The sequence below is a fragment of the Lagopus muta genome, chromosome 5, assembly GCF_023343835.1.
Source record: "Lagopus muta isolate bLagMut1 chromosome 5, bLagMut1 primary, whole genome shotgun sequence".
Classification (NCBI taxonomy): domain Eukaryota; kingdom Metazoa; phylum Chordata; class Aves; order Galliformes; family Phasianidae; genus Lagopus; species Lagopus muta.
This window is the reverse complement of record NC_064437.1, coordinates 42,345,994-42,922,709: the sequence shown is the minus strand read 5'-3', so window position 1 is coordinate 42,922,709 and position 576,716 is coordinate 42,345,994. Positions and strand designations below refer to the sequence as shown.

The 576,716-nt window shown below is 40.7% G+C and overlaps 3 protein-coding genes and 4 long non-coding RNA genes across 24 annotated transcripts in view; 5 read left to right on the top strand and 2 right to left on the bottom strand.

The window, feature by feature from the left end:
• LOC125693956 (uncharacterized) overlaps positions 1–4,564 on the top strand; it is a 12,617-nt gene extending 8,053 nt beyond the window's left edge. The window contains exons 2-3 of the long non-coding RNA XR_007377335.1: positions 2,533–2,643; positions 4,194–4,564. This is a non-coding gene — a long non-coding RNA (uncharacterized LOC125693956). The remainder of the gene's footprint in view (positions 1–2,532; positions 2,644–4,193) is intronic.
• Positions 4,565–98,254: 93,690 nt separating this feature from the next.
• LOC125694182 (uncharacterized) lies at positions 98,255–111,620 on the bottom strand. Of its 2 annotated transcripts, XR_007377448.1 has the most exons (4): positions 111,514–111,620; positions 103,871–104,026; positions 100,171–100,326; positions 98,255–98,373 (listed from the first exon to the last, which is right to left on the bottom strand). It is a non-coding gene; the product is annotated as an uncharacterized LOC125694182 (long non-coding RNA). The 2 variants fall into 2 exon arrangements; XR_007377449.1 differs by lacking the exons at positions 98,255–98,373; positions 100,171–100,326 and adding an exon at positions 102,046–102,284.
• Positions 111,621–111,752: 132 nt separating this feature from the next.
• ZMIZ1 (zinc finger MIZ-type containing 1) lies at positions 111,753–437,156 on the top strand. Of its 17 annotated transcripts, none has more exons than XM_048947001.1 (24): positions 123,913–124,024; positions 158,195–158,317; positions 218,392–218,474; positions 268,567–268,681; positions 284,118–284,228; positions 300,431–300,544; positions 312,442–312,547; positions 384,229–384,373; positions 399,976–400,090; positions 402,272–402,489; positions 403,899–404,097; positions 405,046–405,336; positions 407,556–407,738; positions 410,033–410,207; positions 411,461–411,647; positions 414,944–415,154; positions 416,354–416,459; positions 417,008–417,168; positions 417,482–417,549; positions 420,040–420,108; positions 420,642–420,889; positions 423,727–423,890; positions 428,758–429,006; positions 432,688–437,156. In XM_048947001.1, exons 5-24 carry the CDS (start codon positions 284,169–284,171, stop codon positions 432,793–432,795), a joined length of 3,177 nt encoding a protein of 1,058 aa, XP_048802958.1. In that variant the 5' UTR covers positions 123,913–124,024; positions 158,195–158,317; positions 218,392–218,474; positions 268,567–268,681; positions 284,118–284,168; the 3' UTR covers positions 432,796–437,156. The 17 variants fall into 17 exon arrangements, with proteins under 17 accessions (XP_048802953.1, XP_048802952.1, XP_048802958.1 ...); XM_048947002.1 differs by lacking the exon at positions 268,567–268,681 and adding an exon at positions 235,626–235,663; XM_048947000.1 differs by lacking the exon at positions 268,567–268,681 and adding an exon at positions 216,410–216,568 and having other exon boundaries at positions 123,914–124,024.
• A 7,624-nt stretch (positions 437,157–444,780) lies between these two features.
• Positions 444,781–452,695, top strand: PPIF (peptidylprolyl isomerase F). The gene is made up of 6 exons (XM_048946371.1): positions 444,781–445,013; positions 446,222–446,252; positions 447,191–447,279; positions 450,027–450,123; positions 450,560–450,635; positions 451,062–452,695. The coding sequence occupies exons 1-6, from the start codon at positions 444,828–444,830 to the stop codon at positions 451,195–451,197; spliced, it is 615 nt and encodes a 204-aa protein (XP_048802328.1). The 5' UTR covers positions 444,781–444,827; the 3' UTR covers positions 451,198–452,695.
• An 8,902-nt stretch (positions 452,696–461,597) lies between these two features.
• LOC125692922 (uncharacterized) lies at positions 461,598–468,437 on the top strand. Its single transcript, XR_007376934.1, has 3 exons — positions 461,598–461,698; positions 467,658–467,801; positions 468,190–468,437. It is a non-coding gene; the product is annotated as an uncharacterized LOC125692922 (long non-coding RNA).
• Positions 468,438–470,548: 2,111 nt separating this feature from the next.
• Positions 470,549–576,469, bottom strand: ZCCHC24 (zinc finger CCHC-type containing 24). Its single transcript, XM_048944090.1, has 4 exons — positions 575,942–576,469; positions 558,613–558,813; positions 485,861–486,025; positions 470,549–475,932 (listed from the first exon to the last, which is right to left on the bottom strand). Exons 1-4 carry the CDS (start codon positions 576,179–576,181, stop codon positions 475,819–475,821), a joined length of 720 nt encoding a protein of 239 aa, XP_048800047.1. The 5' UTR covers positions 576,182–576,469; the 3' UTR covers positions 470,549–475,818.
• Positions 494,452–519,053, top strand: LOC125692923 (uncharacterized). Its single transcript, XR_007376935.1, has 3 exons — positions 494,452–494,504; positions 516,244–516,301; positions 517,156–519,053. It is a non-coding gene; the product is annotated as an uncharacterized LOC125692923 (long non-coding RNA).
• Positions 576,470–576,716: the final 247 nt, after the last annotated feature.

Below are 576,716 nucleotides of genomic sequence, written 5' to 3'. Positions count from 1 at the left end.
TGATTGTGTCTGTTTCTGCATACTTCATGTTTTTGATGAATAATAACTGAGCAGAAGTGAGAAGTAGGATTTGCATGTAGTAGGAATTCTGAAAGGCAAATAAATTTCTAGAACACTGGAAAAGAAATCCATGCTGCTGTCAACTGCTGAACCAGTAACTGCATCTATAAGAGAGGAGAAAGAAAACGTAAACAAAAAAATTGTTGCTATTCCAGAAATGTTAGAAATGAGAATATAACTGTATTGAGCAAAACGATGAAAACTAACTGTGGCCTTCTGGACTTGTGCAGAAACTGTAACAGCCATAATGAGTACAAAATGAAATTTGAAGACAGGAAAGAATGATAAAATACATTGCAGTTACAGTACTACTGACATCTGCAATAATGGGAGAGTTGATCACAGAAAGGGTTCTTTAGAGAGCAGCGGTTGCACACAGCTGATATCTGTTGAACAATAGAAAGGAGTATTTTTTTTTTCCCCAAGATGTTATATCATGTGCCACATGGCATCTGTAGAGACTGCAGCATGTGCATTTTCTGAACAGGAAACTGAGCTGGTAATGAGGAGTGCCTTCCAAAGGGAAGGGGGCAGCAGACAGCTGATGAGAGGAGGGTCAACTTCCATGTATTCCTTTCCTCCCATAGGAAAATATGTACTGCACCTCTTCAGTAGATGTAGAAATCTGCAGTCATTCCACCCTGTACTGCTTTCTCTACCAGTACTAATGAGTTCCAGAAGGCATTTTGCTGTCTGAGGAGATATGCCTTTACCGCTGTTCCTGGGCGTGCATTTTTATACTCCCTTCATGAAACAATCAAATGCTTTTCTGGCCTGTATGTCTTCTCTTAAAAAATGTCTAGGACCAGCGAATTCACGTAAACAGTGATTTATTTACTACACATCCGTCTAGTCTTAGTTTTTTTCCTCTGTGCATTTAGAAATGTCTGTTTTTTGTGTTTCTCCCCACCAGTTAAATGGTGCTTCATCTCCTGCCTGTAAGCTGAGTGAGATTCTTTACTGGAATAAGCCACATCCTTAAACAGGATGAAACTAGATTCATAGCTGGCATAAATCAGCATTGTGCTCGCTGCTTCGGTGCAGCTACACTGATTTGCTGTTGCTGAGTTTCTGCCCTAATGTCTCTTCAGGACACAAACAGCACTGAGCACATCAGTTAGGCGTGGCCAGTTTTCACAAATACAAAAAGCTACTGTAGTTTATACACAAAATTGTCAGCATGGAAAAGAGAGATCTTACAATCACTTACTCTCTCCTGCCTCCTTATTTCTTCCCTCTTTTCTTTCATGGAGAGACAAAAATGCTCTGTTTTAGTACTTAGAATTTAGATTAATACAATACTTTGCCAAAAGCCATATTTATGTCCATGTTATTTGCAAGTGCTATTGCTAGATAGTGTGATAACAGAGGACAACAGCAGTAACCAGTCCTGACAATCACTCTTTCCATTTGAAATAATGACATCTGGTTAGAATGAGCTGCCATGCAACCAGAAAAGGGTGGAGAGCCTCAGCTTTCCTTGGATGGCAAGTGGAGGAAGCAGAGCTTCATTTACCCTCTGCTACGTTCTTGAAATATCAGATTCTGCCTATGGAGTCTGTGCTGTTTACAACTTGTGGAACATATAGGGTAATAAGGCATGGGAAAAGTCTCCCTGATACCTGCATTGACGTTTTAGACTCAAGCAATGAGCCCAGACAGAGCTGACCTTCAAATGGGGAGAGGAGGTCTCTCTACACACAATGGCTACATTTCCAGTGTGGTTCTGTTTGTTTTCTACTACAGAGTCCAGGTTCCCAAAATAATCTTGTGCTCTTCAGTCCATGCTTTCCTTCTCAGCCAGCCTTGTGCTACAGAACTCCTCTTCACTGCCCTCTCTGGGGTCATGCTCATGCTGATGCTCTCTCCCCATTCTTGCTGTCTTGTCTCCCTCAAACATTCATATGGATACCAGAAGGACAGTAAAAATGCCTTGTCTGAAGATGGTGTCTTACCCAAACCTTTCAAACAGGCATTGATATAGCATCTACTGTCTTGCATGAGGCTCTTCTCTATTTCTAACTCTTTCTGGTTTACTCTTTTTTTTTTTTTCTTTTTTTTCTTTTTTTTTTCTTTTTTTTCCCTACTGTCTTTCTTAGAAAGCGAGAGTGCCAAGTTCACTTGCTGGCTTTAACCAGCTTTGCAGGTGAAAGTCTTGTGAGATCAGTTGTCTCTGTTGGAAGCCTTGCTGTAGAATACCACTCCATGTTGGTCAATGCCACCTCTGGCCATTCCCCCACTAGGATGGTGGCATACTGTCAAGGATATTGGACTCTCATTAGGATGTGATGTGGCATTTTAACCATCCTGATTTCACTGATGAGCGCTTAACAAAGTGTGGCTGGCCTAATGATGACTGCCTTGCTCTGCTTGCCCCTGGGCTGACAACCACAGAAGCAACACTCAACTTAAATGGTGGTGAGAGGAAATCTGGCCAAAAGCTGACCAAGCCTTTGTTTATTCATTTGGCAGCTCAAGTCTTCTGCTCATTCCGTGCTCTGAGCAGCTTTATCATGCGGTTAGAGAAATGCAAGACCTGGCAGTGTCAGGATTACATGCCAAAGGAGTGGAGCAGAGTGTGAGGTACATAATTAGCCTGGTTTAATTGCATGCTGGCACCCTGCACTCCAGGCTGTGGCAGTGGTTGTGATGGGCCCTGCAGACTCAGACCAGACCTGTGGGAGCACCACAGGCCTGGTGTCTGAGGGCACTCAACCAGCTCTCCTGTCAGTCTCCAGATCTCATGGCTGCATTTTAATAATACTTAGTACTAATGAGGAATCTTTTATATCAATAGGAAAGTGTTTTTCTGTAACGTGGGGTTTTATGGAGCACCACCCAGCAGGGAATTCCTGTTTCCTCAGGTGTGGGAAGGCTGCAAGCTGGCCAGTCCCAGTGCATCACAGCACCCGTCGCAGCCTATGTGCTCAGCACTTAGAGATGCTGGCCTCTGACACACCACGTGTGGTGCCTTTGAAGTCCATTGCTTTGTAATTTCTGGCAAATAGAGGAAAGATGACTGTACAAAGCAAGTTGAGGAAGGAATAGATCTTTGCTTTCCACTAAGCTGTTTCTCCCTCATCATCTGCCAAGAGCAAACTTTAATTTATAATAGAAAAATAAATCTAGCTAGAGTTTACATACAGAGAATTGCTTTTAAAATGAATTTTGGCTGAAGGAAAACACTGCCTTGTTGTAGTCCCATTTTTCAAGCAAGAGAGATTAGAGCCTTAGAAGTAAAAGACAAAAGACAGGCCAACTGTAGAAAGAGCTTCTTTCACTTCTAAAGGCCCCATGTCCCCTCTCCCAGTAATAAGGATGAATACATAGCTAACCATAGCAGACTGTTTTACTAATGCTCTCAGTGTGGATTAGCAATGCAAGTGTTTGAATTAAGCATTTTATCATGTTTCACTGCTTTGTAGGCTCTTCTTTTGACTTGGGAAAGCTCAGGCAGGTGGATGAAGTTAAAACAAATCAAAGATTAATCTTTCCCTCTCCTTACACTGAGTCAGACCTAGAACTGGAACCATGCAGCAGCACTGTCACCAGGCAGCTCACAGTGAGTGCAGTGAGCACCCCTTCCCTTCAGGTGGACCCACTGGCAGAAGCATTTGGCATCTCCTGGTGGGAGCAGGGCTCCAGGAGTCAGTGCCTGCAGGCTGCCTGCTGTTGTGAATTTGGAATATTATTTGTGAGAGAGCACCAGAAAGACCTTTCCATTTGCACTCTGGCAGAATTTCGGCACCTGGTATCACTGCTCATTTTTGTATTTTCCCTCTTCCTTCCCACATGCAGAGTAAATTTGTTCAAGAAAGTGATTTATCCAAAACACCCCCATTTCTTCTGTTCACTTTCTGCCAGATTGCACCGTAAAGTAAACTAAGAAAATCAGCTGCACGCTTGTGCTAGTGTGAGGGAGAGAGTGCACACAGGAAGGAATGGACATCTAGCGGCAGCAAACATACACACTAGCCAACTATCAGAACACTACTGATTGAATAAAGCTTCATGTGAAAATGTAGCAAGGTGGAAAGTCTATATTGAATCTTTGTCAGTTCATCTTTAGGCTGTTGGCATGGCTAATGTGGTGTTTAGAAAATGATCTCTGTCATCTTCTCTCATGATTACAGCATCAAGCCTCCAGCTCTCCTGGTGCCCTGAGAAGAAAAGGTGCTCAGTTTGCCGACTGGTAATCACCAAGTTGGCATGACTGCCCCAAAAGGGGAACTTGCTGATGGCAGTTGCTTGCTGCTACTTGCTTAGCAGGTTCCAGCAAAGCAACTGTCCTTATCGGACCATGAGATGTGACTTGGTCTCCCGTGAACAGATGTGTTCCTCTGGAAATCATCTCGAATTTTGGCTAACAGGGAGGATGATCAAAATAACATGGGGTTATAATTCCATCTGTGGTATAGTTATAGAATAAATTTTCAGTCTGTAAAGGGAAGGGTCTATGCTGAGGGCTATCTAGTAAGCAATATGAAGCTAAAGATAATACACCATTTTTGGTCTTGTAGATAATGTGTTATTTATTGGTTTATTGTTCTGTTTAAGATTTAACTATATGTTGTGATTATATGTTTCTCTTGCAAAGTTTTTTTTAAAGCTGACTTTCTTGGCTTGTGTTTTTTATTGATATTAAAGAAGCTAATCATCCCTTACTGTTCAGTATAATATTTTCCTTACTTCAGCCAGATGAGCAGCCTTTATTGTTTTACATCTAATTACCTGCTAAGGAGCTGCATAGCTCTGAATAAAATGCTGAAGTGAATGATGGGCAGATATTTTTTTCCGTAAGGCAGAAGATGTAGAGAAAGCAAATACAGTCATTCAAGTCTCTTAATCAGCAGGAATTTCAGAGTGAAAACAAAACTAGGGATCATGATTATATCAATTTCACTGTGATAGTTAAAATAAATATATGCACCAAAATTAGACCCCAAATTGATTGAAGACAATGACTGTGCTGCTTTCAAAGTAGAACGTCTAATCTTTTCTGCCTACGTTATGGGAGATTATTTTACACTGACAGTTAATATGACTAACTCTTGCAGACAGGGATGTATCTGTTTTCTGTGGAAGGCTCTGCTCGTATTTTCGTTGCTGCACTGATGAATCACAGAATTACAGATTTGTAGGGGTTGGAAGCAACCTCTAGAGATCATCTAGTCCAATCCCCCTGCAAAGCAGGCCCCCTACAGCAGGCTGCACAGATATGCATCCAGACAGGCTTTGGATATCTCCAGAGGAGAATCCACAACCCCCCTCGGCAGCCTGTTCCACTGCTCCATCACCCTCACTGTGAAGAAGTTCATTCACATATTGGTGCAGAACTTCCTGTGCTCCAGTTTATGACTGTTTCCCCTTGTCCTGTCCTCACAGACAGCTGAAAAGAGGTTGGACATGTCTCCTTGACTCTCACACTTAAGATATTTGTAAACATTAATCAGATCCCTTCTGAGTCTTCTTGAGAAAAGTCTGAACAGACCCAGGTCACTCAGTCTTTCCTCATAGAGAAGATGCTCCAGGTCCTTTATCATTTTTGTGGCCCTCCACTGGACAGTCTCTGGGAGATCCCTGTTGTGAGGAGGATCGGGGGAACTACTTGTCAGCTTGACCTCAGTGCCAGGGAAGACTATGATGCAGATCATCTTGAGTGAGATCACATAACATGTGAGGGACAACCAGGCGATCAGGCCCAATCAGCATGGGTTCATGAAAGGCAGGTCCTGCTTGACTAGCTTCATCTCCTTCTGTGTTTGGTTGACCAGCCTGGTGGATGGGGAAAAGGCTGTAGATGTAGTCTATCTAGACTTCAGCAAGAGTGATCAGACACTGGAACAGGCTCACCAGGGACACGGACCTCCTGTCCCTGGAGGTGTTCAAGAAACACGTAATGATATTAAGGAACAAGGTTTAGTGGGCAACATTGGTGGTAGGTGTAAGGGTAAATTAGATGATGGAAGTCTTTTCCAACCTTAATGATTCTATGATTCTGTAACTACTAGATTCTACAGTTGCCTAGAACATACATCTAAATTTGGATAAAAGTACTTTAGCTACAACATTCCCAAATGAGAAAATGATATATTGGATCATCTGATGTAAGCAACCAAGCAGAATAACTCGTTATTGGCTCATTTTCTATTTAGAACTTCCTCTTCTGTCACATACCTTTCAGAGGAGCTCTCTCCAATAAATTGTTCCTCAACCATTCAAGTGAGAGAAAACAGATCAAAGAACTAAGACATTTTTGGCAGACTGGATAGAAGTTGCAAACTGAAGGGTTTTAGTAGCATAAAAGGAATATTTTTTTCTTTAACAAATCTTTTTTGTGGATAAGAAAAACTTTGGTCCTTTCTCAATGTATTTCTTTCAGATCTTAGCATTCGTGAATCCAGTGTACTAGATCTAGATAACTTGGTGCTTTCATTAGGCACTACTGATTCTAGCAAAGGTAAATTATCCCTACACCTGACCTGTAGTGCTCTGTCTGTTAACAGTGCTTTGCCTCTGCTATGCAAAGAATTTGTTAACTGAATTAAAGCATGTCATACTTACGTAGTTTTAGTATGCTCTCCAAGCAGCGTACTGATTTTAAGACTGCTAAACCCATTTCAGAACTCTTCTCGCTTAGGAAGTGTTAGCTGATAATTTTTAATTTTATGTAATGAAATGAAATTATCTACTAGGGCAGTGTTAATTGAACAGCTTGACTTGGCTATGAAGAGAAAAGTTAAGCAGTTTGATTTCTAGCATTGATAAACAAGTACAGCAGTGTGTCTAGGATACTGACAAACAAGTAACTTGAAACCAAGACTAACCCAGCTCGTGATAATAGTTCTTCCTGAAACCTATGAATGCCTAGAAGAGGTCCTCTTAGAGATCCATAGCTCTGTTTAGTTTAATAGTAGAAGGCCAGCGATAATGGGTTAAAAGTGGTTGGTATCTTAGCAAAACTAGACTTAATTATTTGACCTTATTTTAAACTTACTTGTGCTTTAGTATGTCCACTTTCCTACCTGTGGTATGAAGAAATTATTTCCTTTTCCCTTCGTTTTGCCCGAATGCCCTACTTAGACTAGAAAGTCTTTGGAACAACTGCTGTCTGGTCTAATGTGCATGTACAGAGCTGAACACAATGAAGTCCTGATCTCAGCAGGAGCCCCATCTGCTACTGCTGAGATAAATGATCTTTTCAGTACTGGTTGTTTTTTAATCTCTTTAAATTACCATAAATACATTTTTAAAGCCATATGCTTTCATTCTATATTCCACACCACTGAAGAAATCTGGGATTCTGTGGAAATATAATTATGTAACCATATAATTAAAGACTGCCTTATATCTTCTACATGCAAGGGGGCTGAGCTGAGGTCAAGAGCCAGATTCATCTGCCACTTTATAGGTTTCAAGTATGTAAACTTAGTTTAGAAGTGTTATTTTAAATATGGCTCTATATACTCATATACTCCTATACTCATTCAGTGGAAGAATATTGTCTTCAACTAAATTCTGTTCAATTAAACAGAAGTGAGTTTGCAGTAGAAGAAATTGGTTCCAAACTGACTTGTTAAATTATAGGACTGGATGTCTAGCATTGGATGCCAATCAAGGAAATTCAAAGGAAGCTTTTTATTTACGGAAGAGACAGATAATTTATCCCACAGTGAGATATGACAAGGGGTACACTTCCTGCCCCTCCTTGGACCACCACTACTTTTCTCACTGTGTCTGTCTCTCTTGCATCAGTGTTCAAGTGTTCCCAGCATAGTATGTGGCACTGCTGGTATTTTGGCAATGGCGTAAGCCTGACATTATGATGTTAGTGTTTTGTCTGAATATTTCAGATTTCTGGAGTATTGCAAATACGAAAAACCAAGTGGCACATTTCTAAACACATTAACTCATCTAAATGGAAAGAGAAATGTATAGACTGAGCAAAGAGCATGTCTCTAATCAGAGGCGTTTTGTCACTGTCAACATTGAGCACTTTGCCTTAAGCAACTGAAGTGTTGCAGACTTTCAGAGAAGACTAAGTTTCTTTAACGAGAGAAATTATTATTCAACCTGGATGTCAGAATTACCAGCATTTCCCAGGTCACAGCAGCTCGGCATAAGGGTCACTGTCTCTGGACAGGCCTTTTTCTTTCATGCTTTGAAGTGCAGGTGTAGCTCTTACCTGAGCATTTAAATTCAACATGAAACCCCCATATGGGGCTTTAGTGCCCAAGGGTGGATGCAGAAAGATTGCATGAACTACTTCCCTGCTGCATGCACTTGTAAAAACAAGAGACTCAGAGTATTTAAGGTGTTGTGTTTTTTTTTTCTTTTCCTGAACAGACAAACTCTCTTCACCTAGAGCTCCTCTACTTTCATGTGAATAAAGTCAGCTAAGAATTTGTTCCATCATGGTTGTGTTTCAGGAATTGTTTACCACTTGTAGTTCTTCTATTATTTAGAGTTGTTTTGTTTTTTGCTTTTTTTTTTTTTTTTTTTGGTCAGTATTTTTAACTTCAGGAGAAATTAGAGTTTTACATACAGAAAATCTTTCCTCCCTCAAAAAGTACACCAAAGAATCCTTGTAAGCACCAGGTGCAAGAAAAGCAAAGTAATTGTTTGTGATTGTGAGATTCTTGCTAGCACAATACTTTGCTCAGTCAGATATGTACACAGCATCCATTTCCGCCAATGGAAGTTACAGATACAAATTAAGGGGACAATAGGGCCATTCATGTTTAGCTTCCTTCACATGAAATCTAGTGAGCTTCTTCCTTGGTGGGGAACTGTTTTTTAAACAAAATCAAACATTTTGTATAAGATGTGACATCCAGAAATTTTCACAAGTTGTTAAAGTCCAATTAGGTTCTTGCAATTTGTTCTTTCTCAGTAGTGAGATAATTTGCTGTTATCAAAAGAAAATACAGTTTATGTATTTCATATGTAAATTAATTTACTTTGAAGGGAAGGGGAAAAAAAAAGATTTGGAAGCTGATGTTCCTGCTAACATCAATGTTTGCTTATGTTTTCATATTTCTTCATAGTAGCAGAGTCTTTGGCACTCCATTTTGGCCCTCTATTCAGTCTCATAATACCTCACAGCTTGCACTTTTAAATACCATCCCCATTTTACAGACAAAACACAGATAAATCTCTGCCTGTAATCTAATCTGAAGTGCACATTTGACTTCAAATTCCAGTAATGATGGCAAACCACCTTAAGACATCCAGTGTAAATTTTGCAAGATGCTTTGCTTTGTACTTGCAAAGGTGCTCCTGCTTTCCAGCACAGAGCAAGTTCTGCTGGCACATGCAAAGTGCTCCCTATGATCACACTGAGGCTTTACACAAAGTCACTGCCTCAGTTGGTGGCTGTTCAACCGCTGTCTGACAGATAATCACCTACACAACCAAGATGCCTGGTGCTGTGAAAAGTGGAGACTGAAGTATCCTTTAGCTCAGCAGGATGTCCTATGCTTTCAGCAATCAGATGGGCCAAATTGGACCATCTCCTCTATGGAAACTGGCTATTCTTTCAGGCTCACTGCTTCTCTTTGGAGCACAGAAATCCATGTTACTATATATAATATATATAAAATTATGCTCCAATTAAGAATAGATTTAAAGGGTTCATCACCCATCATGAAAATCTCATTTTTTTTCCAATCTGATGACTGTGAATAGTGTCTCAAGGTGTGTTTAAAATTAGCCTATTAAAGCACATATGACATTTAGCAAAGAAAGAACTGGATTTAGAGTGTCTTTTTATTCTGAATCAAGTTCCTCCCCAAATACTTCTTCCAAGTTATAAATATGGACTATTTTGTTGATGTGTGTTATCTCACAAAAGAGTAAATAACTTCCTTTGATATGATTAAAATGTCTCTCACACCATTTTATGAATGTAACTGTGAAAAAGGAATGCTTAATTCTTTTATGTGATCTTTGGTATTTCATCTAGAGAGGAATGTAAGCTGGAGTTATTGAGCAATAGCAGACAAACTATAGCAAAACACTGAAGCTTAAAGGAAACAAAATATGCACTCTTTTATATTGTTTTGGAAAAACAAGTCACCAAAGAATTTGTCAAAAGTAACACACAATCATGGCCTCATCTAATTAAAATTCAGTTCCATGCTTTCATATAGCTTTAATAATAGTCCTGCTCAGAATTCATGGGTATTCAGGGTGACCAAGGAAGGGATAAGAATTTGTATGTCCAATTTATCCTTCATAGAAATGTCCACAAGTAGTCTTATTGATAATATAATGACATTATTGAAGTAGTTTTTGTTTTGTTCTTTGTCCTGTTTGCTTTATCCAATGACCAACTTGCATTATTCTTCACTAGTAGCTGCTGCCATTCTATTTTACTTAGTTATTTAGTGTGATCTTCCTGTTTCAGCATGTTCTGGGACAAAGAGGAAAAAAATTATTCTGAATATGTGTGTGGGACAGTTACCTGGGCAAGTCTTCCAGATCTTAGGAGGTAAGGGGGGGAGCAGAGGACTGTAACACATAGTGGATATCTTATCTTGCCTGGGATAAGGAAGAAAGATAGAGCAGAAACCCTAACAGGTGACTTTCTGGAAACAGTCTTCTCTTTTTTCTTCCCTCCCCACTTCCCCCCTATTTTCTTGAAGGAAAGTATTCATTGCATGAAGTGGAGGTGGAAAACAGTCACAGAAAAGTGCCTGTGGCTATACTACATCAGGCTGTGATCTTGCTTGGCCCCATGTACCCCATCCAGTAAGGAGATCAATAGTTGGACTAGAGAGTTTACTTGCCCAGGGGCTGCAGGGCATGGTGCTGCTGGAGAAAGAAACATTGGTCTCTCTGCATGTGTTGAATCAATGTCAACATGTTTTACAGTGTTGTGATGCAGCTTTTTTTATTATGTGAATACCTGTGACCCCTATGTGCGCTTGGATGGTGTGTTGTCCTCTGAATACCATGAATGGTAAGACACTAGGGAAAGGGGAAGAAAAATTGTGCATTATTTTTAAGAACGTGTGTGAGCATCAGTGAGTACATTGTGAAATCCCAGTTACTGAGTCTCTCCTACAGCTTCTGTTGTGATTAATAATGACTGCTTTATGTTGCAAAACGCTAGAGGCAGTAGATCCACACTATCACTGATTTAATACAAGACTTCATTGAAATAAAGCAGCTAGTTTGAGATACAGTGTTGTTTCAAAAAGAGGATAAGGCATCTGAAAATGGTCAGAATACTAATTTTGATTCGTTCTATAAAAAAAAAGTAAATACCTACTGATTTAATTCAGTCTGATGCAAGTTCACTTTTAGGTTGTGAACTGAGTGAAAAAGTTCAAGTCTAAAGCAGTGATTTCATTTACCATTCCATGCACAGCTAAAGAAAACCCACCATCTCTATATGATGCCCCAGTATCAGTGACACGATGCATAAATGCATTAAGCCACCAGGTTTATCTCTTCCACACACTTCAGTTTATCCAAGATATTATCTGTGCAGATGTCCATACTAGGCTTCCCTCATAAGGTGGCCAGAGGAAATGTTGGAAAAGAGGAGAGGGATGTGGAGGAGAAAACAGAATTCCCTTCAGAGAGGTTGCAGCAGAGATATTCAAAACCAGACAGCAATGGGCAACTGGCTCTACTTTTCCCTGCTTCAAGTTGGGGTGGAGTACCTGGTCTCCTGAGATTCCAGCCCCTGGTGTTTGTTTTCTAGAAAATCTTCCAAAACCCTAAGTTTCTTTCATTTTATAAGTATGTAACTCAGCACAACATCAAGAACGTAACTCCAGCTCCCACCATTCGTGCAATTTCTTTTGAGCTTCATATTCTGGCAGTGGCAACCTTCTTTCCAATTGCTAGTGGCATCACCCTCTATGCCAATACAGATACAGGCAGCCCACTCATGCCACGCTCTGTCATGAACACTGTGAGGAATTCGCTGCTGGTGGCTCAGCCCCACTCTCATGGGGCAGCAGGGATGAGGAGGCTTGTTGCATCATTGATGGGATGATTTTGTCCTGCTCTGGCTTTTGCATACTGCTGCACCATATAAGCATGTGTGGCAAACTGTATTGCACAGCAGGAATGGTGGCTCAGAGGTGGGGTTGGACCCACAGCACAAAACAGCTTCATCTGCCATGTCCAAGCCACATTTCTCCAATTGCAGGCAGAAGCCTCGCTCTGCTTCAGTTTGCAAGAGCTCCTCCCAGCCTGGCACTCCCTGCTTTCCCCACAGCACTCAGCTTCTCTGCTGCCTCATTGCGGCTGTGTGAGGGCTCTCTCTGGGAGGAGGCTGCATGTGTGTATACACTCAGTTGCACAGTAGGATAAGTGTACTCTTAAAAAGGGAAAAACTTTGTCAGCAAATTATCTCATCTTATTTCAGCTATCATAATCCCCTTCAGGCCTCAACAAAACGCTCATACATGTTTGATCAAGTCACTATTAAAGAGAAATATTGTGCTATTCTTGCCAACTGGACCACCTACACCTTGGTATTGCTATAATTATTGTCGAATATTATTATTACAAGGGAGCACAGAGTGTGTAGGTCTTTCTTTAATATGACAGTGTCCAATTTAATGGAACATTACTGATTAACACAGCCAGCACAGAATATGCTAGCATACCTTTAACAAAACTTTATGTTCCAGTTGAATGGATTACAGAACACCTCTTGAATGCCTAGTGACTGGCATTGTGCCAGAGCCTTTAAAAATTGAAAATGCAGTTTGCTTTCTCCTTTTTTTTTTTTTTTTCTCCCCATAAAGAAATCTGTAAGCAGAAGCACTGACCGTAGCAAGCTTCTTGCATTAAGTTTTTCAGTAGGCAAAAGCACAATAAATCAAACCAGAATAATCCTGTGTATGTTTTTGTTTTCACGTAGGCTGCAGGGATTGAACTTAATGACTTGATTTTTATTACTAAAGAAATGTTTTTAAAACATCAAGACCTAGAGCATGTTGTAAGCTTAGTCCAGATTTCATCATCATCTTTTGCAATTTTTGCCCAACGCTCTGGCTCTATGCTCCCATGGAAATACAATTTATTTCTCTTGAAAAAGTCATTAAAATCCATAAGCACAAACAGAGAAACCTGCAAAACTGAAAATGAGCACTAAAATCGTGACAAGATCTGCTACCTAGATTATTTCCCCTAAAGCAGAAAAAATAAGACAAACAGTGCTTCTCTTGCTCTCTGAGTTATTATTAGTTCAGTATTATTTATCACGCAGCTTGGAAATTTTGAAAGGTTACAGCTTATTCTTCCTGTGTGGCTTTGAGGAGCCTTTTGACTCTGGTGAGGATTGTAGCATGACATTGTTTTGGAAAGGAAAATTCTAAACAGATTATTTTCTGTATTATCTAAATAATGGAGGTGATAAATGTATAGATTCTAGCTGGTATAAGCAGCTGCAACTCATTTAAATGATGAAAATTTGCACAGCAAAAAACCTACCCTTAAGGAGGGAAATCTGGAGGAAATTTCTCGTGTTGCTTTTTTGTAATATGAATGTAGTTTGTATTTAAGTTTTATAAAAAAGAATATTAAGACTGAACAGAAGTTTAATGTCATCTCCTTTTGTTCTTAAATGCCAAACCATTAACAGATATATTCCCTAAGCCCATCTGTAAGCTCCATCTTTCTGTGCATCCAGGTCAACTAAACACATGCTCAGATCATGAGTGATTGACAAAGACTGAATTAATGTCAGTTAAACTTCCTATGTGTTACAGTAAGCTTTACTAAATATTGATAACTATAAACATAAACTTATAAGCTACAATACTTTCCTGATCATGGATTTCCACAGCCTCCTAAAATGTTATATCTGTGACTTGGACTAAGTATATTTCTCTTCATGTACCCATATATATATCTATATATGCGTCTATTTTTTAGATTAACAGCATTCAATAGAATGACTAATTCATACATGTAAACAAGTATAGATTATTTCTGGTATTTTCATCTCTTCCTCCTTTTTTTTCCATTTTTTTAATCCAGATTTTAGACATTATTTCTGAATTCAAGCACCAGTTGTCAAGGGCAAGTCCTCAAACCTTTTCACAACTCAGTTTCTATTGAATTATCAGCTGGATCTGTGGGGCTCAGAATCCTATGACTGAACCTTAAGATAGAAGTCTGAAGGGAATGGTCTTTTGCCTTGCTATTTTCTGAATGTGCTGCTGGAGAACTTGGAAAGGTAATTAACGATTGCAGGTGTATTGCATGAGTCTAGTTTACTGTGAGCATGGTTCATGATAACTGCCTTCCTATCTTTTCATGCTGTAAATGAAATTCTCTTGTTCTTGCAAGTTCACAAATGAAAGATAAACGTATGTTTAAATGTAGTGGGAGCATCCATACAACGTAATCTCTAGCCTAAGTTTTTTCCTGAATTGTTTTCTTTCCTTCTGAAGTTTCCTCTTTACCTTCATTTTGTTTCACACCACCAGAATAAAAGCTTCTACATCAATATGTACTCTGGGATAAGAGGTACACTGTGAGAAACCACCTGAACCAACACTGGAAGTCATGAAAATAGCTGTGCTAAGGGCTTTTGTCAACTGTTTCATCAGCTGAGTTTTAGGTTTTTCTGTGGAATCGATTCAGTGGATGTAAATCCCCTGGATCATACTGAAAGGGTAGCTTCTCTTACCCTTGCCAAAACGTATTCCAAAGGTATTTTGCACAAAATGAAAGAATCCATATGGAGTTCTGCTGATATACCTTCCCTGGTTTCAAAATGTACCTTCTCTCTTCTTTAGAGAAACAAATTGTACAAATTTAGGACCTAGCATCTAGTTTGAGTGTTTCTAATGAGAAATAGAGAAGGAATAGTTCTACCCTAAGATTTTCAATTATGAATCTAAAACAACATTAAAAGGTAAAAACATCTCAGACAGCTATACTTGCTAGTTTATATTTGTGAACATAACAGCAAAACGAAGCAAAAAATCAGATATCAGTTATGTTAGCAGTGTCTCATTAAACCCAGCTAACTTTGACCATCTCAAAGCTGATAGGTACTCTGTAATTTTCTAAGATAGCTTGGGTGAGTGAGGGCTTGTCATCCCTGGTTGTACATCTTGACTTGTCTCCTGGCTGCTTGTATGAATGTACCTATTCCTATAAGTGTTTTTCCATAGTCAGGAAAACTCTCATACAGAGTATCTATGAACTGTCTTGCCCAAATGCGTGTATTCAGCAAAACACCTCTGTAAATAACACTGGTTCACAAATATCTATGAACTGCTCATGTATCAGGGTAATGGATGTCTTGCAAACACTTAAACTGGATAGAAATGCCATTGCTTAGATCACTGCCATTCATATGCAGATTTGGTAAGCTTTTTAGCACCATTTTCTGTGTGCTCAATAATAAATAGATAGATGCTGTCTACATTTACATATTTTTTGGTTGGTAAGATCATTAACACTTGGTCTTTATTGGTAAAAGCTGCTTAGAGACTTCATTTAGTAGTGCTCACTTCTGGAAATTGGAACAGCAGCATCAAATCTCTGTCTATGAATATGTGCGTTGCTATCATCTAGCAGAAAATGGATGGCCTGGTTCAGTGTACAGGAGTAGCTCAGCTGACAGCACTTTATATCTCAAGTGAAAGGAGCAAAGCTCAATTTCTTCAGCTTGCACATCTGCTGTAATGTAATACCATCTAATAATGGTATTTCAGTGGTGGATGTGAAACACTGAGGAGGTCTCCTATGCTCTATTTTTTTTTCTATTTTGCTTATACACATACAGGGTAATTTAAGAAGCAATAGGTGATCATATGGTTGATTTAGTTGCATGGGCATTTTTTGGTGTTCGCTTGTTTTGTTTTTCATAAATGCAACTAACTGTTCATGGTTTCCTAGTAGAGAGCAACTGCACTAGATACACGATATGAAAGGATGTCAAGCTTCACCAATATACAGTAATATCTTCTGCCTTACGGTGGATATTTGGGTCTGTAGGATATGAAAAGTCTTGTAACTAAAGCCTAATCATTGCATCAGAGAACACATAATCACTGTTACTCAGATGTAAGTGTTCAGAACATTAGTTCAGTTATATCCGTGTAGTGTAATTTCTTAATTCACCCCACTGCTTTGGTAATCATTAAAGACAATATAAGTAATGTCAGTAATTTCACAGGGCTATCAAAGTTGTGTCATTTGTAATTTTAACAATAGACAGGAAGGATTATAGGACCAAAAAACCAAAAATCTGCCAAGATGTTAGAATTTTAACTGGTACCATTATACGTAAAAACATTACATGAACAATATTTAATGTACACTTTTTAAATTTGTGCTTACAATTATCCCTGTTTGTATTAATTGAAATTATTTTTTCAGGCCTACTGTGGATAGATTCTAGTACAAATAAGTAGTAACCTTACTTCCAAACATACATATGAGAAAAATTATTTGCACTGAGAACCATCCATTGCTGGAACAACTGCCCTAAAGACATGGCAGAATCCCCATCTCTGGGGGTTTTCAATATACCATTGGGCAGGGCACTAAATCATCTAATCCATCCTCCTTTTTTCAACAAGAGGATGAACTTGATGATCTTCCAAGGTTCACTCTTCTATGACTGCATATCAACATTATTTACTTTCTTTAATCTTCCCAGGTTGCAATCTTGTGATATTCTCAGAGCTTTCTGGTTCTGTATGTCTTCACCTGCTTCTTAGCTTCTTCTTAGTGTTTTGAATTAGTTGTCTTAGAAAAACAAATTTAACACATTTAACGTACTTAATCACACTGGAATTGGTATTCTGAAAATGGTTCTATTGAAAGCAGGAAAAAAAAAATGCTTAGATGAGTAAAGGCTATGAGAATGAATGAAAAAAAAAGACAAATGTAGACTACTAACATTTGTGAAGTCAACTTTTCACATTCTTTATTGTGGTCTGGAGCAAAGGCTAGGTATCTATTGTATCTGAATAGCATGCTGAATGAATGCTTGATGGCATGATGAATGCTTACTGTAATAGAACTGTGATAGTAAACAGTCTTGTAAAATTGTTAGAAGATGACCTGCTGTTTGGCTTTACCAGATCTTTTCTGCATGGATCTTCTGAGTACCTTTTTAAATCTACAGAAATGTCTTCTTTAAATCTACATAGATTTCTAAAAACTACCTCAAATGGATTGACTAAATGAGAAGTCTTTGGTTTTTTATTATTAAGCTCTGTAAAAACAAAATATGAAAAATGCCATTCTCCTTGATTATGTGCAGCCAAATATGAAAATAAATGAGCTGGGATCCACGTGGACAATCCTATATGATTCAGTTAGTCCACTAAAATGTATGTGAATTTCTTAAAGTTGTGCTAATGGTTTAAAATTGAGATTTTCTATAAAAATTCAGCAGCATTGACTTTATGGAGAATCTGTTTTCAACCCACAAAAACAACCAAACCAAAAGTTGGCTACAGATTGCTTCTAAAATTGATGAAGGATTCACTGTAATACTGATTTTTTTCTATATTGTAGTCTAAAACAGTAGTTGCTTCATAAGCCAGTGATGAATGCCTGGACGCACAATAGAAATTAATAACATCTGCTACATATTGTGTACTCTGATGGAAAAGTGGAAGAGGAAGCTTTCAAAGTGATTTAAGGAGTAATGATTTAGCTCAGTTTTGGTTGAAATCTGGACAATTCTTTGCTGCCTATCTCACCTTTGTAAGTCATTCTTGACAAATTGCATGAAAGAAGTCTTGCCCATCTGCGTAAAAACCTGTGAAAGTAAAATTCACTTTGTGGCGAATCTGTTTTCAACCCATAAAAACTAGCAAACCAAAAGTTCCATGTGAGGACTGCATCTAATTCTCCATCTGTACTGTGTCATGCTGTGTCTGTAGATTAGAGCACATATGGTCTGTGAGATCATGTACCTTGTTCACCTACCTTGTTCAGATTGAGCAGCTGACAATGAACCCTTTGTTCTTCTGGTAGGCAGAACTGGAAGGTTTCCCCAAGCTGTGGGAATCTTTTGTACCAGGCGTGCTGCAGCACCAGGGCAGCTGAGGACAATCTGTGTTGAAGGAGAACCTCATCTGGGAGACTCTGAAATAAGAGTCATACCAATGGCACTAGCTCTCTTAAGATCTATTTGTTGCTATACTTAAAAACCTTTGTAATGTTTGAACTTGAGGACTATTTTAGGTGTGAGTAGTTTTGCAGTACTCTCATGAAGTATGATACGCTATTCTAAGAGTTTCTCATCAATATTTCAAGTAGAGGAATGTAAGGAGTTTCTCAAAGTAGGTGCTATTTACTATATCTAGTCGAACAGATTCCCTTTAGTGGGAAGAACAGCAATATAAAAATACTATCCTAATAATAATGCAGTTGACACACTGTAAATCTGAGGTAACTCCTGAAGCTTGTTATCAAGACAAGTTTCCTTCAGCACCATTACAATTACAAGACTAATTAGTAGTTCTCAGGCACTTCCGCAATCTTGTTTCTTGCACTGCCTATTTGACAATGTAGGAGATGCTTAATTCCTGATCAGAGGGAGCTAAGTGGGCCAGGCTTTGTCTCTCAGCAGTTCAGCAATGTTGTTGAAATTGTCTTTATCCAGCTTGCCTTTTACAGCTCCTCAATCACTTCTTAATACAAGTGGAAAGGAATCCTGTTATTGATTGAGCTCCTTACTTTTATCCAGCCTACCTTAAGCTTTAAATAGATCTCTCCTGTCATAGAAATAATAATACAGCTTGCTCATAGCGGAGAGCGGGGTCCTAGATGCTGTAAGTTCTTGCTGCTCACACAGTAAGTGAAAACTGTTTGGATAAGCAATGGTACAGGTGCCAGCTTCCACATGGGGGCAACCAGGGCTGCACAAATTGATGTGCCACCTTAATGCTGCTGGATTGATTGAACATTTCCCCGCTGTTATTTTTCTGCTGTTGTCTTTCCTCAAGAGAATGGTGTTCCTAGCATGACCCCTTTTTCTTTGCACGTCAAATGAAGGAAAATCACCCCTTGCTGTACTTGTGGGGACAGATATTGATCACAGTGATGCAGACTAAAAGTAACTCCTGGAAACTGGAGGGATGGCTGAACTCTGGCCTGTGAAATGGGGTCAGATGGCAGCCGCTGATTCCTGGCTTTAATCCTTATGGAATGGGAAAAGGCAGATCTAAGGCACCACTGCTGCAGAGTGCCGAGCCCCTTGGCAGAGGTGAAAATTTATTGTTATTTATTGTTGGTGTTTATAGAGCAAAACATTGATGTATATCACAGTCTAAATACATTTTCTTAATGGCCATATCTATGCCAAATGTATTGATATTTCTGCTAGACATTGTGATCATTAATACCAACATTTAATTTTCATAAAAGCTTTTATTTTTTTCTCTAGGAAATCACATAAAGCCTCATTTCACAAATTAGCCACTACTTACTGTGCAACAGATGCTTTATGCTCAGTTTGTGACTTTTTAGAAAGTGCTGGATGTGGACAGAGCTGAAGTTGGGACAAACCCTTTCAACTCCCCCACAAAAATCTTGTTTGGGCTTTTTAATATACTCAGCTGAAAATATGGATTAAATTTGAGCTGAGATAAGCATCAAAAACTTTGTGCATTTAGGAAAAAAAGGGGGTGGGGTGGGGTGGAAATAGGTGTGATGGGAGAAACTAAAGAAAATCTCATCCATTAATGTGATGATATACAGAATGGTGATGTACAAAATATTAGAAGCTATTTTTCTATAATAAAAAAAAAAAAAAAAAGAAAGGGAGATTTTCTTATCAGTCACTGGTGGTTATCTATTCATGAAAAACCAGAAAGTAGATCTCTTTCTTAGCACAATGGCAAGCCACAGCAGCTAAGTTGCGCCTGCACTGAATTAGACTGTAGTGCACTGTCTGGAAAATTAATGAAAATAATTTGTAAGCAGACTTATGGAGAAGATTTAAAGAGCTGAAACATTTTGCTGAAGTCTGTCTGGTTAGGCCTTTTTCTCCTATGAATGGTTCATATGTAAGGGAAGATTTTTCTGTGGGAAAAAATTATATGTATACAGAAACAGTGCTACTGCCAGCTGTCATTACTCCTTTACATGCAGGCAGGACACTTAAGATAAAACCATGTAATGTGAAGTAAAATAAATATTTATTATGACTTACATCTATCTTCTGCAGATCCTTGCTTTCATTGGAGGTTTAATACCCATGGGGAGCTTTGAAAAAATGCTTTTGTGGTGGAGTAGTGGGTTCTGTTACTTCAATGAAGATAAAATGCTACTTATTGTTAATGTGTGGGATTTGCTTTTTTCATTTTTTGTTTCAAATCTACCTCCTAATTTTAAATTATCTTTCTGATACGCAGTTTCTATTGTTTATCAATTGTGATGTGCCACTAATCAAAAAAGTTAGACAGTATTTTTCCTTTCTTCTCACTATGAGATAGTTGTTATATAATTGTATACGTATACCATATATAACATACAAATATTATATATTTATACATATATATAATATTATATATGTGTAATTTTAACAAAACAAAATAATGATTGGGGATGTGTGAAAATGAGAAATATAAATGATGATCAGCCAGAGTTCATGTTCATAAAAAATGAATACATGGTTTTGTGGCCAAGTGAGAGCATGCACAGAGCTAGCAGCAATTCCAGACAGTCATACAAATACAATGCTATTTGTGAATATAAATTCAGAAAGGGATAGAAGCCTGCAGAAAGTGAACAGCCATTCACAGTTCAAACAATTTTTCTCAAACATTGTTAGCACAACATTTAACCAGCTTTGCACTTAAAAAGTAATTCAGTGCTGATGCTTTGCCTCTCAGAGGATGGAAAATATTTTTGCTGTCGTTTGCCTGAGATAGTACTATTTTCTGGTGCTTTGAAGTAAATAATTTATTGTAGCTTGGGGCTTTCACTCTGAGACTTTTCATGTATGATACACTACTTACCTTAGCATTCCTGTTTATATATTTACATTGCTCTCATCTCAGTGCTACTCAGGCTTCTGTGTACCAACACATCTTCCACTCCCTGCAGAGGAAGAATAGAAGTCATTAATGCTTCCGTATCCCTGATGATTTTATTAAATGAAGTTTAATTACTTCCATTGCTTTTGTATAACATAATCTAGTGCTCATTTACTCTATTATTAACATCCAGAGGAATTGAAATAGGATGCATTTGCATCAGCACACATTGAGTATGATGTAAGGGCAGGCGTAATTAATTTCTCTCTTATAGCTACAGAGATTGTTAATTAAAAAAAAAAAGATAAGCTAATATGTGAGACTTGATTTTTATTTGCATTAAGGCTACTTTCTATCACTCTGTAGGTGTAAATAAACACTTTATTAGAAGTGATTATGTTTTTTTGCTTTTAAGCCCACTTAAAACAGAGTGATGTCAAATGGTAAAATGTAATAGTGTAAATTATTTGTGGAGCAAAAAAATGGAGTTGCATATTTGAAGTTAAATGTGTGAGCTACGTATCGAGTTCTTCTTGTAAACTGCAAAATTTTCATCACATTCAAGGAGAGAAGGGGCCGGTTCCTAGGTCCATGATTTGTAATAGCTAGGAGATGAGTTGTTTTCCACACATCTCCAGCCAAGCTCAGCTCTCCTAGTCCTGCCCCAAAGCTTCTGCCCCATGGCAGCTCCATCCCCTGCAGTGGGCAGCAGGTCTGCCAGCCCTTCCTGGAGTGCGCTCCCACCTGGAGCTGCTGCCTCAATGCCATACTCTGCAGAGCTGCCTGATTTAGGAAGTTTTAAGCTCTGTTTCTTGTGTTCCCAGTCTGACATAAATCCAAGTGGCCTATTTCTTTTTTTTACAGAAGGTGCTGGAAAAATATCGTTCTTGTGAAAAATGATTTTCTTTAAAAGCTTACTAAAATGGGAACCTCAAGACCAAGGAATACCCAAATCCTCAAGCTCTTTTAAAAATATATTGCTTATGTAAGAGGATTTGCTAACAGAAATTAGACTGAATCTCTTAAATGAACCACCCACTCCTGAAATCTATCGCCCCAGCAGCCTGCTCTGAGTCTTTGCAGAGGATTGTCTGCATTTGTTGGCTAAAGAAATTTTTCATAGAGAAATGTTGCCTTTCCTATATAATTCTTCACGACTTCTTTTCTTGACCACATGGCAGGGTGTTAAGATTTTACATTTTCTGTCCCCTGTCAAGAAGTGACCTGCTCTAACCAGCACTCAGAAATGAAACACGCCACTTGTCAGCATGAACACCATCGATGGCTAAGGAGCTCGCTGCTCGGAACCAACTGCAGCACCACTTGGTGCTCATTGCATGGTACAAGGGGAGCACAGTTATGGCTGCAGAAATTAATTTTATTGAGGAAAAGTCAGAAAAGGGAGACACGAAGGAGAGGGTACTCCATCAACTGTGTCAATTTGGATGTTGTTAACTGATCATGAAATGGGAAGGGGAAAAGCTGTGCAGAATGAGGATGAAGTTGCCAAGATAGAGGTGGTCCTGTGGTGGTAGAAATGAGGGAGAGGGATCTGGGTAACAGCTTGGAAGGAGGCACATGTCTGGGGAATGTTCTGCAGCAAAGGCAGTTGTAAGAATTCAGGACATTCTGTTACTGCGGAATTTATTCCTAAGGGGTTCAAATCACAACATTCTAGATATTGTACATCAGTCACAAAGATAAATTCTTCCTTAGCAAGGCTACTTTTCAAACCCAGAAAGAGAGGCAAGAGGGGAGCAAGAGGTTTCTTCCTTTCCACAATAAGGAATTCTGAGTAGGATGCATAGGAGGAGAAAAAGGATGCAGGAAAAAATGTACCCAACAACCGGAAAGCACTTACTGCAATTCTGGTGAGGGTCCAGTAACAAGATACATGACAACCATGCTGAGGGTACAGATTTGCTGCTTCTGAATTTGTGTACTGTGTTTAAATTCATAGTCTTATTTTTCAGTGCCAGTTAATGCTAGATTTACATTGGAATTCCTGATTTTTTATGTTTAGGTTTTGAAAGAAGAAAGAGTCATCACGCTTAATGTGTTTTTGCTTGCTGTGCTGGGAACGCAGAGTTCATTCTACTCTTCATTTTTTGAAAATTGTGATATAATCTTAGTGTATTTTATCTCGAAAGAAAGGCACACCAGGGGACCTCCAAAAATGTGATTAAATCAGACCTATTTTGTTAATGAAATTTAGTCCATAGGTCTCTTAAGCATCCTTCAAAACTGGCTTACAGCAGTGCCTGTATGGTAACTGCTGAGTCATGGCCTGAACCTTTGATTGATCACCTGAGGCAAGCAACGAGTCAGCCAGAGGAGCACAGGTGAAGGCAATTCACCTGTGCTGCTGGAAAGGGTGGAGCCAGGCTCCACCCCTCCTAGACCTATTTAAGAGCTGGCTACCAGAGGGGAAGGATCTCTTCTGGAGATTGTTTCTGCTTGTGTTTTGTGGGTGAGCCTAGGATAAGGGTAAGCCTTCCATTTATTCTCTTTTGTTATCATAGTCTACTTCGCCTAACTCTCTTGTTTATTTTGTGATTATAATATCCTAATATTCTTTGATTATACAAGTGCCATAAGTAGTACTGTACTGTAAGACTTGCAATGGGAGGGCTTCAGTTAAGAGCCATTTTCAAAGATACGTGTAACTGAGCAAAAGGGAAAGTTCCGTTTGAGAGAAGCAAGAGCCTTGTTGTTTCAGTCGAAGAAATACAGTTCAAATTCCGCAGTATTAGTTGCCCTCAGAAATAAATTGGGAGCTAAGAATAACAATCTAAGAAATCATCCTTGAGAAAAGCTAGTTGTAAATTACATCAGTGTTATTCCTTTTTTTCATGCCCCCGAATCTTGCTAAAAGCCTCTTTCAGGCAAATAAGGAGCCTTTATAGTGCTAAAATTGGATTAATGTTGAATTAATAAAGCATTAATAGAGCAATACCTTGAAGTTATTGGTGATAAGTTTTAATTTGAGGGAATTCAAAGACTGAAACAGAAATTAATTGTACTTTGCTTTTTCTTCAATAGTGTTGCTAGTCCCCATGTAACACACAGCATACAGAGGTAGAGTACTCGGCAAGGAGATCTATAGAAAGCTAATGGAGTACAGATGGTGTACAGCCTAAACCAAGTCAAAAAACTGAAGTTTAAGGAAAGATAATGGAAGTTAGTAATCTTTAGATCACCTTTTCTGTCTCTGACATGTTTATGTATCTTCATGCGTAAACGTTTGTAAAGATGTACACTGACAACTTACTCCACTCAAAGCTGATATCAAAAGTTGCAGGAAAAAATACCTTTATCATAAGGGAAAATTGTAGGCATCTGTGTTTTCATCAGCTGTATTTTTTTTTTTTTGTCATCAGAATTTACACTTACTGAAAACTAATCAGTGCCTATTGGAAAAATATATTAACAAGAATTTTAGTCTATGGGAACATAAAAATAATTTAAAGCAAGTATTAAACAGCTCAAAAAAAGTTATCTTTATAAATTATGCTGTTCAGATGTCTGCTGATTTTTAAAATGCCATATTTTTATCAGTGACAATACTTATAGCAAGTTTCATGCTTGAATTCCATGATACTGTGTAAATGGGGGACAGTGAAATATATTTTGCAACTTGTGCTATCTATACAGTTTTTCCTGAGAGATAGTCATGTTGTATGAACTATCTTATCTGCTTTTTTTTTTTTCTCTCATGGAAATTCATCAGTGGCTTTCAATTTTTTCAGAATACTTTTTGCCAGCAATACAGTAGTCTTTCTGTATAAATTTGGTAGGCCACAGAATTTTCAATTTTTCCACTTAAATAAGCGTTACAAACTTTTTTTTGTGTGTGTGTAATAAATCTAGTATTTCTAAAAAGTGGGGTGTCACAGCTCTAGTTTCAGTTATGAAATTATACTATCACACGTGTGGAGAAACAGAATAATGTAGCTAATAGCCATTTATGGGGGAGGTATAATTTTACTCAAGAAATTAATTTTTTTTTTTCCACGTGGAACATTTTCCAACAAGTCAAATAAGCTCTTAGAGGCACCAAAATGTAATGGATAAGTCTACAATCCTTAAACTCCCCAGGATTTCCAACTACTGACCGACTAGAATGGAGTTTCCAAGTACCTAATGTAAAACAGCTACATTGTCCCCTGAATATCCGTGGCCTGAAGTCTAGAATGGATCATATTTCTCATCTGGAATGGTGATTCTTGTGTGTTAACACAGCAAAACAGGCTCCCTCTCCAGGATCTGACTGCAGAAATACCAGGGAAGAAATACCATGTGTACTAGTTTGCACATACCACAGATTTGATTCCATATTCTTCTAGCTAAATATTATTCTCCTCAAATGTTGTTATAAAAATCAAACTTCTTTTAAAAAAAAAAAGACAATTTTTCTGGAAATACAGGAGCTTGAGCAACACTACATTGCATACTTGTTGTACAAGATTATTGCTGTTCATGCTGATACAGAAACTATTGGGTGATGCAGGAGGAGGGTAGATGCATTGTTTGCAGTGTGAGATTAATACCAGGTATTTCCACTGTGAAAACGCACATCAAAAAAATCTTACTGTTTTAGGAATAACAATGAGGTCATGATCTTTTTTGTTGTTCTGTTGTTTTTGTTTCCAAAGAAGGTTTGTTATCATTACTGGTGGCAGGGTTGGCAAATCTTGGTAACGGATGTGAAGTTTAAAGCCATATAATGTGACAAGAAGAAATTGCTGCTGTACTTTTCTTTTAGTCATTTCTAACACAAATTATCAGTACCTTTTTTCTATCTCGTGTGTCAGGAAGGGGAGTCATTAACTTAATACTTCAGTGTGCTATGTTAGGATCTATCCCTGTATTAGAACTATTCCTATTAGTGACAAGCAGTGGACCCAGAAATGTCAGAGGGGAAGAGGTATGAGTGTATCTATCTGGGCAGGAATAATGGATTTGAGCTGATAACGTACACATAGGAAGAGCTTACTCAGACTTTATCTAAAGGGAAAGGGTCCCCATGGTATGAACTTAAAGTCTTTTAGCTGAACATCTTTGCCTTCTTTCTTCCTGCTTTATAAAGCCTTCAAAAGTCAGGGACTGATTCACTCAGAAATACAATCAGAACAAAAGATCAACATACTGCCCTTGCAGAACTAGACACACCCTTGTAGGAGGTATAATGCAGACTCTGAAGCTTCTCTGTCATATCTTGGTAGTGTACAGTCTTTTCTTAAAGTCTAATAGTGTTTGTTCTTTTTCTGTAACCCAGAAGGATGGAGCAGGATCTGTTGCTTATCTCTGTTCATTGGCCTCCTGATTACTGTCTAGATGAGATTTCCAGAGCAGCAAGTTAGCACTGTGTTATTTTTCTAAAGGGTATTTTAACTGTTCTTCAGGCAGTTGGTTAAGTTGTTGGATTAATTATACGAGACCCTTGTAAAAGTAAGCTCTGCTTCTTTTGCTACTTTTTCTTCTTTTTCTTTGTGCATGTGTGTGAAAAATGAATGTTAGCAAGTATTTTTTCTTTGATTCCACATTGCTGAATGTATACAATGCAGATGTTAGCCTTAATGGCATCTCTTCCTAGCACAATCAATATCTCTCACTTTGAATTGGGCACGATTAGTATGTTCATAGACTTTCACACTTTAATTCTAGAAAGTATCTTGACCAGCTATTCTTCATTTCATTTAATTATGAACGGTCATAACCTTAATCATATTACCATTGTATTCTTCTTCTTGATAGTATTACATACTCTTGCATCATGTGCAAGTTTTCTTAGTTTGAAATAAAAGAAGCATATTTTGATAAATGCACCTGCTTCACACTGTCAGAAATAAATCAATCTCAATAGGATTGGAGAGGTGTGTTTTGTTTGGCTGGTGTGGCTTTTTTTTTTTTTTCATTTGTTCATTTTAGTCATTCACAAGTTGGCTAGAAAGTATCTAAAACTGCTTTCTGGGTTGGTGGCTGTAAGCCAAGTTTGTTTGCTGCCTGGTGTTAGATCTCTCCAGTTTCCTTCCTGTAGTGTCTTTTGTTTATATACACATGAATTTTAAAGTGAATTGGTAAATCAGAGTCTAATGAATCTGCATATGGCTGTCCAATGAGGATATAAATGTTTAAGCATGAGTTTGTTCATATCTCTTGATATGTAAATCTCTTGATTTCAGTGTATGCATGTAGGAGGTGTGCTTTTGACCTTGTTTGAAATTTCCCTCCTTCCAGAAGCTGTATTTCAGGCCTGTTATGCTAGATATTTCATAGTTACTGTGTTTCTGCCCAGATCCAGGTGGCTAGTTAAGCCCTTTAGTATCTCTTTGTAATCTTGACACTCTCCCCTAGTTGCTTGACCCAGAGTTGGTCCTGAACTCTGACTTTACTCTGGTAGTGACACACTGCCATACTGCTGAAGTAACTAAAACTATCAGTGGATCAACACTTTTCCTGATTTCTGTTCTTCTACCAAATGCTTGCTAGAGTTTAGGAGCTGCTCCAGAACACCCTTGACAGATTCTGCTTTAAGAGGGTATCACATCAGTTCCTCCCATTCTTTCTGCATTTTGCCTTTGAGCACCACATTTCACAAGTCCAGCTTAGTGACTTTATCAAAGCAATTTGCTCTTCCTGAGCGCTTGAGAGCATTCAGACAGCTGGCTCAGCCACAGCTTTGTCCACACTTGTCTTTCTCTGGCAATTCCAAGGAACACACTGACTGTCAGGACATTCACGTATATCCAGAAATACCTCTCTTACGCCCTTCCCTAATCCTCCAGTCTATATTACAGCAGTGCTAAAGTTGCTCAGCGTTGTTAGTATCTATCCTATGCTACCCGGACTTCCATCTGGCTTCCACTGGGAGACGGTCTGTGATCACGGAGCACGGAAAGGAAGGCACAGCAGATATGTAAGCTTGTGCAATTTCATACACATGTTGAAGTGTCTCCTTGGACATCTGTAGGACAATTGTCCTTTAAAAACTGTAGCCCCATCACACAGCTTTAACATTTGGTCAGCATCCAGGCTGTTTCCACCGATATATGGAGCCTCAAGTATGTGCTAGCCCTGTTTTCAGCAAAAGCTTTTTCAGGGACTGTGCTCAATTACAAGTGATTTTTGCAAGTGTTTCTCTGGTATCCTTATTAGAATGCGTGCATATCTGACAGTGGTGAACAATCCAAAGACTCAAAGGAGCAGAATCTGTGCCAGATGTGAAAAGAGAAGCAGACCAGCTACTGACTTTGAGAGAAATCTGACGTTTGTTTTCTTGTTTTTTGTTGGTTTCTGTTTGTTTCTTTGTTTTTATGGTACTATATTTTCCATGAAGTTGTTTTAGTCTCCGCATTTCTTTACTGTTGTACAAGCTGAGTATATGTTGCACTTGCACCCTAGGGCAAGATCATCTGAAATTTCTACTTTCTCTGCCAATTGACTAGGTGTGCAATAGATCATTACAGAAGTACTGAAAGCAGGGATTACTACCTACCTATCACCTTTATCATAGAACCAAGCCCAGCAGAGAAATACCATCAGTCAGCAGAGGCTCTGCCAGTTCTCCTGACTCCAGGTCATAGAGAACCTAAGTAAATTTTCATTTATCTTTGCTTGTAGCTTGCCTGGAATCTGTGTGCATATGAGATATGGGTTTGAGAGCAGATCTGATTTTACATTTGGATGCAAAAATGGGAGAGTTCTAAAGATACTAAAAATCACTTATTTAACATCTGCTACTGTGCTCCATCTCTATCAAAATCCTCTGTGTTGCAGTATAAGAACTTGTCTTTTCCCTTTTTTTTTCTGGGTTTTGAAGAGCAAAAGTAAAAACAAAAACAAACAAAAAAACCACTGCAACCCCCCTCCCCCCCACAGAAAAAAAAAACAGAAGAACTGATAAATGTCAAGGAGATTAAAAAAAAAAAAGGGGGGGGGGAGGGGGCTTTTAACTCAAAGACAGTAATTGTTAAGAACCCCCTCAAAGAAAGAGGGCTGTAACTCTTGATGAGGCAAAAAGCAGGTAGCAGCTTAGTAAAAGAATAACCTACTTATGCCCAAGAAAAAGGTATTCTGAGAGCAAACACTCCTGAGAGAATTCCTACGTGTTCCACTAAATAGCCTGAAATATATTTTATAACAGTGATTTATAAATAGACTGTGCCTTTAAGGCAGGCATTATCTCAGATATACCTTTCATTTTTTGTATTAAATAATTTATTTTATTAGTAACAAATATTCAAGATACAACTCCTGTGTTTTATAAAATAAATTTTAAAAAAAAAAGATTAGAATGTAATCAGAGCAGTCAAGATAAAAGCCTTTGACTTTCTATAATCCCTCTCTTCTATGATCTCAGAGAAGCAAAATGATTTTCTTTCTCTAGTTTCTCTAGTAGAAAGATTGCATTACTTGCATCTAGCATTTCCCACTACTTAAAGATTTCTACAAAGATAGTGGAAGTAGGAAGTTTGGAGGTCTTGAATTCAGTTTGAAAATACTACAAAGTCTATGTGGCTAATATGACAAATGGCTCTAGTCTGTATTTGCAGTAACAGGGAAATGGTAATGGTTTGTTGATTCCATGAGGAATAAACAGGATTACTCAGAAAAGCCTCTACTGTGTTTCAGTTTCAGCTTTGTTATTTACTTGAACTTTGTTTCAATATCTACAGGGAAGAATAAGGTTTTTGCTTGTCCGTCTTTTAAAATGCATGTGTATTTTTTTTTTTTTTGGAAGGAATACTTAAAATATTTGAAGTCCTGTATTTCACTTCCTTACCTGGTACAACTAATACTATGGGGAGAGTATTCTAGGACATGGTTTCTTTTGTTTGTAACGTTAATGTTGCCATTAGCTCACAGTTCATTGTGTCCAGCGTATGTTCCTTGTTTTCTCTAGCAAGAAAAATTCCCTCTGTGTTAGCTAAGCGTGGCCCCACATACCACAGTCCAATCTTGATTGATGATGAAGTGATGGCTTTCAAGGAATTCTTCTATTCAGATTTGCAAAATCATTCCCAGTAATTTTCTCGCTCTTACCTCACTTGCCTGTAACAGAATTGATATGCTCTTTGTTTGCCTTTCCTTTGTGAGTAGGTTTTCTGTGCTTGCCACTTAACAGTTGTCCAGGGTCTGTTCTGAAATTATCAAAGTTTATAGCACACATTTTCAAATTAACATTCTTAAATATGTCCACAAAATCTGTTGCTGCTCCCCAAATGCATCTTTTTTTCATTAAACTGCACATTACCACATGTAAGTAGTCATTTGCATTCAGAGAGAATAAACAAATAGATACTAAAAAAAAAAAAAAGAAAAAATTGCAAAGATGTTCCATGAAAAACTTGAGAATTTTTAAGGCAAATGGTTTTTTAATTTCATGGCATGTGTGTGACCAAGATCTTGGTGTACTTTCTGGACTGCTTTGAAGCAGAGGATGCTCAATGTTACATGTGCAGAAAGGACCCTCTAAATTAAAATTTCTCTATATGTTTGAAACCAGGTGTGGGTTTTTCCAGTGGTACTCTAGAGGGTGTATCTATTTTCAGATTTCAAAATATGTTCATTTGCAGGGAGTAAAACCACAGTAATTAGCACATTGAAAGATTTCTCAGGCAACACTTAAATGAACAGCTATAAAGGATCTTTTTAGTGTATGTTTCTATTCAAATGGCTTGTCAGATTCCACACCCTATCCTAAAATCTAATGATTACAGTTTTTCCAAAGATTTTGACTCTGCATGCTTCATGAAGTGAAGTATCAGATAACCAACCTACTGCCTTACTGTATTGGATGTTTTCACCAAAAAATACTTATTGGTTCGATCCCCATTGAAAACTCCTTTGTGGAAAGCAGAGTGGATTCCATTTTGAAAATCTGTACTCACTGTGATTTTTACAAGGGACTTGGATATTGTTATAAGATTTAACTCTTAGGCAATTTGATTAAGTAACACCTATAAATAGACTTTGCATATAACAAATGTATGACTTTCTCATTGTCTCTTTTTCAACTGTTTTTTTGCTTTCATGTTCTTTAACTTTTGGTGTATTTTTCATAACTGGAAATAATTTGTGAGATCACAATTTATAACATCTCATGGTACTTCTACAAAACTTTTTTTTAATATTAAATATAATTGGCAGTGTTGGGAAAGAAGCTGTTGGTTGATATTTTCTTCAGACATAGCATTTCCACCCATTGAGTATTCCAGACTCACTGCTGGCAGCATTGGTTTCCCCTTGACATAATGAGCACAGCATTTCCAAACTGAGACTATCAATCACTTCAATTTGTGTAATATTTTCAAACACTCCAAAAAATCCTGCCAGTAGAAACTTCCATTGTGCATCACCTTTGGATGCAAAAAAAAAAAAAAAAAAAAAAAAAAGTATATTCACTGATTAAGATGATCACCGAATAATTCTGCATTTCCTTCTGAAATCCCTTCCTTTCCTTTTGCCATATTGTGCCTGTATACTATCATCAAGTTTATTTGCAAAATCCCAAAGTTTGCAAGGAATCGCTCTAAAAGAAACATTTATGATTACACTGAATTTTGTGACTTTTATAAACATATGTTTTTTCTCTTCACACTTGTCTCCTTTTTCAGTAGTTCTGTCAGCTTTCTTATCTTTTAGACTCTGGCTCCCTTAGGACAGAAGAGTCAGATGAGCATAGTCTATCTTTGTCAGACAGATAAAGTCTACCCCTTTTTGAATGTCTGGGATGAGCCTCATATTTCAAAGTATGCCTAAAAGGGAGTGATGAAAAGTGCGTAATTGAATTTTTGACTTAAATTTTGAACCAGAAATAGGCCTAACTTCCACTGTCTGAAACTGCTTCTGGAGTGCTGAGGTTTACCATTTCATTTCAAAAGGTTAAGTTGTGGAGTTCAAGTCCCAGTCTGTAATTTGGTCGAGCGCCTGGAGAACTGGAGCAGGGTTTTGATCAGGCTCTTCTGCTCTGGTCACATGAGCTCAAACGTTGAAGCAGGACTCAATCAAAATCAATGGATCTTGATCTACCAGATCAATGGAATGTACCATGGCTTAGCACAGAAGTAATTTAAGCTGCCTTTTTCTTTTTGTCCCTTCCCTTGTTCTCTCTGTCTGGTTTTCAAAACTGGCATGAGCCTGCACAAAGGCAGTCTGAGTTTCTGGTTTGTTGCAAAGCTTTGGAACCAGGCAAATTTCTGAGGGCTTGTGGTCTCATTCCAAATATTTAATAAAGCTCTCTTCCATGTTTTACAGATAACAAAATCACAAATCTGGCTACTTATTGAAATTGTAAACTACTTCATTCGCCTATTGAATACAGTATATTCACCATTTGCAGGCAGCAAATGAATACCTTAACAGATGGGAATTTATATTGTTTCCATGGTTACAATAATAAATACAATTTTGATCTGTAGCTTGGAGTAGCTCTTGTTTTTCAAAAGGGTCTTTAAATTACTTGCATTTTCCAGTGGATTTTAAACTTTTTTTTTTAATGCTGATAACCTAGAAGCTCTATTTTATAACAACAGTTTATGGTAAATGCTACAGTTGTTGCAAGACAATTTGGTTTCATTTTTCTCTAAAGCACATAATTAGTGAGATGAATTAATGTTTTGTTCTGTGCTTGCCCTAACCATAGCTATCCAAAATACATCCCAATGTTAAAACTAGCAGTAGAAACCTGTGGTGGCAGACTTGAATTTTACTTTTTTGTTTCGTATTTATGGGAATTGCAGAAATGAAGTAATCCCAGAAACTGATTGAGTACAGAGAACAAAACTGATGAAAAATCAGCAGGTTCATTTTGGAAAGAAAAAAAGTTCATTTGCAGGCTCTTTGAAGTGATGGCTTTGTTTTCACCTGAAGAATTATTGTCTGAAGCAGTAAAATCATGTTTATTCACAAAACCACTGTTTCAGAATTGATAGGAAAAAGTAGCTGAATAAATTGTGCATCAACATTATCCATTATTTAAACTGTTCTAGACAGCATGCCTGAAATCTTTACAGCACATTTTGGTACCTATCTGGCCTAAACCTAAACTTCTTTTGAATGTATCTGTTTTGTGATCAAACTCTTTGCAGTGGCCATTTTCATGGAAATGATTTATTTCAAAATTTCTCTTAGTAAAGAGTTTAAAGATCTCTCTTTGCAAAGCAAGCAAAAACTTATGCTTCATAAATATGTCTTCCCCTTTGAATCAAATGGAGATGCTGTTGTGTGCTGCAACAGCCAATTTGGGCAGGAATTTTGTTTCCTTAGGTAAATAAATACTGTATCCATCTGAAATCAGAACAGACAGCTTTAGAAGGGAGAAATTCATGAGCAGCACTGAAATACGGCAGATCAGGAAGGTACTGACACTTTTGGGAATAGCTGTGTTTAATGGCTGGATATGGGTAGGCAGCACTCTGAGCAAGGCTTCCAAGTCCTGATAGTTTTCCATTTTATTAAAGTGAATCTCCGCTTTGTGTTTTAAATTCTGTTGTTTTGTTGTTTTTGTTTTTGTTTTTTTTTTTTTTAAATTTTCTCTTTGGTCCTCTGTGAAGAGCCTAGTTGGGCATCTTTTTATCAAAAACTTGACAAGGTTTGAGGGCCAGGATCTGGAGGGCTGCTCTAGATCACTATCCTACAGCCTGGTCTGATGCGTCAGTCATGGATGACTCAGTAATTACTCCACCGGGTTGCCTCCTCAGGCTCAGGATTCAAATCATGCAGGCTGCATGTATGGCAAAACAGGATTTAAAAACGCATTTAGGAAGAAGTGCTGTCTGGGCTGCATGCAGACCCACTGCAACTCACCAGAAAAACGGCTAGTCGGAGCAAAGAATCCCAGAGGGTGTCTGTGTGGATTGAAGCACTGACGGGGCTCTGGGCTCATATATCAGCTGAAGGGCTGCAGAGAGAAGCAGCGCGTCTCGAGGCTCCTCTTTGTTTTGTAAAGATTAGTAATTCCCCAGTGTTCTCTTCAGCGTAAAGATAACCATGCTTTAAAAATTACTCAGCTTCACTTGTTTTCCCAGACTGTCTTCCACATTGATTTTTGAATGATCTTTTCAAACAAGATATAAAATTCAGAGGGTGTGTACCTTAAGCAGCCAGCTGCTGGAAGGAAGGAAGCTCTCACTGCTGACTGAGGCAGAGGTGTGCTCCTGGAGCGTGTCCTAGCTCTAGCTGTGGAGCACTGGCATCCAGAACCAGCATGGTTCTCTCAGGATAGAAATGCTTACTCCCCAGAAGAGGCCTGTGCCAAATCCTGTCACCTGCTGTGTGTGAATGATGCCCGGAAACAGGATGGAAAACTCTGCTAGTGGACTGTGGGCCTGTGAATCAGCCATGAGTCACAGCCTCAAGCTGCAAAAACAAATCTTGCAGTAAAGGACTCAGCAGTGCAGTGTGAAAGCAGGTTAAAAGCTTGATTCTTTACATGTGTGAACTCAGTCTATCAACAGCATCAATACAAGAGCCAATAACTACTGCTGATTTCAAGCAGAGAGGAAGAATCAGAATTCCTGGATGCAATAGGCTCAAACATTGTTACAAAAGTTAACCTGCAATTACCATCTTAGCAACACTTTACTGAGCCCCAGTGACTTAGGGAGTCTGAGGCAAAGGTTCTTATTCATTCTTCTTAGAGTCTGTTGTTTCACATGGCATTAAGATTATTGAGAACTGGTGCTCTCCTGAATAATTAGCATCTTCCTTGAGAGGCCATAACCTTTGAAGTGACTTCAGCATTCAGCTGCCTCTGAGCCTTTTCTGATAGCATAGAAGTGGCCAAATGTGAGTGATTCTGCTTGTAGTAAACAGTTGTGAACTTCTTTTGTTTGGTGTAAGTAATTTTATTAGAAAATCACCTGTGTTGTGCTGATTAGCATGAAAATTTGTGGAAAGCATGTTAATATCTTGAACACATGAAGCAAATTCCAAAGGTACTGAGTGCCACTTAACGTCAAAAGTTGTTGTTAGTCCTTGACTACTAGGTAATGATTTCAAACATAATCTCAATTACCCTTACCTACAGTTTGTTATTATTTTCAGTATTGTTATTTTTATGCATTCTATTTAAACTCTGTGTCTTTTCCAAGCGATGGCTTACATTTCCAAAAATAAGAAATAAAAACACAGTTTTCTGTAAGGCTCAGGGTTTGTAGTAAGCTCTAAGCCCAGCTGTCACAAGGGCTCAACAGTCAATATTTTGTACTGCTAGTGTCAGCTTTGAGGGGTTAAAAAAAAGTCTTTTGTGACTGATCTTTATGCTGTCTGAAAATGGATGGAAAACCACTGGAAATGCATAGATTTGGGTTGACCATGTGATGGGCTTGTGTCATTCTTTCCACTGAGCATGGTCCAAGCATAAATTATTACCTCCTTATTTTCATTTTCTAATGTCTCCTTAGCTGACCAAAATACTTTAAAATACTAAATCTTGTTCACCTCAACCAAATAGATTGGTGAAGGGAGATGAACAGGACAGTGGACTTCAGTGCTGTGGAACATGAAGGATTCAGTATACTTGCTCAAAGATTTTTCCTGAACTGTTGCAGTCCTCTGGATTATAGTGTCAACATCTATAAAATATTGCAACTGCAATTCATGGGGGAGCAGGCGCTGATGAATCAGTCCCAAGCTGCAAATTAGAAGCCGGTTTTCTGTAGCAAGAATCAAATAGGGTTGGAACAGTACTTCATTCAGCTTTGACATTAATGTTTTTGTTTCTAATACCATCCAAATAACATCCTTATTTGTAAATTCTGGGTGAACTCTAATAACATAAAGACATTCTAATTTTTACCATTGAAAATTATTAATTGCTTTGACTTGAAAGAAAAACTAAACATTATTTTCTGGAGTTACTTATGTCTAAAATATGAATCCTTCTTCTACGGTTATTTTCACTTTGTTAGACTTCCTGGGACACATCTTTTTCCTTTGTTATGTAGAATCCAGATCAGGGATAGATAGGGATAGTTTCACAAGATATATCTGTTTTCCAATGTTTCAGTACCAAAAAAAAGAAAAATAGGGAAAAGAAGCAAAACTTGGAAACTCAGAAAGTTGTGCTTTAGTGATAGATTCTACTTTCCCTTCATTTTGGGGAATAATTGCTGTCAAGCTTATAGGCTACAAAGGCTACACCACTTTGTTATTTGTGTTGAATAAGGAGGAGTTTCAAGTTACAGTTTCAAACTAGATAGTTTGTAGTGCATCAAGACAATAACCAACAAACAATAACAGATGTCCACGCTGCTTTTTTGTAACGCTTCCTAGACTGTCTTGGATATTCTACATTTGCAAGTGAGAGAAACTTATTCCCTTGAAAGGGAGGATTCTTTTTGTTTTGAAGAAAAGCAGTCTTTGGAGTATAGTCTTGCATACCTTTCTGAAGGAACAGAGGCATGACCTATGGAGAGAGCCATGACTGCTGTTGCTTAATATAGATATTCCTTTTACCTAAATGTATTAATTAAATCCACTACCATTTATTCTGTTTCAGTGGTGAAGGAGATAATATAAGATTCATATTCTAAATGAATATGGTTCCTAAAATGGATTTATTTTTCAGTGTCAAAGGCAGCTTGAAGGTACATAACAGGAAATGTGGTAGGGTTATATCAGTTGGTCTTCACTGTCACCACTTTGAAGTTGATCCTTTGGCTAATTCATCAAGACAGCAAATTTGGGTAAGTTCTAACACAAATGCTTCTTCAAGATACCAAAATCTACCTAATATTATTTTAAAAGTATATAATTTTTCAGTGTATCGATGTCTTAGGTTTGATAACCAAAGGTGATGGCTGCTAAAGCAGAGCAATTCTAAGTTAATTATATGGGGTGGGGATGGAGGGTAAACAATGTGAGGTCCTTTGCATTGTAGGAGGTATGTCATTTTGTTCAGACCTGTGAAGTTTAGCTGTACAGCATTCCTGTATTTCAACATTCCTATCAACATTCCTGTAAAATATTCCTGTTGTGCCATTTTGGTTGCAGACCTGGAAATGGGTGGTTGTGACTGTCCCTGTTCTGAACAGAACCCAGAGCAGTCGTATCAGCATTAGGTAATGACACCCTCAAGCTGACAGGCTTCCAAAATCCTTTTTGTCTCACAACTGGTACAAATCCTTATAATTGATTTGGATTGTGGGGCTGGTAATATAGCACTGAGTAGCAATTAATGGTAACAGTTTAGTTTCATTTCATTCTGTCAAATACACTTGACATTCTTTTTATGTGTGAGATAGTCAAGTATAAAGCTGTGTGTCTCATTATATGTCTATTTGTCACCTCCCTTCATATCACTGCCACAAGCGATTCAGATAAAGCCTCCCTTACCCTTAATTCTTTTAGCTCACTGGTTTTGAGAGAGGAATTTGTAGAAGATGTGCCTATAGGTTACTGTATATCAGATCAGTAGCCACTACTGCCTCATTAGAAACCAACACATGGAGAAAATGTTCTTATTGCCTCCACTTAAAAACAAAAACCACAACCTCCTCCTCCCCCACCCCCACTCCATCCCCCCCTAAAAGAAGAAGCCTAAATAAAGACTGTTCATTTATTTAGTGAATATACATTCTGTTTGAAGAAATCAGACAGATGACATAGGATACTCTATATGGCTGCAGTTTTATGGCTGCTGGATAGACTCTGTGATCATTTGGACACTTTGAAAATACTGATTGTTTTCTTAATGTAACTGATTAATTACTACTTATTACTTAATTATTTAATTACTGAATCTCTAGCAGGTCTTTGCAACTTGTGGAAAAAAATGTTCATGGTCTATTCATATGTTGTCTTTGTTATTTTTGACAGTGCTGGGATTTTTTATGCATGCAGTAAAAATACTCTGTTTGCTATCTTATCTTATATGCATCAAGTTAAGGATATATCAGTGTCAGACAGGACGTGATGGCTTCAAAGAATACTTGAAAGAAAAACCCATGACATGACAAGTAATGTAAGTGTAACATAAGAGTGCCTCATTGGAAAAGGTGTCATGGAAAGCCTTAACAAGTGTATGAATCCCAGCCATCTAGTTTTCTGTCTCTGCATAACAAGGGCTTGCACAGAATCTGAAAGTAAATCCCATTTCTGTTGATTCATGGATGCAGGTCCAACAGAAAGCAGTGCGATTGCTTTAGCGAGGAATTTCTACAGCCTCAGAGGAGGCTGGGGATCTGCCAGAAGAAGGTTCTCCTCCTTTTTCAGTGCTCTAAGCCCCCCTTTGCACAAGGCTTCAAAAAGAAGGCCAGCAGAAGAGCATTCTTGGGCTCGGAAGCCTTTTCTCACAGTGCTTTTTCCTCTGATCTAACACTGTCTTGCTGGTGAGTCTGGAACTGAGAGGCTTGTTGAGCAAACTATTCAAAGAGAGGTGCTTGAACACTGGAGAAAGAAGCTGTGAATATTTTCTAAGAGATTTCCATCTCAACTTTTGGAAGTTCAACATGTTTCTATAGGTTTCACCATTTATTCAACTGTGAGGTTCAGTCAGAATTAATATTGAGCGTTAGGATGCCTTTCTCCCTTTCTTCTGTTTGTCCGTCCATCCTTTCACCAGTTAACAATTGGTAAAAACCCAACAGAAGAACCCAACATGAAAAAAGGAGAAATTAAAAATCTGCTACAGTTAGTGAAATTAAAAAACTAACTCATTTTGCTGCACTAGCAAGGCAATTTCAGTCTTGCACTAGTTAAAAATTCTGTTTCCTCAAGACATGGCATCTCTTTGAGCTTTTCATCCTAGCCTGGTTTGTTCCATCTTGCTTTGCGCTGTCTTAAAAATAAGTAAAATTCTTCTTACTGGCACCAAATTACTGAATCTTATACGTGGTATCACTAAAGAGAGGCCACAATTGCAAAGGTCACTGTATTTGCGACTTGTGTTTTTGCCAGAGTTGTTTGTGCAGTGTCTTGAAGAAGGCAGCGGGTGTCACAACTTCTTAAACTATACCATGCACCATGATTGTTTTTTTGCAAACGTATACAGGCCGAGAGGTGGAAATGAATAAATACATTATTACATAATTTTAAAGTCTGTCTAATCTCTTTCCTTTTGTAGGCAAGTTTAGCAATTTTGCAAAATCCCAGCTGAGCTTAATCATGTTAGAAAGAGTCTAATGAAAGCTTTATTTCCTGATATTAAATCATATTTCACTTAAAAAGTAAAATCCCCACAAAAATATTATTAAATAACATTGTGATTCAACTGTTTCAAATTTAGCATATTCTTTCTCTGTAGAATGCAGTAGTACCTGCTTGCAGAACAACTTCAATACAGAATAGATAACAAATGTTCCCAACATCAGTGAGTATACGTATAGATATATAGTTATAGATATTTCTATATGTAAATACAACTATAGATGAATAAATGCTGATGTTATAAGCTTATATGCATACCATAGAGCATGACTACTATAGCACATTCCTCTTAAAAGCAATGTTCTTTTTCTAGACGATCTTCTGTAACATTTATCATTTTTATTATTTTAATGATTCACACTTTTTTCTATGATGTGCAATTTCGTACATAGGACATTATGAATTCAACAGTTTTATTAATTTGAGAGGTTTCCACTGAGCAATAAGATGGTTCAGTATGACAAAGGAAGTATCATAAATAAAGTGATTTGTCACCTATCAGATCTTGATCCAGCAGTGATTTCATTATTGTGGTTATTTTCCTTCAATTATCCGCAATCTTGAAATGCTGCATAACATCCTCAAATCAATTGTCAGAGAAAAAACATAAACATAAATGCAACTAGGTTTCACAAATAGCCTTCAGGTTATTGGTTCTTCATAATTTTTATTCCTTAAGGCACAATCTTCCTTGAGATAAACAAAATATCTGTCCAAATGTTTTAAATGAGCTCAGTGTCTCAGTCAAACAACAGAAAACATGTCAAATATTTTCAGTACTTGAATACATAACAGTATTATTTTGGAGAGCTGCATGTAACCAACAGGATACAGTTTCTCTGTAAGACAGACTTCCTCATACCTTCCCATACAAATAAGATCATGAAAGAATTGTACAAAATGCAAAGTATTCTTATTGCTGCAAAGTATTTAGAAGAATATGAGGTTTTTCAGCATACACAACTGGGATTTTTCTAAGTAGTAAGTCTGCAGAAGTTATATAAAATTGAGATACTCAATTCTCACAGGTGTCTTCAAAAGCCCCCACATTGTCTGGCTTTACTCATGCTTACCCCTGAAGTAGTTGTATAAAAGCATAATCTCTTCTCACCCATTGTGAAAAGATAATTTAGGCAATCTTACATTGTGCTCATATGGACATGGAACACTCATGAAACACGTTACCACAACGTGGCCATAGGACTTTGACTCCTTAAACAATGAATTTTTGAATTTTGAAATCATATACTATGAGGTGCAGTGAATTCTCTGGGCTTCTGATTTCCTGGTAGTCTCAGGGGGAGTGTGAGAATGTACTGGGGATGCTGCAGAAGACCTTTTTAAAATAAAAGCAGCTGATAGTATCGCGTTAAATGAATTTTTCTCTCCACGCTGAATGTTGTGCTTTAAGTAATATTAATTAGTGGAACTCCTCTAGGACTTCCTGAGTTTCTTGTGAAAACAAATCCCAGAAATGCTCATCAGCATCTGTTACTTGTTTCATGTTGCAGTTGTGCCTGGAGGCTGGGTGCCAGCTCTGCTAGGCACCTGCCTGGCCATACAGAATGAGATTGTGGCTTCTTGTATAAATATTGGAGTAGACATTGTATGAACATGGCTTTCAGACAATTTAAAGAATGTTATAAATTTATACATTCATCCTCAGAAGGGCTTCACAGCACTATATTTTGAGTTCCTTTTATAGAAAGTCACTAATTACTGTGTTAAGTTCTATTTAATCTGTTAGAGATCTCATAGCGAGATACCAAATGTTGATTTGTTGGCTTTGGGTACCTGAACATGTATTGATTTACTTGGGAATGTGATACAATTGTTATTATCTTGTAAAATTAAAAGCTCTACTTTTTGTTAGTCTGAATTAGCCAAATCTCAGTTTCTAAATTCTATCTCTCTGTAGTCCTCTAATGTGTACTTCAGGTAATTCTATTATCTTCGTTCTGAATGGTTTCCACTGGTTTTCAGCATCCTTTCTGAAATGCAGGTGCTGGGCCAGTGTGTCCAACAGATTGCCATATGGAGCATGCTGGTTTTGCAATATAAAATGAGTAGATGGAATATATCCACTTCAGCCAGAATAGTAGAGGAGAACTCAACCTGCTGAGCATGGTAGACTTCTTCCTGTCTAGGAATTTCTTTCATCTAGGAAGTTGGAGGAGACCAGTGGAAACAGAGAACCACATTTCTCCTCCAGGGATGCAACTTCACAGCTTTTTGACTGCCCTCTTATATCTGTGAGTAAAGGAGTATCACAGGAGATAGTAAACAGAAATAATTATCACAAATTATGGTATCAGTTTAAGAAAATACAAGTTGTCAACCTTTAAAGCATTGAAAATGACTAAAAATAAATGAAATATCTCTCGCACTAAATATGAGAAAGAAAGTCTGAACAGTTCCTTGATTTTCTGCATTCTTTATGGTTAAGAAGCTGGATGAAATTATATACGAACACATCACTGTTCAGCATCACAGTACATTTTATCAGACCAGTGGAATATATGACATTTGAAGTCAGACAGGTGTATTCATGCCATTTTATTCTCTCTTCCTGGCCTTTGCTACAACATATTGTATGTGGTTACATCAAATTATTCATGTGCACTAATTTTAGGTTTCATTCATGTGTTTGAAAGATGAAGAGACAGATTCAGACATGAGAAAAATGATAAAATTTGAAATAAATTCAAGGTGAACAAGTGTTCCTGTCTTCTACTTTGACTATTTCATTACCACTCTGACCTCTAATCACTAATAAAGGTTTACACTACGTCTGGCATTAAAATGGGCTAATATGTGCAAAGCATATCTTTCAAATTAATTTTGTGGCAAGTAACAGCGTCTCTCTTACTCTGGAGGGAAGAGGCAGGGAGTAGAAATATGCCAACAATAGGATACTATGTCTGACAACTTTAAAACTAGTGAATAAAATCAGGAAAACATAAAAGTGACGACAGTTTTTCTAGCAATATCAAAACAAGTTTATAAACAATAAACATTCTTTAAAAGACTGATGATTATCTAATTAAATGTCTCATTTTTTTCTGTAAGAAAGACTTTTCTCTGGTTACGATGTATGGATGACATAAAAGATGAAAATATTTCTAGTATCTATGATTATAGATGATCAGGTCAGATTCAGCTAACAGTGTACTCAATTCTTTTTCTTTTTTTTTCCTGTGTGTTTTGTGTTAATTGTTTGTTATATGGCAAAACAAAGTATTTTCTAGTGAAAAAGAAAAAGGAGCTTTTATTTCTGTGATCTGGTATCACTGAGTTTACTACTTCCAAATAAGGTCAAGCATAAAAACCAATTCTATTATACTGGAACCTGCTTATCTTTGGTAAGAAAATAAGAATCAGGGAGATTTTCCTTGTCATTGAACAAGCTGTTAGTTGCACAAGCTGTAGTGAGCAAGATTTATGACATGATGGAAGCCTTATGGATGCCATGATTTTATCCTTGGTGTAGTGCTTCTAGTAGCACAGACCCTTCTATTGCCATCTTCCTCCTGTGGTTTGTTAAAACTACCTGCTAAATCCTCCTGCAAGGAGGAGTTGCCTGGAGCAGGCCAACTGGTTCACTCTTAGTTCTTTAATCAGTTTACTTTTTCCTCCGTCTGTTTTAAAGCCTGAGTTTTAAGAAATATAGGTGCCATACCTTACAAATATCCACAAACAAGTTCACATGTGATTTTGGTCATCCAGCCCTCTTAAACCCATAAGGAAGGACAATAATAAAAACAAAAACAAGGGAAAGCTCTTTCAGAAAACAGGATATCCTTGTCTAAATATGAATTGCATGCAGACAGAAGTTAAAAATAAATAAATAAATAAAAATGCATGAGGTAGCTTGATCAGCATCTCAGGCGGAACAGTATCTTATTGCTCTCCCTTACTGTAATCTCACTATCAGGAAATGTTGAGCAAGAGATCTGAAAATTAAGTCCATTTCAAATCTCAAGGTAAGATTTCATTGTGAAGGATAATAGTAGCATGGTTTAGTCTCAGCATTACAGGCCATAAGAAAAAAAAAACACAAACATAGAAAGAAAAAACATAATGTCAATTCATACTTTATTCGCTCACAACAGTGTCAAGACACAGTTTTGAGCTCAATTGTGTCTCTATGTAGTCAAATTAGCTTGGATAAATTAGACCAATTTTAAACCACAGCAGGATCAAAATCTCACCTTCAGTATTTATAACGGTAAGTTCTAAGCAAAATTGTTTCAAATTAGTGCACTCATAAATGAATTATTTTCATTTGTTTTAACAGTCATCAAAAATCATCTGTTTTCAGTTTTAAAAAGCATGATGATTGGCTTTTTTCTTTTATTATTTAAGGCATATATCATAGCTCATAGAAACAAGTAAAAACAAGGATGAAAATAACTAAGAAAAAAGTAACCTCCCCTTGTGTTTACATAATCAGCTGTGACTTTCTTAGATTTTCAAGATGTCCAATTTCTGCTTATTGAATGAAAATCTACTCCAAAGAAACTGAAGGAAACACTAAACAGCCCTTTGATATGAGCTGCAAGTATCAGGAGAGCTGTTTGCCTATAAACATGTCAGACTTCATTAGTACTTATCCAGATCTTAAGGAAATCCTGGCTCATGTAATGGGAAGTGTCCAAGGTAAATTATCAGCTATCTACAGTAAACTATGACCTGCAGGGAAAAAGCGTTTTTTCTGGAAGGAAAAAAAATGACACCATCTAGCCTATTAGGCTTGCATTGTTTTGATGTGCAGGATTTCTTTTTTCCTCTTTTTTACTTTTTTTCTATTTTCATTTCTTCCTTTTTTCTTTCTTCTTCTGCCTTCTTCCTACTTTTCCTTCTCTTTATTTATTTATTTAAATAGTGAGTGTACAACAGATATTAAAACTTTCTAACATAGATGCAAAATTATGCTCAACAGAGTAAAATACTTTTGTGATGAGAGTTAGCTCAATATTATACAGAAAAACTGTATATGCACGAGCATTTGAATCTACTTCTTTTAAAATTCTGGGAGTATTTTGCTTAAAGCACTTTGTTTTAAATATTGGAAGAAACAACATATTCTGCCTTCTTCATCCTTTTGAACAAGATGGAGAAGTAGGTGATTTTTTTTTTTTTTTTTTTTTTCCTTAATAGTATTTCGTTTGCTGAACCTATGGTTTTGGGATGACTCATCCCATTTGGTGAACTCGCACTGCCCTTGCCAAAATAATATGGCTTTTAAAAAATTCTGTGGCTGAGAGCCACAAAAATAGAGATAGAAGGGAGGACAGCCATGTTATTCTCTCTCATATGGTATGTTACATGATGCATTCCTCTTCGAAATTTAGAGAAATACACAGAAGATTTTATAATGTGTTTGTCTGTATCTTTTCTTGGTAGCTTTGTAGTGTGATTCCTTCATGTAGATAGCTGGTATTTTATGCAGTTCTCCTAAATATCAAAATTTTCTATCAGAAACCTAGGCTATCAGACTATCAGATATCTATCAGACTATCAGATTATAAAGAGAAAGTATGTCTTTCATTTCTCTTCTCCTTAGAGAAACATTTTGTAAATCTCTCCATACCCTCAGTAAGTTTGCAGATGACACCAAGTTCAGGTAAGTGTTCATTTGGCTGAGAGTAGGAAGGCCCTATAGAGGGATCTGGACAGTAGATCACTGGGCTGAGGCCAATGGGATGAAATTCAATAAGATCAAGTGTTGGGTCCTGCACTTTGGTCACAACAACCTCCTGCAGTACTATAGGCTTGGGACAGAATGACTGGAAAGTTGTGCAGAGGAAAAGGATCTGGGGATGTTAGTCAGTGCTTGGCTGAACATGAGCCAGCAGTGTTCCCAGGTGGACAAGAAGGCCAATGACATACTGAATTGTGTCAAAAATAGTGTAGCCAAAAGGACCGAGGAGATAAACTTTGAGTACTGTGTTCAGTTTTGGGCCCTTCACTACAAAAAAGGCATTGAGGCTCTGGAGTGCAATGAAACTGATGAAGGATCTGGACCACAGGTCTTATGAGGAGCAGCTGAAGGAACTGGGATTGTTTAGTCTGGAGAAGAGGCTCAGGAGACGCCTTACTGCTCTCTACAACTACCTAAAAGGAGGTTGTAGCAAGGTGGGTGGTGGCCTTCTCTCCCAAGTAACTAGTGACAGGATGAGAGGGAATGGCTTTAAGTTTCTCCAGAGGATGTTCAGGTTGGATATTAGGAAAAATCTCTTCTCAGAAAGAGTGGTGAGTCACTAGAATAGTCTGCTCAGGGAGTTGATGGAGTCACCATCCCTGGAGGTTTTCAAGAAAAGGGTAGATGTGGCACTTAAGGACATGGTGATGATGGGTTGCTGGGTGGGTTAGATGATTTCAGTGGTTTTTTGCAACCTTAATGATTCTATGATTCTATTCTGTGAATTTTCAGGTGTTCTTGGGGATGTGCAGGCCAGAGGTCAGCCAAAGTCATCATCGCTGTGTGACAAATGCACTCCTGAGCTGTAGGGCAAGTAGTATTTGTCTATAGTCCTTGTCATGATATCATGGTATATTTACCCTGGTAGATGATAGCTTTTGGTGTCCTCCACTGTAGATTGAGTAAGTGTCACTGCTGACTCTCCAGCAAGGCAAAGGAGATAGTGTCAACATCATTAATCATGGGGACTTATCTTGCAGCAGGAGCCCATCAACCTGTGACAAGTTTCTGTTCCATGGACATTAAACTCCTAAATGCTGATTGTAACAGAGTGAAGCAGAGGAGCTTCATAAACACTTTTTCCTTAAGCAGTTGAAATTTCCAGGCAGTTATTTTTGCCTCTACTATTTCTTTAGACCCCCAAAAAAAGTTTGAATAAAGTTCAATTTCAACTGTACCCTAATCCCTTTGGAAATGTTGATTTCCTCCTGCCTGTTTCTGCTGGAGTTTACTCATTAACATGCTCTCTGCTATTTATTTGTTCACTAACATGAACCTGGGATCAGTGTTTCGTAGTATAATTACTTCAAAAGCATACAGCTTTGTTCCTGGGTTGGTTTGATATAAAAAGTGGCTAATTCTCTTTCAAAGTTTCCGAAGTGGCCAATATTTTACAAGACAGAATTTTTAGCTGACAAAGCAGAAAAGGTGGAAACCACTTATAAAATATTTTGAACTGTTTCTGCACTTTGAACAAAATAATCAGAACTGGATCAATTGAGATCAGGCATGCTTAAGTTCTTTACTATGAGAGTGGTGAGGTACTGAAACAGGCTGCCCAGCGAGGTTGTGGATGCCCCATCCCTAGAGGTGTTCAAGTCCAGATTGAATGGGGCCTTGGACAGCCTGGTCTGGTATTGAATGGGGAGGTTGGTGTCCCTGCACGTGGCAGGGAGTTTGGAGATTAATGATCCTCAAGGTTCCTTCCAACCCTGGCCATTCTGTGATTCTGTGAAGCTTCCTGCCCAAGAATTAATCTTATGGACTTATTATTACTGATTGTAAAGAAGAAGCGTAATGAATAAAGTAATTTGGGAATAGCCTATGGGATTTTCTACTTTTCTACCACAAGAGATGGAAGAGATCACATTCGTATAACTTGTCAAGATTTTTCATGTCTTCAGTAAAGAACTCCAAGACCTATCGAGCAAGCCCAGCTCTCCCAAACATCTCTGTGTGGGCGAGAGCATAGTAGAAGAGCGTGGGACTTGGTGAACAAATCAAGCATGATATCTGACACTCTCCCATTTTGGAGATAAATAGCACAGGGCCCCTCTGGGAGTCGCACTTGCCAAAAGCTGCCCCAGCCTCTAATTGTTTCCTTGAAGTGTGAAAGGAAGTATAAAAAATAAAACTTCGGGTTTTGTGGCATCTCTGACTAGAACCAACTGTTAGAGATGCGTCCTCCGAGACACTGAATCATTGGTTTTTACCCTGAGGCACTAAAACCCCAAACACCCTGACACTGTTCAAATATAATACAAATAAAAAAGCATCTGTTCTGTCACAGAGCAGTCCTGCATGTGTAGATATTAAAACTAAAACACAGCCCTCAGATGCAAACAATTCAAGGAGCTTTGTTTGTATGTTCCCTTTGATAAAAATACCTTCTCTTGGAGGTCTGAACAGAAGGTTAGACCATTTCCAGAGCTTTCAAGGAAAATCCACTGTGACAGGAGTAATTTTGTCACTATATCTGGAAGCAGATATCAGTGTTGGCTTTTATTGATATTTGAACATATTAGCACAATAATAATATCATACAAGATGTAGACGAGAATTTAGTGTGTGGCACAAGGGATCTCTAACCCTATCTGGTGCTTTTGGGGTTAGAGAAGTAATAACATCACCATGTTTTAGTGAGAAGGCATGCAGTCTGTTATTGGTGACAGGCATCTAGGAGGCTGGGGACTGTGATCTGCCCACGAAGAGCTTTATCAGAATGGGAAAGTCTTTTAGGAACTTACCCTGCAACTGTGGGCCCCTGGTGAGAGGAGGGCAGGAGTTGGGACAGGGGCTGCTTCCAGCAGCTTGTCTAAGGGAAGGGCAGGGAATTTGGAAGAAAAGATTGTGTCAGGGTGTCAAGCCAGTAATCCCTTTGATTCTGTCTATCAATCAATTCCTGAAACAATGTATTTACATTTCTAAAAATGCTGAAATGACTGGGGTGCTTTTGGGCCAGGGAGGAAGGAAAGGCGAGCTGTATTCCTCTGCCTCTCTGTAATTCCAGCCTTCTTTCACAGCCATAAATCTTCCTCAGAAGGCTTTGAAAGTCTTTTTGAGCATTAAAAGCTTGGGTGGTCAGGGTCAGGTGAGTTCCTTCTTCCCTCCTTCCCCAGACAATGAACGCTTTTAAGAGGCCTACCCTTCTAGTTAGGTTTTCTTATCTGTCCTTTTTATATCTCTCTTCCCCACAGGAAACAAAGCGGTACATACAACAGACTGGGGACTGTATAATTCCTAATGCAGATTTAAAAGAGAAAAATCTTTCTTTTCTTGCATATTCCCAGAAGATAGGATCAGTGTCTAGTGAACCCAAGTAGACATAGATGCAATCATGACTGCATGTTTCAGTGTTGCCTTCTGAGCCACACCTGAGAATGTGTTGCATAGAGCACCAGCACCAATAAATAGGCTCCGAAAGAATAAAATGCTCTGATCTTAAAATACAGAAAATCTTTCCCAAGCCGTATTCAGGACCTGTTCCACTCACGTGAAGTTTGTGCTACTTATAATAGCCATGTAACAATTCTACTCTACTCACGCGTGTCCAGTTTTGAATACCTGCTTTGATCTGTGAATGAATAGCACATGCTGTTGCAGATAATAGGACACGTTATGCATTTTGGCAGACAGTGGCTTGAAAACAACGTTTTGTTCCAACAGTGATTTTAAAGCTACAGGACGATGCTCTGAGCAGAAGCAGTGCCTTCTTTTCCCGTTGGTTACATTAAAAATCTCTCATGTGCCTCTGTGAGAATGCTGCAGACAACTATGTTTCTCAAAGATTAAACTGCAGTCTGTAGCACATACATCACATTAATTCCTTTGACTTTTAAAGTTTTTATCTCCCTATTATTGTCTTATATTGACAAAATGTCTGTACCTTTGAAAATGAAGGTCTGATTATTAGGAACCTTCCAAGTCAGGTCTTGCCCATATTACAAAATGGGAACAAGGTTTAATCACAATTACCTGCCAAGCTGAATATGATTTGCTGAGATCTACAGTGACAGGTCAGTCATGATCATCATCATGTCACATCTCAATGCAACAAAATTTCATAATGAAAGCAAGTCCACGAATAGTGAGAGTTTGCAAAAAGGATGCACCTTTTTTTTTTCAATATGTGGAACTGTGTGTACTGGAAGACACAGAAACAGATAGTAAAAGCTGTGAATGTTCAAGCCATACTTTACTGCTAAATGTCCTGCTAGAGTCTCCATTATCAGAGAACAGTTTTTAGGAGATGCTGTTCCTTCAGTGGGATCTAGGAAGCTGGGGCATTTGTAACTGAAGTAGGTATTCTGAAAAGAAAACCTCATGAAACCACGTGGATTTCTGGTCCTCTCAGAAAAGTCATCACATTTTTGATGAGAGCTGGGACAGTGACAGAGTTACCTGTCTGCAAGATTAATTCGTAGTTCTACAGAGAACCTTACCTTGTAAATTTAAACCAAGTTGAGGATTGGATCCTGCATTCCTTTGGTTTCAGCAAGACTTTGGATCTAAATAATCATATATTTTTCAGGATTTTAGTATTTGATAATTTGACTTATTGAAGAATCTTGTAATTTATGGCATCATGCCAGCAAATCATCAAGTCAGAAACTTCAGCTTCCTACATATATATATATACTGAAGAGCTCTTTTTCAGCCTTTTTTCTCTTAGAGGAAGAAATCCAGAATATATATAATGTAAATATCAAATGTGAAAACAGTTTAACTAGATCTTGGTCTTTGCTTTCCTTCACCCTGTGAAGCCTCCTATTAAGAGCTCAGATTCTCCATATGTTGTTGTAGTCCAGACAAACATCTGTTTCTTATAGAACATTGTGTGTCAGCCTTATCATTTTGGAAGGCTAAATATGGATTTCTGGATCTATGTTGCTGTCATGTTTTAACACCTCCTGATCCCAGAGCTTTTCAGCTACAGTTTGTATTTGAATTCATTTGTATAATGAAATTATAAGAACAGGGTGAATATTTCCAAAGTTGGAGTCCCCCATGGTGCTCTGATTCTATGATTCTATGATGATTCTATGGTACAGACACCTGGAAGAAGGTAAATATGTTCATGTTCAGCACTTCCTGAAATTTTATTGCTTCCAGCAGAGCACAGAAGAACAGTAACACCTAGACTCTCATTTTGAAATGGAAGTAGGATGCTGAGTAAGACAAAAGTATGATATTTGAAAACAAGTGATCTAGAAAACCTTTCCACATATTGTCTGCTTCTATTTGCTCTACATTTAGGTATAACCTTGCTGCATAAAAAACATCCTGCCAGGCTCAATTCCTGCTGTTCCACTAGGTCTAATTACCTGTATTTATTAAAAGCTGTTAAAAACCACTAAAAAAAAAGCTACTAAAAAGCTATTAATAACTGCTCAAAATCTAGTCTGCCTTTAAATGAGACTGCTCATGGTAACTATTTCAAGTCCTGAATGGTATTTTCGTATTATTTACTCCCAAGATTGAAGTCAAGCACTTTCTTTGCTGTTTCAGCGACTCAAACGGGAATAACAAATCAAGGTCAATACTGTGATACCAACTACTAGTATAAACATTCTGACTTGCACAAAACTTAGTCTTAACCTGCTTGGTAGCCAGTGGTACATGAAAACATGTGGCCAAGATCCACCTCATTTTCAGCACAGTGATTATGGCCAAGAGCTGCTTCTGTCCCACACGTGCAGCTAAGATTCCCACTTGGACCTTCTGAACCACCTTTGTGTCTGCCTTGCTCCACCTTGCCCTGCAACTGCTGCAGTGCAGCTGCTCTCAGCTCAGGATGCTCATAGCAACCAATGCCTGCATCCCCACTGCAAACTCAGCCAGCAATTCCCAGCCTAGGATTCTCTGGGAAAATACCTATGTCATACTGTGTTGTCAGTACCTTTCTAATGACTCTAATGTTTGCAAGGGAAAATGATACTTCTGGTCTGAGTGTATGGAAACTACAAAACATTTAAAATGTACATTGGGAAAAAAAATCCTGGTGCTACGCTGATGGTGGGAAGAAATTGATAATAAGCTCATTCTTGGATTGGAGAGTTTTCTCCAATCCAAATGCCAGCAAGGCTATTTGGGAGAAAGAAAAAAATAATTAGATTTGCTTGTGGTTTTCCTTTTTTCTTTTCTTTTGATTATTTTTTATTGACCCCTTTGAACTTATGGAAGTTGAAGGCAAAGCCTGACTTTCTCTGTTATTCACAGCAAAACAATAGGAAACAATGTCACATGTATAGGATAAAGAATAACTGAAGCAGCTCTTAAATGCTCATGTCAAGCTATTAAGTGGACCCTGATAAAAACTATGCTGCACTGATGAAGATAAAACTCACCCATTTTCTAGTATCTCTTTCATATGGGTCAGAGTTCAGGTTCACCTCTCATAGGAAACATATTTACTCAGTTGTAAAATGGGTTAGGATTTGCATTGGGTATAGACAAGTATGGACTTAAACTCAGTAAGAAACTCCCAAAATGAATTTTCAGAACATGTTAAAACCAAATGCCTGGTTGCAGTGAGAATTTGGATGGCTTAGGTGCCCCTGGCCCTGATATTGTTGAAGACATGTTTAAACATGTCAGGAAATGCTTTTCAAAGAACTACAGAATCGTAGAGGGTGGAAGGGACCTCTGGAGATCATCAAGTCCAACTCCCTATTAAGGCAGGTTCCCTGCTGTAGGTCACACAGGAAAGCATCCGGGTGGGTTTTGAATATCTCCAGAGGAGACTCACAGCCTCTCTGGGCAGCCTGTTCCTGTGCTCTGGTACCCTCAATGTAAAGAAGTTTTTCCTCATATTTGCATGAAATGTCCTGTGTTCCAGTTTGCCTGTTGCTCCTTGTCCTGTTCCTTTTCCATCCACTTGTTTCTCTCTCCAATTTCAAGTGTGAATTGTCACCAGCATCTGTGAGTGTAAAAAAAATCCTTTCTATTTTCTACTGCTTGTAGCTTCTTTAGTCTGCACAGACAAGTTAATTCTCTCTGAAAAACCCTGCCCCAAACTGCACTGTCAGCTGAGGTGATTCTAGGAAGCGTTATCTGTCCTTGCTGTCCACCTCCCCCCTGCTGAAGATTATTTCCCTTTTCTGCAGTAGTGTGAAGAAATACCTCTATTTATACTAGAAATAAGAAACTGATTTCTTTAAGTCTCTTTTATGGCTATTTAATAGTAATCTACAGGCAAATTTACTAAGCTGTCTTTCCTAACAGCAATTTCTTCTAAACCATTCTGCTACAGCAGCTCCCAGAAGAACTGCAATCCCGAAAGATGTGTGCTTCATCCAAGGAGGTTGTTTTCTATTGTGTTTCCTCATGAACAGTACAAGTGCCTGCAGATCCATGTTCCAAGGTTCTTCAAGATTTTCCAGGAAGAACATGTTCTCTTCCATTATTTTTAAAACTGCTATCCAAACATGATAATCTATAAAAGCCTCTTAGTCCTAAAAATTCCTATATTGAATTCTAAAGAATAACATTTTTACAAGTATTTATTTCAAGTTTCATATTGGCTCTGAAGCCAAAAGTCATATGTGCTTAATATTATAGATTTTATAGTGTCTTGCACAACTATATTCTGAAATTTGAAGGGTTTGAGGCATATGTTTTTCAACTTGAAGTGGGTCTTCTGTCACCTGGTTTTAAGGTGAAGCATTCACACAATAGCATTAATATAATGATTTACTGGAGTTCATTAAATCCACATCATGATCTTATATATTTCCATTGCAGACTAGGTATCTAGTTTCCCATGCAACTCAGTTTCCAAGCATCTTGAAGTACTGACAAAGCTAATGTACTTGCGTACTCTAAATGCAGAAACTTTACAAACTTTAAATATTACTTCATTTTTATTTTTACGGTCTTTGCCTAGACTGAGAAATTAATTTTAAAAAGGAAGCTAGAAGAAATATAGTCTTGATAGTCAATAATAAAGTCTTTCATCAGTTTTTTGTTTGGTGTTAAGAAACTTACACTAAGTATTTGGTAGTCTGTAATTTTGGGTCTATTCCTCCAAGTTTTTCCATGGTAAAATGCTACTACCAAAGTAAATTAAGTAATCTGTGTGAAACAAGCTAGTAAGAAGAGTTTTATCCGGTTTCATTTGCCATGATTAAATTGAAGCTTAAATAGGATACAAGATGTGAGATGGATATGTGATACTAGGGATTTTTGAAATATACCTTTGGTATATTTATTTCCAATAAAACCTTTGACATGCTTTGCAAGTCCTTAATACAGAGTTTACAAGAGTGTCTATTTATGTCAGATCAACTTCTGCCCTCCTCCTCTTCTCTAGGCATACACATCTGGGAAAGTTTCAGTATCCCCTGAAATACTTGTTGCACTGAGTGATAGAACAGTGCAGCTGATGGACTGCTATTGAAATTGGCATTTGTGTTTTAGAACAAGTCAAAGATTTATCATTGGAATGAATATTTTTTTTTTTTAACTTTTCCACATGTTAATAAGAATAATAGGAAGACATACATTGCCATGCATAAAAACTGAAAGAAAAGGTAAATAGCAAAACATTGAATTTATACTTTTTTCTCTCAAAAAATTATATTACTTTTTTTGTATGGTTCTAAGATAAAGATGCTTTTGATTGAACGATTGTTTTCTCTTGTGACTCACAAAGAGAAATTATAGGGGCTGTTATGAGAAAGCTGTCTTTCTGCTACATTTACATTCGTATCAACCTTAGCATTAAAGTCTTTGGGACTCACTTCTCTTTTGCTACAATCCATATATAAACTGTATTTTACAAACACTTCAGGTCTGTTTTGTACTGCCAGAACTCTGAAAAGTGCCTGCAAGGCAAATGAAAATCAACCATTAGCTGATGGTCAAGGCCTCCAGTCTGAGTTAGGACTGTTAAGAAAATGCCTGAAACAAGTCACAGTCTTTGCAGTGTATTATTCAGAATTTTCATTACTATTAAATTGACAGGGAAGTAGGCTGGTTTGAGAATGTAAATTGCTCTGAAAGTAATGCCTCCCAATTATTTCCATGGAAAATATAACAGATACAAAGAGCACAATAACACTATTTATAGATGAAATTCTTAGCCACAAAACACTATTTTTCAACGCCGTCACCACCAGTAGCTATACATTTTCAGCAATGATGAATGAGAGCCTGTAAATCTGCAGCACTGCAGGTGACCCACTGTCACCATCACACTGGTGAAATGCACCACCCGCCAACTCACTGTGCTTACATCCACTGTTTGGTCTCCAGAAATGTTCAGCAAATGTTGATGAATGTTAATAGGTGCCACCTTTTCCTCATGGAGGAATTTGATTCCACACCACTGCTTCACACACACTTCCATGACAAATGCTATTCTGCCAGAGTGCCCCTGTGCTGCCATCCATCACACGGTAACAACATGTAGTGGACTGTTGGTGGAAAGGTTCAACCTCTACCGCCATACCACCAATATCTGCCTCTGGTATTGTGAGCCAACATAATAAGATGGGAGGCATTAATTTCAGAGCATGTCTTGTACATGAAAATGTCAACATTCACACCTCATTTTTTGTATTTGTATGTTACTTTCTAAATTTTTTGAAAGTCCCAACAGACTTTCTCATATTCTTTTTATTATCCCATTACACTTTCACTCATGGTTTGTGCAAATGACTGCTAAGCTGTTCAAGCCAGAAATGCTTTATTCCAGAAGGTTTTTACATTACCTGCAAATACTGCAATTGAAGACAGCATGCTTTGGGATTAAGAACCTATGGAATTCTAAGTTAAATAATGAGATGTTTTTAGGTCTACAATGTATCTATCGTCCATATGAAATCTATCCTTTGTTGTTGTTGGACAGTGTTTTTATCTTTAAAGTCTGCTAAGGAAGCAGAATTCTAGAGTCCTGTTCTCCCCATATGTCGCTTGCCTGTGTCCTTCTGTGACATTTACAAGTCATAATAAACAGAAATAGCTATTAGCATGTACTGTGCTTCCTTAGATGGGAGAATTACAGAAAGGAAAGGCAAGTAGTGGCATATTTGCTCTTGATTCTGTGCCAAACCCAAACAGCCTTTCTCTGGAGTTATCCAGTGTTTTGGGAAACACCTGAATTAAAAATCTCCATGTAGAAGAATCTCAGTGTAGAAGAGGTCTCTAGGATCTGAACAGTAGCCTTTAAACACTTGTGGTTTGTATTATTTTTTTTGTTGTGAGGATTAAAGGTTTAGAAAAATTGCTCAATGAGAGGAGAAACAGAAAGGTTGGATTCTTTGGATTCTTTTTAGATTTTTATTTTCTCTTTTAGTACCTTTTACCAAGACCTCAAAGGAATTGAAAAAAACAAACAAACAAAAAAAAATCGTTAAAATATAAAAACAAGCAGACCTTACTTAAACAAAACAAAACAAAACAACATCCCTGCACAAAAGAAAACACACCTTCATTTCACATCCAAGCCTCCTGAACAGTAGAAGTCATGGAACCTCAACCAAAAACTTGCCATGAGATATAATGGAAATTCTGTAATTCCTGCAAAGGCCTAACTATTGCAGACAACACTGAGCAATTCTGATCTCTTTACATCTGGGAACAAGTTCAGACCCCACCCTATTCTCCCACTGATTTCACCTCTCCCATTGGAGAGACAGAAGCCCCTTCATATTATAGGATCACAGTTTAGTGAGCAAGATAGCAAATAAGAGAAGGGACTGCATTTCTGTCATTTTCTGTTTCCACAAGCCTTCTCTTCAGGACTGCATCAGATGTGATGTAGCATAAAGCAGATAGGGCCCTTGTGTGAATAAAGGAATTGAATATTGCAAAGTGGTGCAATGGGAGCCATACAGAAATACTAAGATAAATACAGATTTGATAAATTACTGGCAAAGGCACTGGAGGGAACAGTACATGATGATACAGTCAGGCTTTTTCATCTCTAACTTTTCTGACCCTGAGAGTAGACATGGCTTTCCAGAGCTTAGCACCTGAGGCAAAATGGTTTAATCGTTTTATAAATAATTACCCCTTGAGACCTCTTAGATTCTAGGATAATAAAGTGTAGCTGTAAGTCTTCAGTTGGGATGATGATATATGGATGCCCATTTCAGAATACAGAGAAATACAGTAGGTCCACATTGCTTACTTCTGATTGTCAGTGCTAAAGTGTGTATATGTATTCAGCAAGGTATCTGTACAAACTGACTTCCTGGGCTGCACCTAGTGCCTGGCATGGCAAAGGTTGCCTCCTAAGGCTTCGAACATGATGGAAGGAGAGACAGGAGAGCAAGTCCTTTGTGTTTGCAGTGAAGACAGCTCCTTCAGAACTGAGGATTTGTCCCATGTGTCTCTGCTGAGCAGCATGTTATTTTAGAATCATAGAATATCCTGAGTTGGAAGGGGCAAGAATCGTTGACCACAATTCCAACTCTTTGCTCCACACAGTACAACCCAAAGATCAAACCATATTTCTGAGAGTGTTGTCCAAATCTTCTTGAACTCCAGCAGCCCTCTCCATGCCCACTGCCCTCTGGTGCAGAACCATTCCCTAACCCCTAGCTGCCCTTCCCCTGACACAGCTCCATGCTGTTCCCTCAGGCCTTGTTGCTGTCACCAGAGAACAGAGCTCACTGCCCCACTCCCTGAGAGGAGCATCAGGCTGCCATGAGGCCTCCCTTCAGCCTCTTTTAGCTCTACATATACCAACAACTAAAAGCTAATTTTAAATAACTAACGAAAGGACAGTTGTTGCTTTTGCTCCTGACATCCTTGTTTCCAAGGACTTCTACACAAAGAGATAATTTGGTGCAGAAAATGATAGTAAATAGAAAGCATTTTGACAAGTATGTGATTATTAGGGAATACTTCTATAAAGATGCATGAATGCATACACTCTGTAGTAAAGTGCCATCTTCTACACATTCTCACAATGGTTCACATTCATGTCTTGTTACTTAGAGGCTTCTTGAAGGTCTTCTTTGTATATTCTATGAGATGTTTTGTCTTGCCTCACTTTGCCTGACAGAAATATTACTTACACTAAAATCCTTAATGTAAGATGCCCTATAAAAAAGTTGTTTCATTTAATAACATTGGTTGTATTAGTTCCCCCTAAAGTAATCACTTTGATGAGAACACGCTCTGTATTCCTTTATTTGATCTGGGAGTAAAATTATCTTGTCTTTACTTCAGTATCCTCTTTTTATTTTATTCCAGGATAAATAAACATGAAGCTGTCACTGCAGAGCAAGTGCTGCCTCTCCCTGTTATGAACCTTTTGATTTTTGTGTTCAGAGAATTTTTCTGCACAGTGATCTTTTTAGTATGTGCTTGAAGCTCTATATTTTCTTGCTTTCTTGTTCCCTACATACACAAGTAATGACAAAGTTCCTGCTGTCCCAGCAGATTATACGTCCCATCAAATTTTCCTTCCTTCTCATAGAACTGATCAGATTATCTATCACTAAAAAATGATTTAATCTATCAGGCACCAATTTTAGCATAATTATTTTCATAGCAACCAAAGCTACCCTACCCATTGTGAGATTTGAGCCCCCATATATCACTAAAACATGCCGCATCCATCTGTTCTATAAAGTCTTACACATATGCTTGACTTATGCATTATCCACTTACACAGGCATCACAAGTTGCTAAACCCATGTAGTGGAGAATCTTAGGGCCTCAGCACTGTCTTCTATATTCTACTGGGGCCACAACTTCAGCTCTTTCATAAGTTTTTATAAGATGGAGGCTTCATTGCAAATCTTTATGGTATGAGCTTATAAATTGTGCAGTCAATTAATTTTCAAAAACAAATCTCCATACATGTGGACAGTGTTATACAAATGTTGGCATGTTGACATTGCTTTGAATCTCAGCTCATGCTGTAAACATATTATTTTGCATATTATATACACCCAATGTACTAAAAATCAAGAAATTATCTGTTAGGAAAATAGAAAGTCCTGCTTTGATTTATTACAAAAGAGGTTATCAAATTACAGTATGTTAATGTTGGATGGTTTTAAAACTTTGGGAACATCAGTAAGAAACACTGGACTGCGTGGTTTCTGAAAGTCCAAAGCAATAATCTATTTGAGGAACTGCCAGTAACTGAGGGATGCATTTAAATGGCATGTTATTATTTGAAGGTTTTCTTCTAGGAGACAGACAGAGTCTTTTTACAACATGTTATGTTGGTGACTAGATAGTTCTGGGGACTAATGAGATATAAAATCACAGTGAACTCAGCGACCATTTCAAATCCAAGTAAGTATTGTTCATTTGCTCTTTAATCTGATATCTAATCAAAGTAGTTGCTGTTCATTTAGTCTTTAATCTGGTAGCTCTCTGATAAAGGCATATGAGAAATGAGATGACTGTATCACTGCAATTTGCCAGACAGGTGAAAGAAATTATCTTTCAAACCGATGTATTTATTTGGTAGTACTTTTGAAGAAGCCAGCAAGTCAACAGGAACAGAAATCTTGTCGTCATTAGTCAAAGAACTGACATACTAGAAGGAAGAGAATAAATACACTGGGCTGTTTTATGGTTTTCTTGTCTAAAGAGCAATAGCACTTTCTTGCTCAGATAGCATCTGAGAGATTAGTTAAGCAGCAGAAAGGAGGTGACTTTAACAGAACAGCGAAAAACTCAGATGCTAGGCATCTTCAGGGAAGATGGAAGAAGAGTTTCACTGCTGGACCTCCAGCAAAGCTTCTTCTTCCCAGCAGCCATCCTCTGTGGAAGACTAAGGGCCGTGGAGCCTCATTACCCCCTCAGCTCTGGAGCTGTCATTCTGATATCACCCATCAGTGTTCCAGTCACTTGCTATTGTGAAGAATCTAAGAGAAGCTGCCACCATACCAAGCTGCCCATGGCTGCAGGGCAGGGAATCTCTTACAGTGCTACCGCAAGGTTAAAAATAAGCAGGTCCTGTGGTCAGGGTTCTCATTTATAGTCTAGATTTTAAAGAGAATATTTAATTTTATTTACCTCTATCTGGCTCCATCGTTGCTGAGAGAATCACCCTGAGGAAACAGTTGAGCACTCTTCTCATTCTGTGTGAGACTTTGGCAACTTTGAAGACTTTCAGCTTGAATCTTTCACTGCCAGAGCTGTGCCTCATCCTTTTCTTGCAAGGAAAAGAAAAGGTCAGTTGTCAGTAGGTTCCATCAGTGCCTTAAGACACCTTTGGGACCCTGAGCTGTGCACTTCAGGAGGAGCATTCTCTCTGGCCCCAGATTGGGTACAAGCCCTAGGCACTGTCCCCAGAGCCCTCCAAAGCCACCACCAGCCCCACAGAGCAGTTTTGCCCTGGCAGCATGTTTCCCAAGGACTGAAACCATGACAGGGCTTTGGCAGGTGCTGACAGCTCTCATGGACATGTTACCAAAATATCATCCAAGTTAGTTTTTTCCTATTTCCCCTTTCAGTTAGACAAACTTTGAGTGGATGAGTATAAACAAAGAGGGAGCAGTCTGTGTAATTTATGAGCAAACATTATAGACTATGAGCAGCCAGCCAGAATCACCAACTGAATTTTTCTTTACTTCAGGGTTTTTAGTGCCCTCTGGAAGGACATCAACAAGATTTAGACACAAGCATATCAATGCTGTAATGAATACTGGCTAAAATGGAGAAACTGGAACCGGAAATGCATTTGCAATACTACTTTGGGAATTGCTACCATAATTACACTCGTTTAGATAACAGTACCTTTGTAAGTGTTTTTTCCTTGTCATGGAACACAATAGGGATTATATCATTTTAATGACCTTGGTGACCAAATTGTACAACTTTTATCGTAGTAAAAAATCTAGCAGAACATTTGGCTCCATTGATGCCATAGAAAAACTTATACTGACTGTTTTGGAGTGAACATTTGGACAAAATCCATCCTAAATTTCCAGGTGTGACTGGTTCTATTCACAGGGAGCTTATACTTTTGCCTCATACTCTTAGCATATGACTATGAGCAAAGTGATATTTTTCATGCACAGATACTACAAACTCTAAATTTCATTTCATAAAAGATCTTATGGCATGAATATACTGCGTTGCTTTTTTTTTTTTCACGAAACACACACCCTTTAATAGCAGTTTCTGAAAGAATGATATATATATGCCTATTGCTCCTGTCACCAAATAAAATGAAATTCACAGACCTGCTCTTATATAACAGGATACACTGTTTATGGCTGAATAAGGCCTTGAAAATGAAAATCTTCTGCCCTTCTCATGACGTGTATAGATCCAAATTAAAAGAACAGGTTACACTGAGGCACTTACAAACCTTGAAAGCATGTATTGGCTGACTCATTCTTCCTACAGATAATAAACTCACTCATCGACTGTCTTCTAGAGCAAGTAAGGGAAGTGAATGGTGCCCTGCCTTAGCTTCCTTTGTGTTTTTCCAGTTTTCTGAAATCAGGCATATCTTCTGCAGATAGGACTGTAACAGCTTGATGGATACCTTAGGATCAGTTTGTACATTAGAAGGTAATACTTGATTCCTGGCCACTCCATGAACATACACTTAGTTTACTGTGTGATTTTAGAAGTAAATCAGGATAACTGGTTGAAAAATAAAAGAAGGTAAAAAAAAAAAAAAAAGAAAAAAGCTCACCTTCCTTCAGTCTTAGAAAATATATGTTGTGTTAGAAAAGGTGTTAACTGACACCATGTTTTACCTGACACGGTGATAAATATGACCAAGCACCAACCATTTCTCTAGTGTGCAAAGCAGCCTTTGCAAGAGCCTAGAGAGATTCCCAGTTGTCTCTGCAGGATTTGGCTTGAGCTCCTTTGCAGGAATTAGTTCATACCTGTGGAAGTAAATAGCCTCTTGGGGCTGATGCTGCCACTGAGGTTTTTATATGTATAATAATGTGCTGGCTGGTTCAGAGATGGGAAGTGACGACCACATGTGTGTAAAACCACACTGCTTGATCAGTCTGAGATTTCTGTAAGGACAGAAATGGTAACAGCCATAAATGCAGGGAGATGGCCACTGAACACCTCCTGTACTCTGATGGCCACTTGTGCTTCTGGGAGCAGCTGCTGTCCCGAGGCCAGGGAGAGGTAGCTGATGTCCTCGTGAGAGCATGGGGTTCTTCTGACACATTACAGGGTAATGAAATGCACTTCTTATGAATGAACCTCCCTTGCTGCTCTCACTTCTCAGTAGTCCCAGGGTTGTTCGCACAGTTTTGCCACTCAGCAAGTCCATTCCCTTGCCTGGCTCCTAGGCACCTTCTGACTAATAGAGCTCAGCAATGACTGAGGAGCTCTTCCTCCAGCTTACAAATGATTTAAATCAAATCATCTTTCCCTCTAAATTTTCACCAAGTTTATTTGTTCTTACTTTCAAATCTGGTAAAATATGTGAGGGAAGGACTGTTCTCTACCCATAGCCTTGAAGAAGAAGAGGACAAGCTGGTCGGTGGTCACATTTCATTGATGAAAGAATTGTCCTCCTTCCTTTGTCTGACTCCGGCGCTTGGAGTAAACTGAAATGAAAATAAGACCGAAAGAGCCTTTGATAATGACTCAGAGCTTTCTCTTCACGTGCACTTTTTATCAGTACATGCAGACATCTGAGCACAGAGTGCAGCCCTGTGGAATTGGCTGTTTTTCACATTTTTAAGGACTGTTTTCTCACTTATTTCCTGTTTTCTTGCTAGCGGTCCCAACCACATCCAGAACCCAGATAACAAGTGCATCAGTATCTGTGCCAGCTTTGTCTCAACTCCACTTTCTGTGCTTTAAACAAGCTTGGAGCCCCACTTATTCCCCTTCTGATACATAACTTTAGCAAAACTTGACATGAGGCCAACAATATCTAAGAAAGGAAAAAGAAAGTCTGGGCAAAATAGGAAACAGGTAATTCTGCTGCTGTTGCAAGTGCTGGAACTCAGATTTAGCATTTTCTAATAACTTTCTCCAGCTGACAGTTACTTGTTCAAAATGAAACACATATACTGCAGGGGAAAGAAGACTGGTGTGTTTCTCAGTTAAAAGAAATGTTGTTAGACATCTGTGTGCCACCTGGTAACCTTGAACAAAGCTTTCCCCCTCCTTGCTGTCGCCTGCCTTGCTGTACCTCTGCTGATTGCCACTCCGTCCTCTAGCAGTGGTTGTGTTTTAGTGGGTTTGCACATATAATGTGATGCCAGAACCTGTAGACTTCCCTTTGTTTCCATCGAGCCCAGACTCCCATTGGAGTTCATCTGAGCAAGAGGATGGAAAAGCACATGAGGATCTCCCAGCACAGCTTGGAGCATCAGAGCACACTGGGAGCCAGCAAGACCTGAAGTCCCTCCACAGAACATGGCTTCCATGTGAAACCACGGGCCTCCTGAACATGCATCCAGAGGAGCAGGAAAGCCATTGCTGGTGTTGGACAGGTGTGACATCCTCATGCTCTACGAGCAGAGAACATCAAAGGCTGCTGAATCTCAGACTGCCGGCTCCCTCTCCTGGCAGAGCACGGCAGCAGGGCCGGGGTGGAAGAAGTCCGGGCAGGGGAGCTCCGCCGGCAGCTCAGGGCAGGATTAGCAAGGCAGAGCTGTTCTAGTGAAGAACATCTGTGACATCGCTTTAGCTGCATAAAAAATATGTGCTTGAGCGCAGATAAAACTTCATAGCTGCGCATTATCTGCATGCAGTCCTTAAGGTTGGGGGTAGTGTGGTTTTAGCCTCTAATACTTTAATAACAGACTAACTGCACTGCGATTCCTCTCCAACACTGCAGCATGTTTACTGATGGCTTTCCGAGAACAGCTAGCCCACAGCTCACCTAGCCTGTGACTTGGTCCTTGAGAAACACTCATTGCTGTGGCAGGCAGTGTGCAGCACAGGGCTCTCAGCAGTCCCAGCCCCTCCACAAGCATATGCTGCATTGCCATGTGTGAAAATGCAGCCTGTGTGCATCCACGACATCCTTACCTGCTGAATAACCTGCCAACACCAGGCCCTTGGATGTGACATCAGCGGCAGCAGCAGACACAGTGTGACACCTGTCCCCTTGTCCAGGGCATGAAACGCCTCATGATAAGTTTGCCATTTTGGTCACAGTAGACTTTTTGTATATTAGTCAGAATTAAATGTTTCTTTATTGGGAGTAGAAAAGGAGATACTGAGAAGGAAAAAGGCAAAAAGTATGCCTCTGCATTTTGCAAAGGTCTCTAAACTTCCCTGAAAGATTTTACCTGCACACTCACCAATTTCATGTCAGGCAATGTAAGTGACTTATCTTTGCATTATAGTAATGCAAAATTGTCAAGGAAGCAGAGGCCACTCATTTTTTTACTGCTCAGTCCTGCACTCATTTGTGCATCTGAGCACACAGCTGTGGTTGTATACTGGCCTGTAAAGAGTTGGTTATTATTTGCTCAAATGATCTTCAGTTAAAGGTACTATAAGAAAGCGTAGGTCTATTTGTGACCTGAAAAATAGTGGTTTCCTTTTCCTCTTTTACCTGTGATCAGTATTCTGTCCCTTGCAGTAATTATGCTGTTGTGATAAAATCAAAGCTCAATATTAATGTACTATGTTCTGGAATATGTCTCAGAATCAACAGAATCAATTGCTAAGGATCGATTAGCACACACTCCCAGCTAACGCAGCATTACTAGTATTACCTGATTATATGTAGCCTTGTTTATCAGACAGTGGATGTATTTTCAGACATCTGAGTATATCCATTGCTTTTCCCACAGTGTTATCCTTTAAATCTTTTCCTACTTTTCTCAGTTTTCTTCAACAGCTTTCCAGTCCTGAGCAGCACTGGACCAAGCCTCGTGTTGGTTCTCCTGAGCAGCAGCAGCAGCCCCAGCAGCCTTCACTTCACTGAGCCTAAAAGTCTATGTTTCCTGAATCAACACACCCGGCACTTGGCTTTTTCTTCCTGCTGTTACCCAGATCACAGCCCTGATCACTCTGTGGACTACAAGCATGGCTTATGCTGCTGGTACGTGTTTTGTAGTCATGAGAACAGCAAGCAGACAATTCACTAAACTCTGTTATTGGTCACTAATGGATATGCTAAAGTTCTCTATAAGTCTGAGTCCCTAAATCAGAGCTGGCTGTCTTTCAGAAAGGGATGGTCATACTCAGCTAGAATGGATTGGGGTGATGCAGAAATAATAGGGCAAAATAATAGCATGGCTGCTTCTATGCAGGAGATCATTTTAAATGCTGGTCTCTTTTAATCTTTTTTTTTTTTTCCACAAGGGAGGTGGTAGGTATGCCCATCAGCATACATGGTAGACAGCAGCTGGGTGTTAACTCTTTATTTATGCAGGGCTGTGCAGCTCTGGCTAGAACTGTTGTTCTGCCTCCCAAGCACCTGTTCAGGAAAAGACCTTAAAACACACTGTTTTATGTTAAAAAAATATCAGTCTTTTGCTTCCAGCATCTGGTGTAGAAGGACAGCCCTGCTCTTCCTTCACTTACAGAGCAGTTCCTAGTACCTAGCAGCTTGCTAGGTAAGGACAGGCCAGCACACTTGTATTGGTGCCAAGAATATTGCTGCTGATTGAGATCACTGAACCATGTCAGAGCTCAGCTGCATCTATGTCAGAGAAGCATGTCTGAGACTAGTTACAGCTAACAAGCCTCTATTTGACAGGAAAAGAAGGGAAGAAAAAAAAACGGAGTGAGATTTATGACAATTTCAAGTACAGAATAAGCAATATGAATAGATAAGCCTTTATAATGGTAAGGTCCTCTTTACATACAAATGTTTTTCTGTGGCTAGAAAAAGAGAAATTCAGAAAATAATATAAAGAGCTACAACAAACTCTTTTTCAAGTAAAGTTTTTCTGCATTTCCCATGGGATTCTGTTGAATGGTTGAAGACAAAAAAAAAAGAAGAGCAGAAAATGATTGCAACACAGAGCAAACCTTGAGTGCCAAGAAAATGATCTGGATTTTTGTGTAAGATGTCTGGTTCTTATCTCAGCCCTGATTCATCACAGTTTACTCTCAGAATTATTCAGAATTCAAGGACCTTGTTCCTATGGGGTTATTGGGTTATGTTCAGCACAGAAACCCATGACACAAAGCACTGTTTAATTATTCAGTCCAGACTCATTTTGGTGGTTAATGGAAATAAAAATAGCAAGAGTAACAATTACATTGTTTTACATCACTTACATTTTCTAGGTGATATCATTTTTTTTTCTCTTAACCATGTAATCCAGAACTGTACATAGGAAAGAGAAACCACATAAAAGAGGGTTCAGGATGCTTGTGACATGGAGGACCAGCCTGCACATGACTGAAAAGGAGGAAAAGGAAAGCACTGCCATAAAAGTGACAGCAGAAGTGAAGAACTGTGGCAGATGCGTAATGCCACTGAAAGGAGAAAACATACGAAGCTGGAAGTCTTATCATATCTGGAGTCCTGCTATTCCAAAGCAGAATTTGAAGGGAAGAAGCTACAGTCCTTGTTGACTCACGTGACTTTTTTTATATGTGGGAAAGAAAAATGCTGAAGTGATATGATTACCATAATTACTGCCTCCATTCAAAAAGACGTGATGGTTTTCCACCCTGAATTCAGCTCAGTCAACCACTGTAGTACCAGCCAGGAACTAATGCCACAAGCTGCAGCCACAAATGCGTTGTCTCACACTGCAAATGCACCGTACAGGTTGTCAAGGCACATTACAGATGCAGGAGCACTGAAGTATCACACAGCACTCCTGTTACAAGGAATCTGTGTGTAGCTAACCAAGGATACAGTGTCAAACAAACACTGTCAAAAGTATGCTTCTACAATAGCTAGCAAAGCCAATTTGGAGTGATGGTTCTAAACATGGGTTTTCTATGAAGGCTCAAGCCTAACATATAATTATCTGAGCTCTGTTTGGAGGGCATGCTGTGGCACTAGGTTGGAAATAGGCAGGTCAAAGAAATAAACAAGATAATTTCAAGCCAAAATCATCACCAAATGCAGTCCTGCTGTGCAAAGAAGAAATCAAATCAGAGTAATGACTCCCAAACCTCCTCAGCTCTTGCCTAACTGCAGCTGCCCGGGGGATGGGCTCAGAACAGAGCTCTCCTAGCTGCAAGAGGCACTTAAGCTCTGGTTAAGCAGGTATCTGTAGTTTGATATAAAGTTTAAAGCCAAGCTGACTAAATGACTTGCTATATAGATGAAGTCTGGCAGTTTTTATTGCTGTTCTCTTGCTTTCTCACTCTGCTTTGTTGCAGTAACTGGTCTGCCTTGGTGGATGTGGTTGTAAGTGGTCATTCACAGCTGGCTCTAATTTAAAAATTCAAGGTGGTGGAGGGGCAGCTTTTAACCCAAACATTTTCTCAACTTCCTTATTTTGTAAAAAGTCTTTCATTTGTAAGGTATGTAAACTGAAACTGTTTGAATGACAAAGTTTGGGAACTTTGGAAAGTTTGTGTTCAAGTTCTGTTTCACCTCTGCTTTTCTGTTCTTTTTCTCCTTCTGTCTTCCTTTATTTTCAATTGTATCACTGAAAAGAGAGGCAATGAAAGGAAAACAAAATAATGGAGAAAATTGTACAATATTAACTTAATACTTTTCCTCTAAATGCATGAGGAAATTGTGATTATTTCTCATTATTATTATTATCATTATTATTTCTCATAAGAAAAAATATTAGCTGTATACCTTTCTTTTTCACCATCGTATTTCGTGCTGCTTTACTGATGAGATGAAAGTTAATATTTGGATAACCCAAGAATGAGAAGACAGTAGTGTGTGCTTAGTAGGATTAGCATACTAGAAGGAAAGATAGAGTGCAGTCTCTAGGCACAGAAGGGTTACTGTCTGTGCCCCAAGAAGTATGGAGTTGTCCCGCAAGTGGCGGTGGAGGAAAGGAAGTTTTGTGCTTGTGACACAGAAGGAAAAGTATTGCTGTGCAAATGATGGTGAAAGAGGAAAAGTAAGAGAAGAGCAGGGTAGTGTGACACAAGTTGGAAAGCATCCTTTGAAAGTCAAAACAAAAAAAAAAATAGAAAAGAGAGACTGCAGTTGCGCAAGTAGGACTGGAAAGCAAGGTTTACTATGGGGGAAAATAAAAAATAAAAAAAGGTTGTATGGCTAAGCAAAGTAGCACAATTTATTTCACAACCAAGCATGAAATTTACAGGCAAAACAGTCTCCATGTATATGTAGTGCTGTGTCTCTGTAGTTGAAAGGAACACACTATTTTCAGAGATACTTTGAGCAATAATTGAGTAATGATGTCTGAAAAGATATTTTGTCTTCTTGACCTCAGTTCCATGTGCAAGCACAGTAGGTGTACTCAGCTATCACCCCCTATTTTTCTTGGTTAGGATTTCCAGTCTCCCAGCAATAAGACAGATGGATTATAACTACTTATCTATAAAGAAGCAGTAAAAGCTTAGATGGAAGAGTTTTGTTGCTCTTACAACAGCAAGAAGAACTGTTTGGGGCATTTTCTTGTGTCCATGTATACATTCACATTTCCACACCAAATCTCACTTTGACGGTCCTTCTGTAAGATGTTAAGTAATGGCATGAGCTGTAGTGCACTTCATTGGTTTTGTATCATGAGAAAGTAGAAATAAGATCTTAAAATGTCAATTATTTGTATATTTATTATGGCAGTACATGGTTAAAGACTTCCAGTTATTTGGGAATTGGGTTGTTTTCACGCAGTGATCCTGACATCCAGTTACTCAAACATATCATGCTCAAACACAATGCAACACTTGGTACCAGGAACCACATTTCAGAGAAGGTGAAGCTGGGGTCAGATGCATTCCTGCTAATTGTACTGACTGCAGGAGGGTTATTCCCTGGTTGAATTTGTTCTCTGATGTTAAAAGGGATAGCTTCTAATTGCTTTTAAGGAGGACTCAGAAACAGGAATGGGAGCTGGACAGTAACTCCCTGCCCATGCACACACACACAGATAAGTGTGCTAATCTTTTGGGGGAGTGTGATATGTGAAGAGCAAGTGCAGGTCAAGCTACACAGGGTCTTGGAGGGTGATACACAACCATGGATGGAAAATGTTTCTGCATGCCCATTTGTTCTGTGACATTGATATTGACTGCGTAGAAGAAATCTAATATATTGACCTGATTTATTCAGATCAGTTCTTCAAATTAGTGAAGTTGCATGGACACCAGATCATTCCTGCAGTTTCTACAGAGTTCTGACCAGGCTCCTATTTGAAGCTCTTGCCTTTTGATGGTGTGCATCTCCTGACTTTCAGATACACTGCCCTGAGTGCACTGCCTCTGTGTGCCATGATGATGGAGGCAGGTACTTACCTTGAATTTTAGCAGGTCTGGTTCACTGCTCAGCAGAGTTGCTGGATGGCTTTCCATTAGCTTCAAAAGTAAAGGAGCAGGGGCAAAACAACCAACCCAAGTCATTGTTATCCTATTTGTAGGCAAAGGAAAAAGTAGAGTTATACCAGCTAAGTATCTGAATCCAAATGAGAAAGGCAAATTTGGAACACCTTTGTGACAGTTGAAAGTTACCTGGAAGGTTAAAGGTTACATAAATAAGACTGACTTTTGCAGAGATTTTTAAGAAATCATTTTAAAATATCCACAATGCAATTTGCAATTGTACCCCCATATTAGTGTGTGGTATGAGTTTACTGCACATTTCCCAGGCAGCAAGCAGTGACTGTGGAGCTAATTTTGCACTGATACCGGGAGAAACTCAGTCTTGATCTGAAACTTGTGAAGTTTAGGATGAGTCAATTGAAAATGATCTCTATAATCAAAATTAACGTAATTCTTGCAAATGAAAAATGTGATTAGCAACTGCATGCTAACAGCATCTTGGACAAGTCTTCTGAGACTGCTGGAAAGCAGCCGTGGCTGGAGAAAAGTGTTTCATGCTGGCCCAATAGAACCTGTGGTCAGGCAGCTTATCATTAAGTCTCCCCTCTACCAAAACACTGTTTCCAGGCAGAAACAGCTTTTCTGTTAGGTAAGTGCCTGACAAAGTGTGTTTGCTTGCTGAGGAGTTGAGTGTGACCTAATTAAAGGTGATTTAGCAGTGCAGAGTTGCCCCTTGATTTTGTTCTTCCCACAGGCTGGTATTTTGCAACCCAAGACTTCAGCTCAGATCCATTGTGCAGAAATAGATTTGAACATAAGGCAAGGCAGAGGGAAACAATTTTCTTGTTAACACACCTGGGCTGTCAGAGATTCTGTTTTCTCTGTTGAGGACAATGAAATTGCCAATCCCAAATGTTCTCTGCCCTTCTTTTAGAGATTAGTGAGTTCATCAACATGAGCAGAGCAAACACAGAGCTCTGAACCAAGATCTTGGCAAGTTCAAACCTTCCCAGTCCAAGATGAGAAAACAAGGAAACACTTATAGCAGTGACAGCATCTGAGCCTCTTAATAAATGAAAGGACCTACAAGCTAACGATAAAGGCTTTGGAGCCAATCGGCCAAGCTCATCCCTGCTGTAAACCTGTTATTCTTCCAATTCAAACAACAGAAAAGGGGCAAACAAGAAAAATCCTTGGTAGCAAATGTGATTAGATGAACAAACAGTAAGAGCTCTGCAGTAAGTGCAGTTCATCATGCAATTAGTTCCTTCCCAGCTTCACCATCCAGACATCCCTTCTCTGGCACAGTGCCAGCCAGACAGACAGTCAGGACTGAGCTGGGGGTATTAGGAAGCCATGGTAGATATTTTTCTTAAATTTGGGGGGCAGGAGGAAAGAGAAAAAGGGGATTTTGTTGCTGGCGTTTCAATATTTATTTTCTCTTCTATAATTTTAGAAAGTGTAGAAAGAACAGGGCTATAAGCAATATCATTTAAAAAGTGGGACCTACATTACTGTAGGTGTTCACAAAACAGAAGTGAGGTTTTACGTAATATATGTCTGTTCGGTTGGAGCATTGTTTTGTGCTTTTTTTTCCTTCTTTTTTAGGCAGTAGAAGTAGAGGAATGAAAATTAACCAGTGTTTCTCAGAAAATGGTGGTTTGATCAAAAACAAGGTAAAAAATTATTTAAATTCTTTGGAAAAACTTGAGTAAGCACATAACACACCTCATAGCTCTCCTAGAACAGCACGGAAGGAATCTTCTTGCAGCAACATTTTGGGATTAAGTGAGCTACTTTGCCTGAGGCATCATTTGAAGTACTTTTTTATTTAACGCAACTTTTGTTATTGTTTGCATAAGAAATCCTACTCTGCAACTATTTCTAGCGTAAAATACCTCTGAAGTTAGGGGGATTTACAATGAGGATGATTTTGCACTCTTCCCATTTTCTTAACTTTGCCTTGGAAAGCAGAATCACTCACAATTACTTATTTATCAATGATAACAATGTGGTGCCAGTTTGAAATAAATAAATAAATAAATAAATAATTAAAAGCTGAATGGCAAGTGTTCCTGCTCAAGTCTATACCTGCCCACACAAAGCAGTGCAACAGCCATGATTGTTTAAATAGGTTGAGATAAAATGATCCGGCCTGCAACTCAGCTGGATTAAAAATAAGAAGTGGCATTTGCATATTGATACCTAATTTCTCCACTTGAGTCAATGGGAGTGCTGTCAGTGGAAGTGCTGGCAACTCACGTTTCAGATACTGAAGTACTTCTGAAAATAGCAAGACTTGGTACCCTGCCTTTGGCTTCAGTGGGATGGCTCCTGACTCTTTGAAGATCAGACACTCGCTCTGCCTAGTGGCAATTTTTCATTCCTTTGTTTAAAACAAAGGTGGTTTGGTGTGTGCGTGTGTGTGTTTGTTTAATAAAAGAAAGTGTTTTGTTCTACAAATATGTGTGAAGATTTTCAGAGTCCCTTTTCAGCATTAAGATGTTCAAGTCATCTGTCCATAAGTCTAAAAAATATTTAAGGATATGTTTAACTTACTGGGAGAAATGGACCTACCCTTTCAACTAAACCAGTGTTCTATGTGACACTGATGATTTTCAAACTACAGCTGATCAAAAATATGGTTGTAACTAATTTTTAAAGACTTATGTGTACTCATGTTCTTACTTTTAATTCTCACAGTTTGATGCCTTCTGACCAGCTAAATTGTAACCAAATCCACAGGGAACTCTAGGGCTCTTCACAACACTTCTGACTCAGAATCCATCGAGTCTCGTGATTTACTCTGGACTTAGAACCATTAGTGTAATTAAAATATACTAAAATATACTAAAATATACTAAAAAATTAATTAGTGCCGGTTAGGATGTTGATTATTTTATCACTTAAAATATGATGGAGCTTTTTCTTCCATTTGCAATTATAAAAATCTACTGGTTTTCCATACATCCTTAATGAAGCAGATATGCAACTAATAACACAATTCCCATTTTCTATGAGAAATACAGTTTTATATTTTTACAAAGAATTCTGTATACTTGAAAAGTATTTTCTTTTGGAAAATTATTCCAGTGGAAGTTTTATTACCTGCTCTCAGCCTAACTCATAATTCATATAAATCAGACACTGCTCAGCAGATGTTCAGGAAGGAGCAAGGCAGTGAAAAGCCTAAATCCCATGTGGTTACACTTGAGAGTCTTGGTGCAAAACCAGGCAGGGTGGGACAGCAGCTAAGGTGGTACAGAGCTGGGGAAGTCATTGTTTTTTTTTCATTCAGTACTGTAGTAGTTTCTGTTTCAAATAGGAAAAAAAAAGCGGGGGGAGAGTCATTTCAGACCAAATAAAAACATCACAAATATCACTGTAAGGGAAACATTCCTGAGTGCTCCTTCCCCTGGCTGTGGTGAAGTCTAACTCTTGTTTAAATGAAAAGTGAAAGATTTGAAACTTTAGAACATGTTGGGCTGTACAGCTATGACTGCTCAAAAAGTTTGATTTGGGTTTGGCAAAATCTCTGTGGCTCTGAAATTGCCGTTTGCAGTGAATAAATGATTGAATGGGAGAAAATGTGAATCTGGGGAAGACTTTAACACTTGGGCTCCATTGCAGGTTTGTTCTGTCCCAGGGCAAGTCACCCTAGCCAGGTTATGACATGTATTTGCTTCTTCTGGAAAAGTAGTTATTTGGAGATATTGGCCACAGTGTCTCTGTATTAATTCTACAATTGCATCACTGGATAAAGATATGAAGGAGCAGATGAATTAATGTAGAAGCCCAACTCTACAGAGCAAGGCCCAGTACTTTCTCCACTGGAGCATCTGAAGGCAAGATCTGATGCTGTTTGCGTGTAAACAAACACCCATCTTTCCTTCCCAAAAATGTAGAATTTCCTGTGCAATGATGAAAATCAATATTTTCCTGTGTAGTATCCTATCTGCTTTCAATTTTCTGGAAGCAAGGAGGGATGCAGAGTGTTTGATCTGCTCTCCTCTGTAACCTTGCTTTGCACTGCTGCAGGCTGGTGCCAGAGAAGCCTCTCCCCCACAGGGATGTGGATGGATGGATGTGTGCCTCTCCTGTGGCAGCCAGCTCTGAGCGTTCTGCAGCTCATCACAGCACTGGTGCTGCAGACAGTCACCTGAGCTGCTTTTCTGCCATCAATCCCCCTCCTCTTTCTTTCCCTCTCCCTTCCCTGCGCTTGCCTCACTGGATACATCCCTTCTATGGCATGCTGTGACTGTGGCTTCTGGCACAGAGAGAGTGGTAGGTTGGTTTTATATCATGGTTTTTCAGTGAATGCAAGTCATTAAAATAAGAGAATAAAGCTAAACAAAAGGCTATGTCTGCCTCTGAAGCTGTTCCTCAGAGCAAGTGCATCTGCTTTTTCTCACCTCCGAAGGAAATCAATATGGCTTTAAATGATTATCCCCGATGCCTAGATCTCTTGCATCATGCTGCTGTTATCCCAGCTACACTACTGCCTGGTCATTCCTGCCTTTTCCATTTAGTCCCTTGGCTGCTTCACTTTGCCTTTTCCCAAACACACACACACACACAAAATGCTCACTGGAGCAGCTCAGCTTTGCTCAGGCGTTGTTTCCATCTGCAGACAAACACACATTTCCCCTCTCATAGCCGCACACCCACCCACCGCAGTGCCTCTGCTCACTGCCTGCCCATACTTCCATCTCTCATGCATACACAAGCACTGCCTGGCTGAGTGCTGCCTGAGCAGCATCTGCTTATCAGGAGCTTTTCTCCTGATGCTGCAGTTAGTGGAGAAGGCCTCATGTGCTTTGGGGACTGCCACATTTTTCTAGATCCTGCCTAATCTTAGCTTTGGATTTTTCAGAACACGAGGTGTTCCTGGTGGTATAAAAAGCCCTCAGAAGTGCTTATGCATCATCTCAGTACATCAATATATGAGCAATACGCACAGAGAATCCAGCCCTCCATCAGTGCAGGAGTGCCCTTAATGCCCTTATCCCTTCAGCGGTGCACAGAAACAAATTAGCTGCTTGTTCCATGTAGAACTTTCAGCTTACAAATCTGAAGCCTTTTGCCAGCATAATCACTCTGTTTCTTATTTATTTATTTTACCATGTATTTTTCCCTCACTAATTTTTGCATGTTGTTATGCCTTTTTATGCCTAGTCACCCACTTACAGCACCTAGGAGATCATTATTTGCTTCTGATTAGCACAGTGCTTTGGAGTGGCGTGCTGGAGGCAAAAAATTAGAATGTATCAAAATGCAAATATGCCCCCATTGACCTCTGGAGAATGTGTTCAATTATGAAGTACTTCCAAAGAAAACTAAAAAGGAAGAGGAGATAGGCCATGAGCTTGTATATGCCTACGATATTAAAAAATAATAGCAAATTGCTGGTTAGAAGCTTACACTATGAGTAATGCAAAAAGGTTTTTTTTCCTTTAAAGGGGATTGAAGGGCCAAGGCTATAATACTCCACCCCATTTTCTGTATCACTTTGCTTACTTTGCTAGAACTGCTGAAGTGAATGGGGTTGCTTGTGGTGCATATTTTTCAAACATCTGCCAAGATTCAAATATGTAGTCCAGTGTATGGCAGTCACCCAGAATGAGAGACACAGAAATTATTCACGATCCTTCTTCCCAGTGTGAAAGACTCCTTCTGTAACCTCAGCTTAATGAATCTGCATTCAAGAAGTAAATGTTTTTCACTAAGAAAAGTGAGAGGAGGCCAAATTTTCTTGGAGGAAATAACGGTAGCATTAAGACAAGGGATATCCCAGTGGTGAGGTATGCCTGAGAAGTGCATTGAGGAAAAAGATATAGTACTAAGCAAGTTATTTGAGCTACTACTTTTTTACCTTCACCAGTAAGAGTAAATACACTCCTACACTAGAGAAGACTGCAGTTAAATGTTGGGTAATGCTGGAAAAATAACATGTCCTCCACCCAAAAGATGGAATAGGCTGCCCACAGAGTCACCATCTCCAGAGGTTTTCAAGAAAAGGGTGGATACTGCACTGAGTAACATAGTCTAGGGTGGTCACAGGCATGGGTTGATGACTGGACTACATGATCTTAGACATCTTTACAACCATAATGATTGTATGATTCTATGAATCTCATGGTGTGGCCTCATCTTTATTCTCCACAATACCCCTCTTCAAATATTTGTTTCTTTGGAGGCACAAATTCTCTCTAATATTTTCAAAGATCCAAAAATGTTGGTGTCCTCTCCTAGCAAATGAAACACTTCAAAATATTTTATCCAAGCAAGAGTTTGCATGGATGTTTGATACTAGTTTAGTGTTCACATCAGCAATACTGCTGCAATGAGGGAAGTCTCAGAGGCATCCTTAGAGCAGCGCTCTCACTGTGTTACGCATCTGTGGTGCTCAGTGTCTGTGAATGGAAAGAAGCCACAAGGAGAAGCGCTACGGCCTGTGACTGCACCCAGATGCACATGTCTTCACTGTTTGAGCCTGATGAGTAGCTGATGTGTTAGACACAACAGAGTAATGAAAGGAAAAGGAATGCTAGTCAAGAAAATAGTGCGTAGCTGCAGCCATGATGATTACTAACGTATGAAAATCATGGAGAAGAAGCAGCATCCCCCATCTCATACCAGTTTGTTGTGCCATTGCATAGCTAGTTTCGCTGTCCCTGGTTGTTGCTTCATTGCACTCGGTCATAAATGAAAGCTATCTAATGCTAATGACCACGGTGCCCACCCTAATCGTGCATTTGAAATATTAATAAAAATAATTTATGTCATGTGACTGCTTTTTAACTAGCTGCTTTCAGGACTTTAGATCAGGATTATAAAAGACGTGCATTTATAAATTATTAGCCTTGAGCACATAAGCACTGCATACTATGGGGAGCACTTTTGTAGCACTTTAAATTAATTTATTGTTATTCATTCCAGCTGTCTGTGATGTAAACCTTTGGCTATAAATTTGTACCATCATCCAACACACCATTAAACTAAAGTGGTGCCCGTGCTGGAGCATATAATAAAACATATGAATAAGATTTCTGTGGGGACACTTTTTTTTTAAACTCTTCTCAGTTAATGGCACAAGAAAAGTGAGATAACACAGTCACCCTGTAACTATGCATTCATTAAAATACGTCTGCTGGGGGGAGACTTTCAAATTTGCACTTCTATTGAATTCTGACTCAATGATTTTCTTTACCATCTTGTTTCAATTCGTATCCTATCTCAAACAAAAGGTTTTGCCTGAATCCGTCATGAGGTCACCAGGTAGGACTGCAAGAAGATTTTGTTGAACCTGAACTTCTCCATGGTGGAAAAAGCTCCTGCCCACTGGATCACAGAAACACAAAAGCAGAGTGGTTTTATTGTCTTATCTCCTCAGCAGGCAGACATTTTTCTCCTACAGATCACCATCGTAGTAACAAAACCTTATCTGCATGACTAACACCATAATGTCTTAATCCACTTAATGGCATAGATACATTTCATATCAGACCATTGGGATACAATTTCCTAACTTTTAAAGCAAGTAGTGGTCTCACGGTGCTCTTTTCCAAACTTTTCTCTTTGCATATTGGTCTCATCTTGTCCACTTGTTTGTTAAGAGTTATTGTAGCTTTTGTGACAGATGACCCCTGCCAAATCTGCTAGGAGGAGGTCCTGCCCATCTCAGACTTCCACTGATTTCAGTAAGAGTTTGACAGAATTTCCTCCTGCACCTGATATCAAATCTAGCTGTATGAGAACAGACAATGGAATGTCACGTTCTCAGTGGAAAGAACACAGCACAGCTCTGCTGATTTGTACCAGCTGATCAGATACTGCATACATTTCAGACCCAGTTTTCACCCAGTGGCAAGGTTTTTGGAAAAATGACCAAGAACAGAAAACAATATTCATAAAGAATACATTTTTAAATTTAACTAATCTCATTAATATAGAGAATAATTTTTAATTCCTTCAAATGAAGGAATAAAGTTCTCTTTTCTGTTTATTTCTAAATCTTTGCTGAATTTCAAGGCTTAAGAATCAAAGTTTTAGAATCACTACAAAGTTATCAACAAGAAGGACATCTGAACTACTTGGGAACATTTGTACCCCTGTAATTGCCTCTGACATATCAAATAAATAAAAGTATTATTAATAATAATAATAGTAACAATAATTTGTCTATAGGAAGGATATATAGTACAGCGTTAATCATAGTTTAAGCTTCTCTGGCATAGGTGGTTAGGACAAGAGTTAGAAATTAGGTGCCCGATGTGCTAATGGATCTTGGTTACTAGATGAGAGCATTAGCTGTTCCTCTAGCTGTGAGTGTGAAGGAGCGGATGGCTGCAGCAGCCATCCATGTTTTGGGTTCCTCTCTCCTGCAGAGATTCTCTGTTTGTGAGGAATGAAGATGTACCCTCCCACTTCCAGCTGTGCAGTAATTCTTTACTGGTGATTTTTTACATTTTGTCAGCTGGTATTTTGCCAAGGTAAACTGTTTTTGTTTGTTTGTTTGCTTGCTTGAAGATATGTTTTAACTTAGTACAAAAGAAGATCATCTGGGGAGTAAGGTATGTAGAGTTTTCTTTTTTGTTAATTGAATTATCACTGTCATTTGATAAAACTTTTGAAGGAGAAATTTCTTTTGTGTAACACATAGCTTATAACTACAAAATAACTTAAATATCCCCAAAAGAAGGGATTGCATTGTGTTTGAGTTGCAACCACTAAAATGACAGGATTCACCTCTCAATCTTTTCTGTTTCCTGTGCCTTAGTTTCCCCACTGGCTATGTAGAAAGAAGATGCCTTCTTTCCTCTGTACTTTTAACTATAATATTTAAAGAGGTGGATGTATTCACTGTGTACTATCCAAGTTTCCTCAAATTTGCTTAAATCCTCTAAAGGTGCCTGATGGGGAAGAAGAGGTGCTTGTCTCCAGTTTCTGTGATCCTGCTGACACTGGAGATACCTGCTGTGCAGGCTTTTCTAACTCACCTTGCTTGGTATGACCAACCTCTCTGTTCCATGGCAGAGCCAAGAAGCTCCAGCCAGGCATGAGGACCTTCATGCATGAAAAGCAGTGAAGAGCCGTTTCTCTACAGCATGCAACTCTTGTATATGATATAAGATAACGGGTGGATACCAAGAACTGAAGGCAACAGAATGAAAGAGAGGACATAGTTCCACAACTTGGCAAAAGCAGTCTCCAAAGTAGCTGTATGGATGGCACACCCGTCTGTCCTCCACACAGCTGTCCTCAAACAGCTATGGAAAAATAGCTCAAGGAGGCCTAATAGCCTGTTTGTCCTCTAGCTCATGGACACAGTGCCTTGTGAGCCCTGGAGGGCATCTGCTCATATCCAAACTGTGAAAGAGGCTGCTGTGACTGCCACATTGCAGTTTCATAGACACACCAGTGCTTGCAGTACTGTCAAAATGCGCTTTAAAGCCCATTTCAGCAGCAAGCTCACTGGATTCTGTGCCAGGAAATGTTAATTACTGTGGTGCAGTGTTCTGTTTTCTGTGGTGCAATAACAATTAATTTACACCATTTGGAAAAACACTTTTTTTATTAAAAATCAATAGAAGCAAATCAACACAGTGTAAGGCATACAATACCAAAATGAAAAGCTCTTGTTTTTGTACTTGGGCATCCTTAATAAAATTGCACTGTAAATTCAGGCAGTTTGTCTATTGTAATCTAATGAGAAGCTGCCAAGCTTCTTTTAAGCATTCTGTAAATTACCATGCATTGGGGCAGCCATTTTTAGTCAAAGAATTGAATAATTAACCCCCAAGTTGTAAGTCAATATGATGATGGTGCAGGTGCCACTGCATTTGTCTCACTGCATCACCTATGCACCTGACAATCTATGGAACCCATTTTGAATCAAAATGGAGGTTAATTTTTATTTATAGTTATAATTAGAAAAACACTAGCTCTAATGAAAACTGCTCCACCACTGGAACATATCACCACAGAGTAAGTTCCACAGCAATTTTTGCATTTTAATAGGTCAGAGAGTAACACAAATGAATTGCTTCTTCCTGGGGGAACTTGTTTATTCTTCAGAATTTAATGATTTACTGGAACGTGGATCTCAAAGAAAAAAACAACCCACAGTTGTTTTTATACCATTGCCTCAACTGCACAAGGTGTTGCAGACCCTGAGAAGGCAGCTCACACCTGTAATCATACAGCTCCTTAAGCTTCCCTGCACAAGGTTCTGGGGCTTACCTGCTTGCTACTCAGCACCCTGCCACGAACAGGACAGGAGCTCAGGGACTTCTCCAGGATGATACAGCTCTACCAGGGAAGTGCTCCTTCGGCCCACAGTGGGGTACATCCAGCTGCTACAGTAAGGAATGCTTTGCCTTTAGGCACAAGCTACTGCTCCCCTCCCTATGACCCACCGCCATGGTCTGCACATTTATGAGTGCAGCCATTGCAACTACAGCTGGTCTTCTCTGACTCAACCAGAGCAAGAAGAAGTAGGACAATTTTAATCCTGTAGAAGCACTCATGGAAGCAGCCAGGGTCATATCACTCTGAAAGGGCATATCATCATTTCCTCTCTCCAGATAGGACTACCATGGGCTTGAGTCTGACTGTTTTAACAGTGAATTGATTTTTTGTGTGAAATGATCTAGCTGCAACAGTAGATTTTTCAAAGCCATTTGGTAACTCATGACAGTGGACTGGAAGGACAGATGTCACCGAATAAAAAGGTATGAAGTGAACTAAATTTAAAAGGAATGCAGAGGTTGTACAAAACATTTGCTTTGGTACAGTGATGCTGGGAAAATAGAAACAGTTACAAAAGAAGACTTTGAAATATAAAGTTTCTCAAAACAGGATATTTGATTTGGATGGTATCTAGAAATTGTGAAAGCTTGGCAAAGTGTCACTGAGGTACTGCAAAGTATTATCTGCATAATCTTTATATGCAATAGTATCCTTCTCTACACTTGGAGCTGTGATATAACCAGTTTGTTATTGGGATGACCAACACTAATGTTGCTCTTACATATATATATATATATATATATATATATATATATATAAAATAAAATAAAATAAAAAAAAAAAAAGCTTAACTTGCTCTTTGTGCATGTGTAGTGGAAATGCTAAGTCACGGCCTGAAACAGTGACTGAGCACCTGATAGAAAGGCAGAACCAACCCAGGGGAGCTCAGGTGCATGCAATGCAGCTGAATGACCAGGGGGGGTGGAGCCAGGATCCACGCCTTCCCAGATCTCATTTAAGGTTGGCAGTGGAGGTGAGGGCATCTCTTGCTGGAAATCCCTGTCTACCTGAGGTCTTCTCATTTACCGTAGCTGAAGGCTTTGCCACTCTGCTATTATCATCCCGTTATAGCATTACAGCATGGAGTGGTTTGTTTTCTCTTATATATGCTGCCTATGTGGCCTTTACTTCACTCTAAGTTTTGTCCTTTGTGTAGTAAAATACAACAGCTCCTTACTTTCTGATTCCTGATCCAACTAACTATGACAAGCCCTGCAAATGTGGGATGATTATTAATGTTAATAAGCCTTTCAGACTCTTGAAATAAGGATCCTAAGCATATTCATATTGTATATTCATGATGTTTGCATATATATTCACATAACTTTGGGCATGTTGGTGAGTCCCACTGAGATAACAAAAAGATGTGCTTTAGGGCATGGATGACCACCAGCTATGAAAAATACTGAGGAACTCTTTTCCTTCACAAGGGTGATTGATTACTTCTGGAATAACTTCTCTCAGAAACTATCACTTGATCTGTATTTGAAGTGTATAGAAGTGAACTGTATGTTTGTAGTATTCTCCTACTGCAGAATTTATGATTTTCAATAAGACTGTCACGATTTCAAATAGAAACAGATGTTCTGCTGGGCATCCTGTAACAGAAAATCAATAGTAGGTGAACCATAAGTAGCCCTTCCCTCCTGAGAGGACTCCACTGTGACAGCTGTACAGGAACAAGTTCACCATTAGACTAGGCTAGTAGTGATGACAATAAGACCTGAAAGTTTTTGTGATGGGCTTAACAAATTCCCACTGTTTTGCACACCTCAGGGTCTTTGCCTGATGGCTTCTAGTTATTCTCCAGAGGAATTATGTGCTGCTTTCTATCTGCAGCCCAAATAAGCTTTTTAGTTATTAGCATGTACTTGTCCTAAATATTTGCATGGGTACGTTGGGTAGAAATGTAAGGGCTGAGGCTCAGAAAATGCAAGGTAAGGTGTTACCTGTCCCAAAGAGATCAGTATTCATCTTATCCTCAAAAAAAAATGGCTAAGGAAAGAAATAGGAATGTAGCAATGTTTTTGATTTTTATTCCGAAGTCTGTATGGAAAGAGGAGTAAAAATTTTCTCCTTCAAATATTATAGGAACAACGCAATTAAGGGTTCTTTGGAATTGGAGATGCTTTACAGTCTTTAAATGTTTTGCTAGCCCTCACATTCAGGTAACATACAAAACATGCAAGAGGGATTTTCAGATGATGCTTTTTTTTTTTTTTTTAATTGATTTCAGAATACAGAGGGAAAGATCAGATACAAGCAAGCCCTATGGTTTTGATTGTGGTTAGCCCAATGGTTCTGTTTTGCTTTAAGTGGAAGCTGCAGAACAATGGCTTAAAAGGAGAAAAGGAAAACTGCCCCAGTGCTGAGGTCAGTCAGCCACTTCCTACATCCAGCTGTTTCGGTTTATTTTTTTAATTAAGTTTGGCTTAAATTAATGATGACAGTTTAAAGGGAACTTTTTCACCTATTTAGCTTATTTTATGTCTGAAATGGTCTTTTCTGTCCAACTGCATTCTGTTACAAGATTTGCAGTTAGGCTTCTAAAAGTTCCTGGTTTCCCCCCACTTTATTTTGTCATCTTTCTGCTCTGCTATTGCCCTCTGCCCTTTCATGCCCTTTTAAGGGAGGGCTAAAGCTATTGCTGCTGCAGTATGGAAACAAAGTGCCTCCTAATTGATCGTTAATACCACTGGAGTGTGGGGATGTTGGGAACTGCTAGATAAACCATTTACTCCAGCTTCTGGCTCAGCTCTTCAGCTAGTATAAATCAGCTGTCCTTCCTGGCTTCCTAACAACTCAGCAAGGGTTGTGCTGCTGAAGTGTTGTTGGTGCAATGGTTCTGGTCTGCTGCTCTATAACAGCAGCAGGTCTTACAGGGCTGGCAAAATGAGAATTTATAACAGAATGACTTAGGTTGGAAGGGACTTAAAGATCATTGAGCTCCAATCCCCCCTGTTTTGGACAGGGCTGCCAGTTTGTCTGATCCTTTTGAATACTATAGATATGCAGTTGTCTTTGCAGTCCTGATGCTCTTTCTAAGCCAGCATAGTGCCAGCTTTTTTTCAACAAACTTCATGCTTGCTGTAGAAAAGGAAAAAGTCACCTGCTCTGGGGGTTTTGGCTTCATTATCATAGAGATTACTTAAACTTGTCTAAGATATCCATTTAAGCTACCTCTCTACACTTGTCTGATTCTCTTTGCAGACCAGAGCAATTTTTTCTTAGATGGGGAGACCTTGCCTTAGTGGTTAAAATAAGAGCTCATGACTCATAACCAAAATAACAAATGAAGAGCCGCACCTTGTACCTTTCCACAGCTTGCTTGGAAAGCAGTAAGAATTTCACCATCACTCATAGCAGATATAAACATGATCACTATGGATGCAGCCCACTGTAAACAGTAAAACCTTACATGTTTCTTAAAGTGAAATGAATCCCACAGCCTTAGCAGTACTAAGCCTTGTGAAGCATAGAAAACTTCCTGGGGAATGATCTTTAACTGCAGTCTTAAGAGAAGGCTGCCAAAAATAAGCAGACTCTTGTTATGCTGGGCGTTAATAAGTTAGAATTAGGTTGTGTCTCATCGACTTCTCTCTTTCCAGTAAAAGTTAACTGCACTTAGTAAGAAGATAATGAGAAATCAGTCCTAGGCCTGCTGTGAATTCACGAGAAAAGTAGGGATGAGTTTGGAAAAACAATGGAGGATGCACTTCTTGGTGAGTTTATTTTTTTTTACTTTTTTTGAGCTACAGTTCCTAAACTGCAACTTGGTAATAGTTATAAATGTTTTATGTTGCTTGATTATAAGGACTTTGTACTTTTTTTTTTTTTTTTGCATTGACTATTCTTATTGAAATAAATATATATTTGATGTAAGATCAAATGTTTTCTGTAGATATTAAGTGAAACCTCTCTTAGAAATCTCTGGGTCAAATTCAGATAAGATAATATACAGCTGTGAAGGTATCTTCATAGGAAGCTGCCCTAAATTAGGGTGAACAGCTAACTGGTACAACTTGCAGTAATTTTGTGTTCTGTGTACAGGTCAGACTCTAAAAGCAAAAGCAATTGAAAAAGGTCCTTGTCTCTGCACTCCTTTAAAAGTACCTAAAGCATCCAGTTTAGTTTGGATCTCACTCTGTCCTTCCTGCTTCATTATCAAGATGTTTAAAATGGATTTTAAATGAAAATAGAAACACTTGAAGAACAATCACATTGCTTTCTTTCAAGCAAATCTGCAGGACCTATTTTACTGATGTTTGCACAAGTTCAGAATTAACTTTGGCTGACACTGAACTGCACTTTATGTTCCTCTGTGATGAAAGTCTTTTCTTCATTTGAAAAAATAAATAAATAAATAAAAATTATTTGGTTGTATTTCTGGTCTTTGTCCAAGGTGTTTACAACAAGACTCTAGCACCTTGTTGCTAATTTGGCCTTTGTGGGAGACACTACATACGTTTACGCTTTTCTTTTATTGGCAGTAGCCACTGTGTTCTAGGCTTTAATCATCAGCAGCTGAAGTAATGAGAACAGGGTTGCCAAAGCAAAAGCCCCCTTGAAGAGCCATTGAATTCACATCTGCATGTACACTGTTTTCCTAGTATTACCCTTCAGTTCAACAAGGTCTTGGATACCTTGGAAACTCATTCTTGTTTTTTGTTGTTTTTTTTTCCCACCTCTGACTTAAAACCATGTGTAAAATACTTATTTGGGAATGGTGATGTCAGCTGAGCAGTATCATTTGCCTGGCTTATTTCAAAGTCAAGTTTTATGGAATTTATCAAATGTTTTTGCAGACTTACAAACCTACACAAAACTCCTCCTGAAATAAACCATTGTGTTAGCCAAGTTCGATGGATACAGAAGCGTAACAAAATGAGTACTTTCTTTGGTACATAATATTCAGCCCTTCACACTGTAGATAGACATTAAGACACAGAGGAGAATTTGCAAACTGGGATTTCTGGGCTCTGGACCAGTTAAAAAGCTATGGTTCCCTGATGCCTCTCCCACCTCTCTGGCAGCAGTTGCTGTAGAAGTGGTGCAGAACAGGCAGTTCACTCTTGGGACATCACAGTTCACAGCACCGTGTGTTAACTTCAACAGGCATTGATTTCAATTTATGTTAACGTACCAGGCTGCAAGCTGCAGCAGGAGGGGTCTCTGGTTCGTGACTCCTGTCAGATTCAGAAAGCTGAGGTCATCACCTCAGCAGTAACCTCTTTAGCCACCAGAGCTGAATCCAATTCAGTCATGAATTGGTGCCCTTAAGTAATTCTCCTTTATAAAGGCCCAATGCAGTCATACTGATGTCAATAAGAAAGGAAGTCCCAAATGAGATTCTGATTGTTTCCTTAATATGAATTTTTAAAAGTAGTTGAAAAGCTAAAACCAAAATGACTCTGAGGAATGGATTGGGCATTAACATATCACTTTCATATTTCAAAAATTTGTGTTAACAATTTAATCCTCACAACTAATTCATAGGGAAATAATTACCACTCTGAAAGACTGACTTACCTAAGATTACATTTTTAGTGAGAAAATTTATGCCTAAAGAAAAAAAAATTATTAATATCTGGATGGACCTCTCCACTCAACATATACTTAATCTTTTGTATGTCAGAGCTGTGGAGAGGCATTCAACCTACAAAGGAGGATATAAAGTTTTGGTGAAAACTGAAGGCTATTGTAAGTAAGCTGTCATCTCAAAAAGGCTGATGTTATTGTACTTTCTGATACAAACATATAAAAACATGTTGGAAAGGAAAAGTGTTGCTCCAGAAAATGTCTTTCATTTTCGGTCTTTGGGCATCCTTACATCCTCCTGGCCTTTTTAGCAAACAAGTGATCGTAAAGCAAGTTAGCTGCTGCCTTATATCTCTGTGTCTGTCTGTCCATCTTGAGCTTCACCTCTGCTCATGGGGATACTTGCCCTGGTAATGATAAGGGAATAAAACCTCTGACAGCAAGATCCTGTGGGAGGAGGGAGTGGGCAACCCAATTGTCATGCAATGGATTCGCCTTCCCCAGAGACAGCACAGCCTCATGTGAAGAGGAACAAAATCCATTTGCAATCTGAGGTCACCAGTCTCCAGATAAGAGATGGCAATGGACAGTAAGGCTCAGGCAGGATGCAGAACAATGTTTTTAATGGGTTAGAGCCAGCTGTAGCAAACAAGATGAAGGATTTATCTAGCTGCAAAAGTGGTACACAGCAGGCACCTCAAAGGGAAGGAGGGGAAAAATGAAAGAGGTTGAGGAAAGCAAGCAGCCAGGGAGAAACCTCTGGAAGATTCGGGCACACAGTTGGCTGCACTCATGCTTTATGTCACTGCAGAACATTAAAAGAGCACTTAAAAAGGTAATTAGCACCTTTTCATTGGACCAGAAATCAGAGGTGTAATTTACCAGAAGTCAGTGAACAATGTAAGAGATCTAATTTAATCACATTGCATAGCTTATCCGGGATGAAAAATGAGGAGCCTGGCTTGACTGAGTGGGTACGCCTCCAGCAAAGCCATCTCTGTCCCCCCTGTGTTGGTGAAACACAGCACGGAGTGCTTCTGCCTTTTGAATCTTGCTGCATAGTTTTCATTTTTTCATAGCAGAGGGTCTATAATATGCAGAATTAAATGCCTGTCTAGAAGAGATGACAGTCAAAATTATGCATCATAATACAAGTAGTCTCTTCCTGTGCATCTGTGCAGGTGCTCCCAAATTCAAGAAGATGGGAGGAAACTGGGGCTTTCCCTATGCCCTGTGCAGATAAAGATGAACAGTGGCCTTCCAGTATTCAAACTTCAGTTTGGATTTCAGACTGTCCTGCCTTTCCTTTAGAGTTAGGAATGGGTAATTCAGCTTATTTCTATTCTTCTCATCAAATGAAGAGTTCAAAAGATCAATTTAAAAAAAAAAAAAAAAAAAAAAACTACTAAAATTTAAGTGCCGTATAAAGAAAGTAAGCTTTAACTCCATTATTTTTAAACCAAAGCATAAGTCAGGTTTCCTTTATTGTGATTTCTTAAATAAAAATGTGAGCCATGGGTGAGCACAATTGTAAAGTCAAGCTGTTACCTCATTAACAAACCTGCAGTACAGCAAATCATGTTCAACATTACACCGCCTAATGAGGATTAAGCGTTGTTCCCTGAACACTGTTGCTTTTCCAAGTTTTCTTCTAGCTCTTCCTATGTGTTTCTGTGTCAGCATGGAAAACTTAGAAGGCCTGGCCACAGTGGTCAGAATTGAACCTTCTGATTATACTGGCCAGCTCTTGATAAACACTGACTAATCCTTTCTATCGGCCCTTTTAAAGGTTTTCATAGTTGTGCTTGAGAGAGGAGGCAGCTGGCCCTCAGCTGCAGAGCAGGGCTCTGTGCCCATGCGCAGCCCCTCCATTGGCAGCTCCTGTGAGGCCAGCAGGATGTAACTTACACAGAGGTGATGTGGCCTGTACTCAGCATATCAAGAGGACAGCTTCTCTTGACTCCTACATCTGAGTAAATAGCCCAGACAAGTAATGATCAGTCCAAGCAAAGAAAATTTAAAAAGTGGTAGTCAAATTTAATCTGGAAAAAGTTCAAGTTTGCTTAAAAAAAAATTCAACAGGCAGTAAGGGACTCTTGGCTGCAAGACATTTACTCATCTCCTGATTTATTACCATGCTACTAATTATTATATCTAATTATATATAGATTTTCCTAAGGACATTGGCAACATAAAATGTACGTTGAAATCTTACTCTGCTATTGTTGAGTTGGCTCCTGGGACATGAGGCATTAAACATTTGTATCAATGCTGATTTCAGTGTTTTTAAGTTGCTTAGCCACATTGTTAATCTGTATTGTTTCAAACTTCTCCTTGTTCATTAAATCTATCTTCTATACTCTCCAGGTGTAAAGAATATCTTTCCCATTCTCACATTTTCCTTGCACCAGATGTTTATTTTCCCAGCTGGCCTTATTTCTTTTATAATCTTTTAAAATTATTTTTAAATCTAGACTGTGACTGTTGATCATTCCAAGTTTCACTGTAAAACTGTGTCATGTGTTGCTTTTTCCTTTGTACTGCAACCTGGCATCACTCTCTTGAACCCTTCTTTTCTTGGGCAGGATTTGTACTCCTTCTTAGTGGATGTGATCTATTGTCACCTATACTCTATTTCATCAATAAGTAATATCCTACAAGCCTCTTGAATGATTTGGACCTGGACGATGAGTCCACATTAAGTGAATTAGAATGTGAAGCCATGAGGAAAAGATACTTGGCTATAAAGAATGGGAGAGAGAGAACACTGTAATGGAATAATTACTTTTCACTTTATCTATGAGTGGGTAACAGGAGAAATTCTAATTCTAACACTGGCATGTTGCTTCAGCAGCCCTACTTTAAAAAAAAAAAAAAGGGAGGGGTGGGGGAGGGGGAATATTCCCTAAATCATTGCATGTATTAATTTCTAACCACTGATCTTATAAAGTAATCCCTTTAAAGCACCTCTGAAATGCTCCAAAAATCCCTGAGAGAGTTTCAACCAATTACACTACAAATGTCTTCAAATAACCATTGTACACTCATGTGGTAACTTGCAATGCAACTCCTGTTTCTTTGTCTCTTAATTATGCAATGATCCTGTACTGTGCTTGATGACTGTATTAAAATGTATAGCAAGCCAAACTGCCAGAATAGCCTTATCCAGTGAACAATGGAATAAGGATGAGCTGGGACGCCGAAGCTGTGACTGACATGACTGGATCTTCAGCGTAAGCCTTTTTAGGTGCTGAACAGATGGAATTTTTATCAAACATTACAACTACAATTACATATAGGAAGGCAACACAGATGAGAAAAGCAAATGACAGTACTATTGGTGTCCCCACTCTTGAGACATATGCAGAATAGAGGTAAAAGCTATTATTAGAAATGCTAGGTTTATTTTTGCTGCTTACATAAACAAGCTAGATCTTGCATGGCGCAGTTGTTTCTTCTAGTGAAAAGAATGAAAAGAGAGAGAGAAGTCTTGATTAACCTCAGATTGTTTAGTCTGTGCAGAAGTCTGAAGGAATTCCACTCTGTCCTCGGAAAGGCTGCTTTTATCTCCTTGTGAAAACATAGAACATTCCATTTTTAGAGGACTCTGGTGTTTTCTATTCTTTGAATTTCATACTGAAATGACCTAAAGTTCAAATATTCCATGATGGATTCTAATTGATTTCCAGTCAAGATCTCTTATGTCATCCTTCTGAAAAATCTACTTATTGGCATGCCATTTTCTCTGTTTTACCACTGTGTGTTTCTCCAGTTTTGCAGCACAAGGAGTAAAATGTATGTACATGCAAAAGGTGCCTGGGAGAAATGGGCAGTGGCCAAATGCAGCGCAATAAGGCTGTGATCAGGAAGCGTGAAGCCAGAGACACAGACATGAAAATGTTAACAGTTCAAATTCAACACAGAGAAAACAAAGTGATGAGAATTATAAATTTCTTCTTTTCTCTTTTTCCATTGCACAGCAGTCTGACCACAGGTCTGTTTGATATTTATGAAGTACAACACAGCTGCATACCTCAGAAAGGGAGAAAACAAAAGCCATGCTCACAGAAATTGTGAAAACTATCTGCTATGTGATATCTCAGGCTGATGTGTACTGCGAGCAGTGGTGGCTTTGGATCTCCTCCCCTAAGTCAGGCCTTTCCTTGTGTTCAACTGGAATGCTTTCACCATGTGCCTGGTCAGTGCATCAGACCCTTAGGTACAGGTAAAATATTCAGAGGAAAAGGACACCAGGGAGAAGGGCATTTTATTAAACCCTTCAGTTCTTCAGTCTGAGAAAAACAATAATAACAACAAAAACTTCAATATAATAAGAAATAGCTCAGGCTTTTGGAAAGATTTACTGGGGCAGTGTTGCCTTCTGCAAGTTCTGTGTGTTATCTGTTAAAATGGATTCCAGCCGTTCTCTGTATTTTTTTGTCTAAACTTTCCAAAACTCACCTGCCCAAGCGTGAAGTTATGACTTGAACTGAGGAAATATAAATATGCTGTTATATTTTCCTAAGCTGCCAGCAAAAGTTTGTAAACGTAGTTTCCAGATCACACCCTTGAACAGAGAGCACTGTGTCCTGCTCAGAAAAAAAAAGAAATACGTTGTCTTCTCTTTAACTGAAAATTTGGGAAGGGGCATGGCTGGACTTACAGAGAATGTTTTAATCCTTTTAACCATAGCTCCTTTAATTCTCAGTGTTATGGATTACCTCAGCTGCTACCTGATAGCTGTAAGTTCAGTAGCTATGAAAGCCTTTTAACAGGTCTATTGCATGATTTCTGGAATAGCAGCAAGCTAGCAGGAAGGAAGGTGCATGGGGTGGAACAAACCACTGCCCTGCAGTTGGATGGGCAGTAGGATGGAGAGGACTGCCAGAAATTATCATGAAGGATGAGGAGAATTAGCACTTGGAATTTGTCATAGACCATAGCAATCCATATTCATATTCATCCATATTTTTTGGTGACAATTCATTTTCACATGGTTCTCCCTTGCTACCAAGTAAAGCTTCTTGCATTAAGGTATTTCAGATGTGCTCAACATTAGCTCAACTGATTTTTTTATGGATTCGCTCTGTATCAGGACAAGGTGAAGCACTTTCCTGCAAGCTCACACACTCTATGCTCCACAGGTCCCTGTCAGAATAGTTTTTAAAACCAGAACCCTACAGAGCAGAGAGCCACTGCTGTCTGAAGAGGGGGGCATTTCACGCTCCATGAGCACTCCAGAAGTTTCAGCAAGGTTTATGCAGGCACTAGTTAATGATGCAGATATGCGGGAGATTCAGCATTGCTGGTTACAGAGGAATGCGTTCCAGAAGGCAAAATGATATCAGTGTGAACAGGGATTTCTCCTGCTGTTGAGTCTTGCAGAGAATGATAAGGTCAATACAGTCACCTTTCTTAGATGAAAACTTTTGATCCTAGAATGCACATAGATAAAGCAGAGGGGCATTACCTAGATGCTCCTATGTCTGTAACACATGGGAACCTTGCACGTGTTAGTCAGAAATAAACAAGAGGAAAGCATTTACAGTGAGAAAAGGGCCATCTCTGTTGAGGACCAGAAAATCATGTTCTTACTTGAGCGCTAGCAAGAATGAAATTGGAGCATGAAAGCAATGTTGGGAGGATTTTACTTTTGTCTGTACTGTTCCAAGGGCAACAGATCTCCAAGAAGGGGCAGCCTAAACTTTCCAAGATGTTCTTCCTCACTACTATTTCTGAACTATTTCTCAGCTAACCACAAAAATAAACAGTGCTTTGTGAAAGATATGTCACAAGATTATTTTTTTTTTTCTGATGAAATGGTTTTCAGTGAAATAAGGTAAAATGTGACAGAAATGCAGTAGTAAAAAGCATATTTGGAAATTAAGGCCTGAAAACCATAATTCCACTTTTTTTTTTTTTTTAAAGCAGTATTTGTTTTTTAATGATGAAAACAGAATCACCAACTGTTTTCCAAACTATATGTTTCCTAATAATAATGTAGAAGAATTTGTAGGACTCCTTAACACTGACATGAAAGCTATCAAAGAAGAAAAACTATCTCGAAACCACAAAGTTACTTTTCTTATCAGACACCACCACACAGAGCCCATTCAAGTTTTCTACTGTGAAGAATGAAGCTGACAGTTTCCACAGCTGTAGATATTCTGAGCAAGAAGTGAAGAGTTAGGCCTAAATCACAAAGGCAGCTGGAGATGAACCATGGTGTTTGGTAGCATTTAAAGAAGCAAATGGCTCTGGTGAATAACTCCCATGACTTGATTAGTTATTTGAAACATCTCCTGAGAACAGAATGTGCCATTCAGAAGTCAGTGATCCACTAATGCTTCTGCTATTGCCTTCCCGAATTTGGCTTAATTAGTTTGAAATATTGAAAATGAAGTATTCCAATATTAAATGTTTTCAGAAAATTAAACACTGTAACTGTAAGGGAGGAAGAAATAATTTTGAATATTGTCAGCATCCTGATTCACTCATCAGCAGGAAGGCAAAGAATGCAGACATTGGAGACCATGGCTATAAAGAAGAGAGCATCATCTAGAAGACGAAGGCAGTGTGGTTTATTTTTGATGTGCCATTGCTTCACATCATTTTGTAAAGATTGGAGCAGAGTTGGAAAATATGTGTGATAAAGTGTGTGGTAGTATATATCAGGATGTCTCAGAATATAGCATAATATACAGAGTATAAACCAGACAACACCATTTTGTTTGATTGTTTTAAAAGATGAAAGTAGCTTCAGTACCAGCTGGGTATTTGTGCAAGTAGTCAATCTTGCAGGCATTCAGAAGAGCTCTAGAGGATCTCAGCTTTAAAAAGCAACAGAAAATGAACTTACTCATTAATCAGTACAGAGTTTATGACTGTGCAGGTAACACAGCAATCTAAATGGCTATTTGCTTGCCTGCAAGTGCAGTCAACATAATTTTAACCCTGGTAAGGTGCTAGAAGAGCGCAGACCTATTTCTCTCTTCTGTGTTGGTTGCGCTTTCCTACTTTGCAAATAACAATGGCTCCGAAGGTTTTGTAGCAAAGGTGTTTGAAATGTATTCAGAGAGAAGCTGAAGTTGTAATTGAGTTTAGAAGAGAAAAAAATGCTGTCAAAACAGACAGTGAGTGTGAGGACCCAGAAGACCTGCAGGACATACTGGGACAGCCTCTGTGCGCAAGGGAGAGCCTCTGGAGAAAGGTAAAATACATGACCGTCGTGCTGCAGGAGCTGGGGCTGGCTCCTACCAGCTCTGCCACCGTCTCCAAGCAAGCATGAGCTGTTCTCTGTGTAGCCATTGCTCCATCCCCAGTGGTGGGAGGCAGATCACGGCCACGAACACAGAGCTGGCTGTTGCTGCTGCTTAACAGGCTCTCGGCTAACACAATGGAAGGGAAACAATCTATCTCCAAGCTATTTGATGCTATTGTTCTGTTTATGCGTATTGTTAATGTTTTAAAAAGGAAAAGTAGAACATGCTGATTTTTATCTATGCGTCTGTTGTGAAAGGCAGAAGCAGTCATAAGAGCTGTTAGGAACTGTGATAGGATGGATGAAAGGGTGTATCAGAAATTGAAACTCTAAAGCTTCTTTTTTGGTAAGTGAGATATACAACTTTCCATAAAAAGGCATTTTAGGGGTGTGGGAGAATTGGTAGACAAAGACTGAAATCTGATACCTTCCTCAAAGTACTCTACACATTTTTTTATTTATTTTTTCCCTCCAGCTTTAGAAAGGAAGGTTTAGAATTGATCAGAAAAGGATAATTCTGAAAATATACAGATACTTAGATTTATTTTCTATGCTTTTCTTTATCCTTCTTCTCCTGAAATCATGAAGAGTTTCAAAGGGCTTTGAAATACATCTGTATTTCTAACAACTATATTCAAAATATCAAACCAAAGTAATTACAAATTAATGTTTTAAGATGAAAGTTAGATAGACAGGGTTGATTGCATCCCCCATTCTGTCCCTCAGCTGTCCTGACCTGCTATGCCCTGCCTTGCTAAGGGGCTGTTCTCATTCTCCTCACATGTGCCCATGCCTTAGCAAATTCCACTTGGCCAGTGCCAACAAGGGTGAATGCACATACACTGCACCAGTTATTGCTAAGGCACAGGGAAAAGTTGGTTACAAAACCATTTTTGTTACCATGTGAGATTTGTCATGCCAGCATAAACCTTTGTGTGGAGAACTTTATCTATGCTTAGCATGATAATGGTAAAGCAGACATAAGTAAATTAACCGGTACAAGACAAATGTCAGCGAAGTTAGTTTAAGAAATTTAAGCCAATACAAAATGAAACATGTTCCCTTAGGAATTGCTTGCTGTAGGGTGTTTGTGTAGCAGATTTGCATCTTAATTTTAAAACCAAACCTATGTAAATGTTACTTCCTATTTGGTTTTCCCTTTGTTTTGCCACAGGCTTCAGCAAGCAGCAGAGCAGTCCCAGGGGCCAGATGTGGAGCTGCAGTTGCTAATCTCTCTCCCAGCTGTGAGCAGCAGCTGTGAGGTGGCCAGTAGCCAGGTGGTACCCATGCACATCCCTCTTGTAGGGAGTAGCACTGTGAGGAGTATGGTGCTGCGCTGACCTACAGAGCAACAGGGAGCTGCTGGCCCTGAGGCCTGTGTGGAGGTCTGGCAGGCTTAGAACCTCACCAGAGACCCCAATGCAGTGCCAAAGCAGTCTTGCTCAGATGCCTGCTGATCTCCTGGGCAGCAACAGGGAGAGCAGCTGAGATGTCCCTGTGCTTACAGCTGTCCCTGCAGAGACCGTGCTTTTGAGCAAAGAGTTGTTGGTGTCAGGAGAAGTTTGGACTGTGCATTGTTACCTCAGCTGACTCACCTCTTGATATCTTCTGCACATATGTTGATTTATCTGCCAGGAAACAGAGAAACCTGGTAACTCTCAGTGGGATCCATTATGATAATAACAAAAGATATAAATCAGATGAATTTTGTTTGACTTGTAAGGAAGGGGTTGTGGTTTTACCATAAAGGTTTATTCAAGCTGAAGCATTCTTAAAGATTACTATGCCATCCAAGGTTTTACTTTATTTATGAATATATACTAAGAGGGTAGAAATAAAGCTTTGCTCCAAGGCCTCTGTATGAGTGTTCGGCTGTAACAGAAGAAGTAAAACAGAGCAACTTTGGAAGGCCAAAGGAGATGGATATGAAAGGAATAACTCTGTATAAGCTCACACCTGTAAACACTGTCAGGTGCCTCTTTCTTTCCCCTTAAACCTCTCACATACGCCAAACAGAAAATTTGGGAAGTACAATGATTCAAATTCTTCCCTCTAGCCCTCTCACCTGCTTCAGGTCTTGCTTCATCCTCTACTTTTCATAACCCCACATCCTAACAGCCCCTGACTGTTGCTCCCTGTTGTACTGCCTGACCATGCACTCACTCATGGCAGGAGCTGCTCCCAGCCAGCTCCAGAAGCCAGGCTCAGCCTGGACACAGTGCACATGTGTCCACTGCCCAGCACCCCACACCACAGACTATCAGAGACAATCCACAGAGCAGCTATCTGACAGCACTTGATTCATGTTTTGTTTTTTTATTTTCTTTTGTACAAAGCAGCGTGTTCCAGCTCCCATGTTTACTCTCCATGTCTCTGCAAGAATAAAGTTCCTCTTCATTTCAGTCAGTGGTGTGAAATGCTGAATGGTCCATAAAATCCCACACCCCCTGTGAGATGGCCACCAGTATTATATGGCTCCTGAGAGGCCGATCTCTTGTAGTGTTAGTTAAAAAGAGAAAAATCGTCCCCTGTGTATAATGGTGTCATAAAGGATCCTCCTTTGATGCACTTGGTTTTTTGAGTTAAGAGTTTTCTGCTCAGAGCTGTGCTATTTAATATTTTCCTGTTTATTAATAGCAGCAGTGTCAGGCTAGGTGAAGTCCTGTTAGCTGCCTTTACTTGTCCAGAAGTAAGAGAGTGACAAAATTTGGTGCGCTACAGTACAGAATTCACCTCTCCAGCTATGCAAAGGTCTTGAACTACTTGAGACCTAGACCTGATGGGATTCACTGATCCTGTTCATTCATAAAACATGATGTGCTGAAATAGGTCTGATCTTATGGTCTCTTTGCCAGTGCCGTATCTCATTTCTTCTGGTTGTCTTCTGCCAGATAGATCAATGAAGCTGGCAGTGCTACCTTGGGTGGCAGATAGGGTCGCTTCCTTCAGAACTACCAATCCTATGCTTCCTTTCAGGTTGGATATTAGGAAAAATCTCTTCTCAGAAAGGTGAGGTATCAGAAGAGACTGCCTAGGGAAGTGTTAGAATGACTGTCCCTGGAGGTGTTCAAAAACCGTGTAGATGAGGGCACTGAGGGACATGGTTTAGGGAGAATTGTGGCAATGGGTTAGATTGGATGATCTGAGTAGTCTTTTTCAACCTTAATGATTCTATGATTCTCTGATCAGACATGCTTATAACAGCTGCTTCTTGCTCTGCCAAAAAAGCAGTGGGTGAGAGAGGGTCGGGAAGCCTCCAGAAGCCCCAGCCATGGGCAGGCTGCGCAGGCAGTGAGAACAGGAGCACTCTGTGCTAGCTGGAATTTCCTTTCTCTGAGCTGCAGCTGGCACTCTGGGCCTCCCAAGGACAAGCGCAATGAAGTCCTTTTTCCAGACTAAATAACCATGCTAATATAAGCAGCTCTCTCAGAGGCTTGAAGATTTAACAAGATTCTTTTGATTCAAGTCAAGCAGGTCTCTTCCCCCGAGATCTTCCAGAAGCACAGAAAGGCTTGTGGGACTTCCTGAGAGCAGTAACAGAATAGGCTGCTATTGCTATCCCTTCCGTGGCCTCTTCACAGACATCTTCCCCATTTTCTATGGGTTTAGATGAACCTTCCTGAAAGCTCTTCAGTTTGAATTAAAGCCTAACGTCTCCATATGTTGAAGGTACTGTCTTATGGACTTGAGCAAGCTCTGGATCAAGCTTCATGCATTTTAAATGCCCAGTTCTTTACCAAGGAGCTGGATTTAAAGTTCTTCCCAGTCTATGAAGATATCCTTGCAAAATATTGGCCAGAGCAAGAATATTTTTGAGGAACTGCAGTTCTATTAAAGGAAAGAATCTTACAATGAACAACATTTGTAGATGATCCATTTCAGTTTTGACATGAGTGACACCGCACCAGGATCTTCCTCTGCAACCATTACATTAATTATCGCCCCTCTAGTTGGTAAAACCTTTGAGATGCCTCTCATCTCTTCCAGAAACATCTACTGCAGCACTCAGATTGCAGCAGAGGGACATTTCTGACTGAGCCAATGCAAGATGTGCCCTTCCTTAAGGCAAGCTGCAAAGCAAAGGCAATGGCTGCTGTAGTTACTAATTCAGCAAGCTATCTGTTTCTAGCAAAGTATTTACAAAGTCCTCAAGTGCTGAGTTTTTTTCGCACCTCTATTGATATTGCTGTTATGTATCTGCTGCACTGCAGTAAAAGGTAAAGCAATTATCATATATTGTTTATCTTTCTGTTTGGGAGAACTGTGAAGCTCTATTGAATGGTAATCTAATTTGTTAAACATGTCTTCCACAAAACCTCAAAAAGCTCTTTTAGTACCTAGAATTTCTGGTAATTTTTTACATCAATAATGTTTAGCAGTTTTCCTTGCCTCCTTATGCGTTTACTTCTGCAGTGTTATGAAGAGGACAATCTGAACTAACTGCTATCTGATGCCATGCAATCACAACAAAAAATATGAATGTATACCATACAGAACCATTTTCATTCCCTACTCTCATTTGATGCTAAGTAGCATTTCTGTGTTTTGAGTGGTGTTAGTGCTGATACTTGGTTTTGGAAGATGAATGCTCAGCCATACACAGGATTCAATTAACATTCTTTTATGACTGCATCCATATTTTTCTTAACGAGCACACTCCTTGGTGAGAGGGAATATTTACCTCATGGCATTAAATCCACAGTTATCTACCACAGTCATTAATGATCATATAGCAAATGGTAACCCCAACAGTCTGGCTACATTCCAGTTCGAGTAATTATATTCTGCCTCTCTTAATTTCCTTTTGAGAGTAATTGGACATGATAGCAGTCTACACTTGCTATCCTAAACTGCTCTGCAGGCTGACCACATCTCAAAGCTTAAGGACATAATCACAGTTTCCAATAGAGGAAATGTTGGTAGATTATCTCTCTTCTTGCCCCATCTTTTTATCACATAAAAATCCATTAATTATCGTAATACTAAAAGAAGGCATCCAGCAAATTCAACTATGTATGTATGGTACACTATACCATCTGCATAGTACTAGCTGTCTAGAGACATAAGCCAGGAGTTTAAATGTTCTCAGAAACCGATGAACTTGTTGATTTTAGGAAGCTGATGATAGGAATTGCTGTGTGTTTTTTGAGCCTCTGCCTTTGTCTGCATTAACAAGCACTTAGGCATAGGAGGAGCAGATGAGTACAACAATACAATGAGCTGTGAGTGCTCTACATCCAGAGTGCAGAAAGTTTACTTTAGATTCTATTTAGTATGATGAGACTGGGCAACCTGAATGTATGTGATTTGAATGTTTCCTAAGGACTGCTTTTGTCCCTGCAAGGGGCGTTAGCACAACTAAAGCGCATCAGAAGCAGAGGTTCTGGTTTAGTTTCCTCCAAGAAGAAAATGATTCATCTGCACCAAAACTGCAAATCAAACCAGGGCAAGATAAATGTGAATAATGAGATTTGTTGTCTATCTGCTCTACTGCTCTGAACATTTGTGTGTTTGAGATCCACTGTAAACCGAAGTGGACTGTTATCTATGCAAGGACTGCTAAGGGACAACAGCGCTTAACAGAGGGCTTGTTCTGACCAATAGTGGGACCAGGAAATGGTAACAAAGCTCCTATCTGACTCCTGATTTATAAAAAGAGGTTTTTGGGCAGGAGATTCAAAGAGACAAACATGCTTCAGTAGCCCAGTGGGGGTGCAGTCTTCAGGAAAAAGATTCTCCAGCCCTAAGGAAACTGTTCCAGATGGCAAACACTGTGACAGAAAGAACACACAGAGTTTATTTGATATATGCGGGTTTATTTTAGAGTTGTTCCAGGGAGACCAAGCAAAGAAGCAGTGTTGCTGCCCATTTATACTGCAGAGCACTCAGATGTAAAAGCTCTTAGTGCAGCAGGAGTCACAGCAGCTGCAGCAGCCGGCGGGGTCTCCAGAGCCAGCTTGGAGGACACCTCAACACCACAAGGTTACATTAGAGTAATATGCAAAATCTTCAGCATCAGCAGAAAGCAATGGGAAACGTTTTCTTTCATTTCTGATTTAGTCAGACTCCAGATCCAGAACATTTTTTAAGGGATTTAAGCCTAAAATAATTGTAAAAATGCTTGATTGTAGCAAATGTTTACCAGAAAGGTAAGTACTGGAAGATGTAAAACAGAGGGGGGTTAACACTTCAATTTTTATGTGTGTGTGTATCTGTGAAGTTAATACTGTGAAAAGCATGGAATTAACTACAGGTTTTTGTTTTGCTTTGTTTTTAATGAAAAGTAAATGTGTCTATGCAGAGATTGTTCCAGTTTGGAACAGGAAATTCTCTGCATGCACCATATATCCCAGCAACTTATTGTGTGATAGGGAAGTCAGCCTCTCTGAAAATGAATATGTTAGAGCTAGCAGTAACCAAATCTGAATTGTCCTAAAATGAGCATTAATCTGGAAGGAAAAAGGTAAGTAGATGGAGCCTTTAGAACCGTGTTGTAAAAACATGTTAGGGAAGTACAGGCTCAAGGTCTTGTGAAATACATCGTTTAGCACTTGCTACTCTCGAGCCTAGCCACCTTCTTTCACTACACTGTTTATATTTACTCACCTTTTTGTGCCATTTGATCTTTGCTGGAGACTTGCAATTTTCAGTTCATTTCAGTAACTTCAAGTGCAAACAGTACATGATCCCACCAGAAGTGATCAGGAAAATGACAGGTAGCATGGAGTCCAAGGCCAGGGGTCACCCAAGGTATCCAAGAGGCCAGGGAAGATTAAAACTCCTTCAAACATTGTCTTCTCTGTATTCATATGGTGCCCCGCACTGAGGACTATGAGAGTGGGTGCAGTTTTTCTGTGTTCAGCACAACATGGAAATGATCAACTACTCTGTACTATCACACAGGAAACACCTCCCTTTTATGGGGACACTGGAGGGAACAACCGAAGTGTTCTCTGTGCAGGAGACATCCAATGACCCAGATTTCCTCAGAATGGAGAATCCACATCCCCAGCCAGGGAAATGCTTCTTAATGTTCCCCAGGAGAAATAAAACCACTGCTTGGAAAAAAAAAAGAAAAAAGAAGAAAGAAAAAAATAAAAAAGCCATAGCTGTAACGTAGTACCAAAGAAAGACAACAAAGGAATCAGTACTACCATGAAAATCCTGTGTCCTGTAGCAGAGGACTTACTAAATAAAACTTCCTTATGGCTATAGGTAGCAACTGTGTTTTGTGTTGTAGGAAATAAAGCAAAGAAAAAAAAGAACTTTTAAATGGAAGAAAAAATCCTGCCCAGAAAACTGGTGATGAGTTTAATTTAGAGGTTGTGAACAGGGCACTCTTTTGGAGTGTCTCAGAGAGTGTAATGCCAGCAGGACCAGCTGAGTTCCCTGACCCAAACAAACCTGCCCTGAGAGAGGGGCAAAGGCAAGGTGATATGAAGTAACCTGTTCCTTGCCTCAGGAAAGATGAATGAGGAGTAACTATATGATGAAATCATGCTATCTCTGCCTGTCTTTTGTCCCAAAGTCCATTGCCATTACTCCATCACTATTAGAAAACAGAAGTCTAGATGCCAGTAGCATAAGAAAATACATGCCTCACCTCACGCAGGGTTTCCAGAACCCTAGGAAGTGATTGCAGTGCTTATTAAGGACCCTTAAGCAGTCCTGGGGGATGTGCTTACCTAAGGACAGAGGCATAAACCAGCAGACATGCCGCCACCCTTATTGCCATTTAAGCTGTAGGTGTGAGGACTCAAGGTCAGCCCCCGCAGTACTCAGCTATAATTCCCAGTCAACGGGAATTGTCCCTATTAAACTGAGTGCAGCTGCTCTAATATTTGAAACTCTACTTAAAAATAAATATTGATATGTCTTAAAGGGATTAACTGAGATGACTGGATTTTTTGTTAAAAACTTTTCAAGATAAAAATGAACCTTTTACAAAGTGTTCATTGTGTTTTGAGATGTTATTTCCTGTGACAAAATGGAAAGGGGGGGAAAATTGCTATAATAATATATGAAAATTCTCATGTTCCTAAACACCTATCTTTAAATGACCAAAAATAAGTCTCATAAAATTACACTTCAAGTAGCTCTGTGTGTGAGTTATTAGTGGACAGTAGATGTCTCACCGGTGTCAAAGAGGTAAATAGATCAAATTTTCTAAATCTGTATAGTTTAATGCTAGTGACATGAATTTGCCAGTCCTGACTTTTAATTGCTCCACTACTTTTATTCATGCTAAGTGCAGATTATTTACTTTGCTTCTCTGCATCTGTCATCCCATCTTTAAAATGGAAGCAATCACTGTAGCAGCTACAGAAAAGTTTAGAGAGGGTCAATGAACCCACTCCTTGCTTTCCACACTACAGCTGCAGCTTTCCCTTTGTCCACTGCTATCAGCATGGCAGCAAGAGGCAGCCTCAGCAGGCAGTAGGACGGCTGGCATGGAGTGGGTTGGGTACTCTGGCAGCTTCCTAGCACTCAGGCCAAACTGGGTTGAAACTGGGACACAGCTGGCAGCACACACACATGGCACACTGCAGAATGGCCTGGCTGCCTGGAGAGGTGCTCAGGCTACTAGAGAATGAAAGCAGAGACAATCTTAGATGGGTATAGATGTTACAAAAGTCTTTGAAATCAAAAGAACGCCAAAAAAGCTCCCATTTTTTTCTCTGTATGAATCCTTGAATTCAATCTTAGGCTTAGTAAACTGCTTCTTTTAGCAAAGTAAATTCAAAAATGCCGCAGTGATGAACAGTGTAATAAAGAAAGCCATCATATTATTCTTGAATGAGGTTTAATAAAAATCAAATAAAAGCAATTATATGAATTTTCAAGAGGATCACCTTTTTCTTCCCTGAGGTATGAAGCAGAATGAATTCAGGAAATCGTTCAAATCAGAAACTTGAGCTGCACAACATAGCCAGTGTTTGCTGTACAAAGACAAACAGACATCTCTTCCCAGGGTAGCAGTCTGCTTGCTGGCGGAGTGGAAATTCCACCTGTGGGCAAAGGAGGGTAATTAAAGAGGCACAGCAATTTCTTTGTAGTAGTGCTGGCTCTTCGACTCCAGAGAAACCTTCATCTTTTCAAGTATTCATGCTCTTCTTTATTTATGCAAGAAGAAATTGGACACAGTGAAACACTTAGAGCTGCCACAGATCTCTGTAAGCAAGTATATGTGAATTGATACCCATTAACATGTACCACATGCTCCTTTGCTCTCAGAGGGCCAGGTTTACCATTTTTCTCTAACTTACGCAGTCATTTAGGTTAATAGAGAGCATTTGCAAAGCACCACCAAGTAGGACCAATCCTGAAATATTTGTCATTACACTTTCCAGTTGGATAGTTAAGTGAAATCCAAAATTTATTGTGAGATTGTGTTATTTTCAATGCCATTTTAAAAGGCAGAGAGCAGAAATGCATTATATCAATATTATTGTTTACTCTGATAAGAGGAAAACATTTTGTGCTGACTCTCATTTCAGTTGCTCTTGTTTTCAATATAATGTTAAAGTAAGTATTGAAATATTGGTGCAAAATGTTGATGACAAGCATGGTTATACACATTTTTTACAAGCTATCTACAGTGTGTCCACTTTCTCAGATTCAGAATGAAAACAAATTCTGAAGTAAAAATCTTACTGTTAGATTAAAATATATAGCTAGGTTAGATTAAAATATATAGCTAGGTTAGACACTGCTTGGAAGTCAGATGCAGAGGAACTCCATTGCCTTCAAAAGAGAAACTTCTGCTTCCTGCCATGTTCCAGGAGAGCAGAGGTATGTCCTCTGTATTATAAAGCACTGGTAGACAGTAACTAAATATTTGAAAGGAGCAGATTTTATTCTGCTTGACTTGTATTTATAACATGCTTTGATATCTGCAAAAGGAAGACAGCTGAAGTTGGATGGAAGAAGTGGCAGCCAGACACTGTAACCAGGTGCCATATTTTCACTGTGAATGTATCACAGCCTTGTACTCTTGGTCAAATCGTTTAGGGTATGAATCAGTCTTACAGGCTTTGGTCCTTACATATCTCATGTAATCCCATCTTCTTTGAGCCAGATTCTTGCTCTGCAATCTAACTTTCCGTGGCTGATCTTTGGTGGCCCATCAATTAGTAAAGCAGACACTGACTTAAAATGTAACAACAATTTTGACTCTAGTCAAAACAATGTAAATGGAAAAACATAGCAACTCCAAAGTAACACTCAATGAGGCAGAAAAATAGGGAGACAAAAACTCTGATCCTAATCTTGCAACAAATTGTATGCAAATATTGCCTTGGGGAAACTTTTGGGCTGTGATATTTTTCCTGTTAAATATTCTGTAGGATTTGGGCCTTAACTTTATGTCACAGAAAGAGAATAACAGTAGAGAGAGGTTTATATCTGTACCTACTGATGCCATGTAAGATTCATTGTTCAATGAAAAGAAAAGCAACAGGCTTCTTGTTATCTATCTTTCATAATACTTGGAATGTAAGTGCTGTTGTGCCAGACTGCCAGTTATTTGGCACACATTACCTCCAGAGAAATGGCTAAGAACTGAAAAATGCAGGTTCTTCAAATTAAAAGAGGAAAAATAATCTCACTACAGGTGTCTTAAATATTTTGTGAGGTACATGAACTCCACTCTGGCAAGTTGTGTCTTTCACATAAAGCAAAATGATTGATCATATATTTGAGAGTCATTACCAACTACCATTTCCTCCAGATCAATTCAAAACAAGTAAAGATACATGTTTAATATCAGGTAAAGGGAGCATTTTATTTTTTTTTCTCCCATTTGCTTTTTTTCAACTTTATCTTTGGAAAGGCTGGCTCTGGTTTTCTCTTCTCAAGTCTTCAGAGCTTCCAGTCACTGAGAAGTGACTCCAAACAATTATCAAAGAAAGCAACTTTGAGTAGAGGACAGGTGCATTAGCAGAGATTGCTTATAGTTTTCTTTCACCTGTGAAAATGACAAAACATACAGCAGCATGAGAATGTATACTTTCCCCCCCACTTAGAAAAGGTGCCTTTTGATTTCAGGACTTTGATAGACTACCCAGTACTTCCCTGATCTAACCTTCTAGTCCTATTAAGACAGGATAGGATGCAGTGTTTGAGGTGTCATTGCTAACCTCTGCGTTCCCCACAAGACTGTAGAGTCTGGACTGAAATAATTCTGAAAGTCTCCATTGAGTTTTATGCAGTATTTAAACAAACTCCCGTAACAGTAGCCCTATAATGTACATCATACATCCTTTCACCTGGGTTTGGGATTTTTCCAGGTTTTTAAAGTTGAAGTCTAGGTAGTACTTAGTGCTCTTAAAGGTAATTCTACATTTTGCTCTAGCTACCAGATAGGATCTAAATACTGCATGCCAGCTGCCAAAAGAAAAGAAATTCAGAAAGGAAATATGGAAAAATGGGGTTGGTATAAAGAATTTCATCAAATGTCAGGAAGCCATTAATTCAGGACAAACTTGCTATGTGTTCCTCTGTTTTGTTTAAAACAAAGCACTGACAAAAAAATGTAGACTTATGTACAATAACAGGAAATCAAACGGATGCTATTCCAGCATGTATATGGAAAATGCATATGTATAGAAATTAAATTAAAAAAACCCTTTGGTTAAAAAAAAAAAAAAAACCACAAGATTACTTTTCAGCTTTTAAATTTTGGAAGGTAAGATGGAGTGGAACAAGTGTGATTCTGTTTGAGATAATAGGATAATTTTTCCTCTTTAAATGAGCAGGCCTAGCAAGCAAACACTCACAATCTTCCCTCTGTGATCGTAATTGTGATGCCGCAAATAGGCAATAACTGCCTGGCTGTGGCTCACATGAGGGATGAAGCCGATGGACTTTGTCTGCTCTATAGAGAGAAAACTTCACAGTGAGTTTGTGGAGGTTAGCAAGGACAGTACGTTCATGTGGTTTTGCCTACATTTCAATGAAAATGACTCAACACAGTGATTTAAATTACACCTGTACTGTGGCTGGCTTGTTGGAACAAGGCACCTGCCAGTTCAGCTCCCAAATGAGAAACAGGTTCAGGTACAGGTTCTGGTCATGCATTTGCCATAGATTTTTGAGCAAATCCAGTTGCCTAGATTTCCAAGAATATCTTCCATTCCTAGATGTTCTGGTTGTAAATATTTAGCAAAGGACACCTTCATGTGTCCCAACATTTAGCACCAAGATGTCATTTGTGTCAGAAATGCTCGTGCAAGGATCTCAGGGTAATCAGTTCATTATACAAACACCACTTGTGATACATATCAATATATTTCTATTTATTTAGATCTTCTTATATTTAACAATATTTATTCATATTGTTCATGCAGACCAAAAGAATCACACAGAAGTAGGAAATAAGCCTGTTGCTAACTGCAGTGTTTTCATGCCCATGCTATCAACTTGGAAAAACAGTGGACATGGTCTTCAGAAAGGATAACGTTACAACTCTTCTTGTGAAGGAATCTAAATGTCAACTGCTTTTGCAAACCTGATGAACCAAAACACTTTTCATAAATTAGGCATTTTTCTTACCTATGCAAACATACTTGTGTGGCATGTGGAGAAGCACCAAGTCTGAGCGACCTTGCTGGATTGCAGGCTTACTCAGATTGTGTAGTCATGATGCTGGAAGCAAGTGTTTATGATACGAGTTGCCACTAGACATAAACATCTGAAAGCCCTTTGGTCCTGCAATAACAAAAATTAAAGCACTAACTTAGCCTCGCAATACTGCTGTACAACAAAAACAAGCTGAAATAAATTCCCTACAGACAGATAACCCAATTCACCTGCTTTCCAGTCCTGAACACAAACCCTCTATTTAAAGAATCTTAGACACCCTCTACTCTATTATCTGAGGAACAGATTTATTGTAAAACTAAAGGAAATTAATTCAACAGATCACTGTTTTAGCAACATTTATTTATTTAATATCAGAAAGAATACAGTTGTGTGAAATCCTCCTTCAAGATTGTGAATGAATTAACAAACATGTTTCTGCAAATCCAAAATTTTAAAATGATGATTTACCATCTTTAATCTCTATCAGGCATGAATACAGACATTCTTACATGATAGGTGTATGGGAACTGCTGAATCACAGCCTGAACCTCTGATTGCTCTGAGGCAAGCAAAGAGTCAGTCCTGGGTGCACAGGTGAAGGCAATTCACCTGTGCTGCTGGAAGGGGTGGAGCTTGTTCCACCTCTCCTAGACCCCATTTAAGAGCTGACTAAGAGTGGCTTTCTTTTTGGAGATTGCTCTTCTTGGAGTCTTTTCAGTAAGCCTAGGATAAGGGTAAGCTTTCCATCCATTCTTCTTTGCTGTGATAACCTGTTTAGCCTAACTTTCCTGTATATTTCTTAGTTATAACATCTGTATTTTTGTATACAATGGGAAATAAAAAAAATCCTGAAAATGTGTTCATTCTTAGAAATGAAGTAGAAAATAGCCACTATACAAGATAGTTTCTCTTGTTTAATTGGGTGCTAACAATTAAAATCTGCTTTTAAAATTTTTGCTAGATTTGTTTGATTTTTGTCATACAGTTTTTTGCTATGTTTTAATTTAGCTTTAACTTCTTTAAGGTGTCTTCAAAGAAATGACTGAAAGAAAACAACACCTGAACAATGTGGAACGTGCAGGGGCGCAATGAATGTAGTTGCTGTGTATGTGGAGTTTTTTGATCCATGTATATAGACTTAGATTTACATAAGTAACTGTGTGGCTATGAGTCCCCTAAATCCTCTTAAAGCTGTGTTGTAAATCCCAAAGAAGCTCCCCTTTGTGTCTTGTCTTAAGGTATTTGGCCTTGGAAGCTTAAAGCTCTTGTGTTGGCTCCTGGTTGGTATTGAGGAAGCTGTATGAGCAAGCAATGTTGCAGAGGTGCTTTGTGGGCCAACAAGAACACCTGCAATGAGGTGGCACAGGGAGGTGTATTTTTGCTTAAGTACAAGTCAGGTTGGTGTCTTTGGTGCTTTCCCAGTGGATGCAAGCCTCATGCATGCAGGTATCACCCATAAAAGCAGCATGTGGTTGAAGTGATTAAAACCTCACACTGTGTGCTCCGGAGCAGCCAGCTTTTTGTATGAAACATCTAGTGGGTGCTCCATGTTGCAGCCCTCTGTCACACTGCCCACTGAGCAGGTCCCATCAGCACAGTGATACTGTTCTGGGAGCTGTGTGATAGCCACTGTGGGGCTGAACACCAGCCATGCTGCTGGTCTGCTGGCCTCACAGTGAGATGCATGCTGCATGTTTGCAAAGCTCCCTTTCCTTCTGTGGCTGTGGTTGTTAAGGAGCACTGATCTCCCCAGGCCTCTCTGTACCACCAAGCAGAGGTCTGTTTATCCCTGCAGCACAGAGTGGAGGGAAGCCCTGACTCCTCTTGTGCAGGGTGGGTGGGGAGAGAAGGGGCAGAAAACACGGAGTGCTTGAGCATTAGCTCTGACCTACCATGGAAGCCAATTAAAAAAAAAAAAAAATTATTATTATTCTAACTGACAAGAGGCTGCAAGAAGTTGTGCCCAGGCATGACAGTTCTGTTTGATGATAAAATAGTATCCTCTTTCCAGTTACTCATGCAAAATTATGTGTTTTTATTTAAGAAGTGTGTACTCCTGAGCCTCTGCTTCCTTTCCTTCTGCACTAGGTTACATGACTGACACTTCTGCCATGACAAATCCATGAGTGTTTTAAAAATTTACCATGAAAACCCTGGAGCTTTAATTATTGTGCATTTACATAATTAGTGCAAATACATGCAATTACCATGTGTACCTACACAATTACCAGCTACAATGATGTACTAACAATCCTTATTAAACTTTAGTGGGGGAGGGCTGTGTTGATTGTATGCGTGAGGAACATCTGTAACCCCGTCCTCCTTTTCTCTCCCTTGCTGGAAGCAACCATGTGTTTAGGGACAGGGTTGGCATGCTGGGAGCAGCGACATGCTGGAAGTAGGTCAGTCAGCTGTCCAAATCAGACTTCCAGGAGGTGAAAATACAGGATGGATATTCCCAATAATGTTTCTAGGACATAGTTTCTGCTGTTAGTGCAATGCCATCAATACTTGATTACCCATGGGTTAATTATCCAAACTGCGAGGTAACTGTGCTACATCAGTATGTGTGTCTTTGCTCACATCTGCAGTTCACCTGAGTGAAATCCCCCAATTTCTATCACAGCTGTACTTTTCTTGTCTTGGAGCTACAAGAGTCTACATAAAGTGAGTCCTCTTGATGTGTCTTTGTGCCTTGTGGTGGCTGTGTCTACCTGAATATCTACTACAGTGTTTACAAATGACTTATTTTGATTAATCTTCTGCAAAGAAAAAATGTTCCGGCTCACAAATATTCTCTCTTGCAAAACGCATGCTCTCTGTTTTACAGAAATTGCTCAGTGTAAAAATTCATAGGATCATTAAGGTTGGGAGAAGATATCTAAGGTCATCAATTCCAACCGTCAACCCATCCACCACAATGCTCACTTAAACATGTCTGTAAATGCCATACATACATGCAGCTTAAACACCTCCAGGGACAGTGACTTTACCACTTCTCTGGGCAGCCTGTTCCAATACACTACTGCTCATTCAGAGAGGAAGTCTTTTCTAATATCTAACCTAAACAAAACCCAGAATTCTGGGCAAATTTGACTTAAGCCATCATGAAAGCATTAGATGTGCTGACTCAGTAGTTCTCTGGGCTCTTGTTCTATGGGAATTTTTTCTACTTCTGTTGGTTTGTGAACAATGGAATAGAGCAAGTGATGTAAATGACTGTACCTTCTCCTACTGTTTCCAGTTTTGCCCTTATTCTGGTCCTCAGCTGCAAGGAATTGCCTGTGGTATCTCTGAAAGGGCCTTGCAACAAAACTCCTTTGCTGCTCTTTCTCTTCTAGGTACTGCCTTATGCAGGAAGGAAAATGGTCTGCTGCCTGTTTGTTCCCTTCATCTCATGAAACCTGGCTCAGGCTTTTTGCATGTAAGCCTATGGAGTGTGTGGTTGTACAGAAGAGCCTGCTTTTTGGTTGTTTGTCTTTTGCTTTTTTTTTTTAACCTCTTCTCACAGTAGAAAGCCGTTGTGTCTATTAAAACAGTGGAAAAATTGACAGGCTAATTGTTGCTGCTAAATGCAATAAAGTAGTACTTTGGGCTCTCAGGCATGTTTTATGACCGATATGGCAATTACTGAATAAAATCCCATGCCCCAGAATGTTTATTTGTGTAAACAACTTATGGTTATTTATTCATATTTTATGAATATTTTTTTCAAAATTGTATTAACCATCCCTTGTGGTAGAAAATACAGTTGGTTGGGGGAAAAAAAAAAAGATATGCCACATGCTAAATGGAAGGATCCGTTGAGAATCTAGTCCTGAATGTGTTTAAGCCCTGTTTTATTCAGCATGATTAGCTGTGTTACAAGCCACCATTATGTTCTGGCAAGCTCTGTCTGATTGAAGCAGTCCTCACTTTCCTCACAATAACACTTGCTGGTCTCTTTCCATGCTGGCTGGCTGGATCATTTAAAACCTCTCACATAAGTTTAGACCAGGGTTCAACCAAGATGTTTTCCAGCTGGTGCTGGTGGCATCTGATATCTTTTCTTCATGATTGAGTCATGTAAGAGCTGAAGACAAGGGGAGAAGCAGAAGTAGATCTTGGACTTCAGCATGGATGCTCTACAAATGGCTGCATTTGTTGTTCTTTAAATCTCATGATCTTTTGCTATTAAAATTCAGTTCAAGCTTAAAAAAAAAAAGAAAAGAAAAGAAAAACTGTTTATTGTCAAAATCAGGCAGTAGGTAGTCAAATAGTAGAGTAAATACTGCTATCTGTCTGTGAAACAAGAATCCACATCATGGACAGCTCTGCTAACATAGTAAATGAAATTATTTCAGGGTAGTTATGTGCACGTCTGGTTTTACATAAGGTTACATGATTGCATTATTTGTGGTCATTCAAAATCCTTGGGTGCTCTCTTACAAGAGTATGGTGTTGCATGCAGCTGGAAGATGATCAAAGTGCTTTGCTAATTATATTCTGCCTGAGTACATTCCCTGAAGTTAAAGCTTGGGTAAAATTTTGTTTTCTTTTTCACTTTTTCTTCCTGAATCTGTATAATGCAGCTTTAAAAAAAAAAAAAAAAAAAATTAATAACAAAAGTGATCACAGTCCCTACTTAAAATCTTACCTTCAGGGTTTGGAAGATCATTTTCTTTATGGGCAAGGCATGGACCAGCTGAGTGACTTCAGCCCAAACCAAATTTTGGTTTGAAATTTCTCAAAGGTGAGATTTGCTTGGTTTTTGAATTTAGACTGAACTGGCTCTAACAGAGCACTGTCTTGATCTGCTTCAGAAGGGCAGATTATATGCACTGGGGTGAGGAGTGTTTATGTCCCTGTAAAAGTACACTTTCAGCACTATATAAATAGCACGTTTACAATGCTGCATTTCCTCAGCTCACATGTGAAGTTCCTTCTCAGTAACTTATAATCACGTGGTGTGCCTTCTCTTCCTATTCTTTTTTTTTTTTTTTAATTTTGTTTTGTTTTAAGCTGTGTCCTTGACTCTTGAAGGCACACATCCTGGATTTTAATGCTATCTCACCATATCACATTTTTAAAGGCTTTGTTCCCTTTGCCAAACTAGCCAAGTTGCCTTGCTTAACCTAGCAGGATATGTCAGGCTGTGTATGGTGCTGTAAGCCAGAGCCTGGTGCTACACAAAGGATAATGCATGCCCAGCGGAACCCTGGGCACCAAGCTGCCTGGTGGTGGTCCCAGAGCCACGGTATGTGCAAGGCATCTGGTCATGTCAGCTGCCCTTCAGCAGCGTGCCATGGTGAGTTTGGGGCTTCTAGGCATGTTAAATAACTTGTAAAAGTTTGGCATAAATAAGGGGTTGGCTCAGATGAGGTGCATTCTCTTAGAGACCAAGAAAAGTGCTGATGCTACAGCTCCCAATGCTGGAGCTCCTGTACGGAGTTGTGTACCAAGTTCTGGTCAAGAATGACCATGGTACTGAAGCAGTGTATGCTGAGAAACGCTGAAGAGGGATCAAGCTGAAGATGACCTGTAGGAGTTCTTAGGTTTCAAAAGGGAAGGAGAAAAAGAGAGCCCAAACCTCCAGCCACTTTCCTCTTAATGTCGTGATTGTTTTCAATCTGTTTTTCTCAGTAAAATTGTTTACTTTTTTCCCTAGGACTCCAGTTGCATAACCACACACTTCCTTAGTGTCTTTGCATGGCAATTTCATGTCTAATTAAAGAATTCACATAAGCCCTGCTTTTTTTTTCCTCTGTAAGAGATTAAAATGGCCATAGATTTTAGTACGCTATGCAAGTTTGCCCGCACGTGGTGAAATGTGTACACACTGACTGAAGCCCCACTTGCCCATTAGGTTGTCTCCCCTGATGTAATGTGGGTATGTTCTGTGGTACTGCTCCTGTGGCTCCGTGTAAATAAGTCAGGAGAGGACGCTATCCCTTCGGTTTGGGGCAGCACCAGCTGGACTGCTCTGTGAGATAGGCTGCGGCAAGGAGGGAGCAGCAGTCTGTTGGATGGATGGGTGTCAGGTGAGAGCTCAGAAGGGCCTCGTGTCCGTGCAGCCCCGGGCCTCGACACAATGCCACAGGTAGCTGGAAGGGAGAGCACTGCTGGTGTCAGACGGCGGTAGGGAATCAGCGCTGCCCGTACAGTCGCCTGTGTGTATTGTAGGAGGGTTGCGCCATCCCGCAGCCCACGCTGTGCTCCTCTGGGTTATCTTGAACTGGGCACGGCAGCAGCAGCCCTGCGCTGCAGCGAGCTGCGAGCGCTCATCCGGCACGACGCGTGCCCAGCCTGTGCGCTACCTCACCAGCTCCATCCCGGTGTGTGGTCGTAGTATGAGTTACGATAGCAGTAGAATTCATTTCAACTGCGGCTGAGGACGGGGGGAGGTTCTGCTTTAACACGCGATCCTATGGGGGCGGTGTCTCCGCCCGCCGCGGGTTGTGTGGCAGGGCCGAGGTTGGCAGACCCGCCTCGGGCACCGCGGGGAGCGGTGGTGGTGATCGCTTCTGTGCTGCTCCGGGCGGCCCCGCGGCGCTGCGCAACCGGACCGACAGCGGGACCGGGCGCGCTGCGCCCCGTACTGCGGCCACGCGCAGGGCTGCGGTTAATGGCCAACCTTATCGTTCAGGCCGATTTGGAGCAACCAAAGCCCGCCGTCCGCCCCCGTCTTTGTCTGAGCCAGAGGTTGTGACACCTCAGCTCGTTGCTGCCTTACGGGACGCTAATTGCAAATGAGCGTGGTGCCGAGGTGCGGTGCTGCCGACAGCCGTGCGGCTGCAGGGGCGCGAGAGCCCCGCGGTAGAGCTGCCTCCCGCTCCCCCGGGCTCGGTCCGCGCAGCGGCGGGCACGGTGGCGGCCGGGGACCGGAGGCTCCCGCGGCGCCTTTAAGGGCGCGGGGGGCGCGCGCGGGGCAGCGGGTGCGCGCGGCCGGCTGGCAGCGGCATTGTTCCCTGACGTCACTGGCAGGCCGCGCGGCGGCGGCGGCTCTCCAAGTTGCCTTTGTTATTCGGCGCTCCCCGGCTGACACCGCGGCCGCACGCAAAACGCGGAGCCGGAGCCGCGCGGAGCGGCAGGAGGGCGGGCGGGGGGCGCCCCGGGGACGGGAGCCGCGGGCTGCGGCAGGGCTCGGCCCGGGCGGGCGCCAGCGAGATAGGAATAGGGAGAGGGAGGGAAGAAATAGAATCTCCCTCCCCTCCGCCGGCAGCGAGGCGGTGCGGGGCCGCTGCTTCGCTTGCGTCTCCTAATTGCGGAACGTGGGAGCCCCGCTGGAGCGGGGTGGGCGTGCGGGGCGCACCAACGGCCGTCGGAAGCGCAGAACGTCCCTGCGAGCGGGAGTCAGTGGGGGGAGCAGCCGGGGGAGCGCAGATCAGCCGATCGGCGCCCGTCAGCCGAGGCCAGCGCCCCGCCGCCGACTCGCTGGGAATCGCGCTGGGTTTCCTCGGGAGCAGAAAAAAACCACCCACCCAGCCCCACACCCGCCCCATTGTCGGCGCCCCGGGCCGCCCGCCCCCCCCGCCGTCGGGGCCGCTCCCCCGGCCCGCCCCGCCGCCCCCGCCTGCTCTGGGCCGCCCCCTCCCCCAGGGGCGAGCACCCCCCGGGCCGCGGCTCGCTCCTACCTGGGTGGCGGCGGGGCCGGGGCCGAGGTGAACCCCTCGGGACGGCGGCCGCCCCCGACCGCCTGCCCGCGGGTCCCCCCGGCCCCGCAACGAGCCGCGGCACTCGGAGGCACCACGCGCTCCGGAGCGCTCTCGTTGCGGGGTGGTTTCCCCTTATTTAATAACAACAATTCAGCAGGGAGGATATTTGCCTGCTCTCAGTTTCCAGAGTGGAAGGGTTTTCTCTCTCTCTTTTTTTTTTTTTTTTCCTCCTCTTTGCGTGCGTGCGTGCCATTCAGGAAGGCTTAAACGCGACTCCCCGCCTTAAACCCGCTGTAAGACAATATTTGTGTTTTAACTCGGCTCTCAGCTTAACTCCGGGTGCTCGGCGGGTGGGGGCAGAGGGGAAGGGAGAGGGCGAGGGAAGAGCGTCCCCGCAGGAGGGAGGCAGCTCCCTTTCAGATAGGAATCTGGGACAGATTTTGCCAGCAGCCACAAAGCATGGCCCTTTGGTAATAGAATAGCCAATGTAATTTGACACTTCAACTTGCTGTGCTCTCTGCTAGTTGATTCACTTACTCACCCACTAACATTGAGCTCCTTTTCACTGTCTGTGGGCAAGGGAAAAAGGGGGGGGGGGGGGGAAGAGAAAGAAAAAAGGGAGCGGGGGAGAGAAGGGCGAAAGGGGGGAATAAAAAAAAAAAAAAAACACCTATTCAAAAATCCCCCCGGAGAGCTGTGCGGCACTTGGGGAGAGGAGCCGGCGTGCCGCTCCGCGCCGTGCAGCCGAGGTAAGTTTGGCGGCCGCCCGCGCTCCGTGCCCGGGCAGGGGTCGCGCCTCGGCGGAGCGCGAACAATGGGGCGGGCGGGGAGCGCCCCGCGGGTGCACCGGGCGGGCGGGGAGCCGGGCCTGGCGGCGGGGAGGCGGCCCCGCGCCGGGAATGTCCTTGCAGGGGCCCGGCACCGGGACGAGTTGCCGCGGCGTGGGGCCGCCGGTCGCCAAAACAAAAGGGGCCGGGGCTCGGGGCCGGGGCGGCGGCTGCCCCCGGGCGGGCGGGCAAGCGCCGTCGGGGCGGGCGGGCGGCGAGCCCCGGGGCCGCGGGCGTGCGCTTGGCCGGGGAGACGCGCGGGGGAGCTTGCGGCCGCTTTCCGTGCTGCGGGAAGCTCGCCTGGGTGGAAATTCCTTGTGTCTGGGTTTTGAAAGCCAGTTGGGACCGGGGCCTCTCTCGGCAGGCAGGAGGAAGGAGCGGCCCCCCGCCTCCTCCCGCTGCCGCCCTCCCTCCCCCCGGTGCATCTGTCCAGGAAGCCGCTGGGCGGAGGGGAGGGGGGCCGGGGGCAGGGGCCGGGGGGGTGGGAGGGGAGACCCGGCCGCCGCTCGCCGCCCGCCGCCCGGTCGCCTTTGTGCGAGGGGAACGGGGAAAGCGCTGCCCGGCGCTGCGGAGCGGAGCGGGCGGAGCGCGGGGCTCGAGCCACTCCAGGAATGTAAACACGCGCGGAGCCGGCCGGCCCCGGCGTTGCCCGAACCCCGCGCTGCTCCGCTGCTGTTCCGGGCCGGTGGCGGCTGCTTGGGGCCACAACCGGGATTTTCGACTGCAAACTTTGTTTCGCACGTGGGAAGTTGCATTTCGGTGCTGCTTTTCGGGCTGCTATGAGGGGCGCCGGAGCGGGTGTCGCTTTTCGGGTTTTGTTTCAGGCAACTGCAGACAACATTACCCAGTTCTTAAAGGTGCAATGTGCGCGCTGGGGGAAGCGGAGCCCCCAAAGCGCGGAGGAACAGCTTTGTGCGGGGCGCGGGGTCCCGCTGGGCAGCGCGGCGGCGGGGAGAGCGTTCCCCGTCGCGGCCGTGCGGAGAAATTTCCCGAGACCGCAGCGAACTTAAGGCACAGCCCCGCGTTCCCGGCTGCCCGTGCCCGTGTACATTTCTGTGCTTCGGTTAATAATCTGCAAACGGCTTAATGGCTCCGGAGTGCCCCAGTAGTGGGTTTTCTCCATTGACTCGCGCAGGCCCGAGCGGAGCGCTGCCCCGGCCCTTTCTCAATGCGCTGACATGAGAGAAGAGGATTTGACTTGGCAGCCTGAACAAATGCTCTATCAAAGGTTTCCTAAGAGACAGTGAGAGAGCGGGGGAGATGAATGACCCGAGGGAGTTGTAGGGTGCTACCTATGCAGGTTTCCTTTTAAATACGAAGTGGCCATTTAGGGCTCTGAATAAAACTGCGCGCATCAGAAAGGCGACAGGCTTATAAAATTTAAAAGGGCAGAAGCCCATTAATGCTGTGGCGGAGCTCTGGCTCCCAGCTCTGCTTGAGTGCTTCCAAGCGCCTCGAAGTGCCAAAGCTTTTAAGGAATCCTAAGCAGCGACTCCCCCGGGGCTGGGGGACCTCGACCTTGCATGCGGGCGGCCCCTCTCCCCGGTGGGGACTCGGACGTGTGGGGGACGTGGGCTGGGGACATTCAGAAGTGGGAGCGGGCGCGGTGCGGGGGCACGCGGGAGCCCCGCAGTGGGTCCGAGGCTCTGCAGACGGGATCTCGGAGCAGGGAAGTTTCATAGGTAGCAGAATGAAATGGTAGTGCCCCGGCAGCCTGTGGGAGAGCAGGGGTCTGCTCATCAATGGGGATGCTCTCTGGTTCAAACTTCCCCTTCCTTCTCTCGCTAGAGATAAATTTACTATGGCATCAATCTTGTCTTGGCGGGCCCCAATTCAGGTTTGTGAATGCCAGAAGACTCGCTCTGACCTTTCTCTGTTCAAGTTGAGGATGTTGAAACACCAGCCATCAAACAAAAGGCACATTGAAAGCAGGCTCTGCACCGAGCACGTGTGGCTGTGGGGTAGCGGGGTGCGTCTGGGGGCTGTGTGCCTGAGTTGGGCTGGGGGAGGAGAGAGAAAAGGCCGCTTATTGCTGGAATGAGAGGATGGAAAACATGACTTGAAGTGCTCCAAATATCTTGGAGTCAAGGACCTGTTTCTTTGTATCTTTATTTTAAAGAGTCTTAGGAAAAACGACTTGTTCTCTACTTTTTTTTTTCTTTCTTATTTTAATTGATGTATAATTAGCAAATAACTAATATATTTTTTTTCCTGTGGAGGTGAAGATGACCAAAATTTTGCAGAATTTATCAACTTATAAAGCAAAACAATCCCCAGAATCTTGGGAAAATTAAATGCCTTTGGGATTACACCTTAAAACAACGAAAATTCTCTGGGATTTAGTTGACAGAGTTGGGATTTTTATCTGCTTAGGAGAACACTACCTCAAAAAGTAGTGCAGATGTAAAGATGACTGTAAGTTGTAATTTAAACTTATTTGGGTCTGTCAGAGTTTAAAAAGAACACCCTCAGGAGCAGTCAGCACAGATATCTAACCTGGCAGCAGCATTCCTGTCAATGTAGGCAGATGCTGTTATTGTGTACATTGTTTACGGGCCACAATACCTTAAGTAAACATTGATCATGATTAGAAACAATAATTGAGGCTGTGGCAAAGGATCAATGAAAACTTTGTTTCAGAGGAGAAGCGAGTTGCTGTGCATATATACAGAGAGCGTTTTGTGCTGCCTGAGATGTGCAGTGTTAATGCAGTGCGAAATTCCGGTTTTAGACTATTTTAAGAAATCCACAGAGATGACAGATCAGTTTTTGCATCATCTAAGAGATGTGTCCCAATCAGCGTTGGTTACAGGAGCTGAAAGGAGAGCTGAATGTGTGCATCACATTTCCATTCATAACTTTTCTTGGGAGCTGCTTACGCTTCACCCCAAATCGCCCCCAAAGCTTTTATGGAGACCAAAAAACCAAATTAAAAACCAACTCCTCAAACATGGGGGTGACAGTTACATCACTGATACTGCAGACTCGTTTGTAGCAGCTTGGTGTTGGCTAGCAGCTGTGGAGGCTGGTTTCAGTCTTGAAAAGGAAATGTATCTCAGAGAGGAAACAAAGTTGGAATTCCGTTTGCCTTCCCTGGTGTTTCTGATAGGCCTCTGTCCACAGCCCAGCCCTGCAGAAAGGACAGGAGATAAGGTGGCCAGGGCTGTGCCCCACCTGGGCACCTGCTTCTCACAGGTGCGTAGGGCTGCAGCCAATGCCTGTGGGGGCAAGAGGGACCACTGTGCAATTGGCTGATTTCTTCACTCCTCGTTGGACCCATTTTTGTGAAACCCCATCCTGTGTTAGGCAGAGAGAAAAGACTATTGCTGAAGAGTTGAGGATGGGTTTGTGCTTATTCTCATCAACTGCCTGGTGTGGGACAAGGAGCACAAGCGTTCCTTATGTGTTTACATCTTTTTATGAGGAATCACAATATGCAGTGCCACGATGCTGTGTGTGGGCACTGATGTACCCGCTCTTCAGATATTTTCCTTTCCCTGAATTTAGGTATGTCAGCTTTCCTGCTGATGGTATTTTGAGGCTGTGTCAGTGGTATTAGGAATCATTTCTGCTTTAAAATGGTGTCTTTGGCTCGAAAACAAGGTTTGTGAATTGGAATGTTGCTTTGTCATATTGATTTTTCTTCTGCTTTTCTTTTTAAAAGCAAAAAACTTCTTAGGTAGTGATTTCATTTTATTTATTTCCATTGGGCTTCACAGGATCATTAGCGTTGTGCTTGGTTAATGTTTGAAGTTTTTCAAGGTAATTGAGGCCACGAGAGAAATGGCCAGCAAGGGCTTTTAATGGATCTCCACAGCTTGACTGCTGGAGGCAGTAGTGCATTATGAGAGTGGAGGATAGTTGTACACTTGTTACATGTTATTTTGGGTTCAGCTACTTCAAGATGTACCAGAGTTTATATGGCCTGTGAAGGTGTGGTGTGGGATCTCAGTACTGTGTTGCTATCCCTTATTAAGCAGGACAGATTGCTATGGGTATTTTGTATCTGGGAGAGAGGAAGAAAAGTTATTTTTAGGTAGGAAAAGTCACTTTCCATCATTTCTCCTTCGAGCATCAACCCAGGTTAACTTTCTTGGCAAGGAGTGAGACATTAATTCTGGAATGTTCCCTTTGAGAATGCTGGATAGGCCACCATTTGGTCTAGGCCATGATTTTCCTTCAGGTGCTTATGCTTTTTAAACCTGTATTAGAGGATAGGAAAAGCAATTTGTGCTTTTCTACTGAGTCCTGGAACATCCAAACATGATTCCTTCCAAGGGGGAGGGCTGCAGGTTGGCACTTGATGAGTTGGGATTTAGGATCTAATCAAGTATCTGCACTCAGAGACCCATGCATCCTTTCATTAGATAATTCAATACATTGAGCTGTTTTATATTTTGTGTAGCGCATTAATATTGAGGTAGTACCGTGTAAGCTATCATGTTAGCATTCCATTAAGATAAATGTGAGAAGTGTATCCCTTTGTTGACAATCAGCATTTGTTTTGACTCAGTGGAGCAGCTCTAATTCCCAAAAGAGGTGATTCCCAAAGTGGTGCAGGAGGCTTGTTGGCTCAGTATGGTTGGAGTGGAGGGAAATCATTGCTGCAAAGCCATAGGTAGGTATGATGCTATAAGTTGTGGAAGTTCATCAAAGTGATTTGGATTTTCTGTTCTTTTCCTTGTTTGTTTACATAAGGACTTTGTTTTTCCTCCTGATATACCACTTATTCATCTGTGGATGATGATGTGGATGGTGATGAGCTGATTTCTAAATCTGATGCTGTCCTGCTGAGGAGAACCCTTTCTGCAGCTCTGTGCCCTTACCTGGGCGGTGTTGGGCTGCCTGCTCTGTTGGTGCAGCCATTCTGCTCACATCTTCCCCAGATCTCCAGCTGCTGGGGAGCTGGCTGGAACTTGGTAAGCAATAGAAGAGCAACATTGCTGTGCGTCTGGCTTTGGAAATGGAAATAGCTCCAACCCATATGTAATCCTGGACTGCTGTTAGAGCTAGCATGGGAACGAAAGTCACGGGCTTCCTGTGCCTGACAGTGTCATGCAAAGCAAGCATGAGAGTTTCTTGCTGTCTTTATTTGTTTGTCTTCAAATCTCTCTGTTTCCAGTGCTCTAGACTGTTACTTGCAACCTCTCTGGAGCTGTGTGTTGATGGGCAGGATGACAATGACTGGAGAACACCAAATTCTTGGTCTGTCCAATGCATGAATATGGGTAGGGTCTGCCTCAGTTGTGTTGCAGCTCTTTGTACATGGGCAATGCCATTTTACATCTCTGCCAATTGGATGGAGACAAGCGTTTGAGGAGCAAGAGGAACAGAAATATGTTGACAAATTTCACATCAGTCCCTTGGAGATTTCCAGATAGTCTCCTAACTAATCAGAACAGTTTATTTATTGGGGCTGTGGTGACACAAATACGTGACAGAATAGCAGGGGCTTCACTTGGCCATTTAGTAGCAGAAACAGTTCCCTTGGTGAATATTTGACTGTTTCTTGGCTGTGTTCCTGATTCCCTCTAAGAACAGCGGAGCCTCTTAGACTGCACTGAAATACACACCTCCTGGATCTCCATCAGAAATTTTGAAGTTACTCTCTCTTGTTTCTGAAGCCCTGTTCCAAATAGAGATGAACTGATGGAGCACAGACTCGTTCTATGAACGTGAACATCGAGAGCTGGGCACGGTGGTGCAGCTGGGGGTCAGGAGGACTGAAACTGGGCTTCCCTGCCAAGTGCCTGGCTCACAGTAGTGCTGAAAGAGTGGGATTTCCCTGGTTTGAGCATGGTTTCCGCTTTATCGAAGGTTGAAAATCGCTCCAGGTTTATGGGGGTTCTTACAACTTCTCTTCTGTGTACTGATGCAGCTCAGATCCTTCCCCATGCCATTCTCTTGGGATGGTTTGGAGTGTTGTCCAACACCCACTTGATAACCATGTGTCTTACAGCTCAAAGGTTACCACCTGCCTTTGGTTATTTTAGAGGTGTGACAGAGTAAAAGCAAGGTGGAGGGGCTGAATGGCAGTGAGGAAGTGCTGGTGTCTTTGGCTGCAGGACCCCCACCCGGGCACATAGGCACATTGCCTGCCAGGGAGCTTGTCTGTCCCACTGCCTAACTGGAATGGTTTGACGACCAGCACTGTCATTTTTACACTTTAATGTTCTAACATCGATACAACAGAAGTTCCATTTTGTTTACCATGCTTTTTGCCTTCTCTCTGAGGTCACTTTCCTCCCTCATTCCCCATTAAAAAATAAGAGAGGAAAAAAAGAGCAGGATAAAAACTTTAAACAACATTTTAAAATACTTTGTCGACATTGCATTCTCAGAAGAGTGGTTTGTTTATATATTTCTGCATATAGGAAGAGAGTAGGGCTTGTTATCCTACAGGTTTTCAGGGGAGAGAAGAATGATGTGGTTGTCAGGCAGCCTGCCTGATCTCTTGGTGTCCTGCTTGTAAGTCTGTGTTTGTTCAGCGCTCTTGTGGCCCTTTTCCCGGCAGTGGGATCACAGAAGTTAACTTGTTTACAGCTGGTGTGCAGCTTATGTTGGCCTCCCTTGCAGCGCCCCGGCTCTCCCCCCAGCCTTTTCAATGAAGGCTTTTCTTCCCTCCTCTTCTCAGCACAGGTTGATACACTTTACATTTGATTAAGCTTGTTTGTTTTTTCTTTCTAAAAATGGGATTTTAATTTTCTTTTTAAAAAAGTGATTTAAAAAACACTCCAGGCCTGTGAACTGTCATGCTACAGGTGCTCCCGGGACCCTGGCATCTGTTGCTTTTTGGGTGCACTGGGGAGCTGGAAGGTCCCAGTGCCCTCTGGCTGCAGCCTGCATTCAGCAGCATCGTGGCTGCCAGCCACACTGAGTCCTGTCTGCAGGTGTGGGTGGCCCAGCTGAGGCTGTGTGAGCACAGTGCGTCTGCTGCACTTGCATGGTTGGCTCACTGCGAGTGTGTTGGGCTTCCTCGTGTCCAGAGTTTAATTCACGTCCAGAGGTTCATTTGCTCTTCCTCCTGAAAGACCTGCTCTGGTATGGGACACTGAAAGCCACTCTCAGTTGCTATTTAAAAAATTCATCGTAAGAACAACGTGTGCATCTTTTCCTGTCTCCTCTCAAGTATGAGATTTCTCCCCAAATTTACATCACTGTTTAAAAAAGTTGGAGATTGCAGTCCAGCTGGAGTGTGATAGCATTCGACATGGGAGCCTCCTGGCTTTCCAACTGAATGCATAGCTCTGGCTTTTGGCACTGTGAAACCCTGACATCTCGCACATTAAAATCATAACAGCATTATGTAAGGAGAAGTTATTTTAGGTCACTTGCAGTGCCTCCTAAATCTCAGCTCCAGCGACCTCGTGAGCTGGAACGCATGGGCTTGCGCAGCCCCAGCTGTGGGCAGTGTCCAGGCATAGTGCCACCTCCTGCCCTACCCTCTGTTCCCTGCTCAGCCCCAGGCTTGTGCTATGCTTCCAGGGGGCTGGGAGCAAAGGGGGTGGGGGGCTCCAAAGCCAGCAAAGAATGTTGGCACTGCAGTGTGTGGGTAACATGGGCATCTCTGCAGCGTTGGCCTTGCTGCTCTTTGCTGTGAGATGGGAAAATCTATGGCAACCACTGCTGGCAGCCAATGTCTGCCATCATTTTTATTTTGCCTTTATTCCTAGCAGGCTGTCTGTGAGTAGGGGAAGTGTCTGCCAGGGATCTGGAGCTGGGGTTTGAGGTATGGGGGAGCAGATGGGTACCTAAAACTCACGGCTGGATGTTTTATGTAAGCAAAATATCGGGGTCATTTTGTCTCTAAATAAATGCAAAAACATGAAATTTCTGATTCGTCTGTTGAAGTTCCATTTGTTAACACACTGTTACATTAAGCATCCATTTTGAAGAGTTTGGCGCCTTGCCTCTAGGATAGCAGGATGCAGTGCACCCTCTTAGCATTATTCCTTGCACTGTTTTTCACCACACATAGCTATGGTGATCCTCGCACACACTGAATGGTGCCAGATGAGCACGTGTAACAGATGCATGTTTGCCCTGTAATGGGCAATGCTAGCTGCATGCAGGTAAACACATTAGCGAGCTGGAATGAGTGAAGGGAGGGCAGCAAGGCTGCTGTCGGGAAGCTCCCAGGCTCTGCCATGGTGACTAAGGCGGCTTGATAGCTTCCTTATTGCCACCATCTGCCCGCTGCCGGCTGGGGCTTGCAGCATGGCGAGGTCCTGCTGCTTGCGGGCTGAGGACAGGGCACTGGTAGCCAGCCATGGACAGGGCTCTGAACATTCCCGGTCACGGCTGTGTGATAACTCTCTCATTAGAGTTGTTTAATCATGTGAAAATAAAATAAATATAATCCCAAGAGAGACAGTGTTTTCATTTCATTAAATTTTGTATTCTATGTGCACATATAAATTATTTACTCAATGTGTGAGTCTCTTGTGGAATACGTTGTGGAAAAAAGTCTTGTATTGGTATTCTTGAAATACTACTCTTTTGAAAATCCCACCCAATTTTCAAATGTTTGCTGGCGGTTTTATGGTGTCATATGATTTAAATCCTGATTTAAAACTTTGAGTTCAGTCATCCAAAAGGGAGCAGCATGTCGGCACGAAGTCTTCGTTCTCCTTTGTCTGAAACTGCAGCTACAGCCCTCAACACCTCTTTCTCAATAAAGAGAAATGTAAATCAAAAATACTTGTCACGTTGCCAGCATCTTGTCCTAGCAATATCCCAGCATACTAAATCATAAAAGGAAGAAACGTAGTTCGTATCTGCTGTCACATGAGAAATATATTTTTAAGTATATCTCTGCTCTGTTTGTGGTCTTTTGATGTTCATGAATTTACGCTTTGTTCTGCTGAAGACAACTTCACCTGATAAACTTCCCATTGAAGTAATGAGGGACTGGGAAGTCAAGTTCCATTCTCACCATTGCACCTGACTTAGGAATAACTTGTAGGAAATGAAATATGATGCACATATGCTAATCTCTTACAAAGGCTGTCTGACATCTTCATTTAGTAAGGATTAAACTCCTCCAAAGAAGCTCAGAGGATGCAGGAATTCTCTGGCAGTTGATCTTTTTGTGCTTTTAACGTAGAATATTTTTAGCCCAAGATACAAAAATACGTACTTCTGTATCCAAAGAGAATGTTGTTTCCATTTATTATAAAACCTTGGATGGGAAACAAGATGTTAGACCTATTATAATGCAACCCAGCAATTAACATATGTTGGCCTGCCTCTGCCAAGGCTGCCTTGTGAGTAATGCAGGTTGCACAAGCAGAGGAGTCGGGTTGTTTGTCAGTGACAAGCCATCCATACATGCATGAGTGATCAGATTGCACAGCCATCGGCCGAGGATAGGATGTGAATCTGTGTTTGAATCTAAAAGCAATTATAGTTTAAATTTCCAAACTGAATGCAGCTGAGAGGGCAATTTTGACTTTTTTTCCTTTTACCAATAAAAATAAATAAACAAATCAAATAAACAAATTGTGCAATATTAAGAAAATTGTGTAATAATCAATGGAAGCTTGCAAGTTTTTGAGTGTGTTGTTGTTGTTGTTGTTGTTGTTGTTTTTAATTCTCTAATGACTGAATGACCAGAGTGAGGAATGTCAGGGATAAGCTCAGAAGTGGGAGCCCCTTGTCTCCCCTTTCAGAGATTCCTGGGTGCTGCACATGGGTGCCAGTGACCAAGACCCTGCTTCTCCCTTTGGAGGGGCCTTCTGCAGCTGACGGGTGGTGTGGCTTGGTTCAGCTGGAAATGTTTTCTCCATGCTGAAGGCCAACGTAGGGGCAGCCATAGCTGGAAAACATACTTCTCATGTAAAGTGTTGAGTGTTTTCTATAGATTTATTATTTCCACCCAAATATGCACTTTTTGCAGTTACATATAGGAGGAAGGAAAGAAAAAGAGCAGAAGCTTAAGCTGAAAGTATGTATGTATATAAAGTTAAATTATAGGGGAGACCAGCTTTTGCTTGTTTTCCACTAACACAGAGTACATGACCAATTAAGACCTACTAAGTGTTACAGGAAGACAAAAGGTATACTGTAGATTTAAATTAACAAAAGGCATCCTCAGAAGATTTGGAAGGTCGAGTATGCTTGAACTCTAAAATGTGCTCCAATTAGTGCTCTATTTAGAAGCAGATTTTGTTTCTTAACCTGAGAGCAGACTGCTGCACGTCGGCTGAGAGCTCACTGTGTCCCTCGGCTGTGGTTGGTCACTGTGTGCTGCTCTCAGTGTGACCCAGTAATCTTGGCTGGGGGGATAGAAACATGGAGAGAGAATAGCAGTTGGCATCTGTATGCATCGTATGTAGGTGTTTACTTCTGGTTCTTGGATATCTTACCATGACAGAGTGCAGCGCATCATCACTTTTCTCTTTCAGAGGGTTACATGCTCAAATTGTAGCTTTGACACTGTCTGTTAAGCTATAAATAAAGCTTGACTATGACAATGATGGCCTTCATTGGCTACGTTTTGACTATAAATTCACAATTGTTGCTTTTGCCTTGAGTGTCATTTTCAAGCTATGCAGCCTGGATGGTGTTGAAGAAAAGAACTCAAGAGTTGAGAACTGTGGGCTTTAGTGCTCAGTGTGCTGATCAGTCTAACTTAAGATTGCTGGCCTTAAAATACTTGGACATCAGAAGCCAGGCCTATAGAATCATTTAGAATAGTAATAGACTTGCCTTTTGCTAGATCTGTCTCTGAAGGCTTGTGTGGGTATTGCATTTTCAGGTTTCATCCACAATCACAAGTGCTAGAAGCTCATTAAATAAACAGAAATGCTTCTACTATCAGCTGACTTCAGGAGCTGGGTCTTTAGTGCATACATGAAAACAGCAGCAGCCTCAGCTGCAGGGCTGCTGCCTCTTCTTTCAGTGCCGTGCTGCATGGGACTGGGAGCAGCCTTGTTATGCCTGCAGGCTGCTGCAATTGCCAGCCGTGCCCAGGGCACTGCACATCTTTTTCAACCAAGCATGCACTGAGAGCTTTTACAAATGAAATGGCTGGGTGAAATGCTTGCTCCTCCACTCCAATGTCATCAGTCCGGAACAGGCAGATCCAGCAGAATTTTTGGAGATGCTGAAAAAAGGGGAAAATAGCTGGCTGGGAAAAATACACAGTAAAGAAGGTGTAGCTGGCTTTACCTCCTTTGTGGCATTTTGACTGTAAAAAGTGGCATTACTGAATTTGTATCAATATATTATTTGTTCTGTTTTTAAATATCTGTCAGGAGGCTTTGATCCATGGGCACTGTTGTTACCTCTCTCATGACCAGCAGCTGTGTGTAGGACTGCTGGACATCTATCCTTTAGAGGCAGCTCTAAGTAAACAGTTTTGCCTGTGATAATTTTCGTTGGTCAAGTCTGTGCTAATTGATGCACTTTGTGCTGTTGTTCTTATGCTTAAATAGCACCTGTGAGCAGGTTTCATTAAAGCTGCATCTCTAGGTGCACACTAAATACCTTTGATACCTCACCTGTGATAGTGGTGGAGCTGCTAGTAAGAATGACAGCTGCAGCCAATAAATGAGGACAGTAATAGAAGGCTCAGTGCTGGGTAGAGCACCATAAATCATGAGGCAAAAGCAGTAAGAGCTCTGACAAATCGGTGAGCAGCTGCAAACAGCACTTTGCAGGTAAGAATTATTGTGCTCACTCTTGATAAGTGCTCAGAGCCCGCCTCTTCCTTGCTTGTGGGTGATGGCCCTGGTGTGCGGGCACTTGGGAGTCTGGCCTGGGGATGGTGAGCATTCAGCCTTGTGTCATTCTCACAGCATGCACTGAGCCTTCGTTTTCATCTCAGGTATGTTTAAGTGAGAGTTTTCTCCTTCTGGGAGGAATCCTCTAATGTTTTTTGCAGCTGACAAGTTGTTTTATTTTGTTTCCTTGGAGACTTTAAAGCAGCATTTTAGAAAGGTGGAGAGAAGGGGATGGATTTGGCTGACTTAAAACCAGCTTGCTTTGTTAGCCTTTGCCTGGAGGGATGTAAGGAGCCTGCATGGTATAAAACAATCTTACTCTTCTATCATTAGAGAAATGAAAAGTATTTTAATGAAATAATGATAGGAAACAGATGGTGATGGGCTGGCAACTGGGCTGTTTTTGTACACTAAAAAGTGTCAAAGGCATCTCAGTGTAATTATAGTTAATGCTGTCCCATGATGTAGTGTCTGGGGGTGGGTGGGGACTGAGGCTCCCCGGGGTCACTGCACCTGGAGCCATGCACTTCTGAAATGTGGCATTATATAAATGGGAGCCCCTGTGAGCAGTGCTGCTGGCAGAGCTGTGCCCCTTTATCTGCAAGGGCTTGGATGGAGCTTGCCACTGTTCTGTACCATGCTTACGGTGTAGTGAGTTCCGTAACAGCTGTCTTCCTCTGGTGCTCTAAGCTATGTATTTTAAGCATACAAATAAAACATTCTTAAGATGGTGTATTAAACAGCATCATTTACATATGGGGTAGTTACGGATCTACTTGAAGCTGCAGGTCCCCTTCTGAGTACATGAACATCCGTAACCCCATGTATGGGAACTGTTGAGTCATGGCCTGAACCACTGATTGATGACCTGGGGAAAGGACCAGGTCAGCCCTGGGAGCACAGGTGAAGGCAATTCAGCTGTGTGACCAAAAGGGGTGGAGCCTGGCTGCACCTCTCCTAGACCTCATTTAAGGGCTGACTGCAACTGGGGAAGGTTCTCTTTCTGAAGATCCTTCCTTGGTGGAGATTCCCCTGCGCACCTAGAATCTTCTGATATGGGTGAGCAATTTTCTTTCCTTCCTTTACAGCATTTTTCTATCATGCTGCTCCTTCTGTTGTCATACCTCTGTTGTAATGCCTTTCCCATTGCATTGATTTGTCCATTTGCTACACCCTCCGTGTTGCCCCAGGAACAATCGTTAGGCTGTGTGTGTGTGATCAGGCCCTTAGGATCAGTGTTTGTGTGATTCATAGTTAGTGGGACAGGTCACTGATGGAATAAAGGGCTTTGTGTGGTTGTTTTTTTTTTTTTTTTTTTTTAAGGGTGTGCTTTTAGTCTTTGTCTTCCTCTCATTAAGTTTTGTTTTTAGCTGGGTTAGCTGCCATCGATACAACTGACTGCAGGGCTATTCCCTGTGCTGGTACCAGGCTGTTCTGGGAAAACACAAGGCAGGAACTTCTTTCCAGCTTCTTTTGATTTAGTACTACAGTTGTCAGAGGGTGCCTTTTACCTGGCTGCTGGGTGGTTTAACCCAGCAAGTAGCTAAGCACCACACAGCCTTTCTCTTGCTCCTTACCTCCTAGTGAGATAACAGAGAGAACTGGGGGGAGAAAAAAATCCAAAAATCAAAGCAACTCAGTAACGACTAAAGCACCAATGCTTTATTGGCATTGTTTTTCTCCTACAGCCGGGGCATTGCATCATACCAGGCACTCCGAAGGAAAAAAAAATCAACTCCATCCAACCTGAAACCAGGTTGGGTGACATGGTGATGTCTAGCAGATAAGCCAGAGGACATGCACTTGTGTCAGCTCCGCAGCCAACAGCACAGGGCTTCAGCTGGGCTGTCCTACTGTGACTATGTCATTTGTCCTATCCTCTGCAAGTGGGTGACAAGTGTCATGTCTTAGAGGTGGCATGGGCTGTGCTGCTGGTACTGTGATGGTGGCACAAGGAAGGGAGAATGACAAGTGAGGTGGCTTGAGCACAGGGTAGCATTCTTCACTAAGTTTTTCTTGGTTGTTTCTCCTGGCCAGGAGTAAATCATGTTGTTAATGCTGTGGGATCTGTACCCTAACACCTGGTACAAATATCCTGTGAGAAAGGTGGGCGGTCGTTATTTCCATCCCTCCTGCTGCAGTGTGGCCTTGCTGGGACTGCCTTATCCTCCCAGCTCCCTGCTGTTGTCATTTGCGCCCTTACACTATGTTACCATCAGTGTTTGTGCAGGTGTGTGATGAATCACATGGGTGAGCCCAGTGAGAAAACAAAAACTGTCCTGTGTTCCTATATAGGTTCTCTCGGCCAGTGCAGCTCCCTGTATGGGCTGTGGTGTGAATGTGGCACTTACAGCCTGGATGTGTGGAATTTGGGAGTGGGGGCTCTCAAATCAAGAAGTCAGATGGATCCCTGCAATTAGGCAAGAATAATGAACTCAACTCGTAAATAGATTGAATTGAGTGATTAAAACCACAGTATTTTGATTTGCATAAATTCATTTTCCTGTTAGCGTTGGAGCATCTGTTGCTGGGGCAGGTAGTCTCACTGAATAGAAACATAATTTATGTGTAACATATCCTACATAGGGCATCTCTCCTAGCACAGCCCCAGGAACTAGTTCAGAGTCCCAAAACCAGGAAAAAATAAAGAGAGTATAGGTCTGTGGGACCATGCCTATGAGGGATGCAGACAGGTCAGGGAGCTTCATATACTTCTTGGTCAAAACGTTGGCCAAGTTGTGTGACCTGGGAGGCTGCAAACCTCCCCATATTTCACTGAAGCAAGGTAAAGCTCAAAACTCCCTGTCTTTGGTTAAGGGTGCCTGGGAAATACAGTGGAGCCGGGGCTGCCTGCTGTGGGGATGGGCAGAAATGACTGCATAAGGTGGCTCTGCATTCCACAGCTTGTGAAAGCCCTAATGTGAGTTACTCCTCTGTTTGTGTTGTTTGTTTTTTGTTGTCGTTGCTTTTATTAGTATAATAGAATAGCCTGGGTTGAAAAGGGGCTGTAATGATCACCTAGTTTCAACCCCTCTGCTATGTGCAGGGTTGCCAACCTCCAGACCAGGCTGCCCAGAGGGCTGTGTGTTAGGGGTGTGTGTCTTTTGTGTGACCTGCTGTTTCACTGAAATTGCTTACTTCTCTGTTGAAGCAGGTGATGGAACTTCCCCTGTACAGTTGGCAGGAGGTGGCATGAAATTTGATGCCTATCCTCCTTTAGGCTTAATGTGCCCAGAGGACACCCGCAGCCTAGCCAGCTGTGGCAGCCGCAGTACGGTGTCACAGTGCACACCGAAGCCCAAGCCTGCAGCCCTTGCAGGGGGACAGGGCTCCCTTTTGCAGAGTCAAAAGTTTGCACTGGCACTTGCCCTTCCTGGGGGGGCCTGGGGCAGGTGGGTAGGCGACTTCTTTCTGGGCTATGTTGGATGCAGCTGGCAGGAGCTCCTGCTGGGGTCGGAGCCTGTGGGAGGACCATGTGGGAGCCATGCCTTTCCCACGGCGTGCAGTGATCGGAGCTCCCAGGCACTGCCATCATACAGATAACCCTTGTCATTAAGCTGCATGGCTTGACTAAATACCAGTTCTGATTGTAAGTAATTCTTAAGTTCCTGAAGGAACGTGGCGTATTATATTTTGTGCTGCCTGCTTTTACTGTTGTTTTGTAACTCAGTGTGGGGTTTTAGCTTGCAGACCAGCTTGAAAGTGGCTCCATTGCTGTGGTAAATCACACTTTATTGCTCAGGTCATGGGTGCATGTGTGTTGTCTGGGGGATGCCTCATGGTCTTGGGGTAAGAATCAAGCAAGAATCTTAAAGTGGCCAATACTTGCATGCATTTAGCTGGGGACGCTTGCAGCCATCTCACTGAAGGGTTCTTCTGGCGTGCTGTTAATGCCCAAATTTAGGGGGTATGCATGTGCAGGGATGTGCAGTGTCCCTGTGTGGTGAGTGGATTCGGTGTCTGCTGCTGTTTGGGTGCAGCACAACATAAAAGGGTTGATGAGGAAAATCATGTTCAGATCAAAATGCTGCTGGTAGCTTTGTATGTGGATGTTCTGTACAGCTTTTATTATAGAATACCTTTTGGAAATGCCTCTTCCTTTTTTGATTTTTTTTTAAAATGAAGTCAAAATATTCCAAAATTAAAATTATGCCCTGAAAATCCAGTTATGTACATCTCCATGTCCTACCTTCATTTTCTTTCAGAATTATTTTTTGATTAAAAATATGAGTATTCTTGAATGCACATTTATTTTTCAAGTGACTGATAATGCCTGAAACAAGCCTCTATTCTATAAAGTGCATGACATTCCTGAAATTTTTTCATTTTCCACTAATATGAAACAAGGCATCCAAAAACCCCCAAATGATTTGAAATTTTTCAAGTCTATAGAGGGCTTGGTCTAGTGGGAGGTACAACCTGGGCTAGTGGGAAGTGTCCCTGCCTATAGCAGGGGGTTGGGACTAGATGATCTGAAAGGTCCCTTCTAACTTAAACTGTTCTGTGACTTCTAAAAACTAAGGAGATGGACTCATTTTGCAGAGGTCTTCCTTTTTATATTCATAATTGGTACTTCTCATTTTATTCTGATCAAATCACCTACTGAAATAATTCTTTGTGTCCATGTATTAAGGGCAACGTAGTATAAGCTTCTTTCATAAACATTCATGGTGATGTTTTGTGACTGTATTAATTTCAGTGAAATTGTGTTTAAAATCTTTCTTGTTTATATGTTGAACTCATAGCGTGTTATTGAAATCGGTCTGTATACAGATGTATGGTTTTCCTTTTACTGCTTTTTCTAGAGTGAGTTTGTATCTATTCATGGAACATGAAGAAAACCAGGCTGGAATTTGCAGGGATGCAGCTTTCTGATGTCTGTGGGATTTCTGCAGATTCCAGAAATTAATGGTGAGACTTCAGTGCATTACAAGTTAATAAAAACTTACAGCAGACATTATTTATATCGAAGCACAGAATAAATATTGAATTTTCTTTTTAAGAGAAAATTGCTTGGGGGATTCTGACAGTTAGTGAATCACCCTGCCAGGCTTTGTGGTTTTAAAGCCAGAACGCTTACGCTTGAGAGCATTATTTGTCCTATTTCTCTTTCAAAGGCTCTACACATGAGCAGAGAAGCTGGCAGATGAGCTAGCCTATAGGAGGAAATAGTTGAAGCAGCTGACCACCAGCACTATCAAATGCATAAACAAACCGGTAAAAGTAGCTTTCGTGTTATCATGAACTCGCTGTTTTTTAAATGTTTCTTATATCTGATGCAGAACAAGCTAGGAAGTATGATGCTAAAACTGACTGAGCTGTTCTTCTGACTGTAGAACACTGATGGGCAGGCAGCAGTTTGGCTGCTCTCTGTGCCATGCAGGTCACTGGGGCAGCACAGACCTGTGGCATTGCTTCCTGATAGTGATGTGTGGCCTCCTGCACTGCTCTGGGGATCTGGGAGGCACTGCTGTTGCTCAAACTCACAAAACTTTTTGTATCTTCCAAGCTCTTAATCATTGTGAATAAAATAATTGTCGTGAATAAAATTTAGATTAGACTATTAAAGATTTAAGTATTTTAAATCCTGAAACTCATTCTGTCTGTAGAGTTCAAGAGTTTATTCATGTGCAGCACCATGGAAATCACCGCTGAAGGCACGAGTTGCCTCATGGCTGGCTCCCACCTAAGCTTTTTGTAGGGGAAGATTAAAATGGATTTACTGCATCCACTGAGTAGCCTGCTCAAATTCATCTGTGTGAGGTTTCAAAATATGTACAGTTATTCAAGATTCAGTCTAGTTCCTTGACAATGTGTTTGCAGAATGCTAACCACTTAAAAGCAGCTTGGGGTTTTAGATTTCCACATTGCTGCTCCTCTGTTTGCAAGCCAGGCAATGAAGGATAAGGCTGGTGCATGAAGCTGACAGAGCAGCTCCTTTCCCTGACCCCAGCCACTTGAGAACCAGGTGATGCAGTGAGCACAAGAGAGGAAAATCAAAGTCACAATCCTGTAAATATTTATGTGCGTAGTTAAGGTTAGACATAAAAATGGTTATTTGAACTTGGTTGAACTTGCACAGAAAGCTAAGAATATGTGTAAATATTTGCAGTCTGGAACCTATTTCAGATTTGAGAAGTATTTAAAGTACTTCAGAATGTTGTTTTTTTTTTTTTTTTTTAAATACTGCAAAGCTTTCTGCTGCAACAAGATGCATTCAGACAATGCAGACTGTGCCATGTGGGTAGTGCCTCCCAGCTGTAGCAAGCTGGATAACTGTAGGCTTTGAACCTGTGCAGCTCTGTTGGTTTGCTCCTGTGATGCCCTCAGCAAGAACTTGGTGTTGGGTTGGAGAACAGGAGGCTTGGTACTGGCTCACTGATCTTGCAATGGCAGTTGTCTGATTCAACTAATTCTTCCCTGTCAGATTTCGCAAGCAACTTTGAAGGGATTGCTTAGGGTCTGACTACCTGCCTGTCCCAGTCATAAAATTGGGTTAACTATGCAATCTTTCTTCCAACATTGCCTGGACCTCCCCCAATTTGTGTTTTTTTTTTTTTTGTGTGTGTGCGCGCGCACAGAAGCTAGTTTTCAAAGTAGTATTGTAAGGCAAGTAAACTGAGAGCTTGCAAAATGTGCAGGTGTTTGGCTACCTGGAAATGTGAAGGATTGGGTTCATTGTGTATCTGTAAGGTCTCACAAGTGTGTGTGTCAATCTTAAGAGCTGTGATTTATCATTTTTTTTCTTTAATTGCTTATTAGCTCTTGTTACAAAGGAAGCAGCATTATCCTAGCAACCTGCTGTTGTCATTTGTGCTCTGTGTATGTTGTGTATATGCGTACAGACATACTTTTTAGTAGTGAGCAGCTGCAGGCATGTGCAAGCCAGCCCTGTGCTGATGTAGCTCCAGATCTCGCCCACCCGCCCACTTTCCTTCCTTCCTTCCGTGGAGAACTGGCAACCAGACAGCCTCAGCGCCTGTGTTGTGCAGGCAATGGCCTGTCGGGGGGATGGATAGGGGAGAGCATTTGGGTGCCAGATCAGTATCTCATTAGGCTTTTCTTAGCATATTTTACAAGTCTGCGGACAAACAGTAGTTAAGATTTGGATGGAGAAAAATTTATGTACTCCCTGCGGAAGAGGGAAATGGAGCTGTGTCTGGGTGCTGCTACTGCTCCCAGGCTCATCCCCAAGGATGCTGGGGCTGTGCACTGTGCCCTGAGGAGCTGGAGGGCAGGGGAGGTAGAATGTTCTGTCCAGGACAAGTTATGAAACCCCAGTTCAATTAATTCACTGCTTTCATCTCTGAGATGAGGTTTAAGAGCACAGAGTACAAAATACTGGATTGTGTGTGTGTGTGGTGCAAATGTGAAATTGGACTGAATTTATCCCTAACTGTCTTAATGAATGGCAATTTTGCGAAGTCATATGGCTGAGTCAGCTGACTTTAATGATGTTTTTAAGCAAGGGTTAGAGAAAGCATTCAGCTCATATTTCCTTGTTGCTGTTGCTGCATTTTTCCCCTATTAAGGTCTTAATGATTATGTTTTCCTTTCTTAATCACAAACAAGATGACTTCAGCAGTTGGCGACCCTTCTGCAGTCTCTGGTGTAGTTGTGGTGTGGAGGTCACTTCTAGCCCTGCAAAAAGGCAGCAAGCGGGGCAGTGTGAAGGGATTACCATCCAGCAGGAGCAGGGCACTGGTTTGGAGAGCCTGGTATTGTGGGATTGGGTACAAGCAGCTGGTCCCCTGCTTAGGCAGTCTTGCGGTACAACTGGAAGCTGAGCGACCTTGCTTTGTTGGGGGGAAGCTGGCCATAACACATGGGTGCAAGCAGGCAGGGGGCTGCTTTGGGTGCCCTTCAGAAAACAAGTGGTTAAGTGTGGGCCTGTATCTTCTACATGTGGAAGAACTGTAAATAAGTAGCACCAAGGCTGCCTGACCCACATCGCGCTTGCTGGCCAGAGAAATACTCAGCGTTCTTGGGCTGCCCATACTTGGCGCTGTGCTCTGCCTCTGTGCTCTGCAGCTGCTGGGCTGCAATTGCAGAGTTGATGAATAAAACTGACACGCACAGCTTGTAGGTGTAGGCTTATTTTATTATCTATTTCCCCCTTCACAAATTAAAAAATATGTATCTGGGATTGGCATGTGAAGAGGCACTGTGTGTGAATTCCAGCAGTAGTCTGTAAATGGGTGCCTTGGAAAAGATGCCTGATTCTGGAGCTTGTGAAGTATTGAAGTGACTTGGTCTGTTTTTCCTCTGCGTGAATGGTGAGGGGTATGTGGGTAGCTGGAAGACCTCCTGGTGAGTGTTGGTGGGTCCTGCTGCTTCCCGTGCTGTTGGCTGTGAGGCTGTGGCTGTGTGAGCAGTGTTCTCATTTACATTGGTCTGCTTTCAGCCTGATGCAGTAAATCTATTTCACTTGTCACTTTGTAAATCATTATATAGGATTAGGCCTTTTACCAGCTTTTAAGAATTCTGCCACTATTGTAAGAACTTCCCCCTGCCTGGCTGAGCCGAGTGGTGTTCCTCCTTGCTGAAGCAGCGCTGTGTGTGAGGAGGAGGAAACGCTCCCTGGAAGGCAACCGACATTTTCAAAAGTGCTGTTCCACAAAAGGCGCTTTGAACTGTGCTAACCCTTTAAAAGTTGAATAATATTTTGAATGTTACTGTTCTAATGTTTTCCTATTGTCATGGAAGACTTGGATCAAGTCCCAGGGCTGTGGTTAACTTTGCCTCCAGTCTTAGTCCTTATTTACTACTGCTGGGGAGATGAACTTAAAGCTATTCCAGCTTTTTTTTTTCCACTGCTGAAGTCAGTCTTAAAATGTTCTAAGACCTTTTTTAAAATAAAAAAAGCTGAAAGATGGCTGATGTTTTAGCTGGAAGGTTGCAGTGGGGTGCTCCCTCCCACGTACTGTCCAGGTTGCCTTGCACTGTGTGGTGGCCAGCTGGGCCTGGAACGTCCCTGGGGAGCTTGGAAATGTGTGTAACAAAGGTGAGCCAGGCAAGTGTTGTTTATCCAGTTTTTAATGCTTCTGATTCTTCAGAGTTGTAGTTGTAAACTCCTCCATATTTGATGTTCCATTTGTTAGGTAAACATCTGTGAACGTTGGGGGTGGTGGTGGGTGATGACCTGAAAGTTAGAAGGGGAGTGTTTAGCAGAGGATACAGCTCAGTTTGTGGTGTTTTGATAAACACAGGTGAAGCCATTTCCATCTCAGGGCCTACTGAAGGTGCAGCAGCAGGAGGAGCAACTTCGGTGGGACAGGGGTTTTTGGGAAATGCTGTTTAATAAATACATTGATACTGAGTGTAATAAATAGTTTGATACTTAGTACTTACAAGTTCTCAGGAAGCAGATTGAAATATAGTAACAAAATTCAGTGTCCTCTTACATGTTGGTCCGATCAGGTCCCTTGGTTGTGAAGTATGTTTTCACCCCTTGCCCTGTGAGTTTGTTTGGCAGAAGGTATGATTTATTTGGCATCAGATAATCTGCATGCGGTTGTCATGACGGTATTTGAACTTCTGCTATGAAGACGCAGGGTTTAAGGTTTCCATTGGTCAGTGAGGTCTCCAAGGGCTCATTTTCCATTTATATGTACTTCCTGTCCATCCCCAGGAGCCTAATTATTAATGTAATAGTATGTAGTAATAGCTTATCAGACCAGATTATGTTAGTGTAACTTGCTTTTACCATACATCATTGTATGTTAAAAGCATTTGTTGGTTTAAATTGAAAGCTTGGTGTGTTTCTCTACTGAATAACTGTTCCTTTTCAGCTTCCTAAAGGAAAGAAATCTTTTTCTGCTTAATAATGTGAAGTGTGTGCTGTGTACAGAGCAGAAGTGGTTTTGGAGTTGCATTTTTTTTTGGCCCAGGTGAAAATGTAATAAATGAAGCAAGAGGCAGAGGAAGGGGAAGAACCTAATCAGATGCTAAAGAGACTTCATGAATATTAAGTACTTTCCACTTAAGCAGCCTTTTTAATAATCTGAAACATTAATAGCAGTATGACTGCCTGCATCTACACCAGCTGTGTAAGGGAGATAAAAGTCCCAGTTTAACGTGATTTTTATCAGCTTGTTCATGCTGGTGTCTGACCTATGGAAGCTGTCAATTTGCATGCTGGAAAACTGCTTTTTAACAAACAGGACTGGCAGTATATACGAATAAGTAGCCTAAGTGTCACTTGATTCTTAATCTAGGGAATAAAAGAGTAACTGCTGGTAGTTAAACTACTTCAGGTTTTTGTTTCCTTCCCTCCCTCTCCAAAGTATTCAGCCTTAGTGCCTAGAGTTATCCTTAGTCAAGAATAAACCTGTAAATGCATGTTGAATATTTTCTGGTAACTAATTATAGGAACTGTTTGTTCCCAAGTTAATGAATTCCCTATAAGAGTTGCCTGCATTCAGCCTATTACATGTGTTGCAAAATAATGACTGCAATTTTTTTTTTGTGTATGCTGTAAATGTAAGCTGTGGCAGTACTGTAAAAGCTTTATTCATGATTGTTCTCTAAGCTGTCTGTGGATTTATTCTCTTTTCCACCAGGAAGATGCTTGGAAAGATCTGTTTCCTTGAATCAGTTCTGTTTTCCTGCCTGGTTTGCTTGCTCTTTTGGGTACCCCAAAAGGGAGTTCTAACAAGATGCCTTTAACTTCTGAAACCTAGTGTGAATATGGGTGAAAGCTTAATGTACTTAAGTGGATGTGTAGATAGTAGTTTAAAAAACAAAACAACAACAACAAAAAACAACAGAAAGAAAAACAACACAAAACTAACACCAGCGCAAACCAAAACTCCAGCTTTAGGTTTGTCTGTGCTGTTTCCTGCTTAGAATGGCTGGTCTGCTCTGCCCCTTCCTCTGACATTTCTTCTTCTGTTTGGGAGTGGCTGAACTGCTGAACTGGTCGGCTGCCTGCATGAAGTGAGCTTGAACCTGTTTCATTTGCTCTTCGTATTGCATGCTGTGATCTGTAAAGGATCAGCAGCAGCTGGGCTGTCCCACTGGCTCACGTTGGGTGAGCAGCTGGGATCATGGATCTAACTACAAGCTTGTGAATCAACACACAGTAAAAACTGGGATCTGTTTCAGCCGATACTGTAATGCAGGTAATTAATCTGTCCAGATACACTCACTCTTTGTTTAGGGAGTGTAGTCTGGGAGTAGAATGCAGGCTAAGGCAACCTGAAGTATGTTCCTCAAAAACTAATGTATTGCGCACCTCTAAAAGTAGCAACCTGCAAGAAAATAAATAAAAAGGAGCAGCATTTCCTGCAACTTGTTTGTGTAAAGTCTGGTCTGTGTTACGCATCTGGATGCAGCTTCTTGCTTTCTCAGAGCATTTGCTAGTCAGGAGCTCTGTCTACAATGCTTGTGATTTGAGAATGTACTGTAGAGCTAGCAGGGAGTTACTATAGAATCAGATATGATACTGTCTCCTGTAGCAGTTTTTTTTTTTTTTTTAAGCGTTCATATTAGTCTGTATGAAAATCTATCTCTCTTATTAACTCAAATTAATTTCTTACAGAATTCAAAATCATTAAGTTGCTGTTGTCAATTAAAAAAGGAGCGCAAATGGGGAAGTTATTATTCTTATTCTATGACAGTTCTTGCCTGTTCAGTCTGTGTTACTCTTGTTACTATCACAGACCATGCCTATTTAAAACAAGCAAGTAAAACACTGAATTACAAATACTTGATAATATTTGGTATGTGACTCTGGAGAGGCTGAAGTTAAATTTAAAGAAAAATAGAAAAAACTATTTCTCTTCTGCTTTCTGAAGGGATGTGGAGCTTTAAAAAGTCTCTTCTTAAAGCTGCTATAGCTTTTGTTTGTTCTCTTTCAGTTCATAGAAGCAACAGGAGCAATCCTATGTTTCATTGCTGTGCTCACTGGAGGGGAAAACAAACAAAAAAATAGTTACTTTGGGGACTCCTGGGAATGGCCACTGAATATTTCAGGGAGATGAATGGTATTTGAAACTTCAGTGTATGTCTAGGCAAATTTGGTTACGATACAGAGAAGCCACTACAGCTTGACTTTGCGTTATTGCATCCTTTTAGTAGATGTGATGGTTGTGTTCTCAGCTTCGTTTGCTTTTCGGTAAAGAAGGTCTAGGATGAAAAGATTAGAGTAAACTGAACTATTTGTTATACAAAACTGTGTTCTTGTTCTTTATGGTACCTGGGGAAACAATTACAGTCTACATGGTAATATAACCAAGTTACACACTCTCCCACACCCATGATTTTTATCTAGTGTCAACAGCAGGGATTTATAAGACTTTAGGAAAATGACTTTTCTGGGAGCTGGAGGCATCGTGGGTCTCTTTGTAGCTTTCTTGTCCAAATTAGTGAATATTAGTGGGACACTGTTTATCACACCATGATGTGTAAGCCCTCCTAGTTACAGACCAATAACTCATGGGTTACACAGTGGTATCTAAGTGATTTGGAGCTCTCCTGGAGGGAGAATGGAGCAGCATGAAGCTGTGGTAACCGTATTTTGCCTTAGCATTTTGTGCATCAGCTGTGTAGCATTTTTAGTTATTGCTAAATTTGTGGTAGGAAGCTGCCTGAAATGAAATGTGAGGAACTCTGTATAATAATAAAATCAATTGGACTGTTTCCCCAGTAATTCTAGAGACTGATGCATCATTAATGTTGGTAATACAGTGGCTGTCAGATCACAAACTTCTCAATAAATGTGCAGCTGGCAGGCTTTGATGGAAATTGGAGGCAAGCAGAGAATGAGATTTAGAGCTTTGATATATGGGATGTCAGCCATGCAATGAAGTTTTTATCAATTTCTGTCACTTCTGTCTCTTATGCTTGCTACATATGTGGTCTTCCTTGCACTTGTTGTTGGTGGCTGAAACGATGACTGTACCTTTCTAATGTTTAGTAATGGAGATAGTAGTTAAAAGAAGAGCCCAGGTCACATTTGAATACGTTGCTTTGTTATGTAGCAACACTGTGTCAGAAATGTAATGCCATAATCAGCTCCTACACTCTCAGTGATTTATTATTGGTAATAATATTTCTGATGGAAGTGGAAAGCAGAGCTAGTCATCAAGGAACTCGCACTAACAGAAGGGCACGGCAGTTGTTTCGTATCCTGATTTACTGCCTGTACTGGGGAGGCATCAGGAAAACCAGTTGAGTGGGTTTTCCAGTCCTTCTGAATTCTTTTTTTTTTTTTCATGTTTGTTTTTTAAACTGCTTAGTAAATCAGGATTTCTCTGTATCTTCAGATTAACCATTTGAAAGACTTCCCAGTCACAGAGCAGCTGCTTGGAAAAAATCAAACGAGTGTGTTGCAAATCCCTGTCAACGTTGGTTTAGTTCAGAATTACATAAACAGCTGGAAAGTGGCACAGATATCTGCAACATAAAGGAAAGACAAACAAGGTAGTTTGCTAAGAGTAAATACCGATAAGGAAGTTTGAATTTGAACACCCTCCACGGCTGTGTTGTGAGCAACATGAGCTCTCACCGTGGGCTGCACTGATTTACACCTCAAGTCAGTGTTTGGAGTTGTGCTCTTCACAATCTTATAATAAAATTAAATCTTCAGAAACACAAACAAAATCCCTGAGCATTGTAGGGATGAGTGACTTTGTGACTTTGCATCACATTAATGTTATCTTTGGGTAGCTCTGGGCCAGAGCTGGCCTACATTGTTTCAGAGTAGTGACTCCTTGCAAGCAGTGACGGCAAGCTTGTGAGTGCATTGGAGCTGTGCCCTCTCCCCTGAGCTGTTGTTTGTTGCTGATCTTTGCAAGCTTTAGCAAAAACGGTTTTTTGTTTGACTTTTGAGAAACTCTTGCAACTATCTGACAGGTAAAATGAATGTTTGGAAACTTCTCCAGACATTCTGAAGCTTCTGTTTAAAAAAAAAAAAAAGTATTTTTTTTTTTTAATACCATTTTTGAAAAATCTGAAGTAGCAGAGTCTCCTGCAAATCTCTCTTAAAATAAATCTAGGGGTAAGATAATTTGCAACAAATAAACAAAAATAATAGCATCCAGGCTCTCAGGATAAACTTGCAATTGCTTTCAAATCTTAGAGTAATAAAATGATTCTAAAAAATAAAGTATCTGCATTCTCATCTTGTTCCTATGTACTCTTCCAAAGCATAATGATTTCTCCTTCCCTTTACCTCCATGCTTTTTTTTCTAGGGAAGATCTAACTGGTACCTCTTACGCTTGAAATCCCATGGAAATTATTAGTAATATAATCCTGCATAAAATATCTTACGGGAGTTTAGTTAAATGAAATGCTGTTTAAAAAATAGACTGATTCTCTGGGGGCAGACTCAAAGGGGTTTTTTTTTCTTCAGTGTAACCCAGCTTTTTTTAAAGTAGTTTGCAGCTGACTGATGCCTTATCCGCACTCCTGGATTTGCTGTTGTTTTAGCTGCAATGGTTCTTTTGAGCTGCTGTCAACTGGCAGAAGTTTGAGCAAAAGTCTTTGGCCAATTTTACTCTTCTGTGATGGCTTCTGTCTGTAGAAAAGCAGTTTTTAGTTCTGAACACCTGCAGAAGCAAGGTATTAAGCCTGCTGGTTCACCGAGGCCCAGCAGAGCTTGGTGGTGTTCTTGTGTTGATACTAGTTGTGAATAGTTAAGACAGTTTGGGCATGCCAGCGGTTCTGGGAAGGTGAACAGATTTGGTTGTGAACACTGATAGGAGTTGCTGCATCTGTGAACTCTGGGTCAAATGCCTCATAAAAATCTCAGAAGTCATCTGTCTGAGGAATTTGCATTCCACATCAATGTAAAGCATCCCACAACAGCGTAGAATGATTGTGGTTTGTGGACAAAAAAATGAGCCCAGCAAACAACCAAGGAAATTTTTCCAGTTACTCTGTAAAAAGCAGTAATATTTGAACTGCTTTAGTTCAAGTACACAACAGTCAAAGCAAAAGACTTTGATTTTTATCCCTTCTGCAGTTTGAGATGAGTAATATGCAAAGGAAAGGACATTGGAAACAGTACTTCTCAAGATTTTAATTCCAGTTCTAACTAGTTTACTTGGTGTGTCTTTAGCAGTTCATGTGGTCCTAAGCTTATCTGCCTGCTTTTCTTCTGCTCCCACTTTACTTGATGCCCTGGAATCAGCAGCTGCATTTAGAAAGAAAACTGTAATTCAAGTCCGAACTTTACTTGTAGATACATGCACATGGTGATTTGCCAGTTGATTTTTGGGCACAGTTGCTGGTTTAAATGTAGGTACAAGCACATACACTGCTTCTGATATAATTTGTATATATGACATTCCTAAAATGACTTGATGTTAGAAGCTTTTTGGTATGGTTTTCTTTTTTCTTTCTTTCTTTCCAACCTATCAGGTTTGTCTCTGCATTTCATCCCATGCAGGCACTCTGCATATAACACTTTGTTTCTGTGAGTTTGGTTAAAGATGTGGAAGCACACAGTGGGTATTCCACTGTGAGTTCAATTGCTTAAATTCATTTCGTTCTGCATTAGTCCTTTAGAAGAGCTGCTGCAGACTTTCACTTAAGAGTTTCCTGGAAATAGTTGTTTGTTTGTTTTTTTTATTTTGATGTTTAAAGCTTAGCTTTCATTTCATGGGTTAAGTACTGAGTATAGGTAGACAATACTCATTTTAGTAATGAAAAGGCTTTGTATCTGGCTCATAGTCTCATAGGCAGGTGAAATGATGAGAAGTAGCTGGTGATGTCAAGTAGAATAGATGATAAAATTATTAAATTATGTAGCATTGTCTAATCTGCTCACACAGCTTTGCTTGTTACAAGTGACAAACTAATACGCCATCAAACTTGACAGCCCTCTTAGTTTATTGTAGAAACTTGACACAAACCGTCATTCATGTGCTCTAGAAGTGATGTGTTTCGGATAACAGGAAATACATTCCTCTGGCACCTTGTAAAACTGAACAGTTGGCTGAGTGTTATGTGAAAGAAAGCATAGTCCAGTTCATAATAACAAAGCCACATTACACTGAGTATGTACACTTGTCTTCTTGCTTTCCTGCCATAGGAGTTTGTGGAAACACTTTTTGGGAATTAAGGTTTGATTAGAAGGTATTCAGAAAGTCGTGAGTGCAGTCTTTTGCAGATGCACAGACATGAACCATGTCAAGTAGTGCTTCAGCATGCTTGTGATCGTTTCGAGGGAGATGAAATCTGTCAGCCACATCCGTGTCCTGTAACTCTTAAGTACAGTGCTGGGAGTTAATGTTTTTGCGGGGTTTGAGGCCGGCGAGGGCAGAGCTGTGATCAGGAGCCCTAAATTCAACTCCTGGCTGTAAAGGTTCTATCCAGATTTCAGTTTCTTGGTGTGTGATGTGAAGAAAGGGATGAATAGCATCCCGTTGAGGTAGGTCTGATGAGAGGTGATGCAGAACGTGTTTCTCTACTGCCTTGGCCCTTGCTCCTTCATCCTGGTTACTTCTATCCATATTAATATACATCTGGCTTCCTTCCTGAAAACTCTGTGTATTGTGCCAAGCCTTGTGGTGGTTTTGTAATGGGGCTGATGAACACGTGGCTGTTCAGCTGCTTTCCACTGGTAGCATCATGGAAATAAACTTGTCTCCAGAGGCCAAGTGGTTTGCTGTTTACTGACCCACTGCTATGCTGAGATAATACCAAGATGGGAATTTCCTTACCTCTTAACATGTATCTGAGTCAAATTGCTCAGACTAGAGTAAAACTGAAGCTGCTTTTAATGTAGTTTCTGATGGCAGAAGATGGGATTATATGATATAAATACATAATTTTGCATCTCAGTGGTTTTCTTGACATGATGGATCTGTATCTTGTAGCTGTCACTCTGGTAGAGAATGCAGTGAACCCTGGCTTGTTCCCATAGAATGTTTATTACACACACTTCTAATCTGCTTCTATAATTCTGTAAACTGCTATTCATTGTAAATCAAGTAGAAGAATAAAGCACATCTTCCTTCTGTTCTACATTATGCACTTCTCAAGTCAATATCCAAGAAAAAACTGGTAGTATGCAGTTTCATAGTCACAAGTGTTTCTCTTTCTGGGGTTCAAAGCCAACTTATGCACAGAATTTTAAAAAGACTAGAGGTTATCTTCCCAAATTATCTTTTGGAAAGATGACTTCTGTCCCTTGAATAAACTTACCTCTTTATTTTCATCTGTTTGCTCTCTGGTGCATTGTCACAAGATGATCTGATATTTAAAATTTCTTGTCTCTACACTGTTGTATTCGTGTTAAAATCTTGCCAAAAGTGCTGATCCAGATTAGCAAGAACATGACGCATCCACGAGGCATCAGACACGATAAAAAATTAGCTTTAACACAGAGGATCAGGGCTATTAAGATTCAAAACTAATTAGAGACCGAATTAGCCCTGAATTACAACCAATTTTCATATCTTCTTCAGATAGAAAGACAAAGTAGTAGTAAAAAGTGAAGAGAATAAGCTTTTAAAACTTCAGCCTATTTCAGGGAGGAGAACAGCTGGAGTAAGATGAGATTGCCTTTGTCTTGTTTCCCTCTTCAAAATATGTAATCTAATTGTTGTTCTTGGAGTTTAGCTTTAGCTCTCTCTGGGTGTTTCAGGAGTGAGAACCACTGCTAAATGATCGTTCTTGACAAGCTGATAAGTATCTAAGCTGCTTTATGGAGCTTATTGGCACCCCACATTTATGCTGTTGCCCTGCAGCCACTGAACACTTTTCTGCATGCTATATTTTAAGAAGAATAGTTATATACTGTATTTTAAGAAAATTTTCTAAGGAGTGCATTAAGAGTTTCAGTTACAGGCATTAAAGGATATGTTGGGTGAACTGTTAGAACTTGACTTTAATAGGGTTTATGATGGTATTAAACCAGGAAAATGTATCCAAGTTCTCTAAAAACTGTTTAGAACCTTTTAACTGGCAGGTTTGGTTTGCTTCCCTTGGAAAGAAGCAGCTCTCCGTTTGCAGCCTTCCTGTTGGATCAGATGTGTTTGTGTCTTGCTGTCTGTGATGCATTAGCTCAAAGATAAATCTTCTGTATTGGATTGTCTGGGGGGTGTGTGCTTTTCTTCAAAAAGGTGCATTAAATCACCAGGGGCCATTGGTGAATGTTGGTGGACAGGATGTAGAAGATAGTAAAGCATCTTGTTTACAGTGTAAGCTAAGTTTTTACAAACAGCGTATTTGAGTCTGTCTGTGTAACCATGGATTCAGCCATTTTGAGTCAATTTTTAAGGCCGTTTGAGCTCAAGTTCAGCCAAGCTCATATTAATTTTGTCCTCACTCAGGAAAGTGCTTACGTTGACCATGTGCTTAAATATCATCAGCTGCTGAATTAAACTCAAATCCCTCAGGTGTTCTGTTGGTTTGCATTTATCACAGACTGTACCTCGTTACAGGAGGTTGGCATAGTAATGTCTTTAGTGGCTTAAGAATTTTACAAGCAGAGCAGAATCTCGTGAGTACATCATGCAGTTACATTTTGATCTTAAGGAAAGCCAGGGAACATGGTCTGTAGCTCTGTTCTTCATGAAGTGATTTCACTACTGATAAAAACACCAATTCAATATTGGAAGTGTGAAGAGCACCGTAGAAGTCTCTCTCTTTTCTAAAGGTATCACTTGCTGTGGTCTTGTAAGTTAAATACCTTTGTAACCATTCTTCAGAAGATCCAAAGGTTTAAACTGTAGTTGAAATCTGAATCTGTTGCACTTCTTAAAAAAATCTATCTTGTAACGCTTTGTTTTCCTCTGATCTCTGCAAGTTCTGTGTGTTAGTAATAAATGATCACTTTTTTCGGTCTTAGTGCGTGAAAGGAGAAAGGAAACCAGAATATTAATTTCATTAGTATAGCCAAACATGAGATGAAGGAGCAGAAAAGTGCAGGCAGCTGCTGACTCTGGCAAGGGGTACTTGGTGAATGCTGTTTTAATGATGTTAAAGTTAGAAAATATGTTGATGAGTATCTTGAGCGAGATAAATTTATGTAACTTATTGTAACATTCAAGAGGGCTTGATTTATATCTAATAAATATTGATGGCTTGTAACTGAGTTTGTTGTACAGATAAATACTGTCTGACTATTACTGACAAGCTTGTTTTAACCTTCAGAGAAATTCTTAGGAGAGAAACATACAGTGAAAACTGTCTGCCAGAAAGTTACAAGAGTTGGAGTCTCTTGGTCTGCTTAACTGCGTTGCTCGTAATGAAAGAGGTTGACAGTAATTTATTTTTTTAAAATATATATCCTGTTAGCTATTGTTCCACCCAGCAAAGGATTTCAGTGAATTCTTAATACTGAAGCAGTCTCTTAACTTCTGGCTGTAGCAGTGTGTGCTTCTGGATTCCTTATTCTGAGTCATTGGGACTGCTTTGTAGTTCATCTATGTGAATTAACCAGTGGTTCCAGGGGTCACAACCTGTTGGACAAATACATGGTGTTCTTTAAGCACAGAAGCACATCCTGGTGGTGTGTTACAGCCCCAAAAGCTGTAACATAACATTCAGAGACTTTTTTGAGGCAGCTTAAAGTCTCTTGAAAGGTCTGTTAATATGCAGCAGTGCTTTTTTGGAGTGTAGGCTGGAGACAAATACCTGTGTTAAATGGAGCACTGGGAGTACCTGGGTGATACAGAAAGAGCTTTACCACAGTGCACCTTTGCTTGTTCAACAGGAAACAGTGCTCCCATTCTTCTTCCCTCTTCTTCCTGACTGAGTTACAGCTATTTGAATGAAACTTCCTGGGAAATCTGAAAAGCAGTGAGGGGTTCCTGAGTTTTGGCTTATATGTATCAAAACAGCATGTGCATGAGAGGGATGGTTGTGTTCTGTCTGGGGGAAGTATGGCACATAAGTAGGTTGGTTCTGATGGTTCATGGTGAGCCATTAGCTTGTGCTGTTGTGCCAATGCTGTAGGGATGTGTGCAGTGGGGAGGTGAGCAGTGTAGGCAGGATGGTAGTGCCCAGCCGTGCTCCTGAATGCTGTGGGAGCTGCTGCATGCCACGGTGACTGCATTTCTGCTTCTTTCCAGTACTTCTCTGAAGGGAAGGTACTGTCACTTGGTAGATCGTGGAATAACGTGAATTAAGGGCTCTATAAAATTATGACATGACCTGCTTTCATTAATGGTAATTCATCTGTAATCATGATGAGACTTTTCAAAACGTATTTTCTGATTTGTGCATTAAAACTTGAGATTAGCATCTCCACCATGTTAATTAAAAGTGTGTGATTTCTCTTAACGTCACGCATCCTTCTTGTTCTTTTCATGTGTGCATAGGCAGAAAAGAGAATCTCTAAAAACTATTGATCTGATGCAGCCAGCACTTTCAGTCTGGATTTTACTGAAGTCATTGCCAAAAAATGCGATCAGCTCCAGTACAGCAGGGGTTTTGCTCATGCTCTGATGTTTAAATTTAAGTGCCTGTATAGACAAGCGTCAACAGAGTTCCCTTGCAAGTAAAGCAGAGCTTGTTTGCATCATCAGGTGTTAAACCAGATTTTAAATGAAGTGGTTTTGTTTCCCTCAAAGTTGTTCATTTCATCATTTGAAAGCAAATGTTCAGATCAATTGTGGAAAAAATTCTAGCAATGTGAAGGGATGGTTTAGGCTCTGAGTACGTATTACTAGGTTTATGTTTTCAAAACTACAGATTCCAAAACTATTGTTTTAAGGTGACTGGTACTACTACCTGCTAGATGGCAAGCTTTGCTTGCGTTTTTGCATCTGTAGCTATGAATTTTTGCTTCCATATAGATGTTATGACTTGGCCTTAGCATTCCTATAGTACAAAGCTGATGGTTGTGACCTTGGTTTTTCTGTGGCCTCTGTGAGGACTTGAAGTTTAAAAAAGCTTAGAATAAACATTGAAATGCTGATTATTATTTTTTTTTAAAATCTCTTTAATTTTACCTTAAGTGTGACTGAAAAATGCACTGTTGTATTTCAAACATAAGACAGGAGGGACCGTGGAGTTCTAAATAAGAACAAAATTTCTGAAGTCTCTTCTGGTTTAACCAACCTAATGTTTTCAGTACCTGGTTAGGATTTTCTGGTTACTACAATTACATAGAATAACAAAGCTTAAGTCCTTTGGAGAAACCGAAGGCAATTTCCAGTGGTGTTTGTGGATAGACTAATTATTTTACTATATTTGGAGTAATGCCTCTTAGCTCTTTTTAAACTTGGGCATTACTGTAAACCAAACTTTTCTTGCAAAAGACTTAATTGGTTCTAATTTGTTGGCTAGGGGAAGGCACTTGGGAAGTGGACAGCAGAGCTCTCTTGGATGGAAGCTCCGTCTGTGTTACTTAGTTTGGCATTTGGAGCATTATCCTGAAGTGTTGCAGAGTTTTAGCTCCTGATTGACCAAGGAAATAGTCCACACTGTATCTGATTTTAAAATAATAAAAAAAATTTTTAAAGGGTTGGAAAAAGACCAATCTTAATGGCTTGGAAGCAATTTTAAAGGAGCAGATCCTTCTGAGAGATACCGCTGCTTCCTCTACTTCTGTAGCTGGAGTCATGAGAGGCAAAGGCAGCTCATGAGCCTCAGCTGGTGGATTGCTCTACTGCTGTTAGCTGTTGAGGTGCTAGAAACCAGCAGAAAGGAGAAAAAATACTATTAGCTGTCTCTTACTAGTTCAGTTTCTCTGCGAAGCTCAATTTCTATGCATCTGAATGAAACCTAAATTGCTGTAAATTCCTCAGTGAAATGATATTAGGGACTGACATAGGTGGTGCAGGAATGTGTGAAAATGTGTATGTGTTTTTATTAATTGTGACTGAAGCATCCAGAAGTCCCACATGCTGGAATGTGTGTATGTGCCACATCATTATATCCGTAACGCAGTGAATGAAGCATTATACTTGTTTGCTCTTCATCACTGCATCTTTGGTTTAGTCTTATGACCTTGGATTTTGTGATAGTCTTCAAGAAACAGCACAGCACAAAGCTAAAGCAAAAAGTAGCAGCCAGCTGATAGTGTGCACCTTGTGGTGGTAACAGAAGTGAGGATGCCAGCTGGTAGCAGTGGGTCTTGTCTGCACTTTAAAGACTGTACCAAGGAGGGTCATCAAGGGTGGAAGGAGATATGTTTTGATAAAGTAAGAGGCTGAGGACCTGGGAAAGTGTTTTATTTTTGAAAGTCAAAGGTAACTGTCAGTGGAACTTGTCCCAGTGCTGTGTTAGCTCATGTTAGTGCCTTCATTTCAGTGTGGAAGCAATACATCACCACACACCAGGATGTGATGCTATGTCAATTTTTAGAAGAATTTACAATTTAATTTCCTATTCATTTTAGTTGTAATAATGTAGATTTAAATTCTCTGAGCAAAACCATGCCCACACTTGTCAGAATGTTCTTGTGCCATTCAGGCCTGTCCCTACAAGTGCTTTTTTGTCAGTTTTGGTTTGAGTTCAGGTATTTGCACTGTAAGCTCAAACAGCAACTTCAGTGTGCGAAGCAATGCATACCTGCTTTAGGGGAAAAAAAAAAAAAAGCTGTTGTAACTGCAACTTGACGCAGTGCCAGTCATTACCTACTGCTTTTCGGCTGTAATCTGTGTGCAGCAGCCTGTTTCCTTTCTTCTATTGAGGTTAAACTGGTACTGTCGGGAATGTCACCTCTTGAGAGCAGAAGACATCCCCAGAGCTGTGTGGTAGAGCTGCTGGCAAGGAGAGGCTCACAGGCTGAGAGCAGGAGGCAGCTAGGCTAAGCGTGGGCATGGGGACTGAAATGGCTTCACATGGATTCTTCTTCCTACTCTGCTGATCTAGAAATGGTTTCATTTGATTGTTTGAGGGAGATACAGATAACAGAGAATGTGCTGTCATGTCATAGCTCAACAGGGGGAAGCACAGAAGAGGTGCATGGGGTCTAAAGCATGGACATGCTGCTGTTGGGAGCCACAGCTGCACGTGGGGGTGCAAGCACAGTCTTCCCAGCAATCCTGGGTGGTAGACAGAGCTGGAGAGTGGGTATCTGTCTTCTGATAAACGACTGGCAGGGCTTGAGCACAACTCATTAGAGAGCAGCAGAAGATTGCAGAACAGTCATTTCTGCCAGTTGAAATTGCTCTGGTCCCTAGAGACTTGGCAGTGTGATTCACCACAATGAAATATTCAGGTTTTAATCATCATTGCCTAGTGCAAAAACTCTTAACTTGGCCATTTCTGAAGTGTCCATCTTTTTTGTGCGTAAACGAATCTTAATATATATGGAAAGCGTGTGTAAACAGATACAATGTGGCTACATGTTAGACTGTCTGTATATATGCATCTTTCTATATATGTATACACACGTATATACTTGCATTCATTTGTCTGCGGACTTAATGTCTGTGGCAGAGGTGACCCATCTCCTGGGCCTGTGTTCTGTGTGCTGTCAGTATATGCTATCAGATGAACTGTGAGTCATTGTAGAATATTTGACTTGGAGCTTATATTTTTTTTAACACTAACTTAATTTCATATCTAAATTGCTCTTCTGCTTTATTTAAATTTTAAAATCATCTCTTTTCAGTGTGTCACACTCTGAAGATGAATTTCAGCAAAAGCTGGTGCTTTAAGTTTGTATTTGTACAGCTGTTCTTTATCTCTCAGGCCCAGTGCTATGGAGTAGTCCACACTCATAGAACACTCTTTTTTTCAGTGGTTTTCTTGGAATCCCAAGTGCTAGTGTTTTGGCTTTCTTAAAAATGAATTTGGCTATCTGGGAAGCCTGGGCTGGTTGTGCACTCCCTACACACTGACCCTGTGAGCCAGGCCCTGCTGCACACTCCAGTAATGCTGTGTGATTGCAGCCCTGGTGCTCTGCTGTGCCCTGACCCCAGTTTGGTCTTCTTCCTACAGCTCTGCCAAGAGTTGCTTAGTAATTGCTGTGGGTGTTGCAGTTACCATGTACCAGAAGGAAAACATATCTGCCCTTTGTGCTTTTAAAGACTGCTAAGAGAGGGATCATGACATTAGCATGCAATTCTAATGCTGGTTCTTAAGGGATGCCAAACACCCTCGGGCCCATTTGGTGGTCTGAAGGCTTGTGTGTTAATGACACCAGAGGAAATACCCGTGTGTGAGATGTGGGCTTGATCTGAGCAGAAACCTTACCTAAATCCCTCTTCTTTTCTTGTTTGTTTCCAGAGGGACCCTGGAAATATTTAGCTTAAGTTTTTTTACGAAGGCTTTGATATTCCACTTTCCCCCAAATACATTGTTACTGCAGCATAACTGTTTCTCTTAAGAATCCCTGAGCTCACCCTGAAAGATAAGAATGAAAGGAAAGAACTCCCGGTGCTATTAATGAAAAGATATGTGCGTGAGAGCAGCCTGAATTTTGCTCTCAAATGCATTACTGCATTTCCTAATCCCCATTGCCCTTGCCTGTGTTAAGGTCTGTTTTGCACAGCTCAAATGCGAAGTAACAAATAGGTGATATTAGACCTAAATTGTGTGCTCATGTGCATTTATTTTTCCCATCAGGATCCCATTTAAAAGATATTTTGGTGTTTGGGAAGAAGTATAGGGTCTATTTTATATTGCAGGTAAAAATAGGTTTTCCAAAGCAGCGATGTCCAAGGTGTCTGTGTTGGACCATAAAGCCTTGATCATGCTTGCTGCAGCTGGAAGGATTCAAATGCTTTCTGTTTTTTTCTTACAAGGTTTTAGCTTGTTGATTAGTATTGATTGCTGAAGGAATTGACTACTTGAGTAGATGCAGAATCAAATAATCCCCTCCTTTCTTGCCTTTCAAATCCATTGTCATGGAACAAGCTGCTGAGAAGCTTTGCATGCTTGCCTCAGTGTGATGGGAAATTCTCTCATAGCCCCATTGGTAAAAAATTGCACCTTTTCTTCATCTCCAAGCACTATTGACAAGCAATATTTGTGCATAAATTTGGGGGTAATAGTTTGTAGTTGCATCTAATAGAACAACAACAGGAGGCCAGAAGCAGCAGCTTGACATGTCTTATGATATTGACACGATGAGATCTGGCCTAAATCCTATGGGCATTTCTGATACATTTCTGACTTTTCCAATGTCTTTTCTTAAAGTCTACCACTGGTGACAAAACGAACTGTCCTTCTCTCACCTGCTTAAAAGCTTTGCAGTAGTAGTGTGTGGTGCATGAGAAGTGCATCAAGGTGCTTGCCAGGGAAGCCAGGAAGTAGCAGTCGATGCTATGGAAATTATGTGTGGATTTTGATAGCAAAATTCAGAAGAAATGAAACAGTTTCATTCTGTATTAATCAGAGTTCCCAGAGTACAAATTCCAGGTGATGCTTCAAGATGTTACTGCTGTCATATGGAATGAAGGATGTATCGAACAGGAGATTCAGGATCAGCTGCATGTCTTATTTCTGATTGCTTTCAAGTAAATCCGGGGAAGTTAAGCAGTCCCCATCGTGTGCTATGGACAGACTGTGCAGCAGGAAGAGTACTGTAGGCACCTCGGGTCTGACTGCACTGCTGGTGGATCCTTTTGGCCTTGGCCTTAAATTTCCTCTTTATACTACTGTGTCTTCTATTTTTGTAGAGGAGCCATAGTAATTATTGTGCAAATACTTGTTTATTTGATAGATATAAATGATCAGCTATTAAACACTTCTTATTCAACTTACTCTGTTTAAAAAAATAATTGAAGTATTCAAAATTCTTTAATTAGAGGACAAAAAGATTTACATGGCACATAAAACCTGTGGGGAAGTCTCTAAGTTAATGGGGGAGGAAAAAAACAGAGTGCTGTTAGTTATGAATTGTATCATGTTGTGGCAGGCATCCACGTAGCATGGCTGTATTCCTGTGCAGGAGGAGGTCCTCACAGGGGTTTCTTTGGAGGCAGTCATCTTGCTTTCTGCTTTGGTTTCTGACAGATTCTAGAGGCTGAGCTTCTCATAACTTGAAATTAGCTCTTGGATGAATTTTCAGAAGAAAAGTATTACGAGCTTCAGGACAAGCAGATGTGCTGGGGGTGGGAAAAATAGCAATAATAATACAAAGAGACATCCATATACATGCACGTAGGCTGTGGGTCACTGAGTCTTTGTCTCCTCTGGGAGACCAATGCTCCCGGCGCCAGCCATGGACCACTGACTTACAGAAGCCAATCTCAAAGGAAAAAAAAGCATCAGAACTGGGGAACAGAACAAGAGAATTCCTGTTCCCCTTTTTAAGATACAAATAAAATATTGATATTAGTTAAAATGTAGATTATTACTACAAAATAACATGTAGCATCAATATAGTAAATGGACAAATGCCTGCAGTGTGGAAAAGTGGCTGAGGCACTTAAAGCAGAACTGTTTGTCTTGTGCTGATTTTGCAAGCCTAGGGGTAATCCATCAGTTTTATGCAGCTCTCTATATTGCAGATACAATGCATGGAAATCATAGTGTCACTGCGCAAGTCTTTACTAGCAGTTGATATCATTGCCAAATGGTCTCTGTGTATTGATAATGAATTCTCTCTGTTCTGCATGTAGCTTTCCCTGAGGTAGTGTGAAACTGGAACACTGAAATGATTTATGGAATGGAAACCTGTTTGAGAGCTCATACCAGTGGTGGTTTGGCAGTTGTTTGTCTTTGTTATTTTAAGTGTTTTATCATGGTATCAGTTCCTAAAAAATAATAATAAAGGAGTGTGTGTGCATAGATACTGCTGCAGCACTCAAATATCCCCTACTGTCTCAGAAATTAATGGGTGTCAAAGAATTGAGCCTTGTGTGTGGATCTGTGATAATTCCATTAGGCCTGCAATGCTGTACTGAAAGATGAATTTCCTCTCTTGCAAACAGTAATGAGAATTTGCAAGCTGTTACTTCAGAGCTGTTTTCCCCTGGACCTATCTGTGATTGTCCAGAAATTTGCATTTGGAGATGTGGGCAAGTTTGTTCTGCAGCCCTTGCTTTTGTGCTTTCACGTGAGCCTTGCTCTCAGTGAGGAAGAGGAATGGTATGAATGATGGGCAATCCTGCAGAGCCCCACAGCCAGGGATGCAGCTTGGGTGTCTGGATAATAACTCCAGATAACGTACTGAAGAACTAATGTGTTTTACAGACTAGACAAAATGAAACAGCAGTTGTAACTTCTGTAAATGTGTTCTGAGGGGTTGAGATGTGGAATTTGGTGGTTTCAGAAAATTACTTCAGAAGGAAAAGACATAGCAAGAAGGCTGTGTTACAAGTAATCCATCCTTTTGCACAAAGGCAGAAATTTGCATCCATCATGGTATGCAGGGCAGCCCTTAGAGCTAGTCTCTGAACCTCCACAGACTGCAGAGCCCTTCCATTCCTTGTGTTGGCAGCTGCCAGTGCTGGGCACAGGGTGAATGGGGTGCTGCCATGGTGCTGACAGCTGTGGGCTGGGCCAGAGCCCCCACATGTTTCCTGGGGGCTGTCCCCTGTGGTTGTGGCCTTGCAAGGTGGGTGAACATCTGCTGGGTGGGCTAGGTCTGCTTCTGGAGCTGTTAGGTGCCACGTGGGTCATGTGAGCAGCTACTTCTACACGGCTGGGTGCAGATAAGGATTAATGTTATACTGGGATTGATCAAGAGTTACTTCATTTGTTGATGTATCAGGAAATCAATTCACTGATGTAATGTGTTATTATTTTAATACTGCTATTGCCTTCCTTGGGGCTCTGTATAATGAGACAGGGACATATTCCTAAAGGAAACCTTCTACATGTAGATCTGCACAAATGATGGCTGGAAGTAAATGTCATTATATTTTATAACAAAACTGAGTGTAAACAGGCAGACTCAATGTTTTCCAGTGACAGCAGCTTTCCTGGCTACTTTGGTATCAACATTTGGCATTATTTGGTTGCTCAGCTCACTCCATTCTTGAATCATTTTCAGGAAAAAAAAAACCAAAACACTCCATAGGACTTGGATTTGGGAGCAGACAAAGATTCTTTCTGTACTTCTTTTAATATTTTTTTTTCTACATGTACAGAGATATTCCAGGTTGGTGCCCTCCTGGTGAGCAGAGTGCTCTGGGGGCTCCCACAGGTACCTCTCAGGTGGGATTGGGGTGTCCCTGGGTACTGTGACTGCATCCTGCAGCACTACCACAGCTCATTGCAGTGGAGGCAAGTTCCTTTAAATCAGGTTAATTTGGGTTCCAGCAGCAGCTGGGGCTTTTCTGCAGCAGCTGCTTCAGAGTGGGTCAGGTAAGTCCTTGTGTGCTGCACTCAGATGTGGCGTTCCCTCTTTAGTGTGTTTGAAACTAGTGAACTTCAATGAAATTGTGGAGGATGAAAGCTGGGAGAGCACCTTTGTAAGACCAGCTCTCAGTCTATCCCTAAAACGGACAAGAACAGGACTGCGCTTTCCCACACATCCAGCAGCATGTCACAGCCCGTGAGGTGCCACCAACTGGCAGTGGGCTCTGCATTCCCACACTGACATGAGTCACTCTGAGCTGATAAAAGCATTAGGTCTAGTCATAACTCGCCCCAGTAAAGGTTCACAATAGCTTCAAGAGACTGTCTGAGTCTCAGTTGCTTTCTGAGCTCCTGCTGTCAGTTCGGTGACAGTCGGGCTGTTCTGCACATTATCTATTTTGCAGGATCGCTTGCTGGTAAGCAGCTTGGAGTGAAGGCTTCATCTCCATTAAGTTGCTGGAGATGTTGACGTTGACCTTGGTGCTCCTTCTACCCCTGCATTTTCCCAAATGAATATGTATTTCAGGTCACCATTGCATCTATTAGCACTATGGGTGCTGCCCTGGCCATGCTGGGCTGGTGCTGCAGGAGGAGATGGGCGCTCAAATGGGGGTGGGGGTGGGCCTTAGTCCCCTAGTGCTGCTGCCTGTTCGCTGCCAAAGACAGAAGCCTCCTTTCAGCCCTTCTGCTTCATGTTTTGGCCTCTCTCCCGTTGCCAAGAATATTTTTACTCTGCATCAGGAGAAAATGAATTCATGCCTTCAGGATTTGTACTCTTTGCTCTGTGCTATGTGATAGCAATGCAGTGAGATGTGCGAGTGGAAACTGCATTAATGATTGATAAAAGCTGAGAGCTGTTTAAGTTTTTTTTCCTGTTTAATGACTATCAATAATTTAATGCATTTACTGTATGTTTTTAAGAAATAACACCCATATTACAGGCTTGAGTTTAATAGGCTAAATGATTCAAGCTTCAAAAATATACCCATTTCCAGCATAAAATGTATCCTCTTTTTAATTGAGAATAAGACAGAAAAGTGGGAAATGGAGCTCATACAGCACATCATAAGAAATCATTGTGAAAGAGCAGGAAGCTGTGGGATTGGCACTGGCTGCCCGCCTGGCCTTCTCCCTGCGCTTTGGGTCCTGAGACCCCAAGAAACACAGCTAGTTGGGCTGGGTTCTCAGTGCCTTGTCACCTCGGTCGCTTTGCAGGTGAACAGCATGGCCTCCAGACAGAGGGTTGCAGGTTGCTGCTTTCTAGTTCTACCTTCAAGGGGAAAATAAATGTTTTTGTAAAAATTATTTCTCCTCTTCTCATTTCTTGGGAAGGGGGCACATTTCTGAAGTGATGAGCATCTTCTCTTGTGCTTGAGTGACCTGGGGTTGGTGTTTGCATATGACGCATCTGGAACAAAATCTTACTAGTGTTGGGTATGTACTTCTGGTTGGTGGTTAAGAAAAGGTTTTGTTAGCATTTTCATTATTGGCAGCCATTGCAGTTGAAGACAAATAAGTAAAAGTCATGTATGGGTTGATTTGTTTTATTAAGTGTGTTACTTAAGTGTATTTCTGTGAATAGTGCTTTCGTAGGTTTCTTAATTTTTCACAAGGACAAATTTTCATGAGGACCATTTTGGGAGTTTTTTCATGACAAAAAGCAGATGGGAGAAGATGGGGAAAATATCTATGTATATTTAAGCTGCAAAATGAATTATGTAAACACCTCTAAATAAAAATGCAGATGTTTAATTCATTTGGCATTTGAATGAAACTCGTACAAATTTAATAAGTATGGTTCTTGTTTAGGAGCTGTATTTCGTAAATAAAGCACAGTCTTTATACTTGGACATCTGTTGATGGGTGAATCCCATAGCTTCAATAATACCTGGGCAAATTAAAGGAAAGCTTGAGATCTGCATTTTGATTCATGCTTACCATGTTTTTATCCTTCGGCTACATTTCTTCAGAAATATTTTGATGACTTTTAAAAAAAATATTTGTAATAGATGTGAAAGTGAACGTGTTTCCTGTTAGCACATCCTGGGGAAGTGAGGTGAAGAAACTTGTTTCTCCACAAATACCCTTGTCCAGGTGGGTACTTCTGTGTGTACAGACACAGGTGCACACACAGGGTAGGGATATGTTTTTAATTCATCTTTAACTACATGAGAATTTCTTGATTTCTTGCTTGGTCTCTTGCTGTAGGAAGATGTGATGTTGTGTGCAAGTTTTATTTCATTCCGCTTCTGCCCCGATGATAGATATTAAAATAGAGATCAGAGAAGGAACTTGACATGAAGGACTGAGGCTCTTGGCTTCAAACCATGGGTTAGGGTCTAGCCTGAAGAGCTAGAGGCAAGGGGGGGGAGGGAGGGGGGTACGACTCAAAGGAAACTCAAAACAGCAGGTGCAGAAGATGGCCTCTGGAAGCACATGCCCACAGCCTGTCTGTGCCTGGCCTCCCAAGTCAGAGCCTTGTCCCCCAGTGCCATCAAGGGGCATCAGTGGCAAAGGGGCTGGAGGCCAGTGTGTGACATACAGCACTGTTCTAAGAGATGTTTTAACCAAGGTTGAGCAAGAATTTCATGATGGTGGTAAAGAGTATTTTTCTTTTATTCTTAACTTGCTTGTTTTCTACAAGGAGTAATGGAGATTACTTCTTCCTCAGTAGATATTCACGGAATAGTTATTTTATTAGATGAAGCCTTGAAGAAGAATTTGAGAAAATGAACAGAAGAAAATAACTTTTTTTATTGCGTTAGAAACTTGACCTATTTCTATTAGTGCACACTGAGTGAGCATGTATTTTACCTGAAGGAAAGTAGCCACTTGGAAAATAAAGACTGAACCTGGAACAGACTGTTTTTTGTCCCTATGAAGTGCACAAGCTGGTGATGATGCACTATTTATTATTATTTTTTTTTAATCCTGCTTTGCCTTATGTTATAGCAGAATATGTGTTTTGGGGCATGAGAGGGTTGCTGTTATACACAATGAAGCTCTGATCTAATTCTTTTCTCTAGTTCTTGTGGCAGAGGTAATAAACATTAAGAGATCTAGGAAATCCAGCAAACCCAAATGTGTTCCAGGCTGACTGACTGGTGGGGCCTCCCTTTAGCAGGGCAGTGCCCCAACTGCTGTTGACCCCAGCTGGGGAAAGAGCTCTTCACCAGCCCTATGGTCTAGGCTGGAAATGAGGGGAGCTGCTTTCCCAAAACTCATTACTTTTTGAACTTGGACAGTCAAAAAATCAATTAAATTGAAGATTACATCCTGATAAATCTCATGAATGATTTTTTTTTTTTAACCATGAGAAGTGAATTAGCTTCAGTGAATATCTGGAAAGAATGTTTCTATCATGCACCAAAAGGAATGAATTTGGCAACGATCCTTTGGAAGGAAGATTTAATTTTTAGTCAGGCTAGCATTTTAGAACAGCTGGTCCAGTTTTAACCTTGGGTTCAAGTATCGCTCAGAAGATGACGTGGTGTAAGTATGGTGAAAAGCCATCTCTGGCTAGTGGAATTGAGGGTTGTTTTTATTAAGCTAGATTTAAGGAAGCATCTTGGCTGAATCTGCTGCAGGAGTTGACTCACACGCCATATGAGGGTGTTTGTCTTAACATATGCCTCTTCACTTATCTACTGTTGATGTCAACGATTTGTTGGGTTCCATGCCGTGTTTCCCAGTTTTATGTTTGTTTCCTTCTCATACTAGCTGTATACCCAAAACATTTTGACACTTTCTTATACAGATTATCTCTGGTCCTGCCAGAAACTTAGTCAAGTCTCATGGTACAATAAGCCATTTTGCTGGGTTTCTCCAATTAGATTTTGACTTTTAGGTAATGCGTTACTTCATTTCATTTTACTTTATATTTTTATTGCCTGAGGATCTGAGAACAGAACAATTTCACTTCCTTTTGAGAGAAGCTGTATCTGAGTCAAAACTACATTGCTAAGTGGTACTTGTGACAGATTTCTGTCTTTCTGAGGGTGCTGTTAATAAACTTCAGAGTTTTGCACTTAGCCTTCTTTTTTTTTTTTGCCACCTTGATTTTATGTTTGACTAAAAATATGCTTCCTCCAAGGCTCATACATTGACTTAAGTTTTTTTCTCTTGGCAGTATGAGGATGAAAGTGTAAAATTTTAAGCACTTGAAATGTAACCAATCTATCAACTCCTAGCAGACTTCACCTGACTATTGTTGGGGGTCTCTCTTGGCAGAGAGAAAAACACTTCCTAAAGCATCCTTTTGATTTTATAATTAAATGGGAGTGATGCAAATGAGATAGAAAACTAGAGGGTGATTGGAGGGGGGGAGGAGGAGGTAGGTTTAGTGAGCTGGTCTGTGTGGGGGCTGCTCCATCAGTGTTGCATGGGAGGATGTTGGGAGCAGCTCACTGAGGACCACCTCTTGTCATGCCTTCCCACAGAGGGCTGAAGTGCACTGCCCCCTCTTGAGGAAACGTAATGGCCTGAGTGCTGCTGCTGTGAGCTTCTGTTTGCATGGTATGCAAAGGGTGCTGGAGCCTGTCAGAAGTTGGGGTGTCTAGGAGGAATGTAGGGCAGAAAGGACATGGAATTAGCCAGCGTGGGAAGGTTTGCCTTTAGGGAGTGGGCTGGGGAGGCAGGGCTCTGAGCAGGTAAACGTTATATGCCAGGTTCCCTTCTGCATTGTTGGATGTTGCAAGACCTATTTATGGTGAATATAATAAAGCAGAAGAGGCTTTGAGTTGCTAATCTCATTCTTTCTTTCCTTAGTGCATGTTTTTCCTGTGTTTTTTTTCTGTGATCTTCACTTAGTTTTTCATTGTTTATTTACACTGCCACTGTTACTTCATGAATTCTTTAAATCATCGCCTATCTAGAGGGGAATCTGGACAGAATTATTCTTGCAGCTTTAAGTCTTGCTGACAGGAGGAGAGAAGAGCAGAGCTGTTGTCCCCCAGAGAAATGCAGGAACTGTGGCCACTTGAAATTGGACAGACATAGTCGGCTCGGAGGGAGATGTTTTTTTCTGAAAGTGCCGCGTTTTCTGTTGTTCTGCATCTGTTGGGCCCCTTGTGCAAAATTGCTCTGGGGAGAACAAGATTTGGGCTGAAGCAAGTGGGAGAATTGTCTTTTGGGGGATGGAGAAGAGACGTGTGGGAACTCTTTTCAGGACTTGCATTTGGATTTTCTATGGGACAGAAAGGGGTAGTTTCTATGTGAGCACGAGCTAGCAAAATGTCATGGAGAACCGACTGGATGTGTTTCTTTTTGTTCATCTGCTGTGGAAAACCGTGAGTGGATTGCCACTTCCTCAAATACATTAATGGCTTGCATGCATCCTTCCACTTGATTTGCCTGCCTTTCATCAGAGGCAGGTACTGAAGGTAGGGAGGGGCCCATTAATTCTGTGCATCTGTAAATTTCCTTAAATTCGTGGTCAGAATGGGGTAAAGAGTGTCTGAGATATGGTCTGAGGTGAGCGTTCGCGGTTTATGGCAGTGAAGCAGGAGAAAACTAGATTTCTAGATGTTGTCTTCCTTCACAAGAAGGCTCTTTAGTTTCTGTTCCCATCATTTTGGCATTGCTTTTAATTGTAAGATTCAATATAACTGGACTCAATGTTGTTTTAGGACAATAGTTGTTTTATGTAGAATAGTTACTTAAGAAATAGAAGTTACGAGTGGTTTTACGTCTCTTGTGATTCTGTGATTCTTATCCCATTCTGGTGTAGGTGAATCCACTTCCATTTTTCTTAAAAGTAGCTGACTTCATATCCATGCCTTCATGTGGTGATGATAGGGGCAGACAGGACAGCTCAAGCTGATGCTTTGGGACAGGAGAAGGAGAGGCCACAGTAGTTTGTCCAAGAAGTTTTAATTTGTAGCCTCTTAAAAACAAACAAACAAAAAAACCCTAATATTTCTTTCTTTTTTTTTTTTTCCACTTAGGAAATACCATTGTGCTGAGGAGGAAAACAACACCCTGCTCCTTCCCCTTGGCTCCTCCTCCCCTTCTCCTTGCTGAATTAGAAGCTCCGGGAATGTTCTAATTGGCGGCGGCCTCTTCAAAAGGTAAGAGGTAATGATGTGTTCTCTGAGGTGCTTTACTTGCTGTCTCTTCTTGGAAGCAAGGGTGATGTTAGAAGCTTGTCTGTGTAGAGCTGAGACAAGTTTCTCGTTTAACACAGGTTGCCCTTCTGCTGTCTTTAACAGTCTGATGCAAACAGAAGCTTTGTGTGCTTATTGCTCCATTTCTGGGTGCGGGATACAGTCCCTCTGCAAAAACTGAAAGAGGAGATGCATTTTAAATGCTTGCAGGGAAGTAATAAATAATGTAACTGTTGTAGTGCTGACTAGTTGAGTCTTTTTCTCACTGATAGCTTAGATGAGAAGACAGTGAGATAGGTCGAGATAAGCCAACTTGAAGAACAATGTCTCATAAGGTTTTCCTTCTACTGTTACATTTTTAACCCATGTTGTTTGAGGTTTTCAGTGGTTTCATGGCTGTTTGCACCACTGGTGGATAAGATATGAACCAGCTGGAACACCAGCTCCATATCAGAATGGTGTGTTTTGTGAAGAGTCAAAGGCAGTCTGCAGTTCCTCACCTGTCCAGGCTTTAAGATTTGGGCAGAAGTGTAAAATGTGGTAGGTGAGAGTTCAAATGCAGCATCTTCTTTGTAGTACTTCCTAAGCAATTAAACGTTGTAGTTACATCTGATGGTGCGATCCACGTGTGATCCTTATTGTTCCTTCCACAGAATTTGTCAGGATATACAAAAGAGAAAAGTTGCGTGATTCGTAGGACAGAATGAGGTGCTTGAGCAGACTGAAGTATGCTGCTGGACAAACTGCGTATGTGCTTTGATAGCAGACCTTGGTGTTTAGGTTGTTAGTTGCTCGGGAACTGAAAGTAGTGCTTCAGGAGGTTGCTTTCTGTTGTAACTTTGTGTTAGAGGCAAATTTTTCTTGTAGTGGAGGCAGTGTCTCCTGTCTCCTCTGGTGCAGTCCAGCTTAGCATAGCACTGAGAGGGGGCTTCTGCTAACTTGTCTAGTTTGGGAGTATGAGAGGCCAATGCATGATGTATGTTTTTCTTGCAGATTTGCTCTGTGGTACTAACCTTTGTGAGGGGCTTGGGGAGACATTGCAATGCAATAATGTCTTAAATTGCACCAGTGAGATTTGTCAGAGTTCATTTGTCAGATGCCTCAGACTGACTAAGTGCACTAACTTATAAAGGATAAGCTGCAGACAGGTAATGTGCCTCGGGATGCTCTTTCTCATTCTCCATCTCATTCTTGATGGTGCTAAGCCAAACTAAGTCTTTATTGAATGGCTGCCACCAGCTGCCTGACTACCTTCTGCAATAAAGCTAATGACCTAATGGGCAAATGTTTCTTGGAGACCTTCAGCTGAAATGGAGACAAGGAGAAACGTACAGACCAGCTAAAGGGTTCTCAAGGAGCTTGCAATTTCCCCAGGGCCCCGTCTATGTAATTACCTGTCTATCGCTTTGTCTCCTATCTTTTAATGCAGGAGGAGTGTCAGACTCTGGGCTGCTAATCTTTGTTACTATGGAAAGGCTGTTTACACTCCTCTTCTTTCACTTTAGAAATGGCAATTCCTGGTCCTCAGCTGGTTCCCTGAATTTAACTTAAAAACGGCTGATAGCTTTTCTCCTTGGTGCCAGACTAAATAATGCAGCCAACTGTGCTGTCACAGGCAGTCATTGCCTCTGCTGCTGTGGTGTGATGTGAGGAGGAGCCCACAGAAGCTGCCTGGTGGCTTTTGAACCCATTTTCTCTCAGACAAGTGAAGGCTTCTGTAAAACTCTTTTGAAATGCACAATCTTGGGGCACAATGAGATGTGGGAGCCTTGGTTGAGCTGCAGGTGTGAAGGAGAGCTGTTGTTAAGATTCATAGCTCCAGCTGAGTTTTTGTACAGTTACTGAATGCCTTCAAAATCCCTGGGCTTGGGGCTGTGGGAAGCAAAGACTCTGCAAGCTGCTTTGTGGGACCACGGGACAGCTGCTGCTGCTACTGCCTTCCACCCATCACACATCTCACATAGTGCTTTGCAGCAGAGGTGCTCTGTTCCATTTCTGGGCTTCTCTGCTGCCATTTCTCTTTGGCTGGAGATAGCTGATTTTCCATCTCACACTGCACTGGAAATTTAGAGGGGAGTCCTCACTTGCTGCTCTCAGCACGCAGTTCCTGAGTCGTGCTGTCAGACTGCCCCTGCTCTACTTTCTATGACAGCAAGGTGATGGAGGCCACCCCTGTGTAGCACAGTGTCTGTCCCCTATGGGGCTGCTGCAGGAGCTTGCGCCCAGGAAATGCATGCTGTTTAACCCCTTTGCAGTACCTTTGTCAAATGTGCTTTAAATGTCTGCAAACGTGTGGTGTTTTAAGTCTGTATTATCAAATACCACACGCTGTCTGCATTCCTTGGGGTGAAAGGCTTGGGGAGGAAAGGCTGCTGTGACAGCAGCACTGGAGAACCCAAGCAAAAGGAAACTGTTGCCTGTGCGTCGCACCAGAGCAGAGGCAGGAAAGGTGGGGACAGGGAGGCTCCTGCCCTGATCCAAGTGTGGAACGGGAACAGAAGAGAGGGCAGGGACAGGGCAGCAGTGGATCAAGTTGGCTGGTGGCCCACAGATTGCTGTGTCATTTGCTGCACTTAATGCTGGGCTTCCCTCCCTGTCTTTAACTAAATGTGTACAGAGATTGTTTTCGGCTTTTTGTTCCTTGAAAGAGCAACCATATCACGCTTCAGATGGTTTCAGAAATTGTGCGCTGATTTTGAAAGAACTTTTGTCCTCATTATTCCTCCCCTTCCCCGTCTTTTTTTGCCCTCTCATTTGTATCAACCTGAGCCATCTCCAAGGGAAAGATGACACTGCTGCCAGCTAGCATTTCAGGTGGCCAGGCTGGCTGTTAGCAATGTGCCTCTAACAACTCACCTGCCTGTGGGAAACTTACCCTCTTTGTTTGTATTTCTCTTTTCATATATAAATCAAGGTCATAACTCCTTAGCCTTCATTGAGCATTTCAACAAGGTATTTGTTTCAGATCTTCCCCCCCTTTTTTTTTTTCCAAGTCCTTTGAGAAGTTTTGAGTTAGGATCTCTCAGTCAAATGCAAGGCAGGTCAGTGGGAAGCTGCATGTTGTAGAGAAATTCTGTTTAGGAAAGCCTATGCTGATTTGAACAGAGTAAACTTCTACTGGGAAGTGCTTTGTAACATGTGGTCTGAAATGTCTGGGTCTAGTGCTGATGGCTTTGAAAGCCAGATGAACCACATCAGTGACTCCTAGTCAGTTGGTAACTGTGTGTGATGCAAACCAGACTTCCCCTTGGTGCCTTCTCACGTGCAGGGCTGTCTGGTTGGACCAGGTTTGTGTTGAGGTTATCAGCTGTAGAATATAAGCATGCTCATTTCTTGAAAGAGCCATAGTTTTCAGTACTTTCAGTAGCGTTTTAGGTATAGTTTCCCTTGATGGAGAAGGAAGTGAGACCTGTGTCTTAAGATGACTCAGGCACTTTGATTTCCCCCTACCCCTCCCTCAAGCCAGGAACCTCCTATGATTTTAGACCTAATGATCTTTCCATCCTCTCCACGAGTACTTTTGCAGAAGAAAGGATGCTCTCTTTTATGGAACAGGAAGGGGGGAAAATGGAAGATTTTCTTCTGCTTCTCAGGAACTTCTGGATATCCACAAATTGAATAGAGACAAAAATGAGGCATATGAAGAAAACACTTTTGCCAGCAAAATGAGCAGCTCTCTAATTTCAATCTTCAGGCTTTTGGCTAAAGAAGGGTAACATAAGCTTTTTTGCTGCTAGAAATTGAGAATTTGGCGGTAGCATGCAACTGTAGAATCTGTAGGCGTACAGTGTAGCAGAAGCTGTCTTTATTCCTATACTGCACATGTTATTTGGCTTGGGAGAAAGTGCTTTGCTGTCTAAGAAAGTTGAGGATCTGGATGGGACTGACTGCCATTTGTGCATCATGTTTAAAACTGTGTTTTATTCAGGAAAGATGAATTAATGTATGGACTGATGGTGCTGTTTTTCCCCCTCAACTTTTACCTGGCTTTTTTTTCCAAAGCCTGTGGTCAGAACAGTGAGAAGGAGAAGTTATTAATCGACACACTTCAGTGGGGAAATTGAGCGTTGGATGAGTTTTGGGCTGTGGTACCTATCTTCTCTTAATTCTTCTTAAGAGCATTTGTGGTATGCTTGAAGTGTATTGGGGACGACCCAATTCAAACGACCCAATAAGATATTGTTGGTAGAGGGAGAATGAAGAATCACAGGAAAAGGATGGAAGTATGCAAGTGGTTCACCAATGTCACATTAATAGAATCCTCAAATCAAGTGCTCATTCACTTTAACCAGAGGTTAATTAATCAGAGTGAGTAGATAAAATGGTAAGCTGCTTTTAATGAAGTGAAGCAGCTTTATTAGCAGTAAGCAAAAAGCAGAATATTTGGTCTTTGGCACTTGTGGTTTGGATGGGGACAGCAGCTTGCGGCTGTTGGAGTGCAGTAGACTTTTCTTGCTGCACTCTGTAGGCTGTGCTGTGTGTCTGTAATTCTGTGGCCAATTCAGAATGCAGGAGATGAAATCAGATTAGAAGCAGGTATAAAATCAGGAATGTTTCTTATGGATCTTATTGTGTGCTAGTTCAGTATTTACCTACTGTCATACTTTCCTGTCATACAGCAGGCTTTACACAAGCACAACAAGGAAGTAAAACCTGTGTGTGGCTTTAGGAGAGTGGCCCTTCTAGAATGGAAGCAAGATGATCCTGCCTGGGAACTGCTAGCTTAGCCCCATAGCTGTCAGCAGCTGTCTGCCAACTTGCAGCTTACAGACAGAAATGCTCCAGGGAGGTGCTACCTGTGTCTTTCATTCAGGTGGAGGGCTGAGGCCTACCTGTCACTGGCTGTTAACCTGAAGCAAACTTGCTTATGCTTGCTCAAACGATCTTCTGTCCTCAGTGGTGCCTCTGTGCCGCTGCTGTGTTCCACAGCATCTCTCTTGGAAAGCTGTAGGAGCTGTCAATGTACTGTGATGTGCGTGGCAGTGCAGGGCTGTAACTGCAAATACCCGTGGAGCTGCAGACTAAGTGGATGACAAAAGGAATGCACATTTGTGAGGAGGCAAATCTCTGGAATGCTGAAGTCAGTGGTGGGCCGAATTAAGTCAGCTCAAATATCTACACTTCAGCTTGAAATTAACTTATGACTGCATATGAAGATCCTTTTTAAAATACAACCTTAAGTAGTAGTTTGTTCAGAATCACCTCACAGGCAAACCCCTTACAAATTTGTCACATGGTAAGGTTACTGCATTTGTTTGTACTGAAGGAGTTCTGTTGGTAGGCTTAATGTGACTTGATACGATGCTGGCAAGTAAATCATGCACTACCTTGCTCTCCCCCTCCCCAAGCCTGTCTATAACAGAGCCCACTTCCCACTGCCATTCAAGTGCCAATGCCTTCACCTCAAAAGGAACTGACAGTTCCCTGGTTCAGCAGTGTAAGAGGTCTTGTGTGCTTAAGTGAAATGAGAATGCTGCTGTAGGGGGGAACCTCTCAAAAAAACTTCTGAGAGAAGAAGAACTTCTGGGGAAGAGCTGCTGAGATCCTTGAAAGTGCATTGGCAATCTTTACCTTTACCTTGAAATTAACTGGAAATGAACTGGTGAAGGAAAAGCTGCTGTTCAGGTGAAGTTGTGATCACTGGCTCCAGGAGCTGGCTTTTGCTTCTTGTCCTCTTTAGGAACACAGTGTGCTATTCTATTTGTGCAACTGCAGTGTAGCTCTGTTGTCTACGCTACGCATTGAATCCCTGTTAGGCTTTCTGTTTGGGTTTTTCTTTCTAACAACTTGTTTGTTATAAGTCTCAAAGTTTCAGGAGTACAACTTCAAGGGTATGTGAAACAGAGTGAAAAATTGTGGTCCTTGCCTTTATACTGAAAAGATGAGGTTAATCTAGCACCTTCTGAAAACCTTGTAAATATTTGACTGGCTATTTGGCTCAACTGCTCAACTAGTTAATGCTTAACGTGAGCATTCCCTGAAGTACATGGTGTAGGTCTTGGGCTGAGGCTCACAGTGTATGCTGCAGTTCCATGTGAAGATATCTGTCCTCCAGCACCACCACCCCCAGACGTGCATGCAGGAGGAGACAGCTGGATGAGAGCTGTGCTGGCTCCAGGTAAAGCCAGCTGGGTGTGGTTCAGTGGTGGTGACATTGGTCTGAGTTGTCCCAGCTGACTTTCTCTGCCTTGATGCTTTTGCTGGTCCAGCACCAGTGTGGTAATTAGTCCAATTTATCCTGGACTTCTAAATGATTGTGAGCATCTGAGGCTCTAATGTTCTACTGCTACCTGTGAATATGGAAGATGACTTTTGTGCATATGTAGAAATGGGACTAGATTGTGATTGGTCACTGAGGATTAGCCTAGGGATCAGTGACAAGTCTGGAATGAAGCATGTTAGAAATCTAAGAAATTGTAGCTTCTGGTACCTGTCATAGCTTGCTCTTCAAATATCCCCTTCTTGCATTGTATTCCTGCAGTTTTCTGAATGAAAGACTTTCTAGCACTGGAAAGTTAGTGTACAGATCAGGTAGAAGACTGTTCGCAGCTTTATGAACAAGATGAATGGAGGTTTTCTTCTTAGTTTCAAGAGAACTAATCAGTGCAAAACAGCTTTTGCTTTTCTGATGTAAAGATTGCTCACTCATAACATCATACTGTTTCAGCCCTTTCAAGTGATAGGAGCCTTAAATGTCACTGCAAATGGGAGAACATACTTTCAGAGAACTTTAGTACCCAAAAAGACCTGAAGCGTTTAAGATAAGAACCATCAGTAGCTAGTTATAAAAAAAAAAAAAAAAAAAAAAGTGTATGTGAAATGTCTGTACCACATGGTAATTGTACCCAATACAGCTGTCAGATGAGGATCCCAGCTATCTGTTTGTCTGATTTAGAGACGAACACAGGATAATCCAGTAGCTGCCAAAAGTCACTACCCCAACTACAGCTCCATCAGATGTAAATTAACAAGGCTATGATGACTGGAAAATTAACTGGTTACATGGCATTAAATTCCAACCCTTTCCATAACTGCATTTATTTACTTATTTAAAAAAAAAATAAATCTGTTTGTTAATTTCTGGTAATAGCTTAATAGTCTAAGACTATTTACCCTAAGACTATTTACCCAATCCAGAAAGCTATGTAGGCTTTAGAAATACAGCTACAGCCAATTTCCAGAGGAACTGCCTGCCTGCATTGGCATTGGTGAATTGAGGAAAGAAAAACAAACAAAAAAAAAACCAAAAAGCAAAACACACCAGCTGAGGAACAAAGCATGCTGCTGTCTCCAGAGTGCGTACAGAGGATGATAAATGTATCTGAAGGTGTAACTGAGAGTAGTGCAATCTGGTTGTGTGACATTGTGCTGTCTCTTGGTGACTGTTAAGTTTTTTTGCTTTTGGAATTCCTGGGAGTCTGGACCTGACATGAGAAGATCATGTGCATCACTGGCTAGGACTCCAAATTTAAAGTGTTTGTGGTTGCACACTGGTCTCCAAAATCTTGATTTCAGAAGATTGAAAATAGTTGCGAATAATGTTGGCAGATTGCAGTTCTTTTATTTTCTAATTTTCAGCATCTGAAACAGGGTATTTCCTTTCAGACACCGTTAGTCCTCATGTACTTAGCCACAGTTAATGAGGTGCACTACTTTATACCTATGTCAATAAATTGGTAGGAAGTATCTCTTAATTATCAGTAAAACTGTTTTGGTTTAGTGTGATGTTTCGCTAATAACAGACTTCCAAGAGGTTAACCTTTGCCTGTGGTTAGTATTTCAGATAAATTCATGACTAAGCAAGAGTACTGCACTAGTAGTGATGATGTTGAGATGGATTTGGTGGTCCATTCTGATTTTTGAAACCATTCCTCATATACCATGTAGAGTGATATTTTACATACTGATTCATTACTTCATAAGCCTATTGATGGAGTTAAGAGTTGTCTGTCTTGTCAGTGGAACAAGCTTTTGTTCTAGATGATTCTTGATTATTTAAGATGAATTTTGAGAATAAAATATTTTCTTAACTTGACAAAAATGTCTCAGAAAAAAATGGGCATCCAAGGAGGTGCTTGTGCTGGGAAATGTGGATCCTACTTAACACCTACGAAGGAGTTTTGCCTTCTCTCTGGACTCCCTAAGGAAGGCCTTGGGTACATTTAACTCCTGTGATCCAAACAAGCCCCAGAGGAAGACATTGGAGATACTAAGAGAAAAATGGCATGTCGTAGAAACGATGTGAGCTGCAATTGGAGCACCTCAATTTAATTCCTATACCCTGTGATATGCTAGTGGGCCGACATGTCTGTGGGCTCCAACTGGCTTACATAGGTATGTGTCCTATTATAATGTGACAGCACTGGGAAAGAATATCAGTTCTTGCAATCTGTTATCAGATGGGGGAATTAGATGCAGGCAGTGGCTCTGCTGAAGGACTGCTACTTTCTGTAAGCTCAGCCTTGATTCAAGCAAAGTCTAGTACTTCCTGAAAGTGTTTGACAAATGCGTTTGTGAAATGCAAGTCTGGGCCACTACAAATGTCAGCCCTGTATTTCTAGCTGAACACATGGATGCACAGAAAAGCAAAGTTATTTCCCTGTAGTCCTCCATCAAGCAGATGACATAGCTGGGAACAGAACTGAGATATCCTGGTGTCCATTCCCCTGTTACAATTACTAAATAGTGCTTTCTTCACTGTAAACATGAATTGAGCCAAATGGCATGTACAATTAGCTTTTTTTCCAGAAAAGCTGACAGGGGAGATGGAAGGATGAGGGGAAAAGAGTGATAATGAGGGGAGGGGGAGTCATTCAGGGACAACTGTACCTGCTGGGGGCACAATTTAATAAAAAGCAAGGAGTGGAGGAAGCAGCCCATGTTCCAGATGCATTGTTATCTGCAGAGTCCCCTATCTGGAGCCGCTGTAAAAGATTTAATGCAAATCTGAGACCTCTGCCATTGTGTGAGATAGATTAGGGCTCATTTGCATTCTTTTTCCTATAATAATTACCTAGCAAGGAGTGCTTGTTACCATTAGCTTCTTTCTGTTTGCCTGTGATAACACCATCAACCACCTCTTCTCCATGGATCGTGGACACTGAGGAAAGGCGATGGGCCAAAAAAAAAAAAAAAAAAATCTGTTGAAGAGGGTCATAGAAAAATCTGAATGCTGAAAAATTAATTGTAGCAAAAAAAAAAACATCAAATACAGCTGGAGAAGCACTGAGCTGAAGAGTAAAACCAGTATCAATCTGTGATATCTGTGAGGTGGATGGTTTCAAATAGCTGTTCGGTGCAGCCAGCACATGATTTTAACTGAGCTTTATCTGTGGTGCTTCAGTAGTTCTGTCCTGGTTTTGGTATGGGCTCAAATTCTTTTCCAATTAGCACAGTTGCAGACCAGTGTTATCAAGACAAACATTAATGGTCTCTGAGTGTGATGTATCAGAAATTGGGGTTGAATTCAGCAAACATTGCTACTGAGGGTCCTGAAACTCTAGTGAGGCAGATTCCAGGACTTAAAAATAAAAGCAGTATTTGTTTGTTTTTCCTGCTGTGTTTGTTTACATAAGATGGAAGGAGTTAAATGAAAGAAGAAATGTGACTAAACTTGGAAGGCTGAGGGTGCTAAAATGAGTGATTCCCTCTGCATGCACAGCAAGAATACCAGATGCTGGCACCAAGCAGTTTCTTTGCTGGCCCTTCACTCTTCCTGTTTGTTGTTGTTGTTGTTGTTGTTGTTTTTTTATTTAGGGCCTCATGTATGTGAGTATGGCTGGCATACATTTGTGTTTTCCAGCATCTACCCCATGCTGTTGGATTTACATTTCACAAAGGTTCCTTTTTGTTTCTTTCCCCTCTGATTCATGATAGGAAGACTTTGTTTTTAAATGAGAAAGCAAAGGATATTGTTATTTCTCTGTGAAATTCTAACCAGTTGAAATACTGAGATAGGAAGGCCCATTACCTTATAGGCAGTTGTGCTGCCTGTCTTCTGGCAATGGGCTCTGCAGAGCTGCATTGGATAATAAAAGGATTATATTCAAGAGTGAGCAGGGCTGACATTTTGTATGTAACAGGACCTTTCCCAAGTAGCAATAGGCTGCAAATGGAGGCACAGATCTGCAAGTGAGTAGCCAGCCTGCTCTTTTGTGAAATCTCTTCTGCCTGCTTGTTTCTTGTTTATTGGAGGATTTTCTTTAGCAGTGGTAGCAAGAGGAAGTGGTGCTTAAAAAAATGTCAAGATATTTGAACAGGGCAAAGCTGTATCTTCCATGATATCACTAAATGCTTGGTGTTAACCAGAAGTCATATCACTACAAACGAGTAGAGGAAATGACAGGGAATTGCAAATGTTGACATATTTCCTATGTCTGGCTTTTTTCTCTCTCTTTTTTTTGTTCACTATGATAATGATAAAGATCATAAACATGACAGGTACACAAACATAATGGGAAATGAAGTTTAAAAAAAGCTTAAGCACACTTAAAGAAAATAGGTGCATGCAATTCTAAATACAAGCTGTAGAATACTAATACACTTTATTTAGAAGAAGCAGTTTAAATGTTTTGTTCATTGTCATGCCTTCTTTTAGGAGGAAGAAATACAATTTGGTGTGTGGCCAGTTCATGTAATTCATGTGAAGTTGTGCCATTATTGCATAGGAATAAAACTGTAGTTGACATAATTTTCCAATGGTTTGTGAAGGAGAGGGAAGTTTTGAAGTGCTATCACAGGACAAAAAAAAAAACTTGTGTATGTCCTAGTGTGAGGTAAAACATAGCAACACATCTCATGAATGGCTCAAGAGAGAATAGTAATTAGAAAACAACATCTGACTGCTTGAAAGATCCCACAGCGCAGTCTGTAAAATTGTATGTATTGTATATATGTAGAACTTGAAACTATTAACAATTGTTTTAAAGATGTTATAGCTTCTTATGAGACTTTTATTTTTTCTATTAGATATCTTCATATGGTCCTCTCATTCTTAAGCAGCTTTAATAATTTAGTACCGCCACCACACATTTTCAATCCTTTATTTTGATTCTTTAGTGATGCATTCCAAGTCATTTATATTCAAAGCAGTAATCTTTTTTCCTTTTAACCCCCTGTATGTGTGGCTACATGAGTGGTACAGACTCCTCTTCATCTGGGAGGATGGAATTAGATTTCAAACCTCTTGCCTTCCTTACAGTTCAACTTAAACTTTGGAGCCTTTTGTTAAAGATCTCTATAAAGTCGCATGAACAAATATGGTTTTGTTAGAGAAAATGTCACTCTATTCAGCTAGCTCTCTCAGCAAGGGAGGTGTTGAAAGCTTTTGCCCTGCTTGAGCTTGGCGTGCCCATGTTGGCACTGCTTGCCCTGGCATAGAGGTGCCTGAGCAGGTCTAGGTTGTTTCTCAGTGCCTCTGCATTTGAATGTAGCTTTAAAGTTACTTCAACTTTGTCCTTTACTGCTTAACTGAAGTTCAAATATCCACTTGGATGATGATGGATATTTATGCATAGATCCCAACTTGCTAACATACTCTATCTGAGATGAGCACATTTCCAAAAGAATAATCAAATAAATAAGCAGGGAGGCTTATGTGTGCTGTACACTGTATTAACAAAGCAACAAACAACCTGCAGACTTGCAGTATGTTAAGCTCTCCATCACAGAACTGCATCAAAGGAACGGTTATTTGTTCTTTGGTATCTTTGGGTGGCTCTGGCAGCCCATCAGGCAGCCCTTCCTGTTGTAATGCAGACCAGATGTGAACCATTTTGTAAAACATGCCAGAGAAGTTCCTTTCCTAAACCTCTGGTAGCAAGGCCATGCAGATTTTAGCTCTTTCATGTCTCACCATGTTCCATCCTTCTGCCTGTGTTAAGCTTAGTGCCAAGAAGGCACCAGCTGAGAAACTTCTAACAAGGTCTCACAAGCTCCATGTAAGGCAGAATGATTATTTTCCCAAATATTGAAACAAAACATGGAGAACATAGATATCCCGAAAAGTAGACTTAGACACATGATCATCAACTTATGTGGATATGTGAACTTACGTAAGCGTAACTTATAACCCACACAGCTAGACAGGACTTATTTTCTGCTGTCTTTTTATTGAAATGGCAATTTATATAACATTATGTGAGTTAAAGGAATTTATGAAGCAGCATTCTGGGTTTATTTTAACTCTCCTGTTTCTGCAGCCTCTGTCTTTCCATCTTCAGACTAAGTTTTCATTGCGGTTAGCAGAGCAGCAACTCAGAGTGTGGAAAAATGTTCTGTGAGAAGGAAAACTTGGAAGCATTGCAGAAAGCTATTTTAACCTTTATTGTTAAACTGTTCACAAAATATTTCCTTTAGGCTGAATGTATCCTAACACTGATGGCAGTAATCTGCAAAGCAAATGAAGAAGGCAAGATCGGGTGTTTGCACCCTGCTACTCAGTGCTGCCCAAAGCAGCACTAACAGCTGTGCCCACATGTGGAGCACAGCCCAGGGCAGCTGGTTTTACTGAATTAAAACGCAGAAGCCCGTTTTCTGGGGGGAGCACAGTGCAGATATACCCCAAGCCTGCAAACATCAATCTTTTCATGTCATTTTGTGAATTTGGGTTTGTTTCTCCATGTGTGTACAGCTCTGTTGGTCAAAGCTGTTGTACAGCTGCAGTGCACGTAGGTGTAGGTGCTTGGAGTTCCCTGCACATGGGAGCCAGACACCATTGGATGCCTGTGTGCATTCTGGGGTGTTACGGCAAGCTCTGTCCTCTTGGCACAAACTGCAAGAGCAGTTTGCTTTCTCTTTGCTTTCTCCTGCTCAGACTGAAGGGTTTGTGTCCCATGCTTGTGACTGGAACATGGCTTTGGTCAAAGACAGCAATCGGAAGCTGTGATGTTGTGTGTGTTTTAGCTCAGCGCAATAAAGCCCACTGCCTCCCCTCGTCAAGCAGAGCAGGCACCATTATAAGCCAGGCGGTTTGCAAGGAATGAGGAAGCGAGCGCAAGCCTACGAGCACAGCTTGTGTACATATTTGTTGAAAGCTAATTGGCAATGCAGTTGCCTTTCAGAGTTGTTCTTTCACCTATCAGTAGAGCACAACTCTGGTACTTAATGTACTGTAGATTACGTAAACACTACCCTGAAATATTTGTACAGGCAATTAACTCTTGTTTTTACACTCCTTGGAGTTGCAAATGAAATCCTGCTGCAGAGATCGGAATACTTGAGTTCTGAGCTATATTTCATAATTACCTTAAACAGTGCTTTCATCCAACTGGCCAGCATTAAGATGAGAAAAGCTGGGGGTTGGTTGTCCTGAGAGGAGCTGGCGGTCTTTGGAGTTCAGTATCCAAGAAACACTGACATAGTTTGTAACACGTTGTTGAGGAAAACTGATAGTCCCAAGAATGTTATCTGGAGCAAACGTGCCTGCTTCCTGTTGGGATGTTATAGTTGAAGACTGTAAATGCTTGTGGAAGTAATGTTGGTCTGTATTTTGTGTGGCATGACATGGTTACTGATGAAGTGGTACGAGACATGCACGCAGCATGAGATTCTGTTACCAGGATGATGTGCTGGTCCCCAGCTGGCCTGGTGATAGCCCCTTCGAAGATGCTTATGTAGACACATTTATTTTTCCTCCCTCTTGCTCAAGTTTTGTCTTACAGACATTTTGTCCCTGATGAAATGGAGTCAGAATTCTACAGTATGTGCTGAACAATAAATCTAGGAAAATGCAACCAATTAGCAACAAGTCTTAAAGCCAAACCTCCATCCTCTAGAGTTTATTCACAAGCATTTGACCTAATATGACCACAGACTTGAATGAAACGTTAATAGTTTATTGCAGTTCCTTGCATGGACTTGCTGCCATGACAATAAAGCAGCATTTGTAACGTGGATGGCTGTAGCACACTGGTGCTTAACAGAAGTGTGGTTAATGTGCTCCCTGAAGGTGTGGTGAGGAACTACTTCAATTAGTTCAGTAGTACTTTATGTATAATCAAACAGGCTAAAGGAGGTAGAAAATAAAACTAAATCAAAACTCTTCTCGTGGTTTATATATAGAGACCTGACAACTAGATTAGGTTGCAGTTGATTAAAAAATAGTACTTCAGAAAGAGGGGGAGTGATACTTTGTAAGGCAGTACAAAAGTGTTAGTGCATGTCTACATGCATTTGGGATGCTTACTGATGTTATTTTTTCTTGTGAGTGGAGAACAGCTGCACATGGGGACTGCTGTTTTCATTATGGAGACAGCAGCCCACTTGCAAGTTTGGGTTTTGTTCTCTAAATGGTCCAAACAGTTTTTCCTGTACTCAGATAACTTTGTTTTCTACTGTGGTTTTTTTTTTCCACGTAGGAACTGTGATGTTTCTTTGATTAGAAACACAGGAAATTTATGAAAGTTAGCTGTGACCAGTCTTTCCTCAGTCCTTTGCAGATTTTACTCTTCCCCAGTTGTGTAGTAAAAACATCCTGGACCTAGAGAATCACAGTTCTGCCTCTTTCTACGTACTTTCAATCACTTAAATATTATTAAGAGTTCTTTCAGCTTTATCCAACTTCTACATGCATGGAGTCACTTTTTTTTTTTTTTTTTTTTTTTGGAGGAAAGAAGTGTAGAGAGCAGGTTGTGAAAAACCTAATTTCAGTTACAGCACCCATTGGCATTTATGACATTTGTTGAGTGTTTCTGGAGAACAAACAGTGGATGTGAGCACATCAAGGTGGTGGGTGGTGTGTTCCAGTAGTGGTGACAGTAGGTCACCTCTGCTGGTGCATATTTTTCTGAGTGTGGGATACAGGCCTTGTTCATTGCTGGCAAAAATGCAGAGATAATGGTGGAGACTATATTGAATGATAGCGTTTTGAAGCTGGGAATTTGCTCTATCAAATACTGTTACTGTGCTCTTTGTATCTGTTATACTTTCCATGGAAGTAAATAGGAAACATTACTTTCAGAGTGACCTACTTAAATCACTTATCTTACTTGAGAGAAAATGCTGGTTTCATGTTTCTTTGCTGTAGAAATTTAAAGTACTCTGTGTAAAAATGTCTGGGAAGAGGGGTTTATGTTTAATGAGTAGGACAAGATTTGTGGCTAGACAGAAATAAAAACTATCGGGTCTGCTGGTGTGGTTGGAGAAATAAACTTTCATGGATGTAAATATTTCTTCAGCTTGACGTTTTGATGAAGCAACTAGGCGTCACTCCTTTCAGGCTGGCAGTCCAACCTGCCTCAGTTAAATTTCTTATTCCAAGGTCAGTAGTCTTCAGTTCTTGTGTTGCAATGTGTAAAAAGGCCAGCGAGGGCGTAATCTGATCTTCATGACCAACAAGGAAGAAGGTTGTAACTCTTTAAGAAGCTGAAGCCTGTTGTAGAAGCCTATTTTTGAATAAATGAGCATGATTGGATTGTAGTTGGAAATAAAACACTTCTACACAGGTTTTAATTTGTTGTATAACTTAATCATGGCTGCTTCAAAAGTTTTTTGAAAACGTCAGTTGTCCTTGTAGTTCAGTATCTTCATTTCTGCAGTATGCTAGCCATTCTTTCCCATAGTTGGCACTGCCTGCCCCCAGTACCAGGCTTTCTTTCAGGTCTATGTTAGCAGGACTGGGAAGTGACCAGCACTTGAACTCATAAGGCAAATGATATAAATTGAGGTGATTGAGCTGGAACTTTGGTCTTGTGACAGTGACTTTCAGGCAAGTGTATCTTTCTGTTGCTTTTCATAATGCCTGTATCATAGAATCACAGAATGGCCTGTGACCATCCAATACAGCCCGCATGCTGTGGGCAGGGTCACCAATCATAAGACCAGGCTGCCCAGAGTCACATCCAGTCTTGCCATGAGTTAGGAGCTAGTGCCATTTGGTGCAGTAGTTTATACACCAAGGTAGCAAATTTTATCTTGCCCGACTTCCTCTATCACTAATTGTTGTTCACTGTCGCCTTAAAGCCTAATTTCCGTTAAGCCCTAGAAGCAGTATGAATGCTTTTGGAGCAGTAGTTGTATGCTTCTTGGATTGTTCTTCTTACTAACAGTTTTGTAAGATGTGCTTGTTACAAGTAAATGGTTAAAGAATGTTTTACTTTGTTTTTTCTCTTTTCCCATGGAGACAAAATATCTAAAGAATATTAATCTGTGTGTCTGACTCAGGTATGGTGGATTTCAAAACTAGGTAAACTGTAGGACTCAGTCCCCCCCCTCCCCTTTTCTCCACCCCCACATCCAGAGACAGAAGTAACCTAGTATCTAAAGAATGCAAGTTATGCAGATGTTCAAAAGGCCAAATAAAACAAATAGATGGGCTGCAGCTGCTAGAACTGCATAAAGCAGAGAACATTTGCTGCTGTGATGAGTATGCTGTATTTCAGCATGCCTAGCTTTTTCCTGTTTGAGGAAAAACAGCATGGTGAATTAGTTTAATTAGTTTTTATCTTATTGTGACTGTAAATTGTGATTGCTTTCACGATTGTTGAGAATTAAAAAAAAAAAAAAAAACCACCAAAAAACCAACCAAACAAACAAGATTAGCTTTTAGTGAGGAAACAGAAGAATTAGAAGTGCCAGTGTCCCTTTGTAGGAAGGAAAGGTGTATTCTACAGATGTACAGATTTTGTGCTTTGTGCCTTCAGTGAGAGGTGACAAACTTTCATGAAAGTATCCACAAAAGAAGCATCCCACCATTTGGACAATTTAATATGTTGAAGATGCTTTCAAATATCCTAAAATTAAAATGGGAGACCAGATGTCCTGCAATAAATTAAAGCTCAGCTTTCCATGGGAAGGTTTGTGGTAAGGAGATCTCAAAGTTCACTGCCCAGTATATTCTTCTCAACTGGATAGCATCTAGAGATAAAGGTTATAAATTATGGTATAAATGATGGGACCAGAACACTTGTCAGATTTGAGCAAGTCATTAATGTGCAGGTAAGTGAAATTGTTCAAAGGTTGATCTGCTTTTTTAGGACTTCACTAAGCAACACAAAGGAGTGCCATACAGAGATGCCCAGGCAAATACTACCCTCCTCTGGTACATTCACTTAGCACAGTCCTTTGCAAAAATCTTACTGTTGTCTGGGAATAACATGGGCATATCACAGCAGTGTACTTGTGGCCTACAGAAGGAGAACTCACTTCTCCTTTGACAGTGTTTTGTATTGCTGCTTGAGCTTTCACTGTACAGAGTAAACCCACTTGCCTATTGGGGTCCCACATACATCTCAAGAACTTGAGAAACTCATCCTATTCATGCATGTGTTTCTTCTCAGCATGGTATATGGAACAACAAGCTAGGTGCGTTGTCTGCATCCTGAGCCTTTGGAATTTGGTCATCTTGGAATTACCAGATAGTGTCATGACTTAAGTGTTTAAGTGTCTAAGATAATATTCTGGACCCCTCACTACCAGAAAGACATTGAGGCCCTGGAACATGTCCAGAAAAGGGAAATGAAGCTGGCGAGGAGTCTGGAGCACAAGCCTTGTGAGGAGTGGCTGAGGGAGCTGGAATTGTTCAGTTTGGAGAAGAAGAGGTTCAGGGGAGACCTTATCGTGCTTTACAACTACCTGAAGGGCGGTTGCCCTGAGGTGGGAGTAGGTCTCCTCTCCCGTGTGTCTAGCAATAGGACTAGGGGGAGTGGCCTCATATTGCACCACAGGAGAGTCAGGTTGGATGTTAGGAAATACTTTTTCTCCAAGAGAGTGGTCAGGTGCTGGAATGGGCTGCACTGGGAGGTGTAGGAGTCACTGTCCCTGGAGGTGTTCAAGAAACATTTAATGTTGTACTGAGGGACATGGTTCAGTGGGAAATATTGGTGGTACATGGGCGGTTGGACTGGATGATCTTCAAGGTCTTTTCTAACTTTGGTTCTATGAAAAGGGACTTGGACTTGTGTATTACATGGACGCGGGGCAAATGTATCATTCAAGAAATGTCAGTTCCTTGTGCATTTGGAAATACGATTCTTGGACCAAGCTAAATCTTCTCACAATCTGGTAAGAGATAGGACAAGGGGGAATGGTTTTCAACTAAAGGAGGGAAGATTTAGTTAGATGTTAGGAAGAAATTCTTTGCTCAGTTAGCGATGAGGCACTGGCAGATGCTGCCCAGAGAACTTGTGGATGTCCTATCCCTGGAGGTGTTCAAAAATAGAGTGGATGGGATCATAGGCAGTCTGATATGGTGAATGGCAACCCTGCCCATAGCAAGGGTTTGGAGCTAGGTGATCTTTAAGGTCCCTTCCAAACCAAGATATTCTATTTTATATGTATGTGTGTGTGTGTATATATATATTATATATGTGTATTTAAATGAAGTGACAGAACTGAATTATCCAGTTTTGAGTTGGATGTGCTATATCGAAAAAAAAAAAAACCCTCCAAACAGACTCAAAAGCTTTTAATCTCTGAATTTGATATTTTATTTGATTAGAATAATTAAATTTTAAACAGAATAAGTGGAAAGCAGCTAGATAAAACAGATGGAAAAAAGTATATGAAAAACTTGCTGTTTTTTGCTGTATTTCTGCAGGTGAGTCTTAACCCATGAGCAGATGTTATCCAACTCAGTGAATTTCTGAGTTGCATAAAACTGTGCAGTTCTCTGTAGTCCCTTAGATACTCTTTCCATTTCCTCTGAGGCTCAGCTGTGTTTGCACTCTGTTCCTCATTACAGTCTTCTTGAGCAGTAGGTACCAAGCTGCTTGCTATGACTCCTACCTGCTGCAAACACAGTATTTAAGCCTTTTCCTTCTTAAGTATATTCAACAGCTCCGCATGAAAAGGAGCAGTTATCTTGCATGGGGGTCCACTAATCCCATCTTTAAAAGAAACAGGGTGGAGAATACAGATGTTAAATGGTATCTTGTACATCTCTAACTACTTCCGTTTCTGAATTTCTTGACCTAAGAGGCAATATGAAGTTTTGTGTATTCATGACTAAGTTGTATGCACGTGCTCCTCTACCAATGAATGGTCTTCACAGAAGATGTATTCCTCTATTTTTATGAAAAAACTTAATGTAGCATGATTATTCTGAGAGGCCGCTGATGCCTGCTTGCAGATAGAGACAACCTATCACATGAGTATAACTAATGTTTAGAAAGAAATCAGCAACGAAACATAAAAGAACACTTCTGCCCACTTAAAATGATGTTGAGTCATACCATTAAGGCTTTTAACTTGCTTATTTGCATTGCAGACTTGTTATGAAGTCTATCATTTTCTCTTGGGGAAATGTCTTGTGGGGAAATTGAACTCTCTTCTTTACTTGATGACATTTGCACAACATGTTCCCAGTGTCTGAGGAGTGGTGGGCGTGATCTTTGAGCTAAACAACTATGGTAATAGAAAAATATGAAAGTAAAGGCATTAGTGTCTTGTGACCAAATCAAATCTTCTAGTTATATTATGTGCTTTTCACTAAGAATGGCAACAAATGGACCCTGAATGGAGGATAACTGGACAGATTAGGAGCGAAGCAAACCGTTGTGCTTTGTGTGCTCACCTTATTACTGGCATGTGCTCTGAATCTCCATACTTAGTGGGAATAGAAGCAGGACTTGTCTGATGAGATCCCTGAACATAAAAAACACCAAACTGTTCTATTAAACTTTATTACGTAGCTGGTAACTCTTAACTGTAATACAATATGCTATTATGTAGTAGCATTTCTATTGCTTCACATTAAGATTTGGGGACATTTAATAGTATAGTGAATGGGAAAGGGATAAAATGGATGTCAGATTCTTGTGTGATGTTTTGGGGATTTTCGTCGTATACTCGTGCATGTGTCTGGGTTTGTATTTGTTTATTTCTTTGATATGAATAGGTACATGCCATTCAGTTGGATGCTGTTTCTTTTAATTGCATGTGGCACTGCACGGTGTGTACTTGTTGGAACACGAGTGTCTGATTGGTGACAGCTGTTTGATGCCTTTATAAATAAGAATAGTGAAAGCCATGCAGTTCTAGTACCTATGTGGCGTTTTCATTACAGGGCTGGGATCAGAGTTGTTGTATGAAGGACGTGTAGCAGCTCTAGAGCTTTAGTTGACAAGGTGGATGAGAAGACCCTCTGGCAGGTCATTCATTACACTGCATTACACTAGTGCTTGATCTTTACTTGAGGATGGCTTCCCACTCTGGTAGCCTCTCTGCTTGTGCAAAGCAACAGGCAATTCATGCCCTAAAACTTCATATCCTGAGTTGGCAGCTATAGAAAGAGCAACTGGCCCTCCCAAGAGATGAGATTTGTCCCAAGTCACACAGAGAACAGAAGTATCAAGGACAGAAAGGAGCTCCCTTGCCTCTTGCTGCAGAACTCTGTCTGTTGTCTGGCATCTGCTGAACTCACCAGGGCGCACACTCAAGGATGGATTTATTCTGAATAAGAAATACTCACCTAATTGTTGCAAGTTAAAAATGAAAGCCAGATTTTATTTCACCCCCCCTTTTTTTTTTTTTTTTTGCCTCATTATAGTTCTCTTTTCCATATTCATGTTAGATTCTTTCCATATTTAGTGTTTGAGATTTTATGGAAATATTACTACTCAAGTGCTACACTTGTGAGAAGGTGAAATGAGGACAAAACACAGGGGACAGATCAGAATCTTTAATCTTTCCTGCTGCATGTAATGTATAAAATGCATTAATCTGGTTTCATTCACTTACTGAACCATTTTGCACTCTGTCTCTGCTGCCTTGCCTTCGTTTTAGCTGGTCTGAAGCCAATTAAAAAAAAAAATCATTTAGCTAACATAGCAAGGAGGTTTAACACTTGTGCTTTTTTTGTCTGAAATCCTGAGGGTCTACCCCACCAACCTGTGGGAGAGTGTAAGCAGTGTTGTTGTGCTTAAACAAATCAATTTCACTGCAGAGTTTTCCCTGTCATAATGATCAGTTTGCAGCACAAATCTCATTGATTTTTCACAGTCCTGTGGAAGAAAAAAAAACAAAAAAAAAAAAACAAAAAAAAACCAAAAAAAAACCACCAAAAACCACCACCACCAACAAAAACAAACAAACAAAAAAACACAACACAGTTGGTGAATAGCACTGAGTGATACTTGAGAGAGGCCCTTTTTGTGGCTGGTGGAGAAACCCTGGCTGTTGCTCGCCCTTTTTGGCTGGCTTCTGCTCCGGAAGCCTTTTGTGTTTAGCTGGGTCTCTAGGTGCAAGGGTTCAGGAAATTCAGTGGTACCCATGAGGGACTGTGAGCTTTCAAGCAAATGGTGGAAGAGCAGCAGCTGCAGTTACGGAGAGCATAGCCTTGCTGGGGTCAGCAATGCCCTGTTGGGGGCTGTGTGTGCTTGCACCAAGTGTGACCCCACTGCTTACTTTCTGTAAACTTGCAGGCGGAATAATTGGGGCATGAAGCTGCCTTTTTTCTTTCTTTCCCTCACTGCAGTTTTTTAAAGCTCTTTCTAGGGTCAGAAGGTGAGGAAATGAGCTGTATGTTTCTAGAAAAGACAAAAAACACATGGTATTGGAGAAGTGCACATTTCACAGTAGGGCTATGTTAATTGCCCTTCACATTCAAGATGTCTGATTTATTTTTGTGTTCTGCTTTCTGGCAGAGTATTGCCCCTGTACTGACCCCTTTTCGCCTACTCTTATGCAAGGTGTATTTAAATAGCTGGATTGTAAATCTGAGTCTGGAAAGCTTCCCACCTCTCCCACTGTTGCCCTCGGTGCCACTATTCTTGCTGAGCCAACGTGCAGAACTGTGCAGTCATAGCAGGGCTGCAGCCTGCACTCTGGCAGCAGCTGGGCTGCTCTTGGCCTTTGCTTTGTCTGCTATCGATTGGCTGCGTATGTCAAACTGCTACTTCAGAAGCTTGGGTTTTTTTTTATGCACTCTGTTGTATAAGCCTGGCTGTATTTTCTGACCTGTGGTGGAAATTCTAAGGGCAGGAAACTTCTCATTGGCAGTAAGATATGCTGTTTTGTGTGTTGTATGGGGAAAAGGTATGATCATGTAAGTATGGGGGCTTGAACAGAGGGTGGCTGAAATGGTAGCTGTTCTCAGCTCCATACTTTTGGGCGTACCACAGAATTTTAAGAAATAATTAGCTTGCATATTAGAATGCCATGTCTTATTACTTCAATTACTTGCTTTTGAAATATTTGCTTTTCTTCCAAGATTAAATGCAAAGCCATAAGTCTAATCTAGCCAGTCTAGTAATTCTTACTAGACAGAAAATGTTCTGATTTTGTTCAACATCATAAGCTTTGGATGCAAGCACAGCACAGGAAACTTAACAGAAAATGTGAATTTTTGTCTGGTTTTTGTGATAAAATTTTGATTGTTTTCCTTTTTTCTTCAGCCCACATTGTCCATGTGGGACTGCTGGAAGCAGGATTCTCTGTACCCAGAGAAATCAAAATCAAAATCCCATGAAAGTTAACAGGAGGATCTGCTGGGAGAACTTTGTTTGATGCCACTTTTCCAGTTTGAATACCCAGAAAAGAAGTTTGTATTTGGATCCTTAATATATATATATATATGGGGAGGAACTTCTGGACTCTTTATTTGTAATTTGGAGGGGGAAAAAGAAGAAAAAATAACAGCTGAGATGTCAGCTGTTTCAGGAAAAGAAATAGAATTTGATGGAGAACTGTGGGAAGGGAAGACACAAGAAGCAAAAGCTGCCTATTATGAGCATGTTGTTCTGCAGAAAAAGAGTAAGAGGTTAAAATAACTGCAAAAGAACCTATTAATGGTGGGAAAAATATTGTTTTCATCATTCTCAATCACTTTATATGACTCAAGAGTACTGTTGTGCAAAGTGGCATATAAGCACCTTACCTGATATTCTAATGCAGATCTGCGCTTTGAGGAGCAGCGTAGGACAGGCCAGGTAAAGGTTGCAGCCTGTGTCATTGCAGTTCTTGTCTTTTTTTTTGATGGTGAACCAGCTCTGAGATGGTCTTGAGTTAAAGTGGCTTGGCTAGTTTCTGTGATAAGCTTAGCTGCATCACTGATGGTCAGTGTATACTGGTGCTAGCAGAAGAGCATGGTCAGCAAAGCAGCCAGCTTTTAAGGCAGCAGCAAGGAATTCAGTTGTCTCATTTGCAAAAACCTCTCTCTTTCTACTTTATTTTGTCTGTGTTTTTAAGATTAGGAGCTTTACAGTTGTGTGCTTTCCATATTGGTTCCATATTGGTGCTATGGCCTTCAGAGGCACACAGTTGCCCATACCACAAAGGGGAGGCTGCTAAGGATGCAAAGGAACTCACTTTGCAGAGCACACTCCTTCCAGCAGGACCCACAGCCTGGATGCCCCCAGGGCTCTTCCTCAGTTATTTGAAACTGGTGAAGCTCAGCTTGTTTGGCTAGCTTTGAACACATCCATCTCAGTATCCATCTGATCATTTCTCTCAGAGGAAGCGGGGACAGTTGTCACTTATGTCCAGGTGACAAATTGGGTGACACCATGTGGGGCAGTAGCTCCTCCAACCAGCTTTGCTGAGTGTCCCTGCGGGTGGCCCTGAGGAGGTCTGGGACTGTCAGCACACTCAGGGCACAGAGCCCTCTTGGGGATGTGCAGTGCCTGCTCAGTGGCTGCACTACCAAGTGTGCTGCTTTCCTATCTGCAGGCTGGAGCTGCTTTTGGCACCTGCCCACGGTGAGGAGTGGCCTGCCAGAGCAGGACTGGGCTGTCTGGTTTCCCTCTGCAGCTCAAGAGAGAGGCAGTGCCACATGTGGCCATGACTCAGCCATCAGTGCTGGGAGCCCTCCTGGCTGAGGCTGCTGTGCTCCGGGAGAAGAGGCCATGCAGGCTTTCCAGAGGGATTATTCGTGCCCGGCTTTGTATTGCCAACCCTGAAGCAGCACTGAGCACCTGCTGGCTGAGGCTGAGAAGCAGCCTCACACAGTGACCTTCTTTGCCCATCTGTTGCTACCTGTACCCTTCACAGCAAGCTGGGAATGCTGGGCCTTCATAGTGCTGTGCTCCTCCTATAAGGCTGCAATGTGGTCAGAGCATGGGGTCTGATTTGGAAAGGAGAATGTGCAGATGCCATATTGACATTTGTGCCTTTTGCAGGCTGGGACTAATGGCTGCAAAACCGCCTTGTTTCAGTGAAGGGCATATGTACTAATCCTTGCTGTTCCCTGCATCTGTTTGATTCCTTTCTCCCACTAAATGCAATGGACCTGAAATATACCTGAAGTAAAACTGGAAGTGATTTTAGTAACAAATGTAGTAAATTCAAGATGTTCTTTTATTGCCTATGGGGACTTGGGGGAGAGGGGCAGAAGGTGGCTTAGGAAATGAAAAGGGGGATATTCTAGCTGTGTGCACTTTACTTCCCTGTGGCAAGAAAGCTTCCTCAACACACTGTGTGTGTTATTCCTTTCACATGGCTCTGATTTCACATGACTGTTGGGGATAACTCTTTAAGAATTTTAATATTGAAACTGTAATAAAATGAGGATGTTAAGAAATATGCTGTGACATGAAACTTTACCACAAAAGCTCTTGAAGTTTGAATTGGTCTTTTCACTCTATTATAATTTCTAACAATACTATTATACAACTTGTAATTATGCAATAGTATTAAATATAAATTATTTCCATTAAGGAATATCATAATGTTCATGAATATTACTTCTGATCATCTATGTGTATATTCAGATATCTCGCATTATAACTCTAAAATATAATTTTAAAACCAGTAAGCATGTATATTTCTACTGACTTTAAAGTAACTGTTAGTACAACATTAGTGATAACGGGAACTGCAAAATCTCAAAATTTGTATTATACTTTTGTCACAAATTCCTGTTTGGGTCACTGACACCATATTAATACTGTGATTTGAAATTAGGGTGTTGATGACAAAACATATATATCTTTTCAAGTTGCTTCCACTCAGAAATAGAAATTTTAGTTAATCCAGAGACAATAAGACCAATCTCTCAGGCATTCTTGGATGTAAGTCCTAGGTTTAATGTTGCGGTTCGTATTCCAGCAGTGCTAAGAGGAAGTCTGTGTTTATGCTCTTCTAGGGGCTGTTTCAATACCCAGGAACAGACTGTCTTTGTCTTATTTTTGGGAAAATAAGTTGGGAAGAATGTTCAATGGATGAATTGCTTTTCTTCTTGTTTTTATCTTGTTTTTTTTTTTTTTTTGCAAATGAATACCACAGGTGTGAAAGCGTACTGTAATTTATATAATAGATGCATGGCAGAGCTAGAATCTGATGTTCCTATTTCCTGCATCCAGACCATTCATTGACCTAGCTTCAAAATTCAGAAAGAAATCACTGAACTCTGAGTATTGCAGTTCCATTGATCCATTTATCAAAACTCTTCCTCTGCTTCAGCCCAGCACTTCTCCATAGCTGTGCAACCCACAAATCAGTATCAGGTGGTGTAACCACTCGAGCAAATGTATATATCCCACTCATCAGATAAATCAGTGTGTTTTTAGATGCAGTGCATGGCTGTAGGTGATGAAGTGCATGTTGTTGGTTTATGTCTCTAGATTAAATTTTGAAAAATGCACTGAATTTTAGTAGAATAAATTGTGTGGAGAAAAACTGATCTGAAATCTATAAGCAATCTGTTCTCTCTTGATGAGAATTTAGTCATTATTCCTTCACCCATAAACTTCCTGCAAGTGTTTTCTATGAGCTCATAGTGGGTGTTTTGGTTTGTTGGGGAAAAAAAAAACAAAACAAAATTAAGATTTTATATGTTATTCAGTTTAAAAGTAAGATTATCCTTTATCCTTAGTTGGGACGCACAGCCAACAAAGCACACAGTATTTGTAAATAAATCTCGTCTGAAGTGTTTATGACTTGTCTTTTTGTGAATATTACTGAAAACCTGCATTTAGTTCCTCAGTGTCTTGTCTTTGAACACATCTGAGTGCTGTGTTAAATGGTAGTTGCCAAAAATCTTATGTTTGCAGTTGATGTTGCATATTTAAAGATCTACTGAAATGCTTTCTGTGTGTTGTGGAGGCAAAAAGTAGGCTTCTATAAATAGCATGCTGTTTACTTCACATTTTAATCAAATTAAGGACTGATGGTGTGGTGTTTGGTACTCTCAGTATTCATATATGGGAGAGCTTCAGTGGATTTTATTCCCCATCGGGATGAAACTGTTTGCAGCAGCTGTGTTAAGTATGGAACGATAAATTGCTGCTGTAAATAGCGTTTTCTTTGTAGTCCAGTATGCTCAGCTTTTGTGTGCTGTTAAGGAGATTGTCCAAAGAGGGCTGTGCTGAGTCACACCTTTCCTCGGACATGAGGTTGGTATTGCCTGTCTACTATTCTTTATAGGACTCTTTTTATATTCATATTTGCGTGGTTGTTGTTTTTTTCCACTACTCAAAGAATGTCATCCTCTCCGTTCTGTTATCCACTTGAAGCATTACCAAGGTAAATGATTAGCCCTGTTGTATTTCTAAAGCAATAATCTGTAATTTTGATTGGGCAGATCTTGAAACCTTCAAAAACAGTAGGGGATGATACATGCTACTGAAACACCTTGTGGGTGTCAAATGACCATGGCATGGTCTGGCAGCCTATACCTGTGCCCAAGACATGGTGCTTTTTATGGCATGTTGCAAGAGGTGCTTTGCTGGTTGAGCCATGGGAGCTGCTGTTGTGTGCTGCTCATGGGATGGAGCTTCTTCCAGCTGAATAGCAAGAGAGGTTTTGGAGCTTTGAGAAGGAACAAGAAAGATCCAAAATAATTTCCCCATCCTGTGGAAGATGCTGTGTAATAGGGAGGATGACAGGAAGTAGACTGGAAAGCTGAAATCAATCCTTCAGGTAGGGCAGATCTTAGATCCTCATGCTGGAGCTTCTCAAAAGAGAGGGCAGTAATAACAAGGAAAATAGGCTTTCAGGAGCCAGACAACTGGGACCTTGGCGTGCATGCTGTACCATACCAAGCTGTGTACAGATTGCAGTTTTCAGTCCAGAGGATGAGCTGACAGTGAAATGAGTGTCTCCTGCACCTCACCAAATGCAGTTATCACTTCCTGTTGTGTGTTAAAGAAGCAGATTCCTGTTGTATGTTAAAGAAGTGGATGGCTTCGTATCTCTGAGTAGCTGCAGCGCGTTCTCTCATGTACCCTTTTCCCACTCAGGGGTGTTACTAAGTTTGACAAGATGAATATTTCAAAGGGATTCCTTACACTTACTCAAAAGTGAATATAACTGTGCAGTTTTTTCTTCTACTTCTTCTGAAATACATGGTGACAGAACTTCTGGGTGCCATAATCCTCTTCAGTGCCTATTCCTGCCTGTGGAACTAAGTAATTTGGCTATCCTGCTGTGACCTCCAGTGAGCGGAGAGCTTGGGAGTGGTAATGTCTCTAATTTAATGCTCTAATAGAAAATTTATGGAGAGCTAAACAGCAGATAGCTGCAGTGCTATCAGTGGCAGTGTCACCTTGCTTATTGTGTTACAGCTGCTCTTGCTGTGTGCTCTGGAGCAAGGACAGGATTACCAGCAGCTCTGCATTGAGATCACTAACAGCTGGCAAACATGGTACAAGCTGTGTGAGGAGAAACTCTCCTTGCAGGGATGCTCTGCAGCACCCCAGCTTGCTCCATGCCCGCAGGTGCTCCACTTCCAGAACGGCTGTGCCCCTGCCACTGGGAGGGACTGATGCTGCAGAGCCTGTGGTACTCTGGACTTTAGGCTGAGGGCAAAGCAGAGGTGTGTGCAGCCTGCAAAGGGGGTAGTCAGACCCCTGAGCTTGGCCCTGCGGGGGGCCCTGCCTGCAGGACTGCCCTGGGGGATGGTCCCTGCGGAGTGACAGCTGGAAAATTAGGTAATGGGCTAATCGCTGCCAAATTAGCCTTGTGTCTTTGCAGAGAACAAATACAGTATTTATGTAAAAGTTGTTAGGAGTTTTTTCTCTTTTTAATTAGCAGAAATAGATGCAAAATGAATGATGATTAGGCAGCTGATGAATTCAGTTGTACAATTATGCCTAAAGCTATGCCCCAGTGCTTAGTGCTGGATGCTCTGAGCAATCAAAGAAGCCTATTTATATAATTTATTTATAAAACAAAGTTAGAAATTAAACAAGACTGCATATATTGGGAGTATGTCAACTTGAGTGCCTGACAAAACCTTTGTAAATTTTACTAAGTAAGTATTTTTAAAATAATCATTTTAAAAAAAAAAAGAAATACTTTAATACTTTAACTGTTGAATTCTAGTTTTGTGTATAAGGCTGTTCTTTAAAAATACCAAATCCCAAGCATTTTCTAGAAGCGAGTAAGGGTTGTTGATGATCGAGGAACCATGTAAAGGTGTTTCTTTGTTCTGCTGATGGTCAGGTGAGCTGTAGAGGGGAGGGAGTCGTGGGGCCCTGCATCTGCCTGGGGAGGCCTGAAGCAGGGTGAGCTGTGCTGGGCAGTAGCCACACACAGCTGGCTCTGGAGCCTGAGTTTTGTGCAGACATCAGGGGATGCGGTGAGTGTCAGTGCCAGAGGGTTGGGGACAGGCAGCTAGGCATTACGAATATAATATTTATTGCTCCTGAGAGAGTGGCAGTTGGCATTTACTCGCTTGAAGAAGAGGATGTATAACACAGCAGCACCGCTTTTAGGCGAGGTGTGGGGCTACTCACCAGGGCAGGGAACGGGGCTCTCTTTGCTGCCTGATGCCCCATGAAGGCTGCAAGTGGCCCATGTGCCAGGGATGGGGTGCAGGGATGGCAGTGCTGAGAGCAGGCAGCAACCTGCTGCAGGGCTGCGCAGTGCCAGGCCCTTCTGCTCTTGCCTGCTGCCAGCCCAGGCGATAATGCACCATCATGTTGTTCAGCAACCAAAGAAATAATACTTGGTGCATCAACTTGATTTTTCGAAGCCCATCCAGAGATGCTTCCTGACAGTAGAGGCTAGCGTGACAGTGTTGTGCTGGTGGGATGCTGTCCCACTTTGCAGTCTGTGTGCTGCCTGGGGGACTTTCTCCTACTTACGGAAGGTTGATGCCTCATGTTTTTGTGAATGTTGGATGTATTTTCAGGTCTTTAAAATGTTTAACTGTGAGGCACAGCTGGAAGGCAGGGATGTGGTTTTCCAACCTGTCAGTGAAAACACAGGAGTGGATGAATCTGAGTATTACTTGCTGAGCTTAGCACATCAAACTGGGACTGCTCCCACTTGGTACCAGCCAATAGGAGGTCTTCCATTTTCTGCTTTAAAATAACTTCACATCCTTGATTGTCCATGTATTCCTTTATGCCTCCTAACGGTACTGACTTCTTTTTTTTTTTTTTTTAAAGTATGCAATGCCTACTTCTTGTTTTGTTTTCTTTTTGCCTTTTTCATAAGCAGATAAATCTGTGTTGGTCTATCCCATAGATGTCACCCAGTCTGCTTCACCTCTTGTGGCATTTCTGCCAGGTCTGGTTTGTGAGCCTGGCCTGAGAGTTAGGAAAACCAGGGATGTGGTTAGATAAATGGTTAGATAAAGAGCTCCTTCCTCTATTGTACCCATGTCAAAACTTTAGACCCCTGTACCACGTCATGATTATGTGCTGTTGTGAGATAACTGTGCAGTGATGCCTAAGCAAGACTTCTGAGCCTTTGTGTTTGAGCTGTCCAGTGGTGACATTGCACTAGCAAGCTGCGTTGCTGCTCTGCAGCCTCCATTACAGTTCCTGCTTCCTTTTCTTGCACAACTAGAAACTATCCAGTTTTACAGCTAAGCCTCATTTATTTTTTTTTTTTTACTTGGAGTACCAAAGGGGGATTGTTAGTTTTGGATTTTTATATAACGTGATCTAAGAATGGCCCAAGTGTGTTGTATGGCTGCCAATGCACCCTGTTAAATCTGTGCAGTTTTGCTTTGTGTAAGCAATTAATATTGGGCTATTATTACTTAAAACAAATGCAGGAATTTCTGCTGAAGTATTAATCTGTTGAAATATAAAACTAAGGGTTTAAATGGTGACTTGTTTATTTAAAATTAACTCTAATTATTAGATTTGTAGAAGACATTTTGAATTAGCTAATGTATCTTAACTCATATTCTGTCTTCCGGAGATCTGGTACATTTACATAATTTCCAGTAAGCTTGCTGGAAGTGGGAAGAAAGCATTTACAAGTGGTTTCTACCACGTCACTAACATTTTGTATTTGTAAGTGTTGTCTAAAATAAATACATGCAGTATGCATGTGGCCGTGCCTGCTCATGTGTAGATGCACACGTAGTGCCAGCAGAGAAGTCATATGGAGGTGGCCATCAGATGAGATGATTCTGAGGCTGGGCTGGGGGAGGCAGCAGGAACTTTGCATGTGCCCCTAAAAATCCTGTGCTCTCCCCTATTATAGCTTGGGAGATGATAGCTTGTTTTTGTTTTTTTTTTTTCTTAGAAGTTGGCAATTGACTTAAATCAATTTTTCTCAATTTATGAAAAAATCTTAGTTACGCATCACATGATTAAATGGAAATATGGATTATCTGCACAGAAAGATAGAGATAAAACCGTGTCTTCTGAAGGAACACCTTTTGTTTTCTCTCATTATTTCTAACCCATATTTATATTTTCTATAAAAAATGATCTTTTTTCTGGTGTGCAAGTGATGTGCTATGCAAGATCTATTTGCTTTCAACTTACATATTTTACCAACCGCATCTCACAAGTGACTCAAAACAAACAGGCACTTTAAGTATGGCCACCTCAAATGAGATGATAATTGGAGGTCCTAGCTCATCGTGACTGATTCTTCATTTGCTTCAGAAAGGAATTGTATATTTCTTCTGTCTTCATAACCAGTTTCACGTGGAATGCATGTCGGTACCCTGTGCTTTGTATTCTCCAGCTTGATTTCAGAAGCTCAGACTTCATAGCAGGACTATGTTGAGCACTGGGCGATATGAAGTTTGCATCAGATTCCTATGTTAGTATATTCTGAGTATCTGTATTTTTGTAAGTAGCAATAAAAAAATAGGTCTTTTCTCCTTCTTTATTCATTGAATAGAATCTTTTTGAAAAAGATGCTCCTGTATTTGCACAGTGCATCGCATAGCAGACTTGCTGTTTGGGCTAGGCCTGTAGCTTTTATTGCAGTGCTATTTTTTTCTGCAGCCTCTTCAGGCTGTGTGTTGTCTTCCAGATAGAGAATGTGCATGGAAAAGGCTTTAAGAAACATGTGCCTACACTGTGCCCTGTGTGATGGAAGTGCGGTCTTTACAACTATTGTCGATGCAGCTCAACATGCTGTATTCTCCTGAGTCAAAGTACAGCATGTTGAAAAAGGAAAAGCACTGAGCACAGCTTGTTTTCTTGTGTTTGGATCCTCTTCTTGGAACTGACAGGCAATTCCTTTCTCCTGAACTCATCATTGCTGAGAGAGGCTGAGGACAATGCACCCCCTCCCTTGGTCATGCTGCCAGCTGCAGCCTTGGATGGGATGCTGACCCTGCTGAGCCTATGCTCCAGAGAGATGTCCCTGTGAGCTCTGGGCTGTGCCCTGGCCTCTTAGGTACAGAGCACCTGCTTGGGCACTTGGAAACTTCTCTCTCTTCTGAAGGAGCTTGGTTTGTGCTCTCTGCATCATGTTGCAGCAGAAGGGATGCCAGGCTCTGAAGGTGGGAGGGAATGCAACCTTTGTTTGATACTGTGCAAAAACTTGTGCAATGCATGTGTCTTACATGTGTGAGGCAACTGCTAGATATAACAATTTGCATGAAATACTTTAAACCTGGAATTTATGCTTCAGCAGGAGCAGTGTATAACTTGACAGTTCAGGTTGCCATTGTTGGGTGAACTTTTGCACAATGGCTGCTAGAACAAATATAATGGGGTTCACTTCCAGATAGTTTGTCACCTTACGGCATAACTTTTAATTGAGGTTATATTTATCACATCCAGCACTTGCTTAGCAAGTGCCATCAGCTTTGTAAGCTAGCTTTCTCCTTTTTACTCAAAAGAAATTTTAAAAATGTGGAGGCCACATTGGTATTCTTGTGCTCAGATAATTTACTGTGATGGGTTTGATTTATTCTTAAAATAAATGCAGATTTTAGGAAAAAAAAAGTCCAGAGTTATTTTTTTTTGGACAGAGTGAAACTGGCATGATTTATAAGTGTTCAACAATTGCTATCAATGAAGTTCTCAACAAACATGAGGAAATTGAACTCTGTGCGTGTATATATATATTTAATTCAGCTCAGCAGCCAAAACAGAATGGAACACCATTTGCTTGTTTTTTCTTACTGACATGTAAAGCAAAAACAAACTCAATTTGATGGGAAAACATTTTTCAGTCATGTGTATCACTTAAAGATTTTTCCTTTTAATGGCTCAGAAGAACAAAAATATTGATTCATAAAATACAGATCCACAGAACTGGGTCTGTGAATGTAGATGAGTGGTTTGTGAATGCTGCATTCTACAGTAAGTGAGAAGCCCAGAATGCAGTTTCCTCCATCTTAGAGAAGCTCCTTATTCAGCAGGCTCTACGGATATTCTGAGGAGCACCTCTATCCATTCCTGCTCTTGGCATTTGTGCATGAGTCGCCTTGGGAAATAAATCACCTGGCTTACAGCTATTTCATGAGTTCTTCTGTATCAACTGGAGGCCTGTCAACCAAGGGAATGAAGTCTTTTGTCTCTGAACAGCCTAGAATCAGTTATTTAAGTACAAAAAGTCCATCATAAGAAACTTTTAAGACTTTTAGTTTTAAAAACTCAAAAACTTTTAGTTTTGTTGCGAAATTTTGATCAATCTTTCTCTCGAACAATTATTTTTCTTTCCCAGTCACTGTTGCTTGGAGCTTTTCCAGTAGTCAAAGGTGGGGAATGGAACAGAGCTGCCATCAAGGTGTTGAAAACACATTTCTAGTGTGATCTGCAGGCAACTTAATCCTGTTTCGAAATTTTTTCTGCCCTGAAAAGTAAAAATACAGACATAATGCTGATGTAGCGAAATGCATGGGGTGGTTTACATGAGCCCAGGGCTGTGGTTGGCTCTCCTGAGGAGATGACTGGGTTATTTCTAAAAGATGACCAGGCAGATTGTTGCTGCAAGCCTGCTGACCTTTCCTCAGAACTTCTGCCTTGAAGAAGGAAGAATTCCTTTTTCTCTATTTAAAGGGAGAAGTGAAAAAATCTTCAAATGAACAGAATCTTTCTGAAACTCCTCTGAAAGCTGGATTTGCATTCTCTGCCAGGTTTTGTAGGGGTTTTCTATCCCGAGGTTTTAATAGTGTATTTCTTGTTGTTTTGACTCTTGCTTTTGGCAAAGAGTGGTATGTGTTTGAGGGGGGTTATGCCAGTGCTGTTACTGCCATTTCCACGATTGTTATTTCACCAGTAGTAATGTGTTATGTGACTTGGCTAATGATTGTGGTGCGATTCTTCATCACTATGGCAAATAGTCTGGGTCCCTAAAGAAATGAGAATGAAATGTCATAGCAACAGAAGTGAGCTCCAGAAAACTTTAAGAATAATGGAGTATTTAGAAAGAAGGCTGAAAGAAAAATGGAAATCCTGACTCTGTGAAACCTGACTGTTGGTTCATGAGAAGTGAGAGTGCCCACGTGTAGGACAGGGCTTTAGCACACTTAATTTATAGCAAGGGACTGTACAGCAGCGACCTGAGCCTGGTCCCCTGGCTGCAAGCCACGTGTGGCATTGCCAAGGGTGTTTGTGTCTGTGCACAGCTCTCAGTGACAGTGGCGTCTCTTGGCAGCCATTGGAAGCTGTCGTTATTAAAACCCCTACGTTTCTCATTAGAACAACTCTATTGTGCATATTGGTTAAATATAGATTACTAATGAAATGCCTTTTTATTGCTTTCCCAGTGAATACTTTAGCGTAAAGTTAATTTGCAGTGTTATGTAAATTCTGTTTAACTTCAATCAAATTTTTAATTATGTTTTTACCGCAGTAATTCCCATTTGATTTGTCATCTCCTGTTAGGTATTTAACATTGCGTAGGGTGGATTTTTCTTCTTTTCTACCCTCCTATCTGAGCCTTTGATGTCACCTGGAGCAGAACCTCGCTCAAAATCTGTGCAAGTTTGATTTCCTTTCATGAAAGTATGATTTAATGAAGAAAAATTACGGAGACCCAATATTGGAAATGCTTTGTTATGGTATTGATTAGCAAAACCAAAATTAAACAGAACTGCCCCACAAAGACATCCATCTCTTTTGTTTGCTCTCTCCCCTCGCCTTTCCTCTCTCTGTTGCTCCAGCTCTGTGAAGCTGTAATGCTGGCAGCCTTTGGTTCCTTCCAAATGCCAGTTGCTATTTAACACACGATGACCGTTCAGTTCATGGCATTATTGCATGGATACCAATTGTCCTGGCAAATGTTTGCTTGCCACTGAGCGGATAAAGGGGCCCTCTTTTGTCAGGCCATTAATCACCTGGGTGAAAGGACTGCCAGGCTGCCTCTCAGCTCCAGATACGTGTTTCTAAATCTTTTTCTGATGAAATGAAGTGGAAGTAGTTGGCGTTGAGCTGCCTGTCTTCAGTGGACGTTGTGATAAATTCCCTTCAAATAGTATGATGATCTTTTCTGTATCTTGTGTACATATCTTCCTTATTTTATTATTGTATTATTATTAGCATTGTATAACAAATTTTAATCCTTTTATTAAAATATACAGTTGATTTTCCTGGCAAAATTCCAACTTTCTTGAGCCTCAGCGGTGATTTTTTTTTCTCGAAAGTTCTTCATGTGTGGCACATCTTGGATTCAGGTACATTTGAAGCATCTGTCAGGAGACTCAAAAGCAAAATGTGAAGTCTTTACTTCAGTAACATACTATCAAAATATGAATTGTCATCTTAAATTACTTTCAGGTTATCCACAGGTTATATCTTTATTTCTGGAGGGCTGGGATTATGAGGAACTCAAGAGTAGCCTAGCTGTCCTAACATTGTGAGCACTTTTTTTTTTTTTTTTTTTTTGCTATTAACTGCTTTTGTTAAAAATAAAAGATGCCATTTTGAGTTACTTGCAAATGCTATTCCTAGTATACTTATATGCTTCTCATCCCCAGTTAGTGCTGGTATTCCAGCGCTGCTCTGATAATGCCATCAATTTGCCAGATCTCCTGTAGGAATGAAAAGGGAAGAAATAATCAACTCACCCTCCTCAAAAATCACATTTTATATGTAACTATTACAAAGCATTTGATTGAGATGGGAATTGTGTTAGTTTCTCATGGGAGTTGTTTGAATTTCCACTGTTTAAAAATCAATTCAATTTGATGAGCAGTAGATTCAAACAGTGGAACCCATTAGGACGATTTCGTATCACCAGTTGCACCCTGTTTAATCTTTCTGCTGGGAGGTAATTAAGTCAAGCTCGTTAATTTGCGCTGCTGCTGAGCACTCCCTTGACCTGCCTGCTCTGCTGCTAAACTGCTGGGCATGGTGCTGCCCACAGACAGTGGCATGGCCTTTCTATATGGGATAGCCTGTGGTTTGTTTTTTAGACAAAAGCATCTGTAAACTGTAAATCTGCTAGGTTTCTATAGGTTCTGAATAGATTTAGTGCTTTATCAGTACTTTGGCAAAAATATTCTTGCTTTTGGTACCAGTAACTTTTCTGCTTTGCTTTTGAGGTCTTGGTTTAATTTCCTTTGAAGCAATGATTTTTCCCTCGAGAATTTAAAGCTGGTGAAAAGCCCTGGTGCTGACCATCTGAATTTCCTTTTATATCCACAAAGCCCAGAGGAGAGCAGGTGTCCTCACCGCTGCCAGCAGTGAGGCAGTGTCACCGCTGTTGCCAGGGTCTGCAGGAGGAGGAGCACCTGGGGGCTGCCTGTTCTCTGTGTAAGCACTGACAGTTCTGAGCCAGAGTCTCCTATGTTCCACTAATGCGTTTTGGGCTGGCGAGACAAGTAAATACTTCTCTGCTGTAGCTCCCTGCTTGCTGGTCAGTAAAGAAGCTGGTGCGTATTTAGCTAGTAAGTTCTTTTCAGTACTCTAGCACCACAGTATCACAAATAAGCTTCTCTTTTATGTCTTCACTAGGACTATCCAACATTTTGTCCCATTTTAGAATCTGTAACTGAAATCTAAATCCAAGTTCTCGTGACAGCGCCTGGAATTTGCAAAATATGAGTGCTCCCACAAACTTCTAAAATAGTTTCATCTAGACGGTGCTAGCCTAGTAGATTCCACTGCAGGGACATCTAATCTCTTCAGAAGAAAGGACTTCTGGCTGGTATTTATAGCCTTTCATACCTTATTGGCTGCATGGGTGCTATGAAGAAAGAGCTATAGGGATGGGAATGCCAGATCCACTGCAGTGTGCTGAGACTGCAAAGAATCAGAAGAGGTAGACTATGCATTTGAAAATCAAGTACGTGTGTTTCTCTTCACTTCAAATTTAGGAGAATTTAGTAAATCAGGAGGTATCACAGCACAATGCTCTCACTCAGCAGGACTGGTGTCATCAGGAATGTTTCCATAATTCACATTCATGTGGGTGAAACAGTTCTAGGGTATTTCAGTGCATGAAAGGCGTGCAGATACATCAGCAAAAAGTAGACTCTCCAGGAAAAAGCAGAGATGACAGGAAAACCACTGGAAGTCTCTCTGCTGTTCTTTTCCCAGTATTGTTTCTGTGCAGGAGTTGTGAACATTCCTTCATCCCTACTTCTTTTTCTTTGAAGGAAAAAAAAAGAATACACCTTCATAAGGATGTAAAGAAAATAAAAACTTACCACCGTTTTTCAATATTCCAGCAGTAAAAGATACTTGGGTTCTTGCCATATTGATCCAAGATTCCTTGAACCTTTTCCAAAGCAAGTGAAATTGTTACTAGTTGTAGGGCTATTTTTCCTATTTGTTGAGTCTAGGTGGAGCTGGAGGTGCCTGAATTTTTAAATTCTTGTGCAGAGTGGAGAGATGAGGACAAGCAGAAGGGAATGCCATTAGCACACAGTGACACCGAGCTAAACAGCAGAGCTATTTAGACAGCTGCACGTGTCATATCATGTACTTGGGGCTCGGTCATACTGCTATTTCTGTTTTGTTAGCACAAATCACAGCAGTGAGCATGTGTGCCACCGTGCTTATCTAGGGGTGCTTCTTTACTTGAGAGAGAGTTGAAGACAGCTCAGCTTTGAAGCCTGGTGCTGAAGCACTCATTCTGCTGTGGAGCAGCACCCTGACCCCTCTGCAGGCGCTCTGAAATAGGGTTGGGGTGCTCGTCTCAGACTAGCAGGTCCTGACTGCTCACCAAACAGTGCTGTGATGCAAGGTGTTTGGATACAGCAAGCTATTGCAGTTTTTTTTTGAGGAAAAATTGCTGAGGGAAGATCTTGTCTAGTGGCTATTGAGATTATGTATTGATACTGAAGAAGAGTGAGAGCAGGAGCTTTTGGAGAACCACAGATTTAAAGAAACTTAAACAATACTGAAACTGAAACTCATCATGAAATCATACATTTGGTATCATAATTCAAACCAACCAGTATTATGTTGAATTAAGGAACTTCCAGGAGTTTAAACATGGGATAATTTGTTATTTTTTCTTAATATATGCTCATGCTAAGCCATCTTGTGTACTTCAGTGTTTTTAGCTGACACTGACCTGAATGCCATTATTTTCCAAAAAAGCTAATTTTTTCAATAAGGAAGTACATTTCACAAAATACTAATATGAAAATGTACACAATTTAGATGCTGTTAATTTGCATTTTGATAAGACTACTGCCTTCTTCACTGCCAACACTGTTGTTTTTATGGCATATTCATTTTAAGACTTCCTGAATTTTGCCCCTTGTTGCCAGTGCTGTCCTTTGTGTTAGCCACCATTGGATGTGAATGTGGAGCAAGGAGTTCTTGGGAGTTCCTGTTAGATGTCTTGTGTTGTTTGTTTTTAATATTAATTACAAATATAAATTATTTCTTCTATTATGAATTTACTATGTCTTCTGTTTAGAGAAGAATGCGTATATTTTAATGGAAATGTATGTAACTATTTATAATTTTAACAATATTTGAGGCTCATAAAAGGACATCAGCCAAACTTTAATATCTTTTCTCATGGATTTTCTGAAAAGTCTTTCATTTGGTTGAAAATTAAAGAAATAAAACTTAAGATTCTGTTGCTTCCATCCATTTTGGGTTCTGTGGGAGCATTTGTGCTGCTTTACTTGTGCCCAAGTTGTTACTGTTTGCACAACTTGTTATGGGATAATAATTTTCTGAAATGAAGAGAATAGTAAAGGAATACAGGTGGATTATCCTGGACAAGGTGCAGCACAGCAGGGAGTTCTGGGTGTATTGTTTTATTGTTTTTGAGAGCAGTTGATGCAGCGCTCAGAGAAATGCTATGCAGTTGTGCATCTGTCATACTGCCTGTGGGCTTCCCAGCTTGTTGATGCCACAGGGGTCTGTTTTGCTGTCCGGAAACATTTGATGGTCATCTATTCTAGGACATACATATTCAGTACTGGTATTTCTTGATGACAGAACAAACTGCTGCTAGGTACACTTCCTGAGTTTGGCATTTGAAATTATTCATGCTGTAGCGCTATTGGTGAACTAAGCAAAGAAGCAAAGCCCAGTTATAAACATAGTGTTTGCCAGGTGAGCTACAGCATAAAGGTAGCTTTGAAGGACTTTAAAAGCTGTGAGAGGAGTTCAGCTCAGCAGGCTGGGCTGCAACAATGGGGAGAGTAAGGCACAGCCTCTGAAAACCAAATACAAGAGCAGGGTTGGAGTGCATTTTCTGCAGGTCCATGCATGCACACGTGTCTTGGCAGCTTCAGTAGAAAGAGGTCATGAGCTTTCACCAAGCACCTCGGTACAGCACAGCAGTCCTCCCTCTGCAGCTGGGCAGCAGTGCACACGCCTAGCTGATGGGAAGGAGTGTGGCAGCCTCCAGAGTGGCTCCAAGTGAGGCAGGAACAGACTGAAATCCCTTGCTTTAAGTTGTTTGCAAAAAGATCTCATCCAACGAAAATGGCTGTTTTCATGTTCAGTCCTGAAGGCCCCCAACTCTCCCCGCAGGGCTTGTGTTTCTGTCTTGCTGCTTGCTCTGCAAATATGCAACAAGAGGTAGTCTAAGCTCTAACCAGCTGTGGTTCATTGCACCTCTACCCTGTGATATATAGAAACCTCTGACAGGCCTTCCTTTGCTGGGCTGTTTCTACAGCTTACCTCTCTCCTTAGCTCTCAGAGCTGTAGGGACCTGCACTGCACATACTGGCACAGGGCCAGTTGTGTCCCTGCTTTTAGCCCTTAGGACCCCATCCCTCCAGCTAGCTCTGTGTTCTCTTCGCTCCCTTCTGGGCTACGGTTTCATTAAGGTCTCATAAGTGATATTTTAACTAAAATGGGCTATAATAAATTTCCTCTCAATTGAATAAGCAGTGCGTTTTATATATCATAAACACTGCCTTTCTCCATCTCTACTAATATGCCCCCCTCTCCTTTACACTTCTATACCAATAAACTCTTCATCATTTAATACTCCTGAGCAGTCCGGGGGGAGGAGATGTGGGTCAGCAGAGCCATCAGGAGCCAGGACCTGTGCCATTGTCTGAATGGGAAGCTCCTGGCTGTGTGGGTTTCTGCAAGATGGCTTCCGTAGCTAAGAGGAGGGAAATAGTGTGCACCTTCATTTTAGAAACACATTGCACACATGAGTTAACTCTTTCAAGCTACAGTGTGGGTCAGGCAAGTGTTGCTCTGAGCAGAAGCAGCAGCTGGGAGCTGTGTTTGCTTCTTTTCACTTTTTTCCAGGCTTTGGCTCAAAAAAGTTCTGCTTGCTGCTGCTGCTGCAAAAAAAAAAACCAAAAACAAAACAAAACAAAAACCCTAAAAACCTTTTCTGATTTCTGGCTTGCAGTCCTCCAATCAGAAGTCAGAATTATTTAATTAAAAAATATATTTTTGTGTTATGAGATCAAAAAATGCCACATTTCCTGGACTGTGTTCTTACCTCCTATTATAGTAGAGTTATAATCTTCTCTAACATACATATATGTACCTGTAACATGCTTTGAAATCTGTCACCTGCTTAGCAGTGCTTTATAAACCAGGAGGGCTCAGCAGCATTTAGACAGTACTGAGTGCTTGTGGTAAAAACCCAGAGTGCAGGTGGAGGACTGCTCTTGTCAGGTGCTCGAGTATGTTGAAGGATTTTGTGTTGAGGTACTTTGTTAATAGATTGCTTGCAGATTGTTGTCTGATTTGTCTGTCAGATTTAGAATCATAGAATCCTTAGAGTTGGAAGGGACATTTAAAGGTCATTTAGTCCAACTCCCATGCGGTGAATGAGAATTCATTCATACTTTGTTCACATTCAGCTTTCTTGCTTTAAAAAGAAATTTTTCATGGGGCATTCCTCCCTTTTGAAATAATGTTACTTATAAAGCAAATATCATTACAAGACTTTCTTGCTTAATTTAGCATGCTGGAAGAAAGCTGTAAAAGGCCATTTGGTGAGCAATTTTATCTGGGATTTTCTCCTACTCACTGTAACCACGTGGTATTAATAACTATTTACATAATCCCTAAAAACTGGCAGGCGAATTGTGTGTATGGAAACACGAAGGAAGGTAGTGTGAGAGGGTGCATTGGTTTATCCTGGGCTTTGTTTTGGCTGAGAACCTCTGCAAGAGAAGGTTGGAAAGAGGCAGAAGTCCTCTGCGTTTATTTTGACCAGAGAAGAGCTGGTGAATTGTGAATCGTGTTTGAGAAAATTGATTTCTATTTTCTAAGTGAATCTATAAAAACCCCTTCAAATTGCTGTCTTCTGGCTGTTAGCCAGGAAGCTTAGTAAACAAACTGGATTGATTACCTAAACCAGTTATTTTTTATTTTACTGCTTGATTTGGGATACATAACACCACATAATTCATCTCCGTGTCTTCTCAGTTTGGTTGTGTAAAGTATATTTCATCCTGTATCTATTTCTGAAGGGGAAGAAAGCCGTATTTTTTTGACATGTAGGTGCAGAAACCTTTGATAAGTGACATGAATCCTCCTAGTATCTTCAGGCGGAAAATAAGCAAAGGTCCTAAAACCAAACAACCAATAAGCAAACATTGTGCTTTTTTTTTTTTTTTTTTTTTTTTTTTTTAATCTGGAAAGATGCATGAAATGAGCAGATATGTAGTGTTTTTTTCCATTGCTGGGAATAGAGATGTTCTTCCCAGAGTGCTTCCCAGAGGAGAGCCTAGTTGGAGCAGCTGGAAGCCAACATTTTAGGTTTGAGTAAAACCTCACCTGCTTTCCCTTCCCACCCAAGTCTCTAAGATAGTTTGGGAGGATTCCTAAAGGAAGATGAAAAATAACATTGCTGACTCTTGTTAAAGCATAGTCAAAAAAGTAAACATCACCAAAGTATGGGAAGGTTTGGAGCAGCATAAAGATTGTGTGGAGGGAGATTGCATAATTAACTGCTGTAGTGATGTGTCATTAGTCTGTGGACCTGCCTAAATGTCTGTCTGTGATTTAAAATGGCTTAATGAATGTTTCCTGCTAATAAGAAGCAACTTCACCATTTTGGAGAGCAGTGGTCTGTTGAAGAGGGACTGAGAATTATCAGTGGATCTGAAAGCAATGATGGGGTCAGTTCCCAATTGGCTGTTGGCATTGTGTGACTGTTCCATTCAAAATCTGACTTCTGGTTGCTGAAACCAAACTGAGGAAATCATTTTCCATTTCTGAAGTTCCTAGCAAAGAGAAATCCATAAGAGGGATCCGGTACCAGAAATTCTGAAAAGAACAAATGACAGAATTTTGTCATTATATCTTGGAAAGTTTGGGTGGCTGATTAATTGTTATTGACTGTGGTTTCAAAAATAGCTACTTATGCTTAATTTTAACTTTAAAACTTTGACCTGAAATGACTTGAAATTATTTTCCAACTAGCAAGTATGTTTCATGTATGCACCTTGAGTACTGTGTCCAGTTTGGGGAACCTTATTGCAAGAAACATTGAGACTCTGGAGCGGGTTCAAAGAAGGTCAATGAAGCTGGTGAGAGGTCTGGAGCACAGGCCTTATGAAGAGTGGCTGAAGGAGCAGGGATCATTCAGTCTGGAGAAGAGGAGGCTCAGGAGACTTTATTGCTCTCTGTGACTACCTGAAGGGAGGTTGGAATGACTTAGGGTTGGCCTCTTCTCTCATGTAACTGGTGACAGGACTAGAAGGAATGGCTTCAAGCTGCACCAGGGGAGATTCAGGCTGGACATTAGGAAATACTGCTTCTCTGAAAGAGTGGTCAAGCACTGGCATGGGCTGCCCAGGGAGGTGGTGGAGTCACTGACCCTGAAGGTGTTCAAGGAACATTTGGACACTGTGCTGAGGTATATGGTTTAGTGAAAACTACTGGTGATAGGTGGGTGGTTGGATTGATGATTTTGTAGATGTCTTCCAACCTTGGTGTTTCTGTGACTCTGATTTCTGTGATTCTATGTTGACTGCTCTAAAGAAAGTATTATTCACTACTTGAGAAGCCACTTAGTTCCACACCGTACACTCAAGTTTAGTAAATAGGCTGTAATGTGATGTGCTTTTTGTCCCCTTGGAATTGAAATTCGTTTCTGTTCTCAGAAAGTACCAAATACAGCATTTGCAATGGAGTGAGTCTGTGGGACTCGCTGCTCTCCTCTGCATGCATGATCTGTCCTCCACCTCTGCAGCTCCTCGGCTCTTCTCAACCCTGGCCTTTCTTAGAGTTTATTCTGTTAGACATTATCCTGACAATTTTAGCTTTACCATGGTATTTGAAAAATTTGTATGTAACCTAGTAACAAATAGAGAAAAATGTATTGCACTACCACCTCGTTATATTATTTACTTCATGTAAGTCGTGTTACTTATGTGTTGCTTTCCTCCACTTTTCTTATATTACAGTTGGTAAGTAACTGTTCTGGTAGTGTGGTATTTTCTGGATACTGTGATAAGAAATAATAATTGTGATTAGTGTTGGAATTGATGAGGTTGTGGGGAGGTTCTTTCCTACCACTGGGGGAATAATAGCAACAGTTCTAGCTTTATTTTGGTCTGCTATTAGTTGTTTTTTTTTTTTTTGGGGGGGGGGGGGGGGTTGGAGTGTTTGTTTGTTTTGTTTGTTTCTTTTTGTTGTGTGTTAAAGGAGAGGAATTCCACCTTCCAAACCCTAGGCCTTCCCTGAATAGCTCACTGCTCCAATCAGCCAACAGCCTCAGCGCCCCATGGCTGGCCAGCTTTCAGTAGATGGGCTCCCTGCTGCCCAGGGAGCTCCGCTGGCCACCAGCACAAACAAGGCAGTGTGTACCCAGCTCCGCAGCAGTGCATCTCCTTATTTCAGTCATTAACTGACTCCTCCAGGTGATACGTGTTTCTCTTCATCTGTAAAATGGGGGTGGTGATACTACTTTGCCTGCCTCTCAGTGGAGTCCGTGAGGATTAGTGATGTCTCTAAAGCAGCGCAGAAGTGTGAGCGTGATTACAAAGAACAAGATGTGCAATTATGGTGGCGGGGGCAGCGAGCTGCGGGTGTCCTGCTGCACTTGCAGAGCAGAGCAGCTGGCTGATGAGCTGGCCTGACCTGTGCTGCTGAGGCAGATTTCATCACAGTTGGCTTGTTTGTGGGCTAGGCTGATTTCTCATGTCAGGACCTACGTTTTCCAAAGGAGGCACGAGCTACGGAAATACAAATGACAGCAATCCACCGGGCTTCACGCTTCTGTTTCACTAAACACAGCGACCTTGGGCCTGGTGAGTAGGAGCACTCGTGTGACTGTCACCACCAGAAGGCCACCCGTAGGAGCCTGGCTCTGGCTGCTCTGACCACTGCTGCTTCTTCTGGGAGCCCATCCATCCCTGCTGGCCTTGCTTTCTGCACATGGGGCATGCTTCCTTGTGAAATGTACCCAGCTTTTCTCAGATCCTCCCCAACAACTCACTTCCCCTGCAGCGTTGACATGAAGTGAGTCAGTAACGACCAGCGTATGTTTTCCTTAACGGGCTTACAGATACAGCCCATCTGTTCTGTTTGGATGGAGAGCTCTCTCGAGTGGGCAGTCCCCTGGGTTCCATCCTGCCTTCAGTGTCACAGCCCTGTGTGTGCCTGGCACGTGGGCAGCTCTGGGCACTTGGGCTCCATTTTTAGTTTCCCTAAATTTGTTTGCTGAGTGAGATTGGAAGGCAGTGCGAGTTCTCTCATTTGTTCTCAATGCAGACATTAAAGCCCTTTGAGTGGTTAAGTTATAGCGACTGCTGAAATTAATGAGAATGAGTGATAAGAAGGAGGATTTGTGTTTCCATTAGGATTTATTAAGACTAATGTAATCAAATAGGATAAAAACATTATCACCTTCTGAGGATCACTGTCAGTAAATGTAACAATAAAGTGATTATTCCAGTGTTTTGCCTTAGGGAAAATTAGAGGGGCTGGGGAAAAATAAAAGTTCAATGTGATGTATTCAGGTGTGTGACACCCCTTCACTTGAAAGGAATGTTAAACAACTTAAATCTGTGTCAAACAACTGTGGTTTGTCACTGTGATGGAAGCACTGACGAGGACCTGTGGTGCAAACAAAGGGCTGTTATTTAAAATCCTTGTAATAGAGGTTAATAAAATATTTCTAATGAAAGTATGGTAAGTTAGGAATTACAGGTTTAGCTTTGGCTGCTGATTTTTTTGAGATACCAATCTTACAACTCCTTGACACGGCTTGCTTTTCAAAACTAAGAGTACCACAGCCCTTTTGAAAGACAGACATCAGCAAAGTCACTTGGAAATCTCAATGGGTACTGCAAGCAGCATGCTTGGCATGAGTGGTCCTGTGGGACATTTCTAGAACCCACACCGAACATGGAAACATGGAACTGGCTAGGATCTAAACAGTTAAATATGATGGCAAATATTTAGTCAAAAGCAGTAGAGATGAGGCATTCATTGAAATTATCTGCTTCAACAAAGGATTCAAGACACATTTTTGTCCTTACTCTTGTTCTGTTCTACCAATATCTCTCATGAGCAGCACTGTCAGTTAGTGCTGGCAGGATAAAGCCCCGAGGATATTAGAACAGCATGATTTTTATCTTGCCTCTGTCCTGTTTTGTGGGAGTAACTGCTTGTGGCTAAAATGTTCTGCAAAACTTTGACTTGATTCATGCTGTTGAAGTTTGGTACGAGGATTAACTTTGCTGTCTAAATCTCCCACAGATTGACCTAGGAATATACCCCACAGTTATATAAGCATGTCATATTAGAGATTAAGGTGGCAAACATTTATCTCCACTAAGAAAGAATAGACCTGCTTTTCATCTGTATCAAAGCTGTGATTTATGGTGTTTTTCAGAGTGGGGATTACACTGTTTGTCCTGCATTTTGTTTGGTATATTTAACTCGTATTTGTCTTGCACAGATTAAGCCTTCTCCCACATTTCTAGGAATATGTTTAGAGTGAAGATAGAGGTAAAGTTTACCTAATACTTATATAAGTCAATGTTTTAAAAGAAGAAACAGTGAAGATATTTCATTTCTCCTCCATGATATTGGAGTAAGTTCGGGGATGCTCATTCCTACACAACTTGAGCATTCAAATGTTTTAAATGTGAAAATAACCCAACAAAATCAATATAAATTCTTACTTGATGAACTATTCAGGAATAAGTGATAAAAACATGTGATCTCTGGACTTGCTGCATTTTGCCATGTAATTATGAAAAAGGGAAGTAACTACTCTGTAAAATTCTGAAAATAAGCCAAGATAAAAAGCGCTAGGTCACAGCATTGCTCTGGAGATGACAAAAGTTGAGTGAGACTACAAGTTACAGCAAAATTGACTTCTCGTTTGCAAATTGCATTCTTTTAAACGTTAATTGTCAAACTGTTGTCCATCAAGAATATTCAGGTAGACGGAAAATTGCATTTTGCTATTTTCAGAATGGCTAGCAGTGTAACTGTCATAAAAATAAGTTAAAAGGTACGTGAAGCTTGTGGAATTGAGTGAAGAGGGTCTGACCCAACGTGGTCTGAAGCCAACAAGAATCTTTGTTATGTGCTTAATGGGTACTAAAGCAGTCCCTGTTTTAATTTAGGCCTTTTTATTTCTTGATCTGCTGTCACTTGAGAACACGCTGTAATATCTGTAGCAAACGTTTAAATAACACTTCTATGTGAAGGCACTCACCTTGCCTAAGTGCAGTTTTTTGAAACTCTGTGCCTCATCATTTTTCTACTTTTCCTGGTGTTGCTCCAGCGTTAAGTTACACTGGCCCGTAGCTTGGATACATACTCTAGGCATCTTTACTGGCATTTATGTATTATAGTGAAATCATATTTGGGGCCTGGAGATTCCAGATCAAAATAAGGACTCTAGGATTGCTTGCTTGCAAGGAAATCTCTTGATCTCACTTGCTTTCCTGCTGTTGTTAGCTGAGGATCCTTCTGTTTCAGCTTCACTACATGTGGACTGCTAGAGGTGTCATGGAAATGGGTTAGTTGTTGTAAAGTACTTTGAAAGTAATAAGCAGTGGTAGAAGAATTATTATAATATTGTTGAAGTATAATTATTTCTTCCAATAGAACTATGAAGAATTAATTCACAAATTGAGAGCCCAAATCTGTTGTTTTTTTTCTGTTTGTAGGAATCAAAAGACATGTTTGTGGTCATATTTCATTTGCCATTTATGAAATAACTTATTTTCATGAGGTAAAATTACCTAGTATGCAAACTCTCTTGATTAAGTACTTGAAAACAAACATGGCTTTGTAGTAACTTGTTATTTTCCTTGAAGAATGTGTGCCCTTCCCTGCATTCAGAATTGTACTGCTTCGTGTGGTTTTGTCTTTGGTGTACAACCCACTGTGCTCTAGCTCCGCACTTGATTAAATGGCATTATGAGCTCTCTAATTATAATACCTTCACTTTATTACACTCGAAAGGATTGGCTCTGGTGAATGGTAATACGAACAGTGCGTAATGTGAATGCACTATTTTAGTCTCATTATTGATGTTATTATTGTGTGTGCTCTGAGCTTACCTTCTGGTCACCATTGTGGAGTCTGGATATGACAGTGTGCAGAATGAAGACATTCCTTCCACAAATGCTTTACTATCCAACTAGTAGTTTGCAGTTTTATGCGAAGTCTGCAGTTAATAGGTGGCTCTAGCCTGAATGCAAAATTCAAAATACGAAACAAAGACCTGATTTCTCTTTTGGATTAATCTGAAGCATGTGTTAAGACTTGGAGAACTTTTCAGGAAGATTTTCCTAAGGGAAAAAAAAAAAAAGAACAGAACAGGTACTCAGGTGTTTATATTTGTTGTAGAACCAGGAAGTCTGGTGGGATTTGAAACCCATCTTTGGTTTCTTTTTGCTTTCAAATTAATTAACCTTTTGAGCAGTAACAAAGCAGAAGAGCATTTCATTTATATTTGTGGATTCGTACAATTTCTTCAGCGAGAAATTGTGGAGAGGTCCTTGGTGGGATCTCAGCTTATTGCTGATAATGTAACGAGTCTGTAAAGCTGTTCACAATGTGCTATCTTTGGACAAAGGCAGTGTCATTTTAATAGCACAGTGGCAACAGGGATAGTTAATGGATTTCTTGACTAAAACCATCTTAACACAGAAAGTCCAGGGAATCCCATGGAAGGAGGAGTTTGTAGGGACTGGTCTAGGAAAAAGGATGTGGTTTAGTTCTTCACAGGGTCAGAGGAAAACTAAGAAGAAGTTGAAGGGGTGAGGACTTTGATGATAAGGAAATAATATAACGGATCTTAAATCCAGTAGGATTCAGGAAAAACGAGAAGAAAGTCTTAAGAGAGAGAGGAGTATGCTCAGTGCAGTGTGTAGCACTGAAAAAGGCAGGTGCTAGGGGATCGTGCTACCAAAAAGCAAGCATTAATGCTTCCCGGCATAGACACAGGAGGAGCAAGACCACCTGCTGCTCGAGGGCTGGGGCCCTCCTCCCCTTCTCCTCTCTCTCTAAACATTCAGGCAGTAGGGTTTCGTGGTGGCTCCTCCCAGTACTGATTTTAGCTGCCGCGAGGCAAGAGGTGCTTTACAGCCACAACCTACTAGGTGTCCTAAATAAAATAAAATGTAATAAACTGAGTTTAAAACGTTTTGTTCAGCATAATAAGCAACTCATCACAGGATCACAGAAGGGCTTGAGTTGGGTGGTAAAGTATATTCTGTGTCATGCGCATGGGAGCTGTGGGCTGCTGTGCTGTGTGTTTATGCCAGTAGCTCTGCGGCAGGCTGGAAGCAAGCACCAGGGGTTGGCAGGCATGGCAGCCAGCATGTCTCAGTGCGGCTGGTACAAAGAGCCCTTGTGCAGGCTGAAAGGAGGTGAGATTATAAATGTGAAACTGTTAAAACCATCCTTCGCCTTGGAGCTTAAAGAAATCCAATTTCTTTTTAAAAATAGATTCGATACATAGTTTTCCTGCTTTAGCACAACCTGATGTATATAGGATCTTGTAGAGGGGCTGGGGTTTGAATCCACGAGTAAGGCAGATCACTGGCACATCCAGCACCGTGTACGTGTGTGCCAGGTTATTCTTAGCATGAGCAGAGCCCAATCAAGAGGCTTCTGGTTTGGGTGCTGCTCTGTTCTGTTTTGTACTAATGCTGAACGTAGTGTTAGAGGAAAATACAGCACAGTTTGCTCACCACATGCAGGGTAAAATTAAAGATCAAATTAATAACTCATTTTTCAGATATGGACTTGAACCCCGTTGCACAGCAATACCACATGGGGAGCCTTCTCTATCCTTCTATCCTTTATGTTGACATTAATGTTAATTAGTTACTTGAAGCAACTCAAAAGTATTGATGAAGGCCCCCAAAACCAATGTGCTTTTGTAAAATTAGTTTCCTGCTTGAGGAGATATTTCTTTGGTAATTGACACAAAACAGCTTCGGAAGGAGAGGCAGAAGAAAGCTGGTGATATGATTAATTCACCATGTTCTGTGTTTATTTCATGTTTATAGTGAAAAGACTATAAATACAGAGCCAGATGTTCCTTCTGTGTCCTCAGCTGAAGATCTGGCCTAAATAATACATTAAGGTGCTATCTTTTATGTTCTCTTCAACTAGAGATCTTAACATAAAAGCGCTAGAATTATAAAACCTTCCTCTTGTTTTCATTTGCAGTTGATAAAACAGTAGAACATTACCGACAATCCTCATACTGTTGTAAGATGATAATATATATATATATACATGCAAATGCTGCAGTCTGTGTATTGCAATATAGGAAAAATAGCTGCTCATTTGTAAGCCTATTCTCTCAAATGCTTACTAATTACAGATAATAGTGACTCATCTAATGTTCAAAATCACATGAAAGGTTTGTTGTTGTTTTTTCTCCCTTCTGTTGGTCCATATAACTTAAAGATAAGGAAATTGCATCACATAAGCAGTGACGCCCGTTAACATTTGCTCTTTGAAGGGGTAAGTGTTTACATGATGCCAAGGTAGTGGTTTTAGTGGGATCTCCCAAACAGCACAGTAGCTTGCTACTCCAGATAATTTCAAACAGATAATGTTATTTTCTGTCTTACGGGACAGCAATTCTCCTGGTTTTCTCTGTTTCTCTGATTTGCCTTTTCGTGTAGTATTACAAAAGGTCTGGTGGTTTCTGTCTAATGTACTGCTAGAGATTTTAAAAAAGATGCCGGTTTATGGTCCTGCCATCTGCAGGAACAGCAGCATGTCATAAAGTTGCTGTATTGATCTGTCACTGGTGCTGTCTTGTCTGCCAAATGAAAAATGGCTTAAACTCATAACCTGGGCCAGCAGTTTTCTTATTGTAAGCCAGACAAAAATGCTATTGATCTTCTTTGCTGAAGTGTTCTTTTCACAGCTTGCCAGCATCAACACACTGTTGTCCTTACTCAGGGCTAATTAGCTAATAATTTAATGCAACTGAGACAGCAGTCTCTGTTCAGTTTAGTAGTGAGGGAATATGCTGTAACTTCAAAAGTATGAGGGACCTTTTAAGGCTCGGTCATGACTGCAGTTCTTGTCTCAACTTTTACTTTCTCGCTTTTAGTTTGATTTCCTCAGCACTAAAGAATAACGGTCTGCTTAGATTCTCTGAGATGTGCTGTCAGTTTTGGATTTATGGCAAAGCGTAACCTAGTTGGGTTCTCAGTGTCTCTAATCTTATATGGGGCTCTTGGTTATTCAGTAGCACTTGAGCTTTATGTTCATTTCTGGAGTGAAATCACATGTGATTAACTGAACTCTGTGGTTGGCAAGCTGTAGAGCAGGCAGGTTCTGTCAAACGGGTGGGGAAAGGAAAGACCAACCAAACCACTGCTAAATTGTTCTAAATCACAGTTCATATGGGTGATACTACTTCTTAGGGAATATGTTTTCCTAATCCTTGTCCTGCTGTAGAAGCCAGGAGGTTTCAATGAACTTCAGCTTGGAAGCAATTACTTACAAATTTGGAAAATTCACAGAAGTTTTCCACAAGTTTTTTTGATCTTTGTAATTCAGATATTCAGATAATTACATATGTGAAAGGTGATCACTTGCCTGCAGTCCCTGGATGCATTTAAGAAGCAATTGGTACAACATCAGATGTCATCTTGTTAATTCAATCCATGTTTAATTTTGCGGGTTCTTCTCCTGGCTTGTCTCCTGCTGCTTTTGTGATGGTCAAAGATACAGCTTATACTTTGTTTCTTTTAGAATAAATGGTAATGCAAGCTTTTGAGGTATTAACATGGCAGATATCATCTAATAATTTTTAGCTGTTACTTTTTTTTTTTTTTTTAAGTTCTTGATTGAAGGTTCTAATTTCTTCCTCCATCCAGTGGAGGCTGTGTCTTAGTTCATATTTCAGCATTACATGTGATTCAGGTTATGTCTTTGTTTCACATTATTGAGTGCAGTTGAGGCAGAAAAATGCAGACAATCCTTTAGGGAAGTTATTCTTCACATTTCATGCATTAATTTCACTGGAGATTGAGTGTGAGTTTTATATATGTAAAAGGAGTTTAATCTATGGGGATGTTTGAAATTTGCCTGAAATAAGGGAAATTTTAATCTCTGAAAGTATCCCCAATGTGCAATTAACTGTTTTAATTTGATGACTCAACAGATGCTTTTGTAAACTGGAATACATATGTCAGATATCAGCACTGATATGCCACTATATGTACTTGAAAATGACTGCCCAGACCATATTGGAATAAAGATAATATAGGTGGCAATGTTGTCCTTTGCTCTGGTAGTCCTTTGATAACAGTGCTCTATTCCTTGGCACCCTGCACAGGTTGCTGCAGGCACATGAATTGTCCAACTCTTCTTTGATGTTTTGGCATACTTGTTCAGGCTTTTCTGTATCTTCTTGTCTCCTTTTCAACGCACAGAGGCTGTTGAATAATATTTTTCATAAAACAGTAGAAGTAAAAGTTTTTCTAAGACTTTCTGAAGATTCCCAGTAGCCAGTTCAACTTAGTTTAGATTGTTCTCCATCTGTCTACGAAAGAAAGAACATACATTAGTAGTCCACACATGAGCAGCTTATTAGTTCATTTGCTATATGCAGTACAGCAATTTCAGACTGATCTAAAATATTCATTCACAATTACTGGTGCAGCACAGTTCAAAGCGTTTCAGATCTGTGGGTTTGACAGAGAATTTAAGGAAAATAGCTGCAAATTGATTCTGAATGTAATTAATGAAACATTTCATTCTTAGGTAAATATTAAATGCTTGGGTGTTTTTCCTTTTTTTTTTTTTTTTTTTTTAATCTTTCCTGTTACTGAGTTCTCCTGTTGCTGGCCTCAATTATGTGTTTGTTTTATGGGATGTTGGGTGGGCTGGCACAGGGGCAGGTTCTCTCAGAGGGAGGAATTACTGTGAGTCACTGGCTCCACTGGCAGCTGCTTTCCCCAGCACATCCCTCCCACCCCAGGACATCTCTGGGACCTTGCCAGCTGCTTTCTTAAAAATGTGCTTTGCTGGGCTACACACTGGTGCCAAGGTAAAGCTCAGGTGTGGCCAGAGCTCCCCTTAGTGCCCTCAGAGGGTCAAGGTGGGTGTTTGGGGAGCCACGTCTCAGGGCTGCAAGCAGGGTTTGCTGGGGCCCATCTGCTGAGGTACATGCCTTGCCACCTTTGTGCCTGTTCGTAGCAGGGCAGGTGCTGTTGGCTTTACTATGAGTTAAAGGCTTCTAGCATGCTGGAGAAAGGGGCCTTTTGAGGACAAGAAAGAAGAAAGTGGATGTTTATGGGACTGTAAGCAGCGAGGTCACTGAGGAAGGGCTGGGTGTTTGTTTAGGGTCTCTCTCCTTTTTTTGAAGTGTCAAGGAAAATTCATCTGAGTTTTACAAATGCCATCAGTGGAAGAGTTTAAGAACAGCCTGCAGCAGAACTTGGCAGATCCCGAGGCAAACTTCAGCTTGTTGTGCAATGACTGTCTTTCCAGCTCAGATGTCCGCGCAGAGCACAAATTGTGCAAGGCGTTCTGCTCCCTGGCTGCCTCCCTGCACTGCTGCTGGCCTGGGGCCTCTACGCTGGCAGCCTGGTGGAGCCTGGCATGGAGCAGGCCCTGGATGCAACCCCAGAGTCCTCCCTGAGGAGCAAGAAACCCAGATCCAGGGCTACCAGTTCAGGAGCACTTGTATAAGAAGAGGTGAGCAAGGAGCCTGCTGCCGCCCAGCTGCTGCAGCAGGCAGTCAGGAGGCTGGGGACCAGCGCCATGAATCCCAACATGTGGCTCTTGCTCTTGGCCTCGTCTCCATAATTATTCCTTTTGGTGCTTCCATTTCAATAACTTCAGGCTGCATGAAGGGCTTCGCGCTCTGTCAATGCAGGCTTGCCAGTATCATCTTCAGGTTGCAGTGTTGCAGCTTTCTTCTGTTTTCTTCTGTAGAACAGCAAAGCCCTTTGTGTAGGCACAGGTGGTGATGCCCACTGTGCAATGGTGCTCCACCTGGGGATGTGTGTGTGTACAGTATTTAATGTCACAGAAACAAGTGTCTAGGGTACCGCAGTGCTCAGTGAACTGATGTTGAGGATGCCAACAAAAAGGACTTGACACTGGGATAGATTTGACCCTGTATGCATTAAAGAGAGACGTGTTTTTCCACCTCTCAGGAACAGTGGCCAAAAGCAGTGAAATTAGTGTTCATAATATAGATTTTTATTAATGATATGACTAGCAGTAAATTAGAATGTCAAAATTCCTTTTTATTTTATCCTTCAATAAGTATATACTTAAAATAGCTTAAATTGTATCACTTGGAGCACCTTCTGTTCAAATACCTGTTTGCTGGTAAGGTCTGTTCTTATTTAACTAGAATTGGAGAAATACCCTTTTTGTCTTTACTCCCATGAGTGTTCAGTGCTGGGTATAGAAATGTGTATATTGATCAAGCTCAAAAGGATGGGGTGGTATTAATAGAAGACCATATATAATGTATAAATACCTGCCACTGATATCACATAGCTAACCTTTGCGCTTTATTTCAAGCAGAAGAATGTGGGACAAGGAGGTGTTATAGATTTGTTCTTTGAATACTTCTGTAAGAGTTCCCATACTCTCTTCTTTGGTTGTAAAGATGAGTGCGCCTGATTTTTAACTTCATCGGTTTTAAGAAGTGAAACAAGGATGCAGGGGTTTTGCTTTCTGTGAGGGGGATCAGAACTCTCCTTTGTCTTTGTTATTTGGGAAAGTGAACTAAGGAAAATTTTTGGTATTTCAGGTATGTTCTACAAAAGGGTTTTAGTAAATGAAGGATTCAGTTCAAAACTAACTGGCAGAAGTAGGGGGTTTCCAGATGGAAAAAAAAAGTGCTTTTTTAGCTAAGAAGGAAATTTTGAAGAGTTTTTCCTTATAAAAACTGGGCACGAAGTTCTAAAAGGGTTCTACTTTTGTGGTTTTATATTTGTGGGCTGTTTGGTTTTTTTGGTTTTCTTTTCAAATCCTCATTTCTCTTTCTTGTGCGCCTTGTCTTCATAGGTGTACTAATGCATATGCAATCCTGTTGTTTCTGTCCTGTTGTGTTAGGGACAAATTACTTCTGACCGAGATGAAACAAAACTTTGTTTATAAGCAAAATGAAAAAAATACTTCCCCAAAGTGTAGCATTTAGAATTTCTTTCACGTCAGTATTTTTCCTTAGTATAGGTTTGTTGTTTTTTTTTTCCCATCAGCAAAAATAATGTGCATGCATTACATGCAGCCCTAACCAGTTTGCTCTGCTTTCGTGCTTAAGTAGTAATGCCATGAAGATTTAAAGAAATACTCTACTGCAAATCTAAGACGTTTGTTAGTCTCGATGATGGCTTAATTTTTAGTATTCCATGGTGGTTTATATCTTGACATTTCTTACGACCTACAATTAAAATGACTTTAGTGAAGTCTCAACCTATATCCAGATTGCTGAGCATGGTTGACTGTCTCCAGGGAAAGAACTGCTTGCTAAATCAATTTGTTCTTTTCTCAAAACAGATTAAATGTGTTTTTCCAGTTTAAATTAAAAAATAAATAACCACAAATGACCTAATGTTACACTTAAAATTAAAAGCACATTCTGCCCACTCTGAGGGGCAGCATTTGGGTGCCAAGTTTGCACTGATAGTATTCCATCCGAGATAAGTGAATGGTTAAAAACAAGCATGTCTAATCCTGTCTCACTGCTCTGTTAGTCTTGTTTGAGCGTTAAGTTGATGGCACACCACTTGGGTGGGTGCTGGCTGCTGGATGTGGCAATAATCTCTTTTGTAGAACCTGAGCTGTGCTGCTGCCCTGCCTCCTCCTGCTGGGTAGCTCACACACCGCTGCCTTCTCAGGCGAGCCTTCTCGCAGCCCTCCTTCAGCAGGGCAAGCTGCAGAACTCGCTTGTGACTCACCTGCACCAGCAGTCCATGCTTCAAGGATGATTTCCTAGGCTCCTCCTGCCTGCAGTTTACTTTTGTATCCAGCATGCAGTGCAAGTACAGGGAACCGGCAGCACCTGGTGCTGCGTGAAGCTGCAGAGAATGCAGGCAGCTGCACATAGAGAGTCTGCAGCACTGGTGGTGCCAGGAGTAGCCTTTGTTCCTTCAAACCACTTCCATGGCCATGCTCGAGCGGGTTATTGTTTGAGGCTGTGTAAGTACAATAGGGTCTAAGGGAAAGGGAAGGGCATTTTTTTCTAAAGTAGAGCAAAATAAACTATGGAAATTAGTGGCAATGGCCTCTAATAATGGGATTTTACAAGAGATGTCCAACCTCTAGAACAATGGCTCAGCGTAAGCCAAGGTTAATAGTGCTCATTGTCTTCCGCCTGTGAGCCGGCAGCTCAGCTCTCCCTTAGCAGCACAGGCAGCCCATGTGCCACTGCCTGCTGCAGGCTGGGTTGGCACTGCTATTGGGATGGGTGCTTGTAAAGCCAAGATTGTGCTGGGCACCTGGCCTGGATTTTGTGTACTTTGCCATAGGAGCAGCCCAGCTGGGCAGGCAGCAGCAGGCACAGCATGTCTTCCTCCATGCTCCTTGGCAGCAGGGGGTGTGGGGATCTGCTATGGTGCTGAGCTATTGACCTCAGGTGTATCGGGGCTGTTCTGAGCTCACCTGCAGCGTGGGAAAGGGAACCGGCTTGGGAAAGCTATTCTTGCAACAACGGGATGGTGGTGGAGTAAGCTGGGAAAGGCAAAGGGTTTTTTTCTTTTGCTGTTGTAAACTGAAGGTCATGATATTGTTTAGTGCTGCCATTAGGTCTTATGTGTGGAGAGTGACACAGCTCTGAAACTCCCTGTGCCTCTAAGTGAGGAAATAAAAGCTTGTGGCTGCCTACATCTGAGAAGAGAAGCGCTCGAGTAGTCCTTTATTTTTCAAATAATGCCTAGTGCAACTTTGACATTGATTTCTGTTTAAAATGAATCATTTAACAGAAATAAAAGAGATATTTAAGCAACAAACTAGTAAGCAAGAAAAAAAATAGGAAAAGATAATCAGGGAAGTGGAGAATGAGTGAATGAACCTTTTGCTTTTACTCTTGTGAAAAATAGGGAAAAAAGCAAGCAACAGCTGACGCTTTCATTGCTGTTCTACTCTACTCCACTCTACCTAGTAGGGTGAGCTGGAAAAGCCTGCCTGCAGGAAGAGGGTGATGTGTGCAACAGCACGAACTTGGCTATGTCACAGCCTGGGCAGAGTTAACCACAGCAAGCCTGTGGCCTGCCCTGCAGGATGTCCATGTTTGATTTCCTAGGGAGATCAAGCCTAGAGGTGTAGACAAAGTTGGCAATTGTTAGAGGGACTACAGCTTATCCCTGACATCCCAACATTCCCTCCCCACAGGGTTATTTCGTCCCATCTCTGATCTTCCTCACTCCATCCCTGCCCTGTAGAGGAACACATCAACCTTAGCAGGGCAAAGTGCTCTGTGCTTACATTTCTGCAATGCTCTGAGCCTAGCCTCTCTCTTGCCCTCTTTTTCTCCAAGCAAACACCTACTTAGCCTTGCATGCTTTAGCAGCACTTTATGCTTCTCCTTGATACAAAATTAACAGACTTTAGGGCAGAAGACCATCAGCCATATTATTACAGTGTTGAATTTGAGTTGCTTCAGAATTTACAAAAAAAAACGCCCAAGTTTATAAAAACTACTGAGCTGATCGAGGGCTGTGTTAAGTGATGAGGACAGCATGTCATATTTAAACACTGTCTAGAAAGTTGCATATTTCCCATGCAGCAGGACTATTCTTGCTGTTGTAGAAAATGCAGCACACTGTGCTGTTCGCTTCTGACCCACTTTCAGCCTCAGGGTGCATGAGAGCTGGAATTGCGCTGTAAAGTTCACTGCAGTTTTGCAGGAATTCTGAGTTGAACATGCTGCCGTTAAATGAGAATAATACTAGAACTTGGAAATAACCTATGAAAGTACCCATATTTTTTTTTAGGAAAAAAAACCCAAGTGCACCTGCCTCATGCATTTCCATAGTAAGATTGCACCGTACGCTTAATTACCTGTCTTGACAGTATTTTTGTTTTCCAAGAATTTCTGCATGTGTTTTGCTTGCTATCTCTTCATTTTTATTTGGGTACACAGAGGTCAAGTAGCTTTTTGTGTATGGAATCTGAAGGTTTTACTCTTGATCACCCTTAGAATTGTGGTCCCCTTGCTGGTAGTTGAGCCCTACACAGGCTGAGTAATGAGGTATACAGTGCATCCCTGGAGCCCTCTGGCTTTCTCCAGCGACAGGGCTGAGGAGAAGACAGGTTCTGGAAAGAAGTTTGTGGCATCCCCTCTTCGAGTCTTTGGGGCACACATTATCAGCTCTACAGCTTTAGTAATTTCAATTTGGAAGCCTGGAAATAGCACCTTTAAAACAAAAAGCAAATAACAACAAAATAAAAACAGAAGATTCCTGAAAGCTGTGGTTTTCATGTGAAGATGAGACTTTTGATAGCTATCTGTTTGAAAAGGTCCTGTTACTGCAGGAGGCATGATCAAATTGGCAGAGCTGGCGGCTCTGCCGTGCTGCCTCTCCCTCCTACTCCTGGCCTCAGCAGCCTATGCTGCCCATGCTGCTTGTCTCTTTTGCTGTATTGATTTTTACACTGTAATCTACTCAGAGCAAGGGTTTTGTCTATTACACATTTGTAACACACCACACGTGCATTACTACAGAAATAATGTAATACAAAGTGCCTGGGATTTCAAACATTCAGTGTTTCATAGCCAAAATTTGGCCAAGAAAAAATCCTTCTGTTTTTGTGCTCCCTCTGCTGGATCTGTACACGCAGGAATTATTGGCTGTCCCTAGAGCCATGGGCTTCCCTCTTCTCTTCCAGAACCCTCAGCTAACAGTTTTGCCACCTGGCACCTCCGGATGCTTGCACAAAGTGCTTGGTTCTTCCCTGAGCATACTCATGCGGCTGCTTCACAGGACGTAGACTAGGCATCGGTCAGAAAGGAGAAAAACATGCTGTGAGGCTGTGGCTTTAAGCCAAGAAAGGTTGTGATGTTGGTTTTAGGGTGCTTTCAGTGAACTGCTATTCTGCTGCTCTTTTATTCTCATAGTCACCTTCTCCAAAACTATGCCAGTGTCACTGGTTTGGGGATTTTCCCAGAAATAGGGTGAGAGAGCTAATCGGACTTTAAAAAAAAACTGTTCTGTTGTAGAGTCTGAATCTGGTTCTGAGCAAGTCTTTGCCTGGTGTGGTGGCAGGGCTTGGCCCAGCCCAGCCTCTGAGCAGGTTGTGAGGCGAAAGCACGGAGCAGATGCTGATGAGGACTGTGCCAGTGTCCTTGGAAGAAGTTTGGACCTGATTTGCAGAAAGGGTGAGTGGTCTGTAATGTGAATTCACTGAAATGTTAATGGGATTGCCCTTTTCAGAGGTGCTTTATAAAATAGAGTAGGAGTTGTGGTGCCAGTTTTACAGATGGACAAACTAAAACACAAAGGAGTGGAGTGAAGGGTTGGCTCCTTATTTCATGACAGTGTGGTTTGAGCTGGTTTAAGCAGACTCTGTTTGACCCTCTGCCATCACGGCTGATCACTTCTGCCCTCGTGCCCATTCCCTGTGTTGTGTTGGCACAGCTGTTTATGAGACAAATGCTAGAGGAAATGAGCTCCTCGTCCAGCTAGCCATGCAGCTGCACAAATGCAGGCTTGGAAGTGAGCGCCCAGGAGGGAGAATTGTGAGGCAGAGCTGAAGCTGCCAAGTAAATGCTACAGCCCAGTGTCTGAGTCCTGTCCTGTAGCACCAGCAGAGCCAGGGATGGAATCTGGCTGCTGGGATAGGCAGAACGGAAGTTTATCCTTTGAAGAAAGCAAACTTAAAAGTTAGATTAAATAATTAATTTTGACTTAATTAAGAACTTAGTCTGTATTAGCAGAGAAAGTCATGTTAACACATATTAAACCTGAATCCTTTAGTGTGTTTCCCCCGGCTTGTGTAATCAGAACAAAAGCACTAGGGAAAATTCTGGATGAGAATAAATGTGTTTCAGGGGAAAACATTCACAGTTCAGTGAGGCCTTAAAAGCCAATCATTCACTCAGGGTGTCTGTCAATATGTAACTTCCCTAAAATTGCCGTTTGCTGTGGGACAAGAAGAACAGCAAAGTTCCCAGCTGAAGCAAATTGTCTCTTGGCAGCTCTGTATATACCAGGGATGGAATGGTTGTTTCAAGCATGTTATTCAGATGCTTTTATTCTTTGTATGATATCAGTGAGAAGAGTAAATAAGATTGTGTAACAAACACTAAATACATGTAACAAGTTGCTTGAAAAACTTGAAGGTTTTCTACTTTTTTTGTGGGGCTCAAGTGTGGCTTTTGCATCACATCAGGTGCTAACAAGGTGGCTGCTTCCACAGCTGGTCATTTTGGGGTTCTAGACTGACCACAAGATGCACATTATTTTCTTCCATCAGCCTTGCTTCTTCTTCTTGGATGAAATATTATTTTGCATAGAAGTTGCTTGGAATTTTGTCAAAAGAGAAGCAAAATGTTCTCATTCTGTTCCTTTCTTCAATATGTGCTGAGTTTTAGAGTCTTAGCAGCATACGCCTGGAAAGACACCTTGTCTGACTGCTGAAACAGCATGTAACAAAATACGCAGTGCCCGTAAACATTCTGCTGTCTTCCTTTACAGTATTTCTTTATAATTAAAAAGCATTTCCTAGAAGTCGTAGTGCTGTGCCAGTGTAATCCATAAACTCGCTTTGTTTTTCTACAGACAGGATGGTGTTTTTGTGGTATTTTGGCATATCCGCTTAAGCAGAGTTTGGGGGTGTTTATTTTTTTAAATGGCACTTAACTCATAGCAGACAGCAAGTTCCTGTATGAAGAGAATAAAGATGCTTCAGCATGATCTTTGGGTGAAAAAGATGGCCATTCGGCATGGTAGAATTTTACTACCTCTTCCTCCTCTCATTTTTACGGACCATGAAGCCTGTAAGACTTGAAATGATGGAGTGAACTTGCAGAGTTTGGGGTAGCTGGAAATCTGGGCTGAGTCTCAGCTCTGGTGCCCTGGGGTTGTTACTGGGCCTCCCAAATGCTCTCCATTTGTCTGAGGTCTGCTCAGTGAGCTTTTTCACATGTTACCATGTCACTCAGGAGAATGGAAGTATGATGTGTCTGTGCTTGTATTGCAGGAAAATGGATCTTGTTATGTGAGGGCACTGAGGAAACCGGCCCCAGATACCGAGAGGAAGAAAGGCCGGTGGGAAATATTCAGGTAGGAAGGCTTTATGGACCAGCAGATGGTTGAAAGTACTTGTGGATCTTTGGCCATTTTCCATATGATGCATCATTTCTTATGTCTTAATGGCTGATCTGGTTGCTATCAAAGTTTATTTGTTTTTTTAAGAATCAGTCCTGTTTGGTCAATTGATCGCAACAGTGAAACACTGCAAGCAAAGCCCTCAGCATAAACATTCCTTGGGCTATCCCTGGTACAGCTATTGATCGTGATACTGAATACAAACAAATTACTCTTTGCATGAGCCATTCGAGCTATAAAACACAGCAATAATACGTTCTACTTGCTGCCAATAAATGTGCATTTATAATAAACAGAGAAGTCCCTGAGTAGAAACGAACAGTATTTTCAATAGTGTGTTCAATATCTTATGTCCAGCTGTTGCACAGAGCAAAAAAGCAGGTAGTGAATGCTCCATAATTTTTTTTTATTATTTTTAAGATATTTTTAAGTATTTTGTAAGCCAGGAGTCTTGTCTTTGCTTTATTTCCAGTATGGATCAGGGTTTCTCAAGTGCTTGGTCCATGTATTAATTGTTTTGGGGACCAGCTGCCTTTCCTTTCACTGTCATGTGGCTCATCTCCACTTTCACTCTTAATCACATCCCTGTGGCATTTCCTTGTGTTGGTAAATGCCATTAAAGTAACTTTCACATATTTGTGGTTGTTTTGAAAGCAGCTGAAATGGAGGGGAGGAGTCAGTACCCTTGTGACCACCACCACCACCAAGGGTGCCTGGATGATAACTGAATCCGTTTCCAAAAGGATAAAGCTAATGATCATCAGAGCATAGATATTTTTTTTAATCTGCTGTACCATGCTCTTATAATCCTCCTCCCCTTCATCCATATTTTCAGCACTGCGCTTTGATGAGCTACAGACAGTTGACCCGAAGGCATTTCTTGATGAACATTTCTATCTGCTCTCAGCCTTGAAAAACTCAACCTTTTCAAGAGCTGCATGGGAGAAAAATGTGTAAGACTAATATTTATAGGCTGAAAGAGAGGGGAGAGGAAGAATAAAGTGTAAAACTTGCTTCCAGCAGAAATGCCATCTCTCTTTTACCTCTGATAATTAGGAGCATTTCTGACATGGCTACTAAAGCAAGTTAGTGGTGTGTGCTTGCCATTTGCTGTGCTTTTGTGCTGCAGAATTGTTTTCGTTTTTGTACAGCACTGCTTTGTTCTATTTTGTTTTAAGACAAAACACAAATTTCAGCTGATACCTAACTATTACATTATGATTCATCCTTACTCCTACATCTTAAATGGGTACTTCCAAGTACTTGAATTATTGTAAAAATGGAAGGTTTTTATTCAGGCTCACATTTTAAGTATTTTTTGGTAACATTCAGTACAGCTCATATGCATAAATCCTTTCATCAATAGCTCTAACTAAAATCGTAATGGAAGATTAGAAGGGGGAGAGTTTTTAACTGTGCTGTATTTTTCAATAGGCAAATATCTTGGCTGTATTGAGAAATACAGGAGCACTGATTGTAACACAAGATTTAGATGACATTGCAAATGTTTTTAGTGGTTCCTTGAGGAGTGTAGTGTATTTTGTACCTGGTGAATGTAAGTTTAAATCTTTGATCTTTTACTATAAAAATAACACACGCAGTCATAGAAATGCAGCAAATCGTTAAAAGATTTAAAAAAAAAAAAAAAAGGAAAGAAAAAAACCCCATACTTTTTGAACAGGGTGCTTGAAAATCTACTGAAGATTTCCCTGCACTTGAAGGTTTAAAAAGTAAAAATAAAACTCACTGTTTTATTCCATGAAGATACTTGGGATCGAAGTTCCTTGCTGTGCTGTGGGGTCACGTGGTGCACTGCTGTAGAGCTGGAATGTTTGCCATGGTATTTCCGGAGCCTTCATAAACACACAGAAAGAACAGGGTTTTTAGGAGGATTTTTTTCTTTCTAATTCTTTTTTTTCCTCTCTTTTATTTTTATTATCAGCTTAAATGCCTTGCAATTTAGATGTGGGATTTTTAGGATTTCAGAAATTTTTATGTGACCATTTTAATAATTCCCTTTATTAATTTCCTATTAAATAATAACTGATTTCTACAGGAATATGTTAAGATACCTGGTGCCTTTTTTTTTTTTTTTTAAACTGATTGCTGCATTTATTTCTTCCGTAGCATAATTCCTGGCAACTAAAATATTAAGCCTAACTCTGCTATTTAGATAGTCTTAATGGTTTACTTTTGGCATGTGTCACTGTGAGTGGCATTCTGTAATCTGACTTGATAGCTGTCAGCTTGCAAACTGGAGTAATGCAAACAAAAGATGATCACTCAAATGAGGTTACAGTGAAGAGCCATTTCTTAAGTCCTGCTGCTGCACTGTAGAATCCCCAAGTCAAATTAGAAAAGCAGTGAATTAGTTGTGGTTCCTGGGATGTGAGGGTTAAGATTATGCAAACCTGTTCTTTCTAATTGTAGGAATAGCGCAGGCTCCTTTTGAGACTTTGCAAACACAGCTCAAGCTGGAATGGATTGTGAAAAGCTCTATAGTAGCCTGTAATATTATGGGTATATCAAGTCTCAGAGGCAAAGTGTGCTGAAGTAGACCCTGTGCTATCTCCTGCACCCCTGAGCTGGAAGAGATGTACCTTCCTTCTCCTGCCTTCCTCCTTCCAGATGAGCTGAACTGCTTCTGGAACAAAGGCAGTGAACAGATCTGTTTTAAATGCAGTCCTGCAAAAGTGGGGAGGAAGGGAGGCTGTGAATGGAGCATTTTTAGCTTCACCAACTAAATTCCCTGCACAAAGCCGTAATAAGGGAGGAGTAGAGGAGAGGGCAATGTGAGGGAGTCGATAAAAAGTGGCCAGAGGCAAGAGCTGCTTCTTGCAGCTGTGCCACTGAGAAAAATGGTCACAGCAGTGTGGCTGGGTGTTGTGTGTGCCACTTTGGTGTATGAGTAGTGGACATTGTGTATCAGTGTGAGTTGGGTAATTGTATCAGATTGCACACAGGTTATCACAGAGTTTTTCCTTAAACTAGGTCTCAGTAAGATTTGGTTTTCCCCAAATTCCACCCCTGAACTTGTGTAGTAACAAGCAGCCTGCATAGGTCAGGAGTGGAGGAAGAGCCTGGATTCTGCATGGCACCAGGCCTTCCTTGCCCCTTCCTCCTCTATCAAACATTTTGCAGCCGATCTTTAGTGTGGCTAATTATTTAATGATATTATTATGGTGTGGAACCGTAGCATCATTTTTCTTACTAGAATAAGATTTGTGTTCTGTTTGGGTAAAATGTGCCATGGCTGGCTGCCACCGGTGCCATACTGTCTGACTCCTGTTGCTATCTCTGCATATCTGTGGGGGCAGTAGGGAAGCAACACACAAATGTTGTCAACAGCAGTAAGAAAAAAAAAAAAATGAATAGCTGGAAAGGGGTTTGGGTAGGAAGAAGAAACAATAAGGAAAGATGCACTAGGAAATAAGGCTGGTGGTGTGAGGATGAGAAATTCCTCCCCCTGCAACAGTTTTGTTGACTAATAAAAGAAAAGATGGATGTTTTCCCTTCTAAAAAGTGGGAGAACTGGTGATAACTTTGGAAGTGCTCTGTGCTGTAAAGGTTGGCATATTGTGTGCAACAGTCACCCTCTGGGCTGCTGAGGTGGAATTGCCTCTGTGTGCACTTCTGCTGCTTCTAATTGTGAAGGCTGGGCTCAGCTGAGCCCTTCAGGTCACCTCTGCTTTCCCAGTGCTCCTGGGAAAGGCACCCATGCCTCCTGTCATGTTTGTAGTGGGGAGGGGAGTGCACTTTTTCCTTTAGCATATACTGCTAGAAAGAAACCATTTGAATGCTGTGACTTAAGAACCATGTCATGGTCATTGGCCAAGTCCTCTGCATTGTTGCAGTCGTGGAGGCCTTACCAGTTATTCTAGTGAGTGAGAGGGAATGGCGTGGAGCTAAGCACCCCGAAGGTATGGGATCCATCTTTGTGAGGTAAAAAGCACTGTTTCAACAGTTGACATCACTTATGAATTTTAGAGGACTTGTATATATCTTCTTTAAAAGAAAGCCATGATTCAAAGGCACACTGTGTTTAAGCACTTTCTGCCTGTATATGGAAAAAAAGCATTTTTTTCCATATGAACAAGCAGAAATGAGGAGAAATACCCCAAAAATCTCATTAAGTGTAACAGAGCAAAATGCTGCTGCCTTTCTGCTTTCCCCCCTATATTGTCCCCAGTGCTGTGCTTGTCAGAGAAGCTCTACACTACCTTAGCAAACCTCAGGTAAAAAAGAGGCACAAGTACACCTCATGACACAACAGAAACAGCACACAACAGCTTCACTTTTTCGAAGATGTCCAGTGTTTTATTTTGTTCCGTAGTGCATCTCACTGATTTGTAAGTTCAGTGCTTTTATCAGAAGCGTAAAATTTTTTTCCAGATAATTATGCAATGATGATATATGTATATCTTAATAATGTTTTTTTTCCTCACCGTTTGGCTTTCCCTCTTGCACTGAGGATTTCTCAAGTTTTTACAAGGAAACTTTGTTTAGGCAGGTCAAAGGGAATCAGGATTGAAACTTATGCTCAGAAAGCACTGCGTTCTTAATTGCCTTTGACAGTGGTTGGGAAAGATGTCACTTCAGTGTAGTGAGAAGCAACCAAAATAAATTATACTTTTAATGAAGAGTTCTCTGTCTGGATGAATTTGTACTGACAGAACAGTATTGGTTAAAAAAAACAGAACCTTCACAAGCACATTGCAATTTATCCTGCTTTTTCTCTATTCAAGCAATAAGCAATGTACACAGACAGTGTAGATGAACCATTTTGTCTGAGGTACTTCTTTAAGCAGAGGGCTTCTGATTTCTTTTCATTATTATTTTTAATGGATTACATTGCTTTGAAGGAAGACTAAATAAAATCAGTATTCATATATTCTGTTTATCATGTGACTGTACTGGCAATTGCTGTATCCTGTACTAAAACTACTTTATGGTGATATAGACAAGATTCTTATGGCCTTAGAAAGGATGCTAGCTTGCATTCCTGTGTAAACAAATATTTCCGAAAGAAATAGTATGCGGCTCGAATATTTATTTTTGTTCAATACAAAAGTATTTATAGCTAACTGGCAGTGATATTGCTTCTTTGCCTGCTCTTTTAACCTCGTTCGTCTCCTCAGTGTGTTCTTCCAGCTCCTGGAAATTCTTCTAGGGTGTTCGAGATCCACTGTTTTTGCTGCCAAAAATCTGCATCTTTTCAGTAAAAGCAGCAAGGGGATGGGGGTTAATTTCACTCATATAGCTTATGTGTATGTTTGTTCTATGCATTACATGTATATGTGTATGCAGAAGTTGTGACTCATTTCAGAACTGAGTCTGTTACAGTTGGAGATTATGTATTTTATTTATATATATTAATGACTGAGAAATTTTAAATAAGGTAAATTGATGTAGAGCAGTAATTCTGTTGGGAGTTTTAAAATATGTTTGATATTGAAAAGTATTTAAACTCATCTGTTTAATCTTACTGAAGCTAGAAATACAAGGTACAACCGTTTTTTCACACTTTTTATTAAGCCTTGATGTTTCTGATAATATAGCTTTCTTTTAGAGGCCTTCAAGTGGGAAGAGAGAAATATATTTCCTCCTCAAGACAAAAGAACAATGTGACAGTAATCTTAGCTCTGTTTTTCTTTTGTCTGTAGCTAAGTCCATCTCTTAACCTGGTATGATTAATCTTGCTTGATTTGTCAATGTTTTTAGAAGCTTATGAAAGGATGGGGAAAAGGAAGGAAAAGAATACTTTCAAGCACTATCAGCGATTCTCTTGAATCGTGAAGATAGGTACGACTGAAGTCTGCGTATCGGCATGAATGAGCACCATGTGAAATGCCAGCAGATGTGTAACCCATCCTGAATATTGGGTCAATATATTTAAACTGCTGTACTCAGCTGAGAATGTATCGTTTCTGCTAAAGATCAAACATAGGCTTTTCTAAGACAAGATTTTGAGCTAGCAGACCATGGAAAAAACCTCCATGTAGATTAAGATCTCACAAGTGAGAATGAACCTAATTCAGCTTCAGAATGTAAATAAGCTGAAGAGCCTACTTGCAGCTCCACATGGGGTCACTTCTCACTCATGTTACCTGTTCTATACAGTGGAAAGCTTAAGCAAGTGAAAACTAAAATTACTGCTTTGCAAATAAAGTGAGAAGAAGAAAACAGACATGAACAACACCTTTCATAGATACTGAGTGTTTTCCACAGCAGCAGTCTGGTGGCAGAGAGTTAATCAATATAATTGCATGTTGAATAAGAAGGTATTTCCTTTTGTTGCCTTTGAATGCAGCACTTCTCTAACAGAATTTTCTCCTCTTGTTTATGTGTTCTCTTGCTGGGTGGGCAGAGCCTCACCAAGTAACTCCTGTCAGCTGGTTTCTGTTTGGTGCTTTTTTCTTTTTTTTTTTTTCTTTTCCTTTTCCTTTTTCTTTTTCCTTTTTCTTTTCCTGATGATTTTCATTGCTGCCCTTTGGTTTTTGTCTCATTTTGCTCTGAAATCATAACTTTCTCTTAGAAACTAGGGCCAGTTGCTACCACTAGCTTATCACTGTTCCTTTAGTATAAAATGTGATATCAGATGGAGTCGATTTTCTCAGGTCTCAGTTAGATAACAGGTGTCTCTTTCTCTGTACACGTTCCTCCTTTGGACTCTCAAACATCCACCAAATGGAGTGTATTCTTCTTTCTTTGGAGATGCTTGTCCACACATAGGGTCCACTTAGCATATATTACATGGTAATTTTTTTTTACAGTTATTCCCTGGACCTGATATAAGGTGATGAGCTGGAGGTGGAATGCTCTCAATTCCCGTTACCAGTTTGCAGTCTTACTCTCCCTTGCCCTTGGCATTTCTGGTGCTTGTCTCCTGTACCTCTAACAGTTACATGATGCTTTTTTTTCTCCTGCTGCCTCTGACATTCCCACCTGGAGATCCCCACTTTCTCCATCTGCTTTCAGCCTTTGTAGGCCTCAGAAACATTTATCCTGTTAGTTTGCATTCCGAGAATCTTGCAGTTTGTGGAGGGAAACAAATAGGCCTTGCAGTGCAGTGGCGTACCTGAAGAGAGCATGTACCTACACCTTGTCTCATAAGCAGATGTAAGCTTGGTCTGCTCATCTTCAGCTGGCCACATGCTGTATGGAGCCAAACCAGAAGCCCACATCCATCGTTAGCATTGTGTTGAGCCTGAGCTAATAAGCTCGGTCTCTTGGCAGGATGTGTTAGATCAGGCTTACTGCTGTGCTAATTGTGCTTACACAGCTTCCAGTTTGGAGCTGGCTCATTTACAGCTGGCTTGGATGGTGGCCAAGGAAGCTCGCCTCTGCCTGCAATATGCCATGTAGACATGCACAGATCCAGCACTTGAAAGTGTCTATCAATAGCAGGAAATTATATTTGAAGGGAGGAGAAAATCTCTGGTCTGGGTACATGCGTAAACAAGGCCAATATTAATGAATGAGGAAGTAAGCAACAGTTTTAATAAGGAAAAGGATTAATTATTCCAAATGTAGACTTAAAACCACAAGTTGTTCTCGGCCCCTATGTTTGGCCCCATCTTGTTTCTCATTTGCCACTTTTACAGTACTTCTTGGGAACACTTCCCAGGCTTAAGGCATTTGGCTGCAGAAGGAGTGAACAGCCTGATGCTCTAGCTGGGAGAGACAAACTAGTCTAACCACAAGGCTAGAAATGGGCCAAGTTTGAGCAAAGAGAGATGATCTTCCTTTGCATTTAGTCCACCCTTTGTTTTTTTTCTACCTTTTGCGTACTTCATATGTTAGCAAAAGTGTTTGTGTTTTGGTTATAATGAGGTGTTCATCCTAGCATTAAAGTGCTACAGTTACCAAAATGTATAAAACACTCACTAGTAACGGGAATTGTGTAGTTAAAAAAAATGAAAACCAAAAATAAAAATAAATTAAAAAAGCAGAGCTGTAAAAAGGCAACATTTATTTATTTAAGTTTGGGAAACCAGCGCTCAGCATGGCTTAAAAGCCACATCCTTGGCTGGCACAGATTGGTTTCATCAGTTACCAACAGCTGTGCAGTTTACTTTAGCAGAATGTGACCCCTCAAATACTGTCCTCTGCCTGTGGAGCAGTGTAGTGATAGAGGGGAACGTGTGAGTGCATATGCACTTACACCTTGGGAAAACTGGACTTGTTTCTGCCTTTATTGTGAAATAATACTATTCCTCTTCAGCACATTGCTGTGAGCCACTCTAAGTATTTGAGCCCATTTTTCTCAAATTATTTTCTTGATCACAATTGGCCATGCACCAATGCATTAATTTACTTGGCAGTTTAGAGGCCCACTTCTCCATTTAAGCAACCCTGAGAAGACAGTACCAGCCTTTTACTTGTGGAATTGCTGTTATTAGAACAACTAGGGGAACATATCTCTGCAAAAGCAGAGTTAAATAATAATTTAGCTCCCAGGATTAATTTGAAATTTCAGCAGCATTAAGTAATATTTTAGTGGCAGCATAATCCTGTGGTAACTCTGCAGACCATGCTGCTAGTGGAAGTGTACCACAGTATTTAAGTGACATTGGAACACCATGGTATTATATTCAGGTCATTAGGGGATGTTTTTCAGGATTTAAGTTATCTGGCAAAATGTCAAGGTCAATTCATATTATCTGTGTTTCTTTGTAACTCCAAGTATGTATAAATTGGTGGTTTTTTTTCTTTGTTTATTTAATTACACCTAACTCTGTAGTGTTTCTTCTCTGCCTTAGTCTGCGTCCCTTGTGCACCACTTGCACCATCAGCAATACTGAGAGAGTAACTGAAGGTAAGGGGAATAATGGATATGGATGGCTCAGCTGGTTGGTAGTGTAAGTGGAGGAAATATTGTACTTTTTTTCTTTATGAATCAAAGCTGATAGATAAGCATAATGCTGAGTGTTTGGCTCTTGTGATCGGTGCCAGCAGGTGTCCAGAATGGTAAAAAATGCTGAGATCAAAGGTGAATGTTTTCCAGAGGATATCCCTAATGCTGACCTTTGAAAAAGGCAGGACTACTCTACTGCAATTGAATGCACCAAGGGAGATGGACAACTGTCTCCGTTTGTGCCCTAGAAACTCTGTCTGAAACCATGTGTGTGGTCCATCATAACTGTTTTGTTACCTCTCTTGAAATGTACTCATCGTTCAGACAGATAGACTTCAGACAGAGAAAGATTAGGCTGTGAAAAGCATGTGTTCTCAGCAGCTTATTGCTGTCTCGAGAAGAAGTTCCTGCCATTCAGATCTGCCAACTAGATAGCTCAGATGATTATTCCATGAACCATTAGAATCAAACTGAGCTAAGTTAGTTTAAACATGTAAATAGTAGCTTTGGATCATTGCTTCTGCGAGGAACAGATAATCATCACAGAAGTAGCCCAGCTGGCTGGTAAGAAGTAAATTTTTCCATGTGACTCTTCCTTGTCTTTCCTTTGCCAAGTTTTAACTAGAGTTTTTGGGATAATGATGCTTGGAACAAATTAAAATAATAGTAACAATAAAAAAGGTTCAGTTAAAGCAAGTGAAGATGAAGTGATACCTAACTTGTAATGGTGAAAAATGGCAGTGGTGAGTTGCTGTTAGGTTAGGTGTTGACACTTTTCAACCAGCAGAGTCACAACCATGTGAATAGGGTGTGTGACTCTGCTTTTTCTGTGCTCAGAATGCTTGGGGGAAAAATAAAGCAGCAACACTTTGCTTACATGAACAGTTTGTTTTCTTCTAGCCTAGAGTATTGGCCAAGTGCCTCCATGGTAATTCCTGTTTTCTTCTTGCTGCACTCCTTGTGATGGGAATTTCTTAGAAACATCCCAGGGGCAAGAGGTGTGTTTGGCTGCTGCATGCCAGCGCTCTAAAGCAGTGCTGAAGGTACTGGAATTGATTTTTACAGGTCTTTCCAAAAATAGCCTTAATACACTGTTACGGATTCTTGCAAGGCCCGTTTGTAGAAGAGCAGTGGTCCTGCACCAGGAGAAATTGCCTTGCTTGGCCGGTCTGCTGTCAAAGGAGGTTGTGTAGGCAGACCAGCAGGTTAAGCACAGTTATGGACAGCAGGTTCATGACCAGATTCCAAAGGAAGCATATGTTCTGTGGAAGCTGGGGAGTAGAAGGGAAATAAAGCACAGATAATGGCTGGGCTTGCAAGCACTCCTTGTCTGTCATCCTGGGAGACAGAATCCCACGCTAGGTGGATTGCTGGATTAACCCAGCGTGGCACGTCTGTGATTCCCACGGCATTCAGGTTTATAACAATGCTTAAATTATTATTCATACTGTATTTAAGTTACATCAAGAAGAGTAGCAGAAGTGTAGGGTAGGTGGTCTTCATTCTTGTACTTATTTTTAAATAGTTAAACAGTAAACTTTTATGTTTATTATTTGGGGAATTTTAAACAAGCTGCTTATCAAAGGATAATGTTTCAGGTAAAAAGTTGTGGACAGCTATCTTTCAGCTTTGTTACTGCATTGGTTGCCATTAGTTTTTCGTTTAAGATGGTCAGCAAAAAGTTAGTTCCAGTCCACTATTTCTGGTAGCAAATTAAAGGCACTTGGATTTCAGTTTGGAAAAACAGCCATAAACAAAGAACTCTCCAGAGATTGGGTTTCTGCCAATCTGTGCAGTTACTAATTATTCCTATGAGCTGTCATTTTAAAGTAAAAATAGAAAATGTAAAATATTGATTACATATGCAAGTACAAGAAACATACGTATGTGTACTAGCTCTTTAGAACCATGTAGAAAAAATAAATCACTTTTTACCTTATAATTTGGCAGAAAAAGTTATACCCTTGCTGTTGAGGAAATGTATGAACACATGAAGCTTGTGTTTTGTGGAGTAAGTTTTATTCCATCTGCATTGTTAAATAAAGTTAACACCAGAAATCTTCTGGGACTGTTTTTTGCACATAGGAGACATGTGCATGTTGTGATGGTGCAGCAGTGAGCAATACACTGAATACAGACTGGGAGAGATCTTTGCTGTTCCACCAAATGCATACTCTAAGCCAGGTATTTGCTGTAGGCCCTATGAACAGTGGTATTGTACTTCATGTTACTATGCCATTTGAATTGTCTTGTCAGTATTTTTCCTAGTGCTGCAACACCTTTTTCTTTGCACTTATGTTTAGGCAATTCACAATCTGCTTTTCTGAACCAAAATAATCTCACTGATTTAGTAGTACATAGCAAAACCCTGTTTTCTGTTTGTATGGAACCAGATGATCTTTATGGACCCCTCCAACCTAAGCCATTCTATGATTCTTCCCATGGCATTGCATCCACTGTGAGTTGTTGTTTTGAACCATTGCCAACTATAGTCTTCAGTCAGAAGCTCGTCAAACTGTTCTCTGCCATTGTCGTCTTCAAACAACTGGTCTGGGAGCTATAAAGACAACATAGTTTTTTATGTAATCCACATATCATCTAAGATGGTATGTATATATGTTTTGAGTAATTACATAATAAAGTAATCGTCTAGTAAATGATTGTTCTTCTTAGTAGGGAGCCTCAGTAATATATCAGGCGTAAATAGAACTTTCTTTTTCTAAATAGCCATTGTCAAATGGCTTTAAGTATTAGTAGTGTTTATCTCAAAGTGAACTGATTTCAAGTTCATTTTCTGCTTCTTTATAGAATGATTCTTCTTCACTGAGAATGAACTTCAGTGGCGAATTGAAGATATTTCAGAAATAGGGCTTGTTGTGGAGTTTCATTTCAATGCTTAGTCCCTGCCTTAACAGTATCTTGCATGGCTGTAGATGTTAGTCTCAAATTACCCCTTATTAAAGAGCTTGAGTAAGCAATATCTACACTGGTTCCTAACCGCATGACATTATGCACAAAACCAGGGGATTGAACAAACTTGCTCATTTTGTTTCATAAAGATAGTTGGATTTCTGAAAACAGATTAGTGGATTGGAATCAGTTTTGATATTAGTCAATAATATACAACATACAGCATTTAGAGGATTGCCTTCGCCTTCTATAGCTGATAAATTCATTTCTTTGCATATAAATACATGCAGAGCCAAGTTTGCGATTGATTTTTTTTTTTTGGCCACACACACACAGAACACATTATCATGTTGAAGCTTCAAGCTAAATACGTGAGCCCAGGTGTCATGTTTCTAATGCCTTTTGCATGAAATGTGAAATAATTGCTCAAGTGTAAGTATGTATATTTGTGGAAGGCAAAGTACAGACACGTTCTCTGATTTCAAAAATCTTAGGAAAATGCATGTGATGAAGCCACAGGATCTTCAAAACAAACTTTTTGTGCTCTTAAATTTTTAAGTTTTTCATCTTTTAAAATGAGTGGATGGTGGAATATTTTAAATACCTTTGCATGTGTTTATATTTAGCAGGAGTAAAATTACTTACACAGAGCTAACTTACTACTACTAACATCTGCTGAATTCATTTTCATGAAACGTTTCTCTTACGTTTCTGTGCTGTTGAGCAGTGGCCACCTACCGGGATGGGAAGAAACATTCAGGTGTAGCATTTGATTAAATAAGTGAAGCAAGCGAATTGTGGGTAAGTAAAAGTAAACAGCAAGGAGATAAAGGAGGGGAAAGCAAAAAATGCTCCTATGCAAAGAGCAGCAGACAATGGCCACCTCTTTAAGATGGTGCCAAACCCCTAGAAGGATCAAAGGCTTTATTCTTGTTGGAAATATTGAAAGAAGGTCGAGTTCAGAAGTGGTGCTGGGTCAAAAAGGAAGGAGGAGCAGGCTATGGTTCAATCACTGAGACGAGTAACTCCAGATAATGTTTAAGTATCTGAGATGTCATCGAGAGGGCTGCTGCCTAGGAAGAGACCTGCCTAGCTTGTATTTTCACTATAGAGCCACATTAAATCAATACCTGAAATAGGCTGCTCCAGGTGCAGGTTATCATTATACCCTATTTACTGCTCTTTATTGATCCTCTGCTTCCATGTACATAGCACTGGGTCTTTTGAGGCCACATGCCTTGGTTGTCTTGTGGCAGTAAGTCAAGATGTTCTATAAATGCTTCCTAATGAATTATGGGGAAAAAAAAAATTATACTCTTCCTTAAATGGTTAAGACTTCTATGAGGACAGTGAAGGCTCCTGTGTAGTTTAACCCTGGAACTTGTGTAATATAAACTTTGTCCTCAAACAAAGCTATAAATTGGCATGAATACTGAATATTCACCATAGTCCGTGTTGCCACTGTATCACCTTGAAGTCATGGATGAATGTTTTTGTTGTGCGTGGATGCATGTGACGCCTAGTCCAAACATATAGAAAACTGAAGTTAAAACAAGTTTTTGTAAGTGATAAAGTTGTTCTGAGGAAAACTTTTTTTCTTTTCAATATATGATTGTATTGGTATCTGCGAATTTTTACACTGTTCCTCTGAACTTTACCAGTTTCCATTTCTCAAGAATAAAGACTGAGTAAAAGTCTGGGTAAATTGCAGGAAATGCATATCCTTGAGGTAAATGTCAGTGTGACAGCTCTTGGGACTATATGTTATGAAAGGATTTTTTCTAAGAACATGAGTAGCTAGAAGACATCTGTTTCCAGCTGTGTCTTGCTGTTTTTTAGAAACGCTGGTGGGAGTAAAAGGGTAATTTGGTTTCTGTGCTATTACTTCTGGCTCTTTCAACCGCGCCTGCCAGAAAGAGTGCTGGTGAGGTAGTAACTCTAGTTGGAAGCCATAACTAGCAGCATAACCCAAGGGTCAGTGCTGGATCTTGTACTCATGTACATCATCCTTGATGATCAGGATGATGGGACAAGTTTGCTGAGGATACAGCACTGAGTAGTTGATATGCCAGAGAGCTTTGATGTCATTCAGAGGGACCTGAACAAACTGAGGAACTTTAGTAAAGGGAAAAGTGAAGTCCTGCACCTGCAGAAGTACAGCCCCATGCTGTACTGGAGCCACCTAACTGCAAAGCAGCTTGGAGGGACCAGGAGTCCTAAGTTGACACCAACTTGAACATGTGCCAGTAGTGTGTCCTTTTCCCTGTTACTGTTTATTGCTTCTACAAATTGCTACTGATGTCTTGGGCTGCATAAGCAGTGTTGCTGGCAGGATGAGGGAGATGATTCTTCCTTTCTGCTCTGCCAGTGACATCACACCTGCAGTGCAGGGTCCCCAGTGCAAGAGAGAGAAGATAGTAGAGAGTCTAGCAAAAAGCTGTGAAGGCATCAAAGGGTCTGGAGCACCTCCCCATGAGGAAAGGCTGAGAGGTGGAACTTCTTATTCTGGAGAAGAGATGGCTCAGAGGAACGTTACCAATGTCTAGCAGTACTTGAAGGGAGAGTGCAAAGAATATTGAGCCCGGCTCTTTTCAGTGGTGGCCATTAACAGGACAAGAGGTAATAAACACAAATGGAAATACAAGGTGTGCCATCTGAATACGAGAAAACACTTGTCATACGAAGGTGACTGAGCACTGTCATAGTTGCTTGTGGAGTCTCTAGAGTCTCCTCTTTGCAGATCTCCAAAAACCACCTGGATGTAGGCCTGGGCACGATGCTGGGTCTGTGCTGGAGCTAGGACTGGGCCGGGTGGACCTAGAGGGCCCTGCCACACTCAGGCTTGCTATGATTCTCTAACTGTGATCATGCTTTCAGTAAGGTGGGTCCTCACACACCAGGACCCCACCATTGATTTCTACATTGTACATACATAAGTTTTAGTGAACTTGGACCTGGTAATTTCAAAAATTACTACAGAATGAATTCTGAAGGAAATTGCATGATGAGTACTTGTGAGACCGATACTTTTGCTGTTAGATAATGTATTCCTGGAGGTAGAACAAGCAGGAAAAAAAAAAAAATGGGGCTGGGTGGTAAGCTGTGAGTTTGTAGCTGTAGAATGGCAACTGTTGTTGGGAGTCCTTTCCTGTAAGTATCAAAAATGAAAATGGTGGTGGGCCTAATCTCAAACATATGTACAAGTGTTTTGATTAGATAGTCTCTGGATTTAGAAATAGATGAGATCTAGTATGCTAAAGAGGAAGGATTTATTCTTCTTTTTTTTTTTTTTTTTAAACTTTATAGCAGCTTGAGTCTCTGATAATCTCAGCAAGAGATACAGTTAGATTGATGAGGAAGTGTCTTCTACAGGCATCTCAATATTTTAGCTGTAGTTTTTCAAAAAAATTGTGAGGAGTAATGCTATCGAATGAGATACAAGAATCTGAAAACCCCCACTCAATAAGCTGATACGTTCTTCAGGAAATTGATGATATATCCAAAGCTGTTTTTCCAGATAGCAATCACTGGCACAGCTTCCCAAAATGAATGTGAAATCCAAACACTGACAGACGCCTGTGTCTGCTTATAGGGGTGCTGGTTTTGTATACAGACTTCTGGGCTTATCTTGAAAGGGATTCTGACACACAACAAAACCAATGAAAACAGTTTCAGCCAGCAGTACTTTCTTGTGACCTTATGCATTCCTTGGTTTGTGTTTGAGATTAATTCAAAGAGGATTTGATGTTTTCTTTTTATTTCTTCTTTTTTTTTTTTTTCTTTTTTTTTTAATGACCAAATGTACTGGATAAAAGCAGGTCCTGCAGTTAAAAGATAAGATGTATTTAAACTCAGACATACTCTCCCATATTGAATGAAAATTATGAATGCATGTCTTTATTAAGTCTTTGTGTACAGGGCATAGAAGGTTGTTTTGTTTACTTATATATTAAGTTGTCTATTTGGAATAGCTGAATGTTTTCTCACATTGATCTATCTTTCAATTAATCTGGAAGTTTTTGTTTGCTCTCAGAACTGTATGAATGAAGTAGCAGCCTCTGGACAAACTAATGCCTTGCATTAAAGTTACTTGATAGGCGAACGAAGATACACACAACAAAACACAGGACGTGTGATAGATTGTAACTGCTTACAAATAAGTGTTCCCAGGTTACTTCTGTTAAACTAAAAGCTACTGTCCTAAAGAACACTCTTCTGTGTTAGGAGAGGAACCATAGCGGTGTTTGTGTGGGCTGGGAGAGTCCCCTTGGGTGGGGTGAGCCCAGGTCAGAGCTGTTGAGCCTGGGGACCCCACAGGAAGCATGGAAGTTTGGGCTCTGAGAGTTAGGTTGGTGATGTTTGGTCAGGCAGTGTGTTTGTGTTTTACAGTCTTGCTGTGGTGACCTTTAGTGTGGTGAGTAGAAAGAATGGGCAATCCTTGCCTGGGCTGAGTCACTGCTTAAACGACCAAATACAGAAATGAGCTGAATTTTCACTGAGTGGCTTTTTCACAGACTGCTGTAATTCCAGCTTGTTCCACTTTCCCACCTACATAATAAGTGATCTTTAGTGTTTGCACATGGATGTCCTGGAGTCATCAATTATTTACCTTCATGACTGCGTGTGTGTGAGAAGGGATTTGGTTATCCTGGTTTTACAGGAGGCAGGCAGAGCATGATCTGCCATGCAGGATGTGATGTGTCTGTTGCCTTGCACTGCTCCGCAGAATGTCGTACAGCTCTGCAAAGCTACAAGGAAGGGAGTTTGTCTCTGTTTTGCTTTGTTCTTAGAGGACTGAAGAGCAAAATGCTGCAGTCAACTGACTGGAAAGAACATTGCCTTTGCTTACTTTTTGTGTAATCTCTGAGTCCTTATAAAAAAATGGTTGCTGTTTCAAAGTATCATACTGGTATAAGAGTCTTGTGTCTACTGAAGGAAGCCCAAACCAGCTCAGCTGCTGTTCCTTTGAAGGCAAGGTGCAATATGTTGTTTGCTTAGCCTTGGTAATGCCTTCCCTTCCCCAACTTCTTTGTCCCTCCTCTCCCCTTCCCCCACCTCCCCAATTATTTTCCAGAGCCCTTGTATTGCTGCTTCTGGGGCAGCAGCAGCAGCTGGTCGTGCTGTCCTGTAATTCTTCTATCATGGTCACAGGGGACTGGGAGGGAAAAGGCTGTCTGTCTCAGCAGCAGTCCACCAGCTGCTGCTACAATGTATAATGCACAAATTTGCAAAATATAGCTTTTAATTTTGCTTTGCAGTCAGAATAAAAAACTAGAACACACCAGCACTGCCATCATTGATTGATTAATACGAATCTATGTTCCTGTTTCTTGGTTCAGATTCAGACCAAAATACTGGAAGTGGCCAAAAAGAAAAGGTAAGAATCCTGACAGACTTTCAAACTGATGGAGTAATTAATGATACAGTTTTGTGTGTGTATGCTTGAGAATACGCTACCGAAAAAATATGTTGAGTAACAGAAAACATTCAGCTACACCAGAGTATAAATTATGCTTATGGTCCTCTTACCTTCTGAAGTATGCAGATAAGCAGGGTTTCTTTGTTCAAGTGTCAGTGAATGAGGGAGTTCCACAGACTGTAGCATAAGTAGTTTTCCTGAAATCTGCATTGAAATATATTTTTGTTTTGAGGCTTTCTTTCAAGGGATCAGAAAGAGGAGAAAGGATGAAAGGAGAGCATAGTTACTGCTCTTTGTCTGCTGGCCGTGAAGTTAGGGCATTGACAGTGCTGCTTGTTCTGTGTCCAGTCATGCACTGAGAGTAAGGAAACAGCACACAGAAAAGGTAAACAGTCCCCACACTACCATTATAAATAGGTTTGTAACCTGTTTAGTGTGTGCTTATGAATGACCAATCTTTTTGTGGAACCATTTGAGAGCAACTAGCCAAAACATGGCCTGCATTTGTTACAGAACTTAATATGCACTGAGCAGTTTGACTCAGTTCAGCTGTTCTGAGCTATACACTATAAAACACTATTCATCCATAAAAATAAGCTGTGTGGTGGTGGCTACGTTGTTGGCTGAAGAAAGACTGCAGCATGTATAGCTGAGCGAACTAATTTTACCACAAGTCAGTCTTGCAGCTAATGTCCCTAGAGACCCTGTTGACTGCTTTGTTTTTCTCTAAATGCTCTGAGATCCTTTGTCATGCAAGCTGTACGGAACTGCAGAGCATGGAAGCTGGCACAGGAATCTTTACGCGCCGTGTTGTTATGGGGAATGTGGGACTGTCTTGTCCAGGGCTTGCTGTTGGCAGAGCTGGTAGCAGTTGACTGTCCACTTCTCTCAGCTGGTTTCTTCTGGAGCTAGGACCTTGGAGCAGCCAGCTGCTGTGCTGCAGTGCTAGCTGGAGGCTGTCCAAAGGGACTGGGGATGGGGTGTTGATGGTGGGCTGCCTCCCTTCGGCATGCAGAACACAATGAACACAAATGCTGAGCAATCGCTTGCCTTGTTTTGACTGTGTCCACATTTTAACCATTCTGCTGAACATCTGTGAGTGTACCAGCATGCAAGTTGTACATTTTGTTTCTAATTAGTATACATCAGGTCCAGACCAAAGCTTCAAATGCAGATTTGCCTGGATTTAGGTGTAAGGGGATCTGAACCTTACCTTTGTGGATCAAGCTAAATCTATCAGTAATGACATAGTGTGGTCTTTTACCAATCCCCAAAACACCTGTTCTCATTTTTGTAGTTTCAATGTGATGTTAATGTCAAAAATCTGAAGTAAAAGCAAAAGGAAACTCTCATCTCATGAAATTTGTCACTCCCTATAAATACATAGTGCAGACATGCTGGTGAATCTAAACTAAACCTAGATCTGTTTTTGGGACTCCAAAGGAAATAATAATAAAAAAGTACAATGTGTACATGAGTGCACTGATTATCTTTAAATCTGTTGAAATTCTCTAGTGTATGAAAAACACAGCCCCACGTGTGCATGCCTTCCAGCTCCAGGGCAAATACACTAAGAATAGATTTATTACACAGTGACCCATTAGACAGGCACCTGGGAGGGAAGAGAAAGGAAGAGGGGGTGTTTTGCCTGAAGTTCTTCCTGATTTTAAAATAAACAAGGTATGCTCCAATATTTATGTAAAAGTAATGTTCAATGGTCTCATTTAATTAGGAAGAGAGATCAAATCCAGCAAACTGCTGATGCTTTGTTTAGCTCAAATGGAGAGTGTGCTGCCTGCATGCTTGCAGAGAGAAGACAGAAAAACAAAAACAACAACAAAACCACCAACCAAATGAGTGACTGTACTGTGTTCAAAAATGTTCTCAGCAGAACATTTGGAAACGCTGCTTTAGCTCAGCTTCGTAATATTGCACATGGCTAGTTTTTCAAAGTACCAGAAATTAACTACTTAAAACCATTCAAGCTTTAGATGCTAAGGGAAGACTGCTAGAGTTCATTTTAAACCTTCAGTGGTAGCAAACCAGGATGGATTTGCTAACTTTCTTCTGACCATATGGCAACAAAAGCCTCCAAGACTCACAGCGAAGATGCTAAGAAAGTGAGCTTTTTCCAATATGTGTTTTCATTTGTCTTCCTCTGGCAATAAAGGAATCTACCTTCTGCCAGTGTTTCCTGAGCTATGCAGTAAATTCTTTTGAAGATTATTAAATTGGCATTTTCTTGACTTTTCCTTTCTTTTAAAACTAATATCTTTAACATCTGACCAGTCAAACTCCCAGACACAGCTATTTCCATGCAGTAGTAGTTATCTTAGCACTACAAACAAGACTCACTAGATGCTGATTCTTACCATGCAAGCTGTTTTCCATTTATTCTGTAAGGAATGATTTTTAATGAAGAGAACAGCATTAAATTCTCAATGACAGCCAGCCTTTACTTATTTCTTCCTCTGTGGGGATTTCATCAATCTCTGCAGCTTCCTGTTTAGACACTGTGTGCAGGGAATACCACTTTGGGGGCATAGCTAGTCTGTGAATAATTGAAGGAGTGGTTTTGAGGGAATACTTTGAACTCTTCCAGCAGCTACTGTCTGACTATGCATCTCCTGTGTAAGTCTCTTTACATCAAAGTTAGAAGTGGCCTTTACTACCTTTCATTTCTATAAAACTTTGTGCAGCAGGACCGTAATCTGTTGATCCATTCTGGTGATGAGAATAATATATTTAAAAAAAAGAAGTGCAAGGAAAAAGAATAATAGGAAATAATTTCAGAAGAGGGAACTAAAAGCACATTGCAGCCCTCATGACAGAATATGATATGTACACAAAGGAAACTGATTCCTTAATTCCACAGCCAGAAAAGAGCTTAGGGTGGTGAGGCCCTGGCACAGCTGCCTGAAGCTATGGGTGCCACATCCCTGTAGCTGCTCAGGGCCAGGCTGAATAGGGCCCTGAACTCCTGGTCTGCTGGGTGGCAGCCAGCCCACAGCAGGGAGTTGGAACCAGGCGGGTTCCAACTTAAGGCCTCTTCCAATCCAAACTAGTCCGTGATCCTGTGATTTCTATGATCAGACCAGTTAAAAATGTATATTGTCCAATATCTTGCTTTACAGGGAAGGATAGAGAAGAGGTTAAAAAAAAACAACAAATGTTCTACACTTTCTAAACGTGTCACTTGGGATAGCATCACTTCTGTTTGTCCTGAGTAAACACAAAGGCAGATCAAGGGCCAGAGGATAATCTTTCTCTCTAAATTGTTTTTCTCTAATATCCAAGGCTGTACAGTGTAAAATCAGGAGTGGAGAAGGCTTTCTTCAGTCTCTCACTTTGCCTGCTGATACAAGCATGATTTCATTATACAAACATTTGCTCCATTAATTGTGATTATTCCTAATCCTGCATTTTGCTTAATGGCAAAACATTTCACTGGAGAAAAAAAAATTAGATTAAAGTAAAGACGTTCAGACAGTAAAGGCTACTAATTGAATCTGGAAAGGATACTCCCATGATATAAAGTCAAAATTGCAAAAGTTATTGCTGAGATAACTGGGGGAGTGATACCTGAAAATCCTTAGATGTTTTTGTAATAGTTTAATGCCACATTGAGGCTTTGCAGTTCTTCTGTGGAGGCTGGTGGTACTTCCACCAAGGCCAAACCATGATGCAGGGAAGTTTACGTAACCTTCCTGCCCTGGCCCACGAAGAGCAGAGCTCTCCTGCGGCTCCTCTCCCCGCTGCAGAGCCTGAGCAAAGCGGTGGGCTGGGGGCAGAAAGGCGTGAATGTGGGCGCTTCTTGGGGGAGGTCAGCAACCTGCAGTGCTGTGTCTGAGGAGTGATGAGAAAGTGCTTCATAGGTGAATCTCGAGGGTGTAGTGTTTGCTAGAGCTTTTGAAAGAGAATGTTATTTTGAAAGAGAATGTTATTATAAAAGAGCAAAACCCTCAATTTCTTCTCAGTCATTCATATTGTATCAAGGAGTTTGAGCCTACGTAGTTTTGGGTTATATTCAGTTTCTTGGTGTAACGCAGTTTTAGATTCATGGTGCAGCATGTAGGTTACATTTGTCATTAAAGAACTCCTGTGAAATGCAGGTTCATGGGGTTGAAACAGCTCTCTGACATCAGCTAATTTCTGTTCTGCGCCACCCCCCACCCCTGGGTCCATTAGGCCCACGTCAGATTAGCTCAGTGACTGTTATCAGGCCTCTTTTTCCTGTTACCCCCTGATAAATTTGTACGACTTGGAGTGAACTCCAAGCATAACTTTATGCCTGCTGGGGACAGGAGCTGCATTTGCTGAAGCTCTGTGCTGGTGAATAGAACCCCACTGTGCTCTATATGGGAAAGTGTGTGGGTGGCAATTTACATGGTAAACAAAGGCAGGCAGGGAAGGCAGATAGTTGGGCTTATGTTTCTTAATGCCTTCGATCTCCTTAAAACATTGCTGTTGAGAATTAGCAGCGAAAAATATCACAAAAGGGAGATTGCAGTAGATTTTGCTCTTTTTCAGTATTAATCTCTGATTAAAAAGAATTTTTAATACATGTTTATTATGAAATTTAATTTATGATGTGAAATTAAATTTCAGAATATCAATTATCTTGATCTCATGGTAAGAGCAAATAAAGTCTGTACCTGCACCTGTTTCCTTTTGAAATAAATGGGAAGCTTTTATTTCATCAGCAAAAAGGGCCCACAGACGAGCAGTGGACATGGGATCCCCCCCTCCTGCCGCCTTAAATAGGTCCTTTGCTTGTTTGTCATCAGAGGTGGAGGGAAGCAACATGAATTAGATGGCAGGGGACTAGAAATAGTGTCAGGAAGTATTGACATCCTTATTTGTGCTGTGTATCTACTATGTGACCTTGGACAAGTCTCTTCACCTATGCCATATCCTGTTATTAGATTATAAATCTCTGCTGGGAGAATGCATGTTGCGGTTTGCTTTTGTGTCTGGCAAGGGGTCTGTAGATGTTATTGTAAAACAAGTAATAGAAAAAAGGGCAGCAGTTTTTTTCTGGAATGCTGGCCTCTAACGGAGATAGTGTTTTCTGCTTCAACCCGGCTCTCCAGTTCTGATGTCCAGCTCAGCTGCAGAAACATCCTTTGCTCTGTTGCCTTCCTAGTTGCAATGCTGGCAGGAGAAAAATCTTAAGTTTTTAAGCATAAATGTTTTGAGTGACTGTGTACTCTTTGAAAAGGGTTACACGTGTTTTTCAAAACAGAAGATACAAGATCTGATTGTTTGCAATGTTTTCTCCTCCGTTAAAGTAGGATTTTTCCATGACACCGATGTGTGAGTTGTGCATTTCAGCAGTGGTGACCACATGTGCTTCCTGGGGGGGGGGGGGGGCTGCCATCCAGCAGCAGCCATGGGAGGGAGCCTATCCCACACACATCCTTCCAGTTGTTTTTTTGGGGGAGGATGGCTTTTACTTTTCAACTTCTAAAACATTTTGGAAACTGGAATTATTTTTCAAGATTTTTTGCTACTAAGGTACTAATGGAAAAAGAGAGAAGTAAGATTTCCATGTAGTAGACATTTAATACTAGGACTTAAATCTGTAATTTCAAAATAATATTTCAATTCAAAGTAACTTAAAGATTATTTTTTAATGGTTTTGTAATGTCAGAAAGGGTAAATATGTGAGTCTAATCTTTGTGACTGCGTGGAGTCAGGAGTCTCCCTACCAGGGATATTTCTATCACGCTGTTTGATTTGTTGAAGCTTCTTCTAAAAGATGTCACGTGATGCAGCAATTAAAAAAGTACAAATTAAGATAGCAGAGACATGACACGAATACAGCATGGTGGTCACATGGTTCATATTGCTTTGGATAATATCCGTATGCTTTCCCTATTTGCTCCTTGGGCATGACTTTGCTAATAGCATGGGAGTATTGACTAAGACCTTTCCTGATAATTACACCCTAAATATAATTAAATACAAAGGTGGTGTTAGCAAAGTGCTAATTGGCTTACTAATAAACTTCTGATTTTTTGCTTTCTGAGAGCCACTGAATTAGCTGTTGGTGCAGCAGTTCTCTGAAAGCAGAGGTGCAGTGCAGAGCCAGCAGGCCAGGTTGTCAGGATGCGGGGTGACGACTGGGAGCAAGGCATGGGTGCAGAGCTGCTCAGCTCTGGGACATTAGGGAGGCACTCCACAACTCCCACCAAGTGAGAGTTGCGTAAGAACATGAGCTGTCATATCTTGTCTTTTTGGATGGTAGCAGGCATGGTATTTTTGGTTTATATTCTTGTGAAATTGGTTGTTGACTTCCAGCACTGTGGTAACGTGGCAGTCTGAGTAGTGTTTGCCCCCTGCAAGGCAGCAGCTGCTGGCTTGCTTTGAACAACAATCTGGCATACTAACATAAACCAAAAAGCACTGCTACTGCCATAGTCTTTATAGTGCTGTCTACCCGTGATACGTGGTGCCTTGAGCTGAGGATGGCCACAGAGTGCGGGAGCATGCTTCAGCAAGGGCCAGAAATTATTTCAATGAAGTAGATGTAGACAGTTTAGAAAAAACATATTGCAAGTCATTGGTAACAAATGCCCCTAGGTTTTTTGTTTTTTTTTTTCTTTCCCAAACAACCTATTTCTGCTGGAATTTCCTTCTTCATGAAGTAAAGTTTTTGAGCTATTGCTTGTTTGTTGCAGGGTCAGATAAATTTAGCTTATCTCCTAATTTCTCAAATAAGAGGAATCTACAGCTGAGTCCTGATGTAGGAACATACATCTGCTGAAATGGTGATACGGTAAAATTTTTTTGCCTTGGTAGATGTTACATCAAACATGATGTTAAACCTCTTTGTTGAATCACTTAGAGTTTTTGAAACCTTTGACTTTATCCTGTAACTGCTCTCAAGAGCTGATTTTTATCAAAGTTTCATTTTTTAAATCTTTTTCAGTATTAGGAAGATGATATATCCTTGTGTAAAACCAGCTTCTTGCTGAAATCAATGAGCAGCATGGCCCAGTTGCATGCAAGGTGGTGCTATTGTGGCAGGGTTATCAGGAGGTGAAGGGTACAGATCAGCTATTGGCTCCAATAAATCCTCTGAGGATAATATGGAATAAAAGACACCTCTTTTTGTAAATGAGATAACATAGGGGATGACTGTTGATGGATTCTGACCTCTGCTGTAAGAGGTGTAAGTGCAAGGAAATGCTGAGATCTTAGAAAGAAGAGGTTTAGAGGCTTCTGTGTGGGTTGTAATAGGAAGAGTTCTTCTGCAAAGAACATTCATAATGCTTGTCCTGGGTTACAGCTGTGTTTCCTACTGTAAAAAGCAACGCATTTCACACGCCTCATGACTGCTAGGTTTCTTTGGAAGGAAGATAATTAACACAGAAAAGGCTATTCTTGAAATATTTGTGACCATTTCTAGACCGAAGAGGTGCTAGTAAGCATGGCTGTCTCTGGAAGCCAGCCCTGGCCCCCAGGAGTTCTGGGGTTTGTAAAAATGCTCATGACAATTAATGATGCCTGAAAAAACAGATGGATGTATTGGGTTTTGAGCAAGGAAAACTTACCATGAATCTGCATTGTAACATTCTAAAGCATTCTGAGAACTGAAGAATGATTTTGTTTTTTTCCATCCAAGTGTTTTCACCCTTCTGTTTCTGTTCCCAATAAATCTGCAACATTGAAATTGCAGGAATGATTTAGGAGGAGGGGACCTGTAATACTCTTAAATGTGGAAGTTAGATATGTTCTAGCAGAATTCTGAACAGAATTCTAGTCTCTCTCTCTTTATTTGAAGAAGAGTCTCTTTATCATTTAACCCCATTAGTGCCTCAGCATGCTAAGAGATGATGGTAGCATGTTTAAAATATTCTGTATATCCTTGGTTGTGAATGTTGTCATCCTGTCTTTATAATACGGCATGTAGTGAGTGTAGAGGCTTGAAAATTCCTTATTTGTATAATTGAGAAATGTAGGAGAAATTAGATTTTTCAGCTAACATGGATTTTCCATCTCAGATGAAATCCAAAGCCTTTCAGATTTCCTATGAACAAAAAAAGTTTTAGAAAAAATCGCTCAGAAACTGTTGCTTCTTAAATAAAACAGAATGCTGTTATCCTGTGGCTTCTCAGCACCTTTGCCTACAACACAATTCATTAACACAAATATTAATGCACCTGCATTGATGCTTGAGCTCTCCAGAGCTGCTGTAGCTGTGCTCTCCTATCCAAGCCCTGGCTTTTCTTAGCCGTTGCCCCAAGAGCACATCTTGATACTTCCAGTTATCGAGTGTGTGAGGCTCTCAGTATCCATGACAGGGAGCTTTGAGGTTTCAGAGTATTTCAGATTCAGTCAGTGTTTTCTGAGGAGACTTCATTTCATCAGGAAAGCCTGTTCTGATCAGTAATCCTGAGTGCTGATCCTAAAATGAGCTGCATGCAAGCAGAGACTTGCCTGCGTGGAATTTTCTTCAAGGTTCAGTGCCACTGAGTTACTGAAAAGCATCTTCAGAAGATTAGAGCTAACACTGCTAGGTTTAGGTTCCCCTAAGACTTCAACCGTTCTGGAAATGCCACCTTGGTGTGGCACTGCCTGGATGTGAAGTTTCTGCAGATCCCAGCAGCTCAGGGGGAAGTGGGAGCTCCTAGAAGGCTGTCCCTTACCACACTTTTTCCCTCCTGCGTTTCAAGAGCTGTTTGGCAAGCTTGTTTGCTTTGGCAAAACTTGCAATTGATGAGCAATTTTTAAGAAAAATCGTACTATTAATGTATTAAAATGGATGTTCCATCTGTTATGTTGTGTTTTACAGCGTAATTGATTAACATTTAAGCACAAACAATTGGGATGCACTATACTTTGGCAGACAAGCTTCTTCTGCTGTGAAGCTTGCATTTGAAAACAAACAAAACTCTAAAGCCCGGGGAGTGCGGATGTATCTTCTCTTTTGTTCTGTTAGCATTTACTCTAGTTTTAAGGCAGAGAATATATTGCAGATTTCAAAAGTGCTGTCACAGTGCTCAGTGATATTGTTTGCAAGTTCTTGTCCTGTGCATTACCTACAGTTAAGAAAAGTGAAACATTCTTAGATCTTCATGATAACAAAGAAATCAGTATGCTCTGTTTTTATAAATAACTAAACTTTCTGTGTTTAAATAACAGTGCCTAAAGGATAGAGATTAAAAGTTGTGATTTCTGACTATTTCTGTCCTGTTAGTTGACAATCTTGAAAATGAACTTGAAGTCTGTAAAAATTATATCAGCAGCAGATAGATCTTTTAAATGTGTCTTATCACTGTTGAAAACTGATCTCAACATTGCTGCAATAAAAGTTGGGTTTTTTTATGCCAAATCATGTTGTAGTTGCCTCTGAAACATCCAGAAATGCGAAGCTGCTTCCCCTGATCCCAGCTATGACACTTTTGTTTGAAATTATGCTATTTTGTCCGAGCAGAAGAGATGCGATAGTTCAGGTTCTGCAGGCTGGTGCTGCACACATTTTCTCTTCTAACAGAAGGTATTTCCTAACAGTTGGTACATCTTCAATCACAAGGTTTGTTGCTCTCTTTAAAAATTAAAAAACTAAGGGATATTCAAGTTGGAAAAGCTACAATTTGTGACAATAATCACACTGGGCAGCATCCCAGGGGTGCTGCTTTACCATTACAAACAGCCACTGACTTAAATAGGATTTAAATGAAGACTCTTGTGAGGATGTAATGAAAATCCAGTAGCACTGAAAGTTACCTTTTTGCCACTTTCAGATCCTGAAATGTTAGAGCTCTTTCTTTTAGAGGGCACTTTATACATTTGATAATCACAACTTCTAAGAATATTTTCTTTCTCACTGTTCCTGCAATTTTGTGTTAAAATCTAGCTGAGAATTGTTTTGTTTGTCAGCTTGTCCAAGCCCCCTGCCCAGCTGGAGAGCAGTTGCAGATGCTCTCCGTTAAGGTAAGCTTCCTCATTTAGCCATGGAGATTAAAAACTCCTACCCTTTCTCTCTGCCTCCAACACTGATTGCCCTCCATAAACTTTCTTGAAAGCCTTGTTGTTCAGGATGGAGGAGGGATGGGAGCAAATGTGCTGTGGAGGGTAGCGGGGGAGATGACTGCTTCAGTGTCTGGTGAGAGATATGTTTCTGCAGATACTCCGCAAAGCTTTAGATCCTTACAAGCTTCCTCCCAGGTGCCTTTGTTCTTTGTACAGCTCACTTGCAAACCTGGCATGTAGAACTGTTTTATTCAAACTTTACTGAAAGACAGGGCGTACCTTAGAATTAGAAATATGATGGGCTGTCAGCCTTTTCCCCGAACTCCATCAGATCTTGATAGTTCTTAATAAATGAACTGACAGCTTATTAACCAAATGGTACAACAGGAGCTTCATCCTGGTGTAAAGTTTGAAATTGTGTTGTTCTAACAGGTGTGCATTTTATCTCCACCTTTTCTTTAGGAATGAGAAATGAATAAGAAAAGCGGTCCCTGCCCCAGTCAGGAGGGGCAGGTCTGCTGCTGCAGCCTTATGCAGAATGTCCCACTACTGCCCCACTCCTCTGGCTCCTTGTGGGGGTCTTCCCTCTCTCTGGGGCAGGCATCAACATTCCCAGTAGCTGTGTAGGCAGTGCCAGGGAGCTCCTCCTCACTGGGACCCACAGGGTTGCTCGATGGAGCAGGATGTGAGGTGTCACTGCCCTGCAGTGAGGCTGTCTGGTGGCTCTCTGCTTCATGCTCCAAGGGCAGCATGATGACACGCAACAGGGAGCCATCTGCCCATACTGAGAACTGAATGATGCTCATAAGCCCTCCTGCAGGGTAGGCGGGTGAGTTTCCTTCTTGTCCATGCAAAGATACAGCGGAGGCAGAATGTGTGCTTGCAGGGATCCAACCAGGTGTCAGGACTCCTGTTGTGGCAGTGGAACACTGTGCCTCCTCTTTGGCTATGTCCTTCACATGCAGCGGGCTGGGGAGGTGGAGGTGAAGAGCTGCTCTCTTGCTGCTGAGATGTGTGCTATGTGCTACATGAGGGAGAAGCACATTCAGTGGCTGCCTCGGAACAGGCAGCAGCCATGCCCCTGTCCAGCAGCAGGAAGCCCTCACAACCCAATAGCTGGCCCATCTCATGCTTCTTGCCAGCACAGGGTTAAGCTGCAGCTGTGGCCCGGGAAGCTCCCTGAGCCCTAGCTCCTACCCCACAGTGATCCCTGCAACGTGTCCCTGTACCACTCCCCTCTGCTGCCTTGAGCTTGGTGAGGCTGGGGAATAGACCCTGGGAACAGCTCCCTGAGCCCCACAGTAGAACCCAAGAAAGCCTTGCTAGGTCTCCAAGCCTCACAAACAAGCTTGGTCAGAGACCAGGTACAGGCTCGGCTGGGCCAGATTCTGCTGTGCCCCAGATATATGGTGGAGGGCCATGAAGTCACAGTCCATTGGTTGGTGAAGTCCATTGGTTGGCGAGTGTATTTAGAATGGCTGTTTGGAAGAAATTCTTTCCTTTTGGGGTGGTGAGACACTGGAAAAGATTGCCCAGGGGAGCTGTGGATGCCTCATCTCTGGAAGCATTCAAGGCCAGGTTGGATGGGGCACTGAGCAGCCTATCCTAGTGGAAGGTGTCCTTACTCATGGCAAGGTGATTGGAAGTAGATGATCTCTAAGGTTCTTTGAAACCCGAATGACTTTGTGAATTTATGAATATTAATAAAAAACTATGTCAAAGTGTAATCTAACCTCCAGAAATATTCTCAAAAATACCATAATTCCTTATTTAAGAGTTAAGTGAAAACTTGCAATGTCAAAGAAGCTTAATGCTTTTTTGTTTAGTTTTATGATTTCTGATAGACAAACAGTAATAGCAGCTAGAAAAAAAAAGATCTCAGAGTTTAGTTAATTAAGTTTACAGGTTCTTAAGTGTTTATTTGAGGGAAACTAGATGACTGGCAATGAAGAGTCTCTATCATTCTGCTTCTTCCACTACCCGAACCTGATCCACTCACTAAAATATTATTGCATTGAGAGCTAATTTAAAAAAATGTAAGTACAGTGATCTTTCAAAGAGATATAAATATATTCATTTTTCTGTTTCTACAGCTAGCAAAGTGCCTTGCTGAAGGACAAGCATAGAGACACCAAACTTCTTAGGTCTCATTCAAATAGAGGTGGGCTGAATCAGGGAGAACCTGAAGCTGAGAGTTGGAATGCCATGCCATCCTGGCAATTGGGTTCTCTGCTTTAATTTGCAGCAGGCTGTTCAGAACGCATTAATTTCCTTAAAGTTGCCATGCTGGAAAATAATTAGAACTGACCTCAGAAAAACAATAGTGAAACAAATTAGTGATTTTTTTTCTTTATTTTTCAAGGCAGCTGTCTTCTTGTGCAGTTGTTGGCAAAGCAGCTGAATGTTAAGCAGATTACTTCTGGGCTGGGAGTCACAATTGCTGGGAGACTTTGGGTGCTCAGATGGAAGGTTTTTGCTGTGGAGCACGAGTGAAAAATTTGAGTGAAGAAACAAGAATGGTTTGCCACAGTCAGATGGTGTGGAATTTGTAGATTTTCTAAGAATCAGAATACTTATTTGCAATAGAAACATTTGTTGAGTTGCATGCCGAGCTGTGAGGTTGCTAATGTCCATATGACTACTCTTGCAATTAGCTGTTCTGGCCTAAGCAGAGCCCTCTTCCCCTGTACTCTCCCTCTTTGGAAATTCATTCCAGCATGTGGAGTCTCCAGTAGAGTTTCTGAGCCTGAACTTAGGCTTGACTGCATCTGTCAATAGTGATATTCTTTGCTATTACTTCCTTGGGAGGTCACTATTTAAGTCCCACTCACTTCAAAAAATTAATGCAGCGCATGTGGATTTCTTCAAGAACTTTCATAATACTGCAGTGAAATGCAAAATCTTACTAACTTCACTTCCTAAGGAATGCAATGTTGTTTTTTTCTAATATATTACTAAATATTTTAAAAAGTCATTTCTCCAGTTAGAGCTTTCAGTTGCATTCCACATCGCCATCCTTTCATATCAGTTGTACCCAAGCTCATGCATTTCTTAGAAGAAGGCAAGAAATTCAGCTTATTCAATTTATTATGTGAGTTTCATGAGAACTTACACAGACACTAAATTATAATGTAAATTTTTAATTATATTTGTAATGTAAGTTGAGGGTAGAGAGTAGGTGGAAGGGACAAATGGGGAGCATGAGAGAGCACACAGTAATCATGTGTGCTAAGAAAAATTACTACAAATGGAAATATTCCATAAACAGACCAGTGAAAACTAGAATTAAATGCCAATATAACTTATTTCTTTTAATCAGAGGGCAGTTTACTATGTAGGTGAGCAAATAAGTCACCAGCATTTGGTCAATCCTGTTAATTGGAAGAGGCTGAAATGATATTTTTCCTTCTAAAATATTATGTAAGCATCCTTCTGTTTTGAGAATAATTGTGGGTATTAGAGTATGGAAATAATGACTATACTTTGTACTGTGGCAATAGTAATATATACGGGAAAAATTACTATTGATTCTGATGCACTAATCAATGTCAAGATTTGAATATAGCATATATATAATAATAATTTCTTCTTTCTTTTTTTTTTTTTCCTGTTCCTTTTTTTCTCTTTATCTTTTCAACATTTATGTATCCTTTTCCAGCATTTGGTGAATGACATGATGGCAAAGAAAATGACTTGCATGATAGCACACATGAAAGAATAAAAACCAAAAATGAACCTCTTGATCACATGGTTCTGGGAAATTTAATCCAACTCCCTTTAATGTTAGGAGTTTCAGTTAGTTGTAGCCAATGGATATGGTGTTTTCCACATCTGTGCTCATGTTGCTGTTAAGCACTTTCAGAAGGAATTCTGGTCCCAGGACCTCGAAAGTTGGCTTCCAGTATTTTTAGCAGAAAAGATTTCACCCCTAATAAAATAAGGCACAGAGAAATTAGGCCGCTTGCCTGAGGGCAGACAGTGAATCAGGGCCACAAACAGGTACTGAGCTCATGTTTGGTAACTAACTTCCTTTTGACATTGCAATCTGAAAACATTTCCTTAATTTTACCTTCAGAAAATTCAAATGCAAAAACTGCTTTGCGTACATAAAGGAGTTATATAGGGATCACAAACAGTGAATGCTACCAGGCTGGCTTTCTTGGTGGTAGAAGTGGGGATAAAGTCTACCATTCTTGCTGGCAAAACTTTTTTAGCAGTAATTTTCTGTAACACAATCTGGACATCCATGTAGTAGTTTGGCTGACAAATGTTCCAAGCGCTGCTGAATCTTTTAGCTCTTTTCCTTTATTCCTTAAAGCCTGTCAGTGTTAGGCATTTTCAAGCATTTGTAGACTTCCACTAGCCCGTTTTCTGCTGCTCACAAGAATACATAGCAATGAAGATAAAGAGCAAGCTGTTTGAAAGCATTGCAGAATTTGAAAAGAAATCTATTTTATTATTTTCCATGAACAATGTGTATACCATGGAAAAATAATGAAATACATATTAAAATCACAAAAATATACAAGTCATACTGGATCCTACTGAATTGGCAGAAAGAGAGCATTAACCTGAATGTTGGCAATTGAGGTCTTTGTTTTCATTCTTATCCAAGTATTTGGCGACACATAGATATGGTTCAGACAGCTCTTAACCAGAGAGTAGCCTTTACATTTCACGAAAAAACAACTAAATACCAAACCATTTAATTCTATACCTGAACATATTAAATATTAGTAGTGGTCTTAATAAATGTCCTTAATAGAGCTGTCAACAAGGAGAATTTCAAATTAAAAAATCGCTTCTCTTCATTCCATACTGACTGCAGAAGTTTGCAGTGGTTTGGAGTTTGTTGGTAATTATCAACAGGGGACATTTTTTCGGAAAACCGGAGTAGAAAGCAAGCTTCTGTCAGAGTTGGCTGAGATGTTTTGGACTGGAAAAGAGATTTCTTGAATTATTTTTTCTTTTTCTGTTGGATCTCGATTTACGTTTTTCTTGTGCTGTCTTCCAGATCTTGAATAGTGTTTTTATATAAGTCATGGCAAATTAAGGCAAGTGCATGTTGTTCACCTATATAGATATCACTCTGTACAAATCACACTCGTGTGAGTCTCGAAAGAAGATCTAAGAGGTCCAAATGGAGTATAAAAGGGTTAAAGTAAGCTTTCTCTGCAAACCCAGCTACCATGGGGAGCTTACTTACCAAAGGTTTATTATACTCATTGAAATCTTTACTCCAATTTTTTACAAAGACAAAAGATAGTATTCTTAGTACAAGATAACTTTTATGGCATTTCATAACTATGCCAAAAAGTTCACATTGCCAAATAGGGGAAGAGCATCTTACTGTACTAGGGTCACTAAGGTTTACCATTCATATCAGCCAGGTTTTAGCCATTATTTCAGACCTTCACGTCACTCCCATGAGAGATTTCATATTAAATAGACTGTGATAAAAGAAATTTCACTCAAATAATTATTTGGAAAGTAATGTAATTGTTTTGGTGTCCGAATCACTGAGTATGTAAGAGTTAGACTTTAAATACTCACCTATGAGGTTAAGATTTGCAAACCATTGCCCACCTCCAGGGAGTTGGCATCACAGACCTAACTTGGAAAGCTGTGTCCAAGAAGTGTAAATTTTTTAATTTTATGTACTAGGAACATATTTACCTTTGTTAAAATTCTTTTTTCTTTTCTTTAGAAATGCTTCTGAATGTAAAAATTGATCTTTTTCTCACTTTGGTTGTGTGGAGGGGAATGTTTCCTGCACAAGTACAGCTATCGGCTGCTTGTTTTAATCAACACATGCTTCTTCTGATGAATTTTGCTTATGCTAAAAAGATAAGTGATGCAACATTTAGAGAAACATATAGCTTTCCTTTGAATTAGTCTTTTGTAACATAAGTAAATTATCCAGAAGGCACTCAAGCACAACACTTTGATAATACAGGTGTTTAAATGGTAATAGCTATTGGAATTGGAATGGGAGTGAAACAATAAAGTCATTAGGGTGTTACAACATGAAATTAAGCTATCGCTATTACTGAGCAGTATTATTATCCTAAAGTCTGCAACTTAGGGAGCAGATGAAAACAGTGTAATACCCCTCTAACAGTCGTTTACATTAGGATTTAGTTTAGCCATGATGTTTGCTAGTGTTGTAATATCCTTATTAGATAGCACTTGTGAGCTGGTGCTGTGATACAGAAAGAGCAGCATAGAGCTGCTGAATGTCCACCTGAGTAAATTACATTCCTCACCGAAAATTATCTGTTGCTTAACATCCTCACCGCAGTGGTGGCTCTCACGTTATGGTTTGCAAAAATGTAGAATATTAAGAACTTTCTGTTTAATCTTTGGAGTAATTATTACATGAAGAAGGTGCATATTCTGCTAATTTGTGTATAAATATATATAATTTTGGAGAAAATTCTTTTGGTTTGATTTAAAATCTCAGCTTCTGATTTGCTAAAACAACTCTTTCAGTTAACTGTGATACTCAAGGCTACTACCTATGACCTGGTGGTAGTTTGCTAGCCCTTATACATGCCTAGGTGACAAAAGAAAAGATAATTAAAAAAATATAAATAATTTTTGATTTTCCATGTATGCGCAATGAATGCTTTTGTGCAGATCAGAAAACTTGAACAGTTTCTTTGGGACAGATCCTAAGCTGATACTTACTATCGCAGTGTCATAGAAGCAGATGGATCTAGGAAAGTAAGCATCGTCATCTGTTACATTACTTTTGTTTTCGCAAATAGGATTTTTTTTTCAGTTTCAGTATTGCTCATTTAAGAAATTCCCAGCATATATTTACGAGGAGCTCATCGCTGCTTTTCTCCTGAGCAGCTCTCCTTTGCTTTGTGTTCCTGCCTCTGCTGCCCAGGACTCAGTCTTACTGTTCTTCAGCTCTTGAGTTTCTGCCTGCTCACCCCATGTTGTTGCTGCCCTGTGCACCCAGTGCAGGGCTGTGGCAATGTGTGGTGAGTGGGGCAGCCCTAATGCAGCATTGCTACTGGGCAGGGCACAGGCTTGTGAAGTAAGAGGGGTGAAAAGACTTAAGAATCTAAAGTATCTCAAAGAGCAGCAGCCCTGCTTTGCCCATCTTCCAGAGATTCTCCTTGCTGTGCAGGGCATAAGCTCATAAGCCCTGCAGATCCCACTGGCATTTGTTCTCCTTTTCTTGCCTGCTGCTGGAGCAGCATGGGGAGCTCTCTATCCCCCAGCCCTCTGCTCATCTCGACTCATCAGCTGCACTGGAGCAGCCCTGCGCACCGGGGGTGTGTGTGTTAGTGGGGGTTTTTTGCAGCCAAACTGCCCTCCTAGCTGAGGGCTGCAGCTGTGCATATGCTGCACGGCTGGGTGTGCGGATGCTGCTCCAAAGCTCCCTTTTTGTCTCTCCTAGCTTGCATGCAAAGACTGAGATGGCTGAACCGTGGCAAATAATCCCTTGATACGAAAGGGATTACTCACATTTGCAACCAGGCCCCTGCAGCATGCTGCGACAGTGCGCTGAGCTGTGCCGAGCGTGGGGACGCCGGCACAGAACAAATGCTGACAAGTGGTGCCGGCGTGCAGCGCAGGTTCACTGCCAGATCTGTTTGGAATTGCCTTTGTTTATGAGGGAGCAGTGCTTAGTGCTGCTTTCTTGTCTGTGAGGATTAGCTGGGACTTTGTGGTTCCAGGAAAAACAGCTAGTTTTTCCTTCTGGATTTTATTCTTTGTTGTTGTGTGCTCTGCTGTCAGTGTTTTTGGGCTCTGCTATGGCTCTGCCCTGCTCACCACTGCTGCTACGTTGGCTTCCCTCCAGAGGAAAGAGAAGGAAAAAAATGAAATGTGTTGTGAATAGTTTGTGTGACCTGAATGCAATCGTGAAGTTTACTTTGTTTCAAAAGCTCTGTGCAGTGTAATACCATTTGCCTGTACAGCTATTCTGCAGTACAGTTATTTGTGTGGGTCTTAAAATAAAGAAGTTGCTCATGCTCTTGTAGCTTGTGGGAGATACAAGAGTTTTCTATACAAATGAATGCTATTTCTTAAAAATACTGTAAGAAACTCGCATTACTAGATTTAAGCAAGCCTACCCTTCCACTGGTCTGACACTACAAAATGGGTTTGTCTGTCACTTTACCCAGGGAATCATAGCCTTGAATCTTGACTTAGCTGGCAGCAGCCAAAATGCTACATCTCAAGGTCTGAAGTGACAATGAATGTACATTCAAATACTCTGGGGTTGCCTTGATTTATATTGCTGTCTTTCTTGCATAAATGATGGCTGGCTTGGGGGATTCTGACAATAACTGAGATGGCTGAAATAGCCAGTCTTCAGAAGAGGGGGCTGGTGGTTGTTTTTTTTTGAAATGAGAAGAAAGTGTGTGTGCGTATGTGAGTGCATGTGTAACATATTTGTAGTTATCCCTTAAAATTCAGTCTTTGTCTCTTCTTGGAGCCCGGTAAGGTTTGGTGACTATATGCTTTTGATCTAGGCCGGAAAAAAAAGTTTGAAATAAAGATGAGGAGAGAAAGGGGGGAGATAAGAGGTGGAGGGAGGGACGAGAAAAGGCACGCCAGCTAGTGCAGCTGCAGGTTTTAAGCTTCATAGGAGCTGAAACAAGGCTGTAGGCTGTCAGCACAAGTGAAGAGCTAGAAAAGATCTGACAGACATAAACATGACTGCTTTCTCCAGCAATAGAAGTGTGAAGGAACAAACACAGATCTTGACATGCATCCTACTCCTGAGATAGTGTTATAAAATGTATATGTAGTCACCAATTTTTATAAACCATCAAAGTCCAGCTCACTTAAATGAGAGAAATATTATTTGGCTCCACCTGCATTAACCTTATGCTTGGGAAATAATTAGAAATCTCGGACATCTTACTGTGTGTATCTGTGGAGGATATTATGCTTTTTTTCTCAGAAATTAAGCAACTGGATGACACAGCTACTCAAAATCCTGTGGCTGTTTATGTGTTGCAGTGAATGTACACAATTTCACAACTTGCTTTTATATAAGGATTGAAATCACTGGAACATCCAGGATTTCTTGACTTAATGATCCACAATCCTTCTCAATCCTTCTGTGTGCAAAGAAAGCTGCCTGTGAACTAACATGGACCATTTCCTATACTCCTACATAGGAGTATACTATACTCCTATATACTCCTATAATAAACGTTGACTTTGCCATAGAAAAATATTTTGAGGTAGAAAAGCACAGGCTTTGTATCCTTACTCCTGCTTGGTATTTTTCAGTTGGTTATTTTTTGTTGTTGTTGTTTGGTTGTTTTTTTTTGCCATTAAAAAAAAAAAAACCAACAACAACACAAAAACATAAACGTGATTCCTAAATTAAAAAAAAATTAATTAAAAAAAATAATAAAAAAAAAATAATAAAAAAAAATTACTTCTAAAACCACATGCTTCCAAGGAGGGAAACGAGAAGGAGATAACTTGATTAAATGAAGGACATGTGATCTGAAAACATGGTGTTTCCTGTTTGAAGAGTTTTAAAACGTTGGACTTCATTTGAATCTGGAAAACTGGCTTTCCCTTCAGGAAGTGTTTGCTCCCTGCTGCTCTGCAAAAACAGTGGAAAAGAGAAACCTTTTCAAGTCACTGTTTCCACTGCAAATAGGAGAACTTATAAAGGCTAGTTTCCATTTTCCTTTTTGTTGTTATTGCTGGGGATCTCAAATCCCTGTTTTCTTTTTCTGAGTGGAGCCCACATGGGAACCAGATAAAAAGTTAGAAAGGGCTTGTTAGGTTAGCGAGGGAAAAGGGAGGAGAAAGGGATAGAGAGGAATGGCTGTGCTGCAGGCATCAAAGGAGTTGTAGGTGTCTTTTGGAAATGAGTCTGTTTGTAAGCTTGTCTTTAAAATGCACCATTCAGTAGCAGGCTTTGGTAGTGGCAGTGATTGCAGTGCAAGCCCCAGTGAACAGAATGCACAGCCTTTGCTTGCACGTCCCTCACTGTGAGCAGGGCCCTTTCTGCTTTCTCTCTCATGACACATGCTTGGTTGCACTCATTGCTAACAAAACTGAGGCAGGTAGAAAAACTTACAGTGTACTCATGAAAAATAAATTCTCTGTACGTTGGAAGAGTTCTCTCTTCAATAACCCTGTTCCTTTTGGGGATTGCTGTCTACAGGCAGCTCCAACCTGCAGTCTCCCTGCAGAGGGACCCACTGCACGGCGGGTCTAGTTGGGGCTGAGAGGATGGAGGAACACAGAGAAAACAGTTGTGTTGGTAATGCTGCTTGTCAGCAGCCCTGAAACTCGTGTTAAAAACAGCACATCCCCATGCGCCTTAACTGTATGAGCAAAATCCCCCCACTGCCTCGGGAAGCGGGGGGAGAGGGAGATGCTCAGAGGTGTCTTATTAGCAGCTTGGTAGTGTCCAAAGCGCTGCTTCACTAGGAAAAGTATGAGCAAAGCATTTATAGCTGAATTAATCTCAGCGGAGAAGGCTTTAAAGAGTAAAGAAATGCAGTCGCGCTGTTGATTAATTTGCCCACTGCTGTAATTATGGTGAAATATCAGTGCAACTTTTTCTTCCCTCTCTTAGTTGCACGTCGTGGTTTTACTGGTACTACAGAAACCCTGATTATATTACCCTGGCATTCTCAGGGACTGTTAAGCAGGAGTCTTCTCTCTTTTTCTCTAAAACTCATCTAAATGGAAAACACATTGTCTTCATTATATGCCAGTGTTGAATGAACAGAGTTACCATAGCAACAGCCATCTGAGGCCTTGCTGATTTCAGGCCAGTGAATGGGGTAGACAAACAAAGTACCTTCAAAACCAGAAGGGAACAATTGCTATTCATTCAAGCCAGGTTTTAAGATCAGCAAATGTCTTTAGCAAAAGAAATGCAGATAAGAAAGTATCAGACCTGGCTGTAGAATAATAACAGAAAATTATCATAATCTTAAACTTTTATGCCCGATGGTATAGCATTAGAGATTATTCTTAAGGTAAAGATTTTCAAGCGGTCGAAGGACCAAAGCACAGTTTGCCTACAAACTGATGTAAGCAGGGGCAGAGGCTGCACACAGCCTTTGTGAGCCCAGCAGCAAGGCCCTAGGCGTGCAGAGCAGTGCTGGTGGGCAGGGCAGGGGCCCAACCCGCACCCCAACTGTGGCCGCCAAGTGCCTGTGCCAGAGCCAGGCGTTGTGAAGCAGGGAAAAGCATCTTGTGTGTCCCACGTGCCTGATCTGCGCTCCTCAGCCTCTGCAGGCTGCTGAGCAGCCCCTGGAGTTGGTCAGGAGCCCTCCCCAAGATTTATTGTTTCACCATTTTGATGCTCTTGGAGAACTGTGATAAGTAGTTTTATGTATGAAATGGTTGACATATTCAACATAAAACTTGCTTAGACTGAATATATATTCACATAAAATGCCAAGAAACTGACTGTGAAATGATTGTCTTGAATTAGGGATGAGACAGGTGTATGTGTGTTTGTCTTCTCTGTCTGTATTTTCTTCCTCCTTAGTCCTACACAAAATTTTAAATAATGATTTTATGACAAAAGTGCTGTTTCTGATCTCAGTGTTGTCTAACGTGTGGAAACGTGCAGAGCAGAAGCACGGAGCTGAGCAGAGCGGGCCGAGCGGCACGCTGTGGCACTGCTTGTGAAAGCGGCAGTGTGATGAGGGGGCTCTGCTGGGCCCCTCGTGGATTTGACAAAAGCTGTCACGTGTGCAGGTTGCATAGCAAATGAGCAGCATGGCCAGCGCCACAGTGGGATAAAAGAGCAGGAGCTGGGTTCACAATGAGTTAGATAATATGGGAGGCTGGGTCATCTTTTCACTTAGTGACCGCTCCAGATGGGAGGTTATCCCAAGTGCTCAGCTGATCACTGGGTCCCTCTGGGACATACTGTGCCAATTCTGCTACTTACTGTTTTTTCAGTGTTGGGTAGCTCAAGAAAAAGTAATAACAATAAATAAGATGCACAAGTTGCTACTGTCTAGCTGAATTAGTCTGTTCAGTAATGCAAACTGCTTGCTGTGCCAGCTGGGGAGTTGGAGTCAAGGTGCCCTTGTGAGACAGATCAGCCCCCTTGCTAATAATAGAGAAATCGTTAGCTGGGAAGCTTGTCTCAAAGACAGAATCTGTCAAATTTCAACTCTCTTCCCTACCATATTTTTATACTCTGTATAAGTGAAGGAAGGGTTATAACAATTAGTGATCAGTTACAAATGTCAAGGAAAGTCCTGACAGTGATGTAAGACTAGCAGTATGTATCACCCGTAATACCACGGAGTTTCCGGCTTTTCACAAAGACATTGTCTGTGTTTAAGTTACTATTGAAAAACATGAATAGTGTAACAGAGTGAATTTGTCAGAAATATACTGGTTATATACTTTTTTTTCCAGGATAGGAAGAAATACTTGAATACAAGAATATGGTTCATATAGAATTGATATTAATCAAACTGAGGAAACACTCAGAGAATAATGCTGAAGATACTATTAAATGAAATGGAGTTCACCTGACCTTGAGTGGCAACTAACTTTCTAGTTGGTTACGAATAGACAGGAAATACAAGATTTGACTCCCAGCAACAAAGTTGTTGGAAGAATGAAGAGAAATTAAGGATCAAAGTACTGTGTTTTAGAAGACAAGTAAGTCGGAGCATGGGAGGAATATAAAGTAAGGAGTAGTATGAATCAAAGATCTAGCCTCTCTTCATAACATAGAAACAAAGATTTGCTTAATGTGAAAAGCAGAAGGCGACAACATCTAACACAAATGATGAATAACAGAGAATGCGAGCATTGCAAAGCCAAGATGGTAGTTAGGTTCAGAAAAACCACAAGTTTATATATATGTATGCAAATCTAAGCTTCCACGTGAGTTCCATTTATTGTCTTCCTCCTAATAAAACATTGAAATTAACAAATTTGTATCTACACTGTAGATAGCAATAATTCCTCAACTTTGTAATAGAGTTTAGTGCAGAATTGTCAGCTGTGGCCTTCTATAGTGTTGTTCTGATTGTTCTGAAGGTACATTGCTGAAATACCTTTGTTTCTGCTTTTGTTTGTGAAAGTTGACAAAAGGCAAGCACAAACTAAGGTTTTTGTTTTCTTGTTGCATATGATGATGATATTATTCTATGAAAGCACGCGCTGAGACTGTGGATCCCCTCTTGTTTTACTTTATGCCATGGAAGGTGATTCATGGCCATCTGTGGAGGCATTACAGACAGAACAAGATTTGGTTTGTCTTCACAGTATTATCAATTACAAGTCTGATGAACGTTCTTCCTCGTGGGAAGCTTACAGAACTGACAGTAGGCTGTTGGGATATATATTTCCATGTGTGTTTTCTGAGAAATCTGGATAGATTTGATGTAAAGAAGATATTCCTGTCTTTATTTTACTTAGCCCTGTGGTTAACAGTGTGTTTCTCACCTACTTCCAAGGAATTAACAGTAATTTGGAAAAAGCTGGTTTTAAATGTGTGTGTGTGTTATTAACAGGTTTCAGCTGCAAGATATGTGTTTGAGCCCACAAGAGTTGGCAGATACAGGGTTCTGATTCAGTCTGTTGTTGGAACCAGGATTAGATATTATTCAGTCACTTCCAGAATAACTGTTCTGGGTATCCTTGGCCTTCCAGTACCTAAAGGGAGCCCAACAAGAAAGCTGGAGGGAGACTGTTTACCTGGATCTGTAGTAGTCGGAGAAGCAGTAATTCTTTTAAACTAAAAGAGAGTAGATTTATATTAAATTTGTGCATACTGGGAGACATAATTTCTTTAACGAAAGGTAGGTGAAAGATACAAGCCAGCTGTGGACTACCCTATGCTGTTGCATGTGGCAAGATTGAAAACTGGAAATGTGCTCCTCAGTAGTAGCACAGGGCTTACTTCTTCCAAAGCTTTCCTCACCCTCTGTCAGATAACCATTAGGGCTCAGAGTATGGTGCTTTCAGTGGTTGAAGCTTTCTGCTGTTTCTGGTGTTAGTACATCACTGTGCTTAAGCCTCGTCTAATACAGAAGGAGAGTACAAAGAAACAGTACTTTAGATTGGGCAGCTGAGTAAGATGGTGGATCTGTGCCTCAGAAGCAGTCATTAGGCACATACTTCATTTTTAAATGTGGTGTCTTGGATAGATGTGGAGTTTGTAATTCAGTAGCTTCACTGAAAAATTACTTGACAAGATAAGAACTGTGAAACTCTTGAGTAGTCTACTTATTTGTACGTTAGCAGGAAAATACTGTTTCTAGATTTTAGAATGTTAAATGTTTTGGGTTAACTAGCAGTAAGAGTAGTAAAAATAATAGTTAACTTTGAATAGTTCTCAATGTTAAAAGCTGCTTCTCCTTTTACTAAATGTGACCTGGAGGATGAAGGCTGTGGGGTACTATTCTTTTTATCAGGGCATGCTAAGTATGTCCTTAAGTGCACGTTCTAAGAGGCACAGCAAGTGAAACAATCCAAAATGTAGCAATAAGATCACTTCGATTTCCTTACTGCAGTGCTGTCCTGCCTCTTTTGATTGCCTTACTGCTTCAGGAGGTTCCATGTTAGGTTTCAGTGCGCACAGTTCCAAGCATACTCAGGAGGAGTGCAACAAAAGCAGCTCTTTCTGAAGAAAGCTGATTCTGATAAAACATTATTAACATTGTCTGGTTGAAACAGAAAGCAGTTGTTTCCATCTCTTCAGAACAGCCAGCTTTGTCTGAACCCAGCAACGTGCAAAAGGAAGGAATAAGCTGGATCGTTAAAACCACCTTTCTGCAGAACCAAGCAACCACGTCATGACTCAACTTATAGACATTGGAGGTTTTATTTCATTGATCACCTCTGGATTTGTCTTTTTGTGTAGAGCATAGGAGACTTCAGAAAGTTTCTGGTCAAGTGGATTTGGACAGTCTTGAAATGCCAGACTGTTTCTATTCCCTGAGGGATCATCTGGATAAACGAGGAAAAAAAGGTGTTTCTCCAGGGTTATATTATATCTTTTTGTATATCTGTTCAATTTCAGTGAATGTAAATAATTAAGAGTTAGTAAGACACTAGGCATGTGGATTGCATTATGGAAAATGAAGGGTGAAGAAATAGGGATTCCTTTCTAATGGAAAGGAAGCTTTTCAGTAAGAGAAAACAAAAGTATTGAAATAGGAAGCCATGGCTTGGACATAGTTGATATTTCAACAGTTGACCTATTAATTATTTGGACAAGCAACGAATAGAAAAAATGTTCATTTTGTTGAAATGACCCATTTCATCTTGGAGACTATAAAAATGAGATGTTGCCTATTGCTGCTACTTCTCTGTCTTCTTTGGAATGTAAATCATAACCAGAGATAAAAGCTACCTGTCTAAAATAATTTTCAAATTTACTGAGACTTATTCTGGCTTAGTATTTTGACCTATACCATCACCTCCCTGATGGACTTTTATATATATGCATGCTATGAAGGAAATTTTTAGTCAAGAATTACGCTACTGCCTTCAAGTGTGATGAAAAAACATTAGGAGTGAAATTTGTTTTCTTTCTATTTAAGAAAATATAGTTTACGTGCCTTATAGATGGGTGTGTATCAGGTTGAGGTGAGAATTATATAAGCTGCAACTTTGTGAAGAAGCTAACAAAAAAATCAGTTCCTACATCCTTTTATTGCTTTATTTTTTTTTCTTTAAATCAACTTCGTGATTTTTTGTTTGGCTTTTTTGTTTAAATATTCATATGAAATAATATCCATATTTATGATTTATGGCAAGCATCCAAAAGCATGCTCCAAGTAAGATAGCAGTGAGAAACACTGGGAGTTGCAGGGTAGAAGAGAGCATTCTCATGTTCCCCAAAGTGGTGTTGCAAGCTGCTGTTGTATCCCCTGACAAGGAGAAATACCTGATTTGCGTAAAGCACAGCTTCATGACAGTTGTAATAGGGGAATTGTTGGGCAAGTCTGAGTAAGCTCCTCTGCTTTGAAAGAAACTCATATTCATGTTAATGTTCCCAATGATACATATGTGCACACATGCACTGAAGTGCATAGAGCCCAGTTTAACTCCACTGGCAGGAAAAACCAAGTTACTATCTGTCTAGAATTCTTCAAAGCTGATGCTTCCAGCTATCTTCTTTAGGCATCTGATATCTTCCTGCTAAGCTGTTGACTCCAGCACAACAGTTTGAGAATCAAAACAAAGTAATTATCTCATTTCAGTGTCAAAAAAAAAAAAAAAAAAAAAAAAAAAAAGTAGTGGAAAGAAAAATATTTTGGACTATGCCTGTGAAGTCTTAACATTTTGTAATACTGCTAGAAATACAAGTGGACAGTTCCTTCAACTTTTCAAGTATGCACGAAGGAATTAAAAACAGTCAGTGGAATAAAAGCTAAGAATATCAAACATGGAAGATTTAGCTGAGATAGCCCTAGCAACACTTTGTCTGCAAATGCCAAATTCTGAAAGGAAAATTAAGAGAAGAGGAAAAGGAAAAAAAGAAAAGAAATGAAAAGTATTACTTTTCCTTTATGATAGTATCTGTAAAACCCTGTGCGCTGTTCCAGCTTTTACTCTCAACGTTGAAGAGCACAGGTGCATCAGTGACTTTTTGTGGCCCTTGCTTGAAGGCCATTTGCACTGTGAGTAACAGCCATGGTGTGGCTGTGGCCGTGCCTGCTCTGTCCTCTGCTGTTCCAGCTGGTTGAACCAAACACCTCTGACTGCGAGGGAGGAGGGAGGCTGCTGTATTTAGCAGTGCAGTTGGATAAGCCCCAGATGTGCATGCACTGCTGTGCATCTCCTGCTGATGCTAAGAAAATGGGAACCTGGCTAATAGCTAAATTTAAATCAAATTGGAAATCTTTTTATTAAATTTTGTTTCCATTTAAAAATTAATTTGGTTCAATGGTAGGCGTGTGACTGCAGACTGAAATGCTCTTTATCTAGACAGCAAGCACACAGCTGCCTTGACCCTTATCTAGAGGGACTCTCAATCTATTAATTCAGTTTTTATGCCTATTCAGTTCTTGACCTCCCTGACTCAAGTTCCAGTTAGTGACACTCGCGATGGTTGTTTCTGTCTTGGAGACACCTGCCTGTTAACAAAGGGACTGAGCCAAACAACCTTTCTCTTCTCATCTAGGTCACTAAGCAGGCAGATGGTGGCAACATTTGGACACCACTGATTGGGCTTGCATTTGAACTCTCAACCTAAAAAGGTGAAGGCCACTGTATCCTATTAAGAATATAAGCCATCAAATTTAGGTTTAGTTGTGATACCTCACCTAGGATGTGTGTAAAGTCAAACACTTTACAAATATGCAAAAGAAACATTTTTCCTTCATCTGTTCTTTCTTTTGTTAAGTATTATAATTAATATTGATAACTCTTTATGCAAGCATCATCTTGCTTATACGAGTGTCTTATGTTAACAAAAACTATTAATGAAAATACACTCCAGGATCCTGTCTTAGGAACAATTTTGAATTTTCCTGCTGTAGAACACAGCTGCGCACACATGCACACACTGTTTTATGGACTCTTCATACTCTTGCTGTCCTAGTACAAGAGGAAAGCTTTACTATTTTTATTTCCATAATTACTGAGCCATTTCCTGAGAGATGATTTTTACTATAAAGCAGCCAACTCTGAGTCTGGATTCTCTTTTTTTTGTGTGCTCTCTGACTTGCTGAGCTGCATTGCAATAGGGCAGCTTCAGCACTGTTCTCTTACCTGTTGGTCTCTTTAAATTTAGTGTGCTAAGCATCCAGCACTCTGATGCTATTTTCACTATCTGTGTTCTTTAATACATAATTTGCTCTATTCCTTTAGTGTTCTTAGAATTCTGCATATTTTTGAAGGCCCGGAAGACTGTTTTTCCAATTCTTGAAAATCTCAGGTTAACAAAAAAAAAAGTTACTAGTCCATGACTCCTACAGTAAGGATATGTTTCTATTTAGATTTAACTATCAAATATGGATATGCAGGTTATTTAGACCTACAAAGAACTGGCAGCATGAGCTGTCAAAAAAAGGTCCATGATAAGTTACAGAACATACCCTGAGGCTTATGCTGCAAGCACTGCTACCAGACACTGCAAGGTTCACAATTGCTTTAAGTTTGTAACTGATGGATCAGCAGTTTTATTTCTGTCTGCAACAACAGGACATGGGATTTCTCAATCTACCTATCTGATCATGCGCGCCGCATTTATCTGCTTAGGTGGTGTCTGGATCTGCTCATTTAGTTTTCATTTCCAGGTTTAGTAGTTTCAGTCTTATAAATATGGACAACAGAATAAAGTAGGTTGAAAGATGAGAGGTGAGCATTTAAAAGCACGTAATAAGAGGGCAAATACTGTTATATGAGTTTGTTTGATGTCTGTGTTTAAGCTCTTTCTCATGTTAACTAATGCTTTGCCTGAGCCGAGGTTTTCCCGCTACTGAGCAAGTAGCCCCTGCATGGGTCTGTGCTGCGTACGTGACGTGCTGGCTGCAGGTGCTGCTGCGCAAACCCTACAGCCTGCTCTCACCAACCCATACTACATGGTGCATCCTGAGGACCACGTGCGCCAGCAGCGCAGACCACCTATGGAGCCAAAAGGATGCTAGCTAGCTGCTGTGCTAGCAATACATGTGCTCTTTGCAGTCTCACTAGAGGGCACTCCTGGTTTTAACATTAAAGGACTCTCTGATGATCTTTGTTGTCCATGCTGGAGCTGGGGCACACTTACTGAGGGGCCCTGAGACCTAGCGGGAGTGAGGAGACCAGTGGGCCTTGAGAAGAGACCTGTGCACCAAGGAGGGAAGTCTTAAGAGTGCTTTCATGGGAGGAAGAGAGTTGAACCTTGAGGGACTGCCATTGTAAGTGTAAGTTCTGTTCTGGTGGGCTTGTATAAAGTACTTCATGATTCATTGTGCTTCCAAAAAATTGAGATCTGACTGGGGTTACAAACTCTATTTATACCTAGATGTCTATAAGGGAACTGGTGAGGAATTCTTTGCTGACTACTCATACCACGTGCTGTCTGAGCTGTTACGCTGCACTGAGCAAGGACTTGGCCTTCCCATTTCCTTCCCAGTGGTTGCACTCAGCTGAGTGACCACAGCAGTAAGCCAGAGTTGTTGTTAATGGGTAGAAATAATGTTGGGTGAGGAGTTTAGTGTAAAGCAAGAACCAAGCTGCTGAATTCTGAAAAGAGCAGACCCAGCTTTGCACTTGTCTTAAGGTTGTGATCGAGGAGTAACAGTGGGTTTTGAATGCTGTTCATGGATACATGACTCTTTGGGAGCAAATCTTGAGATTTCAGACTTGCTAGGAACTGCTAAACAATGAAGCCTTTTTTGTTTAACAACATGGCTCACCCAGATGTCAATAATTAGGCAAAACAGTGCATCATCTTGATTGCCCAGTGGTTGGTAATCAGTACAGAGCTGCAGACTGCTTTGTAACCAGCAGTTGGTGTATGACAGGCTGCCTCTGTGCAGGCTGTGATCCGCTGAGCAGAAAGCAGGAGGCCGGCCAGGCAACCATCCGGCAGCAAATTAGGGGCACAGGCATTGTGCTCGGAGAGGTGAGCAGAGGTGGCGGCCTGTCTGTTCCCGGGAATTCATTACATGCCTGCGTGTCCCTGGAAGGGTGATAAGGAAGATGCGTGGGAGAGATTTGCAATTCTGTTTTCTTTCAAAGTTGTAAATCAGCAGCACTCTCCTATTAAGGCTATACCAGGGCCAAGAGGAATGTGCTAATGGTCTTGCCCAGTGAAATGTTCTTTGTGCGCTCTTTAAAAATTTGCACTAGAATAAACTCTCTGATAAGGACAGAGAGCCTAAGTAATGGCGGACTCCTGTAATTTTTTTTAACAATTAAAGGTTCTGGACTTGTAGGCTTGTTTTCTTTCAGGCTATCCATGTAACTGAACTTTCGTAATTTGGCTTTGTGTTTGCCTAAGTGATATGTGTTTAAAGAGAGCACAAGTATCGCAATATATCATATAGGTACCTTTATGTTACCTGTGTGATTGGATCAGTTCGTAATATTTGTGTATAACACCCCAGGAAAGAACGTTATCCCTGTTTTGCTGCTACTAAACAAGTATGTAGGAAGACTGGTAAGGGTTGCCCAGACTTACATGGGAGGAATGGTGGAGTTGAATACAGCAACTTAGGTCCCGTGGCTCCAAATTAATGATAAACTCTTTCTATTTTCTTATGTATGAAAGCTGTGTTTTTGTGCATGTTTGTATGTGAGCGTAGAGAGAGGATTACATAAATCCCTGGATATATTGCGTAAAATACGTGTCTTACAAAACTCAAGCCTTGTAAAGATTTCCTCAACGTGCTTATTTTCAGTTATTCTTGGAAATGAGTACTTACATTTTACTAAGGAGAAAGTAGAATTAACAATAACATTTACCTACAGTTGACAATATGTGGGTCTTGTATTAAAAAAGCTACATTACTTTTTTTTTATGAGTAATCAAGGAATATCAGGAATTTAAGGACACTTTTTTGTTGGGGTTTTTTTTTTTTTTCATGTGATTTTAATTTGGGTAGGATTAAAGGTAATGTGCTTTATACCATTAACATACGTTCTACAAAAGCACCAAGGAAACAAAGTTTTGTTTTAAAAAATGATATACTGTAAAGAGTCTGTCTTCTTCCAAGTCAGTGAAGACTCCAGTTTGTTAGGAGCTGACCTAGGCTTGCTCTGTAATCAATGGACAGAAATAGGTATCCCCAGAGAACAGTTTGTCCCACCTGTTTTTGACGTCTATCGTAGCAAGGGACAAATTGCTCTCTGGAAGTACATTTCTCCACTGTCTCCTGAAGGAGCATGGATGATTAGCTGGATGAAAGCCCCTCTGTTAGATAGTCTTTTTAGGTCCTTTTGCTATTGCAGGAGAAAAATCACTAACCAAACCAACAATTTCTTGTATGGTGTGATGTTTTTAGTGCTGTTTTTTTCTTTGCAAAAATCTGAACCTAAAAGGATGTATCAAACAAACTCTGTTAAAATGAAATTAATTCTCATAATATATTTTAAAAAGCTTTCCTTGTACTTAAAATATGTGTTTTATACCACCATACAGAAATGGAAGATTAGTGCTTTCTACTCTGGACAAAATTGCCAAGGAGAATTTGAGATTTGAATTTTATTTTAATTGTTGTAGAATTTGGATATATCCTCATATGTTTTTAATAGGTGCTCTGGGATTCTATAAAACGATAAAATAAATAGAGATCTATTCCACAACATTACATGGATGAGATACCTGTTCCAAAATAGAAGCAGCCAAAGATGATAGTAAATCCGTATGATCTACAACCTAGTCCCTCTAGAATTAAATGAATTACACAGCTCAACAAACCCTACCCTTACATAGAAAGGTAAATGTCTTCTGGCTGTTTCTGAAGGAGGAGCAAATGCTTTCATTTTTCTTAGCTGTTGCAGTACATGTATATAACCTTAAAAGTAAAACTACTTTCTGCTCTGATTTGTCTTTTTCCTTTTATATTGTTCAAAATATTTATTGTTTCCTTTTTCTAGTAGAGCCTGAAATTAATTTCTAACTACATTTCTCAATGCAAAATCCATGACCAGGATGCTCAAGGAAAGAGAACTGTTTATTTACAGCTGTGTCTATGGAGCTCGTAAAGATTTTTGCGTACATTTCCAGTTTGGTTTGGGGAAAAAAAAAAAACCCAAAACAAAACACTGTTGCATGTCCATTTTCTTTAATTGCAGTTCTAAAAAGGTTTTAAGTAACACGCTCAAACCTTGCATCATTATATATAGTGCTCAAAATGCATTAGCATGAAGCAGTTACACCATTTGGGTATTTTAAAATTTTCAGTTGTACCATATCATTAATTCAATTTTTCCCTGGAACTTTGATTACTCAGTGTGCATTACATTTATATTTTAAGGTCCACAGTGTTTTATCAACAAAGCTTTAAGACTGTAAGGAGTGAAATGCTTTTAGTAGTCTGACTGTCATAATACTCGCACCAAATACATATTCTCTGTTTTTCCCAAATTACTTCCACAACCCAAGGCAATTTGAGGAGCACTACAAACTCATGGCTTTTTGATGCAGTCTCTGTCCTGATATAAGATTGTGCAGTCAAAACATGGTTAACAACTCTATTCAAGGCATGTCTTCATTTTGCAGATACCAATATTAAAGTAGCCTTTTGTAAGATAGCTTGGAACCAGCGTTCACTGACATAATGCAGACCCTTTGCATAGTAACATTTCTATCTGTAATTTTAAGTTTTTTGTTTTTTTTTTTTAAATTGCATTTTTTTATTGTGGGTTTTTATGGTGTTGGCTTTAGGAAATGTTGACTGCTAAATGCCACACAAAGAGCATTATTTTGCATCACGGTGATAGCTAATGGAAGGGAAAACAAAAAGAAGACCAGAACTTGTGAATAACCAGAGTTTAAAAATGTCAGTTCTTGATGAAGAACAGTAAATGTTGGAATTACTTTGTGAGGGGGAGCTTGAAAGCTGAAAAGCAATTCTTCATGACTAAGATCACCTTTGTAAAAATTAGGTTTTGTATTTCCATTGATCAGAGAAAGCTGGATGGTTCCAGGGATAATTAAACATGGGACAGGGAGGCAGCTTTATGGCATTGTGTCTAGTTCATTTTTCACCAAAAATCATTATCTTAAATATTTACATTTGTGCTCAATACTTCTGTTGGGAAACACAGATCTGCAGTAACAGACTTATTTTGAGACCTGTGCAAACAGGAATTGCACGCACGTTCCTGTAAATTTTTGGACAGAAACCAGTAGTAAATTATCCAATTATAGGTGCTTTATGCAAAGTGTCAGTAATTAAGAATCATAAAAACCTGAAGCCTATGTCTTTGTTTGTGGCTTGTTTTACTAGGTGGCTTCAGGCTGGAAAATCTTTAAGGAACCCAGTTTCAGAAAGCAGAGAACACCTGTTGCCCTTTGAGAAAGGGCCGTGTCAAAGAATTATCAGATCGGGATACTTGAAATAGGTCAGTGTTTCTGGTATTTGGCCTGGTCTGAGGAACAGTAGAATGCATGCTTGATTTTATAAAAAATATTTTAACCTGCTACAGTTTATACTACCCTTTTAAGCAAGAAAAGTTTATGGATAATTGTTAGAACCACGCTCAGCATTTTTGTAGGCACTCTTAAATGCAAACAATGTTTTCTGGTTAATATTTTGAATATTTGATGTGAAAATGTAAATTACTAAAATACCCTGCATCAGGTCTTCCATTTAGCGTTTTCCTTTTGCACTGCGGAGTAAACTAATGAATTACAGCATGATTACATAGCACATAATTAACTTAGTAATTAATATGCAACTGCCACTTAAACTAAAGTACTGCTTATAAAGATGTACGGCAACAGTAAATCACGGGTCAGAAGTAGCACTTTGGAATTTTCAAAAGAATGAGAGTAAATGCAGAATCACTTACAGCAGCAGAGTAAGTTAATTAAAAACCAGATTAATTGTGAATGTCCTGTTTAATTTTAAATACCTTTGCTATTTCTTTTCCCTGAAGAAAAAACAAACTTAAAGCCTAACTCATTCATTCTTTTCTTAGATGACATATTTAAAACTGAGCAGTTGTTTAGCTTTAAACTGTCCTGGTTGTGGTTTGTTAGTATTTGGAGCTTAGCATAGTACCCTTGGCTTGCTTGACCTATTGGTGGGTGTATTCAGCTTATTGGCTGCTTAGAAGAAATTCAGTAGGGTATTACAGAATCATAGGGGTTGGAAGGGACCTCTGGAGATTATCTAGTCCAAAGATTTGGAGAAAAAAAAATTATTACTCCAGGAAAATTTGTTTTTTATTTGCTTACTTCGTTTTTCTCCATTTGTCAGCTACTCAACAGGCTAATCACTAAGAAAACTGGTGGGTAAAAGTGAGTATCCTGAGTTACTCTACAAGATAAAGAAAACCTGGAAGTACAGTATGCTCTACAAAATGGGGTCTACGCAAATGGACGTTGCAGAGAATTTTGTCATTTGAGTTTCATGTATCATTTACTGGGTCAATATATGAGTGAGAAACAGCTCTCTTTTGTAATCATTTGGCTTTGGTGGCTCAGAAAGGAAATGAGGCTGTATGGGAGGTGTCTCAAAATGATGTTTAGTGTGTTCTTGGACATTCTGTTCTGGGCAGTATGAGCAGATGTTTCTTCACTAATCTCAAATGTCACATTTCATGCATAAGCTTCAGGGGATAATACTGGGATTCCCTGAAAGTATCCCCAGAGCTTAGCTGAATGCTCTCTCTGATGGAGGAGTCCCACCTAACAATTTAGTGAATGCTCTCAGGCCTCCCAAAGGCCTCTCCAATGCAGATCCAAATAAGGCCAGGGGAGAAGTGGCAAAAGCAACAAGTAGCGAAGTAGCAGAACTTTGGGGTGATAAAAACTATGTGGCCTGGAAAAGTGGTAAGGGTCACAATATAAGTAAAAATGTTAGATAGTATTAGTTAAAAATAAAGAGTCATTAACATCTAGTTAACAATTGCATAATGACAGTTGAGTTGTAGCAGTTGGAAAAAGTGCAGATTATTTTAAATATCAAAAAGGAATTTTCTGTCTGTCAAATGTTCATCTTTCTCTTTTACCTACGTGACTGTTCAGAATATCTTTTGATTAAGAATAAAATGAAAATCCATTGCTGTGTAAACGTAGAGAAGCTTGTGTCAGATGCTTCCATAAATTGGGCAACTCTAGAGGAATAAACCAGGTACGTTTTTAACATGTTAATGGTTTTTCATCTCGCATGTAGAAATAATATGTTGGTGTCAGATGGAAAAAAGCAGCAAACTAATATTTCCTTCAGCCTCTATTAGAACAGGTTCCTGTCTAAACAGGAGTTAAAGGCAGGAGTTTTGCTGCTGTTCACTTCTATCCAGACAGATTTTTTTGTGCTGAGGTTATAATATATGTTAACATTATGCTGACATGGACAGCTCTAACCAGTAGGTTAAAATTGGTAGGTAGTTTGTCTTTTTGACAGATCTCGTCTCCATGTCTGGCAGTTTATGTGACCTTCCAACTTTGATATTTTGCTTGCCAATGAGCCCTCTCCCTTCTGCGCCCCATCTTTGCGCTGCTTGAAGGGCGGATTTGGCCATGCTAAGGGTGCTGTTGTGCTCAGTGCAGGAGCACTTGGTCAGTTACCTAGTGGGTTTTGTTAAAATAACATTTTGAGCTAATTTAAACATTCAGTTTCTCACAACTAGGGACGTGGCCATATCATAGGAAATGGATCAAATTGCTCATTATTTTCTCTTTATAGTTTAGTGCATTCTATTCATACCTTGAGTGATTCAGGAAAATCTAGGTCAAATGTAGGCACATTCTGAATGTAGATGTATGAAATTGCAGAATAAAATCCCTGTTTCTGAAACAAATCTGCTAAATATCACTTGTGCAAACTTCTCTCCTGTGTACTGTAACATGTAGGGTTTGTTGTTCAACCTTGCAAGAAAGTGTTTACATGCTTTCATATATATATAGATCCTTTCTCCCACAGTCCACCGTGTCTGCGCATGTGTGCATATGGATGTATTCGTGCGTGTTAATTTAATCAAGGGCTTATAAATAGCAACTTGGTTGGTTTTCACGATGTAAGTTGCTCACTCAAAAAAATCTTGCACTGGCAATTTATTTTCATGGGCTGGCCACAGAGCTTCCCAGAATTTTGCTGCTGAAGGGCAGGAAGGGGTTTCCTTTGGTTAGCTGTGTAAGGCATCGTAGTCTGTGTGATGGCCATTAGTTCTTAGCTCCAGAACAGGTGGGATATATTAAAAGCACTTGCATTTTGATACCGGGGTCTAAAGAAACTTAAGTTACAGTTAATATAAACTAATCCTTTCTATACACAGAAAATAAGAGGAAGGGAATGAAGACTGTGTTCTAAGAGTTCTGCCCTGTTAGAGTTGGTCTGAATAGATGGCAACAGTTAACTAACCTATGGTCTTTAATGGTGCTTGAGAGACTAGAAAATAAACGAGAAGGGTATCAAATTTGTACTAATTATTTATAGAGAATATCTATTCCTAACATCAGCTAGAAAAAATAACAGGACAACATAAATTGACGTTTTTAAGATTTTCATCTTGTGATATCCAAGGAAGAACAGATTAGGTTTTAGGGCAATGCCTGGTCCTTAAGCCAAAGGTTCAAAATTGCCTCTGCTGTCACCTTGGGCAACTCACCCGGAGACCTTGCCGTAGGGTGCCTGAAGTGCTTCTCATGATAGAAGAGATGGGACATCCTCAGCTGTAGTTTGCCTCCCCAGACAGAAGGTGTTTGAGTGGGGGATCTTCCCACTTACTTTTTCAGAAAAACGATGATTTTGTTGCTCAGCTTTACAAAGCGGTTGTGGAGGTTACAGATGCTGAACAGCAGCTGTAGGTTTATAGGAATTGAAAGTGAAAATAAGTCACAGCATCGCTAGATGATGACATGCATCCCCCTAAATTTTTTCAGGTCTGCTGAAGGCAGTAAAAAAATTCTGTGTGCAAACCTGATCCCTTCTCTTAGAAAATAAAATGGAAAAAAAGGTGCTGAACTGCAGCCACTCAAGGATGGCAAAACTCAAGAGCAAAGAATAAGGGAGAAGTTGAGTGGAAGGAGTTTACCTCTGTAATTGTTTAGAAACTGTCACAACAACAGTCTCCCCATGAGCTCATCAGGGAAAGAACATGGTGTGTCAGGGTGCATTCAGAGCACAGCCCCAGCCATACTGCACCTTGCAGAGAGGTGCCCATGTCCTTTTCGTGGAAACAAAGCAGTGGTTCACGTGGAGCTGTTGCACTCAGCCTGCTGAAGGCTCTGCTGCCGGCACTGCCAGCTCTGCGCCTGTCCCCAGTGCGTCATGTTTGATCAGAATGAAAGAAGCTCCAGAGTACATCTGATCAGGCCAGGTTCAGAAAAATATGAAGGCTACAAAGTTGACCTGGAGTGCGTAGTTTTGCCCCTGGGAACAGAGAATAAAAGTGTGTAGCTTTTTTAGGTATGCTGCGCTGTACTGGAATAAGCGTTTAAACAAAAAATAAGGAAAGAAAGATATGAGTAGCAGGCAAGAAAATGCCATCTGGCCGTAAATTACTTTAATCTAGATGTCATCTGGATGTATAATGTAAGTTTATCAGGTTAATTTAATTCTATATCTCGAAGTCTGGCTGTATATTAGAATTTCCAGGAAGAATAATATGTATTAGCTGTTTTCTCCTTACCTCACAGTAATACATACATTACAGATTTCATTTTATCCTTTCTCATTGTTTATGTTAAATTATCCCGTTGTAGCCCTGGTTTGAATCGTGATTTGTGTGTCAGGCACTGTGTGTATTTGGTGGGGATAACATCTACCCCCAGGAGCTCTTGGTGTTACTTGAGAAGCCAAAGGAGCTGAGGAAGTGAAGTGTTGGGTGGTTGATAGTTGGGTGGAGAGCTCGGAGCTTGGTTCACAGGGCTGGCTTTGCCCTGCAGGCATGGGAAAAAGCTTCTGGGCAGATACCTTGTAATAATGATGTGGTATAAAAACACAAGACAGTCTAGGTATCTTAATTTGTGGGCCGCACTGTAAATAATTCATTAGGAATCGCATTTCTGTTTACGATGTCTGTAATAAAGAAGGGAAGCCTTCATGCTTTGCTTCATTCAAGACCATTGCTGGCAAGGATTCTGAGGCTCGCTGCCTAGCTGGTCCCATTGGCAATGCCACGGCCTGTGCCCCCCTCTCCTCAGCAGGGACCCTTTGATCCCTGGCCTTTGCCTTCACCAGGGTTTTCACTGCAGCCCAGTTTAGCATTTATACAGTTGCTACAGTGAAACACTTGAAAGGATTTTGAAATAGTTGCTCAGTGCCTGTGTTGTGTTCTGCCAAATGCCATTTTGGGTTTGCTCATCTGAGGGTGAGACATAAGGGAGGGAGAGGTAACAGAAATCTGTGCTTCCTGAAGAATTGGTACTGACTTCAGTTCCTGATCGTCCCAAAAGGTGTGTGGATGGTTGATGATGTCTTTTAGCATGGAATTCATCACAGTTTTGAAAACTGGTTTGTTAGTGAAGATTCTTGATAGAGTGAAACTTACTGCTTGGTACGTGTAAAATTCTCCTTGTCAATTAAGTAGGTATGTGACATTGGCACTCCTCACAAGCCAAATTCTAGACACAAAGGTCATCCCAAGTGATAAGAAAGTGAGAAAGCATTGGGGCAGTATGGGCAATTGCTGGTGTTTTAGCAAAAGTCTTTCCTGAGGGCAGCAGGCTTAGCTCCATGAAGCTCCTGCAGTGCTTTGTGCTCTGGGCACGTAGGAGAATTTCAGCTTTACTGGAATTATGGGCATTATAAGATAAGCAATAATGACATTGTAGATAATAAAATAGTAGGCATGTTTGCATGTTGACTTTGTTGGAGTGAAGGTGCTGCAGTTGGAACTACTTTCTAAATTACACTGTTTTCAAAATGAGCTGAGATGTCAAAAATATGTCTGGACTCCCTCATAAAATTCCATTATTTGCATTATATGTACTAGAAACCTTTTCCTTGAGGGATACACAATTGTTTGGTTCCCATGTCCAATCTGGAGCATTTTACTCAGACTGTCAGCAAGGTTTCTTTATCATTTAGGAATTGTTAGGCACTTGAAATACTGGACATTTGTCTGCAGGGCAATTCAGTGAAACCAAGTTGGTTTTTAGTTTGTTTCCTACGGACTCTACAAGATTCTTATGGATTGGTTCTCAGGCATCTCAGCTGTCTAAAAATAAAAACGATAAAATACTGCAAAAACTATAGTTTTGTTGTGTCTAGATGTCTGATATCTTTAGTTCAATTAAAAGTAATTTTTAATAAAAGCCCATCTCTCCCTAGCACTAATTTGTCATAATTTGAAATAAATAGATCCCAGAAGCAGTGCAAAATATTAGAATTCTGCTGCAGGTGACTACTCTTTCTCTGGCTACAGAAATTTGCAGCCATCTAATTTCTACCTTTTTTTCTTCAGCTATATTTAGCCCTTATGGGTTTTGCTGGTCCTCCTGGAATTTATCTTGCTTCCATTCTGGGAAGTTGGGTAAATCTTTACTTAAATTTCATCAAAAGAGATGGGGATAATGGTAGATCTCAAAAGTTATTAGAGTCCATGTCCCATAGCAGCAGTTCGGTTGCTCTGTTCTCTAGAGACTCTGTTAATTGAAGTAATGCTTTCTTCTTCCTCTTCTCTTTCCCTGAGTGATTTTCCCCAAGAGGGGTGGATTCCCTGGTGACATAACAGAAATTACTGGTCTTGGGAGCAGTTCTTCAGTTCTTGAAGGACTGAAGAAAAGGAGAGTAAATCTTACATTTGTAGACTATAAAGAGAAAATAACAACTACTTTAAGTGATTATATGCCTTCTTCATGATGCTGATCTCACTGAGAAAAAAAAAAGGAGTTTAAATTTATCCTCATTCGTATTTTTGGTACATGGGGTTGTGAGCATGGGGATTGTTACATTGTTTTTGGAGCCAACAAGTAATGGGGCTACTACTCCAGAGGATGCAGTATCACAAGCAGAAATCGGCAATTTCCTTCAAATGCCGCAGTACGGCTTCCAAAACACGCATAGTTTCATCAGATAAGGAAGAGGGCATTCCGTGTCAGAATGCAAATTCTTCTCATTTCTAATTCACAGCAGGCTTGAGATGTTTCTTGCTAGGAGCCTTTCTTTAGGGTGACCCGAGAGGCTTTGGCCCCCATTTGTTGCAGGGGGATGTTATGGGAGCTCTGCAAACACAAAATAACAGCTTCTCTTTCTGATAGTTGTTGTTAAATTGTTATAAATATTTCTGCTTGTGCCATTCCCCTCTGTCCTCCTTTCCTCTTCCTGAGGTCTTATGTGTACAGATTTGGCTGTTAACCACTTCCTCTGGACCTTCAGTAAATATTTATTAGTTTGTCTTCTGTAGCTCCTCTTTTAGGTTTGAAACAAGTAACTTGAACAAGTAAGTCCAAACCATCTGGCTTCCTTTTGCAGCTGATTAATGTCTGGCAAGACGAGGGAAAAGTTTGCAGTACATATGCATTCTTTTTAGACAACTCTGTGTGCTCAGCCCTGAAAATGCATGTAAGTCAGATCATGCTCACTATAATTCATGCCTATGGTAGCATTCTGTAAGCAAACACAAAGAATTTTCAACAAACATCTCAGGTCTTACAATGAAATCTCTGAGAGAAGCATGCTTTCTTTAGGTAAATAAGTGCACGTCATGTATCAGAATGCAAAGGTGTTTCAGTTCTTATGCTCATTTTGTTTCCTCTGCGCTAAGCCCAAAAGGTGAGGAAGAGATGCAAGATTCTCAATTTAAGAGTTTGCACTTTCTGAATGAGGTGTTTGTTTGTTTGTTTCTAGCATTTTAGTGATCAGTGTTATAAAATGACACAGCAAGCTTATAGGGAATGGCTCGTTTGCTTATAGCTGTCCCAGTGAGGATTAGTATTGCTTACCTGCAAGCACCAGGCCGTTTAATAAAGCACCACAGCAAGAGGCTGCTGCTGTTGAGCTGTCAGTGTTTTCTCTCACAGGTCTGTGGAGTGAACAGAGCTTCTGAGGGCAGCACCAGGCTCCCCAGGAGCACACTTCCCTGCACTTCTGCCTTTAATTTTGTGTCATTACCTCTTGCTGTTATAAGCTGTCCTTTTCCCTCTCTGCTCTCCCTAAAGATAACAAGATGACAGAGCTGAGGGCACGAGGAGCTGGGCGGAATGCAGTGCAGGGAACCAACCTTGTAATAGAAGCATGTAGCAGGGCAATTACGCTGGCCTGTGTGCAGTGCAGCTGCTCCTCTGGCCCTGGGGAACCCTCTCATTTCAGCCAGCAGGAGACAGTCCCTGGTGCTGGCCATACAGGGACACAGTCCTCATGCCTCAGGCCTGGTGCTGGCCATGCAAGAAGCAGTCCCCGTCCCTCAGGCCTGATGCTGTCTGTGGAGGGGTATGGTCCCAGTGCCTCAGGCCTGGAGCTGGCTGCGCTCCTCTCATCCAGGCTCAAGGAAGCATTCTCCAAAGGAGAGATGCAGTGTTAGTATGTCCCTGCAGTCCCTTTCTCGGAGATTATTTTTATTTTTATTTCTTGAAGCTCAGGTTATACTGCAGCGCTCAGTGTGCTCTGAGCCAGCCCTGCTACCTTTGCTGCTGTAATCAGGCTGCAGATGCGCTTCATGATGGAACAACTCCTGCGCACGCTGCTCTTCCCAGGAGAGGCCAGCAGGCCTGCTTATGCAAGCTGTCAGGCTGCCTTTTTTTTCAGCAGCATGTGTGGGTTTGCTTTGTGTGCATCCGGCTGGCTGTTCGTGCCCGCATAGAATAGGCTCTGTACAGAAAAACGCTCCCGAGCAGAGAGCTATGGAAAACTGTCCTCAGCACAGCCGTGCTGCCAGCCCAGCCGGCTCCAGCCCCCATAAATGAGCGCAGCCCCTCCTGCTCACTGGCCAGCCGCTGGCAGCCTGCACAGGCAGCCGCATGGACGCGCCTTCCCTCGCTCAGTCAAAGATGATAGAAAGTCTTCTGGGGATTATTGCACATTTGTAGAGCAACAATGGAAAGCAGCACAGCACAAATCGCTATTCTGCCTCACCCAGCGTAACAAATGGTGCTTTGTCTCACATCTGGCCCGTCTTAATAGCTCAAAGCCAGTAGCAGTAGCTATTTAGCAGCTTATAGTAAATAAAGCTTTATTAAAACCACTTCCTTTTTCAAGTGTTTAATGATTAAAATGGCCTTTCACCTGACATTTTATGCTCTTTCCATTTTTTTTTTCCCCTTTTTTTTTCTTTCCTGCGCGCACTATATCTAGCAGGGGAAATAAAACAGTTGTCATGAAAATATTAAACTTTTATGCGGGTACATGGATGTGGTTCTGTGTAGAGCTGCATAGCACCTTTATAGTTTGAGGTCTGTCTCTTCCAGTTTTCTTGCTAGGAGAGAGTAGCATCTGGAATGATGCAGAATTGATGCAGTTACGTGTAATTGATAGTGTTAAACTATGTCTGTTCTGATAGCTCAAGAAACAACTTCTAAAAAGCTATCTAATGTTTTTTTTTTCTTTTTCCTTTTTTTTTTTTTTTTTTTAAAGAAAAAAGAAATTAGCAAGCCAGGTGGAATCAGGCGGCTGTTGTCTCCGCTCCCCACATCTATGGGCGAGCAGCACGCCCCGAGCGCAGGGACGTGTCTGAAACGCGTCGTGGGAGGCAGCAGACGGGGCCGCGACGCCGTCCCAGTGGGCGGGCGGGCGGCGCCGCAGCCTTGCAGCGCCCCCTGCTGGCGCAGCGGGGACACTGTCGTCTCGGCGCCCCGGCCTCGCTGCCCCTCGCCTTCCTGGATTAATTAGCCAGCGCCGTCCTCTGCTGCCCTCGCTCTAGCTTGCCTTGTTGCTTGATCAAAGTCGCTTATTAGATAAAAATCGTCTGCCCTCTGTTACGACCCTCAGCGTACTGGAGACATAGAGGAAATTATTAGTTTTAGCTGATTGAATCAACAGTATGAGCCAACTTGCGTTCTGGGGTGGGATGGGCCTGTATGAGAGGAAAAGAAGATATTTAAAAACTGCTGTGGTTCATTTCCTCCTTAGGGAACAATTTAATGCTCTCCTTACTCTCTCTCCTACTCAATTTATGACTATTTTTTTTTCTTTTTTTTTTCTCATTCTTTTTCCATTGAGTAGTCCCAAATGGCTCCAAAGAAGATCCTTTTAACTGTAGTGCCTTGCCAATGTACCTGACCCTTGTAGAAGTGGGAGCCCAGCACCTCAGTGTTATTTGTGAGCACTGGGGTGCCTGGCTGCTGCCCGTCTCTTACAGCAGCAGCTCTCCCTGCTCAGCACAGCAGCTGTGGGAGCTCTGCTGTTACCCCTCTGAAGGAAGAAAACCAATAGAATGCATTTGTTTCCTTTTGCCTTTCCTTTCTGTTGTTACACTAGAATTTTAACAGCATTAGTTTTGGAACCATTTTTTCTCCTTTGTAGTGGTCGCATTATTTGTCCATCTCTTTGTTTCCAAGTCTAAAAAAAAAAATAGCATGTGTTGTCCTGAAGAGGTTCAAATCAGCTGTTGTTCAATGACATGTGCTTTTGTGTAGCCTAATGGCATATGATTTATTAACCAGTAGATACACTAGTATGTTCTTGGCATTTCAAGTGTCTTCTGTAATGACCTCAGAATGGCTTAATGGGGGAGAGGATTTGCTAAAATTGTTTGTTAAAATATTCCCTGATTTGTCAAGATATGTCTCAGGTCAGAAGCAGATGCCCATGTTCAGGCATGGCAGGGCTGCATTACCTGCACCACCTTCAGCTGGACAGGAGTGACAAGTTCTCCGGGAGCTCTCATGCACTTCTGTGTCAGTCCTGGGGCAGGAAATGGGGGAAGGAGGTGGGAGAGAGACAGCAGCTTCACTGCTGTTTGCTTCCAGCTGTCCCTCTGAGCAAGACTTATCCAAACCCAGAACTAAAATCATACTTCCTTTTTAAATTGTAGTGTTTTCTGAAATGTCAGCATTTTGAAACAGTGAAGAAATGCCTGTGTTTTTTTTTTTTTTTTTAAAGACTGGCAGAGAACACGTTCTACTGAATTGTTCTTCACAAATGTGTTACCAGAAGTCCAATTTCTGGTAGAGTGTTTGCAAACGTTGCTTGAATTTTTAGCCAACATAGCGTAGCAGAAGCTTGTGAAATTTCTTTTTAGCTGCTATGCGATTTTATTATTTTTTAATATAGAAGAGTGTACTGTAGGAATGGTTTAACATGATTCCATCCACTTAGGGTTAAAAAAAAAAAAGCCTAACAGGTCGATACATCTGTTCCTTTAAAAAAACACATTCTCCATTTTTGAGACATCATAAATATGTAAATGAGGGCTCTTTAATTACTGCCTTAGGGCTATAAACTCGCATGCTAGAGGGGAGGGAAGAAGGAAGGCAAAGAACAATTCACTTTTTTTTTCCATTTTTTTTTAAGAGCAAGAGAGATTGGGTCTTTACCTCAGAAAAGACAGTGGAAGAATGGGGCTTTTTATTGCTGAACAACCAGAAGGTGCTGCGAACACTTCTTTTTTGTTGATCCTCTTGGATGGAGCTAGCATATAAAGCAGCAGCATACAACCTCTCTGGCTAATGTGTGCATGGAACAGAGGGGATTTGTTACGAAGCACCCTGTGCAATTCCCTTCTCTGTGCTGTTCTGTCAGAGCCCTTAATCCTGATCAGCAACATCCCCTGCTGTCCCCTGAGCCACTTGCTGTGCCTGAATCTTAGTGTGGTTTCCAGCACCAGTGCCCCAGAGGTGAACATGAGAGCCGGCAAAGTCACTTCACCCATGACCTGATAAGCGCTCAGCACTTAGCTGGGTGCAAGGCTGCCCTTCTGCTGCCCCACCAGCATTTCTGTATCTTAAGCATCATTATTCTCCAGTAAGATGATCTTGTTGCCACTTTCAGAACAGTACAAGATTGACAGAAAAGACGTTTTTGATACTTCAGGATGTCAATGTGTCCATGAGGATCCAGACTGGTGTACGGCACTGGAGTGTAGTGCTGCTAATATTTTTTCCAGGCAAAACAGGCTGGTGTCAAAACACTTATTCTGCTTTGGTAAAACTTAAGATCTGTACGATAATTTTCACTTCCCTTGTTTAATCTTTTAATTCTTACTGAGGTCTATGAAAGAATAATTTCCAGAAAATAATGCTTTCCTGGTAATGAGTTCTACTCTTATTGTAGCATAAATGACTTCAACCCAGTATGTTCACTGATTTTTTTTTTCCGATTTGCTGCCCTTTTGATGTATTTGATGGAGAGGTAAGGGTAAGTCTGGGGGGGACAAGGCAGGACCTTCTGAGTGTGGAGTAAGCATTTGTGTCATTGTACGAGGTGAGCCCTCCTACGTGGTTTTGGTCATTTGGTTTGTGAAAGAACTATTCCCTGACCATGGTCACGGAGGAAGGAGGGCATCTCTTTACAAGAAGGGAAGAAATTAATTGAGCTGGTGAAAGTTGTGAGCTGGAGGCTCTGAAAAGATAGCAGCTGTCTGCCAGCATGGGGCAGGGGAGGGCTGGTTGTGCCAGAGAGCAGTGAGAAGTGTGTGTAGGGGTTGAAGTGAGAATACTCTTAGCTACCAAGGAAAGGGTGAGTCAGAGCGTGCTTTTCAGTGCAAGCCACTGTGTTGAAAGCAGAGCTGATCAGTTTGCAGAAGGCATGGTATGACCTGTCTGTAGGAGCGCAGGGGCTGCCTCACAGCCCTGCCCCTGGGCATCCCCTTGGATGCACACAAAGCAGTTCAACAGTTCTGCCCTGTCCTTTTGCAGATGAGCTTTGGGAGACCTCCGCATGTGGGAGATGTGACAATTTGGATAAATACAACAGTAAGCTGAGGCTTAGGTAGCTGATAGCAAGCTTCTCTTTTGCTTACAGTTAACTGCAAGGCACACGATTCATGTAATATTGTATATGCAGTCCATAAATCAACATGCAGGATTTTGTAGGCATGAGTGGCAGTACACAAAGGCAGTTTCTGTTTGAAATTGCTCTGCTATTTTCCAGCCCTGAAGTCTATTGCCAGCAACACCAGAGGCAGCTCCTGATGTGACTTGCCCTGAGTCTGAGCACTGCTGCATTTGGCTTTTCTCGGAAACCACTCTTTTTGGCAGTCTAGAGTATGGATGCATATCAGTTGATTGGAAAAGATGCTTTTTTCAACTTAGCTCCTGGTTTCCTTGTGTAACTGCGTGGCAGTGAGGAGTTTGTATTGGTGACACCAATAAAATACAAATCCCGTGACAACCAGAAATATGATATTTTACCTGGTGGCTTGTTAAGCATAAACATTCTGATGTCTTTGTTTTAAAGAAAAAAGATCCTGCATTGTGCATTTCTTCAAATATTTCAACAGATCTATGCGCATTCGTACATTTTTGTTTTCAACATGTTCTCCATCTTTGTCGATGGTCAATTAAAATGCAGATGATGTGTCCTGGCTTGTAAGATAGATCACTGCTGACGTGGTGTCATGTCTGGGCTAGCTTATGTCTTGATAAATACCTCTGCTGTCCACTGGGAGATTAAACTTTGTGGCTGCTTAGGTTTGTTTGGGGTTCTTACAGGCAGATAAGACTGCCTTACTTACTTTTTTACATTCACATTTTCTAAAGAACATTCGGATGGTGTTTGCTGTTGAGAAGGTGGCAGTGGCGTAGTCAAGCAATTATACCTGTATGTGAAACTGGCTTTACCATTTCATGAGTATTTTAATTTATTGACAGGAGTGCTTTCCTGAATGCTCTTGTCTCTAGAGTGGGGAGATGAGGAGCTTGAGCTGCTGTTGTAAGACCTCATTGAGCTGTCTAGCAGAAAAGATTTCTTTCCCTGAGCCTAATCCGGCAGGAGCCCCAGAGGGATGTTATCAACGAGGCACAGCGGTGTGGGATGTGAGTTCCAGGCATTGAGGGCTGTCTGGCTGTTACAGCCCTGTGCTTGGGGGCTGTGGGGTGGGAAAGCTGAAGTGCTGAGCTGGGTGCAGGCAGTGCCAGGCTGTGCCAGGTGCTTTCTGGGGAGACTGTGGGAGTGATGAGCAGCCAGCTCCTCCAGCGGGGCAGGTACTTGGGAGATTTGCTGCCTCTTCTCTTTTTGGAGAACTCTACCCTGGACAACCCTCTAAATACCAAAACTGCTGGGTGCCTTGGCGAGGTTCCTGAGCTAGCCCAGCACCTTGCTTCTTCTAGCATAAAGTTGTATACGAGTGCAGCATTTGGTTGTGAACTTCTGAATCTGTGCTGGCTGCCCATTCTTGAGCATAGGCATGCAGCTTCTTAGGCTCTGCCACTCTGTGACAGTAGGAGGATGTGGGAATTTGTAGGCAAAGGCTGGTTTTGTATTCTAGTGTGCAATATTTATGGTTTCATTTCCATTTTAGATGCCATGAAAGTGATTGAAGCAGGCAACTTTATATATGTATGTGTAAAGCATCTCTCTGCCCCTCGCTGAGAAGTGAGTTGTAGAAAAAAAGCACTTAAATCTGCTCAGCTTATTAAGTGCAGGCTGGAGTCCCATGCGATTCTGCTTAAAACATAAATAAATGGGAGTTGCAGTGCAGAGTGCAGGGTAATATGAATTACGGGTAGAAACTGGCCATTAGTTGTTGGCTCCTGTCTGTGTGATCTGCTGTTGTGCTGCTACAGATGAAGACAGATTAAGGCCAGAGATGGGAGGAATGGCAAGGAGGCTCCCTCGTGCTCACCTGCCTCTTTGTGTCTGATACTCCTTGTCTGAACTGCAGCGGGATTTTAGCCATCCCTGCCTTGCAAGGCCAGGGCTCACTGCAGGCCAGGCCAAATGAGAGGAGCGGTGCTTGGTATGCCCTGCTCTGCTTTCCTGCCCACCCAGCTCCAGGCTCATGCGTATTTCCGGCATGTGAACGTGCAGGGTGATGGAACATGCAGCTCAGGAGTACTTCCAAATACAGAGAGCATTGGTGTGCATTGTTCTGTACCAGCACTTCACTGGCATGTCAAGCACAGCAGGGTGCTTAGGGGACCAAAGATCCTTATAGCATGTTGTTGCTCATCTGGTGATTTTCTTCAGCTGTAGCAACTATTAAGGTGCTACAGCGATAGAGAAATTGTCTTCTAACTTGACTCTGAGCTTTCATTTCCATTTTCTAGATTATTTCTTTTAAAGTCGTAGAGAAGCTTTAGTTTGCCTCAGGTTGTACAGCTTTAGACTGAAGAATGGAGGACGTGTTCAGTCAGAAGTAGCAAGTATTTTGTTCTTATTCAGGTATCAGGAGAGCCCAGTTCTCTCAGAAGTGGGAGCTGCTCAGATACTCGGTGGAAAGCCAGCCCTAGAGATGTGGGACTGTGCACCTGGAGCTGTTAGTCCTCCAGAGAGGCCTGAGTCATGAATCCCAATCCTTGTTTTGCCACTGTCACAACCTTTTCAAGGGCTTGTTAAATTTGTCTGCCATTTTTAATATCACAGGACATCCAAAGCATACCTTTTGCTTTTATTTTCAGTCCAGAACTCCAGAACTTACACGTTAACTCAGCCAAAAAGCCAAGTATTTTTTTTACTTTTAGCCACATAATATTCTGCTGTATCCTGTCCATTTAATATTCATGGATGATGTTTTCTCCTATAGGAAGATTAGGAATTATCCCCATGCATGGCCTTGCAAAACCCAAAGTGTCAATTATTATTGTGATTATTATTACTGCTGTTATTTTCATCTTGCAACATGATCAGGTGTTCTTGCAGGCAGCTCTGCCTCACTGCTGTAGTGATGTTCTCAGCAGTGTCACCTGGAAGTACAAATCTCTGGCAAGTAGATCTCACAATTACACTTGCTGTAGAAGGAGTAGAAGTGCATGGACTGTGCTCAGTGATGTTTGTCTTTTTTTGTCTTGCAGATTGAGGGATTTTAATGGCTTTCAGGTAGAAGCCAAGTGGAGACAATCAAAATGAACTCTATGGACAGGCACATACAGCAGACCAATGACCGGCTGCAGTGCATAAAACAGGTAAGCTGAAGGTGAACATGGTTACTGCTAGAGCATTGCGTGTTGTATGGCAGGTCGTGATGAGCATTATGGTCTCCAGATGTGTGATGAATACCCTGGCCTTTTGTGTGGAGGAGAGTGGGAGTGAAACATTGTAAAATGACTGCAGAGAAGAATATCTGCTGCTGATGTCTAAACCTCAAAAGCCAAACTTTCCGTTTCACCTTTCTGAAGAGCCATCAGTCTGGAGATTCAACTAAATCAGTGAAATAATGTTCGCAGCTTGTTTTCCCCTCTCGTCTGAGCAGTTTTCTCTGGCTGACTATTTGGTAATAATTCCTGCCACTGCAGATTTAGATGCTAGTCCATCCTGCTGTCTGTTCTATATTTGTGTTAACCAAGTGCTTTGGGACGTATACATATTTATTCTTGAGGGAGCACAGCACTTTGCTATTCATAGATTTCTTTGTGTGGTGGATGCAAGAACCTTAAGTCAAAGGAATTATCAAAAAATAGGTATGGGGATGGTACTGCATAAGTCTAGATCTCTAAACTTCTTATCTGTTTCCATTCTCTTACCTTCAGCAGTCTCCATTACGATTAGTTGTGTTTGCCCATATATTTGTAGAGGTTTATGTTATCTGGAATACATTTTAATGTAAATAACAGATGAAATGCGTTTACTTGCAAGTCTAGCCATGTAGATGCTTTGGCAGGATATGAGAAAAAGAGCAGAGTTTGAACCAGTCATTTTCTCTGTGTGTTTTCTTTATATGAGAGGATTTCGGAATAAGTCGAACAAAGCTAGTTTGTATGTCAGGGAGCAGAAATAGGAAACTGTCCCTGCAGAATTGCTGGTCGTAGTCCATCCTTGGCCTGAGTCTGTGGTGGCTGTTTTTTTAAAATCTCTTTCATTACTCTGTGGTGAAATTTAATGCATCTCATGGCTGTTTGAAGGCCTGAGGGAAATGAATTTTGGGATTTCATCCCAGTTCCTTATGAACTATATGGTTCAGAAAAAGCATGCCCTTGGCTGTCACAAATTGGTGTCCTTTTTGGCCATCCTAGCCCAGAGGATGAAGAATGAAGTGACTTACAGTACTGTTTAACCTTCCAGCTGCATGAACAAGCCTTCAGATCAAGTGGAGACAAATGGAGAATGCTACTCAGTTCCGACTTCTAGAGCTCCCAGTTTTTGTACATAGAGAATTTCTGTTATTTTAATACAATGAAAGAATCTAAAATTACTTTTTCTTTTTACAGTATTATTAAAGAGGTATTTTTTACTATGTAATGGATGCTTAGTCAGTCTAAGCTTCTAACTTCATTTATACCATGCTGGTTTACACAGGCAGATGAAGGCAGAGAGGAAGGGAATAAGGTCAGACTTTCCACTGTTGGTGGAATATTCTTGATTTGATTTGATCCCGTCTGGAAGAAAGCTTAGAGACTTCTGTTGGACAGGGCATGGTTGCATAGTTGCTCTGTTCTGCCAGACAGCAAGAGATGCCTAGCAAGGAGTTTCCTGCCTGGGAGTGGTTGCAACTTTAAGGTCTCCATTTCCTATAAAACCCTGAATCAGTGAATATGAGCGTTCTTATTTTCAACTCATGACAAAAAGTAGTTAAACAAGCCAGTGACTTACCACCAAAAATATAGAGCATAATCTTTTTTGTGAAAGTTGCAATACTTGAGGTTTAGTCTGAGAGGAATGACTGCTGTTTGGTTTGTCCTTGAATTTAACATAGAGACTTTTTTTTCATAGTTCCAAAATCTTGGGATGGGAGAGAGAGAAACTGACTCAGACTGGCTTTTCAGAGGAGTCTCTTCTGTCACACAGCCATAAGTTTCCTGCTCTGAGATGTTTTACCTTGTTCTTTGAGACAGGTCATTAGCTGGCACAATTAGCGTAATACCATGGCAAGACATTGCCAGATCACCCGTGGAGAACCAAGCTACTCACTGTTACATGCAGTACCTTACATGATCATGTCAATGTACTCTCACCAATTTTGGGGGATTAGCGGCAAGATCAGACACAAATCTGCCTGTTTTTTCCCCAGTCTTTCTCCCTTTCTTCCCAGCCTGTGAACAAAAAAGCAGTGCTGCTCTCCTGAACAGACATGTGCTTGCAGGCCGGTTAGTGCAGGAGCGGCTGCACAAGGGGCAGAAGCCGCCCTCCCTTGGCACCCAGCACCCACCCATCCGATCGCCCTGCTGGCAGCCAGGCGCACGTGGTCAGCTCCACACAGCTTGCCCAGTCGAGACACCTATAAATGGCTCTCCCAGCGCCTGGGCAGGCAGATCAGGTTGCAGCACAAGCTGCTGGCTTCCAGCTCTGGCTCGTGAGACGCCCACAGTGTCCTTGCTGACTTCTGTTTCAGGATCAAGGTTGTGTTTTACTTTTATCTTTTTTTAGCGTTTTCCAGCTACAAAACCAAAACTTGTATATGATCAGCTGGTTAGGAAATGAAGAGCGTGTGTGTGTTAAGAACTGTTTCAGAAGAGATGAAAGGGCAAACTGAAGAGGTGGCTGTGTGTTTACACTTAAAAACCAGACTTCTGTGGAAGGCTGGAACAGCTTGTGTGGTCTCTTTGTAGCTGATTCCCTCACTATTTGTAAGTGTATGTGCTTTAAAATCAAACACTTTTTTTAATGTTCTGTGGAAAAAGCCAAAGTAACAGCCTTCTCCTAACACATGCAATTAGTTTGTCATAACACTGTGGACTCTTAAGGATATGCTGAAGGAGACTGATCTTCGGAGTGTGGGCTTCTTATCCGGAATTTTTTGTCCACACAAACAAAACTGTGGAAGGCTTTGTGCTCAGCAGAGGCCCAAGGGCCCCTGAGCTGCCCTGCACTGAAAGCCTGTTTCCCGGCCAGCACTGCTTCCTTTGGAGATCCACTGCAGCTGCCATTGCAGGGCAGCAGTGCGGGGCTGCATCTCAAGACCTCATGGAGCCCAAGCCTAAGGAAAGCTCCAGAACTGACTCGTTTTCTTACCTACTTCCTCATAACTGCATAGCAGCCCAACAGTGCGGGTTTATCTAGGCAGTTTTTTATATTTTCTTTTTGTACCATGAGCAAATGCCAGGCAAAATCACTAGGCTGCAGTCCCACTCATGTCCATCCTCACCCTGATGGGATCAGCTTTCAGAGGTTCAGGATGTTTTACATCTAGAGACTTATAGATTTGTCGTTTCTGCTTGCTGGCAGTCAGTTTGGAAGTTTTCTACACATCTCTTGGGAAATTCTTGAAAAGAGAAAGATAAGGAAAATCTCTGTGTAAGTAGAAAGGAAGCCACCCTTTTCAGAATAGGTGTGTGAGATCTTCCTGCTGCACTACGGGCAGCTATCAAGGCAGGTACTCGAGCTGTGCTGAAGTTCTAGTAATGGGTTAGTGGGAAGTATGGGCAAGTTCTCTGGTGTCCGAAGTGTTTGTGTTGAGAACAGAGAAGGCTGATTCTGCCACATGTGTCACGTTACATCAGAGCACATTGAGCAATATATCCTCAGATGATGCTGGATCACGCAATGAACCAGGCATAATTGGAGGCACACATCACACTGCTGGTTTCTAGAAAGAGATTAGCATTTCTCCCCTCCCTTCTTCCCTCCTTCCCTCCCTCAGGAAGGCTTGTTGAATTGCTGCAATTGCCGTGCTTTATAATGCCTCCTGAGCTGTTAAGAGAGAGAGATGCTAAAAGTTGCAATTGCTGCGTGTTTGCATTGATCTTTTCTTTCTCAGACTGGAAACAAACAGTCCCATTTATTTTATCATTCTGCAAGTTGGTGTTTGGTTGCTCACTTGCAATTCAGAAGAAAATAGAATTGTCTTTATTTTTACATAGCTGTTAGCATTTAAGCCCTGAGATGTTCAAACTAATCCTGCTTTCCAGAATTATTGATGCAGATTCATGTAAATGCTCAGCAGTCCTAAACATGTCATTTATAATGTATTTTGGATGGTATAATATGGGCAGATGTGAAATTATAGCTGGAAAGGTTTTAATAAAGCTTCATGAAAATTGCATTCTTCATGAATTTTGAAAATTAGAAGTCTTCCTATGAAGGGCACATTTATTTAGAACGTGTATTGTTCTGGTTGAAATCCCCATAAAATGTTACTTTTTTTTTAAGCAGCTAAACATGAAATAACATACAGTAGGAAACCTGATGGTACAAAGGAATTTTCTCTCTTCCCTGAGAGCCATAGCTGCATATTCTTCATCTGCTTTCTTGATCAGTCTGTAGAAATATTCCTCTGCTAGAGTTAAGTATGTTTAGGAAAAACTGACAGCAGACCAGCTTTCCTGGCTCCTCCAGTCCACTTACAGACCTGTCAATCAGCATTCCTGCCTTGTCAGATCCTGCATCCCAGTAGGCGACTGCTCTGGCACAGACAGCGGAGCCACAAGGGAATGAGCAAAGAGAGGAGTGCTAGAAGCACTTCTGGTGGGGGAAGCACTGTCCTGAAGCTTGCAGCATTTGGATATCTTGTTTGTCTGGTGAGATGGCTGAGTACAAGAGATTTCAGAGGATTGAATATAACCCACCATCTACGGTAGGCTTGAAGTTGATGCCGGCACAGATCTCCCCTTCCCAGTCCTGCTTCTCTTTTTATTGCAGCTCTGTCCTCAAGGGTTGAGGTATTAATATTATTAACTTTTTTTTTTCAAAGAGAAAATACACATTTTAAACTTACAATTAAAACGTCTAGTAGAATTGTATTTAGATTAATTTTATTTCATTTTTTCCTTTGCAATTAACTGATCGAGCCCAATGCTTAAAATTGCCTATTGGTGAATAAGGATGAACAGTTGAAAATTCTAGAAATCTGTAAGCTAGTTCATGGTGTCACCTTGGTGTCAGATGAGCATAGGAAATTCTTTTTGTCAGCAGCTGGGTCGAACTCTGCAGTGAATACGTGACCTAGCTGGCAACATGTCTCCAGCATCTGTCATACCATTTCTGGCTCTTCGTGTGTGCGTGCTTGCTGCTTCATTTCCCTTAGTTACGTGTGTTGGTGCAATGGCAAATCCCTAGCAGGTACAGCTTGTACAGCATTTGCACTTAAGGGCCTTTGCAAAAGCAGAAAGTGTTTTTAAAAAAATTGTTTGAAGTGTTTGAAGTGGTAATGTTACTGTTAACACCAAGAGCCTTCAGCTGCACAGACCTTTACTGTCATCTGCTGAAAGAAAACTTCCCTTGTGTTAATAGCTCCTTATTGCTTCTGTGCTGTATAGAAGAAGAACCAGTACTGGTGTGCATCAGCAGGTCACAGAGCATGTGCTGTGGGCAGTTCTGCCAGCCCATGCAGAAGGGAGGGAAGGGCAGGCTGGTGTTTTGAGAACTGATAGGCTGGTGCTGTAGAAAAGCCTGTAAACTAGAAACTGTGTCCAAGTATGCTGTTTCACATTTACCTCTTACTACCTAATTTGTTATTGTGCATTGGATAGAGCCTGTTGCCTACCAGTGGAGCATGTCCTGTGTGCTAATGAAAATTCAGTCATTTTTCCATCCTTTTTGTAGTTCAGATCAATGCCAATGTACAAACTACTCATGTTCATGAGTTTGCTGGTGTGGGTGTAGCTGTCCTTTTTGCTGTTGCCCACGTTGTATCCCATTGACAGAATGCAATGCACGAAGTGGACAGCAACTGCTACAGTGAAAAGTTTCCTAGTGAAGGAATCAGATCCCTTCACTCAGCTGGCAGACATGCGTTAGGCAGCAGAAGTTGGATGATGTGGCATTAGTGGACTTGGATTTTTGTAGCTCATTAATTCTCCTGGGCTTTGCAAAAATTCCCGTACTACTCTAAAATTCTTACCTAGTAACGATGAATCTAAATTTCAAAATGATTCATCCTGAGAAAAAGAACATGCTTATTAGTCTCATCCTAGTCTCTCTCATGACTAGGAGAATGAGGGAGGCCTTTGGAATACCTTGGAATTATGTTATTTCCATAGCGTTCTTTGCAAGGCAGATCAGGGTGAGGGAAACATCCAGAAAAGCATGATCAGGTATTTGTATAGCAAACCTTGGCAGAAGGAACCATTTCATCCTTACCTGACTCTTCACCATGGATTTTTTCCTCTCACACTGAATTTGTGCTGTTAATATCTAACTGCTGAAGAGAATTGTGCAAGACATATGTTCCATTTCCACAGATGCATATAATATAGAAATTGATTAAAAAAAATAGTGGATTCTTCAAATAACCTGGAAGAGGAATCACTGCTTTTGGTGATTCTGCCTGGTAGGACCCATGAAAATAGATCAAGTGAATTAAACATCTTCCACAGTGCCATCAGTTCATGCAGCAGTCATTTTTAATAGTCACCTTGAGATTTTATCTCTGTATAGATTAAGAGATTAAAATAATAAAGATTAAGTCTGTTGATTAAAAGTGCCGTAAAAAGCACAACCAGTGAGTAAGTAAATTACTTAAATGACACAAAAAAAAAATTTGGAAGGCAAAGTACATCAAAGGTACTGCCATTTCACTGGGTCTACTGAAGACTGTTGCTTTTGATTCCAGATAAGTGCATTTGCTCTCCTGAAATTTAGAAAATGAAGATTTTTTTTTTTTTAAATGAGTTGATTCAATGCATAAATCAGGTGATTTTGAGGTTTTTTTCTCTCTTTTTTTTCCCTTTCACCTTTAATTCATTTTCTATTCTTGTTTGCATTATTGCTTTTTTAAAGGCTGTACTACTGACAACAGCTTTCTACTCAAGGGTTGTTGTCATGCTTCATTGATGTCTTTAAAACATCTTAATATGGACCAAACTGCATGAAGAAACCACTAACCCCAACTTTTCAAAATGGTGAGGTATGTGCCTCAAATTATTAAATGTTCATAGCACAGATTTATTTTTTTGTTTGTTTTTAGGTAGAATTTTCATTTTCCCTGCATCCTTCACTTAGTCTTCTACTTAAGGACACTGTGATGCTGATTTATTTATTTATTTATTTATTTAAAGAATGCAGGTGAACAACTTGAAGACAAGTCTATTTTCATCAATAATATTTATTAATAATTTAAGTAAATATTTTAAAAGGGCTATAGTATTTGAAAGAAAAAAAACGTTCTTGGAGAAAAATAACATTAATACAGAAGCATTTAGGGCTCAAACTGCTTGCTGAAAATAATGAGGACATCAAGGAAGAAAACGGTACTGTTGTGTTGTCTATTGAAACAATGAAGAAATGTAAAGAAGCATCAGCGTCACTGCGGTCGTCACACATGGAGACGTGTTACACTAGCGTGTTATGAAGGGAAATATTAATGGCAAATGGCTTGTTTTGGTTACCAAGAAGAGTGAGTGAACGGGTTAGTCAAATGGATTTCATAATTCAAATGAGCTGAAATTGCAGATTTAAAGGTAGAGTGGAGCCTTATGTCACTGAGCATGGCCTAAGAGAAAGAACAAGCATTTGTTCCTTTGTTTCTTGACTTTTTTTCATAAAGGCACTCTTTGTGAGTTACTAAGGAGCTCTCTGATTCTTCTGAGTCGTTACAAAACACACTGTTCTCAGGGCTCTCAGCAGGCCAGGTGCTGGTTGCATGAAGGATACAAAGTCTGGACTGGGTGCTGCTGTTCCTGTGAGCAGGAAGATGACTGGCCACTTGCATGCCCGATGTCCATCAGTCAGATCTGAATCCCTATAATCTCCTTATGGTCCAGGCAGGCTGTGGTAGAGCAGCAGCAGCAGGGTCTATGGACATTTAATTTGTTGCATGTTCGTTTGTGTAACACAAAGTTGTAAGTGTACTGCAATGAAGTAGCTATTAAAGATACAGAGTAAGGATGGCAAAGTAATTCTGATCATCACAGCCAGGGAACAATTCTTGTTGTAAGCTCTGCTGTGTGTGGTGAGGATCAGGACACTGCATTCATCTCTGACGCGTCTGTGAATCCAGCAGACATATCATGATTGCTGTATTGTCACTTCCGTCTTGCAGCCTGTGCATGTGTGTGCAGTCCTCCTTACAGATCTCGCAGTACGTGAGACCAAGGCTGTTCAGTCAGCAGGCATTCATCTTTTCTGAAGCCAACACTGGTTTGTAAACACATTTTATATGACATGTCAACTTGCTTTAGCAAAGGGGTTGGACTCAATGATCTGTAGAGGTCCCTTCCAACCCCAGCAATTGTGTGATTCAGTGATTCCCTATGAGTGAGGCATCTGCAGAAATTGCATTAGTACTTTTGTTCTGCTACTGCTCACAGTAAATGAACACCTTGTCTTTTTGCAGCTCAGTTATGCTCATGTTTTCTTTCTGTTCCTTTTCTCGTTTGTTTAATGTGTCTTCAGTGATTATTCACATCCTCAACTCCCCCACTATTTTTGTGTACTTAAAACATCTGATAAAGAGGTGCTGGGCTTTGCTGAGCATTTACTGTTTTTTCCCTTGAAAAAGAGGCTGTAGTGGGCAAGTAGGGCAGAGGTGATTCCCTTTCACTCTGGTTTTATAAGAAGCTGTGGACTAACATGGTTTTAATCTCTTTCTCAGTGTATCTAGTGCCTCTCAAAATGTGAGCTTAATAAAATATTTATAAAGCCTCCAATGGAATAAACCATGTAAGTGCAAGATAATTCTATTCATTAGGGATCTCTCAATCTCACAAACACTAAATTTTGGGGAGGAGGGAGGGATTATCTGAATACAAAATGCACAGCTTGAGCCTTTTAATTTTTTTATAAATAAAACAATCTTTGATATTGAAGGGGACTGTAGAGAGTTGAACTACATGTAACCGTGTTCAGATAAACAAAAAACACACTCCCAAAAGAAAGAAAATATCTCAGTACTCCCCTCTACCCTCTCAAAAAAGGAAAAGACCGTTGGTTTTGAATCTTCACAGCAGACTCATTTTTAATATACTGAGTACAGCAGCTCACATAGATGGCCTTTCTATAATCACATTACTTGACTATGAAAAAATAGAGAAGCTGCCTCTGAGTTATGGCATTTTCTACTTCTGAAGCTCATCCCCAGTTAATGTCCCATGTTTCTGTGACACCCCTTGAGCTCAGCTGCAGCCAGTGAATGGTATGGCATGGAGAGAAAACATTTTTGTGGATGGGAATCAGAAGTGTGTGCCTGCGATGGAAGAGGAGCTCACAGCTAGGCTCACTCGTGAAGCCCACTGAGGCTTTTCAGGAATGAGGATGGGATCAGTGTATTCCAGCGAGTGAACGCTGCTGATTTGCAGGCCATGTACTGCTTGTGTGTGGGGCTGATGAGCTATCAAATTCAGGTCTAGGAGGAGCATACTTGTGTGCTGAGTAATGCCTGAAAAACTGCCTTGTCTCCCCAGGGTTACTCTGTATCAAAGCACCAGGAATCCTGTTTACATTCTTGAGATAGGCGATTGCTTTTTCTTTCAGGGCTGAGCTCCCTTTGCCAGACAAGCAGGACCACAGTAAATCTGCTCCCGTGTTACTCCAGTTGAGGGACTTGTAATCTTTGTCTCTTTGCTCTTTCCCTGTCCCTTTCTTTCCTATAGTCATCTCCCCACTTCCATTCAGTGCAGCAAGTCCAGATGAATGTTCAGATAAACAAAAAGTAGTGTGCACTGCCTGGTCAAATGTGCCAAAGCACCAGGACACCAAGTGCCGTTTCTCAGTGAACAGAGCAGGTGCCTAAACTTTTTGTGTACAAAAGTCACATTGGTACACAGGAAGCAGAGATCAGCTCCTTCCTCAGACGGTGTCAATTGATTTAGTCCCTAAGGAACTACTCTTTTCATAGTTTTGATCATCCTGTTTTTTATACATGAATCTTGACAAGGTTTACATTTTGCTTTGCTTTTAAATCCTTAGGTTTTACAGTCATGTGAAAATCTTACATTGTGGAGGAAAGCTTGAAAACCTGCACACCAGCAGCTAAAAATAGCAAATGAATCCTGTGAACTTCAGAGCTGTGTACATGCATTTCAGATGTCATAAGCCCTGTGCAAAACTCACAGCATGCTGAATATCTAGCACATAATGCAGAGGAGGTGGATTAGATGCTGGCTTCTGTATGACCCACAATTCGAGATGTGTAATGCAGTGCGAGATAAATTTTGCAGAACTTATAGATGAACCTGTTATGCAAACTAGGAATGATTCGGCTGAAGTCTGAGGAAAAAACACAGAGTAAATATCTAAACACAAAGCTTCATCATTTTCTTTTGGTATATCTCTTTGTATGCATTGTGCATTAGGGAGAACAGCAAGGAATATTAATAGCAAAAACATATTTCTCTGGGCAAAAAGAATCAAAAGTGCTGTTATTTCAAAAAAAGGGGAGGGTCTTCATTAGGCAGGAGGAATATTTGCGCTGTGAGCTGAACTCTGTCCTCCTCCAATACTGATGACATAGCTCCACCTTGGGGAGAAGCTTTGTGGTGCGGACAGCCCAGAAGACGAGCTGCAGGCAGGGGTGCTCATCCCTCCCAGCCCACCTTGTCCTGCTGCCGCCTTTGGGTCCGCTTGGGCAGCCTTGTGGGCAGGTGGGGAAGCTTTCTGCCCTGTGTGGAACAGTAATTCTTAGAACAAAGAGCTAGCCTGCACAGTTTAGGGAAAGAAGGTCTTGGGGCAGCCTGTCCTGAGAGTCTGTGTGTCAAGGAGGCACATCCTTATTTTCAGGTCCACCTCAGTCAGACACCGGCAGAAGGTAGTGCACTGTGTGCTGTGCCATTCCTGTGAGCTCTGCAGTGCCCTGCTTCTGCCTCCTGTGCTGCTGTGGTCAGGGCAGCTGCACAGGCCATCTGGCTCGCAGCACCATGCCACACACAGTGTGTGGGTCTTGCTGCTGGGCCCAGGCTGGCTCTACTCAAGGAGCAGCAGCCGCAGCCTTCTGCCCCACCAAAGAGCAGCTGCCACCCAGTTTTGATTTTCCTGATTTGCTAAGCAGAGGTTTTGCCAAAAGTGCAGCGTGAGCAGACACCGCATAATAATGGGTTAATTTCAGAGGGAAGAAAAAGCTGCCGACAGGCAAGCTGGGTTTTCTTTTTCTGCACAGTCAAAAGCTCTGTCTGCTGCTGGTGTGTTCTATCGCTAATGTGAAATTCCCAGCCTCCTTGATTAGTGAAGCTAGACAGTAGACAGGGTCCAAGTGGCTAACCATGTGAGAAATGCAGTGACTGTAGGCTACTGTTAATTAACCTAGAATCTAGCAACATGGCATCGTGTCTGTGTGATAAGTTATATTATCTTCAGCAGCTCAATTAAATCAAGGAGTGAGACACAGAGCAGACGTAACTCGGCAAAATAAACAGACAACTTGAGTCAGCCTTCATAATTTGGCGCGACATCACGTAAATAAATGCAATAACTTGTTTAGCATAGTTAAGCAGTTTGCTGCTCAAAAACTTATTTGCATGACATCTCATTTTGAATAGGTTAAGTTGCGGCAAATTAGGACTTTGTCTTCAGTTTGATGTACTCCAAAGAAGGGAGAGAAAAAAATCCTCCACCAGAAATATGCAGTTTGTAAATTCTACATTTGTTTTCTATAGCAACTACTTGGAACATATGGATTCCGTGTTTAAATGATTCTTTTTCCATACCATTGCTGTCATGAGACAGCTTCAGCCCTGTGTAATTGGTCTTAATTTTGGCTGTGACTCTTCCATTACTTCTTAAACTGTTCTCCCTAACATACACAAGTGTATAACCAGGTTGCAGTCCTTCATATTTGAAGGGGATAAGGCTGTTGTTCTTGCTGTATTTCAATGTGGATGTTTGATTTCTGTCTCTAAAATTATGTGGAGTCCTTGGTTGCGGGAAGTGGGCTGCACTCACTTTGGTGTGGGTGTGAAGACTGAAAGTACTCAATTATGCTGTAGTATCTAATTTGAAAAAGATGCATTCTTTATTACATGTGCCTATTTCACACATCTGTGCTGTGAAGCACATAGTTTGGGGCTCATTGCTGAGTTTTATTGCTTATTGGGAGTTTTTAGATACCTTCTAATTGGGAGGGAGTAACAATTTCCAGAAACGGCTGTATTTTGTAATGCATGCACCAAAAATTGCCACATATCAGCTGCTCCACATAAGTCCCCATGTGAATGTCATTTTCTTCCTGCTGGTGACCACAAAACAGCAAATCATGAAACAGACACTCAGATGTTTAGTGTGAAAAAGAGTAAACTTATGTCCTGCTGTACCTGCATTGTCTGCTTGTATTCTCTGTTGATATACAGCAATGATCTGTTCCTTATTTAAATAAAATGTTTAAGCCACACATGGGCATGTGCAGCAGGTAGACACTCCTGTCTTCCCCAGAATCCAGCTCAAATGCCAGCTCTGTTCTGGAAAGGAGATTCGCTGGTACAGTTCTTTCTTGTGGAACACAGGGAGGAGGACAGCGAGCACCTTTGCTGTTTTCTCCATTCCTCACGCCAATCTAGTAATTAAAGTGCTGCAAAGAACATGGGGTTCCTTCCAAGACCAAAAATGAATGACTCGAAGAGACTGTCTCTTTAGAGCACCACCTGGTGATCCCTGCAGTAATGAGCCATTCACATGCATTAGGTATCTCTGTGATCTCTGTTCAGTCCAGGATTAGAAAATATTAGTCTTTTGGAATCAGAAATGATTAGTCTGAGCATTTTATTAGGTTTTGCAATAATGGAAATTGTCATGTTTCACTTAAAACTGTCTAAGATGTAGATGATAGTGCAGCCAGTCTGGTAAATAATTGAGTTCATTGTCTTCTTTCACCTCCACTTCAGATTCTGTTCATACACACTACTTGTTGATAGCACTGTAGCTTGCAAGCGTGGTTGCAGGTCCCATCTTTCATTATTACACTCTTGATTAGCAGCTTTGAAGACATACCAAGGTGTGTCGTAGAAACATCTGGTTCATTGTTGCTTTTTTTCTAAACCATCCATTAGTGATTTTTTTTTCCTTGTTTACATGAGGCACAGTTTCAAACTAGACTCTCCAGGCTCACGCCTTGCTTCTGTCAAGATGCTGCCAGTAATTGCAGTTGAAGAGGATAGAGCCATGTGTGGAAGTGCTTCACAGCAAAGCTGATGGATGGGTCTGGCAAAAGCCTTGTTTTGTACTTCCCTTCTTGGATCAAGAGCTAAGAAAATCTCTTTAATTTCTTGCTCCGTGAATATAGCAGATGTAATAATATCCTTCTTAGGTAGCCTTTTTGTTGTGAGGGCATGAATGACATTAGTGCTTTTTGCCCCAGGTGCAGTGTTTAAGCTGTCAATAAATAATAAAAAAAAAATGATGGTAGATATTTGGATTATTATTTGGATATTATAGTTTCTTATGTAACTCACCTGCCTTTGTGCTTTGATTCAGGCAGGATTTTTCTTTGCTTTCCATGCTTCTCCTCAAAAAGCAACCTTGCCCTTTGTAATCTGAAAAAGAGAAATCTGAGGGAAAATGTAATTTAAAACATTAGGAAATCAGAAAACTGTAAGAAATATGCCACAGAAGGAACTCTGTTTAACTGATAGGAGCGTCCTGTGGGACCAGCTTTTCAGTCATAGAAGCTATAAAGTATATTCCTCAGAATGTGAAACCACTGGTCTTTTGCCTTCTTCTTGTTGGGCTTGTTTGGGGCTTTTTAGTCTTTAGTTAAATTAATAGAATTACTTATCTTTTCCAGCTGGTTTCTAAACTAATTTCAGTTGTGCAGAAGCATTTAAGAAGTCATAATTTCAGCATACCTTCTGTATGTAGGAGGTGGGCTAGGGTATCGTCATGCAGCACTCGGTCCTGATGCAGTGAGGACACATGATGGGAAGTTAAAGGACAAGTAGCTCAGCGACATAACTGAGGCCTTTCCTTCCAGATAGAAGTGCAAAATTAGTGCGTTTTGGGCTTCTGCTTTGCAAAAGGGATACTACTTTTCTGTGATGCTAAACAGAAATCAACGTTATGAGATACTGAGCTGAAAATAAGGCTTTTGGCTGAGATCCCTTTCTGCTTTTCACTTGTTAGCCTAAACCTGTACAAAATTATTCGGGATTGATCTTTCATGTCTGTTTCACGTGTGTAGCTTGCAAACAGTAACAGTGGTGAAAGTAACAGTATCTCACTCAAGTTTAGCACTTTTCTCCTGCAGATCTCGATTCATTTCACAAAGAGGGACAGATTGTTAAAGGCATTTTCAAGTACAGAGTTGGGAATTTCTCCATGAGGTGTTTCTGAGTGGTAGGGGTGGTTGTTTTTAGTTTGTTTTGATTTGTTTCTTTTCCCATAATGAAATAGCTCAGTTTCTTCTGTGATATGTGCCCTATCAGTGCAGCATGTGTTCAGTGAAATGCAATTTGTTCACCAGCTTACATGCATTTCTTGCCTCCTGGAAACAGTATGTTTGATTGTAGCAGAGCTTACACGTGATTTTGTAGAGAGGTTTGAACCAGCTTCTGTTTGCCCTGCAGATGGAGTACTGAAGAAGTAGTATACACTGAGGGATTTGCTGTCAGGCAGTCACTTCTCGGCAGGTCTAAATGAAACCTTCAAAATGAACCTTTTCCCTTCTGCTTACACGATGCATGAGTCAAGCTGCTGGCCTTATTCATGGGGCGGTTTTTTTCATAGAAAGACTTAAGATATGGTTTCTTATACTTACTTGCTTGGATTCTTCTCTTTTGTGTATAAACAGAATAGTTTGACTCCTCCAACAACAAGATAACGAGCTGGCAAGAAAAAGTTGCTTTGTTGTGCAGCCTAGGTGAAGCTCTCAGGTGAGGTGGTAGTAGGAGCTATTGTCTGTATTTGTAGAGCAGAGGAGAAAATCACATGCACAGTGCCTGTCTACTATTTCAGATTCTGCTGATATTTAAAAATCCATGCCCTGCATGTCAGTCATCTCTTGTTAAAACAAGGCCTCTGACCAAGAGCCTTCTTAGAAGAAGGATTCCAGTAATGTCATTCAAAAGCTCACAGACTAAGAAGTCCTTAAAACCTGGCATAAGAGTGATTTTTTCCTCTATTTATGGTAGAGTTAATATGTATGCAGCTTCTCAGGCACCAGGGGAAAGAGGAAAAAACGAGGTTGTGAGTATTATCATTAATCCAGATGCTTAGAAGTGAGCATGTTTTCCCAAATTATGCTACTGATTCAAAAATAAGGATGTATTTTTAAAATGATACCTTTGGGTTTTGTACCTTCTGGTTAAAATTATCATCATTTTCATGTTTTTCTCAGCTATTTCAAGAATTATAAACCTACTATTTAAAAAGATGTTCACAATTCCTACTTATGCTCTTTTCTTTTTGCTTCCTTGAAAGACTTATGCAATATTATTCACATAAATTGAATTCCTTCTTTCCTGTGCCCTCCCTCTGCTAAAATGCTAGAATACTTTAACAGTAGAGCATTTTGAAGGATGATATTGTCAGTTATGATATCAGGTAAGTTTACTAAATGTCTCAAAAAACAAAATAGGGATACAGTGTGTTCATTACAAAAGGAGAGATGAGTGTGGCAGCTTAAAATTGCATTTCTCATGCAGATTTTAAAAGAAAACCTTTATTTTCTCTCAAAATTGTGCCAGATTCTTCGGAAGTAAGATTCCATTCTGAGATTTCTACACACTTCCAGTGCTTCCACATTTTCGTCTGTATCAGCATCCCAGCCACACCTCAGTCAAGAACAATTCTTCCTATTTTTGTCATCTCAAAGTTGGTCCCCAATTGCTCACTGTGACGCTTCATGATAAACAGAAAGCAAAATTCATAGAAGGGATCAGTGTATTGTGTCAGTTTGGCTCTGTCACTGGTATTTCCTGAGACTGCTGGCAGGCAAAGATGAAACTTAGTATTGGAAGGCATGGCTGCACTGGCATGTCCCAGCAACTGAGCATGAGACTAAGATTAGGATTTTGAATGCAGAACTGAAATTGCACTGAATTTAGATTCAGACAGTTTTGGTGTCCAAGTAGAATCCATTACAGTTTGCAGATGTGAGAGGTAATGTTCTGGGGGTACAAGTATGGATAACCTCTGGAATTCCAGCTGTAGTTCATCTCTGACGAACAAATTCGTACTAGAAAATCAGGAAGTCTGTGATAGTAATGAGAATTAATTAAAGCAGGATAGTCTGTGTTTGCTATACAATTTTTCGTTTCACTTCCAAAGTGTGTACCATTCCTAGCTTCCAAACTTTGCATTAACATGGTGTGGAAAGCAGCATATCAGCCTTTGTGTATGTTATTTACTGTGCTTCTTCATTTTCCTTTGCCAGCACTTACAGAACCCTGCGAACTTCCATAATGCAGCTACAGAGCTCCTGGACTGGTGTGGTGACCCCAGAGCCTTTCAGAGACCGTTTGAGCAGAGCCTGATGGGTTGTTTGACGGTATGTCCAGTCCACATGTGGTGGCAGTTCTGACCCCCTGGTTTATAACGCGTGTTGTGGCCAAGGGAATCTGGTTTTCTGAGTCTGAATTTTGTGTCTTTCATCATTTTATCTTTAACACATGAAGGCGGATGCTTACAACTGTTTATTTGAGTCTGTTGCATCACAGGTAGCAAGATTTAGTAGCAAGAAGTTAATTAGATGATAAAATGAGGAAAAAAAATAGTACGTGGTACATACTAGGTTTCCTTACTTGTACGTACAGTATTTATTTTCATGGTTTGAAATTACCAACTGAAATATCTCCCTGTGGAGTTAACAGACTTCATAGGCATTTATTTTCCTTGCCTCAGCCTTTGGTGTTTTGAAGGTCTACTTATTTTACTCAAGCATACAGAACCTCCAGCTGAACAATGTTTCTGCGTGTTTGGTTTGTTGCATGTATGGATTGCAGGTCTAATCCTAGCATAATAATTACAACAATTTTACTGACTTCATTGTTTTTCCTACTATTCATTTCTTATTAAAACTGCTATCGTTCCTAAAGCAACTTGATTATAATGCATGGAAAACATATTTCATTGTGTGCTCAACAGCATTTTTTGTTTTCAGTGCTTTATTTCCCATACATCCAGCAGCAGGTTCCACTCCAAAATTATTATGTTCTGTCAAGGCTTTAGAGGAATTGAACTCTGTAGTAGGAGTGTTCTAAAGCTTCACTGCGATTTGCAGGACAAGCGGATACAAATATTTAGGAAGGAGACAGAAACAGTAAAATGATTAATGTAGAGATCATCTTTGTACTTGCTGGGAGGGAGTAAAAGCACATGGATTATTCTCACGCAGTATGCAACTGATGCAAAGAAAAAGACACTGAGACTTAGATTTAGTTGCAGAAATCCAAATGTTAAGGAATGGCTCCATCTTAGTGTGCTCAAGTGTATAGCATCCTTCAGATTCCTGTGTTGAAAGGTTGGAATAAATCCAGTGATATGAGAAGGTGTGGATTTTATTTATACGTTCTTAAAACTTAGCTAGTATTTTGAGGTTAGCATTCAAGAAAGGAGACACAACACACACAAGTATGTGTAGACAACCTGTACACTATTTCTTTGCCGATTTCTGCTAGAATGCTGTTAATCTGACATGCAGCTTCCTTGCTGCTTAAATCTTTTCTTTCTGCATAAACAGACTTGCAGCTCTGCCCAAGTGCAAGGTAAAAATAAGGTCTGACCGCTAGTGATTCACTGTCCTAACAGACCACAAGAGAGAAATGGAAATGTTATATTTCTATCTACAGAATAATAATACATAGTACAATATAATAACAATAATATATCTCTATATTTAATATGCATATTAGAACTTAATCTGTTTCCAGGGAGATTATTCAGAAAGTTGAGAATTAGTGAAATACTAGAATATTATGAATAAATTTAACATCAACTTCCTTAATGATGTATTCTGTACTATTAAGAGTTTTTTTTTTTAAATGCTGACAAAGTTTATCAATGTTTTGCTTTGTGAAGATGATGCTAAAAGAAAAGAAAAATTAAAAAAACCAACAATATGAAGGAGTATTCAACCTAGAACAGGATTATTGTCTTTGCCAGTGTTTACAATGACCTTCAAAAATAGCTTCCCTTAATACTCCTATGCTTTTTAAAGCAAGTAGTCTCTACCATCATTATAACATTTGAGTTCCGTGGATTCCCAAGGGCAAGTGCATTTATTCCTGAAATTCTGCAAAAGCTAAAGATGCTTGCTTATAAGGCTCCTCCTCTTTATTGTACAGAAGGATTTTTTTCTCTTATGACACTCTTCTGTTAGCTCTCTGATGAGAGAAAAAGCACTATACTAAACTGCTCTTAGATCCATCAAAGGATATGAGAACATAATATCCTACTAGTGGATAATGCAGTATGTACTAATGCATATTGAAATGTATTAGTGTCGTGGCTGCAGAAGGGTAAGCTCTTTCAGGAATGAACAAACCATCCATTCACACACATCAAAGTTTAAAGGCATCCAGGTGTAAAGCCAGAGCACCAAAACACATCTGTTGTATTGTGAGTAGAGAATTTAATGGTAGCTCTGCAGAGCTACCAGATTATTTGCTTCTTTTGAGTCTATTTGATATTTTTGCAAAAATTAATTCAGTTGAATTTATCTTATTAATTTTTTTAAAAAAGTACTCAGAATCTTGACATTGTGCTTTAATGTAATGAGTGGTTCTTAAATTAATTCTGTTTTTCCTGTGCACCATCTTTCTGTGTTCATTCTTGATAATGTCTGATTCACTTTGTAACAACAATGTATTTTCATTCCTGGTGCCAATCTAAGAGAACCTGAAGGGATACAGAAAAAAAAAGGTCTTAGAAATATTCTGTGTGGACATCACCAGCAAAACTTTCAACTTTACTTGTGGAATCACTTCTTTTGATAATAATATATAAAATAGGTTGCTAATGGAGGTTTCCTGTTCTTGACTTGTAACGCAAGCATTTACAGAAATCAGGTTAGCTAAACAGACAGCTTATGTTGAGCAGTAAATAGTTGACTTTTATGTATCAGCAGTACTTTGATATGACTGGAATTAAAATCGCTGCTATAGGCTCCAGTGATGATCTATGCAATCTAACAGGTGTGGGTTTCCTATCTCAAAAGCAAACTTGGGAGTTGGTACAGCAACTGAGAATTTATCAGATAGACAGATGTGTGTGTGTATGATTGTATTTGCATCACTGTTATGTCTGAAGAATCTGATGGACACTTATTCTAAAGTTTACCTTTTTATGTTTGGCCATAACAGAGAGTCACTGAAATGAGCAGGTAATAGAAGTTCTGTTGCATTGCCTCCTACGGTACTGACCTAAAACCAGACCAGGACCAAATGACTGCACGCACACACCAATATGATGAACAGCAAAATGGCATTTATTACACGTGAACTCTAGCTTATATAACCTATGTGCTTCATCTACGCCCCTAAGGGCACGTGCCACACATCAATCATAGAGCAGGGAGAGGGCCTATCGCGTCACATCCCGTGGGGGGGTGTCGCAGTTGCTGACAACAAAGTTCATAAAAAAATTCCGAACATTTTAACAAATAAATACAATGTCAAGGATGGAGGGATCAGCTTTGAATGTGCTTTCTTTCTTGGAAGTTACAGGCTGCAGAATGATTTCCTTTAACAGCTTTGATGGAGCACATGTAAACAAATTATGCTCTTTCTCAGGGACAGTGAGCTCCTTTCTAGCTTGCCAAGGAAAGCTAGGCGTTAGTTTTCTACAGTGGTCATTTTGAAGACAGATAGAATTGTCTGTTGACAAAAAATGAATAAAAATTGAAATAATTAATTCTGTAACTTATTGAAATTGTAGTGGATATGATTTTTGGTATGTGACTTCAACTCTTGCACGGTGGTAGAAGGAGCTGTAAAATAGCCTCCGCTTTCCACAAAGCAAATGTAGCTGTAACTTTATTATAATTGAAAGAGTTTCTGATTCTAGAGCTTGTATCTAATGAAGACTTCTGGGATGAGATGATATTATGGTAAGATTAATATTATTGGTAACTTTAGGATTATTGACATTTGAAAACTTGCATATGGCGTTACTTTACTTTTGGCTCACAGAAGTAACTGTGTTCCCGTATAGCAATTAAAAAACAACTCTAGTTTGGCTGGACAAGGTTGTCTCATCCTTTGCTCCTTTTTTCTCAGATCCACTCTAGTCTCTTCTCACAGATCTGCTCTTGCCAAACAGTTGAACTTGTAAATGATTTCACTGAGGACATGGTTACCTTTAATGTTTGTGCTGAAGCAAAAATGGAAACCAGAGGACAGCTGAGAGCAAAATGGACAGATTTAAAGACTTGTCTGATGCTGCTTTCAGCAGAGGACAATAAAGGCACTTCTTCAGTCTCTCATCATTCTTGAGAGTTACAACACACAAAAGTTCATCATTTTTAGGACTCTTCAGCAGTGTGCTTGAAAACAAAATACTGGAGAGAGAAGCACAGCTGTGTGCAGTTGCTCTGTAACTGTACCTACAGGGTTAGTCAAATTAAATCCTGACACCAGAATGGCTTTGGATAGTAGAATGAATTTAGGTAAACGGGATGTGCTTACCTGAGTTAGCTGTTGGCCTGAGCACTGAGTGTAAGAGAGCTTTTCTTGTGAAAAATGACCACCCTGGTTGGGACATAAGACCTCTTCTTATCTGAAAGTTGACTCTTCCTACCCAGTTTGACCACAAAAAGCTGTGCTGAGATATTCATTAAAAATGTGTTTATTTTCTCCACTGTCTTACTGCTCTACATTTCCTCTCTGAATGTTGGGTCTATCTCAGTCATCAAATGTGAGAAATTCATGCATATTTCTTTAAGTGTTTCATCTCTAAGTTGAAAGAAATAAAAACACACAAAGCTGCAGTCCTAGTTGTACTCAGTCCAAAGATCATGGATTTCATTTGAATCTTTTGTATTGGTTCTAGATCTCAGTACTTAAGAGAATTGCTGAAATAACAGGCATCTATGTTTAACCTTTGGAAGTATCTATGATAGGCTCACTTTTGGTGATTGTGATACATTGTACAATAACCTTTTGATCTGTATTTCTCCTTGGAAAATTGTGGAATTTAGATTGTTTAGATTTTTCGGTCATTTTTAAAACTAAATGTTTATGTCAGTTCATCCAATGCAAAATTAAAAAAAGATTTTAAAAAGCAGGACAAAAGCCATATCTTTGAATTATGTCAAGTTTCCACAACAGGATGCCTCAAACAGCAAAACCTACAAAGTCCTGCTAATGTGTTCACAAGGTATCTACTCCTACTTTTTCTTCACACCTGGCTAGATTCATTCTGCTTAATGCAGAAAAGCATATAATCACAGTCAGCATAAAAAAATCACTTTTCATAACCATTTAAGATCTGAATCAGAGTAATTGCAGTTGGAAGAGTTGGTTCAGCACAGTCTATACCTAGAAAACACCAGGTCGCAGCTGCCCATTAGAGCCCTAGAAGTGTTGCTTTTAGTCTTTGCATCCAGGACTTCCAGAACAAAAAGTTAATGTGGAAGGAATTCTTCTTCCATTGTCCTCTCTCCATGCATTTGTGAAGCACATGTTTTTATCTGCTTTCAGCACACAGCACCTTGGGGCTCTGTACAAGCTGTACTGACGGAGTACAGCCAGCAGGCACAGAACAGTCCTCTCTAGAGCAGCTCATAATGCTAGCAAATAACTCAGTGTTACTGGCTGTCATATGACCTTAAGATATTCTAAAGCCTTTTTTTTTTTTTTTTTTAACTTGATTCTGTTAGTCATGTTATTTTACAGCTTTGAAGCTTTTGTTTGAAATGTGCTGCTGTTCAAATTAAAATGTTTCTGATATCCCTATATTACTTTCTTCAGGTGATTACTATGTTTCATCTATATCGTTGCTCAAAACCTGTCAGGACTCAGGTGACAACAGTATTTCAGTGACCCAGTGATCAGCTGGCTTTTTTATTAAAGCATTTTTCTCCTCTGGGAGAAAATTTCAGTTAGAGTTGGTTGAGTGTGGGGACCTTCTATTCAGTTCTTAGGCTTGTTAGAAACATGCATGTTAGAGGAGGAGGAGGAGGAAAGGAGGAAGTATCGGTATTTTGCATGCTGTGTTTCAGGAAGTGACAAAGAATTAGGTAGCAAGCATAATATTTTATTTCATTTTGAAAATACAGTCCTTATCCAGTGACTGGCGCTGGAAATATATTTAAGAGAACACTAGTTTGAACAGAGACTTTTACATTTGCAGAACCTGTCTAGCATCTGTTTTCAAGCATCAAAAGCCAAAAACTAGCTAATGATGTGTAACTTTTACTCACCTGCTTTGATTGTCTGTATTGTTGAGGCAGCTCTTCTGCAATTAGAGTGTAAGAGTCTCATCAGACCAAGACTTCAGATCACAAAGATATCTTCCTCCCTTTCTCTTTTTTCTACTTGAAGCAGATCGCCATTCATGTTGCAAAATTCTTCAATTTGCTTCCTGTTTATCTGATCTCTGTGTGTTACCAAGGGGGAAAAATTACCATCTACATTGCAGAATTCTAATTACAAAATTTCTGCTGTAGTCTTCAAACTGCATTCAGATAATTTCAAGTATGCACAAGTGGCTGAACACAGAGCTGTCTGAACTAGCAATCAGCTGGCATTTTTTAGTTTTGAGCAGCCAGCAAATTGAATTGGAAAAATTCATTCTGATGCCAGCAGGGGGGGGTGCTCTTGACTGCTGCTAGTTAAGAGATTCTTTGAAAGTGCAACATAATGGGAAGGGAGTTTTGTAATAAGCAGCCATATAGCCCTCTTGATTAACAGGCCTGTTAGGTTAAGAGGTACGTTGTTCCAGTACTTCGTGGTGTGATGACAAGAAGGGCAGGGAGAAGAGCTTGCTGGGGTGTAGATCCTTAGTGCTGCAGAAAGGGGAAAAAAAAGAAAAAGAAAAAGAAATGCAGTTAAATTCAGCAGAGAAAAAGAAGTTGGTGGCTGAATTTCTCAGCTTTTCTCATTATTAAAACTTAACTCTCAAAATTTTGCCCTCACTGTCAATGACCCTGTCAATTGGATCTGTGCAGAGCTGTGTCACAGGTGGCGAATTTGACATCTCAGTTATGAATGCAGTGTTGTCCAGATTAAAGATTTGAACGGCTTTTGGAAATCAGATTTTTGTACTGGCAGTTACCATTAAAATTATGGTTTTTTGCATGTAAGTATGTATTAGTTTTAGTATCAGTACTGTATCTCAGTTAAAATAAAAGCTGGATGTTTCTATGTGTGTAGCAAAAATATTAGGAAACAAGTTTGTAGAATAGCATAGAGGAATACTAAGTGTAGAACCTTGGGTTGGCTGGCTAAGCAGTTTCCTCTTTATCATTATGGTGTCATTGACAAATATATCTTTTTCTTTTCTTTTTTTTTTTTTTTTTTTTTTTTTTTTTTTTTTTTGTGCTCTACTTTTCCTCTGAATTTCATGGCATGTATGTTTAGGCCAAGTAAGGTACATGCTCACAGCACTGCAGAATGGGATCATGTTTGAACACACGTTGCTGCCTGTGTGTCATCTGAATCTTTGCCTGTGCACTGAATTTGAATTTGCAGTTAGAGAAAGCCCGAGTATGTTAGCAAGTGGTATCAGATCACTTAACCATAGTGTTGATAATTGATACCATGTTGATTCAATCCCACCTGATCAACATTGTTACTCAAGTATGATCTAAATCATGGCAGATTTTACACTTGGGACTGTTGCTTGTGTAGGGTGCAGGCAAAGTGGCATGACACCAGCTGGCAACAGGTATCCACATTGCTGAGATTAAGTTTAGGATGGATGGACCTAATAGAGCTTAATATCCTATCTTTTTCCCTCATCTTAAGTGTTTTATAGATATTGAGTAGTCTGCTGTGATTCTGTGATTCTGTGCTGTAAATACCCCAACCCCCGGACTCCAGAGATTGCTACTTTGTTCTAGTGCCTGAACCTCAAAAGTTTTCCCAGTATCTATGTTCAGTCACTTATACACTGGGCAGATGAATTCTAGTTGCACATGAATCTGATGGACTCATGGTGATGTTCTGCATGACTCACATAATACTGATTTTGTGCAGATATGTGAAAATTGATCTGCTCTTTTCTCTTGGATTAAAATGAAACTATTGATACATTCTTCAGAAATTCATTTTCAACATTTTATTCCTGTTGTTGAGTCTGAATTCATTTATTCAGTATTTCTGCCTCACCAGTTATGCCTAATTTTCTGTTTGGGTGTCCGATTTTTCTATGCATCTATAATAGTTCATACATGTTTTAATTTTTTAAAACATTTCTGTAGTTTTTCAAGGTTATTTTGAACTTTTATCATAGTCTTAAGTGCATGCAGACCCCTCTGCATGTTATCATGTAGAAGTTTTGCAAGTTAACTTCTTTCATTGTCTGTGTCAAAATAGAACACGTAGAAGTGGCCTGTATCTAGGACATGTTGTGATCTGGCGGAGGAATATCAGTCAATAGTTTATAAGGAAGTTTATAAGTTTTTATAATTTTAAAGTTTTATAAGTAAGTTTATGCTAATGTCATCTAAGCTCTGCTCATCTGTTGTAACGATGCCATATTGAGCAATGTCAAAAGGCCTATTTGAGATAAGATAGATGTACTACTTTCCTTATATTTACAAGGCCAGTTAACTCATCGAAGAAGAAAACTGCACTGTGCTGATGGATTTGGGATGATGCTCTGTATTGCAAATGTAATACTGATTTAGTAATTTATTTTGTTATCAGACTGGGTAACTGTAATTTCTAAGATTCACCTTTTAACCATCTTACTAACAGAGATTTGGTGTGTGCCTCCAAAGCGTCTGCCTTGAATGAACTCCTGGCAATAATCACAAGCAGTTACCACGTTTGCCCAGGCTAGTTCCTTTGAGGCACCCTGAGATATATTTTATTTGGGTCTACTGGTTTGAATATACTAAATTTACCAACAGTCTTCTTGTTGATTCTTTGTGTTTTCTGGACCATATTCATGCAATATATTTATTGTCTTGCTTCTGAGAATCCCAATGTTTATTTAAAGAGAGAGGAAGTACCTGGTATTCAAGTTCATAGGAGGAAAGCCTCCCCAGTATCCATTGAGCAGTGTAAGAAATGATGCAATGCCTCTGCAGCTGTGAGCAGCCTGCAGCCCTTGTTGGAGGGCACACAAACCACTCTGTTCAACTTTCAGTTTAAAATAAAAGTAAGTATTTGGCTGCTACTGTTGAGAGAACGATGTTAAATACAATCACTTAAACATTTTCGTGAGCCTACAAAGACACTGGACATAAAGTGGACCTGCTGTATCCGTGTAGGCAGGACAGTGGCTGAGAAGCAGTGTGTAGCATCCAAAGGCTGGAGAGCAGCAGGACATGGCGTGCCCTCCTGAGCACTGCCAGAGCAGTTTGTTTCACACAGCTTCTTCCAGCCTTAGAGGAGTGGGGAGAAGAAAAACTTGGGTGGAAAATAACTCTTGGAAATTTTATTAAAAGTGTTTGTTTTCCACTAAGTAGTTGAGCATTTTGGTTTTGCTCTCTGAGGGGAGGAAGATTTTCTGTCCTCTCTTTCAATGGAAAACCTGTTAAATTTAGATTATTTTTTAACAAAAGTGAATTTTAATTTGTTTTCCTTTATGACTGATGAAAAACTTGAGCAAAGAGTGACACTTGACCGGCTGATTTCACTAGGCTCACAAATTTGGGTTGTTCCTCCTCTCACTTGCTCTCCTGCCTGCTGCTCTTGTGGGAGAGGCACAGCTGGCCCATGCCATGTTGAGCTTGCACAAGATGGTGCCCAGGCCAAGGGCATGGCCAGCACTGTGAGCTCTGCTTTCTATCAGTCACAGCAGGGTACAGAGTGGGATTTTCTCTGACTGTTAGAGGAAATTCAGAGAAAGAAACTGCTGCCAAATGAGAGTGTAACAGAGTAGACGTTGATATGCTCTTTCTTTCCAGTCTCTTTTGCGAAGACACTGCAATCATAGATAGTTGTGGGTTCAGGAGTTTATGGTTTTTGTATTTCCTGAATTATCTTAGGAAACATGATTTCCATAATTAGCATAATGTCAGTTCAGAGTACTGACTAGACCTGTGGCTAGTGTGTCTCAGTATTTATAACTGCACTTTTAAAAATGAACTAAGCATAGAAGCATATGATGCAGGTTTCTTTAGTTATTGTGTGCTTGCTGATGAACGGCCGTATCTGCTTTCGTTTCTGACCAGCTTCAAAATGAGTAGTTTGATGATAACGTGCTTTTTCAAGAAAGAAAATGGGAGGGCCCTTTCTTTCTGATATGTGGTGGATGGTGCCTGAAGGAAATTAAATAATGTTTACACGTTAATGGCACATTGCCCTCAGGAACTTTCAACAAGGCTTTCATTAATTTAAATGAATTTTTCTGTTTCGTACCGATCCCTTCTCTAGCATGTACCTGTCAGTGAGCTGTGGTAGCACTGGGATTCAGAAAGGGGATACTTAAGCGTGGAAATATCCCCTGCATCTCATAGCAACCCACCATTTTTTTCCTCCTCTTGTTGATCTTTAATGAAACACAAAATATCTAGTTGTTATCTTATTGTTCTTTTCTACATATTTTGTTTGTTCTAACCTTTATCTTGATGCAAGTTCAAACCCAACTTCATAATGAAAATATTAAGAACTGTTGTATGTAAAGGATTAAAGTTTGATCTGCCAAGTTAGATGTTTTTTGATTTATCAAAGATATTTACAGCTTTCCTCCCAAATTATTTTCTCTTTCCTGTAGTCAACTTAGTCAATTTTAATTGTAAAGAGAAACAAGAGCTAAAATACAGATATGATTGTGTGTTGCTGGTAGTAGTGCTGTGTAGTACTGATAATTCCAAATTCTCTTTTAACTCCCCTGAAGTCCCCTACTGCTCAGATTTGAGACTGGGAAAGTAGAAGAAATTAGGGAAGCATCACTCCTGCTTAGTAAATTCAGATGAATTTGTGATTTCTAAATTAGTTGGAAAAGCAACAACAAAAGTCTACCCAGAAATAATATCTATGATACTTCTTTCTTGAGAAAGAAATCTGATTCTTGACTGTTAACTGGGTAAAGTGGATACTGGAAAAAAAATTCCAAATAATAAGCTTCATGTTACAGTGTTCAGAATGTAGGCCAGAAAGGTGAATTCATTCATAATCTCTAGGTTGTCGTATATCTTGATTCCTTACTCTGTTCTGTGTCATTGCATCTTTGGGGAGTCAGTGCTGGACACGGGTTATTGCACTGTCACTGATTTAGAAAGAATTTTTCAAATGGAGACGGGTGGGAAAAGGGTATTTTCTTGTATTCTAAGCTATTTAGGACTGGAACTTTCTTTTACTTCACTCAGAGACATTGTGTTTTGTTTCTTGTGGAGTTCTTTGACCACTGTTTCAATTCAAAGTTTTGAAAGAATATGTTAAGAATAATCAGTTTTCTTTATGCCTCTGAGTCTGAAGTCATCCTGTGCAACTCAAAAGCAATTAAAAGCTTTGCTGTGTACAACTGTAGCATAGCTTGCCAGAATGACCACAGTATTGTGTTTATACTATGCAGATTTTTATGAGGATACATTCTTGGCTGATAGTTGAGTTGCTGGCCTGGAGAAACTGTTGACTACTTTCCATCCTTAACCCTGGTCGGTCATTTGCCTAGTTGGGCTAGTCCTGCAGGAAATTTAGATTCCTTCTAGTTCAGTTCCTTTTTACTAGGAGAAATTTAAAAAAGAAAAAAAGAAACACCAAGCCCTTCTTTCTATATTTAATGTGTCTGGCAAATAGTCACAGGCCTATTTATTCTAAAAGCCATAGTAAATGTGTTTTGCAATACAGTATTGTTGAAATGCAGCAACTGTGACACTGATCACAGTAGAGGAGGAGGGCATTTTAACCTAAAAGACATATGCAGTGCTCTTAAGAGCAGGGCCAGGAACTGTGACCCAGGGACAGAGATATAGGAGATTGCTTACCCTCAATTCTCAAGTACAGTGAAGTGTATTCTGTACAATCTTCTCATTTGGTCTTTTTTTAATTTTTTTTTTTTTTTTTTTTCTGGAAAATCTTTGTCCCTCCAATTTTAAATTATCTGTGAGGCTTTTCTTCTGGCATGTGTTTAAATAACAAGATCACCAGAAGAGATCCATGCGTTCACTTTGCTGTGCTTGCTGTGTTAACTACAGACTCATATCATATTTGTACTGTGGATATTGCAACAGCAGATTCAGTTGTCTAACGTTACTGCTGATAAGCAGGTTAATGCAACTTTGAAAGAGGCTTGAGTAACCCCTAATGAAGCTTTCTTTATTTCCCTCTGCAGGTGGTGAGTCGAGTGGCAGCTCAGCAAGGATTTGACTTGGATCTTGGATACAGGCTACTGGCAGTATGTGCAGCCAACAGGGACAAATTCACTCCAAAATCAGCGGGTAGGAAACGTCTTTTTTGGTATATCCATGATTTTTGAATGATCATACTCTGAATAACTACTGCTTCCTACTGAATTGGTTCTTTAAAAACAAAAGACAACTAAGTATACCGTGGCAACAGTGCTGCAGATCTTAGCATTTTAATAGCATGCTCTTCTGAAGACAAATGACGAAGGCAGCATGCATGTTTCCCAAGTAGTGCTGTTTGTTGTCCTGTTTGACTTTATAGATGAAGCGTTACTTTCAGAAACACTGATGCTCAGTAATCTCAGGGAGGGAATGAGCACTCTCAGACCCCTCCATCTTGATAAACCATTGATTTTATGTCATATGTCAACCTCTCTCACATCTTTCACGTTCAATCTGTAGTTTCAGATACAGCTGTTGCCAGGCTCTCATTTCTGGACTGCATATGTCTGTGCAAAGAAGTAGCACAGTTTCTTGTCGGTCTACTCATTCGTTTTTGAATTTTGAGGCAAGAAGAAGTGGGAATGACATAACAATAATATCAAGTTGTTATTTTTTTCTGGTATTTTATGTAATAATCTGTTATGGGTCTCTGATGAAGTAACAATATTTGATTATGATTTATCGCTTTTGCTCTTCTGTATAGTAAAAGCATAAAATGCTCTTTAAGATCTTTCTGCTTCTCACATTGTGTTCTATTTATCTGGAGCATTCAATTCTGATTTTCTTTTTTTTAGCTGATGAATCCCAATGTAATGTGTACTGGCTTGAAAAAGAGGCAGATAAATGCTCTGTTCCAGAGCGTAGATAACTTTTCTGGTTAGCAACTGTTACACAGTCACAGTGTTAGAACATCAGAAAAGATTACCTTTTTCCAAAGCAGTAATGTGCAGTCAGCTAATTGGGTATTAGTAGCATTTATTTTCATGTTCCTTACCAGTTTTTATCGACCCCGAACTTCTTTCTCTCATAATTGTTCTTCAGTCCTTAGAGCTCTAAGGAGTTCCTCACGAAAAAGCGGCTTTCATATCATAGCATGTTAATTGGACTCTCTGATTAATCCTTTGTATGGGAATGGATTATTAATTTTACTAAATGTCCCATGAACTGTCTAATTTTCTTCCAGGAAAACTTTGTGGAAGATGAAACATTTAGTTAACCAGGCAGAATCTCCTTTTTTCTGAATTCATAGCAAGCTTCTCCAACTGCTAGCTGTCACTTCTCTGTGGGTTTTTTTAAGGCTTGTGTGAGGATTTCATGCTAGGAGTGCATTAACCAAGACTTTTGATTCCTGGTAAAAGTATTCGTACTCTCTCAGCAGTTCTTCCTGAGGTGTGTCTCTATCATTGTGTTAGTGGAGGTGAAGTTGTCAGTCTTGGGGTTTTTTTCATGTTACAGTCCTTTGCCTTTCTAACAGGTATCAGAGGATGGTCTTGAAAGCCACTGTCAGTCATAGAAAAACCCAGTGTTTCATTTCCACAATTGTTATTTTTTTGGAGTATCCTTTTCCGTTCCCCCATGCTCACTACCCCAATCCATACAGATTTCAGTCTTCCCATTGTTAATTGATGCAACACAGGGAAAGTTGATAATGAATTCATGAGCTCTTCCCCCAGTGTACTGTAAAAAAAATGCTTTTCAGTCTTTTTTCTTTTTTTTTTTTTTTTGCTTCCTACTTCCCAGACACATACATAACTAATATATTACCAGTGATCTTAAATAGTTGGTTTCACAACTACTTTAGTTTTACCATGTATTTAGTTGTTTCACCTGTTGTTCCTGGGACTTCAGCATGCCCAACCACATTGCATGTTTATTGCTCTTTTTGTCAGTATTAAGTATTCATAACTTGGAGCATGCCATAATATATTTTGTGAAATATCAAATATAGTCCCTACTCTTAATGGTGTTAAGTTCATATATGACTTGCAAGAGCTACAACATTGAATGGGCTGCTTGAAAGACTGACAGGTGAGGATTACAGATATGAAATTGTTTGAAACTATCCCAATTTTTCTTCTTCAACATTTGAACATGTTTTCTGATTTCTGAAGTAACAGTGGCTCTGCTCCATCATTCAGTTATTGTAAAAATGTTGAGATTGTCTCTTGCTTATTATTGTTGTTTTTTTTAATAATGAACATCATTGAAAGTGGCATTTTATGATTTGCTTAAGTTGATAAGGATTCTTGCATGCTGTTTTGAGTAACTCATTCTTTTTACTTTTAAGTCACATCTTTACTTTTAAGACACCTTCCACACTTCTTCTTCATTTTATGACAGAAGGTTCTTAATTGGCATTATCTTTAATGAAAAAAAATTTGTTTTTCCCTTCCACTGGGCTGAAGGGAAATTTGCAGTGGCTTGAATTTGTTCCTCCAAGTAGGAATTTAATGCTCCCAAAGCGATAGCTTTAAAGATATTTTCAATCCATAGTGTGTAATTTCTGACACTCTGAAATATGAAAAGAAAAAGCTTCTCAACTTAAACCAAATTAAACCCTTTGGAAGTCCACTTGCTATTAGTGCTTCTGTATAAACTACTATGAGGCTTATTGACTGATGTCCTGCAGGTCAGGACACCTCAAGTGGCCTTACATTGATGGCTCTCAGGCTCTGCAGCTCTGCTCAGTGAAACTGGTGGATCTCCCCAGGCTGAAACTGGCAGAAAATGTTTGCTGGTATGGCTTGCTTTTTGTTTGGCTGGCTCTCCGCAGGGCCCAGCTGAGAGTTAGGAGTCAGATGGTGGTGTCCAGCAGTATCTGTAATTACAGTTAGAAGTCATCTGGAGCCCGAAGTCAGAGAGTGTGACACCTGGCTTCACAGCTGGCTTGGAAATACACACCTCTGGTTAATACAGTCAGCCTCACACTGTTTCATGCCACTTGGTTGAAAAAATTTTAGTGATCTGTGTCTGCTGACCTGTCTCACATAAGCTAGGAGTCTAGGGAATGATTCCACAAGCTGCGAATGGCAGGGAAGGAATGGGAAGATGGACAGCTGGAGCCAGGCAGGGCAGAAGCTTTCTCAGGTGGCACAGTCTCAGCCAGAGGAACCCACAGGAACCGACCAAGAGCCGTCAGTTCCTTAGCAGTTCCCAAATTCAGTATTGCCAAAACAGTGTTTGATGTTGCACTTTGTCTGTCTTGTTTTAATTGGCTGTTGAGGTAGTCAGCAATTAGCTAATATGAATTGTTTTGGAATATGCCTTGAGGGGACACCCGTGTGGCATGAAAAATATTGAAAAGTTGTTGTGCACTTTTAAATAGTAATGACAGTTTACTGACTGTTCCTTTTGTCTCTGCTTTCTGGTGTTTGTACCTGAAATGAAGTGGTGCCTCCTTTTATTCTTCTAGCCCATGCTGCTGCATCTGGGCTGCTGCATCAGCGGGAGGTCAGACACAGCGTTTCCCACCCTGAAGACAAAGTCTTTAAAAATATATGTCTCTCTTTTGGTGACAGCTGCTCTCCAAATCTTCCGAGGCAAATTCCTCTGCCTTGTCGTGACACCTATAGGGAATGGCACAGCAGGTTAGCTGCATGCTCATTTGCTTTCACACTGCAGCAACCTCAGTCGCTCTTAGTATGCGAGTGCAGGGGTGTTTGCGTATTCCTTTCTACCTTATGTCTGAGTTCTGCTTTCACAACGGTGCCTGCTTGGACATCTGAACTTTTTCTGAGCGTGTTACCTGCTGCTTTTATTTTATTTGGTAGCTTTACTTTAAGCCCATTATTTAAGTAAAACAGAATATAACAATCAATGTTTGTTAAAAAAAAAATCTAAGAGGGAATCATTTTCTGTGATTTTTTTTTTTTTTTTTTTTTTTTTTTGATAGTTTATTGAGCTACTGAACTTCTTCATTGGTCTTAAAGCTACTTTTGCTTTTGTCAGGAGGCCAAGCTGAGGCCAGGCAAGGGGGTGACAGGATGAGATCATACAGGGCGCTTTGTCAGAAAAGGACAGTGTTCAGTATCTCTGAAAAAGAGAGAGAGACAGAGGGAAAGAAGCCCGAGGGCAGAGCTGTGCAGAAAAGGTACTTTTGCAATCACTGAGAAGCTACAGCAAACAAATGCTCTGATAGCTTAGATGGGCAGCTAAGTGTTACATGCTTGATACAGAGATATCAATCCCTTTTTGATAATGGCTTGTTTTCAGTCCCTTAGGCTCTGCTTGGTGTGCTTTTGATTTTACATTTGTAGAGCAGTATTATTTAATATTCTTAATTGTATGTGAAGGATAAACTTTATGCTTCATATACATACACATTTATTTTATTTTATTTTATTTAGCTTTTATCACTATAATGTAACTGTAAAGTAATAGGGCTGCTCTTAGTCCATATGATATACCAAAGCTATGAGTAAAATGGACCCTGAGTATGTCTAGAGCATGAGTGACCTTAAAGCTAGATGAACATTTTGCCTAAGTTTCCAATAATGCTCATATTTTCTGTGGAAGGAAGGCAGCTAAAAGGATTAGAAGTATGGAATGGAAATTACTGCACCCAGTGCTGATGGCATCCCTTCAGCTTTCAGAAACCAAATGATCGACTTGCCTACATTTGGAAAGAAATAGCATATGAAATGTCAGTCTTATACCTCATACCAAAGATTGTCAACAAATCAAGTCAGAATAGTCTCTTACAATTGGAGAAGAAATGTGAATACTGTAGTTGCGTTTAGGAAAGTGACTGACAAGAATATGTAGGCAACTGTATGAGAACGGAGTAGAACAACTGTGCTTGGGTTGCTCATGAAATTAAAGCTGAGTGGAGTTATGAGTTTATGTAAATAATAACAAAGTAAATGCTTAGAACAAGGTGAGTTGTGAAGCTACAGGACAATGCTGCCACAAAAGCATATGGGGTTAGATTAGCATATAGATAGAACAAAATATGGAAATGAGAAGCAATTATGGCAGTTGGATTTGGAAAAGGCTTACAGAATACAGACACCGAAATGGAAGATGAAACTGCTTTTTAAAAGATAAAATTCAATAAACTTATGAAAAGGACTTTATAATGTGGTTCTTAATGTGATTGGAAGCTGGGTTAAAAGCCTTTCTTATTTGTGAATTCCTTAATTCTGGTTGCATTTCTGTGCAACTGTCTGATCCAGTGGGCCTTAGCATTAGTGTCCTAAAACTATCCACTTGACACACTTCATTAAGATAAAGGCAGCACTTTCTTTTAGCTGTTACCTCTTGAAACTGCTTTTGATGCAGAAACTGACTACCTTTCAGTTGATCTGTAGGTTCACTTTCCAGCTCTTAGCACAAATTCTTATTGTGTGCCCTTGACAGCTTTACTTTCTGTTTTGTATTTTTATAGGTTTGAAGCAAGGATAATAATACACTTTCCATCTACTTTTATTTGTCTGGTTTAATTAAAGTCAATATTATACAGGGCAGAAAATACCTTTTTCCCTGTAGGTGTGTAGTGGAGCCATGGTTACACCTGGGGCAATTACACTTTATTATCACATAAATAATTCTGTTCTGAAACATGCATTGGCAAAACCATATTTGTATTGTGACTGTCTTTCCTAAAGATTTATATTGTATGTATCTGACTTGCACAAGTTGGCACCTCTCCTTGACCAAAATGAAGTCCAGTTAGTATTGCTTGGTGGCAAGTGGCATTGTCTGTAATTTGTGACAGCCTCATTTGCACTGACTGCAGAAAAGGAGATCCCAAGGAAGACCCATTATACCCAGCAGGTTTGTCTCACCCTTGAGTTTGATCAGAACAACACAGATCTCCGCCAGAACTGCAGTTTGGAAAATTCTATCTTGTATCTTGTATCTTGAGCCTCTGTCTGATTGGCTTAGCATGCAGTAGACTTCTCAGGAGCCAGGTAGCAAGCATCTCAGAGTGAAGCATCTGAAGAGCATGCAGAAAGAGAAATGCTGTCCCTACTAAACCTTAAACTCAGCTATTCTTGTTTACCTTTCCTCTGGGGTGTCTGCTGCTGATGCTTTGGTCTCCATTCCACAGAAGAAGTTTTTCATTATCAATTGGTTGGCAGTTCTTCTTTAATGTGAGATTTAGGGCCTTGTGACATACCTGTGTAGATAGGTATTATTTTGCTGGAATGACAATTCTATCCATTGTTGGTATTCGCTGTTGTACACTCTTGTTTATAAAGGAGGTTGCATGACAGAGCTTCTGCTGCTTCTTTTCTGTCTAGGTGAAATATTGGGTGCTTTATCTGGCCTGTTGTTTTTGACATTTGACAGGTCCTTGTTACCATGGTACCAATTTTGACTTTTTTGAGAGATGTGGCAGTAAAACTCTGTCACTAGGTTGGAATGTTTTTTTGTGCTAATGCCTTTGCTGTAGCACTTATGAAAATTGCAGGGGCTCAGCTATAGCAACAAGATAGCTCTATTGTTTTCTTATTCCATGCCTTAGATTTTCATGAGACTTGTAAGTCTCCCTGAACACTCACTGTACTGCAGATTTAAAGTGTATAGTGAATTAGCTTGTTGTGTAGTTCCAGAGCTCTGTCTTTTACAAGTGAGCACAACACACTTTATTTGGACTGGAACTGGCATTCTCCGAAGAAAATGTATGTTGATTTCTATCATTTTTTTCTGTCTTCTTCTAAAGACCCTATATGTGCTTAGAAACTGAAAATTTGGTGATAGAAACAGATTAGAGCTTGGTCTCAGTGTGAATTTTGATCTTTCATTTTTTCTGTGTGGAGTGATGTATCTGTTTCTCTGAACACAAGGCAAGTCACAAAGAAAGAAGGAAGGCAGCTGTGAAAAAACATACATTCATAGGAAAGAAGAAAGCAAACTCTTCAAAATAGCATTTGCCCTTTATAAAGTTACCTTTTCTCAGCTTACAGCATGCCACCCTGAACGTGTTCCTTTTTTATCTGCAGTGCATCCAAATGTACCTCCCTGCCAAGGCTTTTGTCAGCCTGTGTGTCTTGAAGGCATTCAAAGTTCAAAAGCAGTCCAGTTCCAGAGAACAGTAACATAGCCAATGGTAACCTATAGTAACTTCCTTGGGTACTGGTAGCTTTTTGCTGCTGGTGGGCTGGATGACCAAAAGCTTGAACTTCGTGAACAGATCAGATCATCAAGTTCCAGGACAGCCAATTCAATCCGTCAATGCAGGCAGCCTCTTAAGAAAAGTTCTTGCTCCTCATTCTCCAGGGAGGACACAGTTATTGTGAAACACTGGTTAATAGACAAGATGTTATATGTCATGTGTCTCCTTATACAGAGGAATTTCCATACTGAGAAGCCTCACTGAGTAAGTGTTTTAGTATTTCATCCATTTTAATGCACAGATTCAAATACACCCATTAAAGTGTGCTGACAGCAAGGTACTTAAATAAGTGCTCTGTGATAAAATATGTTCATTTAAGTATCAGTTTAAGAATAATCAACAAATCATCAGGATTCATCATTTTAGCTTGTTCTAATTTGTATTAGTCTTTGTGCCTATTCTGAGAGGGAATTCAAGGAGAAAGACCACAGAATAACAGGAAAGGGATTTGAGAAGTGCTATTAAGTAATATATTTCCAAAACAAACACAGTGTTGTTCCATACAGTGAGAGTTATTTTTCTGAGCAATGCAACAGAGGTTAGAATGTTCTTTTTTGATAATGCTTCTGGATCATTTCCATTTTATGAATTCGTTTTGTCTCAACTTACTTCAGTTTCTAATAACTCACATAAAGAACACTATCAAGCTGAGTTTCCTCTACAGATTTTCCAGATGCTGAGGTAATTACCCTTTTTATTTTTTTGAATATCTGACAAAAACTGCAGGAGTATTTGTTTCTCATTGTGAACTTATTTCAGTATCCTAATAAATCCATGCTTTCTGTACTAATTCTTGACACATCTGTATATGCTAAATCATATTTTGTGGCAGTTATCAGTAACGCCTGGCTTGAGGAATAAAAGGAAGAAAGAAGATTTCACTCAAAGATTGTAATGAAGTTTAGTAGCTTAACATTAATAAAACCCAAATGAAACTAGAAACTTAGTTGTGTTGAATCTCGTTTCTGTGACTTAAACCAGGCTTTTGTGAAAGTACATAAAACAAAGCTGTGATAATGAGTGTGCTTCTGGACCTGCAAGATGCCTCCATTGACACAGGTATTGTGGAGGTTCATAGCATTTCCTTATGTAGCAAAAGGAAAAGGATTATTAAGTGACTATTAACTGATAAGATGCCTGGACATTATGCAGTCATCAGTGAATGTCTTTTTGACTACTATTTGTCTGCATAGTGTTTCTGCTGTACCTATACTTTGTTGTTGTGAATATGCATTTCTTTTGCACAGTTACAAAAAAAAAGGGTTTTTTTTTTACTTTTCTATATGCTTTTAGAGGTTCACTCTCAGGCTTTTTATCTCTCAGCAAAACATAAGGTACTACTATTTCATGTAGGAACTTAGCTCGTATGGAAAATGCGATCAACATAATGATTAAATGCAACCCCTTTCGATGCAGTCCTTATTTCTTGGAGAAATATCTACGTTTAAAGTGTACTGGGGTTACTAATTTTAGTAGGCAGAACAAGCTACAGATTTTTTAAAATCCCCTGCCTGCCTCTGTTGTCGTTTCCCAATCCCCCATGTAGGCCTCAGTAGATTTGAACCTGCACTTGCTCACACTAATCCTCATCCTCAGTTTTGGGTGTTCAGTCTGGTTTAAAATGTGCATCTTCTAAAGCAAGCTTTCACAAGAAGCATAAATTTAAATGTTTTTAAAGGCAAATTTTACTGACTTGGCTTTGAACTCAATAATAGAAGGATGAACAGGGGCTGCTCCCAAGGAGATAAATTGAAAAAAGAACATCTGCGTACAAAGCAGGGTATTTGTTTCTTGTGTGATAGTCTCCCCTCTGATTGTCTGGTCAGACCCAAATGACATTAATCTTGCTCACTCTGGTAGATATTGTCTTTCCATCATAGAAAAAAAAAACACAAATGAAATTATTTAGTGTATTTACTACAGAAGCAATTTCAATTAAGACAAAGAACCAGGGAGACCTCTAGATTCTCAGTGTGAAAAATGACTCACTGCTGGTCTGAAATGAGATTGGGAGATGTAAATTGTTAGAAATTTATTACAGTTGCTGCCTCCCACTGGGAATGTTGGAGTGGTAGTAGTGGTCCTTGAGAAGCCAGATATTGCAAAAAGCAGAAAGAGATTTTGCCTGAGAAGTCTACTAGCATGGCAGCCAAATGAGTTTGTTTGAAATAATTAGCAGCAACTGCAGTAACTGTGACTCGACCTGCAATCAATGAAGCGTTGGAGTTATCACTGCTGTGCTGTCTTGAGAGCTAAAGTAAAGATTCAGAGTAGATTTTTGTTAGAACCGAAATTATATGAATTTCCTGTGTCTGGTTTGTGATGATATCTGTTGTGCCTTGCCAGACAGTAAATTGATTTTAAATTTTAATTAATTGATCGGGTTTCTAAGATGAGCATCATTGCACGTATGTTGGAGAAAGGCTGGATTGACTTTTGTTCAGCCACATTGAGAACTGAAGAAACAAATGTTCTTCCAAAAACAGAGGTGATTCTTTTTCCTTCAGTGTGTGGAAAAATGGGTAGCTAAAGGCAGATTTTTTGAGGGTTTCAAATTCAGTGTTCGTTTGTTTCCAGCCAAATATTGGTCCCAGCTTGCAGTGCTAGAGGATGAGGACAGGCTGTGGAGCCAAAGCAGTGGAAGTGCAGCATGATAGCTGCAAGCTGTAAGCGCTCCTGCCCTGCACTGCCCTTCCTTACACCCAAACTGCAGTGCGAGCAAGATCAGCTTCCACACAAAATTACTCCGTGTCTCTAGAGGAAGAGAAAGTCATGGTGTGAAATAAGAATAATAGCTGAGAGCAAAGTCCTTAAGACTGTGACACACAGCTGGTGAATCATCAAACTGCTTCTGGAGCCTCAATGGGATCCTTTGGTTATTGATTAAACAATAACTCTGACACATGCCAAAATTGAAACTTAGTTCAAACTGAGTGGATTTATTTCTAATCTAAGAACTCAAAGCATGTGTCAGGGCAGAGAAATCAGCAAGATGCAGTTCAGCAGCCAATTTTCTTGTACAGTCCTTTAAACAAGACCCAGACTCTCTGAAGGGCAACAGAGTGGCTTTTAGCATCTCTTGAGAGCAACTATTCATGTGCAGGCATTTCGGCTTTCTCTTTGTCTATCGTTGTCTATCAGAGTGGGAGACATCGAGGGTGATGTTAGAAAAAACAGAGGGGAAATCCTAACACTTGGCACAGTCCCCGTTGCTTCAGCCAGCACTGCAGACTGCCTAACTTCTGCAGCTGGAAGTTAGGTTCTGTGCTCCTCATTTCCATGCGATCTGATAGAATTCACATCTTGCTGCGTGAGCAACAAACATGTGCTTTGCTTCAGAGACTGTGGAAGAGGCACTATATCAAACTCTGGGGAGAGCTGTGTTTTCAAATTGAGGTAGGATGGGTAGTATATTGACCCTATATTTAATTGATCTTAAACATGTCTATCGGATTATCTTAAACTGTGTTGACAAAGATGATAATGACCTCCCAGCATAGTCTCTAAAAAGATATTACCAATACATGACTGACTGACTGTGTAATACAGATTGTTCTGGAGAGAAAACTTTTTGGTAAGAAAATAAAATTGTGTATCTATTATATGTTTCTATTCTGAAGAAAATATTATTTGGACTCTGATTTGAAAATGTACTGGAAACTTGGAATGGTCTGGTATGTATTGTATATGTAGATCCATGGAAGCAAATCAGTTATTCTTTCTACAGGTGCCATTTAGTCTACAGAGAAGAAAAAAATCTCTACAAGATCATTGTTCCATTGTCGTATTTATTTGCATAGGTCCTGTTTTTTTATCTGCCTTTCATCTCTTTGTCCAAAACTCTTTACTTATCATGAGGTCAGTAAAGCTATAAAGGTCGCAGAGAGATTGAAAATACAAAGCTATGCTTGAGAAAGCTTGTGAATGCAAAAATAGATGTCCTTTATAGCAGAGTTGAAGTTGCTGAAATTACTTTTAAGTTTACATGTCTAGAAGCATTATTTCTTATTGATGCCCTTTCTGAAACCTCTTTTGAGAAGGCTTTCTTCTGAAAGTCTCCCTTTCTCTGGAGAGAAAGCCTCAGCTGTTGGCTGCGCAGGCAGGTGAGAAATTGTAGTATTTGTGTTTTCAGTGTGTACAGACTGAACATCATCAGTCCTGCACATCAAAGAGTGACCATGCTCCTGATAGCTGATTATAAGTTTACAGTTTTTAAAGCAAAAGAGTAGCAGTGACAAGTTGAAATAGATCTGCTCCTTTTTCTAATGCAGCAAAAGTATACAGTGTGAAGAAGGGAGAGGTTGCAACATAGGGCAGAGGGAAAGGACAGTATACACCTGCTCTACCTGCAAAGCTGGTGAGTTCTAGGTGAGCAAATTCGTGTAGGAGAGTCTGAAATTAAAAGAGAGGATAATGTTATAAAATTTACAATGAAAACCCAGATGTGCACAGGGAAACCTAATCTTTTGGTAACGCAAAAGCCAAGGTAGTGGGAATGAGATGATGTTTTATGTACTGTGCAGGTAATAATGTGCTTCAAATAATACTTCCACAACTAAAATAACTAGCTAAATGAATTTTTCTTACATCTCTTTCAAACCCAACATGTTAATTTATCTTTAAAAACTGAATGGCTTTAAAAGAATTGTTTTAGTTCTGTCACTTATAGCAAATTGCTTTAATAATCCAACCCATATGTTGTCATTCTGTTCTTTTGTTTCAAAACACACTCTTGAAAATATATGGAAACTTGTTTTCTTGATAGTAATCAGCTGTCTCTTCAGTGTAATTTGACTCTGAACCTATTAAAACTTATGTTTTAATGTTCTTTTTAAAGCAAAACTTAGGTATGTGCCAAGAGTTCTTGAGTAAATGAAGGACTAGCCATCTCTCTGCACATACACAATTACAAGTGAGATTTCTGAAAAATCACAAAATCCATGACAATTCTGATTATTTTTCAAGTATTTTTTACCAGTACAGTTAATGCAAACTGCACCGCAGACCCATTGCAGCACTGCTTGCTTGGCACAGCTGAGGCACCTGACAGTTGCTCCATTAGCAGTGCACTACCATGCAGCGCAGGCATCCCACTGTGCATTGCAGTATCTTAGTGCACAGGATATGGAAACCCTGCAGTGAGCTTTGTAGATGAGGATTGTGATAGACAGCAGAGAGTCTTCATGAAGAAGTACTCTTCTGGGTTCTTTATTTATTTTGAGGAACTTTCTCTGTACTTTTTCCCATAGGGCTCTACTGCGTAGAAGTACAAGTAGCCAGAAGTGAATTTGTGTCTTTTTCTTTGTTTTCCTCTTCTCACTGCTATACCCTTCCAGATCCACCTTTTATTGTAGCAGCCTACAGTTAATGGCTGTCACATATTCCAAGTTTTAGAAGACTGTAAACACAGAATCAGCTGAAGTATCTGAGTTAAAAGGCTTGTTCGAAATGTTATCTGTGTGCTGAGTATAATTGCATGGGAATATTAAAATAAATCAGATTTTCCTGTGGAAGTGCTAAACAGAGAAGCCTGGCAGGACTTGGGGTGTTGATCTTGCTCTCTGCCTTGGTGTCCATGTCTTTCCACCTCCGGGTAGAAAAAGATTCTATAGAAAATAAATTTCTCTGTGAATTATCTCCTTCCTATAAATTTTCAGCTGTAGTATGTGGAACACAATGTTTTACTCTTCATTTCCATAAAGGGAAAAAGGTATTCTGTCTTTTCCAGAAGGTGCTTGACTTTTGAAAATAAAGATTGGACCACCCAGTTTACACTGAGTGAAATAATTCTCCTCTCTCATCATTCTTTGATCATGAAGTTGTCCTTATTCTGGCAGGCATTTAGGCCTATGCTTGTCTTTCGAGATTTTCTTAGCCTCTCGTGCATGTTGTAAGTAAAGATGAGTTAAGTGCATTCCTAAATCAGAACCTTAATGCTAATCCTTCAGTCACTGCAAAGAATAAATGAGGGGCAAAGACAAAAGACCAAATTAAAATCAACGAGATTCTATTCAGATGAGCTCTGCTTCAGCAAGCACATATCTAATTATAAGCACACAAGTAGACTTGCTGACGTCAAAGTTAATTAAACTGCTTAAATTTAGGCACATGCTTAAATTCTTTGCTGAATCAGTATTTTTGAACAAACAAGTAATAGGCCAGCATATTGTGGTCAGAAGCATGACTTCTGTGGCTAGGATGGAGTTTAGAGTCCCCCTTTCCTCCTCCTCTTCTTCTTAGGCCTTGCTGCTGGGATTTCTAGTGGCAATGGCAAAGGCATGTTTCAGTATGTTATCAGTATATTTAATTTGACCGTTGGGTCTGTATGACAGAATTGTGCCCAACACACTAAACTTTCCAGACTGGTTTTTCCTTATGAAGTGAATTCCCTTGCTGGTCAAAGCCAAATTACAATCTCCTTTTCATAACAAAATTAAGAAGGAAGAAAGCATGCAGAGAGAAGTACTGCATAAAAAATGCCTGTCATACATAAGAAGCTCTTATTCCTTCAGTTTTTTATGGTTTTTATTTATGGTGTCATGAATAAATAACCCATTATTTGTTGGCCTTGAATCATTAAGACCCTAATAAGAATTAGGAATACAAAGGACAACATGATATGTCTTGCACAGAAATGCACATATGGGAATTTCAGCAATGTTCCGTAAGTGAGCTGGTGCTGGTTGTCAGCTTTTAACTATGCTCCCTGCCTAAATAACATAATAAAGTTGTCCTGGTGTACTAGCAAGGGATTAATCAGAGAGGTACACAGCAGAAGATCAGATTTCTTCCACTTGGTGAAATTCATGCCATGGGGACCTAGGGGCTGCAAAGGAAGTTAATAAAGTTATCAACAGCGATTAGTTCAAAAAGGAAAACCAGGTAAGAGAACTAAATCTATTTAGACTCGTGTTTTAAAACCTACTCAACATTTTGTACATATGTATGTTATCTTCCAATCACTGTTTCGTGGTAATTAGCTGAGTCTACAGCTTAAAATCAATCATCTTCCTTTGGATATTGGAGAAAGACATGCGTTCATTTATGTATCCGTATCCTTTCTGATCTCAAAAAAACAAACAAACAAAAAAAAACCCGCAAAATAAATTACCTTCCCTCCTGATGACTTCTACATCAGTTTCATCAACAGTAATTAAAAGCTGCTTGCTTTTGGAAAAATGCTCCCTTACCTTTGCAGTTTGACTTGATGAACAATAGGCAACCTTGTAGTCAGTACTTGCCCACATCAGATAGTTTATTTTCTGCCAATTAGTATATATTTGTAGTTATATTTGCAGACTCAAGTAATGTGAGTTGTACAAGAGACTTGTAAGTCAAATCAGAGCTTCAGTTTGACTTGGTTACTTCTGCCTAGATAAGGTGAGCAGTTGGTTGAAGAGGGAATGAGTCAGTTCTCCAGCTGGAGAGCTGAGCTACTGCCAGGAGTGAAGGACAAGTTTTGCTGTTAGGTATCTTCCACTTGATCCTCCCCTCTACAACAGCAGTTTACCATCATGCAAGCAACTTCTTTATGAGTATACTGTAAATTGTCTTTTTGCTAAACATCATTTTAACTATCTAAAGTGTACATATGTGCAGGGTATGAAGTGCTCTTGCTGTTTACTAAATTTCTCACAAAAAGGCTAATCACAATATTCTTATTAGAGAAGCTGAAGCTGAGTATCTTCAGAAAACATTGCTTTGTGACCTTCAAAGCTGTTACCTCCAGGGCAGAGTGAAGCAAGATATTTGCCTCACTTTTGACTGTGACATTAGTGTCCTTGAAATAGATCACTACGGTCCCTTTCTGGTTCAGACTGGCACCCTCTATGGGTATATAATATTCACTTGGGTCCTGATTTTCAGAGGTTTTAGGTAGCTGGATATGTCAGAAAATTGGGAATATAAGGTGAAAAAAATTAAAGAGGAAAGAAAATTACTCACTACATTTTCATTTCCTGTAGTTGAGAAAATGTTTCCTGTGGAAGTCTTTGGCTTAAGCTGCATATGCTGAGATCAGAGATGATTAATCCACTTCAGCAGAGAAAAGTGGCTGCACAAATCTGTATAAACTAAGGGATCTTTTCTATCTCCTTGATTTACGTGGTTAAGAACTATTATGTTCTTAGCTAAAGGCACATTGGTTTAGTCTGCACCAAAACAAATGCCATGGCTTGATAACACACTTACTGTGAATATTTCAGTGATATTAAAAAGTTACTAATACTTATATTCCTCAGGTGGTTTTTATACTCGATATATGTACTCTATTGATTTTATTTATTAATTCGTATGTACTTTGTCTGTATATAAAAACCAAGCATTTTGATCGATACATTCTGATAGTTTTGATGACTATAGAAGGCAATAAATCTGAATTTACATTGGACTGGCTGAAAAATGTTAATGAAAATGAAAAATGTAATAATATATTTTATTTATTTTCTGACTAAGCCATGTAAGCAAATCTCCCTGCTATATTTAGCCACATTCATGCTAAACCTAACGTAGTTAAGTGCATCCGTTGATATCATTATTAAATCATAACATATGGGAGTTACTGATCACGGCAATACAAGGAATTAATCTTTACAGCAGAAGAAACTTTTTCAGTGGGACATTCAGCTTAAGTAACCTGACATGGTTAGCGAGATAGGTTGGAGATCAAGTTCCCTCTCACTAAATGTGTTCAGCTACCTACATCATAGATAACAGGTGAAAGCATTTGAGGTCCTGATCATCCTTCAGTGTTTTCAAGAGCACTCCATTTTTTGATGTTGGAAAAGACATATTTCCCTTCAGTGCACTGGGAGAGAACTGACACGCCATTTCAGCTTCGAGCAGCACAAAGAGCTGTGTCAGATCCCTTTAGAAGTGTTAAGAAGACTCAGTGGGAAGCAAAACCAGTAAAAGTACAGTTCCTCAGGGAAGGTGTAAGTAGTATAGAGGCACAGTCGTTCACATAGCTCAGGCAGGTAAACAAAAGTGGTCGTGTTGATCTGCCAGTCACCTGTGTGGAGAACACCTCTATTTGAAGATGTATACAAATTAACAGTGGGACTAACCTTTTCTGCTTGTTGTCATCTGAGAGTACTGTCTGCTTTTCTCTTAAGAATGGAGAGAAAGGAGAAGTTACTGTCTTCTAGAGACGATAGGTTCATAAATTCAAATCCACCTACTGCTTTTACCTTAGTGTTCTTTTAGAGCTGTCAGAGAGTCATGGGAAGTCTGGTACTTTTCAGCTGAAAAAAGTCCCACACATTCTTCAGATAAATAAGCAATTTCCCACAGTAAATAGCAATGGGAACTTTTAGATTCTTCCACCAGAAAGAATGATACTAATTGTTCTGCCACTTCCCCACATCCCCCTTTTTCAGGTCAGTGTGGCACATTCCAATTCATGTTTGCTTCAAGGCACAGGAGGAATCCCTCGTGGAGAGGGAGGGCTGTTTTATCATGCTCAGATGCGCAAACAGTAAGCCTTTTGCTTCTTCAAATATCCAAGTTTAACAGTAGTTGTGAGGATTCTGGATTCCCCACACACTGCAAAAATGCAGCATTCTTTGTTTTTCCACTACAAATGAACTGAAACCCATAATCTCTAAGCAGAAGTGATTAAAATAGTGTGGAACAGATGGTTTAAAAGCTGGTAAAGACTGAATCTTCTGCTATCTTATTTCTTGAAACAACCACATTAGTTCCTTAGTCAACTTTGAGTGGGCCACCATAACTCATTGGAGAAGGTGAAAAGCACTTGCTTCCTTTTTTCTGATCTTTTTTAAATTAAAAGATTAAAATATAATAATAAATAAAAAAAGATCTACATGTCCTTTAGTTGAGATACAACATCATTTGCATGCATGCCTGAATGGAAATGTTCTGCAGGCCTTTTAACAGTACTACCCATTTTTTTGAAATTTTGTTACTTACACTTGGATTTTGTTCTCTGTAGGAAAAGACAAGTTCTAGCTTATAGAACTCAGAGAATAAAGATGCCACATTACTTCTAAATATGTTATGTTTGTGCTCAGGATATGCAAGCTTGGTATAAATGCTTTGATTTGTACTTAGAAGTTTCTAGACTTTATCATAGTTCAGAGACCTCTCATTAGGAGTGATTTGCCTCCTGTTCCAGAGAAACAGATGCTTTGCATGTAAGTGTAAGACAAGGAGATCTACAAATCGTATGAGGTCTTATCTTCCTCAAAGCATCTTCTTATTTTTTGTAGGTTGCAAATTCTGGAAAGTTATTTTGATATTTCTGAATAACAACAGTTCATTAGTGATATGCTATTTTTTCTACATATCAGTTCTTTGCTTTCAGTGACTAGATCAGAAAGTTTGGCTTTTTCTGTAGGAACATTTCAGAGATGTATGTAGGTTGCTCAGAAATTAATGTCTCCTATTTACTTCTGCGGAAGCTACAACAGGTACAAAGAACAAGTTCTCAGCTACAAAACTTTATCAACATCACCACCACCATTAGCTATGCATTTTCACTGGTGGAAAACAAGAGCCTGCATGCTGTGCTTATAATGATCTGCATGGCCATCAGGAACACATCGCTGTAGTCACTGCTGAAATGCATCACCCACCACCCACCTCTGTGCTCACATCCACTGTTTTGTCTCCAGAAATGTTCGAGTGTCGATGAATGTCAGTGGGTGCCATCTTTTCCTGTGTGTAATTGAATTCCACATCTCTGCTTCTTAAGCACTTTCATGTTTGACACCATTTTGTCAGACTGCCATCTGTCACATGGCAACAAAAAGTACTGAAGTAATGATGAGTAGGTTCGATCTCTACTGCCATTCCATTAACATCCACCTCTGATGTCATGGGGCCAACTTCATAAAATAGGAGGCATTACTTTCAGAGCAGCCATATTTTATGGACTTAAAAAAAGATCTATTGGTCAGTTTGGATTTCTGTGATACTTGTGGTTTTCCCTTTGTTGTACAAACTTTGCATGACCTGAGCATTTATAGTTTCAATGACTTGATCCTAATTAAATTTAACATTTTTGAACAACGATGTTCCTAGTGAAATAACATTTACTTTCACGTATTTGATAATGGAAAAAAGTCCCATTCAGGTTGAGAGATGAAAAATTGCCTGTGTGTATAACGTGCTAAAGGAAGACAGCTAAACAAAACTGCATTTGTAATTTTTTATTTAAATGTTTACAGTTTTGATAAGGTTTAACATTGTAAATTAGAATTTAAAAATTGTAATAACTCATTTCTGCTCATGATGATTTGCTAAAGCAAAGCAATTTTGAAAAATACAAGTCTGACCAAATGATCTACAGAACTGATAGCTTCATAGCCATCTCCTCCACCCTCATATCAACTGATCTTTTAGGCCACCTCTTCTTTCTTCTACTACTGCGGTAATGCAAGCCAAAGAAGAACAACTGAATATCTCATTTATTTATTTTTAATCTAGGCTCTAAGGAGCTTGGTTTCTGAAAGTTGTAATTAGAAATAAGGAGGCAGCTTTGTTGTTTGTCTTAGATTCTGGAGAGGCTTTCCTCTGGTTCTTCTTCGTGGAAGATATTGGGTGTTTCATAAACTGCAGCTGTATTTACTAAACCAGAGTTACTGCATTATATGTGAGACCTGCTACGACTGAGTAAGGTTTCATCTTTTAAATATTTACTTTGTTTTCCTTTCTTTCCAGAAGGGATTGAGGGCTCAATACAAAATTGTTTTTAATTCCCTACTTTTTTCCTTTAAGGGATGCAGTGCCACTTGTTAGTCAATATGTGGATGCTCAGTTTAATGGACTTAGTATTTCCTAAGGCAGAGGAAGGCAAATGGGGGGGAAAACAAGGATTTTGAAGGTTCACTATTGAAACTTCTGGTTTTCTGTGTTTTTTGTTGTTGTTGTTGTTGTTTAATTCTCCAGAATACGCGGTATAGGAAGTTACATAATTGCATACACATTTAATTTCCTCAAGGCTCCGTGTGGTCTTCATCCAACTTCTCAGATGTTGGCTACAGATGTTTTAAAATCACTTCCTCCCAATTAAACATCTGCTCTGAAGTGACAAAGTGTAAGACCGCATGTCTGAAAGGCCAATGTATGCACAGTTTTTGTTAGTAGATAAAAACTTTTTCCCTTGCCTCTGCTTTTAATGCACAGACGGTGAGAAATTGCTCTGCTTATTGAACTCTGTGGGGGAGACAGAGTGATGGTTTTAAGTATGCATTTTAAAACATGCTGCTTTTTGTTGATCTTCTGTGAAGACCTTTTGGATGTCTTACCGAGAATGCCACTTGCTGAACTATTTAAGGGTTATTTGCAGTCACAACTGCAGTCTTCTATGATCAAAAGTAGTGGAATAAGATGATCTGGTGACTTTACTACTTAGTTGGAGGGAATATGAAGATACTCCACATTTTCTAACATTTGATAGAGGGTGACTGTCATACCAAATGAAGATTGACATGGCCAGTCACCTGCTTTGATTATTCATCCCTTATGGAAATGAATGTATGCAAGAGTAAACTGACTGAATAAATAATAATAATGGTTCTGCATTTGGGATTTGAAAAATAGTGGAAGTGGTAGAAATATATATTTTACTGAATGTCGATGGGTTGAGGTAAAAACTGAAAGAAATCTGTTCCTGAAGAAGTCAAGGAAAAACCTTACTGTTATTCTGTGGGGGTGAAACCAACAAAAATCTCACTGTGGTGAAGAAAAACCTTTGCAGATAGAAATGCAGCACTTTTGCATTCAGTTCATCTGCTGGCAAATTAACTTGAATTGAAGTGTGTATAAGGGGAATGAATTTATGTATTTGTGTATGTTGCTGAAGTACTGAGGTGGTGTCAGCTGATAACACTGTACAGTGTGTTATTTCTTTTGTCATGTCTCATCTGTGGAAGTGGGAATGAGTTACAAAAGCATGATGACCCATCACTTGCTGTGTTGTTTTTGGGGTGGAATAAACAAAAAACATTCCAAATTACAGGTAAGCGATAATATTTCAGAGATGAGGCTTTCTCATTAAGACTTGCTATGTATTTTATGTTGGACATAAAGTGAAGTGGTTGAAATAGTGATTTCTCAAGTGGTGTTTCTCAGGTAGAACCCCTAAGCATGAAATTCTGTAGAGCTGCAGACAGTTCCAACATGAGCAGAAGTTTGGCTAGCTGTTTGAAAACCTGATTGAAAGATTTGCACCTTGAAGAATTGAACAAATACAACTAGGTGATAACTATTTTAAGTCCCTTTACTTCTTGATCAAAAAAAGTTTCAGAGAGACTGAAATCTTGATCTTTGCTGATCTTTGACCAGTGCATTCATTTTGTAGAACCTCCTAAGCACCTACTGGTGGTAATAAGGTAACCCAGGCCACACTGAAACACAGGCATAACAAAATGCCACTTAACCAAGCTAATGAAACATGGAACTCCTGTTGTGTAGTTACACCCTTGATTGTAATTATATATCTTTTTAAAGGGAAAGATTATATTACTTCTGTCCTTCTTAAATATATGATGCTTGCTTTTTAAACAAATAATTAAAAATTTTGTTTCTAGTGTAGTCTGTTCGTTAGATAGCTTAATATTGTTGCAGCAAGTACTGGCAGTGCATTTCTGAGAATGTAACCTCATCTGCCTTGGATATTGATAAAGTGCAGAACTTTCCAAAGGATCTAGTCTATGTTTTCCTGGTGACCCAGTGCAGTGTTGCTCAGTTGTGGTGCTGATGTAACTCACTTGTGCTTGCAAAGATCCCACAAGAGATCGAGGCCAATTGTGTTGAAAAACTCAGTGTACAGTTTGAAGGTCCTTTCCTTGAGGAACTAGAAATAGATGGGAAAAACAAAGACGAAAGGAAGACAAGGCCTAGAGAGGATGTGGGGGAGGCTGAAGCATAGATTAACTCTGAGTTAAAATGTCAGAAGACTTGGGAGTTGCTGTCTCCAGTCTCCCTGCTGCTTTACTCACACAGTCATTTTCTGCTACTGCCATCTAGGAGAGATAGGATAAAGAACATACTGTGTTTGAGGGGCTTCCTCCTGGGTTTAACATCTTCTGCTTAGAAGTGATGAACCTCCTGTTGAAATGAAAAGTCTTAAACTCAATTATGGATACTTTTGGACTAGTTTTAATTTACCATTGTGAGTCTCTGTCTGAAAGCAGTCAGAAACCTGATCTAACATGACAGCTCAGTTCAAGGATCATGTTTTTATGAGAACTGGTTCAGAGTAATACATTAGTGACAGCAGAACAGAAAGATTTGTCTGTTTCACTATCAAGGTTGCATATAAGAGAGTCACTGGGGGGTTCAAAGAAACTGAATGGCTTCTTATTAGCCAGACTAGGGGAGACAGACATCCCATGGGGACTGAGAGCCTGTATCCATACCCAGCACTTCACCCCGGAGCAAGGTGACCTCCTCACCTACCTCCTGCTAGGCACATCCACAGCCCACCCGGCTTGGTTATTCCCTGAAGTGAGGGTAGCAGACAAATGGTGGATTTGCTGTTAGGCACTAACGTAATTGACTATGTTCATGTGTTGAAGGCCTCTCAATCTGGACTCAAATGGTGGCACAGTGACTTCTCTGTTCACTGTCTTTGTAAATGCAGTCAGTTGTATTAGAGGTTGCGCTCTCCTTTTGTTCATAAACTTGCGGGCAAAAGTACTTTCTTTTCTATAATGTATTTATTTCTTTACAAACACAGAATGGAAGCATGCCAGGTTACTTGGGAGGATTTGGTGTAGTTTTCAGGGATCCCCCATGTGGCTGTGCCCCTAAAGCTCGCCTGGAAGCCTTTTGTTCCCCATATTACTGCCTTCCATCTCTGTCCTCCTGGCTGTGGATGTAGCCCCTCTCCTTCAAAGGGGATCACTTGCTCTCCTGGCACCTGAATTCTGAAGTTAAAAGAATGTGGATTTTCCTCCAAATTTGCAGTCTGTGCATAACTTTATGCTTGCTTCCTTGCTTGAATTGCAGTTGATTGATAAAGTCATCCTTAGTGATGTGTAACCTAACACAGAAGCATTGCTTTCCCATATTTTTTATTTTTGCATGCTCCAGCCTGGAGAGTGATTACCATCAAAGTACATATAGCAGTTCTTTAATCTGACGTAATTATTTAGAGAATGTTTTAATGTTTTTGACAAAGTCTGTTGTCTTAGTCAATTCTTTGTCTGAAAGTAACATAAATATTTTATAAGAATAATGTAAATTATGTTCCACATTTTAGAAGATTAGTAGATTATTACTTGCCTTCCTGTGGCATTCTGTAGAGATTCATGTCCATTTTTTTACTTACTGAATGTCCATGAATCGTTCTTGTTTTTATATGAACCATGTTCAAGTCTAAGAATTTAGTAGCATTTTTAAAGCTAAAATTTAACACATAGTTCCGTTACCATGCTATTCTGATTTTCCTTGGGTCTCTGGGAAGTAGTGTAAGTCCACTGATTGGTCATAAGAATATTCACTACATTGGATCTCTACTTCACCCTACCTGGTGTCTCTCTGTGATGATGGTAATATTTAAATGATGAAAAATACGTTGATTTGACCATTGCTCTATTTTTTTTTTTTTTTTTTTTTTTTGTCATCATAAATTGTTTGGATCTGTATGCTTACTTACACAGTATAGAAACAATCTGTGTATGCTTTCTGCTTCTATTGTTAAGTAACCCGAAGTTTAAGGATATTTCATTTTACTTCTGATCGATCTTTGTTTTGGAAACCATATTTATAAGATTAATTAGATTGCAACAGAAAAACTGTGTGTGTGTGTGTTATATTTTGTTAATGCTGAGGCTGATTGAGAGAGCTAAGGGTTACATGGGTGATTTGGGTTAGAAATCTCACCCCAGGAGCCACCAAAAGAATTAAGCAAGAGTCACTCTCCACCTTCCTATTTTTTTTTTTCATAGAGAAGTTGCTACCAAAAATTAAGAAAATCTGAAGTAAATCCTTGTTGCTTTCATGGTGAATGCAGGAAAAGTTCTCTGTGTGGAAAAAGAAAATTGTGCTGCAGACCTAGAATAGTTTGTTCACTGCGCACCAGGAGTGGGTTTCCAGTCAGAAGTCTGTGTGACATGGATAAGGAGCACCAAAGTGATACAGTAAAGGTTATTGATAAGCTCTTCCATCTACCTCTTTCCACTGAAGGAAATGATGTAAAGCTCTGTTTTCCTCCCCATTTGTCTCCCCTTTACTTCCAGGAGTGTGACAAGGCTTCCAAAAACATTGGAAGACACACAAGTCTTCTAAATTTGCTGAAGTATTCATTCGTTTAAATGATGAAACAGCTGAGTAATGGTATCAAAAGGTACTCGTTAACTTTTCTGTTCCAATTTTATGAAGCAGATTTCCATTCCTCACCCCTACTTCTCCAACTCTGAAGTAGCAGTTTGACAGATCCTTCTGATTTTGATCTGATCAGAGTCAGGAGACTTTTGTTCCCTGAAGTGCACTACTTCAGCAAAGGAGAGAGCTGCCATTAAATCCCAGAAAGCAATGGCAGATGAATGCGGAGTGCTAGAATATAAAATCTAATTTTGACTGAACTATAAATTCTACAATTAAAGTCTTTCACCCACAGGAATGTCTTCAAAATAAGTAATGGTGATTCAAAGTACGAGAAAGGCAATTTGGAGAGGACATCCTGTGCATGAGACAATAGAAATGGTTTTGAAGAAATCTGTGGTGGTATGGGATCTTTGTTTTTCCTTTTGAGAGAACGTGCCTCCTGGGGGTGTATTATCTCTGATCCTGCAGCACAGAAACTACTTCTTAAGCATGGGGCAGATTATTTTTCCTGTTAAAGAACAGTTATGTAAATATACGTCTTATGTTATTTTTACTTTACAGTCATGAAAGCATATTACATCTTTTTACAAAAGATTTTGACATAATTTTGAAGACTGCATGGGGTTTTCCAGATACCCGTCCTCCAGGCTAAGATAAGTGGTCTGCTGAGTAACACACTAGATCATATTAAGCCTTGTTTAAATAACCTGCTGGCACTTTTTAATGTCAGTGATAAAGGTGCACTAGTCAGTGAATAGTTTGGAGGGAGGACTGACACCAACTGGTGAAAAGTTTTTAGCTGTAGTGATAAAGGCCATGATTCATAAGCAGGTCTTGGGTGCACAACTAGAAATGTGTTAAAGGTGCTTAACTTGTAGCTGCAGGAAATTGGGCATCTTAGAAAGTAAGACCCAATTATGCTTGCTCAAATTGGGGTATCCAAATTTTTTTTTAAGAGTCTTAACCAAATTATACTTCAGTCTCTCTATATGTGAACTCTCATTTCAGCTTTTATACTTAAAGATGAGATGCTTCAGTATGCGTTTTCTAAGTACTTTAAGGAAGTACAAACTATTAAGAGACTAAAAATGCAGTTATCTGGTTAAGCTTCCAAAAAATATGTTCAGCTCTAATGTTCACTTACCAGTTTTGTACCGATATGAAACAAAAAGCAAAGACATTTTCAATTTAAGGAAATGTGCAAAATTCTTCTGGTTTTGCTTTGAATGCTTCACTAAAAGTATGTGCTCATCCAACTTCCCATGCTCAAACTTTTGTCTTCAACTGTTCTCTAACGTTTCAATGGTAGACAGTTATCCTGTCAAAGTAATGTGTTGCATATATATACTGGGCAGAAAGAGTGTTGATAAAAAGAGGGCAGTTCCCATCATTCATGTGTGGTAAACACAGAGGGTTCCTGACTTGATCAAGCTGTTTGAAAGTATCTTTTATGGACAAGATTCTTTTTTTGGTGCTTGTACCTTATCAAGGCGTTATTTTTGAGTGAAACTCTCTATGCAGGAGAGACGCGAGAAGTAGTGTTAAATACTGATGGATAGTTTCCAGGTTATGGAGCAATGTATACTTTCATAGCTACACTATTGATGCATGTTTTAGCAGAATGCAAATTATTTAACAGATGGGCAAAGTCATTAAAATTTTTGACTGGTGAACTTTAGTATATTTCTATATACAGATATATAAAATGTGTTTAGGGGGAGGAGGGACTATAATAATCATGTGCTGTTTTATGAATGTAGAAATTCACTACATTAAAGAGAAGAATCTTCTTAGGTCTTTGTTAAATTCCTGTGTCTGACTGTACCTTATGTTAGGTTTCCTGTGGCTGTCCACAGCATATTTTTAATCACTTCAGGGTAATGCTTTTGGGTTTTTTTTCACATTTTCTTTTGGAGGTTATTCAAAACTCTGAACAGTCTTAATTTTAAAATCTTTCTCTTATGCTTCTTTTGCTCATTTGGGAATACCTAAAGCTCTTGTTATTCTAAGCCTGACTAGATCAAACCTGCAAATATTGGCCAAAATGATTGCCATTGAAATTTCTGTGCTAGTCTTCCACAATTTCTTTTTTTACCTCCTTTCTGAAGGAAAGATGGAAATTGTACATTCCATTTACCACAGGTCCTTATCAGTACTCATAATACACTTTATTTCAATTCATGGAAAACATTGATAATATGTTAGCTTCTAATTTTATTTCTTGCTTTAAGTTATTAGAAACTTCAGAATAGCAAATATTTCTTGGAAATACGCCATTTACACAGCACTGAGAATGAAGAACTGCTTTTGATTATGCCTCATTTCCTGGAGAGAAAAAAAAAAACAACTAACCATGGTGTGAAGTTCTGAAAAGCCTTTTTAATTTTGCATTTTTAGAACAAGGAGTAGGTTTACCATAACAACTGATGATTCTTCTCAATCAAAAAATGTAAACCTATGTGAAGAAAGGTTTTGAAAAAGGAGGAAAGTAGTTTGGCAGTGATACAGCACCATGCAGCAGACCCTGAGGCTGTGATAACAAACCTAGGTCTGGATTTAAAAATGGGTTAATCAAAAGTGAGGATTCCAAGCTAGTTATCCCTGTCAAGAAGAAGAGTTTGTAGTCCCTGATGTGATGGTCTGAGAACAGCCCTGTTTGACTTTTCGGAGTAGCAAGGTACAGGATGTGCTGCATGAAGTTGTATCAACAGCTCATGCCTCTTCAGAGAACATTTTATTCTGATGTGTCCTTTTGCTCTTAGTCTCAAAGTAGACTAGATCTGTGTTAGAAATCCTCTAGTAAAATGAAACATGTTTGTATACATGCCAGAAGCCCTCTTTTTAGTGAGGTCATGTAATCCTGTGATTGTAAACCTAATTTCAATGGGGAACCAATCTAAGCAACATAAGGCGTAGACTCATGCCAGTATGAGCTGTGCCTGCTCTGGCAGGAGTGCCAGTATAGCTTTCCCTTGTGATTGTACTGCTAGATCTTTCTCATTGCAGATTAGGTCTCTTAAGATTTTCAGCCACTTTCAGAGAAATACATGTACTGCTTTAAACAGAAAGGTGCAGAATTAAGATGGTAATAATAAAAGGCTGAAATGCACACACATGCTTTTGGTAGAAGGTGCTGGATATTTATTAGCAGTCTCAAACTGAGGGATACTTTTGTGATATGGGGCAATATTATCTTTTGACAACTTAGCTATTTTGACCTACAAGCTATGGTGCTTTAAAGTGAATCATACTTTAAGAAGGATTAACAGCTCTTTATGAATCCTTCTATATCTATATATAGGTGGATATGGTTATTTTCAGTGCATGTCCCTCTGTGTTGTTTTGATCTATTGTATTTTCATGATTTTATTTGAGAAGACATGATTTTGCAATATACAGGGGAAATGCTTCCTAAATCTAAGTAACAGTTGGTGAAGGGTTAAAAATGTGAGGTCCTATTAACGTAGGGAAATGCTGACACAGGTTCTTTGGTTCTTTTTCTGACAGAACACCCATCTTTAATTTGCTTTTCTCTTTACCCATATAACACTGTACAACTGTCCTTGAAAACAGCTCTTGCAGCATGAGCATAGCCAGTGGAGTCAATTTAGCAAAGGTTGCTGTCTGTGTCCTAGCGGTGCAGGCAGACAGCCTGGAGCTATGAGTTATAATCAGCTAAACAGGTATGTGAGTAAGTACTAAAGATAGAAGCCTGTGTTAATTGCTGTTTTTAATCTTGTTCTCATAAATTATTACTGAATCCTTTCCCCCGGCAACATGTCAAAGTTTTTCTCTGATTCTAAGTAATCTACTGGATTTTAGAACATTTTTAGTTTTAGGATCCTTTCTGCTATTTAAACATGTGCATACTCTCTGAGAGTATTTTTGTTGAATTTACTTTGAAGCTCTGTTCCACTGCTGACATGATGGAAGGAAACGTGCTGAAAAACAGTGGGGCATAAAGTATTCAGAGCTGACTGAGACTGGACGTGGTCAGTTTCTGAAAGCAAAACCTGAGACTAAGCTGTTGTTTCTCTCAAAATGATTGCTTACCAAAATGTTTTCTTGAAACATCAGAGCACAACCACTTTCTTTTCAGATCGTTTCCTTTCTTCTGCAATCACTGTATATCTGATTATCAAAACAGACAAAGCAATAAAGTTCTCACTAGTTCCATCTTGCTTCTGCTAATGCAGTAATCCTCCACAGTAAGTGGGAAAAAATTAAAGAATGCTCTTAAGAGATCAATTAGAGTTTGAGGAGAGGGTGACAGTGACTACATTTGATCTTCACCAAGAGCATTTTGCCTTATTAGGCTACTTTGCAAGCCAAAATACTCTATGTCACAGCCCTCTAAAAATAACTCTGCACGGCTTTCTGGCAGATTGATATAAAAACTGTATGATGACAGTACATGGATTTGTTTAAAACAAAGCTAGACGCGTGAACTGGACTCCAAATGAGGAATGTCTTTGTATTCCTGAGTGGAAGCTTTCCAAGACAGTGATGCATAGCCACCAATTCGTAACTTTGCTTGTAGTCTGTAACTTTGGTTTTTAACCTATTTGTTTATTTATTTGTCCTCTCGTGTCTTGGCCGTGACACCACTAAAAAGCTATATGCAGATTTGGTGACTTCCTAGATGCTGAGAAAGTGGCATTTAATGTTTGTTTGTTTCTTTTTTTTAGTTCTTTTGAATTAAAAGAGATACACTGCATCTCAGCTTTCTCATTTGAATGCTCTCAGAGTTCACTTGTTGCATACAGTATCTTCTCCTTAACCTTTCCTATGCAGAGGTTAAAGTACTCTGGCTAAGCAAAGATGTCACTTCTTTTTACATCTTTCTGTATTCCCTTTATGTTCCATTCAGGGTGTAATGTTGCATACTCCTTCACTAGTGATACCTCCCATATTTTAGCAGGTTGTTTTTAGAAGGAAAAAAAACAAAAAATAATTAAAAAGAACTTAAAATATATAGCTTATGTTTCTTCTCAAACCCATCTTCCCTCAGTCTTCCAAAGCTTGCTGCTCTGGTAGTTCACTGCTTTCTCTCTGAAACTGGATGAGGTTGTTGTCTCCAGAGCTGCCTCCTTATCCCCTTTAAACAGTTTAGTGGGGAGGGAAGAGGCTTAGCTGTAATTAACCCACAGCTTGCCAGAGATGGGGGGATTCAGTTATAAATAGCTACAAGTTAAAAAAAAAAAAATTGACTTCAAATATAAACTTGAGCATCAGAGAAAGCAGCAGAAGAATGCATTTTATTAAATAGAAGGACTTTGTTAGAAAGAGTGGCAGGCTAATTCTTACTGCATTTGAAAGTCTTGTGTCATGGATATCAAAGTTTTTAATTCCTTTCAGAAACCATGAACCTAAAATATTGGCTTGAAATCCAAAGATTTAGTTGACCCTGTTTTCCTCCGAAGTGATAGCAGGTTAAAAAAAAAGACTAAACAGTATGAAGGAAATAGAGCAGTTTGCAAGACATTTTGTAAAAATCAATTTAATCAAAGTTAATGAAAAAAAACTTGGAGCAGTGTCTTATAAATCCACTTGATTGTGCTGCAGGGGACCAAAATTAGATTTAGTATGGAAAGGTTTTCAGTGGGTATCTATTTCTCTCTAATTTGGAGAGCTAGAACAGAGGTTGGAACTAGATGATCTCTTCTAACTCCAACTCTCTAGTTCTGTGATTTGCTAGAAGAGAAGTTCTTAACTCTAGCCCAAGTGCTGAAAGAGGTGTTAGAAATGAGGTTAAGTATCAAAGCACTGAGCATTTTTACTGTGTTACATTCTATCCATGAATTTGAATGGAGCTGTCTAAAAATTAAGACATCTCCGAAGCGTTGGTTTCTGTATCATTAAAACAACAAGACTGCCATAGTTTTAAAGCAGACTTAAAACATTTATTACCATTTGTGGCAAAAAAAGATACACTGAAAGAAGGGAAGAATCGCATAGGTTGGATAATATTTGGTCTTCTTTTAGAACTGGCTTGCAGACAGATAGGTCTGAGCCAGGGCAGCTGCAGTAGTTGCACTGTGTTGCTGGAGACAATCTAAAGTGATACCATCATTTTCTCTTTTTGTAAAGCATCTCTTCTGACTGTCATACTGTATTAGAGATGTGATTTTTCATTAGTGTACTGTCTCTCATTCTTTAGTTCAACAAGATTTGGTTACTTTTGTTTCTCAGTTAGCTTTAAAAGTATAGCTGTGAAGAGAACCAAAGATATAAACAGGATGAACACGTCTTTATTTTGTAATCCTGGGATGTTGTGTTTCTTTCCATATTGCATTGTAATTGTGTAGATCTTTTTCTTTTCCTGCACATGGTAGGGGCATTTAATCAAGAAATGGAAGGAAGGGAGGAAGGAAATACAGATTAGAAAATTGCAGCACTGCGTATTATCAGATGGTTTTAAGATAGACTTCCTTTTTCAAGGATTATGGCAATTGACAAAGATTTTTTTTTTTTTTTTTTTTTTTTTTGCATTGCATTGCATTGCATTGCTTACTGGTCTGTCTTGAGCCTTTGTAAAGATTTGAAGGAAAGATTTTTCATAAAGGGATTAACAGGGACATGAGGACTTCTGTGGTCTTGAAAGTTAATTAGGGCATAGTCTCTCTCAGAAGATCGTGAGTGTTTCAGTCCAAAATGCGCCACTGCAGTATTTCCAGCTATGTAGTCCAGATCAGAGGGTGCACCAAAACACGTAAATAATAAACGAGCATGCAAACAGTGGTTATGGCCATGGAAGAGAGAAAGAGAAAAGGAAGTGTTGTGTTAACAGTTTGTAACTTTCCAACCTTTGTTTTCTAAAGCTTTATGGAACAAGTAGCAAAGGTTAGGTACTTTAGTTTGGTAAGTCCTTCAATGTGGTAAATTTTGACTTAAACAAGAGACATAACTAAACCACATAAAAGAGTCTTTTTCTTTTCTTTCTTTCTTTCTTTCTTTCTTTCTTTCTTTCTTTCTTTCTTTCTTTCTTTCTTTCTTTCTTTCTTTCTTTCTTTCTTCCTTTCTTCCTTTCTTCCTTTCTTCCTTTCTTCCTTTCTTCCTTTCTTCCTTTCTTCCTTTCTTCCTTTCTTCCTTTCTTCCTTTCTTCCTTTCTTCCTTCCTTTCTTCCTTTCTTCCTTTCTCTCTTTCTCTCTTTCTCTCTTTCTCTCTTTCTTTCTCTCTTTCTCTCTTTCTCTCTTTCTCTCTTTCTTCTAGGTTTTCCTCTTACACCTCTCTCTGGATGCAGTTGGTTTGGCCCTGTAAAAGTGGGTTATGCATGAAAGACACCTGATGCAAAGGCAAAAGATTTTTTTTTTTTTTTTTTTTTTTTTAAGTACATCATTGCTTTCTGACTAGGATGCAGCCCTGTGATTTATAACTGCTTCAACTGACTCAGCCTACTGTGAAATATTAGGAAAGATCTACAAGGCCACTGATCCATGTATTCTGTGTATTTCAACTATGTAACTCTAAGCCTTCTAAAGAGTTTTTCAAATCCTTTGAATCAATAGTAAAATATATACATATCCAGGCAACTAATTCTTGGGCAAATAACTTGCTCTAGACAAATGTTGTAAGGAACTACCCTGCTGTGTTCAGCAATGGAGTAAAACTCTGATGAATAAAGATTGGTCCCCAAGATAAACCTTTAGATTTTTGGACATAGAAAATCTGCATTGCTAAAGGGTTATATTATGACTCAGTTGGCAATAACCAGTATTACAACAACTCAAAGAGAATTTCCTTGCTCCTTATGTTTTGTCTCTGAACAACGTTTTGACTGTCTTCTCTGCACAACTCTTTTAATGAAATTACAGTGGAACATGGTAAACTAAATTGTATAGTGCATGTGATACTGAAGCATCCAAATTGGGAATTTGATCTCTGCTCCTTTGCGGCTTTTCCTTTTTTTCCTCTTGGTAGTCTGTCACTTCAATACAGGTGTTTGTGTATTTGGTTCATATTTTTCAATTTCACTAAAGAAGGGCAAGGAAAGAGAGAGGCATGAATTACGCCCAAAGGCTGCCTCACATGACCTAGCTGCTGATGAGCCTTGTGCCATATTTTGCTGGGCAAAGACTCTCAAACACATAAATCTGTCACATTGTTTTCTTGTTGACAATGACAATAGGTGTTTTTTGAGTATGCGGATCTGTTACTCTATCACAACTTAAGAGTGACTTCTGACTTTCTGAAAATACATCCTTGGTACAAGGATGTCTTGGTGTGGAGAGCAGGCAGTACCAAGAGCTGGTGGTGACTTTTTTGTGTGTGTGCTAAATGGTAACTGGCATATTTAGGGCTTGGGAGGATTCTGATCAATGATATGCTAGGCATTGACCACGTACATTAAGATGAAAACACTGCCTCCTATATGCAGTGAAATTGGACTGCTTGGATAATCTGTTATCTTCTCTCCTTAAACAGTGGGGGGGGGGGGGGGGGGGGGGGGGGCAGCAAACAGACGTTTTCTCTTCTCCCCTGTAGGACTGAATGGTGCCTGAACTCCCGTCCTACCCTCCTGTCTGACTGAGCACCTCACTGAACTCTCAGCACAGTGGGCTGCCCAGGGCCAGGCACAGCCCGATGCAGCAGGGTCTGTTTGGCCTCAGGAGTAGCACAAAGCATGCCCAAAGAATTTGGTCTCCGCCTCAGCATTTAAAGGTGCTTCCTGAACATGGACCTGCTTCTCGCAGTAGTAGATGTGTTCAGTGAGTCTTGCTAATAGTTATCTCTGTCTGAGATAACGTTCCCTGTGATGTAGTTTGACTTACTACTGTCACTGGGGCTTAAACACAGTAATCTGTAAAAATGATTGGGAATTTACCCTAGAGAAAAAACTGTTATGATTAATTTCTACAAATGATAAACCACTCCTTCTTCGAAATACTGTACGCTATGAAGTGTGATTTAATCCATTTAACTACAGAGCCTGATGCTTCTGACAACTATGACTCAAATGTCATCACAGAAAGTGATATTTCAAGTGGCAGGGTGGGATTAGAAACCTGCTGAAGATTTGTCAAAGGAGAAGTAAGTACATAATTTTTAGATAAGTGATTTGTCTACTCTAAACCACTTCCGTTGGAAAGACAGGCAGCTTGAAAGAGAAACCTACACTGTTACGCTATAAAGTGCATTTAATTGCAGAGAGGAAGAAAACAATTCTTTTACTTATGGTGACAGAGGGGAAAAGAAAGAAAAAAAAACACCAAAAAGACAAGAAACATTGTATAGTGAGGGATATGAACTTTCTATATATATATAGTACAATGATTTTTTACCTCAGAAAATGAAATTTCATTGACTTTTGGGTGAGGAAAGAGACAGTCTTTATACTGAGGACCTCCCAGTTACCTGATACATTGCTGTTTGTATTTTTTGACATATCAACATCGTAAGGACAGTGAGAAAACTTTGTAAATGCAGGGAAACTTGAAACAAGCACAAGAATGTATCTAAGTTTTACTAGAGTTGCAGTCAGTTAATTACAAATTCTATTCCCAGGCACAAAGTCGGAACTCAGTGCAGTTCTTTTGTGTAGGCCGTTTGGTGTTTCTTTGGGTTCATCAACATGTACCTCTTAGTGCTTTTCCAGACCTGCATAACGTCCTCTAAAACTCATGCTACTTATGTGTTCTGCGTGCCTATCTGTATAATTTGTCTCCCTAGAGCATCTGTCCACTCTGAAAGTCAATAGAAATAGTTTGTGAGGTTCTGTACTTTTCTTGTGTGACCCAATCTCAGATTTGGTCAGCTGTGATTGAAACTTTGATTTACTTCATTCTGTCAGCCCTATGCATCTATCTTTGTCTCTGAGGATGTGGCTGAAGTCTTTCCCATGCTGTATGGACCCTCTGCTGTAGGTAAAGGTGCTCCAGCCCAACGGTGCATTGGTTACACTTGCAGCAGCCATATTGTGTAAGAAGTCTTCCTTTGGCCACGTTTCTGCAGCCCTGAGATTGCAGAAGTGTCACCAAGAGCCCATTTGCAGCACTGCTCATTCTGATGACCAAGGAGCAGAAGTGATAACAGCCTGACCTGGAGCAGCTCTTTCCAGAGTGGGAGCTGGGAGAAAGCACGCATAGCTCATACTTTCTTGAAGTAGGTTCCCAGGAAAAAAAAAAAAAAAAAGCACTACGAAATGTGACAATGCTTTTTTTTTTTTTTTTTTTTTTTTTGTGGAATCACTTTTCTGAGAAGAACTGCTCTTTGATATCTGTGATAGTTTGCTGTTCCGATCTGTCATGTTGCAGACTCTTTCTGCTAAGGTGTTTATAAAGCATCGTTAAGTGATTGTAAACACAGCAGAGAAAGCTGAGGCCATTTTTTAATCAAAAGAAATGTTGCAGGATTGCCAGTATTTTTATTTTTTCTATAGATCCTCTTGTTTTGTTGCTTTGCCTTTGACTGCCTCCTTGCTAGGCTGTGAACAGACCAGACCATGGGGCAGGCTGTGGGGAGCTGTGCTATGAGCAGGCTGGACCATGGCATGGGCAGGCTGTGCAGCACGGGCCCAGACTGCCTTTCTGAAGTGAGCAGCAGGGGAGGAAGTGGCTGCACACCACAAGGGCTGGCAGGAAAAGGCTGATGCTGGGCTGACCGCTGCTCCAACTGCCAGTTCTCCCTCTGGGGAAGAGAAAAAATGGTCATATCTGCTTTCTGTTTGTGTGTTGTTTCTTTGATACTGTCAAATACTTTGCGCCAAAGGTTTTCTTGAAATCACCTACACTGTTGCACAAGTTGAAATGTGATGCTTATTTAAAAATTGATGTAATTCTAAACTCAAGGAGGTACGTGGGAAAGGTGGTTGGTGGTGGGAGGAACCAGGGACGGGCAGAGCTGTAGGTCAGGGCTCCAGACATGAACAAAATCATTAAAACAAAGCAACCAAACAATCAAACCAAGGATCTCTTGTATCCTACTAACTCCCATCAGTGAACTACTGCTCTCATTGCTGCCTGCCTCAGTTTCCATGTCTGCAGGGGGGGGAGGATGATTGCTCCTCTTCCAAGCAAGAGCAAGATGTTGAGCAGCTGGCTAACACCTGGGCAGTTAGCACTGCTGCAGTTGGGGATGCCATCAGAAGTAAACACAACTTTGTCACCCCTGTCTGAAGCTCAACTCCTCCAAGTAGATGTATGGCTAGGTACAGCCAGCCCAGCTCAGGTACAGTCACCCCATGCAGGTGCAGCCACTCCATACAGGTACAGCCCCTCAAAGGTACAGCCACCCCATGCAGGTGCAGCCCCACATAGGTTTCCTAGCTGAGCGCTGCCTTGCCAGGTGCCACCAGCACTGCTCCACTGCAGCATCGGCTCTGGCCGCTAATTAGTGTGCCTAGTTTGATGGATTTAGTCAACAGCATTCAGCAAACAGGGGAGGGGGGAAGCAAGTGTGTAAGACTTTCCAAATCTAAAGACTTTTCAGCCTCAGTGACCGTAATGGTTTGTTATGCAGGCTTGGACAAGTGTTGCTTCCAATTAATTGATCAAGGGGATTTATTTTCTTATTTTGGCTGAGTGCCAGAGGCAGAGGCTTTGTCCTGGCGTTTTAAGCACCACCCCTCCTTGCAAGTTTGAAATGTGAGCTGCCTGCTTTTTTTTTTTTTTTTTTTTTTTTTTTTTTTCCTCCTCTCTCTCTGTCTCTCTCGCTCTCCCTCTCCCTTCTGGCAATGTGGCTGTGGTTGCATGTGTGTGTGTGTATGTGTGCGTGCATGTGTATGAGTATGAGAGGAGGAGGGAGAGGTGTAATGGGAAGGCAAGAGATGGATCACTAGAGGCAGAAAAGAAAACCATCAATATCAGTAACATGCAGCTGAGGTGAGATTTTCTGAGCGTTTGATTTTTTCTTAAAACCCTTTCAGAAGATTTAAAGCAGCCTTTTTCCATGCCGTCTGCCAAAGATGTACTCCTAAGCAATGTCATATGGATGCTTACATGTATATTGCTGTTTTAGGTCTGCTCGCGTATGTGTGAAGTTTTAAAGCTTAACCTGATTCTCTTTATTGTCTCTAGAGGGTTGTAGCTCGAGCACAAATAGCCTGTTGGCAAGTACGGTATGAGCCCATTAGCAAGACTCCATCTGTGATTGGTTTTGCCTGGAAACCGGGAGACAAGCAATGAATAATTGATGTGTGTTGTGCAGTAGCTGGACAGGCAAAGAGAGAGAGAGGGAGAAACAGAGCAGGGTGCCCTCAGAGGGGGGAGAGAGAACAAGCTTGAAAATAGCTACTGGCTGCCTTGTGCCGAGATTAAGGCAACCCCGGCTGCCTTTGTTCTGCACTGGCTGGTTCCTGCCTAGAAGTGCTTTCAGACATATGTGGCCTTTTTCTGCAGCAGAAGAGAGGCAGGAAAAAGCAGAGGAGGGGGAGCAGAGGAGGACTAGTTTTCTGAATGAAAGATAACTTGTGGGTAAGTTGGTTTCTTGGGGGGCGGGTGTGTGTGTGTGTGTGTGTGTGCGCGCCAGCCTGCCTGAGTGTGTGTGTGTGCGTGTGGCAGCGCGGGTGATTGTGGGTAAGGCAGTGCTGCATGTTGTCAGAAGGAAACAGCAGCACCAGGGGATGAAAGGCAGCTTCAGGAGGAAACTGGGACAGATTTGCATACAGTTACTGCTCATTGTGTGTGCCCCTATGAGGCTTGGGGATGTGTGAAGGAAATGCACATCTGGCTCATTTAACTGGCATTTATGATATTCTTATTTTAGAAGGTAAAATGTGTGATTTTTTTTTTTTGCATGAGAATCTTTATTTTACCTGCAGTCATAAAGCCAAAATGCAACAGCACTCATCAGTGGCGTTTTCTTCAACTTTAGCCTGCATGGTGCTGTCAGAACATGACGTGCTGTTCTGCGAACGGCAGCAACAGCGGTGCTGCCACCATTTCATTTTCACTGTCTTATGAAGACCTTGTCATGCATAACTCACAAACAGAGTGTGTCTGTCGCAACTGCGTTCAAAGACGGCTCCCAAGAAGTGTGTGTGTCAGCGGTAGTCTCGGTATTTGAGATGACAAGTTTCTTGCCCCTTGTGTTTGCCAGTAATGTCTTTTTAATTTATTTGCCTGTGTGAAAGCTAAAGAGATTATTGTATTTGCATGTGGTCTGAAGAGTTTTCAGAAAGTTTAAAACTCACAGTGGGATTTTAGACTGCTAAGTGGTGCAGAGGGTGGTGGGTTGTTTTTTGTTTGAGTTACAAGAATTAAAGCGAGCACCTGAATAAGATGGCATAGATTAAGGTACAGCAAAAATTAAACTCAACAGATTTAGACAACTTGAGCAGTTGGAACTCTGCTGTTTACATCCAGCAAGTATCAGCAGCATGGCTTGCTGGGGGAAAATTTGCTGTTCTGCTTCCTGGCTCTCCCATCAATAAAACTGTAGCACAAAGTGAAATAGACTTTGTCTAAAACAGCATCGGAATTCAGTGTCAGTGAAGTCACTGTCAGAACTTGTCATTAAAACTTGCATGGACTTCACAAACTACCTTGACTATGTTCAGGTGAGCCCTTGCTAAGATCTGGCCGAAAATCCCGTAGTATCTGTTGACTTTGGATCAAACGCTTCATCCAGACAGAGGTGACTGGCTGAACTGGCCAAATTGAATCCTTGTTTTGGGCAACTCATCTTGGCTCAGAGAACAGCAGAAGATGGTGACTGTTGTGCAGATCTGGAAGAGTGAGAAGTTACTGTAGAGATGGTTTCTTTTAAAAAGCCTCAGTAGGGCTGTGCTAACCAGGTGAATAGGCTGGGATGACTTAAGAGAAGCAGTTGGCATGGCTCAAACACTCCCTGGAAATGGAAGTACGTAAAATTAAGGCCCAGTTAAATTTGCCCTAAGTTACTTGTGATTTCCTTTTTTTCCTTGAGTTAGAACTTTATTGCAGCTATGTTGGTAAATAAAGTAGTTATCAGTGGCTACCTAAAATGCAGAAAAGTAGAAGCTCTTCTCAGCTGCACAAACATGTTTCCTTTGCATTCTTACCTGTCAGCTTAGCAGAATCTTGTTCCTCTTTTTGCTAACTATTTAAATGAAAATGGAAGTTAAACTAGAGTAAAACTAATAACAAAAGTTTGTTTTAAGTAACTTTCCATCAGAAGAGTTCAATCAGTGACAGATAAGCTTGATTCTAAGCTAGCACGAGACTATTACCAAAGGCTCGGTTTTGAAATTAGGATGGAATTTTTGACTTCAAAAAAAAAAAAAAAAGTACATAACTCCTTTCTGGAGAACCCCTCTGAAAATCTTTGGGTAAATACATCTGCAAATACAGGGATGTTTCACAAGTAAGGAAGCTTCCTGAATGGGCAAGGTGCAGTTTTGTAATAGCAATTGAAAATATTGATTGTAAGAGTGGTTTAAAACTTAGTCTTACGCATCTAACTTTGCTTAGATTTGTGGTAGAATGGGTATAAATGTCAAATCTCTGTGTGTTGGAGTCTCAGCAAACCTGACAGTAATGTTGCTGCGTTCATACTTCAGAGAAACCCTTATTTGTGTTGCCTGTGCAGATGTGTAGTCCGGGAGCACTTGTGCTGGATGTGCCGTTGACACCCAAGAAAGGAGAATCCCCCTGCAACACAGAAAAGCTGTTGGTTACAAATAAAAAAATACAAGCGTTCAAACTAACAATGAGAAAATTATTAATAGCGGGTACTTTGGGCTTAGTTAATAAAATAATTTGTTGCTGTAACAGGTACAGTTTTAATTACAGTGTGATACTTCAGAGAGAAGGGTCTAGCAAGGTAGGCTTTCTGTTGCCATAAAGGTTAGTATAGCCATTAGACTAACAGTCACTGAATCCAGCTCAACTCCCAGCCCACGGCCCCAGAACGCCAGCAATTACTGGATGTGTAACTCAGCCAAGTGAGTCGTGTTTTTCTATGTCCCCAGCTAAGCTTATGACACAGAAGTTCCCATGCTAGCTTCAGCTGTCAGTGGGGCTGTGATGATGCAAGGCTGCTTGGCTGCTGTTGTCATATTTCCTCCTAATCAAGGGTATTAGCGATCAACAGCGGCAAGAAATCTTAGTAGTGGACTGCCAACAGGAAACTGTCACTCTATGGGATTTTACAATTGTAATGTCTCTTTTCTCTCATGGCAAAAGAAAACGGAGCATTATGTTTAACACCAAGAGTGAAAGCTATCTAGCTTTCTTAGCTATAGCTAGCTAAACAACAAAAACTTGGTCATGTGGAACACTGCTAAAATTAAGTGATGTTCCGGAGATCTCAGTGAAGAAGCTTTCTGCTTTTGTTCCTCTCAACGTAAGAGGAGAGACTGCCACAGAAAATAACTTCCTCTGAGGCTTTGCAGAGCACAGAGGAAGTCACTGTCACAGGCTCCCCACGAGACCACCTGTTGTCAGGCAACAGCAAGGCTTCCCCCAGTGCTGCACAGCCATCACTGATGGCAGAGCAGTTCGGTGGGGTTCAGGCTGGAGCTGGAGGACCTGACCTGGGTACCAGAAGGAAGCAGAGCCATGCAGATGGCTGAGCAAGCTGAGTGGGTAGTCTGTACCTTGAGTACCTTGCAGGGTACAGCATATAATGCAGCACAGACATATCCTCAAGGTTTAAAAAGCAGTGCTGCAACAAACTTCCCTGCTGTCAGTCCTCTGAATTTGCTAGTTGGTTTGCCTGGTGTTGCTTTTGCAGAATAGACAACAAAGGGCTTTGATGAAACACTAGCATCAATACAGTGAAACATCTGTTTTACTGTAGTGTGAAGTTACTGGTTGTTTGTTTCCAGTGACCAAAACAAGCAGTTCCTTATAAAAATAGAAAAAAGTTAATGCATTGGAAAACTACATTGAGTTAATATCTCTAGACTCTCCTAACAGTAGGATTCAGGGACAGAAATTCCACCTGGTATACCTGCTTACAAAGTGCTTTAGCAAAAGGGTGTTTAGATATATAAAATACCAGTTCAGGGAGTAACTTGCTGGTGTTGAGTGAAAATATTAGAAAGCTCAGCACTCCACCCCTCCCCTTCCACTAAGTTCTCCTAGGCACAAGATGCACCTTTGGAGAAACAGGGTTATTCACCAAAACAGTGTCACAAGGATAAATCTTAGGACACATTAGGTTAGTGCCAAGCTTAATGGGGGGAAGAAAATGGAGATGATCTCTGCCACCTGCCTGATGGTTGCTCCTCTCTGCGGGCCAGGAAAGCATCCGTGGGTCTGGCTGAAAGGCAGGCTGGAAGGCCTCTGAAGACAAATAATCTTGCTCAGAACAATTTGAATTGCCCCCCCAAAAAAATCTAAATGGAAATGTAAAAGGTTGAGCTGGCTTTCAAAATAGAATGTATGTTTCAATAATTATCAGAAGTTACACAAATGCAGAATAAAACAAAGCAGTAATAGCTTTTAAGGCATGGAGAAGAGTGTGTATCCATTCATCATAAATGAGAGAGCAGCCAGCCAGTCTGGCACATACATAGGCTGTTTCCCTGACAATTCAGTATAGAGACAAGAGAAGCTCAGAATGAACACAGACCAATTATTTTCTGCATTTTTAATTGGAAGTTTCCTTAAGGATTTTCTCTTTATCAAGCCAAGACATAGAATGAGTGACCTTGGGACAATAATCACTAAAGCAGTGTGGAAGGCTGCCACTCAATCTACCCATAATAGGTATCTAGTTGTTGACTTGGATCGTTCTCAAATGTCCTGCATCCTCTGGAATGTTACTGGTCTTATTCTGAGTTTGTTGGGGCTCATTCTGATGATACTAATCTAATGCAACCAGTGCCAGTTTTATCTATCCCGGAAAGAAAGTTAATTTTATTCTCAGTTGTCTTTATTGGTACCCAATAACATGTTCAGACACCCAGCTAAGCTCCTAACTCTTGTTCTTTATTGTAACTGAAGTACAGCTCTCATCTGTCTGATGAAGAACCTTTTATGTTCGTTTATCAACTTCTAATTCCACTAACTGAATTTGCTTATTAACAGTTGGTGCCTTCTGTACCTCCTGAGTTCTTCTTGAATCCCTTCAGTTTCAGACGAGAGGCAAACTGGACTCTTGCTGTGTTAAAATCCCGGAAGCAGACAAAAACACACAATTGTTGGTAAATGCAAGCTTGTTAGAATTAGATTTGAGTATAATATTGTAATACCTGGATGGGTTCCTTTTTTTTTTTTTTTTTTTTTTTTTTCTTTTTTTGCGCTTTTTATTAAAAAATACTTGTACTGGATGTTTAAAATCTGACCTACCTTGGTTATAAATGAAGCTGGTAGAGAGAAATTTAGTGGAAGCAGAACTAGGACAACTTGGAATGCTCATAAAAATCACTCCTTGACGTGTTCTTGGGGTATCTTTTCTTACTCAAGTCCAGAAGGATAACAAAGGCTGCTCATAGAAGGTTGCCATATGCCTGTTTTCAATGCAGAGCTCTGCTCCTTACCAACCTCTGCTTTAGTGGTTTAATACGTTCAACAGTTTATTAACAAGAAATTGCATTGCTAGGTAGGAGGAAAACAAAAAAAATCCTGTTCTGCATGTACTCTTGTTTATCTATTTACTGTTAATATCTAAGAAGGATGTTAACAGTACTGTTACTTCTACTGTCTTATGTACTGACACTGTTCAACTGTTTAAGAAAGTTGAGTATTTCAAGCATTGCCCTAACATGGAGGCTTTTGGAGGAGCCTGTCATGATTTACTTATGCATACAGATTGCAGTGGCTTATGTAGCCTTGATCCTGCTTGATCTGCCAAAGGTATTTGCTTCTATTGATCACAGGCTGTTATTTGACTGCCTTGAGCAGCTTGTAGGTCTCCGTGGTTCTCTTAGCGAGGTCTGCTACTGATATTTCTCAACATTCTCATTTTGTTGCTGTCGATTGATTTAACTCCAGCCTTGCTGCTCAGACAGCAGATGTGACAGAGGTTGTATCATACCCTTTGTTGTTTTTTGATATGTTTGGTAATACCTTAGTGAATTCTGCAGCTGTAACTGGGGCTCCATCCAAGTTTGGCTGTGGCTCTGATTCATAATGCACGATTGGCAGTGAGCATAGCTGTCATGTTTGGTTGTAAGTGAGTAAAGGTTCCTCCCATCCTAGGTGCAGTAATATCTATTGGTGATTTCCAAATGGCATATTTTTGGAACTAAGCATCAATTCTTCATGTTTGTACTTACCTTTGCATTCATGTGCACTCTTACTGCTTTTCCAGTAATAAGGCAAATGAGAGGTTAGAAACTTCTCAACCACATTGTCTTCCTTAAGGTGGACAGGCATTGTAGGACTGTCCTGTTAAATGGCTATGAATGCTTTCTAACTATTCCCCAGGGTGAAAATACTGTAGTTTTTTAGTTGACTGATTTACTTGAAAAATCCCTTAAGGTGACTATCCAAAGTAATTTGTGGATGTCAAGAAATACGTGCTGTTAGAGAGAAATCAGATTGGAATCAAGTTAAAAACAGAAATAGTCATGTACACTTTCATATGGCCTTAGTCCATTAGGAGTCAGAGATCTTAATCATTTTCGTAAATGACTTTATTGTTCTTGTGTATACCTCTTAGCTCTTAGAAAAATAGAAATATTTAAGTATTTGTCCTAATATGAGGATGACCTTTTCAACATGCAGTTAAGCTTCTGTCTGTTATTTGTGGTTCCTCGTATCATTTTCAAAAAGAAAGAGCCCTGCAGAGTATGTTTGATCAAAGAGATAAGTTATCCAGTGGATGGATTTTTAAAGCGATATTTGGGATGATGAATTATGGGGACTTGAAGGAATAAGTATAATATACCATGACCAACTGTTTTCACCATTTGATATAGACACTTTTAAATTTAGCAAGACTGGGATGCTGGCTGTATGAGTCACCTGATACTCAGGAAGCTTCATTGTCTTTCTATCTACAAAAAAATGTCAGGGAGAGATTTATTCTCTCATCAAGAGAGTTTTGGACTTGGAAAATTACTTGATCCTTATTACATAATGACCTAAATCTTGGATTTTGTATTTTGCAGTAAGCAGCACAGAGGACACCATTTATAATTTCAGCTAAGAGTTGATTATAAGAGATAAAGGAAGTTTTTAAGTCCCATCTTAAGTGTTGACTTAAAATGGTTCACTTGAAGCATTCACAAATTATGTTGAAGAGTCACAGGTGTCCTTCGTGTTAAATGCCTGTAATCTAAAATGTTATAGAGAGCTAAATGATTTATTGATGTCTTTTTCTGAGGCATTTACCTGCATCTGTAGCCAGCCCATTCCATTTATTTTGGCTCACTGACAAATCAGCAAGCTATTTGTATGTCAGATTTGGTCAGTAGTCAACTCCCTCCCCCCCTTAGCTATTGAACAGCTTTTAATTCAATTGTTTGCAATGGTGGCAGGTTGTTAACCACATAGATGTCACTCAGAGGAGTTCAATTTTTATTTAAACAGCAACAACAACAACTGATAATTTATTAGTGAATATCCTCATAGTGCTATATAAAAGAGAGTATGCCAAGAGAGTATGTATGTTCTGTAAACAACTTCTGTGTTATACCTTTCTTTCTGTTGATTGGAATGTGAAATATTAGTTTTTATGCTCTCTGGTTAAGGCCATTGTTATTGTAACTAGACACCTTTAAGAACAGGGCACTCTAAATTGCATTTCCAAGTTAGAAGTGCTACCTCAATGTGTTGCATAAATACTTGCATTCCCAAAGCGTGATTGGCCACCCGCAGTTATTCTCAAATAAGTTTTGAGGGGGATTTAGGAGAAAATTGTGATCTTGATAATTTGTTGTAACTGTTGGCTCACATTGCCATCACTGTGAGCATGTGAGTGTAATCCTCCAAGTATTCTCCAAATGCTGTAGCTAATGTTGTGCCGTTGCCTGATGTCTGTGCCCACTGCTGGGACATGCGTGGGTCCAAATGCACTGCCTCTCTTGGAGCCTGCTGGCAGAAGACCTCTAAAATCTACTGTATAAGTAGGTCTGCTGAACCTGCCCAAATTATTTAATCCAGTCTTACACTGTATAAATAATACATTGACTTTGGTAAATAAAGGCAGTTTTCACAGCATGTGAATGCGCCCAGTTCTGGCCATCCTGCATGCCTGGTTCTTCTGGAATTTCCAGTGACCGCTGCTGGCGAAAGACCCAACTACTTTCTTCTCCTCTGAAGCAGCCCCATGTTTGCTAGTTGACGCTGCTGCCATTGTACCACTTGAAATGCTTTATGGCCTTACATCTACTTAACCTTTAATGTTTTCTGTCAACATCTATCATGACCTGGTGGCCTATAGTTAGTAAAATGTGCCCTTGCAGGCTGCCAGATACTGTAATAGAATTAGGCCTTTAAAATTATCAGACCTGTCAGAGGGGCTTATAATCCTGTAAGAGCTTTAAGTGGTTTCTTACCTCCACTTGAACACGCATTTGACCTAGTTGAAGTGTTCTTTCTTGCTTGTTTTTCTTTTACTTCTTGGTAATATTTTAGAAACTGCAAAAACTAATTGATTTTCTCACCATACGTGTAAGGAAAAATGTGGAATCTCCTCGGTTCCATCTCAGTTGTCTTTTCTGGCTTTTTTTTTTTCCTCTCTTGCACCTTTAGTGCTCTCATTAAGCTCTGCAGCTATTTTCAGTGGGAACTTGCTCCCTTAAGCAAGCAGTCAGGACATGTCACTATATGCATCTGTCAGTCAGTGGGCACCATGCAATGACATGAGCTGAAAGGGAATGTCAGTCTTTGTGAGGGCTCTGCAGTCAGTTCAGTGCTCTCAGAAGGTGCTGCTCTGACAGCCTTGGAAACGAGCAAGGTCTGCAAGGATGGTAACACTGCAGGTGTGTGATTTTACTACTTCTGCAGCTTGTCCTGAGCATCTGAAGGTAGCACTAGAGATAGTGATATTTTTTACTGGTCAGTTCTCAGATGGAATGCTGAAAGGTGTTGTAGTACCTCCGTTGTCTCCCTGTGACTATAACATGGTGCCCTGTGGCCATTAACACCATCAGAAATTCTGTAACATTTATTACTCAAGGGAAATTACATATTTCATAGCCAAAAGAAACTGAAAAGTGCCGGAGAAGCAATTTGACCAGTTTTGTATGCAGTCCATAGTGGAGTTTGGCAAGTCCCCTTATCTGAGCCTGCGTGCTGAGTCCCTGCTCAGGGCAGTCTCTGGTTTCTGTGAGGCTGCTGCATCTGATCTATTCACTTCCAATTATTGCAAGTTGTTAATACTGCTTTATTTGCTTAAAAGGTAATTCAACTTTGGCTTCTGAAGTAGTGCTGACTCAGTCTTTAAACATCATCAGGGTGACTTAAGGTAAGGGAAGAGAAGAAAGCTAATGAAATGCTGCTGTTGAAAGTATTTCGTTTGAGACCTTACACGTAACTGATAGAGGGAAATGCACTGCAGCTATTTCATTTACAAGGAAAAGACCTATTACAGAGATTTTTACACCTCTGTTGTTCTCATATAGCACAATCAAGCAATGTAAGAGCAAAATAAAATGTGGTCTCTGCTATTAACATGAAAAGAAGTAATTCCACCTCTTGCAGGTCGTAACATTACTTCAGATTGCCATCCTGCAGAAAGATTAACTCCTGTGACAATTTTGACAGCTTCCAAAAGCAGTTACACTCAATACTAAATACTGAGATAGAATGCTCCAAAATCCTAAACCGTTAAAAGTTATAGTTGTGTTTCCCTTTGATTTGGTATATAAATCCCAAGAATATCCCAGAATATACCAGCCCTCCTGGCAAGAAGCAGGAATGGAAAGAGATAAGAGTGTGAAATCAGTCATTGGAAGCCCTGGAGATTGTCACGAGATGGACTGTCCCTTGTGATCCAAGAGCTTGAGTATATTGATGGGCAATATTTTTACTTCCTGACAGTCTAGTGAATGATCTCATCAGCTGTTGCTAGCAGATGCAAAAGTGATGAGCTTGTGTAGCAAGCCAGACATTACACTGTTTTCTGTTCTTGTCTTGGGAACGAGTGACAGACATGTCACTGACAGTTTTCTTTTTGAATAAAACTGTCCTCGGTGTTTTGGAAGGGTTCGAAGTGGAGCAGAATTAATGGCTTGGTTGAGAGAGAGGGCTCTGCTCAAGCAGCAGTACCCCATTGGGGAAAGTTTAAGATGCTTTCTTGCTTCAAGGAAACAGTGTTTTGAAGGCTGTATTGCGGTGTTAAGTGGAAGTATCTCAACTGTTGTTATTTCTACAGTCATGGCAAAGATATGAAAGAAGCTTGAAAAAAATGGGGAACAATGGACAACTCTTTCCAGTATCTCACTGTTGTCTGTTTATTCAGATCACAAGGTACTCAGATACTCTGTAACGTGTTTATTTTTCTGCGAGGAAAGAATAGTTCCTGCGATCAGACAAACAGCTTTCTGCAGTGCCAGATTGATCAGTCCTGATTCGCTGCTGTGTTCTTAGCGTCAAGTCACATAAAGCAGATGCAGATCATTGGAAAATGGGACCTCTGTCAGTGCTTAGATTGTTTCATCCTCTGTGTTGATTCCCAGTTGTAATGGCTTCTGCTACTGGTATGTTTTAATCTGAGCTTTCTACTTCTCAGTTACAAATGTCTCTCCTGTAGCTAGAGCACATGTGCCCAACCCATGTGAACACTTGCCTACTTGATCCCGATTAACAGGGTGATACTTGAAATGTGCATTTCGTTTTCCAGCCATTTAATCAATTTGAGGATGTACAAATTATAAAAGGTGTCAGAATGGCCCAAAGCAAATTGAAATGAGAGAAGAAAGAAGTCTAATCATGGAATAATAGTGCATGCGAGTTGAACAGTCTCTGATCTTAGTGTTGTCCCAAATAGTAGCCTGTGTATTTCCTCTGCAGCTTCATTCTATTTTCAATGCTGTTTAGCATACGATGGCACTTCTCCCTAACACTGCCTCACTTCTTGTATCTGTGCCTGCATTTGTACAGTAGCCTGACTGTCAAAATGTCTGTCTTACTGCAGTATGAAGGTTATGTCTTACTGTGGAAGTATTATTTATTATTCACTGTCTTTACACTGAAATGTCTTTGTATTTGTTGATCTTCACAAAGCATATCAAAGAGTTGCTAATTTTTCAAAAATCTCACTTTAAAAATCTCTTGTTACCTTAAACTGAAGGATAATTGTGGATCTCAGTTTTCTATCAGTGGAATCACCATAAGCCACCCTTCTAATTTGTGCCATTTCAAGATGATGTGCAGTTTCACACACAGTATTTGGCAATTTTTCCTAAGTCATCTTCAGAGACTTCAGATTGTTAACAGACTAAGGCATTTTTGAAATTTTTTACCAGTAGCCACCATCTAAAACTAGACCTTACAGTTGAGTTTTCCCATATGTATTTTCATTGTTTGCCTAATCTGTTTTGAGATCAGTTTTGCATGAATTGAGTACCCTAGGGGTAAGAATCTGAGTGGTTCTCTCCAGAAGCTTCTGCTGCAGATTTCATTGATGATTAAGATATTTCTAGCCTGTCCTTAACTCCCCTTTTTCGTTGTAATTGCACTAGAGATTGAAGATTGTGTAGTAATATCCAGATATACCAGTATTGACTCAAACAGCAAAATAATCGATAATCAGATTTCCTCCAGTGATGGTAATTTCTCTCTCAAAAGCTGGAAGGTAGCTCTGCCTTTGGAAGACAGAGAAGGACTGTGCTGTGGAGATGGGAAAAGAGAAAAGAGAGTAGAGGGATTACTGAACCAAGCATTCTTTGGTAACTATGGAATTGATAAGTTTTAAAATTGTAATTAAATTTTGGCTGCTATAAATTAGCAGCTGTCTGCTTACCTTATACAACCTCTTTACATTTTCCAACAGGCCTGCCTACCCTTCCATTTTCATAAGCTGAGCTCTGAAAATTTACCTGTCTTCCACTGAACTTACATGTTGTGTGATGTGAGAGGCCTTCACCTTTTGGAGACAGTCTTATTTGCTTTCAGGGATCTCTCTGAAACCTGGAAGGTATTAAGATGCAAGGACAGGGAATTTTCAGCAATGAGAAAGAAATCACCTGAAGTAAGATCTTAGACATAAAACTTGTGTGAGCATGGAAATGTTAAGGGCTGTGGTTATTTACAATTCTCAGTACAGACAAAAGTGCTAAGGTACGTACAGTTCTACAGCAAAAGTGTCATTTTGCTGATACAGCTTGTTTCACCCGAGGTATTAGTATAAGCTATAAACTAGCAAAATCACTTTTCTTTGCTGATACAAACTGTATTTGCAATGGGCATGTATATCAAGCTTTTTGAGGGCGATTTTACTGGCAGAATATCTACTGAAGTGGTCACAGGGAATGGCAAATTTAAGAAATGTGGCCCTGACAGAGTCTTTTACTCTGTAGTTATCTCATACTGCATATTCAAACACAGATTGTTCCCTAAGCTAGTCTTTGTAGGGAGTTTGAAAACATACTATACATGATAGTTTGTGGTTAGCTGAGATGCACGTTCTAGCACATTTATTTTCAGAGGCTCTCCAATGGGTATTTTTCAGTAAATCCCTAGAAACTGTCCTCCTCCCCATAGCATCACTTTTCTTTTAGTTTTTGCATCCATGAATGCCAGTAAACAAACTCAATCTACAAATTCTGTAGGGAAAAAAGGCTGGCATGTAAAGATTGGTGAGCAATTGAGCTGCAGCAGGATGTCGTACATCCATGAGATTCTCCTTGTCATTATGGAATTGCATAAATAAGTCCTCACTCCTCAGGAGTCATTTTTGGGATCAGTCTGATTCAAACCTATATGTAATTTGGAGGTTTCAGTCCAGAAGGACTTTTATTTTGAGTTTCTGATTCAGACAGCTATCAAAGAAATGATTAACCTAATTTAAATGTGTTTCATCTTTTATATTCTTCACTGAATTTTGGTTGCCCCAAACTATTGACCAAAAGGCATATAAAGCCCTTTTGCTATTTCAGCAACATCAGCTTTGTTTGATTTTTGCGTGATAATTTCCCGAAGAAGCGGTTTAGCCTGGTTTCACTATAAAAATACTCAACTCTCACTGAGCAAAAACTCTTTTTCATGTATTCCCAAGGCTGCTTGGTGTTTTTTGCTCTTCCATGCAGCGACCTACCCTTCGGAAAGAAACTGCGATTTGCCAGAGCTAGGAATAGTTGCAACTTGAGCAACTTTTGTCTAAACCACATCAGTGAGCCTTTTGTAAATGAATTAGAATACAGTTATGCCTTTTACACCAAAATTGATGCGGTCCATTTTTCTAGCTAAATAGTGTCTAACTGTATTTGGAAGATCTGTTCAAAGATAAATGTTGCTGCTGGTCATCTTCTTCCAGTGTTACTTCTCCTCCCAGGAAATCTGATTGTTCTTTTTTCTACTTATCTTTTAAGTTTTGACAGATACCCAGTATTTGGATCAAATGACAATAATGTGGGACAGCTTTTCTCCATGTGCTGGCAGTTTAAGCATAATAGCTCGTTCTGGCACTTGGTAGTCTCTTGTCTGGAATGTCGTGTTTAGCCTTTTTTAATACCTTGTTAATCCACAAGTGATGTTCTACTGATGTTACAGTTCAGTGAATCTAAAATGAGAAATGAGAAATTAGTGGTAGACCAACCCGTTGCTCAAGGCAGGGCTAGAATTCATCTTAGCATGGAGACAATTTGCCAAGCAGCTTACTTTTTCTACACGAGGAAGCCTGTGCTGAACTCAGAACCAGAGTATTTGTCAGCTCTCGTTCCTGCACAGTGTGCTTACAGGCAGGAGCTATGGCTTCTGCCAACTTACTTTGGTTATTTTGCTGTATTTCGCTATTTTGCTTTCTGATTACTTGAAATAGCAATTTAGTATAAAAACAATTTAATCAATAATTTGTGTTTTGTTTCTCAATAATTAGAGATTCAGCTGTTTCATAAACCAAGTTATCTGATTTCTCTTAATGACTATGAAAAGTTTCTATGTCCTTGAAATAGAAAAGGTGTAAGAATATACATTCAGATGAAACCATAAGACTGCACTCCTACAGAAAGCCCTGGGCAAGTGAAATGTACACCAGCCTGGGACTTGCCATGTGCGTATTTTGACTCTGCTGGGTCCAAGTCAGCCAGTGCCATCAGTCCTGATCCCCATGCACAGATTCACTGAAATTACTGTCTTTCTCCCTAAGAAGATAATGTTTTTTTCTCTCTGCAGAGGGATTGGGTGTGCCAGTAGGGAAGAAAGAAATCACGCTGTCTGTTTGTGCTGTGTAACTTGAGGTGCTGATAGTAATCCAATTCCAAAATAAAGGCAGCTGAATAAACAGCTATATGGCCAAACCCATAGGCAGGATAGCTGACATCCATGAACATGGGAATAACAACGTGCAGAACACAGAGCCCTGTGAGCTGCTTGCACTGAGGAGCATGGTGAGGAAGAGCTCCCCAAGCTACAGGGGGTACTAGGTACAAGGAAGCTCCGGTGTCTAAATAGCAGTACACAACTTCAGATGCACTTTTTGCTTTACAGGCTTACACTTGACATCAATGTATATGGTTCAGTGTGAAAAGCTGAGCTGACAGAAAACTTCGTAGAACTGAAACATTATGTGAAATAAAAATTGTCAGTCTGGCATTTGGAAGCAATTTTTGCAGATTTCCCTTGTGGTGGGGGGCGGCTGGCCAGTACCATGCTGGGTCTGTGTGCAGCTGGGTGAGTGTTTAGCCACTGTGCTCCTGCCAGCTGTGCCCATGTGGGCGCATGTGCTATCGCAGGATCTCCAGCACCATACATTCCTTGTCTTTAAATAGTTAGGGCACATGTGAAGAGCAGAATGCTATAAGCAGGGAAATGATTCTGAAGAGGAATCAAATGATTCATATCAACACCAGTGGTCCTAGCCAGTTTATGATGGAATTGAATTAGTACATGCTGTACAATTTCCTTCCTTGTCCCTGTTAGTGGAATGGGATCTTTGATCAGATTATTATCGTAGTTTCTGTTTTCTTGTGATTTGTTAGTGTTTGTGATTCCATCATTTTTTTATCTTAGTGGATTACATATTGCTTACTAATGTGCTTCAGGAGTGATGCAGATAAGCTCTGCAGGCAGTCTAGGCAGTCTCCTCAGCAGAGAGGCACATACAACTGTTTTTATTTTGTTTAATTTAATTTCACCAGTTCAGACTCACTGAGGTAAATACTTTCTTGAAATGCCTTAGAAAACAATGGAATTAAAAGCATCAAATGTAAACATGAAGGAATTTGCATGAAATTACAGTGAAATGGCAGCTGGAAATGTAATCGTGTAGACAACTACAGTATAGCGATACATCCAAAAGCAGTCACAAGATTTGCTGTTGAGTTACAGAGATTTTATTCACAAAGCTATCAGAAGTGTGTCAGGGTGCTGGTATCCCCTGCAAGTGCTCGACAGTGGGGCTGTGTTCTGCACTCAGAGAGGAGCACTCTTTTCTTACTTCTAAAATTCAGAAATTTGGTTATTCTTTACAAAAGAGCTGCTTGCAGAACAGTGTCTTATTATTATGAATCCAATCTTTTTCTTCTTTTTCTTTATTTGCTAGTTTTACCATGTCTAGCTATAAAATAAACACCGCTCTAAAAGGTGAATGGGATTTTATTCTCATAATTTGCTGCCTGCACTCGATTACCTTTATTTCTTCCCCAACCCTTGGTGTTAATGAACATCAGTTCACAATAGTTTCCTATTCTTGTAATGTGTTTTAGAACAGAGAATCTTAAGATTAAGGAGAATAAATGAGGAACTTTAAAAAGACCTTTTTATAGTTGCTTATCTGAGTTTAATTCCCACCTTGATAACAAATCAAAGGTAAGGATTTATGATGCAAGCCCAGTTCTAGGCCATACTTTCTGTGACTAGTTTTAACTTGATATGTTGCTGCTCGTATTTGCACTTCATCTTAAGAAATTAGTAGGAAATAGCATATAATAAATAAGGCATCAGAAGGCAATTTAGCGTACATCTTAGTATCTATTGCTGGGAAAGCAGAAAAATGGTTCTGCTGGACTGATTCAATGCAATTTTAAAAGGGCAATACTGCACAAGGTCACTGTGAGAAGGTAGAGAAATCCCAGATGAGCTGAGAAAACTGTTGAGTGAATTTTCTACCAGCTTCCCTCCTTAATAACCTGCTGGGTTTTCTAGAGTGAAGCACGAGGGTAAGAGCTGCCCCTTGGCGTGGCCTGCTCAATGAGCTGTGCTGCTTCAATGGCCCAGTCACGTCCTTGTTCCCACTTCAAGGAGCATGTGGATCTGGAGCTAGGGTAGGAACTGAATCCTTGAATTCTCCAAGTGATGGAGAGAGTGTCAGCATTGTTGGCCCTAAAAAAGTAGTTGGAATCCCACCTAGAAGACAAAATCCCATCCTTCCCATTATTACTGCAGGTTTTGCCTTTCTCCTGGGCGTGCTCCAGACTTCACTGGAATTGCTCTCTTTCCTGTACTTCCAATTAGCGAAAGAAAAGCCACTGAGTAAATTCTTTCTTCAATTCATGTGCATTTTAGTTCTGGCGTGATAGCTAGTGACTCTTGATGTTCATTTTGTAACTCAACTTTTAGGTTTAAAATATTGCCTCAGATTTGAAACTGAGCTAAGTATATTGTCAATGAGACCTGCATGTACTTCTTGTCATTTGGACATATAATTTCTATATATCATAATGTTTCTTTTTCACATTCTATTAATTTTTTATAAGCTTCATCAGAACTGTAAAACACAAGCTGTTTTCATGTAGATGGTTTTTATGGTGACTAAACATTGGAGAAAGGAAAACAACTAAGTGTCCCAACATACACATTGCTTGGAATGAACAGATTGATTTAAAAAGCACTGTTCCAATTCATCGTATAGGCAGCAGTGTTCTATGAATCACTCCTTGTTTTCTGGTCTTCAGTTTGCTAATCCTGAGTTTTCAGGCTTTTGAGTTAAGCTTTTTGCCTTTTTAAGTAACACAAGAATTACATATGTGTTACTTTCGTTGCAGAGGTAAATGTTGGTTATAATAGAATAATTAGTAAGAGCAATTACTGGTTTTGTGTTTGTTTGTTTGTTTGTTTTTGAAATTATCATCTTTCATTGCAGAAAATAACTTTTTTTTTTCACTTTTGATCTTAGATGTCACTATGACAAATGCGTACAGCTATTGCTGTACTTCTATTAACAAGGATTATAATGTCTGTTTGTGTCATTTATCTTTTCTAGTGTGTCAGTGAGCATGTATACATAGAAATGCTGATTTTGAATCCCACTCTGTTTTTGGCTTCATAAATACTTTGTAGTGGGGTTGCCTATGAAGTTGAGTGTTGAACTGCGTAAAAGAGAAAACTGGGAGAAGTGAAAAAAACATTCGTTTCTACATATAGTAGCGTAGTTTCAAAACCTTCTCTATCAAGTGCATCTTTTCCATGAAGCTTCATGTTTCTATAGCCCTTTTTAATGTCTCTCTCAATAATAGGAGCTTTCACTGTTTACTCATTCATATGTCTTTGCAGTTTTTTCAGTCATTCCTTCTGATCTCTAAAACTTTTGACTATTTGCTTAGCATTTTAGGGCAGAGTAACCAAAGCCATATACCGTGTTTCACTGAACAATGAGTCTTTGTCTTTCTCAGCAATAACTAAAGTATTATTGCAGTTTCCTCTCTGGTGTCATCTTTCTGATCATCCACTGATTACTTCATTCAGCTTTTTACAGTTCCATGCCCTTCTCTTGGAAAGGTATACGTACTTAGAACCCAGTCATACTTTGAACTGGTACAAATAGTCACATTCCTCAAAACAAAACGTAGTATGGCATCTACTTGCCCATGCACATTGTTTTCTTCCCCATCTTGTCTTTTTCTGACACAGAAATAGGTCACCTGCAAGTTTTCTCACTTTACTTTGAAGCTTGTTTCCAAATACTGGAATTGACTGTATTGAGCACCGTTATGTTTTGTCATAGCTTTGACCCCACTCGCACCACACTTGTTTATCATATTGGGAACTGTGATTTTTGTTCTTTTTGAAAGCAGGTTCAAGCCAGTGACAAGGCCCATTGCTGCAGTTCCCAAGCCTGCTTGGTTTCTCAGTAGCCCTGTGCAAGGGCCATGTGGGTGCACAGCTGCTGGAAGGGGTGGCTGCAGAATAGGGATGAGCCCTGCTGTGGGCATACCGCTCCAGAAGCTTCACTGGTTGGCCTTTGCTGTGCATTATTCAGTTACCTATTTCAGCGTATTGAACTGAGGTTAATTCTTCTACAGCCCTTTAAACTGGGACTTGGTACACTACAGGTATTTCACTTTTAAGGAAAGCAATAAGATTAACTGGCCAGCTGGATTCTGTGCTGATGAGGGCAGTTCTTGTCATTGCTGTAGCTTGCTCTGTGGCCAGCACAGGGTGTAGGTAATTTATATCCTCTGTGCCTACATGCTAAATTGAATTGTAATACTTCTCTTCCTGGAACTCTTATACAGTGATGTAACTGCTCATATTAATGGATATTAATTGTGTGCCTCTCCTTGAACAAACTTCTTCATAAGACTCCAATTTCTTGTTGGAAATCAAAGCACTGAAGGCAGGGTTAAGGCAGGGTCTGTGCTGACATTTGGAACCATAGGCTGGCTGCTGCTGCTGTGTATACAAACATGGAACAGTGACTCAGATCCAGCAGACCAACAAGGTCAGCTGCAGAGAGCAGAGAAAGGAGAGAGCAGTGTCCGCCTGCTGCTCACACCGTGCTGCATAGATGGGCTCTGTTTGTGGGGCCTGTGGGAGATTTTTTCTTTTTTTTTTTTTTTCTTTTTTTTAATTCATCACTCTCTGCTGTAGTCATTTACACAAAGGATGCTTTTAAATGAGTAATGAGTGCTTTCCTGTTCGGCAGTTAGTTAAACTGAACTTTGTGTCACAGCTCTTTACGATTCACTCATACAAGACCTAAAATATTCAAGACTGGTAGGGGGGCAAAAAGCTCTGTCTGGCTCATGCTGTTTCTAGGAAAAAGGATTCTTGGGGGGAAAAAAAAACTCTGCAAAGACCTACAAATTATGCAGTGTTCCTTCTGTCTATGAATAGTTTCTCTTGAGAGTGAATGAGGCTGTATTTTTGGATTTGCAGACAAAGCAACTTGTGTTACAACTGGCTTTTCTCCAAAACATACTTTCAGTGCCTATTTTATTTTATTTTTATTTATTTTTTAGATTACATGATAGACAGCTTGAAACTGATCTGGGGGCCCTTGTGGAAGACGTGTCCAGTTGGCCATCTTCATAGTGGCCTTGCAGGTCATATTCCAGTGCTACAGCACTCTGTGGAGCCTGTCAACCTGGGCCGTCAATATGCTTTCTGGGACATGGTACTGCTTAGACTAAGGAATAAGAAAGACTGGTATCGCCAGTTTCTGAGGTTATGGTGTGCTGTTATGCATATTACCTCTTGTAGGAAGACATACTTGGAAATAACCTACACTTGTAGAATTACCTGTGCTGGTTAAAACTAAGTTATTGAAGCTGGGCAGATAGTGCCCTGAATTCTGCCATGCCTCTCTTCCTGGCACTGAAGCAAGCTCTTTTGCGGCCTGATGGAGGGTTAGGATCTGGGAATCCCACGTCCTCCACTGCTGGGGAGGTCTTCCCTTGTGGAGTGGACAAATGGCTTTCAAACCTGGGGCCTGGAGTGCATACGGTATGATGGGAAAGCTCGTGAGCATGAGACTGTTTCACTCACTAATTCCCTTTTTCCACTTTCCCCCACCTACTCACCCCCATTTCTTACCCCTTTTCTCCCATTCTCCCCCCGAGCAGCTCCATTGGCCATCCTGTTTCTTGGGCCTGACCCTGACAACCAAGGCCTCTTGTCTACCGTGTGCCAGTCCTTTCACTTATTTACTTTCTGTGTATTTTGCACATTGTTTTCAGAGAAATCTTTGCCTTATCCAATAGTGTTGACTACCTTTTAAGCAAAGCAACAAGAGCTATATTTTTTGTCATAGATGATATAATTGGTTTCTTCTAACTCATTCTCCATCTACTGCTAATAGCCAAAGCATTCTTTCATACGCACTTCGAAACTGAAATCTAAAACTCAGTACAGCTGGGTCCCCATGGTGCAACTTATGAGGCAGCACACAATAACATATTTTTCTAGTTTTTGTAGTAATTTAGAATGTCGTTGATTTCACAAGGTTTAGGCAGTCTCATTACTAATTCACTGGACTGATGTTAGGTTTTTTGGTTTTTTTTCTGATTGATTTCTTCCACCATTACAAATGCCAGTTACACATGTGCTCTTTCATGGAGAACATTTGACATTACTAGTTATTAATATTAGGTTAGTTTTCTTATCTAAATCAGAAATCCCATTGTGCAAAAAGTATGAACACATTTGAAGAGGAAGTCTCTGCTCCAACAAGTTAAACAGCTTTGATACTTAAGACCTTTCACCTTACTTAACGTACTACATTTTTGCACTCCATTGCTTAGAATGGATAGAAAGAAAATGGAGCCTACATGAGCATTGGTTTGAACTAGTGTAGTTTCTCACCTTTACTGAAAGAGGTCTTTCAGAAAGCCCTTATGATTTGTAACCCAGTGGATCTGGAACACATACTGCATGTACACATCAGTATCAGTTACATGAGATTGCAGATTTCTTTATTAATTGCTCTCTTGTTACTTGTCATTAGTACAGCAGTTATGTACAGCTTCACACCCACTGTCTCTCCCTCCCCTTAACCCGAATGGGACCAGGCTGGGGGTTTTGCTGAGTGTTTTTTTTAAATCAGGATCTCTGCAGAAACTTGCAGAAATCTATCTGGCAAAAGATTTTGATTGGTTTTATCGTGATACCTACAGTAACATTTGCTGTAGATGTGTAATCATTCTTTCAGTCTTTCCTTACGAAGTCTTTATATCTTTTTAATGTATTCCTTTTATCTCACAGAGCTGTTACTGTTGGCTTGCCTGTGTTGTGTTCTGCTGTTCTTACTGATTCCTAGATTTTCCCAGGATGAAATACATTTTTGCTTTATAAGGCTTCCTTCTAGATATCTTTCCTGTTAGTTTATTCCACTTTGTAATAGCAGGAGCTTATTCTGTACTCAGTGAGAACTTCGAATACTACCCCTTCAGGGTACTTCAGTGAACTAGACTACTTCACTGCAAAATTTGGTTGCTTGATCCTAGTCTTCAGCTGTCAACCTGTTCCCTCTCAGTGATGCTCTGGCTGACGTTGGTGGACTGATGCCGGGTGTCACTGTCACTGTGGCTCTTGGAGTCAGACAGGCTACAGAGCAGAGTATGTTCCAAGCCTGTGCACATGGTTGGGAATCCACTTAAAAAGGACACTTTTCAGCCTTTACAACATAGTTATAATTTGTTCTCTAGTGTTCAGGGATGCATTTGCTTGTGCAGAGATTTGCAAAGAGGTTTTAGAATCCCTGGTTCATTTTCTGTGACATGAATCTGTCTTTTTCCCAGCTCCCTGCAGGATTCCTCCTGTCAGATTAGCATAGTCTGGTGGTCTGCATTCAGGTTGTGAAAAGAGCCTCTGAGCTCTAATCTCACATCTGATGTTGAATGCATTGATCCTTTTCAGGATGCTGTGGATGGTTATGAATGTATGGCCTTGATGATTGGCATTGTACTCTGGAACAATTTTTCTCTTTGTTCAAGACTCTGTTCTATAGACATGAAAATCCTGTTCTGTGTTCGTAACCAAACCTGTACTTTCCCTCGTGGTCTTTTTGTCAACGGTTGTCCAAAAGATCCTTTGGAGAGAGAGAATAATTTTGACAACAGCATTGTATCAGAATGGATAGACATGTTGAGGTCAACCTACCAGTCGGTGGCCTCGGGCTCTCTCACCCTAGCAGCCCTTGGATGTGATCTCACCACACCTTCAGACAACAACTGTTCTCTGAGGCTTTCTAACCTGAGTGTTTTCCCAAAAGGATTATTTCACTACCTTAGTTTCCCTCTTGGTTAAACTAGGATGATGTTCTTCTCTTCATAGGATTAGGTGAGGATTAGCTAGTGTTTACTGGCGACTTGCAGATAAAAGCGGCACTTTGTTTACATGTATATCTGTGTGGGCTTGATGCATGGCTGTGCTTAACTCTGCCTCTGAAGAATACCTGCTGTAAGATACTGTGAAATCAGTATCAGTGATTCTTGCAAATCAAAATCAGTGCTTCTTGCAGTTTGAAAAATTTTTGCAATATTCTTTTTTTTTTAATTATCTTTTTTTTTTTTTACTTTTCTTACTGTATTATTGTAATACATAGTATTTGCATGGTCATGCTAGAAGTTCCAATAGCATTTCTAGCTCAAGAGCTATAAGAACTGTATGAAAGAGGAAATGTAATCCCATCCTTCAAGAGTTACCTTGCTAGACAGATGGAGTACTCACTGTCTGCTGTTACCTTTCCATACCAAGTGTCCCTGGTTTACAAATTAAAGTATCAGGAACCAGAAATTCACAGTGCTTTTTCTGCTGCTTGTATCAATTCTGAAAATAAAGGCTTTGCAGCAGCTGGAATCAGCTAACAGGCTTGTTGAAAATACATCTTGTTCTTCCATGGTGATATTGGCTCTGTGGGGCTTTCTTAGTAACATGAGCAGATATGACTCAGAAGACAGAGGGAGAACAACTATGTTGTGTAGGAAGTTAAAAAATATTTTTTACCATTTTTTGGCCAACATCACAGCCAAGCTGCACTGCCTGTATTTCATTTTTTTTAAACTCTTCTTGACAGCTTTTGGAACTTGAGCTTGTATCCTGAATTGATCTTAGACAATCAGCTTGAAATCCAAGAGAGATCAAAACAGATGTTTTCAACAGCCAGTTCTTTATTTCAGAGGGGTTGTGCTACTGAAGAGCTGCAAGGATTAAATGTGTGTGTAGAATACAAGCAGGAGCATGTCCACAGAGCAGATGTATCCCATGGACAATAAAGAGGGGCACAAAACATGACATTTGAAATGATGTAATGTATCATTTTTGTAGCACCAAGGCACAGGCTGCTAATGCAGATTTATTTGTGTTACCTTAGTCAAGATTAGATGGGATATTGCCTGCATTTATTATTTTAATTTGTCCAGATTTGGCTCTTTTTTTTTTTTTTTTTTTTCCTTCCATGGGGTCATGTACATATGGGCTCTAAGCTGGAGGAAAATGTTGTTTACAGAGTACAATACAGCACTTAAAATTTGCAGGTAAAAGATCACACCTTCTTGAAACTGTGATAATTACCCATTATTCCTTCTCATTACAGGTCCAGACCTTGTCCTCAGATCTGCTCCTTGGTGCCTTTGTCCTTGTTCCCTGTTTCTGTTGCTCTTGAGGGTTCCCTTCATCTGCTCCTCCACCCTCATGATTTCATTTATTGCCCTTAGAGAAAGTTTCCTAATCCTTGGCTGCAAACCCCTTCTTTCTTTAAAGCCCTTCAAGTAACCAGCTCCTTCCAGAAAACATTCCTATGCTAATTTTGTTGAGAAATTTTTGTCCATGTCATCTTGTTTTGAACTTTTATTGCTTTTCTTTCAAGCTCTTTATGGAAGGAGTGAGTTGCTCTGTGCTTGCAAAAAGCCCTTTCTGTAGTCCCTAGGCAATGAATAGCCAGGCCCAGTCTGCAGGCAGCCGCATCTCCGTCCACCTTTCGGAACCCTGATCTTTTACTCTCATTTCTATTGTTTTGGACCCACTGGTTTAGTCACTTTCCTACATTATGTGTTAGTACATATAACAGAAGTTAACAGTTACGATTGCGTGGGCTAATACAGAAGTAATTGTGAATGTATAAAGTAAAAATTAGCACAGAATCATTAAGGTTGTAGAAGACTACTTAAGTCATCTAGACCAACTCAGCCTATCACCACTGTGTCCACTAACCACATCCCTCAGTGCTACATACTGTGTTTTCTTTTACAAACTTAAAGTATTGTGGTTTAGTGAAAGGTTCAGATAGAAAGTCTGTGAATTTAAGGCATTCATTCTTCTTGCTACAAAAACTACTGACGGGTTTTCCCACCAACTTCCTCAGGAGCAGAAGTTGATCCAAAACCGCTTGCGCCAAGAGCAGACAGTTTTATTTACCATCAGCAGGAACAGCATCTTACTGTGTGCATTCTGGTAGTATTTGGTGTTCTAATGTCCGATTTGAATCCTTTGATCCAGATGTTCTGGGAACATAAAGCAGATATAGTTGCTATTTAAATAGGATGTTTGTTCAGTGCTGGTGCAAACTGCTGCTTTTCTGCAGGCTGCAAAACAGAAACGTTGTCCTTGTGAGAAGCTCTGCAGAATTAGCAGAGTCTGACAGCTGGGGAATCCTATTCTCTTGCTGTACCCCATTCCCCTCTCCTCCTTGCTAGGCTCACTTCTGCTTCGGCTTCCAAAGATGAAAATCTTACCCCTATAATGTCTTGTGGGTATTTCCTTCTTAGGTAAACAACATTTTTGGTAGGCTCTGTTGATTCTGTCAGGTTGTATTCTAGTCATTTTCCCAGAAAAAAAAAAACAAAAAACAAAAAACAAAAAAACCAGCAACAAGTCACATACAATTTGTCCAAAATGTTCAAAATGCTTTCCAATTTGTGTTACTAATGCTGTGTAGAGTTGTCTAAGTATTCAGATTATATTTTAGAAGAATAATTGTTTCGCATTGCTCTACTGCTTCAAGCAGTTTTCAAGCTTTAGGAAATTGTCCCTGTAACCTGGATCCTTGTGTCATTAGCACTGTCTGGTTTTCTCTGCCATCCTCCTCCTGAGATGTTGGAAGCGAGACTGTCCGAGAGCTGCTGGCTCTGCCTGCTACAGCCTGCACACAGCAGTGCGTGATATGATTTCACACAATGCCCCGCTAATGCCCTCGTCAGCAGCTTCTGAGGGAAGAGCTGCACTGGAAAATACAATAGCAGTCCTCTGCAAGCCATAGGGAGTGCATGGACCAGAGCTAAATTTGGAAAGCTAAAGCTTATTTCATGCAAGATTATTAGAATTATTTGGGTTTCAAAGCGCGTGCTCACACACATGCATATATTGAGGGCCAGCCTTTCCTCGTGACTCTGCTGGATCTGAGTGCAGTCATTATTTATAGACAGCAGGAGCAGTGATGGCATTATCTTGTAGCTCTCTGGTCCTGAAATTACAGCACTTCTGTGTGGGGAGAGGGGACTGGGTGCCCTTCATGGGAGTTTAGGCGATCTGCTCACCCGCAAATGTCTCTGTGATGAGATGCTCACAAATAATCCTTTCCCTCTTCCTCATTTTTTGCATTTTCAAACAGAGAAAAGAAAGGTACTGAAAGATCAGTGTGGTTGTGATTTGCACTGCCTTCTTTCCTGAGTGCGTGGAGGAAGCAACTAGCTGTGTTCATGTTTTCATCTGATCTATAGGTAACCCATTTCTATTCATGTAAAAACATAAACATCCCCCTGAGGACAAAGAAATAGCAATTTCTAATCTGTTCATATGAAGGTTCTAGACAAATGCAGCCTCCTGTTGCAAGCCACTGTGCCTGCAGTGCTGCTAGCATGACTGGGGCACACAGGAGCACAGCAAAGCTGCAGCCCCTAGCCATGCAGGTGCAGAACAGCCACCCGCCCCTGCCTCTGTGCAGTGCCCAAGCCAGCTGGAAAAAAAGAGCATAAAGACAACAGCATAAAGTCTGGAGGAAAAAAAAAGAAAAAAAAAGAAAGAAAAAAAAAGTCCACTGATCTCCCTGGTCTGGTTCACAGGGTGGTCATGCAGACAGATGCTCCAGCACAGCTGGGTGTGTGCCAGCACGGCAGGGCATGGCACATGGTGGGGATGGGTACCTGCAGACAGAACTGCTGCTGCTAAGCACTTTGTGTCTTGAAAATACAATCAAAATAATCTGAAGATCAAGGTAGCTTTATTTAGGCCTTGAATCCCATTTTTTATTTTATGCCAACTTTGGTTCTCTGTGTGGCTCTAATTATAATGGAACATCAATGAGTTTTCCTTTATTGGTAATAAAATAAATGTGGTGCATGTTGTATCTTAAAGGAAATCAGAATGCCTTAATGAGAGCTTCCATTGCTCAGTCTGCTCCTTTAATACAACTGTATACGAGTTGAGAAACAGAAGAAATGAATTTAGCAAGTGATGTTGCGTATTTTAAATTGTACTGTTGTTGCAGTATCAGTGATAATCCAAGACTCTAAGGAATGCAAGGTTTGTAGGGAGAGGCAATATCTGTTGTTTGACCAAATAAAGCAGCCAGACGAAACAAACTTTCAGGGTGCACAACTCTTCTTTTGCTCCAGATAGTAACCAGGTTCCCAGTGCTGCTTGGAGCAATTTAACTTCGTTGCGTTAATTAAACGTTAATTCATTAGGCAGTTCTCAAAGGAAGGTGATGAGTACCGGAGGAGAAGAGCAGGTTGCTAGCAAAGGGAAGGTGGCAGGCTGAGTGGGGTTGATGGGATACAGAGAGAAAAACAGAAGCAGTAATGCTTTTAGAAAACCAAAGCATTAGTTAGGGAGTGAGGTGGGAAACACCGCCTGTTTGAACCTGCAGTACTTGCATGCATTGCTCTGCTCTGTGCTGTTAGAACAGAAATAATTAAGTTGAAAAATCTTGTCGGCTCAGTTTCTTTTTGTTAATATCCTTAACTGTTTCCACGTTCAGCGCAGGCAGATTGTTCTATATGTAGTTGCAATTGTTTTTTTCCGAAAGGAAAACAAGAGGATATGCCCAGAGTGCTTTGAGCTTATTTCTGCTTAAACACAAAAGTTTGGATAATGCGAAAAATGGTCCTCCCACCCCCAACTTTGCAAACTAACTTTTTTTTTTTTTGCTGTAATGCTTGAAGAAAGGCAAAGACTGTATTAAGGTAATCAAACAAAAGCAAAAAGTCCTGAGGACACCTGATAAAACATTCTTTTCTCATTTAAAAAAAAAAAAAAAAGAATTAAAATGATGTAAAATAAATGTTAGGAGCGAAACTGCAAAACCAAGAAGTAAAACTTCCTAAAATAGCATTTGGTCCTTCTCAGAAGTTCTAGCTGTGCAATGTTAACTTTGGAAACATGTTTCTGCTATAAATTTTGGTTATGTGTTTTTTTGTGGGGGTTTTTTTTTCCTCCTTGAAAGCCTCTCCAGATGTTCTGCAGTTGTTGCCTGCAAATGTTCCATGGCAGGCATGAGAATGCCGCCACAGAGCAGGAGCCCCTTGGTGTGGCAGTGGTGATTTTTCCTTCCTGCAAAGGGAAGGTGTGTGATCTGCTCTGCTCTGGGCCTCGTTCAGCCACAGGCAGTGTGACCTTCAGCACATGTACTCAGAGTAAAACTTCCTCTTCAAAACTTAGCCAGCAATCCATGGATCTGGATGGCCACTTCAGTAGCCTCTGCAGGAGCTCCCCACTCTGTTACCATAACGTTAAGTATATTTTAATTTTCTTGCATTTTAGAGTAGAAATAAGTACAAGGCAGATATGAAGTCTTTTCAGATGCAAGCTCTTTGAAATTCCTGTCCTCACAGATTCATTGGACTATAGAAGTCTTAAAAAGTCATCAGTGCCATTCTCTGTTGGCTGAAGAGCCCCCAGTGCCATCCTCACTGCTTCTTTTTCTGACCTGTTCTCAGCATCTCCACTCATGCAGGTTCCTCAGCTTACCGTTTTCTTATGAGGAGAATGGTCTTGGTACACAACCGATGTCATTGCTATGTCTTCATAGTTTATTATTTTCTGGCTTTTATGCTGCTGATATAGATACTGGGGTATTACTCTTGAAAATGGAATACTGCTCTCAATCTGCCCTCTTCTTAAATAGCTAAATAAACCCACTCCGTGCAGTCTTTTCTTCATGGTTAATTTAATAGCTTCTTCCTACTCATTCTCTGCCCATTCAATGGGTTTATAATGTTGTTGAGGAGAGAGAAACAGCTGGGCACTTCTTGAACTGCGCATCCACTCATGCAACTGAGTTCCTTCAACTCCACCTGGGAAAGTTCTTGCCTGCAGAGGCTTTTCTCACTCTGTTGTGCAGATATGCAGTGCCATGCTTTGTACTTGTCTCTGTTGAGCACTGTTTCAGAATACTTCTCCAACTTGTCAAGATCATTTTAACTGTAAACTTCTGAAGTAAACCAATGTTTCTGTGCAGCTTGTGCCATCTGTAAGTTGACCTGAACATGTTATTTCCCTTTATCCATGGATCCTTTTTTCTATCATGGATGTCTGTAAATGACGCACTCAGTCATTTTAGAGCCAGAACAGAGTACTGCAGAAACCTATCTGATTACGCTCGAGTTTATTACTGCCATTGGCTTGATATTTCTGTAAGTTTATGTTTCCAGCCATTTTCTATTGTGTTAAGCTAGACCTTATTTCCTCTATCTGTTTGCAAAAAAGTCATGTAGAGAAGCGCTGAAGCCTCAGTAACATCAAAATAATATTCACTCTGCACTCAAGATCCTTTGTTTGCTAGTAAAAAGAAAGTATAGGAGTGTGATGTGATTTGTTTCTGACCAATCCATTTCATTTTTTACTCATTTTTCACTATTCTCTTAGCTGTTTTGAATCATTTTGCTTTTTTTTTTTTCCTAATAAGATACTGGGTCTTTAATTTTGCAGTTCTTCCTTCTGCTTTTTTGAAGATAATCACTAGATTTTGCCTTTTCCAGTCTTTTCATCGTTGTACTGTCTGTGCATGGATTCCCTGTGTTGAATCTCTGGTCAAATACCTCTGGTGTTTTTTGTAGCATTTTTTATTGTTAGGCCTGCTGTTAGTTAGCTCAGAAGTTGTTTACAGTAGTGATCAGAGAGCTCAAAAAGGTTTAAGGGGAAGTGAGCCTCTCACCTATGGGTCACCAGTTTGAATCTACCCAAAGATGGGCTGCCATGAGTCATTTCCATTTTTCAGATGCTTGTGTTATGTGTGAAATCTGTTGACGACTGAAACTGGCATTACACAATAAAAGCACACAGCATTTATGAAAGACACTGTTGTTTGAAATCGAGGCAGTGAAACTAACAATTGGATGAGTAAGAAAACGAACAGTCTAATGCTATTTGAGTGCATTTCTTTTGGAAAGTCAAATTCAGGAGCTCACAGTTCCCATGCTTGTGGTCTTTCACTGGCTTTGTCTTCTCTTTATAATGGCTTGTGTTTTCAGATGTAGCAACATGGGTACTGCTAAGTCTAAATGAGATGCTTATGTACTTTATCTGGATCCATGCAGTGTGTTTAGTGCTTGCCAAATTGAGCCATTGTGCTATGTTTTGTAATGTATTACTTCAAAGTTAATGTAGTGAATCTGGTAAGATACTCTGCCAAGTTTTGGCAAGTATAGAAGGAAATTGGGAAATCCCAGTTCCACTGAAGTCATGGGGTAAGGATAGCAATATTCAAATCTGTGTCTCCAGCATGTCCTCTTCCAATTGGCAAGAGCTTTTGGGAAGGCCTGTATATATATGTGTGTGTGTGTATGTTGTGTGTATAAGTCTGAAGAGGTATTTATGAAGAGCTGAAAATATGCCAAGGCAAACTGGACCCATAGTCCAGACAAGACGAGTACGTTGTGTTTTTCTCTTGCAGCAGCCTGGAGAGCTCATGCTTGATAATGCTCAGGTTTTATTAGGGTTTTATTCAATAATGCCTATGTTAGTTAACTCGATAGTGCATTTAGTTTAATTAGGCATTCCCCATGTTATCTGTTGTGCTACAAACCTTCATGATGTTTGTTTTTTCATTCATAACAATACATAACTACATTATAGATCGATCCCACCAGGGCAAAGCTGGGTATTTCTGCAGGACACAAATGTGGCTTTGGTAATGGAGGAAACACTGGTGATAAAGGACATGACTTTATATTGGTGGTGAAAGCCAGTATCCTACCCTGTTCTGCAGCACTGGATGATTGCTGTTGACTCTGTGTTTATGTTGGGCTTAGCAGGGGAGCAGCTCATGCCTCCCCACACCACAGTGCCTGCCTATTCTGTGGGGGAATTCATTTCTACACAGTTCCCTGTGCCCTTTTTACAGAATGTGTCCATTCAAAGGTGCTACTAAAGTCACAGATCTCCTCACCGCTCTGCTCAACACAGTTCTGTGTTGGTATTGTTCAACTTCAGATCAAATCGGTCTGCTTAATCCAATCTACTTGCCACAACTGTTCCAGCTGATTCTGCCTGATGGAGAGCATCAGGAAGGCAGATCCTTCCTGAAGGATCCTTCAGAAGGAAGGTTCCTGGAGCTGCTCCAGGAAGGTAGGCAGCAGGGCATGAGCCCCCTGGGATGGGACAGGAGCAGAATGGGGAGCAGGCCTGGTGCTGTGCTGCAGGTGGTGCTGGCAGCCAGGACTGTGAGAGATGGGTGCCCGGCTCCTGCTGCACAACCACAGGCAGGCTGAGCTGCCAGGCTGCTGAAAAATTGACACTTCTGCTTTGTAATTGGGTTGTATGCATTTCTTTTGTGCTTTTGGCATTGGGGCGGATACAGAGTAGAAGACTGTGTAATGACGGGGGTAGGGCTTATCTGTCAGTGGGTCAGGACATGCAGGGGTACTCGGCATTGCTGAGAGGTGGGGAGAACACCCATGCTCCGAGCTGCTTTTAATCGCTAATTACATCCTCTCTCCTCCATAGCCTTGCTTTCCTGCCCTGTCTGACTCAGAGAGGTTAGTCAGCCATTGCCTGGCTCTGCTGACGTGCCTCAGGAGGAGAGCTGCAGGAAAAGCAGTCCTGGCCGCAGCTGGCAATGAGCAGTTTCTCCTCTGTCTCTCCATTTCCCAGCTCCTTACAAGTGAAAATGGCTTTTAGAACAAGAGAAAAACAGAAGTTTTCTGTTTCCCAAAACTCTGAACAAAGATTCTGTCCTTTTAAGGCAAATTGAGTTGTTTCTGTAATAATGCAGCACTTGGAGCGTTAACTAGTTCACATATTTTATATTTGTTTTCCAAACACTGTGCATTCTGCATTATCCTGTGTGAAAAGAATGACATTCTTAAATAACCAAGATGATAATTATTTTCACTCCTTTCCTTCTTTCCTTGTCACTGTTTCCCTTCCTGCCCCATCACATTATTTCACAGGATGATTTATAAACACTGTATTCAGATTGTGGTTCATGCAGCAAAGAATATGAAGCCATCGGTAACTCTGTATTCCCTTTACATGGAATTCTCCATACAAAACATATAAATCTGGTCCTATGAACAATATAAAATTAAGGGATAGAATCTGAGGGGGAAGATTTTTAAAAAACTGGATTTTCTTACAGATGCTGTAGAAATGTTTCAGCCAAATGCATTTCATTCTGAGATACAGCAGCAAGCCAGAGAGATGGTGCCGAATAGATAGTTCTCCAAATCAGTCTCATCCTTTTTTTCCTAATATTTTCATTGCAGTGGGTAAGAGATACGGGTCTGCCAGCCTGCCTATTGAACTATCTGCTGCAGCTTAACTGCAGCAAGAAAACGGTAATCCTATTGTGCTCCTACAGCAGTCTCCTGGGAAGCAGAAGGCATTGAAATTACTGAGCTGTTGTCCTATCCCCTCCTCACCTGTCTTTGTAGCTGTAAATATAGTGTCTGCCTGTAAATAACAGTTTGCTGCATCTTTAAGCACATTCCCTAACAAGAGGCAGTGATTTACTGAGGTGATAAGCTGTAACTAATACTAGGGTATCATAATAGGTAAATAGATTAACACCATGCTTCTCTGTATTTTGCTTTCTAGGGAGCCCACTGGCTCATTCGCTCCTAGATGCTTACTGCAGCACTTTGCGATGCGCTGAGTTAAATCAGTCAGCTACAGGGTTGTAGCTATTGACGGTGGTGTGTATACAGCTAATGAAATGCATTAGGGAATCTATTGGGTAGCATTGATTGCTTAGCCTGTTTGCCTTTCCTTTTCTGTTCCCCTACCCAAAAAGGATTCTAATGGACTATACCCAATATTCAATGCCAGGGCTATAAACTACTCTTCACGACACGCCATCATCATTCATCATGTAATTGTTGCTTTGTGAATGCAAGTACACTGGCAGCCTTTGTCACTGAGAAGTAAGGAAACGTGCTGGCAGCCTGGGTGGGAGGCATGGTTTCCCTCCCCTCCAAAGCCTGGCCGATGGGAGCACCTCGTCAAGTGTGTGCTGGAGAGGTCTGCTTTGTCTCCAAGTGACAGGTCTTCGGCTCCAAAGGGCCCTAGCAAAAGATGAGCAATGTTGGGCGGTGTTGCCAGCCCGAATAACGGTGCTGCGCATCTTGTGATATTTGGCACATTCCTAAGCACCTGGCTCCTGGAGGCAGGGGATTAAATAACGATTGCTTCCTTTCTCTTTGAAGAAAAGCTTAGCTCTGCGGTTGCAAAGAAATGCTTGAAATGTCATTCAAGTAGAAGGGAAAAAGATCTTCTGCCTTCCACCATTTTCCATCCCCAGGCTCTCAGTGCACACATCACAGTGTTACTCTGTGATTTTTCAGTGAAAGCACTAAGAAATACCGAAGGCACCCAGAAGGCCACAGCGTGGCCAGCTGTGGTATGTGGGGTATTGTCAGTGTGGTGGGGAGAGCTCAGCCCACACTGCATGGAGGCACTAGCACCTCCCTTCTCTGGAGACAGGCAAAACAACAAGCTGACTGTGGGGAGCTGAATGCCTAGAAACGGTTTCTTAAATTCTTTTTCTTGCTTCCTTTAGAAACCTCGTTGGCAAGTTGAGATTGGAATCTCTCTCATTTTTAAATCTCTGTTTTTCTCCATTTCACAAGTGCAAAACCAGAGGCTGCTCATTTCTGTGTTGGTTCCCTAACACAGTCGTTCCTAGCAAATCGGTATTGATTTATTCCTATGAAAATGCATCAACGTTTGAAGTAAAATGCAATCCCATTAAGAATGATACAGGTTTTCCAAATGGAGAAAAGTAGGTCAAATATTGCACCAATCAGCTCAGAGCATGTCCCTTTAAGCAAAATAAATGTGTGAATACACTTAAACTGTCAGCACGTCATTTGATTGCCATTATTATGCATCTTTTGGCATGAGCTGGCAAAGCCCTCTGCGTCTGCACGTTGGCTGAAAATGTCAGTTCTGGGGAATTAACCAGGCTATGCTCTGCATTTGTTTGTGTGCAGGGGAGCGAGGGGGTACACGCTTAAAGGATTTTTGTTTCCTCCTTGCAACAGTTGACTTCAACTTAGGCAGGAGAGCTGGGTTATTATATGCAAGGGACATTGTAGCAGTGCAGCACAGGAACACGATTTAAATCTGATCATTAAAGTGCCGCAGTGAGAGGCTGTGAGAGACGGTGTGGATGGTCCATCTGCAAAATCTGTGCTCCTGTTGCAAGAAGGAGGGGCAGAGGGGGGAGAAAAAGCAGCTGCTTGGCTGTGCTGTGAGAGGGAGAGACTGACTGTTGGCACCATCTGTAGCTGTCCTTTGTGCTTGCTGCTTTATCTGTTCATTATAGTACGATACTGAATTTCTCGTGCTTTGAGTGTAAATGAGTTGAGATGTGCCCAATACTGTCAGCATAAAAAGCAGTAACTAAGTACACTAAAGATGAATAGTGTAATCTGTAAATTCATTTTGAGTTTGTTTCATCTGACTTGAATAGCAGAGGAAGTAATGTTCTCCAGAAGGCAGCTGTACCAGATGTGAGGTGCACACTCCCCCTACACACAGAGCACGCAGCAGCTCATGGCAGCACGGGGAGGGCAGCAGGCTCCTGTCTGGCTGGGGCAGCGTGGTGCTGGTGGACTGGGAGCTCTGGGCAGGGTCTGCTTTCTTTGCTGCACAAACACCAATGTCAGGAGGAGAGCGATTATCCTATGTGGTACATGAGTGGAGATGTCCCCAGGGAGAAAGGTTAAACCTCTCAGTAATGAGTGCTGTGATAGGGATGAGTAAATGTGTTACGTTCTATACCCGCAGTATCCTGGTTTCTGAAAACAGGAGTCTTCTCCAGATAGCTTGTAGAATGTAACTGTCTGGCTTATCTTGAGGGCTTCTTTGTTCTTTGACAGTTCACATTTCACCTTTATAAATGTGTGTGTTAGATATTAGTAATATTAATAACTCATTAAGATCTTCCCTTATCTCCACCTCACCAAAGCAATGCTATCTCACTGGCATATTCCTTTTCCAAGGGTTACTCTGCTTTTTTCCAAAGCAGGTATGGCTTTTGTTTGCAGATTCATGTCCTCAGCCCCATTAGGTTGCTTCTTTTTATCTTATTTGTCAAGTGCCTACGTGTACGGAAGGAGCAATGCCCTGTTTGCATCAAAGCCGTGTGTAAGATGGGCGATTTCCATTTGACGCTGCAGTAATTGCACTCGGCGTGGTGATGCTCAGGGGATGCTCATCCCCTGTTGCTCCGACATGGCTGCACTGCTGTGCAGCAGCATGATGCTTGCCTGCAATGCTCCAGTGGCCGTGGTGTGGGTAGCAGCTGTGCCACGCTGTGACCGTGTCGCTGGGCAGCTGGAAAAGGGGAGCATGTTAGTAGTGGTAGGGCAGGGATGAAAGGTGAGTGTAATGTGATCAGATGCTTGTTGACAGATTCCTTGGCTACTAGAGAAGCAGCTTAGGCTGACACTCATTGCTGGAGCATTTCACACCGCTCGGGGGAACACTCTGGAGGCTGCATGCTAGGCTAACCATTTTGGAGTGCCTGTATTTGGTTACATAAAGGAGCGGTGTCCCCTTCCTGTCAAAGCAGAGCTCTAAAATGCCTCCCTGAACACCACTGCTGACCTTCCATTTGATAAATGCAAGGAATTTATTGCATCGCCTTTGTCCAAATGTGTGATTAATTCACAGGAATAGTCTGGCTTAAAATATTTTTCTTGTGTGGCCATTAAGCTTGAGAAATTCCAATTGTTTTGCCGACTGAAAAATCATATTTGTGGGCGTTCTTGGCAAAACAAGTTCTTTTTTTCCCCTGCAAATATGACTTCACAATTAGTCCCTTTGGAATTTGCTCTATTAAATGTTGGTTAACAGGACCTCTGCAACAGAAAGGTGGCTGCTGCTTGGGGTTCTGTTACTGGGCTAGGGGATATCCATTAGAGAAAGGTAAGAATTGAAACTAAAAGCCTCAATTTTGGAGAATTCTGCTCTTGCTCTTTTAAAGTGGCAAGCCTGAAGTTACATGTAGAGCTCTCCTGCTTAAAGCTGCTATGGCAGTTTGCTTTTTAAGCAGCCTCCTGGTTCTCACCTGCCAGCACAATCTGTTGATTTGTTCCATTCATACCACCTTAGGAAAGCACTTAGTTTAAAAAAATATACAAGCACAAAGCATGTTATTGTGATGAGGTTTATGCAAAGCACACTTTAAAGGATGAAAATCCCCAAGCACTTCCACTTGGAAATGCTTCTTCAGCTGCAGAACAGAGTTCAGTTCATGTGCATCTCATTGGTAGAGCCCTTTGCCATGCTGCGCCCTGGGAATGTCTTGCCCAACGGAGCCACTCCTGCTGCTGGCACTGTGGCAGCATTGTGGTTCAGCCATGCCACTGGTGGTTGTTTGCAAAGCCGTGTCTCGTCACAGCCAGATCCAACTCACAGTCACTTTCTCAAGCTCTGGTTACTCCAGATTACATCGGTTTTGTAAGAGGGGCTGGTCTTCTCTGTCTGTGGGTGCTTAAGGAAAAGGCCACATTTTCAGAGATAATGAACCCTTTCATGTCTTCTGAGGGAGTTGCAAGCTTTTAGTCTCTCTAGGAAATATCTGCCTGTCATCATTCATAAGCATGATGTTCCTGTAAGCACTGAAGCACCGTCATTGCCCAGAAGATTAGTCACATAATGGAGATAAGCACTTAGGGGTTATGCTGGTTCAAATGCAGATGGAAGTACCTAACTTCTGTATACCTTAGCCGCATTAGTGCGGCTCTATTCTCATGTTTATCTATTCAGGACTGGTAGCTAATGGCAGTTTTGGAAATTCCAGCACATGGGTTCCTCTTCATGCCTCTCCAATTAAGCTTTAGCACAAAAATAGCCAAACAGAAAAGAGATCTTGTTATCCACTGCTCCCCTCTGTGAATGATGTCTTCTACATGTTTTTGTTACGTTTCTATTAGTGTGAAACGAATTCTTCAGTGCCTTTTTTCACCCACAACAGCTACCCCGTGTCCTTGCGCCTCATCCATTTATCTCTTTGCTGCTCAGCTCAGACAAATTCTCTCGTGCCTCCTGGGCTGTGCAGACTGTTTGCAACTTGTGTAAAAACATTATAATGATAGCGTAGTGCAATTACAGACTCAATTTGATAGGATAATAATGTGAGTGGTGGTTCGTGGACGAACTTTTCACTCCTGGGGCTTGTCTGTTCAGTTTGTGGCTCTTGTTATAGCAGCTTGCATCTGCACTCAGCTGTACCGGTTATTCTGATGTGCACTTACTGTCATTTTGTTCTGATTGCACAGCGCTGCTCTCGTCGTGGTGTGAGGAGCTGGGACGGCTTTTGCTGCTTCGCCACCAGAAAAGCCGGCAGAACGATCCTCCAGGGAAGCTCCCAATGCAACCCCCCATGAACTCTATGAGCTCCATGAAACCCACCCTCTCTCATAGGTGAGTCTCAGCCCAGCCTGTAGGAGTGCAGTTGTGTAAGATAATCTGTTTTTTAACTGAGATGCTTATTACCGTTGACAGACGTGGCTACAGCTTTGTGCTGTGAACAGCATTAGAGACATCAGGGGATGTATAATGACAGCATGCACTAAATAAATGCAGTTTTTGTTTTTGCCATTACCCGGTGCATAGAGAAATAATGCTTCCATCTTGAAATCTGTGCTCAGGTCACGTGGGCTCACTTTGAAACTTGAAGTTGTGCCCAAAGGATAAACTTCCACAACATATCTCTCACCAAGCACTTTCCTACTCTTTATTTAAATAGAGTTGGTTTTCTTGAGGTTGAAAACATTTCATCGATTTTCTATTTTGTACACTGCATTAGAAATGTCATGCTAAATTGAAGCAATTGTGTAGTGGGAGCATCCAGAGGTATGAGAATGTCTTGTACCACCTTAAGTCAGGTGAAGATCACAAAGTAGTTGATATAGAGAAAATGTGAGCACTAAATGAAGCTAGAAGAGACTGAAGATGTGAGCCTTTGATTACCAATTTATACAGAAAAACAGAATTTGTACTTCTTGCCTGTGGAGCCTGAGTCAAGGCAAAAGCTGAACAGTAAATGTACACAGGGTTAAACACTGATGTCATGCTTTATGTTTCTGTGAGGCTTTTTTCAAGGCTTATTTTCCCATAGCGTCACATTAAAGAAATCACACTAGTATAAATTGTTTTTTTGTGCAGGGCACTATTGTTAGTAAGGAATTATAACAGTGTAGATGAAGCTAGATTCTTCATACCCATATACTGCAGAAGCATAACGTGTCTTGAACTTTCATGGTAGAATAGAACGTAGGGGTTTGATTCATCTTTATAGCAGTGTATTCGCATAACAGAATTTGTTTGGAAACCACTTTTTTCTGCCCCTGTATGTTGTACTTATGGAAGAACTGTGGGACCTCTATGCCTTTTATTATAGTTCTTGAGAATAGCGTTCATTTTAAACATAATACAATATCACTGAGTTTTGGGAGCATCTGGACTGCCTCTTTTTTCAGTTGATTGCATAATAATGAGTTGTAAACATGGAATCACAGAATGGCTTGGGTTGGAAGGGACCTTAAAGCCCATCTAATTCCAGCCTCTGGCTGTGGGCAGAATTGCCACCCACCAGACCAGGTGCCCAAGGTGCCATCCAACCTGACCTTGAACGTCTCCAAGGATGAGGCACCCACAGCTTCTCTGGGCAGCTGTGCCAGGACTTCATCATCCTCTGGGTGAAAGTTTTTTCCCTATTATCTAATCTAAATCTCTCCTCTTTTAGTTTAACGCTATTCCCACTTGGCCTATCACCATCTGCCTATGTTAAAAGTTGGTCTCTCTCTTGTTAATAAGCTTCCCTTAGGTAAAGGCCATGGTGAGATCTCCCTGGAGCTTTCTCTTATCCAGGCTGAACAAGTCCAGCTCCCGTAGCCTTTCTTCATAAGAGAAGTGCTCCAGCCCTCAGAGCATCTTCATGCCCGTCCCCTTAACCTGCTCCAAGAGGTCCACATCTTCCTTGTGCTGGAGGCCCCAGGCCTGGATGCAGTAATTAAAATAAAATAAAAAAAAAAGAAAGAAAGAAAAAAAAAAAAAACAAACTATAATGAATAAAACAAAAAACCTAGGAAAATTTTTGTATTGAAACAACTTAGTTTTTGCACCTTGCAAAAAGCTTTGCAGAATTCAACATGAATTTTAGTAGTCATTCTGCACAGAAACATGTGATGCAGTGTGTAAAGCGTATGCACATTCTTACACGTAGTTTTGTAGTTTTCAGATTCCTGATTCTCATCTGATGATTTAGCCTGAGTTGCCCTAAAGTCTATAAAGCAAAGATGAAACCTCTGTCGTACCTCACAGAGGCTGTATAATATATAACTAGATAAGATAGACACAATTATTTTTTCCTTCATGACAGTTCTACCCCAGTACTCTGTCACTTGAAATATTCTCTCCTGCTAAAACTTAAAGTGACATTTCTGGCAAGACCAACTTACCCAGTATTCTACCCGATAGTAGGACATCCTGTCCACTATCAAGCAATCCCTGTAAGTTTCTCCTGAGTAATGCCCTTGAAATGTTTTACTAAAGAAGACACTGTGAGTCAGTTTTAAATTACTGCTGTTTACCTATGAGATATCCCTCTAGAAACATCAATTCTGTGGCATAAGTTCTTATCTACAGTAACTGCTGCAGCATCTTAAGGATTTGAAATACCAGCCAGCCATGGAGCATCACTGCTTCATTGTGTACTGTTCTCTCATCTATAGTTTAGCCATAACATGACTGTGCAAAATATCTCAGGTGGTACATTACAACAAGACATCTTGTCACTTTCCAACTTCCTTTTCCAGCTGAAAATGTTTATTTTCCATGTATGATGGGTCTGCGTGACAGTAATAAAGCATGGAGGAGGGAAGAAGTGGGTTTTCTCTTTGTTAAATAGAAGATGAAAAGCAGTTAAACATAATCCTAGCGATAAAGCTGTTGATGAGGCAAAATTTGTATTTGTGCTAGATTACATTTGGCTACGGAGCTTAGTATTAGAGTTAAATGCAATCTCTAATTCAACAGGTTTTTGTGTGAATCAAACAAATTAAAAAACAACATCACAAAAAGAAAACCAACAACTAAGCCTGTTTTGCATTCGCTACAAGTAATTAATGTAGTCAGCTACTTTAATTTGTGAAGAAGAACTAGATATGAAATTAGAATAGCCAAGAGTGTATTCAGAAACCTTGCATATCTTAACAAAGTAATATAGGATGGATGACGACTGCTTAACATCACCAGACAAAAAAAGAAATTTCCCCTGTCATCAGACTACCGTTGAGTAGCCAGCACAAGGTTTTCTTTGTCATTGCTTTAACGAGTGACAGAATTACTCAAAACTGTTCAGACTCTCAATTCCCATTGCACATGATGCTACAGAAATACAGCTGTATAGTCTCTAAGTTGTAACAGGCCTCAGCTATTTTAAATAAATTCTGACTGAAGAACACATCAAACGAGGGTTTGTATTTAAGTAACTGTGGGCACATATGTTGGAAAGAATTCAGGTCTAGCCTATTGTTGGGGGTAGCTTCTTATTTTGAGAAGGCAAATTGAGTTGTGAGAGAAAACTGAGGTAGACGGATCAAGGACTGTGGTGGCAATATTATTGAGCAGAACGTTAGCCATGTAAAAATTTGCACACTTGCAAAAAATGCTTTCAGGGTAGAGATTGCCTTGTGCTGATTTATTTATAAAGTAAGGGGATCAAGTGGTAAATAACTATGCAAGTTGTGTATAGAACAAAAATTCAATGACATACCTGCTTTGTAATGTGGGATGGTTGGTTTGGCTGCAAAATTGTGCGCTTTAGGGACAGAGTGAGCACTGGGTTCTCCAAAAAAAAAAGAAAAAAACCCTCATTTTTTGTTGTGTTTTTTTTTATGTCTGTGCAGTGTGATAATACTAAGCTCAGAACTGAAGTTGAGATACATAGATTTTCTTTTTAGATTTTTATTTTATTATTTTTTTTTTTTAACTGATCTACATGGGTAAATTTGACTCAGGTACCGAAGGACCAGTATGAGACCTATCCGCCTCCTCAATCCTGTGTAATTTCTAAATTAAGCCCTACTTAAAGGATTTATGGGGGACTTAAGGAGAGTCTTTGGGCTGGCCTTTTGCAGAGGAGTGAAATTTCATGCTTAGTGTAACTTCTTTGTGTTGTAGTTTTCCAGTCTGACATAATGTCTATAACAACAGACAAATACTTCTCAAAGAGGCTGATTTATGCCTTTAGAGATGCTTTAAGATCTTTGGCAAATGCTACAATGTAAGTACAAATTACCATCATAATAACACCTTGCTTTGCTTTGAAGAAGTCGCTACTTAACACACTTCCCTGCATTATGTGGTGAATCTCAATAATCGTGGATCAAATTGAATCTTGGTGACAGTGGGCACCATTTTCATCCCCCTCAGTGAGATTTGCACCTGATCAGAACCACCAGTCTGAGGTGGTTCTGAGCCACACAGGCACATGGGGATTGTTTGTTTCTTGGCTAGCTTGTGGTAAAGCTCTTGTTGTCAATGAACACCTGAGGATATGCAGCCAGAATGTGGTCCTGAGTGTTCTTCAGGTTCCTGATGTCTTCTCTCTAGTTTCAAGTGTTGGTTTTCTGTATTCATTGGCAGCTGTCCTGCAGTTGGTGAGCAAATTACAGTGATGTCTCCATAGAGCAGTCAAGGTTGATGAGAATTATGAAGATAGAGTTATTTTTAATACAAATGACTTAATGCCAAAGGTTTTGATAAAACTAAACAGTGGGTCGAATTTACTAGTAATTCAATATTACAATACATGTTTATTATCATTATTGTTCTATGTTCAGGCAATTCCCACAAATACATTTTATTGGTTGGAATTGCTTTACAGGGGTGCTTTATTTTAGTTAGTTTTGTCCCTTTATTTTTCACCTAAAGCTTAACTAACATCTGAACTTACATTGCTAGGAGCTTTTGGAAGAGATTGATGATCCTGTGTCTGAACTTCTACTGGGTGATTAGGACCATCCCTTACATGGTTTGTTATGGATGAGGAGCAAGCTGGTACCAGCATTGTCAACGTTTTCTGCAGAGGTTGCTGCCTTTTCAATTTGGCCTTCGCAGGCTGTTTTGGCTGATTGTAGTAGTTGCTTGTAGGATGTCCAGATGAGGGAAATCCAGTGAAAAGTCAGGTGTTGGATATACAATGCACCTGTTATGAAAACAAGTGTGTTGTGCTGCTTCCATACATCAGGGCAGAGCTGAGGATCATAGAATCATTAGAGTTGAAAAAGAGCACTAAGATCTAGTCCAGCTGTCAACTCCTGCCCCCCTGCCCACATCCCTCAGTGCCACCTCTCCGCAGTTCTTCTCCACTATGGACAATGACTCTACCACCCCCTGCTGAGCTTCTGCCAGTGCATCTGAGAAGAAAATTTTCATAATATCCAACCTGAGATCGCATGATTATTGCATGTGGCTGTGGTATGCAGGTACAATCTTTGTAAAATAATTTAAAAGTGTTAAGGTGAAATTAAGATTGTTTCAAAGACTTTTCTTCCCTTAAAAGTGTTAAGGTGAAATTAAGATTGTTTCAAAGACTTTTCATTTTTTTTTAATTATGAAATAAATGTAATTAGGGACTGAACAGATGGTGATGTAAGACAATATACTCTGTTAAACAAACTCTGTATCTCCCAATCCTGGAAGAATGCTCTCTTTCTTTAATCCTCTAGGTCAAGATATGACAAAATCCAGCATCAGGAGAATATGAGGGAAAAAAAATCAGAATCCAAAAATGTTTCTGCAGATGTGGCATTAGTTAAAGAAAAAAAAAATGTTGAAAACAGTGTTAAGTAAGGATCCTGATGCTCGGAGTATTGTAAAAAGAAGACTGTAATTGCTTGAAAATACTGTCCCAAGACTGTTTGCCCACCTTGTCCCCTGAGATCACTAACATTAAATTTAGTATATTCCTATTATGGGAAGAAACTAGAGTAAAACCTTGAAAGAGTATTGGAGCTAAAAGCAAATTATTAGTGATCTCTAATTGAAAATTGAAAGTGTGTGACTATGAGCTGTTAATAATTAAACCTCCAATATTTTCATGTGAAAAATCTGCATTTCATTTTAGGTGAGCTAATTTTGAGGTCAGTCGTTGTGGTAAAAGGAGAGATGGGTGAGCAAGAGCTCTGAAAACAGTAATGGGCAGCTTAAATACTCCTCCAGTGCACGTTTTTCACATGTTTGGTAAAAAGTAGAGGGCGAGGATAATTTCTTATTGTGTGTACAGCACTGTGTGGGGCATCTGTATTTACTAGGTTGCCAAAGTACGTGCTATTGCTATAAGGATAATGCATGGCAATACAGCTACAACCATTTTGGTACATTGGTATGTACATGTAAGTGTACTCTTCACATTTTTTCATCTAAGCTCTCTGTATACTAGATAAAAAGTTTGGGGTTTATTTTGCGTTTTTGGTGGTTTTTTTAATAAGTGTCAGCTGATATTTTTTAAATCCCTCATAAAGACGAGGCAAGCACAATGTAAGGTATAATCTGCTGACTGAGGCAAAACCTGACCTTCCCAGGTTTTGCTCTGCCTTCAGTAGTTTTTAAAATGTAGCTCTACCTTTGAAAAGACAGCTGAAGTCCTGGTGTTTGGGGCAGAGTGAACATCCAGTTCCTAAAAGTGTCTCCTTGATTGCAATTTACTGTTCGGTGAGAAGTGTAGCTGTCTCCTGCTCGTTGCAGGAGGGCTGCCTGCAGCAGCAGATGGTTTGTGCTGTGCCTGGGTGATTCTGCTCTCCCTGTATGGAGGGGAAGGTTCCCTCTGTCAGTTGTTCTCCGCAAAACCAACTCTTTTGTGATGGCACCGGAGTTACAAATCCTTCAGCAGTGGCAACATCCTTAGTTTTTACCAATTTTGACTGCCAGCATGATAACCGTGTTGTGACACTGAGAGCTGTACTTTGCCTAGCTCTTTGATACAACACATGGGGAGTCTTGTAACTGAAGGAGGAGTGCCTGTGACCGTCAGAGCAGCCTGCGCCCTGCATGCAGCCTCGGATCGGGAGAAATACGTTCCTGCCATAAGTGATGTCAAATACGGCTTCTTTTTTACCTCCATGTTTTATGGGGGGATAATTTGGCAGCACGAACACGTGTGTTTTGTCTATACTCGATGTTTTTCTTGATGCCTTTTCATTACATGTGCCTGTTATTCATTCTGATAGTTGAGAATGGGACCCTCCCCAGGATTTCTCCGTAGATGCATTACAAAAGGAGTGAATTATCGATATATTATTGTATTTTGTTTATTCCTACTGTTCCTGTACACTTGGGTTCTTAAGTCTCCATAGTATCGCAAAGAAAGAAAAGGAAGCAGTCTCTACTAATTGCATGAGGGAGAGCTAATGGCTTTCCTAGAACAGGGTGGCTTAGAAATTCCTGCCGAAATCGCTGCCGGATTTTACATAGAGATAACAAAGACCTCTCACTGAAACAGAGCACCGACAACCTGTGCAGGCGAACCCGTGGAATTAATTACATACCGACGATGCCTTTAATAGGAATCGGTCGTTTCTCCAAATGAGAAAGCTGTTGTAAGAACGAGGAATAGCACCTCAGCTAAGGGATCGCGCATCGATGCATCTCCCCGAGCTCAGAAGGCGGGGAAGGTACCACCATCTGCTTATCCTCTCCTTTACCACTTACCTCAGCAGGGAGATGCGATAGTCCGTTCGCCGGTGTCATTGTGGCAGCCGCGGCATTCCCAGACAACTTTGACGGGCGAATTACCGGAGCCGCCTCCTGACGCCTCCCTGCCCGGCCCTTTCCGTGCCCCCCGTACCCCCCCTCGCCGTGCCCAGCCCCGCTACCGGAGCCGCCGCGTGGCCCCTGGGCGCTCAGCCTCCCGCCCCTGCCCGCTTCGCTCCCGGCCCCGCCGCGCTGCCCGGCCACCCCCCCGGCGCCGCGGCCCCGGCTCCTGCAGGCAGCCTGGCTGCCTCCTGTAAGTTGTGGCGGGGCTCTGCTGCCCCCCCGCCTCTGCAGAAAGCGGCTTTTTCCTGTTCCCTGCGAGCGTAAATCAGCTTCATCTAAAATCTCGGAAGTGCAAGTCCATCACATCTCCCTCCTTGCCGCCCGCTACACCTGCGTGAGTCAGACCGCAGCTCCCGCTGCCCCGCTCCGGCGCAGGGCTGCTCGCGGTCCCCTCTCGGGCAAAAGCAGAAGTGGAATCCGCTCACGCGTTCGGCGGTTCCTTCCCCGGTTGTTGTAGCAGTCGCTGACCTCCAGGCACTATGAATAAACAGCAAAGCCGGGAACAAAAGGAGTCTTCTGGCTGCCATTATCTCACATTAACGTAGCGGACGCGCTGCGGTGTGAACAATGTGAGTCTCGTTCGCCGATAATCAGCGAGTACCCAGGCATTCGGATTACCACGGCAACGGGCAACGGTAGCCCGCTGGGTGGGTGTGTTTTTGTTGTAGGGGAGCAGCGGGAGCGGGAGGCCAGGCGCTGCGCTGAGCAGGGTGCTGCGGGCAGCGCTCGGGGCGCGTTCCGGCACACGTGCGTAGGTCGGGCACGGGCCGAGCGGGGCTGTGCCCCCAAGTGCAATAAAGGTTAAACCTCGTTTGCCGCGCTGAAAATGATCGTAAGATAATTTCAGCGTTTCGGGAAGGTAACAGGTGGCGTGTTAACTGCAGGGCTGTTGCCGGCGGACGGTGTAAGCGGGATCCAGGCGGTAGTAGCGCGGTGCATGGGCTGCTGTGCAACATGGAGCCGGGGCGATGCTGCAGCCTGCTTTCTTTTGAGCAGAAGGATGCCATGGTCTCGCGCTGCCGGGCGGTGACAGCCCCCACGGCTCCGAAGCTGAGGGTGTTGCGGAGCGTTTCTATCGCCTACCTGCACCGTGTGATCCATGCTGAGTGCTGAGCGTTGTGACCCATGCCTCGGAGCGCGCCCACACGCGTGTACAGGGACACTGGAGAGGGCAGGAACGTGGCAGGGCTGTTTGTGAAGGGGGGCGGGTGCTCGCAGGTCCAGAAACACCCGGGTTAATCTCGTCGTTGGCCCGATGTATTTTCTGATTCCAGGGCTGGGTTTGGACGCGCCAGCTCTTGGTGAGCACGTGGCTGCCTGCAGTGTTGGGCAGCCGTGTGGCCCCCTGCAGCCAGTGGGACGGGCAGGCAGCATCCGGTCCTGCAGGCCCCGCCGGCCTCGCGGGCTTATAAAGTAAAACTTGAAGGCTTTCCATTTCCAAAGGTGCTTTCCATCACCTGCAAAGCGCTGTGGCTGTATGGATGGCTCCTGCGAGGGGTGCTGGTATCTAGCAGGGCAGCAGCAGATACCCAGCTGCAGGTGCTGTGAGCCTCCAGGCTGACAACTTGCTCTCTGCTTTCACCTACCGACTGCCTCACCTTTGCCTGCCCACCGAGCTCAGGGTCAGGACCTTTCTGTTTTTTTCAAGCAGCTCACTGGAAAGCAGTTGCCCTTCGTTTAACAGTGAATGATGTGACCTCCAATCGCTTTCAGTCTTTCTCTTCAGTTCACATTGCTTATAGCCCAGTACAGACAATGTCCAGTACTGAGACAACGCTTGAGTTAACTCCAGAGATGGCTGTTGAGTGCTTTTGGAGCCAGGAGCTTTGCACAGGGCTGTGAAATGTTTTCATCTGTTTAGAAGCAATGGACTTGAGAAGTTTTGTAGGGATAATGTGGGGAGTTGGATGTTTTTCCAGAAGACCTCAATGCTCGGAGTCACACCTTTAAGAGGTAGAGAGGGAGGTAGAATTTTGCAGAAGGTTCCAAAATGGCTCTTTTCATATTCATGTTACATAGTTGCATCTACTGATTTGTATGGGCTCTGTCAACGGGCATTTGTTGAGTGAATTATACAACGGAGCCTTAATTTATGCTGCAGACTTCTTCAAGTAATACTATTAAGTACAGAGAAGTATTTGAGGAAGGCATGCAACCCATGACTGTCATCAGTGGAAAGTAAATTTCTGCAGCCATCCAAAGCCACTGCTGGCATTCATGCTTGTTATATGATTCTCTTACTTCCTTTGTCTTTCATGTAAGTATCTTAGGGCACCTATGCACAGCACTGGCTTATAGTTTGCTTTGTGCTGAAAGGATGTTCGCACTCTTTGTTGCCTTTACAGTAAATCTTCATGTTTCCTTGCTGAGTTAGGTCGTCTTTGCATTCTTTCTATGCTGGTGTCTGCTTGCTCTGCCTCTTCCTCCCTATGAATGAGTTGTGTAGAATGGTTCCTCCAGCGTGCATAAAACACAGTACAGAAAGTCAAGTAATATCTTGTTTAATTTTTTTTTGTAATAAAATTGTTAATAATTATGCTTTCTACTACCTACAAACTGACCTAAAAATAAAGTATTCTGATGTCAGAGAGCTTTGAGATTTTCAGTGGAAATATTTCAGCCAGATGCATTAGCCATGTAAAGACAGTGCATACGTCTAAGTTGGTAAGGCATTTGTTTTGTTCCCCTGCAAAAAACAAACAAACAAACAATGAAAATGAGAAGTCAGTTGTTTCCTTCTAAATGTGAAGGTTCTCAGAAACAAAACAAATGCAGAATGTTTCTGATTGCCAGTAAGGAGAAACAAAATTCAGTTTTCAGGTGTCTTTTCTTCATAGAAGTCACAGCCACAGATTAAGTGGAAGCTTGGCCAGAAATAACAGAAATAAAAATTTCCACTCTACCTGTTACTTCTGAATGGGTTGTTAGGGCTTGCTAGCTTACTGAAATCAGCTGAAAATCAGCTGAAATCAGGGAAAAATCAGCTGAAGCCTTTCCTTTGGAGCGTTCTGGTGCTGCAGGAAACTGCTAATAGTGTTCTTGTGATTTTATTTTTAAAGACATCATTGGGTTTTGTTTATACTGATAAGAAAGTGGTAGAAATGCAGTCAGAGTCATGCCTGTTCAGGTTCAAATTCAAACCACCTTTGTGGTGTGTTCAGTGTTTGCTCTGCACCATGCAAAATAGTCTTTCTCTTATAGAGTATGCTTAGAATAGGTCTGTGGTGGAATTCCTAATCAAGAAGGATTGCTAATTGAACCCATATTGATAATTAAAGCTATGCAAGCGCTGTTCATTTGAGAAACCCAAGTGCAGCAGAACCTAAACCTGAATGAGAGCAAGTAAAGCTGCATACCTTGTGAGACAGCATGGGATAGGGAATACGTGTATGAATACTAGAGTTGTGAAGGGCTTTGTCTCCTGTTCTGACTGTGGGATTTGTCCTTTTTTTCTCACTGCAGATGAATGAGATTTTAGGGTGGAGAAGAGAGACAGAAAGGAGCCTGTAGTCTTGTTTGGAAATCGTTGTATTAGTTTGTATTAAAGTGGTGTCACCTAGAGGCTCCAGCCAAGAATACAGCCTCAGGGTGCTCCCACCATGCACACACACTCTGCTGGGGCAGAGGCACAGGCAGGGAGAGCTGCCACCTACCAGGGGTTCCTACAGCTGCTGTGAGCTTGGATTGCTCTGCTTTTGGCTATGTGCTATATAACTTGGCTTTTGGCTATGTAACTGTAGAGATTAGATCTCCAAAATTTCAGTCTGTGTTGCCAGGTGTGCACTCCTCTCTACGTGTGCTTGGGTTGCATAAGAAATGAGAAATGGTGGTCAACGTTGTGTGGGTAATCACCTGCTCTTGTTGATGTCAGTTGAAGGAGTTGTGATAGATTTTGTAGATTTAAAGCACTGTGTGGCCTGTGTGTGTGTCAGCCACCAGCCGAGTGGAGTGACTGAGCTTCGGAAGTATTACAGATTGCTGCAAAACTGCACAGTTGGCTTGAGGGTAAGGAGCAAAGAGTAGTTGCTGGAAGCCCAGTTCTGTGAAAACTGATGTCAGTGCTTGGAGGGAAAAGGTTTTTTTGAGAAAGCCAATATGTGGTGCTTTTCTTCAGTAGTTGATGGATTTTTCTGTGTTTAAAACAGGGAGTGATTTAGAAGTGTAGTGGTTTAGACACACCTGGTCTTCCCAACAAGAGGTGTGTGGCAAATCACCAGGAAGATGCTACTCCTCCACAGTATGTAAAGTACCAATTCCCTTGGGATGTGTACTTCACTAAACAGCCTGAATCTCGCTTTCCTCAATCAATGAAGATATGTAAACAGAGTATCTGATACACATACAATTGCTTTAATAACAATTGTAGTTTTAGTTATGTAAACATATTTTAAGTGCAGCATTTCCAAATAATGCCACAAATCACATGAGAGCCACACTAATTCCCTAGCTTTTACTTACTATACGGAGCCCGCTTTGTCTTTATTAGAACTAGCTGACGATCTGTGTGTGATGTAAGTTTGTAACTATTCTGAAGAGGTTTGCCATCTGATTGGCTCTGTTTTTCTAGCACTGGGAATTAAGAGATGTGCCAGTGTGCCTCTCTGGTATTTGTGCTGCATTACCAGTGGCTTCAGTAGATTTGCCAGTAGCTAAAAAATCTTTCCTACTTACAGCTTGGTCACAGTTTCACTACATCATCATTGAAGAAGTATTTCCCTTCATCTCCTTCTCTTTGCTCTATGGCTTCCTCTGCTGTTTGGCCTTTCATGCTGACCAGTAGCATGCAGAGATTCATTAACACTGTTATAAATTTAGTCCATACTCTTTTAGTGGACTCCAGCTGAGCCCAAACTGACTCACTGCCCTCCAGGATGTACTGAGAGACTTAATTACCCTCATATTGTTCAACAGGAACAACATTGCAGGCAGCACTTCATTTGGCCTGGAGACTTTGAAGCTTCTTTGCCTACAGGCTGCCATTTTCAAGCCTCAAGAAAGGGATGTCAGAAATATGCAGCCTTGTATATTAACAGCAGAAGTGACTGCTCTTTTGCAAATGACAATTGAATTGGTCATGTGTCAGTATAATACTTATATGGATTTGCCTATGATGGTGGGAGTATTCCTTTGGGTTGTCTAAGGACAGAAATGCAAGTTAAAGGAGTGGAGAAATGGAAGGGCAAGTTATCCTGAAGCTAAATGCTGTGTATTTCAGCATGTCTCACTGCTTAAAGCCAGAGAGACATTCACACAGCAGAGGTGTGTTGAGTGTCATGTCCAGTGTAGCAAGGTTGGACTCAAACGTGTGTGTAGGGGGTGATAGCTGGAGTATTGTGTCATGGGGTACAAACTGGGAGAATGCCAAATATTCCTCACTGCAGTAGCCAAAGGAAAACTTGTGCAAAGTGACATCTAGCTCAGTAAGTGCACATTAGGTGTACAGGTTGCTGTTCTGTGAAGCAATACCTGCCAGTGTTTCAGAGTTGCCGTAATTTCTGAACTAAGTTCTGTGTTGGACAACGTAGGAGTCATGTGGTTCAATGTGTGCAGTGAATGTTTCTCAACAAATCTATGTATGGCCTTTTATTCTGGCTTTCATGTGTCATGCTGAGTTTCCTATGCCAGCAGCTTTCATCATATGTCAACAGTATGGCTTCTCGAAATGACACTGTACCATAATGTGGTAAAAATTGAGTGATTTACTCTTCTTTATAATTAGATGAAATGATTGCATAATCTGCAAGAATCTAGCTCAACCTTTGCCTAACAAATGTTCTGATTCTACAGTTGGATGAATAATAGATGAATTCTTTTCTGTGTACTGTAAAGGAGAATAGGAGAAACATACTTTGGAGGCAAAGAAAATGAAGATATGGGTGCAACTTCTTATCATAAGCTATGGCATCACTAGCTCAAAGCATGAGCATGTGTATCAGCCACACTGCTTATTTGAATTAGAGGAGCCTTCAGTGACTCTGGTTTGATCCCTGTCTGTCATTACCCTTCTTACATTGTCTTTACTCCTGCACTTACAAAATATTTTCTTTGTCCCTCGGGTTTTGTTACCCGTTGGCTGCACATCATTCGTGAGTATCCAGAAATGGCTGCAGCGAGTCCTGTAAGTGCTTATGTCATAGCAGGATCTTTGTAGTCATTGAAGTATACAAGTGTCCATGCGTGCCATAAATATATGGAAAGATCGCAGGGCAGACATCATCAAAAACCATCAGAGGAGGAAATAAAGTAGGAGGCATCATTCAGAGCAGGAAAAAAGAGGAGAGCTTTGTAGTAGTCACACACTGTGAGTTAGTCATCATTCATCTCCATGTTGACCGAGGGGACTCACTGAAACATTGCGTCACTTGCAAATATTAGTCACCAAAATCACTGTCTGAGACTTTGAGGGAGACTAGGAAGATTTTTAACCTTGTAAGAGAAAATATTTTAAAGAAAAATGGGCTAAGAGGACTCACTGATTGCAAGGCATTAAATATGCCCTTATTCACACATCATTTTATATGCATGCTGTCAAGATAAACATTACCAGTCAAGCATTTCATATAGAATTAATGTTTTCCATTAATTTTCTCTAATTATTTGTTAGGGGAAATTATTTTTTCCCTAATTAAATTCTTTTCTTTTTCTATTATTACTTAATTCAATTTGGATATTTTGAAACAAACAGGTCAGTTTAAATTCATCATTATGTTCTAACACAGTGCTGCTGTGCTGACGCAGGTATATGGAATTTGTTTGAAACTTAGTAGTTGCTTATAAAATGTACTCACTATTTCATTTCAGCTTGCTGCTATTGGTATTACTAGGATTATTGGCACTTTGGACAAGGGCAGTTTTTATCACACGTGTGCTCACTTTTTTGGGCAATGTATTTCCTATTATTGAATGATTTACACTAGACTTTATGAGCTACATGAAGAGCAAACACAGATATAGTCCTTGATTTTGGCTCATGGCAGAAAAGGGAGAAGTGGCCCAAGCCTGAATGCTGTTCTGATAATACAGGAGCGTCACCTCTCTAGTCTGCCCCAGAGCCCTCACGGGGGCATAGGCGGCTTTGTTGCCTTGCCAGGTGTTGCTTGAATTACTTCTGAGGTCCCTGTAGCTTAGGCTTTGATGCACTCCTATACATTTCTAGGAGAACCTGCATAGATTCTTTGGGTATGGTAGCGCCACCAAGGATTCTAGTGATAACTGGTTATCCAAGCAAAAATGCTTTCCTTGATAAAAAATACAGGTAAGGATCTTTTGGTGATGAAAGCAATTTGTATGCTTATTAAATGGTTTTATATCTAGGTGAGGAAAGATCATGTGTATATATGTACATATATGCAAATGGAAGTCTAATTTACAAGTTAATGGTATGAGAACAAGTAAATTTCAAATCGGGATGTGTTTTATGGTGATGGATCAATGGTTACTTTCACAGAATTTAGCATATGTCATTAATTACATGGTGTGTACATATGCTGTGTTTATTTTGCAGCCATTAAAGTTTTTTTATGAAAAGAACTGTACGAAATGCTTACTTGTATCTGTGGACAAAGCTAATGGAAAAACCCAGTCTTCTCATCCACATATTTATCTGAAAGATGTGGTGTATATCTGCAGTTGATTTTCTAGCATGCTGATTAGCTAATACTGTTTTTGGCATGCAGCTTATCCGTTGTGTAGGAGAACACTATCTGAATTTCAATTTACTTTTCAAAATGATGTTGAACTGCTATTCCTTTAAAGACTCTTCTGGCCATTTGAGGACCCAGTGCAGACAGTGGAGCTGCAGTCTAGTCTCAAAATCTAATTGAATTGTTATGAGGCAGCTGAAGAAGTGATTGTTGAAGAGCTTGAGATGGATTGCAAAAAAATAAGTGCTTCTGAGCAACTGGCGTAGTGTCCCCGTTTGAAAATCTGCCCTTGAGTTTATTTTTACTTTCACTGGTATCAGACCTTTATGGTAAAAGCCCTGTATTTTGATATAATCAAGGAATTCATTAGTTCCGTGTGGTTTTGGTGAGATCACATTGCTATTAAAGAAGAAACTTTATGCCTCTGGAAGTGCTAAGCTAAGAATGGAAAAAGGAGTGGGGAGTTAAGGTAATGTGAGGTGTTAATCCTGTGTTCCCACCAGCAATTTGCCACCATTTAACCTTTCAGAATCTCATTCTCCTAAACGTTTGTTTTCACAGTGATGGGTCTTTCCCTTACGACTCTGTTCCCTGGCAGCAAAATACCAACCAGCCTCCAGGTTCCTTATCAGTGGTCACCACGGTATGGGGTGTGACTAATACCTCTCAAAGCCAGGTAAGCTTCTCTTTTATGTTGCCTCCCTGCTAGATTTGTGTTTTGATTAATGCTTGCAAAATGGAAAGCTTTTGGGAAAATTCTCTTACAGTCATTAACATGTCTTCTCTTTGTTGTGCTTACTGCTTTATTTTTTTCTTTTTCTTTTCTTTTTTCTTTTTTTTTTCTCCAGTTTTGTTCTTTTTGGAAGCATCAGAAAGGAGGTGACTGAGAGCTTCAATCAGCAATCCTCTTAGCTGCATATATATGTCAGAATAGGGTATAGCACATATTTAAGTACTACAGGCATGACTTTGTCACCTCTTTGTAAACCTCTTAGGAATTCTAGTTTGAGTTTTTTTATTAAAAAGAGTGTTTCTGTCTAGATTCTCAAAATGGCAACTTCTGTTGGTTTTACCTGGGTCTGTTGTTGCGTACTGTGGGCTTCTGAGATCTGTTTGCAAACTCTACCTCCATGCCGAGGTACTAACTACCAAATGTAGGTTGAACTCTCTTCAACCTCACTGTTGATGCTGCCTAACTTCGCTAATGTATTTCAGTATGCCTTGGAGTAAAAGCAAGATCTGGCTTCCAGGCAAGAGACATATTTATGTGATTTTCATTCCATTCTCTCCATCTTTACTTCTCTTTCTCTTCTCCAAAGATAATGCTGTGCAAAATTATGCTGTATGAAGGAAGCAGCTTTAATGAAAAGGATACGGGTTATCTCTGATAGTGTGCTCTCCAAGGGTTTTGACACGTCATACTCTCAGACAACATTGCCCCTTTTTACACCATGCATGAAGTGCCTTAAACACATTGCCATGTTTTGTGGGCACAAGTGATGTGTAAATCCAACCTGGTTTTTCCATGTTTCTCAAATCAAACATTATTAGATCCCTTACCAAATTTTTCTGTTTGTTTGTTTTAAAAGTTTGGTTAGAAAAATAAAAACAAAAATGTTGTAAATTGAGTCATTTTAAAAAGTAATCATTCAGGAGCAAAGTCATATAGATAGTCACGTGGCAGTTATGTGAACGTTGTGGCACAGTCTTCCTTCAAAAAATACAGATAGGTAACACTTACCAGACCTCATTTATTACTGTTGATTTCTTTTTAAAAACAAGGTCTCCCATCTGGGAGAGGAACAGTTTAGTAAATATAAACATATAGGTCCATAATAACACTGGCCAGAAAATGAGAAGATAGTCCATTGCAGAAATGTTTCACACTTAAGATGGAAAAAGAAAAAATGATTCGGTGTTTTGTTCTATCTTAAGAACAGTGTTATATTATTTAAGCTCTTCATGGTACTACAGAGGAATGTGCAATAAAAGAAAACAAGTGTTTTGGTAAAAAGAAGAAAATGCTTCTTCAGAATTACTGCGTGGAAAGGGTGAAACTCTGAAACGTGAGGGTTGGCTGTAGCTGTTCAGAGCAGATTGAGACAAATGGCAAGGTTTCCCATAAGTCTTCATGCTCCCCGAGGAGATGAGCTGGACTCACAGATCTGGTATCACAAATCTCAAAACTGGATAAACTCAACACCACCTTGTGGTTTGGTCTTTTGCAAAAATTGTAACTTCTAAATTTCTTCATAAACAGCAGGCAGATTTCCATGCAGATAATCCCTGTACCGTCATGCTTACATCTCAAAGAAAGTCATGTCATCTTTGGTTCAATTGAAAATAAATAAATTAATTAATTAATTAAAATGAGCAAACCAAATTGTACAAAACAGTCTAAGCCATGGAAATACATACTCCTAATAGTTTTTGCATCTGTAACATTCTTTACAGTATGTCTGTAGGGCTGGATACTTGTAAGTCATTTTGAAGTCCTACATAAACAAAACAAACTGAAAATATAGAATGTGCTTTCTCTTAATTGAATCCGTGTCACCTAAAGAATATGGATCTAGCAGGTCTTTATTGAAACTTTTTAGTAAGTGCTCTCGTTAACTAAGTGGAATTTAAACTGCCCTCTGTGAAGGAGAATTAGATATCAGAGACTCTTGATAGTTTGAAAATGGGTAAAGGAGAGATCATCAGAAGCCAGTGCATCTAGGCTTCTGCAAAACACATGCTTAGAGTTCAGAGTACAAGATGGTTATATCGTAATTTATTGATTCCATCAAATCAACACAATTTGCTTGATGTAGTTCAAAGTACATCCCCTTACTCTCATGTTTCTTACTCACAGGTGCTGGGAAATCCAATGGCAAATGCTAACAACCCTATGAACCCAGGAGGAAATCCCATGGCTTCTGGGATGACTACCAGCAACCCGGGAATCAACTCCCCTCAGTTTGCTGGACAGCAGCAACAGTTTTCAGCCAAGGCAGGCTCCACTCAGCCGTATATACAGCAGGGCATGTATGGGCGACCCAACTACCCTGGAAGTGGAGGCTTTGGTGGGAGGTAAGATTTACCTGTGTGAGGTGGAAAAGGAATGTAAATAGTTGATGAAGCTTGTTTTAGTGATGTGATCAAAGTGTCACACACTCATTTTGATGTGTTAAGTCTCAGTAGCTATTTTATGCTGGTTAACTAAAATGCATACTGCTCTTATAGCTTCAGAAATCAGCTACCCAAACTACAACAGAATTCATTGCAGTAAATGGAAACGGCTTAGGTCAATCAATTAGTTCTAATAAACCCCCCAAATAAAGTTCTAATTAAGAGAGATTGTTAAATAGACCACAGGCTTAGGAATGATTAACATTTAATAAGGCCAGGTTGTGAAAGATATTGATGACATAATTTATGGCTTGTATGGAGAAATAAACTTGAGCATTAGGCAACAGTAGATTCTTATGGATGGAGTATTTCTGCCCAAAGGCTTGCAACACAGCAGGCATTTTGGAAAAAAAAAGAATTATAAAAATGGAGGCGGCGTAGATTTTGTTAAGAGATGTGATCTTATTGTGTATTTGTTTTGTTTTGGAGAAGTAAATAATGCATTTGCAAGATAGGTCTAAAGTAATAGCCCGGGCTTTGTTAAATTTTGATGTTCTGTGTCTGTCCTTTGTAAAGAAGAGTAGTAAGTCCACTTAACAGAAACCACTATTTATGGCCTCTCAGCAAAAACTGCTGGAAAGGTTGTTAACATAATCAGTCTAGTGTAAAGAATATAAGCTTAGGACTTGTATGTCTTGATCTCTCACCTCTGCCACTGATCAACTGAGTGACCTTGAACAAACCATGAAGTTTCTGTACCTCTATGTTAACATCTCTAAAATGGACACAGTAGTACTGACCCATATTTATAAAGATACTTGAAGTCTTGGAGTTGAAAAGACAGGATTTTGTTTCATTTATATTATGACCAGTAGAAGACCTGGCTAGGAACTGCAGAATTAATTGTGCAAGATCTGGAAGGAGCTGATTGCAGTGGGTCTCTCCTGGCTGTTCTGCTCAGGTTGAGGGAGGAGTTCTTTTGCACTTGGCATAGTTTGCCACCAAGGCAGGTGAATGTGCTTCTGTGGAGGCAGCTGTCTGTTCATGCTGCTGTGCAGTCTGCCCCTAAATTATTGCAAAATGGAGCACGCATTAACTTTTTGGATTTCAGCTCAATTTCTTAGTAAGCTGCAGAGCTGCTGCAAAGCAGTTTAGTGCCCTCCAGCAAACAACCAGGGGGAGATGCCTTGCAGTCCTAGTGGCACGTGAGCAGCTCTTGTATCTCACGCACTGAATTCCTCCTCCTGCTGACTCTCACTGGGAATTAGTAACATAGTTTTGAAACAGTTCTTCTGGATGTGGAACACAGAAGTTCAGAACAAAACCAGACACGTCTCAATTGTTTCTTTCTATCTTTTTTTCCTGGTCAGTTACCCTGGAGGCCCCAATACTCCCGCAGGGATGGGCATCCCGCCGCACACCAGGCCACCAGCTGATTTCACCCAGCCAGCAGCTGCTGCTGCCGCTGCTGCAGTTGCAGCTGCAGCTGCTACAGCAACAGCTACGGCAACAGCCACTGTAGCAGCCCTTCAGGAAACACAGAATAAGGACATGAACCAGTATGGACCGGTAAGAATGTAGCCCCTATGACTTCATATCTGCCTGATTTGGACCGTCACTGGGAACTGGGCTGCCTTCCCTTTATTTATTTAGGGTGCCAACCTATATTTTTGCATGAGCATGGTTATAAATGCTTATGAGAAACTTGTGGAATAAATGTTGTTATGAGTTGAAGTGCCCCATTTTTCCCCAAAAAGTCTGTCTTCATAGATTGTCCCTTTAAACAGTCAAAGATTACCTGAAGTTACGGGGACATCTGATGAATGTGTTATTTCTGCCTTTGCTAGTCCTGTGAACCTCTAAACTTGAGTATCTGGTGAAATGTTTCAGAATCTCAAAAAAGGTTTTGTATTGCTTGAGTAATTGCTTATTTTGCCAACTGCAGTCAGTTTGTTTTCTCCCTTCAGACAAGGAAACAACAATAGAAAGGAGATTTGCTTTTTAATAATTCTGTCTGCCTGAACGGCTATGTGAGACATGCATTTCTGGTGATCCATAGCCTCCAGCACATCATGATTTGCTGTAATATTTTTTTTTTCTGAAAACAAACAAGGGTTCGATTGCTTCAAATTTTCTCTTTAGCAAACCTCTCAGAGTTTTGAAATATATAGGCCGGTATGCCAGATGATGTAATGAAGGATAGCACAAATTGTAGCACAGTGCTGTATGTATGTAGCGAGCTTTGTAGCCTAACCATTATAGACTAGCATTTTGAAACTGTTGCTCATTGTAGACGTGCCTGTCTGTCTCTCTTATGTCTTTTATGATTCTAAGTGAGCTTTTATTATAAATAACATCACCACCTATCAAAAACTGGAGAACGTTAAAGGAAAATGCGACATAACACATCCCTTTCTTTTCCCCCTCTCCCCCCAAAAGCATGTTCAGCCCCCTCTTCCCATTTTAAATGCATGTCGCATTTTATTCTTTTTTTTTTTTCTTCTTCTTCCGTTGAAGGTTTGTTCCTCTTTCCAGATGGGTCCAACTCAGGCTTACAACAACCAGTTTATGAACCAGCCTGGTCCTCGTGGCCCTGCTTCAATGCCAGGCAACATGAACCCAGCAAGCATGGGAGCAGGAATGACACCTTCCAGCATGAGTGGGCCACCCATGTCCATGAACCAACCTAGGCCTCCTGGAATGAGTCCCTTCAGCACCCATGGGCAGAGGATGCCTCAGCAAGCCTACCCAGGCCCACGGCCTCAGTCTTTGCCTATACAGGGCATAAAGAGACCATACCCAGGAGAGGTAGGAAGTTCTCTAGTTTATTTTATTTAGTATAGAGCATTATTTTGGCTGAAGGTTGCTATATGCTAAATAATGTGTGATACACTTCACTCTACGATAACTATATCTTTGTTCCAAACTTGATAGGAAAACTGCTTGTAAAATATGAGTGACAGCAGCTATTGATTTTTAGCTTCTGAAGTACTCAGATTGGTCCTTGATATGTTAGTCAAAATTATAGTCATTAAAATCAAGAAAGGCCCCAAACCATCTGAGTCTTCAAAATGTCACTTTGAGGTTCTCATGCTAGGTGGTAGAGTCATAGACCTTAAGCAGACTTCCTTCACAAGTGTGGATTTATTTCGCTTGACAGCTTCAAAGACATGCTGAAGGGTGACATACTTCATTTGAGCCCAGAACGTATGTGGTCTGCATTTTCTTGAATGGTTTTATTGTTCTAAGGAAGTACAGGGCAGACATTGTATAAACACCAATAGTAGTAACATTTATTTTGAAGACCAAATGCTTTCCGAACTTCTTTAGGTTTGATTTTCATGAGTGCTTAGATGAATATAAATCATGCTGAGCTCGTGTCCCTTTGTGTCAGCACTTACCTAATATAAGTTTATTTGGAGTGTGGTATTTCTCATGCTGTTATGTGAGACCTGAGTGGCTTCATATGCAAAATTATTTTGCCATTGTGATTTGTATTGTAACTTCGGACAGTATAATTAGGGTCAAAATGATACAGAGATTAAGACAACTAAAGGTGCAGGCAGATGTGCTTTTGGATTTTAAAATGCACAATGGCATTTTACTATTAAAATTGGTGAGAATTAGGCAGTAGGTGCTTTTGAGAATTCTATCCATTACCTGTCCGCATCTGTATGTGCCTAAATGTCTTTATAAATCTAGCCACCAGTTACTGGCTTCAGATATAATTTCCTGGTGAAATTATGTATAAAACAGAGACTATAGTAATAGCTATAACTCAGCTGTAAGGCTTTCAATATTATTATTTTTCCCCAAATGTAATAACAATAGTAAGAGTTTATAGAAAACATACAGCAAAGAGTACTATGGCATGCACGTATTATAGCAAGCATTATTTCTAGAGCTGCATTTATGTATTCAAGACTAGTTTTTTCCTAATGCATAAACTGCTTTTTAAAAAATCTGGAATAAAAAAAATAATAATAAAAAAAAGAAAAGGAGGAATTGTTTCTCTGGAAAGGTCTTTCACTCTGTAGAGTGAATGCTACCACTTACTCTAAAATTATAAAAGTAAAAAATACTTATGACTTCATGTTTTAGGGAAGGCTGTGGCTTCTGTTTTTCTGTTTCAGAAGCAACTTTGTAGTCATAACTGAATATGATCATGTTCTCAATAAGTTAATACTGATCAGAGCCTAACTGTTGCATGCTTGCTAGTCTGAGAGTGTGCAAATTCTGTCGCTGCTATTTGTATTTTGGTTTTTGAGAGCTTAGCTTATGGAGACTTCTTATTAATCAATTAATCATCAAATTGGCATTTTATTACCTTTGAAGTTACAGTTTTCATTATTTTGATTCCAGAGATGGGCACAGTACTCACAAGAGTTAGCAAGGTGTTTGTGACAAATACCAACTCATATTTAGCTCGGGTACAGCTCAGCACTGTCACTCAGGGCCAGGGTGGCAGCTGTGTTGAGCAGTAAGAATGTGTTATTCTGTGCACATTCCAGAGTTACTATATTTTTAAGGTACTTTTTCTTTCTGTGCTTCCATTCTCCATCTGGAAAAGGAAATACAAGGATGTTGCTGGTAGTGCATGTAAAAACAGAGATATTGTGAACATTTCACATTTTTACAATTCTAGGTTTCTTTTTGAAACCAGAATTTCCTTTTGAACCATAAAGGTAGCATAAACAGAGGATTGCGGGGACTTAACAACACCATAAGGGTTGTGTGTGTGTGTGTGTGTGTGTGTGTGTGTGTGTGTGTTGAGATGCAGGGGAAAATGTATGTATTTGATCTTATCAGTGCGTGGGACTTTCACTCTTTTGAGTGAATATTCACTTCCAAGCATCAGGGCGCTCATTTAGGCATGAGTGACGCTAAATGAAGGAATATTCACTTGGAGATTTGATTTTGTTCTGTTTTGAATCTACCACGTAATATATACTAACAATCAATTCAGGACAGTTGCTTGCCAGAAATAGATCTTTGTTTTGTTTTCTTTCATCTCTATTGTGAAATAGCCAAATTATGGAAACCAGCAGTACGGACCAAATAGCCAGTTTCCAAACCAGCCTGGTCAGTATCCCACTCCCAATCCTCCAAGACCCCTTACATCTCCCAACTATCCTGGACAGAGGATGCCAAGCCAGCAGAATACAGGGCAGTACCCTCCTCCAACAGTCAACATGGGGCAGTATTACAAGGTAAGCATTTTTAGATTATCAGTTCTTGTTCCGGTAGACATTTGTGGATGAAGTCATATTTATGGCTTCTTAGCTACTGCTTTTACATCATTGAAGGAAAGACAGAAAAAGATACAGTGCTTATACTCATGTTCTAGATATCACAGGAACAAGTTTCTCAGCCAAGTTGGATTGCAGTTTCAAACCAGTTCATAAAGAAAACTGAATGTTACTGCGACTCGTTAGGAGCTCTTGGTTTCACTTTAAATATAGTTTATAAAAATAAGTACATAATGGATACAGCTGTAAAATTTTCACCTGTTTATTGACAAACTACAAGAATACAGCTTTGGAAATTTGTAATAAACAAATTCCACATTGCAGCATCCCAATTTCAGACCTGCAGTGGTCACTGTGAGGTTAAACCAGACCAAAATTAAAAGCCGTTCCAGCTGTAGAATTCATGTTCAGTACTGAAGTTTGCATGACTTTCGCCCACTTCTCCCTGTTTTCTCTGTTGTTGGGTTGTTTTTTTTGTTAGTTCTGGGGTTTTTTGTTGTTGTTGTTGTTGTTGTTGTTTTCCTGTGCTGTTTGTTGGGGCAAGAAGTAGAATTGTTTGTGTGTTGTATATTTTTTATGGAATTATCCTGATTGCTTCTGATTATCCATGTTGAGTTTTACTGAAGACCGTCTGAAGTTTGACGTCTCTTGCACATGGATACTTCAGTGAATATAAAAATTGAGAGGACTGTGGATGGTCTGATCTGCTCTTAAAACATTAGCTCTAGGTTACTTTCTCATTTTGGAGATTGGAAGGTGCAAATTTGTCTTGGATTGGAATTTCTTGTGTGAATCACACAGAAAACACACCGCTGAAAAAGGAGCCAAAAAAAAAACCCAAACCCTTTTCTATAGAGTATCTGCTCTACGTGCAGCCAAGCTGTCCACTGCAGCATGACCCATGAAATCCTGTTGCATCATAGCAGCTTTTGCAGAAGAACACAACAAGGTGAAAGATCCACAACCACTGCAGTTCCAGTGTGGTCAATTATGCCAAAATAACAGCAGAAGATTCCTTTGAAGTTTTGAAGTGACAGATTTAAAATATATATTTTACATTTGTTTATTTTGGCTGGGTTTGAAGTTTTTTTTTTTATGGAATAGTTCTGATGGGGGATTTGTGCTCTTTCCAATGCATTTTGTATTCAAATATAGACCGTTCATGGAAACAGTTAGAAAATAACTTGTCAAGAAGGGAGATTATCTCTGGCTAGGGAAAAAAATGAAAATTCCATAGATGAAGCCTAAACCTGTGGACTATAATGGCTGTGGAGACAGGAACTGTATGTTTTAATGAAAAGAAAAAAAAAGAACGCACGCACACAGAAATGTAGGATGGAAAAGTAAAGACTTAGAATATAGCTCTCTTCTTGGGTACATCAGAGTACCTTACTTAGCAGCATGGTATTTAGATGTGGAATCAGATTTGAAGTGCTCATATTTTGGCTGCTTGTAAGGATGTTCATCTTGTGATGCTCTGTTATGTGTGTACTTAAGGTACACTAACTATTAAAGGAGGGTGCCAGGCAGTTGCAGTTTTGTTTAGTATCATCATCTTGCACATTATTCTTACTGGTTTATTCTGTTACCTCTACCCTTCCCCTTAATTGCAAGAAACAAAACCAATGGTGTTTTAATACTAGAACTACTATATATAATTAACCATCTGTTTTCTTTTAGCTAGTCTCATTTAGCAGCAGACAGAGAACAGAGTCAAACTGTAGATGCATAGAATAAAACAGATCCCCTGAGCCTCAGAGCTTTTGTTCTGAGTAGGTGAATTGGACAGGAATGGAAAAAAAGGGTAGATGGAAGGGAAAGGGTCACAGACATTCTAATTCTGTGTCCTTGGATTTTGTTTTTCGTGTAGGCTTTTGAGCACTGGGGCCTTTTTGGAAGGAAACTAAAGAGGTGCAAAGGGCTGGATGGGCTGGAGTGGTGTGGAGAAACTGAAATGGTTGTGGAAAGAGAGCGTTCGGTGGAACGCAGTAAGCGTGTTAGCAGCCTTGGTTTTTGTCTGGTCATTGCTTGAATGAAACTGGCTGGTCTGCTGGATCCAGATCCTGCTTACTTCTTCTGGTCTGCCTCTTCCCTGAAGGCCTCATGGGACATCCTGTGGTTTCTCTTCCTTCTGGAGACAGAAGAGCCTTCCCTCTTTGTTTGTAGTCGTTGATGTTTAATAACAGTACAATTCACAGAGCTTATTATTGTTACTTTCAGACTGCAATAACAATGTGATGTTATTTATTTTCTAGCCATCAAGGCCTGTACCTGTGGCAAATTACCCTCATTCACCTGTTCCAGGAAATCCCACGCCACCTATGACTCCAGGGAGCAATATTCCTCCATACCTGTCACCTAACCAGGATGTCAAACCACCATTCCCACCTGACATTAAGCCAAATATCAGTGCTTTACCACCACCTCCAAGTGAGTAGTAGCAACCAGAATACTTCTCCTGTCATTTATTGTCCCTTCATTCTTTGCCACATACATTTCAGTCTGGAAACCAGGTTTGATTGCTGCTCTGGGAGAGGCTCAGATTGCTAAGTTATAATAGGTGGCATGGCCCTGCTGCACAGCACAGACTCTGCAGAGTGAGGAAAAAGGAAAAGAAAAGATTACTGTCCCCTCCTAAAATAGAGCATTCCAAGAACTTCTTCAGTGCTAAAGTATTCTTTACACATTTCTTCAAAGTATTCCTTTGATACGCTTCCTGATGATAAAACATTTAATTTTGAGCTGTGTTATGTGTGCTTGGTAGGCTTGTTGATTGTATGAACTTTTATTGTGGTATATTTTGTTCAAGGGCAAAGCCATTCATTGAACATAACAGCAGAATGGCATATGATGTGAATATTTATAGTGTTGTCTCTATTGTGATCCATACAGGCTTAAGAATATTCAGTAGTGTGCCAAAAATTGATATATGTTCCTTTCAAAGTCACTCAACCTCACAGCTACATTTGGCTGGGAATAGGGAAGGAATAACAAGATCTCTCTGGCTCTATAATAGCACAAGATGTTTGATGTTTTGCTGTGACTGATGAACAGTAGGAGTTATTACTTACTAGGGAATTGGGAGAATCTTTGTTTCCTAAAAAGGACTTCTGCTGCATTAGCACTTTGCAGCCAGTCTTTGGAATTCAGGATAGCTGAAAAATGAAGTAGAAGAAAGTGATTGCAGTATTGTTTGGGCAAAAACATAGTATTTAAAGGCATTTGGCCTGCACTGTTTAGCTGTAAATTACCACAAAATCTTGTGTTACTAGATCAAGTAGCAATTGTGTGCTAGTATATTTGATCTTGGGAAAGGTTCAGCTGAAATTAATTGGGTAATGTTTTTCCCTGTTCAAAGCAGAAGAAATAGCTAAACATCATTGCTGTTGGCCATAATCAAGAGTTGTCAGTCTTTTTGCTGAGAGAGTAAGGCTGGACACCAAACCGATGCAGTGATAAAAACACAAGTTCTTGACACATTGTTGCCCAGAATAAAAGGAGAATAAGAGTCGGGTTTTCCATTGTTATCAGCTTGAGCCTTTTCACTTGCATTGACTAGATCCTGTAGCTACTTGTGTCTTTCTTTTGTGCGTGTATGAACATGCAAAGTTAAACCCAGTAGCAGATCGCTGTGCCATTTGTTACTATTCTGTATAAATATACACATTATTATTGCACTGCAGATGCTAAAGGGAAAGTTCATGCTTTCTCTCCCTCTTCGATCCCAGCCAACCACAATGATGAGCTGCGTCTGACATTTCCCGTGAGGGATGGTGTTGTGTTGGAGCCCTTCCGGCTGGAACACAACCTGGCAGTCAGTAACCATGTCTTTCACTTACGGCCAACTGTTCATCAAACGCTGATGTGGAGGTAAGCTGAGTCTTGTTGTGAAGAAGTCTTGCACCAGCGATGGAGAATTGGCAGGCCGTGTGAACTTCATTTAGGTTTGCCATTTCACTTCAAAAATTGTGGCCTAGATAGGAAAGGTCCCCTTTATGCTCAAAGATGGTATCACCTGCTGATTTCCAAAGGCAGCGTGTTCTAAAATACTTCCTGATGGATGTTGCATTTCCTTGCTGATAGCACACTCTGAAAAGTCGTTGTAACCATTTCATCATTTCTGCTCTGGGTAGAATGAGTGCGGGATGTGCGTGACCAACACTGGTTCAAACTTTGATGTAGCAGACTCTGAAGCTCTAGGTGCTCTGTGACCTGTGAAATATTAGTTGCAGGTATAGCTAAAATTAAATGGCTGAATATCTGATAATTAAAAATAACATGCTAAAGAGGAACCCAGTTTAGATGCCTGATAGCATCAGTTGGAGAGAAAACTGCTTAAATCCTCCAAAGTTTTGAAATTGATTTCATACATCCCCTCTTTTCTGTGAATCCCCAAATAAGGATGGATCAGAAATACAGAACATAGCTTCCCATACATGAAGTCTTCTGTTTTTCAATTACAGCAAATGCTACTTTTCCTGTACAGAAAAGTAGTTTTCCTAGGTGATAGGAATTTAATTTGGATTTGCATGAGTGATTCCAGCTTATGTGCTGCTTTCAACATTTAGATCAGCTTACAATCAGAGCCAGATTTCTTTTTCTATGTTTTCAAATCCTGCCAAATAACTCTGTCTCCTGTTTTTCTCGGACAGTATTTCAGTGTTATCCTGTTTTCTGGTTGCACTGTTTGAAGCTCTGTGCACTGTGGAGCTTGGATAGCCGCTCACTGTCTTGTACAGAGATTGTTTTACGGGGGTTGCAGTTGAGGTGGTAAAACACTGCATCTTCAGCACATTTTCGGTTATGCCTTCCTTACTTTCAGCTTCTTCAGAGCCTGGATCAAATACACCCTGGCCTAAATGGGACTAATAACTTGTAGTTTCAGCTTTTTCCACCTGAGGACCTTCTTCCCATTTACTGGAATTTGTTTGAGACTTCTGTTTTTACAGCATGGACAAAGCACAAGGTGTTCTGGGGTAGCAGAGAGATGTGCTGGGTTCTCTGCCCCCAGGATGGACTCTGGCTCTAAAGCTGGGACTGGTCATAGGATACAAGAGTGGTTTGCTGCCACAGTGCCCAAACTTGAGGTAGCCTGGGGGTTAGAAGTGAGAGAGATTTCAGACAGACCACATCCAATAATTAACACCTAACTTTGAGGTCAGTTATTGCTTACTTGAATTTCATTATCGTGGAGTACTGGAAGCAGAGGGAGTTTTGGCAGTTATTTGCTGGTTCTTATTAATAAGTAATCACTACTGGGGATTGTGCTGGCTCATTCAGTAGATTTATAGTGCTGCACTGAGGCATGAGGCTGTTTCTTAATATCTGTTCTTTCTTTCTGTTCGTTCTTTCTTCCTTAGCTCACCAAACACACAGCCTTTATTTAAACTCATTTTAATGAAGACTCGTAGGTAAACTGTGCTCAGGTCTACTGTTTTGAAAAGCTTGTCAGTGGTGGGGAGAACGGATGGTCCTGTAACAAAGTCATTGCAAATGTACCTCAGGGCTGGATGGATTCCAAAAAAATGAATTAGCCACATGTGTGGAAAGATTTTGTTTTTATAGAGATGATGGCATTGAGCCAGTTCTGAATATTTTTCTGCCAGTTAAAATATTCAGCAGAACCTCTCACATGTACACCCATAACGAACTGTTTTTGTCCCCATTGGGAACTTTTCATGGTTATGAGAAGCAGAAGATTGAAAGCAAGAAATTGAAGCTGGCTTGAAGCTGGCTCAATCTTAGCACTACTTAGTTATTAGCAGAGACCTGCTGGGGGGCTGTGTGCTAAGAACACGAAGGTCTCCTAATCTCTGTTCTCACCCTGAGACTTTCAGCAGACCTGGCCAGAGTTCTCAGGAATGCACATAATCCATTCGGGTTTTATATTAGAGGCACTGAAGCTTGCTTCCCTCTGGGTTTCAGTGGTTGCTGTATGTTCTCATGAGATGAGAATTTCCGGTAGATCTTGAAGAGATCTTTCAAAACTTATGAGTAAAATACTAGAAAAAAAAACATCTAGGAACACTTGATATAGAAGGATTATGCTGAATGGTCACTTAATTTGTATTCTGTGCTTTTCTTTACTAAAAACAAAACAAAAAAACCTTTTTATCCAATACTAAATCTAGATGTTTTGAAATCTGGAGAAGACAGTATTAAGTCACAATTCAAATCTCTATTTCTGATAAGGAAAATGACAGTTAAGATGATGATCTGAATGAGCTGTTCCTTATGGATCTTACAAAGATGTATTCTTCCACACAAGATGAAGAAATGAGCACCTGAGTTTTCAAGCATAAAAAATAAACATTGGGCAGAATGTTTTAGTTATCACAAACAGCAGAATTCCAGCATTTCAATTCAGTTCCTTATGTTCTTTTATATTTCTTCTTCATATTGCTCTTTTCTAACACATTGACATTTGTGTGCGACACTTGGAAGTCATAATCTCTACCAATTTAATTTTTATTAATTTAGTTTTAGCCACTCCCTTTTTTTGTAGGTGTTATAAATCTAATTTTGAGGTGCAGAATAGCATGTGATATTTATTAGTAGAGGGAGGAAGGGAATCCTACTCTGAAAGAAATTGTAACTTGGGTAAGTGTAATCCACAGCTGTGATAATTTGGAATCAAAGACATACAGGCAGTGAGAAACAGAGGTCATTTTCTGTTAGTCAATTTACCTGTTCTAAGGCTGGAATAGCTGTATCTGTACTACGTCTGACAAGCACTTGTTCCAAACCTTGTTCAAATGCCCTGAAATAGTGAAAGATCTGGAATCTTCTAACACAGTCTGCTGCAGTGTATAACTTTCTTGTTCTTTACTTTTCACTCAGACATGAAAAACCTATCATTTTAACATTTCTTTTTTTTTTGAGGATCATTTCACAGTCTGTTTTTGCAAAGTGGTTTGAGATGTTTCCTTGGAAAGTCCTTTATAAGTGTAAAATATTAACAACTCTGTGGCATGCTTGCATCATTAATTCATCATGACTTTCTTCTGTTAGGGGTTTTTGTGATGAAAGTATGTTGTATCTTTTATTGGGAATAATTCTAGAAGAATAGTCTGATTGGTCAAGAAAAGATGTTCCTAGCAACAAAAAAGACCTCCCTCTGCAATGTGCAAGAAAAGTTAAAGGAAGATTTATTGGTTGTTGTACAGGTCTGACTTGGAATTACAGTTCAAGTGCTATCACCATGAAGACAGACAAATGAACACAAACTGGCCAGCTTCAGTCCAGGTCAGCGTTAATGCAACCCCACTTACCATCGAACGTGGTGACAACAAGACATCTCATAAACCTCTGCACCTAAAGCATGTCTGCCAGCCAGGAAGAAACACGATTCAAATTACAGTCACAGCATGTTGTTGTGTAAGTACATCGAGCTTGCGGCTGCAGCTGCTGATGCTGACTTTGCTATTTAGTACAGTTTGCAAATGTCGCCTTGGCTGAAAAAGCCTTCCTCTCTGTTTTTTTTCCCACGAATTTTTTTGGTAGGATGCTTGTTTAATGGTGTTGACACAGGCAGAGTACTAATGCTGATTTTTTTTTGCGCTGCAGAATTATTGCAGACTGTAGCAGGGTCCCTTCAGTGAGTTTGAAAGGACTTGGGGGCCTAGGGGAGGAACGGAGTTTGCTCTCCAAGCTCTTTAGTGTGTGCCTGAGTTACAAAGTGGCTGAAGGATTTTAAGGGAGTAGATTGTTGTGGTGTGGACTGTTATCCAGTATTAATTTCATTTACGTAGAGGATTAAACTGCAATTGATTTGTCGTGATAACTTCAGCACTGTCATTGTTGGTAGTGATTTTCAGATGAAAAATTCATATCCCGTGAAACCTTCCCCCTTTCTCCTTTTGCATGGTTTAGTTGCTTTCAGATACAAGTATTATATTTTTAATGCAGACTGTTCCGCACGTTACAGTCTGAGCTTTTAATTGCTCTGTTGTTACTGACAAGAAAGCAAGCTGCTACCTCTCCCAAGGTCACAGTGTGAGGCGTTTTAATGGGGAGCCATTGACACATTTTGCTTTACCTCACATTGAAGTATCTGTGCCTAATACCATTTATCTGTTGGCTAAAAGCCGGGGCAGCAACCTGCAAATCCACAGCAGGCTCTTACGACTCTGTGTGGGAAGGAGGATTCAGTGAGTTGCAGACAGATCAATGGCAAATTGTGCAACTTATAACATAGTGTGATGGCAGGCAGATAGTCTAGATTATGTCAAAGAATCCAGGGTCTTAGGAATAAACCCAAGTGTCAGAGATGAATATATCAGCCCTCCATATTCTGAATATTAAAGAGAAAGAAAATGCAGAACATCTTTTCTTTTTTTTCTTTATTTTCTAAAGCTATTGTATGCTGTGCTCCTGGGGAACAGAACAAGATACTGTACAGCATTCAATATATCCCTATGGGAGTGCGTGCACTCAGCAGAGCAGCACCAGCTTTCATATTTATGCATTAGATGCCTTCTGAAGCTATGCATCTAAGGGAAGAATGCAGCTCTGTTCAGCAGCATATGTACCATGTGTGCTTGGTTCTCGTGGTAACAAAGCGTGTTCTCTTTCAGTCACACTTGTTCGTGTTGCAGTTAGTACACCGGCCGTCAGTTCGCTCTGTACTTCAAGGTCTACTAAAGAAACGCCTCCTCCCAGCAGAACATTGTATCACCAAGAGTGAGTTTTGTTTTTTGCGGGTGATGACTTTCTTAAAACGCCTATGTTAAATTGTGATTAACTATTTCTACACCAGATTTGCTTGCCTACTGAAAACTTTAAATTACACTTAAGAATTTCCAGAATAATCTGTGCATAGATTAAAACCTTGGGATACTCAAATTTTGAAGTCTGTTTCGGTGGGGTAACAAAATACCAAGAACACAAACTTAGTCCCTAACGGTGGCTCTTCTGTCCTGGGATAGTCTGCGTTTCCCCCGTATTTGTTTTTCTCCTATTCCAAAGAGTTGCATTAAAAGATTCTTCTCCTTTTTTCATTTAGGGCTGCTTTAAGTGCATGTTATAGCACTTGCTATAGTTGAGACAGAGGCTGATATCCATGTATGTGATGGTTTGTCTGTACAGCACAAGATTATGCAGCATACACTCATGTGGATAAATTGTCTGTTAGAGTAGCCTGTAAAGGATGAATTGTTGGTCTTTCAAATTTCTACATTAGGATTTAAAGAGTACATGTATTTTCTCATGCATGCCTTCTTCCTAAACAGTAAAGAGGAACTTCAGTAGTGTAGCAGCTTCCTCTGGCAATGCAACACTAAATGGGGAAGATGGAGTAGAGCAAACAGCCATTAAAGTGTCTCTGAAGTGTCCGATCACATTCCGGCGGATTCAGCTCCCAGCAAGGGGTCATGATTGCAAGCATGTACAAGTGAGTAAATGCCAATGACATTACAGTGTTCCCTCCACCATGTGTAGTAACACATTATTGTAAGAGAGAGCTTAACAGATTTCCTTTTTGTCTATCAATATAAGAAGTTAAATACATATATGTATTTCTGTTGAATGTAGAGACAAGTACACTACTTGGTTTAGAAGTTAGTTCTAGTAGGGTTTTATTCATGGCAGTTTTACTTTTGTCTGACTCAGTTAATACAGTATTTTCCTTTGATTTTTCTCTTTTTTTGTTGTTCTCTTTTTTCTTTCTTTCTTTCTTTCTTCCTTTCTTTCTTTCTGATACATAGTGCTTTGATCTGGAATCTTACTTACAACTGAACTGTGAAAGAGGAACTTGGAGGTGTCCAGTATGCAAGTAAGTGCAACTATGCTATGTGAAATGCCGCTATAGGTGATTTAACCAAATTTCAGTAATATTGAAGGTAATGGCCCAGGTGGCCAAGAAGGCCAATGGCATCCTGGCTTGCATCAGAAACAGTGTTGCAAGCAGGAGCAGAGAGGTGATTGTTCCCCTATATTCAGCACTAGTGAGGCCGCACCTCGAGTGCTGTGTCCAGTTTTGGGCCCCTCACTGCAAGAAAGATATTGAGGCCCTGGAACGTGTTCAAAGAAGGGCAACGAAGCTGGTGAGGGGTCTGGAACACAGGCCATATGAGGAGAGGCTGAAGGAGCTGGGAATGTTCAGCCTGGAGAAGAGGAGGCTTAGGGGAGACCTTATTGCTCTCTATAACTTCCTGAAGGGAGGTTGTAGTGAGCTGGGGGTCGGCCTCTTCTCTCGTGTCAGTAGTGATAGGACCAGGGGGAATGGTTTCAAGCTATGCCAGGGGAGATTCAGGCTGGACATGAGGAAGTATTACTTTTCAGAAAGGGTGGTCAGGCACTGGAATGGACTGCCCAGGGAGGTGGTGGAATCACCGAGCCTGGGGGTGTTCAAGGAAAGACTGGATGTTGTGTTGAGGGACATGGTTTAGTAGGAGCTATTGGGAATAGGTGAACGGTTGGACTGGGTGATCTTTTAGGTCTTTTCCAACCTTAGTGATTCTATGATTCTATGATTCTATGAAGAAAAGATAATTTATTTGGAAGGGAGAGAAAGGAAGTGCTAGAAAATGAGATATATAAATACATAACATTTACCTAAAGTCCTGTGAGAGTTCTTCAGTATTGCATGAACTGGGGGAACACCCTGGATTTTTTAGAAATTCAAAAACAGTTAACAGGACATTTTCTCACAAAGCGTATCATCTGCTAGCTCTCATCAGGATATCATTGTATTGTGTAGAGTTCAAAAGAAGCTCAAATATTTGTAGTGATAAGACAGATATCTACATGAAACTGGTGAACTGGGAGTTGATTTTCCTCTAGACTATGAAGTATAAACAAGGAGCTGATAGCAACATACCATGATAAAAGAATAGATAGTCTATTCTGGAGTTACTTTTGTAATTTTCATGTTGTAATGCTCAAATTAGTAAACTTCAAATATTTAAATATTAAAATTCTCAATATCCAGTTGAGTTTGGTGGTTTAAGGATGCCAAATAACTGTCTTAGGCATTGTGCTTTGAGTCACGTAGGAATGCAGTTAACGCCAGTGTTCAAGGAGAATGGGAATTTTGGAGGCTGCAGCATTTGCCAGTAGGATCCTCCAGGGTCAATGTCAAGTGCAAATGAAGGCAAAAGCAGAAAGTAGAAAGGACTCCAGTTCAGAATAAGGCTGATTTTAAAAAGCTGAAATGTTTCCAAGAAGCTGCTACTACGAAAGTTGGGAGAAATTGCTTACAGAAAAAGGAAAATACCTCAGTATATTTTCAACCTTATGTCTTGACCAGAGCACTTGCATACTGCAGAAGAAACAGAAGATAACGCTTTAAAGTGGTCACATTTAACTGAGCAAAAAAAGACTCACAGAATGTCTGCAAGCCCATTCAATGTCTGTAACCTGCTGTGCTTAGTGCACATGGTTATGACTTGGTTACAGCCTCAGCTGAGAGCCAGTGCTCTTAAGCTCAGGCATCTGTTGCTGTAGCAATTTGCAAGCACCTCTGCCCATCTGTGTCAGCCAATGTTATCTATTGAATAGATGTGGCCATTGTCCATTTTATCTGCTTCTGTGAACGTCACAGACTTGAGATAAGCTTGACCATCTGTGATTCATAGCTATCCTAAAGCTCAGATGATTTCTCTGAATTACCTCAAGCTTTTTAATCTTTTGAGTTTGGCTAAAAATAAGAATTGGATGTCTTAAAAGATAGCGGTTACTTCATAGTTTATGTATTGATATATTCAGGCTAAAATTTGTATCCTCTTTCTCTAAGTACAAGCACCTACATTCTGATCTTAGAGCCGATGTAACTCAGTCATTACTGTTACTGTTTTGTTCTGTCCCCATGTGTGCTCTGTAAAACAGTTATAATATGCAGTTATTTTGAAGGCATATTACTGCGTAGCTCAAGAAAACAGCACAGATGCAGTTTTTAAAAATTAGTAGTTATAGATGATGGCCACAGGAGAGATCTGTGCTTGAAGAGACTTTATATCTGAAATACAGTTCAATAAAATCAACAATCAACAAAGATGTGAACAGTTAGTGGACATACACAGATCTACATATGTATGTATGCATGTATCCTTATTTTACCTATTTGATTTTAAAAACTATTATCTTGGTAAAGCAGATGTAGAGCTGAAGCTGTTTCTCCCAAGTCATTATAAGTTACTTGTAAGAGATAGTTGGTAGATCTTAGACTGCTGATTCCATCACTAACCTATCCTTCTTTTAAATATATGAAGATACATTCTAATATGAAGGAGTTGGATTTTTGTTTTTTTTTTTCCTTTTCTAGTAAAACTGCTCTGCTGGAGGGCTTGGAGGTTGACCAGTACATGTGGGGTATTCTCAACGCTATACAGAAGTAAGTGAATTGATATTTCCAATATCCAAGATTAAGTAACTGGGACATCTTTTATTGAGTGCTGAGACAGTCATGCCAAATAAGGTGTTAATGATTGAACTTGAGTATTCTGTTTCATGGCTTCTTGGTAAAGCTAGTAATATCAGTGCGCATAGCTAATAATAGTGTGTCTCTTTCTGCCTGCTTAATAGATCTTGTTTGGGTCATCTCCTGATGACAACCTCATCAGTGAAGCAGAAGGAAGAATGAGAATGGAGGATGAAATGTTTTCTCGTGTTTAGAAGGAGACCTTCTGATTCATATGTAGATACATTTGGATTTCACTGTGAGGATATAAACAGAAATGTGCTCTCACAGTTGCCATTTCTAAAATTCGCTTTCAGCACACACTTGAGGAGTGAAAGATTTTGAGGTTGTATATACTAGAACACTTAAAAACATTTGTTACCATCAGTTTCTTAGGGAAATATCAGCAGAATTGACAGGAAACAGAAGAGCAATTGATGTGCTAAAATTCTCGTGTTATTTTACAGCTCAGAGTTTGAAGAAGTTACCATTGATCCAACATGCAGTTGGAGGCCAGTCCCTATAAAGTCAGATATTCACATCAAAGATGACCCAGATGGCATTCCCTCCAAAAGATTTAAGACCATGAGTCCAAGCCAGATGATCATGCCAAATGTGATGGAGATGATTGCAGCTTTGGGTCCTGGACCATCACCTTACCCATCCCTCCCACCTCCTCCAGGAGGCAACAACTCCACCGAATATGGAAACCAAGGTAGGTTTTACATCTTTGTTTGTGCAAATTGTTACTTTCAATGTCAGTGAGTCAGTCGGATTCCTTTGTTACGCAGGTTTGTCATTGCGCCTTCTCATGGGCATTCAAAAGGAAAGCAAAATATGTGTGGCTCCAGTTCTGACATTCTGCACGAGACTTTTCATATAAGGTTCATCTGGTTAGAGGAAATATCTTTTAGTAAGGCAATTGGTGACTGCCACATTTATTGCCATGCAGCTCTCTCTAAATCATTGAGCACTGTGTGTTCCCTTATGCATTCATGGCATGCCACAATATACATCTTCCCTCATTTTTTCTGTCTATTTTCCTTCTGTTCCCTCTCATTCTAATAAAAGCTCGTCCTGCTACATTACTTACTACGTAGCAAACCTGAGTCATTAATCCTGCCACTTGAGCAGGTGGCTGACATTTCATGGATCAATCAAACTTTTAGCTGCTTTGCAAACACCTTTGCATTGGATTATGACTTCTGAGATCCTCTGTCCATGCATTGCCAGTTTGAGAAAGATAGAACTAAATCCAAGCAGTGGAAATACCTTTTCAAATGACTGGGATACTCTGAATAACTAAATTATACTGACAATTCTAAAAATATGAAACCAGAGACTGTTCTTTTTGCAAGAAATAAGATATGACTCAGTTCAGCTCAGAGAAAAGACCAACTGTTCACACCATCAGAATCCTCAAATTGATTGCAAGGTGATATATGTGCTTTTTGCAGGCATTTGAAGAAAAATGTATCTTGCATGCAAAATATGGTTCATTTGCTCCAATGACTGCAAAACTGATGACAGATGATAAAACTTTCCAGGTTTTCAAACAGATGAATGATTACTATAACAAAGCCAAGAGCACTGAATCACAAATTTTTCAGTTGCTAAGTAGGAGTGAAATGCAGTCAGAACATGAGAACAGAGCCATCTTTTCTTTATCATCTTTCTAGCTCCTTTACTCAGGAATGGACACAGTAGTCATGTAAGCTGGGTTTTAGTGTTTCTTTAGTGATTGTTGCCTGGACTGTTATTTCCCTCCCTTCCGCTGAGATCCTGTAGCAGAGTTAGGCATTGCTGCTCAGAGCTTCTGCTCATCATGTGAAATCCATTTTGTTATACCTCTGCTGCAACACACGTATCAGTGCAAGGAACCAGATTATCCTAAATGACTTTGCAGGTGTGTCCCTCAGTGGGTGGCTTAACTCTTGCCCCAGAGAAGGGTGTATTTCTGCATGGCTGTAAATGCCTGGGCATCATGTTTTTATTCTCTATCAGTGTGTGCAATGAAACTTAGCCTTTATTATTAAGTGATGTCCTCTGATTGACAACATTCTAGAAAAAAAGTAGTAGTGTTATTACTGTGGTTTTTGTTTGTAATTATACTGAAGTATAGTTTGTAAATATAGCAAGTACTTGATAATACAAGAGCTTATTAAATTTTTCCTGAGAAGTGAGGCAAGAGCAGTTACATTCTGGGAGAATTATCCAGTTTGCAGATTAGCAAAATGGGAATTAGTAAGGCTCTGTGGTATTTACATGGTAGATCAAAGACCTGACTTCTCTGAGAAATACTCTTACATGGCTAATGACTTCTATTCCTCTGAGATTAAGCTTCTGCTTATGAAACTGTGCTGAAGAGCAAATGTTGCAGCTACTTTGGTTTGTTGAACTCCCTTCTTGACTTCTTCCATTTAAAGCTGCTGTATTCCAAGTTCTCTGTTCAAGTTCCAAAACTATTCTATTGTTTCTGAGTTCAGTATCATGCAGTTAGGTCACGTATAAAAAAATAGCTCAATGGCTTCAGTCCAGTCCTAATTCTTCAGAGCAGATAAACCAACAGAGTTGGTATCTCAAATGAAAGTGCTAACAGAGGGATCAGAACGGAAAAGAATTGTGAAAATAAGTCCCCTGTACTATGATGCATGCATGCTGCAGAATTATAGTAACGCTCACAGGGCTGAGGTGAAAGGGATCAAAACACACTTGTCCTGAAATTCAGCAGAGGGCCCCAGGTTTGCTGCTAAATAGTAGATGTGTGAGGGTTAAAACCTGATACTGAATTGTTATGGAATTTTGATGCTCTGGAGAACATCCTTTCCATCCAAAGTTACATTTCATAGATTTGCTGATTTTTCATTTGTGAATGCGTGTTTCCACATCTGAAACACAGGATGCGAGCAGGCAACTTGTAGCTCTGAAAATGAGGGTAGGTGTTTCCAGAAAAGGGAAAATTGGAGTCGAATGCATGTTATTAGGTTTCATGGGAACAAGGAGAATTACATCATAAGCCTCAATTAGACATGGAGGCCTCTTCTGCATTATCTCAACAGAAGTTGCCTATTTATACTGAGAAAGAAGAGGTCAATTAACTTTGTCAGAAACTAATGCAAAGCTACAGTCCTCCTTAGTGCATGGAAATGTAGATAAAAATAACACAGGTGTCCTATATATAATTTGTGCTTGGGCAGTGAGTCAGTTTCACTCTGATTCTTCTGACTTTTTGTCTTGCTTAAGTTTAATTAGTGACTTAACAGCAGCTTTTCTAGGTGTCAGGAGGTTTCAGTTATTTTCAGAATGTACGCGAATTACTACAATCAATTCTAATATTCCCAGCAGTAGCCAATACATGAAAACCAAATGCCATTTTTCCTCCCTGTTCATTCAGCTGCCTCTGCAATGGGGAGCGCAACATTGCTATGTTCCCCATCCTATGCAAGGGAGATATATAGCCCTGCACAGCTTTAGCAAGACTCTAAAAGATCAGTGTCAGGAAAAAAAATAATAATAATAAATTATTTTGTATTGTATCTGCTTGTCTTTCAGGTAACAGTTACCAAGGTCATGGCAATTTTGATTTTCCGCACGGGAATCCTGGTGGAACATCTATGAATGATTTCATGCATGGGCCACAGCTGTCACATCCCCCAGACATGCCGAGCAGCATGGCAGCTCTCGACAAACCTCTCAGTCACCCTATGCAGGAATCTGTAAGTAATGATGCTGCAGATGTAGATCTTTCTTTGCAGGAGTAAGATGCTCCAGTCAGGCGAATGGACTTTCCTTGTGATTTGATCTTCCTTGTTTTGGATTCCTAACTTTGGCAGCATCTGAAATAGAGCAGCCCTGAGAAATGTTGTCAGAAATGTCAGTTTTAGTTTCTGGCCTTTTCAAGTTTGTGGAGAAATGTTTTAAGGTTTTTTTTTTTTTAAATTGTCGTTTAAGCTTGTTTATCTGAAAGAAACAACCTGGCTCAGTGTACCTGTGTTAATCATTGTGCTTTCCTCTGACACCTGGGAAAAACTAGCCAGCAGTATCCGTGAATGTCCATCTTCAGCAGACAGCTTGTTATAGCAAGATGTTGACTGATTCAGAGCAGGGACAGTGTCTTCCCTGACTTTGTTTCTGAGGTCAAAGTTTGCACCAAAGCATTTTGTGAGGGATGCTATCCAAGTAGAATAAAACGTACCTTTAAGCTGTTGGGAATAGGATAAGCCTGTAGATTTCAAGGAGAGATACTGCTGCTGGTCTGAGGCTGCACCAATGTAATAGATTTAAAAAACAGGTTCCTCAGATCTCAGGTGGAAAGGCAGAACTGCTCATTAGAAAAGCAGCTTGCTCAGTGAACCAAGTTTTATATGCAGAACTTTACATCCAGATGATGCAGTACTGCAGCAACAAGATGATAGAAAAGTTACCAGCAGTGTTTAGCTCTTAGGCATGGCTAGTCATCTGTTTTAACTCTGTGTGGTATATGTGTGTGTATATATCCTTTTATATTCAATTAAGTTACAGGGCAGGGACTTTATGATGTGCTGTTACTGCACAGGAAGGGCGTTTAACTTGACAAGTCATCTGTGCTGTGACTTCATTGAGCACTAGAAAGTACTATTTCAGAATGTAATGAGGATATGTGGTAGCAGATGCTTAGGAAAAGCCTACTCAGTCAGTGTCTCCTCTAGCTGGCAGTGGATTTTCCGAGGAGGATGGTGAGAAATAGGAAGGGAGCGGAGAGAGCATTCTTAGTATAGCTTGGACAGATCCCAAGTGAGAAAAATGTCTGCAAAGAAAGAGTCCAGGAACTGTAATGACTTTATCACTTCATAGGCTAATAAAGGATAGAACAAGCACGCTGTAAATTTAATTTTTACTTTGGCAAATTTTACATATCAGTTTAATGAGCAACCTGAGTATCTGTATCTGAACCAACTGTACAGCATAAGAATGTAGTGGTGAGGGGAATTGCTACCAACCTGAAGCACTCACACACAGCTACTGTCCTTTGAACCAAAGCCGCGGGGAATTCTTCTGCACCTCCCCTTCTGTGACACCTACATTTCCACTCCATCGGTTAACCGCTTTACCTTTACTACAGAGGTTGCCCTAGTAAAATCTCTGAAGTGGCAGGGTATGAAGCGGTTGAATATGAAAGTGAAGAATCTGTGGTTTTCTGAAAATTGGACTCCTTACAGATAAGAGCAGTTAAAAGTTGCTCGAGGCTGTGCATACTGCAGAACTGTAAGAGAGTATTTGGGCAACCGTTAATAGACTTTTGATTCTCTGGGTCAGTTTGTAGCAGATCTAATGCTTGCTTATGATAGCTAGCAATTAAAGTAAACCTTTGCCTTGCTTCTCCCAATTCTATTATGATATGCAAGCTGTGCTATTTTGAGAAAAGGAAGTGGCACTAAAGCAGACTCCACCTGGCTTATGTCAGTGGGTGATTTGCCTTAATAAGGATCAGTTTTCACATCTCTTTGCACAATAGAATTAGATTGACCTCGCCAATTTGGCCATACAGTTTTTAGGCCACTTCTGTGAACTGATAGTACTCTAGCAGAACATTGTCAATATCATGATGTCTATGCTTCCCTCCTCTGTTTTTCCTATCTTCATTCTTCTCTCTCAGAAAGGAACTGGCTTTTGGTAACAGACACACAGGAAAGACAGCTTTAAAACTGCTGCTTTTAGAGAAATGCATGCTATTAGGATATGGTATTGATATAATTGAAAACAAATGTGGGGGAGGTTTTGATTTGTGACAGTCCACCTGTTGAGTTTGCAAGGATGCATGTGATGGCAAAGGAAAAAAGGATGGGAAATGTGGCAGAGAACAGCGGCCGGGCAGGATGGCATCTTTCCATGGTTCTGCCACTTAGCGCAGCTCCAAGAGTTGGTGAGTCTGTGACCTCCGTAGTGGAGAGATATATAAACAATTGACTTAACCTAATGATCTTTTTTTTCACTATCAATTTTCTCCTGAGATGAAAGGAATATCATTCTGCAGTTGGCAAGCTCTGTTGCTGTTCATCTCAGCACTCCTAGAGGTCACTCTTAGACTGACTCATAAAGAATTGTGGTTTTATGCTATTAAACAGAAGATGTAGTTGTGTCAGCTATAAACTTTACTTTTACAGATTGTAAATGTTTTAAGAGTGCCACAGTTTACACTCCTAAAAACAACTCTGAATTACCTTGCTATGTAAGCAGTGGCAACTTTGTTGACTAAGCATTCCTAATGTAAGTTAGTGCTTTTGAAATAAAACCAGTGCAAGTTGCAGACGTGAGTTGCAGACCCATGTGTCGTATCGTTTAGAGTGTTTTTACACCAGTGGTAGTTAATTCATCATTACTCAGCTGAATAAAGACAGAAAAATAGTCCTGAGCATTTACTCTGTCCCAGGTAGGCCTTGATGAATGCCATCAGGTGGATTTTGAAGCTGTGTTGGCTATTTAAGATAATGATAACCCTCATCTTATAATGAGCAATGGGTCCCTGTCCAACAGTTGTCTCTGCTCAAGATACTGCTTTATCAACAAAACATTTATGTAATGTTAGTATATGGAAACATAATGTATAAAATTTCTAACCTGCTTATCTGTTCTGAAATATATCTGAAAACATATGAATGCCTCTTTTTTAAAAATAATTACTTCTATAAGCACACCAGTGTGACCCTTGCCATGTGCATCTGGGGGATAAATCTGAGAGAATTTTCAAGATGACCTGATTTTGTTTTATTTTCTGGAAACAACTTTCCCGCTTCAGCAGCACTGTCTTTAATTGCTCTTTACTTTTTGTTATTATTAAGCTTTCTTACTTTGCACAGTTTCTGTTGCACGTGTTCTCAATGAACGAAGAAGGAAACGGTACTATTTGGACAGGCATCTACTTTCACTTGGACTGTTGCAAAGTCTTAGGATGCAGGTTCATTTACATTAAACTGTGGTCTATGGGCTGATTTTGTACAAGTTTACCTCTAAGGTAACAACAATAATGTTACAGAATACCTTCCAGGTAGTCAAATTATGACGCTAATGGAAAGAAGAGTGTGCAACAGTACTTTGTAATAGTTATTTTAAAGTCTCATATAGGAAAGAGACACAAAAACACTTTACATGTAGAATCCTTCTGATTTCCACCAACATTCCTACTGCCAAACTATTGAAAAGGACTTCCATGTAGCTGAGTTTGAGTGTCCCATTGTATCACTGTTCAGATGTCAGTTTTCGTGCGAGTGGAAAAATGTTTCTCTATAAAATGCTTGTTTCTGTGATATTTTTTTCCTTAATATCTTGGAATATTTTAATTAATTTTGTAATAACCTCCCTTTTGCTTTCCAAAAGTGAAGATTAAGGTTAAAATAGCCTTGTAGTTTACTGTGTTATGAAAGGGTCAATGCTGACATGTGACATAGCATTTTGCCAGTTTCTGTTGGCTTGGCTGGATGAATTTCATGCTGTTGTTGTACGTATCTGTTCTTTTGTTTCAGCTCCACTGTGTGGCAATGTAGCATTTCTCAAAAAATGTTTACATTTTTTGCTTCTCCATATACCCAATTAACATGAAACAATTTTAAGGCATTCACACTCATTTTTCTCATGGCACCATGGTCAAGTCCCAAAGAGTCCACGAGCATTAAAGATGACAAGTAGCATGGGTTTGTGCATTTTTGTTGCTTCTCTGTAATGTGAGAGAGATTTTTACCTCCATTCTTTCATAATAGGGTTTAGAAGATGCATGTGGTTTGGTAGGTTATTCCCCATTGAAATCCTAGAAAATACGAAGTTTTTGGTAGAGAACTTGCCCATGTGAAAATAAAAATGCATTCTGTTGCATGATCTTTGCTTAATTTAAAATAATGTGTTGTACTTCACAGGGTGTCACCAGGTATGCGGCCACCTCCGGCAGCTCTATGGGTGGCTGAGGAGCTTGGTTTTTTCAACCATCAACTAAGAAAATCCCTTAAAAGGGATGCTGTATTCTGAAAAGATGGATGAAAATAGAATAGAGGAAGGCGTAGGAAGGGCTGGCATTTGCCAGATGTTTGTAACAAGCTGAAACAAGAATAGGTAGCAATGTCAGGGAAGCTGCCCAATAAGGAATCTGAGTAGAACTTAAGTATTTTCTCAGTTAATCATTTTGCTGGCACAGGGATTATTATTCAACAAATTCTCCATTGATTCTTGAAATTTTTCAAGGGCAATGCATCTGCCTGGCTCATGGTGAGCAGCACCATCAGCCCCCCTCAACTCCGTGGGCTGCTTGATTTGCACCTTCAGCCACAGCTTCCCACATTACAGCAAAGCAAATGCAGCAGCACAAGCCCAGTGTGTTTATTTCCCTTTGCAAGTGATCTCCAAAAAGCCAAACATTTCCTCCAGCATTGGGATATGGAGCTTTCTTTTCCAATTACGCTTTTTTTTTTTTTTTTTTTTCTTTTCTTTTTTTTTTTTTTTTGGTCTTTTTAATTCATTTTCGTTGTTTCCTTTTAACATGCGGTTACAGAGTCAGGCACCGCGAGCACTGTACCTTGTGGCCTCACTTTCTTTTCCTGCTTTTTTCCTCCTCCGCAGATCCCTCATCCCGGCAGCACTGATCAGTCCCATACTTCCATGCAGCAAGGTTTGCACGTCCCTCACCCCAGCAGCCAGTCAGGGCAGCCATTACATCACAGCGGGCCTCCCAGCCAGCAGTCCCGGCAGCCGCCCCCGGCCGCTTCTGGCAACCATCCACACAGTGACCTGACCTTTAATCCCTCCTCAGCCTTAGAGGGTCAGGCTGGTGGACAGGGAGCACCTGACATGCCGGAGCCCTCGCTGGATGTAAGTCTGTGTCATACTATCATCTGCCTGCCATAGCGTGTGCTTGACATGGCGGCGGGAGGGCGGGGTGGGTTCGGGGACGGGGAGCCGCTTCCACAGCACATGCCATCTTCTCATGCTTGGGTACATGGGCGTAGTCACTGCAGCTGAGGTGACAGGGCGCTCCTGGCTTGCTGTGGAAACTCTTCTGTTTTAAGCCATATGACGTGCCAGCCGTGTCCTCCTCATAGCAGGCAGGCAGGTTTCTCTTGAGACAACAGGTCGAGTGTCTGCACAGAAGAGAGATCTCCCATCCCCTCGCTGCCTGATGAAGGCACTCGTGTGCACAAGCCCAGGCCCTGGAGCCGCTGCAGCCTCCAGATTAGAAGGAGGCGGCTGCACATGGGCCGGGCTTGGGCCACATGGTGCCCGTTGAGCTGTGTGCTGGCTCAGCTTCGGCATTGCAGTGCCTGGCAGTGGCGTCCATCCCTGGCTCTGGGCCCTGCCACCGCACTCAGTAGCACATGTCCTGCTGCATACCATGCAAGTGCTTCAAATGAACAAGGACGTCTTCTGCCTCCTTAGCCAGGGTTGAGAGCAGCATGTGACTAAACGAAGATGAGCCTAGTGTTAAAGACAGAAGTAATGTCTGCAGCCACCCAGTGCTAGTGCTGGGAGTGAGCTACCTGAGGTATCCCTCTGGTCAACCACTCACCTTCCAAAGGTCATATTTCTTAGCACTAGAGTTGAATTTTTGTTTAAGTCATGCATTCCTGTACTTGTATCTTCTGTCTGGTCCAAAGTCTGCCGCACAATGTATTCTTCTGAGAGAAGTGTTCACTCTGTGCCTCAGGTTTATACCTGTCCGTGCTGTTGTTGTGTGCGTGCCTGTTCCCTGTCTCATGACAGCACTGTGCCATCAGGCAGCCTCGCAGGGGAAGGCAGGCTCCAGGCACTGGGAGAAGCCCTCAGTAAGCAGTGCCTGTGCTGGAGCCAGGCTGTGTCTGTCACACAGCAAGGCCATGGCACATCTCTCAGGAGCTGCAGGTCATGTGGCAACTGGAGGTCTGAGCCCTTAAGGATGCCATATGAGTAATATCAGTAGGTGAAATAAAAATATCATTTTTTCTTCAAGTATTTAAGTAACCCTGTACACTGTAATGGGTCAGGCAATTGTTCCTTAGTGAAAAGAAAATAGATGTTATAGTACTGTGAGTATCGCTGGTGGAGGCATTTGGTGCAACGCTGAAACTGAAATTGCTGTAGCTTAGTGAAGCAAGCGCTGCACAGTATGGAGAGCATAGAGCTTAGAAATATCTGTGAGCTCAGTCATGCTCAGATGAATGATGTCAGCAGGTTTAGTTACTGGTGACTGTTGTGGAACCAGGCAGAGCAAGGCACCATGCAGCACTGTCTGTGAGCTGGAACCAAGCTGGGGAATGCACTGTGGGCAGCTGGGCCCACTGCCTGCTGGCATAGACGGGGTCATTCATTAGTGCTTCAGTGCAGTGCTTAACCAGGCAGAAGGGCACACCTCCTATAGAAGGAGATGACCCACACTCACACCACACACAGCAGAGGCACGGGGCGCAGATGCCTGGTGAGAGCACTACAGGATCACTTCAGGAGCACTGGGTGTACTCTTAAAATTCTGACAAGTCCAACACACCCTCACAGTGCCTGCCCATCTCAGCCCTCCATCCTTCCCTCCTGGCTCAGCACTGCTGGGTACCCAGCTGAATCCTTGGATTTGCCTCTTGCTGCAAGGGGCTGCCATGAGGATTCCCACACACCAGCGGCCAAGCTACAGTGCCAGCTCCTGGCTCGTGGGCCATGTGTTGCACAGGCCTGCATGCAGGGAGACACCCCAGCATTCAGAAATGCTCTTCTTGTTTTCAGAATTTCCTCCCCTTTACCCTTTTTCTCCTTGAGACTGTGTCAAAATATACCTTAACTAGCAAAAACTGGACGATTCTCTTTTGAGGAGTCTTAGAAATATCCTAGTCTTGAATTTTTGCCATTACTTCATCATGTGAAATATACCTTCAAAATTCAGAAGACAGAATTGTTGAAGAGCGTATTATTTTAAACTTTCACCTTTCTTAAAAAAAAAACACAACAATCCTCTGTATAAAAGAATGAGTCTCAGACACATTACGTTATTTTTTTAAGAATTGAGTTGGACTACCTGTGGGATACATTCAACCATTTGTTACTTTCTAAACATATGGTGAGGCCGCAGTTTTCTTTTAGTCCCATACTAGATACTCGGAAAACTATGCTAGCAGGTGAAATGCATTTAAAAGCTGTATATCTTTAGTCTAGCAGTATGACAACAGCAGTTAAAACAGCAGTGTATAAAAGGAGGAGGTGTTTTATGAAAACCATTCCCTCAGGGACATTTTGTTTATCCAAACTTTTCTTTCTTTTTTTTCTTTTTTTTCTTTTTTTTTTTTTAAATAATGCTTAGGAAGTAATAAACTTCCTTCTTCATTTCATGTATAGCTTATTTAAAAATATCTTTATCCATTTGAGCATAAGAAGCATATAAATATAGTACTTGTGTGCTAAACGTGATGCAGTCAAGATTTTACTTTCATAGTATTTGAAAACACAGAACAATTTAAAATGCATTTCTTGTACTTATGTTTTTTTAATTATTCCATGTTTTTCTGTCTTGGCCTCAATGCTGAATATAAAGGGAGCTTATTACAAACTCTTCCCTGTCAGTTGATACATACTTTTACTTTTCACCAAGACTTGGTAAGTTGCAGAATAAACCAGAAAACATTGCCTCTTACAAAACCCTCAGTAGCTGAGGTGTGCTTGTGACTTGTCAGATCAAAAAGAATCTGAGTGATGCCTGGGAAAAAAAATAGTTCTATTTGAAATACAGTGTTAGTGAAAACATAAGTTAAAAAACTTTTTATCTTGATACATTTAAAACCTTGTGAAGATCAGTGCATTTTCTGTTGGTTGGAGTGTTATGCCCCTGACCTTTTAAAATACCTTGAAATGCACATAAGGTGAAGTTGAATAAGCACTTCCAATTACCATCAGCTGTCACTGCCACAGAGAGAAAAGGAGGTCAGCTGCCTGCCTCGTCACTCCCCGCTCCGTGCTCCTCCTTAGGACTTTCAGTGCGTTTTTTAATTTTGATTTGGGGGCTTTTTTTGGTCTGGGTTAGTTTCAAAATCTGGTGAGTTCCAGTCCAGCTCACTGCCCAGCCTGTGTGTCCATGCATGAGGAAGGGGTGGACACAGCAGCCTCGCTCCATAGGGATGCAGGCCTAAAGCAGTCACCACGCTGCTGCCTGCCAGTCACATATACCAGGCTTTGTTGATCCACTTTAAGGATCAAATAAGTCTTACATGACTGCATGGTTCAAGTTTACATTCGGTGTTCTACATGAAACTAACCTACGTAACTGGCATTTATCAAGAAGGTCTTATCAGCATCACTAGGCAGGAATTAAGCTTTGTTTATTGATAAGCTTTGTGATGGGGAAGTTGAGTAATACAGGCTTTCACAAACAAGTGGCTACTGCATCACCTTAGGGTGTTAGGCAGCATTACTGCTGTCAGATTCATTTCAATATATGTATGTGAAAGCCAGTTTCCCGGAATGTATGGTGTTTTAATCCCTTTTTCTCACAATTGTATTTCTGTTATCTGTAATTTTCCTTTTATCTTTATTTTATAGCTGCTTCCAGAACTCACAAATCCAGATGAGCTGCTTTCGTACCTGGATCCTCCTGATTTGCCAAGCAATAGCAATGATGACCTTCTGTCTCTCTTTGAGAACAATTGAACCCACATGTATTCCCCCACCCCTTTCACTTGTTCACACGTGTGGCTGCACAGCGAGGAATCTTAACACTCCTTTTCCACAAAAGAAGAAAAAAACACCTCACGAGTTGATCCAGTGGTGCACTCCCTGCTTTCTTCATCTCAGAACTGCTTTTGTCAGCTTCAAAAACTGTGAAAGTGCCGGGAGAAAAAATACACAAAAAACTACAGTAATCTCAGAGTCCGCCATGCTATGCGTCACAACAAAACACAGACAGTTGTGCAGCTATTGGAAACCCCGTTTGTTGTTCATCCTATAGAGAGAGAGTTCTGTGATAAACATAGTGTGAAGTATCTTGGCAAAAACAAATCTTGGCAAGGGAAGAAAAGGCAACAAAATGGAACTGTCTTTAATTGACCTGTCTCAGAGTGTCCTTCCAACGCATGTTCTTCCATTTTTTTGAAACCATCTCCCTCCACCCTGCTTCTCCTCTGTCCCTCTCCAAGCACAAGTTTGTGTTGGAGTAATTTTTCTGGCCACACACAAAACAAAAAACAAAAACACAAACAAAGCTCCAGAAAGCACAGATTGTACAGTAAAATGGCAAAGGTAGGGAAGAAATACGAGCCCATCAAGAGGGTGACAGCAGTTTAGTAAACACGTTGTCAGTAATGGAGTCCTGAGCATCTCCAGGCCGCAGCCGCATGTGTTTGGACTTAGAAAAGTTCAGGAATCTTAAACACTTCTTTGCAAAGGATTCCTCTGTTCAAACACACACATTGGAAGCACATGGAAAAAATAAAAAATACTTTCAATGTTTAGGGTTTTTCTGTGGTTTGGTTTCAAATCATTACCGTTTGTGGCTGCGTTGACACCCACCTGTCAAGATTGTTGTAAGTGGTCTTTTTGCCATTTAATTCATACAGAATGGAAAAGAGAGGGAGGGGGGAATGCAAACCAAAACTCTCAATTATTAACCTACAGCCTTTGCTTCCTGAGCGTTTGCATCACTGTGTGTGTTGCACAACACATAATAAGACAAGCTAGGTCAAAGGCAGATAGGAAATCGTTGCAGGATGAGGGAGAGTAACATCACGATCTGCATAATTATTTTTCATAATCAGCTTGAAGAGGGGCATTGAAATTGGATAGACATAGCTTCTTTTTTATTTTGCTTTGCGTTCTGTTTTCATGACTGTTACAAATAATTCAAGCTTTCTTTTCTCCTCCTTCGGTTTCTTTTTTTAAACCTTAGGTACCAGGAAGAAATTGTTCTCATGAAGGAAAGGGCATGGGGAGGAAAAATGACTTGGTAGATTGCTGCTGCCCTCAAGAGACCCTAATGCCACTATCACTGTCTTGCCCCTGTGATCCGTGCTTCTCGTGTGGTTGCTTCTCCTGCATGAGCTTCCTATTGCTTCTGTGCCCATTTCTGTGCTCTTTGTCTCTCTCTCTCTCTTTTATAAATTATGTACAGTAGCTGTGTAAGAAGTGCATGTGTGCCAACTTTGCCCTCGTGGTGCAACATTTCAGCTTTTGCCCACTGTGGAGTTATTGGTTAATTTCTTTTTATTACTAAAGCAAATTTGACCTACTCCTTTCCTCATCCCAAACCCAATCCAGTAACTTTTATTTGCTCGCCACAACACATTTTAAACTTAAGTGCCAGACAAATTTTGTTTGTTCCCATCTGTTTGACTAGAGTTTCCTAGCCCTCTGTGTTCAGTTTGCAAGCTGTAAATGGCATGCTATGTGCTTACAACTCTGGATTTGCTTTCCTCACCAAAGTCATGTTTGTAAATTCTTTGCAGTTCTTGTTTTATTTTGCTCTTTGTTAACATTTCCCACTACTGCTGTACATGCGTCGTGATATATATATGCTAGTCAGCAGCACCTTGCTGTAGATATTAAAGGAAATGGCGGTTTAGTTCTTTTATTTTCCAGTAGAAGTATTGAATCTGTCAAACATATTATGTAGAGATGGTCCCACACTTATATTTTTCCTGTTTCAAGTTTTTTTAAGAAAGGCGCTGTTCATTATGCAAAATCAATTATTTTAAGAATTGCTATTGTAAATATCTTTGTGAATATTTTAGTATCGTCTTTGATAATATTCAACATTTTCATGATCTGATTATACTTTTGCTGGTGTTTTTAAATACCTTGTCTGAAAAAAAATATATGGGTCCTTTTTTAACAAAAAAAAAAAAAAAAACAACAACAAAACATTGAGGGTTCTTTAACAGAATAAGGGAGGTTTTTTTTCTTCCCCCTTCCCGCCCCTCTCCCTCCCCCCCCCAACCTGTTTTCTTTTGAAAAGTTAGCCCAAACTTCATATCCATTTACCTGATGAATGAAATGATATGTCAGACAGTACCTGGACAATCAGGGCCCAGCTCTGTCATGGAAACACAGTAAGAAGTGATTGCCTAGGGCAAAAATCCCATCACCCAACCAACTGATGTTCCCTGCCCATGTGGTGCCTGTGGGCTGGTGACAGCAGAAGTTTTGTCCCTTTGCCCCAGTGAGCAGGACACCTAGGAGCAGCTGTCTGAACGGGTGAAGAAGCACTAAGGCAAGCAGCGAGTACGTAAGGTACCGTATTTCTATCACTGTGCTGGTGTTCCAGCCTGCAGAGCTGGGCACACTAACACGAAGGGATGCTGGTGGGTGGGGAGGGAAACAGTATAGTACATTTTATTCTGCTTAGAAATGTCTTTTTTCTTATGTAGGCTTGACAACCTGTAGAGGATCTCTGCAGAATATTAAAGATACCTTGGTATAATACACGGTAACACGGTTGTGGTGTGGTGCTGCTGCCATGCCAACACTAGGAAAGACCATTCTTCAGTTACAGATGTGTTTTGTAGCCATTTTACTGTAGTAGTTTTCCCCTGTATTTTTGCTGCATTGTTCATATATGTATTGAAGTCATTTTCAGGGGTGATGAATGATAAACTGACATTATGCCCTTAGGGTTTTGTTTTGTTTCATTTCGGGGGAAGTTTCTTAAGCCATAGGTTTTGGAATAAAGAACATTTCTCAGTACTAGATGGAATGGGTTGCTCAGATTTTTTAATTGATTCTATTTAATCCACTCTTCATTGTTTCCTGAGCAGCTAAGTTAGTCACCTGAAATTGCTTTTCTCTTAAACACAGCGTTAGTATTTTAAACCAGGTATGTTAAGAATTGACTTTTTGCTAACTGGTAGTATTTAAAATGTATCATCTGAAAGTACCTGCTGGAAAGAATAAAGGGAAAAAAAAAACAAACCCACATAGATATTAGCAATATGTTTGGAGCAGTGTTTGCATCTGCTTTGTACAGTAATAGAGCATTAAAGTGGATGGTTGACATGTCGGAGCTTAGAGGAGCGTTTGGTTTCTAAGCAGAACTTATGAGAGAAAACACGATTTTTACCCATCTCCCAAATGTTGGACATACGAGACAGTTTTAAAACTATGTCAGCTAAAATCAGGTACTGTATAGTAGATTCAGTATGGAAATGCTTCTAAATGAAAATTTAGTTATTTTTTTATCTGTTCACTGCCGTATTAAATTTTAGAGAAAAAGCCTAGCAAATAGGGTAATCACAGTCATTTCTTTTAAAGCTTAATTATTGTATGAAATTCCAGTAGTATTTTTATTCTTCTTTTTTTGTTTGTTTACTTTTTAATTGTTTCCCTATGGAAGTTCATCTGGGAAAGAACCCACAGAAATCTACAGTTCTGCTGGCAAGACATTATTATAGGACTGACAGATACACGCCAATGTCTGCAGCGGAGACTCAAGGGACATCTGTACATATGTAAATGACAAATAGAGACATGTTAACAGAAATGCATTCATTTTCCTTGGAATGTGCATTGTTTTTATTTCGCAGGAAAAAAAAAAAGCTTGAAGCTCCATCTTATGTGGAAAATGAATCCTGTTTGTTAGCGTTTGTGGAGTCTCGGCATTCGTTTCACTTTCACTTCTGTAATATACTCTGATCCTTCGTTTTGTTTTGTTTTATCTACTTGTAATATTTAGCTTACGTGTACTAGTCTATCACCTGTGTATTTTTAGGGTGCTACAGAAATAATGAAGAAAAATAAGGGGATTACAAAAAAAGTAAATTGTAACCAAATTCATACTTTGTACAATTTTTGATATCGCGATCAGAGGGGAATTAAAAAAAAAAAATACAATCTGACGTAACACGCAAAAATGGCCATTGTCTTTGTTTGTACATTGTATGTACAGTACAATGCAATCATTTCATACTTTAAACTGGTCAGAAAAAATAATTGTGATTTTTAGTCTTGCAAAACTGTATGTAGTTAGATGATGTGACAACCTAATATTTATCTAATAAATATGTATTCAGATGAAACCTGTATATTAGGTGTTCATGTGGTTATTTTGTATTTAAAGATCAAATTATTTGACTATTGCTAGACATTTATATACTCTGTTGTAACACTGAGGTATTCTCATTTGCTCATGTTAATTCCTTTTCCTAAATAAATTTGCAAAATTAAGGTCTGGCTAATTGGCAGCTGCTTTGTAAATTGTCAGTTTCTTTTTGGAACACCCTACTTGCCCTTCTCTCTGGGCTCATGTGTTCATCTGAAGGCTATGTGTGCAGGATGGCACTTCCTGGGAACCTTTCTGGTTTGCTCCAGGAAGGGAAAAAGGTGCAAACCAGAATGGAAGAGACCCAGGCTAGGAGATAGGGAGCACAGATTTACTGATAGGCACAGGATCATGTTGAAGAAAAGACCCTGACATGAAATCATATTGATGACTTGCAGTTCAGCACAGATAGTCCCGCATACCACCAAAAAACAGAGCAATTTCTTTGAAATGAAATGTTTCCATGACATGAATAAGACAAAAAGAGGCTTATCTCTTGTGCTGACCTGTGTTCTGAAATGCAAGGCGACTGTAATCCTTGCAGGGAGATGTTAGCGGAGGGACTGACCATCCAACAGCACGGGAGACTGTTAGCTTTCTCTTTGTTTTAAATTCTCACAAGTCTCATTATTTTTCTTTTAATTGCAGTCTGTCATTTAGGGGAAATCAGTAATGGGAGATAACTAAAATGATTTTTTTTTTAAATGTATTCCCACTTAAAGCTGAAGGTTGGTTTCAGAATGCAGTTCTGCTTAATCTCTCAGCACCCTGAGCTGCTGGCAGACCAAGCCATGACTCTGTGAGCATGCACAGGGCACTGGCAGCAGCAGTGGCACGCACAGCTCCATTCCTGGCAGAGTCCCACACCTGTCACTAGCCACAGTCACACACAGGGCGCTTTGTCGAAGGCTAAGGATTTGTTTCTGTAGAGAATTCCTGAGTACCTTCTGGATATTGCATTTGCAGAAGTGTTTAGCTTAAACCCACCTTTCAAATATATTCTATAGATAGGAACAACCTAACCATTTCACACTGTGAGTATCTACACGTTGTAAGTCAGATACAGCAATTACCTCTTAAGGACAGAAGCCCCTGCTGTTGATTGAAATACACATAAGTAATTATGGATAAATATAAAAATTCATTTTCTCAAAATTGGAAAAAAAAAAAGTTTCTGCCTCAGTTCTGCCTTCTTTGCTAGCATTATCAGTTAAAATGGTAATTCGGGATAAAGTAATAAAACTGACTTACAATGCAATCAATGCATTTACCTATCCTAACCAATAATTAATCAACATTTTGGTGTTTTGTTTTCTTGGAAGCTCCTCAGAAGGGCCAGTCAGCCAGTGTACAGACCTGCCTCAGCACTCAGGATGGAGGTATTTCTGCACAAAGCGTGTGAGTGATGTCCTTCAGTGCTGGTTGTTCTTCATGCTCACTTGGAAGTCAGAAGGCTATGGCAGTTCTCCAGATGGAGCTTCTCCCAGATGTTGACACCAGGATATGTATGATGCATGCATCCAGTACATGCTGGAGTCTTCTGTTCTGTGTCAGTGTGGCCCTGCAATGTTTGCTCTCCTGTGGTTGCAGGCAGCCACATATGGGAGTATCTCTTATGCCTCCTGTGCTTGTCATGCTGCCTCATTGTTGAACAACTTCAGAACACTCTCAGGTCCCTACATTTTTTCTCTACTCTTCCTAGTCAGTATGGAATTCTGAATACATATTATTTGTGTTTGTTGCATTATGTTCCCAGACACCTGATTGTGCCTTTTATAGGAGCAAGAGACAAACTACAGAAATGGAGGTGGCACCATCTGCTTGTTTGCTGACTGGACAGTGGGAGTGGGACTCCTGCACATAAGTGCTGTGTCAATAGAGCTGCTTTCTTTTCTTTAAAGAAGGAAGCTAGATAACATAGAAAAAGTGGTACAACTCTTACTTAATATAAATATTCTCATATGTTACTGGTACAACTCTTACTTAATATAAATATTCTCATATGTTACTGCTCTTTGTTTATTACTTCCTAAAACTCTTCTAACATATTTGATGTTTGTGTACCTAGTTTTTTATTTGTTTTTATTTATTTTTACCTAGAACCCACTTCCCTCTTATCTGCTTCAATTCCAAGTCTGCCCAAATCCTTTTGCACTGTGAATTTCCAATTGTGAATGACTACCTTTCCTTTTCATAGCTTGAGTTAAAACTAGTGTGTCACCTTCTGACAGTTTTCCTTTGTCTGTATCACTGAAGTCCTACCAGTTCCATGTGGGATGTTACTCCTGATGTCAGTCATTGTGCCAATGCCCAGCTCACTCTTCTCTCTAAAAGGAATGAAGGTCAGAGCTCTGCACCTTCTGCAGAGGTGTCTTGTGTCTGTCAGTGTACAGCATTTTCCAGGGGAATGTAAGAACAGCCTACAAGGAACCTAACCAATTAAACATTTCTATTTAAAAAACAAGCAGACAGCGATTACAGCATGACTCCTACAGGGCGTTAGCAAACAGCCTGGCAGGGAGGGACTTACTGGTTTGCCCGCTCTATGGCTTATCTGCATTTTCAGGAGCTCCTCACCTAAATTGGTTTCTGTTCTTTAACTCCTCTTTGTGCTTAAAATATTCTATTGTCAATGTATGTGGGCTAGACAAGATAAAGCTGTTTCCCTTCATTTATAGAATACGTCTACTTGTTTTGTCCAGTGTGTTTCCAATTAGTGATCTCACTGTATTCTTGATAGATACAGTAATGCACACGAACTGAGATTCTCTAGAAATGCTAGTATATACCTATTTTTAAATACTCTCTCTATGCATTTTCGTTTTCTGTTCTACTGAATGTCCTAAGAGTTTCAGGATTACCAATTTTATTTTTTTTCTGTAAGTCCAAATTTTCGAATTGATTGAATATTACAACCTAGACATTGCTGTTTGCCCAGAGTTGTGTTATAGTGCTGTTCTGGGGGTCCTGTTAAACTATTCTGGAAAATTTGATTTCAGTTGTCACTGTGCTCCCATATCAACATATTGATTACTGTGAACTGATTGAAAGATACTTTTTTGTGTTTGTTTTTTTTTTCATATTGAGCTGGTCAAATGCTAGAAAAAGCCAAATATTTTCAAAGTGCTCCAATTGTTAGGATTGTCATCTTTTTTTTTTTTTTTTTTCTCTTTCATTTGGTTTCTAAAGACTATTGAAGAAGTACCCCATGCTTAAGTAATGAAATTCTGGAGCTGAGGTTTTAATGCGTAAGTAAATTGAAAGCAGTTTTCACCATCTATTCGTATATTTCAAATTTATAATAGATGCTTATTTTTCCTTGACTGTTGTTTCTGTATTTCTCAGAACGCACCTTCTGTATGTTCTTAAACATGCAAAATCAACAGATTTTGGACTTTCCATGTGCATCTCTCACTAGCTGTCCTACTTACATTGCTTCACTCATACTTTGCTTACAGGTTTCCTTTCTAAATTATGAATGATGTTCCTCTGTGAGGAAGCATTACTTTCATATTGCCCCTACCAAACTGATGGCAAAATTTAGAGGAGCGACACTGGGATAGGATCAATAGTGTAGGAAAGCTGGACTCCTGTCTCCATTGGCTGCTAATAAAAATTCTTACCTTGAGATTTTTAGTATTTCACCAAACATTTCACTATCCAAAAATGACTTCTTCAGTTGTAAATGCGACAGACGTTAATTTTCACTTGACAACAGACTAGCTGAGTTTGGTGGGACACTGCATATTCAGGTGATTGTCATATGTAATTATGTCATCTAAGTACGTCATCAATTTCCACACTAGGTAATGCACTAATGCTTATGGTAAGCAATCCTTTCTGTAGAGAAACTGTAAAAAAAAGTAGAAAGGAATCAGAACAACAGCACTGGGAAGATGGTCCCTGAATTGTTAACTGGAAAACTTGGGGGAATCTTTTAGCCATTACATGAGTGAAGCTACATTTCTGGATGTTCTTTGTTAAAAACGATGCCTAACACCATATTTTTAGCGTTCAACTTCTGTTGTGAAGTTGTACAACCAAAACCCAGGTGTCTCAAAATTACGATTATTGTTAGAATCAGTTTAGTGCTGGCAGAATAGTTGGTACAGAGGAAGCTCTTAGCTCAAAGAGCCATCATTCAGATTGACATGCATGACAAATTTAAGGAACATTCAAGGCTCTTCCAGACAGATGATTAAAGCAGGGCACTTATGGAACAGAGTAGAGGAGAAGAACGGCCATGAAGATATGACACAATAAGGAAAATAATTAGGCAGAAAGCTGCTAAATACTCTGAAGAGGAAAAGAACAGAAAGGAGGTCAATTTGAACCAAAGAACTGTGAGCAAATTATTCCAGAAATTCAAGTACTACAATGGGGAAGGAGCATTAAAACCCTTAGGTGGGGGACCGTTGTGCTGCCGGTGAGGAGCTGCCTGGGACTGTGGGTATGGCACCTTGCTGCCTGTACCTCTGTAAAAACTCCAACCATGTCCCACTTGAGTGACAGCTAAAATTCACTTCTAAAACACACCTCAGCCTAGAATGTCACATTACCACCCCAATAGTCTTAAAATGTTAAGCGTGATGTTCTTTCCCTTCGTTTCATCTGGTTACACCTTTCTAGTGTTCTTGGCAGAGATTGTAGGATGTATCAGTACTCCTCTGGTTTTGGTTTTACACCATGTAACTGAGATGGGATCCAGGCAGCGGAGTCATACAGTGAGAGGAAAGGTTCTGCAGGAGCTGGTCGAGGTGGGTGAGCCAACAGTTGGTTTCCAGCTGCACCAGTGCTGTGACGGCCTCCCAGACCAGCCTGGGAGATATGATGGTGCTGACCTCCACTCCCTGCAAAAAAAGCCACTGCAGGATGTATTTCCTGAGCAATTCCATTTTCAGTAGCAGCAGCCCAGGCCCCCGCCTCATCCTACTTGTTCAAAATAAAGTAGCATAACGAACAAGTTCTGAAAGTAGTTCAGACACTTACCTTATTACCATTATTACCTGCTCCTCAAACCAGAGAGGTTTGACCTCTCTGTAGGTTGCAGCTCCTGTGTTACGGCTGAAATGTCTGTGTTTTGGAACACAGGCGGACTCCCATAATATCTGCCATCCCTTAGTAGCTTCATCCACAGCTACGCAAAGCACCTGCACACCCATCTACAGAGTGGCTGTCCTGGATCTTCTGATGCCTTCCCACTTGGAAAGAGCTGCATTTCTTTTGCATTCACTTGTAATGTTCCTCATGCCTTGCCAGCCTGCTGTGAATTCTCCATAAATGTTCCTCAAGCACTCAGGTGGTACATGAGCAGTCAGGCACCTGAGCACCACATGACCCCACGTGTGAGCACTGTACTTCCATACATTATGCAAGGTGGCTGAGTAATGAATTCCAGGTAAGCAAGGTCACTCCTAATGTCTGAAAGGAAAATGCTAATCATAGCTGTAAGGAGTGTGAGAGGACTAAGGTTTTTCTTGTATGACAATTTGTCGGTAATTAATATGAAGTCATGTGGAGAAACTCCCCTCTCATGTACATGGTGTGCTGCAGAGAAGTTCATGTTTCCTAAGATGAAACCTTCATCAGAGGAAACATTTCTCATCTATACATGTAACTGGGTGGCTACTCTTTGCCCTTCATGCATTTGTATGATCTAATTTCTCATTGCAATCACTCAGTATAGTGGAAGGGTCTTTCACCATCTCTCTGGCTCTAGTACCCATTTACAAATAAATGCACATAGCAGATAACAGCATGAAATTCCTTCCCTCCTCTCAGCTTATCTTCCAGCTTAGCCAAAACCTTGAAGAAAGAAACTGATTGTGATGGGACTCTCACTCATCATCAGGACCAGGCTGCTTCTGGCTGTGCCAAAGCCTCTCCTACCCGCTGGCCTTTTCCCACAAGGCTCAGGGCCCTGAGCAGATCTTCACACAGGTCTGTTCATTACTCTTCTAAAACCATTTCACATCACACAGCTAGCTCTCAGCCTCGTGTTCTCGTGATCCAGGGTGGTCTTTTGGCAGATTTTTTACAGCACTTTTTTTCTGCCTTTCTTGGAAAATGATTCCCCTGTAACTCCTGAGTTCTTAACATCCCATCTGTACAAGTTTCAATTCACTGATTGTGAAGAGGTAGAACATGACAGGTGGTTTAGTGGCTTTGTTCCATAATCCTCGAGATAATAATTTAGCCTGTCTTCCCAAGTAGAACACTACTGAGAAAGAAAGCAAGTTGTTCTGCTTCTCACAAAGCGCTAAGTGTGCGGGAGTGCATTGCTTGGCCTATCAAGACTCCCAAGAACTCTGAGCAAAACAGCTCAGAGTGTGAAATAAGGACCATGCTTTTCATTGCTCATCTTTTGTCTTGCTAATTAAATAACAAGCCTGAACTGTCTCTTATTACAGGTATGCACAAAACCTAACACCCAAGTGCTCATTCTGGTTTGTGCTTCTAGTGGCTCCTGCAATTAAAACAACATTAGACAGAGCGTTGGATTTTTTTACGGTCACCAGAGATTGATGGCTAGGTGAACTGAACTATTTTCCAAAATGGACTTGTGGCTGAGAGCATAAAAGGCAATTAGAAATGCATGTTGATTGGGCTACTGTTAAACAAACCCACAATAAATCACCTTATGGCAACTAGTACTTGTTGTACAAAAACCAGGAGATGATGTGCAGTAGTTCTTCCCTGTGTGCCAGGAACGCGTGCTTCCTTGAGCAGGGCGGCAGGAAACCGTTCCCTGCTCAGCTGCTCCTCCTGTCACTGCCCTGGTGCTGCAGAGAAGCTCTCCTGCCTCACCAGCAGCGTTCGGCCTGGCACAGGCGCTTGCCAATCTTGGAGACAGGTATATCCTTCTTGTCTGTTATAGATACAGCTCATGGATACAGTTTCTAAAGCTCATATTGTATCTATCATTTTCCTCCGTAATCTCCCTTAAAGCCCACGGCACTGAACACAGTGACGCTGGGCACATTTCAGCCTTGAGAAAAGAAGACTGAGAGGGGACCTGATCCAGATCTATAAGTATCTAAGGTGTGGGGGGCAGAATGGCGAGGCCGGACTCTTTTCAGTGGTGAGTGGAGACAGGACAAGGGGAAACGGCTGGAAACTGCAGCATAGGAAGTTCCGCACAAATGTGCGCAAGAACTTCTTTACAGTGAGGTGACGGAGCACTGGAACAGGCTGCCCAGGGAGGTGGTGGAGTCTCCTTCTCTGGAGATGTTCAAGACCTGCCTGGATGCCTACCTGTGCGACCTGCTGTAGGGAACCTGCTTTGGCAGGGGGGTTGGACTCGATGATCTCTGGAGGTCCCTTCCAACCCCTACAATTCTGTGATTCTGTGATCTGAGAGTCATGCACATCGCTGTTCACACCCCTTGCTCTATCTATTGCTTAGAATAGGTTGCTCCTTCGTTACATCTGCATTCACGGTAAGTATCAGCTAGCATTTCTCATAACCAAGGCAGACGTGGTCTAAACACGCACCCCCCCCACCAGCCCCGGATCACAGCCCGCTGCCGGACGACGGCACGGCGGCTGCGCGCGGACAGCCAATAGCCGCGGCGGCGCCAGCGGCGCTGCCGAGCCGATAAAAGGCGGGGCGGGAACACCGGCTTCCTACGGCTGTGCTGCCGCTCGCGTGCCGATGTTGGCGTTGAGCGCCGCCCGCCGCCTGGTGCGCCCGCCCGGGGAGCTGCTGGGGCCGGGGCTCGCCTGCATGCGAGCGGCCGGAGCCCGCGGCTGCAGCTCGGACGGAGCGGGCCCGCGCAACCCGCTGGTGTACCTGGACGTGGGTGCCGACAACCAGCCGCTGGGGCGCGTGGTGCTGGAGGTAGGCGGGGCAGGGAGCGCGGTGGCGGCCGGCATGGCGGGCCGCAAGGTCACGGGAGGGCGGGAAGGCGGCGGGAGCTCGGATCCGAGCGCGGGGAGGGGGCGAGGGGCAGTTTGCAGTCAGGGTGGGCGGCTGCTCCGGGCTCCGCTTCCACACCGCGAATCGCGGTGCCCGTCCCGTGCCTCTGCTGTCGCTTCTCGTGCGCCTTTTGCGCTGGGTTCTCAGCGTCAGGCTCCGTGTGCTTCCGCCCCGTCTCAGTTCTCCCTGTTAAGCAAACCGGTGGGTTTGTGCGGCTCGGGCCAGGCTGGAGGCGAGCTCGACAGCCAGCCCGCATCGCCGTCAGAGCGCGGGGCTAAGCGGCGCACATCAGGCCCGTGCGTGCCGCTGCGGGCTGTGCTGAGTGGCGGAGAAGCGGCGGCGAGCCCGAGGACGTGCTAAGGGCACAGCTGGGCTTGGCCTTGCGGTGAGCGTGGGGTGGCTTTGCCCCCCGTGTCCCTACATGCTTACAGATTACAGATTAGTGTGGTTCGTAAGGATGTTTCCGAAACGATTTGGTGTTTGGTTGGAGCCCAGCTCCTTGTTTATCCTGGAAAACGTCGATGTATGTGTTAATTGCACACATACGTTTGAGATGGTCAGAGGTAGAAGTACTGCTATGCAAGTTCCTTCTTCATCAGTAAGGTTTAGTAAATGGCTAGATGATATTACATGCCCTGTATGCCATCTTGATCTGATGCTGCTTTTTCTAGGTGGCATATAGTGCTTGTATTTAGGATTAGTGAAAAGAGGTGTAGCAATCACTGAAGTTCCTGATTGTCATAAGTCAGATTTGTTAAGCAATTTCTGTTCTTCTTTTTCCTTTCTGTAAGGTTTCACAGATGGCACTGTGCTAGGAAGAGCTGACTGCTCTGGTTATACCAATGGGGCTTTTGTCCCTGGGGTCTGTCATAGGTTCCTCCTGATGTTTGTTTTCAGATATTGTTTAAGTCAGTAATCATTAACTTGCCCAAATTTGCATAGCGAAGGATGGCATTCATTACTGGCCATTGCTTGCCCACACTGAGTAAGCATTACATTTTTGGGTGGCTTGTGTTTTCCAATACCTTGTGTTTGGGCAAAAGAGCTTAGCTGAGCCAGCCTGTCACACAGAGGTTTTTCTGTGTGTATGTAGACAAGTCACCTAACTTCTATTTTTTTTTTCCTTACAGCTGAAAGCAGATGTTGTTCCAAAGACAGCAGGTAAGGCAGCATCTTGTGATTTTCATGCTTGAAATGATAGGAAGAAGAATGTTCTGTTGCTTCGTGGAAACCATTTCCATCATCCTTCTCCATTTGTTAAATAGGAAAACGTGCACTGAACTTTATCAGACAGTGCTATGAGTGGGGATATAATCTGCTGCTATTTCAAATAGTTGTAGTGCAATAGTGCAATGACTATTTTATAGTTATAAAATAGAACAGTACACTCCATGTTAGGCTGTCGGTGAATAAATGTTTCAAGACAAATTGCTTCCTATTAAAATCAAACCGCAAAAAGGAGAGGGTAGATGTGAGGGATGGTGTCCCTTGCATTTTGATTCTCAGCCATTATACAGGGGTTTGTCTTCCTTGCCACTAGTTGACTGTAGAATCACAGAATGGCTTGGGTTGAAAGCAACCTCAAAGATCATCAAATTCCAGCGCCACTGCCACAGGCAGGGTTGTCAACTGCTAGGTCACTTATCCATGTGCACTAAATCAGCATGTCTAGGTTACAAAGTTCATGTGTTTTCCCAGGTGCTTCCTACCTCATCTGCTTATTTCATGGTTCTGAAAACTTTTTTCAGTTTCCAGTGGATTAATCGTTCAAAAAAAAAAAAAAGTGCCATCTACACAATTAATGTAGAGGGCAAAGGCATAAGATGCAAGAAATGAAACGTTTGATTCCAGAGTGATGGGGCTTAGGACTAGACTTAAGATACAGCAGTGTGGGGGGGAGGACTATGTTTGTACCCTGCGCTGAGGCAGACTTCAACTTTGTATCTGTAGCTATACAGCAGAGGATTTTTGAGGATGAAAATGATCATTTCAATGATGCTGCCTTTCTGGTTCATGAACTTTGGAACTAGTTAACTGTGTTTGATTCTATGTTATATCATATATGGGAAACATAATGTTTTATGCTTTGGTTTTTCTAGAGAACTTTAGAGCGCTTTGTACGGGTGAAAAAGGATTTGGTTATAAAGGATCCACCTTTCACAGAGTTATTCCTTCATTTATGTGCCAGGTAATGTTTACCAATGGTTTTACTTTTGCTTCTAACATTATCTGTATGCTGTTGATGTATTTTTAGAACCAGTGATACCAGTAGTAACATTTTAAGTGTCCCTGCTCTCACTTTTGCTTATTGCATTTCTGATCTTGCTGTGGCAGCTGCTTGGCATATGTTTTGTACAAGTAGATGCAAATTCACTTGTGTAGATTCACTTTAAAGGAGAAAAAGCAACTTGGCTTAAGGCTTCATGCTTTTATAGCAGTGTACTTAAGGCGGGGCACACTTGGTGACTGGCACTTGTTTGGGAGAACTGTTTATGGGTAGAATGACAAGCAGTCTTACCTGAAGCCAGTTCAGAGAATAGTTGGCCAATCTTAATGGCTTAATTTGTTCACAGTAAACATTGTGCTTCAGGGTTAAAAATAGGGAGGGAAGGATGGAGCAGAAAGCGTTGGGGTAAATTTGGGGTGGCAACATCTAAAGTAGGTTGTGTTTTGATTTAAAAGACACCTTTCAAAATTCTGAAATAAAGCCTATATTAACTTTTTTTTTAAAAAAAAAAAAGCCTTTTTGGAAGCCCTTTTCTTACTGTGTTCTGCTGCTATAGTGCAGTGGATTGTATAAATCCTGGTAAAAGCTCAATTTCAACAGTATTGTGTTGTAGAATGGCTTTGAAAACAACTGGAAATCAAATGGGCTTTCTGTATTAATTGATGGCTGTGCTAGTCCCTCATTCTTGTTTGAGGTGGTTTTTTTTTTTGTTTTGGTTTTTTTTTTTTTTTTTGTAACAAGCTGTTCTTTGAACAAGAAGTCCTCGTCTTATGACCCATTTATACCTAAGAAGGTGGACAGATCTGCTGTAAAAAAAATGTAATATCTTGCCTTTAAAATGTGAATTCAGCTTTTGAAGTGCCGATAAACTGACAAGATTTAGCAGTCTTGCTGGGGTCATAAATAAAACAGAAATCCTACCCTCAATTGTACCACTGATTTGTGAAGTCAGTATAATCTGGTCTTGTTTACTTTGTTTGTCTGCACAAATGGACCTGAAATGAGGACGTAGGTGGCTGATAATACTGTGAGATGGTGACTTAACATCTGGGAAGTACTTGGTAGTCACTACGGAAGTGAAATATTGTCAAGGGTTGCAATTATTTTCAAGATGAACCAATCCATAGGCCTTCGCACTTACTGAGATGGGGTGGTGATGTGAGTCAGGCAGTCACTATGCCTAATTAGAGTCAGTCACGTCCAGGTGATGGCTATGACTTGTAATTAAGATGCCTCCTTACAGCACATGATATGCAAAGCATACTTCTGGGATTGTATACAAGGTTGCTGTTGGAAGAGATTGCTCAAGGTGAGAGCATGGAGATGAGTATCACGTGCAATGTTTGTTGCATGACTGCTGTGTGCCAGTACAGTGGTTTCTGGGAGCGGAGCCAGTGAGTTGTACACAGTGCTCAGGAGCTGCCTTTCGAGCTGGGATTGTTCAGTCTGGAGAAGAGGAGGCTCAGGGGAGACTTCATTGCACTCTACAACCTCCTGAAGGGAGGTTGTGGTGAAGAGAGATTTGGCCTCTTCTGCCAGGCTACGAGCAGGACAAGGGGTAATGGCCACAAGTTGTATCAGAGGAGGTTTAGGTTGGACATGAGGAAGAAGTTTTTCTCTCAGAGAGTGGTCAGGCACTGGAATGGCTGCCCAGGGAGGTGGTGGAGTCGCTGTCCCTGGCAGTGTTCAAGAGGCATCTGAACAACATGCTGTGTGATGTGGTTTAGTGCTAGTGGTGGCAATGGTGATGAGGAGACGGTTGGACTAGATGATCTTGTAGGTCATTTCCAACCTTGTGATTCTATGATTCTATGATTTGGGAGTTGCTGTGGCAAGGTTCTGGTTTAGGCTTTTAGTTTTCATGTGTAATCTAAGGGAGGCGGCCACATCCATGCCAGCAAGCACATGCAGCTGAGGAAGCATGGAGTACCTTGGACGTAGCATAGGATAATGATGTAGGTGAGAACCTACAGTGATGGTTTCTGCTATCCTGAAGGAAAACATATGGTATAGAGGTCTGATTTGTAGCTTGTTTTTGTGAGGAATGGCCTGTTCTATTATATATTCACAAAAATAAATACGAAAGTTCTGGATTATGACTTCCAGGGATTCTGAATGTTTTTCAGTTATCTGTCAGTTTGCACATAGCCATCCAGTTCTGTGATACAAAGTCAGCACTGACAGGTGCATGTGTCTGCCTGCTGAGGGGGAGCCCAGGTGGCTGCATGCTGCTGCTTTGCCAGCTCTCAGCCCTTATGTGAGAAAAGCAGTTAATGGTGAACAGTGATGACAGATCTTAGGAGTTAGAATTTTTTTTTTAAAGGGGAATGGGGACAAAATTCTCCTTGTGTGCTTGTGGCTATGCATTTTGGTGTAATGTATTTGCTTGAGGGCCTTTTAATTCTTAGAAGTACTACTGATTTTCTTTCAATATGTTTGGGAATAAAAATGGTAATGCAGGGAGATTGTTTTAGGAGTTAGGGATGCCAGTTGGAGAATATTAATGATATCTAGAGCAGAAATTTGCTTTTAGTTTATTTCTTCTTCATCAAGTTACATGATTTTAAATCTGCACATGAACATACTTAGGAAAATTTGATGTTTTTGTTACTTCTACATTAGAGCAGGTGAGTATATTTTGACAGCAGTACTTCTGGTGTAATATAGCACTTGTGTACTAGTAATGTTAAAACCTATTTCTTTTTCAGGGTGGTGACTTTACAAACCATAACGGAACTGGAGGAAAATCAATTTATGGCAGTAGATTTCCAGATGAAAACTTTCTACTGAAGCACGTAGGACCTGGTAAATAAATATTTTTAAAATAAACATCAATCTGGGACTTCTGTCTACTATAATACGAGCACAAACTTAAATAAAATCCAGAAAAAAAGGGAAACCTATGCATAAAAATATCTGATTTAAATGTTAAGTATCTTCTTTGGATGGTTACCTCCTTAGTACAAGGAACTACTGCTACAGTTGAACCATAGTAGAAGTTAGCTGATATTAATTACATTTAAGGCTTGCTCAAATATTACTACAGTTCTTGCTGTGGAAGGAAGAGAGGTTGGGCTGGTGGGAATAGCTAAAGACAAGAGGCTGACGTTAGAAATAATTTAGAAATCATTTGGAGACCATCACGTATGTCTTCTGTCCATTATTAGTCTAAACTTGTAGAGGGGAATGTTTTTTCTATGACAGGCTTCTTATACTGATCTAAAACCTGCTTCTGTTCCAGGTGTTCTCTCAATGGCCAACGCAGGACCCAATACAAACGGATCTCAATTCTTCATCTGCACTGCAAAAACAGACTGGTATGTTTTTAGCCTAGCATATTAACCTAATGAATCGATGCCTGAATCCATAGGTGTTGTAGTTATTTTGGCTGTGGTTTAGTTTATCCATTATGGAAAATAAACAGCTTTGTGTAACTTGAGTGCTCATTCTGGCCTACCTCACTGTTATCCTTCACATATTGTAGTTGGAAATACAGCAGCCGTTCTTTCTTCTGTGCTGTGGAGTAGACTGAAAGCTTTAAGTAAGAATCTCAGCAAGATAAGGCCTTGGTCTCTTGTAACATGTCTAAAGCCCTTAGCTGAATGGTTTTTTTGTCACTAGAAGTGCAGTTGTTTCTTTCCTGTAATCGGAGTAGATCAGTAGGTGACAGCTATGAAGATCTGCTTACATCCCTTCACTGAGCTGTATGTTGCAGAGTAAACACGCCTTTATTTCTCTTCCAGGCTGGATGGAAAACATGTTGTTTTTGGGCACGTAAAGGAAGGAATGGATGTTGTGAAAAAAATTGAGAGCTTTGGTTCCAAGAACGGAAAGACCTCCAAAAAGATTGTTATTACTGACTGTGGCCAACTGTCATAGCATTTTGCTCTGCTGTTAAGGACAACTTCAATGCTGTGAAGAATGAATCATAAACATTTCTGATCCCATGAGTAGCAATATGAAGCCATATTTTCTATTTAACTTGGTCCTACTTTTATACTTGTATCAAATAATATGGATTAAAAGTGTAAAATGTGTGTGAATTGAGCTATTGTGGTAGTCACTGCCGTGCTGACTTGGGAGAGTCCTACTGTGTTCTGAAAGAAGTGGTACTAACAGAGAGTCTGCCTGTCCTGCTGTTAACATTATTAATATGTGAGTGCTTCAGGTACCAGAGTTGGTGGTGGGGCTGACAATTCAGTACTCTGTAACTGAGGGGTAAATAAAAGCTAAATTGTGAAATACCATGTTTCCTTCAGTTCCAGTAACCCTTTTCTGTTCTGTCTCACCATCATTCAGAAAAATGGTACTAACTGGTGTTATGAGGGATAACTGCAGCAGTTATGTCAGTATTTTCTTTGTGTCTTAAGTTGATCCAGTAGAGCTATTAATGTATGGTTGTTGGTTTTTTAATTAATGTTAGATCTATTTTTGTAGTCTGGTCACTGTTTAAAAATGCTTGCTTCAGTGGAGCAGTGTGTATTTTGGGTTAAGTAGCAGCCTGCTTCCAGAGCTTTACCTCTACAATAAGACCACAAATGAGCCAGAATATCATGGGACAGTGAACTTGCTTGAAGAACAGCTCTTTTCTGAGGCCCAATCATGTACTGAATGCAGCACAGCCCTCAAGAGACGGGCTATTTTTGCACTTGGAGAGCATAAACAAGAGTGTAGTGAGCTTATTAGAACGAGCAGTGGGCTCTACTGCTATTTTTCTGTTATTCTGGTCCTGCGAGGTCAGCCTGCCCCTGATATCTCTTTTTGTTGTGGCTTCTTCTCATCCATCAGCAGAGTCAGAATTGGTCACCATGGAATTGCATGGCCAGTGGGTACAGCAAAATTGTTGTGGTTGATGCATGAGAAGGAAAGAATTTAGCTGATCAGATTCAGTTTCATTTGTAGAAACTGGTGTGTTTTTATGTGGAATCCTTGAGCAGTAACAAATGTTGGAACCTCACAGTACTGCTTCTAGAATTGCTAAAGTTGTAAGCTTTCCATGCTTGGGGGGAAAAAGCACTTGGCTGGTTTTATGTGATCATCTTCTGCTGAAGAGAAAAATAAAATGTGATAGCTCTGTTCAACTATGAATTTACTTCCACTGCATTCTGCTACCCGTGTGGGTTTTAAAGTAATTTGCACTGCAGTTTTTTCCTATTTGGAGCTGCATTCTTGTGTATACATGGGAGGAGTGCAATCTTACAGAAAAGCGTGACTTATGAGCTTCCCTTCATTAGAGCTGTTTCATCTTTGTATCATTTTTGATTTGTACTGTTTTGGTTTCCTATATAATAACAATTGTGTTCTCAATTTGTATATAAAAAATTTAAATATAGTTCTCCTATAAAAAGGAAAAATACTAAGTTTCTTTCTTAAATAAGACTGTGTACTCTTATTAGAAGTAGAGAAATGTGATGCTGAATTTTGGTATGTGGGCTTGGTTTAGAAAAGAATCATAGAATCTTTCTGTTTAGAAGGGACCTTTAGAACTGCCTCCTAGTCCAATTCCTCTGCAGTGAACTCTGCACTCTGCAGTGTGGCGTCCTGCCTACAGCTGGATCAGGTGCTTAGAACTCCATCCAGCCTTACCTCGGATGTTTCTAAGCACAGGGCCTCCTACCTCCCCTCTGGGCAATTTGTTGCTGTGCCTCACCACTCCTATAAAGAACTATTCAGTCTAAATCTCCCCTCTTTTAGTTTGAAGCCATTTTGCCCTCAATCTAGCAGGCGCTAGAGCTTTCCAGGCTGCTTTTTCCTGGGAGCCCTCAGATGTCGCCGGTAGCCTGGGAAGCAGTGGTTTCTCCCTTTGCTGCCCCATCTCTGGATTGGTGTGCAGGTAGTAGGCTCTGGAGGCCGCTTTTTTACAACAAAGCCTCTGCCTCGCAGCGTTGTTAGGAACAGAGAAAAGCTTTAAAGATGTGTTTCAACTGTGAGAGGATACGATGCCCGAAGTGACTTTTGGAATCGACTGATGTTAAATCCCCACCGACTGCGTATTTCCCTTGTGTTCTAATGCGCGAGAAGGCGGGAGGCGAAGCGCGATGTGACCGCGGGGTGGCGCTGCTGCCCGCCGGCAGGGTTGGGCGGTTCGGAGGCGGGCGCGGGGTGGAGGGGGCGCGGGGAGCAGTGCCCGGAGCCAGGGAGTGCCAACAGACGTGCGCCAAAAGCGAGTTTGTGTTGCGGAGTTTTTTCAAGTAACTCACAAATGTTTTTGTTTAGTCTCGGGTTTTAATTATGTCCCAGACTCGGCTTACATAGGTGGCTTTCATTGGTGCTGGGCTGGGGCTGTGTGTCTGCGTTTCTAACATTCAACTACTGGGAAAAAGTGGCATCGGAGGTAACAAATACCGTTCCCTGCTGCAATGCATGCACTGCCTGTGACAATGTATCCGCAGTTAGAGCATGGAGGATGTGAATTATTGAAATGTACACAGATCACTCAATGTAGCCTTTTCAGTGACAACGGATGCTATGCTGCAGGCTGAAAGCTTGTGGCTGCACAGACCTTTCCTCCTGGCTCTGAAGCAGTCAGGTCTGGGGGAGTGTGGTGTTGTCCATTGATAGCTTCTGTCTGCAGTGTCGGCAGTGATGATGGAAATGAAATACTGCTGATGGTTTTGACCTGAGTTCAGTGCAAGTGTATCAGAGGTCAGTGCTGGCTGAGTTGCTTGTTTTTTGTTAAGAGGTTCAGCAAACAAAAACTTAGAATTAGGTCATCATTGGAACTGATGAAGTTAGAGAATGGAGGAAAGCCCAGCAGCGCAGTGACCCCTCCCTCCAGAAGGCAGCAGCACGCTCAGGTCACCAGTGCTCTGTAGGAGAGCAGTGTAAACGGGCAGGGAACTGGGCTTCAAGCCCGCAGCCATACCCCCAGCTGTGCATCCCCACTGGGTGGACAGCTAGCTCCCCACCTGGTTTGGTAACATGCCCTTTGCTTTACTGGGCATGAGCCCACTGCTGCTGAGCGGCACTTTGAAGCCCAGCTCTGCTGCGGAGCACTGGGACCACGCATTGGGCTCCTGCTGTGCTGCCTGGCACTGGGCACTGTGTCTCTTCTGGCATTCCTTAGCTCCAGCTGAGGGAGGGCAGTGCTGGGTGGATCCAGAGGCTGCAGTGTGGCTCTGGTGATCATTGACTGTAACCACCCAAAAGACAGCTTGGATGAACTATCACTTATTTTTTTTACTAGCCAGAACAACAAAGGAAAAAGAGCATGTACCAGAAGGAAAAAAAATGACTGTGTCTTTAAAACAGGGTCAGGGAGAAGTTAAAAATGTGCAGATACAGGGCTTTGTGGGGGGGAAGACTCTGTCACCATTCTCATTTTCACTCACCTCCTACTTACATCTGGGAAGGTGGGCAGAGCAGCTGCTGAAATTACCAGGTGGAAATCACTTTTAGCAGTCGCAAGTACCGGTGCTTTTCCTGCTCACTCTGGCCTCACCCCCAGCACATTCTCATGATGTGGGGCCAAATGCCACCCATCTGTCTGTCCGTCCATCCATCCATCTATCTGTCTGTCCATCCTTTCTTCTGCTCCATCCGTCTGAGCCATGCCCGGCAACCAGGAGCTGCTCCCCTGGGATCTGAGGCATGAGGAGGCAGCAGCTGCACGGTTCAGCTCTGCTGCAGCCATAAATTTTGCATTAGCACTAAACAGTGCTCGTTCCAAGTGATGCAGTGCCTTGGATTCTTTTTCTGCCTGCCAAAAGTCAGTGTTTGGTTGGGATTTTATTTTTTTGGAAGAGGCTTTGCTATTAACTTGATGGTTGCCAAGGCCAAACAAAGTGCAAAGTGTCCTTGGAGAAAGCTACGTGATTCTGTGCATTAAAATCTGGGGGATGCCAACACACGAGCTCAGCCTTGCAATGTCACGTGGCTTGCTTGTGCTGCCAGCACCCTATAAAAGCTTTGCTGAATTTTTAAAGAATATTCCCATGCTTAAACTGTAGAGGTTGAAGCTCTGCCTTCTTTGTTCTGCTTGCTGCATGGGACTGCCCAGCCATGGCTGGCCCAGCAGGGCCAAGGCACAGCACCCAGCTGGGAGCTGTGGCCTGTACTGCACACTCTTGCCATTGCTCCATGCTGACCCTAACCCTTGATGCATCGAGCTGCTGCATGCAAACCTCAGCGGGCACTGGGGGGGCAGTATCTCCTGACTCCAAGCAGGAAAAAAGCCCAAGCAGCTCTCTGCTGAATGCTTCCATTTGCTTGCAGAGTGATCAGGATTGCACAGAGCTTGAGAGCTTAACACAGCAGGGGGAGAAGAGGAGATGGCTGCAGGACCAGCCTTTCAGTGGTGGCTGCTGCTCTAACACAGTGCCCAAGGGGTCAGGGCAAAACTGCTCGCTTTTCCAGCAACTGTCATCTGGTTTCCCTCACAGCTGCTCTGAGCTGTGCTGCCCTGGATTTGAAAAACAGTGTTTGTGCACACAGACACAGGAACATACAGTGAAGGTAAATAAAATGCTCCTTTTAGATGCAAGGATGACTTCATTTCCGGGGTGAGCTGGAGGATTACTTGTGGTTAGAAACAGAAAGCATAGAAATTATTTTGGAACAGTAGTGGAGGTAATTACATCTTCCTCTTCTCCACCTTTCCAGCACTGCTCCCTTCATGATGAAATGAAAGGAAATGTTTTTTTCTTTTCCTCTTCACAATACTATGAAAAAATTTTCCAGAGCCCGTCCTGATCCAACAACTTCCAGCAGACTATGGCCCTGCTTGGGGTCCTGCTGCTTGCAGACCCCATGCTGCCCCACACTTTACAGCCAGAATGTCACAAGCATAATGTTCAATGTGTGCAGCCAGCTCTTCTCCATCAGTTGCAGTCCCATTCCTGTAGCACTTCCTGCAGCACTGTCCAGCTGCAGTTGATGGCTTCACTCCCGCTTATTTGCTGCCCCAGCTCCCACAGGTGATCCTGAAGGTGCTGAGGAGCGGCAGAGTAAGGGAGGGATGTCGTCCCAGCTGTCGCAGCAGCATCCTGCAGCTGGCAGCAGGTTTACCTATTCTTTGCACTTTCTGTTTTCTTTGCTTTCTAAACTGAAAAAGCTCTCAGTGGGACTTTGCAGCTGCAGATGTTATCATCCCAGCCAGGAGAACTCAGTTCCTTTTCTTCTTCTTTTCAGGCATTTGGAGCACCAGCCCGTGCCAGCTTCCTCTGCCCAGAAGCTGTCTCACTTTCTCAGGAATGAAGCTGAATGGAGTTTTTCAATGGCTTCAGTAGCAGCTTGCAGATAACAGAAGTTTGTTCCATGCTGTTCTTTGCAAGCAGAACCCCTGACAGAGTAGCCTTAACTCTATCAAGGAGTCAAAGAGTTAAAATAATATTGCCCCAGTGTGTCATTGCTGACTAAGGTCCTGGGTTTAACAAGACCCTAAATTGTTCATGTTCTAATGATGTAATTTGTTATCCCGAATTTCCCCTTATTTTGTCATCAGAGTGCCCGTCTCTAAGGTTGTAACTTTAACACAAATTCTTCACTCAAAATCAGCAACAAATGTGTGTCTGGGTGATAAACTGGTAGCAGCTCTGGTCTCACCTGCTTGATGCAGTCCTGTGGTCACTACCTTTCCACTGAGCTGGATGCAGAGGCCTGCCCTGCTCTGCACTGGGGTCACTGGTGGGCCACCAAATTCAGCCAGGTATGTGGGATATGTTGGAAGAAGGCAGTGGTCCCCAAGGGAAAAAGCAGGAAAAACTTCTGTGATCTTCAGGTTGATACAGATGTTATCTAATGAGTGATATTTTTCTTATATTCCAATCCAGTGTGATTTATTAGGGCAAGAGTATTTCCTGCTGGGAATACACTTAATTTATGACCAGTTATTTCTTTTCTTGCTTTTTTTTTATTTTTTTTATTTTTTTTTTTTGTGTGTGTGTGTGTGTGTGTGTGGTCTTGTAGCCAGGTTTCTCAGAGCTGGAGGACCAACACCAAGGTGGCTTGGCTTCATTGCCTCCAGAAGACCATCAGCAAAAGTGAGCACAGCTGACATGGAAAAATGGAAAATGGAGGGAAAAGGCTATAGAGCAGAGTGAATAAAAGCAAGAATATAAGCTAAGTCCTTTGCTTTTGGATACTTTCCAACAACCTCCAATACGCATTAGTGAGATATTAGCATTCTGCCTTGCAGGATGAACTATATGATATTACATCTTAGCCCTGCACATTTTCAAGCTCCTTGCCCTTTATTACAGACACTGGTTTATTAAAACTAGACATGGACCTAGATCAAACTCTGGCAGAAACTGAATGAATGTCTGCCTCCAAAGCCTGCAGCTAGCTACAACTGCTCTCTAATGCGCTTAAAATAATGCTTAACCCAATGAAACACCCAAGAGCTTCTCATCCCTTCTCTTTGCTCTCCCTGAACAACGCTCCATATGCCCGGATGTGTGGGAGCTGACAGCATGCAAAACTCCCTGCCCGCTAATGCTCCTGGTGTGGTGGGCAGTGTCTGAGGAGCCACATTCCATCCTATGAAGCATGATCAATGATGTATCTGAAAGGGTACTGCATCTGACTTGTTTTGAAGTCTGTGACCCGTTCTGCTTCCAGGACTAGCTGGCAGTTAATTTCCTCTTGCTTTTTTCCAAAATGTCCTTCCCATGTCCTTTTGTTTTATGGTCTTCACTAAGGAATGTTGTCCTCCAGATCATTTTTATTGGCTTTGCTTTTTAATAATCAGCATTTGTGTTTTAATGCAGTGGGATTTTTTTTGTAACAAAATTCATAGCTTAGAAAGAAATCAAAGCAGTCTTTCATTTCCTCAGATAGATCTGAAATGCGATTACTTTTGTAAGTTGTAAATAAAGAGCTGGTAACTGACACTTAATGGGATGCACTCCCAGCATGTTTTCAGCATCCACTGATAGGAAAACTGCTGAGTTGGTGCATCAGGCCACTTCGTCCTGCTCTTTTCACTCCCAGGTCCATCTAAGCTGCTTCCCTGATGATTTCTGCCAGAGGGTTTTTTTTATCCCCATAATCTGCTCTGGCAATTCAGCACAGGGAGATTCATGGGGGCATTAACTCCTATTGGACAATAAAAAGCTGTAAGAGCCATCTTCCTGCTGACAGTGAGTGAGGGCCCAGCAGAAGGAGTGAGTTTGGAGACAATTTTGGTAACGGAAAAAAGAATTCTAGTATTTAAAATCAACCTGACTGACAGTCAGGTTGGAAGCAAGTCTCAGTCCCTGAGGCTACGCACTCCTCACCCCAGTGGGGCCCTCCCCTGGGCTGCCTGTCCTGCTCCTGGGCTGGGCTGTGTTGGAGGGATCCTTGGAATGGCCAGGCTGTGAGGCAGCAAGACCTCGAGGAACTCAGCTGTGCGTGGCCGCTCCCTGTGAGCTCACACTGTCTGGCTGCCAGCAGCGCTGGGGCTGGCTTCCCTCACACCATCACAGCAGGGAGGGTCCAGGGAGGCTCCCAGCCCAAGTCTGCAAGGACCCAGAGGTACTGAGGCATGCACAGGCTGACGTGGTCCTTGCACGCATGGCTCGCTCAGTGCTCCCAGAAAGTGTACAGAGCAAAGCAGCAGCAGCAGCAGCAGCAGCACAGCATCCAAACTTGTGACTCCAAATCCTGTACTTAGCTCCAGCCCAGCCACTGGAGGAAAGCAGCCCTCCTGAAGCAGTTATCACATGGGCAATGAGGGGTGGGAGATCAGTGGTGTGTCACAGGGACTAGGACTAAAGAAGGACTGAAAGTGAAGGGACTGAGTGACTGAATTACGCTGTGTGAGTGGAATGTGGGAGAAAATGCCAGGTACACAACTAACTCACCGTATGAAAGCACTAAAAGAAACAACACCTGGAAATTGAGGCGTGCAAATTCATTTAGGAAATGAGAACCAATGCCTGAGCAGTGAGGATGATGAGTATTGGACCAAGCTACCAATTTATGTGAGTCTTCCAAACCAGATGAAAGCATGCCAGAAGAGTTACAAGCCTGAGAGCAACTGGCTGAAACTCAGTGCCTTGTAGCAGGCAGGCTGTCAGGCTGGATGCTTTAATGTTCTTTTTTGGCCTCAGACTATATTAAAAATGAAGAAACCAAAAGCCCCTTTCCTGATCTGAATCTTGCCTTGCCAGCACTCCTTATCATTTCTTTCTACTCTTGTTCTCAATCGGATCTTGGAGGAGTTACTTTCTCTGTCCTATTAGAAGTCTCTCTCTCTCACTCTGCTTTTAGTAGATAAAAACTGGGGATTTTGAAGGTCCTGAAGGAAGTCAAACTCCCAGCTTCAACTGAATTCAAAGGGAACTGAGTGCCAAATTCAGAGCTCTTGTGAAAGTTCCAACCCAGAGCCCTGAAATTCAGAGTAGCTTTTGAAAACCTGTAAAAAGCAAGCTTGCTGATAGTGGGCTGTCTCAAGTTTTATTCCTTACTCTTATGCATTTTTTTGATGAGGGTGCTCTATAAATATGCACAATGATGATGCGAAATAGAGTAAATGTCTGGCTGTTGTGTATGAATTTTCTGCAGTGAAAATCACCAAAGTTATTTTACTGGCTGGTTATCTCAAAGCAGCAAGTATCCAGACGGTTGTCTCCAACTGTTGTTATTAAATTCAGCAGGAAATCCATCCTGTCCAAAAGAATTATGAGTTTCCATTGCTCCTGGAGATGTCCAGAGATGTTAGTGTGTGTGTGCTCGTGTTGCACAAGCAGCCAGCAGTGTGTGGGGCTGGGTTTTGATCTCATCTTGGGCTGGGGGAGCTGGGTTGGAGCTGTAAAACTGATGTCAGTGTCTAGCCTGGGGGTTTATTTAAGAAAGCAAGCCTTCCAAAACACCCTGATCACTCCAGCTATAAATATGTTTCACATCACAGGGTAGCATTTGAAATTAGTGGTTCAGCATCCTGTAACGGGGCCCAGACGCCATCAGTGGCAGCCTTTGCCATTAAGGACTTGGTGTTTGTCAGCTATTTCTGCTCAGAGGTGTGTGAGATACCACAGTTTCCCCTTTTTCTTAAAAGAGGAAATAACTGTGGTGGCAATCTGGTCTTTGTCACTGCTGTAGATGCTAAACCACAGAGTCCTGGTCCCTTATGTATCCCATAAGGCCCTTAGGGGGTGGGACTCGTCTACCAACGGGTCAGGAAGCAGAACCCTGACTGGGGGACTTGCCCTGGCCAGGGGCCTGGAGCAGGTTCTCTCATAAGCAGCCATCTGGATGGCTGGAGAGGTGCTGCTGCTGCTGCAGTGGCAGCCCCCAATTGACACAGCTCCTAAATCCCCCCCCGCTCTCTGTGGCACAAGACAGTCTGAAGATATCTGTGGCTGTCCCCTCACACATTGTTCCTTGCCCAGTTGACAGAGCACAGGATGGTGGAAGTGACATGCTCAGCCCTAGAACAACCTCGCAGCATAGCTTTATTTTTCAGGTCGTTTTGATTGCACAAAATGGAAGCTGCTGTCCTGGATAAACTAGGAAGCCTGTTGGTGTAACCACACTGCTCAACTATCAGCCTCTGTTTGTTTCACAGACTGAGACTAGATCTAACATGATTAGAAAAGTTCAAATTTGTCTTTAAAACTTTGATTCATCTCAAAAATCATTGTGTTCTTGGCAAAATACATAAGTAAGCATCTTTAGAATATCTGCACCAGTCCTACATTTAACTCACTGTATTACCACAGCCACGTATAGCCACCTGGCAAAAGTCTCCTAGAGAAACATGGCAGCACAGAAACATGATGCTGTAGCCTTGAGAAAACAGCAAGAGGGCACTGACACTGTTCAGATGTTTGATTTTATAGAAGATACCTCTGGACATGAATAAAATCAGTCTTGGTGAGCATGTATACACATAACAGGGTGCATTGCCAGCAACGCAACATGCCATATACTGCAATGAATAAATGCTGTTGTTGGAAGCATGGAGTGTACCAATGCAACTGGGGCTTTAGAATTTCCAAGGGCCATTCTGGATCCACACCAGCCTGTTCCACCTCAGCCAGAAGGCAGCCTTCAGAGTGGCAGGTGGCATTTCTCCAGTTCCACTGTGGGAGCACAGCAGTGTGCTCAGGACGCAGCCAGCCTGTCAGGCTGTCATGCACCTATGCCAGCAACAGCACACTGGCAACCACTGTTATGGCAATGCCTTGCACAGTGCTTTCTTCCCCTCGTGTCAAGTGTGTATAGTTAGGAGTCACTGCATGGGAACTGTTGAGTCATGGTCTGAACCACTGATTGAGCACCTGGGGAAAGGTCAGCCCTGGGAGCACAGGTGAAGGTAATTCAGCTGAGTGACTGTAAGGCGGTGGAGCCTGGCTGCACCTCTCCTAGCCCTCATTTAAGGGCTGACTGCCACTAGGAGTTTGCTGACTGCCCCTAAGGAGTTTTCCTTGTGAGCCTAGATCTTCAGAGAAGGGTGAGCACTTTTCCTTTCTAACACCTTTTCATTGTGCTGGTCCCCTTTGTCATTACATCTCCTGTATCACTATTCCACTGTGTTGATTTTTATGTTATGGTCACCAAGCTTTTAAGTCACTTTCTCTACTTTCCCCAGTTAGTGTAGCCTTAATTCAGAAAGTTTTCCAAGGCTTTTTTTGTACAGAACAAAGCTTTTTCATCAGCTTTAGTGCATTTACAACTTTTCACGTAAAAAGCAGGAATGTGTTGTCCAGCTTTTTCTGGGGCATAGTGCCCTTACTGCCTTCTCTCACTCTGGAAACTGCATGCCGTGTGCACTTCCCATTTCAGCCCTTCCTAGTGGAGCAGGGCTTTGGCAACTAGTAATGATATTGACACTGCTGTTCAAAAGAGCAGCACTGAAACCTCATACATGCTAAAAACTCTTCCAGTGATGAGTTCAAGATGGAGAAAGTTCCTTACACATTGCAGAGTGCCATACAGGAAGAATTTGAAGAGCTGACCCTTTATATTTCCTATCTTTCCAGTGCTGTGTTTTACTATCTAATGGCTTACTGCTGACAACTCTTGGTTAAGCAAGGATTGGGATAGCCAAGGCAAACTAAAAACAAAGATAATATGAAGCATATGGCAATTAAATGCTAAGAAAATAAAGTCAGAGCACTGTGAGAGACCACGGTCCCTGACAGCACTGACCTGGGTAGGGGTGGGCACTGAGGACCACATGGTGGAAAAGAAAAAGAGCAGCGGTGCATCCAAGGCCTTTTGCAACTCACTTTGGACTCCTTGTGCTCTGAGTATGATTAATCCACAACCTGGGTAATCTGTGCAAGAACTGATGATGGCTGCTTGGTTTTTCTAACAAAGCTGCATTGCTTTAGTAAAACACTGTGCACCGTATGTGTTACAGTGGTGCTTCTATGTCAGAGCAGCACAGAAGGATGGTGAGTATTTTGCACTGTTGACTACCTCTTCTTTCCACACTGCAGACATGCCTTGAATTTGCTCAGTTTGTGATGTTTCCCACCCTGCTCAGCCCATGATGGGAAGTGCAGACTGCCTTTCCATACCAAACTGCCTGCAAGGGGAGCTCAGTGCAGGTGTATGTGGGAAGTGAGCGGGAATTGGGCCCAGATGTTGCAAGACGCCTCCAGCTCCCAGCCAAGCTGCTGGGGGCTGTCAGCACAGCTTGCTGATCACTGGGGAAGTTTATGGGGGAGCCAAACTCCAGAGCAGGCAGCCACACATGGCAGCTTGGCCCAGCTCAGCTCCCACCAGGCTTCAGCATGCTGCTCAGCCACGAGTGTGTGCAACTTTCTGACAGCTCCTCTTGAGCGGCTTTTCTCCAAAATAACCATCCTTGCTCTCTCTCATTGGCAGCATGACCCTGGAACAAGTGTATCACAGTTTTGGCATGTTTAGGACATGCTACCATAGTACAGCAATATTATGTGGCAAGAACAACATATGTTTTGGAAGGGAGTTCAGTTTATCTTAGCTGCTCCAAATTTACTTGACCTGTTTAATCCGGCTTTCACACTACATCATCTCAGTTGCTGGGATTGCTTTTAGGTCATGTCCCTTGCAACATGTGCAGCCAGTTGGCCTTTCATCTATATGTTTAATTGTCCAAAATGGTTTCCATGTGATTAACACAACTCCCCCTCAGCTGGTGGTGGGCCATGGGTAGGCCAGATTGTGCTGTCCTCCCTTTGGTTGTCAAGTGCGAAGGGGGGGGGGGGGGGGGGGGGGGGGGCGCCACAAGGAAGGAATTGTGCTCAGTTGGTGAGCTGGAGAACTTCCTCAGGGACATCATCAGATTGCTCCCTGTCTGGAGAGTACAGACTTCATCACTGGGGGGAGAAGGAGGAAGGAGGTATTTGCTGTCACCATTAACTTCTCCAAGGGAGAGCAGCTCCACTCTGCTCTTGCCTCATCTCCTGCCAACAGCAACAGCCATCGCCCTGCCCATCAGCCATTCCATCTGTCCAGCTGAATCACACTGGAGGCATGAAGCAGTGTTGGGTGCTGAAACCTTACAAGGCTTACAGTTGCAGAATACACCCATGTGCCCAGCCTGGAAACTGGCTCCCACCCTGCAGAGAGAGACAGGCCCCCTCAGTTGGGCATTCATAGTGGACCAGCTGGGGCCGTGGCTGGGGGCTGCAAAGGTATCCACGTTTACCAGCTCCAGTCTTACAGACCCGTCTGCTAATTCCATCCAGGGCATTCTCTCACAAGGCAACCAAATGTGTTAAGAAAAGAAATTGAGAAGATCATTTTCACACCTGGCTTACTGACTGCAGTACATTTTTCTTCCTTCACTGCAAAACCATTGCACCGGCCACTTGTCTTCCCTAACCTTTCAATATTAATGTGGCAAAGTGCTTTCTGTCCTGGAATGTTTTCAGTCTGTCAGAATGTTTTCAGCTAGAGCTGGCCGAAGAAATGGACTGCTTCAAAAAGGATTGGAAAAACTAAGTCCATCTCTGATAGAAAGGTCTCCTGGAGCAGGAGAGTGCCCTGATGTGTACCTCAAGTTAACATGGAGATATCCATAGAACTCATGGAAGAAATCAAAGCCAGGGCCTTAGGCTGTAACCCAGATGCAGATGGCGGTGCTTAGAGACTAACAGGGCAATCAGACCCTCAGGCCCCATGTTCTGAAAAGCTTCCCTTTTGGTTCTCTGCTGAACGAAAGATAGGGGCTTTGTGAGGAACAGATGAGCAGTTGTAAGCGTGACTTGACTGTAGAGGTCCTGTGTTCCTTCCTGTGAGTGCAGTGAAATGGTTGTGGTCAGACACCTGCTTCCTTTCCATCTGGAAACGACTGCATTTAAGCACTGGTTAAACCCTGCCTAGCTGGACAACCTGCTTCTTTGTACTCTTCCAGCAAACTTCAGGCCCTTCCTAATGCTTAAAAATTAACAAACAAAATCCTAGCAAATTACTCAACAACAGACCAAATCATTTTATTTAGGCAGGGTAGCATCAGGGAACTTGTTATGCTACTGATGGTGTGGGGTCAGGGCTGCAATGGAGTTACTTAAGAGCTATGCTGAGGACATTGAGAGGGGACAGCACTTTGTTGCAATGCAAACTGATTCTTTTGAGAAACCAGGAGCGGCGCATAGCAAGTCAGAAGACTTCAGGAGTAAAACACTCAAAGAAGACCAATGACTGTGAAGTACTAGCAACAGGGGGAGCTGAGAGCAGTAGGAGAAAAAAGGGAGGTAGGAGGCAACTAGATACTTGAAGATTGCAGTTCCAATGATTTCATGTGCAGTCACTTGCAAACTAAGATGAAGGACTTTGCTGAGGCTGGTCAGTTTTATATTCTAAACATGTGTCTTAATTTAGTGACCAAGAAGATTTTAAACAGCTGGGTTTTTCAGAAGATCAGTTTAGTTATAGGGATTTATTTTATTTTATTTTTGACTTGGAGAACAGGAAACAGCTTTGGAGTGAACTAATAGCAGATTTTTGTTTGTTTGTTTTTGTTTTTCTTTGTGTATCCCTGAAAGGGATTAGCAGCATGCTAGAGACCAAGCAGTACCTCAGTTTTTTTTTAAAAAAAGCACCTTTTAACTCTTAAGAAAACAATAATATCTGCCAGGAGCAAAAATGAAGTTTATGTGCCCATTACTGTGAAGTTAAATGCTACCAGCTGTATTGTCTACCTTTTCAAAAGGAACGTAGGTGACAAATTTCCCCTACTTTTCATATTTAAAAATCTGTTTTGAAATCTGCCAGGTTTTCTGGTAAGGTGTTGAAGAGAAGATCAGGTTTATGAAGTGTATTAAATTCTCATTTAAAAAAAAAAAAAAAAAAAAAAATCTAAGCTATATTTCAAATGTAGAGTCCTCGAGGGAGAAAATCACACATACCTTAGACTGAACTTCACCTTTCCTGGGACTGTAGAGCCTTTTGAGCCCTTCTTTCTTCTTGTACTAAATTCCTGTGAGGAGGCACACAGGGCTCAACATAGGAAGGAAACTGGGGGAGAAAAAGTTCACTTTCTTCTTTTGGCTCCACTCATCTCACAAAAGCCTCCAGATGTAACTCCTTTTGTCTGAATATTTCTGTCTGCTTCAGACTGACATTTCCTCTCCTAGCAGAGAGATGGGCAGACATATTTATGGCAGAAAAGATAAATTGTGAGGCATTTCTCCATCCAGGTCTGCATTTGCTTGCACATCTTGTGCTTTCCCTGCAGCCAAACATGCTTTCATGCATACAGGAGCACCTCAGGATGCCAAGCAGCATGAGGGGCTGCCTGGACATGGAGATGTACCCCTGGGTTCAAGGATATTGTTTAGGACTTGTGGAGGTGAAATATGGCCATAAGCTAGCCAGCATGCATGGGATCTCCCCAACTGGGCAGAATGATATTGCCCAGTGTGGATGAAAGCCACCACTTTGTTACCTCCCATCAAGCTGTGGCATAGCACACAGCACACAGCACAGCCATGGCCAGGAGGAACACCCAAGCCCCCTTTCTTTGCAGGGCTGGTGAGTACCTCGTGCTCGTGGCTTCAAGCCAGGCCTTTCCCAGTTCTTGGCACTGCTGAATAGCAGCTGCAGGGGTCCAGAGGCCAGCGCTAGATATTTCCACTCATTTGTTTTTTAAGCCTACGACCTCATCCTTACAAGCTCCATTTACTACACCTTTAGGATCCTATGAGGTGGGCAAACACCTCTTAGAAATTTTACTTGGCTCAGTAAATTCCTCCGGGTCCCTAGTGAGCCATACGGTGAGTTGACCCTGCCCCACTACTGGGAGACCCAGAGCAAGTGGCACATCTAGCATGGGGGAATGCAGTGTGTGGACAGGCTTAAAATACCCCAATTAGCTGTGTTTAAGGTTTAGCTTTTCCAACAAAAGTATCTGCAATTAATTAAAAAAAAAAAAAAGAAAAAAAACCAACAACCCCCACCCACCAAATGAGTTACATTTGTGCATTATTTGGTTGTATACTACGAATTATGGTGGGATTGTGATTAGTGCCCTGTCTGTTAATCCAATTGAGCCTGATTGTGAGTGACTTACAGGGTTTTCTTCCAGAACATGAATGCTGGAGAACCAGAGGGCATTTTGTTAGGAACTGAACAGCTAGACTGAGTATTGTGCCACACAGGCAGACTTGCCTATACAGGAACTAACTGCATGCATACTCTTTTATGATGAAGCAGAACGGATCCTTTCAGGCCAGATCAGTGATCAGATGTGCACTGGCTCTAGTGTCTTTTTTCCTACAATAGCTATTAAAACCAGGCAATTAAATGTCTGTTGGCACAGTCTTTGCTCCTGTGCTTTGGGACTTCCTGAGCCAGGGCCACAGCTCTGTAGTTAATAACCCTTTAAGGATTTTAATTTTTTTAATGTGATTTTTCTAATCATTTTTGAGCTCATTTCTTCTTTTGAATTAGAACATCCCATGGCTGTGAATTTCTATCTCCTGTGTGAAAATTTTGTTTTAATGTTATCTCAGATAATTTTAGCCAAAACTCCCTGTTTCTGGTAGGGAAGCACTCTAGAAGCAATGAGTACTTCCTCTCTTCTTCATGTCATTTATTGTTACAGGCCATGACATCACATTTGTGATCTCTTTTTCCAGGAAGAGAAGGCCCAGTGCACACAGCCTCTTTCCTTTCACTGGTCCTAATTTTTTCAGTTCTGCTTCACCTTTTCAGTGTTTGTGAATGCAAAATTAATCAGTAATGGAGTGATAAAGGCCATGTGATGATGTTTTCTCTTTGGTTTGTTGTCCTGAATTCCAAATCTTACACTTGCATCTTTTTTTTTTTTTTTTTAATGAGTATGGTTACTCAGTAAATTATGCAAAACAACTTATTCCTGACAAATACTAGCAAACTAAAGCCTACTATTGAATATGCACAATTTGGGGTGTCTTTGCAGTTGTGCATAATTTGTGTTTACCACTGCTGAATTACAGGAACCAACATTTCAGCCCATCACGAAGCACCAAGTTGCTGGCTGGCTCTGTGCAGCCTGGGTTGCAGCTCCAACACCTCCCAGCAGGATGGGCCTGCTCAGTCCCAACGCTGGAGAGTGTCCCGGTAAACGCTGACTGAGGTAGGTGTTTCCTGATATGTTCTGTTATTAAAGCTTTTCCTAAAGTTTGTTGAAGCATTGTGAGAGGCTTTGTTAGAATGAAATTTTGCAGTTGTGGTGGGTTGTATCAAAGCCTGTGTGCCTGTTTTTTGCCTGAAGAGGTGAGGATGAGGAGGATATAGAGGATGAGTGATGTCACTGGCTCCAGTAAGAGCAAATTGCTGTGTGAGCAGGTGTGGGTCTTACAGCTGATGCTGCTGAGGGGAGAGTTTGCAAATAGTATCTCCTAGTTCAGGGGGTGAATGATAGAGAAAAGCAAGACTGAGTGTGGTGTTCCCTTTGTTCAGGACCCCAAATAAACCACATGCTACACGCTTCTCAGGAATGAGGATTCTGTATGTCCTTCTAGGTAGGTGTTCCACTTCTGAGTGGGAAGACCTGAATGTCAGCTGTCAGTGACTGGTGTTCTGGTCTCAGGCTCCTCTTTTGTCAGTGCCTCCTGTGTGCATCTTCTTGAGAGGGATGAAGACAAAAGAGGGCCTACCTTGTGTAGCTGTTGATGCACTGGAAAGCCAAGATGCGGCTGGGTATGTGATGTGTTTTGGCTGACTTAATGCTTGTAATCTTTGTGCACTGTTTGTTTTTCAATAAAGAACAATGAAACATTTTTACTTCAAAGTATGGATGTTATGTGAAATCTCTGTGATGCATTCCCTATTATTTTTCCTAAAGCGGGAACTTCTTTGTTCCTCTGTTATGAGCATTGTCTTTTGACTTCGTTCATATATAACAGGAAGGCAAATCACCTGGGAATTAAGAGTAAAGGAAAAGTAGTTTGATAATTTATGTTGCTACTATATTGTTTGTGTTAATCTATTTTTGTTTTCAATATGAAAAAGTTACTTTTGAGGGATAACGTGGAGGATGTGGTAACAGAGATTTGGCATTTTGCTGTTTGTCTGCTGAGCATTTTCTCTGGTATCAGTGGAGCACTGAACTTGGCATGCTGGCATTAGGAGAGCCCCTGGTTCTAGTGGAGGGAGGTATTACAGTTAGCTTGGCTTTGTGGCTATAGTTGCATATGGGAACAGAGATCTTGGCAATTTTTATACTGAAGAACAGTGTGTTTTGTGCTTAAAACAATAATTTACTACTAATTTACTGTCTTCTATGGGGTTCAACTAGGAGCATGTCTTTCATCATCAGATGGAAATTGCTTTTTTCAGGGCTTCAAATCTGTGTGGTTCCTTGTCCAATCTCTCCCTTGCACACACATGCATGCACATGTATATGTTTTGACTCCCATGCAAACTGAATGAGGAGAGCTCTCAAATCTTCCTAGCAATCAGGTTTGCTATGCAATGTATGTCATGTCACTATGTTACAGTGCTCCAAATGTCTGAGATGCACCATATTTGTATGAGCCTAGAACAGTGTGCTCATCAGTCTACTAAAAATACTTTCTGTCTAAATGAAGAGGATCCCTCGTGTTAGAGGCCATATACCTAAACTACTAAGAGTAACAACCTCATTTTAATGTATTGCAAGAAAACCACACGACTCTTGCTGGTTTTTTTTTGGTTTTTTTTTGCATTATTTTAATACAGCATTAAAATGCTAGAATACTAGAGAAAAGCTGTATACTATCCAGCAAATAAGGCACATGTCGGAATGCCATTTTATGGACAATCCACAACAGAGGTTTTACAGTCTCTTTAGCAATGTAGTCGCTCAGTAAGCTAGCTGTCATCTTGATTGCTGAAGCAGAACTGGTACCTCCGAGGCTGTTGTCCATAGGTTCTGTTTTTGTTTTAGCTGTACAAGTTTCTTAACAGTTACAGAAAATGAAATTGTACAAATAGCCAACTGAATCTGACAAGGTCAGTGGGCACAGCTAAACAAATGTAATAGTAATTAGGTTAATTTTTTTTAAAGCTGAAGAAATTCATAAGATACAGTGTTAGTTTTAGCACTAGTACACAATGCAGTGAGTGCTGTACTAAACAATCTTTTAAAGGAAACAAGAATCCAGTACAGGTTTGGGCAGACCTCCCATTTTAGCATGGTAAAATATCAAACTAAAAACCCAATCCTTCATAATATAATCAAACTACATGAAATGTAAAGTGTAAAAATGCTTCAAATACGTGCACATGCATATTCTATATTGCTATGAGTTCTAATTAAAATAAACATAAATCCTTACAATCATCTACTTCAATGCATTTCTCTTCCATCCTTTGATTAATATTATTGCTGTAGCCAGTACTGCATAGCTGAGCTCACAGTCTGCAAAGATTTGTGAAAGTTGAGTTGTCAGACAGCGTCCCAATCAACTCTTTTCCCCTCTCACCATGAAAAAGGACAAGAACTACCATTTGAAACTCGACGCTTGTGCTTCAGAGTCTCTGAAAGCTGAGTCTCTGTGGTGCTTTCAGCATCTTCTGTCTTTCACAAGGTCATAAAGTGACACTATACTGTTATTTGCTCTCACTTGCTATACATCTAGTGATAGCTTTTTCTAGCAATCCTTCCCCAAATACACATAAATAAAATGTATAAGCATTTTCATATAAGTCAAAGCACTTGAATAATATATTGGTTACTTAATACTGATATTTTCATCCAAGGATAACAAAAACAATATGGCTTAAAGAATTGCAAGTTTTTTTTGTCAGAATTATGTACCAACTTTCATATAATATTTTATGTAGACAATATTTCCTTCTTAATGTAGTTCTGTTGCATACTTTATACAGACAAAAGCATTGTAAAAAAAAAAAAAAAAAAAAAAAAAAAAAAAAAAAAGTAAATTACTTCCATAAATATTTTCTTGAGGATACATCCCTAGTTCTGCAAAATACTTAAGAAGACTTTTACCTCTGTTAGTATCCTAGTTGAGAGGAAGGCCCTTCTGAAAGCTTCCAAGTTGTAAAAACTTTTTCCCAAAGAACAAACAATACTTTTACTAAAAAGGCCCTCAAATATATACAAAAAAGTTACTGCAAAGAGTTTCCAGATAAGATAACGATTCAGTATTACAAGAAATATTTGTAACCATTCAAAAATTTTAACATCTAGAAAGGTTTCCAAAATACACACATAGTATTAAAAAAAAAAAATTGAAAGAAACTCTATGTCAAGTATAACTCAAGATAAATACACATCTGCAAGTAAAACTGTAAAATACTTCATACAGGGTAAACATTTATATCAATCATCTATAGCTAGTAACTGCACACGATTGTCCCTTTGAAATTCATCCTAGAAACACAAACCATCATCCCTATGTCTAAGATCTTGACCAGCCCTCTGAGCACTTCAGCAAAATAGCAACGTTAATGGACAGCAGTGGTTTTGCGGATAGGAAGATGTGATGAAGCCTGATCTGGAGCAGAGTGATATCTTAGGGGATGATTTTGTGTGGGGATAGTTCCATCACATTTTGAAACGTTGGCAAAGGCAAATGGAAAATGTACGTCAGTTCACTTAAATCATAAACATGTGTTTTTGAAATCATTGCAATCTATTCAGTGGATAACTCTTAGCATCCACACTAGAGAAAAAAATGGTATTCCATTTGACTGCAGGACATAGAGAACTAATCTATGAATGCTGACATTTCCAAAAGCTTCTTACTATTTTAAAAGTAGTTTTATTTGGGAAATAATGGCTAGATCTTGTCAGGTATGCAACCCATGTTTAATCTAAATGTCACGTTATACAAAAGGTAAAATATAGAGAGCACTTCTTAATAAAAGGCTTCTTTCAGACAGCTGTAAATTCACATTTTTAGTTTACAAATTGTGTCCCATATAATGGGGAATTTAAAATACACTTATTTTCAGAAATAATATATACTCTTGTGTATTTATTTGAAATTAAGAGGCAACAGGAAGGCCTCAATTTTTTCTTGTGTGGCATCATTTTATGCCAGCCATAGCAGCAATAGAAACTGGCTAAAAGGGGGCCATCCTTTAAGCTACAGGGATTTCTTCCATTGTCATGAAAGGAAATATTTGTAACAACTTCAAAGGAGCTGCATCAAGTTAAAACAGCTAAAGCCTGTACTACTTATTTTGGATTCCCAATAATTTTCTCCAGTGCAGGGCCAATGCCAAAGAAAAACTTCATGTGAAATGTTCAGACCAACTAAAGAAATAACATGAGATATATTTTTCAAGAAACAAATGAACCAAAAAAAGTCTGAAGGAGGAGGAAAATGTAAGAAAATCATCCCCAAAAAAACTGCTGCATGCTGGATGGACCTATGGATCTGTAGGTAGGCAGATAATAGCAAGCATTTGATGAGGTTTAAAACTGGGCTTGACAGATAAAGGCAGAGAGAGAAATTTATTTCAGGTACGTCCCTGAGAATACTCTATTTAGGGAGACCTGCACTGATTTAAATTTCTTTACTGGAACAGCTTTGTTTCTGATAGCTGCTTAAAAATCCCTTTGAGGAATACTAGCTAATGGACTAAATGTAGAGCTATTTAAAGAGAACATCAAAAAGTATTCCTAAAAATACAAGTGGTAAATAAACTCGTCCTCTTCCCACTCAAAGTATGACTTCTAGGGTTGTATTTTTTCAGTTTGGAAGGAGTTTAGCCTATGGGTAAATTACCTTTTTTTTTTTTTTTTTTAATTAAAAAAAAAGATTAAATTATCTTATAGGCAATTTGTTTTCTATTTTTTTGATGTGAAATTGATATTAAGAAGTTTTCTTTCTGTGCCAATGACTACAAGATATTGTCTGGTTCTTAGAGCTGCGTGTTCTTCCAGCAAGACACCAAGCATACAGAAAAGCATGGAGCAGATGCTCCTATGAGCAAACCCTGGCAGAAGGGATGGAGGAACCTCATTCATGCTTCCTCAGCCACCAGCTTGCTAGAGAGAGGCCCTGAGCAGGACAAGAAAAACAGGGTTGCCCTGCATTCTAGGGGAAGTTTGAGTTGAGCCCCGCAGACACAAGGACAAGGACACCTGTCTGGGTTCCCAGTGCTCTCCTGTCCCACCCCTTGCCTCTCAGCTCCAGCAGAGACAGTGAGATCAGCACGCTGCTTCCAGCCCCAGGGGGCTGCAGTCGGCAGGACAAAGTAGGGCAGTGTCTGGCTTCTAGCTTCTCCCCACATTTTTTTAATCTGTTCTTCCCCAGCATAAGTGCAGGGGAAAATAGATTTTCCTCCTAGATATTTTAGATATGCTTAATATTTCTTACATACTTTGTCTTCTACCTGGAAAAATGTGATATAAATATGGAACTCTTTTAACTCTACTTTTAGGAACTGTTACTCTACATGGAGAGTTGTTAAGTATGTTGATCACGTATATTTTTAGGAAGTTTATTTTAAAATAAAACCTAAAAGCACCACCATGAAACACTGAATCTGGATAAACAGTTTTTAAGAGAACACTGTCATGAGAATAGCAATGATTGCATACAATGGCATTGGCAGTTGGCCTTTGTTCAGTATCTGCTGGTATGCTCTATGTTGATGTAGCTATACCATGGGATGTGCTATTCTACTGATTTAGTGGTTATCAAAAAGCAGGAATTATTTAAAAACAAAATGCTTGGTAGCAACATTAGTGAGAAAAATAATTCTCTTATTTTTCACCTGATGGTGTTCATCTACTTGTCCTTTAGTTGGATATGAAACACCAAGGATATTTCTGTTCATGTTCTGTTAAGCGCTCAAACAGGAAAAAAAAAAAAAATTGGATTTAATGTGTTATTCTTTCAGTAAAAGCATGCATGCTGGAAACTAATTATCAAGATTAACAAGCTTTAAAATCCACCCTCAAAATCACCTGTGTATTTTATTCTCTTATAGGCAAGTTAGTATCTTTGTTTTTCTCTAAGGTATTTTTTTCTGAATCTGTGCAAAAGAATGCATTTCTATTTGAAAAAGCTGAAACTGTATATCTTGACTGACGTAACTGAGATCTCTTATTAGTGTTAACATTCAATAATATTATTCTTCAGCTACTCTAGTTTATAGAATTACCATCTTGGCAAAACTAGTTTCAAAGTGATTAATTTTCTTTAAGATTTTAGAATTACATAGCATTTTTCATCCAGTGATGTCAAAACGCTAATAGATACTGAGTATGCCTCACAACACTGCTGTGAGGTAGGTGCACTGAAGTACGATTACCCCCCTTTTGCAGCTGGGGGAACTGAAGTCCAAGAAGGATCTCGTGACTTGCCCACAGCCAGGGAGCTAATGCAGGAGTCGTGGTCAGAATCAACAAATCCCAAGGCTTTTTCATCAGACTGACCAGTGGGCTGTGTCACTTGGGCTACACATAAATAATGCAGTTTGTGAGATATGTATATTACCCTACCACCAGAATAAGCAGAAACTATTCTGCCCTGTTTAGAACAAAGCAGAGAAATGGTCGAAGTTTCACCTTAGAACAAATTCTAAAGACCTTCACATTTCCTACAGGAATGCTCACTGAGTTTTCAGTTCGCTTTACAAGAGCTTGACTGTACTTATTGGTTATGTTTTGGTATTACTTGGCACAAAACCCTCTCTGTATTAGTACTGTGGAATTAATCCTCAAAACAGATTTAATTCACATCAAGTTATGTAGGATTTTAAATATTTCCACTAAGTATTCACACAAATCAATCTCTAAAGGAAACCTCACAAAAATAGAAATGTTTTTTTCTTTTTAAAAAAAAAAAAAACAAACCCAAACCTAAAACCACACAAACCATTATCCCTGTAAGTTTTCTCAGTGAATTGCTTGTTTTGTCCTTATGCCCGTGTATTCTTATACAGACATATAAACAGGATACTGTCTCGAGGTACTTTCAGCTCATCCCTGATGAGATACTACTTTGCAACAGGATCACCCTGCCCAAAGTTCCACCTGAAATGGGACAACCAAATATAACTCCTACATTTCTCCTAAGGTAAATAGGTGTTTCAGGAAGACAGGAAAGTGGGAATATTATAAAGAGTGTTCTTCATACCTCATAACACCTTATGGCTAAAAAGTTTTACATTGTAACAAATTTGTACAGTAGAAAACAGGACATAAAAAATATTTCCAGAAAGTGGCTTTAAAACTATTATAAATAGTAAGTTTGGCTAATCGTTCAATTATGGATTTGGAGGACAATTTTAAGCATTCTTATCCCCCTTTATTCACAGTAAATTTAGTGTGCTTGCAGCCTAATGAATAGCGCATACACATGCAAAACCTCTTGTAGCAGAATTATATGACAAGAGAAAGATCTGTTAGTCACACAACCAAGCCAATTTTATCTCCTCCAAAAACCTCTTGGAATCCTTCCCGATGCTATGGGTCCCATTATGGCATTCCCTTTCTGTACAACCACACCCTCAAACAATTATTCACTTTTTTTTGCCTCAAAATTGCAAAAAATTATTTTGCCTAAGCCCTGCCTGAGTGACACTAACAAATAGAAAAGTCCAAGAAAGCAGCAACACAAAACTCTCAGACTTTCTAAAACTGGGAAAACAATTATTATCCTTCTTTTATGCTGTGGCTTGTTTAATCTCCTTTTGTCTTGTCATATAATAGGAATAATATTCCTGTCGTGGGTGAGTGCTTTTAATTAGTGGCCCCACAGTTATTTCACCTCTGCAAAACCCATTTATCACATATAGTCCTTGTGAATATTATATCTTGCCTAAAGAATAGTACTTCATTTCACCTGACCATGATATAGGGTCTGTGTAAACAATCAGCAGAACCTGCAACTGTGGTTCTGTTGTGAACACTATCAGTAATGCTTATACGTGTGTACATATATATATGTAAGCTTACATATATATGTATGTATACAAATTCACCATAGTCCTGTAAATACCTGTTGCATGTGTGTGCATACACAGGAGAAATGTTACATTCCGTTAAAGGTAAGGCATACTGTTAGGTTATAGATAGGCAATATTGGCGATTATTTTAGCTTTTATCTTGATGTGTTGTGTTGCTCTTGATCGTGTGCTGTCAGAGGATCTTTAAGGATGAGGGGGACGGGAAGAGGCCACTTGGAAGGTTTATTGCACACGGCGGCAGTAGTAGCCCAAAACTTTGCACTTCTCACACAGGTGCTGGGGATGTTCTTTGCTCTGGTCTGAAACATCCAGGCCATCCGGCTTTTCCAGGGGTCTCTGCAGAGAAGGGTGGGAACAAGAGTTGATTCAAGGCTTTGTCACTGCTGTTAATCTCTACTACATGTGCTGAGCATACTTCCATGCTTAACCGGCTTTCTCCTCACAGTTACAAAAATCCTGCTGTCTGAGCAGACAAAATGTTTTCAACTCTTTGCTTTACAGTGGCATAAAGTTGCCTCGCAATCTTGAATGTTGTTCTTCATAAAGGTTCTGTTTGCCTTGCTGTAGGTAAACTAATGAAAGCCCGAATGGGGAGTATGTTTATGTGGTTACACAGCAATTTATTCCCTTGGCTCCAGTAACTGAGACATCCCAAAAGCATTAGCACTTCAAGCATGGGAATCCCACTGCCCAGAATGCCAGAAGGGTTAACAACACTGCGATTAGCTGCTGCTACAGGAAAACTGTTTTACCTATGCACAGATATCACATAAGTTAGTGAGGTCTCAATCCCATATTTATGAGGCTGATGTTTGTTTGTTTGTTTGTTTTTTAAGTAGAAGAGCTGCAAAGCTATTAGTAAAAACAAAAACAACAACAACAACAAAGAACCAGAAAAACAATCTCTGTTGTGAACCTGACTGATAATTTGGATATATTGCTAAAGAACACTTGTGGAATCACAGGGCTGGCAGTATATTTAACTAAAAAAGGGAACAAAGCTGCTTTGAGTTTAATAATCCATGTGCTTTAATTTTCTATGACATGTAAGAAATTTTGCAGTCACTTGGAAAATATTAAGTATTTTAGTAGGGATATTGCTGTTTGGAAAATCTGATCAGCAGAAGTGATAGAGCTGTGAGGTAGAACATAACACTGATGTGCACAGTTTGTTTTATACTAACAAAATGCTGTAACATAATTTCTCAGCTTTCTTGGAATGTACCTGAAAAATGATTTAAATACTCAATGCCTTACTAAGAAGAAGACTGTGGAAGTTCTGTGGAACTGTGGTAGAGACAGTAATGTGAATGATGTGATGTGAAATCTCAAAATGAGCCATAAGCATCTCACTGTTCTACAGGGATAGCAGACTACTGCTTATCTTTCTTGTAACAAAGAAAGGATGAAAAAAAAAAAAATTATGGCCATTTATCTTTTGTACCTTCCCTAAATACTACAGGCCTGTCATCATCTTTAAAACCTGGTACACCTGGTCTTCTAAGTTTCCTGGTTATTTATTTTTAAATTCTGCATGTCAAAGCCACCCATCTGAGTGTGAGTGAATAAGAAGTATTGAGCTTTCTGAAACCTATTTTTTTTTCTCTTAGTGTTACTCTGTAAGATCTGCTCACACCCTATGGAATGGAAGACTTTCCCAGTGTTCAGTGGTTACAGTCAGGCAAAATGTACTCTTTTCCTAAAAAAATAGTCTGCAACTTCTTGCTATAATCAGTTGTATTGGATTATAAGTACAACACTTGTTCATTATGTTGCATTGCTAGTAGAAAGAATGTATGGGAGCAACTCAATAGTGATTGCCAATGTCTTGTCACCAGTTCAGGATTCCTACCCACAGCACGTTGCCAAAATTTTTCTCTGTCCCGGGCTAGAGGCTATGTGACCTTCTGAGCTTAAATTTGTTTATAATTTAATTTCAGGCTGTTTTTCCTTTCTTGGAGAGGGGGTGCTTGAACCTGTATTGGTTGTGTATGAGGAAGGAAGATTTTGGATCTATCGGCAACCTCGATTGAGACTGCAACTCAAATGCTGGTGCATTCTGGGCTTCTGCCACAGCAGAGACAAGCTGAATAAACTTATTGGGTCAGAAAAACTGCCTTTATGCCTGTTCCACAGCCTATTCCACCAACATCTGCCCATAAATTTTCTTCAACAGTTTGCATTACATAAATCTTCCTCAAAGATGATGTCCAGGTTTAGGAGCTCCAAGATTTAATTTATTCTCCACAATGGAGAATTTTAGAGCTTTGAAATGTTGCACTTAAAACAGTCTATTTGACTCAGCTCTGATTGCTTCTACATGTTAGCTGTGTTCTGATTAAAGAGAAAAAAATACAGCAGTTATCATGTTTATTGATATAAGCCAGATTTTTTTAATACACATGGCCTTGGGAATCATTTTTCCTGGAAATAGTGCAAAGGACATTGGGAGTGTCTTGAAGTGCCAAGAGTTTTTTGGACTGTTTTCAGAAACAATAGCTCTCCGTGGTTTGCTTTCCCCCTGCGTTGATTGAGCTCAGCTTTTTGGCCCACGAAACACTTCGATTTCAGAGATGTTATTGTTACCTCTGTGTTACGACACAGAGGCTGGGGAGAGAGGGGTTACAAGGCAGGAAGCTGGGTTTCCAAGGGCTGGCTGAAAGGAGCTGAGCTGAGCCCAAACACTGCTTTTGCTGAGGGCTGAAGCCTCAAAATGGTGGTGGGCTTGCACAGTTTGTGCCTAAAATGAAGCCCCAGTTTATCTCTGTGGGTTTCCTGCAAGCCAAAAATCCCTGCAAGAGCCCTGAGAAACAGCTGTTTTCCTCCCGTTCTTACTGCTGATGTTCTAATCGTGTGGAGGCCTTTGAGGCAGTAATCTTGCAGACTTGCAACTTTAATGCTATGCTAAAAAGGATATTAGATAGCTAAAGGTTTGCAGGTGATGAAGTGAGATTTCGTTTGTACAGGCAGCTGAGGCTGACTCAGGAGCACTCTCACCAGCTTTGGAGGGTGAAAGCAGAAGGTGGAGAGTGCTGAACAGTTGTGTGGCTGCACACTATGGGTAATTTGGGGAGTTGTCTGAATGCTGCAGAAGATCCACTCAGCTGAGGAGGCTCTCTAATCCTCCAGCCCTGTGCTGCCAGGAGCCCAACAGCAGGAAGGCTCAGTACACTCAGAGCAGGCCTGGGAAAGAGGACTGGCTGCTTGGCTGAAGGAACAGTGCCTTTCCTTAGAAAGAGGAGAAATGCAGCCTGTAAAAGAGCAGAAAGTCCTGCTATATTTCTCTGGGAAAGGTATTCTTTCTTCTGTAAAAGGGAGAGTTTAATGTTTTGGTTTTCTTTTTTTTTCGTAATGCAAGTAAACAGGATTTGATGGTCTACTTTCTGTAAATACTATGGGGAAGGGCATTTTTCAACGTCTTGAGTTTTTGCATCTTTTTCTTTAGCATTCTTTGGTAGTTGATGGCTGGAAATGACCTTATGCAGCTCCGCCAGGAAGGCATTTGACAGCAGTGACTAAAGCCATTGCCCAAGGTGAATAAAACTGAACTAAATTTAAATTAGCAATTCCTGTCCTGCAAACTAACTTAAGACTGTGAAGTATTGCTTCCCCAGTCTACATGTACTGATTAAACTCTGTATTCCATAAATCCTTTTTTCAAAATAAAGAACAAAACATACTCAAAGTGACTCATATATATGTAATGTCTTAGATGTTAGTGGAAATGTTACAAGGACACCCTTTAGAGAAATTATTCTTAGTGGAAGCAAAATGGGTGCTTATATTTCTATTTAGAAGTTTGAATTTTTATTTTTTTTTCCTCCCCTTTAGAGTGGAACAATTTGATTCTACCTCTGGTAGATAAACCATATCAAAATTTAAATGCAAGAAAACAAGTATATTTCTGGACTCATTACATCAGGCCTTAATGGAGCAAATGAGATGAATAGATGACATTAGATCTGTGCGTAAAAATTGATTCTACAGCTAGAGGTGGCAGGATACTGATAAAGGGCAACAATCTTCAGGTGCATTAGCTTCTATGCTTCTCTCAAGGCACAGACACTCTCAAGAATTTGTACATTGTTAGTACAATAAAAGATTATGGATATGAAAGGGTTAAATGTAATGTGTTCTTGAGTGGCAGAGCTTTGCTCTCCTGCCTGTATGGCATGAACAAGGACTTCAGTTGTGGCTGTGAAACAAAAAGACTGCAATGAGAAGGCTGCAGATCCATGGCATGAAGATGTGAGAGCAGGCAGCCTCTGTTAGCGGCATGCCTCTGGAACAGGCCAGCTAGGAATGAAAGAGAGCCACCTGAAATGAACAGCAGAAATCTCTCTTGGGTTCAGAGAAGCAGCAGTCTGGGATGACCTGTTTTCCAACTGCTAAGGCACACAGAGGTGGAAATGCAATGATTCCCCTCCAGCTGCTGGGGAGGAATTAAATCCAAATAGGAGAGAGAATACTTGCAGGCCTCAATCTGCTCACTAGTGTGTTGGGCTTTAGAGTAATCAGAGCCAATCCTCCCCAAGCTGAGGGAAGAGAAACTGCACCTGGACAGGGGAATTATGATGGAATCACTGCACTGCCTGTGGAAGTAATAGCTTGGATAACATGAAGAATGTATTTACATACCAAATTATTTTCAGTCTAGCGATAAATTCCTGACAGCTGGAAGTAAGTCATGTCCAAGAGGACAAGTCAGTCACCAGATGGCTGGTTCTACACCAGTGCAACAGCTGTCATCACAAACAGCCCTGGAGTCAGCCACGAAGTCAGAGGAGAAGCCTTGATAAGAGGCCAGCCAGGAAGCAGGCACAGATGCTGCCGCTAGAGCAGTCAGGGGAAGAAAATGAAAATTCAGAGCTTGGCGTCTGGGCTGTTACAATGCCAAGAACACTGGTGAAAGGCTAAAATGACTGGCTCCACACTGGAGCAGTATAAGGAAGAGTACAGACAACTATATGGAATCCAAATTTCAGGAAATAATAAGAGGTAGAATTAAGTTTCATCTGAGGCTTTTTTTTTTTTTTTTTTTTTTTTGTTATTGTTATTTTGTTTTGTTTAGGGTAGATAATGTGACTAGGCAGGAAACCTCTTTTGAAAGAGCAATCCAGTAACTTGTTCTGGGCAGTTCTTTGCTCTCCTGTTTCTCAGCAACACTTGAACTCAACAGGCCTCAAGGTCTTGGGAATTCCTGTAAGTATTTCCACCAGGAACTTAGTCATGAAGACAAAAATGCATGCAGTTTTTTTGGAACAGCTGTAGCAGTTTTGCAGCTCAGGTGTGAAAGCCACCTGATTTTTCCACTCTGAATTAGTTGGTATCAAGGCAGCAGACACTTGTGTTACTACTTGTTACGCATGCTGTGCCATCCCTCTCAAACACAGAGATTTAGAACCGTGTTTGTAGAGCACTCTGAAGTATATACACAACTGTAAAATTGCTGAGAAGACTTTTCCTGCGGCAGGGAGATTAAAAGCTCATTCTCACAGATAGGGTATGTGGAATAAAAGAACAGAGCTGAAGAGACTTTTCTTGTGGGGAATTGGCACAGAATCTTTTCACTCCAGGAAAAAGGCTCCAGGAACCAAGAGCAGGTGAACTTAGAGGCAATACTGGAGGATGAGGAAGTATCCTTGAAGATGGTTACTGTGTCTTATCCTAAATCCATACCTTCCTGTGGGCACTCTCTACTGCCTAGGATGGTGTGTGAAATGGAGGATGTTGATCTGACCTGATAAAAGTTCTTATGACAGAATCATTGTGACAAATCTTTCATGCAGTATACACTGTATGGAAATGGAGATGCTGTAATATGCCCTCACCAGGGAAATGTGATGACTGTATTTTTAGAAGTGGTCTGGACTGTTTGCAGTTAGGTAATTTTTGTAATTCTGAAGGCTCTTGTAACTCAGCATAAAGTTAGTTAATGTTGAGGAAATAACAATGATTAGCATCTGTCAACAAAATGACCCTCTTCTAATAATGTAAAGATAGTATTGTGACCTAATTGTTTACCAAATGGTAGGGTAAGGAGTAAGAAAAGGATGCTGAGTTAAAATATATTGCAGAGGGGGTGTATTGACCAAATTGTTTTGGACAAGAAATAATTTAATCTGCTAGAAGTAAAACTGTTTGAAGTAGAATTGAGGTTGAATTTCTGACTGGCCAGTTCATCTGGGTTTTGTTAATTTAAATTAAATATATATATATACTAATATCATGTAGCATGATAACTGCAAAGAAAGAAAAAACATTACAAAACAGCAGTATCAATTTATTTCTTGAATGGAGTTTTATCTGTACAGGTACTGAGTGTAAAAACAGCTTCTAGAGAGAGACAGTGTCTTTATTATATTAGGCTGAAAAAGATGTTCATTGGAAGATCCAGACGAGTGGAAGTACTGTCTAAACCATTATAACGAAGTCATTAGGAGCACAGAATTAACTAAGAACTTCCACTGATGCACTGAGAGGGGAAAAAAATGTTTGTTTAGAAATGCATAGGAACTCTGTTCATGAAAGAGAACTCTCCTTTGGTATATGTCAACAGAATAATGAAAATGAAGGAAAAGCAAGAAATGTATACAGAAAATGATAAAGGAGTGTAGGTAGTTCTAATAGTTTATTATAATACAACTAAATCTTACATCCACAGTATGTGTCAATGTTTTAACCTTCAAACTCAAAACACTGGACTTTTTAATTAGAACAATCAATCACTATGCTTTTATAACATACATAGCATTACCATAAAAGCATTGCTGACTGAGTACAGCGCATTTCTAAAAAGCTGCAGAACAGCAACCCATAGACGTGTATTAAGATATGTTTAAAGTCTGGTGTGGGGCTGGATGCTTAGGGCTGGATCCTTTGCTGCTAGCTCCGTGCATGAACTGGTGTTTTCTTTACTGTCTGGCTATAACTGGTATGTTTAATTAGAAATACAAGGCACTGGAAGAATGAAAAAGAATAGAAAGAACAGCAGTAGTGAAACTGAGATATAGAATCAGACAGAGGTAAGGCAAGATCAGAAACAACAGAATGAGAAATCTTTCAACTTGAGGTTGTAAGTTTGCATTTTGGGGGAAAAAGCAGTATTGACTGGCTGCAGGTTCTTTGCGTCTGGAACCTTAGCTGAAATGCATAGTCCAGACTTGAAGGTCTCACCTAGCACCAACTACTACTGAGACATGGATACATGGATTGGTAAGAAGAGTAAAGCCTTTTCACATCCCAGATTATGGTCTAAGGGGATGATGAGGAAACACAGTGATGGAGTTCAGCTGTGTAAACCTGCATTGCACATGCTGTGATTGTTCATATACATGATTCTAAGGAAGAAGCACTGTGTACTCCAGCCCTTCCACACAGTCTTTGATGTCTGTGCTATGCAGTTCACAGACTCCTCTAGCCCTGCCAAGAGGGGCAGCTCTCCTCCTTTACTACACAACATTTTTATTCCCCAGTATGTAATGTATTTTGTGGATGGGATGCTTCCAGAGCAAGTTCTTGTGACTCTCTGAACACTGACAAAAATAATGGAGGTCATTTAGAAGAACAAACAAAGTACATATTTATAACTTTGTGTTGTAAATCAGTGTTCTTGTAATTCCTCTCACCATCAAGACTCTCCTTCTTTATGTGTAATAAATGCTCAGCCTGGATTTTGGTGCAGTTGTCTAAGCAAGCTGTCTAAGCAGGAACAAGGAAACAGAGACTTCTGAAGCTTTGAACTAGTGTCTCATCAGTTAATTTAGGTTTCTAAAGATAACCTCTTGTTTTCAGATTTGGAATCAGAGTGGTGCTAACCTAGAGATGGAGGGGGATTAGGGTTAGGTTACATCATCTGAACTGTCCAGCAGAAACAGTGACATTCACTGACTTGGCTATTAGTTCATTCTGCAGTGGAAGTAGTTCAGTGTTATTTAAATGAACAAATAACCCCACAAAAAACTATCATCTCGAGTGAATTAAGTGGGTCAAGTCTAAAGCAAGCCCTCTGCCATAAACATGTCAGATTTCAAAAACTCTAATTTACATTTCTTCAAGGTGCTACGTAGTATAAATCGATATTTTAGCTGAATATGGGAATGCAGAATAACCTTAGCCAAAACTTAACCTTAGAATTAGATGAATATACATGTGTATAAAAGGAAGAAATAGAGTAGATTACGTTTTCCTGGTTGGGATAGTGCTAATAAACTTGTTTCTATCTCCATTGCTGCTTGTTGCAATGAATTTCAGTACTTCTATCTTTTCAGCAAAATAAAATCACAATATTACTTAGGATTCTTTTTTATTAACATGCTTCCTCTCCCCAAAATCACATGAAATGGTATGAAGTGTTCCTTTTCACCTATTGCAAATACTCCCAAATAATCCATCTGTGATTTGAGCACGGGTTATGAGTGGGCAACAGACAACCTGACCCGTGCAGAGCTCTATTTATTGCTGAGATTCAGCTAGGATAAACTGCATCTGAAGCAAATTACACCACCCAAACTCTTAAAGTAATTCCTACTTATTCATCCATAACAATTTACAGCAATATTGCAAAATCACACTTAAATTTTTCTGTAATGCTTCTTGCATTTGCTCAGTATAAGCCATCTTGAAGAAAAGTGCTGTGTGGCTTAAGACAGATGCACTCACAGATGTCTCCCTTTTGACTGTGCTGAAATTGGCAACATTAAATCCTAGGTGTTGCTCCAATAGCAGTTGAAGTTGTAAAATCATTCCCTAGAAGCGAGCCTGCAATTGTATCTTTCTGGTTACGCTAAGCAAGCTTTCACAGAATTACAGAATTGTAGGGATTGGAAGGGACCTCCAAAGATCATCAAGTCCAACTCCCCTGCAAAGCAGGCCTCCTAGTGCAGGTTGCGAAGGGAGGCGTCCAGGAAGGTCTTGAATATCTCCAGAGAAGTAGAATCCACAACCCTCCTGAGCAGCCTTGTTCCAGTGCTTACTGTGAAGAAGTTCCTTCACATGTGGGTGCAGACCTTCCTATGCTCCAGTTTATGGTCATTTCCCCTTGTCCTGTCCCCACAGACCGTGGTAAAGAAGTTGGCCATGTCTGTTTGACTCTCACACTTATAAACATTTATAAACATTAATAAGATCACCTCTCAGTCTTCTTTTCTCAAAGACCCAGTTTGCTCAGCCTTTCCTCGTAGGGGAGGAGCTCTATATACTTTCTAGTATATATTGGCTAATTTATTTATTTATTTATTTATTTATTTATTTATTTATTTGGTGGAGCTGCTAAAAATTACTTTCTGCATGAAAATCCAACTTCAACAAAATCAGTCTGTAGCCTGGTTTGTCAGCAAAATGAGGAGTATGAGGTTAGTTGTTCTGAGCAATTGATCTGTCTCTCATTAACTACCGTTGTATTAGATGATGGTTTGCAACCACTTTTGACAGGATACAAACAAGAACTGAGTCAGTCTTCCCATTGTAAATTGCAAATACAGGGGCTGGAAGTGCAGGAGATGCAACTGCACTCCACAGGGGGCAGGAATGAAGGCTGTGGCTAGCAGCATTGCAGATATGGATTTCTTATTAGAGCTACTATTTACACTTGACTGTGTCAGCTTATTGAGAGACTTTCTCTTGAAGTTCTTAGCCTGGGCACCACCAAGTACTATGGAAAACAAGAAACGCCTCTTTACACAGGCTGTCTTGCTTTACTGTTTAAGTTATTTAGTAAGTAGGGGTCCTCTTAATATTCCTTCTATTTTATTGCTAGTACTACATATGTACAAATACGTATCTCCTTACCCAAGTCCAGTCTTATTTAAATGGATGAACAAAAAAATTATACTTCGGAAATAACTTCACTGACACTTGTGCAATAAAGCAGTTAATTGGTGTAAATATGAAGAGAGTCAGAAGTATCAAGACGCCCATTGCTACTGCTGAACTTGTTTTCTCTATTATCTAATGGCTCCATCTCAGATTATATGGTCCCAAAGTCTGTTTTTATAATAAAGATAAGTAAAGGCTTTGTTTTGGAGGTATTTTTACTGAAAGGGTATTCAAATTTTGTGAAATTGGAAGTAGTTCACTTCCCCAGGACTCTGAGAACAGCAGCTCATTTGTGAAAGGTTGTGTTTTCTTTTTTTATTATTATTTTGATTTTATTTTGTGGCATGCTGTAGTCCATGCCAAGTCCTGTTTAGGTCACAGCCAAGCTTCACAAATTCAAGAAAATTCCAAGTTCCAAGACTGTATGCCACCATGTTGGTTCTCCTACCTGTTTGTGAGGATAAACGTTAATGTGGCACTTGATGCACTCTTGTCCCATGTTAGCCCAGGAGTTTCCGCTCATCCATTTTCTCTTGCATTTGGGGCACTTATATTCACCGAAGCAGCGTTTCTTGCCCTGGTATGGGGTCAGGCCTTCTCCCTTGGGACGAGCCTAAAGAAAGCAAAAAAATGAGTAGCAATGAGTGATCAATGCATTTTAATAAAAGAGCAGTAAAACAATGTCTTTGTACAGGAAACTATGAGAACAAGATACTGGAGACAGGCAGCATGAAGGTCATATCTTAATGAATAGTTTGTATGTTGAAGCTCAAGTTTAAGTTCAAAGAGGTACTTCTGAGAAGTATAGAAAAATTCAAGAATGCTTGCAATGCTTCTGGCACTGAACTCAGCATTTAGAAATTTTTGTGCATGTTTGCAATTAATATTTTTATTATGAATTTCATTATAACCAAATAATATATTGAATAAGTATTGTTATGATTATACATAGCACCTGGAGAAGTAGCTCAGTAGACTTTTGTGGCTAGGTCCTTATCTTCTCCAAGGGAAGCTTTCAGTAAGGAAGCTTTGCAAGTAAGAATTACATAGCCTTAAATATTGAAATGCAGGTGATACGCTAGTATGGGGGTACACATTGCTATATGTGACACTCAAACTGAGGTTAAGTATGAAGGAAAGATAAGATTTTGATCAAAGGAAATCATTAATTTCATGAACTTCATTAGGATTTCTGCTCACTGTAAACAGTGTTTCACTGATCTTCTGTTTTGAAGGAAACAGTAAAGGATTCCCAAATGTAATGAACTGCCGTGATGTAGAAATATTAAATATTGCCTAAAGAAAGCCTGCTTACCCAGGGAAGCTATTAGAGTTGGCAATGACCTTATGTAAATAGCTTTTCTTTCGCAGCAGAAATATGGCGATATACATAATAACGCTAATACTGCAAGGTGACAATGAGTATTGCATACAGCTGTCCTGGGAAGAGCTGTATGCATGAAGCTCCTTTCCCAGAGACTCTAGCAGATGTTGAAATGCTGCCCGCATATTCACTCTATTTTGTTTATTGTTGTCTAGAGGGAGAGACTTCCCCTGTGCTATGGCAGGATGGTACGATCACCTATCAAAGGATGCTTTGTTATTTGTTCATATGTCATGCTGCTGAGGCTTTTTTTTTTTTAAGTTCCCAGATTAAGTTTACAAAAGTTAAATGGCCCATCGTGCTGAGAAAGGGGTTGTTTTGTTTTGGGAGCTTGTACGATTTCTCAGTGTGTAGGTCCAAATTGCTTTCTATGTGAAAACACTGGTTGGAAAAGCAGGTGGTTGGCAGAAGACCTGAGCTTGGCAGGCACGCTGGGACTCCAGCTCCCATGGCTGCTGGTGTTCACTGCACTACCTCCGGTGTCGCGCGTGGGAACAGAGCATCAAGCACTGAATCCTGCACCCCGGCCGATGGGAGACAAGCAGGGGGCACCCAAAACCTTCTCTGGCATGCTGGCCCTATTTTTATTTTTCAGTGTCAGTGAACAACATTTTTTTTTTTTTTTTTTGGTGCTTATTCCTCAGTATAATTACTCTTCAAAAAATCGGATGTGGTAGCACAAACAACAAACGCTTCTAATAGTTTTTCATGACCTGATGTGCCACTGTAAGTGTTCTGGCTCATGGTGAAGATGAAGCTGATGCTAAGACATACATTTACACTGCACAAAAAAGTGCTCAGTATAATGGGAAACATTTGGACTTTCATGCCTAAATGAGTGCTGGCAGACACCCAGGGTTTAATCCTCCAATCCATGGTGTTCCTTGATAAAGATGGAGATTGCAATTGAATGTAGGGCAGGAAAATGTCAATTTATGGAGCCGTCCTTATTCAGGACACTTAATTTGGCACTGCCTCTGAGGAATTTGCTGCACAGCTCAAGTCAGTGTAAGAAGGAGCCACATGCTCTCTTCATTTACAAATTCTCATGGAACTGAATAGGAGCCCTGTGTACAAAGAGCTCCCATGATTGTGAGATGTTTCCCCTCCTCCTGAGGTGTCATGGATTGCTTTGTTTGTAGTTTTGACTGAGGCTATGCTACTGAAGAGTGGAAGAGAGTTATTTCCAATTCTCAGTTTCAGCGACACAGTACTTAAACTCTTCCTCTGGTCATAGCTGGAAAGGCAGCTTCGTTACCCCTACTAAGCAGCAGTCCTTTCAGAAAAAGTACAGGTCACTGAGCATGTTATTTCCAAAAGCAATAGCGTAGACTTTGGAGACAGAGCATGTCTGAGAAGTCCTACACATGTTTATAAACAGTATTAGAACATAAAACTCCCACTGCAGTATGCTGTGCCAACCATAAACAGTGTTAAAACATCAGATTCCCCAGGCAATATGTTAGCTAGCCACTCCCTGCAGGCAGGGCATCTCTGAGATGGCTGCCTGGAGCAGGATGGGGAGCATAGGTTTCTGCAGCTGAGGCAGCTGGCTGCAGAGACAGAACAGAGATGCTGTGCCCTCCCAGACTCATTGCAGGGCACTGGAGGTGCTTGTCTGTGATGTCCTCTATGTGTATAGCAAACCTCCAGCACTGGAGGCTTGCCAGATTAGAAGTCATTTCTCTGATTTGCTCAGTTAGTGGGAAGCAGAACCAGGAAAAGAAGGCAGGAGAGGGAACTCCAGAGGTAATTTCCTGTTATACTTGCTTAACTAAACTTCTGATTTATTTTTACTTCTCAGCTGTCACACCTTCCTCCTTATTCAGAGACTTTAATTAGTTTGCTGGCAAACTACAACTTTCTCTGTAGGTGTTTCGCTACTCAGTTTTATGGATGTTTATACTTCACCCTAACAGATTTTATTTTCTTTCTCATATCCTCAGTTTCCCAGACTATGCCTGACAGGGAAGTTGTTTTCTCAAACAAACAAGCTCATTATCAAGAAATGCCATTTGGAATCACTGAAAGCAGTGAAAGTAACTCTCCAACTCGCTTCACCCTTCAGGTTCAAACAAAACAGACGTGACAGTTTCTGGTGAAAGGCACAATAGATCTTGCAAAAGCCCTTCCGAGGCCCTCTCTCCACAGCAGTCAGAAAAATGGAAGGGTCTTGTCCTTGGGCTCATTAGATAGAGATGCATTACCTCAATCTTCCAGACAAAAGGCTACAACAAATGATAGCATCTTTGCAGCTTTATCTAAGCACGTACCTGAAAGTTGGTGCATGAGCTTGCCTCAATGAGATTTAACCTATGTATAAACCCAGCAATTTTTTCTTTGTGGCACAGCAGTGAAAATTACTTCAATGTTCCATCTTTTACTGACACCCAACTACCTCTACTTTTCATCTTCCTCCATTCTTCAGCCAAAACCACAAATTGGCTATAATAAGATTTTAAAACTTTTAAAGTTGAGCTTTTCTGTTAGTAACTGGCCAGCTGAGCTCTCACACATAACCTATTGGACTGTGCATCTCATGGAGGAATCTGCCAAATCACTTGGCAGTGATGGCCATAATAAAGGATTCTGCTTTCCCCAGACAGTTCTCTCCAAGTATCAGTTTGCAGAGTCAGCAACAAAACAAAACAAAATCTCCACATGTCCAGCTTAGAACTAGACTGATTATAAACAACAGCTTGCAGAGATTTCCTTCGAAGTGGAATGGAGAAGTTCAGTTTGTTTAATACTCTTCTTCCCTACATCATCCCCTGGGTTTGTGTTGCACAGCTGAAAGATGTACAATGCAGCAGGATGATGAAGTCAGCGTGACACTGGTAGGTGGGTCTCCTTCCTAGAAGAACATTGTAAGTATCTGCTTATAAGGATGATTCAACAGAGCACAAAAGCAAGAACAGAAAACAATAGCTTGATGCACTGCCTTCTCCCAAGTGATATGCAGGAGTGAGAGGGCTGGAGTTGTATTTTGAAATATGAGCTTTCTGACACTCGATTTTAAGTCAGTAAAACTAGGAGGCAGCATTACTCAAGTACTTCTAGCGCGCATATTTTACATTGTTCTGCCAACAATGCTGGGAAACATAAAATGATTATGGTAAAGGATACCCCAAATGCTCAGTCGTAAAATGAAAGCATTATGACTGATTTGACATATGGAGTGTCCTGGCCCTCTGCTTCTGTAGAGCATTGGAAAAGTCACTTCAGTACTTTGGCTTTATTCATATTTGTGTAGGCTATGTAGGGAATGAAGATACACTTGATTATCTATGGAAGTCTTCAGCAGAAGTAATGCCAAAATGGCACAAAATGAACCTATCTAATGAATGATCAGCATTATTTCTTTGTTTTTCCTGACCTTTGCAATAATTCAAATTTGAAATTCAGCATGAAACCTGGACTGATGCAGAGGCTGTGTGTTTAGGAAATGAGTTCTAATATAGCTGCTCTTATTTTGCTTGCTGCCCGTAAGCCATTTTGCTGGTGTATGATATTGCTGATGTGAGGCACTTCTGAGGTATCTCAACTTCTGAGACTTCTGAGGTATTCAATTGCTGTAGCTACATCTTTAATTAGTATGCACAATATAGGAACAGGATTTGGGGATACAGAAACAAAATTAATTCTTTCAAACTTCTTGTCCCTGGTATAATTTGGGTATTATTGATATGATGAGAACTGGCAGGTTAAAGGGGGACTCTTCATTACAGCATTACTACTAAAAGCTTTTATTCAGCTTTTATGGAGCTGCTAGATGTAACAGATATCCAAACTAAGGATTTATGACACACAAAATTGTAGCTGAGCAAGACATGAATGAAAAATAAACTTGCAAACATAACAGAGGAGGTTAGTGTGTATTTTGCCTAGGATTTTCCTGGGGGCTTGACATGTCACAAGGCCTGGGGTTACATCATGTTCTGCCTGGGAGGCTGTTATACAGCTGCTGCCATCACTGGAAGAATCAGTTATTTATACCACTGCATTCATAGAAACAAGCTCATTCTTTGATGCAGTCAGGGTTCACCTGTTGTTATCACTAATCTGAAATCTTCTCTTGCATGCACATCAGTTCTGCTCTTAAAATACAATCAAGGCAGGATGTGGCTTTGTACTGAGGTTCTTTATAATAAAACAATTACAAAAGTCAGTCATCTGATAAAATTAGTAGAATTTTTTGTCACTCCTTCTCTAGGGCAGTATGCTTACTGTCTCCTTCCTGCTCACTGCCAGTGTGCTGAGATGGGAAAAAGGGGATGATGAGCTGCTGATGCCTGACCTCCTAAAGAAACACAAAATTAGAAAGACCAGACTGCTTAGGCTATGTGTCTGCCTCCAAGGGTCACCAGATACTGTGCTCTTGCTAGTAGTCTATTCTGTCATTTTCCTAGAAAATATTTTCACAGCTTACTGCGTATATTCAATATTTCTCCTTTCTTTATTTCATCTGCATACCTGTATCTCTATTAAGTATAATCACAGTCCTCTGCTTTTTAGGTTCTGGTACATTTTAGAATCATTTAGACACCTCACATACCTAACACCTTCTCCTCTCCAGACTGTGCCTCCGCCAGCTGAAAGAGACATATTTAGCTATTTTGATCATCTTTTCTGGCAATATTTCCTCTTCATTAATGATGTTTTTCTAGGATTTGGTTCCATGCAGTCAGTGTCTTTCTGTCAGGGTGGTGTTCAGAATAAAGTGCAGTTCTCCAGGAATAGAGCATTAAAAGACACAAGTTTGTATAGTGCACAGACAAAAATAATGTTCATTTTTGTTTGACTTGAACAAGTATCCAACTACAAACATTTTCATTCTCTAAGCCTTACTTTTTTGGGGAAACAAATATTTAAGAGTATATTGATTAAGCTGTGTTGATGAACTTTTTACATGTATATTTTGAAATGGCAGGAGATCAATTTTATGTTTGTCATTTTAGTATATGAGTATGTGTCTTCTGGTAGCTTTGGAAAATCAGTGTTGTCAATATATCACCAACTTTGATCTCATTCCCACAATGATAATCCAAGGGTAATATTTGGCACTATGTGTTACTAATAACACACACACTGATGATTATAGCAATAGGTGTGATTGTCATGGATATGCCAGTCAACATTTAAAAATCCAAGGAGCCAGCTTGGCAAACATTTAAATCAAAATGTGGTTATGCAGATTTTTTAGAATATTAGCCATGCTTTTGGACAAATCCTTTCTTCTGTTACAAAATGCCTAGTTGAGCTGGTTATTGGAACCATCCTTGGGCTGAAGATGCATAATACTCTTTTCTTTACGTCAGTTTGAAGCACGGTGCCTACAGAACTGCCAAAAAATAGTTACTTATCTGATCTGTCAATTACAAAACATCTGAGGATATGATAATGTGGATTTCAGTCATGGAATCACAATGTGCCTCCACTTCCTTTGTGGGGGGAAGAAGACATATTACAGTTCCCCAGCTCTCTGCACTTTTTGCGATGTCATATAATCACTTTGCGTGTAGGCTTCTCTGGAAGTAATGCCTCCTATTTATTTCCATGGAAGCTACAACAGATACAAAGAACACAATAACACTTCTTCATAGAACAAAGTCTCAGCTACAAAACACTATTTTTCAGCATAGTCACCATCATTAGCTATGCATTTTATGCAAGAGATGAACAAGAGTCTCCATGTCATGGTCAGAAAAATATGTACCAGCAGAGGTGACCCACTCTCACTGTTGCCACTGCTGAAGTGCACCACCCACCCCCTTGCTGTGCTCACATCCACATTCAGCAAGCACAGTGAATGTCAATAGGTGCCATTTTTTTCTGCATGGAGGAATTCGATAACACAGCTTTGCTTCATATGCACTTCCATGTCAGAAGCCATTCTATCACACTGCCCCTCTGCTGTCACATGGCAACAAAATGTAATGGAATATTGGTGGGGAGGTTCAGCCTCTACTACCATATCACCAAGATTTGTCTCTGACACTGTGGGCCAACATCATAAAATAGGAGGCCTTATCTTTGGAGCAGCCCTTGTAGTACATATGGTACTGGAGCATATCTAGGTGCTTCTATAACATACTATGCAAACAGTACAATACTTTTGCTCAATGTTTTTAATAGAAGAACTTCAGGGTTCATAGTTATTGTGCATAAATGTTACGTGTTAATGAATCCTCTTTGTGGAGTCTTAAAAAATAAATCTCCCATTGCATTCATAATTCTAACTTACTACAGAATTTTCTTGCTAAATATTCACATGAATTTTATATGCTTTAGAATTTGAAACTCAGCTATATAATGTATTATATACAGAGCAACAGGCAATTATGATGTGTTCAATGTATTTAGTAAAGTTTAAGAGCTGTAGATCTCAACTAACCCTATTCCAGTCTTCTGCTGAGGAAGGCTGCAAATAATTATCACTGTTAACTTCCAGGACTTATTTTACCTGTGGATGCTACTCTTCGCTTGTTAAATGACTGTGAAAGGTCTCCAAAACTATCTGTACTTGCAGCCAATCACAGGTTTAATACATTTGTTCCCTTAGGACCTAGAAAACAATGGAATTACTTGAGCATATGAATAGCTGCTTACTGAATTTACTATTGAAAGTATTGCATAACTCACTCAGATCCTAGAATTTCAAGAATAGGGAAAGAATAGATCTCTGGAATCTTATGTGCGTGAAGATAATAGTCAAAATGTGAACTAAATATTAACATAAACAAGGGGGCAAATATACTGGAAAGAATTCTCATAGGAAACAGTGTCAACTTTTGTGAAAACTAGTCTGGTTTTTTTTTTTCAATGTATCAGTATTTAAGTATTTAAGTATTTTTAGTATTTTTTAGTATTAAGTATTAATATTAATACTTATTAAGTATTAATATTAAGTATTAATAATTAAGTATTCATTAATTAATAATTAAGTATCAATATTCAGTATTAATAATTAAGTATTAATAATTAAGTATTTTTTAGTATTTAAGTCTTGTATGTTATATAGAAAATTGAATTTGCATACCAAATCAGGCATGTGAAGAGTTAAAATTGCACTCGCATGCTGGGATGCAATGAGGCACTTCTTTTCAGTGTTACAAGATCATATTCCTCCAAACAGCTTGAGATAAAAGGAAGTGGTTGAAATCTCTCTTTCCCCTTCTCTGATACAAAATTGGCCATGTTGAATTAATTATGAAGAAACTAGGAATGTATTCATTTTAATAGCTTCCTGATGCGTGGACTCTTTTGTCTCTCTTCCTCTGTTGCTTGAAAACATATAACAGCAATACCCTCCTGCTCCTCACTTCCTCCCTCCCCTTTTCCTCTGCTAACATACTATGTTAAATATGCTAACTTTTTTTTCAGTAGTTGAAATCAGTTTTGGAGCAGTAAGAGTCACACCCTTGCTATAATCAAGATTTACTTTTTCTAAGCTAAGGCCAAGACTTGTTCTTGTAGAAGCTGCTTAATGGGTCTACCTTGGATAGCTTCATGTGGGTTTTGGATTTCTCCCAAGGCTAATGTGGCACAGCTGAGGCACTGCTCTAGTGATGAGCTGACATGTCTAGAGATGACTACCTCCTGTCCTTTAAAAAGCAAGGAAGGAGCCATAGTAGCCCCTTTGCTTCTCCTCATAGGTTGTGGGATCCTTCCAGAAGCAAGACAGAGAGGAAGGCTGATGTCACTGGAGGTAATTTTATTTTTATTTAAGTTAGGTGCTTTTGAAGCCCTGCTCAAAATGAGGAAGCTTTATGCTTTGTAAGCGTTCTGAAGTGTGCTTGTGCAAGGCCTTTGCCTGAAGAGAATATTTGGACTGAATTATGCAGTTGCTATGCAGCTGTAGCTCTCCTTTAGATCTTGTAGTGATATTAACTGTCCAGCTAAAGAAAATGGGTGAGCAGACTCTGTGAAGGCTAGATTAGTGTGCTACTACTTGGTAGAAGAAAATTTTCAACACAGGATCTGAACAGGGCATTTTCCCGATTATGTGGTGACCGTATTCAGCTACTTCCTGTTTCGTACTTCAGCTGAGAATGAGACTTTTTTACATAAAACTGCTTGCAGAATGACTGTTACCTTTACTCTCTGTACTGTTTGCGAAAGCTGTGCAGGACTCTTAATTGCATTCTTGGCAACTCCCCTGTTTAGTTCCTTGGCAAACATATTTAGTCCTTATTCTTTATGAAGTACTGTAGCCTAATCTTATAGTAGAGTGGCTTAATGTAGCTTCAGTGTGAATTCACACAGAGAGTAGAAATAGAGTGATTTTAGTAGTTAAGAAAACTGTAGGCATTGATGAGAGGTAGAATTCTCTGCTGTTACAACTGCTGTGTGATTATCCACATCTTTGGGTGCCTTTCTTTTGCATATCTGGAAGCGTTGTGGCTTTCCTCTGTTTGTCTGCAGAGTATTTGGGAGGGGCTTTACTACCACAGGGATTTTAAGAAGTAACCTCACCTTAGAAAACTGCAACCTTTTGCTGGTTCATTAGCAACAAAGTTAGCTGATCTCTAGGGATGTTAGGAGAGATGACTGCTTTTTTCCTCTGAGGCAGAATGATTTGTAGAACTCATATGGTATTAATTACAATACATTATGGAATTAGAATAAATAATGAATTTATTTCAACTGGAAGATTTGCCATCATTCATAAATCTAAAAATAACGTGAACTTTTTCCAGTTTCCAAACAAAACTGTATAATCCTAAAACGTTACCTGTTTTACTTCTAACAAATTTGTATCCCGCAATAAAGGTGAATCTGATATGACAGATAATGAAATATCCTATAGAGAAATTTTAAATAAGCGCATCGAGTTCCCATTCAATTTCCCAAATAATCTCTGTACTGGGCAGTGGCAGAAGGATGAGCACTCTGCTCCCTGCAGGGTGGGCTGGAGTTGCAGGGGAAGGTATTACGCTGGGAGAATACATGGGACAGAGATGAGAAGGAGAACAGAGAATATTTTAATTCAGTACTCTTGAACAATGCGCTATAAAATGAGACTAGTGGTTTTACCACTCAGGAAGCTGCTTACTTTGCTGTGGTTTGTCTTTACACTACTTGTTGTACCCTCTGAACTGATAACACTCTTGTCTTTTCTTGTTCCTTACATATGTGTATGAATCATAACAATGATGGATTTTTTTATTAGTCTGAATTAGAAATGCTTTTGCTCCTGTAAAGTTTTTATCTCTTCAAAACAGCTCTTGGAAAGCAGAGGAAATATTGTTAAGATGATAAGGACAAGTTTCAGTGGAAAGGATGTTTCTAGAAGAACTCTGCCTTCTTCCTTCCTACTGCTCTGAAAGGGACAGACTCTTTTTAACTACCCACCAAATCCTGAAGGATTTGGGACCTGGCTCATGGCATATTCTGTACCTACATAGGAATGGGTGTAGATGAAGTAAGAAAAATCCAGCAGGAGAGCTGGAGTCATGAAGAAAAGATTGTGACCTTGTGGTTAAGGCGCAAGTCTGGGTCTCTGTAAGCCTGGGTTTAATTTCTGGCTTGACTACAGGCTCTTTGCAAGTTTGCAGACAAGTTACTTGATCTTCTTCAATTCTTTCTCTAGAGTACGGACAATACTATAGCATAGTTCATGTTGTATGAGGATATTTAATGCTTGTTGCTACAGCAATGAACAGAAATCTGAGTTACACTAGTCTCGGTTTGGGTTTAGAGCAAGGATTGACATAGGCCTATTACCACTGAACCTGACCTCACACCCTGGGCCAATTTTTTTTAAAAGTTCTGCTCAACAGATGTTTTCTCTTTCATCTGTCTTGTTTTCCCTACAACCAGCTTGGTTAACATAGTCAGAAATGACATTTTTTGTTAACTGCAGGTGAATTTCCTCTGATGCAACAGTATTTAAAAGGTAAACAATAACTACATGGCAGAAGGTAAGGCAAGTTACTACAAGGATTTCTAGCTAGGCAATTCTTCATGCAAAAGATAAAATATGTAACATTTTTAGAAATCTTCCCGTTGCCATAAAAACAATTGGTCTGCACCACATCTAACCTCCCCACCCTAAAGCAGTGCGGTGGAGGCTCCCAGGACGCTAACATGCTGAGCCGGCTGTGGCCTGCCCTTCTCCAAGATGAAATACCATAGCAAGAGTGTCATTGCTTGTAGCTGGAATGGGCCTTCTGCTTGAAATATTAAGAAACAGGGAAAGGAAATAAAGACCATATGAGCAACCACCCTCCCTTTCTCCACTTCAGCCCCCATCCCTCCCCACCATTCTGTCATCCCTAAGATGACATGCAGAAACATCAGTTGAATCTGTTGGCCTGCTTTAAATTACAGCATACTTCTTGAGACTGGAAAAAGACTATGAGTGCCCAAATGTGAAACAAGATTTCAGCTGCTGATGTCTAAACTGCATGAATGTTTACTATGCTTAATAAATAATGTGAAATAGACTTTTCTCTCTTGTTGCAATGTCTTTACTCTAGAAATATTCTGCCCGATTACATGAGCATTTTGCACATAATGAAGTCTTAGCAACCCATCTCTTCATGCCCAGAGTCCATGTGGAAATCTGTACACCTCAAGATCCCACAAATCCCAGCTACCTGACCTACTTTGTGTGCATGACATCACTTGGGTGCCTCATTTGCTTTCTCGTTTGCTTTGAACTCTGCACACATGCTGTTGCATGGGAAGAAGTCCTTGCTTGTGTTTTCTTCTATTGTAGGCTCAGTCTCTCCGTTATGACAGAGCAGGATTTTACTTCAACTTAAAGGAATTGGATAAATCTCAGTTTCAATCATAATGGTTTGCAGAGAAAACTTACAGGCGTAAACATCTACACTTTAGATGACCCAATATACCATATTCTTTGGTGTGAAGATTGTAATTATTCCATAAAAATATGCATCTCTTTATTTCTTCTACCCTTCCCAGTCCATCCTGTTTCTGCAGTTGTATTTGTATTTTCCACTGTACTCCTTCACTGATTTTTTTCACTTTGTGCAAAACTAGCTTGAATCATCCAAAACAGAAATAATATGTGCTGTGCTACCAAACTGCACTAACTGCTGATAAACACTGTTAACCATTCTGTGATGGTCATAGCTGATGTTAGTAGATCTACAAGAACTGTGAGCATTTTAGTGAAAGTATTATGGGTGGGAGCTGGAGCAAATCATTTCCCTCTGCGATATCTGACTTGGTCACATGCAGAAATATGAGAAACCTTGAAAGTGAGGAAGAATGGCCCACAGTCAATATGTATACTGTTAGAATTCTGAGTGTAGCTCCAACTGTGTTTCAAGAACTTTGAGATTAAGATAACTGTTGCTGTTAAATACTTCATCTGGAAAAGTTGTTCTAACCAGAATGTAGTCAAAATAGTGAAACAAAACAGTAACTGATGGGGTTTTCATCCCTATTTCCTTTCACAAAAGTAGATGAAATTTCCGTTATGCTCTTTTGCATTCACTAGCTCTTTGCTTATACCTATACTATTCTATCTTTTACAGGCTTGTATTTCTACACCGTACGATTTTTCGTATATTTAAATGTTTTAATGTCAGACAGTCATGAGGAGCATTTCCTTATCACGAGAACCTGAAATCTCACTTCCTGAAAGTCATTGCTTTCCCGTCTGAGTACAGAGAAGTAGTTGTCACCATAGGAATCTAATGCTGAATCACTCTAATATTGGCAGTGATGTTGGTTATACCCCATATGTTTTGCTAGCACTGACCTCAAGCAGCATCACGAGGATGGGCTGGGAGGTGAGCAGGCCTTCCAAAATAATTATACTTTCTCTTAGCATTGTGGTGTCATTCTCTAAGCAGGTGCTGTTTTTGTTCTCCAAGTAACGTATATCAGAGGTAAAGCTGGTAAGGAGTAGCACAAGTTATTTCACTATGCATGCACAGAATGTTCCTCCCCCCGTTGCTGTCCATTAGATGAGAATAAATTAGTTATTTTTGTTGCTATTTAGAACATTGGTGACCAGCAGCAGAATGTATCTATTTGAAACTCTCATGTCCTCAGAATATGATATCTAAAGTAAGAGCTAATCTTTGTTTCCATTTCCATGTTAGTACTTCAGAATGGAGAAAAAAAATGTTTGTTATTTTGGTGAACAAAAAAAGAACAAGATCCTTGACTACAGTATCTTTTTACTCTTCACCCTTATTTAAAGCAGATAGCAGCGGTAAGAGTGAGAATTCACTACAAGTCTAATTTAAAAACTCTACTTCCTTGTGCATAGTCCCAAGCCCAGTACGTACTCCACTATATTTTATTTCGACTGATTCAGGTGTGAGGAAGTAAACATAATTGGTGCTGATTTTGCTGTGGCTGGCTTGTTGCTAACTGTGCAAAGTAATGTCTTTGGAAGTATGTGGATTTGGTGTGTCTCTGTTATTCCTGATCTATTTCCTCCCTCCCTTTAGACTCACTTCTGTAGTTCAGCAGTGTCTTTAGATAACAGATTAGCAGAAGAGAAAAGGAAAGATAGCACTGTTCAAAGCAAATGCTTTCACCATAGCGCAATTTGTGTCATCCTGAAGTTAAACAATGTTCTGAGGCCATCCCAATTCCTAAAGGAGTAATGGTGGGCTAGACTTTCTGCACCTTCCAGATTTTGACTATAACTTTCATGGACTTCTCATCCTTTCAGATCCAGAAGCAAATCTCACCCTAGCTCCCAGAAAGTAAATACAATTTATTCAAGAAAAAAAAAAAAAAGTATGCATCACAGCACCGGGTGTATCTTTTGGTAGTGAACTCAATGTGCCAGAAACCACATGTGGAGAACAGTTGCAGTGTTCTTCTTCCCTTCATGCTCTAGGAGTATTTTTTTTCCTAAAGTTCTAGTTCTATTTTAAGGATTATCCACATTGCCCTGTTCAGAATATCTGATTCCACTTTTGTCAGAGCAGACAGTTTTAATACCCACAGGCATGTAAAGGGAAAAGCTTGTTATCAAACAATAAAAAGGATTAATACATGCTTTAATAAAAACCTTATGAAACGAGAGGGTCCACCAAAGGACTGTAGGGCACAGAAAGCATGAAAAGGCTTTGTCCTGTGATCAGTACTTTCATGAGAACACGTCTGTTACCAAGGCTATCTTCAAATTCTCTAAAGTGTAATGCAGTCTTCCCAACACAGACAGTAAACAGGCCACTGCAAAACATCTGTACTTGGTACTGTCTCTCTCTATTGTTTGCTCAAGTCTAAGAAACTATTCATTTTTGAAAGGGTATTGTGCAAGAGGAATCTGGTATAAAATGTTTGCCATAGCATTTGTCCTGGAAGGCTACTGGAGAGGTGGGATGAAGATGTGTGGAGGGGAGACAGACAGTTCTTTCTCCTTTTTCTTACTTTTTGCCCTTTATTTCACCCTGATGCTGTTTCCATAGAGAAATGCCAGTCTTAAAATAGAGGGGAAGATCTTGGAGGGGAAGAAAAAATTCCTAAGCATTGAAAAACATTACTAGTATTTCGTCTTATTTTTCATATTAAGGTATTCCTTTCTGTTACATAAAATTATTTCAGCAGTTAATGATAGAAAGGAAAAAAAAACATTATGGAATGACAAAAATAGAAGATGAATAGCAACAAGTGCATCCCACCTGTCTTACTATAAGGTCTCTGAATCTAAGGGTGTTTTCTTCCCCAGCCAAGGAGTGTCATGAAAGCTGTGCTGTTTTGGTAAGTCACAGATTCAGATGTTTGCACAGAGATTGGCACAGCCACAAATGTTTTCTAGTCCCTTGATTTATTTATTTTTCCCAGTCTTTCCAAGGACCAGTTAATTTTATCCTCTCTGTGCGTTGCAGTGGGACGTTCAGTTCAGTTTGTGTCTAGCAAAGAGAGGCTCATTATCTTTTGCAGACTCAAAACAAACCCTTGATTTTAAAATGTGACAAAAACAGAGGCAAGTGCCCCTTTCCGGTGCCTCGGGCTGAGCCAGCACATGGGCTCCTTGCTCCGTGATCCCCAGTGCAGCTGTCCCTTTGTGCACTGGGACACAAGGAGATGGGCTCAGGAAGAAGCAGTCAGGCTGACAGGTGTGCCATGGTACAAGGACTTGGCGGGGTAGGCCTCACGTCTCCACACACATGGGTCTTGTATTTGCTTTCCTCTGTGGCCTCATCATGCAGCCTCCCTTTCTGCACTGTCTCATGGCCAGCTCTGGCCAGAATAATCTCCTTTCTCATTATTCTCTAACACTGGTATTTGTCAAGTTGATGGGAACAATGAGAGCATTCATTTAGTCGGGAGACAGGCAAAAGGGGGTCAGGAAAAAGCCCTTCAAGGGGAAAGAAATAGTTCTGTCAAACTTTGAGCTCCACTGGAGCTCCGTTTGTCTTGAGGTTTGACTGGGTGGGAGACAGACTGCCTTGCACTGGCTATGTCTTCATCTGGGGTCACAGGGCAAACTCAGGTTTTATTGTTTAGGTTTTATTTTATAGGTTTTGTTTTTTAGCTGCATCTTTAATCATAGAGCCCTCCTGTTCAGCTGTGTTCCTTCATGCTTTGCATAATTAAAGTTCTAAGAAAGGGGTTTTACCTACATGCTTGTTTATACACATATGCAGTTATTCTAATATCAGAGACTTCAATCTCCTCCCCAACACCCAGTAATACGTGGCCCTTGCTGGTAGTGAGGGACAGCTTGAGTTCTAACAACAGTACCAATGAGAGGTCTCAAGATAAAGTAAGGAAAGTGTGTTCTTCCTGAACATCCTAGTAATTGCTGTGGGATGGTGAGGATCAGTAGAAATTTGCCTGGAAACAAATATGTTAACTTAATGCCTAAAGAAGGCCTCTAGCCCTGTTTTACAGTTTGCTCTCAAACAGTTAGCAGACTTCTCACAAATAGCACTCGCTCTTTGGCACTTGTTGAATGTAAATAGATAGCTAAAGATATCAGTGTGTTTTTAAGGGTATTTCACATTATTGAAAATAGATCCAATGATTTTATAAATGTTGTGTTACCTACAAGCTGAGAATGAGCATTGAGCTCACTTAAAAATCACTCTAAGCAGCACCGCGTGCAGGGACAGTTAACCATGGGGCATTCATGTCACAAATACCGCTGCAGTGGAGACCTGGAAAGGTTTAATAGTTTCAGATAATCCTATCTTTTGTCTTTGCACTCTAATGAGGCTGTGTTAAAGTGCTGCCATATCTTGCTGCAGAAGTATTGTGTTTTAGAGGGAAGTTAAATGAATTTTGTGGGCCATTAATAACAGCCTGTGCGGTTTGCCGCTTGCTCCAATTCCAAAGCATTCAATACAGAGTAAATCTATTGGTATGAAAACGCAGCTACCTCTGGGATTGAGAGCAGTGCTAATTTGTGCTTTGCATTTTGTCAGCTCTTCATAATAAGAAATCATTTATCTAAAAAAAAACACCACTGACGTATACTCAGTATCTATGATCTTCAGGAAGATAAGCTGTTTCTAATACCTATTGTGTTAATCACAATAAGATTTGAATCAGTTTTGAGAAGCTGAGACAGCGTTATCGTAATTCATAGTTATTATAAATATAAAAGATTAGCAGTAATAAGAAAAGGATATAGAAAGATAAGGATGTTTTCATCACGCATTTAGCTTCCATGCACAAACAGCAAGAGGAAGAGTATACTGTTTACACTTAACACAATGTGTACAGTTCATTCTGCAAGCATAGGGAATTTTTCTTACCATGGTGAATGGTGCAGTTCAATCTGATACAACACTATTGCTGGGTAGATCCTGAGAGAAACTTTACTTAGATAGCTTCATATAACTTTTAGAGAGCACACAAAAACTGACAGAGAAGACTCAGAGATGGTGGGATTGTGGCTCAGATGACCACTTCTGGGTTGACATAGCTGATGTTGGAGGAGAAACTGTATTCTAAGCAATACCAGTTATCATGCAAGAATAGTTGCAAGTCTATGTATGTTGTATTAATTCCTTGCTTTTTCTGTGTTTCAGTTATTGTGTAATGGGTGAAATCGTTGTGGGAATAGCAAGCCTAAATGCATTAAAACTTCGGAGAAATTTAAATGTTTAAGAGCAGCCTACAGAGTTTACTTCATTTGCTGTCATTGATAATAAAGCCGTAACATTTTCCTTACTGTAGATATGTGAAAACATCCCAGGGCAACTAAGCACACTGAATCCTTGTTATTCTCTTTAAGTTTATGATCCAATAGCTTATGCAGCATCCAAGGGTCAATGTGTGTTAACCGAGAATAGGTGGAACTTATTATGCCTGTCTTATTGTTTCTCACAGGATTTATCCAGGTTATTTAACACACTGTTCTATTACATAAACATGTAAAGCTTAAAACGTGTATTTTCTGTAAATAGGAGTGGGTAGGGAAGTCCAAAAGAACTAACCCAAACATGTCTGTAAATGAGTGTCTAAGCCAGGATTGTCCCCCAGTTAATTTATATCTGTTCCACCCTGCCATTATTGCCAGATTAGTTATCGTTTGCGACTAAACTTGTCAAGCTAGAAGTGGCTTCAGGAAAAAAAATAACAAATCAAAACACCAAAAACAAACAAACAAAAACAACTTTGATGCAAGAAAGCTGTAACCACACAAGGACTATCTTTCAGTTCTCTTATGAAACAGATGTTTCATTGCTCCATATAGAGGAAATTGAGATCAGCTGATTACCTCACAGATTGGCCTGAAAAAGTGAGCATGTAACTTGCAGCCAGTAACTGTGAGAAGAGTTTTAGAAGTGAGCTGTTTTACTTGGGAAAGGGGCAGTGGTGAATAACCAGCTTGGAGTGGTACTTGGCAAGAAGGTTCTGATGACAATATGTTTTTGAAGGCACCGTGAAACAAATACATGTTCTGAAAAAGGAGATATGCGCAACAAATTCCAGGGCAGGAGAACAGCTGCAGAAATGTTTTATGTCTTTGTTTGATCTCCAAATTTAAACTGAGCTGCTTTGTTTCACGGTGCCTGCAAACAACAGAGTTTCTTCTAATGCCACAATTCATGCGTGTCTGTGGAAAAGCTGCAACTATTTGCAGCCATCTGAGTGTGTAGGTGGATGTGTATTTAACAGGTCTTTAATCGAAGAGAAGAAGGTATTTAAAATAATTAGTTGGGATTTTAAAGTGGTAGGTGAAGAAAGGCTCAGCATGCTGGACACTGTCATGCGTGGTGTGTAAAGCAGCAGAAGATGGAGAGCTAGGAGAGCTGATGTCTGATACCCACATCCAACTGTCACTAGGACAACTTGCAAATATGTCTGTCTAGGGTTCAGGTCCTGTTGCATCATCAGGTATGCATGCATGATGCAGGAGTGGGTGCTGTTGCCCTGGTGCTGCTGGTTTGCAGGCTGTAGGAGGCATGCTGCTTAGAGTGCAGGTGTGTATAGGTTCTGCTCAGGTGGTTGAGGGCCATTGTAGGCCTTGAGGACTGTTAAAAAAAACTGTGTGGTTTTCTGAGCAACGTGTGCATAACTTGCATAATTTTGCAGCTCTCTGCATAGGATGCTTCTCTGGAAAATGTTATCATTGGTCATATTCACTGGAATCTCTTGGGGGACTTTGAAGGATGCATTCAACATTGTGTAAGAAGAACAGTTCTGAAAATGTGAGGCAGTGTTGTTAAGCAAAGCCAGTTTTGTAAACTTGAAGAAGACATTGCTTTCAACCAGAACTGCTGAGTGGGGTGGTTTAGGATTTGCAGCCCCCACCCTTTTTCTCTCCTCAAGTAATTAGCTCAGCTAAAGTGGGTTATAGTACGGGTGTTTAAATAAAAGCAAAAAGTAGTGCCCTCTGCTATGGATTAACAAAGAACAGAACTAAAATGGCACACGGAGCTCCTGCCAGGCAGCAAGAGGTTTTTAGAGGGCAGTTCCAAATGTCCCCTGGAAGCAGTGCTAGAGATGCCTGGGCTGCAGCCAGCAGCGCCCAAGTCGTGCACGGAACAGCTGGCAGGAGCAGGGCTGGGAGGGTGGGGAGCGCAGTGCTCCCGCAGCTGGGGAAAGGTCATTGCTGTGTGCTCTGGTGGATAGGAAGGACAAAAGGGAAGAGCTGAACCTTCCCAGAAAAAGGGCATGTAAATAAAGGGTGGGGAATTACTTTTTTTCTGTCCAGGAAATAGAGTAACTCCTCACAAACATGTTTAACCAAATAAATAAAAATCTTTGGAGCACAGAGTTTTGCATGATTTGAGTATGGTAATTATTTTCTTGCCATTCGGGTAGAGATTAATATCCCCATAAGCAAAGGATATATTCACTCTCTTAAATGATGACAGCTGAACAGACCTGTCTACTGAAAGCAAGGTAGTTTGCAGAAGTATTGAGCACCCCACGTGCACTGACTTTCTGTGGTGTCCCTGAGATTCCTGGACAGTGCAGTACCATGGCACAGCACATAATAGGAGGAAAGGGCCTGTTACCCTTTTGGCCAGTATGAAGATCAACTTCCCCAAGCGCATTTGCTTTCTGCACTCCAAACTACTGGACATGTAAACATGTTACAGAAAACAAAGCAGCTGGCTGAACCCAGGTTAAGGAAAGGTAGTTCAGGTGGCACCAGCTAAATCAAGGCCCTTAATCCCTACCAATCCTGGTCCTTGACTACAGAAGCAGTGATCTGAACACTGTTTTCTCCCATATTGCATGTAATTTCTCCAGCTACTTTGTTTTTGTGGTTCTTCCTGCTCACACTGCAATTTCTGCTAACGATCAGATTTCGGAAGGAATATTCTAAAAGTCTGCATTGCAGACCATATGTCTGATGAAAAAATACTGTAGACAGTGGAAATTTAGTCAAATGAATGAAAATATAAAAGATCATATGTTTTATACTGAGGAAGAGAAGGTCCAAATTGCTGATGGGCATTAAAGACAGGTATGGACTGGGAGCCCTATCTCCTCTTAGTGGAACAATGAGAGCAATAAAATCAGTGCTTTCAACCTTGCCTATATGCGCGTCTTTCTTGATCAGCTCTCTTTCAAGAAACAGGAGAGTGAATAAGTTGAGATGGCCATCAGATAGTTTACGCTTATTAGTAATTTATTAACAGAATTCTCTACTCTTTCTTTTTTTCCCTGCTATGGCACTCATGCTCTTCCTTACTCTTTTTTCTTCTTTCTTCTGAGCTCCCCAGATCAAAAAAGACAGGGTCTGCAGCATCTCCCCTATGAGGAAAGGCTGAGTAACATGGATCTATTCAGTCCAGGGAAAAAGAGACTGAGGGGAGATCTGATGGGTGTTTGTAAATATCTAAAGGGAGGTGGGAGGCAAACGGATGAGGCCAGGCTCTTCTTGGTGGTGCGTAGCAAGGAGTAATGGCCTAAAACTTGAACGTAGAAAGTTCCATACAAACATGAAGAACTTCTTTGTTGTGAGAGTGACAGAGCATTGCAAGACGTTGCCCAGAGAGGTTGCGGAGTCTCCTGTGGAGATATTGAAGACCTGTCTGAATGCGACCCATTGTAGGGTACCTGCTCTATCAGAGATGTGGACTCAATGATCTCTTGTTGTTCCTTCCAACCCTGGCAATTCTGTGTTTCTTCAGGATCTTAATGTTTGAAGATTTCAAAAGAAAAGAATGTACAAGTGTAAAATGTTAGTCACTGCTCTGCACAGAAAAACAACAGTGTTTTGTGTGTTATCACTACACAACGCTTTTTTTCTGCAGTTATTCCTCTCCACCCTGACTGCTAGCTCCTTTTAGTTACATTATGATAAACAGACTTCTCTCTGTGGGGCTCAGTGGTTAGTAATAACTCAACCCCATGAGGCAGAATTATAACTTTATAGTCCATGTGATCTGTCATAAGTGGTGATATGTAGGACTGCTCTTTAAGTAGTTGCAGGAAATGCAGCTTACAGGCCTATTTTTTTAAACCTATTGTAGAAACAGACACACAAACTGTAACAATTAATGAAAAACTCTTAGAAATTTGACTGTGTAGACTTGCAAATGATTCTTGAACTCAAAATTGCACCAGTAAACTGTTTTCAATTAATGATTTATTAGTTCCATTTAACATTGAACAGAAGATCCCAGCTGAGTGTAGAAATTCTAGTAGATGGGAAAATATTGCACATGGGTTTTGGATTCTTCTGAATTTCAAACCTAAAATGAGTGTAGATTTTAGCTTTGTTCATAATAATAACCTGCAGGGAACTTGAAATTTTGCCTTTTTATCTCTCTTACAACATCAATAGCAATCATTTTCCCAGACTTGACCAAAAAAAAGCACTGCAGTATTCATGACTGATTGAAAAAGAAGTTGCCCCATATGGGGATCAAAGGCTGACATTAACCCTTATTAATCATATCACTAATACATATTAAAAGACCACAGGAGCTGAAGTGTTCTCCAGTAAGTCCTGATTAAAAGAGAGCAAGAAGTTATACATCCAACAGATATACAAAAACTGGAAGAAAGTATCCTATTAAATCTGTTATCTCAGCACTGGGACCAAAGCACTTTCACACAGTATGTTATGACCTATCATCATTTAACAATTTCTTCCATGCTTCTTCAGTGGAAGTTTTGTTTTAGACATGATTTTTCATTTTTAAATAAATTGTAAATATATATGCTTCACTATGCATTTACTTGCAACCAAGCACAGAATGTACATGCCTTGTGCACATGGATGTTTGTGGTCATCCTTAATTCCTGAGCACCTTTAATTCTAAAGTTAGGATCCCCCCCACCTCCCTGCCTTCTGCTCCTGCCTCTTAAAAGCGGTTTCTGCCCTCAAGGACAAGTGCTACTGAGATAGTTTGTGAACTGTACAGTGTAACTGTAGGCACTATTAGGTAATACAGCGGTGGAAAAGCTTGAAGATGAGAACCTGATGGACCAAATACTCAAAAGATGCTTAGAATGCTCCAAGAACTCAATGCAAGTATCTTTAGGATCTTGTCTGTGATCCACCCCGTACCTTCTAATTTGTGGATGGATGTAGAAGACAATGTCACTCTTGAATTTCTAGGGACACTAATTGTGCTATATTCTTGAAATAGCACAATCTTCCTGAAAGATGGAGTCATTCTACTCAGGTAGACAGTATTGCACTCTATGTCTGATATTGATGAGTGAAGAGGTGAGGAGGATATAAGCAAAGGCTTGATGATCTTCTGCAAAAAGGGGCTGAACCAGAGTATTTGGAGAGAGGAAGTAAAATACTGCTTGATAATTATGACAAGTTAGTCTCTGGGAGGAATGCTGTAATAGTCATATAAGCAACTAAATTTGAGCATTGTTGAGATTGCACTAGTACTAAAACTTTTTCCAAAACTCTGCTTTGGTTGCCAGCATCAGCTTCTGCTCTAGTTCAGCTTCAAGCAGCTGTTTTTCATCCATGAATTCAATTCACTGCGTTGAGCTTGGACTCACTGTATTGTAGTGATGCAGTTGCAGGCAGTAAAAACTAGCCAGTGTTGTGTGTCACATACACATATTGCTAACGTTTAAATGCAACTGTCCAACCTAGTAAATGCGACCATACAGACACTAATTCTTGTGGGATGACATAGAAATGATTCAGGGAAGGGAAATACTATTTCTGTTCAAAAAGCTATTCTAACAAGTCACTCTGTTTGCCTGCTACCTTTTTTTTTTTTTGGTGCAACAGCTGTATCTCATGGCCAGTAGTGTCAAATACTAAAGAGGTGCAGGATGAAGGGAATGGATGTGTTCTCTCTTCATTGCCAGAAGGAGGTCATCCGTCAGTGCCATTACAGTGGTTTCATTTGTGTTCTGGCTTGCATCCAGGCTGTGCTGGGACTGCTTCAGTTAGCTAAGTAGACTCCCTTAGCTCTTCTAAGATGTATATTCCTTGCCACAGGCAAAGCATTCCTGCAAAGAACTGTATTTTTATCTATGCTTTTGTGAATATCTGTCAGCCAGACAAGAAGCTCAATAAGGGAAACACAGGGAAACTAGGCTGATTTGAACACAGGCTGTACAATTAACCAATCTTTTAATAACTATTAGAAGATTTAGGTATGTTCCACACTGTTTAAGTTGCTCGTGCATTGTCTTAACCCTCCCCTACATCTGCTTCCGCCTTCTCAGTGTCAGCCTAATCAATTCTACAGACATTTGGGATCAACAACATCTGGCAAAAAAGGCAATAAAGCTTCCCTAGTATTACTGTGAAGCTAGAGGCCAGATCTGGGATTTTTTAAAACATGTTTTTACTACTGGCCACAAAATGGCTTAATGCCTAGATCTTGCAGTAGGAGTTCCTCCAGTAAACCCATTTAATGATTCATCCTCATCTCTCTTAAAAGAAACGTAAGTATACAATGCAATTGTATGCAATACACTCCCTGCATTTCACTCAAAGTGGAGGAACAAGATCCCACCAATTGCAGTTATCCATCTCATTAGTTTTAGGCTTAACAGCATACCTTTCACCAGCTTGCAGGTAACATTGTAAAGTATTCTATTTATTGAGCCTGTCTAAGCATGCTCCTTGCTTATTTGTCTTCTATGCTTGACATTGTCATCTTTCATGATTATTGTTGATGTCTGCAGCTCAGAGCAGATACACATGTATTTTACTATAATTTTCTAACATTTCTCTTGTATTAGTTGGATTGTCTTTGAATCTATGGTCACAGCTATGAACGGAGAAGTTTTCTGCATAGGTCCAAAGAGGAGAAAAAAAGAAAAATTCTCTACTGCTCTTTGAAGAAGGAAATAAATTGGCAGGGTCCTAAGTAGAAATTTCTACTAATTTCTCACTAACCTTAGTAAGAGCTTCCTGTGCTGTTGGTGAGACTTTGACAATCAGCCTCTGGGGACAAGTTGTGCCAGTCCGCACGGCAGCTTCTTCACACTGGGGTGCAGACTGGGACAAAGCAGTCTGCACCATGGGCCTCTTTATCCTCTTGACCATGCTAGTGCTAGCCTTTTCAAACTGATAGAACTGGACAGGTTTTGCTCAGCAGATAAACCACTGCTTGTTTGGAGTCAAAACTGAAAAGCGGAGTGCCAAACTCATGCAGTGCCACTTGTCTGACTGCATGGATAGCTAGAGGGGCTGAACTTTATGGCACCTCCCTGTTTTATTCCCATCTTCTAGCTGTAGCATTGCATTCACATGTACCTATTTTTTCCTGGAAATGAAACTGGAGGTCTAAGAATATGTATTATTATTTATACATGAAATGCATCACTTGTTTTACTTCACTTTGGAGCATTTCCCTCATATTGTCAGTATGCACTAAGGATATTCAGCAAAAGTAACAGTGATATAAAGATGAAGCCCTAAATTTCACTTTCAACAATTTTGGTTAGTATCACCACTCATTGGAAGATGTTAATGAAAGTGAAATGGAGTAAGAGAATATATTTAAATGCAGTGTAGAAATCTTGGCTTGTGTGTAGTCTGTAACACTGGACAAATGCACACAGCTCAAAAATTGTCCGTTGAAATTAAGTCTACGAAGAACAAGAACCTGACAGCCCTGGGAGCAGTGTCTTCAGTGCTGGAACTGGCACGGTTAATCTGGAGTAAAGTTTATTTCACATTGCTGGAAGGAGCAGGCCCCTCAACATCCTTCAGTTTTGAGATGACTTGAGTTCCTTACAATTGCCAACGCAGCACCTGCACTAGACACAAGTTTCTAAAAACTAGGTCATAATCACACGTGCAACTGTTGATTGCACAAAACAGGCAGGCTATAAAGCTGTCCTGTTTTATCTGCTTTAAGTGCTGGCATGCAATGTCAGGAAACCCAGCAAATACAGGACCACCTGTGGAGTCCTTGTTACAGCATGATCCTGTTAAGTTAATACTCTCAAGCCTCTCTGCTGACTAATACAGGCAAACATTACAGCTAGCCAGGGGTTTAATAAGAGGGATGCTTTTACCTAGGGTACATGCCAACCCTAAGATTACTATGGAAAGCAAGCCTAAAAGCAAGCAAGAGGTTAAAAAAGAAAACGTCTGGCTTTTTCAACAGCTGGCTTCCATTGTGAAAGGGTCATGTAGTGCCAAGGAAAACAGAAAATAGGAAGGCACACAGATTTGTTAGTTTGAAGTAATTGACCACATGGTGTCCAATGGTTTGTGTTCTCATGTTCTCTAGAGCGAAGTCCCACGGGAGCTGAGGCAAGGGTTCCAGTTCCTAGCACTCTATTGTTTACCCTGATGGTTTCCAGATGCTGGAGACAAGGACAGTGAAATCTCTGGGATGCTGCCAAAGAATGAAAAAGACTAAAGAAAACACTGGGAATATTTTTTCATTTTATTTTTAAAGAGACAGCTCTTCTTTTCACTAAGATTATCTTAATTTATGATTTCCCTGCTCTCAAATACGCATGTACGTGCTTTTTCTTTCCCGTTCTTCCCTCTCTGTTTCTCTTTTTGTATGTAAACAGCTCTGCAACACAATTAATGAAGGGATAGTAATATTGACATATATTTTCCATTGTCATCCTTAGCTCATTTAGCTGCAACACTGAGGATGTACAAAAATGATTAGAAAACCCCAGCAAAAACTCCATAGAAGGCACATCACCAAGAGAGTGTTAGCAGTGATGGGAAAGCCTCAGAAGGCTGTGAGTTCAAGTTTGCTTTGGCATGGCTGTAAGAAATTTGCAGAATTCTACAAAGCCTTTCCAAACATCAGAACCACTGAAATTAGGGAAGGGGAGTGGGGAGCAAGGCCAGGAGAGCAGCAGGCACTTTCATCAGCAAGGCCAGAGCACAGAAAAGACCAGGGGAATGTTAAATTCTGAGGAGAGTCCTCCTGGTAATTAATTTAGTAATCTCAGTAAGATGAGGTCCAAGAACAGGACTTTCCTTGTGCCGGAAGGTGTTTGGAGACTGGTCTTCCAGTCAAGCCTGGCTGCCAATGCTCTGAGTTGCAGTGAGCTTCTGCATTGCACTTATGTGTGCGTATGCACTTGTGGTTGGACAGAGGCTGTGGATATCAAGGAAATGTTGTCTGGGTTCCATGTTAGCAATATCAGGTCATACCTCTTATTTTGCAGTAAAGAAGAACCTCAGGATATATGCTGCAGCTGTGTATTTGCTGCATTGTTTGTATCCCCTGAAAGGGATGGTAAGTGTAAAGGAAGGAGTGTCTGTAGGAAAACAACTCCTTTAAAGTAGACTTTGTGTAGATGTTATCTTGCTAATGCAAGACCTTAGGAAAACCAGTCCTTCACAGAGAAGGTCCTGAAACAGTGTAAAAGCTTGATTCTGAATTCAGTGGTAAGTTAACATTCCACCCAAAACATTGTTCAATACACCTTGCTGTTCAAAACAGAAGGCAAAATCTACTGGCCAGCTTTCAGTCTCTTTGATACTGCCATTCTCTGCTTATTCAGACTCTTCCAAAGAACCTTTTATGAGAACTAAGGATACTGAGATCTGATGTTCTGGGCTGAAGCTTTGAAACTGCACACTGTGTTTCTTTTTTCTAAATCCTGTTTTCTGAACATACTGAAATGGACCTTCCATCTCTTTCCATTCTGATTTGTTATTATCTGGATGTAAGGTTAATACAAATACTTTGTTCAGAGACGAGTATTTGCTTGTTTCTCGTGCATTTCATAGATTTTAATGCTAGAAGAAGTGGAGAATCTCTATAACAGAAACTACTGTATTTCTTTTTGTAATACCTACAGTAGAAAGAATTTCTCTTTCCTTTCTCTTACTGCATGTGTTAACAACAGCACAGTGGAGCTGAATCCTGATGACAATAAAATAAGAAGTGGTTTAAGAATACTATTTCTCAGCAGATATTATAAGCAGGACTTCCAACATGAGAGATACTTTGGCAAATGACACGGGGGACATGTCTACGTGTTGGCATGTGGGCACCCAGTCATTTTGCGAGTCAAACAGGCTGTGCTGATGGAAACCTCAGTGCTCACGCTTTGTAAATCTACTGACAAATAGGCTAAGGCACTTGATGAGTAAGTTTATACCTCTATCTGTCTGTTGAGTGATAAAATCATTAACTGTCCTATTTTGTCGCAGAGCTGTGGTCCTTCCCAGCTCTGCAGTTAGATCAGAGCAGGCCATGTGCTTGAGCAGTACACCTTCCTTTTGGATTCTACTGTGGTGAGGTATGGCACCAAGCTTCTCCTTTTCCGTTTTCCCTCCATTTTTTAAAATAATGAAATCTAAGCTGCATTTGAAAACAAAAGAATCCCTGTGATCCTCTAACTGATTCCTTTCCTTATATCCAAATGAAATGCAATAAATGAACTGCAAGTCTATTTCTCTCTCCGTAACTGTGAAGAAGTGTTAGGATTGAGATTACCTAGTATCTCTATTGTGTCCTGATGGAACCTATTAACAGAACCACTCAGGGCATTCTCAATCAAGATGTTGTTTTACAGGGCCAACAGTGGCTGCCAGAGATGGTACCAAAGCAAGCCATGGGGCAACCAGTACTGCCACCCCAGAGACTTGCTGCCCTGGGGTGCTGAGGGCCAGAGGAGCATCCTTTGGCACCTCTTTCTGCCCTTGCTTCTCTGAAGCGTAGTCTGGGGGGACTATTGAGACAAAGCCCAGCTGACAAACAGTGGTATTATGATGTACTAACCAAGTGGCAGCACTAGCTTGTAATTCATTTGTGTTGGAAACATCACAAGTGACTGAACTATGCGTGCTTCTTGTTTTGGGTGGAGCTGGTGAATAATGTGCCTGTCAGATGCTGAGCTAAAATCTTTACATTTCCATGCCTTGCTTTCTAACTTGAAAGATGCAGACAAAATCAAAATGACTTACTGTCAAATGAGAACATGAATATTGAAAGGCTTGCAACCCTGCAGAGAGACTCCATCAGTTTCAGTGTACCTTGCCTCTCTAGTTTTCTGTCTTAGTGAACGACTGCATAGCTGGAACTTGTTCTTAGTCTGCTTGCAGAGACAAAAACGTGCTGGAGGACAAAGCTTAAAAGGATATTTAATGTGTGATGATTTTTCTTATTTCTTTATGTGACACTGGATTTGGTGAAGATGTTTGAGGGCTAATCCTTAGCTTGTCAAAACAGATGTAACAATAAATGCATCCTGGTGAATTCATAGTGATTGTGAATCTAGCTCCTGTGAGTTTAGTTTCCCTCTTAAACTCAATAGAATAAACTAACTGTACGGAAAGATGTTTGCTGCGGTCCTCTATACAGAAGTATTGCAGTTTTGATTGGCTTTTAGGTACTACGTGAGGAGTATGTTACCAAGTTTTTTGTACCTTCTGCTTTTCCAGGCAACCTGAATTAGAATTTGGAAAGCTTCTCAGAAATTAGTATACTTGGGGCTTCTGGTCTTTGCCAAGCTAGTATGAATATCTAACATGCTGTGTTAAAGCTTAGTGGCAATATGGAAACCTTTCAATTCCATTGCACTTTCAACAGCTGCCAAGCTGGCACTACAGTGTACAAGTTTTGAATCAACCTGGTGTGTTTTTTTCCAGGCAGACTTTTTTCCTTACTGTAAAAACGGATTGCTCTTTTACTCCTATTTTAGAATAACATTTCATTTATGGTTTGTAAAATGTGGCTGGAAGGAGATCTAGGACAAGTGCAGTGCCTTGAAAAAGATGAAATAATTTCTCACTAAGCATGTTTTTCTTATTTATCTATATAAACATTTTTGTTATTGGAAAGATAAGGCATATATTTGCCTTGTCTTTATGTATACTACTGAAACAAGTGAAATTTTTGAATAATGAATATAAGAGAGGGTATCCAGATCTTTATAAGCAGGTAATGCTTTGGAGTGTATCTGGATTTGGATGTTAAGTTTCAGATACCATGGAGAAGTTTTGTTTTCACAAAGTATACCTCATCAATGCATTTTTCAGGTGCTAAAAATTCTAAATTAATATTTTATTTTTTGATCTGCACTCCTACAATTTTTCAAGTGATTAAGAGTAACACAGTGAGAACCAAATTCAGTAAGTAGTGAAAGTGAAAAAAAAAGTGAAGCTAATGTTTTGTTTTGTATTTTTGCCACAGTATTGTAGCTTACACTGTAAACTTATGAGGGTTTGAACTCTATCCTGTGCTCTGAATCAGAACTGGAAATAGAGCTCTGATCAAGTCAAGAAATTTTAAATGGAACATACGTATTTGTTAGGGGACAGAAGTAGAGATAGATGCCTTCAACATTGGTCTGCAACTTCAGCATGCTAAAAATGTGCTTGCTGCAAGCAGCTGATACTCTTCAAATATGTCTGATCTAGCAGATGTCTTAGTTAGGGAGCTATGACCTCGAACACTGGCTTATGTAGAGAGGTTGGCTTCCAGAGAGGAGCTCCCAAAGAGACAGTCAGAGAGAGAAAATAAGGAAGGAAAATGATTTTATTTGTTGCATCCGGTTAACCGGTAACAAAACAAACAGAAAAACAAACTCAATTATATCCTGGATTTCAAGAGCTTCAATTCTAAACTTGGTTTGACCCGGTTACTTTGGGCTGTCTTTAGAAAATGAAATGCTGCCTTTCCTCCTAGGTTTAAAAACTGTTTCCGGCCTGGGATTTATGGCTAGTGGTGGGCCTCAAAGGACCGCATAATGTTCAGTGACTAAAGCAGATATAGCTGCAAACACAACCCAAAAAAGAAGATTATCAATAGATTTCTACAGTGTTTCTTTCTATCTCATGTAGAGGATCCCAAGGAGTTTTCTCCCCTCTTTTTTTTCCTTGTTTCAGCTTAGTGAATCGTGTTTGGGGACTGCATGTTGTGGTCAAAATGTCAACAGTTAAAATGCATACATTTCTAAGCTGCTTGCATGGCTCTAAAATATTCTACACTGAGATATTATCTTGTTCTCATCCAAAATATAGAAGTTGGCTATTTCTGCTGGAACTATTTAATGCTTTTTGAGGCTCATGCCTAAAATAAGCGCTGTTGGATTCTGGCAGTGGTTTATATTGTATGCCTTCTGAGCTGTGCGTTTCCTTGTCAGAATGTGTGAACAGATTACGGTACTGGCAAATCATGCTGCTAGTAATCCACAGGCAAATCAGATAAGGGAACACTGAATGGCCCTTGTGGTTTCCAGGCAGGCTTCGCTGGCGGCAGAAAGAGTTTTGCTGCAGAATTCAGTGGGAGTAAGATGCAGCTTCCATAGGGAGGGGCAATGATGTTTTTTCACTCGCAGTCAGTATCTGGTTTGAGGAGTACTGAATATAAGGCATTACAAGATAAGAAACATTAACTTATTTCCTAGTTGGACCATTATAGCTGATGGAAAACTTAGAAATTCTATCAACATTTCATATTTATAGTTATTGTATTTTCCTTGAAGCACTGTTCACATATAACTTTGAATTCCTAACTCTTCTATGTCCTCGCACATTGGAATAGATCCGGGAGAAGAGTTGAAGCCTTGCAGCTCTTCCACAGATCTATGCCTGTAATCTTGTTAGCACTTTACTTGTATCTTTCTTTCATTCTCTTTTTGAATGCATTCTTTATCATTTCCAGCAAGCCCATTTCCAAAAAAACCCACTGTTACTCAGAAGACAGTTTTCATCTTCTTATGGTAGGTTCTTTTCTACCTACATTTTTTTTTTTTTAATATAAAGAACAAAATATGGCTGAAGGAAAACTTGCTTTAAGGAAACAAAACTTGACAGGGCTAAAACAGGACTTGAAGGGAAGATGATTTAATTCCACTATGACACTTGGGATGGGTCGTTGCCCTCCTTATTTCTCTCTTTCTTGTGGACCACTGATCGATTTAATAGGAATATGGTAAGGCAAACTAAGTTCATTATTTTAAACTTAGTATAGGAATGTGAGTCAAATAGAATAAAAGAAAAGTGTAAAGAGATAATTAAAAGGAATAATGGATTAATTTCCATTACTGTACAAGAAAAACTCTCTTGGAACTGATTAAGGAGAACTGCAGGATATGGCAAAGAATTTTACAAAAGCTGCATCTGGCACTTGATACCTAAAGCTGTAAGCACACGATCATGACAACATGATACAGGTGTTTGTGTGCATTTTCTGTCACAGGTCTAATCACCTAACACAAAATCTTATCCAAACAAGTTCTGAGACCCATATTTTAGTTAGAAAGTACATGAAAAAAAAAAACACAAACACAACAGCGTCATGATATTAGCTAAATTTTAGTGGATCGTGGTCATAGGTCTCTGACAGCAAACGTGATTTGATAGAATCTGAACTGCTTTTTTCTTAGAGAAAAGAAAAATATTCTTATCTCAACCCTGTTTCATTTCTCTCTGTGAGCTATGTATGTGGGGAAAAGTTCAGACCTTGTTACTTTTCCTAACACTCAGACTATTTTAGATCAGACAAAAGAGAAAAGAGTCACTGCTGAATGAGACTCTGTTTCCATTACTTAAGATGCTTCTCATTTTGCTGTAGAAATACGTGTGAAAGAAAAAGAAGCAGCTGCGCCAAAGAGCCCAGCAACCCAGAAGTTTCCTGTCCTATTCTTTCCTATGGAGAAAGCTGGGATTTGGAAGCTCTCAAGACAAACATGCATCTATATTCCCGTATAAGACTACAGCACAGCTGCCAAGATTGCAAGATACCACAGAATCTGTAGTTGCCTCTGAGACCAACTGTGCTAGGAATGGATAATCCTGCCTTTTATTTATAAATAAAAATATATTTTTAAAAAATTCCCTGTTATCCATTAAAGTCAAATGTGTGCTAGGATAAACAGAAGTGAAAATGGTTAATTCCTAGGGCCTAGGACTATTTCATCTGGATGGGATTTTGTGACAGTTTTTCCTATAGCGCCTTATAATTCTTGTTCACATGCACCAGAAACACCGTGAGAAACAAGCACTGACTGGTTATGGGTGGACGTGTTTTTCTTTCTGGGATGCGCACTATAGAGTTGCATAAAACTGGAAATAAACAGCTGTCTATCACTCGGAACAAAGATGCTGAGTTCACTTCAGATGCAATTAAAATCAGGGCTGAAATACTGCTTGTGGTCAACGGTTCTAGGAAAGCTATAATGTTACTGATGTAACGTGGACTTTCCCAGCTGCTGTGGAAGTTAGAGACTGTATACATATAGCTTTGCTCTCATCCAGTTTGAGAACTGACAAATATCCCATTTTTGCCTGCACAGTACCCTGATGCTAACTGTGGGTAGCCTTCTGTTGCAGCCGTTGCTTCTCCTTGGGAGCAATGCTCTCTAGAAACAAGGTTGTACATGAGCCAACCAATTTACTTTCCCCTGTTATCTTAGCTCTTAAGCTATGGAAAGATAACGGTGACTACAGGAAGACTGTTTTAAAGTGATACGTTCCATTTTGCCACGGAGGCTGGGATGCTGCTCTCTGGATATGACAAGGAAGAAAACCTTATATGCATGGTTGACCAGAAGAATTCCTTGAATGTGGCTGAATGTGACTTGCCAAGGAAATAGGTTATTATTTTCTCCTCTCTGCTTCCTCTGATGGCACTTTTTTTCACTATGTGGGAATGGTGAAAATAAAAGACAGTAGAAGAAAGGAATGAAAGTGAAAGATCAAAGCTCTTGATTCAGTCAGACTTAGTGATCACTTTATTAACATTGTGTTTACAATTCAAGGTTTAAAAAAAAAAGTCGAAGTGCAGATTTGTAAGCATGCTTGCTGGATACGTTGATGTAATCTGAGTTATTCTATTGTGACCTGCTGCTGATATTTCTACATGAGAACAACCCATTGTCACCAGTAGGGTCCAGTTCAACAACCACCTCCTGGGGAGAAGTGGGATTAAATATCACCCTATTAATATCTGATGCTTGTCTTTATAGGTTTTTGTTGGCAATAGAAGTGTAGCGTTTGGGTTTCTAGAGTATACATAGCTTGATAGAAGATTGCTCAGATTCTGCAATGCAGCAGCACTCCTTCAGAAGTCAGCTAGGTTTTTTACAGAGGGAAAAATAACTTTATGGTCCAATCTCACAGTTGGTTTTAAGCAACTTGACCTGTAGTCAAATTGAAATTTCCCTCCAAGTTTAAGGAAAATCTTCAGAGGCAGAAGGATGTTGCTTTAAATTCATGTCTTTAAAAATGTTTTTATGTTTTGTCACTTACTGTAAGCTCAGAGCTGTAACCATGTCTTGATATTTGACTCTATTATAAAATTCAGTCATTTTCCCTTAATGGAGTATCTAATAGTTTTTAATGGAATGTCTAACAGTTGTTTATTGGTAAGCAAACATCAGCCTTCACTCATTATTGTGGCAAACATATGCGGGCAGAAGGGCTTACTCTTCCAGTATGAGGCAAAGAATAAAGAACTTTATATTGGCTTGAGAGCATTTGTACTAGTTCAAGTATAACAACAGAAAATCCCTTCTACCACGTCTCCAAGAACCAGGCATGAATCTGATAGAGACATCTGTGCCTGGAAAATGCTATGTGCTGGCCAACTTGTCTATGCAGGGTGAAATATGGGGTAAGTGAAAGTACTTCCCTGGTAAAGCGAGTAGTAGTAAAGCTACACAGAAACAAGAAAGAGGCTTCTCCTCTGCTCAGTGATACCTCCTGCCAAGGCACGCCAGGGTAAGAAAAGAGATGAGCAAAAACATTCTAAGATGAAAGGAAAATAAGAAGGAAAGTGAAGAAAATCGAGTGGTAAGAGAGAGACCACAGAAAGCACCATGGAAAAAAAGATCAAAAAAGATCTATTCTTCAGCAATCAGGTGCTCTTACATTTCTTAGAATATGTTGCTAGCTCACCATGGCAAGTCTGCAAGCCAGTTAGCACCCTGTCTTGAAGTAAATTAGGTGAAATAAAGGGGGAGATCAAGGCATTTTAGTAAGGGCAAAACTGATCTAATTAAGTAAAGGTCTGCAGAGATTTTTCCTTTCATTTTTAAATGACTTTGGTCATAAGGCCAAAAATGGGAAAACAAAGGCTGCTCAGCCTTGCTCTTGTCCCTGAAAAAATCATGGGGTGAGTTCTCCTGGAAACCATTTCTGGGCACATGAAGAAAGTAATGGGGAACAATCAGCGTGGTTTTACTGAAGGTAAATTATGCCTGATTACCTCCTATGATAGAATAACTGGATTTATGGATGCAGAGAGAGCAAGGGCAATTTGCTTTGACTTAGAAAAGCTGTTGATAGCATCTTTCACAGCACTCTTGTATTGGAATTAGGATGATATTGTCTGGATAATGCGGTTAGAAAAAAACAGGTCAGATGACTGAGCCCAAGGGAAGTGGTTTGAGGGTCATACTCTACATGGATGGCATTAATGAGTGGGATGACACGTATTTGTCCTTGAGCTTCTTTACCAGTGATGTGGCTGAGATGATGGAGAGCTTGCTTATAAGTCTGCAGGTGATGCCCAGCTTGTGGGAGCAGTCAGTCTGCTCAAGGGCAGGGCTGCTGTTCAGAGATTGGATGGAGGAATGCGCGGATGGGACTGAATGAAACTCAGTAGGGACAAAGATGAAGTCCTGACCCACAGCAGAAGAGGCCCTGCCAAAGAGAAGGGCTGGGCATTGACCAGCCATGGAGCAGCTCTGTGGGAAGGAAGCCATTTGCCATTCCATGCTCCCTGTCCCCATCCCCCACTCTACTTTTTCCCAGCTTGATTTCCACGCTGTCTCAAAAATGTTACAGGAGATTAAAGCAATCTAGAGATAGGTAGCAATAAAAAGTAGAGATGCAGAAGACTGTTATGAAGGCCAAATAAATTTCAGAACTCTTTAGACACATTAAGTGAATACACAGCAGAAGTGTAGAGTGGGTAAGCTGGAAGTTCTCCTAGCTCTCTTTCACAGAAGATGATGTTAAATCAGAAAAAGATTTTAAAGAAATACATCTTATGCAACTGTCCAATCTTTAGCACTCACTGAAACCAAGAACGAAACAGCATTCAAAACCCAAATTAGGAGTTTATTAACAAGAGTGAGAATGGTGAGTTAGGCATGGTAAAAACTCTCCTGCAATTAATAAAGACCATTATTCCTGAGGACATGTGACAAATACAACTCATAAAATGTATCTTTGTCACACTGTTTTAAGATTTTACATCCATTAAAAGCATCTTTGAATACTCGTTGAATTATCTGGACTGTCATTGCCCTTTACTAGGAGTGATCTATTTTTTTTAGGCTGCTCCTTTCAGTGCTTAAGTAGTCTGAGTAAAGGTGCTGGATATGGACAGGCTTCTGGCAGCGCTGGCAGAACTCGCACTGCAGTTGTGAAATAGGCTGTGAAAGGTGATGACTATGGAAAGGGATGGAGGAATGTATCAAGTAACACAGTGCAAGAGTGTAGTTGTTCACAAAAATGGGGTTGTGGAGAACGTAGTGAAAACCAAGATGCTGGTAGGAAGAGGACACTGACAAAGATGCTACTGTTGGAGGAAGGGCAGAAGAGGGTGTAATCACAATAATGGAGAGAGATCTGAAGTTAACTAAGGTGGCATTGCGCTTCAGGCATGCTGCTATTTTAGTCCATCTTCTGGAACTGCAGGGTTACTTACTGGAAATCTAGTCTGAAAAGGCATTCTTTGTGTAATACTCTAAGTAGGAAGCCACCCCAAGGGATGTGAATTACCAAATACTGTGACGCAGTAGTGTAGAACATAAACCCAAACAAATCAGGGTTCTCAAAGGCCTATAGCTAAATATTTATTTCAAAGTCAATTTAAAAACAGAATTTTCATCCAGCAAGAGCATACAGTAATCCAGCAGGTCTCATGTGGCTCTGTTATTTCTTCATGCCACGTTTCCAGCCCTAGCAGATTTTAATGTTAAAAGACTTGGCGTTTACAGTGGGATGGGTCCTGTCTGCTTTAGGTAACAAAAAGGGCACTTTTCACTGTATTTAACAGTGCAGCAGCAGTACTTATCTATTCAACACAAGTTACAAAAATTAATAGCAACTCTAACTTGAGCCTATTAGAAAAAAAGACATGAAGCAGGCAGGATTTATGATTTACACTAAATTTACATTTATCATTTAATTCTTCAACAAGCCTCAAGTTAAGGTTCCATGGAATTCATTCAGTAAGAATGTGGCAAACTTACATTTTCTGAATTTGAAAGACAGTCTTACCACAAATTAATTTGTTGCTGATAAACAAGTTTTGAAACATTTGAGTTTCTTAAGAGAAGTCTGGGAACACTCATTCCTCTTACTGAATCCTTTTCCATTCATTAATAACCACAAGGACACAGATGCAACCATTTTTTTGAGCTTGTGGTCCTCCTTCATGATAGAAGTCTCAGCATTTATCTACATCTATGGTCACCTATAAAACTTTGGTCTATCCATTATTTCTTCATTCCTCACAGAAACTGTTAAATGTAGTGCTGTCACAACCCAACAGATGAATTAAAAGTACTCAGGTACCAGAGTAAGGAGCAGTAATATATGCTTCTATTTGTGTGGTTTGCTATTTTTACACTTGCAGCTTTTTTGCTGTAAAAGGCTGATTTTGGGGGGGGGGGGGTAGAAGTTCAAGCATGAGCAAATTTCATGACTTTAACTGTGGAAGTCTGTTATCAATTTTCTACATCACAAAAGGTACAGAGAGCATCTCAGTGAGATCCAAGAATGGCTATGAGGTTTGGTCACATGAATAATGTGTTTAACTGGATGCCGAGCAAAGTCAGCTCTAGGTGCCACAGTTGGTAGGTTTCAGAAATTTTACTTCTAAATAAAGATTCTAAAAGGTATATCTGGTTGGATAGCAGATGGAAAAGTTACACAGAGGCTACTTTAGAGAGGTTAGCAACATGATACCTGTTTTACACAGGTGAAGTTGAAGTATGGATGGATGAACATGGATGAGCATGCCTTATGTCTCACAGCCAGGCAGGTCAGGGTGGAGAACTCAGGTCTCCTGGCTCCGGGATCATTCTCGATTTCAGGCACTGTATGTATCCTGTTAAAAGACAGACATGCAAGTGCCTTTCCTGACAAATTGGTTCCTATGGATATGTTGTAATTATTGATGCAGTCCCAAGACAGGGGCAATTTAGTGCAGAATGATGTTTCTCTAAGCCTTTTAGACTTGGGGCCTGTTTTATTTCTGATGAAGCAATCACTTTTCTCTTCCTGTTAGGACCACTTCCATGCAGCCCCTCAAACTGCTAAATCATCCCCTCACACGCGTACACACTGGTAATATTTATTAAATGAAACACTTATGTCAACAATCAATGCTTGGCAGCCAAGGAGACATGACAGGAAATATCTTTAGTATCAAAAGGGTTGTTACACAGCAGGATGCATGCACTGCTTGAAAGTGGAATCTTATGGCTGGTTAGCTGGGTCTTTACTGATATGTATCTAGAGAAAAGACTTAGATTACAGATAAGGGGCCAATTGGTGTGTTAACATCGCAATCTATCCTACTTGTTAAAGCTGTGCAGGTTGTTATAATATTCTTTGAAACTACAAGGTTCAGATATAAAATCAGCAGCAACTGCAAAAGCACACATACTGTTTTGCTCCCTAATAAATGTTAAGTCAGTGTGAGAAATGGGAGTTGTATTGCTTGAACACAAAGAATAAGACACAGATGTGGCCTGCCTATAAACCAGAAGGACTGCAAGCTTGAAAGCAAGACAACTGTTGTGAGAAACTGTGGGACTCAAGTGTCCTCAAGTTCCCTAGTGTTCCTTTGGAAATTTTAGTGAAGTACAGGAAGTTTATTCCATGTAGCATCATTCTGAGCGTTAGCCTTCCGAGGCTCGGGAAGGGGCATTGGGTGTGGGGAGTGAGGAGTGCTCATTTGCCTATGAACTAAAAGCTACAGGGTTTGGAATAAGGTCTGTTTTTCAGTCTTTTTCTCAAGAGAAAAAGAAAAGGTGACAAACCACCTCATTACCACACTTAAAAATGGCTGTAGTTGAATGTCCCTTTGGAAACAGCCTTGTGCGGTTAACTAACAGAATTTCCTGTTCAGAAATTCATGTTTCCAGGAAGCCACAAAGCAGAGACCAACAGAAAAGAGAAGACTGTTTTACATGTATCATGGCTTGGGTTTCCACTAGGAAAGTGAACTTTCCCCAGTTAAATGATTAGCTTGAACTAAAAAGCAAAACAGAAAAACCCAATTTATTTGGAATTTTACCCTTGGATGTGAAACTGTTATGTCTCCAGTTCTGTTGAGCACTTCACTCAAGCTTGAGTTTCTGTTCTGCATTCCCTGTGTGATCACAGTGCAAGCTTTTCCACACAACATCTTCTGCTTGGTTTGCCTCCTCCTTGTTCCACTGGGATCAAGAATTACTATTTTGCTCAAAGGGAAGAACGTCAATGATTATGCACAAGATGAATTCAGAACCTGCTTACTGGAGGTGCACACCTTAAAGAAAAACATCCTGTAATTGTAAATCCCAGGACTGGCTTTTTTCTTGAGCTTGATTTGGAAGTTGCAGAAGAAATCTCTGGTATTCTGCTCCAAACTCACTAGACTGGGCTTTGCTTATCAGGGAATACAAATATTTAATAGCATCCTGACTTTATAATTAAAGGCATGTGAGGAAAACTCCTGGCACAAAAGATTCAGAGATGTGTAAATAATTAGGAGAGGGCTCAGGATAAATATATCTCTCTTTATATATACATTGAATTCAGAAATACTGAATGCTATAATCTTATGAGCATCCAGGTCCATGGTTTGGATTCTGTCTCCTTTACAGCTGCAAGTCCAGATATGGGCTGGGCTTAGAAAGAAAAGTTTCCTCATGCGGGTTCAAAGATTCTCTGGTCTGGAGTTGGAGATCCAAGTTAATTCCAAGAATAACTTGCATTTACATTTTTCCTCTTGTCTTCCAAGGGCCTAACTATATTGCTCTTGGCTTATGGAAGGAGTATGGACATCAAAGGTGATCTTCTACAGTAATACATTTTATAACATTTTATACCAGACCTTACGCAAAAACAGAGAAGAAAAATGTCCTTTGCATAGTTTGAAATGATGTTCTGGAGTTTAGAGAGAATTCTCTGAAGTGGGCTGTACTTCAGCATGGCAGTCTGGTGCTGTTTTCTGCTCCAGGCTACAATGAGTAATGAATGAAAATTAGGTTATGTTATCCCTATTCTTATTTACTGTATTTGATGGGTTTCAAACACTATTTTCTAAAGCTAGAACTGTAGCATAAAAGTTAGGACAAAATCCAGAAACAACAGCGATGTTACCAGCCACTGCTTTCTCTCAACATATCTATTTTGATTTGTTTCTTTCTTCTAACTTTTAGCTCAGCCAGGCTGAGGTGATAGTGGTGAAGTGTAGTGAGACTGCAGATTTATTTTTCTTAGCTGCTAAGATATGGTGGATATATAGTAGGCAGAATATCCATTCTTCCGTGCATGTCTCAAAGGGCCTGCTCATAGAAATGTTTATGTAGAAACCACAACTCTCTGAGGAAAACAAAGTTAGGGAGGAAAATTTCTGTCCACTTGCAAGAATTTGGTATTACCTCTGGCATCAGACTGTTGCAGAAAGAGCTGTGGGTTTTTTTTGTTTTTTGATGTTAGAAGCTGGGGAAAACCATACATTGAAAGTACATAGCCCTATATTAAACAGGATTTTAGTTTGGCCACAGAATCAGAGTGACACTGTTGAAATATATCCAAAATATCTATATGCAATTGGAATACATAGGTCGCTCTGAAAGTAATGCTTCTTATTTATTTCCATTGAAACTATAACAAAGAGCACAGTAGTACTATTTGAGAGATAAATTCTCAACTACAAAACACTGTTTTTCAACAGTCACCACCATTTGCTGTGCATTTTCACCATTAATGAAGTAGATCCTGCATCCCATGCTTGTAAGTATCTGCATCAATAGAGGTGACCCACTGTCACTGTTGCCACTGCTAAAGTGCACCACCCACTCTTCACTGTGCTCACATCACTGTTTGGTCTCAGTCAACATTCAGCAAACATAAGTGAATGTCAATGGATGCCTTTTTTTTTTTTCTCCACATGGAGGAATTCAGTGACACGCTTTTGCATTATGTGCACTTCCATGTCAGATGACAATCTCTCTGACTGCCCTTCTTCTAACGTCTGTCACACAGTAAGAACATGTAATGGGATATTGGTGTGAGGGTTCAACCTCTACTGCCATACCCCAAAGTTTTATCGTGGTAGAAGAACACTGGCATAATGGCTTTACTGCAGATACAGAAGGGTTGCACACGTTATAACAGCTGGCATTTTGGAACGCAGCCTACAAAACAGACTGGAATGGTGAGTCACCTCAAATTTTATTCAGTCATTCTACATGCCTGTGCATCCATGGCAGGTTGTTTGCAGTTTCTCATTTCCTCTGCTACAGAAAAAGCTCCCTGTTCACTTTGGTAGTAAATTTACATAATTTCACTTCCAAAGCAATAGAAGAAGGCTATAATACGTATTATTGCTTTGATGGAAATAAGTAAGAGGCATTATTTTCAGAGCAACCTACATATATTCTCAGTGTAAACTCAATTACAGCCCTCTTCTATATTCTCTTGAATTCTCCCCTTTGAGAATTCTACTTCTCAGAGCCTGGCAGCACACAGACACATATCTCTATTTCCACACACAAGACAAAGAAAAGGCCCAATAATAAAGGCCAAATTCGGACTAGAAGTTCAATTTCAAGCAAATCAGTGGTTTATTCTATAAAGCTCTTGTTCTTCCTCTGTGAGAACTTGTGTAAATAACTTGAGTGGATGTTCAGTGCTTGCAGATAACTTTAAAAAATTTCAAGACAGTAACATTCCTTCAGGTCATGGCACAAAACATAAACAAGTCTAACCAAAATATTGGTAGAAGACCTAGCAAGAAGGATAAACTTCCTATCAGCATGTAGGGCTGAGTCTTGATCCTTTTTCTGGCTTCTAGAATCATTATAATGAGAAAGAGAACCCAAATCTTCTCTTATAAGGAAGAAACATTGCAGAGCACATTTCTCTGGAGCTGGTTCTATCCCAGAATCACTTGTGTGGGTGAGACGTGAAGAATTCCTTCAAACTTTATTTGGATTGCAAGGCATCTGCAGAGAATTACTGTTCATATCCCTAGACCACCAGTTCAGTGTATGGATAGCTTCAAATGTTGGCTTTTTAGGGCTTTCTGCCCCTGATTTAATGCTGTACCATCATCTCTTCACCAAGGGAATGGTTTCCCCGTTTGTGATATGGTAGCTTTTGCCAGTTTTGGAAATTCCAGCTTGAAAAAGGCACATCAGTGTCTATAACATGCTGTTACAATTATGTCTAACCAAAACTCATTTGCATTATCTAGTCACAGGGAAGTCACTATGATGTGCAATTGAGCTTTGTGACTTGCCTGGTTTTTTGCATGGCTTTTTGCTTTTTTACAATGAAAGCTTCAAGGGCAGAATCAAAACTGTTTGATAGCTTCTTGTGCTATATGACATGGGATAGATGTTTATGTAGCCAAGTACATGTAAACATGCATTTCTTGCATAAGCAAGGTATTGAGCTGCCTTACAATGTCATGTTCAGCTGCATCTTTGAAAGCATGCTTCCTTTTCTGGTGAGGACACAAGCTGTGGAAAGAATTCTCTCCCTGGCAGCAGAGAAATCCCCAGTAGAGCCACTCTCCTTTGTGCAGCTTGCTCCGTGCAAGATAAATTGAACATCCACTCAGGTTATTTATACAAGTTCTCCCAGAGGAGGAACAAGAGCTTTACAGGCTAAACTGCTGCGCAGCACTGTGCCGTGTTACAATCGAGTTCACTGTGGGACTGCTGGTGTTTACTTTTGGTGTGATGGAGGCATTCACAGGAGGAGGGAGCAACACAGCCATGTGCTGCCAACTGCTTGACGCCCTGCTGCTGGCCTGCCCCGATGATTTGTGCAGCTGCTGGATGGGTCTGGTTTCAGGGGCCGTGAGCTGCAGTAGCAGGTGGGACTCCCAGCAGTGGGACCAGACATGGGACAAAGCAGAAAGATCTGTCTCTTTGCAGGGTGGCAAAGGGACTGACAAGGGAGCACTTTGTGAGCTTTGCTTTCCCAGAAAGGCAAATCCCTAGGATCCCTGCAAAACCACCTGCCACTTCCAGGGTAACAGGATCCTTTGTAAAAACACTGGACAACAAGTACAAAGTTGGAAGAACAACTGTGTTGCACTGCTCAACCTCTAAGGTAATTACTGCAGTAATTTTTCTGTGTATTAGAAGGTCTTTGTTCAGGTCTGTGTACATAACATATCCTTTCCACTCATCAACTCTGACAATGCAGTTCTTGCCATGGTAGGGCTTAGTATCGCCTCCCACATTATTGTGGCATAAAAACAGGTAGGATCCTCTTTATATTTATTGCTATTCTGGGGATCCTTCTTGAGGGTTTGCTATCAGTGCTTGTACAGTTTTAAGTAATTTGTAACTTAAAGTCACAATACCCACGCCGACATTAATAACTACAGTTCTGCTATTGAGCTCTGTGGAAGTTCACTCTGTATTACCCTTCTCCCCTGCCAGCATTTGATACGTTTTGCCAGTAGGAAGATATCAGATGTAATTTGCAAAGAACAGAGATTTCTGTGATATTCATTTTAAATAATGCTTTTATACTAAAGCGTGTTCATGGGGCAGAATGTCCTAGGGCTAAACCTTTGTGATTGGGGAATGGGACTGGAGGGGCTGCCTGCCTGGGACTTCGGGACCTGGCTTCTCACTTGTGCCTTACTGTTCTACATGTCACCGAACATCTGTAAGATGGGGTAGTGTCTGTGGCTCTCAGACGAAAAGCCATGTGCCTCAGTTCTGCTGGAATCAATGGGACCCTGGCACACATTTCAGGGTTTGTCACCCCAGGCTTATACTTAAAACATACGTTGGTACCAAGTTACCAAGTTGTTTGTTTGTTTGTTTGTTTTTAACTATATCTCATCATTCATTTCATGGTTGGGCTGTAGACCTTCAAGTATGGTATATTCCTTCCAACCTGCAGATTCTGACTGTTTCTTTTGGAAGAGGAAATGTTACTGGAAGGAAGTCTGTGCTCAGAAGGAGAAAGTTGGAAACAATTTTTTTAGACCATGTTCTCAAAGTGACCATACTAGATCCCCTATCCCCCAAGCCATGGTAGCAGTAAACCATTGGACACTACTAAATGCCAGGTCTTCCTGGCCTCTTGTGTGCTATATCTAATTTTCCCAGAGCCTCGGCTCTGATATGCTTGATCTCTGATATCAGAAAGCTGGTCCATCTGCACATTTTCTCTAGAGACTAAACCATGATACATAGATGTGTTTCAGGATTTTCTCAAAGAAAATAAAATACCCATCCTATAAGTATTTTAATTTTGCAACTATACCTGTTCCCAACATCACTTGCTTAGACCAAGATGAACAGCACAGTGATTTGTCTGTGTTGTGTGACCTGAACATTAATAGCATGAAAAAATAGCATGTAAAAATTGTATCTATTCAGTATTCCTGATCCCTCAAAGCTCATTTCAAATTTTGTAGAAAGTCAATGGACTTTTCAGTGCCTTCAGGCAGGCTTATGAGGCCGCCTTTGCATGAGTCTTGTATTTCAGTCATGAGATGATGCATTTGGGATACCAAGATCTGGATCACATTCTTTCTGGCTAATCATGACACTATCCTGATTTCTATCTTTCTTTGGAGTAAGTCCTTGTCTCTAGGAGTCCACAGACAGGTCTTAAATGTTTCTAGTATAGTCCTTGCAGGAGAATGTACAGCTAAGGTAGAGACGAATAGAAATGAAGGAGCTCTGGAGAACCAGACCACTGTCTAGTCACCAAAAACTGAACCTTTAAGTTCCTCTCAGATTCTGGTTTTCATTTGGGGTTTGTTCTGAATATGAACTGAAAGAAGAGATGGTGAACTTGTACTGGAGAGAGATGCTGTGGATTAATGACAGCCAGCCAGCCAGCTCCTTAAACTGACTGTTGTACGAGTCATCATTACTCCCAAATGCTGTTAATCTCATGGCTACTACTGCATTGCTGGCTTTTGAGAGACCATATGGGATGGTGAGACTTGGTTCTCTGCTTTCATGACTTACAGAACTCTTTGCCCAGTCATGCTTGGGGAGAAGTTCTCTCTTGCTCTTCAATTTTTAAGTGTCACAAGTCACATCACTGTATTTAGGAGACAGGGTGTTGAGCACTGCAGGAAAGGACTAAGATGGAAGAATGTTTTGGGGAGCAAAATGGTTTTGTGAAACAGCCCAGCCAGTCTGATGACAATTCTGCCATCAGCAGAAAAAAAAACAGCTCCCGGACCTCTGGCAAATTGGAAAGCCAGACTTAACCATGCTGCTTCTTACAAGTGACAGAGCCACAGGAGTGGATTTCTGTTGAGAACAAATCCCACCATAAAAGAACAACGATGAAAGGCCATAAGGGGGGAAAATAAATTCCAGAGTGGGTCGATGTGCTTACGCAAGACAATTTACACAATCACAGCATTGTACCAAGAAACAAAGATATGGCCTTAGGGAAGCTGCAGCCATTTTGTAAGTAATAGTTTTAAAAATGCTTGTGCTGATTGTACCAAGAAATGTCTGTAGGGGCAGGGGCCCCAGTGGGGAGCTGCAGGCAGCCCCGTGGGGAGCAGCCTGACCTGGCTCCCTGCAAAGACTGGCCGCTCGAGAACACAACTGGCTTTGAGCCGAGCTGCAGGCCCCAGCTGTGCTCCGCAGCCTAGCACTGGCCTTTGCCGGAACACTTTTGGGCTGAATGTGTTCTTAAAGACGCATGGGGACAGGAGGTTTCACAGCAAGAGCTTTCATCCTTGCTTTTTGTTATTGTCTATGTCTCCGGTGTGTTTGGAGCTCAGCGTGCTCAGCTGTGTTTTTAGAGCAAGTTCCTCCAGCAGTTCCTCCTTCTTTGTTCCTGTTCTGCTTCAATCTGTTTGTATTTAGGCCTCCCCATCAGGGTGAGAAAACTCCAGAAGTGTCAGTAAAGCGTTGGGCTTGGTTTGTGTTTCAAGCTAGGAATCCAGTAAATGATTTTTAAAAAATAATAATTAAAAAAAGTATTGATAATCAAGTGTCATGGGAAAAGCTGTTTTTGCAGCTAAGAGCATAAATTATTAATGATTAATTCAGGAATTTGGTAGCTGACTTTTTTTTTCTTTTTTTTTTCTTTTTCTTTTTCTTTTTCTTTTTTTTTTTCTGAGAGCAATAGCTCGGCAGGGTCATCAAAGAAGTGTGCCTTACTGGATGAGCAGGTCTGAGAGAGATGCACCAAGTTTCCAAAACGCAGGTGAACAGGATTTCAGGGCAAGGGAAACCCACTTAGATGAGGTGACTGACTGCAAGATCTGCTGTCGCTCAGAGTTGCTTTTCTGCCTATGTTAATATAGATTAAGATGCAAGAAAATGGAGTTCTATACAGTAACAAATCAAACCTGGGAAAATGATCCCAAGTGAGATCTAGGTGAGATTTAGGTTTATGTGGCAACCTGAAATTAATTGTTACTTCAGTGCTGCCAGCTGTAGCAATTGCCTTTGGGTGCCTGCGCAGTTCTTTGACAGCTTTGCTCAGGAAATAGCTATAAGGCACCAATTAGCCTCTGCACCATCTAGAATGCAGAGCTCAATGCACAACTCAGGAGGGAGAGCTCTGCACCCGTGGTGCTCCTGTCCCTGTCTGCTTCAGTTTGTTCTGCATTACCGGAGTAATGGTCTGAGGAAACATTTTTTCTCCAATGTGTTTTTTAAATAATGTGGTAGACAAGTATCCTTACGTGTGCCTCTGTGAGGTTATTCTGATCTGTTACTACCTTACAGAATACTCTCGGCTGTTATTGTAACCAGCAATTACACACAGTTGTTTCCTTTCAGTTTTTGTTTTTCACTTGAATGTGAATTTTGCAGGATCAAAGGCTTTATACTCAGATTTCTCTGTATGAAGGAAAGGTTTCCATCTCATTCTGGCAGTTGCTGTGCCTTATGGCTACAAAAGCAGTTCTCTTTCAATTCTGAAAAACAATTATAAGAAAAGCAAACCACTAATTAGGCTATGGAATTGACTTCAGTATTGAATATGGATGCTTCATTACCAAGTCATTTAAAACAGGACAGCAAGTGAGGGGAAATTCTACATTAGTGACAGCAGGCACTAACCTAGGTGATCTAGCAGGCATTCTCTGACACGGTTTCCAGAAGTCTACTGCACAGCAGATTAGCAATAAACCCTGGAAGCTTTTTTACCAGCTAAGCCATTCATGTGGAACACAGTATGTTGAAACAGATTATGCAGGTTGTTTGAAAGTTATGCTTCTAATAGTTTACATTTGTAATTCTGTAATAGGAATTCCTTCAAGTTTGTGTATAAATAATGGAAAAAGTGAATTAAGAAACACTAACAAGTGTTTAACTTGCTTTTGAGAAATCTTTTCCAAAACTTGATGTTTACATGACAGTTAGCACTGTCCTAATGCCAGAAGATATTGAAAGGAACAGAGACGAACAGTGCTGTCATTTACACTCCATGAAAAGTCATTTGATAGCTCAGAAAGATTTCTTGGTTTCTCTGGCGACTTGTTTCTAGTGCAAGCTTGCCATCTCTGTATGCTGCTCACGTACTTAGTCAAGCACAAAGCAGCATTGGAGAAAAAAAAAAAAAAAAAAAGATGAACTGCAGGGCCAAATCCATTATGATGAAGCTTCATTGCATTTGGTGGAGTTAAGCAAGCAGAGAATTTTTTGTGGAGACTTAGGAACAATAAAAATGATGAAATATTAAAATGAAGCCTTAATAGAGCATTAGAGCTGAGAGGAGTAACAGTTGTTTATCTGGAAGTCATTTTCACTCCAAATATAAGGAAAATGGTAAATGAAAGCCTTGGAAGTTGTGAATGCACAGTCTCTCATCTTCTCTGACTAGGAAGCTTATCTTTCACATAGGCTTCCAGAAAGTCATCTCCCTATAAAGATATGCTGTTATCTCCTGGTTTTGATCAGATCACTTGTGCAGATACATGTAATGGCTCAGTTTAAAAAGTGAGTCCTTGCCAAAACTGTCTGTGTTGTCAAAGTAAAATGAAACTTAACATCACACGTGTTTAAAAAAAAAAATATCACTGATGAAGACAATGACATGAATAACCTACTAGAACAGATGCACACAACATCACATAATAATAAATGTGTCCTTAGTCCATGTGGAGTGATATCACAGATGTGTCTGAACACTCTTGATGATTTAGCGCCTTTTTCTGTGAGATAAAGCTGTGCCAGATCAAGGCAGAAAGCGATCCAGGCAGCTGAACTATTAAATGCTTTCACAAATGCCATAAGTAAATTATTTCATACAAAGTTGTCAACAGTTTGCGGGCTGGTTCGGCCCAGTTCCATGACTAGCGGGGCAGAGGGATTTCACAAAATCTGTGCCTCTGAAAAAGGGAAACAGGGGACCCCAAAATAATTTAAAACAGTGGCAACAATCTGAGGAGAAACAAACTAATTTACTAAATATATTATCAGAATGCAAGATAACACGCTATAATACAGTATAATTAGAATTGAAACTAATAAATCAAATATAATGAGAGAGTGTCCAAAAGGTGGAAAGGCCTCACCATAACACTGAGGTGAGATGCGCAGTCTGGTTGAGCAGCAGGGAGGAGAGCCTGATGAAGAAGAGCATATCAGGTGACCTTGCCAGGGGTTGTATCTCCTCTCTGACCGCAAAGGCCCCTGGGGTAAGTAGCTCTACTTCTCTTCCAGACAGGTGCCCAGAACTGGAGTATTAACACCTTAACTCCCAGTGCACTACATGAGTTATGATGTGGAATACCGATAACCAAAAATCATAAAACCATGACAAAAGTGTTCTGTTCTTTGCGATATTTCTTCTTCATTCCAAAGGGCAACAGGTGCTTCATGATCAAAGATCTCTAGTTAAAAAGATGCTTAGGATCTACAACAAACACTGGCAGTTTTTCTATTGTTTTTGTTTCCTCCAGTTTCACTGTGTATTTTATCAAGATTATCTCTGCATGTAGTATAACTTCTTTCCATGTAGTCTGAATGATTTGATTTTTTAAAGTAACAATTAAAGAATGTTTTGTTTCAGCCATCCAGGGCTAGTAATTAACTTGATAGTCTTCACTTTAACCTGGGCTACATTATTTGCCTTTACTAACCCTACCTGATGAAGGGCAGAATGTGTGGCAGTTCAGAGGCTAGGTTCAGGTAAGCGTTCTTTACCAAGAACTTTCTAAGCCAGCTGAAGTGAATTGGATATACCCGTGTAAAAGATTCCTTTAGCCTTTTAGTATCACCTGTACAGTGATTGTATGGAATAACCTGACAGTAACTTTTCCTGTACTACTCAGCACCTCTGATTCCTGTCCCTCTACAATTCATCTTAGCAAAGGTCTACAAACATGCAGCAAGATGAGACAAAGCCAAGACTTTTGTCTGAGCTCACTAAAAGGTTAGCTGCAATCTGATTCAAATAGAAACTTTTGCAAACATAATATTTTATCTGATTCAGTGAAAACAACTGTGTCTTGATGGCTAATTTCATTGCTGTAATTGAAAAGAGTAAACTGTGCTACTTCCACAGTTGAAATCTAATGACCCATGACAACAGTACAAACTGTTGATTAGGTCTCTGGTCAAGATTGAGGCATATAACTTAAGATGACATAATCTACTCTAGCTGGCTTCATATTCCTCCCTAAATTCTGATTGCTGGTGACATCATGCACCACTCTGGTCACCTCTACAAGAGGTAATAACAACTGCACTTGTCTATAAGGCCTATACCAGTTAGGGATAGTTGAAAAAGAAATTACAGTATTATCACTGAAACTACAAGTCATCTGAAATCTCAGTTTTTACATCTTCCTTCAAATATATTTCTGCTGGAAATAGCAGTAAGTAAATCGTATAAGGATGACATCTGTAGAAAACTTGGCAGTACTGGAATTGAGATGTATCACAATGGCACTAAGGGACACGTTTAGTGATAGGACATGGTGAGTCAGACTAACGGTTGGACTTGATGACCTTGAATGTCTTTTCCAACCTACATTCCATGCAGACTGTTTTCTCTGCCCGCCCCGATGGTAAACAGTCTATGCATTCCTCATCATGGGTTCATCCTCCTCTGCCTAGGTGGTTTACTTGTCTTGCTTCAGATTAAAATTTGCTGATACCACACTATGCAACTTCTCCCTCTCATATTCTTTTATATCCCTTTCCAGTTCAGCCCATCACAGGCCTGGCCATTTGGAATATAACAGTATACTGAAAATAACTGCTTTGGTGAGTCCATCTGAAGCCTGACACAGCAATCTGTGTTCTATGGTAACTGCCTCCCTAGACATACAATCATACAGAAACTACACAGTGCTATTTCAAGCATGTCATAGGGACAAGGAAGGATAAAACGTAGTCCTCCCCTTGATCTATTGAGTTTGTCATGGTGTGCACCTTTCTTCTATTAACAAGTATTTAATAGTCTGAGACTCTAAGACAAGCGTGGCTTTCTGCTCACTGCAATTTGCAAATTTTATTGTAAGCTATTAAAAAAAAAAAAAAAGACTTGCAGGCTTGGGTGGTGTCTTTTTCTTCTTCCCTCAATTTCCCCAAAATGGTACTAAAAATAAGACTTTGGTTCACCCTTCCCTTACTCTGGATTGTTGGATCTGAACAGGATCTAGCTGTGCATCTTTATTTGATCAATACAGGAAGAGATAGTACCAGCACAGGAGCCTATATTTATCATCTGAGAAACAGCTGTAGTTAAAGCAAGAATTAATTGTGAACTACAGGAAATTTCAGTGGTCTGGAGTATGGTTATCACCTGTCTCCAGAATGTAATCTGAGACCATATATGTTAGGTCCTAATATCCATGCATATGTGTTTGGGTGAGAATGATTAGGTGAGGACAATGATCTGTGCTACCCTGAAGAAAGACAGAAAGGCTGATTCCCTTCTAATCCCAACTCCAGAAAAAAAGACCTCAAAACTAAATACTAAATCTCCCAAACTTAAAATTTTGTGGGGGGGGTTTATGTGTTTTCTTGTTGTTGTTGTTGTTATGATTTGTTTTTTATGATTGCTCTCAAGAATTGTTAGGCAAGATGAGAGAGAAATCAGGCAGGCATGCTGGTACAAACACCACTGCATTCAGAGTAACGCTGCAAATAGCCACAAGCAGGTTAGTTAAGAAGTCTGTCAACAGCGTCATTAAAAACCTGGGGAGAGGAAGTGTGGTCATAATGTTTTGGGGTGTTTTTTTTTTGCTTGCTGACCATATTGAAGATCTTCTCCTTTGTCAAATGAAGTGAGACTTCCTGTTCATCTGTGTAGAAGCAAAGATTCTTGGCAAGAGGGTCAGAGACCCTTCCCTATTAATCTTTGTGGAAAGTAAAAGTTCCTAAGGAGAAAGGTCTGATATTAATATTTTTGTTCATTATTTGCAAGAAACTGACTATCATACTAGATTTTGCAGAATTGTTTGGAAATACAGAGTCCCTACCCAAATTCATTTACTCTGTAAATGTTAACATGGAGGATGGGAAAACTGTGCAGAATTACTTTTGTTTTGCAGATCCATGGAGTACATGGTATCACCTCTTACAGTCTCCTGAGAAAAAGAAGATGGTATTATGCTTTTTTCAGTATTGACTTCATGGACAGCACATTTTTCTCCCTAATTACAGTTTATCTCTTACAAGATTGAAATTTCATTGTGCACTTTCCATTTCTTCCTGTGAGTTTGATGAAGAAAGTTTAAACTAAATGTGTGGCTGTGCATTTACAGCAGTAAAGGAAGGAGGCATGAGTTAAAAAAACATGAGGACCTGCAAATAACATCTGAGCATAGATATAGTATGAGAAAGAACATGAATCTTCCAGGCTCTAGCTGAAGATCAAATGAATCGAGAGAAGTTGCATTTTCCATTAGTGTTTTCATACAGCTCTGCCTCCAGGCTTCAGGCAGGACCAGAAAGAAACAAAAGTGCCAAAATATCATGAGAAAGGCTGCTCTTGCAAAATTTCTGGCCTGACCAGTATAGGAAAATCTCATGAAAGACTGTTCTCGTCTGCTTTCCAGCCCTGCTTGGCATGCCCACTTGGAAGTTTTGAACCATATTTGAATTATCTGGTTTCCCATGTGAATAGTGTTCTGTAAAACTGTGGTATGACAGTCATACAGACTTGACACACCAGACCTTTGCAGACCAGCAGTGATTTAAGCACTTTTCAGTCCATCTCTGGAAATTAGCATCTATTAGCAAGCAGAGTTCTAGAGCCTGTTGAAGAAGCAGCTGTACAAACTAATAGGAAAACACAACAGCCAACAGAGTTTAGACCCCAATAGTTAAGACAGGATTTTGTAACAGGTCCTCATCTGTAGGATAGATAGTATCACTAACACAAAAGCATACAACTAATCAGTGTTCAACCCAGATTTTTTAAACGTGAGTCCAGAGCGTAAATCACAAGACAATCTTCTCACATTCAACAGAATATGTTGTACAGTGCAAGATGTCTTAATGCAAACCAAAATATCTGAAAAGAATATTCTGTAGAAAACTGTCTGGGATTCAGTCTGTCACCTTAGTCAGTTCACATTTAGCCTAATTCACTCCAAGCACAACAGCCTACATGTTCTGCTGTGCCTGCAGCAGACAGTAAGCAGAACCAATTTCAAAATCATTATGAACAGTGACTTTGCTTATTAAAAGAGAAAAATCTAGCTCCTGGGTTCTGCAACTTGTAGAGTTAATGATAACCTAAAGAAGAAAAATACATGTTTTTGAGAATTCATGACTGTAAAGTTGAACCCTAGGACTGCCGCATGAAAGGAGAATGTTGAAAGAGTTTGCTGGCTCAGCCAGCCTCCATGGAAGACAGATTCTCCAGGAATTTCTCCATGACTTCAGTATCAGTCACTGAAAGCCGTGTTTTTTTTCCTCACTGTAGAGCCCATTATTTTAAGTTCTGTAATCTAACTGGAGTAGTAATATGATTCCCATTGAACAAATCTCTTCCTCAACACAACAAGAAAGATATTTGCCTTTGAAGAATCACAGACATAGTCCAGTCACTCTTTATATGGTAGATACAACACAAAACCCATAGGTTTTATCCAACATATATTTTACAGTTGGGACATGTTGCCAGTAGTAATGTACTAGACTGCAGTTCCAAGGACACACATATTTACCAAGGAAGACTTAGCTATGATTTTGAAAGGCATGAATTCCCTGGGGACAATGTGTGGGGTACTGCAGTGCCTTAGGGCAAACTGGGAGAGCCAAGGAATATACTTCTGTTTGTGCTGATGAGATGCTCCATGCAAAGTCCATTAGTCAGAACAAATACGGCTCTGTTTTGCATGATGCAAATGGATTGTAAGGGCACATTACTGCCTCCTTGTAAAAAAGGATGTTCTTTGTGACCAAAATTCCTCAGCATGCTGCACACTGCAGCTAAACTGGGGAGGTCCACACACAATATCTCTGTTGTATTTCTGTGGCAAATATGTGGCAGTGTAAAAGACAATAACAGATGAAACAATCTGAATTGCTGAATAGTAAATGGGATTATCTTTTTTTTTAACTCATAATTTTTTCTTAATTGACTGAACAGAATTGAACTGCCTATGCTCCAATATGTAAGGCAGTTTCCAAGACCAGCTTCTGGAGTAGAAGCATTTAAAAGTCATCCACAGCAGCCTGAAGTTGCTGTGACACAGTCTGCAAAGCACTGCCAGTAAATCTTGAATGCAGGGTATATGAGACCAGAGTCTGCTATAGGAAACTTGAGCTGTTTAGAGAGGTTTTGAACTTTTATTTGCCTTATTACTTTTGTATAAAATAGCTGTCTCCTACTGTTGACATTTCCAGGCCCTGTGGGATGAGTGACCCTTGTTACTGTGTAGCAGAACGGGGCCTAACAGAGAGAATCCAGGACAAGTGGCAGTGGTATAAATCACTAATAGTCTTGTTCTTGCTCCACTCCCAGATTAAAGAGGACATTGGCTGCAACTTGTTAAAAAAACGATGTGTGATCTTGTGGTCTTAGCTTTTGTTACCTGACCGGTGTGCTCCTCAGGGCACCACTACGTTCTCCCTTTCATCTGGTTCCCATGAATTGTAATTTTCCTCCCAAGAAAAAGAGACAAGTAGGATCTATCTTCGATGGCAAAACAGCAAATGGTTGTCTTCCAGAATCTCTGCTTGCTGTTTGTTAACCAGTCCCAAGTGCTTTTAGTACATATTCTCTGAACTAGCAGGATTTTGGTTGAAGAATATTTTCCACAGACCCGTCACACTATTATCCACCCACTGCATTGGTTTTCTTTCCAGAAATACACTGCCAACTGAAACTGCATGATCAGTACCAGAACAAATTGCTATTTGAATACTCACTGCCACCCAAAGGGCACAATTCTTTAACAGGCAGGACTGCCACTTGTTCTGATGTCGCTGCATTTCAAGCCCGGGTGGGGAGCTCCAGGCCAACCTCTTAGCAGGATGGGGCAGCATGCAGCTCCAATTTGAACTTATACTGTGCCATGTCACAGCCAGTCATACTATGAAAGAGAGACAGGCATCTGTAGAAATAATATACATCACCGAGTTTGGTTGGCTGAGATCAATTGCACCACAAGAATTCCTCAGGCAAACTTTGGGTACATAGGGAGATACTGTATCTTACAGATATCTTTTGAAATACACAGCTTTTTAGTTTCAAAGCACTCCCTAGAAGATGTACAGTTTGTTACAGGCAAGGCTTTCTTCATCTTCCTGCACCAGTACAAGGAAACTCAACCAGTCTGAAAGCAACACCTTGTTTGCGCTAGTTGTTGTGAGAGACTGTACCACTGGGCAGACCCTACCCCATTTTGTGCATAGGACATCTTTAAAAGTATTGGTGGGGACAATTTAGATTTCATTCTTGGGTGTTGGCAACTATCTTCATTGAATTTTTAACCTCTTTTGTCTGTCAAAGAAATATAAGAAAACCTGAGGTGTAAGGCCCAGGAAGGATGGTTGGAGGTTGAAATCTGACATCATACAGCCACTAAAGATCTTGACTACTTCAACCCTTATAGATCTCGATCCTATCAGTTAAAATTGTGTAAGATTTATGGAAATGTATCCTAAAGATGCAGTTCTATTTTTCTGGGGCACTTACTTCAAAGGAAGAGAATGCTTTTGTTTTTCTCCCAGTAACAAGAGCATGTAATATGTAATTCAAGGCAGGTAATCACAGTATGATCTTTTTATTTTCTTATGATAACATAAACATAATATTAACTAAACAGAAATTATGGTTGGATTTGATCTTTGTATTTGCTAAATGCCCAGAACTGCTACCTAAAGCACAAAACAAAACAAAAAAGTAAAAGTAGAATAATATTTCTAATGCATATCTAATGCTTTTGGTGGTACCAATATTAACATTCATATCTACAGATCTCCAGTTCCTTGTTTTGCATAGCGGAGTTATGGGGACATGTGAGGACAAATCTGAGAATAGGGCATGCAGGGAGAGCATTTCAGCCCCTTCCTCATTTGTGTTCTTATAGGAACATAAAGTGAGGTGAGAGGAAGACAATTATTGTAACCAACTATTTGCATGATGTATCTGGCAAATGCTATCGTAGTATGGTAAAATCCAAGAGGCCCAGCTTTTGATGAGAATTTTAAACAAATGAGAATACTGCTGCTTTGTAACAAACGTCCTATTTGTTCATTTGACTTCAACCAGCATCCTCTGCATAGCACTGCTACATCTGTTGCGCAACAACTAAGATGCAGTGCAGAAAAACAGTGTATCATGTGCTTTGTCAAATGTTAACATACCCCACGCACTTTCCAAAAAGATGAAAGGAACTACAGCTCCTGTTGAGCCACAACCTGAAACACTGATTGAGCACCTGGGGAAAGGATCAGGCCAGCCCTGGGAGCACAGGTGAAGGCAATTCAGCTGTGTGACTGTAAGAGGTGGAGCCTGGCTGCACCTCTCCTAGCCCTCATTTAAGGGCTGACTGCCAGCGGGGAAGGGTCTGTAGTTGGTGATCACTCCTTTGTGGAGTTTTTCCTGCTTGCATATAGATCTTCAGAGAAGGGTAATTATTTTTCTTTTTTCTTTGTAATGCCTTTCCATGGTGCTAGTCCCTTTGTCATTATGTTTCCTGTATCACCCTTCCACCATGTTGATTTTTTTTTTTTGATTGTTACAGGAACTCACAAGATTCATGGGCAGAGGCACATTGATGCCTCTTTTTTTGTTGAAATAGGTGGAAAGGATGTGTTCTTGTAATAAACCTAAAAGGTGGGTGGGAGAATGTATCTTAGCACTGACTAGTTCCTCTAGACAGTGGTTATTCATCAGTGAGCTTCAATCCTGAGACTGGTATCTTTACTGACACCCTAAAGAAAAATAACCCATAGCCACGGAGTGTTTTCTGTTGAAAATATTCCCTTGCTGTTGATGACTGTGGTACTGAAAAATGTCCTCTAAAAAGGAAAAATGATGAGAAATGATCTTGTGGTAAAACACATGTAAACTCCTGGACAATGTTTTCCCTTGGACTAAAGCAAAGCTGTGAGGCTGACTTGATCAAGAGATTCCAAAAGCAGTGAAAGCCAGTTAGATAACCTTTCTTCAAAATACATTGATTTTTATTTTTATTTTTAATGTTCCAAAAGCAATGTGAGTTTATTTTTCATTGTTTTCACTCATTTGATAACACTAAAGTTCTACTCTGAGTCTTTTTGCTTTTTTCTTATTTCTGCTGTTCTTATCAGTGCTTAACAATCTCACTATTTTCTGCCAAGTAGAGATTTGAAGTGCTTTCTTTCACCTAGAACTTCTTTATGCTGAGGTTGCTAATGTTTTTCTCTTTTTTTGGTCTATATAGTAAAACCTTTATGACATAAAGTTAATTGCTTGTGATTGTATATTACTGTGCAACAAGGAAATTTATCAGAATTTTAACTGTGCTGATACAGTTTGTTGCTTTATTTTACAAGTATGGGACTAAGTTATGCATTCAGAAATTAGGATTGGTTTTATCTTATGAAAAATACTAGGACTGCATTGAGAATTACTCATAATGATGACTAGTAACAGGAAATTTTTAGAACCTAATATTTGTCAGCTTGAATCATCCTGTCTCCCAAATTCACTATTCCCTGAATCAATCCCATATTTGAACTAGCTTTAAAGAGATGCTTTCCATGCCATCAGAAACAGTTCTGGTATGAGCTGAATCTGTGTGTGAAAATCTACTGTTTACAAAATGTGGATGGTGAAACAACAGCACTCTTGTCTCAGTTTGATAGTACTGTGTGAAGCAGTAGCTAAAACGAAAACAAAGACTAAAGAAAGATGAATATGTGTGCAGGGGTGGGTTTTCAACATATATGATAATAACGAAGAGGTCAGGTAACTGATGTCATCGCCTAAACCATGGGATCTGTTGCACACGGCTATATTCTACCATGGCTGAGTGTGAAATTAGAGAGATGCAAAACATTCTTTAGTTTAGATCTTGGAACAACTCTGTTAGCTTTGGAGAAACAAGCAAGTTATCTGCTTCCAAGGACCTAAGTGATCAGTGAAATTCTGGAAGTAGACAGCACAGCAATCACAGGACGGCTCTGTAGCACTGCTTGTGCATCCAAGCTCAGTGCTCACTTTTGGTGCTAAGTGGCTGAGATGCAGGTAGTCCAAATGGTATCTTTGGTCATGCTTCAGAAAGAAGCTGACAGCTTTCTAGTGAGGAAGAATCTCTTAGAATGAGAAGTACTTGATGTATATGGAAATGTGAAGAGAAGTGCAATGCATGGTCTTCAGAATTGTGCCATTTCTGACTCAAGGTTAACATATCCATTGTACAGTTTGAGTTCTTTCCATCACATGAACATGACAGCTAACTGAAGTTGGAATGCCGTGCTAGACAGAATTCATAGATAGTAATATTGCCCAGCTTCTATTGTTTGTTAGGCAAACAGATCATCCCATCATACAAACAGATGCATCCCCACAAACTTGAACAGAAACAAGCTCATTTGTCCGAGAGTGCTGATGCTGTTAGGCATGCCTGTCTTCAGCTTTAAGGCCCAACACAGAAAATAGTGCTGAAAGTTTAGGAGTGGTTGTAAGGCAAAAAGCAACAGGGGCAGAGGAGAGGTTTTTTCCAAATCCTAGTCCTGTCGCTGTTTGAGATGGAGAAATAATTGCCAAGTGTCAGCAATGAAAAAAACTGCAGGGCAAAGCACAGTTTATCTGAAGAAACTGACAAAAAGACTTATGTCGGTGCGGGTATTATGACTTACAATGGAATTTCGGTTTTAGTTTTTCATATTTTCTCTTCCATTCAAATGGGATATAGAGAGAGGAATTTGAAGTCACAACTGTACTTGTGTGATTACTTCACTCTACATCACTATTTCTTTCTTTTAACCCAGTGTATTCAGATCTTCATTGTCCCCAGCATATGAAATGCAGTGATGGTCTTATGAGAAATTTCTTTTCAATTACTCAGCAAAATTCTGTCAATTTATTTGTTTCATCTGAGGGTTCTTTTTGCAGAGAATACTTAGTATTTGGGAGAATAAACAGTTTTCTACCTGATCACACGTATCGTTCTAATGTTTCGTTTTTTCTCTTACAGGACATGTATTTGTATTAAAGTAGCTCTAAAGGAGCTACTTCCAGAACTAGGAATTGCACACTGCTAGGCGTGCTATCCTGATTCTCTTTGAAAAGGTTCAGCTATGTGTGAAGGAACACTGGTTCTGTAGTCTGTGGGATGTTTATCTGATTAGTCCACATAGTTTGCCCCAACAGGAAAGTCAGGGAGGGATTAAAAGGAAAATTGGCTCCAAGGAGCTTTGTCTTCCTAAGATATACAGTATGTTTGTACTTAGTGTCCAAATTTGGTTATTTACCTTAGCTAGAAATGTCATTAGAAGGAATCGGGTTTCTGAAAAGCAGTATGGAGTACATCAGTTTTATAAAGAGACAGTAAAAATCTACTGCTGGATATTCAGCTGCTGGCTGACAGTATGGAGTCAGACTGAAAAGCAATGTAGGCTTTTTCAAGATCTTCAAATTGTTTTTCTGGATCTACAAAGTTAACTCTTGTGGCTCAATGTACTTTGGTCATGTTCCTCAATGCAATGTAGCAAAAGACCAAAGTGTGCTAAAAATGTCCAGAGATGAAACAACTATGTCTTGGTTTGCAAAAAGTGATAGGCAGGTAAACATTTTTAATAGGGAGTGGCTTGCAGTGAATGAAATGACAGCCATTGGAGATTAAAAGGGAAAAATATAGGAAAATATTTTTAACTTGGAAAACTAGATAAGGCTTGTGTCTTGGATAACTGTATACAAGAAGTACCGAAGGTGTGTTTTCTACTTGTGTTGTCAGCTTCAATGTACTAAATATCTGTTCTTCAGACTTAATTTTCCTGTATAAATGAAAGGTGTCTTGGAAAGGAGACTGGGTCAAAATCTTGATACTCCAGAAGAAGAGCAAAGACTTTAACTGTAGCAGCTGAATAGGGAGAGGAATTGATTGTGAAAGAATCTCAAGAATGGATGTGAGATAAAGAGAAGGTAAGGCATGATGCAGAGTGTGTGGTCAGCCAGGTCAGACCCTAAGTACATCCACCAATAACTCTGGAAGCTGGAGGAAGACAACAGCCTGTTTCTGAAGGTTTACCATCCAAAGTTGCTTGTCTGTCTCCAGCTCCTACTGAAATGAGTAGGGCTTCATAGCTATAGATGGGAGTCAGAATGAGGCCCTATCTAACAAAACTTAGGATGGTGCTGTATACTGACCACTGATTGCTTTCAAACAGCAGGCAGTCTTCAGCCAACAGCCGTCTTTTCACACATCCCTGGCTCTTATCTCTACTAGTTTCTGCTTTTGGCCCTTATCAGCCATCCTACATGCTAGGGGCCTGTAGGAGGGAAGACTATGAGGTAGAAAGAAAAGGCACAATAGGAAGTGTTTATGAAAAGTGATGCTTTCATAAGATAGTGCTCTTCCCCCTCAGAAAGGTGGGCAAGGCCCAAGGATTTATAGCAAGGAGTTTGCATCTTTCATGGAAGGGTCATACAGCCTATTCCTAGCAAGAGCAGTGACAATTCCAGCTCTACTATCCATCCCTGCTCTGTTTCCTATGCACAACAGTCCTGTCGAATCTCTGCATACAGCCACCAGATGAACTGACAAAACAACACAGGCTTTAAGGCAAGCTCTGCAGGCTGCACCCAGCTCTAACCATCCATCATCACAAAAAATCACCAGTGTGAACCAGTGTCCAGATAAGGCCTGCTCATGAAGAACTAACAGCTTGATAACCTGGGCTGACAGCGTAACAGTGATCTGGTACTAAAGTGCTGTAGCTGCAGAGCAGCTCCCTTTGTGGGAGGCAAAAACATCCAATAGCTCTGCTCACTCTGGCAGGTATCTCCTGGAGCCTGTGCTAATGCTGAACTTCTGCTTCTGATGAATATGTCCAGCAGTAATTCTGTCTCCTGATGGGCAGATTTATCTCCATCATAACTGGTATAATCATGAGCTTTGCCATTGTCCTCCATGGAAAACATTCAGAAATGTGAAGCTGTCATGATGGAAAACCACAAGTCTACAGAACGCTCTATTAGGTCATCTCACCTCGCATGGTTACAGAACTTGTGGATCAGAACTAGGTTAGACTGGTGGCCTGGAGCAGAGGGAGATGTCTATGCCTGCAGGCAGCGCAGTCAGGTCCTGGGAGAAGTGCAGCTGTGGGAGAGGGCCACTTCTGTTGGACACTCTGCTTTCTGGCACAGTGGGAACAGAGCAGCACTCACTAGTAGGTGAAAAAAAGCTTTCCTGAGGCATTGTTTCTCATGCTCCCTGGAGTTAAGCTTACCAGAATGCTTTCATTCTGAGTGCAAGGTATATTGTATATCTGATCTCATGTTAGAGAAGGCAGTTACTAAATAGAGATGCTACATGTTATGAACAAGACTTGCCCTGGAAAGAGACTAATAGCACAAACCACAGGCATATACCTTGAGAAGCTCAGATGCAAAATTAAAGGAAACTGGTGTAGAAGTGACTAAAGAGACTGAGAGGAAGATTTCCTTCATGGAGAGTCTGTAAATCTTTCACCTATAGGTCTGGGAAATACCTGTGAAGGAGTGAACTCTGCTGCAGCAGTAGATCTACCTACAGAAGCTTATCTTGACCTTGCTAACCAATAAATAGCATGGTTGTTGAAACACAAAGGCAAAAGTAACAAGAAAGCAACTTGTGGTTTGTTTTAATTAAATGCAGTTGAAGTAAGGAAAGCCACACAACCTGTGCCTATGAAAACACCCCTCCAAGTCAAAGCACGCTACAAAGCACCCTTATGTTACTAGAAATACAGCAGTCTCTGCTTTCATTTCAATTATTCACTCGTCAGAAAATAACTGGGAACATTCCTTTGGATTAGTCACATAAAAATCTCAGGTAATATTGATTTTTTTATTAAGCTGTTCCCTTAAAAATGAAAAAAAAGTTTTCCATTTGGCCGCCTAGCCCAATGCTCTTTGTGCACAAAATGTCTGTCCTTTCTCAAGCCGAAGGTGTAACAAATTTCAATGGTTCCAGAAATGTAAAACAGTAAAGAAAAAAAAAAAATGCAGGGCTACAGTTGTAGAGGAGTAACGCGATCTTCCAAAGTACCAAAAACTAATGCTAGAAATTCACCTTATGGCATACTGAATTTCTGTAAGTGGAACTTGGACACTGTGCTTCTGCCAGGGACTGGGATTACTGCTGAAAGAAGGTAGCCCAGAGCTATGGCGTTGGGAAGGGAGCTGGCAAAGGGAACTGGAGGCTGCAAAAAGAAATTCCATGAGGAATTCTTAGTCTAGGGAAGGGACTGGATTCATTGGTCCAAAGGGGTTAGGGATAAGGAGAAAGCCTAAAGCTACTGTTGGATTTGTGCTGGGTGGAGCTGCCAAAGAGACTGAGGGCTGTGGAAAGAATTGTCCCCTGAGGAATTCTTGATCTTGGAAAGGTCTTGGGCATCATGTGTTCAGCTGAGCCCAGGACTAGGATTAGGCTGAGAGGAAGCTCAGAGTTACAACTGTGAGATGTGGCAGATAGTCTTCCAAAATAAATAAGGGGTCAATGTTATGATTCTCCTTCCAGCTTTATCAAGTCTCTTGATGGAATGGGACCCTGAAACAGTACAGTGAAAGAATAAAACAATATAATAATTTGCTTCCCATTGCTTTCTCATTTCTGACTCAAGAGCTGCACTTTGTCATACTCAGTGTAATTTTTCAGTAGCAGAACTGAATTTGGGGCATACTAGACCTCCTTACTGCTCTGAGTAACTAGTAACCACTCAGTTTCTCAATTTCTTCTTACTTTTCCAACAAAAATCTTGATTTGCTGTCAATTTTACCTCCAAACTATTCCCTTCCCCCTGCTGCCCTCTGGTCTCTGCAAACATGCTGAAATCTAAAGTTTCAGCCATTCTAGGAATCTCTCCTGATTCTTTTTTTCCCCAATCCCTGAGAAACCTGATCTGCCAGATGGGTGGGAGAGCTTATTGTTTTTTTGTCTGACATCTGGATTTCATTAGCAGACTCATGCATGCTGAATCAGGAATGGGAGCTCAGAAGAAAGCAGATGAGAATTAGAATTGTATTAATGCTTTAAAAAAAAAAAAGCCCAGTTCCTTCCTTAAGTTTGCAAACAAACACAAAATGTGAGTGACAAGAGCTCAGTGTAAGCAATACAACCCTTATTAGCTGTACCTGTTTACGTTAACGCTGGATGTAAAAAGAATCCCTTTCAACAGTTAGCAGCACTACTTTTCAGGTTTATGAGTTTATGACAGTCTCCTGTGTTCTGTTTAAATAGACTTACTGTAGTACATGAGAAAAATAGTTTGCCACAAAGAAACCAGGTAAGATTTGCTGCAATAGGGACTGCTGAAAATGACAGCAGCAGGAGGGAGGATTTATTTATTTAAATTTTAACAGGCAGCAGCAAAGTGTTAGAAGTGTCCCAAAGGTCAGGGTGTTATTAATTACTATAGCTCTCATTACTGAATAACAGAAATAATAATATATGCAGACACTGTCTGTGAGTCCGGTATGTGGTGCTGTGCTAACAGTGCTGAATGGTTGTTAGATCTATTTTGCTAAGGTTGATGATTTTAAAGTATGTAGTATCTCTTCAGTGCATCTTTTCTCTCCTACTTCAAGGCACAGGGAACCCCAGTTCTCAGGTTGAACACCCTGCCTATGGGCACAAAATGGAGATGAGGGGATTCAGGAAGTATTTGTGATTGCATTGCAGAGGGAAAGAGGGAGAGAAATTTTCATCATGTTGTAGAAGTTCAAAGAAGCCTAGTGTAAGGAATAAAACAAAATTATAACATGAGGGCAAGCTTAAAAGGCAGAATTACTCCTTTGTATGTTGTTAACACAGGTGTCTGCTCCCCTTTAGGACCTCAACTGGTTCAGCTGCTCCCTTCAGGTAGAACTGCCTACATGACATCACACAGGATACAGCTGCATAATGTTCTCATATTAGCAGAAAGCAGATAGAAGCACTTGGTCACTAACACCAAAAAGACCAGCATGTTCTGAAATCAGAGCACAGTTACTCTCATTTCAACACACTCCAGCCTCCTTCAGAAGATAAAGCTATCTCCTGTTCTGAGAAAGTGATCTGCCTGTGACAGGTGACATGCAGGTGGATGCATGCTTGTCTGTCACAGTCATGTAACAATATCAGGCTAGGAGTAAGGCTGTAGTTTTATGTGATGAGCCACCGTTTTCAAGGAAGCCTGAAAAATGATGGTCATGATTCTCCGTTTTCCCTTGCTTCCTGTAAACATTTTTGACTTTCTGGAAAATAACCTTTTTTCCCCACCATTTCTTTGAAATGAGTCTTTTACCTCCACTTTGTTTTTCCTTCTCTAATTTTCTCAGCTGTGTAACCTGGAGTTTAGGAGTAAGAATAACATTCCCTCTGCTCTCATGAGCTCATGTAAGACCCACTGGGGCTGTGTGGGGACCGTGTGCTTGGGCTTCCTGGTAGCTGCAGGTGGTGTGGGCATGCTCACCCAGGTGGAGGTATTGATTTCCCTGGGCTGTTGCAGAGATTTATCTACAGCTGTACACCTGAAACATGGGTTCAAGTTAGAATGGATTTGAAACCAGTATTTTGTACGTGAAAGCCTTGATCCTGGGAAATTATTCTAAATTCACGGCCAGAATTGCAGCCTGAGACCACATCGAAGTCTGGATGGAAACGTGCTCCTTCTATGCAGAATGAAAAAAGAATGTTTTTATGACTCAGTAACACATATCTCTAGAGGCTCTGTTCTAACCCCATGCAAATTTCCCTGCAGCCAGAGAATGAGGTAGAGATAGAAATAGAGTAGTGAGTATCCTATGGAAAATCAGTGTCAGACCTGAGGATGAACTAGAAATCAAGATTATGTCACTTCCAGTATGTCTGCTGTTGCTTCTAAAATACCCAAATGTTTCAACTTAAGTGTCTGTCCGTGGGCTTTATTGCCTTATTAATAATTTGGCACCGACTGGGCCCTGACATGAAAGGCTTATTCTAATTACAAAGAACTTTCTAGCCTTTCAGCCCTGCAAGGGAAATTTCTAAGAAGAAGGTTCCTTTTTTTAAAGAAAAAAACAGGCTTTTGCAGACTTTAGAAATGTCTCCTTAAAGAACAGCTCTCTCTTAGTAATGACTAAGTAATGACTTTGGACAGGTACACTCTAGGCTGGGTAAGGATCTGACTGGAGGGCCAGGCCCAAAGAGTGGTGGTGAATGGAGCTAAATCCAGCTGGTGACCAGTCACAAGTGGTGTTTCCCAGGAGTCGGTGCTGGGGCCTGTCCTCTTCAGTATCTTTATTGATGACCTGGATGAGGGCATTGAGTGCTCCCTCAGTAAGTTTGCAGATAACACCAAGTTGGCTGGAAGTGTGGATCTGCCTGGGGGTAGCGAGGCCCTACAGAGGGATCTGGACAGGCTGGATTGCTGGGCTGAAGCCGGCGGGATGAGGTTCAACAGATGCCAGGTCCTGCACTTTGGCCTCAACAACCCCAGGCAATGCTACAGGCCTGGGGCAGAGTGGCTGGAAGACTGTGTAGAGGAAATGGACCTGGGGGTATTGATTGATGCTGGGCTGAACATGAGCCAGCAGTGTGTCCACGTGGCCAAGAAGGCCAATGGCATCCTGGCTTGCATCAGAAAGTGTTGTCAGCAGGAATAGGGCATTGATTGTCCTCCTGTACTCAGCTCTGGTGAGGCCACACCTTGAGTACCGTGTCCACTTTTGGGCCCCTCACTGCAAGAAAGACATTGAGGCCCTGGAGTGGGTTCAAAGAAGGGCAACAAAGCTGGTGAGGGGTCTGGAGCACAGGCTTACGAGGAGCAGCTGAAGGAGCTGAGATTGTTCAGTCTGGAAAGGAGGAGGCTCAGGGGAGACTTTATTGCTCTCTATAACTGCCTGAAGGGAAGTTGTAGTGAGCTGTGGGTCAGCCTCTTCTCTTGTGTAACTGGTGATAGGACCAGAGGGAATGGCTTCAAGCTGTGCCAGGGGAGATTCAGGCTGGACGTTAGGAAATACTACTTCTCTGAAAGAGTGGTCAGGCACTGGAATGGGCTGCCCAGGGAGGTGGTAGAGTCACCAACCTGGAGGTGTTCAAGGAATGTTTGGACATTGTGCTGAGGGACGTGGTTTAGTGAGAACTATTGGTGATACATGGATGATTGGACTGTGTGATCCTGTGGGTCTTTTCCAACCTTGATGATTCTAACACTAGCGATTTTGGGTATGAAATATAAGACACTAAGGAACCAAGTTTACGGTAAGTTTATCATTAAATTTGTCTATTACTTTATTACAAGGTGTATTTTCCTAATAAAAAATAAATGTGAATATTTAAGATATTTAGTATTTGTTCTGGTGAGCCGTAAAGTGGTGCAGGGAAGTAGACTAGGAGTTACAGCAGGACTTGTGCCCAAGGTCTGCTCTCAGTTCTGTCAGTTTGGCATTAGGGAAAGATATTAGGTTTCTGAGACTCACCTTACACATCTGTACAACATAAATACATTGAATTTCTGATGGTAAACTCAAGTCAGAGCTAACAGTTCCAGAGTATAAACAGAAAACATTCTTATGCAAGTAACAGCTTAATGGTACTAATTTTAGGGAACCAGCAAGTTTTTTATATACTACTAAAGCACTAGGAATGGCCCTTATGGGTGAAAAAGTAAATTAAAAATAAATACAGTTTCTGCTCTCATTTGAATTTGCAAGCAAATCAGCATGATAGACTGACAGGTCTCCAAAGTCCTCAGGTTTGGAGTTTCAGCAGATGTACAAACACTGACTGTCCTTTCACAGGTTTGCACAGAGTAACATTGCTTTAAAAATGAACCTACAATCATTCTTAATGCTATCTGCTCCAAATGCCATTAATATAAGGCTAAAACGTGTGACTTACTGTGCAAGCAACAAATGGTACCTGTATCAAAATGCGCTCTTCTGCGAGGGCACAGAAACTGGTGGAGAGCTACTCCAGTGTAGACATAGCTTCTTTACAAACTAAATGCAAAGCAAGCCCTTGTACCCTAGAGTCAATGACAAGATGAAATGCTTTGATCTCCAGCACATGCAATGACTTCTCAAGTCTTCTTCTGTACCCCTAGGATTGCTGACTGTAAGTAAACTCAGACCATCACCCAGACAGACTGTTTGATCAGATGCCTCCTGAGCTTGCTGTAGGTGAAGCTGGCATCCATGAACCAATATGGCACAATGATTTATGTTCCTGATACATGCAATGCTGGATCCATGCACCTGGGAAAATTTGTTTTCATCCTGAAGTAGACCTCTTTATAGCTGTAAAATAGGCCAGCCATACTTAAACATGTAAGGTTCCTTTTACCTTTGTTGACATAAGCCAGATAGAGAACAACAACAACAACACCTGTGGTTAGACATCATCAGGGAAATGGAAGAGGGACTGATTTCTATTTAGTATCTTAATTTCTTCTGTAAATTAAGGGGAGACAAGCCAGTTTACTCCTTGGTCAATCTTTCTCCACATCTACACCCAGAAAGTCTCATTTTCCTGACATCACCCCAGCTTCTCCTCCACTTGAAGCCATTACTTGGGTATGAGGATTAACAGAAAATGTGTTTCCCTTTTTGAAAAACTGTGAGATTCTGTTAAAACTGAGAAGGAGATCTGAAATGTTGATACATTTGGTGGATGCAAAAAAAAAAAAAAATTTGTTTCAAACTGGCAGTGTCAAGAATGTTCATTTGAGTAAATGATAACTGTAACACATTACAGGACAAAGAATGTTTCCTCCGTATTACCACAAACTGTTATGCTTTTTCAGCTGAGCCCTTCTTTGAAACAGACATTTTCCTTGAAAAAAAATCTTTTTTAAGAAGAAAAATGAAGCTGTAGTCCTTGGAAAGTGTTTGTGTGTGAGCATTTTGCTGCTGTTTCCAAGGGGTGCAATCTTTTGTTTTTTATGTGTTGTTGCAATAAATGCACATTTGCTTCAGCTTTTATTTTTTAGCAGTATTGTATTTTGCACAGAAGTATTTGATTTAAAAGCACAGAGAGGAAGGATTGTGTAAATGGGTGATACAGATATCTGGAAGAACGATCAGTGATCTCTTATTGCACAACCTGAAAATGTGTTTAATTATTGTAAAGCAGAATCACAGAATCATTGAGGAAAGGACCTTAGGAGGTCACCAAATTCAACCTCCTCCTCCAAGCAGGACCAGCACTGAGTTCAGATCTGGTTTTCTAGGGCTTTCTCTCTAGGCAGGTTTTGAAAACTTCCAAACCTGGATGGAAATCCTGCAAGCTGTACTTCACACTGAAGAAAATACTCTCATGAAATGAGAAAAAATTATTCGCTCAGTCTTCCATTACTACTTCCTTATCAGTGCAAAATAGGAGTTTATAGAATACTGTGGTTTTAACCTAGTAGTCTTCTCCGTGCCTTATCTACCACAAATCAGTTTGTGGAGGGCTGGATACCAGACGTTATGTTCTCTCTCAAGAGGAATGCTCATAGTATTTGTTTCCAAGCTAAGCACTTAATTATGTTTCAACAGGAGTTTTGCTGCAAGTGAAGCAAGTAACAAATCATTAGTAAACAGAATTCAGATTTAGACCAATGCAATAGCTATATGCAGTCTACTTCAAAGAAGCTGGTAAATCTCCCAGTGGCTTGCACAGTATTTGAGTCACAGAATCATAGAATTATTAAGATTAGAAGAGACTGCTAGGATCATCTAGTTTAACCATCAACCCATCACCACATGCTGTGCACCTAAACCATGTCACTTGGAGTCTGGACTGTTGTGTGCAGGTTTTAAATGTAAATTGTGCATGTTCAATATAATGAGTTGTATTATTAATATGCAGATCTATAATAACAGAAGAATAAGGCTGGGAGATACTTTGGGAGATTGTCTCACAGAATCAGAGAGGTTGGAAGGGGACTCGAGATCACTGAGTCCAACCCCCTGCTAAAGCAGGTACCCTATAATAGGTCACCCAGGTAAGCATCCAGATGGGTCTTGAATATCTCCATAGAAGGAAACTCCATTGCCCCCCTGGGCAGCCTGTCCCAGTGCTCTGTCAACCTTACCACAAAGAAGTTCTTCTTCATTTCTGTACAGAACTTTCTGTGTTCAAGTTTTAGGCTGTTACACCTTGCCCAATTGCTACACACCACCGAGAAGAGCTTGGCTTCATCCATTTGCCTCCCATGTCCCTTTAGATATTTATAAACATTCCTCAGATCCCATCTCAGCTTACTTTCCCCCAGATTGAACAGATCCATGTTACTCAGACTTTCCTGATAGGGGAGATGATCCAGGTCCTTTATCGTCCCCCCCACCCCCCTACACACACACAAAACAAAAAAGCTTAAACTTATATCAGTAATAAAGACTGGGCCACAGCAATAATGGCTTAAGAATGGTACATAAGGAAGGTTTGGTTTTGGGTGGTTTCCCAGAGTTTGGGAAATGCAATATCAAGCAGTCTGATAGACAGGAAAGGGGCTGACCCCAGTTCTCTTGATATTTCTGCTCTCTTTTTCACCAACTGCTCTTATTTTGGTATTTTAGGGCTCGGTATTTCCTATTGAAGCAACGGCTTTATCAAACAACAGCCACAGTCTCATATCCAGCTCTTGGGAGTGTTCTCTCCAGGCAGGCAGGACTGTGGGGATCCCCCTACTCATGTGCAGCTGGCTGAGTCTTCACCTTCCTGATAAACAGTTTGAAGGCATGGCATGCACCGAGTTTTCAGGATTTCCAAAGCAGAGAGTAATGTGCTTCTTTTGATGTTTCAGACTATTAAGCACTGTAAACTTCCAGCAATAGAGTGAATGTTACTAAATTACAGTTCACCAGACTTTTGTTACAAATTTCTGCAAGTCTTCATAGTAAAAGTAGAAAAGATCTGAGAAAATGTGTCCAGCTAATCTCACAGGCTGAGAAACTCGGCAGGGCTAAGTCCAAGCATATGAGACAAAGAATAAGCATATGAGAATTTATTGCAACTAGCAATAAATTTTGTAATGTATTTGACTCCTTTAACTTTTGGGGCTTTTTGAAATACAGTCTTCCACTGTAAAAAATAGATTTCAAGAGGCTTGTGGGTTTTTGTTTGGTCGGTCAGTTGGTTTTCAATTGAGACTTCTAAGCTAAAAACCAGAAAGGTGAAATCTTTATCTTCGTAAAGATGGTAGCCTATTCCCCCCTGCCATCTCAGCCAGACCTCGGTACCTGGGGAAAGGACAGCTGTGGGCTCCTTGAATTTTGAGGACGTTTGGTTGCCTTTTCCAACTGTAAGGCGCAAGACAAAGGAGATTTGTGCTTAGGGTACAAGAGCTGTTGTAAACGTGCAGCCCAGAGCTGCCTGTTGGGCAGCAGTGCTGAGCCAGCTGTACTGCCAGGAGCTGCTCTGCCTGAGCACAAGAGGAGCAGCTTTGGGGCAGGGCGATCCAGCACAACAGGCTGCAGGCTGGGGAAAAAGGATTGCACTCAACTTGATGCTGATTTGTTCCACATCCTGCATGAAATCACAAAGGTAAATCTGTGCAAACTCTGGCAGTCACAGCAGTTACCTGCTACTCCCATTGACTTGAATATATCTTCTCAAGGTACTTCTGTTCTGCAGGATCTGCTTTGCAGATCAGTGTTGCCAAAGGAAGGGCTCTCATTGGATTCATTAATTTGAATCATGCCATACCTTTTATTCAGGGCTAAAAACACAGCACAAAATGAGACTAATATTGTTTCTCATTACATATAGTAATACGTCTGTACTCCTATGAGTTTGCACATGCATTTTCCTCTATAGGTATAGTGCAAAATTTGGAAATACACTACGTAATGGTTCTGTATCTCAGAGAGGTATGGGTAAGATGATATCATTTAAGACACGGAAACGCAAAATTAGTTTAGAGAAAATGCAAGTATCCTTGCATGCTACTGAAGATTGAAAGTGCTGCATTTTTTGTGTACATTCTAATTACAGCAGGTTTTGCAAATGTAGACAAATTCATGGTGATGAATTGCAGTCAACATTGCTCCCACTTCATGTCATTTCTAAAATGAAGTCCACGATTTCTACCACTAAACATCACAGAAACTGTTTAAAGAATAGTTAATTCTTACCTACTGAAGAACTAAAAGTTTTCTCCATTTCAGTTTCCAAGCAGATCATTTTGGACAGGATATCAGACAAACTGCAGATAGCTGACTACAGCTGACCTTTTCGGTGAGAACTGTCCAGCCTCCTAGAGCACCACCATCACTTAGAATAGAAATCTGAAGCAATGTACATGTTTCCACTGGTATGGTGTGCTGTTAACTTTTACAGCAACCAAAAAAGAACGCTCATCTTTATGGTGTTTGTAACAAGCAGAATTAAGGGAGGATGTAAAATCTCAAAGTTGTTACACAATTTCTTTGTTATGCAGGAAAAACTCCATAAAACACTCCATTCCAAAATCTGCTTCATATTAGGCAATTACACGAAAAGAAAATAAAAATACCACAATTTATTGATTTGCATTTTGTCCAAATCAGATTACTTTATCTCTTTTCTGTTTCCAAATCTAAGTACAAAAATGCAAAACGGCATCCCTTTTCTTGTAGGATTTGCAAAGCAACTTCCGTTTTTGACAGCATTAGAAAAGCTAGGCATCAAAATCTAAGTCATTAAGTGTGTGTAATGTTTAAATTAAGGCATCAATTACCATCTAAAGCTGTGGTGGCAAATGATGCCTCTCTATTAAAGGTTTGGTTCCACTGTTGCTAGTCCCTTCTTGAGAACAATTTTTTCAAAGTTTTGAATGTAGCTCATGCATACCAGGTCACCCCTGTAGATCTATTCTCAAATTTAGAGAAAATAAGGGAAATGCTTACATTTCTGTGTTCAGAAACCACTAGATCACAAAACATTGCATGTGCTAGATACCGGCAACAAAGAGCTGATTTCATATCACCTGCCCCTTAAGTAGGATTTGAAAACTAACTTTGGTCTGTAGAAGCAGCCAGGTGCATGCACAGCATACGCACTGATGAGATGCGATCTGGGTGCTGTGTGTGCACGTTGGCCGTACGTGTTGGAAACGGAGCAGAACAAGAGCTCAGAGATGGGAGCTGCAGGGCCGGGTGCCTCTGTGAGGGGCTGAGGAGGCTTGGCTCAGCTGGCCCCACAGGACGCATGCTGAGAGAGGATACGGTTGCAGTCTATTAATACATCCTGAGATAAACACCAGGGAGGGAGATGAGTTATTTCAGCGGAGGACAATGTTGGCATGAGAACAAATGACTGTGAAGAGGCCACAAGTTACATTTACCCTGGAAGCTGGAAGATTTTGAGTTGTGAGAGGACTTAAATTCTGGAGCAGCTTCCCTCAAGAGCAGCAAAATGTTGAATCTCTTCCCAACTAAAACTCCACTGGTTTACGCAAGGCAGTGCGTGATATGGCTGCTTGTAACTGGAGGAGGATGGGTGCAGCAGATGCCTGGCAGTCCTGCAGCCCTTTTCTCAATACTGGCTTGTCAGCCAGCCATGGAGTATGCTCTGTAGGAAGTCATTTCATTTCCCAGTTCACATAGAAATTGAAGACATTGCTAGTGAAATCTTAATATATGGAAAAATAATTGTGCACCCAGGATGTGCAATTTAAGTAAATCAATATTTCTACAATATTTCTACAACCTTAATTAGTTTTCATTTCCCAGAATTTTTGTGGGTGCATCTTCAACTTTTATTATGTGTTCTTGAATCTCCAATGCACAAACTGTAAGAATACCTGTGAAATACACGGTGCATTTCTGCTCCAACACTGACACGTCTGATTGTGACTGTCGGTGTGAGCTGCAGCTTGGACATGCTGATCACTGAGGGACATTTACATCCATCTGACTGCCTGTGCAGCAGGGCAGCCATCTCCCACAGCTCAACACTACATCATTGTGAAGCACACTTAGGAGTTGGAGTTCTAAACCCTTGTTAAGCAACACACGCTGTTACACAATCCTATCTCTATATAAGTGCTGCAGCACACTAAACTAAGCACATTAAACAAAGAAGTATACAAACCAAATTATTTTTGACCTTATAGTAAGGAAAATTTCATGTTTTCCTCAAGAGAATTGCCTTACTGAACATATATTGAAATAATGTAAAGTAAAAATATTTTCAGGTGCCACACCTAGGTCTACAAATGCAGTTTGAAGCTCCACAGCTGTCATTAGAATTAATGAAAGATATACAGCTGAATTCCATGAAGAAAACAATTTAGCCCACGCATAGCAGCAGTTGGAATACACTCAGTTAAAGCTCATTTGACATTAGACTTGATTTCACACTGACCTTGCTCAGCTGGCAAATGCTTTTCTGACTGTGTTTTGGCTTATGTGTGTTTGATATCTCCAACTGCCACAAGCTGTAGTTAATTCTATGCAGATTAATTCTGCTGAAAGTCACACATTAAGGGGGTAGGAGGTTAAAACCATAGTAAAGCAGATGATAGCAATGTCCTCATCTGTATTTCTAGAATATTGGCAGCACTTGAATTTCCTTGGGACACTACATAGATACAGTTGGAGTTGTGGAAGTTTAAGCCAGAAACACAAGTACATCCAGCTGAAACTGGAGAAGCCTTGCACATTGTGGCTTGGATCCTCAGGAAACAAAAAAACCTGCAGATCAGTAAGAGCTTTTAGTGCACACAGGTTTATATCTCTTTTCTATGGAAATAAGTATTGCCAGCTTTGCCACTACAAAAAAAAGTTCTTGGAATCTAAGACCGTCACATCTTGCCAAGTATAGCAAACCACTTTTACGAGACAAGAGACGTTTTGCACCAGGTTCACTTGGAGCTTGCATTACTGCAGCACCAATTCAAAGTTCCCTTCCAGTGTAACAATTTCTTCTCCTTTAGCATATGTAACTTGTTATATTTTTTTTATTAAGTGCCATTGCCAAAATGGCTATATGGTGTGCTGCTTGAAAATTTAATTTACACAGTCTCTGTGATGGAAAATAACGTAGTAGTCATTTTTAAAGTTTCCAAATTCTACTTTTTCATGTGCCTGTATGAGTATCCTTTATAATGCTTAATAGACAAATTAAATAGTTTTTTTTTTTCCATCGGCATTGTGATAAAGATTAAAAGAACACATGGCTAGCTGGGCACTTTGTCAAGACATTTGTTCAGTGTTACTCTAAAGAACAGTTTCAGCCAAATTTTGTGTCAGTAAATGAAGGAGTGTTCAAAGTTGAAACAAAAATTTCTCCAGAATACTGTATATTCCTTACCTGTGGGCAGTCTTTGATGTAGTGTCCCTTGTTAAAGCAGAGGTGGCACAGGTAGTTGGGAGGTGGCCTCTTGCTGGGTTTTCTGGCTTCTGAAGAAAGGGATAGGTCAGAAAAATGCTCAGTAAGGGAGCTTAACCCATCCACTATGTTGTTAAGAGAGCCATAAGGAGATGCACTCTTATACAGACTGCTGCTCAGAGCCTGCAAAAGAAAAGAAAATTTTACATGAAATGCAACACTGTTCCTAGACTGATCTGGGCAGGGGAAGGATAAAATTAACATTAAAAAAATGTGGGATTTTTTCATTAAGAATGTGGATTCTGTGCATTTGAGGGGAGCAATACAGTGGTCATCAGTAAAGAGGTTTCTTGAGGGCAGCATGATAGAGATGATCATTCCACTGCTGGGAGCATATTGAGCCACGGTTCTTTCATCCACGGCCTTGCCTCTAAGCAGTGATTGCTTTCTTGTGTTTGATTGTGCCACAGTCATGTTCTAGTCAGAATATGTTGGCAAAAAGAGAAAGAACAAAGCAGAGAATGGACCATTTCTGTGAACAGAACTATTTATAAGAACAATACTGAAGTTGGAGAAAGGAAAAAACCACTAGAAAAATGCAAAGTAATTTTTAATTTCCAGTCAAGTTAACGTGACAGTCAACACAGAGTCCTGCTTTCAACCAATAGCAAGGAACATTCAGACCTACATCTACAGACCTACATCTGTCTTGGATTTTCTAAGGGTTATTTAAACACTTCTTAATGAATGGTAAAGACCTAGTTTTTGTACTAGGTCTTTAGGTCAATACTAGGTCAATATGACCTTCGCTCCCTCTATCTGTGGATGACAATCGTTTCCACTCTGAATTGGAAAGGGTCTTTCTCAGGTCTGATAGACCTCACACCAGTGCCGTAACCATGTAGTTCTACTGGCATCAGAGTTCTTGCTACTTTATGGGAAAGTAAGGTAAGAAGACATCCAACCTGTGCCTCTACAGAGGCCTTGTTTTTCATTACTATTAAATCAAAATATTTCAATGGACTCTTTACATGTGTTATATAGATATATTGAAGACATACAGAAATTACTTGTAATAACTTGCAAATAAATTTGAAATGGGATTATATTTATCTCAGAGGTCTCAAAAATTTGGGATATCTGTACACTGAGTGTGCTTTCTTTGTAACAGTCACTTACTGAAAGAATCTTTCAGAAGGCCTAGGCACCACTCACTGGTCAGACATGGCTTATTGAGTCTCACCAGCCTCCTTACAAAGGCAAAGCTGGTGCATAGGAGTAAGATCAACCCAAGGGGCCACAGAGTGAGAGTCCAAAGCCCCAGACTTTGCCCTGGCCTTCCCACTGACCTTCTCTCTGCCCCAGGGGAAGTAATTACAACTTTCCCTCCCTTTTAGTCTGGGACATGCATAGCAGGTTTTCTGTTTACAAAACTGTGAGTGATCTCATGGAGGACTTAAACTAGCAGAGTGCTGATGTAGTTCTGTGCTATCTGTTCTAGTTCTATCTGCCTAGAGGAGAGTCAGCCACTTTGTTTCGGGGGTTAAACCTGTATATTTCAAAAGGAAAAGCTATTGGAAGAACTAATGAAAAGGTTTTAGCTGCTTTAGTCATCAAGTAAGCAAAGATACCTCCAAATACCTCCAACAGTCACTGGAATTTTTTTCTGAGATTTATTGGACACTGGTGGAATGGGAAATTCTTGGCATCAAACTGCTAAAAGGAAGAGGAAGTACTATGGATGCCAAAATACTATTAATTAGGGTCTTCAAAAAGTTCTTGTCTCCCTAGGAGCCACTTTCTATAACATACGCTTGGAAAATACAAAACCTCTCTTTTTAAGAGTCTCTCTTGCCAACAGATTCTTAAGCTACTTCACATGCATTAAACCAATTAGTACCTTTGCAAATCCCCTATTACCTGATTTTTACAGAAATGTGTGTATACCCACAGAATATGTAAAATTCCAAATTCTTTACCTTTAACAGAAATGTGTAACAGAAGGTACAACTTCTGATCCTAAGTAGGCTGCTGGTTCTGACCCCAGGGCTAACCCAGTGCCAAAACATGCCTACCTGCTGCCTAAATTGGGTTTTGAATGGGACATATGACTCACAGAGGTGACTATTTTCCTTTCTACATATCTTTCACGCTGAGCTATTACAACCACTGTAAGGGAGATATTCAGCACTGTGAAAAATGTGTTAGTTAATTCTATCCAACACCAGTGCTTCTTGGTATCTTTCAGGTCAATGGGGGAACGGACAGGTTGTAAAGACCATAGTTCTGTTTCCTCTATCAGCAAATCTTCTTTGCAAATCATGGTATCCACAAGCCTTGTGAAAGGCCAGGACTCCCTCAAACCAATGGCTTTACTAATACAAAATCATAATCTTAGCAGACAGCCGTGGCTTTATGGCCTATGTGTGACAGCAGGCTGAGAAAGTGACCATATGGCTCTGCTGGCAGGGCACTGGTGTAATATTTGCTAAAGGTGGACATGCCAAAATTTCACCATGAAACACTCTTCTGTAGTCACCATGAAGCCCAGCGTTAAGACAAGGAAAAGCCACAAATATAACAACCAGCAGGCTACAACAGAAGAGAAGATGGATACTCTCAACATCACTGAGGCTTCAAAGAATAACTTTTTTGTTAAGGAAAATTCCTAGAAAATCACAAAATTCTCTGTCTCTTCTAGTACAGAATCAGGCAAATTAACTCAACAGTTCCTGCCAATCTGACCTGGAAAATGGTCTGACATCAGTTTAACTCTGAGTCAATATGAAAAACACATCAATCTAGCACTTGAAAGATATTATAAAGAGCAATCATTGCAAACGGTGCTACGTTTCCCTCACTGTGGAAATCTCCAGTTCTTCAAGAGAAGAAGCCATGCCAAAAAGCCCAGTTATATAATAAGGGTGGTGGGAGAAAATTCATCCTGGGCCCTGGAATGAAATAGCAAAAGCCCAGGAACACATAATAAGGATGATGGAACCAAATGGTCCTGTAGTCAGTTTTGTCTTTGCCTTTGACTGTGAATGTTGCAAAGGTACATAAACCAGCATGTTTTTTTTGTCTGGGACATTTAATGTAGCAAATTAGCAATTCAATCCTTGCTGAGTTTTTGCTCTGTTGCAAAATAGAATTTCAAGAAAGATTTTGAACTAAAGCTTTGAGTTAGTTTCACACTCAAAATGTCCAGGGGAAGATCAGGGTGACAAGCAGAATGTCAATGGTCTTAAAAAGATGACAATATAAAGAGAAACAGAGGGGAAGAGGGAATTGCATTCTGACTCATTTTGACCTCGAGCATACTGGTACACATCTGCAAGGTGCCAGGGAGACTGCTCCTCTGTTGGGTTCCACCAAGAGCAGTGATTACTTCGTGTTCACAGTATGCCCTAGCAAAGCCAACCTGCCTTAAGCTGGAAGACTCCCAGACTCGAAGGAGCAGTCCTTGAGAGTAGCCCTGCAGAGAAGGACCTGGTGGTCCCAATGGATGAAAAACTTAACGTGAGCCAGCATGTGCCCTTGCAGCTCAGAAAGCAAATGGTATCCTGCACTCTATCAGAAGACGGGTGGCCAGCAGGGACAAGGAGGTGATTGTCCTCCTCTACTCTGCTCTTGTGAGGCCCCATCTGGAATACTGTGTCCAGGTCTGGAGCTCTCATTACGAGACAGACAGAGAGCTGTTGGAGCAGGTCCAGAGGAGAGCCACAAAGATGATCAGGGGACTGGAGCACCTTCCCTGCGAAGACAGGCTGAGGGAGCTGGGCTTGTTCAGCCTGGAGAAAAGAAGGCTGCGGGGTGACCTCATCGCAACCTTTCAGTACCTAAAGGGAGCCTACAAACAGGAGGGGAGTCAACTCCCTGAAAGGGTTGATAACAGCAGGGCAAGGGGAAATGGTTTTAAGTTAAGGGAGAGAAAATTTAGGTTGAAAGTTCTTTACAGAGAGAGTGGTGAGGTACTGGAACAGTCTGCCCAGAGAAGTTGTGGATGCCCCATCCCTAGAGGCGTTCAAGGCCAGGTTGGATGTGGCCCTGGGCAACCTGGTTTAGTATTAAATGGGGAGCTTGGTGGCCCTGCATGTGGCGGGGAGGCTAGAGTCATGATCCTTGAGGTCCCTTCCAACCCTGGAAGAACTCAAACCACAAATAATAATTCCCACTGGGAGTCTCATTTTGAGCTACAATAGGGTTTGAGTTTGACAGTGAAAGGGTTAGTGCTCTTAAAGATCCCGAAGACCACACTGCATGTCCTAATTACAAGGCTCATCAGATCAGCTGCAATGAATTCAGAATTTCCTTATCTTGATATGCTGGGAGGGCAGAGAAATTATGTAAAACTTGCTTAGTGGGAAGTTCTGGCTGATAATGTAAGTTTGATTGGTTTTGTTTGTTTGTTTGTTCTTTTTCTTACTGTGACTCTTGTTGACTTAGCTGAATGGGAACCAAACTGAAAATCTGGTGGTCTGTTTTTGAAAGATAACCTTTCTGCTTGGTAGGTCTTCAAGTTCTGTTGGTGGTGCTGTGAAGTAAGGCTTCCTTTGTTATTTCTTTGCTAAGTGTTTCCAGTTGAAGAATATGCAATCAGTAAGGCTGTGGTGTGGTCCTGACTGATAGAGGCAGCTATCGTCTTGTATGGTTTCTTTGCTCTTGTTGCCAGTTGGGTAACATATGTGAGTTCTGCTATCCAGCTCATGTCTAAGAAATTCCTGATTCTGTGAAGGATCTGGCAAATGCTCTTGATTCCCTCACCTAGTCCCTTCCTTTCAGAGACAGCTTTGGGGATTAATGTGCCAAAGGGCAAGTAATGAGACACTGGAACAGAATTTCTCTCTTCAACTTCTTTTTTAGTGATGTCATGTTAGAAGTAAAATTGTACTCTTTGGAATGTAATGTTGCGTGGCACACTGTAACAAATGGATGATAAGTTTTCTTTTCTTTTCCAAGTTCTCCCTGGTACATCTATTGCTTTAATTGTAAAAGTATTTTTTAACTGAGGTTGGAGAACATAGAAACTATACTAGCATCTCAATTAGGATAATATTTAATTTTGCCCTGAGGCAATCTGGACAAAATTAGAGGGATTACCTATTTTTCAGAACCCTAACTTACAGTTAATATTAATAAGTGATAACAACCTGTTTATGTGGGAACAGCACCTTCTTATTAGGATTTACAGAAGTTGAGAGGCAAAGGTTTTAGACGTGGAACTGAGTATGTAGAGGCATGTCTGGGAAACTGAGTTTCTGCCCGGAGTTCAGTCTGTGGTGGCTGGGCCCTGAAAGCAGTGGCCGAGCATATCTAGTCATTAGTTACCTGCAGTCGAAATGACCTGTGCTGGTGGAAGTGTTCAAAAGGTTGTATTTGGCAGCACATTTGTTTGGTGCCCTTGGAGTTATTTGGATTTGTTTTTGTTTCAGAATTGCTGCAAAGGTATGATTTGTGATAGTGGTTCTCTCCACATTTTTATTAATTGCATATAATGATAGGAGAGCCTGTAAGACTCTAATATTCCTATAATGACATCAGTTCTTCTATAGCATGAAGCGGTCTGTAATTGAAAAGCAATGATCAGGAATTTTTGATGGCTTATTTTTCTTTGGTATTTTGCCAGGATACTAAAGGAAATTGAAAATAAATCAGCCTTAACTTCCAGAGTTAGGTTTAAGTCAGAAAGTCCCGTGGCTGCTTGACATTGGTTGGAAAAAGTTCTGTTGCCCTATCATCAGTGTGAAAAAGTAAGGATCTTCATATACTGTAAACTATAAACATTCTCTAGTCTGTGAAGTGTCTGTGATGGTAACCAGATGAGCTATGCTAATTATTAGCCCTGCACTGAAATGTCAAAAGGTGCTGAAGTTGTTTATCAGCTTGGATTTTCATGAAGATAAGAACTGAGTGCATCCCTGTGTTGTGTCATGCATGAAACAGTAGGACAGACAAGTCATTACCCTCACTAGGTTGCTATTTTTATGTGAAAGGAGGAAGATTGAAGCTATCAAAACAGTAATTCAGTGGCCTGTATGTGCCAATAAACACAACTTCATCTGCCCTTCATCTGTTTTCCCTGATAGTCATGGAAGGCTTGTTCCTGATGTGAGACTTATCTGTGAAGGTAGGACAGAGGTACCTGAAAACAGGCACATCTGGAGAACAGCACCTAAAATATGTGACCTTTTTGTGCTCCAGTTCTTTGATTTTTATTTTTGTACCACTGCAGAAAGCATTGAACACAAAATCCATGCTTACGGCCAATCCAAAAGCCTTCTGAAAACAGGATTAAGTGACAAAGCTGTAGTAAACTTAGCTGTACCAGAATTAGCCAGAGAAATTAATTAAGAAAATTAATTACCAAGGCTGAACTGGAAAACCTCAGAAACTGCTTCTGAATGGCTTATACCTGCTGTAGTTCTACCAATTGTAGACGCTTTTACAGAGAATAGCTTATGTGGTGCCCTTCACCTTTTATGTGGTGAAATTTTATCATTGGGCAAGAGCAAGAAAAGCTCATCTCTCATTGAAGAAAACATTTGTCTGGAGGAAGGGAAAAGACCACAGCTTCTGTGGTCTTTAGGCTGACTTTAAGAAAATGTGAATTACTCAGGTTCCTCACTTAACATAGGTAAACATGGATTAGCCAAGGCTATCTTAATTCATCCTTCTTCCATAGGGGGATTTAGATAAACACTTTCTTGTATTAAACTGCTAACACTAATGCCTGCTTGTAAATATTCTCAAATAGAGAGCACTAGGATTCTCTTTTCACAGAAATGTTATCTTAGAGAGATAGCAGTGAATGTGGCATGACTTGATAGTAGTGAAGCAAGGTGGTAGGACAACAAATCTTCAATCTAGTGCCTTGATCTACCTAATCTAGTTCTTCTAGAGCTGTTGGCTTGGTTGGCTGTGGCTTCTCAGATTGTAACTGATACCACCTCTGAAATTGCATAACAGCATATGGGTGCAACATGCTTTTCTGAATGGCTTATATACCTTTGTTTCATGGAGTGATTGAAGAACAGCATGTGGCACCATCTCCCCTTATTTAAAATCTGCCAACCTCTAGAGCCTTGAGCTAAGGCTTACAAAGTCTGCCCGTTCAAGACATCCACAGATCCATAGCTCTTAAAAAGTGCAGCTCCCTGTCTGTTGGGGGGCGTGGAGGTAATAAAACTGACAGCTACTCTGCTCAATCACTGACTTCAGGTAGGGCTCTTGGCTCTCTGTTAGGAGTGTGATCCCTCCTGCTTCAGCTCAGGCAAAGGCTTGGTGTAGATATCAGTAGAAGCACTTGTATGGGGACCTCACAAATATACTTTAATGGAAAGATGGGAAAGGAGAGGCTTGATTTCTTCTGGACAGAGGTGCCCAGACTTGGAGGAATGCTCTAAATCTCGTACCAAGCTCTGCAGGAATCCTTTTCATCAGCTGAAGGTGAAACAACTGCCCGCTTATGTAAAGGAGAAGCTCTAACACACAAGCAGTATATTAGGGACAAGGGAGACCATTCACACTGCAAATTGCTTTAACACATTTCCCCAGGAGCTCTCACTTCCCAGTCTGTCCCTGGGCTGCCTGCAGCTGGGTCCCCAGGTTGCAGAGCACTAAATTCTGACCTCCCCAGAACCAGTGGCTCTGGGGGCAGGGAACACCCCACCAGGCACCCTGATCCCAGCCCCTTATCACGTTGTTGAAAAACAAGCACGTTTTGGGGGTGTCAGCATGGAGTCCTTGGGCTTTGTGGACGTTATAAAGCGTAAAGTGAGGGGAGAAGCGGATGGACGGATTTTGACCCCTGCGCTTTAATACCCATAGCCACATTCTGTTAACATCTCTGTTTCCTGCAGGAAATCTTGTCTCAATCTGACCTACAGTTTGAAAAACAAGAGTCAGGTTTCCTTCCATTTGATGGGTCTTTTGACACTCCAATCATAAGAAAAATAACACCCGGAAATAGATATGTGCCTGTTTAAGACACACTTAGGAAAGCGTTTACCTCCTGCAAAGCTCTTACGTGATGAAAGCTTTTGTGAAGAAATGTTCAATTTGGGTTACATAGAACGTTAAGCCTGAGACTCTTTTGTTTATATCATTTACATTCAGTAATGCCTTCTTGGCACAGAAACCTCTGCAATAGCTGCCAAAGTTAAAAAGAAGCAAAGCTAAGGTCTCTGTCAGAGGTAGAAACAATACATCATCTGCCCAGAATGGGCCCCTCACAATGTGCTTGGGGCCTCAGTTCCTGCATTCATGAGGAGACAGAAACTTTTATTAAATTGAGTATAGTGAAGTAAATAAATTGTTTCCATCTATCAAATGACAGGCTGGAATTTCATCTCATGACTCTGGCTTTTGGATAGTTTTATCTTCATCTACAGCAACACTCTGAATCAGTCGTGATACAGCACAACTTCAAGTGCGACCTGAGCAAGTCCACTTAAAACTCCACAGTCTGCTTCAGATAAATTATAACAATTGAGTAACCTGGTTTCAAAGTGGACTGAAGGACTTTTTTTTCCAGTTTGGGTCTGTCGGTGGAATGAATGTATTGTTCTATTTAATTCAGTTGCAATGCATGTTGGAGAAAGATGGCTGTAAGAACACCTCCGTATTTCAAGGACCACTGATGCTCAAACACTGTTCTCCTCCAAAACCTTACAAATCCCCTTTTTTCAAGATACAACTCTTGTACAGTAGGTTATTTGCTCCCCATTCAACTGCAGGTATTCTCAGCCCTTATGAATACACGCATGTAGGTGTCTGGCAGGCTGGCTTAGTGCAAAGAAATGCAGGCTCTTCCTCCCAAACTTTTCCTACTCCCCTGCTACTACCTCAAACAAGTTTAGAAATCTGGGGCTCCAAGGTTGGCAAGAGAAGCCTATGGGAGCAAGATGATCCCTCAAAAATGTTTGCTTGGTTGGCAGTTAGCTGGATGAGCTGTAAATATAGATGGCCAGATTCCAGAGATCGTTCTAGAGCATTGCACTTGTGTTCATTCAAAAGAGACACCGAATCCTGCCCTGTGTTAGGAGTAGGTGTGGGTGGTCTTATATAACAGGAACATAAACATCTGCTTTGGATATGAGAGCAAGAGCCATGGACCACATAGAATTTCTGTGGACCATGTGGGTATTTGCTTATCATCAAACTAAATCTTGAGAGACAGAAAGTATATTTGTTAAGATGCAGGTTTGGGAATATCATGCAGCAGTTCTCAGTGGATACGAAAGTATCAAGAAAGAGGCCTAGAGGATGTTCCTTAAGCACCTCCCACTTCAAGAGCTGGACTTGCATGCTCACAACAAAACCCATGACAGAAAGTAATGGGCTAGGTTTGTGATATGTTGGAGCTTGGTAACTTAAAATCCACCAAAACTCAAACAACTGTGCTGGCCAGGCCAGTCAGCAAAGGGCACAGATAAAAGCCAGTCCTCTTAACTTTTCTGAAGGGAATCTCTCTGTAATTTTAGGTTCTGGTTTTTGTAGATCACAGATTGTTTGCAACATTTCCTGCAGGTCATTTTTTATTCCCAGGAAAAAAACTGATCCGTGTTGTGACACTTATGAAATACTGTCTGTCTGAGTTATGTCAGAATTGTTGAGAGACTTGAATAGCTTTGTAAAACTTAATCAGTTCCTTTGCTCCATTATAACTTCTCTGGAACCCAGACAGAAACCAAAGTAAACCACAATGAAGCGAAGACTGAGATTCTTTCCATTAAATTTAATCATTTCATCGTGGCTTTCTAAAAGAGGAAAAAGGGCAGCGCAAGAGAGCCACAAAATGGGCACTGGGCAGCTGGCAAATTCCCTGGGAAAAGGAAACTGGGGAGAGGTGCAAGCACCAGCAGTTACATTTCACCAAACCACTTGGAACCTTTCAGATGATACCTGCTATTGCTTTTTAGGAGCATTTATAGCTATATATATGTATGTAGTTTTGTTTAAGGAAAAAAAAATCTGCTTTGTTTTCTATGTAAATACATCTTATCAATTATGAATGATCAGCTTTGCAATATCTGTGCCTGGAGCTTTGTGCATCTGTACTGAGTAAGAATTTGAGTGGCCCACTTAGACTTGGAATTAGAAAACTTCTCTTTGCCTCTGTCCTCCCCAGTGGCTGTCAATTATATGAACTCTTCTGAACTTTTTAACTTGAAAACCAACACCATTGCTAAAGGTTATGTGCTATCCTGCAGTTCCATAAAATCCCATAAACAAAATATTGGACGTCATGTTACCTTGGCTTTTGACTAAAATCATAGTTTCGTACACTCTTTCTATTCATTCAATAAATTTCTTAAGTAAACTTATTGGTCCAAGTCAGATTTGACTGTCTGATGGTTTGTATGGTTCACAGAGAGGGTTTTCCTTTTCCGAGTAACTGAGTCTATGTCTACAGAGTAAAAGAGGAAGGAATGAAAAACATTACCCTACAGGGTTAGTCACCCCTTTTTTTCAGTGCTTTGGCATAGAAGACACTGTAAAATAACTGAAAACTTCACTGACAAAATAGAATTTTAGTAAGATTTTTGTATGCTTTTGCCTCTGACTTTTTTGGTGGGTTTCTTGTTTGTTTGTTTGCTTGTTTTTTCCCCTCTGTGTACTTCCTGGCAAGTTTTTCAAGACATGGGTGTATTTCTGAGACAAAAAGTGAGTGCCTGTGTTGTTTTCAGTTAAGAGTTTGCACATATACAACATCCCAGGGGATTTCTAGGGTTTGGCAATGATTTTCTACTAACTGGGAAGAATTGCCTTATTTTCAATATCTAGCTTAAAAAATAAATAAATAAATAATAAAAAAAAAAATTGTTAGTAAACAAGGAGGCCCATATCTCTTCTTTGCTTGACCTGATATATGTTTAGCAAATGAAATTTTAGCTCTTGCCAGCTTTTCAAACAGAGTTCAGCCTTTGATATAGTGCTGTGTGGCTAAGTAGTTCTGGTTTCAAGAAGTTAAAGCCCAACTGTAAGTCACATCTGAACTAATTAACACTTAAAGGCAGAGCAGATGTGCTACAGAGCTTTAGCTGCATTGATTTCAGGTGTGGGGATGGTAAGGGGGTAATAAAAGAGGCTCTGGCTGCTGGACTGACTATAGCACATCACTAACAGGTTGCTTCTGTGAGGCTTCTGCTGTCCTTCCATTGTTTTTTCCTCAGGTTTCCTTACCTGAGCAACTCTGCTTCAATTATTCGCAGTTTAATATAAAGAAAAACAACAAAAATTCTAAATCTTGTAAAAAATTAAAAGCCACAACTGGAGTGTACAAATGGAAGAGGTTGATAGATAAAATTGCTTGGCTTTCTCATAATCTCTTAGACAGAATGTAGATTTTTAATTTCAGATTCCATTCATATAAAACCTTCATGGATCTTGATAATATATTTTGTGCTGGTTTTAGTTCTCCTCCCTGTCCTGAGCAAAAGAGTGTTTTCCAAAGATAGCAGCAGCAAAGCAGGAGGCTGTGGCTGTAGTAGGAATGGCGGGGTGAGGGGGCAGGGAACATGTGATTCTGGACTTCAGATCCCTCTTGGTACTCACCTGAACTTTGAATTTTACAGCATACACCAAACTGGAGTTGAAAATACAGTAGTTGCATTCTGGGCTCAAAGCCTCAGATCTAACAGCTGAGGGTGTGAAATCTGCACTTTCTGTGCTGAAGCAGTGCTTTCTAAATGGTTTTGGAGCCAGCTGCAGAGGAGGACAGAGGCTGATGTACTAAAGACTCCAAAAGTCTGCTGGCTCAGAAGTCCAGGTCTTGCTGCAATCCCTTGCAAGAATTCATGCAAAGAAGAAATGCCTAAAACAGTGTAAGTTGTGGGGCATGTATATAGAAGTATAAAAAAGTTTTAAAAGCTTGAATCATATGCGTACACTGACAGCAAAAGTTTGCAGGGAGCTTCTCAACTTCAAATGTTACTGGTTTGGATTTTTGCTTTAACCTAAAATTATTCTCACTAGCAAGAGCAGCCAGGTATCTTAGGAGTGATGGATTGAAAAACAACAATTATTTTGGCTTGATTGTTTCAATTATCTGAGAGCATTATGCTGGTTTTTCTTACTTCTTTGCAGTTAGACGTATGACTAGGACGGAGAAGGAAAAGATTATTGGTTTTGTCTTCTCTTTATTTTCTTTCTTTTTAAATACCTCTTGCAAAACCACAGAAAAGCCTTTCTACCTGAGGAGAAGACAGCAGGGACAACACATCTGAACTGCCAATTAACTTCTTGAAAGTCTGAACAGAGCTGACTGTGACTTTGTGTAGTTGTAGGATATCTGTGAGGTTCAGCCAGCCTGAGTTAGAGAGCAGAAGTTCCCTTAACACAAGAATTGCTGAGCTATTTCATTCCCAATAAAATTGGTAGAAGGATAAAGCCACTGAGGTGTTAGCACTTGCACAGAATGATAAAACCACAGAGTATCCTGAGTTGGAATGGATCCATAAATATCAGGTCCAACTCCTATGGTTTCACTGGAGGTGATAAAAAATACTGAGAAAAATAAAGATAAGGAGACCAATGAAATCATAATCACTAGTATTACAGGATTTTTTTCAAGAGGACTTTACAACAGGCAGTCGTGGTGGGGTGTTTAATTATTCTGTAATACAGTCTACTTTTTTCTCTTTCAAATATGTGAAATTCACTGTACTTGAATTGCTTATGTCAGGCTGCTAACGTTTTTAGGATAATGCATAGAAGATTCTAGATCTTATTTGCAGACTTAGCTTCCTGTATGTATGCTTTAAGTATTTAAATAATTCTTTCTCTGTTTACATTTAAAAATAAAGAGCCAAATATCCAAGTTTGCGTAATAGTATCATCTATGACTCCAGATGAGAGGGCTGGTTGAGGCCAGCAGTCAGCCTGCCTTATTGCTTTTCTCCAGGTAAGAGAACCTTGCTGCAGGAACGGTCCTGTGCGGTGTATTTGATGCTTTGTGGTGCTGCCCACTGTCTGACTGTGCTGAGGTCTAATCCTACTTTCACTGGAAGAATAATAAATACGGGAACCAAACTGCTTTTAAGGAATTTATTTTTAACATGCCTTCATGATCTGTACTGCTCCACACTTAAGAAGGCTTAAATAAGAGGAGATAGCTGTTGTTGTTTAGTCTGCAGCAGAGAAACAAGAGATCCTGGCTGAGCACACTAAGGGCTGTGTGTGACCACAGATATGCTCTGTGGTATGGTGACCAAGGATAGACCAGAAAACAGGAGCAATCACAAGTGGTGCAGAGCTTTCAGTGATTTCTGCTAATCCTTATCTCTGCTGTATTTGCCCTAGGATCTCTGTGGCTACAGGCAGCTTCTCACAAGGTGTTTTGTCTCTAGTTTTTTTATTCGTAACTGCTCTCAGAGATCTGACAGTTCATTTAATGGGACAGAGGCCTGATATTGTATGGTGATCTCCCATCCTCTCAGTAGCGGACTGAGACTACAGAGAACTTTTTTTTAATCTTACTGTTACCCTTCAAATTAACCCACCTAGGCTACAGAACAAATTTTACTTTGTGAAGTATCAAAGCAGCGTGGTGTGCCCAGAGGTCTATGGAAAACAGTGAACAGGATGGTCTGATATAAACTGTTTTTTGTTTTTTTTTTTTTGTTTTCAGTAGAAATGCAGAAATGCCAGCTTCTTTCCATAAATGTTGCTGTTCTTGCAAGTGTTTTTTTGGTTTTTGGTTTTTTTTGTTTTTTTTTTTTTCTGTTTGGGGGGGGAGTGAGAGGGAGGGGGTAGAGTGGTCTTTAATGTGTGTGTGTGACAATGACATATATAACCTTTCTCTTTTCTTCTCTGGAAGGCTGCCTGATAAGCAGCACTGATCCCAGTGCTTCTGTTCCACTCAGGTTTGAGTGTTTTTTGCCATACTAAACATTCCTTTTTTTTTTTTCCCTTCCAAATTTTCCTTCCTTCCTTTGTGATCTGCACTTTAATGTAACCAAGTGAATTAGCTCGTGTTTTCTCATTCCCAATTAGTTCCCCTCTTGACAGTAAGGAATGGGTCTGGAAGTCCCTGAGTCAAAAGCATGAACTACTTCTCAAAAACAGCGATTATTTTCTAATTCAAAACATGCAGTTATTTTTGCTCAAGTACAAAATGCTTAAGGTCTGGAAAGCGGCTGCTGTAGAGGTTTCTGGAAGGAATTCCCCTCTTGGAAAGACATTCAAAATATTGTACGTGGGCAAAGAATTCATTAGGACTCATGCTCCTTCTCATGTAAATATTGGCCGGTGCTAGAATTAGCACTCTGTGTCGGAAGGAACACGTTTCATTATACTATGGTAACTCTGAGTTACTTGTGGCTGGCTCCTCTCGATTGAAGTCAGCACTGATTTAGTAGGAAACCCACTGTGAGAGTAGGAAAATGCCATAGGACCCTATTGTACCATTATTTTGGGTTTCTCAATTATACCACTCAGTGACACAAAGCCACAGTTACCTGGCTGTGTCTCAAATGCCCTAAGTCCCATGCACCCAGCCCCACCACAAAACCTCAGATACGTGGCTCTGACGGATGGTGTTAGAATGAGGGTGGAGTTCAGTTCAGTAACCAATTAAATGCATCTTAATGTTCTAACATGCTTTCTCTTCATATCTGGGACAACAAATGCTGCAGTAAAGCTTTATTTAAAGCAGGTCTGTTTTTCAAAATGGGTCTTACATATGGAACAAAACATTCATTGTCACTTTACTGTTTAAACCTTTATTATTGCTTTTTTTCTGGGTACAATGGGCTTTTATGTACCAAACAGCTGTGTTCATCATGTTTATTTAGAAGGCATCCATTGTAGTGGAAAAAGTCTGGAGGACAAAAATCTTGGTGAAGTGCAAGACTACTCTGTGGGTGCTGGCTTATTTATTTATTTGTTTCTGTCCAGCTCTTTGGTCAGCATGCTGGTCACATACACAGGCACTGCCATGCAGACTTGCAAACCCAATATAACAGCAGCCTCTTACAAGTGCTGTTTCTCATCCTAAGCAATCTCCTCCAGAAATTTTCAATCGCAAGGCAGCATAAAAGACGCCTAACTATTTTATATCCTATGATCCTACCATTTCTCAATCTGTTGCTATTTTGGCCACTCATTAGGTCACTTTCCAAATATTGTGTACAGCTATGTGTCAATCATTGTCACAGCCCAGCTCCTGGCTAAGCCAATCCAGGACAAAACTGGGAGGAAAAAAATGCCAGCCAAAGCAAGCACTGTGCAGAAAACAGTCAACGATTTAACTGTGGAAGGCTACGTGTCTTCCAAAGATAGCATAAGCCCACTTGATGCACAAGTAGCACACAGCACTGTTGCTCCCCAAAATAGTTCTACACACTCAAAATACTCAGTTTATGCCGACTGGCACCTGCAAATAAACAGATGTTAGAATTTCAAGAACTGAGAGATGACACTGTAGGAAACTCTTGGGTGGCTCCTGCCTAAAAGCAGCCTAACTTGGTTTCTGGAAAGAGCAAAACATCTAGCATATGGACAGAACTTTTCCTATTGAGTAAGATCATCCCTAACACTTTCTAAACCTGTCAATGGAAGCAGCTGTATAAGCAAGCAGCATTAGTGGGGGAGCTGAAAGCATTACCACTTCCTTCAGAGCACGCTCGGTGGGTGCTGCTGTGCCTTAGGAGGTGGCCATGCCCCTTCCCTCATCCCCAAGCATGAGCTGCGTTAATACACAGCTCAGGTTAAGCCTGGAACCAAAGACATGACCTGTGCAAGATCCCTTCCCTCAGAGGGTAATGAGTTGTGGCACAGTGTGGCCCAGGTGGCAGCTCCCTACAGCAGGGCCAATGGGTGGCACAGGTTTGGCTGCTGCCTGCAGCGTGACCTGGGTAAATCCTGAGGAGCTAGGGAGACAGTGCTCCAAAGGGGAGTGGTAAAGGGGTGTGAGGGGAAAAATGGAGAGAGATGTGAACCAAGAGGAAAAATGGAGAGAGTGTGACAAAAGGATTAATTCCTATATGTGAAAAGTGCAAGTAGAAACAGGAGAAAGAAGTCAGCAGAAACTTCAGGAAAAATTCTGGAAGCTGTTTTGGGGACTTTGTGCACATGCCCTTCATCTGCTTTTGTGGGTGATTCTTTGTTTTGGGGTTGTTTTTTTCTGCCTTCTTTCTCCCCAGAAGAAGGAGCCAGAATAAGCACAGCATACCCTGAGTGCACCAGCCCCAGGACTGGGCAGTGGACATATAGCTGAACCTGGCTCTTGTGACTACCTGGGGAGCACAAAGCTCTTGGTTCACATGGAGTAGCAAAACCTAGCTGGTAACAGGGGGCTGTGGTATGCTGCCTATTCCAGCAAAATCTATGTGCTGCAAAGGATGTGTTTTCCTACATCAAGTATTCTATGTTATATGCTTGCTAAGGGTGCATCAGGCTGATTGGATTGTGAATTATATGCTCTCAAAAATAGTTTGTTTCAGTTGTCTCAATAGTTGTCTCAGTCTGGATGTGTTTGCAAGATTCTTAAGCAAGAAATGATTTCTAATTAAGGATAAAAGAATGTGTATACAGCTTGAGCGCCTCACTCCTAACAGCTGTAATATGGTGACTGGTGGGGAATTTGAGTGGTTTTCATTGAACAACCCCATCATTGATGGATTAGAAATAGGTATTTTGTCTGAGAACACTTCTGAAGCCTGTACTGGGAAGACTCAGAAACACCCCTCTCTGGGCAGTGCTCCGGAGGTTGGGCACAGCACTGCAAACCCTCACCCAGTGCAGCCACCACAGAACGCCCGAGGCAAGAGCCCTCCCCAAGGCACAGCTCTGCTGTTTGGAGGGTTTTAGCTGCCATGCACCAGTGGAGACCCCCATTGCAGAAGTGCTTGACCCCAACAACTTCCTGTGGCAAGGCGCTCCACAGCGGATTGTCTCTGCCTGCCCCAGAGTTATTTAATTTCCTTCCCTTGGGTCCCTATAGCCCAGTCTCGCCCGACAAAACGCACGCTCAACTTTTTTGCTTTTGTCACGTCCCTTCTTACACTTTCTTAGCCTATAAAGATAGATACAAAAGTGATTGACTATTGCCAGAGAGAAGAAAGTGATTTAAATATCACTTTTAAATAGAGGGGGCACGTCTCGCTGTTAGTAGGGACGAGGTGTTTTCCGTGCGCCCGTCCCTCCACCTCCTCCGCACTTCTGGCAGCGGGGCGGTCGGATCCCGGTAACCATTTACCACACTGTCAACACGGGTTAGCGGGACAGCGGCGTGGGGCAGCGTCCCCGCGGTCCCCCGTGGGGCGGAAGGCGGCCGAGGGCTCGGCATCATGGCGGTTGGGGCACTCACCTCGCTGCGCTGGAGCTGGAAGAAGCTGTTGAGATAGCTGGAGCTGAGCGAGGAGCCCAGCTCCGGGGGGCTCTTGGTGTAGCCGAGGTCGGGGTGCTGCGAGGAGGAGGGCTCGGGGCGGAAGGCATCGAAGGCGCTGGCCTGGTGCGTGTCTTGCAGCGAGAGATAGACCCAGTTGAGGAGCTGGGCGGGCTGGTACACGGACGCGGCGCTGGTGTCGATGGCTGACAACAAGCTCATCTTTCCCCCGAGCGGCGGCCGCCTCCGAGCTGCCGCTCCCGCTCCGGCCGCGTCCCCGTCCTCGCGCGGGCCGCCTCCTCCCGCCGCCCAGAGGACGGGCCGGGGGCTCGCCGCTCCCCGCTCGCTGCCCTACGGCCCGCGGAGCCCGCCCAGCCCCAGCGCTCCGCGCCGCACAGGCATCGCTGCCGCCGCCCGCGGGCCGCGCAGGAAACTTTCCGCGCTCTGCTCCGGGCCCCGCTATCTGTCTTTATTCCCACTCCCGCAGGCACGGCCGGGGAGGAGCCGCCGGCGCTCCCATACGCCTCCCGCCCGCCGCGGGGTGCGGGGCCGGGCGGGGCTCTGATCCGGCCGCCTCCGCGCCCGCCCCGGCCCGGTGTCCCCGCACGGGGCGCGCCGGCGGGCGGGCTCGCTCGGCCCGGGGCTTCCTTTTCCTCTTTCCTGCGATAGCTGCCTCGCACGCGGCCGGCCCGGGGCTGCTCGCTCGGGGCCGTTGCGGAGCGGGCAAGCCCCGCTCGGTGCCCCGGCGTCCCGCCCC

What these genes read in the sequence shown, in the direction of transcription:
- ZMIZ1 (XM_048946996.1), top strand. Translation starts at nt 284,169, where the DNA reads ATGAACTCTATGGACAGGCACATACAGCAGACCAATGACCGGCTGCAG. An exon ending in AGAGACCATACCCAGGAGAG is followed by an intron (nt 405,337 to 407,555) that starts GTAGGAAGTTCT and finishes ATTGTGAAATAG; the next exon opens with CCAAATTATGGAAACCAGCA. An exon ending in CAGTCACAGCATGTTGTTGT is followed by an intron (nt 415,155 to 416,353) that starts GTAAGTACATCG and finishes GTTCTCTTTCAG; the next exon opens with TCACACTTGTTCGTGTTGCA.
- PPIF (XM_048946371.1), top strand. Translation starts at nt 444,828, where the DNA reads ATGTTGGCGTTGAGCGCCGCCCGCCGCCTGGTGCGCCCGCCCGGGGAG. An exon ending in TGGGGCGCGTGGTGCTGGAG is followed by an intron (nt 445,014 to 446,221) that starts GTAGGCGGGGCA and finishes TTTTCCTTACAG; the next exon opens with CTGAAAGCAGATGTTGTTCC. An exon ending in TTCCTTCATTTATGTGCCAG is followed by an intron (nt 447,280 to 450,026) that starts GTAATGTTTACC and finishes TTTCTTTTTCAG; the next exon opens with GGTGGTGACTTTACAAACCA.
- ZCCHC24 (XM_048944090.1), bottom strand. Translation starts at nt 576,181, where the DNA reads ATGAGCTTGTTGTCAGCCATCGACACCAGCGCCGCGTCCGTGTACCAG. An exon ending in TCCAGCTCCAGCGCAGCGAG is followed by an intron (nt 558,814 to 575,941) that starts GTGAGTGCCCCA and finishes TTTCTTTTGCAG; the next exon opens with GCTCTGAGCAGCAGTCTGTA. An exon ending in ACATCAAAGACTGCCCACAG is followed by an intron (nt 486,026 to 558,612) that starts GTAAGGAATATA and finishes TGCTTTCTTTAG; the next exon opens with GCTCGTCCCAAGGGAGAAGG.